Source organism: Gambusia affinis, linkage group LG15 (genome assembly GCF_019740435.1).
Source record: "Gambusia affinis linkage group LG15, SWU_Gaff_1.0, whole genome shotgun sequence".
Lineage (NCBI taxonomy): Eukaryota > Metazoa > Chordata > Actinopteri > Cyprinodontiformes > Poeciliidae > Gambusia > Gambusia affinis.
This window is the reverse complement of record NC_057882.1, coordinates 12,095,276-12,634,045: the sequence shown is the minus strand read 5'-3', so window position 1 is coordinate 12,634,045 and position 538,770 is coordinate 12,095,276. Positions and strand designations below refer to the sequence as shown.

General features: G+C 39.0%; 33 protein-coding genes and 2 long non-coding RNA genes across 97 annotated transcripts; 22 read left to right on the top strand and 13 right to left on the bottom strand.

The window, feature by feature from the left end:
- Nucleotides 1-6,465: 6,465 nt before the first annotated feature.
- On the top strand, nt 6,466-25,998 carry LOC122844627 (unconventional myosin-Ic-like). 2 transcript variants are annotated; one of them, XM_044140291.1, is made up of 33 exons: nt 6,466-6,674; nt 6,849-7,052; nt 11,453-11,608; nt 11,706-11,821; nt 13,008-13,206; nt 13,343-13,423; nt 13,540-13,719; nt 13,806-13,904; nt 14,600-14,713; nt 14,829-14,900; nt 14,977-15,096; nt 15,176-15,258; nt 15,879-15,984; nt 16,095-16,175; nt 16,247-16,338; nt 16,805-16,899; nt 16,972-17,018; nt 17,168-17,248; nt 17,401-17,506; nt 19,177-19,294; nt 19,383-19,496; nt 19,824-19,900; nt 20,522-20,590; nt 20,752-20,836; nt 20,936-21,095; nt 21,194-21,277; nt 22,770-22,863; nt 22,940-22,995; nt 23,069-23,204; nt 24,060-24,130; nt 24,205-24,302; nt 24,408-24,507; nt 24,633-25,998. In XM_044140291.1, the coding sequence occupies exons 2-33, from the start codon at nt 7,035-7,037 to the stop codon at nt 24,657-24,659; spliced, it is 3,135 nt and encodes a 1,044-aa protein (XP_043996226.1). In that variant the 5' UTR covers nt 6,466-6,674; nt 6,849-7,034; the 3' UTR covers nt 24,660-25,998. The 2 variants fall into 2 exon arrangements, with proteins under 2 accessions (XP_043996226.1, XP_043996227.1); XM_044140292.1 differs by lacking the exons at nt 6,466-6,674; nt 6,849-7,052 and adding an exon at nt 10,456-10,911.
- Nucleotides 25,999-26,524: 526 nt separating this feature from the next.
- LOC122844628 lies at nt 26,525-30,239 on the bottom strand. Its single transcript, XM_044140293.1, has 5 exons — nt 30,231-30,239; nt 29,161-29,316; nt 28,331-28,432; nt 27,885-28,064; nt 26,525-27,734 (listed from the first exon to the last, which is right to left on the bottom strand). Exons 2-5 carry the CDS (start codon nt 29,314-29,316, stop codon nt 27,549-27,551), a joined length of 624 nt encoding a protein of 207 aa, XP_043996228.1. The 5' UTR covers nt 30,231-30,239; the 3' UTR covers nt 26,525-27,548.
- Nucleotides 30,240-37,573: 7,334 nt separating this feature from the next.
- epd (ependymin) lies at nt 37,574-39,257 on the top strand. The gene is made up of 6 exons (XM_044140290.1): nt 37,574-37,847; nt 37,989-38,020; nt 38,109-38,246; nt 38,343-38,529; nt 38,615-38,696; nt 38,797-39,257. The coding sequence occupies exons 1-6, from the start codon at nt 37,589-37,591 to the stop codon at nt 38,921-38,923; spliced, it is 825 nt and encodes a 274-aa protein (XP_043996225.1). The 5' UTR covers nt 37,574-37,588; the 3' UTR covers nt 38,924-39,257.
- Nucleotides 39,258-41,887: 2,630 nt separating this feature from the next.
- Nucleotides 41,888-60,826, top strand: LOC122844624 (cohesin subunit SA-2-like). The gene is made up of 34 exons (XM_044140288.1): nt 41,888-42,071; nt 46,647-46,773; nt 46,879-46,957; nt 47,045-47,203; nt 47,922-48,018; nt 48,093-48,169; nt 48,301-48,505; nt 48,601-48,752; nt 50,569-50,642; nt 50,899-51,022; nt 51,636-51,734; nt 51,923-52,002; nt 52,258-52,365; nt 52,899-53,007; nt 53,209-53,326; nt 53,412-53,515; nt 53,605-53,697; nt 53,782-53,871; nt 53,958-54,161; nt 54,267-54,337; nt 54,464-54,551; nt 54,733-54,813; nt 54,919-55,011; nt 55,103-55,277; nt 55,389-55,528; nt 55,612-55,713; nt 56,238-56,386; nt 56,465-56,593; nt 56,693-56,898; nt 57,491-57,728; nt 57,854-57,964; nt 58,077-58,203; nt 58,337-58,414; nt 58,818-60,826. The coding sequence occupies exons 2-34, from the start codon at nt 46,730-46,732 to the stop codon at nt 58,839-58,841; spliced, it is 3,828 nt and encodes a 1,275-aa protein (XP_043996223.1). The 5' UTR covers nt 41,888-42,071; nt 46,647-46,729; the 3' UTR covers nt 58,842-60,826.
- Nucleotides 48,778-56,791, bottom strand: LOC122844625. The gene is made up of 3 exons (XR_006372906.1): nt 56,703-56,791; nt 54,045-54,152; nt 48,778-49,539 (listed from the first exon to the last, which is right to left on the bottom strand). It is a non-coding gene; the product is annotated as an uncharacterized LOC122844625 (long non-coding RNA).
- A 1,331-nt stretch (nt 60,827-62,157) lies between the features above and the next one.
- Nucleotides 62,158-87,954, top strand: thoc2 (THO complex 2). 17 transcript variants are annotated; one of them, XM_044140282.1, is made up of 39 exons: nt 62,158-62,304; nt 64,947-65,002; nt 65,275-65,366; nt 65,663-65,714; nt 65,815-65,885; nt 66,217-66,338; nt 66,429-66,562; nt 67,230-67,390; nt 68,024-68,116; nt 68,302-68,457; nt 68,664-68,836; nt 68,970-69,165; nt 69,245-69,283; nt 69,390-69,520; nt 70,023-70,124; nt 71,389-71,473; nt 71,923-72,016; nt 72,115-72,195; nt 72,293-72,389; nt 72,695-72,812; nt 72,923-73,102; nt 73,207-73,371; nt 73,481-73,756; nt 73,877-74,018; nt 74,161-74,318; nt 75,315-75,443; nt 75,566-75,697; nt 75,814-75,998; nt 76,894-77,069; nt 77,159-77,261; nt 78,626-78,999; nt 79,187-79,245; nt 80,756-80,791; nt 85,327-85,455; nt 85,619-85,685; nt 85,769-85,914; nt 86,093-86,163; nt 86,879-86,921; nt 87,011-87,954. In XM_044140282.1, the coding sequence occupies exons 1-38, from the start codon at nt 62,240-62,242 to the stop codon at nt 86,910-86,912; spliced, it is 4,680 nt and encodes a 1,559-aa protein (XP_043996217.1). In that variant the 5' UTR covers nt 62,158-62,239; the 3' UTR covers nt 86,913-86,921; nt 87,011-87,954. The 17 variants fall into 17 exon arrangements, 15 of the variants coding, with proteins under 15 accessions (XP_043996217.1, XP_043996216.1, XP_043996218.1 ...); XM_044140281.1 differs by having other exon boundaries at nt 85,324-85,455; XM_044140283.1 differs by having other exon boundaries at nt 85,324-85,455; nt 86,875-86,921.
- A 4,462-nt stretch (nt 87,955-92,416) lies between these two features.
- gria3a (glutamate receptor, ionotropic, AMPA 3a) lies at nt 92,417-182,684 on the bottom strand. 8 transcript variants are annotated; one of them, XM_044140258.1, is made up of 16 exons: nt 182,260-182,679; nt 180,576-180,734; nt 159,870-160,109; nt 138,000-138,184; nt 123,341-123,394; nt 122,993-123,154; nt 121,911-122,078; nt 121,512-121,616; nt 118,631-118,738; nt 116,868-117,074; nt 114,849-115,222; nt 112,971-113,169; nt 104,509-104,756; nt 103,625-103,739; nt 94,495-94,743; nt 92,417-93,283 (listed from the first exon to the last, which is right to left on the bottom strand). In XM_044140258.1, exons 1-15 carry the CDS (start codon nt 182,345-182,347, stop codon nt 94,498-94,500), a joined length of 2,658 nt encoding a protein of 885 aa, XP_043996193.1. In that variant the 5' UTR covers nt 182,348-182,679; the 3' UTR covers nt 92,417-93,283; nt 94,495-94,497. The 8 variants fall into 8 exon arrangements, 6 of the variants coding, with proteins under 6 accessions (XP_043996193.1, XP_043996192.1, XP_043996194.1 ...); XM_044140257.1 differs by lacking the exon at nt 103,625-103,739 and adding an exon at nt 97,549-97,663; XR_006372901.1 differs by lacking the exon at nt 92,417-93,283 and adding an exon at nt 97,549-97,663 and having other exon boundaries at nt 94,607-94,743; nt 182,260-182,683.
- A 5,805-nt stretch (nt 182,685-188,489) lies between these two features.
- Nucleotides 188,490-192,322, bottom strand: LOC122844622. The gene is made up of 3 exons (XR_006372903.1): nt 192,228-192,322; nt 190,111-190,201; nt 188,490-189,155 (listed from the first exon to the last, which is right to left on the bottom strand). It is a non-coding gene; the product is annotated as an uncharacterized LOC122844622 (long non-coding RNA).
- Nucleotides 192,323-195,703: 3,381 nt separating this feature from the next.
- On the bottom strand, nt 195,704-207,374 carry cchcr1 (coiled-coil alpha-helical rod protein 1). 2 transcript variants are annotated; one of them, XM_044140265.1, is made up of 19 exons: nt 207,275-207,374; nt 205,505-205,805; nt 205,253-205,414; nt 203,857-203,974; nt 203,433-203,615; nt 203,012-203,175; nt 202,793-202,907; nt 202,497-202,607; nt 200,708-200,851; nt 200,526-200,636; nt 200,194-200,300; nt 200,002-200,114; nt 199,833-199,905; nt 199,523-199,641; nt 199,228-199,416; nt 196,748-196,849; nt 196,422-196,567; nt 196,232-196,334; nt 195,704-196,149 (listed from the first exon to the last, which is right to left on the bottom strand). In XM_044140265.1, the coding sequence occupies exons 1-19, from the start codon at nt 207,333-207,335 to the stop codon at nt 196,097-196,099; spliced, it is 2,475 nt and encodes an 824-aa protein (XP_043996200.1). In that variant the 5' UTR covers nt 207,336-207,374; the 3' UTR covers nt 195,704-196,096. The 2 variants fall into 2 exon arrangements, with proteins under 2 accessions (XP_043996200.1, XP_043996199.1); XM_044140264.1 differs by having other exon boundaries at nt 195,705-196,108.
- Nucleotides 207,375-207,530: 156 nt separating this feature from the next.
- On the top strand, nt 207,531-238,128 carry LOC122844621 (neuroligin-3-like). 5 transcript variants are annotated; one of them, XM_044140267.1, is made up of 9 exons: nt 207,531-207,619; nt 209,551-209,698; nt 213,179-213,261; nt 220,806-221,476; nt 225,183-225,242; nt 226,034-226,183; nt 228,209-228,394; nt 231,751-232,540; nt 236,074-238,128. In XM_044140267.1, exons 4-9 carry the CDS (start codon nt 220,996-220,998, stop codon nt 236,864-236,866), a joined length of 2,460 nt encoding a protein of 819 aa, XP_043996202.1. In that variant the 5' UTR covers nt 207,531-207,619; nt 209,551-209,698; nt 213,179-213,261; nt 220,806-220,995; the 3' UTR covers nt 236,867-238,128. The 5 variants fall into 5 exon arrangements, with proteins under 5 accessions (XP_043996202.1, XP_043996206.1, XP_043996203.1 ...); XM_044140271.1 differs by lacking the exons at nt 213,179-213,261; nt 220,806-221,476 and adding an exon at nt 210,805-210,860; XM_044140268.1 differs by lacking the exons at nt 207,531-207,619; nt 209,551-209,698 and adding an exon at nt 210,805-210,860.
- Nucleotides 238,129-242,824: 4,696 nt separating this feature from the next.
- Nucleotides 242,825-249,326, top strand: plp1b (proteolipid protein 1b). 2 transcript variants are annotated; one of them, XM_044141465.1, is made up of 7 exons: nt 242,825-242,974; nt 244,781-244,967; nt 245,056-245,212; nt 245,417-245,594; nt 245,855-245,928; nt 246,048-246,113; nt 248,473-249,326. In XM_044141465.1, the coding sequence occupies exons 1-7, from the start codon at nt 242,971-242,973 to the stop codon at nt 248,542-248,544; spliced, it is 738 nt and encodes a 245-aa protein (XP_043997400.1). In that variant the 5' UTR covers nt 242,825-242,970; the 3' UTR covers nt 248,545-249,326. The 2 variants fall into 2 exon arrangements, with proteins under 2 accessions (XP_043997400.1, XP_043997398.1); XM_044141463.1 differs by lacking the exon at nt 242,825-242,974 and adding an exon at nt 244,137-244,388.
- On the bottom strand, nt 249,107-262,720 carry si:dkey-125i10.3 (zinc finger protein 185). 6 transcript variants are annotated; one of them, XM_044141457.1, is made up of 9 exons: nt 262,261-262,718; nt 261,751-261,887; nt 261,575-261,665; nt 261,366-261,443; nt 252,032-252,124; nt 250,894-251,925; nt 250,756-250,818; nt 250,504-250,606; nt 249,107-249,654 (listed from the first exon to the last, which is right to left on the bottom strand). In XM_044141457.1, exons 2-9 carry the CDS (start codon nt 261,758-261,760, stop codon nt 249,550-249,552), a joined length of 1,575 nt encoding a protein of 524 aa, XP_043997392.1. In that variant the 5' UTR covers nt 261,761-261,887; nt 262,261-262,718; the 3' UTR covers nt 249,107-249,549. The 6 variants fall into 6 exon arrangements, with proteins under 6 accessions (XP_043997392.1, XP_043997394.1, XP_043997391.1 ...); XM_044141459.1 differs by having other exon boundaries at nt 261,751-261,781; XM_044141456.1 differs by having other exon boundaries at nt 261,575-261,887; nt 262,261-262,720.
- Nucleotides 254,591-258,325, top strand: LOC122845261 (MFS-type transporter clz9-like). Of its 2 annotated transcripts, none has more exons than XM_044141462.1 (2): nt 254,591-254,714; nt 256,778-258,325. In XM_044141462.1, exon 2 carries the CDS (start codon nt 256,784-256,786, stop codon nt 258,083-258,085), a length of 1,302 nt encoding a protein of 433 aa, XP_043997397.1. In that variant the 5' UTR covers nt 254,591-254,714; nt 256,778-256,783; the 3' UTR covers nt 258,086-258,325. The 2 variants fall into 2 exon arrangements, with proteins under 2 accessions (XP_043997397.1, XP_043997396.1); XM_044141461.1 differs by having other exon boundaries at nt 254,591-254,893.
- A 1,437-nt stretch (nt 262,721-264,157) lies between the features above and the next one.
- On the top strand, nt 264,158-266,952 carry cwc15 (CWC15 spliceosome associated protein homolog). Of its 2 annotated transcripts, none has more exons than XM_044140939.1 (7): nt 264,158-264,259; nt 264,655-264,796; nt 265,288-265,400; nt 265,514-265,617; nt 266,137-266,247; nt 266,376-266,503; nt 266,584-266,952. In XM_044140939.1, the coding sequence occupies exons 2-7, from the start codon at nt 264,666-264,668 to the stop codon at nt 266,711-266,713; spliced, it is 717 nt and encodes a 238-aa protein (XP_043996874.1). In that variant the 5' UTR covers nt 264,158-264,259; nt 264,655-264,665; the 3' UTR covers nt 266,714-266,952. The 2 variants fall into 2 exon arrangements, with proteins under 2 accessions (XP_043996874.1, XP_043996875.1); XM_044140940.1 differs by lacking the exon at nt 264,158-264,259 and adding an exon at nt 264,350-264,436.
- A 421-nt stretch (nt 266,953-267,373) lies between these two features.
- On the top strand, nt 267,374-274,660 carry mtmr2 (myotubularin related protein 2). Of its 2 annotated transcripts, none has more exons than XM_044141215.1 (16): nt 267,374-267,618; nt 268,744-268,843; nt 268,944-268,967; nt 269,165-269,231; nt 269,365-269,459; nt 269,540-269,644; nt 269,779-269,883; nt 269,961-270,044; nt 270,140-270,289; nt 270,366-270,554; nt 270,991-271,176; nt 271,262-271,468; nt 271,578-271,670; nt 271,761-271,874; nt 272,921-273,097; nt 273,183-274,660. In XM_044141215.1, the coding sequence occupies exons 1-16, from the start codon at nt 267,542-267,544 to the stop codon at nt 273,345-273,347; spliced, it is 1,938 nt and encodes a 645-aa protein (XP_043997150.1). In that variant the 5' UTR covers nt 267,374-267,541; the 3' UTR covers nt 273,348-274,660. The 2 variants fall into 2 exon arrangements, with proteins under 2 accessions (XP_043997150.1, XP_043997148.1); XM_044141213.1 differs by having other exon boundaries at nt 268,741-268,843.
- A 669-nt stretch (nt 274,661-275,329) lies between these two features.
- On the top strand, nt 275,330-281,224 carry fam76b (family with sequence similarity 76 member B). Of its 2 annotated transcripts, none has more exons than XM_044140714.1 (10): nt 275,330-275,902; nt 276,813-276,877; nt 276,971-277,025; nt 277,209-277,364; nt 277,455-277,642; nt 278,406-278,456; nt 278,548-278,625; nt 278,743-278,875; nt 278,998-279,099; nt 280,106-281,224. In XM_044140714.1, exons 1-10 carry the CDS (start codon nt 275,816-275,818, stop codon nt 280,193-280,195), a joined length of 1,005 nt encoding a protein of 334 aa, XP_043996649.1. In that variant the 5' UTR covers nt 275,330-275,815; the 3' UTR covers nt 280,196-281,224. The 2 variants fall into 2 exon arrangements, with proteins under 2 accessions (XP_043996649.1, XP_043996648.1); XM_044140713.1 differs by having other exon boundaries at nt 278,740-278,875.
- Nucleotides 281,225-282,026: 802 nt separating this feature from the next.
- Nucleotides 282,027-298,719, top strand: taf1 (TAF1 RNA polymerase II, TATA box binding protein (TBP)-associated factor). 4 transcript variants are annotated; one of them, XM_044140913.1, is made up of 41 exons: nt 282,027-282,340; nt 282,512-282,626; nt 282,733-282,856; nt 282,947-283,063; nt 283,609-283,728; nt 283,846-284,087; nt 284,203-284,418; nt 285,873-286,115; nt 286,184-286,421; nt 286,559-286,666; nt 286,756-286,923; nt 287,015-287,142; nt 288,089-288,196; nt 288,297-288,470; nt 288,769-288,942; nt 289,042-289,146; nt 289,239-289,439; nt 289,516-289,657; nt 290,154-290,284; nt 290,381-290,461; nt 290,534-290,683; nt 290,796-290,915; nt 291,114-291,289; nt 291,398-291,630; nt 291,726-291,933; nt 292,036-292,201; nt 292,354-292,565; nt 292,679-292,787; nt 294,041-294,139; nt 294,220-294,397; nt 294,501-294,568; nt 294,645-294,767; nt 294,875-294,967; nt 295,078-295,162; nt 295,252-295,319; nt 295,848-295,964; nt 296,263-296,370; nt 296,554-296,649; nt 297,282-297,483; nt 297,894-298,059; nt 298,161-298,719. In XM_044140913.1, the coding sequence occupies exons 2-41, from the start codon at nt 282,513-282,515 to the stop codon at nt 298,381-298,383; spliced, it is 5,934 nt and encodes a 1,977-aa protein (XP_043996848.1). In that variant the 5' UTR covers nt 282,027-282,340; nt 282,512; the 3' UTR covers nt 298,384-298,719. The 4 variants fall into 4 exon arrangements, with proteins under 4 accessions (XP_043996848.1, XP_043996847.1, XP_043996850.1 ...); XM_044140912.1 differs by having other exon boundaries at nt 292,036-292,207; XM_044140915.1 differs by lacking the exon at nt 296,263-296,370 and having other exon boundaries at nt 282,028-282,340.
- Nucleotides 298,720-299,990: 1,271 nt separating this feature from the next.
- On the bottom strand, nt 299,991-305,172 carry LOC122844856 (SLAIN motif-containing protein-like). Of its 3 annotated transcripts, none has more exons than XM_044140676.1 (8): nt 305,106-305,159; nt 302,857-303,315; nt 302,436-302,569; nt 302,216-302,335; nt 301,371-301,469; nt 300,950-301,237; nt 300,621-300,746; nt 299,991-300,525 (listed from the first exon to the last, which is right to left on the bottom strand). In XM_044140676.1, exons 2-8 carry the CDS (start codon nt 303,267-303,269, stop codon nt 300,275-300,277), a joined length of 1,431 nt encoding a protein of 476 aa, XP_043996611.1. In that variant the 5' UTR covers nt 303,270-303,315; nt 305,106-305,159; the 3' UTR covers nt 299,991-300,274. The 3 variants fall into 3 exon arrangements, with proteins under 3 accessions (XP_043996611.1, XP_043996610.1, XP_043996612.1); XM_044140675.1 differs by lacking the exon at nt 305,106-305,159 and adding an exon at nt 303,933-303,980 and having other exon boundaries at nt 299,992-300,525; nt 302,857-303,832; XM_044140677.1 differs by having other exon boundaries at nt 299,996-300,525; nt 302,857-302,961; nt 305,106-305,172.
- A 136-nt stretch (nt 305,173-305,308) lies between these two features.
- Nucleotides 305,309-317,064, top strand: slc6a7 (solute carrier family 6 member 7). The gene is made up of 14 exons (XM_044140674.1): nt 305,309-305,560; nt 307,884-308,106; nt 308,568-308,699; nt 309,642-309,852; nt 310,601-310,739; nt 310,862-310,996; nt 311,951-312,054; nt 312,132-312,256; nt 312,347-312,459; nt 312,533-312,670; nt 313,556-313,655; nt 313,804-313,922; nt 314,858-315,031; nt 315,689-317,064. The coding sequence occupies exons 1-14, from the start codon at nt 305,489-305,491 to the stop codon at nt 315,857-315,859; spliced, it is 1,956 nt and encodes a 651-aa protein (XP_043996609.1). The 5' UTR covers nt 305,309-305,488; the 3' UTR covers nt 315,860-317,064.
- A 1,425-nt stretch (nt 317,065-318,489) lies between these two features.
- On the top strand, nt 318,490-342,952 carry rb1 (retinoblastoma 1). Its single transcript, XM_044140673.1, has 27 exons — nt 318,490-318,751; nt 319,144-319,264; nt 319,447-319,550; nt 320,371-320,505; nt 320,589-320,627; nt 321,022-321,071; nt 321,338-321,448; nt 321,597-321,742; nt 321,834-321,911; nt 322,909-323,018; nt 323,100-323,177; nt 324,406-324,493; nt 324,811-324,927; nt 325,003-325,059; nt 325,160-325,191; nt 327,250-327,326; nt 327,439-327,644; nt 338,669-338,784; nt 339,030-339,187; nt 339,527-339,672; nt 339,775-339,879; nt 339,980-340,093; nt 340,182-340,330; nt 340,424-340,454; nt 341,142-341,284; nt 341,534-341,580; nt 341,687-342,952. The coding sequence occupies exons 1-27, from the start codon at nt 318,639-318,641 to the stop codon at nt 341,755-341,757; spliced, it is 2,742 nt and encodes a 913-aa protein (XP_043996608.1). The 5' UTR covers nt 318,490-318,638; the 3' UTR covers nt 341,758-342,952.
- LOC122844857 (lysophosphatidic acid receptor 6-like) lies at nt 332,852-337,521 on the bottom strand. Its single transcript, XM_044140678.1, has one exon. The coding sequence runs from the start codon at nt 337,113-337,115 to the stop codon at nt 336,051-336,053; it is 1,065 nt and encodes a 354-aa protein (XP_043996613.1). The 5' UTR covers nt 337,116-337,521; the 3' UTR covers nt 332,852-336,050.
- A 1,599-nt stretch (nt 342,953-344,551) lies between the features above and the next one.
- Nucleotides 344,552-354,509, top strand: LOC122844779 (short transient receptor potential channel 2-like). The gene is made up of 13 exons (XM_044140539.1): nt 344,552-344,566; nt 344,825-345,517; nt 346,361-346,561; nt 346,648-346,812; nt 346,913-347,087; nt 347,172-347,372; nt 348,011-348,173; nt 348,255-348,347; nt 348,547-348,739; nt 348,825-348,952; nt 349,038-349,110; nt 349,192-349,306; nt 352,040-354,509. Exons 1-13 carry the CDS (start codon nt 344,552-344,554, stop codon nt 352,915-352,917), a joined length of 3,093 nt encoding a protein of 1,030 aa, XP_043996474.1. The 3' UTR covers nt 352,918-354,509.
- A 466-nt stretch (nt 354,510-354,975) lies between these two features.
- LOC122844845 (ribonucleoside-diphosphate reductase large subunit-like) lies at nt 354,976-366,100 on the bottom strand. Of its 3 annotated transcripts, none has more exons than XM_044140645.1 (19): nt 366,038-366,100; nt 361,510-361,598; nt 361,252-361,429; nt 360,845-360,945; nt 360,685-360,744; nt 360,572-360,611; nt 360,304-360,466; nt 359,670-359,811; nt 359,487-359,570; nt 359,218-359,379; nt 359,063-359,142; nt 358,768-358,969; nt 358,503-358,652; nt 357,545-357,766; nt 357,341-357,417; nt 357,106-357,241; nt 356,113-356,208; nt 355,831-356,019; nt 354,976-355,745 (listed from the first exon to the last, which is right to left on the bottom strand). In XM_044140645.1, exons 1-19 carry the CDS (start codon nt 366,075-366,077, stop codon nt 355,554-355,556), a joined length of 2,403 nt encoding a protein of 800 aa, XP_043996580.1. In that variant the 5' UTR covers nt 366,078-366,100; the 3' UTR covers nt 354,976-355,553. The 3 variants fall into 3 exon arrangements, with proteins under 3 accessions (XP_043996580.1, XP_043996583.1, XP_043996581.1); XM_044140648.1 differs by lacking the exon at nt 366,038-366,100 and adding an exon at nt 365,303-365,385 and having other exon boundaries at nt 354,989-355,745; XM_044140646.1 differs by lacking the exon at nt 366,038-366,100 and adding an exon at nt 362,289-362,446 and having other exon boundaries at nt 354,989-355,745.
- rnf121 (ring finger protein 121) lies at nt 363,384-379,102 on the top strand. Of its 2 annotated transcripts, none has more exons than XM_044140649.1 (9): nt 363,384-363,558; nt 372,624-372,661; nt 372,994-373,135; nt 373,515-373,669; nt 373,811-373,918; nt 376,143-376,263; nt 376,343-376,476; nt 378,406-378,507; nt 378,892-379,102. In XM_044140649.1, the coding sequence occupies exons 1-9, from the start codon at nt 363,481-363,483 to the stop codon at nt 379,010-379,012; spliced, it is 999 nt and encodes a 332-aa protein (XP_043996584.1). In that variant the 5' UTR covers nt 363,384-363,480; the 3' UTR covers nt 379,013-379,102. The 2 variants fall into 2 exon arrangements, with proteins under 2 accessions (XP_043996584.1, XP_043996585.1); XM_044140650.1 differs by lacking the exon at nt 363,384-363,558 and adding an exon at nt 370,890-370,999.
- A 1,455-nt stretch (nt 379,103-380,557) lies between these two features.
- Nucleotides 380,558-382,538, top strand: LOC122844881 (interleukin-18-binding protein-like). The gene is made up of 5 exons (XM_044140712.1): nt 380,558-381,052; nt 381,135-381,176; nt 381,244-381,306; nt 381,451-381,580; nt 381,685-382,538. Exons 1-5 carry the CDS (start codon nt 381,007-381,009, stop codon nt 381,845-381,847), a joined length of 444 nt encoding a protein of 147 aa, XP_043996647.1. The 5' UTR covers nt 380,558-381,006; the 3' UTR covers nt 381,848-382,538.
- A 133-nt stretch (nt 382,539-382,671) lies between these two features.
- On the bottom strand, nt 382,672-389,188 carry nlrc3l1 (NLR family, CARD domain containing 3-like 1). 4 transcript variants are annotated; one of them, XM_044140707.1, is made up of 7 exons: nt 389,107-389,188; nt 388,014-388,254; nt 386,788-386,889; nt 386,558-386,635; nt 386,354-386,459; nt 386,036-386,273; nt 382,672-385,670 (listed from the first exon to the last, which is right to left on the bottom strand). In XM_044140707.1, the coding sequence occupies exons 2-7, from the start codon at nt 388,172-388,174 to the stop codon at nt 384,085-384,087; spliced, it is 2,271 nt and encodes a 756-aa protein (XP_043996642.1). In that variant the 5' UTR covers nt 388,175-388,254; nt 389,107-389,188; the 3' UTR covers nt 382,672-384,084. The 4 variants fall into 4 exon arrangements, with proteins under 4 accessions (XP_043996642.1, XP_043996643.1, XP_043996644.1 ...); XM_044140708.1 differs by having other exon boundaries at nt 389,102-389,142; XM_044140709.1 differs by lacking the exon at nt 389,107-389,188 and adding an exon at nt 389,079-389,101.
- Nucleotides 389,189-391,837: 2,649 nt separating this feature from the next.
- Nucleotides 391,838-432,381, top strand: LOC122844927 (connector enhancer of kinase suppressor of ras 2-like). 6 transcript variants are annotated; one of them, XM_044140779.1, is made up of 22 exons: nt 391,838-392,371; nt 399,756-399,919; nt 402,874-403,076; nt 404,757-404,862; nt 407,352-407,393; nt 407,485-407,604; nt 410,421-410,480; nt 410,863-410,931; nt 414,905-415,051; nt 416,953-417,086; nt 418,488-418,690; nt 418,862-418,951; nt 421,369-421,553; nt 421,653-421,701; nt 421,821-421,999; nt 422,096-422,169; nt 423,456-423,527; nt 423,766-423,833; nt 426,815-426,915; nt 427,004-427,484; nt 430,951-431,150; nt 431,239-432,381. In XM_044140779.1, the coding sequence occupies exons 1-22, from the start codon at nt 392,308-392,310 to the stop codon at nt 431,284-431,286; spliced, it is 2,859 nt and encodes a 952-aa protein (XP_043996714.1). In that variant the 5' UTR covers nt 391,838-392,307; the 3' UTR covers nt 431,287-432,381. The 6 variants fall into 6 exon arrangements, with proteins under 6 accessions (XP_043996714.1, XP_043996717.1, XP_043996716.1 ...); XM_044140782.1 differs by having other exon boundaries at nt 391,867-392,371; nt 404,775-404,862; nt 416,968-417,086; XM_044140781.1 differs by having other exon boundaries at nt 391,867-392,371; nt 404,775-404,862.
- On the bottom strand, nt 431,815-436,208 carry LOC122844928 (olfactory receptor 52D1-like). The gene has a single exon (XM_044140786.1). It carries the CDS (start codon nt 434,314-434,316, stop codon nt 433,396-433,398), a length of 921 nt encoding a protein of 306 aa, XP_043996721.1. The 5' UTR covers nt 434,317-436,208; the 3' UTR covers nt 431,815-433,395.
- Nucleotides 436,209-441,730: 5,522 nt separating this feature from the next.
- Nucleotides 441,731-450,047, top strand: rnf167 (ring finger protein 167). Its single transcript, XM_044139601.1, has 10 exons — nt 441,731-442,139; nt 444,662-444,787; nt 444,869-444,949; nt 445,045-445,182; nt 445,263-445,350; nt 445,634-445,724; nt 445,885-445,990; nt 446,654-446,747; nt 447,072-447,152; nt 447,688-450,047. The coding sequence occupies exons 2-10, from the start codon at nt 444,683-444,685 to the stop codon at nt 448,104-448,106; spliced, it is 1,203 nt and encodes a 400-aa protein (XP_043995536.1). The 5' UTR covers nt 441,731-442,139; nt 444,662-444,682; the 3' UTR covers nt 448,107-450,047.
- A 4,619-nt stretch (nt 450,048-454,666) lies between these two features.
- On the top strand, nt 454,667-463,858 carry srrt (serrate RNA effector molecule homolog (Arabidopsis)). Of its 2 annotated transcripts, XM_044139599.1 has the most exons (20): nt 454,667-454,728; nt 455,323-455,441; nt 455,592-455,720; nt 455,799-455,945; nt 456,181-456,369; nt 458,109-458,278; nt 459,083-459,267; nt 459,342-459,452; nt 459,548-459,707; nt 459,789-459,937; nt 460,037-460,098; nt 460,724-460,802; nt 461,002-461,190; nt 461,301-461,471; nt 461,625-461,778; nt 462,600-462,793; nt 462,936-463,092; nt 463,230-463,322; nt 463,408-463,507; nt 463,603-463,858. In XM_044139599.1, the coding sequence occupies exons 2-20, from the start codon at nt 455,323-455,325 to the stop codon at nt 463,676-463,678; spliced, it is 2,634 nt and encodes an 877-aa protein (XP_043995534.1). In that variant the 5' UTR covers nt 454,667-454,728; the 3' UTR covers nt 463,679-463,858. The 2 variants fall into 2 exon arrangements, with proteins under 2 accessions (XP_043995534.1, XP_043995535.1); XM_044139600.1 differs by lacking the exon at nt 454,667-454,728 and having other exon boundaries at nt 455,116-455,441.
- Nucleotides 463,859-464,224: 366 nt separating this feature from the next.
- mogat3b (monoacylglycerol O-acyltransferase 3b) lies at nt 464,225-470,121 on the bottom strand. 3 transcript variants are annotated; one of them, XM_044139598.1, is made up of 8 exons: nt 470,098-470,121; nt 467,976-468,066; nt 467,728-467,835; nt 467,316-467,386; nt 466,211-466,415; nt 465,391-465,565; nt 465,120-465,304; nt 464,225-465,042 (listed from the first exon to the last, which is right to left on the bottom strand). In XM_044139598.1, the coding sequence occupies exons 2-8, from the start codon at nt 468,055-468,057 to the stop codon at nt 464,888-464,890; spliced, it is 981 nt and encodes a 326-aa protein (XP_043995533.1). In that variant the 5' UTR covers nt 468,058-468,066; nt 470,098-470,121; the 3' UTR covers nt 464,225-464,887. The 3 variants fall into 3 exon arrangements, with proteins under 3 accessions (XP_043995533.1, XP_043995532.1, XP_043995531.1); XM_044139597.1 differs by lacking the exon at nt 470,098-470,121 and adding an exon at nt 468,506-468,600; XM_044139596.1 differs by lacking the exon at nt 470,098-470,121 and adding an exon at nt 468,153-468,471.
- A 1,602-nt stretch (nt 470,122-471,723) lies between these two features.
- LOC122844302 (neuronal tyrosine-phosphorylated phosphoinositide-3-kinase adapter 1) lies at nt 471,724-504,605 on the top strand. 5 transcript variants are annotated; one of them, XM_044139594.1, is made up of 8 exons: nt 471,724-472,146; nt 472,277-472,328; nt 489,783-490,022; nt 497,324-497,691; nt 497,769-499,493; nt 500,609-500,851; nt 501,689-501,795; nt 502,365-504,605. In XM_044139594.1, exons 3-8 carry the CDS (start codon nt 489,835-489,837, stop codon nt 502,794-502,796), a joined length of 3,063 nt encoding a protein of 1,020 aa, XP_043995529.1. In that variant the 5' UTR covers nt 471,724-472,146; nt 472,277-472,328; nt 489,783-489,834; the 3' UTR covers nt 502,797-504,605. The 5 variants fall into 5 exon arrangements, with proteins under 5 accessions (XP_043995529.1, XP_043995528.1, XP_043995526.1 ...); XM_044139593.1 differs by having other exon boundaries at nt 471,724-472,328; XM_044139591.1 differs by lacking the exons at nt 471,724-472,146; nt 472,277-472,328 and adding an exon at nt 489,231-489,256.
- Nucleotides 504,606-506,946: 2,341 nt separating this feature from the next.
- Nucleotides 506,947-519,855, top strand: atp1b2b (ATPase Na+/K+ transporting subunit beta 2b). Its single transcript, XM_044140121.1, has 7 exons — nt 506,947-507,349; nt 512,635-512,763; nt 512,857-512,964; nt 513,179-513,384; nt 513,626-513,685; nt 515,434-515,529; nt 515,628-519,855. The coding sequence occupies exons 1-7, from the start codon at nt 507,259-507,261 to the stop codon at nt 515,793-515,795; spliced, it is 858 nt and encodes a 285-aa protein (XP_043996056.1). The 5' UTR covers nt 506,947-507,258; the 3' UTR covers nt 515,796-519,855.
- On the bottom strand, nt 515,825-526,173 carry gltpd2b (glycolipid transfer protein domain containing 2b). Its single transcript, XM_044140120.1, has 4 exons — nt 525,517-526,173; nt 522,654-522,712; nt 522,301-522,497; nt 515,825-521,964 (listed from the first exon to the last, which is right to left on the bottom strand). Exons 1-4 carry the CDS (start codon nt 525,584-525,586, stop codon nt 521,352-521,354), a joined length of 939 nt encoding a protein of 312 aa, XP_043996055.1. The 5' UTR covers nt 525,587-526,173; the 3' UTR covers nt 515,825-521,351.
- Nucleotides 526,174-529,401: 3,228 nt separating this feature from the next.
- On the top strand, nt 529,402-538,412 carry chrne (cholinergic receptor, nicotinic, epsilon). Its single transcript, XM_044140531.1, has 12 exons — nt 529,402-529,557; nt 533,750-533,883; nt 534,431-534,475; nt 534,597-534,706; nt 534,809-534,964; nt 535,060-535,157; nt 535,239-535,439; nt 535,913-536,027; nt 536,114-536,228; nt 536,322-536,529; nt 536,691-536,824; nt 537,417-538,412. The coding sequence occupies exons 1-12, from the start codon at nt 529,491-529,493 to the stop codon at nt 537,585-537,587; spliced, it is 1,554 nt and encodes a 517-aa protein (XP_043996466.1). The 5' UTR covers nt 529,402-529,490; the 3' UTR covers nt 537,588-538,412.
- The last annotated feature ends 358 nt before the right edge of the window (nt 538,413-538,770 follow it).

The window sequence follows — 538,770 nt, the reverse complement described above, 5'->3', positions numbered from 1 at the left end:
ATTTCGTTTTTGTAGAAAATTGACACAAAAGAAATATAACCGTTTAAAATAAAGACGTGCAAGCGTCCCTTCCTGGCTTCCATCAGTTAAATGTGCATTTAAAAAGTACTCATAATGCTTTAACTTCATTATATTTTGTCACATTACCACCAATCCCCATTTATTTTAATGTTATTTGATGCAGCAGTACCACCTATTACTTATATAAAAATCTGAAAAGTGTATTTTTATTTCTTTTAAGAAATATACAAGTTTTCCTTTGACACCAAAGGTAATTATTGAGTGATTCAAACCTTCCACAAAGCACAGGAGTTTCGATATTCAACTTGAACTTGGCAGCAACGGTGAACTTAGCAAATACGTGATATATAGTAAAAAAAGTTGTTTGTGTGTAATAACACATTGATGTGTGGCATTAAACATAATTATGTACTCTAAAATGTATAAATAAATTTTATCCTCATACTAAATTTTGAAAATGTAAACCAGAGGACTGAGTATTTCAGAATGCTTCATTTATCCTGAGCTTTTAAGAAGTGTCAAATTTAAATTAACCAATCGTGATGTAGTTCACATCATACAACTGATAGGTTTATTGGCATTTTTGAATGATTAATCTGTTTTAAGGAGGCACTTAAGGAGATTAGAATTAATAAAGTGCAAGAGCAGCATCAGACAGGCAATGATTTGTTAGGGGGCTGAAGCAAGGCCCTGATGAGTTTGACAGGTCATTAAAGGGCCAGCACACAAACAAACACAGACAAATTCTGTCCAGTAGCATCAAAGAATATGTCAAATGAAAAAGCCTGCACAGACCTATCTTTACTTTTAATTTGAGTTAGAGAAATATATTAATTAAGCTGCTTTTATTTGTCAGAAATCTTGTTCATAGCCCCATAGCAACACTTTGAAATGGTCTCAGTCTTGCTTTGTGAGGCACCATAACTTATTTGAATTAAAATTAAAACTTTTAAACTAACAAACCATAGAATAGTAACAACTTTAGGCATTAAATACTTTAAATGTAGGTTGATGCTCTACACACTACTTTTAATCATTTTGCAATTAGAAATTTGAGCTTGCAAATATGTGTCAAACTCAAGGCCAGGGGGCCAAATTTGGCTCGCCGTAGCTTTTTATCTGGCCCTCTAGACTCCTCATTACATCAATAAGTCGCACTAGTTTTTCACAAATCTGTGAAATTCACACAAAATCAACAAATCTCCACATTTGTTCTGATTTTACTGTAATTTTTTTCTCAAAATTGGCCAAAAACGTTGAGTCTAAGTGACTGCTGCCTCAGCTTTACTTGATGTCAAGTTATAGTACGTGGCCGATATGGCGAGTAATAAAAAGTCACAGTTAGCATCATATTATTAGTGCAAATATTGTACATATTCCTTACAAATATTTCTAAGTTAACACTGCAAAATCTGTGATTTTGATTGCATAAAACCCACAAAAATAATCAAGAATTTCTGGATGAACTGATCAGTGTGAAAAAATGATGAATACTATCTAACTTTAAGAATTGAATGCTCTTTATTGATATTTTCACAGTTTAATGGGTTTTATCTATACATTCTGGCACAATGTATGAATGTTAAGAACATTCAGATTTTAGGCCCCTTTAGGTCAGGGGCCCAGTTTGACGCCCCTGACCTAAAGGGTTCCTCAGGGCTCCATTCTTGGACTATTCTCAGTAGCCCATGCACACACTCCCACCAAATGACAGTTTAGAGAGACTAGTTGTCCTAACAGTCATGTTTTTGGTCTGTGGGAGGAAACCGGAGTACCTGGAGAAAACACACACATGCACAGGGAGAACATGCAAACCCCATGTAGAAAGACCTCAGACCAGAATTCAAACCCAGAACCTTTTTGCTGCAAGGCAACATTCCACCCAACTGCACTCTTGCTTTTTACATGACACTTAAAAGTATTTATTGTAATATATTTTCTGTTTTAAATGTTTATCTTTACTATTTTCCTGTAAAGGATTTTGAATTACCTCGTGTAACAATGGTGCTATTGTTGTTGCAAATTACTGCAAATGAATCTTTATTGTTTGTTGAGTGGGATATGTATTGCACAACCAAAGCAGTTTGGGTTAACTTATTTCTAAGGGAACAGAAAGACGACGGAGTCTCGATGACTTTCAAACAATCCGAGATAATAAAGGGAAGAGAAACTGAAAGAGAAAGAAAAATACTAATGAAAGCCACTTCTATAAAGAAGTGCACTGTTGAAAGGGCAATTCCCTGCAGTTCCCTTTAGCCTAATAAATATTCATTAGCTGTAGACCATACACCACTGCTCTTCCAACTTTGATGGGGTTGCTGCTGAACTGGATCAGCCAGACGGATGAATGCTTGGATCTTATTGGAGGAGAGGCTCTGAGCTGATCCAATCTAACATCAGCCATTAAATAGATCAGTCATCAACATCATATCTGATTACTGTTACCTTCACTGTTGCTGCCTCCTGGTGGATTTACACACCATAGCCCAGCAGACATCACCTTCTCATAGGGGATTTTACAAGATAAATTTTTTTTTTCTTTTAGATTTGATGCACTGCATGTTTCTTTTTGTGCACTTTTTTATGCTGTGTTTTGTTATTCTGTTTGTGTTCGGAGATTTCTGACAGGTAGTGCAGGTGGGATGAATTTTACATTCTCCAGGCTTCAGGCTTTACGGTAGAAGTCACCAAAGCTGTGGCAAGATCCGGACTGCTGCGGACAACATTTGGGAAATAAAAACAAAAAACAGGTAAGCACTGTTGCATGAGTTGCATAATTGTGTGTCGGATATGTTTTAGCCTTAAAGTGTGATTTGACACACTTGCTCCAAAAAACGTTTTACTGCATATAAATGAAAACCTTGGTTATTAACAATCTTCAATGTTTAGGATAGATTAGTTTTTTGTGGAAGGGGGTGGAAGCCAGAAGTAATGTGAAGTCATTCCTTCAGAAAAACCCAGATAGGAATCATTCCATGTAGTAGATATTACATCCACTAGGCAGAGCCATAAAGCTGAATACAATACAGAGCAACAGCAACACGTGAATGTTGGATATTAGGTATAAACATTTTCCTAGCATGTTTACATCATTTGATTTACCTCAGTATTTGTCTTTTCTTGCCTATCATACAGGAAAAATTGACTCACATCATCTGTATTTTTAAGATTGTGTTATATTTACCTCATAAAACAAGTTTCTGCGGCTTTAAGACTCTACTGGGGTTTGTTTTACACTTCAGTCGATGTATAAAGGAGCCTCTATGTAACAGGGATCTGGGGGATGAGAGGCAGTAAAGGTTAGAACGGGGTGAAAGGGACAACAGATGGGCGCTGAGGGAGCTCTGCACAGGGAGACAATAGGTGGGAAAAGCCTTTTATACCATGCGAATAATAAACATTTACTACTGGTAAGATACAATGTCTGAGCATCTTTCAAATACTCTTTTTTTTTCCTCCAAAGTACAGCTTCACGGTTGGCTCATAAATGTTAAACAATGTTCAGGACGGAGGGCGGAAGAAAAAAAACACAAACTGAAATATTTGTCTTGGTAAAGTCTGTCTGGATTGCAGCTGGAAACTGAGCTGTGCATGTGAGGCAGAGTTTAAACCGAGACACAAGGATGGGGAATCACTTCATTACCAGATCTTTTGCCAGCGGTGGCAGATGATTGGTTTGAATATGAAAATATAAATAGCCAATAAAAAATTTGATTTTGGAAAAAATATATTGAAAAGGATGAGGTCTATGCCAAAAACATTTTGCTGGAATCTTTGGATTTCTTCCCGAGTCAGATGTTCAGAATTAGTTGTGAAGTTTATAATGAGATTATCTTAAATTGAAATCAGATAGAGAGGCATACCAAGGGTTTGTTGCCAGTTTTAATGAACGCCGTCATAATAATATGATGTGTGTATCTGAAACTGATCTGGACAAAAAGTAGGTAAATATGACCTCCATGAACCTTTCCGCCTTTTAAATGCTTTTTTAACGACTGTTTTTACAAAATGTTGAGCGGCACAAAGTGCAGAGATGAGTATGAATGAGGAATTTCTCTTTAAGGAAGATCCTGAACATCAGGAAGCATGAAGGAAGGAAATACTTCTTACAGGAACAGCTAAACAAAGATCGGAACAGTGATCGAAAACAACCTGGCAAGACAATAACACGTCTAAGGTGAGAAGGACCGACCTTCCAGTGAGACCATTTTATTTGAATTAATTTTATTTTTACAGGTAAAATGTCAGGAAAATCAATAAGAAATGCTGCTGTGTTGACAGGCTGGGACAAAAAGGGACATATGTTTGACTTCCATGTAGAATGATGGCTCTGCCCAAAAAACTACTAAACAAACTCACTGACCTGAGAAAGCCCAACTTCGGGGAAAAAACATTATTGTCATAAACATTAAGAGTTACAAGAATTTTGATTGTTTGATGCTATATTGATGCTTTCCATAGAGGGTTCCAGAGGAGTAGATAGGGTGAAAAATAAGATAACCCAACAAACACCCAAGTGTTTTTCCAAAGTTTTTGGACAAATAAATAATTATTAATTTTAACAATATGAAGAAAATCAAGTAACTTAAAGAAAGGACTACTAAATCCTTTCAATATAATTAATTAATGTTTTGGTGAGAGATAACTTATGACGTAACGTATTTATTCCTGCCTAAAAGCGCTTTGATCACAAATGAACACATAATGTTTGCTGGGTGACATTCTGACTCCACATTCTGAAAAGGGTTTATGTTCGTTAAACCTCAGACATTTAGTCTGGTGGGCTCCTGACTCTTGGAGTGAGAGTGAGGATTACAGCAGGCTGTAAAATTCAAAGAGGCCTCAAAGCAATTTGAAACTATCCATTCCACCGGATTCCATATAAATAATAAAAACTAGCTTGAGGAACTGCTAACGTTTTTGTTCCTCTCAATGTTTCCTGTGATCATGCCACCCCAAAACCCTTTCCATCCTGCGCAGTGAGCCATGTCACCCAAATCAAACTCTGCTTTTTTGTTGTGTTTGGAGCTCATCTACTGGTTACTTTGGTTAAATAGCACTTGTTTGTTTAGCCTGAATCACTAAAGCTGCAAGTGTAGGACATAAAGCAGTACAGCTCGTCTAGAAACTTTTTAAAGCCTGGTTTCTTGGGTTTCAATCCCAATATATTCCCATTGAATGCCTCTTCATAGTAAAGAATAGCTCTGCATTCAACCACCGTTGCTCAGGTTCGTCAATCTGTCAAGCTGTGTGAGTTTGTGGCAGTGAGAAAGCCGCGGTTGAAGAAAACTCGTATCAGAGCTCATAAAAGACAACGGGCCAGGTGGAACAAACGTGGAAACATTTTGGTGACAACATCATGCAGTGGAAATGTTTCTTGTCAGCAAGTCCTGGAAAGCTTTGAAAGGTAAAAATTTTAAGTAAATGCAGCAAAATATCAGGAAACCCTGGAGGACAATTAGTTTCCATCTGCAAGAGAACTTTGGCTTCAGAGAACACTTATTTTCAAGTGAGTCAATGACCCAAACCATCGAACTTAAGCTGCAAAGAGCAGGTTTAAAGATGACAAGGTGGATGTTCTGAAGTGGCCCAGTCAAAGCCCAGACCTTAGCCACATAGAGAATTTGCTGTAGGCTTCGAAAGGGCTGTTCACAGCCAATCCCCACAATACCTGGCAATGCTTGGACAGTTTTGCAAGGAAGAATTGAGTGAATATTTACTCATTTACTTTGTTTTTGTTTGGTTTTTTTTGACAGATTGTTATTTTGTATAAAATGGTTTTACAACATCCAAGTCCTTGGATGTGAATTCTTTCTAAAGGCAGTGTATACAATTGCACACGTCTTTGCCTATTTCTTATTCAAACAACTACTTTCAGTTTTTTTCTGCTTGTTTAAAGATCCACACACATCCAAACGTGGCAGAGCTGAGAGACAAAGTGTCTCTGTCTCTCCAGGTAGCGTTACTCAGGCTCCTCCGCACTGGATATTTGATGATGCCAGCAAGGGGAAAGTGAGAGATGTGAGGAGAGAGTAAAGAGAGAAGAAAGCTGAGAAACCAGAAGAGGGAGCTGTTCTCCCACATGGGGCGTCTGGCCTTGATTGCACTCCCTAAAAGAAGTCCAAAGTGGAAAGGAGCATAATCACATAGGAATTTTATAACCCAAACACACAGCACAGATGCTAAATTCACATGTGCCAAAGATTTATGACCGTTGTCGTGACTAATATCACATCTGCTGATTAATATTTTTGTAATTGGTGCAAGCTGTTTTGTCAGTAGGGAAAAGCCACAAGGAGATGGGCTGTCTCGCTCACGAAACATTTCCATAACTCCCAGTGGATGTGAATCTGTCTCAGCTTGCGGGAGAAAATAGGGAGGGGATCAAACCGAACGGGGAGGGAAGGACTAAGAAGAAGGAATGTAATGAGATCTCATCATATGATTTCTGTTTTGTTTTTTTCTCCTTTTTTAAATTTTTTTTTTTTAAAGCTAAACTCTGATTACATCGTTGCAATTTGGGGATGTTAGTAACTTTTTCCAGAACCTCTCAGCTCTCTGTTTCTCAAGCTCTTTTTTTTTTTTTCAGCAACCAACAGCATATTTTCCCTTGCCTCTTTTTTTCCTGCCTTCTTCTCCTTTCAGCGTGACGTGTGAGTGGAGTTCCTGCCCTTGTCTCTGGCAGTAAAGCTTTGAGTGCAGGAGAGAAGGAACCCGTGCGGCGGCGGTCACTGACTCTGACCTGCCACGGGCGAGATGGATTGGAGGTGTAAACAAGAAGGAGCCGAGAGCTTTCTGGCCTGAGTGTGTGTTCTTTGTCCTCTCAGGAGGGGGGAGGAATCCGGACTAGGTGGAGGGAGGAAGCCAAGAAGACCAGGAGAAAGTGGACGAGTTGTTGGGCTGTGTCGCTTGTGGGCAAAGGTGAATGAGAAGGAGCAGCTGAGGAGTCTGTTTGAGAGAGGAAGAGGAGGAGGAGCGCTCCGCTGAGGGGAAACCAGCACTAACAAGACAGGATGAGGTATCAAGGCAGGGTAAGATCTACCTTAAGATGCTCTCTGTTGTGTTTGAAACACTCACTGCTGCATACAGGTTTGGATTCAGGTGTTTTTAGAGTGTGTGGCACTCACACACTAAAGATCTGAGCCACCATGGAGACAGCACAAAGGGAAAAGCAAAGCGGACCAATGACTCACTCTGGAACTCCTCTTTCCACCCTCATGATTTGTGTACATGTTGAGGTTTTTGTTCAGGCATTAACTCAAACCAAAGCTGGATAATTTCTCCACCAGTTTCAGCCTCCAGCACATTAGTGTTAGAGAGAACCAGCTGTGGTAGAAGACCAGCTCACTCCACGACGCAGTGGAGGGGCAAGCCTTATAAGGAATGCAATTTGTATGTAGTCGGCCTTGCAGAGCTCAGTTGTGGAGCCTGGAGCCAAGTTCTCTTCCTAACCCTCATCGCTGGCTGCAACTCCAGCTGCAACTACAAACTTACAAATTCCACCAAAGCCGTCTGCGAGTCAGAGTCAGACCCTGCACAGAGCAATCGAGCAATGCCTTTCAAAGTACGCCATCTCTGCATGCCTCAGCCAGTTCTCTGACAATAAAATCAGTAGGGATTAAAGCGTTTTCGGTTTGCATCTCCGCCTCTGGGGTTCAGGTCTCTAGGGTACCTTAGCCAGAGACATAAAGACAATCCTCACTTCTTTTCATAGTTCATTTCAGTGTCTTTTCTTTTGCGAGATGTTCCTGAGGATCAACCCTGAAAGTTTCATGAGTAAACAAGGCATGTAGTTCATGCAGTGTATTAGTTTGCTCTGGTAAAAAATAAAAATAAAAAAACATCTGCTGCTGAGCCCAATTCTGACTGATGGTGACCCATTCCTACTAGAAAGGGTTTTAGTGTTTTAGTTTGTCTGTTCACTTTTTGAGGATTGACAGCACATTTTGAGTATGATTAAGGTCTGGGCACATTACCTGGCCTCTGCAGGACTTGATGACATGCTTAGGAGGCAATGCACCTATTTTATTCAATTATTTCAAATCAGGAATGCGTCTTGAATTCGCACAATTGTGGTTCTTTATTGTAAAAACACAAAATCTTGCTGAGTATTTTTGGTCTAGTTTCTAGTGCAAATGAAATAAGACTAAACTACAACATGGGGAAGATATCTTTATTTAAGTGAAATGATCTGCCAATGTAACAAGTACTATTTCATCAATACTAATGAATTATTGACTTAAAATAAGCTCCTATATCTTACTGAAAAGTCACTTATAAGTTAGTTTTGCCTATTTTCAAGTGTACTAAGGTATTTGACTAGAAACTAGACCAAAAATGCTTGGTAAGATTTTGTGTTCTTGCAGAGTTGAAGACCAGAGCAGAATATTGCTGATCTAAGAAGTTAGAAATGTCAATGTTTTCATCCCTGAGCCGCTCAGTTCTAACTTTTTCCATGTTGCGCTTCGCTCCGTCATGTTGGGAAAGGTATTACTCATCGTGAAACCTTTCCTGCATCATTGGGTGAAGTTGCTCTTAGAGGATGTTTGGTTACTATTCTTTTTTCAAGGCAAAGTAAGTCCACCAACTTCCTTAGACAAGAGGCGACTGTTGAATGGTCTCAGGATGCTTCTCTGTTGGGATGGAACAAGACTCCAGGGAAGATTCCACCTTCCTTCGATGAACAACCCTTTTCCCAGATGTCCTAAACTTTTCTTCCCTGGAGAAAATGCCTCCACTTCAGTCTTCTGTAGTCCAGTTTCATAATGTTGATGTTTTGCTTGCCCAGAACTGGGTTCTGTGAAGGCCTCACTTGTATTTGCCTGATGATATTTTTAACAAGTTCTGCACTAAAAGTAATGAGAATAATGGAGTGTAGTCAACTTTCTCCTTAAGTTGACTTGAGAACGATTGTTGAAAAGACGCTAACAGGTCATTTTGCGGTAGGGCTAAAATTAGAATTTGTGATTAAGTTAATTCCCAATAAATTTAATTAACTTTGCAGTTAACTCCATTTCACCTGATCACACTGCACAACAACCTAAGTTACTACCATAAAAACCTTTTGTTTTGTTAAAAGTAAGATTTCCGTCAGTCTCTCAACGTTTGGCCACGACTGTAGCTTTGGATAAAGGCCTCTTATTGCTGGAAGTTGTTTGGGTCCAGTGATGCAATTCCTGGAACTGAGACAAAAAGCAAACTCATGACTTGAAATTAATAGGGCCTTCAAGGGAGTGTTTTGCTGTTTTGGAGTTGAATTAAAGCAATGGGGATTTAGCTCCTGTAGCCTGCAGCATTACGCAGAACTGACAGACGTTTTGTACCCTGTATACATGCTGTCTGCCAACTATGTACTACAGAGGACTGCAAATGTCATGAGTCATCCCTCATTCCTTTATAATGTATTTTGTAAAGAGCCTTTACAGGTATAAATATTTGGAGCAACATGACTTTAGACCAGGGGTGCCCAAAGTCGGTCCTGGAGGGCCGGCATCCTGCACGTTTTAGTTCTCTCCCTGGTTTAACACACCTGGATCCAATGATGGCTCGTTAGAAGGCCTAAGTAGAACATTGAGTTGCTGAAAATGTTGTTAGTACCACCAGGGAGAGAACTAAAACATGCAGGATGCACACACACACACACACCAACATTTGGATATATTCCCAGAAATTAAATTGATTGACTTTCTTTGAGTTGCCATTTCTGAAGCTTACTCTAAGCTCGTGTTTGCGGCCATAGTTCTGATCTAACATCAAACTACGTCCAAGTTTAAGCCATGTAGTGATTGATTAGAAGTGAAGTCGAAGAATTTGGACGTATTCTTCATTCATTTCTTAATCCACTTTTGCAATGCACCAGTTCCACCTGCAGTGACATGGAGCCTCAGAATGATGCTACCACCTCCATGCGAGACGCTTCAGTCTACCCAAACATGGATATTACATTTAATTTCCATTTGAGACCTACAAAGTATTTTTAAATTTTGAATTTAATTGGAGATTATACTTTTCTGGAGGATATATAGAGCTTTGTTAACCCTCAATATGTTCACAGATGTTCCTGCATCTTCCAGTTTCTTGAGTCTTTGTGTTCCCTGGGTTGTTCCTCAGCATTCTGACCTTTTACTTTACATCTAAGGGTGACCATTTGTATCAAAGGATTACAATTTTTGCCTCTCCAGGATAAAATATTCTAAACTCAAGGGGTAAACTTGTGGGGGGGTTTTTCTACAAACTGGACCCTGTAGCTTTTAATGTGTGTCACTCCCCTGCAGCCTATCAGTATAGGAATTTGAGATTATTTGCATCACCACGTGAACGTCACATTCCCACATGGCTATCACTGGAAACTCAACTGTGGTTTTTGTGGAACAAAAGCATGGTGTGTACCGAGTCTGTGATCTCAGAATTCCTTACATGCATCCTTTGGAAAAACTGTGACAGTGAACTGAATTTACTATCTGTAGGAAGGCCACCTACAAGTGGTGGAACAATCCTCCTGAGGTGAAAGCTAGAGGAGGGGCTATGGTGGAAGTGTTTGCTGACTTTCCTCTGCTCTTGGCTCTCTTCCACTGTTGTCCTTGTGTGTTTTTTTTTGCATGGACTTTCCTGCATCAAGGGTCCGGAGATAATGACCTCTTAGCAGCATTAACAGGCCAAATGAGACCCCTGAGAGACTCTTGCACACATTAAAAACAGAAGTCCTGTGGATGTCTACCCCCTTTGTTCCACTTTTTGCTTGTTTTTTTGTATTTTTCCTTTGTGAATGTGAAACAGAAGAACTTCTCTCATGACCAAGCCTTTTGGTACTAAACACAGTGTGCTCTTAGCTTGCTTGGGGTGTGGTGGAACAATTTCACCCTAAATTACGTCTCTGGATTACTATCACCGGTAAGTATCAACCGATATGAATGCCTCTTTGTATTTGTGTTTGCATGTAAGTGCTAGTGTGTTCTTGGTCTTACAAAAAGGCCAAACTGAGAATATTTCTGCGATGTTTGCCACCATGGTGCAGTTGATATGAACACATATTGTCATAGTTGTGCTGATTAAACCCTGACTGGGGACGCAGCAGTGTGTCTACTGTACATACATCGTAATCTCAACTTCACAACAGAAGATTTTAAACGGCTCCACCGTTTAACATTGGGAAGGAGAGGTGGAACTTTTACTAATCTGCAAGCAAAATGTTGTAAAAGTTCCACTAATCTAAGATTATATAGCTATTGTGCCCCTGTATGATGTGATTTATAAGTTTAAAAACGTCATTTGGTATGTATTCTTATTCTGAGCACCAGATGTTGGTGGGGTCACAGTTGAGAAAATGTGGAATGAGTCAGAAAAAACGGGTGCTTCTGTGCCCTCTGCTGGTAAAATACAAAACTACACTCTTGCCTTATTCAACCCATGAATAATGACCGTGTTTGTGCAGGAGGTGGATGAAGGACGAGTGCGCCTGATGATGGAGAGTGCCCTCACAGCCCGGGACAGGGTCGGAGTGCAGGACTTTGTCCTGCTGGAAAACTACAACAGCGAGGCCGCCTTCATAGAGAACCTGCGGAGACGCTTCAGGGAAAACCTCATCTATGTACCTACTACCACTTCTCTTCAAATGCTTTAAAATAAAATCACTTTGTGCTGTGTATTTGACTATAATTTCTCTTCCCTCAATATTTTCCCCTCAGACGTATATCGGCTCGGTGCTGGTGTCAGTGAACCCATACAAGGAGCTGGAGATTTACTCCAAGCAGCAGATGGAGCGTTACCGAGGAGTCAGCTTCTATGAAATATCTCCTCACATGTGAGTCACTGCGTACTCCTCATTCATTGTTGAATGTTTTTTCTTGAGAATATTAGAAACTGAAAACTGCTCTTATAGCTGATTAGTTCTGTCCCTCCGACTCTTGAAAAGTCAAACGTATTCATTTCTCTTTACACCTTATGGTATTTCTAAGTAATAATAATAATAACAACAATAATAATAATGTAGTTATAAAAGATTAGGGCTGAATGATATTCAGGAAAAACTTTTCCCACTTTTCTATCATTACTCTGTCCCTAAGATCAATACCTGTTGTTGGCATAAAAGATAGAGAAAGGCCGTGTTACTGATCAAATATAATACGAACATTCAGAGTTTGTATGCATTACACTTGCAAGTCATTATATATTATATTGTACTTTTACTACTAGGGATTTCACTGTAGATTGTTTCCCCTCATTACTGATCCAAGTTTTTAACAACAGGCAACTGTGTGATGCCAAAAGTACGTGTAATATCTCACTAAAATAGGCTAACTCTAGAAAAATAACACGTTGTACACATTGATATTTCATGGTATCATTGTTTTGAAACATCTTAACTCTTAGCAGGTAGAGTTTCAGCTGCTCTCTGCAAAATCTCCCCGAGCTTAGGTGGAGATTTCTGAGCCTCGTGGTTCAATCAAAGCCCACATGACACATACAGAAGGAAAACTGAAGGTGTCTCTCTTTAAAAATTATTGTCATTGTTTGAAAACTAAAATCACATTTGGTAGATCAAAAAGCACCGTAGGAAAAAAATCCTGTTGTTTAATACAAGTAACTGAGACACATTTAATCTAAATTCCTGTCATGTTTAATTAAATTCTTGTGGACATGCCTATGTCCTGTTGGATCTGATTCATATATGAGCTTACATTTTTTCATAAATAAATATTTGACTAATTTAAAATGAAATCTTTCAACACCCTTGAGGCCTCACAATCAGATCTGGCAAAAGTCAAATCGGACAGCCTATCTTTAAAAGATTTTTGACGAATGTTAACTTATTTGTCATGTGTTTTCAGCCTTGTGGTGAAATCCAATTCCCTATGATGTAAAAAAAATATTTTCAAGTCTCAAATTGACCATTGGAAAAAAACAAAAAAACCTCCTGTTTTTAGATTTAAATTTCTATCTCATTTTGTCACTAAAGCTTCTTTGGTGATATTTTGTATTTCCTAAAGCTACGCCATATCAGACAACACATACCGGGCCATGCGAACAGAGAGGAGGGATCAGTGTATCCTCATATCAGGTGAGAGTGGGGCAGGTAAGACAGAGGCCTCCAAGAAGATCCTCCTCTACTTCGCCGTCACCTGCCCCACTAATGATCACATGCTGACCCTCGGTGACCGTCTGCTGCAGTCCAACCCTGTCCTGGAGGTGCGCGTATAACATAAGTGTATAACATTTGGTGTTATATACACTTCTTTTAGATACTTCATGTCAATCAAGTTATTTTAAGTTGTGTTTAGTGCAAACGCTTCAAATCCATTGTGTGGTTTCTTTCTTTGTGCAGGCTTTCGGTAATGCCAAAACACTGAGAAATGACAACTCCAGCCGCTTTGGGAAATACATGGATATCCAGTTTGACTTCAAAGTAAATTTAGTTTTTGTTTTTCCAGAATGGCAGTTCATCCGGAATGGTTTTAAACCCTCAATTAAAATCTAACCATTTCTTTCCGGTCTCAATGCTTTGTGGGTTTTTTTTTCTAGGGTGCAACAATGGGTGGTCATATTCTGAATTACCTGCTGGAGAAATCCCGGGTGGTGCACCAGAACCACGGGGAAAGAAATTTCCACGTCTTCTATCAGCTCCTTGATGGAGGAGACGATAACCTGCTCAACACGCTGAACCTAGAGAGGAACCCTCACAGCTACCGCTACCTGGTTAAAGTACTTCAGCTCTCCGAACTACCTGTTGTCCAACAGAGGATCGTGCAGCTTCGTTGTCATTTGGGTTTTCAAATTGCTTTCTTTAGGGAAGCTGTCCAAGAGTGAGCTCCATAAGTGACAAGAACAACTGGAGAGTTGTGAGGAAGGCCCTGGACGTGATCGGCTTCACCGCAGAGGAAGTGCAGGTAACAAATACGGACCTGATTATTTGTTTACTTGCGTTGCCTGGACCAATATCAATGCAACAATTTAAACGTTTTAAATTCAGTTCAGTTTATTTACATGGTGGCAATTTAGGACAAACGTAATCTCAGTCCAGTTTGCAAGAGAAATAAATTTAGTTCAGTTCAAATTTAAATTACTGCAGAAGAGTCTAGTCGTATCAAGGGATACAGATCTGGGCACATACAGTTCAGTTCAATCCAATTTATGATACCGTACAAGTTCAGATGATTATTTATTAAAAAGTTTTCCATCTAAGGAAACCCAGCCAGTTGCATGGAGTCGTTGGCTTTGCAGAAATGTTGCAATCCCTCATTCTGAGCAAGCATGTAGCAACAGTGGAGAGGAACAACTTCCTTTTAACAGGAAGACATCTCCAGCATAACCAGATTGGGTATGAGCATCTGCTTTCTATGCAAAAGAAAAACAAGAAGAGGCATTTCTATGGGATAAATATAAAGGACACAATGGTAGCAAAATTTAGAAACAATGCATACTGTTATTTTATTAGTGTTGGATTCTAACTAAAGAGCCACAGGACAACTTGATTAAATTGAAAAAAAAAATGATTCAATATTTATAATTCTATAAGCCTTTCAAACCAAACTGGTTGTTTTCAGTGTCTTGCTCAGCTGTTTGTCCCATCTGTTTGCCTCAGAAACTGCTGAACATCATCGCCAGTGTTCTCCATCTGGGCAACACTCTGTTCGGGGAAGGAGAGGAAGGAGAAACTTATATCACCACAGAGACCCAGCTATCAAATGCTGCAAAGGTCAGAGTAGTCTCTGTGGTATTTCTACATGCCGAAATATGCCAAAAAAACACAAAACTAAACAAACAAAAAAACCGACACAGCTGAGAGCACATGTGCTGTTTTTGTCTTGCAGCTGCTGGGTGTCGATGGCTCCGCCCTGAAGGAGGCCCTCACTCACAAGAAACTCACAGCCAAAGGAGAGGAGGTTAGTGTCCTCTCAAGCTTGATCCACATCTGTTTACGTGTGTGCTGATTGTCTTGTCTTTGTGGATTAATTACAGATGATCAGCCCACTGAATTTTGAACAGGCAGTCTCGGCCCGTGACGCTTTGGCGAAGGCCGTGTACGGCCGGACCTTTAATTGGTTGGTGGAGAAGATCAACCAGTCACTCACTCTGAAGGTGCAGGAACAGTTGCAGAAACTCGGTCGTTGTGCTGCAGGGTTACTCGTGTGTTTTAACACTGATGTGTGTTTTGCAGGCGGAAACCTACCACAGCAGCAAAGACGCCTCGATCATTGGGCTTCTTGATATTTACGGTTTTGAGGTCCTGCAGCACAACAGGTGCAACTAACCCTTTTGTGCATGAATTATGATCCTTTATGTCAGAATTTTTTTCCAAAGTGTTTTTGATTTTCTTGACGCACAAAAACAATCTACTAAAAGAAAAAAGATTTCTAGGGTTTTTTTTCTAGGTGATCAATTGTAATTTTCTCCAAATACAAAGTTGTTTGGAAAATACATCAGTAGTATTGTTTGTCAGGTGTTACTTGATGTCACGATATTTTTTTTACCTGCATGAGTCGTCCACAGTAGAAGGAGGGACTGGGCTGGTCGGCATCTTTTTCACCTGTCCACCATATTGGATTTAACAAATAAAAGTTTCTTGCACTTGCAGTGGATGGCCCGTAGTTGATAGCATATAGTAAGATGTACTAGTGTCCATTTCAGTGGTCTGTGTGCATTTGTAACATAAAAGTCCACAAGAAACCGGCTTTTAGATAGCTGCCCACTGCAGTGACCGCTATCAAAGGGCTAATCTTCATTTCTCCACTTTGTGTTGGACGCTTTTTAAAAGTCTTTTGTAAACAAATGTCTGTTTCACATGTCATTTGTGAAACAGACGCAAATGTCTGTTTCAGTCTTCTAATGGACGAGTGAGTTAATTCTAAGTCTTCCATTAGTTTTGAGCAGTTCTGCATCAACTACTGCAATGAGAAGCTGCAGCAGCTCTTCATAGAGCTCACCCTCAGGTCCGAGCAGGAGGAGTATGAGACGGAAGGAATTGCCGTGAGTCTATTTTTCTTTTTCCCACTTGGTCGTCAAAACAAACCACTTTGTCACGTTTGTTCGTAGTTGTGTGCACGTAGCAACATAACATTGGCCTCCGTAAAACACAGTGGGAGACGGTGCAGTACTTTGACAACAAGATCATTTGTGACCTGATAGAGGAGAAGCACAAAGGCATCATCTCCATTCTGGTTTGTATGAGCTGCATATGGTCTCTTCTTTCCATCTGTCGCTGGCGGGCTCTAAGGGAACTCTCTTTCAGGATGAGGAGTGCCTGAGACCGGGAGAGACTGGTGATATTTCCTTTTTGGAGAAGCTGGAGGACACAGTTGGCGGCCATCCACATTTTATCACGTATGAACCATCAAAAACATAAGTACAGGCTCACATACACTCCCATAGTATTTGATTAAATGTCCCTTAGCAAATTACTGCCAGACCACACATAATGAACCAACCTATAGCATCATTTTTGGCTGGATAGTAGATAGTAGTATTTCATTGCATGGACCCTGCCTTTAAATACAGGACATCTTGAAAAAGATTGAGTATTAGACTTTGAAACCCTGTCCTGATGCTTGTTTAGTTTTCCGTTTGAGGTCATTGTTCAAAATCCAAACTCTGTCGAGGTTTCACTCAACATGACCCACATTGACCCCCTCAGACATAAATTATTTTACTTAACCAGACAAAATGACTCCCGTTTCAGTTCAAGATTGCCAAAATTGTTTCCACTTCCTAAATGCCAGAGTCGTTTCAATGAGTTAGATCTGAAAGAGTGGCAAGTTATTCTGTCTTGATATCGCTGAATGTCTTTCAGGCACAAGTTGGCGAATGGAAAAACTCGCAGGGTAATGAGCAGGGAGGAGTTCAGGCTGCTGCACTACGCAGGAGAGGTCAACTATAATGTCAACGGTAAAATAGATAAATTCTTTAAAGAAGAGTCGATTATTTAATAATAAACGGTGTTTCTTTTTTTTTTTTCAGGTTTCCTGGATAAGAACAACGACTTGCTGAACAGGAATCTAAAAGAGGTGATGGGAATGTAAAAACGAACACAAGAGGGCTTTGCAGCACCTTTCTGAAATGATAGAGTTTTATTCATTGTTTCTGTGAAGAGGAAGGGGAGGGCGTGTCATCCTGCGTTGTTGACTTGTGGTTTTGTGGTTTGGTTTTTGTCTAGGTCATGTGCCAGTCAGAAAACCAGATCCTAAGTCACTGCTTCCGCAGGGAGGAAGTGATCGACCAAAAACGTCCAGAGATGGTGCGAATGATTTTCTCACAGCCTTAAAACTCTTATTTTACCTTTTAGGCCATTTATTTCATACAGCACATAACTCTGTTCTCTGTGTTGCATGCAAAAACAAACCTTCAATGTTGTGCCACAGTTTGTTGGTTCTGTCTTTCTTCTTTTAGGCTGCTTCCCAGTTTAAAAACAGCCTGATGAAGCTAATGGAGATCCTCATGTCTAAAGAGCCGTCCTACGTTCGCTGTATCAAACCTAATGATGCCAAGCAGCCAGGTACATCCAGATTCCTCCTGAAAATCACTTGGAAATTACTAGTTTCAAATTAAATAATCTTTGAAGCACATCTTATCTTAAAAATAACAACAACAAAAAAACCCCGAGATATGGTGGAAATAGGTTATAGATAATGTTAGGGTGCCACATTTATTTTGACCCCTGGCCAAGAGGAGTAAAATATAACCTCACAAAAACGGAAAAATCCAACCTTTAATTTGTTAAGTAGTTTAGCTGTGCCACACCAAACAACCCTAGTTTTAATTCATGTTTTACTTTTTAAAATTGGTCGGAGAATCCAGGAACTTTTAATTCATAATCATTGACTTATGCAACACAGAAGCCATTTTCTTTAAGCCCTTAACCACAAGACTGGGCAAGAACCCATCTTGCTAGTAATAATCATGAGGATGATGCTGGAGGGGGTAAAAAAAATTTCCAAAGTTCACTGATCAGAAACTGCAGTAAACAGTGATCACCATAACAAGCATCAAATGGCATCTACATGACGACTGGTTGTGTGGGAGTGATGCCAGAATAAAACACATTTTCTTTCCAATATCACAAAAGTGAACTTTTGGACAATGCTGTGCTCTACTGTGAAACTGGAACCGTGTTTGTTTGGTAAGATTGAGCTTTTTTTGGCAACAAGCACTTCGTTTGGCTTTGGGATGAAAACAGGTTGTTGTGAAGTGAGAGCAGAATAATTATATGAAACACAAACGTTCTTCCCTGGCCATCTCATGCTCCAGACCTAAATCTTATAGAAACCCAAACTGCATAAATATACTTAGGCTAAATGTAGACTTTTCTGCATTTCCCAGTTTGAGATTTTACTGCAATAAACGATAAATGCGTTTCGAAACTTTTTACTCATCCTTTACCCGGGTTGTTGATGAATTTAGCATCACTATAAATGATCATCTCACTTCTGTCATCAGAACTATAGAGACACAAAACCCTGAACCAAGTCCAGTTAAAATCTTAGTTGAGAGACATATTGTTATTATAATATTATTATAGCTGGTTGTTTCCTGAGGCCTTAAAATAAATATGTTTTGTGAAAAAAAAACACAGAGATCCGACACAAGGACTCCCCTTTCAGCCAGAGCTTTTACTGGTACGAGGTGGAATGAGCTGGTTGACTCCCACCAGCCCTGCCTCAGTGAGCATCAGTAGTCCAGTTTAAAGTTACCATGGTAACTTCTCATACAAAAGTACATTTGGACACAAATCTGACAGAGTGTAGTGTAAGTTGCCATGTAAGCGTATGTTTTCTTGTATTTAAGTCATCTAAATAAGTTCTGATTGCTGAAAGGAAACTTCTCTTTTCTGAACACACGAATGAAGCTGGACCCTGGATGGAGTCTGAATCTTACGAGACATATCACATATAAGATATCCAAATAAATGTGCTCAGTCAGAAAAAGAGTGATCATGAGTTTTTACACTACACTATATCTCTCCTTTAATAAAGAAAGATTGCTTTCTTGAAAGTTTGTAGTAGCGGTGAGTCTGAAAACCAGATGCATCACCGAAAAGAAAAAAGATTAGGTCATGTTTAATTTGAAGAATTAGTGTAAATCATTATGTTCAGGTTCCTCATTAACTGTAATGATAATGTGCTTTAGATGACATAGATGTAATACGAAAATGCTGTCCTCCCACAGGACGTTTTGATGAAGTTCTGGTGAGACACCAGGTGAAATACTTGGGTCTGATGGAGAACCTGAGAGTCCGGCGCGCTGGCTTCGCCTATCGCCGTCGCTTTGAGGCGTTCTTGCAGAGGTGACCCGCACTAACCTCTCCATTTCTTTTAGAGTCTGCTCATTCTTTCCAACTGGTACATTTTAAATGGCATTTAATTGCAACTTAGGTACAAGCCCCTGTGTCCTGAGACGTGGCCCAACTGGAACGGAAAACTGGCTGATGGGGTTTCTGCTTTGGTGAACAACCTGGGCTACAAACCAGAAGAGTACAAACTGGGCAGGTAAACAGAGGACAAAGTGGCAAGAGTTTTTGAAAACAGATCTAAAAGGCAATGTTCATTACCACATTACCAATCTGCAGTTAATCAATCAATTCTGCTGCAATGCCAGAAATTGAATGGAATGGTGTTAAACCACAATGTGGTCCAGAAACATTTATCAACATCTAATTCATCATAAAGTCAATGAATCCTTTCAACAAGTGCAGGAAGTGTAGATTTTGCAATTTCAGATGTGACCCAGCTGTAAATGTGAGTCAAGGTTGAAAGTGTAGTTAATTTCCATGGAGCAGAGGATCACTCTTCTGTTTGGTGTCTCTTTTTCTGTAGGTCAAAGATCTTCATCCGTTTCCCAAAAACTCTCTTCGCCACAGAAGATGCCCTAGAGGCAAAAAAGCCAGAGATCGGTAAGAGATCACAAATATCTTATGTTAACATGACACACGTAAAACTTTGATTAGAGGACCAGAAAGGTCACAGTTGTAAAACCTTTGCCTCTCACTTTCACAGTAAATACATCCAACACTAGAGCTGCACTGATCTGAGTTTTGTGATTTACGTCTAATCATATTTTTTTTTATAAAGCTTTGACCTCCTGATGCTTATTTTAGGCATTTCCGATTTCTCTTTAAGATCTGCACTCTTTTTATTTGGCATGGGCTCAAATTCCAGCAATTTCTGCCCATAGATCTAAACATAAAACATTTCATTGACACTAAAAATGAATAACTTTGAATCCTCCCACCTAAGTAACAAAATCCACACCATATAATGTCCTCTGATTACACTGGCAGGTTCATGGTTTGAAAAAAGTGCAGATGTGTGAGTTCCCAGCCAGCCAATCACCAGTCAGGACATTGCAAACTGAGTCCTCTGTCCATATTTATTTCATTCACAATAAACTGGCCTCATTAAGCAACGTGATGAACATTAAGGTGAACTCCATGGTGAATCAGGAACTCGGGACCATCTTCATAAATTTCATATCCAAAATGTGTTTTTGATTTTTCTGTGCTGTTTTTCTCCAGCTGTGACGCTGCAGAAGTGTTGGCGAGGCTACAGGGAAAGAGCCAATTATCAGCGCATCAGACATGCAGGTCACTACAAACGTCCTCCCTGGGCTTAACGGCTTCTTAGTGTTGTGTCTTTCAGCTGGAAACTACATTTTACTTTACTCCTATGAGGATGTAAGCTGAGTTTTTGATTTAATACGTTACCTTCAGCAAAGACTAATGTGTGCATGTATCTGTTTGCATAGTTATCGTGATCCAGTCTGGGTGGCGAGGGATGAAAGCACGCAGGAGGGCTAAAAGGCGCCGCGAGGCAGCTCAGTTGATACGCAGGTGAAGGACTAATGCGTTGGTTTGGATCATTTTTACAGATTTCCTTTTTCTGTCCACACAAGTTTCTAAAAAAAAAAATAATAATTTTTTTCATTTTAGGTTCATAAAGGGCTTCATCAACCGTCATGAGGAGTACTGCGACGACAACGATTACTTCCTGGATCATGTACGCTGCTCCTTCCTGAAACATCTGAGGAAAAATCTCCCCAGGAGCGTTTTGGACAAGAGCTGGCCGACACCTCCTGCTTTGCTTGTTGAGGTAAGAGCAATGCGAACAATATGTCCTTCAGCTGGCTAAAGCCACTACATGGGTATATAACACACAACACTCTCCTCATACTGTTGTATTCCCGGCAGGCCTCTGAGCATCTCCAAGGGCTTCACATGCAGAACATGGTCATCAAGTACTGCAGGAGAGTCCAACCTGAATGGAAGAAGCAGGTACGTGTTGCAGCAAATCCAACAATTATTGTTACCTCTGGTAAAGATGATTATAAATAGATTCATTTTTTATTTTGGGGGCAGGAGGCGAGAATCCAACTTTTCATTTGAGTTCATTTGTTCACTGGGAGGTAAAATCTGATTTTTACTAAATTACCTGCCACCCACAATAATTCCTACAAAATGGCATTTTTGTAACTTATACTTTACTCTTTTAGATTGGCCAGAAAGTCTTGAAACGTGTAACAAGCAACTCGTTACAAGTTTCATATGAATATATGGTGCAAGAAAGAGATTAATCTCTGTTAGCCAGTGTTAAAAATGGGGAACACAAGCAAAAATGCAATTCAGTTTGGGTTGTCGTATGTTATAGGAACCCAACTACTTGCCTAGAGGTGTATACATATACTCATATACAGCTCTGGAAAAAAAGAGACCTCTTAAAATTACCAGTTTCTCTGATTTCACTCTTTACAGGTAAATGTTTGAGTAAAATCAACATTGTTCTTTTATTCTATAAACTACTGGCGGCATGTCTCTGAAATTCCAAGCAAAAATGTTGTTTTTATTTACAGAAAATGAGAAATGGTAAAAAAAAAAAAAGATGCAGTGCTTTCAGACATCAAATAATGCAAAGAAAACAATTCATATTCATTTAGAAACAGCAATGCTAATGTTTTAACTCAGAAATCAGGTTCAGAAATCAGTATTTGGTTGGTATTCTCAATCGTCATGAGGAGTACTCATGACGATTGACGATTGAAATGCTTATTTTAGGCAAGCAGAGTGGTGACGTAACTTTTTTCTGAGCTGTGCAACCCAACTAATTATTAAAAAGTTAAAAAATGACAGAACTGTGTCAAACAAGGCTGAAGGAGGACACAAGTTGATCTTGCTGCCACAAACATTAGGTAGATTGGTAATTGCGGTTAAAAAACATCTCCAAACTCACTGTTAGAAAACTGCAGCAAAGAGTGTCGTCTTGGGATAATCAAGACTCAACTATCATCAGCCAAATGTCATTCTGTTGTTTCAGAGGCATGCCAGCAAGAAAAAAAAACATTTTCTGTCATGCCTTATAAGTTATCACTAGGATGTTGACTGGAACAGTGTGCTTTGGTTAGCTGGGTCTAACAAACAGTCTGATACTTATAATGACACTGGAGGATTTGTGATGTGGGTCTGCTGCTCTCCCAAAGGACCAGAGAGCAGGAGACTTCAAATAAGTCTCCATAAAACTAAAACACTGGATATTTATTCAAAACATGGCAAATAAATACAGAAATGGGTCAGCTGACATAATAACAACCTCCTTCTGTGACCATCCTTCTTTTGCAAGATTCCTGTAGAGTGAGTTGAAGAGAGGAGAGTGTAAAAGAGGTTCTGGATGTTTTACACATCTTTACCTGGAACGTCAGTGACTGTCCTCGCTCTGTCAGTGTAAATTAACCTCAGAGTGTTTTACTTTGCTTGACTTCTCTGTTTCCTTCAGATGATGCAAAAGGTTGTAGCCAGTGAGATCTTCAAGGATCAGAAGGGCAGCTATCCTCAAAGTGTTGGGAGGCTGTTTTTGGATACCAGGCTTGGTAAATCTTCTCACATCCCATGTTTACCTCTGTGTCATGAACAGAGATGTCACAGACTCTTTCCATTGCTTCACAGAGCGAGAGCAAATCAGCTTAAAAGTCCTCCAGACTCTCGGGAGTGAAAAAGTGCAGGTGGGATTAAACATAGTGAAGAACGATAAACAAACGCTCCCTGGCAGTAACATGCATTCCTTGTTTTTCTCAGTATGGAGTCTCCGTCGTAAAGTACGACAGGAGGGGCTTCAAGCCTCGTCCCCGCCAGTTGCTCCTCACCAACTCCTTCGCAGTGTTGGTGGACCGGACCAAGATCAAGCAGAGGTTGGACTACGCCGCTCTGAGAGGTGAAAACCAACAGCAGAGGTTGAAGATGTGAAAAAACTTTTACATCTTGTTTTTTTTCTTAACCTCCAACAAATGTTTCTGAATTTCTGGAACTATCCCAGCATGGTTGATAAGGTGGTATGGAAAGAGACCTACTACTCTACCTTGTACAGGTTAGCGTAGGTCTACTGGTTGTGCAAAACATGTTCACTACATTTTTTTTTTTTACACAAAATCATTCGGAGGTAGTGAGATGTTAGGATAAGAATGAGCTTGCTTTAGGACCTCTTGTCACTCAACATTTACTCTTGCATGAGAAAATGGCTGCAAACTAACGTGTAATTATAAAACAGCACTGGCATTTCACAAACTGTAATGTTTAGTGCTTGCGTCACAATTGGTGACTGTATGATATAAAGCACTTTTAACTGCCTTGTTGCTGAAATGTGCTACACAATTAAACTGGAATTGATTTGAATTGAAGCGTACATCTTTGAAAAGCATTAGTAAAGCGTCCTGTGCAACCAAAACCAACATTTGGTTTCTGACTGCTAAGGAAACAATAACCAGCTTACCAAACATTCTGGAGTTCAGCTTCCATTGCTTTGTAACGGCGCAGTGACCGTTAATTATGACTTGACAACTGGGAGGTTTTTGCTTATTTTACAAACAAAAAAATATGAACTTATAGCCTCCAAATTTTTTTCTGCTTTTTTTTTTAAGCACTTAGCTTTTACAATCAGTTCATACACAAATGGAAGCATAAAAACGTGCAAAATATGAATTGTGCAACCTACGTCACCTTTAGAGTTAAAGGAATCAAAAATTTAGTTTTACAGTCATTTGAGTTTAATATGGGTTTTCTTTCTAATCAGGCATCTTTGTGAGCTCTCTCTGTGACGGGATGGTTGTTCTGCGCATGCCGTGCGAGGACAACAAACAGAAGGTACTGCAGGATGTGCTGCTTATCTGTGTGAATCAAAAATGCAGCTAGTTCAATCCCAGCTGTGCCTCCCTCAGGGCGACGCCGTGCTGCACTGCAGCCATGTGATCGAACTGGTGACCAAACTGGCCATGATGGCCAGCAAGACCAACTACGTCAACGTCAGCCCTGGCAGGTCAGAACTTTTTTACTGCTCTGGTCTTCCGGAGTGATGAATTTTGCGAACTGAACTCACAATCTCGTTCTGTCCTGGTCGTGCTACATGGCGTGTGGATCGCAGCATTCGGTTTACCGTGTCCAGAACCAAGGAGGGAATAATAGATTTCATCAGGGGTTCAGAGTTGAAGGTGGCCAAAGGCAAAAGAGGACATCTGCTGGTGGTGAGTCAGCGACTGTTCTCCGGTCACGCAGAGAGGCTGCGTGGGAGGGAGTCTCTGTTTTTGTATGAAAAAAAACAACCCCTTCCATCCAGCTGACTGTGTTGAAACTGTGTTTTCCTCTTCAGACCGCCCCTCAGAGCAGCGCCACATGAAGATCCATTAATCAGCAGGAAGATAGTCAGGATGGACGATGCTGAAGTCGGCATCAGATTTGAAGCTTCGTATTTGGCACTTAAGGGCTCTTTCACTGCTTTCAGATAATCTGCACTGTTTTAAAGCACCTCCAGCTCAACATCAAAGATACTTAAGCTGCTGCAGCACTGTTCACTTATCATGCCATGAACAGGTGGATATCAGTAAATTAGAATATGATAATAAAAAAAAAAAAAGTTGATTCAACCCTTAAATTCAACAAGTGAATCTAAGAAATTTTCAAGACTGACCACAAACAACGATGCATTCTCATTAGGTCAATTTGAATGATTTTTGCTTTTTTGAAAACCTAAGGTTTGGTTTCTCAGAAAATTGGATTATTAATGACAAAAGGGATTTTTAATACAGAAATGCTACAGCCCACACAGTCATGGGGATGACTGCTGACTTGGCAGAGGTCCAGCAAACCATGTTTCAAAACCCCCAGGTTGTGCCACAAAATGTCATTTCTAAAGAATCTTGATATTTGCAAAGGACCGTGTCCACTCATTGGAAGGTTAAGTGGAGGGGAAAAAGGCTTAATTGAGAAGATTGTGGGACAAAACTCAGGCAAGAGTTTTGATTTTTAAAACGTGTAAACAGAGATTTGAGTGATTCAAGAACCACTAAACGGAAATATCCAGGACATAAACTAAAAGTGTCCTATTACTGATGTTGATTCACTCCTTTCTCGGAGACATTAGAAGTGCCTTTCTTGGATGAAAAAGAATAAATATTGAACAGATTTCAACAGTTAATGATTTGTGAAACATTTTGTTCAGTTTTGATATTTAGACAACCATACTATTTATAAAAAATCTGAACACAAATTGTCTTAAAGAGTCTGAATCAGAGCAGAATCATTTAGTACAGACTAAACTTCTCTAAATGATGGTTTTCAAGAAGAACTCCATACAAGTTGCCAACACAACAAGGTCCCACAAATAATTGTAAACAAGTGTAGAACAATTTGACAAGTGTTTCAGAATTGAAAAGGTTTGAACACAAAGAATAAATGTTTCACAAATTGTGTTTCTGATGACCTGGAATTAGTCTAGAATAATCAGGTCTGAACTGAGACTCTAAATCTGAGATGCAGTTTCAAGCACAAACACGGTGGTGGTTGCAAAGGACCAAAACGCAGGAAAAACACAGAGGAAGAAGTAAAGCAAAAAGCAATGAAAACCGGTGAGTTCATATGCTGAGGGAACAGTGGAGAAAGACACGGGGTGAATGCATGGTAGTTAAAGAGTAAAGAACAGCTGTGGAAGAGAGCAAACAGGCAGACTGAGGGAAGAAGAAGAGACTAAATTGAGACCCAAAGAAAGTCCAAACCCAGGGGGAAAGCCCAGACCGAAATCCACGAGAAATAAACCCAAATGCACAAAGAACACAAGAATCTACAAAGAAATTAAACACAATATGGCAAACTGATAATAACTACATATGGCAAGACCTTTTCCTGACAATAATAAACCCAGAGGTAATTCGAGATGAACACAAAGAAAACTAAAATAAATCACTGGGTTTTACGAGATTTTCACGATGAGTAAAAATATCACGTTGTCACAATATTAAAAGTAAATGTGTGATATTGTATAATTGCTTTTATGTGAAAAACGGAAGCAACAATTATTTGTACTGTTGCTAAATTAACATAAAATGTTGCTTTTTCTTATTTTAATAATGTTATGTGCACCATTTATTTAATGTTATTTTTGATTTTAATACTAAAAACTATATGATAAACACTGTTGACTTGTAACAGAAATGCTTCTTATAGCAATCACACTAAAATAGTTTCTCTGATCTTAATAAAAGTGATGCATTGCATCCACACTGCTGGGTTTTTTTTATATTAGTTTTCACAATATATTGCATTTATCTTTGTTTTTAAAAACCAGAATGACTTTCATGCAGCCAAATTTGTCTTTCTTGTAATCAAGAAGGACGTGTGGGAAGGGAGGGTCAACGCTTCAAAATGCTCAATAAAACTTTGATAATTTTCTCTCATTATAACCATTAAAATGCAGGAGCATTTCTTTAAAAATCAATATCTTGGTACCGGTAACTTGCCAATGCTTTGTTGCATCCATAAATAATTTAAATGATCTTTTTTTCTGTTTACACAAATACAAGTGTCTCAATTCAGAACCTTATGTGTAATAATTGAACCGAGTTTTGACCATTTTAATTGTTTTTAGATCTTGAACTTGAGCTGAGCTACTTTCGTCTAGATTTTTTTTTTAAAGTAGTGAAATTACCCTTTACTCAAATGTCAGATCAGACGCTATAATCAAGACTGAAGGACTATGACTCCAAACCTTTCATAGCTGTTGGTTTGGAGTATGAAACATGTCTTCTTTTATACATTGATTTACAGCAACAACTATTAACTATTTAAGTATTAGAAACATGAAGTCTTCGCTGTTTTTCTCAGTTCATTTATTGAAACTCTTCGGTAACACTGTTCGGTATAAAATACTCTCTGTAAAACACTATTTCTCTACTCATGAAATGTTCAAATAAACCACTTTAAAAATAAATAGCACATTAATAAATATAGTAATAAATAGCAAATAATTCTTTGGAAAGTCCTGAAGATTGAGGCGGTGGTGGAAAAACAGGATGTTGGGACGTCTGCTGGAGACATGTGTCTAACATCCAATTAGAGGAAAGATAGAAACTTTGGGAAATACCCCCAAAAAGCCCTGGGATATTCAGAAGTACATCACTGGAAAAAAAAGTAATCCAATGTTCAGATTAACGTTATACAGCTGTTAATCCCATAGCTGTGGGCTGATGATTCAGTTTTTGTCCTAAGTCTTCTGTCTAAGCAGTCTTTTGTGTCACAAGTGTGACTTGGAGGCCAGCAGAAGAAAGTCCCTTGCTAGTTTGGTGAGGTAAAGGTCTAGGTCCCTAAGAATGATGTAGCCCTCCACTCTGCTTTCCCACACGGTTCTGGGGATCCTCTGTCGGTTCTGGAGCGTTGCAGTAGGTGTCGGTCTGACCCAGGAACTCCTTACGACTCTCATCTAGAGGAAGAAAGTAAAACAAAGTTTATCAGACCAGCTGCAGTGTCACTTCCTTTAAAACTCACGTGGACTTTAACAGAGAGCGAGACCAAACAAGAAAAAGAAAGAAACAAAAATGCATGGGCGTATATCAGTAGGAGTTGTGGGTACCTGACTGCTGACTTGGTTCATCAGGTCCCGTAAGTCTAGCTGAATGTGTTTGATGCTCTGAAGCAAACTGGCTGCCGTCCTTTGCGTGTTCTGCTCCTTCTCCAGCTGCTTCCTCTTCCTCTCCAGCATGCTCCAGTAGGACTGGATGTCCCTGAACGCCCCATCTAGACGGTCCCAGTCCTGATCAAGCAGCAGGAGACAAACATAGGTCCATTACATAACAAGAGCATTGCACAAACCCGCCTGTACATGCTTGCAGCTGTGAAAGGGGATTTCCTCTCAAATTTTCACAAACTTTATGGCCTGCAAGACGAGGCTTTTGGATGATGTCATTTGGATTCTTCTTTTTAGAATTTTAGGGGGGGGAAACTCAACAGAATTAGGAATTCTCCGAAATGTTTGCAATCTACAGTGTGACAGCCATGAATGTGTTCTGTGACACTTACCGACAGCTGGAGCCAGTTGTTGAAGTCGGTGGAAAGCAAAGGCAGATCTCTCAAGCGGTGGCTTCGGTCCTCAAAATGTATGTTTCCCATCTGCTGCTCCTTCTGTGAACATAAGAGTTTTTTTGTCAGGTATAAAGCAAAAAAAAAAACAAAAAAACAACAACAATAAAAGAAAAAAAGCGAGCTGAGATGGGCAGTTCTAGACTGTTGACTGGGTCAGAACTGGTTGCTATGGGGGCTGCACAGTGGCACAGTTGGTAGCACTGTTGTCTTTCAGTAAGAAGGTCCTGGGTTCGATTCTTTCTGCACGGAGTTTCCATGTTCTCCCTGTGCACTTGTGGGTTCTCTCCCGTACTCTGGCTTGATCACACAGTCCAAAAACATGACTGTCAGGTAAATTGGTCTCTCTAAATTCTCCCTAGGTGTGTTGTGACAGACTGGCGACCTGTCCAGGGTGACCCCGCCTCTCGCCCAGAACGTTAGCTGGAGATAGACACCACCACCTCCCGACCCCACTAGGGGACAAGGGTGTTAGAAAATGGATGGATGGATGCTATGACTCCTGAACTGACCAAATAATACTAAATTAATTTCTTATGATTACATGACACTAAAACTAATTGATCCCTTGGATCAATTTCGACTTTCACAATATAAACGATGAATGTAAAATTAAGGTGTTCAATTCGTATTGCAATCGGATCACAGTTTTCATCTGCTAGCACTCATATTATATTTAACAATGAAATATTGCCCAGCTTTTTTTTGTTTGTTTGTTCTGACCCCGCCCTGACCCCCTGGCAAATTAGCTCCAGGTTTAATTAACTTACATATTTCTTCAGAAGGTTCTGCACCCTGGTTCGCGTGGATCTTGTGAGACGAAATGAGTTCTTGTATTTATTTTTCTGGACAAATGGCGATGAAGGAGCAGATTCCACGCAGCTCATTATGCTCCAAAGAAGGAAAAAAGCGCACCAACTGGGCATCTGGAACAGACACAGAGGTTAATGTGCTGCAAACTAAAATCATGTTTGAGAGATTACATTTTCTTAAAAAGATTATCAAAGTTGGACAACACTGAACCAAATCATACAGCTGGATTTGAGCCACTACTGCCAAATATAGAAAATAAAACAGATGTTACTTTGCACATTTACGGGATTTTTCAAATATTTCTGAAAGAATTTCCACACCACAACTTTAGTCTTTCCCCAGACATCTGCTTACCAAGTATACACTTCATTTCTTATCCAATTCAATACCACTGTTTCCGGCGGAGTTGCACAAACACTTAAAACAGAAGTGTCCCAATTCCTCTAAACACTTTCAATGTGGAAGGAAGTATTTAGGCCTTCTTTTAGTGCTGCTTCTGCAAGGCACCCTGCAGGCAGCAGACCCCACTAAGGAAGGGTGTTGCAGGCAAAAAAGAAGAAGTCAGATTGCAAAACCTAACAATTCTATTTATGTCCTGGAGTTTTGCTGAACTTTGCTGTTGAGAAGGAAAAAGAGCCAATTTTCCCATTTTTGCTAGTCTTTATATGTAATTGCATCATGTGTTGAGACTAAATGACTCAGTGTATCTGTGACACAATGCATGATGAAAGCCTTCTGCTGCTCTGCTGTGTATCAGTAATTGATTAATAGTTTATAGTTGATAAGAGTATAGTTCATTGAAGATGAAGTAAACAAACAGCAATAAATGGCTTACAAAGGCAATAAATACACAGGCGTAATATCTGGGTTAAGATAAACAACCAAAACATTTCCATTAAATTGTTTATATATATATATATATATATATATATATATATATATATATATATATATATATATATATATATATATATATATATATATATATATATATATATATACATTATAATTGTTCAATTTGGCTTACCTTCAGGGTGATGTGACCAGCAATGTAATGATTTAGTAAACTCACCAAAGCTGTTTATATTCATTTAGCTACTTTCAGTTTCTGTCCTCTACCCCCGCCCTCTTTCTCTCTCTCTCTCTCATTTTGCTCTGTTTCTTTCTCGCTCTCTTTCTCAACATCTTTCTGTCTTGAAGAGTTTCACCTTCTTGTGGTCAGCGAAGCGTTTCTTAACGAAACACATGAACGAGAGCAAGAGCAGGAAAACACCTCATTGCCGTGACACAAAACTGGCAGATTTTTTAAAAAAATTAAAAATTGGACTAGAGAAACATTGACATTTACAGCATTGTGTACCCCAACAGTGAGATTAAACCAAGGAATTATTATTTTGTGTAAAACGTGAAATCATAAATTCTGAAACTTCTACTTTTTCTTTGGTCTTTTTTTTTTTTTTTTTTTTTGTCAAGAGGACCATGACTGTGCATCTTGGGGAAATCTTTCAGGAGTCTCATGATTCTTGTACTCAATTACTCAGTTTCAATAAATCTCACAATTTAAAAAAATGCTCTAGAAAAGACCTTGTCATTATGGTAATTTGGTCACTCTCATTACTGGAAACAGAAAATATTTTCCAACAGCTGGAAGAAAAAGGATTGATGAGAGAAAAAACATGGCTTTCTATTATTATTATTATTATTATTATTATTATTATTATTATTATTATTATTATTATTATTATTATTATTATTATTATTATTATTATTATTATTATTATTATTATTATTATCGTCTGAACCTAACTTCTCCTTTTTAGGTCAATTAGAATTACCAACCCTATTTCTATTTTCTAAATAATAATGAGAAAAAGAATAGGTCATTTTTACTAACTAATGTCTTCAAAGTAAGAAGTTTAAATTCAGAATGATTTCTATCTCCTTAAACAACGGGCAAAAGAGCTGATGATGTCATCAGCTCTTTTTAAACCTCTGTGAGGTTATCATGGCACATCCGTCACCTGTGGATGTATTTCAGGAACATACCTAGAACACACTGCTTTCATTTTTGGAAAGTCCAAGTCTTCCTCCTGGGTCCGACAAACAAAGACTTTTGTTTGTCAATTAAACTTTCTAATACCACTCTTTCTCTGTGTATGAGTCTTTCCAGGTTGAAATAGTTTGTCAACTTGACTTGTGTATGACTAAAAACAATTGTGAATATTGTCAAAGTTAAAACACAGCCATAGCTCTCCCAAAAATAGCTACAATCATGCAAATGTGAATAAAATAAAAAGAAGTTGAAAAAAATAATAATAATTCTCCAAATACCCTGTTGTCATTTGACTGACATCTATGTATTTTAATTTCTTCATTTACACTGACTTATTTGTAAACACCAGTTTTCCAGAGAAAGCTGAAATGAGATCTTTCCGTCCTCACTGAGTTTGAAAAGTCATCATAAAATCTCGTCATAAGAATTTCCTCCTAATGGATATTCTTACGTGTGTGTGGAAAAAATTGCAACTTTCCTCAAAAAATCTGCTTATTTAATTTTTTAAACATGAAAGAAAAGAAAATCTGAGACATTTCTCCATCACGATAAGCAGCATCACGAGAAGGTTTCAACATCATTTTCAGCATGACACGTCAGGAATTCACCTAAGCTAAGCACTCTTGTCTGAAGACTTTCTTGATGATGGCCAGTGTTCATTTTCAGGCTGTTCAAATTATGTCAAATCCCAAGTTTAGTTGTTGATAGAAGTTTATGTGTTTTTTTTTTTTTGTTTGTTTGTTTGTTTTTTATAGGAACCAAAATTTCCTTGACTCGTTATGAGATTTTTTTCTCAACACCTCATTCCATAAACTGCTTTAGTTATATTGGCTAATTGCCATCTTCCATAATCCAAGAGCACACATTTTCAGTCTGAAAGCAGGATTTTATGTCTTTTGTTCTCAAAACTTTTAATACTTTTGCTTAGATATTTATTTTGGAAGCAGGACTTCATGTCTTTCTTCTCAAAACTTGTAATCGTGGATGGGCTTATGTTACTCCTTTTTATACTTCCACTGTGTTGGAAGTTGAACTGTACAATGTAATTGTAACTTGCCTTACCAAATAAATGTTAAATAAAAAAAAAAGATGCAACTTAGGAAATATCTGGAAAATATTGTAAGGACAGCTGAACTTTTTTTCTCTGAAGACTACAGCAGGCAGGAACAGAAGAGAGCTCAATTATGTGACTCAACAGAGTGTTAATTTGACGGGATGCACATTTGTAAAATCAAGTTATTGTAACTCTTTATTTTTTACACTTTCCCCTCAATTAAATGTGTTTTTTCTCAAAAAAAGAAAAAGAAAATCTTGTAATGCTTGTACTCAAAACTTCTCTTCGTGCTCAGATAGTCTCTGTTCGGACTCTGCTCGCCTATGAAACATTTTCTGCTCGCTTCTGGAACAAAATGCACTGTCGCCTAGCAACCTCTCAGCCAGTAGAATGAAAGTATTGTACTGGGTGCATTTGTTTCCTTTCAGCAGGTGTGCCTGTGTGACTACTATGGATTGTAGCAACCTGAATCACCCACTGGATGCAGGGAGAAACAACAGCCTCAGCTTTCTGCTCCACGTTACAACATCCGCTAGCAGTGTGCTAATTATTGATATGAGTAGCATATAATAGGCAGGAGTTTGTTCACCCAACCAACCAAGAGTCCAAGCAGAAAAATTCCCCTACAGTGTTTTGGATGTGACAGTTAAGGGGTTAAACACCATAATTTAATGATGCCATCGTTTCTTTTTAAAACTAACTCACTTCTATCCCGGCAGCATTTGGATTAATAATCCAGCTGTTTCTGTGATCATTAAAACCAAGTCTTCTTTTTTTCAAAGAAAAAAAGTCCCGCTTTTTTTCTTTGAAAAAAAAGAAGAAAAAGGAGAGTATCACCCCTTATGTCTATTTAAAGGAAAGTCTTGCTCAGCTTTACAGTGACAGTTTGAGAGGGTGAGTCAGTAGACTTCCAGTGACTTGTTTACTGTCGAAACCACAGTAAAACTCACTTCCGTACAGAAAGAGCTGAACATTAAGCAAGCTAATAGTCAACATTGCTAAACTCTCATTCTTGTTCTATATGAATATTAGAAACAAAGCACAATGGTGATACTGATATATTGTGCATTCAGTAAAACACACAGTGCTAAATATCTTGTATCGAGACATGACCATGTCTTATCTTGCTGGTAAATTTTATTTAAAATTCTTTGTCACACTACTTTTTTTCAATGTATGGTTGTGTCAGCATACATTACTGTCTTATGAGCATGTAAATAAGGGGGATAATTTCCCTTTCGTGTCAACCATTATAACCACAACCACACCATCATGCAGTTTTTACTGCCAATTTCTACTTTTAAGTTGTTTCAAGTTAATCTGGTACTCAGCAACATGCATGTATGTTTCCCTGTTATTTGCAGAAAGTATTTCCACTCAAAGCGCAAGGGATTTAAAGTTTTCTAAATGCTACCTAATTTGTACCCATTTGTATTTTGTATGGCTTGTTGATTCATTCATTTGCCTGGTAAATTCATGTCTTTTATTTTGTAAAGGAGATATTGGTTCTGATTAAACTTGCTGAAAGTGTCAATTTTTCAGTGACAAAAATAAAACAATGTAACTATAAGGACATTAAGTTTCCTCCTTATAAACTCTTTGTGACGATCAACACATAATTTCTTACTGAATGAAAACTGCAAGAGAATTTGCTTCCCCGGGGTGATTCCTTTTTGGGGAGAAACTAATGTTGTGGCTAGTAAAGGGGGAAGAGCTACATGAATAAGGGCTTTCCTCATTTTCACTACCTCTTTTGAAACTTACCGATATGGTAATACTAGTTTTCCCATGTGACACTTGCAATTTACTATCAATCTATTACCAATCTTGTTCATTTGTGGTTTCAAAAACCGCTCTAGCTTTAGTTTTGCTTTTCCTTCCAAAATGTGCTTGCAAGCCTGAAAAGACACCCACTCATGCAATTCATTTTATTGTAAATTGCATACCGGCACATGTGTTAATCATGTGCTCAGCATTGCAAGGAGGCCTCAGTCATGTGGCTTTTTTCCCCCCTTTTAATCAATGTTGTTAAAGGGCTAATGAAGCAAGCAAGAAAATAGCACTCTGTTTAATTTCACGTGCACATTGTGGTCATTTCATTCTTCAGAACAAAGAGGTGAGAGTAAAGTGTAACTCGCAGAACATTAATGAATTTCTGATTAAGTAAATACAACAGGCAAAAGATGCAAGTTCAGTGGTCATTTCAATATAAAAGGAAGAGAAAAAGTTTTAAAATGCAGGGAAACCAGAATAGAACAAAATGTAATCTGAAATAAAGCCAGACAGGAGACACAGTTATGAATGTGAAGAAGTCAACTCCAGGGGAGGTGACTGTAGTTCACAAGACGAACCAGCAAGGAGTGATTGACAGTGAGAAACTGAAATACTGGGGAGGTTAAAAGGTGAACAAAAGAGCTGGGCTGATGAGCTAACTTATCACAGGTGTGAATGGAGGGAGCAGGAAGCAGACTGAGGAGACGGAGATAGAGAAAGTGGCACAGGGGGCGTGGGAGAGTACACAGGGGAATAGGATGCCCATCTAACCCTAAATAATAACTAGACTAACGAAACATAAAACTAAAGTATCAAGAATAACTATGAACAAGAAATAAACCTATCTGGAAACACTAAGAAGAACTGAACTGGAATGATCTAATCAAAGGAAAGACAAAGGAATACAAAATAATCAGACTTGAATAAATAAAACTCCAACACAACCCAGGATTCTAATACTAACAAATATAAGAACACAAACTGAAACTAGAATAATTAAGAAAAAAGTAAACAAAAACATGGTTAGTCTAAATAAAAAAGGAACTTAGAAACCAAACCAAGTCCAACAAGCTTTTTCCACATTAAAGTCTTTCATACACCAGGCTGTTTTTCATTGTTGTCTGCTGTCTGTGCAAATCAACAATTTTCTGTGCTACTCCAGAGTTACCATGGGTATCATGGCTAATTCCCTGACTAATGCTTTCTCTCTTTCTTTCTCTCTCTCTCTTTCTTTTTCTCACTCTCTCTTTAACTTTTTCTCTCTCCCTTTCTCTGTGTCTCTCTTTCTCTCTCTCCTCATGGTCGGTCACCGATGTTCTTTAACAAACCTCTGAAACCTTCACAAAACAAATGCATTCTGATATGACATTCGTTACAGATGCATTATTTACTCACCAGATGGATTCTGGAGGCAACTGGATGAATTGGATTCTATTTTCAGATTTAAATTTATAAGGAACTTTTAAAACCACCTATAATATTTCTTCATTCAAAAATTATGCTCCACTTGGTGTCGGTGTTTCATTCAAAATCCCTCAAAAAATATATGTGACTGTATTGCAAACACATGAAAAAAATGTTCAAACGGTTTACATTTTTGCCTGCTAAATAAAGGCACAGCATACAGAATATGCAGGAAAAAAATTAATATAGCCAAAACATTTTCTAGCATTGCATTAAAAATAATCCATCCATTCTGTCAAAAACGACTTTAAAAGGTGCCACCTGATTAAATGTTAACTTTAGTATATGTAGACACATATATTTTGATTGATCACACTTTTTAAACAATCCAGAGAATGGATTGTTCTTCTTACCATTAGTAAAGGGAAAGAAACAAACACATGCAACACCAGTCACACTCAAAGACTTGAGAACAAAACAAATGTGCTAAATGTCATTCTCTGTTTGGTCCTGTTTCTTACATTTCAACTACATAAGCATTAGACTTTTGATTTAGTTCAATTAAGCTTCTTTCCTTTGCCTGTCACTAAATTACAGCACATGTCATCTCAAGGTACTGCAAAATAAAAAATGTCCACATTTTTTAGAGCAAGTAAGCCAACGTATCATTACTTTGGTTTACTTGATCAGCACTCGACATTAAATAAATGTCAAAATCTGCAAGAGTTTATGACCTTTATCTTTAAAGTAAATTCTGCCAGTACAGTTTAACTTAAAATGTGAAGTTTAATGTTTTAGTTTCAAATCCTGATTGTAGTTCAGGGAAAAAATTACTTCCTATAAGATTGCCTTTTTGCAGAACTATTCTCCTCTTTAGTTGCCAGGCCCCTTCCCGCTCCCTCTCATATAATGACTCATAAAATAACGACTCCTTGGAAATATATTTCAAAGTAGTTTTTTTCTCAATTTTCTTTGGACGAGCTAGGAATTTTATCAAGCATGTACATAACATTTTTATATCTATTTTGATCTCCAGTGCAAAATACTATATATTCACAAACAGTTTCAAATGTTGTACAACAAAAATATTTTTTTTAATTCATCCATCCTACTTGATATGTACTGAATTTTTCATGAAGTTGACATCTTTCAGAAAAAAAGCAGTTCCACAAAAAGTATGGCCTCTGTATGGTACACTTTCCCAATTTGTAAAGTGTCACTGTTTTCCTTCCACTTCACAATCATTCACCAATTTGTATTTGTCTTTTAAACACAATCTTAATCACATATTAAAATTTCTGATTCTAAATTGAATCAGACCTACTAATATATTTTACTAAATAAAAGCTGATTTCTGTATCTTTGTGGAGATGTCATTATTGAAATAGATACTGATAAAAAGCTCTTTGCTTGTTAATGAACCAGAATATTTCAGCCTGCCATGCAAATAACCCTTATTTAGCTGCAGACTCTAATTTCCACCTGCAGTTTTTTTTTGGCAATTTGTAGTATAGAAAAGAATTAAAACATTAAATGATGTGATTGTTGAATTACAAAGTATTGGAAAAGTTATACAGGGGAAAATGAAAATATACTGCTAATATGCAACAATTACACACCCACATGTGCTTACAAGTTTGCCAAGAGACTAGTCACCATCTTACAGAAAATGGCCTGAATTATTGTTCTTCAGTTCTCCCGCTGTTCCAAGTATAAGAAAAAAGTTGAGGCCTCCATCAAGAGCTTTTATGGGAAAAGTTAGAACTTGTGTAAAATATTATTCATTCATGAGGGTCCTGATCATGTAACAAACCTCTAGAAGACCTTTGTTGCCCGTTTCCCTAAAGCTCTGTATGTCTAAGGAACATCACTGCCTTCTGAAAGACATCCAAACATATTCTGTGGTTCTGTACTTTACCTCACATGAACCTTCCTTCCCCTTAGAGGTCATGCTCACACTGAAGGGGTCTCGAGGAAGGCAGCAAGACGCTGAACAACAGGCAAGGACAGCTGGACAAACACAACAGAGAAGCTGGACTAAACATTTGATCATTTGGGTCACCACCTGGGGAGTCACAAGTTGACATGCTAAGGCGATGTGATGTTTGAAGTCCAGGAGGGGGCTATCGTCCTGGGTATTCTTTACACAAGCATCACACTCTGTGCCAGGCTCTGGTTCTATAAAAGCAGCTGCTGGTTCACAGACAGACAGATGTGCTCTTGGTTGCTTCCTTGTTTGCCATCTCTAACTTTATTTTGTCCCCGTTGTTGGATCAGGAAAATGTTTGCAACCATCGCGCTTCTGGTCTTCATGTGTCTGACCACCACCACCCATGGAGACCATCATCACGAGCCTTGTCGTAAGACACTTCTAATACTTCTGTTGATACCCTTTTGTCTATTTAAGGTCGAGAATTTTTTATGCTTTCTGCAAAGGTTGTATAATCTTATTTTTCAGTGAGGTTTGCCTGGTGGATAAATGCGTATTACTTTTGTTTCAGACACACACAACATGACTGGATTCATGAGTGTGGTGAGTTTTTGTCTTTATTGTGATTAAGATCTAATCCGTTCTGCAAAAAAAAAACATGTAAAATGTTCTTGTCTTTGGAATTAACCAGATGAACCTAAAAGGTGACATGAAAGCATTTGGGTCATTCACCTATGACTCAGTGGGCAGGAAACTGAGATTCAGCTCCAACGAGAGTCACCCAGCAGACACATCACTTGGTTTGGACCTGCTGATGCTTTTCGATGAGGTAACTCATAAATTTCACCCCATAACTCTTCCAAAGAAATGTCCCATTGAGGTTGTTTTGTGATCTGACAAGTGAATATGTTTTTGCTTTCGACAGGGGGTTTTCTATGAGATTGACGTCAAAAACCATAGCTGTGAGAAGAAAAAGCTTCAAATGTCCTTGCATCCTTTTGACATTCCTGATGATGCCAAGTTTCACAGTACAGTGACCACCGGGAGTTCCTCCATTAAAGGCGAGGGGCTGAAAGTCAATGTCTGGACTGGATCACTGACAAATATGAAAGGTGGGATAGTTTCTATGAGATATGACTTCAGTGTGGCTTTATAACTTCAGCAATTTTCAAGTTTGACTTCTGATTTCTCTGTCAGGTTCATATTCCATGTCTGTAACCATGGGATGTTTGCCAGTGTCCACTTTCTATTTCACTGAAACCACATCATTCCTCTTCAGGTTAGTTTTAGGTGGTTCTTTTGGCCATGTAGAAACAGGATGTAATGGGTAACGTTGCCAAATTTCCCTGTAAATTTCATGCTTTTTTTTTTCTTCACAGCAACATGGATGTTGAACTGGAAATCAAGGATCCTGACCTCCTTGTGGTGCCCTCTATTTGTCTCGGAAAGCCTGTGGAAGACACCCCTGAGGGAACAGTAAACAGCTTCCTCAACGAGTTCATGTAGATGAAACCTTCGAGTGAAAAATGAAACTCACATCAAATCACGACTTCCCAGAATTATTTTTGCTTTTCTTTAGTTTTTATGCTTAGCTCCAGTTTTTCTTTTGATGCTCCACTTCATCCCACCTTTTTTTTTTAATCACGTCTTTCTGCCCTGAGAAAAAAAAAAAAAAAAAAAAACCTGTGCTGAATTGATATTGTATTTTGATGCAAGGGGAAAATCTATGGTAAGGGTTGCAGAATTGGAAAAGAAAACTAACAAATGGTGGCTGTTCAAATTTGTACCACTGTCAAAACATGTAAAAAAATTATTCATAAAAATGTCAAAGCTGCCAAAAGTGTGATGTGTTTCATTTTTGCCAGTTTTTTTGTTTGAACAAAATGACTTACAGTAGAGGTGTGGTTTGGATAATGGAACATTACAAACTTAACCTAGTCCAGAAACTTTTCAAAACAATTTTTTTATTTTTTTATTTTTTTACAAAATGAATATTAAATTAATATTAAGCATGTTGCCACGAGTGTCCCAATCCAGTAAATAAACAAATTATTATATGCTTCCACATGGGATTATTGAAATAAAATCATAAACAAGCACACTAAATAATGTGTCAATATCAAAGCATTCTTCAGACATGTCACCAATACAATATAATAATAGAGTTTTAATTTTTCACTTGCATAATTGTTTGCAATTTATTGAAGATTTCATTGTACTCGTGCTGTGTGTGCACTACAGCACAGGAACAGCACAATGAATAAAAGTATCACATGTGATTGGTTACCATAAATAGCATGTTAACGTACAATCAGTCACTTTAACTGTTGCATTTCTAAAGCCACCCACTGACCAACTCCCCAGAACCTTCAGGAGGAAAGATTACCAAATTCAATAAATGTAATAAATTATGAATTCTTAAATTACTGCAAAACATGCTAAAAAAATTAAACCCTCTCTGCACCCAAAAATGATTCTATTAGAGAGTTCAGGTATTTGCAGGAACTTTTCCATTGTTTTATAGTCTTGACACCACTTGTCCTCCATTTCAGGGACTTTCTATATAATGCCTTATTACATTCTCATTTTTCTGTTTTTCAATTAAGCTTCATCATCCTGTTAGTGTTAGTACGTGATTTCCCTTTTGCGTTTTTACTTATCTTAGCAGTTTTGAAAGTGAAAACATGTTGTGCTGAGTTTACTTAAACTTTAAGCAAAGCAAAGTGGAGAATGAAAAAAATAGTGTCAGGCTTATAGAACTAAATAATAAGCACAAAAAAATTCCCCACAGACCTGAAACGGGACCTTAAGGAAGCATTATATTTCTGAAGATCATCAATTTGTGTTTGAGTAAAGATCTCAAATCACAAAGTTATTTGATTGATTGCTTATTTTCCTGCTGCTAATAAAAAATGACAAACTACCCTCTTGGTCAGCAATAGCTTAGAAAAAGCAAGTATTGTGTATAGAAAACACATAATACTACCTATTTAATGTTTCAGGATGTGGCCCTAGCTGTTTTGACATAACTTGTAGAAATAAAGCATATCATTGTTTTGATGTTTTGGGATTGTTGTGAAAGCTACATCTTCATATTTTCCAATGGAAAACCTCAACTTGATCAACTTTTTTATTTTTTACCAGCTTTGTTGAGCATAGAGTGCTTGGGTCCCTCTTGTACAGGCTACTCAAGTCAACAAATCATATGAAGCTGATATATTTGACTATTTTCTAATTTATTTATTTACTTCAGAAAAATAGAGGGACAGACTCATTCAAAAAAGTTTTTCTTGGGACAAAAAAACCCCAGTACGTAAAAGGAAAAGGGGGATTTTGAAGACATTCAGAAATAAAGTTATTAATTGCATGGGAAAGGTTAAATAATCATCTCGAAACAGTTGCAAAATGACTATAAAATGAGGAAACCGAGACCACTATTACCTTCCTTTGTGGTGGTTAACCTTAAAGTATCATTCTAAGAGCAGAGTTTATGACAAGGTCACAGAAGAAACCTTGGTAATTTTTAAGCAACTGGAAACATTTCTCACGTGTTGGGAGAAAGCCAGATGATTGATATTAAAGGAAGAATTATTTCTGAAATATCCTGTCTATTTGTGAAGTCCACTGGAGTTCTCCACAATAAGCTTCAATGTGAGCTTTCATGGTAGTCAGATACATTTCTCCAAAATGGTTTGCTGGACAAACGTAGTTCCCTTTTCTGCCACAAATGTCAAAGTCTTTTATTTGAGCTAAACATAATTTTGATATGGACAGAAAATGATTTTTTTTTTAAAGACGTCACAAATAAAAATTTGAGAAGTGTGATGCACATTGACAATCTTCTCCCTTTACTCTACTACCCCAAAATAAAATCTACTTCTTGTTCTAATATTGCTTAGCAGACTGGGACTATTTTATGTCATTTGGTAATTATGAATCGGAGCAAAAAAACTGAAAAAAAGAGAGAAAATCTCTCCTGAAGTTCCTCAAAGTCTTATCGACTTACCTGCTGTTTGGAGCAGAAAGCAGTCCAACAAAATGAGGGTGCTAAATAAAAATGTATGCCACAGTTTTGAAATGTGGACTTTTTTAAACATCAATTATCCTCTTTCTTCATTAAATATATTTTATAATACATTAAAGTGAAAACATATAAAACAAAAAAAAAGACAAAGAAGAAGAAAAAAGTACTGAGATATTCAAGAAGTCTACTAATGCAGCAGGGCAGCCTCTGTGTACATTTATTCTCAAGTCATTTTCTAATTAATTCGGCAATAAAGAAAAACAAACAAACAAAACAACTACAAGGGACACAAGCAAACAATCAAACTTTGATGAAAGTTAATATTTTTCATCTAAATGCCTAATTCACCGTACAGTTGTATGTTTCAGTGTGTCGTGTGTGAATTCCTGCCTGCAGTACACCGTGCCACCAAGAGGTGTCGTTGTGCGCTGCATGAACAACGACAAAATACACAGTGTACCTTGCTATGTTAGCCACCAAGGGGCTCCTTTACGCTAGCTGATAAATAACCCAAAAATTTAGAGAGGTAGAAAGTAACAGCTTGTTCTGGAAATTAATGAAAACAATCAATGTACAAAGCCCGCACCGTTTTACTTATTTGGTTTCTGTACGTCTTTGAATTAAAACGAGGTAAGTTGTAAAATGGCGGATAGCTAACGTTAACATCTTGGTAGTTTGCTGTTGATGCCACTGTTCTTGGTCACTGAGGAGACACTTGAGAATAATGTCACCTGTAGGTGTTAATGCATAAATCCACTCCTGTAAGAATATTTTAAAAATAGCAAGAAAAAATAACTGTATCTTATGGCTTCAGATAGTTTTTATATGCTAATAGTTTTGTTAGCCATTCGCTGCTAACGGTAAAGCTAGCTAAGCTTAAAAGTATTGGGATAATATTTATATATGCATGTCCAAATATTAAAGTGAACATCTGTCTTTTCAGATAGGTAGCAATGCTTATAAAGAAGTGAAGACTGTTGTCTAATGGAAAACATTGTCAATGTTGAGAGTTAATGTCTCGTATTAATAACATTGGCTCGGATTAGGCAGATCCGTCATATCCAAGTCGTACATCTGACAGAGCTGAGTGAACAGGAATCACCCTCCAGCATCCCAAACATCTGCGTCTGGGGTCTTTTTAAGTCGACAGCAACGCTTAACAGAAATGTACTGAAATCATCCGCTAGAGTGAAGACTCAAGGTGGCGTAAAACTAGACTTTTCCTGTAGTGTGATGTTTATTTCACAACAGTAACTGTTGAAGAGGCGCTAAAATCCAGTTAACATGTCCATTTATGGGGGTTAAAATCAGCTGCTCTCTGCCAGACAGCGTAATCTGTGTACTCTTTGTTTGGAAGCCTAATAATGTAAAACTCTGATTTTTCAAATATGTCCTTTTATTCAGAATACAGATTTCAGGGTTGCAGTATATCATAGTAATTCATAAATAAGATTTAGCTTCTTTTTTTTTAACCCATCTGCAGCCTAAGTAATATTTGTGGTAAATATAACAGGCATTATTACAAGGAGTGGAATGGCTGTGCTAATGTGGATTTATTTTCTACTGGCCCAAATAAAAACTTCTTATGTTTATAGTTTTGGTTTTTTTTGTTATTGATTCAGTGATTATTAAAATTCAAGACTGTTGAGGCCAGAGTGGCCCGTCAACAGAATTTATTTTTTAAATTTTTGTTAAGGTAATAAATAAATAGTTAAAATACTGAGAAATATAGCATCCAGGGTTTAAAAAAGTTCAATTTACTTGTATTCTTTAGGACATAACACAAGCACAAACACTATACAAATATTTCTTGGTACTTTACAGTAATGACTTCAACTTAGATATCCAAAAGACACTGAAATTACCTGAGAAATTACTGATGTTAAGGTCTGGGGTTCATTAGTCCACATAAATTTTATTGTGCTTTTTCAAAAAATTATACACACATTCTTCAGTAGGTAGGAAAGCCTAAATAATGAACACAAATCAAGACCAGGCTAGACATCCTGTCAAAACAGCTAAGGCTTTTATTAATTAATTAATTAACATTTTATCATGCCGTTTACTATTTCTTCTCATATTGTAACTTTCAGGACTTATTTGTATGTTTATGTTTGAGTCAGATAAAAAAATAATATAACAGCTATCTTCTAAGGTCTTAGCTATATATATATATATATATATATATATATATATATATATATATATATATATATATGTGTGTGTGTGTGCGTGTGTGCGTGTGTGTGTGTGTGTGTGTGTGTCTGTGTATAGTCTGTTTAATGCCAACAGAGATTATCAAATTTTTAGAATATGTTTATAGCACCAATAATAAAGTTAAACTAGTGACTGTTGTAAATAATTAACTGGGTTAAAGCTGAAAGATATAGTAAATTTGCAAGTTCTAAGTGTAATGGGATTTTATTATTTTTTGCTATTTGCTTATGGAAAAGTTTTCACACCTTTGCATGATCCAACACTTGCTTTTTTCATGGCAGGAGACAGACGTTGAAGTAACAGTATGTGCACTCTTTTTCTAGGACGTTTGTTCCTTCAGTGACCTGTGTTTTTTTATAAGATGTTGAGGTGGAGAAAATCTTTTCAGCAAAAGCTTGTCGGCACACAAGCATACTACAGGAAGTGATGTTACATCCCTAAATGTGAGAGATAAGAATGACTTACCGCTGGAGGAGGGAAGAAGATGTGCATATGTTTAGGCTGACTGTGTGCTTTCAGAGCAGATCAGGGCTGCAGAATTCTCCTTGCTCGTAAAAAAATAATCTGACCAATTCTGAAGACCTTCTCTCAGTCGTTTTGATTCAACTAGGCGCTGAAGTTCAGCTTTTCAAAACACAAGCAAATAGTTAAACAAAGAGGTAAAAGTAAAATGTTGTTGGTTTAATTTTTTTTAGGTTTCAGGTTGATGAATTTATAATGGTGAGAGATGAAATGAGTCAGTGTAGTACTTGAGGAAAGCACCCCATTTGAACTTGTGGGAGATTCATTGTTTCTGTTTTGCTTGCTGCTCGTTTTTCATAATGAGAAAAAAAATTTAAGCTGCATTACACACTGTAACAGCCAAGGAAGAGAAAACGACGAGCTCTTTTTCTCAGCTGGGAATGGGAAGGTGTGGAAACAATGGCTGCATTCCACTTGGACCAAGAACTTGCTAATATGAAGCAGAAATTTCTGCTGAAAGTGGGAACGCATTCCGCTTGTGCGCTTTTGTATGGAGGTTATTTGCTGAACATTTTCAAAATGCAGAACTGAATTTATAAGTTACATAGATTTAATTTTACACTTACTGTGATAATTGTAAAATGTTTGAGTTAGAATATATATATATACGGGCATGCATATTTGCATTTTATAAATGCATTTAGAAACTTGATTTGTTTTCATGAGCTCTAATTTATGGTAATCAAACTGGCATGCAGTTTGATTATCATAAATTAGAGCTCATGAAAACAAATCAAATTTCTCAGAAAATTAGGGAGGAAGACCAATAAAAATCCAAGTGCTAACTTGACACCATCTACATTTAAGGTAGAAACCACTGAAGGTCATTGCTAAAGATGCAAGGAGTTCCCAGAAAGCTTCATCAAAAAGTATTAATGGAAAGTTGAGTGGAAGGAAAACGCCTGGTAGAAAAAGAGATCTACACGTTTTCGGGATGTCACTGCAGCCCTGAGAGGACTGTGAGGCAAAACACAAAAAAACTGTTGGCGCTAACGCAGAAGTCATCAAGCACCGCCACACAGAGATGTCTCCAGGATATGGACTAGAACTGTTGCATGCCTTGCTTTAGGCTCAAAACAAGGCATGCAAAATAGCTGCATAATTAATATTGTATTGCTCCTATGAATTTTTACATTTTCTGAGAAACTGACGTCAAGGTTTTCTTTAGCTGAAAGTCTGAATCTCCCAAATAACAGAAATATATTGAAATATGTTGCTGTGTGCCATGATGGTATTTTTGTTTGAGTTACTAAACTACAAAACAAACTAAATGTTTAATTATATTCCAATTTATTCAGATGCACCAGTACTATTACAGGTCAGAATGTTTGCTGTAAAAAAAAAAAAAAAAAAAAGTCAACTGGCGATTAAAATTTTTTTTAAACAAAACTACAAAACTAAGCTGAATTCATCTGTTATGATGAAAAGAGAATGAAGCAGCACATTTCTCAGTTTATGACATGAAACTAGCAAGTGTGGAGCATTTATGGATTTATGGGACTTCAAAAAAGTACCTGCTAATATTAAAACTGTTGATGTTTTTTGTCTCATTTCCCCTTTGCAAAGTCACTCTTTTACATTCTGATATATCCGTAAGAAGACTTAATGGTTCAGTTCTGATGTAGATAAGCTAACAAAGCGAAATGTCAGGAAATACTATTAAAGTGTGTAAATTCTTTATCATATCGTTTTTTACAGTTTAAAGACTGTTTAATGATAGAGAAATGCCAGGAAAAGTGCTTGATGTGTGATTCCCGAAGTGGTGTTACCCCTCCCCCGCCTGTTGCTGTGCACTGCAGGTTTTCTGACTGAAAGAAGGCAACTTTTCCTTTTTTCTTTGTTCCTCAAGACTTTGAGTTGTGGAAGTGAAAGCAGCTCCACATAGTTAAATCAAATAAAATATTTTTGGTTAAAACGGTGGTGTAAATACAGTGATGTTGTAAAGACATTGTATATCTCCTCCTGTGAGAACTTCATACAGATCAAGCCTGATATTATTTATTTTTGCATTTCTAGTAAAGTAAATGTAATGTGTTTTTCCTCATTTCTGTTTAAAAGTTTGAGTATTTACAAGAATTTTGGTTTGGTTGATTTGTTTAGGTGAAAAACAAATATGCTTACGGTAAGTCATAAATTAGACTTAAAAATAATTACTATTGTTTAGGATAATTATGCTAATAATTATTCTCATAAGAATACAGTTGTCTCGTTTGTCTCATTTATTCTCAGAATTTTTAAAGTTTTTGAAGATAATCTTGCAAACTAACAGTAAAGGTATAATTTGAATGTTCAGTCCTGTCTTTTTTTGGGTATTTTAGTGATATTTTGCTGCCCGTTTAATTTGTGTTTTTTATTATTTTATCTCACGTGCCCCCCCCCCCGTACATTAGATCTTATATTTCCATGTTGTGTTTTTATTGACTGTGTGCTCTGTGATTACTCAGCGTGATTTGTTTCTGTTTGCAGGTGTGTCTGAACCGATCTCTTCTTGCCTGGGGGCCAGAGCAGACTGAGGATCTACTTCCACAGCTCCAGAAAATGTTGCAGAAATGATAGCGGCACAGGATTTGCACGCAGAGTTCCAGTTTCCCCAGTAAGCAGTAAATCACAGACGTGTTGGCGGGTGTTTATCTCATCTCTCTGATGGTAATGGATTATTTTAGCGGTGATTTAATATGTCATGTTTCTTAATACACAGAGAGTCAGAATCTCAGTTGTCTTCAGATGCAGACCTTGAGGATCCTGATGGACGAAATGCCACAGCGGGGAGAGGCATGGTAGGTTCATCAAGCTTATCGTTAAACATTTGGGAGAGCTCCTTATTTATTTATTCATCTATCTTTAAGCATTGTTCTCATTCACAGGGATCAAAGAGGGGGCGGAAGGTGCTGGGAGACAAGACCAAAGGTGGGGGAGCAGGGAGGATCTCTGGTGCCGGCTGGGAAAACGGCCATCATCAGGAGAACGGAACGGAGAACATGAGCCTCTTCGAAGTGGTTAAAATGGGGAGGAGCGCAACACAGGTGAGTACGTTACTCTCCTTTTTATACCTGGGTAGCAATAGCTGCGTTTCCATTACAAATATGCGCAAAACCATTTTGACACTCTGCTAATGTCAGATTTTGCCATTGTGATGTTTCCATTAAATATGAAGTAAGAAAAATGACACATGAATAAGCAATTACGTGGGAAATATTTATATTTTAGCTATGATTCTAGTGCTTATCATCATCATGAGCCATCAGAAAAGACGTTGACGGCAAGTTCCTTATATTTGGAAGTGGCTACGTGCGCAGTGTTTTGAGGAAATTGTAGTTAGCAATTTTACAGAAGAGCTATAGATTCAGCATTTTGAATGACAAACTCAAATTCTGATGAACTTGAGACGTTAATTTGTCACGATGCAAAATAAATGTTTCCATTGCAGTTTTGCAAAATACACAAATTTCAGTCCAGCTGGAAAACCACTTCATTCTTGCGCAAAAAATCTTTTTGTTGAAAAACATGAGCTTTTTTAATATTTTCATAAGTCCACTTTGTGGAGTTTTATGGTAAATGGAAACTCAGCTTCCGTCTGTGTAAAATATGGAAGGCTAATAGTTCCAACATTAATTGAATGGGTCATATTTATTAAAAGCTAAATCAACTTCCATTCTTGCAGGTTATTTCTACTTCAGTTTGTATTTGTGTGTATTATATTTATAACGTATGTTGTAAATTGCTGTTCTGATGTACATCTAGTCTGTTGTTGATGAATGGATTGAGGCCTACAAGCAAGACAGAGATGTGGCGCTTCTGGAGTTAATCAACTTCTTCATCCAGTGCTCGGGGTGTAAAGGTACCTGTCAGACACGATGTTGGCAGAAAGCATTTATTTTTGCAAAGTTTGGCTGAAACTGTTTCTTTGTGCAGGCGCTGTGAGTGAAGAAATGTTCAGACATATGCAGAACTCTGAAATCATCAGGAAAATGACGGAGGAATTTGATGAGGTGAAGTACACCGTGTCCGTGGTTTGCTTTGTCTGGAACGACCCTTATAGACATCTCAAATATCAGCCAGGTGGATGTTTTTGTGTGATGCTCCTGTCTTCGGTCTGATTGACTCTCTGGTCACCAAACAGGACAGCGGCGACTATCCTTTAACACTCTCAGGGCCACAGTGGAAAAGATTCCGGATAAATTTCTGCGACTTTATTGCAGTCCTCGTGCGTCAGTGCCAGTACAGCATCATATATGACGAGTATATGATGGACACGATCATCTCTCTGCTCACTGGCCTGTCTGACTCACAAGTCCGGGCATTTAGACACACAAGCACACTAGCAGGTCAGTTTCTATCTGTTGTCTGCTTATTAATGTCGTTTACGTCTTCATGGTGTTGTGTCTTCGGACTTGTGTTTGAGCTCCGCTGTGTTCCCCAGCCATGAAGTTGATGACTGCCCTGGTGAACGTCGCTTTGAACCTGAGCATCAACATGGACAACACTCAGAGACAGTACGAGGCAGAAAGGAACAAAGTCATTGCAAAAAGGGCCAATGATAGGTTGGAGCTGTTGTTACAAAAGCGAAAAGAGGTAAGAGAGAAATCTTGCAGAAGTACTTTTTTTCCCCCCCATTTATCATTTTAAAACCACTTTCTCCTGCATTTGTGGCTGAATGTCTGGCAGTCTTTTCTATCAGTGTTGCACTTATTCTGATTTTTATTTTGGTCTGGACTTTGATTCGCCCTCACTGATCACACACGTAATACAAGTGTTCACCAAACCTTTCAGGATTTTATTGGTAAATTTTACGACCCAGCTCAGCCAGGGGGAAGGAGAAGTAACATTAAGGAAGCCTAGATGTTAAAGGTTTAACAGTTTGGGGTTTATTGTTTGGGTTTAACAAAATAAAAAGGTAAAAAAAAACAAAAAACAACTACAATCAAAAGTCAGGGTTTTATAACCAAAAATACAAAATAAAACAAAATCCACAAAACAACCAGAGTTGTAAACCAAAGATCTTAACCAAATAAAACTGGACCAAAAACCTAAGGTTAAATAAAAGACAACAAAACTCTAGTAGGCTATTTTAAGCTTACGTACAACACCCCCACATGGACTGTTAAAGGTAACAAAGATTTGCAAAAGCTCCCAAAGAGACAACACTGTGTACAGCAGTCAACAAACACCCAGCAAAGTGGCAAGTTGTCTGAACAAAGAATCAGCGGTGCCTTGTCCCAGGAAGTCTTGGGTTTAAAAAGGGAGGCCTCATCAGGGATTGGTGGAGCTGATAATTGGTGAGCCAATTAGCTCCCCGGAAGGCCTCGTGTCTCGGGCACAGGAGGATCAGGGCTGCAGTGGAATCAGTTTGGTTGGAAAGCTGCAGATACACAGATACGGAAGAGAAAAAGAAAACATACATTTTGTTTACATAAAAGTAAAACATTTCGAAAGCCATGAATCACTGTCCCTTCACCGTCACATGCTTTATTCGTTTGGTCTGCCACAGAAAATCCCAGTAAATTAAAACTGAAATTTGTAGTTGTAATAAGATAAAAACATAAAAAAAACTTTAATACTTTCTACAGGGCACTTCAAACTTTTATATTTTGAATTGCTTTTAGATTTAGATTTAGATAATCCACGTGTTTTAATTACAGTCAAATTAGACAGCACAGTTTATAATGAGCAATCCTCTTATAGCAGAAGCCGTTTCACTAGAAGAGAGACTTAATTTTAGGGCTTGAAAATTAGAGTTGGTGAGATCATGTTTTTTCCAAATATCTGTCAGTCTTAGGATAATCACAATAAATCCATAATGATAGAGTCTCATATTATTCCACTTTTTTCTGCAGCTATTAAAACCAAACAAGTACCAATCTATTTACTTTTTTGAGTACATCTTAGTGAAACTGTAAATGCCATTGAGTTTATTTTTCAATTAATTTATTCAATGTTTTTCTACTACATGTTTAAAAAGAAGCCATGGCATACAGTTTGACATTTGTACTGTTTTCAAGTGGCATTTGCTCAACACCCATGGTATATTTTTGACCTTACTCAACACGGGGTTTCTTTCTTCAACGCAGCTTCAGCTTTAGACCCCTAACTTGTCCCCTTCTGGGAAAAGCTTTGGCACTCATATTACTGTAACTAAATTAAAATAATAGATTTTTTATGTCTTCTGTTTTGGTTAAAGGTGGACTTTTTCCTGTTCACTTTAGGGATAACTTTTTTTTTTTTTCTGATTCACCATCTTTATATTTTAGTTTCTGCATTCTTCTTTAATCCAGTTTCTTGCAATTATTTTTGCAAGATTCCTTATTTGACGTAGGGTGAATGAGGGTAAAGGTTTAGGTGTAAATAGTTTATTTTATCTTTTAAACATTCCTTCATGTTTATTTTTCAGCTCCAGGAAAATCAAGATGATATTGAAAACATGATGAATGCGATTTTCAAAGGAGTTTTTGTTCACAGATATCGGTACGTAAAATGGTTTAATGATTTGATTTGCAAGGCTGTAAGACTTGATGATGAATCTCAGTTGAGTCTTGGGTTCAGACCTTGCATTTCATATTTATGGCACTTTTGCTCCATCTAGTGGAAAACTGGTGCCCCCACAAAATGTCGTCTGAAATTTTTGTTCAGTGTCTTTTTGCCAAGGGAGTAATGATGACTTTTTGTATAAATATTTCAGGGTGATATTAGGCCTCACTCTTTATGCTTTCTTCTTTTCCAGTGATGCCATTGCTGAAATTCGAGCTATTTGTATTGAGGAGATTGGAGTGTGGATGAAGCTGTACAGTGATGCCTTCCTCAATGACAGCTACTTGAAGTATGTTGGCTGGACAATGCATGACAAGGTGAGTAGTTTTTTTGTTTGTTTGTTTGTTTTCAAATATTTTTTGAGAGCTTCTATTAATTTAGTGGTAATACTGTAGGAGAGGTTTAAAAGTTACATTTGTTTTTAATGATTCAATAGTAACTTCTGGAGAGCTTCAGTAATTTTTATTCTACAAGAACAAACAAATTTAACCTGTTCCAAAATGCTTCCTTTAGACATGATTAGGAGAAATTGTGAATGAAAGGTTTTACATTCAAAGAAAGTTCAATTTCGTAATTTAAATGTTTTAAAATATATATATTGAAAAAATAATGCATCTATAATTGTTTTAATTTCTCAACAATTTATTAAATGCAAAATTGATTTCAAATAATTCATTAAAAAAAATTTCTATATTATTAGATTTTTTTTACTATCTGTATTATGAGATCTTTTTTTTCAGATCACAGAAATATTCATATATTTTTTACTTATTGGTGGATGACTCTGTGACCCTTTACAGCACAGGCTCTCAAACGTTATGCAGTGCTGTTTATCACTTGTTATTCATAAAGGAAGCTGATGATATGCAAGTTTTGACTTGTCTTTCTGTCATACGTCACATTTTTGAAGTATCATGGGTGTAATTTCAGCAAGGTGAGGTGCGACTGAAGTGCCTGACCGCCCTGCAGGGGTTGTTCTACAGCAGAGAGCTCGGCTCCCGCCTCGAACTCTTCACCAGTCGCTTTAAGGTAGGCCAGCGGCAGGGTCAACTTCTTGCTCAGCATCACACATCTTTATTTCATACCATTTTCAAATTAGTAATTAACAATATTTGGATGCCTAATCGCAGCAAAGTGCCTTGCTTTAACTTTTTAAAACACAAATCTGTTGTGTATCAGAAATCAGGTACTAAACACTGATGGTTTCTTTCCGACAGGACCGCATCGTGTCTATGACTCTGGACAAAGAATACGACGTTGCAGTGCAAGCTATTAAGCTTCTCACGCTTATTTTACAGTAAGTACTGCTCTATTTTATCTTTATGACTGGGTAATTCCTGAACATATAAATGGAAGTCACTGTTTCTACAGATTCAAACATTAATATTTAGGCACAAGCTAAGGAAAATAACCTCTATAGTGTGTGACTTATAGACGCAGTAGCTTAAATCTATCTTTTTTTTTTTTTGCTACATTAGCAGGAATATGTCATAGAACATAAAATAAATCAGGCACAAACTGACAAAGCTGGTTATATTCCCACTGCCAACAGGAGCAGTGATGAGGTTCTGACAGCAGAGGACTGTGAGAGTGTGTATCACCTGGTTTACTCAGCGCATCGACCCATCGCTGTTTCTGCAGGAGAATTTCTGTTCAAAAAGTAAGTAATGTGCTGCAGTGATAAGACTGGAAGAAAAATGATATGATGGGTTGTATTCCATCAGCAGCCTTATTGATTGACTAAAGTCTGATTGAGACTAACGAATCAAAGATTCAACTATTCAGAAATAAGAAGGACTCACAGGAATATTACATTTCTTCTTTTTTTTTTGGCTTGATGGTCCCATTATGTTTCTTCTTTGTGGAAGAAGTACTGCGCTACTCTGTGAATAATTCTTATGCAATATGCAGACAGCTAACATATTGAAGTTTCTCACTGGTCACTCCAAAACATTAATGTTACGTCCAGTCAGAATAAATATGTTGGTCACATAAAAATATTATTCTACATCTAAACCTTCCAAAGGTTTGAGTAATCTGAGGCTAAACTGTGTATGTTTTTATGTTTTGTATTTGATGTTTGCCCCACCTCAGAACATAACATTACCAATCCCTCTGGTAATTGGGATTGGTAATAAAACTGCACTGTTTTATTACTTATTTATAGCAGCTTTTTTCTAACGCTGATAAAAGGCTCTTCAGCCATCGAGGTCCAGAGGATGAAGGTCTACCAAGGAGGGGCAGGCAGAGCCTCAACGGCGGCCTTATCAAGACCACTGTCTTCTTCTTCTTGGAGAGTGAGGTAACCAAGCCTTTGAGGCTTTGCTTTTTTGTATTTTCTTTCTTTTTTTATGCATTTTTAACTCTAATCTTAAGATTTCATCGTAAATGTATTTTCAGTTTTATGCATTTATTCACTTTGCTGTACACATTTTCAAAGACTGTGTTGTCCTTGTAGTGTTGCGTTGTGTTCAGGTTAACAGGAAATCTGATTTTTCATTAGCTCCATGAACATGGGGCTTATTTGGTGGACAGCCTGTGGGAGTGTGCGTCAGAGCTGCTGAAGGACTGGGAAACCATGATTAGCTTGTTGCTGGATGAACCCATGCCGGGAGAGGAGGGTAAGGACATAAACGTCGAAGCAGATATAAAAGTAAATGAAAAGAATGAATCATTTCACATCAGGTGTATTCTTTTTCTTGTTAGCCCTCACTGATCGGCAAGAGACGGCTCTGGTTGAGATCATGCTCTCTGCCATTCGGCAGGCTTGTGAATGTCATCCTCCAGTAGGCAGAGGCTCAGGAAAAAGGGTGAGAGGCGTATTGTTTGATAAATCACTGATAAAACATGATTTTGTAATTATTTCATGTTGGTAACTGGGTGACCGTTTGTGCATTAGGTCTTGACAGCAAAAGAAAAGAAAACTCAGCTGGACGATCGGACACGAACCACAGAGATGTTTGCAGTTGCACTACCTCTGTTATTAGCAAAGGTGACAGCATATTATAGCCTCTTCAGAGTTGATTTATTTTTAAAAGTTTAATATAAACCAACATCTTTGGTTTTCTTGTCTCAGTACTGTGTGGACATCGATAAGGTGACCAGTTTACTCCAAATACCAAAGTACTTCGATCTTGACATCTACACCACCGGCCGGTTAGAAAAGGTTTGTGAGGTTTCACTTGCGTGAAGATTTCTTTTTTTTAATACAACTTTTGTTCAATGCCAATTAAATCATCTTTCTCAATTCAGCATATGGATGCCTTGCTGCGCCAAATCTGGGAGGTTGTGGATAAACACACAGACACTGAAGTGCTGGAGGCCTGCTCTACAACCTACCACTATCTGTGCAACGAGGAATTCACCATCTTCAACCGCGTGGACATCGCCCGCTCACAGCTTCTAGATGAACTGGTAGACAAATTCAACAGACTTCTGGAGGACTTCCTGCAAGAGGTAGGTTTGAATTAGGTGGGTTTTTTGTTTTTGTTTTTTGCTTTTATTACTTTACAAATGTTCTTAGGCAAAAATCTGAAGGGATTTTATCTTTGGTTCATTCAGGGGGAAGAACTAGATGAGGATGACGCCTACCAAGTTCTATCAACACTTAAGAAAATCACTGCTTTTCACAAGTAAAAATAATCTCTCGTTGACATTTAAGTTAGAAGTTGGGGTTCTTGAATTTACAGAATGTTATTTTATGACAACCTACTATGTAAAAATTTCTATTCGCATTTGTTCTCTTTTTACTTAACCAGTGCACACGATCTTTCCAAGTGGGATCTGTTCACCAGCAACTACAGCCTCCTCAGCACAGGTTTGCAGAATGGAGACATGCCTGAACAGGTATTATAGCACTAACGGGTCATCTGAAATGTCACAAACGTTCCTAAAAGCCTAAACAAACAGATTTTATCAGTTTTTTGGATCGCTTTTGCAGTATGAAAATCTGATACACAGAATTGAACTTGTCAGCATTTGATTTTTCTGTTTACACACCGCTTCTTGTCAACTTTTGCCTCAACAGATTGTGATTCATGCAATGCAGTGCACACATTACATAGTCTTGTGGCACCTTGCTAAGGTTTCAGAAGGCAGTTCAATAAAGGTATTTATTATTAAAGTTGCTGGGTTATTTAGTGAAATGATTGATTTTAGGAATTAAATGATAAAACTGGTATAGTCTGACTGAACATCTATCTGCTTCTTTTAGGGTGATTTGGTGACTCTGAGAAAACAGATGAGGACTTTCTGCTTAATATGCCAGCGTTACCTAAGCAGCATCAACACAGCCGTTAAAGAGCAGGTGGGATGACGATGGAACCGCCTTTCTTTTCCTGCAACTGGAAATACAGTCGGTCCACATTTACAAACGATTGCTGCTGCGTCTCTTCTAGGCTTTCACAATACTGTGTGACGTGTTGCTGGTCTTCAGTCACCAAATCATGTCGTCAGGCCGGGAACATCTGGAGAATCTGGTCTACGTGCCGGATTCCTCTCTGCAAGCGGAACTGCTCAACTTCATCTTGGATCAAGTTTTTATCGATCAGGACGATGACAGCAACAGCACAGGTTGGAACTTGTGCCGGGTTTTTCTCGTTCTGCTTTCTCGTCTTGTTCTCGTTCAAACATCTTAAAATTGTTTTATGTGTTTTGTTTGTTTTTATTTTATTTTTTTCCCAGATGGACAACAAGACGATGAGGCCAGTAAAATCGAGGCTCTGCACAAACGGAGAAACCTTCTTGCAGCCTATTGCAAATTAATTATATACAACGTTGTTGAAATGAATACTGGAGCCGATATATTTAAACAGTACATGAGAGTAGGTGCAAATATGGTAAAAGATTTATTGTATGTGCAGTTTTCTGCGATTATTTTAATTATCTTTATTTTTTTATTCCTCAGTATTACAATGACTATGGTGATATCATCAAAGAAACGATGAGTAAAACGAGACAAATCGACAAAATCCAGTGTGCAAAGACGCTCATATTGAGCCTGCAAAAGGTAAAGTTTCTACCAAACCCTCCTTCCTGCTACAATTTCTAGTTCTAGATAGATTATAGCTCAAGATGATATAGACTCCTAAACAAAGTCACTGCTAAGGCTGCTTCTCCCGGATTTTGTTGTGTGTTGCTGTGATCTGACTGTCTGGTTTTCCATTTGTTAAACAACTCAGTAAACACAATAAAATTGATTTATGTAATACTTTTCTCAAGTAAAAAGGAAGTTTCAGCAATTGAACGAATTACAGAAGTAAGAGTTTGCTGTGTGAGACAGCTCACTGCGTTTCAGGAACTGGAGTTTCTGTCAGAAGCTCAACTTTCCTGGAAAATCAACCAATGTATCACTAAAAAAAAATAAAACTCCTACATATCTTCTAAGATTGGAAAACACCTAAAACACCCATGGAACCTAGTTAAGATGTACCGCACAGTCAAAATTATATCCTTTTTTTTGTAGCTAGTGCTTTAGTCTGTTGAATCTAATAAAGTATGTTCTGTTGTTGTCGTTTTGTGTTTTTATTCCAGTTATTCAATGAGATGATGTCTGAACTTGGCTTCAACTTTGACCGCTCATCGTCAGCTTTCTGTGGAGTCAAAGAACTGGCTCGACGCTTCTCACTAACCTTTGGTTTGGATCAGTTGAAGACTAGAGAGGCCATTGCAATGTTACACAAGTGAGTACCTGTGCCGAGAAACAGCTGAAATTCCAACAGTGGCATCTTTTAACAAGTGGAAAATACTATTTGTTTTAGGGACGGCATTGAGTTTGCATTTAAAGAACCCAGTCCTCAAGGAGAAGGGGGTCCGCCACTTAATCTGCCATTTTTGGATATTCTAAGTGAGTTCTCAAGCAAACTCATCCGACAAGACAAGAGGACAGTGTAAGTTTCTGGCCTGATGTATTATTTCTGATGAGTTCTGAAAAGACTCTAGTGTTGTTTTGTCATTGTTGTTTTGTTTTGTCATTCTGAACTCTGCAGTCACATGTACCTGGAGCGATTCATGACGTTTCAAATGGCCCTTCAGAGAGACGACTGCTGGCTGCCCCTCATCTCATACAGGAACTCGCTGCAGGCCGGGATGGACGACGACACCATGTCTGTCGTCAGTGGGATCAGCAGTCGGGGGTCCGTTCGAAGCAAGAAGTCCAAACAATCCGCTGTAAGCAAAAGAAAACTGCCCGAAGGTGAGTTTTATTCAAATTATTTATTACTGCACTTGCATTTGTAAATAAATAAATAAAAAATACCACATTTCATTCCATTTGGGTTTTATTAGGATTTTACGTTATGGTCCAACACTGAGTAGTGCAGAATTGTCAGGTTAAAAGTTCTGAAATGTTCGATTCAGGTTTGTATTTATCTGTGAATTCCAACCTTTCACTGCTGCTTTTTTTTATGTCTCCAGAAACTGAGATCTTTGCTCGTTCTTCTTTGCAAAATAACTCAGGCTGATTTAAATGTGCTTAGAAAGATTCTACTTTGGATATAGGTCTGGACTTTAACTAGGCTGTTCTAACAAGTTTTGATCTAAACTACCCAGCTTTAGATCTGGCTGTATGTTGGGGCTGATAGAAAAGGAACCTGTGCACCAGCATCAAGTTGTCCCTCTATTATTGTTTGCATCTTGAAATGTGTTTTCAGTACATTATCGGAATGAACTGTATTTAGCTCCATCTTTCTTCAAATCAACTCTAATCAGCTTCTTTTTTTCCCACAGCATAATGCTGCCACCAACGTATTTTCCACTAGGGATGTTAATATATCGTCTTCTTGCAGAAGAGAACAGCAGCAGCAGCTTGGACGGAGTGTGGATGAATCGTGAGCAGAGTGTGCCCACGCCGGTCATGATGCACTCACCCCACCTCACTTCCACTGTGCTGAGGGATCCAAAGAGGATGAGGCCGGAGGACGGCTACGCCGCCACGTTCTCCATGCCAGCAGAGCAGCACCTTCATCAAGCTCTTCCTCCTCAACCGCTGCCTCATCACCAACACCAGGCTGCCATAGATTACAAGTACAAAACTTCTCTTAAGTAACTTTTGATTAAGACCTGCAGCTGTTTTTTATTGCCGTGTGCTGTACTTCTTGAATCGTTTGAGCTTATGAATGAAAGGATATTTACCAAACCTTGTCTCCTAGCACCCAGGTTACCTGGATGTTGACACAGAGGCAACAGGCTGAAGCCCGTCAGCACCAGGAGCGGATTAGCATGCACTACGCTAAGATGAGGAACCACATGCAGCAAGCAATGTGAGCCAGCTCTTGCTTTTGGAGACCTTTTTTTCTTTTTGTCTTTCTCTGTGACATGTGACAAACAAAACAGGCTAAATCTCATTGCTGATTTCTTTTGTGTTTTCCACAGTCGCCGAGGATCCGGATTAATGGAGGACGATGAGGAACCGATAGTGGAGGACGTGATGATGTCATCAGAGGATCGCTTGGAAGATATCAATGAGGGCATGGATTTTAATACGATGGAGATCGATTTGGTAATTTATAAAATATTGATGCAACTTAGCTGATTTTTTTTTGGGCAGCGTAGTGTTTTAGTTAAAACAGCATTTTTGTCCCCAGTTTCTTGTATGTTGAGATTCGTTTTCTAACTGAGCTGTTGCTTCTCAGCCTGCATCTAAGAATCGAAGAGAAAGAAATGAACTAAAGCCAGATTACTTTGATCCGTCTTCCATTATGGATGATTCGGTAAGAAGAATTTTTGTATTATGCTTGTACAGTAGTACATTTATTATTAATGCTTCATTAAATATGCTTTTATCGACTCATTGAATCTGATTGATTGCTCTCTTGTTGCATTTTGAGATTAACTAATATTATTGGTGCACTGCTGTGAGATTTGAGTAGCAGTTGCGTAAAATATCAAGCAAAGCAATTTTATCACCGTTTCATATATTTGGTGTGTGTAAGATATGATACATGTGCTGCAGAAGGGTTTTTAGCTGGGAAATAAACAACAGTAAACTAATTAATTTTTGCTTACGATGTTCATGCACCCACCCACATAGACGTATTACTTAAATAGCAAAATGAAACTGTTATGTTTCTATGACTATTATTAAGTCTAACTCTTACCTTTGTCTGTTTTTAGGTTCTTAATGTTTCAATGTTCTAACACGAACTGGATCAAAGACAATGCATCATGAAAATCCTCTTCTTGGAAGAAGAAATGACCGTTCTCTGTGAAATCTTTGAAAGGAAAAGGTTGAAATGAACTATTACAGTGGTCTTCTGAGACTCCAGTATTTGCCTCTTTAACACTTAAAGACTTGGAGGGAGAGCCTCGTGTTAAATCATCCTGCTGTTTTCAAACACCGTCGTTGGTCAGGCTGCAGAGAGAAACAAGATCCTGTTTCAGTACCTGATCTCTAGAAGAAACTTTTAGAGGGGGGTACATGTGGTCGGTGTGTGCAGGCTTAATTTCAAACGTTTAATGTTTATCATTTTCCCTTTTCTTGCATTTGGTATATAAAGAGTTGTCTAATGTAAATACATAGTGGCCAACAATCGGGAGACGTGAACACAATTTCATTAACATTAGACAGATTTCTGGATGAAAACTACTACTCCCGTGACTTTGGCTTTCAGTGATTGTCTGAGAGACTTTAATAAGAGATTTTTTTTTTTTTAAAGACAGGGCGTCTCATCTTTCTTATAGCTGTTACTAACAGGATTGATTCCAGGTTAATCTAAAGACGAACTTGCCAAACATATGAACACAGAGTGGTTTCAGGATGACAGGACTTCTACACGGCCACTAAATGAAATAACGCAGTTAGTGCTATTGTGTTCACTTCTTGTGCTGATGAACTGTAGATGTTGGCATGGCATGTAGCCATATATTCAGATCTGTACGCAGTAAATTATAACGTGAACTAGCTTGTCATACTGTTCAAAGGCCTTGCCACAAGTGGAATACAGCGTTTCCAGATTTCTTTGTGATGGTATTTTTAAGGAAAGTGTACTGCTTTTATACCCTATAGATAACTTTGATTTATAGATATTTTGTATTGACAATCAAGTGAAAATTAATGGTTTATAATCATGCTATTTCACCTAGAAACATAAGTAATCCTTTTTAATTGGAATAGAATGGTGTTACTGCAGACATGGCCAGTTGGTTCTGTTTTTGTTTCTTCTCTCTATAATGAATGCGTGCAAAAGGTATCTATTACTTAAATGTAGTTCTAAATCAAATGGATGGTTGATTCTAGAAATGTTTTTTAGAATTGGAAACCTTTACAGTTCCATCATCTTGACCCACCGTAAACATTTAATCTTTCCTATAGCCTGTTTTTACATTGTACAGTAACTAATATCTAATATTACTCATGCCATATATTTACATTTTTGTAAAAAAAAAACAAGAATACAAAAAACGCATAAGAAAGTCGGGTGATGTTTGTTATTTTTTTAATTCTAGTATACAGTTGTGCAGAGGATTTTTATACATTTTGGTTTTCCACTGTTGATATTAAGAAATTATGCTCAATTGCTAAGGCTCAGAGTACTTTAGTAAGCTATGATAGTGTCTGGATTGTAAATTGTACAATTACAAAGGTGTAATATATTGTGAGTGTGTGCGTTTATATGTGCACTTTCCTCATGTGTGAAATTTGATGTAGCGGTTAAAGTAAAACAATGTTACTCTGACATTAACCTACTAATTTTTAAGTATGCATCCACAGTTGTTTTGTTTGTTTTTCAGTGGGTTGTTGCTATTTTTTATTTATTTTTTTTGTACTGACCCGGCTGGCAAATTCTTCCTTTATAGATGACGATATATGCGCATATTGTAGCTAGACGCAAATCCCTCATTTCTCTAAACTGAAGACGGATATCTTGGTCATATACAATAAGTATTCACTTTGGGGAAATAGGAATGGTACACCCTCTATTTAAAGCATTTAATTTTACAACGTTTAGGTTTTGCATTGAACTGCTGATCATCTGAATACATCTATATGTTTATACATATTTAAATATTTGCATATATTAAATTTGTGGGGTTTTTTTCTATTTACAAAGTGCCCATTGCATCTTTTAATATTTGTATTTATGTCTGGAGATGTAACACAACCAAATAAATCCTTTAAAACTGTGTGACGATGATTGTGACACAAGTCTGGAAACTGTCCTATTTTGAGGCATTTTTATTTAGTGGTCAAATGGTAAAAATTTATTTTCCACCAAAATTACAATCCATGCTATTTGTCTTGGATGTTGGAGCTGGGATGTGGGAGTTAATTCAAATCTAAGTGGGGCATCTTCTAGTTGTAAATTGGATAATCAGTGGAATTTCCATTGCAAGGTGTTTACAAATTTCTCTAAAGGAGCATGTTTACAAATTAAGATTGTACAGCACTAAATGTGGCACTGGTTGAGAACCAAACTGGTAGTGCCAAGTGCTAATATACAGCTTATTCTTGCAAATTTTTCAATAGCACTATTCAGAACCACCAAGATTTAACTTGTTAAGCCCGGTGGTTGGGCACCAGGGCAGTCATTCATCCAGCGGCCCGTCATGTTTTTGAGTTAAAAATGTTTAGAGTTGAAAGAAAATTTTAAAATATCACTTGATAATTGTGTGTTATTGAAAGATTGGAAAATTTATATCTAAACACCAACTATAAAATCTTAAAAAAAAAAAAAAAGCAAACATTTAAATAAACTTCAATAAATAAGCAATATTTAGCCTGATGAGGGCACAAGTCAAGTCTGGTGGCCCACCAGGCTTATTATACACTGGGGGAAACCCTGACCACTTTAAAACTCACAATCATAGTCAGAATTCTGAATACAGAAAGCCTTTATTTTGCATTTCTAACTGGGATCGAGGAAAATCCAAATTCATAGTACAAAGAAAAAGCACTATTATTGCAAGATATACAGGTGGGAAGGAAGTGTCCTGCTTTGCTTACAGGTGAAACTTAATCATCTACTTACAAACAGTTACACTGCATGATTGTAACCCCAGAGCAAATATAAACAGCAGAAATGTTTGAATTGGCACTTGTCTATTTATATACTTTCAATCAATGCTTTTTTATAGGACTGGTTGATCTGTAAATCTGAATTTGATACTACTTGGGCCCCTCATTGCAGCAGAGGCAGATGCAAAGTTTGCATATCACAGTTTACAATATGCAATATTCTGTCGTATAATTCAGACACATTGTACATTTTCTGACTAACAAGGTCTGTATTTTTATTTTATTTTAATTAACTATTGTAAAGGTCATAAATATTAACATTTATTTACCAGATGTCTATATTAATCTATATCTACGCCAAGATAGCAGCCCAAATTAACAGTAATTTTGGATTGGTAAACTTAAAAAGCTACTACTTTAAGTAAAAGACGCCACTATTTGACCATTATATTTTGTGCTGACACTTCTCTCCCAGTCCTACCATGCAACAGCAAGCTAGCATTGGCGGCTAACCGCTACATTTGACCCTGCAGTGTGTTCCATGATGCTCAACTAGACATCCGGACAGTGTGTGTGGAAGATGGCGACACTTATACTCCCCGGTGAATGGATCAAAAACTGGGAAAAATCAGGAAAACACGAATTGTGAGTACATTTGAGCGTCAATAAATCTCCTCACAATAGAGGGGGTTTATCGTTTCCGTAAAACAAAACAAAAAAATTTGAGAGCTAGCACTAAAACGCCCTGCGGGCCAGTGTTTGAAATATGCTAGCTGTAGCAATCGAGAAGTAATGTTAGCAAACAGTTTAAGTGGCCTAACTTGCATCGCCGTGAGGAAATGTTGAATGTACATATTATAAGTAACTTGAATGTAAAGTATAATAATCTGACTCAATTTTATAACATTTTGAATGTGACGTATTCTAACAAGCTAAACACATCTGCTCGCTAAGAGACTAGCTAAAATTGTAAACACGCACCAAGCTAGTTAAAATCCACCTAGCTAAGTCTAGTGCTAAATTTATCTGATCCCTAGTTTGTAAATAAAGTGAAAAATAGTGCCAACTTTGGGGGATTGTGGCCCCCTGACGTCCTACAGACGAGTGATAAACAGCTAGTAGGAAAAAAAAAACCCATAAAAGGCAATCTTTTATAATATAAAAACTAATAAATCATGTGGAGGGAAACAACGGAGCTTGATGCTACGGCTAGTTAGCAGTAATGTTAGCTTCGTTATTGGCGGTTTCAAGCGCTTTTATCTATTTTTCTTTGCTTTATTCAATTTTCTGAAATCGAAATGATGATTTATTATTAATATTGCCCACCTATTCTTTTCAATATAATGACTCGTTGAGGAGATACAGAGACGGTGTTAAGAAGGCGATAGCATTTTGTTTTGACACTCAATCGTTTTTTTTATTAGCATCTGATATTAGATGGATTTTAAGAAATAACAAATTAGCAATGGAAGCTAGTGTAAAATTCAAATTTTTGGTTTCCACGGACAGAATATCAACAACAAACATCAACTTTACAGTATTCAAACAGTTACCTTTGGATCGTCCATACCCCGTGAACAATTAGGCTTTTAAATTTGGAACAGATGAATGCTTTCACACAACTAGAGACGGCTTGGCATGAGTGAAGATTTACCAGATTTTTAATAGATCCATTTATCATATATGTCATATATGTGCTGTTACACACTGCGACAGCAGCAGTTAGTAACCGTAGGCCACGCATATCTGAGAAAGGCCTGCAGTTGTGCTAAAGCTAAAACTCCTATGCTACAAGCGTGTGTATGTGGCTGATAATGTATTCATACAAAATTGTTTTGCATCATTCAATCATACAAATCACAATTAAATAATTCTCTTCAGTTAAACCACCGTTGCATTAATGTATGTTTCATTAGTGAGACATTTGGTGAAGACATTCAGAATGTTGCTTTAGCAGCAGGTGGCAAATAAAGTAAGGGAGTTTCCATTTTCTGTGTTTAGTTTTTAATGTTTTTCTAAACCACAAGTTTAAGTCTGGAATGCTTTGCAGTAAACAAATAGAGGTTAAAAGTGATTGTGAACAACATATTTTTATTTAGAGATGAACTGTAGCCACAATTAGGTAAAATTATATATTAGATTTAAGCACTATTTATGTAGCCATTGTGCCCTTGTTTAAATTTAATAGTTTAAGAGACAAGTCCACATTACTAGCAATTCACCCCTTTGCCAATTCTTACCCTCATATACTTATAAGCAGATCATGGGGAAAGAAAGTTGCTTTAAATCTGCGTCTGTCAAAGCGTGTATGACATTCATCAGTTGAATGTGAACTGTCCCATTGCAGAATGCTCCTTTTGGTTACAGTTGAAATTACTCTTTGTTTAACTTTTTACTTTGATTTTTTTTCTGCAATAAATTATGCAAAATTTTCTGATTATAGTTAAGATCGTCCATGTCCAGTTTGTAGTTATTTTGCTTTTTATTGTCATAATTTTGAACAATTGTGAAGTTGTTCAAAACTGCTGTCTCACTTGATTTCATGGGGAAAACATGCAAATTTTTTTGGGCTCTCTTAATGATCCGTAGTTGCCATGAAAATATTAATAATTATTTTTTTTGTTTCAAAGCCAATACTGATTTGCATTTGTTTTTAGCTACCTCCTGTCTCTAAAAACACTTCAGAAGGCCTTTTCTTCTTTGGAAACCAGGTCTTGGCTGCACATTTGCACTTAACAGTTGTCACCGCACTGTTGCCAACTCAGCAATTCCGTTGCTAGATTTAGCGACTTTACAGACAAATAATCGGTATTTACCAAAATCGGCATATCTGGCTTTTTAACCATTAATGATCAGCCAGAAAACTGCAATCGGTGCAGAGTTATTCTCCATCCAACTGCCCAAATATATTATTAACATGCGGAGGAGGAATGAGTGATTTTTAAAAAAAAAAATCGTACCAAATATTTCACCCAAGCAGTCCTTTGCGATTTTCCCCACGCCGATTTTGCAAAAACTGTTGAGCTTAGATAAATTTTTGCAGCTCCGTGTAGAAAATCACCAAAAGTTTCCTTTCTTGTTTGTGGGTCGTTGTCTGGCTGTAGAGTTCATTTTCACTGTGCAACTTGTTTTCAACAACCATGAGACACATAGGGGCGTTTTCTATCACTGAGACGTTATCAAGTGCACTCTGTTTTGAAGCAGAATAAGGTGAAACTTGTATGGAAATATGTTCTTTAAAATTGATTTTGTTGAATTAATCTCAGTTTGTCTATTTTACATTCCAGTGTGCAACTCTGCAAAGAACTAACAGAGAAAACTGATCATGGGAATGAAACAAAAGGTAAGCTGGATAATAATTTCCTTGTCGATGTGAGTCTGGCTGCACACAGAAACTTTTATGACATTTGAACGTTTTCTGAATATCGCACAGTCCTTGTTAAAATCTTAAGCTGACGTTAGAAAACCTGATAGCAATGACTCTCAGATAAAATCTGTTATTCCAACCTAAGACCATTTCCACTCTTCTGTTTCTGATCATTTGAACTGTGTACTTTCTCATGTGTTCTCTGAAGTTGGTTTTAGCTTAGACCATGTTGTGTTTTGTCTCTTTAGACATACAGGCCGCTCTTTATGAGGTCTGCTCGCAGGTTGTCCAGGGTAACCTGAAAATTGATCTCGTTTCCGCTGTCCTCGGGGAAATGATGGTAGGAATATGTCCTCTTTTTCATGCAAACCCTCCGCCTCCATAAAGCAGAGCAGAAATAACAAAACAGTCTTTTGCTACTGTTCAGCTGCAGCATTTTTGTGAATTATAGGTTTTAAAAAAAAAAAAAATCAGGAACGGAATGATTTTATGTTCCTTTTGCCCTTCAATAAAATGTAATTTTAACCAAAGCTATAGTAAAGTTTTTAATACGTTTTTTAATAAAATACAGTTTGCTTTAATGAGTCATATTTCTTTATTGTATTCATCTTAACTTGCCTTTGTTTTGTTTTTCAGGAACTCAGAGATGATTTGCCATCAATTTTAGCAGATGTGTTCTGTATATTAGGTATACTATGCAGTTTGAAATAATACTTATTCAAGTTAATAAAACAGATGGATATCTTTATCATGCTCTCTTCCTTTGCCACCACTTTCTTTTACATCAGATTTAGAAACTGGTGCACTAGAAGAAAAGAACAAGCGGGACTATTACACTCATTTAGTGGGAGCCTGTTTGGTAAGAGCTTTTTACCAGCATTTGATTTTGGTTTGGCTCTTTTTAGTGACTGAAACTATATATTTGTGCACGTGTCTCAGAGCTTCTCTCATAGCTGGCTTTGAGATGAACTGGGTTGTTAATACAAGTCAATTTTCTCAGCGCAGCAGCTGAAACATTCCTGCTCTTCTGGTTTTTTGGGTTTTTTTTCTCCATTAAAAGATTTTTTTTTTTATATATACAAAAAATTGGTTATTTATGTGAGGCATTATTTACTGCTATTGTTGGTACTTCAGTATTTGTCATCTAGTATTTACCTTTCCGACTTTTATCCTGTGTTTTATTATGCCAGTCTTTTGTACCGGAGGCCATCCTGAAAGAACGACTCGACCCAGAGACCTTGGAATCTCTTGGATTGATAAAACAAGCTCATCAGTTTAATCAAAAGATTGTCAAAATCAAGACTAAGCTATTGTAAGTAAGAGCCGTCTGCCTCTTGTTTTGCATAATGCATGTCCAGTACTTTACTTGATTTTTTTCCCCCCAACTTTTCTTTCTTTTCAGTTACAAACAGCAGAAGTTTAACTTGCTAAGGGAGGAGAATGAGGGCTATGCCAAACTGATCACAGAACTCGGCCAAGACCTATCTGGAAACATCACCAGCACCCTCGTCCTGGAGAGCATAAAGTCCCTCATAGGTACTAATGTTGAACTACCTCTAACATTATTTCAATGTAAACTACTAATTGCCGGATTATCAATGATGATTGATCGCACCCCTATACTCGCCATCGATTACAACTCTATTAATCGACAAGTTTTCAAATGTTGGTAGTTTTCAAAATGTGTCGTTCAAAGCAATGTCAGCAATCTCACTATTCAAAATGTCTTCGTTATGACAACTTGACGTTAAACAAGAAATCATGATCTGACATGAATTTGTTCTAAAAGTGTTGCTGATTAAGCTTTAAAAAATTCTGTAACTTTATGTTATGAAAGCTAAAGCTTAATCAGAAATACTTTTATAACAATTTTGAGTAATGTCAACTTTGTATTAAAAATGTCATGATTTACCAAATGACACTTTATGACAACAGTGATAAATATTCATGAAGACTTACTCATGTTCATGACAGGTGTTATGACATGTTTATGACAGGTGTTATGACATGTTTATGACAGGTGTTATGACGTGTTTATGACAGGTGTTATGACGTGTTCATGACAGGTGTTATGACGTGTTCATGACAGGTGTCATGACGTGTTTATGACGGTGTCATGACAGTCTTATTCACAACGCGTCAAATAAAGTGTTGCCCCTATCTCTGATTGTCTCCTTCTTCCATCTCTTTGTTTTCACCGTAGGCTGCTTCAATTTGGACCCTAATCGGGTTTTGGACATCATCTTGGAGGTGTATGAGAGCCGGTCTGAACAAGATGAGTTCTTTCTGTCCCTCATCAAGTCCTACATGTGTGAGCCAATCACCCTCTGCCATATCCTGGGCTTTAAGTTCAAGTTCTACCAGGTGAGTGAGCGGGAAGTCCAGGGTTTTGGTGTTGTAACCCTGGAATTTATGTTTTAGTTAATTGAAAGCTGAATATCATTGAAAAATTTTTTTTATTTCACTGATTCCATTACAAAAATGTTCACCATTTGTATTGCGTCATTACACAGAAGTTATGCATTTCAAATGTTTCTATTCGTTTTGGTTATAGCTTACAACTAATCCTTTAGCTAGAGCTGGTTACAATACAGCCACTGAACTTTCCATCATCATGTTTGGATGCATCAGTCTGCGGAAGCCTCTTGCTCTCTAACGGTTTGTGGCGTTTACTCTACATGTGGAGGGCGTGCATTGCTTTTGGCAAGACAACTCTGCAGTCTTCTCCATGGCTATGTGAAAAGAATTTACATCTTTGGGCCTTTTGTAATAATTTTCTCAAAAACTGTAGCATAGATTCTGATTGTCATCAGTATAACAGAGGTGAACAAAATCTATTAAAATATATTGTGATTTTTTTTTTTCCTGTGTTTTAAAGCAGGAACCCTGAAAGATTCTATTCAGCTTGGATAAAATATAACAACTAGATTTAAAAACGGATTGTTTTGCATGTTTTCCATAAATAATGTTCTGACTTATTGTATAATTTTTGTCCAGGAACCTAATGAGGAAACTCCAAAATCACTTTACCACATTGCTGCTGCTCTCCTGAACCACAAGCTGATAGAGCTGGAGGATCTCTATGTTCACGTAAGGAGAAGAACTGCAACTCGCATTCTGAAATATTGACATTTCTTCACTGGGTTTTTGGTCCCTTACTGGACATTTCTGATGTGTTAAGCAAATACGACCTTCAATAGTTGAAGAGGCACGCTTTTGCTTTTAAGTTTTTAAATACACCTCTTTAAAATTATTTCTTTGTTCTCCAATTCCAGCTTATGCCAGTAGATGGCACCATTGTGGAAGAACACAAACGGGAGATTTCAGAGGCCAAGCAGATCGCTCGCAAGCTGGTGACAGTCGTGCTTCCCTCGGAGAAAAGTGAAGACAAGGAGAAGGAGAAAGAAAAGGAAGAAGAAAAGAACGAGAAGGTGAATAACTCATGTTGATTGGCTGCTTTAGGGAGACGCTCTCAGTCAGGTTCTACTCCATCCTGCTTCGTTCTCAAAATCTTCATAAGAAACGATCAACTGGAACAGTTGGCCCCTTCTGTGCTAAGCTTCGTCACTAATGTTCTCATTATTTAGCTATAATTTGTTTTAATTATTTGAATTACCGCTCTTTCTAATTCCTAAAGCCACCTGACAACCAGAAGCTCGGTCTTTTGGAGGCTCTACTCAGGATCGGAGACTGGCACCACGCCCAGAGTATCATGGACCAGATGCCGTCTTTTTACGCTACTTCTCACAAGACCATTGCGCTGGCGCTTTGCCAACTTGTACACCTGACCGTGGAGCCTCTTTACAGAAGGTACCTATTATCATGTCGTACAGATTGTCCAGTGTTTTCCCTCAACGGCCAGACAAAAAAACCCATGAATCTGAGAGCTTTGACGCCAGTAATCCCTGCACACAAACCTGACACGATGCTGTGTTCGTTAAAGAGCTGGCGTTCCGAAAGGAGCCAAGGGCTGCGCGTTGCAACCGCTGAAGAACAAGCGGGCTCCTCAGCCCACCGAGAGCTTCGAGGATCTACGGAAAGACACGTTCAGCATGCTCTGCTACCTGGGCCCTCACCTCTCCCACGACCCCATCCTCTTTGCTAAGATAGTACGATTGGGCAAGTCCTTCATGAAAGAGGTAAAGCCGCTTCCTTGTGTATTACCGCACCTATGTGATGGCGTCCTTTTGACCCATTTTCTCCGTTTTTGTCTCACAGTATCAAACTGACGGCAGACCTGAAGTGAAAGATAAGATGGTTAGTGACGGACTAAAAACCCTCCGACAGATAACTCCTCATGGAACTGTCCACCTAAGCTCAGTGTACATAAACCCTGTTAACACTGAATGTGTATTTATTTCAGGAGATATTGTTGAGCTGCTTCCTGAGCATCGCGGATCAGGTGTTGCTGCCGTCTCTCTCCCTAATGGAGTGCAACGCCTGCATGTCCGAGGAGCTATGGGGCCTGTTTAAGCTCTTTCCCTACCAGCACAGGTAAAGACCTTGAAACATCGAACAGAGCTCTGTGAAATGTTAAAGCTCAGCATCTTGTTTCATATCTGAATCCCCTCTCATAATCCGTTTTCTGAAATATAAAGGCAACTTTTTGTTGAATCTTAAAATTAGATTTTCTTTGTACGGGTTCCAGAGAAAAGGAATGAATTCAAGAGCGTATTGCTTTTTGTTAACGGCAATAAAATGAAAAACGGAGTTTTCCTCCATTTCATAATTGCCTACTGTGGGCGTATCAGATGAAATGCAGCCAAAATGCACAAACTTTTGATCAAATATCAAAAAGTCTCACAAGTCAACAAAGTAGGAATTCAACCTGATATTAATATTATTAATTACTTCTTTTAAATAATGTAAAAAAAAAGATATCCTTACAGATCTTGAAGTTGGTGGATTGTTCTGGCGATTCCTGTCTGTGCTCTATTATCATTGTTATATACCAACTTCCTGTAAATGTCGTTTCTCTTTGTGTTTGTACAATAAGGTACCGGCTTTATGGGCAGTGGAAGAATGAGACCTACTCCGGCCATCCGCTGCTGGTCAAAGTAAAAGCCCAGACCGTGGAAAGGGCCAGATACATTATGAAGTAAGAAGATTCTTTTCTGTCAGTTTTTTTTTTGTTGTTGTTTTTTTTTTCCTTCCCATCCAAAATATAAAGTTAGTAATTCTCTAATAACAACGTGGGAGTTGTTGTTGTCTAAAATGTAAACGTTTCTGGAACTCGATCGTAATATTTTAAATCTCTTAACTCTGGTGTTATTTCTTTTTCTTTTCTTCATTTTGGGTGGAGATGTACTTCATTGCTCATGTTGCGTATTTATATCGAAACTGAAGAACAGCAACGTTAAGCTAATTGTATCATTTTAGTTTTAGTTTCTATGCGTTGCCGTCAATAATATGAGATTCAAGTTTATTTGGTTTATAGGTAACTTTAACCGGAGTGACGTTTGAGGTTAACTAAGTATGTATTTTGTTAATGCTGCATAATGACTGGCGAAGATCAATTAATTAGAATATTATATCAAAGTTCATTTATTTCAATGACTCGATTGACTAAATGAAGCATATAAATACACAAACTGATGTTTTTAAGTCATTACTTTTCTTATTATTTTCTACCTGCAACAACAACAACAAAAAAATTACACTGATGTATAGGTGATGGGTATTTCCTCAACCTATATAAAAAGAACCACAGACAATGTTACTTAGTTTTCAACCAAATTCTTGCAACAATCGAGAAGGCACAGAGGATCAGCTCCTACAAACCGATCTCCTTGCGTTCTGCCGTCCTGCTGCAGAACTTTTCTTTTTATTAGCAGGGAAAGGGAGCGAATGGGAAGTGGGAGAGTGATCTTAACAAAAAGGGGGGGCTACCCTGACGACAAGGGAGGGAAACAGAAACTAAATTCTACACACAGACAATTAGAGGCAGCTAAGGAGTATCTCAGGAAGTTCCCCTAAAGAAGCACCTGTGAAAACATGCTTGAGGTCAAGGAAAGGTTAGTTATGTCTTACACACAGCTTAACAAGTCCCTCCTCTCTGGGGTGAGAACACTAAACCTTTAAATATTAAACGGCTAGCAATATAAAACTACTAATGTAAGAAAGATAACAAAGCATAATAATTCTAACAATAGGCTTAATGAAACGTATGTTAAATGTTTGCTCAAATGTTCTTTAAATCTGAACACATCTGAACATACATCCTAATTGGCTGAGATTTGTCTGTTTTCTCAGTGTGTTTTGCCTGTCATAAGTGTCACACATTTTTACTGTATATTATTGCTGAAATCACCTTATTTCTTGGTTTTTTTGTTGCTGTTGTTTTTTTTTCCCCTCTTCCCCAGGCGCTTGACCAAAGAGAACATAAAACAGTCTGGACGACAGATTGGCAAACTGAGCCACAGCAACCCCACCATCCTCTTCGACTACGTTAGTATAGTCGGCTGTAATTATTTAGCTCTGAATTGTTTGGATAAACTCTGAAAAGACACACAAATAAAGTTGTTTTTATCATTTAACACAGCATGCTTGCTTCATGTGGGTTGTTATCGTTGTTCTTGTTGTTGTTGTTTATGTTGTGGCAGTTCTCCAGATCTGCCAATTTGTGCCTGTCTGCAAATCTTGCTTTCATTAGTCAAAATATAAACAAAATTTTTGTTTTTAACACCTCTGGAATTGAAATTGTATGAAATTATGGGATGTTATAAATTGCATGCCGTTAGGAGTAGCTTGAGGGTTTGATTTTTAGTTTAGATCCTCGAACCGTGAACATTTACTTTTAAAAAATAGCATTTTTTTGTTTAGCTCTGCTTTAAAAAATAGCAGCTGCTATCAGTTCATGCCCACTAAATCTCCTCCACCGTCTTCTTGTCTGTCAGATGTTGTCTCAGATCCAGTGGTACGACAACCTCATTGTTCCGGTGGTGGACTCATTGAAATACCTCACGTCTCTCAACTACGACGTCCTGGCCTGTATCCTGCGCTTTCTGCTCGTAAATGTTTCTGTTGACGCCTTAAAAAAAGAAAAAAGAGCAGTGTTTCTGTGTTGTTCCTCTGAACTCTGACCTCAGATTGCATCATCGAAGCGCTGGCCAATCCCGAGAAGGAGAAGATGAAACATGACGACACTACCCTCTCCTTGTGGCTCCAGAGTTGGTGTTTCCTCTCTAAGAATTTGCATGAAAGTGCAGAGATCCGTTTTTGACATCGAGCATAAGATTCACATCTCTGTGGTTTTTGTTACTCAAGGTTTGGCAAGTCTGTGTGGAGCCGTGTTCAGAAAATACCCGATTGAATTGGCCGGCCTTCTGCAGTATGTTACCAACCAGCTGAAGGCAGGAAAAAGGTCAGAAAAACCTAATGTGTCTATATAGCAATGTGCTGCCTTTTTCAGCATTTTACCATGATGCAGTCATTGATGTATTGAAGTGTGTGATGGCAGCTTTACAGCGTATGAGAAGCTTTCTAACGTTTGTGATGTATGCTAATGCTAGGCATTGCTAAGGGTCACTTGTTTATTAATTCGACTTGCATTATTTATTTTGTTAAACAACAAGAAATGCGCATTCTTGTAATGACATTAAATTGTCAGTTTAGAAGACTTTCTAGCTGCTGTCCATGTTTCTCTTAAGTGGCTTTTTGTTGTTGCAGTTTCGACTTGCTGATTCTGAAGGAGGTGGTGCAGAAAATGGCTGGCATTGAGATCACAGACGAAATGACTTCAGAACAGTTGGAGGCCATGACAGGAGGAGAGCAGCTGAAAGCTGAGGTACAAAAGCCTACAATGTCATCTGTGTGTATGGGGTGTGTGTGTGTGTGTGTGTGTGTGTGTGTGTACCGCAGTGACGTCTGCATTCATAAATATGACCGTGTTCACAGGGCGGCTACTTCGGCCAGATCAGGAACACAAAGAAATCTTCTCAGCGCCTGAAGGATGCTCTGCTTGACCACGAACTAGCGCTGCCGCTGTGTTTACTGATGGCCCAGCAACGAAATGGAGTCGTTTTCCTGGAGGGCGGAGAGAAGCATCTTAAACTCGTGGGGCACCTTTATGACCAGGTTTGCAGCTTCTCAGTAGTCTATTTTTAAATACCTTTGAGTTTCCAAACTTTAAAACTATTCACCCTGAAGAAACTTTTCTGTTTGTTTTTTTTTTTTCTCAGTGTCACGACACACTGGTGCAGTTTGGTGGCTTTTTAGCCTCCAATCTCAGCACCGAGGATTACATAAAGCGAGTTCCCTCCATCGACGTCCTTTGTAACCAGTTCCACACCCCGCATGATGCTGCTTTCTTCTTGTCGCGCCCCATGTATGCGCATCAGATCTTGGTTAGTGGATTCCCATTTGCTCCTCAGACCATTAAACTTGCTCTATCACCTATTGCGAGACCTAATCTTGGGTAATCGATTCAAATGATTTTATTTTCTAAAACCGCAGTCAAAATACGAGGAGCTGAAGAAGGCTGAAAAAGGCAACCGGCAGCAGCAGAAGGTCACCAAGTACGTGGCGGCGTGCGAGCAGGTGATGACGCCGGTGCACGAGGCTGTGATGTCGCTCCATCCGGCCAGAGTCTGGGACGACCTGCGGCCTCAGTTCTACGCCACCTTCTGGTCGCTCACCATGTATGACTTGGCCGTGCCGCATGCTGCGTATGAGCGGGAGGTAAACAAGCTGAAGGTCCAGATCAAGGCCATCGAGGAGAACTCTGAGATAGTAAGTATTCGTTTAACTGGAATGTGTGCCGGTTTAATCGACAAACAGAAATCAGAGTAGTAGAAGATAAAGAGCTATTCTGACAGTTTTTTTTTTTTTTTTGTTTACATTTATCTTAAGCCTTTGAATAAGAAGAAGAAGGAGAAGGAACGTTGCACAGCCCTGCAAGAAAAGTTACAGGAGGAAGAAAAGAAACAAATGGAGCATGTCCAAAGAGTTCTGCACCGTCTCAAGCTGGAAAAAGACAGCTGGTTGTTAACCAGTAAGTATCATCAAGCACACGTCATTCAGTCTTCAGTCTCTGCAGACAAATGATCATTTAGCCATAAATCCTGGACGTTTTCGCGAAGTCTCGTGTTCATCTTGCTCTGCCATCTCATGCGACTCTAAACATTTCATGGCAGAATCCACAAAGAACGAGACCATAACGAAGTTCCTGCAGCTGTGTCTGTTCCCTCGCTGCATCTTCTCCTCCATCGACGCCGTGTACTGCGCCCGCTTCGTCGAGCTCGTCCACCAGCAGAAAACCCCGAACTTCTGCACTCTCCTCTGCTACGACAGGGTAAGAGATTCAGGAAACCTGCGAGAATATTTCAGTACTAACCTTGCAGGGTTTCTTCAAGCAGAGCTTCACTGATTTTGAGAGTCTTGTTTTTGATTGGTTATAATTGGCGTTATGGTTACTAAGGACACCTAGATTCTAGGAGTGGGTGATGTGACTTAAAAATAAAATTTTACTTTAGATATTTTCTCATACAAGATGCAATTTCTGAATTTAAGTGATTTTTAAAAAAAAATCTTTTTACTTGATTTTGTTTCAGAATTATTATTATTTTTTCCGCAAAAGCTGTCTTTTATTTCAATCATCCCTTCTGGAAGTTGTATCAGTGTCAAAGCATCGGGCTACGAGAATGTTTGTCATGAGAACATAGTCATAAAATTAGCAGAAAATGGTCACAATTTCACCAGAAACATCACAAAATTGAGTAAAGTTATCCACAGTTAGATCAACATTACTAAATATGTTGTAACTTTCCTATTAACTAAAACAAAGTGCTGTTTGAGATGCATAAAAACTCAAAAATATTCTACCTTTCGTTCTATTTTTCACCGGTGGAGGTCGCCATTTTTGATGACACGGTCTGTTCCGTTCCGTGCCGGAACCTACAGGGTGAACACAGGAAGTTCTAATTTTACCCGAGTTGTTTGTCGTGTTGCGTTTGCTGTAAATTCAGACAGCGCCACATTGCGTCGCATTTGATTGTAAGAAAAAAAAAAACAACAACTAGCGAGACAAGTCTGCATCGCTTCCCACGTGAAAAAGAGGGAAAGAACTAGAGCAATCGGATGTAGCATATCTCATTTACCCAGAATGCATTGCAGTGTAAACAACATGACGACATCCGTGTGACAATATTTTATTTAAATTTCTAAAAGCGGCCTGCGTTATTTCCATACCTGCCTTGTTTTTACATCTTAAGTAAGCGTTTCTCAAACAGAGCATGTTGCTACAGCTGAAGCTGGATCCCTTTAAACGCTGTGCTGGATTGTTCCGCAGGTCTTCTCTGCCATCATTTACACGGTGGCCAGCTGCACAGAGAACGAGTCTCACCGCTACGGCCGCTTCCTCTGCTGCATGTTGGAAACGGTGACCCGGTGGCATAGCAACCGCGCCGTCTACGAGAAGGTTCGCAGTTCGGCCAAATTTTCTGCACTTATTTGCGACGTTTTATTTGCAATATCTGACATTTTGTTCGATATTGTCAGCGGGTATTTGATAAGTTTCTTCTTATTGCGCAATTTTTTTAGGAGTGTGTGAATTACCCAGGCTTCCTGACAATCTTCCGAGCCGCAGGGTTCGATGGAGGAAACAAAGCGGATCAGCTGGATTATGAGAACTTTCGGCATGTGGTCCACAAATGGCACTACATGCTGACTAAAGTGAGCTGGCCTTTTTATGATTCTCTGTTTTTGTTTTTTGAGCAATTTTTGATGGTAACGATCAGAGAAGATGCTGCATTTTCTTGAATATTTCTAATTGATTCCCTTTTGTCTAGGCTTCAGTCCACTGCCTGGAAACAGGAGATTACACCCACATCCGGAACATTCTGATCGTTCTCACCAAGATCCTCCCCTGCTACCCAAAGGTCCTGAACCTGGGCCAAGCGCTGGAGTGCCGGGTCCACAAGATCTGCCTTGAAGAGAAGGATAAGAGGCCAGACCTCTATGCCTTAGCAATGGGGTAACACAGCATTGTGTGCTCCATGTGGAGCCTTTAGCCAGCATCTTTTTCTTCAAGCTTTGAGATAAAACAGAAACATACACAAAGTCTCTTTAGAAGCTTTTGCAACTAAACTGGCAGGATTACAGCTTGTTGATTCACTTCAGAATTATTTCTAAAAATAAGATTTTAAACCGGATCTGTTTGGGAAAATTTAATTGAGTTCAACTTTTGGTCTCTTCTAGCTTGCATGCAATACTTTTTTTACACTTCAGCATCGAGTCAGTCTGAAGGAAGGTTTTAATATTAGGCAGCAAGAAATTCAACTAAAAACGGATCCAGTGTGAGGCGGAGAGGAGGGCAGTTCTGACCAGTGTGAGCTTGACCAAAGCACTTCGAGCTTAATTTCCCTGTGGATCCACATTCCCACTGCTTAGTTACTGACAGACATTGTAGCTTTGAATCCTTCAGAAAATGAAAAAGGGACTGATTTCATCCACCTTTCGGGATCAATCACAAGTTTCTAACCTCTAATTCAGAACAAAGAACAATAATTGATGAATTTACAGAAGGAAAAAGTGAGATTTTCAGCTTTGTGCCCACTTCCTACCCAAAAATGAATTTTTCAATATTTGACCTTCTAGCGAGACGTTTGGCTAATTCAGAACTTTTTTTTTTGACTGAATTTGAATCCAATTAGTGTTCTTGTAATGCAATAGTAACATTTTATTTAATCGCAAAGCAATCGGAGGAGCTTATTTTGGCTCTGCAGATAGTAGAGCTCTGACAATCCATCTGTGTTGGTAAATAGGAATGTTTGTGCCCAGAAGAAGAAGTGACTTGCTCTTGTGTGAGATTCAGAAGCTGTTTTTGGGGTTTCTCGTTCCTTTGTGCAAACTGCGTGTGCGTCTTGCAGTTATTCAGGTCGGTTGAAAAGCCAGAAGGTGCACATGGTCCCTGAGAATGAGTTCCACCACAAGGACCAACCAGCTCGCAGCGCCACGCCGGCGAGTCAGCAGAACGGCCCTGGAAGCACCGGCAAGCCCGCCGCCAACACCAGCAAGACCGAGGAGGGGGGGTTTGAAGACGGGGGTGAGTAATTTATAGCTGTTTATCACTCTGTCTATTGTAAATCCGCCTGCTTGTTGAATTTCTAATTCATGCGACCCTGTGTCGTTCAGACCGGGTCAAGGATAAATCTCAGGGGACCACAAAACCAGTCAACAAAGCCAACAGCACAACAGCCAAAGTGACCACCAGCAATGGAAACGGTGCTCTCAACAGGTAACCTGCCTCACATATGACATGTAAACATATTCCTGACAAAATATATTTAACAGGGGTCATTTTCAGTCTTCTAAAGCATAGAGAATATGTTCCAGGTTTGCATAAGTGTGGAAAGATGACAAAATGCTTTGGATTTGTTTTTTACAAGTTTTTACTCCCTGTTCAGCAATAAGATCTTTCCATTTCTCACACTCTTTTCCTTCGCCGTCAGTTTATCTGTGATACATCTGTTGGCCTTCATCATTCTCCCATCTGTTTGTTTTCATGCATCAATTTTTCCAGCCAAGTCTCTGATCCAGCCACCATTCATCCTTAATCCACCCATCCATCTATCTTCAATTATCCATTTGTTTGACAACCAAACACCCATCCATCCATTTCTGTATTTTTGATAGATTTCATCTTTTATACATCTGACTTAGGGCTGCATGATAAATCAATTAATCAAATTGTTTTAATGAAGATTTAATGAAAAATCTGGATTTTTATTTTTTAATTTTTTATTATTATTCCATCAATGCTCTTCTTGGGGTTTTATTTGTCAGCCCACCAAAGGCCTAAAATGTTGTTTTACAGTTTGTAATTCTTCAGACTTTGACTTCAGGTGAGCTGCCAGAATGAGTGATTGAAACTAAAGAAAGTTTTTGAAATTATTTTCCATCATTTTTAATTTAGAGATGGAACTGAACATAAAAGCAGCTCTTTAAACCATTTAGCTAACCAACACAACAGCGACACAATCAAAACTGTCAGATGACTTATTACGCTGCGATAATAACTCAGAAATATAGTTTGGATGTACAGTATTTATATTTCTTTCCTACTTACGGAAGGTTTCTGTTTATATCATAGGTTTGTGGTGCATTTGTATCCTAAAGAAAGATATAAAACTTCAAATATTTCACAACGAGATATTAACATTCATGGAAAAACCTTACATAACCTTATATTAAATCAGAAAGTACGGCGGCCACCATAAGAAAGTCTTACAGTATTCAGTTATGCCGCACAACTGATCAGTACAGTTTTGCGAGGGAACGCAAAAGAAAAAAAATTCCCCATGTCTCCTAGGGGGCTCCGTAGATTTGGTATGAAAAAAATCTGAGATTTTATTTTTAACGCTCTCAATAAAACCACCTATGGTTAAATTGATTGTATTGTTTGTACTATTAAAACTCCTAAAGAATCCCAAGAAATCCCACTCTGAAAAATCATGACATTTTAGCATAAAAAAATTATGCAGGAACTCTGAGTCAACTTTATCAAGTTTTGTCTTTATTTAGCAATTTTTGTTTTAGTGTTAGAAAAACTGCTTACGAGGGATTTTAAGTTAAAAAAAACAAACTGTGATCTGCTTGCAGTACCAAAGCTGTGAAAGACGACAAAGAGAAGAGCGGGAAAGAAAAAAAAGAAAAGAAAGAAAAGACGCCAGGTAGCACTCCAGAGACAAAGGCGGAGAACCGCAGGGAGAAGCAGAGAGACGAAAGAGCGGGAAAGGAGGAGCGGTTGCTGCGCGAGGGTAAGGAGAAGACCCCGAAAGCAGACCGGGAGAAAGTCAAGCTGGACGAAAAGAGCGGCAAAGACGACAAGGCCAAAGCCGGAAACGGGGAGCCAGTGGAACCAGCCAGAGACGCCGTCAAGGAATCCAAGAACAAGGAGAAAGGAGACAGGAATGCTGCGACCGCAACCCTCAAGTCACCAAACCCGAGATCCGATTCGGCCGAGTCTGAGAGGGGTAAGAAGCTGTTACACGTTTGTCCTCCAAAGAAATCAAAATTTCATTCATAATCCTCTCAAGTCTTAAATTTGAGTTGGTGAAACCTGCAGAAACCCGGTTAAAGAAAGAGATAAAGCGCTGGGGTGTTTTCATCTTGGATGCTGGCCGTCGAGATCCACAACTTCCGCTTTTCCCGTCTCTGCAGATCACAAAAGACGAAAGCTGGACAGTCACTCGTCCCCATCCCACTCCTCATCTGTTAAGGTTAGTATGGCCTGAGGAAGGCTGTGCCCGTTTCTTCTCTGTCTGCTGGAGCATTCCCTGCCTTGCACATTCCAGCAGCTCCGAAGATCATCCCGGGAGCGTTGTCGCACCGCAGGCACGGCACCTGGAAGTCTCCGCCCTGACCCATGGGAGTTGGAAACCATTCCATGGACTTGAGCTGAAAATTTTCCACTATTGGGAGAAATCCTGAAGGACTTAGTCAAGAGAATATGATGTATATTATATATTTTCATATTGAAAAAAAAATGCCTATTTTCATAGAAGTGAAAGCAGTCGGTGTGCCTTCGGAAGAATTTTTTGATCACATTTCTATATTCCTGTGGAGTTTTTTTTTTTTTTTGGTGCTTTTTAAAAAAAAAAAAAAAAAAAGTATTCCCGCCCCGTCAAGAAGTCTCCAAAGGCGAAGTGTTTTTTTTCCTCCTACCAGGAGCCGTATTCAACCAGTCGAAATAGTCCCCAAGAGCTTTTTCCCTCCATTTTTCTGAGCTCTTCCTTCTTTAACGCGATGTAAAGTACCTTGGTGTCCCCCCGGGAGCCCGCTCAAAGACGGATGGTGTCCAGCAAACCTCTCTGGCGGCGCCTCCAGAGAGCCTCCACGTCGGAGCCGCCGGCCCCTCTTCCTTCTTCGCTTCTCGAGACGGCCCATGCCGCCACCGGCTTCGCATCGCACCGAGCACGCCCAGTCGGTCCCGCCGCCAGCGCCGCTACGCTCGACTCTACAGCTTCCGGCCGTCTTCGCATCCATCGCTCCTGGCAAGCCATACGCGGAAGAGAGAGAGAGAGAGCCGCCAGCGCCCCGAGGAAGACGAGAGAATGAATGTTGCGAATCCACCAGAAATGCTGTGGAAAATAAAGCCTGCCCCCTACAAAGAGAGTGTGAGGGAGAGAGTGGGTGAGACCTGAGTCGTCTGGAGCCTCGGCCCAGCCACTGGCAGCTTGTGATAGGCATTTATTTAATCCTTCCACGAGAGAAATAGGCTCCATGTGTCTTATCCATTCCTGACCTGTAAGTGACAGCAGCAGTTATCTCTATAGGGATGCACTCCAAACACACACACACACACACACACAGGCATATAACTGCACTTACACACACACACACACACACGCCCACAGTCACAGATATGACCACTATTTACAGCACTCGCACTTTAGAAGTATTGTTATACCAGCTACGCTGATATAGCAGACATGTTTTAGCGTTAAGACTTGCTCCATATTTTACACATGCTCAGGGTTTTTCTATTAGATCTTATCTATTTTCTAAGTGTTGACATTCCAGATGTTGAGTCTGTGAACTCTCCTCTATGTAATAACTTTGTCAAAGCCTCAGTTCCTGAAGGTCAGAGATCAAGGGAGGAGTTTGCTGTTGGATCGGCCTCTCCCCCCCTCCTCTTCCTCTTCTACCGACTTTCTACTGCTGTCTGACAACCTCCTCCCACCTCCCACCCCCTCCCAGCTCATCTGTCATCTCCATTCATCCCTACAGGACAGTAGCAACGAACTCAAGGATCCTGCAACCAAGGTTTGAACCGGCTCTGCTACTCTTGCGTGCAGTCGTCCCGTTTTAGCGATCAGATTCTGTGTGCGCGTTGGCGAACTCGCCCTTTTGCACTGTAAAGTGGTTTTAATGGGATTCTCCAAGCAGTTCTCCAGTTGCTGTCGCCTCAAGATGGGACAGTATTCGTGCCTCAGGAAATTCCGTGCACGTTTTGCGAAAGTGGTGGAAAAGAAACGGATGCATGGTTTCTCAAAATGTTTTACAAATAAAACATTATGGTAACACTTTATTTGAAGGAGTGCGTGTAAGATGACACGGTCATAAACTTGACTTAAGAGCTGTCATGAGCATGAATGTTTATGACTGTTGTCACGAAGTGTCTTTTGGTAAATAATGGTACTTTTAACGCAAATATGCATTAAAACATACATTAAAAGTGCATGAAAAGTGTCAACTTAGCATTATTTGGTAAATAACTAAATTTTTATGCAAAGTTGCATTAAAACGTACATTAAAAGTCAACTAAAAGTGTCATTATTTATCGAATGACACTTCAGGGCAGCGTTCATGAGGACTCCTTCATGTTCATGGCAGGTGTTGAGTCATGTTTATCACAGTGTCGTGTCAGTCTTACGCACACCCCTTCGAATAAAACGTCACCAAAGTGTTTTTTTTTTTGGTTTTTTTTTTTTACTTTTTCGCTGCTTTTACTTTGATTCTCACAAAATAAATTTTAGTGCAGCCGGTTGCCTCCAGGAGCCGATCCTTGACAACATTTAAGTGACTGGAGTTCAGCAAAAACCTGTTAATCAGACGTCAATTGAAGTCAGGTGTGCCCAAATCCAACACCTGGATCAGATCAATGGCTCGTTAGAGGTTGCGAGAAACTAACTCTTGTGGATTGGAGTAAAATATGTAGAGCAGTGTGCCGGGCTTGGAAAGCACTGAAGGATGAGGATTTCCTTTCCACTTCAGAATTATGTGTGTGTTAGTTTGAGATATTTGCTTTTTTTTTTTTTTTTTTTTTTGACTTCTTGTTGGGGGGATTTTTTCTTTTTTTTTCTTCTTTTTGATGATCAGGACAATTGTAGCAAGCTGGAGATTTAAACATCCAAGAGACGGTCATTTTATTCATATTTTAGTAATACCGTGTCACTAATGAGCAGAAATCTAATTATTAGTCAAATCTGGTACCTGACCAGCCAATTTTTTTTTTTTGTTTTTTTTTTTTTTTTGGTTTTGTTTTGTTTTGGTGCAGCAAAAAGCCTTTCCTTATCGCAGGTCCCATCCAGTTAAATGATTCTACCATCTGTAGTTGTAGATTTGTTCGCTCCAACAGTTGTGGCGACGGCTGTTCTAATTAGACTGTTTTGGCTTCTTGGTGATATTTTCGGTTTTGTAGTAGGAGTAGTAAATTGTTTCCCTTGGAGATAAATCTTCTTGTACCCCTGGGCTGCTGTAGAGATGAAAAGGGAGGGGGGGGAAAAAAAAACTGTTGCCACGGAGGAGTAGATTTCTGCTGATTAAAAACTCATGAACATGAATTTCATTTTAAAAACAAAAAACTCTGTTTTCTTTAAAATGAAATGGTGTTTTATTTAAAAAAAAAAAAAAAAAAACTTTGCAAGAATGAAGGGTAATAATTTCCAACAATGAAGTGCATATGTTTACGTTTGCGGTATTAAAACACAACATTCTCTGAAATTGTAAAGTCAGAAATTTGCAATAAATAAAACCCTCAAGTTTACAGAGGTTATAAAGTCAGACCGCTGCGGCAAATAAAATCCCACAAGTCCTCTCAGTCGAAGTGGTAAATTTAGGAGAGGTGCACCTGGATATTTTTCCAAAGTGGAACATTAGAACGTTTTCTCCATGAATGCCTTGGAAAAGGATCTGCAGAAAAACTCCTGGCTCTGCGAGGAAGGAGCTGCAACACGGCTGCTTTGGATCTGAACCCGGAAGATGTTCCGACGCAGGAAAATGGACTCTGACTTACACCTTACATTTTGGGAAATGTTTATTTTTTTTCCCTACAAATTTCTGACTTTACACTGTCACAGAATGTCTTAGTAAATGTATTCATTTATCTTGGAAAAGGTTCTCTTTTTATTTCTTGCAAATGTGCATTTTTTCAGCATCGATATCCATTTCTTTTATTTTGTAATGATGTGAAAACAACAAATTTCTAAGGAGTTTTTCTGGTTTGTTGTTTGTTTTGGGTGGAGATGAGCTCCTCCTTGGCAACATGGATGCAGATGGAGTGTGCTTTTTGGTTTAAGGAGTCCTCTCTCACACACACACACTGGGGGAATGTTTGCTCGCTCCCATCAAGATGGTGGCTGCTGAGTTTGGGACGAACTGGAGGCTCTGCAGGCTCATGAGGAGTGAAGTGTGTTACAGTTCTCTGGGCTGCGGGGTGAAAGGTCGCTGGCCGACCTTTCACCCTTTGAGAGGGAGAGAATGAGGCCAAGTTTGGAAATGCGTCAGAGGGGACAGAAGTAGTTGATATGACATTAAAAAATGAGTCGGGGTTCCAAATGTGTGGGTTCTTACTTATAAAGTTTGATCTTTTTTTTTTAGTAATTTAAAAAAAAAAAAAAAAAGAAAAAATTCCTGATATTTGGGCTTGACATTTTCTTACCATTGAACAGCTTTTTTTTTTTTTTTCCTTTCCCAGTTGCTTTGCAATGCAAACACAGATCTTAAGGTGTTCCTCTGAATTCAGAAGTGCATCATTTGGATGGTCCAGTTCTGTAGAGGACGGGTGTAATAGCTGCTTTTTTTGTTTTGTCTTTACTTATTGACTTGCATCTTTCTAATTTAAATTTTGGTGCAAAATGGATCAAATGCATGTTCTACGTCAGAAAAAAAAAAAGGCCTAAGTCTAAGTAATGTGTTTTAAGTTTAAGAACTGGGATTCTCTGTAAACGGTGCCTAAAGGGATATTCCTTGTTTTCATGAACAGAGGGGCTTCAGCACAATAATCGTCTCGCTTTAGACGCACAGACTTTATTCTGTTTGTTTATGAAATGCAGAATGTAGCCAAAGATGCTTTCGAATGGTAAATGCAAGTGGGCCGATCAGATCTGCCCCCTCCATCAGGTTTGATCTTAGAACCAATCAGCTGGGATGTTTCCCAGCTTCAGGCTCCATGTCAGTCGGAGCAGGAAGTAGGGCTGGTCGATACGGACTTAAAGTTTTTATCAAGCTATTTTGTGGCATAATTGTGATCATGATAAAAGTGATGAGTTATTTATTACCTCTTTTAAGGCATTCATGGTCCCACAAGCCCATTTGTAATTCTCTTCTTTAGGACACCAGTCACACAAAGAAGTCAGATTTGCATTATTAGACTGCATTTAATCATATTTCAAAATGTGATATTTGATACTCCCGCTGAGCAAAAAAAGTGGAGAAAAGTAGTAAAACTTTGATGTCTACCTATTTCCTGTCCCATCTTTGAGATCCAGCATGAAAAACACATTCAGTTTTAATGATATCATGATTCCCACTGGATGATCAGTTGATCGGGTTTTGGATGCATCTCAAAAGACTTTCCTTCCTCGTTTACGTCTGTGGAATTGGCGTCATTTGTGGCCATTTTGTATTGTTCTCTTGACGGCAGAGTAAATATTGCATCGGGTTGAGTACAGGTGACTTGAAGAGCAAGGCGTATTGGAATGAGAAAAGCAGATGTTTAGGGAGAGAATGGTGTCTTTGCTTCATCCTAAAGTACCAAATCTACATCAACTTAGATTTTGTTACGCCAATTAAAAATAAGTAAATAAATCGACTCGGTCTGAATTAAGGTTGATGAGCGAATCAATGTTTGCTGCTCGTGTGGCTTTAGTGGCACAAAGCACTTTTGTCTTGCTATTGTTTGCCTTTTTTTTTTTTTTTTCCTCCAGTACTTACAAAACTCGGCTTAACTCAATTTTTTTTTTTTTTTTTTTGAGTGAACGTCAAAGTTGTTATTTTTCCCGTTCCTCTCTAGAGTAGGACAGAAGAGCCATCGCATTAAACCGCAAAAACTCTCCAAGACCACGGCAACGGGTCGTTAAAGCTACAGGGATTACTAAGAGTGTATATTAGAGGAGGGTGAAGAGAAAGAGAGAGGAAAAAAAAACCAAACACGTTTTATTGACGATTCCTTATGTGATTGGGTTCATCCTCCAGAACCGTCCTAAAAACCAGAGCATCTACCAAGAGATGAGAGATTTAGGCATGAGGCCATTTGGGCTTTTGCAGGTGAGCAGTAATGTTTAAAAATCAACACAAACACGGAGAGGAAGACGAGCGCAGCGATGAGTCACCGGCAAAACTGAGTTTATATTAATCATTTGTAAGGATTTCTTACAGCCTGATTATGTTTAATAGCTTAGCTATATTAAAATTAATATAATTTATTTTTAAGGGGGAGGGGGGGGTGCCTGGACACAAAACGGACACCAACGTCGTTCACGTCATCTTAGAGTGATGCAAATCATTATTGAGGCTTCGGCAGCAGAGTCAGGCTTCAACTTGTTTGTGTTCTGTTCATGTGGGATTGTTTCCAGCAGCACATCAACTTTAATTCAGTTGCCCGGTCCAAGAGCAGAGAGAGGGAAGTGGAGAAGAAAGACACAGAGAGCGTACAAGGCCGATCCAAAGAGAAGAAGGAGGAAAAGGAACGGAAAGAGAGAAAACGAGTGAGCGCTTTACGCTTAAAAATACTGAGCAGTTAGAGAGCAGACGGGGAAGACGGTTGTTCAGCTCACAGACGCATTGAACTACCACCAGCGGCAGAGCATTTGAGCATTTTTAAGCGCGGCGCTCAGCGACAAACGGCTAATGACGTCGCTTCTCTTTTAGGATCACGGCGTCAACGACCGCGAGGCCAGCCAAGAATCCAAGCGGAGGAAGGACGAGAACGGCACCAGTAAGCGCTTTCTGTCCCGACAGTCGTCGGCCGTCTCGAGTCGACCGCGGTGAAACGTGACGGCGGGACCGTTTTCTCCCCAGATTCCTCCAAAAACAGCCAGAGCGCCAGTCCGTCCTGCGACTCTCCTCTGACGCCGGAGAAGGAGAAGACCAAGAGATCCAAATCCTCGAGCAAGGAGAAGGCCGAGTCCGTGAAAGCCGAACGAACGTCTTCCGGAGGCAAGAAGGTCAGCTCTGCGTTTCGTTACTGTGGCAACGCTCATTATTTACCTGCACGCGACTAGCCTGTTGAGATAAAAACCCATACATTTTATTTTGTGTGCATAACAATAATTATCGTATGCACAGATTTTCATTGGTTTCATATTTGTTATTTACAAAGTGAACCTTTGATTTGTTCTGCAGGAGTCCAGACATGAAAAGTCTGAGAAGAAGGAGAAGAGGGACAGCGCTGGAGGGAAGGAGGAGAAAAAGCAATATCCTTGAGTGAAACAGTGACTTGAAAATCTTACCGGTAAATTTTTTATTTTTTTTCTTCTTCTTTCTTTTTTGACAAGTTGTATATTTTTGACACACAGTCTGAGTCGAACGCTTGTCTTTACTTCGCCTCCCTAATCTAAGCAGCCATAGTTTCCTCGGTTGTTCTGTGTACCGTGTGTTTACGAATCTGTCTCGAAATGATTTGTTTTTTTATTAATTTTTTTTTGCTTCCAACCTGGTATCATTTATTGTATTTTTATTGGGCCGTGTTGCTCAGGTCCAACGGGTGTTGCTGTGTACACAGTCGTACAACAGAACTGTTTTACAGATTCATCTTTTAGCTGCTCAGAGTGTCTAACTGAGGGAAAGTTTCCAACCTGTGTGGTTATGTTGGGGTTCTCTGTGACTTAAACCTGATCTCTGATGGGTGAGAAGTTTTGCTCTGTATGTTGACAATTTGCCCACACTCTTTAAACAAATCAGTGTTTTTGACTGCTTTTAAATAAACTTTAGGAGATATTAATAAAAAAAACAAAAAAAACTTTCAACAATATCAAGGGAAGCGGTTCTGGTTCCCGCCTGAGCTTTTTTTCCCCTCTGGGTATTGACAGAGCACATTTTAGACAGTCAATAGTCTTGCGTCTTTTTTTAATAATAATTATTATTATTATTATTTTAAGTGATTCAGTTTCCCTTAACGATCACACTCACAAGTCGTCTGACAAGCACAGATAATGTGCACTAATCAGTGAAGGTAAGAACCATTCAGCTTCTTTCTCGTCAACTCAATCAGCCGTCTTGGAGTCGCCTGATGCATTTTGTTTCCTCCCCTCTGTGCTGCAGCAGAAACGGATAAGCTGTACTTTTACCTGCAAGACATCCACAACTCCACCTGTACCACTTATTGACTTGCATTCTTATTTCCGTTTGTATTTTCCGTTACTTTTTTTTTCTTCTTCTTCTTCTTCCCCCATGCCTGTTGTTAGCTGTGGTTAATTCACACGTCACCCAATTATTCTTCCTGTTTCAGACGATAAACCAGCTGAATAAAATTTGTCTTCTTCTTTTTTTTTTTTTTTCCCCCCCATATATATATAGATATACATAAAATAGTTTGGGCACAAGGTGCTGCTGTAATCACAGTGTTACTTCTACCAGAAATGTGGTTACTGTATGAAATGATCTTTTGGTAGCAAATGGTCATGGATTCAATAATCTCATGTTTGAAAACTGTTTTGTTTTTTTGTGCAATGTCGGGCTTTGTTTTTTTTTTTTGTGCTTGTTTTATTGGATGTAACTTGCGTTTCCATACTCACTTACCTCTTATCCTTTTGAGCTACTTAGGTCCTTTTATTTATTTATCTTCACCTTTTAATCTAAGTAGGACAGCAAGAATAAGTGAGGAAATAATACCTAGGACCAGTTTGTATATTGTGTACAATAAAAAGCATAACATGAAATTCGCATCATGTTATTTCATTCTTTTGATTTTTGATTTTTCTTTTTTTTTTTCTGTGTCCCATGCAAGTTCTTCTGTGAATTTGTGTTAATCAGGTTTTTACATAATTTATAAAAAAAACAAAACAAAAAACAGAAAAATGTCGGTTCAACTTTGATTCAGATGTAGAATTGTAAAGAAAAATTCTGACGCTCTGTACTCCAAATGCAACTGTTTTAAAAATGGCCTTTGGAGATTTTATCTGCTGTACTCAATGAGTGTATGTTTTGTTTTTTAAGAAAAAAAAAAAAAAACTCAATAAATAATAGTTTTCTTAGTGTCACTTTAACTCTGTGTCTGTCCTTTTTATTTTTTCTCTGCAAGAATGGAAGCTGTAGATTAGAGACGTTTGATAATCAGCATGAATGTTCCAGACAGGCTCTGTTTACCTTTGAGTAATTAATTGTAGAAGCCCAACAGTAATTGGGTCTGGGTGAAATTAAACCTTTCTTTTCTAAAAGTGTATGATTGAACTGTACAAATAAGAGAAAATAGTTCTTAATGTTTCAGTTTAGTTGACGTTTTCATTTTACCATAGTTTTAACTTTTCATGGGGTTTCTGTGAGTTACTCGTCTTGCCTTAAAGCATTTCTAATCTTGAAATAAATCCAAAACGATTTCCATCCACTGCACATTCAACACCACTAATATGTGTTCAACAGTGACTTGCGTCAGTGCCACGCACCTTTTGCAGTTTTCAACAACCATCAGGCAAAAGTCTTGTAGGTTTGTCTCCTGCTGCTGAACTGGCTTTTAAACATAAATTGTTACGTTTTTTCTTTTGTCTTGTTTGTTACTACGCAATAGCCAGCCCCGCCCTCTCCTCACAACTCCTCGGGCTGACTACTGAACCAGTTCTCTGTCTAACAGGTCCGGAGAATCTCTAAGACCTGGGTCTTACCCTGAACAAGATCTATAAGAGATAATCTATTTAAACTGGTGGCGAAAGGGATTCGTCTAGCTCTGACTACCTTCTGTCCAGAAGTTATGACCCTTCCCAGTTAAGGAACAATCAACCGAGTAGCCCTCACAGCCGCATAGTTCCAATAACCACTTCTGTTAACGGTAGTTCCCTTTCTAAAATTGCAACGTGCACTTGGAACCGGCTAGATAAAATTTAGTGACTAAGATTTAAGTCCCAGGGTCATTATTTTACTCTCACCAAAGGAAAGTCTGAAGCCACCACATTACTAGAATCATGTATACTGAATTTACTATAAATAGAAGAACTTTAATTTCAAATGACTCAATTAATTTCAATGTCCACAACCTAATCAGAATTTTTAAGATATATGTATTTATTAAGCAAGCTTTAGCAGGGAAAATGACAGGCATACAGAATTTACTTGAGACTACCATACAAAGAAAATCAATAAAATTTAGATCAATTCAACCTTTACCTAACAACCTCCCTACACTGTCATCTATCGGTTAAATGAGGCTTTGGGATGCGGCACAACTCATACCCATCGGTGGAACTAGATCTCGGCAACAGAAGTCCTTGTAGTCCTTGGTCAGAGTCTTTCCCTTGAAACATAAACTCTCCTTGGACCCGAAACAAAATGAACTGTCTGCTTCGTCCAGCCGAACAGCTCTTGGTCGATCCTGTGACTTTTGTTCAGTTCCCCAAGTCCGTTGCGATGTAATTTGAGATCGTTGGGTCGAGAGCAGAGTGTGGAAATCCAATGAGGAACCAAGAGATTGGGTCGGTGGATCTCGCCCTTTGGTCCGGCGTGAGGAGCTCCGTTGTCCTCCTTGTGAGGCGCTTTTCTTGGTTCCAGGGCGTAGTCCTCTGCTGGTCTTCTTGCCGCTCTTGTGTCAAGTCTCAGCGCCGGGGACGAAGAACATCGTATCACCTCGGTCTCACATTTTTATACGTTTCTGCACTTGTGGGCATGTACCCCAGATAGAGAGAGAGAGAGCAGGGGTGCTGCTTGCGTTTGCCCGCCTCTACACTCAGGCCCCAACCGTTGTGGGAGATTGCACACCACTCTGGTGACATTTGTGACTTGGGTCATATTGACCCTGTTGCGAGATAACGTGCTTTTGACACCTGCGACTATTGGAAACTTTCTCAAGTGGCAGGCATACTTGTGACCTGGCAGTTGCACAACTAAACCCACTCTCATGTTCTGACATTTGCAGTTTGCACCCACCTCAGCCTTCCTTCTCTTTCTTTGATTCTATACTCTTATCCATATAATTAACTTTAATCAATAAAGTTTGTTTTATATAAAACATCAATTCATTACATTAGATTATTTGATTTTGGTTCATCGTTACAGAAAACATACTAAAATACAGAGATTACACATTAAGCAATCACTATTAATCAACACACAAAGCTGTAGCAGTCTCCTAGGCATTTTTATAGAAAAAGAACATCTGTAAGCACATCCTCATGACTGCGCAACCAGGCCCCAACTCTTAGCTCAGGCCTTCGCCCTGGTTACTGTTGAAGGTTGCGAAATAATGCACCTGTGACACTTGTGACCTGGGTCACTTTGACCCAGGCACGTAGGACACGACTCCTTTTCCGAGAAAAGGAGCAACTGCATCCTCCAAACTCACATCTTCGCACCGAGAGTTGCTAAAGTCGCACCCACACCCCACTTTTGCTCAACAACCTGTTTCCAAATAAGGTGTTGACCATCTCTGCTCTCCTGTTAGTTCCTCTTTCTCCCTTAACCTTTCACCTACAATCTACCTCCAACACATCAGTGATCTTTAATTGCAGTTACACCTTTGACACCATTTCAAGTTCAGAGTAAAAATCACATTTATAACATTTCAAGTTCAGAGTAAAAATCACATTTATAACTTCTTTTACTTCTCTGATTTATCATTCATTTATAATGTTATGATAACCATAATTTATCAGTTACTCTAATTATAATCTTAATGTGGGTTATTACAAATGTTTTCTGTAAAGAAACCAAGAATAATCCATGATTCTTATTATTTGATATCAGTTACAGTTACTTGTTTTACTTGTAAGAGTTCCCACTAATGTAAGTGTAAGTGTAAGTATTATTACAAGTAAACCAATATTAATATAAGTATTTTACTTTGAATCTTATCCAATTACTCACAATCTTTAGATTTCTTTCTTTAAAACTTTCATGCTAAGTAATAGTCTGAACTATTTTTATAAATCTGCAGGCTGGAAACTTACTTCCTCTTTTTCCAGGAAACTGCTTTTCCTGTTTCATGACTCTCTCTGTCTTGACTATGATTTCTTATGATTAAATAGAAAAAAGTAGAATTAAAGCAAAGTTTGCAGGAGACAGAAACAACACACACAACCAAATTGATTTTATTGACATTTAAGTCTAATGTTGGGTCTAGATTTTACTTGAGTAATTAATTTTAAAGATAACTTTATTTATTGTTACTGTTAAACTAAAATCTCCAGCATGGGGAAGTGGGATGATCTCGGATTTTCTTGACAGTCTTTTCTGTCGGCGAGCTGCGAGTTGGAGACGCTCTGAAAGCTTAATAAAACCCTGTTTGCTGCAGATTTGTTTGAATCCTTATGCAACAACAAGGGTATCAAAGATTTAACAAGCTGGAAACAGTTCATTGTTGCGTCCCACTGTTGGACCCTCATTGTGATGCTACTCATGTCTGACAGTGATCCCGTCTCAAAGCTTCACTCTGATTTGTCCAATATAATTTCTTGTCGTCGTGACCAGATTGTGGCTCAATCAGGGCACTTCTGTCTTGGTCCACGTTGATCTACAGCTGGATTCGCTTAGTAGTCACACTGGTGTTCCTTCTGAGGTTTTATTTTCACACCCAGGTTCCTTCACCTGAGGGCAACAATTTGGGACGGATAAAGTTTGAATATAATTGGATGTTTGAACACTTTAAATGAGCCAAAAATGATGCAGGAACCTTGTTGGTGTCTGTAAGAAATGTATAATCCACAAGCACAGCACCAAAATATTCAAATGAACCATCAAAAGACCAAATTTAATAAGTAGCCCCAGCAGATGAGTTTGTGTTGCAGGATGATGTGCTCTCATTCTGCTCCCTAAAAGTTTCTTTTGTTTAGAATAATTTCTCGACCTCAATAATATGCACCTTTTAAAACACGTCAAGATTTGTAGTTTTAGAGAAGCAGTAGAAGAAAGATCCCAAAGCTGAATATAAATCTTCTTTTATTAAGGAAATGTAATAAAATCCTTTGTACAGGACCTCTACACAGAGGTTTGTTGTGTCCATACATGCAACTCTAATGGTTGAGGTATCAATAAATTAACCCAAAAAAAAACCCTCCATAAAATCAAACTGGAATAAAAGTCATTTTAGAGCCGACTAAACCGGGGTCCGTTTGGAGTTGCTATTTGGTTAAACTACCACCAAATTCACATGCACTTCATGAAAAGGACGAGAAAGAGCTATCAAACTAGTGCAGGCGCAAATGGTTTACAATGTCAGCCTCTCCCTACGGTCTGCAGAGAGTTTAGCCGAACAAACGTTTGATTCGTCGCACAGAACGCTCGTCACAACCAAAAGAAGCTACGGCACACTGCCGTTTACCAAAACTGATCGATGAAACCGCGCTTACTGTGAGAGCAGTGCTGAAATGTGCACAACGTGTAAAACCATGAGCTCTTTTAAAAATCGTCTTTAATGCTCTGTTACATAAAACGGGGTCTTTATTTTCTTCTCATCTAAAGAGTTGGGAATTGTTTCAATCTCAGTAATGGGGGGCTAAGTGAAAACAAGCCGACCTCTTCAGTAGAAATGTCTCCCCCTTTTTTTTTTTCTTTCCAAAACTGGCAGTTTTAAACAAATGACGTACTTGATTTAAAACAAGCATCCAAGTAAATACAGAGTAGGTTGAATGTCCGGTAGGCTATGAAACAAACACCATCCCAGCTGTTTCAGATGTACACAAGCATGACGTGTTGAAATTGGAGTATCAAAAAAAAAAAAAAAAAAAAAAAAAACTGGTAGAAAATGCTGCCAGTTCAACTGATCCTTAACCTTATTTATGTTACTGATGCTTGTCCTAAATGTTCTGACACTGGAAATATCCTTATAATAACACAAGAAAAGGACTTTACCTCACTAAACATAACATTTATCCAACTTAAGGTTTCACCACAAAAATATCTCTTTAAAGGATTTAAATTACTTAAGTACCTCAGGGATTTCATTGCAAACCATGGCTTTTTTTGTGTGTGTGTCGTCTTCAAAATATAAAACAGTAATTACATCAGTCCATCTACATGAAGCCGTTTCTTATCCGATCGCTGCCGTTTCCATGGATTTCTTTTTTTTTGTTTTTTGTTCTGTGTTTATCAAGTTAATTTAATTTTATCTGCATTGCCATGACGCCAAAAATGCTCCTTAAGGCACTACAAGAGGCAATTCCCATGTTCCCGCAATCAGAAGTCCAGATGTGTGTGATTGCCCTCTGTTAGTGTGACAGCTCATAACCCCAAATGAGCACGTGTTGACTTATTGGCTTGAGTCCAAGCTGATGACGAGGAAAGCGTCACTTCCAGGATGCCCACCTTCGAGGGGTGGAGGGTTGTCGGGGTCACGTGTCATGTGTCGGAGTGGCTCTTTCTATCCTTAATGCACCAGTGGGGTTTAAGAATCACCTGCGAAACAGAAAAACCACATAGATCATTTCAGCGTCTGAAGTTCCCAGCTGCTCAAATTTGATGGGATGATCTTTTCAATTTAGTTGAGAGGAGACAAATGAAGGAAAATAATCTAAACTGTTGGAATCTTCTAATTAAAAATTACCAATTTGGTATTTCTATTACTAGCAGACAAAACAGGTCAGTTCTGACCTACATATTGTTTTAAATCAGGATTTTAAACTGGAGCTGTTTAGAGGCCAGAGAAGAAGAACAAATGCCCACATTTCATTAAATGACATTAGAACTTCTCACAATGTGTATGACGGAGTAACGTCACTGCAGAGCTGATGCAGAGATACTCAGTTAGAGTCAACACTATTAACAAACACAACAAGCTGTTTACACTCCTGCTTTTCGTTGCACCAGTTTCCGTATTTCCACAAATAGTCTATTTTTGGACAAATATTCAAAATGTACAATTTGTACAGTTTTTGTACTTCGTTCTACTTCTGTCATCATCTGCACAACTGTATAGTTTTTCTTCTGTTTTGTATTTCAGTTTATTGTACAGTCTACTCTGTTTTTATTGTTATTAATGTGCTTCCATTTGCTTGTCAAGCTGCTTCATCACCAGCAGCAAACAGATGTTTCTTCCTTTCCTCACCGTGGAACAAATAAATAATTATGACGATTCGTTTTATTTCTAGGCGCCTTTAGACACTCAAGGACATCGTTCAGAGACAAGAAGGACAAACAAAGATAATTCTGGTATAATCTATTTTTACTAATAAAAGAGCTAATCTGTGTTTAATGTTCAGATTTTTCTAGCAAATAGGGGCTAATCTAAGTTTGTGGCAATGCATGCTAGATAAATGTTTTCTTCTTAAATATTAGGAAAACTGTGTAAAAGTGTGGAATTTTAAAAATGATACATTTAATGCAAACCCTGAAACTCTTAACATTACCAGCCCCCATAGCGAAATACAGCAGAGGAACACAACATCATGCTGTGAGCGCGCTTTTCATCCGGTCGTAATTAATGGGAAGATCAATGAACCTTGATACAAGACTCTCTTTGGAAGAAAAACCAAATCTGTTAGAGCCTGTAAAAAGTTTGAAAGTGAGTCTGGGAAAAAAATTCCCCAGAGCTGCAGGATTCAGACCCCTGATCTATCGCAAAGAAACCCACCAGTGTTAGTGAGTGTGAGAAACGACGGAAGACCTACCCTTTAGATTTTCACACTCTCCGTGCCGTAGACGTTGTAGCCTTCACGGTATGTGGCAAAATTCTGGGCGTTTGCTGGAGGGGCTGGCTTAAAGTTTTGGGCGTTCTTCGCCAGCTTGAGCTTTTTTGTTTCCTGCCGTGACTTATAGCAGAACTCTATCAAAGCAACGGTCATAGCCAAGCCGAGCCCCCCGACCAGAATATAGAAGACGCCTGCCACGTTGCTCAGGCTCAATGCACTTGTCTTGTCCTGGGAGAGGTACAGACCACCATTAAGGGGTTTTAAACGGACACTGAGAGGCACAAAACCTACATGAACACTGCTACTCTATCTCTAGCAATTACTCTGAGGAGGTCGCTAAATGTGTGTATAGACATCCTGAAGTATAACTGCCTAATCTGACTAAAAACAGTTCATATACAGACCTCCTCCTCTTAATCAATCTACAAAGAAATCCCTGAGAAGGTGAATGTAGAGAGACTTGTCGACTATCCTGCTTTGTGGTCTCTTTACGAGGCCACACAGAGGAAGGCGGTCGTGGTCGTACAGGTCTACAGATTAGCTTCAATTTACTACCATAGCTGCTGAACTCAACCTTGACAATACTGCATCTGTACAGTCAGAGTAGCAAGCTGTAAAAAAGGGGAACTGAACCATTTTGCTGCTATTAAAAGCCAAACAGTAAGATTGAAATTCATTTCTGCAAGTGTTACCATTTGCATTAAAACCCAATGGAACGGTTCCAAAACCAGTTAAATCTGCTTTTATATGGTAAAAGTCGGATTGCTTGTATGCAAGCTAGATATTTTATGATAATTGAAAATGCATAAAAAATGTTTGTTACTCTGACAATCCATCATATGTCAGTGTGACTATTAAATACCTCCTGGCCACTTACTTGCTATCAAGTGTCTCTTTGGTTTTGTCAGGGCAACAATGGCCTTTTCTGTGTTCAAAAAAAGTTGGGCAGCTGCAAAAAAATGCAGAAAAGGAAAGAATTTAACTTTTTTTGTTTTCTTTTTCAGTAACATAATAATTGTTGAAAATAGCTTACAGACATTTTTAGCAACACATCAAAAAGAGGCACAGGATGCTAAAAACTTGTCCCTCATTTCACAAACAGGGTATTTATCAGGGTAGCAAAGTTGCCGCCATTGTTCCTGATTTATTCATAAATACCAGAGGCAGCTCAGTGAAGCATTAGTGTGCAAATACACATGAGGTTGCATTGCAGAACTATTTTTGGTGACAATCGTGTCATGGGCTAGAGTAGAGGGACAAACGGCCGATCCAAATCACTGAAATCAGGTCTTTCAGTCCGTCCCATGGCAACAGTAGGTTGATAAAATCCAGCATCTAGATATGCAGACTAATTCTACAATCATTTGGGAACAGATGGGTTGTTCTCTGAAGTTCAGTAAAACCCACCAGGGTAGTCTAATTGGATGTGCAATTAGTGAAATTTCCTCACGTCTTGATAATCAAAAGTCAACTGCTAGTGGGAAGGTAGCAGGGCTGAAGCGATTAGAACGGAGGTCCACTACTTTCTGCAAGGCTACAGCATTCACACTCCATGTGGCCTTTAGATTAGTTTGAGAAGACTGTGTAAAGAACCTCATGGACGAACAGCTGCATCCAAAACTTTGTCCACGACCAAGTGCAAAGCAAAGAGTCGTGTCATTGGGTGGATGACAACTGTGGCTTTTTGGATGCTGTGTCAATGTTGTCAATTTACTGGGCTTTAGAGCAGCGGGGAAAGTTTCCAACGAAAAGGGACTCCTAATGCTTTACCACACCAAGATACTTTGGAGAATTTTAGGCTAACTTAGGGGGAATAGTTTGGAGATGGTCTCCTCCTCTTCCAAAATAACTATGTTTCAGGCAAGGTCCATAAAGACTGAGGATTTTTATGAAAGAACTTGATTTGAGTCCTGACACTAACCCAACAGAACACCATTATAAGTGGAGACCTTGAGCCAGGCCCTTTTGTCCAACATGAGTGTTTGACCTCACAATTGCACTTTTGAAAGAATGGTTAAAGCTACATTCTCTCACCTAACGTTTGACCTGCCTGAGCTGGAGTGATATGAACTCACATTTGTGTTTCGTAGAGTGTTTTAGTTGTGATCTTATCACACATAAAATAAAATACCCCAGTAATAAAAATCGATGAGCTATAGCTAAAGTCACTGCTTAGAGGAAGCATTTCTTTTTCTTTTTGCTAGATCCACATCTGTAGGAATAAGTATGTCCAAAAATACAATAATCCGAAAGAAAATGGTCCAATTTTTTTTTTTTTTTATCTGAACATCTTTGTGGGTAATGAACTGTACTATATAGAAATGAAACTATTCAGGTGAACAAACAAAAATGACAAAACCTGGAAGCCAAGGGGGTTTGTTTACAGTATCCTACCAAAAACTACAACTAGGGAGGTCCCAGACAAATCTGTGCCCCATCTTTGATGCCACCCTGGGCCACCTGGGCCACCTCCTCCTTATTGAAACTACCACTAAACATTACTTGTCCCTCTTTTTATAAAACATGTTGCTATGTTAATTACTTGTAATTATAATGGATTTCTGGTTTTCATTCAGTTTTGGAACATTCTGCACAGCAGCCCAAGTTTTTTTTTGTTTCTTTGTTTTGTTTTTCCTTTTTTGTCAAAGGGTTTAACAACAACTCCACATACAAATGAATAAGACCAACAACAAACTAAATTTCAATAGACGTTTGGATGAAAAATAGCAGTATAATGGTTTCAGTTCTTGTCGTTAAAACTTTTTAAGAGTTTAATGGGATGAATACAAACTGTGTGTAATCATGCTGCAGTTTTATGTGTCTGCACAGAGAGATAATGGCGTGGAGTTAAAGTAAAGCCTCAGTGCCCTGGTGTGTAAATAACCTAAACTGCGGTGTGTGAAGGTAATCTAGTCTCCATGACTGTGTTTCATGCCAACATGTCTGAGGATGTATGCTCTACATGTCTGCATATGAACAGTGAAGGTAAAATGCATTTTTTCCATCAGTATAAAAAGACCTGCAGCGACTGACCTTACTTCCAGAGTCCTTGGTTCCACATTCACCCTTATCGTACCACCATTTGTTTTTCAGCTTGTCTAAGATGCCTTGTTCACTGAGTTTCAATACTGCAAGGTTTACAGGAGTTCTTCACGTGGGAAATAACATAAATAACATTGTAATATGTTATTTTATGTTATTCAACTTTTTTAAACTACTTTATACTGTACAAAGCGATAGAGTAGGGTCCTGGCCAACATGTCACAGATAGCAAGCAGCACTACATTGTATAGCAATAAAAGACTTTCACCATCCATGGCTAACCTAGCATGCCAGACCCCACCTGTATCGCTTTGAGTAATCGGCACACACTGATCACAAGGACAGAAGAGATTAAACTGTGCAGAATAAAGCAGCTGCTGCGTAGCTTTCAAAGAATGAAGGAGAAACAGAGGCAATGATTGCTGAGAGCACTTCTTCTGGCTGTTTGGTAGCCTTTTGTTGCCGTTTGGCAAAGTGGATCTAACAGGAACCCTTTCCTGACTAACAGACAATAACAACAGTCCGATAAATACATAAACACTGATTGAGATTAATGTCTCGCAGATTGACCCGTTTAAAAGGGAGAGCAAGTCCAAAGGTGTTCTACAAATTTGGGTTTGGTTTGCTCTTCTGATCGAATCGTCTGCTGCTCCACAACGGACAGAAACGACGACGAAACGAAGCCCTACGACGCTGAAGGCAGATGTCAGACGTTAACTTGTTCTGCGAGACATTATGCTCAAGTTTCAACTGCTCCATTTCCAAGCTTATTTCCTCTCAGAAAAGGCTCCGGCGTCTATAATCTCAAATCAAATATATTGTATTCACCACTGTGTTTCTAGAGTCAAACAGATAGAGCCTGTTTTGTAATGGAAATTGAAGGGGAGAGGAAGGGTGGCGTTTCGTCCTGGTTTCCAGTCAGAAGAAAGAAAAGTTAATCTATGACAATTTTAGTGGGGCATATTTTCTCAGCAGCAGACAGAATTTAAAGTACAAATATGAAATATGAATCTCATAGCTTTTTACATGTTATTCAAAGTAACTCATGAGAGGAGTTTTTAGGTTGTCTTTAATTTAATGAGTTATCTGAATCAAGAAATTTGGATGCAAGACTGCAAGTACGGCAGTTTGTAGTTGAAGACATTTTTGGATTACATTCATTAAAATGTACTTAAACAAGGATTCCTGCTAGGCTTTGAAAAAAGTCTGCCAAATATGTAGTTTGAATATACATGTTTAAGTCTAAATAAATATGAATGGAGGAAACTGTGAATGAAAAAATTTTCGAGTTTTCAGACTTTGAGTTTGTTCCCAGAATGTTTTCAGATGGGGAACAAGAAAGATGCAAGAAAATTCTGGGAGTTATGTTATGCAAGCATAGATATTAATTTATGAACTACAAATAAAAATGATATTAGCAAGCATGAACAAATTGAATTCATAACAAAACATTTTAAATTTGAGATTATCTGGTCAGAATGGCCTGTTAAATGCCTTCGCCCAGCCATCCACTGACCTCTTATAAAGCAACATTACAAAAAAAAAAACAACATGAATCCTGTTATAGTCGGTGTTTTGGTTATGATACTGATTGTACCAGAAAATAAAACAAAAAATCTGCAGCCGCCCGTTTACAGCTCTATTCTTTCCAGTTTCCCCATTCATCAATTTGCATCCAGCTCTCTCCATACAAAAAACATTTTCTACCCGTGTGCATAATCACTGGATATCAGTTTATTTCTTTAAATATTTTGAATTTAGATTAAATGTGGACATAAATAATGCCACAAGCATAATTTAATTGAACATTATGTTCTAAAAATTTCCTATTACACCATCCAGGCTTCCAATGATTATTAGCCAGTTGACGTTTACTAAAAATGACAAACTGGAAACTCTGATCAAACCAAAACACGTCTGAGCGACTTTTTGCTGGGAGGCATCATCTGACGGACTCACATAACTACATTTCCTGTGAATAGACTGCTGGCAGATTATAAAACACTGCTACAAATCATCAGGTTTCAAAGTTGGTACTAAGAACCCCCCAAAATATTAATTATAAGAACTGATTCAAGATCGGCACAGTGGACAGCTTCCTTTTGGACCTGAAAGAGTTTGGTACGAAATGACCCAATTTACAGTACGGCAATATAAAATGGCAAAGGGAAGAAATGAGAAGAATCTTCAGGTTTTCTACGACTTAAAAACGACTTAAAAAAATGGATTCAAACAAATTAAGCTTTGACTGATAAAACTTTTTAAGACGTCAGTGTGCAATGCGATATGGCACTGTGTACCTTACACAAAATATATATTTTAATTCTAATTAAATTCATAATTAGAATTGATTAACCTAATCTTGGGTATAAAAGTGTTGAAAAGTGTCATTTTGCACACCCCTCACCATTTTGAATTCATTCAAAACTCTATCATATTGTTTATTTTGGGAAACTTTTATAAATAAAAAATACATTTAAAAAAATCCTTCTATTAATTGCAAAGATCAAAGTTTTAACTTTACTGATGTGTCTGCAAACAGATTCCAGGTTCAACTAATAAAAAAACCAAAACATTCTGATTCTGCCAAAAGAGAAAATTTGACAAACACCTGTGCAAAAAAAAAAAAAAGAATCGACATATTTGTATGTTGCCGTTTTTATGTGAAGACTGTATTTCCTTTGTCTTTTTTTTATTTATTGTGAGGATGGCTGGATTACATCATATAAAATCTAAGTGCCAAAAAGAGCACATTTGTTGCTGCGTGTTTTGCACAGGAGTTTGATTTGACACGAGAATGTCAAGTCATGACTTTACCTTCCAGTCTGTCTGCAAAACAGGAGCGCGGGAAGGGGAGAATGGAAAACACTGACGATCATTCGCACAAACACAAAACAGCTCATGCAGACAAAACAACGACTCAAAATCATAAACCGTGAGAACGAATGAGCACACAGGAGAGTACGGCACATGTCTCAAAATTATTATCATCATCTGTCTAGATTCAACGTTTTCTCACGTAGTTTTTGGGTTTGTTTTGGCATCAGTGGTCGTTACATACAATATATTTTCCTTTCCTTCCTAAATAACACACATGCTTTTCTGAAGGCGAAATAAGGAAACGGAAACGTGGCAGTCACATGTGGTACTGGTTGACTGATCATCTCGGCTCCTTCCAACCATGCCCTAAAAAGCGCTGAGCCAAGCAAGAGGAGGAAGGCGTCTTCGTGTTATTCTCTGGAAGCTTCCATGCCCTGCTCACTCAGAAATGGATATCAACAGAAAATGGCAGCGAAGTCGCCGTGCTCTCCTCTTTGGTGGTACTGCTGTCATGATGCAAGCTGGAGAGCAGATATGAACTCAGAGGTACCACAGGATGGTGTCTAAAACAGGAGGGCAGGGGTTTAAATATCGTCAAAATGACTCTGATGAAGGAAAAGATCTGAGGCGCTCTGCAGGGCCGAGCTCCTGTACGGCATCATGCTACTAAATCTAAGAAATGCTCGCAGCGTGACAAACGAAAAAAAGAAAAATCACAAAAATAGAAGTTCATCTTTAACATTAAATGGCAAAAGAAAATATAACATTTAAATTACAGGGGTTATTTACTCATTTCAACATTTATTGGTACATCTTAATGAATTAAGAGTATCATGAAAAAGTTATTTAATTGATAATGTGAAAAAAAATTATTTGCTGTCATGTAAGATAATACGTAAAAGCAAATATTGTGTATTGTCTTACATAATAGACAATACATTAGCAAATATTTTTTACTAAATATTTATATTTACTAAAAATATATTACTACAGCAATGTCAGCCTACTAAAAAGTATGTCCTACAGAAGAGGTGTCCAAAGTGTGGCTCGGGGGCTAATTGTGGCCCTAGAAATTATTTTGTTTGGCCCCTGATCACACATAAAGAATGGTAAAAATTTGACAAATAAAATAGGAAATAATTAATGACCAAAAAAGGGCTGTGTTTTAAAAAAAAATATATAATTTCAATAAGGCAACATTCTGAAGTCCTATTTATGTTTTGGATATTTAATGATATACAGATTTTATTTTTTTTTAAATTACATTTTAGCAAGTAAAATTAAGAAAAAGCACAGACTATTTTTAAAAAAATATTTAATCTATTGTTTTGGCCCACCAGTAGATTCAATTTGTCAGTTTTGTCCACAGGGGTAAAAGGTCTGGACACCCCCGTCCTACAGTATCAGCACCAGATTCTTGATCTGGGCTCCTTTAGCATTAATTGCTGCATTAGAGTGATGCTGCTGTTGCTCATCTGCATTGTTGGGTTTGGTTCTTAGTTTCCCTATGGGGTTCAGGTCAGGAGACATGGTAGGTCAGTCATGCTCAGTGATATCATGGCCATCAAAGAAGGTTTCCGTTTGTTTGGCAGAGTGGGGAGCTGCTCTAAAACTTCCTGTGCTGAATTTGGCCTTGATAAAACCCAGTGGACAACCACCAGCAGATGGCGTGGTTTCTCCACATCATCACTGACTGTGGAAACTTCACACTGGACTTCGAGCAACATAGATTCTGCTCCTCTCTTAGACCTTGATTTTCAAATCAAATACATTTATTTTCATCTGAAAAGAGAACCTCTGGAAGAGAATCAGGTCCTTTTTTTCCCCCTTAGTTTGTTTAAGAGGCTGCTAACATTGTCTTTGGTTCAAAAGTGGCATTTTATTACATTTTTTTGTGGCACTATTGGTATTTAGTCAAAGACTAATTGACTAATAAACAATAACAGACAATAAACAGGTACAGTTTATCACCTTTTGAGTTGAAAAATAGACAATAAACAGGCACAGAGAGAAAGTGGCAAGATGGAGCAATTACATCAAGAATAAAAACCTCAAAAGAGTGAAGATCTGACACATCTCCAAAATATCTCCCAAACTCATGAAGGGATTTTGTTTCACAACCTGCTAAAGGCTTGTGCAACATTTGATGCCACACTTTTTTCTTCCACACAACTTCAGTAACCATGCTTGGACACTGTGATTGTCTTTTTTTTAGTTTGTTTTTAAAGGTCCATTTTCCATCAGTTCTATGTAATATTCAGATTGTATATTGAGCCGTGAGGACATAATCATCAAAATTAACTGGAATAAATATTTGAAGCATACACGGTAATTCTGTATTTAACAAGCGTTGTGGTTTCACTTTTTGATTTGAATTACTGAATTAAGTTATCAATGATTCTCTGATTCATTAAGATGTACCAGTGTCACAACAAAACTCAACTTAAACGAGTCATGTGTCATTTTGTGCTTTTTGCCAGATGGGATAAATTAGCAAAGGTTGCATAGTCTCACAGTTTTCTGTTGCTTACCATATTTGGAGACAACATCTTACTGACAAGAGGAAAATCAAATCAAATCCCTTCATACCCCTCTGGCAGTTCTCTTTACTACAGCGGATTTTTACCAGGTGAGGGTGTCTATGGAAAGACTTTTACTGGTCTTAGATCCAGACCAAGCAAAAGGTGGGAAGATGTCAGAGGAAATAAAAAATAAAGACAAAAATAAAGTTTGTCCTGTTAGTTGTCACTCTGTCATTAGAATTCTCACGTTTGCCTGAGATGCTTAGTCCCCTCAAGACAACGCTGTTTCCCGTGCCTGCCCTAAACTCTGAGGCGGCAGATCGGAGAGTGGATTCCTACCGGCGTTCATCGCATAGAGACATATAGAGACTCCCCAATTGGCCTGTGGGTATAAAAAACTGAGGAAAACGTAGTTTCTGCCTTTCATACCCACAGGTCAAGCTGCTACTCAGTCACAAACACTGCTTATTGTACTTTTACATCACAGAACTTCACGTTTTCTCACGTACTTTTTTTCCTCCTCCATTAGCCAAGTAAAGGGTTCCCATGTGATCACAGCTGTAGATTAAATAAAGTGATGACTAAAACAACCTTTTTAGGCTGTTTTTTGTTTTTTATCAGTTACACGTCAGCGGGCGCTTGGCCCCTGATTCTGCAGTCAGTGACGACAGCCTTGCCGATTACTCTGTTCTAGGATACCCGATTTTGGTGACATCGAGGCTGACCTTAGAGTCACCTCCCCCGCTGCCGCACTCTCCCTTGTCGTACCACCATTTGTTTTTCAATTTGTCCAAGAGGCCTTGCTCATTCAGTTTTAACACTGCCAGGTTAACAGCATTTCTTGAAACGATAAAACATAGCTTGTAAGAAAATGAACAGGTCCGTGAGAAATCTAATATGAAATAATTAGTAGGAAATAGTGATCAAGATCAATGGTTCAGAAGGGTAGCACGGGAGGGACAAATTGGTAAAAGAGTTCCACAGGAGTGGAGGGATAAAAAGCACTTTTACAGCAAAACGAAATGTTAAATATTAGAGAGGTGGCATGGAGGGTTACATTGCTTGTAACTGAAGTGTGCGGGATGGGGACATTCTGTCATTGTTGAAGTAAGTATAAAAAAAACATCCAGCATGCAGCTTAACATTCACCACAACCGACAGACCAGCATGTAAAACTAGCAAAAGAGATTCCGGAATAAATCAGAGTTAAAGTAAGGGTAAAGCAAAAAAAGAAAAAAAGAAAAAAGAAAAAAAAGGAGCACCACAAACAACAAGGAGGAGGAGAGCTTGTAGGAGAAACTCAAAGAACAATCAAGAGGAGGTGGTGTTGCACACTGACATCCAAGTGGAGACACAGAAAGTGAGTCATATACCATAACGTTTCAGAACAAAACAATAAAAATGACACAGTCAAACCAGAAACATAGGACAAGACAATAAATGTGTTGATTCAATTCAGATAACCCATAATACTGTTTCACCTAGAGATGCACTTGGAAACAAAATAGAAGAATTAAGGAGTGAGGAAGAAGAGTATGACAAAAGGAAACATCAGGGTAGGTGGAATACTATAACAACAAAGAGGATATTGTTATATTATCCCACCCACCTTAATGCTGAGCTTTTAGGTGTGGCCACACCGTAGCCCTTAGAGTCGAGGTTGCCGCCCACTTTCATGGTGTCGCAGGGCTTCCGCTGCTCTATGTACTCGTTCATTGTGGATTCGAGCAGAAAGGCAAACTTGCCCTTCGACTTCCGGACCCGGGAGACCCCGTCCGGTGTCGTCTTGACAAACACGGTGGGTTCGGCCGATTTCATGTACGACCACATTTTCTCATAAACGGCTATTTTGGAGCGCTGCATTCAAAGGAAAAAAGAGAGAAGAGATGGGAGGTTTAGTTGACGAAAGCATGCATGGAAACTGCTGTAAAACAAATCTGCTGGAGACCGGAGCTGTCATTCAAAGTTATCACAAAAATATAACAACTATTTTAGAAAGAATAACTTAATCTAAGTAGAGCATTTAAAAAAATTAAGTCTGTTTAAATAATGGATTAAGGCATTTTTTGCCGTGCTGCTAACGGTGCTAACGCTGTTAGCACGGTAGCACCAGCGTAGCTGCTAATGGTTGGTAGCACTGTTGATTAGCGGCAGGAGGGTCTTCGGTACAAGAGTACTACCAACCGTCGCTGCCAACGGCTGGAAGTACCGTTGCTTAGCAGCAAGAGGGTCCTGGTTTCAAATGACAGCCTTGGACATTTATTTTCATGTTCTCCCCATGCAAGTGTGGGTTCTCTGGGGATACACTGGCTTTCTTTCCACTGTCCGAAAACATGCTTTTTGGATTAATTGTTCGGTCTAAAATGCCCTTAGCGGTGAATGTGTGGTTGTTTGTCCCGTGTCTTACTGTTGGATTGGCGATCGGTCACTGTAGCACAGAGGAGGTTGTGGATTTGATTATTGCGTCTAGTCATGATCCTTGTAAAACTGCTTATAGAACCTCAATAACCAGCTTTAATATCTGATAAATACTGGTAAAAATCTGTTACTACTGATAGTCTGGTTTATGGTTCCCAACCCTATTACATATTTTTACGAGAATATGGTACAGCTTGACTTCTGGCAATCTGCTGTGGAAGTTTATAGAGTTACTAGTGTGGTAAAATTCAATCTTTAGCTCAGGAAGCACATGGGTAATTTATATTTTATTTGAACTTTTCACTAGAGTGTCCATAGCTGCTTCACATAGCTTAGAGTCTCATGAAGTAAACCTTGAACTAATCGCAATCATGTCTATCGGAGGAATGTTAGTATCAGCAGTTAGACATGCATGATTTTGGACTGTGGAAGGTCGAACCGGGAGAAATCCAGCAAAGACTGTCACAAAACACATAAACATTAATGCTTACCAATATATGAACATGAAATTAATTGTGTTTTTTTATTATTTTGGTTCTGCAAGTGTTTTTTATTTTTTAATTTCAAAAGGCAGAAATTTGGGAAAGAAATTGTAAAAAAAAAAAAAATAAAATAAAAAAATAAATTCCATGGAGAAAAAAAATCTAACCTGATCCTATGAATCTGATGGGTTTGATCCATGCACAGCCCTTAATGTCACCTTTCTGAGGTTCTGACTATATATGTTAGCTCCCCACTTAGCAAACAGGCTCATGAATCATCAGTTTTCTATTTACCTCTCACAGCATAATTCTGAAAGTCCATACTAGTAATTACATGCAGCTCTAAACCAAAGTGAAAATAAGTGCTGCTGCTCCTCATGACCCCACTGAGGGCACCGGTATCACAGCAGGTTCTCTAAATCATTAACACCATGCCATGATATCACGGATCGGGTCAGAGCCAGACGAGCAATGCGCTTAAACATTTCTGCATACATCAGCCTGACAGTTATCGCTCTCTCTCTTTTACATCAGAGAGGATTCACCGTTTGAATGCAAAGCACACGGCAGAGATATAGTGGGCTTTTAGCCAGCAGCCTGAAGTCGGACAATCTGGCAGCTCAGCAGCAGTAAACTCCAGACCCTGTTTAGTATCAATATTAATGGGCAGATGAGCCCACCCCCGTCTCAGTTTATGCTCCGCCAGCAGGTGACAGCTGGTGACACAATCATTCCATTTTCATATTTTTTTTTAAAGCCAATTATTCATAACGTCCTTGTCTGAGGAGAGTTTTTCATGAGCCTGCACCGTGCGTGAGAAGTTTTTATATTTTAATACAGTGCATTTATCTTGTATCTGACTCTGACAAATCTGACATTCTTTACCAAGTAATGAACGGTCAGATTTACTAAACTTATTTCAGTAACTCGTTTCACTTAGCAACATTAATTACATAGATTAACTAAACACAGATTGATGTTTTCAAGTGTTTTTTTTCCCTATTGATTGTGACTGCACCATGCAAGCCAACGTTCAAGTAGCTTATTTGTGCAACATCATTGTGAGTTTCAACCACTCAGATCTGAGTTTCCTCCTAACTGGTAAAAGACAAGAGCATCTATGGTGGAAGATCAGCCTGGGTCAGATATTATTTTTGCTGGATGGAACAACCTTGTATCGTTTACCAATTATAAAGTAAGGTGTGAATTTTAGGTTTCAATAGAAAATGAAGATAGAAAGTTCTGTGGAAAAGTTTAAAGAACTGGTTGGGAATGTGATAATCTTAGTAATATTTAGGTATTTTCCAAGTACACGGTGCCGTTTTATACCACAAATATGTTACCTTCAGTTTTTATAAAATATTATTGCTTAAAAGCTCAGTTTATAGAAATTTGGCTTCTGATTCCTTGAAATTGGACCTCTTCTCTCTTTAAGAACCTACTATCCTTTCTGACACTCCCCCTTCAACATGTCATTACTACATTGCTTCTCCCTGCCATTAATAAATGCTGTTAGGAGCGTTGTAGTCGATAGGATGAGTTCAGCAGTTTCAGCTCAGCTGCTGCCACTAGTCTGAAGGAGCTTTGGGAAAATAGGCGGGAGATTTAAGGATTTCTCAAAACATGCATGAATGAGTCAAAGCAACGCTCCAGCTATGTGTTTTATGATGGAATAAAACACATAGCTGTGTAAAACATTATCAAAATTATCAAACATTTATCAAGCTTCTGCAAGTTGATTTTCCATAGTACTCTTTAAACTCCTGACAATTACCCAACTCAGACCTATTTTGATACCAGAACATATTATTGAATCCATGCCAAATGTTAAGTCAAGTTTAAACCCCCAACGTTTCTGTAGTTTCCAGCATTGTTTCCTAAGGGCAGTCGTCTTTTAACACGTTTGACCCCTCCACTCTGAGACTGACAGCTTCACCTCTGTGGCCTAGTCAGCTGCCAGCTGGAGCTGCTACAGACGTGCATAGCGCAACCCCGATGACACTCAGTACGCTGCTAAAAATGGCCAGCGAGAGGCTGATCGCCGGTCACTGGGGAGCATGAGTACACAGCTGTCTACAATAGAGGAGAAAATAAAGAGGCTGCTTTAAACTGGGCTAACGTGACCTTCTGTTCTTGAATCTACGCACCAAGAGGGAGGAGATGCGCTACAGAGTTAACGTAAGCTTGAGTCCTCTCATATTTTAACATGTGACAGCATTTTTTCTTTATTTTTGTTGCTAATCGGAGGGTCTCATATATTTGCTAGCTCACTCGAAGCGTTTGATGGAGAGGAACCACGTCCTGTTTTCATCCAGGTTGCGGCATGAGTCAGCCCGACGTCACGTCTCGTAGGTTAAAGCAAATGAAAACATTCGGGTGAGCTGACAACCCATGGCAGCTCGGTGTTGTGCACGGCAAAAATAAATAATTCATCAGCCATGTAATGGATTTGTGGGCTCGGGCTAGTAAGTGAATCATTCTTGACATATGCACAATTTCAGTTCAGTGAAGTGTGCATGTAAACACACCTCACATGACAATAATGGCTGATGACAGGGCCTGGCCACAGTGTGAAAACAGCAGTTCTCGTTCTGCGGTGCATAAAGATGAACTGCTTGTCAGGAGCAGGATGGTCATCTGTGTGGAAAACCGCGAGACTCCTGGAGCTGTCAGACTCGGAACCACTGCTGAGAAATTTCCTCGCAGCCGCTGTTTTTTCGCGGAGACAAAGCGACTGACAAATATTTCCAATTAATACCTGACTGAACCTCAACGTGGGATCTGACAAACTGCTGACGGCCTCTGGCGAAAGCAAAATTTACGTCTACGTCTAGTTCAGGAAATGAACTGCCTTCTTCTCCTGCAGCTCCTAGTTGGTCTGTCAGCAGATGACAGAGATGAGAGTGATTCATGGCGCTGTGTATGTTTGTCACGCTACCCAAACAAAAACAGAGACGACAGCCCAAACAAAGCCGCCACGCTTTTACTGACGTTAAATATTTATCTGATAGCAACTGCTGGCTACATGCATGTTAATTATGAATTAGAACTCATTTACTGCATTGCACACGGTCAGAGAAAACAAAAAAACTGCAGTAGGTAAATTATAGTTTATGTAAAGCATGTCGTGTTGATTTTGTCATCGTTATGTAAGATCAGGTTCTGCCATTTATGATTCCAAACAGGCGTTAAACTAATCGCCTTCGCTGTTTTGAAAAACTGATGTCACGGTTTGTGATTCCTGTCTTCTCTTTCTGTGCATTTGGAAAACTTCACTGTGGAATTTTTAACAGTGTCAGAGAGGATGAAAGGTCACACATTATATGTAGTTTAAAGATACGACATGTAAAAAAGTTTAAACCCCGCAGAGGCTAAATTTCAACTTCAAAGTTTCATAAAACCCTGTGGTTTAAAAAAAATAAAAAAATCCCTTTAAAGACCGTGGCAAAAAGAAAAAGTCACAGTGAAATTACCATGTTAGTTATTTCCATTATTTCCATTTATTATGCACCCGGAGCCCCATGATTTATCTGCATTAACTCAAGCATCTTCCTTGATAATTACCAAGAAATGTTATAGCTGCTATCAATCATGAGACTTTTGATCTCCTGAATTCAAAAACTTTCTTAAAACGTCGATTCTCCCAATCTGGCGGAAAAACTGACCGACTCTTCTCGTTCCAGGCAAAGTCACAACATGTCTGTCAATTATCTGCTCATGAGGACCTTTAATAACCCACGTCTTGCCAAACAGACACTTGATTAGAGCATTCCTGACTTCAGCTGCTGCCTGTTGAGCTGATTTAGTGGGATGAGTCACTAAGAAGCCTCTGCAATATTTCATTTCCAACTGGGAGGAAAGTACCAACAAAAACAAACAAAAGCGATTTGCAGACTGAAACGCGTGTCGGTAATGTGTAGTATGCAATTTTTCTACCCAATTTGTTTCAGGAAATACTACCTTTTTCTATTTCTGACATTTTTGGTTTTTCATCTTCAGGTTTCTTGTGATTATTCTTTAGCTCAAAAAAAATATTCACATTTAAAGATTCCAGTAAAAAAAATAATCCTTGGCATAGATTCTATACTAAATTCTACACTTTGAGCTAAAACCTTCAATTGTCGCTCTTACTGTTTGTTTGGAGTAGCTGTTGAGCTGAAAGGTGAACTTCTATCCCAGTCTCAAGGCAAACCTTCCCACATCATGATACTGCCACCACTTTGTTTCACTTTTGAGGGGGTAGTGGTTCCTCGATTAATGCTCTCTCCTCACAGGAAATGGACGTGTTTGGTGTGGGTTTTTTTATGCTCTTTGATTGTCACATTTAAAAAAAATGCTATGTTAAAAATGTTTGGTTATTGACATAAAATGAACATAAAATTGATCTAAATAGATCTATTTTATTTATTATTCATTTGTGTTTACAACCTGACATGCAAGGCATTAAAAATGCTTTCATCTTTTATTTTTAGAATGGAATATAATCATCCTAAATCCCCCAAACAAACTTTAAACGGATATTGCTTTAAATTGAATCAATTTGTTAGTGCTTTTAAATCGCAGCATAAGCGAGGTTCTAAGTTACATTTTCTTTTGCACAGTTGTAAAAAAAATAAAATAAAAATGCTTCAAGTCATTCCTTCAGAACTTGGCTAACTTTGGCACTTAAATTCATCCTGCTTGAATGCCTTCATTAAAGGCGTTGAGTCACAGTGATGTTACAAGTAGTCACATCCCTACCAACTAATTTCCTCTCTAAGTGGAGCTCCTTTAACAAAAATAATAATAACAAATGATTTCTCTCTAGGAGTGTTTTTGAAAGCATTTGTTCATTTTATTACTCTAAGACTGGCTGGGTACTAAAATAAAAAGTCGTCTCTACCCAGCAGCAGACAATGAAACCCAACAGACAGAAACCTGCTGCATTCCTGCTGTTTGGATCTCAGGAGAGGAGATTGGAAGATGTGATTTAAAAAACAAAAATTTTATAGCTCCCAGTGGACTGATGTAAGCAATGCAAAATGCCCTCCAGATTGCTCCCAGTGTCTGAAGGAGAGCTTGGATTTTATATTTATCAAATGTCGCAGTCTCACTCCGAGCAATCGCACCACGAGAACGACAAGGGCTAAAAATAGAAACGGCTCTAAGCTGGACTCCGGATGTGAATGTCATTTCTATTTCCTAGGAACATGGCGTCATCTGTGAGAAAGCACTTTTGTGCAAAGAAGCCTGCAGATTAGAGTCTTACTTTTGAGTTGTTCAAACTTTGTTTTCATCAGTAGGAGCGACTCTGATCAGACTGAAACATCTCAGTTTGCACACTTCTCTGTGTATTTATTTTATGTTTTTTTTTTCAAAATGACAACTTTCTAAAGTATGAACTGCAGTTTGTGAATACACTGCAAATCGTACTGAGTAATTTTTGTCTAATTTCTAGTACAAACATCTCAGTTCACAAAACTTTCAAAGACCCTTTCAGCAAGATATAGGAGCTTGTTTTAAGACAATAAAGTAATAGTCCCACTGGCATATTTTTTCACTTAAAGCAAGACACATTTCCCAAGCTATATGTGAAATAAAAGTACATCTTTAAAATCAAGTCAATTGATTTAAAATAAGCTCTTTTCTTACTGAAAACTTAGTTTCAAGCTAGTTTTTGTCTTTTTCCTTAAGGTATTTCCACTAGAAACTAGACAATAGCAATACTTAGTAAGATTTTGTATTTTTGCATATTCTATTTGCATCTGTGCTCTTTCTTGAAAAAGATATTCAAGACCCTTACTTAATTTTGTGCGATTTAACCTCAGTTTAAATGAATCTGTTCTGTGAAGTCATTAGAGGTTTGTTGGAGGACATTAGTGATGACAAGATGGATGGTGAAAAATACAAAGCAATCCAAAAAGAAACTCTGTCAGAGGCTGCAAATGACTTGACCTCAACATACAGTCAGAGCTGCAATGGAAGGGTTTGAATCAAAGCAAATTGAAATTCAAAAATACTTTCTGGATCCCGAAGGAAAAGTAAATGCTGTTGTAACTCATATTAATTCAAATTCTTCAAAGAGTTATTCTAGATAGTGATGGCTCTTGGCAGGAGAGATCTCCAGTAGCGGCCTGTATTACAGTGAATTTGAAGAAACCTCTGACTGAAGACACACTTTGCTTTCACAAGACAGTCTTATGAAGAGGATGGCAGAGTTGTCCAGAAATTTCTTGATTTCATTAGGAATCCTTTATTGAATCATCATCTCCAAGTCCAGATGTGAACCTAAAAAGAATCTGTGGCAAACTGACATCCACAGAGGTTCTCTCTACAAACTGATTGAGCCTGAGCTATTTTGTAAAGAAAATGGCCCTAAATTTCAGTATCTAAATGAGCAAAGCATGTCCTGAAAGACCTGCAGCTGTAACTCCTCAAAAGGGTAGTTGACAAGTGACAAAACACGAAAACGTTGTATGACTACCTTTACAAGTTGCTGTGTGTCTGAGGTGGGTTTAATAACTATATTTGCATTTCAGCAGCACTCCAGAGAAATGTAAAATAGAAATGAGTGTGCATATTAATGGGAAAGCTAATCAAACTTTGGTTTATGACTCCACAGACAGGCTCATGAGGGAGCGTAATTGTCCCAGATTCATGGCAGAAATAATCCTATTGTACGGGCGGAAAAAAGTGAATTTGAAGAAACCAAAGTTAATCTTGTGAATAAAATGCAATGTGGACACGCCGCCGTTTGCAGGCCTTCTCTCCTAAACTTTGCATCATCATTTAGTTGTGTGGTAACGACAGCAGGACCGAGGCTCAGCTCTGTGAAAATCATCTGAGCTTTTCATCCCAAAGTAAATCACTGATCAAGACAAATGCTTGTAATTTTCTCCTTTAGTAAAGTGTAATTTTACTTCATAAAACCACTTTTATGATGAACTGAACCAATCAGTTGAAACTGTAGTAAAACTTTCTTTGGCTTCTGGACTTTGAAAGTGCTGTACGAAGTAAAAAGAAAAACACAGTTCAAGGCTTTTTTTTATTGATTATTCTTCAATCTGTTACGTGGCAGGTAATAAATCAAAACCCAAAGGAAAGCTCAAGAGACTCCGAGCTTCTGGCACGCACCTGGTTAGAGCCGGGCCTATCTATACGCAGCGTGGGGATTGCCAGCTGAGACACTCACCCTAAAGAACTCCTTAGTTGAGCCGGAGTCTAGCGTGCCGTAGGCGATTTCCGTCTGCTTGGCCAGATCCTCTGCACTCTCGATGGGAGAGACCATCCTCTCCACGGTGAGAAAGGCAGCCAGGTTGGCCGTGTAGGAAGAGATGATGATGAGGGTGAAGAACCACCACACTCCCCCGACAATACGGCCCGACAGAGACCTGGGATGAGGAGGAGGAAGAGAAGCAGACACGAGAGCAGAGTGCTCAGATCTACATGAGGAGGAGGAAGGGATCACTTCCCATCGTGTCCGTCAGATCAGAACCGACTCAATCAATATAATAAACAACTGAACAATAAAACCACATTTTCTCTGGTATCAATAAGAGATATTAATAACATGCTGCCACCTGGACAGATGATTCTTTTGTTGAGAGCAATATCAAATCTCATTAACTCGATGTGACTGTATCTCAATGTAGTTTTCAAAAGTGTGAAATGCCCTGAGACGGCGCAGATGACCGGACTTCAGCCGAGGGAAGTTCTTTCAGTAGCTGTGACATTTGAAAACAGAATAAAATGAATAAGATCTCAACCTGGTAAAACACTATAAAATGCTCCGTATGAAACCTACTGAGGGCCAGTCCACACATCATAAAATCACTGGCTTGGTTTATTATTTATGAACGACGAAAGAACAAAACTGGTCAAATATTAAATACAAATATTAAAACCTTGCTTTACGATGACCACATTCACAACGTAACACAATGATGACTACTGCTTATATACATTTTTAATGATTGCCCACGGTAGGGAAAGGAAAAAAAAAAAAATGAAGATCATCCTCATTTCTTCTAATATTACTTCTCTAACAGAGAAATTGCACATTCTAATCTGAGCATTTCTGATTAGCATTTTTGTTCAAATGTCCAAGTTTGTTTCACTCAATTGCTTTTAAAAAAAGTGCAAAATATTTTTAAAAACGGCAAAGATTTTTTTGTTCCAAAGAAGCTGATTTTCTGAACTTATTGGACCTTTTAGCTTAAAATGGCTCACCATCAAGGAAACATACTATCTAAAAGCCACTGTGCATAGAGAGAACTTCAAGACAGAGTTTGTCACATATTTGTAAGAACAAAAACAAACATGCAACAATTAGATTAATTGATAATTACAGAATCAACATCCGTCTTTACAGAACATATGACCTCCACCATCTTTCCCAAGAATATAAACATAATTCATAAGGTAATATGAAAATATCTGATAAACCTGGTTATTTACTGTTTAAAATGATTGAGAAAGAAACAAAATATGTTAAATCTTTCTTCCAGAATCTTCTAGAATTAGTCAACACAAGCAAGGTTATAACAAGTGAAGAGATAGATGGGTGGAAATGTGAAGGACTGGATGAAAATGCAGCACATGATGTCTTTTTAATACAACAATGAGGTTATTTTTTTCCACACAAAATACTTCATATGCGCCAAGATGATGACCGTAAAATGAGACATGCAGCAAAAACACGGTAACCCTCCAAGAATCGTGAGGAATTCAAGCTGGTGTCTTGGATGAATCGCAATGACCTCAGTGCATTTTACAGCCCTCAGTATGGTGGATATAAGTTATTTTGTGGATGGAGGTCATCACTGCCAGCATGCAGATCCAAAGCAAATGAGTGAACAGAGGAGGAAGGCTTCATGCTCTGAGAAATGGGAGGAAAGGGCAATGGAGTGAAGCATGAGGTTAAGTGGACAGGAGAAACAGCAACGCTCAAAATAACCCATATGCACCGCTGCAGGATGAAAATGCATGTACGGGACTATAAAATGCAATGAGATGATATGATATGAAAGGGGCATCTGAGAAGTGGTGGAGAATAAACACAACAACCAACCTTGGTGAGATATCGCATCCTTGCTGCATGAAGGCGCCCAGGGAGAACCACAGGCTATTAAAAATCCCAAAGTCGTTTGGAGGGTCAGGGGGGCTCTGAGGGTCTTTGGCCTCATCGTTCTCATCCAAGTGCCACTCATAGGGGCTGAAACGGCTCACCAGGAAGAGTACCACGCTCACGCCAATATAGGCAAACACTATGCACATCCAAATCTCATAGGCCAGCGGGTCCAGGAAGGAAAACACTCCTGGCTTGGACTTTTGAGGCTTCTTAATCATAATAGAGATTCCCAAGCTCATGAAGGGTTTAGAGAAGTCTATCACCTCCTCCCGTACCAACGTAATGGTGAGAGGAGCCACGGCTATGTCAGCTCTCTGTAAACATGGAAGCAGGAACATCAGGAGGGAGTTAGGCTTGCAGGAGAAACCATGAAAAAAAAAATCAAGCATGGCTTTAAATATTAATCACTTCAAGGAAATGTCGATTAAACACAAAACCAAACCAATGCAGCTTTACAATGCATTCACAGAGTAAAAGGCGTGGACCTGCAGAAATGCAGCAATTAAGTATATATTGAATAACAGACATGTTAAAAAGCCGGTTGGAGCAAATCTGCCATTTGGAAATGAGTCACTCAGCATTTGTGTTGGTTAATGTCTTTGTCTCAATCCAAATCTCTGTCGTGAATCAAAGCGAGAGTCGGAAAACAGAGGAGGGGGAGCTGATGCAAGCAGTTCATAAATCCAGAACCTGCCTAGAAAGATCCTCTGCAAAACCTCACAGACATGCAATTAGTATTAGAGACCGCACTGACAAATGCTGAACATGAAGTCAGTCAAAAGCTGCTTTCCATTGGTTATTCATCAGCTGTGGAGCTGATAAACAGCAACAAAACGTACCGATGATACAGAGGTCTTCTCATAGTCATTTCAATTACAACAGAGGGGCATCTCTGTCGATCTAAATTACTAAAACGGACACTGACACAACTGCAGATGCTAGAGAACCAGATCAGGAATTTTGCAGTGACAGTTTGCATGCACATCTTTTTTACATTCTGCTTTTCTGAGTTGAATTTCCAACATTAGTCATTCAGCGGCTGAGGTCTCATAAAAGATGCATATAAATTTTTTAGTGGCAGTTCAATTGTAAGTTATTCCTGAGCTGCACGATAAGAACCGTGCAGTAGATTTCAGGGTTCAGAAAAAAAGGTTTTACATAGAAGTCACTCACTTGTAGACAACATGAATATACTTCTACAGACCTTCTCATGGGATGAGTTAACATTATTTAGTTTATTAGTATAACGCCACATCTTCGGTCACCTTGAAGCTGACCATCAGATATAATAGTGGAGGAAGTGGATAAAGTATAATGTTTTGTCATGAACATAATTAATATTACGATGCCAAGTGCACTCTGTTATGTGATAGATTATGGAAAAGTTCCAATCTTCATTTTCAAGTCATGAAAGCTTGATTAAAAGTCAGTGTTACACTCCTGAGGATAGAACTGGACCACTTGAACTATTCAGCATTTTTCTATAAAAAGGAATCCTCATGCAACACAAAAATATTGACATTCCAACACACACTTCAGTGCTTTTGTGTCACACACCGATATTAAATAAGTATTGCATAAATCTGTACTGGATGATTTCCATAGCTTTTTACTTAAACTTTTTTTACAAATAAAAATCTGCGGACTATTAACTTAGAAGGCGACTTCTGAAGACGTCTGATTACACTTGAGTTTAATTAGGAGTATTAGGGTAATTCATGTTATTATTATATTAAAAGTAAACCATGCATCACATATTTTACCACATACTTCTGGATTACTTAATGTTCTGTCAAATAAAATTCTAGTTAAATAAATTGTCCAATGGGTATGAATATCTTTGCAAAGTACTATGACAAAATCACATGTTGTTTTTCAGCATTGTAAAAGTTTGGTTTGGCATTTGCTGACTTGAATTTCTCTGTTAAAAACCAATAAATAAGGCAGGCAGACACTCACCCCATAAACCAGTTCACCCACCATCCCGTTCCATGTCTTGGTGTCCGGGTCTCTGGCTCCGTATTTTCCATCTGGCACTATCGACAGCTTATATTTTATCCCCACATGCTTTGCAATTTCAGAAGCTAAATCGACACAGTAGCCTTCATATCTGTCATTGCCGTCCATCTGCATATAGTTTTTCTTGTACATCACATACGGCGCTTCCTGTTAATTAGACATAGTTTTGAGTTCACATCCACAGTGGCCAGAGTTCATGGGTCACACAAGGCCTAAATTGGTAAATAAGCATGCATGCATGCAAGGTGAGGCAAGGCGAAAAACAAAAAAAAACAATTGTGGGACACATAAAAAAAGTTCAGACACTTCTCAGGCATGTTACAGAGGGACAGGACATGATGAACGAGCAGGATGAGGGATTAGGTTGTTGACCTTGGTCATGCTGTCTAAATGTGTGGAAATGCTTATTGGACAAAGGGTTGCATGTAGATTGTAGGACGAGCTGAATGGAGCACGTTTCCAGTTCATAAAGTAACCGTCAGTGACATCCGAGACATTAAAGTCATTTAAACTTAAAGAAAATGCATTTGCTCGCGTAACCGCTGGTAGCCGCATCCGAGTATCTCCACCACAGTATTCTAAGAGAGGTAATTGTCTGTCTGATTGTTGTCTAAACTACATAGTTTAGTTTAAAAGATACACATCACCACTGCTTGTAAGATTCAAAGAAAACATCTTTTTACCCCAAATTGTAAAACATGTTAGCCATTAAAGATGAATCAATGTCACCTTGAGGTATTAATCAACAGGGATTTACTGTATCACATGGCATGTACATGTTTTTCAGAGGTTATTTGACCCGGCTATCGCATTCAGCTGATGTGGAACAGTTTTGCACGACACGTGCTTATAAAGCAACATGAAAGAGTTATCTTTCATCGAATATGTGTCATTCTTTAATGTTATGGAGAGTTGAAAAAGCAACATGAAGTCAATGAGATGACTGTGATGTGTCTAAAATAACAGCTGTCTTTATTTAAATCAAAAGCATGCCTGACAGACAATAACGCAATGGCACTACACTACTACTTCTCCTCTCTCACTCTGAATAGCACTTCCACTCTAGCTGAGATGACAATGAGTTTTCAGAGGCTGAAATGGGAATGTGTGACTATTACATTCTGAATTTGCCTAAGATGCAGACATAATAGACAAAGTCAGAAGGAACGAGAAAGCCATGGTTTTAAATGTACGATAAGGAGTACCTTATCGTACATTTAAAAATGGCTAATGATTTCTAACCTAAAGCTAACGTCGCTAGCGCTGTGTCTTGTCCTCATCCTGGTCTATTTAAAAAGAAAACCTAACCCTCCCTTACCTGCTGATCCTTTTAACTCTACGTAAACCACCATCACTGACAAATTACTTAATGAGGCGGAAAGATTTTTACTTACGTACGCACTGAATGTGAATAAGATGATGTCTATCTTTATAGTTAGTCTTTACCAAAGCCGTTATTGTGATGTCACTACTACAACAGCCCACTGTAATATAAAAAAACCAAAATGCTTTGGCACCCACACGGATACAGTTGAAACACTCTTTGTGAGTCGACTGTTTCAACATGTAGTGAGTGGATGGAAAGCAACTGAAAAGTAAAATAATTCTACCCTCCCAGGACAGATTGCAACAATGGACACCTTGACCTTGAGTGGCAGAAATCTTATGGTGAAACACTTAGAACCTGTTTTGAGAGTGAGTACCATAATAGTAGTGACCACAATTGTTCGGTTTTCCACAGAAGAGGATTCGTTGGTGACCTGCTGATCCATAATATATACAAATTTTTCGTACTCATTCCAGTAGCCGATCTGAAAAAGTGACACAGAGGGTTCACAGTTATCACAGGAAGTGGAAAGCACATTTTGCAGTGGGCTGGTTCCCACTGTCAGGATGATCCAAGGTTTCAGAAAGTTATTTTTAAAAATTATAAATGTTTTTTGTCATAGCATTTTAATGATTTCAAGTCTTTCTATTGATAAGAGACGTTTTCGTTTGTTGTATGGAGCATAAAGTGATGCACCTTTGCCCCTCCCCCACATATTACTGCACATTCCCAGTTAACTGGCTTAAAGAAGGCTTTTAGACTTTTTCCTCGCTGACTCGTTAATAAGCGATAATAATAACTTGTGTTACTTTATAATAGCAGATTGACAAAGAAAAGCGATATTTTGATAAATTGTATAAAACATATTGCTGTTTATATTTCTGCTCATGTCAATTATAAATATTTATATCATAATTATTGTTACATTACTTTAATTGGACTTGGAATAAGCTAACTGTTGTGTTTAGATTTTAACTTAAATGAATTGTTTTCATATATTTTTTAAATTCAAGGTCAAATATGTTAAAAAAGCATATTTTCAAACAATTGTTTATTATCCCGATGTGCTGTACAAGGTAAAAAACAGCGAATTTCAGTAAAAGGGACAGAAATCGGTGTAATATCAGCATCAACTTAAAAAAAGCCAGGTGAAATTAATATACAAATACTTGTAGGTAAATAATTATAATTAAAGTCACTAATGACTCTGTGTGTCTCTGTGGAAACTGGTATTATTAGAGATTCTCCCTGCTGGGACGGTAGCGCCACCAAGCATGTAAAGTGTTGTTCCGCTCCGAGTGTACAGCTGGAGACAGTTTGGTTTTCCTTGATTTATGATTTAATAAAAAGCTTGTAGCTGCACTCCTCACTTCACCTGGGCTACACTTCAGCAGAGTAGGAGTAATCTATTCCTGGCTCAGCAAATGTTCTCTTACATAACAAGAAACCTGCACCACTATAGCAACCAAACATGAATAAAATTAATACCAGTGAGGAAAAACCCAAGCTATATATATTTATATATATATAAAATGCCTTGTATAGCAAGTGTATTCTGTTTTACTTTAACGATACCATGCGACAGAAAGCGTCATTGGACATAAAAATGGCCTTGTTCCGTCTTACCCTGAGCTGATTCCGGTAGCTGCATTGTTTATTTCAGTCACACAGATTTCGTTTTTCTCCCGTGGAAATAATACACTGCAGACACTCTGTTGTCACTGCACATCGTCTCACACTGAGACGGGACATGAGGGGGCTGCTGATGTACGCCGTCTTGTGAGCTGAGCTGCACAGACATTATGGGGCCGCTCCCTTTTGCTGTCAGCTTCTGTGGGGCCTTCGGGGTCATAGAGCTACTGTAGCTACGCGCTAGAGTTAGCATCTTCTAGACAGCGCTGTTCATGCCTTTGGCCTGCCTAATGTTTAACATCCCAAACACAACCAATGCACTCAAAACCAATAGCTAAAATGTAATCAATGTGTGTAAAGGTTCAACCTAAATATGTCTTTGAATTCACATATGGGTTTATAGGACGGTCTTAATGCTAACTGTTGATTGTGGCTTACAGGCAAACCGTTGGCAAGCTAACTTTATTTTACAGCAGCCCTGTCAGCGCTATAAAGAAGCTGTCCAGCATGTAAACTAACAAGCATTGACGTCTGTTACAGATGTCAAGTTAACAAACTAAATGGCTTTTCCAAATGAGTGCAGCTCCTAGTAGCAGGCGTTTGTTTGCTAGCAATCCCAGACTTAAGGTCCAAGCTTGTGGGCAAAATGGAAAAGCTTCAGCTGAATATTAATGCGAGCTGAAGTTCTTAACTCATGCCTACATTTGTGGGTAACAACGGCAGCATACTTTTTTTCTCCATTGAGCTTTAGGTAGAGAGAAAATATACTCTTATATTTGGACAGTACATTTGATTTAACAAGCAAGATTTGCTTTGACTTTCAGTTCCCCAAAATAGGAACAGCGGTAAATTCTTTACATGCACTCTATCAAAAGACACATTGCACAACCTTTGGACTTTCTGACCTAAAAAAAAGAAACTTTTGACACTAAGCATATAAAGTTGGCAAGTTAGTTACAAATTGGCTAAAGGTAATTACAATGGTGCTTTAGCTATATAATAATTTATCCCAGCAGCGATTTTTTTTTATTTGTGCACAAATTAAAGGCTCTTTATTAAGTGTGAAGTTATACTACTGCAATAAAAGCAAATTAATTTTAAGATTTTTGTACATTCTTTCAGGAACAAACAATACTGATTATTAAACACTACCTGAAAATGAGTTTTATGTAGAACTTGCTGTTAAAACTGCATTTGTAAGCTTATTTAAACAAAATCACATGCAAATGTGTTCACTAATCAAAGCTAAATGTGGTGGCAGAAACATATTATGGTGTGAAAGCTATTCTTTGGGCTGGGTAGCATACTATCTATTAATAACTTCTATTTTTGTTCTACTCCAGGCTATTGTTTTTAGCTGAAATGATCATTTCCAAATCAAAATCTTTGAGGAAATTGCATCTCAGGTGACACAAGAAGGATTTGCAAGACTGAACTTCAGCCAGCAGCTGTGAAGCTAGTAAGGAAAGAGAAAACAAACCACACAGTGGTGTCCTACACTTCCCTCTACTCATGACTCAATGCACACAGTGCTGATAGTGACATCATGTGCTGGTCCTTCAAGAAACAAACTCATTTAGAATTAATTAAATTATGATTGTTTTTGATGCTACGTGCTCACTTACCCTCCTGGGACCTTTGGGCTTCATCTCGTACACATCAATTGTGTAATTAGACCGTCGCCCAAATGTGTCAAACTGGATGTTTCCTGTCATACCTGGTACTTGAACCTGCCGTTGTACCAAGAAAACAATTATAACACCTGTTCTGAGCACACAGCAAGAAGGCAAACACTCAGCCTGGCAGAAAATGTTATACGAGACTCAGCATGTTTTGTTATGGCACATAAAAATAATAATAATAATAACAATGTTTCCATTTGCAGCAGAGGTCTATCAAGAGTTATTTGTAAGTCTTCCCTTGTGATAAAAGTAATGGCACCAGATATAATCAAACACAACAAGTTAAGAAATAGACATTCAGAATGTATCAGAAGTGAAGACAAAGTTTCTCCTCAGTCCTACCATTTTGAGTGCCCTCTCTATGTCGATGCCCTGGCTCCAAGGCACAGCGGGGTTGGCGAGGCAGTCACCTGCACTTCCTCTGCGTGACACGTCTACTCGCTGGCGCCGAAGATACCGGAAGGCCTCCGCGATCACCAGGATGGCATCGTGGGTCAGCGCTGATGTGTACTGAGACAAAGACCAAACGAGAACCTTAAAGCAAGACGTTACGTCACAGTGACCCGACGCGACGCAACGCTGCACCATCACAGCGAGTGGCTACACTGCACTGAAACAGTATTCATACAGCAAGAACATTTTCACACTTTGTCTCATGACAACCACAGAATTGGAAAAAAACAACAAGTTTTCTTTTTATTTTTTGTTGTGTATCATGTGTCTGTTTTTATGTCTTGTCAATCAAGCAACACATAATTGTGAGGGGCTAGGGAAAGGACACAGGGTTTACAAAATTGATTACAGGTGAAAGTCTGAAGTGTTGTGTTTAAGGACCCCTTTACTTTGATACTCCTAACTGGAGGAGTATCATAAATCCAGTCTGACCTACTTCTTACAGAAGTCTTCAGCAGAGCAACAGCCCTAAACGTACAATCAGAGTTACAATGCAGTGGTTTATATTAATGCACGATTATGTGCATTAATATAAACCAGTAAATTTGAGAATTGAAAATTGAAGTCCACATGTGCTTTCTAACTGATTTGGGCTGATTTGGGCATCGTTCAGCAACGCTTTGGTGTCCAGATGTCTAAAGTTGGAACAGACACCTAAAGGTCTTGCAGCCCTTTTGCAGAACAAGTGGCTAAATACAAATGTTCAGATTCTTCTAAAATATTTGTAAAAAAAGAAAAAAAAAGAAAGCTAAAATCACAAAGGATCTTCACAATTATGTGTTACTCAAACAGACAATCCATTGAATTTCAGGGCACAGGTCATCAAAGCATTTTTCAGCAAATCAATAAGGAGAAAATACTTTTTGAGTTACTTTAAAACTTCTGAACTTTGGAAAATGAGCAGTAGGGGAAACACTGCCTTTGAACATAAATAAAAGCATCTGCAGTATCGGGAGCTATGCCTCGCTGACCTTCAGTGGAGTGTTTTTGGCTTCTGGAAATTCTCTTTCATCCAAGCGCTCCCAGCGCTGGAGGAACTGCTGCACGATGGGGCTGTCTGGGTTGATGATTTGGAAGCTTGTGATGTTGGCCCCACCAGAAAAGACCTTGTCCAGACTCGTGTTGGAGATCCCCTGAGAGCAAAAAGCACGACTAGCTGATAATAAAGCAAGAAACTTTAGAAAGTGATTTAGCTTTTTCTATCGTGGTTGTAGTTGTGTGACTTTTTGCCGTGGAGTTAAATGTGAGGGTTACATTCTTTTTTACTTAATTGCATCACACCGAGCATTAGTGTGTGTTGAGTCTGTGCTAGCTCTTACCAGGTTGGCTACGATATAGTGGTATCCCCTGGTGTTCTTCCCTAAGGCCACCACCTTCGGTTTTGGAAGAATACACACAGTGAGTTGGAGAACATTTACAAAGAAATGAATCAGAAATGACAGAGACCCTTAATTTAAAAAATACACGTCGAAAAGAAAGTAAAAACAAAAACATTTCAAGCAACATCCACAGAGGCAAGTAGGGCCATGATAGCAAATTTGTTTGTTTGTTTGTGTATGTGTGTGCTGTGTGGACCCATGCAGGGTGGGGAGAAACCGCAATGACAGTGCTTGTTCCTTCCCATTAACTTCAACATGTAAAATAAGGTCATGGCTCTGGCAGGCCTCCCTCTCTCGTTCTGCAGCTGCCTGAGTTCCTGCAGTCTGCTTCTTCTCAGTCGGGCATTAGACTTCATTGAACCCAAACATTGTGAAATCACCTGTAGGAGGAACTAGAGTCTGAGAAAGCTCAGTGATATCTTTAAACTTCAGCCCCTGAAAAAGTCTATTTCTCTGTATTACAGAGAATGAAAGCTTTAAAAAAAAAAAAAAACACCATGGGGACAGGAAATTTATTTTATTTAATTTAATTTTTTACTTTCTGCACTCCTCTACAGCTTGATACATTCAAACTGCTTGAATAGCCTAAATGTGACGTTTTGAGGTATTGCAATAGAAAGATCACCCTTTGTTTAATGTAAATCAGGAGCTAAAGTATTCACATGTCATGTTGAAACTTCCGTAATTCCTCTGGTTATTGATACATCTGTGTGTAACGTTTGTTTTTTGTTTAATATTGAGTGTCAATTTTTTTTTCTATAGTTAGTGCTTGATGTGCAGCTGAACTCCTGTAGTTCTAATGTTAAGCAGTGGATGGTGCAGCCTGTTTCAAAGACTGTAAGCAGAAGAAGAGTCCAAAGTGGAAGTGCATTCCTAATACATCTCTAATTACAAAGATTGGCCTCATAAATTTAGCTTTTTACTGTTTTGCAAGTCTTTTATTCACATGCTGGTAAAACAAACATGCTTTCAACGTCTCCCTGGCTGCTCTTCTTGTTTGATAAGTGCTACTTGTGGACTGTTATAAAATGGGAACGAGTGATCGAAGGACCGCGAGACGCCCCCCCACCTCCCCCAAAAAAAAAATATTTTACTCTAATCGCTAATCTTTCAATGGTGGGTGAAGTGACCCGTCAATCACCTTCAATGACACCTGAGCTTTCCTACCAGTTTCCAGGACAACACTGGTCACCACCTCTAGCTCTGACCCAGGATCTGCAACGTATTGACACATTTTTAAGATTTTTATCTGCAAAGCATTTTGTAAAACAAGTGCTCTTATAGGTAAATATCTGCGCGATAATCAACAGAAAACAACATAAAATCCCAATAAATACGCTGTCATAATATGACAAAATAAGGATAAATATTTTTTTGCAAGGCACTGCATTGCGTTCAGTGTCTTCGTTCCCCATCCAGTTTGTTTTCTCCTTACACCTCTGCACCCTAAAGCCCTTTATTTATTCCCGTCTCACAGCTGTCTCTAGAGGGGGACCGTCCTTGATACTCCGAGGCTGAACCCACGACAGCTTTATGGCTTTGAGCAATTTCAACAATAAATCCAGTTACCTCTCTCGAGCTGATTTCATTGTGTTTCAGCATTCTGCGCTCAGACTTCACTTTTGAAGTCGCACATCATAAATTTTCAACACAAGCGCAGATTCCCAGCACCTTCTCTGACTTATTGTTTCCCAAATTGTCCTGAAGAAGCTCTTGATTTGCTTTCCAGTCATGTGAAGAGGCGAGTCGCAGTGACCAAAGTGACATTTAATGAAGCTGAGGTATCTGGAGGCTAGCTGCAAATCTTAGTGATGCAGCAGAGAGACACTTCCAAAAGAGCCAGTAAACCGTTTGGATTGCAGAGAAACATGCACAATGTTCTCGTTATAGAATAAAGGATTATTAAGATGATTTTTTACAATAAGACGAAAACATTTGGTGTTTATTGTAAGAGCCGCAAGCAAAAACAAGGAACTAAAGAGGAAATTGTGCAAACAAAGCACTTCAGTTTAATGCCTCATATCAGCTGTTGCAAGCTTGAAAAGCTCAGATTCACTAATAAAATGGAAAGCAAATAAATTTTATGCATCTGGGTTTTGTCAGTAAAAGCTGACACTATATCCTCAATCAATAAATGCTGACTCTGTACTGCTTCACGCACATTTGATTGCTTCATTTATCACTTTTTCTTTCACTTACGCAACTAATTTCAGAGCAATCAATGCTGTGACTTGAGCGAAAACAAAAATTCCCCAAACAGCTTAATTAGCTTGCGCTCAGTTGGCAGCGCATCCATACAAGTAAATAAGTCTATTTCAATTCTCTTAGTATCTTAATCTTAGTATCTTAATCTAGGTAAACGATGGTTCAAAGTGAATAAATTTCCTTTGAACTCAGAAAATATGACAAACAATTAAAATTAGGGATTGAAAAGTTTCTAAAAAGTTGCGTTAAGGCTAATTAGACAAGCTACCTCAAACCGACTTTCACAGACGCGGGGCCTCAAAAAGTCACATTTTTAAAGGATTTCTCTTGACAAAAAACAAGTCAAAGTTAAATATGCAAAACGTTTTATCTGAATGAAGATGCTTAATTTTCACTATTTTCATGTTTTCTCAATTACATTTAGCATGTATTATGTTCTGTAAGTCTTCTTTTTTTTGTTCGTGGTCAGTATAATGTAATGTTTTAAGAGGGGACAAAGATTTTTATATGATTTAATGAGTTAATTATTTGGTAACAATGTATTTGAAGGGGTGTGCATAAGACTGACATGACACAGTCATAAACATAACATCTGTCACGAACATGAAGGAGTCTTCATGATTGTTTATGACTGTTGTCATTCAGTAAGTAATGACACCTTTAATGCAAAGTTGCTTTAAAAGTTTCATTAAATAATGACACTTTAAAGCAGAGATGTTCATAACAGGTTTTATGTCGTATTTATGACACTGTCATGTCAGTCTTATTTACACCCCTTCAAATAAAGTGTTACCAATTATTTTTACTTTTAATTTATTAATTTTTTACTATTGATTTAGCTGTTTCTTGAATTTTTATTCAATTTTTATAAAAGAAATCCGAAGGGGTAAGAGGTATCCGATATGGCTGCTGCACAGGCGAACCTTGAATTAATAAACTATTCACCCCCTCTAATAATCTCCCAATTTCCTGGCTGTAAAATGTAGTTCTATATAATCCCTCTTTGTGAACACATTCCTTTAGTAATGCAAACAAATATGTTATTCTTAAACTGCTAACAGCAGCCAAACCCCCTCCCCCCCCAAAAAAAAAATTACAAAATTAAGTTTTAATTTCAAAGGCAAATCAGATCTGATATGCTAATAAATCAAATGTGTTTCCTTTTCATTTCCCCCCTTGCTAAATCCAAGCTCTCAGATTTTGTTTTGTAAACACTTTTCATCAGTCTCTGTTTTTATATCAATATGTTGTTAAGCTTGTTTTTGAAATTCTTATGACAAATTATTGGATTTACTACACTCGTAAACTCCCCCTCTGATGGCAGGAAAGTTCTGGAAAAAAAAATAAAAAAAGCATCTGTGTATGAAAAACAGTCTGATGCTCCAGTTTCAGCAATCCCTGGATTCAAAACTGTTTTTCTGCCTGTGTAAAAATCGCTCACCACCATAACAGACTTACTTATTTATTACTACATGAGCAGAAGAGCCTTGGTTAAAAGAGAGCTATTTGAAAAGCTATTGTTAACAGGGAGTAGAAAGGAAGACTCCAGAACTTAAAACAATATGAGGTCCTGAAGTAGGCATCAACTAAACTCACTTGCTTTTAATTTTTAATGTTCATTAAATGGAAGAGAAAGCAGAAGCCCCATGCCACACAGCTATCTGTGCAGTCCATGTTGGCAAGAATTCAAACAGGATGCCTGAATCACAAAACAGAGAGTCGATTACTTCAACTCAAACTCTTCTCTTCAGATCATCCCAGACATCCTCGGAGGGCCAATGGTCTAGTCAAATCAGATTTATAACAGCAGTGATCCTGAGGTCTTTGAAATGGTGAATTTGTGCTTAAGATCAAACCATCTCAGCGTTGAGATGCTGTTTGATTTTATATCTCTGACTTATTTTTAGCTATTTTTGGTGTCAAATTTTAAACCTTTGGTGTTTTTGAGCCATTCTCTGATGTTTACTGTAACATGTCTCTGTGGCCCCATCCGACCCCATGATCTGACCCCAGGAGGAGGGGAAATGGGATAAATCCCCATGGTGAGAGCCAGGAAGAGTGTCTTAGCGTTGTCAATCATGAATTTGTATGTGCTCCTTTCCTACAGCAGAGCCTGCCATGAACACTCAGGCTAGTTAGCATAGCCACCAGTGATGGCAGACAAACAGTTTTCCTATAAGGGTAAGTTGTTTCTCCATAATCACTAGCTTCTGCAAAACATTAATCTTAAGCAGCGCATACATAAGTGTGATTGACAGTTTTAAGACCTCTCCTGGCTCTGATTGGTTGTTTTTGACAAGAAGCAGATTATCCCTGCAGATGGCACAGAGAGAAATCAAAGGAGCTCAATTTTCTTCACAGAAAATCTGTTTCATGTTTTACCGAAACAGATATACTGAAAGTTTTAACAGATATGTAAAAACATATCTGTTAAAACATATCTGTTTTTTTTAGAGGTTTCCCGCAACTTTAATAAAGTGTCAGAGTTTATCTGGCCATGTAAAACAACAGAGTAACCTGTTGCCACATAATGCCGGTTACCTGACTAAAGGAAAGTTACACTTTTAGCTTGCTTGTTAGAAATTCAGCTAAAAACTATTTTCTTTCACAAAAAACAGATATTTTGCACTTCTAACAATAATTACTTGAAAACCAGCATTAAATTTAATCTTTGGTCTACTTCTTTTCTTTTTCCCAGCCAAGTCTCCTAATGTTTTGCTTTATAGGATGAGATGTTCAGGCTGGAAGAACAAGAACTAATTCACTGCATAAAGATGCATAAAACGCACAATGTGAAGTTCAGACCACATTTGTTTGAGGTTTTCTGGATTTGTCCGTCTTTAGGGCTCTTCCTGCCCACTGTGTTGTCTGAAGCATGGCTGAGCTGCAGGACAATCGACCTAAATAGTCCTGGGGGAAATGACTCTAATTAAGCAGGCTGGAGCCACAGTCCTGCATAGAGTTGGATGTCGGCCCGAGTGTCTCAAAGAGGATTTTGCCTCTCTTCTCACAGATAGTGGCTTTTCTCCGTTACACTTGATTTGACTTATTCAGAACTAGAGAGCACATCCTGAAGTCAATGACTGTCCTGTTACACTGACGATCTAATTACAGTTATGATGCTCAAAAACTGGGCAAGATGAGAAAAGGAATTTAATTGTTAACAGACCTGGTTACAGAGGAAGAAGGACATGGCAACATATCAGACAAGCGTCGCTTCAAATACCTCGGTGGAAACCCTCCGCAAAGCTGAATCTTTAATCAAAACCTGGCAGCAACACATAACGCAATCTCTGCCTACATCAGCACGTTTGCAGAAGTGCAGAAAAAAAATATTACTCTTACCATCTATCAACTTATTTCAGCACAACACAAGCCGTTCAGCAAGAAATGCTTTCCCTCTGTGCATTTTGAAGCTGCTGAATATTCTGTTTGTAGTAGCCCACCAGCTGCATAATTTTAAACATCACAGTTTTCTTACTGAGCAGCAGTTTCAACAAAACTGAAAAAAAAAAAAAAAAAAAAATCAAATAAATAGAAAATCCAAACCTGTAATGTTCTTAAAGTCTTTGTTGTAGCTGTACACCTGCCTGCCAACTCTCCTGCTATAAATGCGTTTGATGTCGTTTCTTTTTCCTGGATTTGCTTTTAACGCAGACTTCTCCAGGGTCTTCTTTAGATGCCTGACAACAAACAAACTAGTGCTAAACCCTCCTCTATTACGCTCAAAGTTGAACTGTTTCAGAAGCCTGAAGCCTGTCCTCTTGAAGTGAAGGTGAAGCCAAAGAAAATTAGGGTTTATGTACATACAGTGGTCTTGTAACTGGGATATATTTGACAGGCAGTATACTAGAGGCTGGCGCACCACACATACACTTTTCATGATAATAATTTTATATTTAATTTGTTGCTCAGGCAGAGGATTGCTGTCACTGAAGCCCCTGTCATATAAATAAACAATTAAAAAAAATTTTCCCCAACTTCTTAAATAATATTAGGAAGTGGAAATTTACTTTTTTTTGTTAGTATAAAAATATAACAGGCTATATTGTAAAAGTAATTGGTTTAAAAATGATCTCTTAACTACTTATTTTGGCGTTTAGCAAACACAAAAAGAGCAGAAAGTCTTAAGGTCTTTCAAAGCTTTTCTTTAGATTTCCGCCGCATTTAGTCTATATTCAGACAAGTTAAATTTTTCGATTGTCATCTCAAAATCAACTCCAACACTGGCAAAAAAAATTTTTTATTTATACACACGTCAAAAATAAATCTCCAGCAGAAAAAGCAGTACCTGAAAATCCATCCAGACAAAGGACCTTAGAGATGTGCCATCCTTTAGCATGGCCAGGATTCAGCTAATAACTCCTGGGAGAAACAAATTAGCGCTAATGTACTAGTTTATGTCTTGCCAACTGTTTTATATGAAGTTATTTGAAAATGAGACTAACTTAAAAGGGAATTTTCCGGTTGCCTCTGTCGAGCTTAGAAAGACAGAGCCATAACATTTGCTTAATTTTTAGTAGGTGCACTAAACTAAACTACGTAGACTAAATTTGGTTTTAGGTTAGTTGGAGTTACCAAAATCTTTCATTTATTCACTATTTGCTGAAAGCCAGAATATTGAGAGAAATATTTTGTACAGAATATTTTTATAACTTTTTTATAAAATCACAAATTTACATACACCAAGATTACAGTCATTCATGTTCAAAATCTTACAAAATATTCACTAATAAGGTTTGTTTATCAGGCTAAAATGAACAATGTTATTATTGCTATTACACATACTTTTTGTATAAATAATCTTTTTTCCTTTGGCCCTTTGAGATGATCTAATCTGTAATGTTGCATTGTCTTCAACTGTATGCAGAAAATTATCTTAATTAACAGAAATAAAGGCGTCAAAACAACAGTCTGTGTGTAATTAATCTATATAAATTTCACTTAGGGAATAAATTTTTTTTATGGGTCAAAATACCTACAAACTATTTTGAGAACACCCAAAATGTTTGACTCAAATTGTTCAGTTTAAAATACGTTACCAAATTCTGACATATATGCAAACTTCTCACTTTGGAGAATGCAAAACAAAAAAATTTCCTGTAATTCTGCCGTTTAGCACATATAATTATCTTCAGTAATCCTAACACACTCTAAAACAAAGTTTAGTCTTGTTTAATGTCAGACAGTGCGAAATAAAACATGCCTGTGTCTTTTCATGCTGCATTTGCAGATTTGCACATTCTTGCTATGCAAGGCATTTGGCAAAATCACTCTACAGCTGACACGTCCCAATTTGCAACATCTCTCATCCACTGAAAGTACAGAGAAAATAAAATAGCAGCAAATATTTACCAAAAGCATCACCGCCAGTTCAGAGTTTAAAAACAATCCAACCAGATTCCAAAAAGACATTGACTAAACCCAATGATTTCAGGACTCCGTGCATGTGATCCTCCATGTTCTTTAGTTGGACTGTAATTCCAGGGCGCTTCTGGGGGCTCAGCTCTGCTCATGTTTCCATCTTGGCATCAGACTGACTCAACAAGATCAATTCCAACCGGCTCTCTGGCTTTCCACTGCACTGGAGGAAACGCAGCTCTACATCACAATGTCACCAGGAGACTCTGAACCCATCCAAGCACTGAACAAATGCTTGGAACAAATCAATGCATGCGTGTGCCGTAACTTTCTCCGGCTGGACAGAAACAAAACTGGAGTTATTGTCTTTGTACCTAAAGAGGAATGATCTAGAATCAGCGAGCAGCTTCAGCTATTACGTCTAGAAATAAGTGATCAGTCCAAAAATGCTCGAATGCTCGAATTCTCACTAGAACTAGGAAAGTAGAGCACATCACCCCAGTTCTAAAGTTCTTACAGTGGCTTCCTGTAGCTCAGAGAACAGACTTTAAAACAATGTCGTTAGTTTATAAATCACCAAATGACTTAGAACCTGTATACATCAAAAATATGTTATCTATTATGCAAGGTTTCCCACAGAAAACCTGCTAAGCTCAGTGGTTGTTCACTAGGGTAGTCATTCATCCAGCGGGCCGTCGTGTTTTTGAGTTAAAATCAACTCAAAAAGTTGACAGAAAATTGTAATATATCACTTGATACTTACGTGTTATTAAAAAAGATTGGACGATTAATGGCTGAACACCAAAATCTTAAAAAAATCCAAATATATTAAAGAGACTTTAAAAAATAAGCAATGCTTAGCCTGGTGGGGGCACAAGTAAAGCCTGGTGGCCCGCCAGACTTATAATGCACTGGGGGAAACCCTGGTTATGTAATGCAGGTGTTCTGCTTCAAGTCTCCAGAACCAAACCAAAGCATGGAGAAGTAGCATTCATTTTTTATGACCCTTGAATTGGGAACGAACGTCCAGAAAACTGCAAAGATCCCTTTTATTAATCATAACTGGAACATTGATTTGATGTACATTTGAAATGATACAATGTTTATTGCTTGTTTCATAATTGGTTACTTTATATTACTCTGAACTTTGTCTGCATATTCGGAACATGCATCAATGGTCGGAGAGGGCATCTTGACTGCATTGCATTCATCAAAAAGAAATGAAAGATAAACGTCTCACTGATTGAAAAACACATCAAGTCCAGAGCAGCTGATGCCTGACTGATCTAAGTCGCGTTTGCTCACTCCTGCCTTCATGAGAGCTCTTCCCTCAGGCTAGGAGAGTAGGCTATTTATAGTAGGCTCATTGTTGTTGCTGCAACGGGACAGTGTGTCCTACTTACACAAGAGCTGATATTACATTTAAGAAAGTGTTGATGTCACACTCGCTTGTATAAGGAATCATCCTCAGAAGATGAGGGCGTGGCCAGCAGAGGGACGGACGCCGAATCTGACTCGACTTCAACACGCCGCAGGCAAGGCGCCCTCTCAGAATCTGCTTCATGTGCTGCAGAGAGAGACCTACGATGTCTAATTGGATGACTTACATTTAATGGGAAGGTAATCCAAAATGGTTTGAAGAAACACTTTGTGTGACCGTGAAGGGCAGATAGAGAAACTCATATTTCTCTTGGTTAATCACACATTTCCCGGAGCTGCATAAAACATATCCCCCCTGCGTCCAAGGTAATGGAAACAGATGCAGATGAAGGTCAAAGTAAAGTCTGTCTTTCCATCAATAATGAAGATCATTATGTGAAGGGTATGCAGGGTAGAAGCCGTCATATTCAGAAATATCAACAAACAGAAGGTTAAGACATTAAAGCTTCTATATAAGGATAAAACTGTGTTAAGACGCTGCATAGATTTTAAAAATGATTTGAAATTACATATTTTTGAGCTTTTATCTTCTATGTTCTCTTTATTTTGTCTGTAAAGCACTACTTTTTTTTAATATTAATGATACCTGACTGCACGTCATTCGATTTGAATCCAAGTCTAAAGATTTTTTGGTCAAAGATAAGCAACTTACATGCAGATATCTGTATCTTCATGATGTGTAGAAGTCTGGATATTTATCAGAATAAGGATTTATTTCAACATAAAAAAAAACTACACATAATCAAATATTATAATTATTACTCAAATTAAGATGTACCTGTATAGCACTTTATGTAGTTCGTAGGACTACAAAACGCTTAAAGCTAGTTGTTGACGCACTGAACTGGTCCACACCTGCACGTTGCACCTTGTGCGTTGTCATGGCGCCTGCTCTGAATTTTCACTCTGGTATTTATAGGAATCCTCTATGAGGGCTGATTTTCAGAGAATACTGCACCAAGGTACGCATCAAAATTAAAAGCCACAAAATCGTTCCGACTTGCTCCACGACTATAACTTAAAGCACGACTATAACTCAGCCTTTACGCTACATTCAGTCTCCATGTGCTGACTACTTAGTGTCCACAGCTGGCCTGGTGCAGAGTGACAGAAGCAAAGTGGCACCGGGATCTGGGACCACCTGCAGCAGCGAGGCAGATGAAGTGTCTTGCCCAAGAGCACAACAACAGATTCGTTTGAACCAGCCACACAAGGTCAATTTACTAAAAAGCACAAAGCTTTCAGTTGCCTTATTCTTAAGCACTGAGGACCCTGAGCACATTGATTTTCCCAAGCACCAGAATACGACCTTAGCATAAAAAAGCAGAGAAGAGACGGCCTACCTGAGGGTCTGAAAGCAGGCTGTCGGCTCAAAACAACAAATTTATGTGGATTAATGAGGCTGTTCCTTCCAAATTATTAAATGATAAATATTCACATAACAGATTAGACACCAGAGGTTTTTCTGTTCAGCAAAAAAAAAATTCTGGGCTATAACATTCAGCCTGTCAAAGACTTGGGAAAGGTCCTTCGGTGTGGGATGAAAGGTCAAGATTATTTTCAAGGTAGTTGGGGAAAGCAGTTAAATGTGTGTGAAAGGTCAAATTTGACGTGTTGGAGGTCACTACACATCTTTTCTGCTACACATAAGCAAAGATGCAACAAAGCATTTAGGTCATTTTAGTGAAATTATTCACATTAAGTCCAAACTACTCAAACAGCAAACCTGGTTATTTTCCTTCCCATCAGACACTTTGTTAAAGGTGCTAATTAGGCATAACCTGTTTTCTGAAACAATGACATAGCACATTTTAAAATGTTACAACTCAAGAACTAATGTTTTTTTGCTGTTCCTGGATTCAAGTCTTTTCATTGAGATGTCAGAGAAAGTGACGGTGTCAGCAGTTGGTCGCGGGAGCCGAAGAGCAAGGCATCGTCAACCATCCCCCAACTGTTACTGAGCACTGCTCACCAGCTGGCTGACAGAGGGCGACTACAATTATCCAATGTTTACAATAAACATAAATTTGGGGGAATATTTAAAGTCTTGAAAAAAACCCCCCAAAAAACAGAACAAGTGACAAACGTGCCAATGAGTTAATATCAGCTTGTTATAATTATGCTGCTCTAAAACGAATAGCATGACTAAGCATAACGTATGCTGCTAATTGTACATTTAGCAAGTGATAGAGCTAAGTGACAACAAATGTCACTGACTTTGACTTTACAACTGTTTTCTCTTATATGTGACTGCTGGAGATAAGCAAACCTGCGACCTTGCAAAGACAAGCGTTTAGATAATGCATGGATATAAATTAGATGTTTCTTGTTTTTAACAGAAAAAAAATTGAAGAATGGACTCGTATAAGACATTTTTTTGTTGTAATTTTTTGCTCAAAATACAGTGAAACTCAAGCAATTTTAGTTTACTGTAGTCATCCCATACCCGTCTACCTCTACAACAAGAGGGATAGTGAGGAAAAACACACCCATGTTTCCACAGACTGTGCTCAACGTCAAAGAAAAAACAAGCTATCCGACTTAGAAAATACATAACAGAATTACAAAACATGACTTTTATTTTAAGCAAGAGATTTAGAGAAGTAATACAACAGAAAGCTCTATGAGTCACCAAGGGAATAGGTTTGGGAACTACATCAGTGTTTTTGGATCTGGCTGCCCAGATCCCCTGACAAACACTGAAGAGGAGTGATGAAGGTAAAGCGACTTGGTCAGACACAAAGCCATAAGGCTGAGTAGATAATACAGGCGGACAACGATCAGTGCACTGCTCTGTGAATCTGGCAGTGTGGTCAGACAAGAGTCAAGCTTTAGCAAAAAAAGCCACATAACAGTTAGCCGGGGATACCCTGAACAAAAGAGGAAAAATCCTGCCTTAATGAAGCAAATATGGAATTATTTGGCAATAATTCCCAACTATGTGTGAGTGTGTAAGAATTCAAGCTGCTCATTTTGATTACCATCTCTTCCTTCCAGATGCTGGCAGATGCATCGTGTTGCGGGGATGTTTTTCTTTTCTGATACAAGCTCAGGATGTAGTCAGGGATGAAGTGGGAAAATGACACGATTCTTTTAAAGAAAACATAAAAACTCATCACAATGTAATACTTCATTGAAGATTTCAGCTTCAGAAAATTTCCAATAACATTTCCAAGGTGGAAGAATCCCAAGAGGGGCAGCCAGAGCTGACTTCCATTGAGTAAAGTCAACTTCACGGGTGAGGATGATATAATGGCGCGAGTAGCGAGTTGTTGGATTTAAAAGTGTTAATAAGCAGCTATGCCCTGCGACAGACTGGCGACCTGTCCAGGGTGAACCCCGCCTCTCGCCCGGGACGCAGCTGGAGATTGGCACCAGCAACCCTCCCGACCCCATTTAGGGAAGAAAGGTGAACAGATAATGGATGGATGGATGAATAAGCAGCTATACAAAGAGTAAATATCGTCATCTCAACATGTGAATTATAAATAACCAGATGGCGGTCAGCAGCAACTCATCGTTGCAGGTTTAAGACAGAAATATTAGGTGAAAATAATAGAGGAAAAAGTCTCTAACCTTGTTTACATTTATGGTGATTTTGGAGCAGCTGTGGAAATCCACAGCTCAGGTGAGAGAGTGAATATGTTAAACAGGCAGCTATTGGTGATGCACTCCACAAGGAGAAAGTTACTGCTGAAAGAAAGTCAAGAAGTCCTGTTTGCGGTTTCCAGTGAACCAAGTAGAAAACAAAGGTGCAACAAGGTCCTCTGGCCAGAGGAGACCCACATTTCTGCATATAGGTCAACCTTTTGGCCTACATAGAAAATTCTTTGTGTAGCAAAATGACTTGCACTAAAACATCACCCTACACACTGCAGGTGCTGCTAAATACAGGAGAATTGTATTTGTAACGTATTTTCTTCTGCACTGAAGTCAAAGCTACAGAAACACAAAATACTGCCCTGCAGAATCATCTTAATTTAATATGTACTGGTGCTTCAAAAGAAGAGAAAACAGTCTAAAAAAAAAAACAACAATTTGGATAGCACAGCCACTTTTTCTTGGTGTTTTCAAACATCATTAGGGATTTATAGTTGTTCAATCAAATAATCAAAATTAGACACAATCACAATAAGATACAGCATATAAATGAAAGCAGGTTTTAGAAGTTTTTACAACTTTAATTACACTGAATTGTATAATAATTTTTGGGGATCTTTTTTTTGTCATTAACTTGAAAACTGTTTTTGTTTTTTTTTTTATTAAATATCAGTTCCATTGAAGAAAATGTATCCATCTTCTTTTTGTAAAACCTTAGGAAAAGTGGTGGTTCTTTAAATTTGACAATAAATTTTCTACAATAGATATTTATCGTTTTTGCTTGTCCTCATATAATATTTGGGACTCTAAACAAGGTCTCCTAACTGATCCAAGTGTAAAAATAACTCTTTGGGTTGTAAATGTTGCAGCTTCCTGTTTTAGATCAACTAATAGTTTTGTGTTAGAAAGGCTCAGTCAACGGACAGACCTAATTAAAATCTGTGGTGCTGCTTGAAACATTAACATTCAATCTGACTGAACTTGACCAAATTTAAGAAATCAAACGGGCAAAAGTTTCAGCCTTAATGTTGACAAATATTTTGGCATAGAATTTTTGCTACCTACTAAAATATGAAAAATGATACCAAGCTTCTGGTATAAGCTACGGGTTTTGGACTCGTAGCTCGGAACCGAGGTGACCGGACCGACTCTGAAAAACCAGAGTTCAACCGGGATCGGCTGGAGAAACGGCAGCAGGACGTTTCTGTTTGGACCCGATTTGTAAACCAGATGCCAGAACTGTTTTCTGTAAATTTTATGATAGTCCGTTTTTTACTGGAAATATTTAAGATTCTTCTAAGTTTTCAAATTATTTCAAGTGTAGATTACAGGTTTTTGAATGAATCTTAAAAGGTAAAACATTATAAGCTCAAATTCTCGGTTCCCCACACTGAACTAACCCAAGAAAGTCAGAAAACTCCGAACTTGGTTCTTATTTAATAGGCTACATTAAATAAACATTAAAAATTCTCAAGTGAAGCAACAACAAGCACACAAGTCATGGAAAAAAGGGACTGATGATCACCAACAAAACACGGATGAGCAGGCTATCTAGTTCCTCTATGTGAATTAAACCCAGGTGACCTCTTACTACACACACACACGCACACACACACACATACCCACACCCAGTCTGCCTGTTTTAACATCGCTTCCAAAATGAGAATTTTGAGATGTGAGGCAATCATGATGCACTCGAGGAGCTTAGGGTAATAACGAAAAACGAGGGAAAAGTGTGGAGCCAAATGCCAGGAAAATCGTCCTATTTTACAGAGTTTGTGTAAGGCCATGGAGTCTGAAGAACGAGAGGAATAAACATGTTTTCTCTTTTTCAAAAGAGAAAACACGCAGAAACATTGGGACAGAGAGGAAGAAAAAAAGCATCATGATCTTAAAGATTTATTTTCTGATGTTCAAGGACAGGTTTGCTTCCAGTGTGCTACTTTTCTTTAGCAGAACTAGGCCGAAGCAGCAGTGTGTGTTGGCTCAGTACCTCCTGGAGTATTAAGTCGATCCTATCCACCTCACAGTCGATGAGAAAACGTTTCTCCTGCCGGTTGTCCATCTCCCTGATGATTTGTGTGTACGTTGAGACGTTCACGTTCCCAACAGAGCGAGCCGTCACCTGCCAGTTATTGGCTACCGCCGACTCCATTATGGCCTGGAGGATTGCAAAGCCTTTGGAGGGGGCAGATAAAGAGGAGAGAACTCCATTACTGAACTGTGTGTGGGGTTTTTTTTGGATGACAGAGAAACACGCAAACATTATAAGTGAACAGGGTTGATGAAGAAAGAAGAAAGGCAGAGATTCAGCTTGCAAAAGTTTAACATTTCCACAACAAATGCAGTTAAGTTTTTAAAGAAACTCTCAGATATATGTCACATTACTACTAGAAACTTTTAAATATTTGTTGCAATTTTAGGTGATAGACCAACACAAAGTTGCTTAACTGTGAAGAACAAGAGTTGTTGTTTTTTTTTTTTTACATAAAACAAATCATACATATGTATTTGTATTCAGCACCCCTGAGTCAAAACAAAATAACTTTTTGCCATAGTTACAGTCTTCTTGGGGGGCACATCTTCACCAGATTCGCACATATAACCCAGAAAACTTGCTAAGCCCGGTGGCCTGTCATCTTTTTGAGTTAAAAAATGTTTAAAGTTGACAGAAAGTTTGAAAATATCACTTGATAATTATGTACTATTGGAAGATTACTGCTTGAATACTGACTCTAAAGTCTTAAAAAACTGCTAACCTTAAAAAAAAACCTAAAGTAAATAAACAATGCTTAGCCTGATGGTAAAGCCTGGTGGCCCGCCAGGCTTATAATACACCGGGGGAAATCCTGTAACCTGAATTGCTTTCCCATTGTTCTTTGCGAAACACCTTACGTTCGATAAGAACGGACAGAGAGCATCTGAAAACACCTATTGTTGAGTCTTGCCAAATCTTCTCAATTAGATTTAGGCCTGAGCTTAAACTGGGGTGTTGAAAGACATGAGGTTCCTCTGATCTACACCACTCCACTGTAGTTCTGGCTGTATGTTGTGGCTCAATGCCATGCTAGAAGCTGAACCACTCCCTCGATCTTTGCATCTCTTTGTTGGAAAAGGTAAATGGCCTGGACACATTCAGTCATTCTCCAATTCACGCACACGTTCACACACTGGTGGTATGTTACACCAGCAGGCAAGCCGGGTGGAACTGAGTCAGACATAGCGGGGATTCGAACCACCACGGTCAGCCCGACTCGCTCTTCCACCAACATCTAAACTCCCACCAGCTGAATAAAAGCCTTCCCACAAATAGCATTTTCTATTTAGGCCAAAAACTACATTTGTGTTTGTCTGTGATCAGAGCACCTGGCATCTGCTGTGTGTCCTACAGGGCAAACTTTAAACTGCATGTATTTTTGCCTCGCCTTTAATATTTTCTCTACTTCTGCCACTCTTCCTTAAAGGCCAGGTTTGTAGAGTGCACAACTAACAGTTGCCTTGGCAACAGATTTCCATCCCTGAGCTTTGGATCCAGAGTTACATCAGACCTGTTGGCTACGTGCATGATAGATGCTCTCTTTGCCAAGGCTGTCAATTTAGGTGGACGGCCAGGTCTTGGCTGTTTCTAGGTTGTGTCAAATCTTTTCTAATTCCAGAGGAGGGATTGAACATTTTTCTTTTTGATGTCCAAAGCTTTGGATAACTTTTTATAACCTAACCTTGCATTTAAACCTCTCTGTTCTGTCTTTTTCTTGGTCTTCATGATGTTCGTTCACTATGTTCTCTAACAAACCTTCACAGAAGAGCTCATACTGAGATGAAATTAGCCACAGTAAAGACAAATGTTAAAAATAACTAAAACAACTAAGAGAATATAGACTGTAGAGTTTCACAGACTGGTGCCTCAAAAAGATTAAATAAAAGCTGCGGGTGCTACACCCTAAATAGCAGGATTAGAGTGGATAATTAAACCATTGACTGGGCAATAACGACGTGTCCTCTGGTCTGAATGTTGGGAACTAGATATCTCATCTCACACTTAGCTGTTTCACGCCTGGTGGAGGAGTTCAAACTAACAAATCCAAAGCCAAGAATCAACCTGAACTGCAACAATAAGACTAGAGAAACGAACTGACACCTATGCAGTAAAACGGACTGCAGCTCAGACGACACAATTGATGTAATTTAACGGCGTGTTGACTCTGCAGAGCTCACCGCAGCGGGTGATGAAAGTATGTGAGGTATAAGAAAGGGAGAAGCTGAGCTGACAGTAACAGGGCTGAGCTGTGATGCTAAAAAGTCTAAACGGTCGTAATTTATTAAAAGTCTCAGGATTTATGGTCAGCAGTTGTTTATAAATCTGCTGAAAACACAACTAGTTCTTTTCTTTTACTTCTGAATATTTTAAGATCAATTAAATTATACAAATCAGTGCTAGGATTCAAAATTTGCTTGGAACACTTGACAAAAGTTTCTGGGAAATATATTATTTATAAGCAACTTTACCATTTTTGTGGCCACTCGTTTAAGAATGTGAAAAACTTCATCTTTTAGTGCAGGAGGCTAATTCCCCCCCCCAAAAAAATCCAACTTTTAATTCAAGGATATTTATTGAGTGGAGCTGAATCCCAAGTTCAGAAATAATTGCTTGAATTATAATTATAGCAATATTCTTGGTGTTTTTAAAAAATACATTGCCACCCTTATTCTTACTGCAGCCCTATTAGTCCTTTGAAACATTTATGAAATTATTTTCAATGTATACTTTAATATTTGTTTTTTATTAGTATTCTAGTATTTATTAGTACAAGGAGCTTCACTTCAGAAAATTGATTTTACTTTCTGAAGTTTAACTATATATGACACAGAAACCATTGTGTCATGTATTGGGAACAGCTTCCCAATTTGAAGCTGTTCTTCAAATTGGGAAAAGTGGGAATGTGACCAACAAGGCTGGTCAAAGTCTCAGGAATTATGGAATAAATGTAGCAATGACAAAAGCAGATAGGAGAACCAAATACCTTCAAGAAGAACTAATGTGTGTAAACTCCACGATAAATCTTGAAAGGAAATTAAACTGACATTATGTCACACAGCAATCGATTTCAGCGCCGCCTTATAGTCAGAAGTCACCTTTTCTAAAATAAAAATAAAAAAATACCCCCAGCAGAATCCCAATATCAACGTTTTGGTTCACTGAGCTGTGTGAGTTGACGTGGAGAATGGATGCCTGCAGAAAGTTGTGTGTTGCAGCAAAAAGTGGCATCTTGAAGTCACCAACTGTCCACAACAAGCATATGACATGATCTATCTGCCAACGAGCAACTTAGGAGGCATGCTGGGAAAAAAAAAGAAAGATGTTTTCAGATTCTTTCATTCTTTCAAATCCTGCTAATAAAGGCACTTCAAGGATACTCTGAAACACTTTTCTGTACATTTTCGGTCATCTGTGTGCTTGTCAAAGTTTGACAAATGGAGATGTACCTGGATCATCATCGACTCTCATGGATAAACACATCCATTGAAGCAACTGATAGTTAACATATGCAAGTTAGTCTCTTGTTACGCTGTATTTTATCTGTTTGTTTTTATTTCCAAGTACAGAAACTTGCACTGATTTTGATGCTGATGCTGAGCGATCGTTGTCTAACGGTACTTTCACTTACAATCCATTTCCTTTATTGAAATGAATAGAAATGTACGACTTTTTGCTAAATAAACGGAAACTTTGCCTCAAACTCTGCATGTGGTGCTGGCAGGAAGCAGAAGGTGAACATGTTGGGAGGGGAAAAAAGAGGTCATGTTAGGCATGGTGGGGGAGCCGTTATGATATGGGCCTGATTCTCTTCCAAAGACCCTGGAAATCTTGTTGGAGTGATGACGTCATGGGCTATTTGAAATACCAGATTTTAAATAAAATGTGGTCAACTTCTGCTTCTCAGCGAAAATGCTTATTTCTTTCCTCTCCAAAAGACACCGGCTGAAAACACATTTGCAAATTAATATTAATTGTTCACCAAATGAAACAAATTGCAGTTTCGGTCCTTAATCTTACAAAATGAGATCAGAACACAAGATTTAACCAGAAAAAGGAGAGAAACAGCCAAAGATGTCTCCGTATGCACAAGACTTAGAAACTGTTTTAGAAAACGAAGCAGTAAAAAGGCGGTTCCAATAATTATGGAACAGATGATTGTGTAAAAAAAAAAAAAAAAAAAAGAAACAATAAGGCTTCTGCAAACAAAATATCTATACTGGAGGTACAAAAAACCACCGGAGGCTCCTGGGTATTAATTGGTGGCAGGTAAAATAATTGAAAACTTCTAGTTTTGTATATGAATGAACATGAAACAACAATTCTAATATTAAAAGCGTAATTTTTATTTTATAAGCTGCTGCGCAACAAAAAACATTATTAGTTTTTACAACGAGTGCAGTAAATAACCAAATTCCTAAAGGTTATTTACATATATTTAAATTACATTTACTTTTCTACTTCCTGGGTAAGATCTTTGTAAACCCAGCATTTGGATATGAGAGAAAAATGGGACAGAGCCACAGGCATGAGGCTTTTTAATATTATGTGTCCCTTGTCAAATGTCTGTATGCCTCAAACTGCACAGCTAAAATCGGCTTTATTTAGATGTCAAATGGAACAAATACATTTAACCGCTCGTGTTATTCATCATATTACACATATTTATATTAAAAGACCTCACATCATAAGCACTCTAAGAGAATCATGCATGACTCGCAACATTGGAAATAGATCAGAAATGTGGATACAGAAAACATGTCAGGCGGTGAAATAAAAAGTGACAGAATCTTATTGAGTTAAATATATGTCCTAGTTAAAGAGAAAAAATATGCTCCAGAATAGATACTGATTATACTAAATGAGAGGCATCATAAGATGTTAGAGGAAGAATTAAGCTGCAAGAAGTTGTGGATATTTTAGTTGCTGAAAAAGGCAATTTCCGAAAAAATTAGTAAATCAATGTTCACAGGTAATCTCTGTAAGAAAATTAATTTCACGGCAGATTAACGCTAACTGGTTATCATAACTGTTTTCATTCACCCTACTTGGAGGGTTTTTAAACTCAAATAAGCCGTTCAAGATTATGCCACAATCAAATTTACCTCCAAGGCACTTGAAAACATTTATTTTATATTTCAAGCCATTCTGAGGCAGAGTTGCGAGTTTGGTGCTGCCTAAAGGCACAACTTGATGATCAAATGTTGTTTTGCAGCGTTTCCTGTATCCGTGATCCCATTAATTGCAGCAAGCTGACCAGATTCTGAAACAAAAAGCTCTGTTTGATTTCCTAAAATGTTGTTTTATGTCAAAAGTTCCACTTCAATACATGGAAGTTTGTAGTTTTAACATGACAATATGTGAAAAACATCAAAGGGTATGAATACTTTAGCCGCCCACTGTAGCTTTCCTTATCTTTCATTTGCTTCCTGTCTTCGAGAAATCTCTTTTTGATCATGTAACTTCTTGATCTGGGCATTAGTTAGAAAGCTCAATCACCTGCTCCCCGGTCTAACAATCCTGCTGCTACCATGGTTACTCATCATAAAAGATTTGTAAAAAGTGGCAGAAGTACCAACGGAAATGACTCAGACAACACAGCCTCTATATCAGAGCAGAAAAATCTCTCAAAACTTGCATTTTTAACCAGATAAAGAGCCCAACAGAAATCCTCAAAGCTGACCGGAGCTGCTGCTGCTACTGAAGCATCATCTTTCCAGGGGGAATTTCTAGATGCAGCAAAACAATGTGTTAAAAATGTCTAAGATAACTTAAAACATGTATATCTCTGAGCATTCAAAGGATCCAGAATAAATATGCGGCACATTTTGGCCGTTTCTCTTCGTCGCTCCTGGAACAGAAACAACCTGCTGCCCATAACCAGTTCGGCCATTTTCTGGTAATCGTTTCAGACCTGCCAGTTGACGTGTTCGGCACGGAGCTACTAAGTATTCAGAGCACAGCAAACTTAGCTGACACATCCGCCCTCCCTTCCCCCTGCCGGTGACCTTCACAGTGAAGTGCTCAGCAGACAGCGCTCAGATCAGATTTGGCCTTTAAAGACAAGTGGCTCTCGCTGTGTGCCGCCACGCCAGCCCCTCGGGTGCGGGGGGTTACGGAGGCGAAAGAGACCCGCGTTTCCGTGTTAGATACGCGCAGAGGTTAAGCAATCAAACAAGGGCGGCGGCGCGCTGTCAGGAAGCTCTGTGAGAAGGTCTAATGATTAATAAGAAGCTGACCTCAGTCTGGACGTTATCGGCTTACATTTGCAGAAACGTGTGGTCGTGTTTATACTTGGGGGGGGGGAAGAAGCGGAGCGTCAACTCTCCTCCCAGTTCTGCGACGTGCGGCTCTGCACATCGTAAGCTGGGATACGTATGACATTTTAAAATGCATTAGCAGCTGCTTTAGAAAGAATTTTGGGGGGGATTTTCACGTTTCCCTTGAGTGTTATTTTTCGTCCTTTTTCTCGCACTAGGATGAGCCTGTGATTTTGGACTGAGGCGCTTATGCGTGCAAGCTGTTGTTGAGCTGTTATTTGTAAGAAATGAACTCAAACGTCCTGACCTTCTATGAATTCACAAGTAGGCTATGCAAACCTCTAAATAAAGATATGTTAGTGTCTTGGAAAGTATAAACTCTGCACTGCCTTATTGGTTGCTGTCCAAAGTGACTCATAGTTGTGGTTGACTTTGCAAACAGATGGTGCATTTTACAACAGGCAGCAGGCAGGACGACCGTTAAAGGGCGTTTTTACTGACTCGATTATTCAGCACCGACCCAAACAATTACACGAATTCAAAATTGGGAGCGTACTGTAACAATGCTAATTATAGCACATCACACATCTCTCCCGCCGCAGCACTCAACGAAACTACCTGGACGCTAATGGAAATTAATTCCAGCGAGCCCCACAAGTCTTTAGATGTGCTCCAGTCTGGAGGGCATTTAGCTGTTATTAGCTCTGGGGGGCGTTTGTTGTTGTTTTAAGGTTTTACAACCTGCATTTGTGCTGTTTATTTCAACCTTCCCGAGTAGGTAGTAGTTGGCAGTAAACAAAAAAGAAAGTAGGTCAAACATTTTAAGGCTCCACTTACTTCCCTCTTGCTGTTCGGTGGAGACCAAAGGCAGCAGGCTTGTTGAACTGTTTGTTCAAAGTGTTAATATTAAATGCGGCAATGTGAGGAAGCTCTTGAGAAAACTAAGATGACATTGCATTGATATGTTTAATTATAAGTATGACTGATAGATTATGTTTACATGTGAAGCTTTTTATTGACTGATTTTATCCTGTGCAAAATTCTGTCCCCCCGGTGTCGGGAGCGCGCTTTGCAGCCATAGAGGCGGATCTGACCATTTTCACGACGCTTCTGATTGATTTTTCGGTAAAAAAAAACAAAAAAAAAAAAAGCATCTCGTATAATCATGTCAAGGTTGTAACATTCAGTTTAATCGGTAGCTTTTGTTTAAAAAAGAAGCAATAACAACATTGTAAAATAACTGAACAAGGTCTTGTGTGAAGGTCTTCTTATGCTGTTTTGTGTTGTTATTTTAAACGCCAAGAGAATTGGTATTTCTCCAACTTTTGTCAAGCCTGACAGAAATAAAAGTCAGTCACCAAACACAAGTTTCTAACACGTAGTGTGTATTTATAATTTTTCATTGCTGATATAAGAGGATGGTAGCTGGCTGAAAGCAAGGCACAAAAATGAAGACTTCCTGAAAAGATGAGTGTAGACTTTCTGGTAAATCCTGTTCTAATGTAAAATATGACAGATTGCTGGATTAAGGAAATTTCTAGTATACTACATGTTATCACACATAACAATTTTTGAGAATTTAGAAACAGTTGCTCTTTATTTCCCAAAGTTATGGGGGGAAGAGAGGAGAGAATGGATATTTCAGCTGCCTGAAAAAATTTTTTCCCACTCCATAAAATGGAAACAACTTAATTTACCTGCAAGTTTGAAAACATTTGCTCTTTATTTGACAAAGTAATGAGGAGGGAACCGTATATTTTAGCTGCCTGAAATAACTTGCTTCCCATACATAACATGGGAGTTAATTATTTTCTCACTATTTTTCTCGTTTTGCATTTCACCGGGGACATTTCCAGCATTTCACTGTCATTTCTGTGTTTTCTAGGAGGTTTTCACCGTTGCAAGAGTCATTTCTGTTAGATATCCTTGACGTCGTTCTGCAACTTGCAAATAAATATTTATAGTCCTCAAACGCTTCTTTTTTTTTTTTTTGTAGGTTTGGGCACACTATGACCATAACGTTTATTGCACATTTGGGAATTTTATGCGATAGAGCAACACTGAGAGGGTCATACAGTGAAATCTGAAGCAAAAATTTGTGGCGTTCCCTTTGGAATCCCAGCTGCAGGTATTTTGGGATTTGCCTCCAGCAATTCTGCACATTTATACACAGAGCAGAGTTTCCCCCAGTGCATTATAAGCCTGGCGGGCCACCAGGATTTACTTGTGCCCCCACCAGGCTAAGCATTGCATATTTATTTAAGTCTTTCTAAAATGTTTGCATTTTTAAGGCTTTATAGTTGATGTTCAGGAATTAATCTTCCAATCTTTCAATAACACATAATTACCAAGGGAAATTTTCAAATTTCCTGTCAACTTTAAACATTTTTAACTCAAAAACTCTACGGGCCGCTGGACGAATGACTGCTCTAGCACCCAACCACTGGGCTTAGCGAGTTTTCTGGGGGAAACTGTGTGGAGGTTTTTGTCTAATAGGACTGAAAGCATCTGTGAAAAAAAAAATTCAAGTATTTTTTCAAATTTTTTTAATTTAGGTGTGGACTTTGACTAGGCCGCTGCATGTGAGAAATATGGTTCTTTTACACTATTCCACTGCTGCTCTGGCTGTACGTTCCAGGTCATTGTCCCGGTGTAAGACGAACCTCCATGTTGAATAACAGTCTGGAAAAAGGCCCTCCCTGGAACAGGAATGGAGGGAAAAGTCTCCACCGACGTGACATATGCTTCCTCTGAAGCTCATTCTGCACCAGCACTCGAACCGACAGTTTGCTCTATTATCAGCTTTCGGCTGAAATCAGTTTTTATAAACAGCCACTCAAAGAGACTGGGAAAAGGACCGCGTTTTCTCTTGAAGAGATTAACGGCGACACGAAGCAGGCCTACGACGACGCAGCGACATCGGTTAAAAAAAAACCCCCTCACGTTTTAGATGTCGTTCAGACGAGCATCATAAGAACCAATTAGACGGAGGAGAAACGCGGGCTGCTGTGTCACATCAATTGCTCAAACGGTTCACAAATGTGTTCCCTGTGGATTCTGATTCTTTAGGAAAATAGCTGCAACTTATTCCATGCATAAAATTGACTTTATTTCGGAGTTTGTCCACCACAAAAACCCAAAGACAGCACCAACTGCTTGGGTGTGCAGCACAATGCAGAGTTGGCTGCTATGTGGGAATCTCTGGAATATATGAGCTTTGCAGCCCACACAGCTCTGCCAAGGCGATCAGTATGTACTCTGCTGATATAGTACTATTTAAAGCTGGGACTGCTGGCTTTACACAGCAGACCATTTTAAGATCCAACTGTAAGCAAAATAAAATTGGAGAGGGCTCACAATCATTTATATTACTTTGGAGACGGGATTATTGTTTTTTTTTTACTGTTATTGGCAAATTGCTGGACATCATTAATTAATGCTTCTCACATTGCTTGAGTTAGACTACGATGCCAGGCCTAAGTTGTTTTCAGTAGTGCAATAAAAAAACGAATATATATTTTTATTTAAAATGAAATGCATCCTGTTGGACTGAAGGCTAATTTTCAGCCTGAATGGATGGATGGAGATGGAAGCATATATTTCCATACCATAACCAAAGTTTGTTAAAATTTATTTTTTTTTTTACATATCGTTTAACATAGAGTCATAAATTTGCAAACACCTACATTACTGTGCCTTTAAATGATTGTGGACCACCAAAAGCCACGCTCATTGTTGGGTACAACAATATAAAAAAATAATAATAATCATACGCAAATCTAAAAATCGTGGAAATGTCCAGCCAGTCAACAGTGTCACTAAAATGAGTACTGAACACAGGCTAAAAGGTCACTCAGTTAAGAAGAAGTCACTACTTCAAAAGCAACATAAAAGTGAGGCGGTGGCAGCATCATGTTGTGGGGGTTTGCAGAATGTACTGGTGCACTTCACAAACGAGACAATAAAAGAACAAAACATTCTGCAGAAACATGAAGGGAACACTTCAAGACATCGGGCAAAAATTTGTTTTTGAAAAAGAAAATAACTAACTCTTTTGTTGTAATTTATGTAAACGCCTCCCGATGGGATTTCTATGTGCTGCATCAGTTCTGTTTTGTTGTAATACCTTTTTCCTTTTTCTGCATCAATGATCAAAATATGTAATAAATATAATATCTGGAAATAAAAAATGGGATAGGGAATTCCATCTGGAAGTACAGGTTTTCTTACGCTCCCCTTTTCTTTCCTCCAGAATTTTAACCACAGGATTTGCATCCTCTGTGTGTTACTGAAGCTGCTCTGGCACCAGGCTGTGTCCTCCTTCCCTTCAGTCTTGGGCAGCGGATCACATGACGAGTCACGGAGGAGCGTAGTGTGCAGCCTCAACTGTGACTCAGTCGATCCTCCCCCCCCCTGCACCGGAGAAGGTGACCTCCTTAAAATCGTCTCGGAGGCATCCTAACAGCACCGTCTTTGCGGGACGCTCCGAGCCAAGCCTGGCATCAAAGCGACCTTAGATAAGAACAACTGAATCCACTTCTGGAAAATCTCGAAAAACAATCTCAGCCCAATCACGTGGTTCAACAAAGAAGGCGGATTGCAGTGGGCCATTCAGACGGAGGCGACAAATTAAAATGGATTCAAGTTGGCAGATGACAGCGAAAGGACACTTTTGAGTACAATTAGTCTGACAACACCCACTCCAAGTGAAGTCCAGTGTAGATAGCAGCTCCTTGCTTCCAATTAGATGAACTGCGATGAGCTCAGTCACCTCCACGCCACCCACTCCTACCAAATCTCTGACCTGAAATAATCCAATAGATTATTTTCCACCTAACAAACACTGAAAACCTCCAGAAAAAACATTTGGAGGAATCCACTTTGTGTATTCTTCTGGTTTCATTCACAAGTCACAAAATATCACCTTCATATTATAAAAAAGGACAAATCCAAATAGTTTAAAGTCAGATAAGCTGCTTAGAGAATCACAACTCTGGTCAAAGTTCTGCTAGAGTTACAGGCCGGTGTGATGTTTTGTTCTTTGTTTTGATTTTTCTTTTCAATAAAATTCATGCGTGGATGCTGGTGTACATCTTTTAAATGCATCACCTAATCCCAAAAGATGTTTAAAAAAATAAAGTGACTGAATTTTGCCTATATAAATATATTGTGTTGCATATTTACCAATCAGCTAATCAGAATTGCTTTCATAATATTTGGGTGAGCAATTAATTTCTATAAGACAGAATTACATTTATTTGAGTCCAGAAAAACTGAAATATTTCATACTGAAAATTTTAGAAAAATGGAAACATTAGCTTAAGTGTATATATACATATTTTTTAAAAAATATTATTGTTTTTAGCAAAATCACAAGTGCTGCACTTGCTGGTGCCCCCGGTGTCACTACTTTGCACACCATTATCTCGCATTAATTTGAACAAATGTCCTTCAATAAGGTCAACAGAAGCTGATCTGCATAAAATGAAGCTTAAAGCCCAATAAAAGAAAATAGAAAAAGAGCGACGGCTTTCAGAGCCGGTCTCCTGTCTGTTGGTCAGCCGAGTTCCTGTTAACCCTCGCAAAGTTCAGAGATGACAGGATGTTTGAAATTTGAAACGTTAAATAGCATCTGATGGATCTGACAGCACAACTGATTGGTGCTCAGCATTTATTTATTTTTCTTATAAAAGAGGCACAAAGGATTTGCTGACTCTTCTGTTCCCTGTGTCTCTTTATCTTTCCATGAGATGTGGTCCTTGTATTGTCTGTGAGGCACCGAGGCAAAGCTAAGGGGAGAATAAAAAATAAAAAAAAGCATTTGTCTCACTTGAAATAAGACTTGGGCTGCCACCCCCATTAAAACTCTGAGCAAAACAGGGAGAGGATGGATTTCTGTTCTTGTTATAAGATGCAGTGTTATGAATCACTCATCGTTGGTTTGATTGCATCTTTGTGTCCAAATCCATTTCTGCATAATACTAGTCAAAGCTACAACTGCTGCTCAACTCCCATACAACCCTTACATGCCATCTTTGGTCTCTCTGACCCAACTGAAGTTTACTTCCTTTATGTATTTCTTGTAAACTTCCTTTGTTTTAGCAGAACTTCTCTTTCTCCTCAGTAGGGCTGTAACAATTCCTCAAATGATTCGAGTTCCTCTATTATTAAAATTCCTTGAGGAAAAAGTATCTGCCTCGAAGCTTCATTAAAATTATGTTTTATTATTTAGCATGCCGTGTTCCGCCCGGGTCATTATTTGTGGTGGGCAGCGCTCTCACTTCCGCCTGTGAGTTGTTGCTACGTCTTAGCAGCATGACGCTGAATTTTCCAGCTTTTTGCCAGCTGTTGAGGGACAAATAAGTATTGTTAAATTGCATGGCGCGATGTTGGGAGTACGATAGCTTTTCTGCTGTCAGAACGGAGTCGTTATGTTTCAGAGAGAACGGTAGGAAGAGCGCTGGAGAGACAGAGAGGGAGAGATCCGAATACTCCATTAATAGTAAAAATAATCGGTAGAGTACTCGATTACTAAAATATTATTTTGCAACAGCCCTACTCCTCAGTTGTATTAAGTGTGTTATAACATCGCAAGGTAGTGCATAGCTGTGAAGCAAACAGGAAATTATTTTCTAAACGGTTTACAAAGACGTGATCAGAAAACTGTGATATACATTTGTTTTATTGCACCAGAAAGTCTTTTTGTGTATTTCCAAGTTAAATTCCTAATTGGATTGAGATCTGGCCTTTGATTGGTCCACTCCAGTTTGGGTGTCATTTGCTCAGAAGATCCTGCGCCACATATTTCCTCAACATGGCTTCTGCTTTTGGCAGACTGCAAATGGAAAACCTAAACCTCAGTCCAGGTGCATTACCATGTCTTGGGAGCTCTGCAATATTCATCTCACTCAGTTGATAGATTTAACGGCTCTCTGCAAGTAATTCAAAGTATGGATAAATTTCTCCATAGTTTCTGCCTGAGCTGCTGTTTATTGTTTGTCCACTAATGTTCTATAATCCATATAGAACAGCTGGATTTACACCAGGAATACATTACACAAGGAGAGGACTCTTTGCTATTTACTATTTAGGTGGCCTCTGAATGTAGCTGACTGGTTTTTCCTTAGGGGTGTCAAAGTAGAGGGTGTGAATGCATATGCACGGCCCACTTTTCAGAATTTTATTCATAGACTAACTTTGAAAACCACAAATCCTGTTCCTCCCGCTTCACAATTATTGCTACTTAGGTGTTTGCTGATCACATAAAACAAAACTAAAATTCTGCATGACAAAGATGTCAAAGGGCGTGAATACTTTCGCAAGACAGCAGAGGGATACCAGAGTGCAGACAATGCCTGAATGGTGATGCAAATAATGAATAGTGAAGGTTTACATGAACTGTCCACTAAGGATTATTTTGGTCTTGCTAGGGTTGCGAATTACCATTTTTGCTCAAGTCTGCAAGACTGACTAAGCCGTGGCTTTTTTCCTCAAAACAAATTTGGGAACACGCGGTGACGCATAGAGTGGAAAATCTTTGGATGAGACCGAGAGCAAAGGGTGCAGCTCACCTTTTTTTAAAAAAATAAATAAAAAATTGAGAAGACAGCTTAGGATTTCTGCGCCGTCAAGGCTATCCACCAATCATTTCAGAAAAAAAGGGTTCATAAAAATACTTGAGGATTTTTTTTTTTTCTCTAAACAGACACAACAGACAGAAAATTGGGTGGAAATGCACCTCCTGATCTGCAGAAAAGCTTCTCAATTAATAATTTAACAATTCGGTTGCTTTTATAGGCTCGGTGCGGCACGGCGGAGATCTACATGTTGTTTGTTAGCTTATTTTAAAGCTGCACAGCCTCTCCATGTTCGAATGTGCACGGATCAATCGTTGCCATTTTGAGTGTCTGGCAGAACGGATCAAGCGCAGTGTAAAGAGAGGAGGCTCGGTTCATGCAGAAACACTTGGAGACAGCCAACGCCTCAGCTGTACCTTCTCAGTGGATGCACAGAGCTCTTTGAGGTTTTCACCAATGAGGTCAACCACACACACACACACGCACACACACACTCAAAGATAAACATGCAGCTCTCAAACGGCGTCTCCAAACACACTCTGTTTGCAGTAAATCTTAAGGCGAGCTTAGTCCCGCAGAGAAGCTCAAATTCATTCAGCAGGAGTAAAAAAAAAAAACCTTCTCAGATGTGACTTAAAAAAAACACTGCCCAATTGTAAAGGTCTAACAAATCTGATTGTTCTATTTAGCCTTGAAGCTCATTTTTTTGTTATATTCGTCTGTCTTCTCTTTGGACTTTCACTATGAAGCCTAAAGGAGTCCTAAACGGAACCAGATAACAGCTCTCTCTTCAAGCAGAGCCTGGCTGATAAATTGGTGTCTAAATCCCAATATTAGGGTCTCAGAGGCTTTTTTTTTTTAAAGAGGTTAAACAGAAGGGCGGCGACTTCACAAAAGGGGAGCGCAGGATGTCGAGGCCTAGCGTTCTGTCTGGGAGTGAGGTCACGGCGCAGCGTTCTCGGGGAGGTACATCTGCTATCTCTCTTCCTCCCTTTTTCTTTGTTAATCAGCCCGTATGCTTAACTGCTGAGTGCAGCGCTTTAGCCATATGCAATTAATCAGATGTTTCCTCGCGGAGACGAAACCAAAGAGACATTCAGCAGCGGGGCAGTGTGATTACACATCAAATGCAAGCCCTCCACCAATCCCACTGTCCCCATTTGTCTGCAGGAGATAGCAGGGAGCGCTGCCATTAATGCTGCTAAATGGCGCTGCTTCATTTTGATGGCAGCCAAAGATCTATTTTTCATTATGCAGAGTTCATTAAGCAGCAGGAACAGAGAGGGAGACGGGGAGCATTACAACGGGATCTTTAACAAGCACATTTGCTAATGCACTGTGCTTTAATTCAGTTTAGATGAGCATGTGCTTTGACGAGGCTCGCCAAATTGCTCTTCTTGACTAAACAGTAATATTTATTACTTATAGGCTGCTGCATTTATTTAAGTAGTTGAATTTATTTTACACTCTCCCAACAGCTGAAAAGCTAATAGGTATACATCACTCATTAAAAACTAGATTATTACACATATAACTTTATGTAAAGTATGATGTATCTTTATCGACCCAAATGTGCACTGTGGTCATTAGATTTGATCTGCACTAGTATTCAGATGTCTTCTGCTTGTCCAGGTACTATTTTTAATTAAGCTACACCCCTGAATTGTACCATATTTTATTGGGATTTCATGTGTAAATCTCATGCATGCCCACATAGAGTACCAACCCTGGTAAAGATTTGTGAAAAGCTGCAAAATAACAGCATCTTGTATTGCATAATTGTGAAATGGAAGGAAAAGAGGACATCATTTTTATTAATCATTAAAAAAAAATCGGAAAAGTATGTGGTAAAGTTGCGTGGAGCTCCCTCAACCCTGACATCACTGAGGAAAGCCCAGTGCCACCGGAGGTTATTTATATCATAGACGGTCCACTTGTGTGTAATTTAATTTTAGCATGTTGTCAGAGGTTTGGTAAAGAATAAACAGCATCGTGAAGAGAGCAAGACTGAACGAAAGTTTAAGTCACCGTTTGTGTCTGTTAACATGGCCAAGAACAATGACTCTCATTTTGATTCTGATACTCTCAAATGAGAGCAAAATCTATCTTTATGGCCCGCAAGCAAAACAGCATGTGTGAAGGAAATAACAGCAACACACACATCCTTATCTGCAGCCTAACATGGCATTGACAGCATCATATGTGATGATGACGAGCTATTCTTCAGCAGGGACTGTGAAGCTGCTCAGAGAGGAAGGGAAGCTGGATAGAGGTAATTACAGAGTAATCCTGGTAAATCTACAATAGAAATGTGTATTCAATCCCTTTTCATCATGAAAATGTTCCTAAACATACAGATAGAGCTAAGATGAGCTGGGTAGATCAAAGCATAACCATGCATTAAAATGCCCCGGAAAAATTCTTCTATGAACCTGACAAAATTTGAAAATCAAAGTTCACAGATGCTCTCCATCTAATCTCTATAAATTCAAAACTATTTTGAAAAATTAGAACAGACAACAATGTCAAATATCCAGACGTAAAAGCTGGTTCTGGTTCATACCGACTCATTTGTATTCAACAAATGAACACTCTTGAAAACTCTCAATCCGTTTCTTTCTTTTGCAATTACGGACGAAGTTAAAACTGCAAAGTATTTTGAAGTACAAAAATGTTTGAGTTGTGAATACTTTTTTGTAAGGCACATTCACACATCAGGAAGATCTAAACAGTCTAAAACTGTATTAGGAATGACTGCAAATGGCTCCTGTTAACAGTTAAGGAGACGCCAGCGAGCAGAACATATCCAACAGTAATGATTGCATGTTTGAAAAGGAAAAACTATTGGAGCCGACGGAGACAGAAGTCATTTGGAGCCATACAACTCTCCGTGGGAATTGTGAACGCCTTGTTATAGGAAAAAAACAACAACTTTAAATCCTTTTTTTAAGAAATACAAATAATTATTTATGACAAGATCAAATGCTGCATGGGAGCAATTTGCAATAAATTAGCAAAAAATAAATGAAAAGAAAAGAGTTGGCAGGATCCTTCTATGAGTGGCCAGCTGGTGCTGACCAGATGTTCTTCGGTTCAAGAGGTCTTTTCTGCCTGCAGCCATTATTCTATTTAATGAGGCCATTTCAAAGCCAGCACATCAGGATAAATAGGTAGTGTTGCAGTGCAGCACAAGAGCCTATATATTTAATGACCATAAACTTTTTTCTTTTCTTGCCTCTTTGGCTTTTTCTTCTGCTTAACTTCTGTTAATCTGGTTCCTTGAAAACGAGCTGCATGAATCTTCACAGAGCGGTCTTCGGACCGATCAACTTCTTGCGGTTTGATAATTAATGCAAAGATGTCAGTGGGAACTGTTTTAGCTGTCGGAGCAGGCCAGTCTCCAGCATCAAAGCGAGGCTGAACATATTTGATGTCGACACCATTTGGAACTTAAAATCTGATGTGAAACCGATGCTGGGCCAGGTCTTGACAAAAGATCCTCTATTGTCGTCCAAATCCATTAATATGGATAAAGGTTTGGTGAATAAAAGAATTTCATGGAAAGCGTATTTTCTAAGATCTAAAAGGGATAGAGAGACACATTTTCATGGTTTTTCTGACTCCAGGACGAGTTTAAGAAGGTTTTGTTCTGCATATTTTAAGGTAACAGACCTTTGACATACCAATTTTAAATCCTTCACATTAATCATTGTCCCAAGCCAACTATCATCACTCACATCAGCATCTCTTAGAGACTCCTCACTGTCCCATAAATAAGGTCCTCTTCCTATAATGAAGATTAAAGTGACATTTGAATGAGGAATGGCTGCACCGACTCTGGAGCACGGATGGCAATAAACGGGACGACTAAGCTGTCTCCCAACAAACACAAGCTGTGCAGCATGAACTAATACATCCTCAGCTTGGGCTTCCTCTGTGAAAGCGGCTAAAGTGTTACAGATGGTGGCCTGTCGGCCTCCACGCAGCAGCAGGTGAAACAGGCCAACAAAGTGAAGCAAGACAGCATCCAAGGGCCACATCAGGAGCCACTTCAGACGAGGTTGATAATACCAATGAGAGGCAATAAACTGGGTAAATATTTTTGTCTCACCACGCCACACAACCAATTATCAGACGTCGCAATCTGATCAATAAGACCAAGGTTCCCGCTCGTGTGGGAGCGATAACAAGCTTCTTAATGAGGCCAAACGCAGCTGAGCATGCAGCACCAGCCACTCTTATTGGCAACCCCGGTAAAGATTTGTAAGAAAGACTTACACTAACACCATCTTGTATTGCAGAAATATAATTTCACATCGGCATTGAAAGATAAAAGTTAGAATATATTCAGTGGAGAGAGGAGTCTTTGACCATCCTCTTTGCGCACATATATATATATATTTTATCTCCATACTCTTTTCTTCAGCTTTACGATGAGATTTAGGTCTGAGATGGACATATGAGCAGGTTGCTGCTGTGTCTGGTGAAACGCCTCTGTGTTGATTTGGTCTTACGCTTAGAATGGTTACTTTGTTAAAAGATCTGATGACAGCCTATTTTAGTTCACTAGTAGAGTCCACTGGATTTAAAAGAAATGTTCTAGTATTTCAGAGAGTTAATGATACCATTAACTCCGTGCCTTGTTGCGAGCTCTACATATTTCAGGTGTATGATGGTGCTCTATCACGGTTCCCATTTCCAACCATTTGCCAAGTTAAACATGTAACCTGGTGTTGAAGTGAGAAGATGAAATTGTCTATGCTCTGTGTCACATCATGCTTAATTATTTATTTTACATTATAGTTAGCATTCCAAATTGCACTTTCTGAACCATTTGGAAGAAGGTTTGTTGCAGTTTATTTCTGCATTTTTAACCAAGGTAATCACCTATTGTTTTTGTCAGTTTCAGTTTCTTTATTATTTATTTTAGATTGGCTCTTATGCTCCTAAATGGACTGACTGAACAAATTAAAGTTGTTTTTCATGCTTCACCAAGCTTGTGAAGCTATTGGTGTGTTTAAGTGTGATGCACTGGTGCAAAGTTATCACATAATTCTGTAATTCAGTAGATAAAAAAAAAAAAGAAGACATTTTTAAGTCAATACAACACCATTTTTTCTGTATCGGCTCTGAATCGGATCATTTTAAACCTCAGATGTCTGTATTGGGAGCGTAAAAAGTGCATCGTTAATCTTTACCAGGTGTAGCAAAATAGATAGCATAAGGATGTAAAATGCTCTTTTTTTTGTATTAATACATATTTGAACATGCATTTGCCTGCTCTGTGGTCAAGTGGGACAATCTGATTCATTGCTGCAGCAGATGTGACATCTGTGCTGAAGATGCATGAAAGAAAGCAGAGGAAGTTATAAAGGACCTTAGTTGTCCTAGAAATGCTCGATGAAGGTTTAAAAATAGCTGGAATCCACAGTTGTGAAAAGTTTGTCAGATTTCAAAGTCGGGCTGAAGCCAGCAACGTTCTCCAAATCTTTTTTTTTCCTCTGAAAGCGGTGACATTAAAATATGTTGCGCATAACATCACACACTGTACAATTTCAGTAACCTCCACCTGCAGCAGGTGTGAATGTCACTGAGGATCTCAGGTACGTGTTTGAACTGTCAAAAGCCTGCAAGAGTTTTACTTATCTTAAGCTCTCTAGATCAGCATGTGTTTGGCTTTCATTATCAAAGAGCTCTCGCTGGACTGATCAACACACACCTACAATGGTAAAGACAAAACAGCTGAGAATCTCCCTCTTTAAAATCGGTCCAGAGCTGGAGCCGCTTTGCAAAGTATGGAGCACAACCAAAACTGCTACTGAACTCTTTCTGAACAGGCAGCAGAAGAAAGACTGGAGTCAATCAATACCTTTAAGGACATGCCTAAAGAAAAATCCTTCTCTGCTTATAAGACAAAAAAGGAAATGTTTAAAAAAAAATTATCTGAGAAAGTTTTTACAAAGAGTTTTCAGTATGTTCTGTCCTAATTTCTTCAGAAAACACATGGACATTGTTTAAAGGTTCTTAAAACTGCAACAGAATCAAAAAAGGTTCATCAAAGTCGGTGGAGATAGCCAAAAAAAAAAAGAGAGAGATGTGAAACATAGAACCAATTCCTGAAGTTTGCTGATTGCTGTCCGAAGTCATAAAAAAGTTGGTAGCGGTACCTTCAAGTTGTGATTGGCCCTGTAATGATTTTAGAAGACTCGTTGTAAAAGAAGCGTGTATTAAATTAAGAGACGTTTGATTTCTAATTTATTGGCCAACAATGGGTTTTTGTTAGCCAATAACAAATACATTTTTTTATGAGGCTTGCCTTCTTTGACTATCCCAAATTCAAACTAGGGCTGCATGAGATGAATCTATAATGTGAAAATGTGATTATTGAATATTGTGTTGCAGTTATTGACTGAATTTCCCCGTTTCTCTATTATTTGCTCTCTTGCAGACCATCTTAATCACTAAGATCTATATTGGATGTGGGCATAAAGAAAAATGAAACTCCATCCAACTGGCTAAATGTATTTTTGGCAAGCAGAGTTTGAATGCAGGGCATCTAAACCTTCTCAGCAAACCAAACACTGCATGCAATCACTCTTTTTCAGCTCCAGTGTCATCTTTGATGTGCCATGCAGCTCTAATGCAAAATTATTTGTATAAAATTTGTTTTGAACCAAAACTTAAGGCGTATTCCACTAAAAGAGAGAATTTCGCTCAAGCTGGAACAAATGTCTTTCTCCAACAGTAGTGACCATTTCTACATTTCTTCATTTGTCTGAACAACCCCTACTGCGAGAACTGCAAAACACAATGACACCATTTTTTTTTTCTTTTTTTCAGAAACCCTGGAAGAACGAACAAGTTTTTGTCTGGAGGGTACAAAGCATCAAACCATGTGATCCAAACGTTGATCTGAGTTTAAGATTATGAGAGAGCATACTGTTACTTGTTGCATTTCTTCATCAAAAAAAAAAAAAAATAGGGGTTTCCAGCTTATTTATTTGATTGCGTGGAGCGAATACTGATATTATTTCACAAAAATACGTCTGCAAAATATTAAGGCATTGTTGTTAAAACTGTACCAGGGAATGTTATCCCAGAACATCCAGTGCATCTTTGGTTGTATGAAAGATGTCACACCAGCATTATTTTTTAAATAATTTGAACTACTGATTACTAGCCTGAGCAAATAAAGAAGAAAATGCTGCTTTCTCCTTAATTGGCACATCATTTAATGTTCTATATCTGCAATAAATAAATAAAGCCAAGTAAATTAATAATGAAAAAGGTACTGATACTGATATCCTGGGGCGTTCATAAACCACAGATCAGAGCTGTTTGTGTTCATCTACAGCTGGTAAGTAACTTGCTCGCAGTCTATTTTCTAACAGACTGCTCTGCTGTTTCTTAACGCCTACAAATGATGACCCTTACGGCCCTCACCGCTGCATAGATGGGGCCCACACGAAGAAAGTCAGAGGCCCTAAACCACGTAGAAAAGTTGAGAGGTTTTTGCACACTTCCTTTACCTAATCCAATTAGAGTGAAGTTATAATCTGCCGGTTTTTTTCTTTTTTTTTTTTTTTCTTTTTGGGAATTATAGATTCAGACAGCTGTAGTCAAACTACAGCAGCACCTGTGAATGACTCATTTACCAGAAGCAAGGAAGTATCGAGTGCCTCTCTGAGCCGGATTCACCCACATACAGACGCAATTTAGGATCATTACTGTCGGAGAATAAAATGCATCTGACTGCTTCGAATGAGGACCGAAATGAGGGATTTACATATTAAAGCCCTATCATATACAGTGTGTAATAAAACATCTGCTTGAGCTGGCTATTGGTCTGAAATAGATTTTTCTCCTTTCTCCCCCGTCTGGATGTTTCTCTGCCGCGGCACATCTGCGCTCCTGATCTGTAGCTCGCTCGCGTTGCGGAGCGGCGTGCATCGGTGTTGTTGTTGTTGTTTTCCCAGAAGGGGCCCGCTCACCTCTGTCGGTGTCGTAAAGATAGACGAACCTCTCCCACTTGTAATGGTCCAGCAGGCTGAGAATGGCTCCCCTCAAACTGGGCCTCATCTGGATGACAAACTGCACGTCGGCGTCGATGGGGAAGCTGGGCGTGATGAAGGAAGTGTGCAGGGCGCCGCAGAAGGAGGTCAGCGTGTTCATGGACTTGCGGTCGTAGAAGCCGAAGATGGCATAGACTCCCCGGGAGAACTGGGAGCAGACTGTTGACACAGAGACAACAAAAAAAAAAAACAACAGGGGCATATTCAAAGCTCTTTAAGTAAAAGTTTTCATGTAAAAGTTGCAGTAGTTTGCATAGGAGTTGAAAATATTTAACGTGAAGTTGTGATGAGTGTTAATCAGGTGGATAAAGTAGCGAGTATCTGAATAAATGTTTGCCATGTGGGATGTCTGCTCCCTGTGGCCGTGCTCTGCTGCCCACTGCCCTTCACTTCTCCTTCCTGCAAATGCTGCTGCTTGGGTAATCAGCTAGAAATAATAGGGAAGTCAGTGCCCTGGTCACATCTTTTAATGGACAAATTCCCTGAAACATGAGCATGCAAGTATTCCAGCGCTGAGCATCTCTCCGCTATGAAAGATTTATAACAAGGGCTATCTGTGGCCATCTGCGGGTCTCTGGAAACAAATTTCAGCCATAAAAACATCAGACACTGATTGCCTTACGAGACATTAGCTATTTTGTTTTATTTGCACATGATCAATGGGAACAAAGACAGTAAAAATAGACCCCTGGGAAATGTAGTGAATGATAGAACCTGCTGTTGTGTCCATAAATCTTAACACATCTCTGAAGCCTCCCTGTAACATTAAATTGCTAAATGAAGTTATATGCTGTAATGTGCTCATTAAGAGGTGTATTGTCTACATTCATTGTCCAATCAGTGCTAATAAAAGTTTGCGGAGGTGAGTTCACTATGCCTGCATGTGCTTTAAAGCTTGCCTGTGCTTATTAAAGACATTTATCATGTGTACTGTGACAATAACTGTGCTTTCATAGGTCTTTTGATGTGCACTTAACAGTTTCCTGGTCGGAAAACAGAGATGGGAATGTTCAGATAATCTTCTTTAAAAGGATTTTGAGCTGATAAGTGTATTTGTATCAACCCTCCCTGACGAAATACTTTGCCGAACCACCGTTTGCGGCAGTTGTAGCTTATACTCTTTTGGAGTATGGCTCCATCAACTTTGGACATGTAGAGGATGAAATTTCAGCCCATTCTGTAAAAACACTCCAAGCTCGGTCAGACTGTGTTGACCGCACATGGAATCATCCATAAAACCTCACGCCAACCAGATTTAAAACTGATCCCTACCTGGGTGGTTTCAACACATGATCATGCTTTGATCGAAACCATCGTATAGTAACTGGCTGAAAGCTTTGGTTAAGTGTCCTGCTGGAGGATGAAGCTCCACTCTGATTTTCTTCCAGGATTTCCCTGCACTGAGCACCAATCATCATCCTTTTAAGTCTGATCAACTTGTCTTGTTTCTGCTGAGGAAGAACAACCACGCTTCATAAGATCATATCTCATCATGCGGGATGGTGTGCCACCACACATGGTAAGTACATTTTTGGGTTAATCTGCTTAGCGTATCTTTGTCCACATATTTGTTGTGGGCCCTGCAAATAGGACTTGTGATCGACTCAATTAAAGTAGAGCTTTCTTCTTGTCGTTGTTCTGTATAGCTGAGATTTGTGGATTGCATGAAAGGTTTGCAGTTGTGCCTCACTCTTTCACATGACGGATTGGACAGAGCTTTGGCAGCTGTTCAAAGACTGGGAAGTTATCTGATAACCTAAACCGTGAAGTTCCTCTCAACTTTATCCCTGACCTGTCTCTCGTGTTCCTTCATGATCTAAAAAGATCTCCTGAAAATCTCTGAGACCTTCAGGGAAGAGTTGTATTTGATGTTAAATCACACAGAGGAGAACTTTAGGCAACTCCTGAATGAAGTCACACATTTATTTTAGTATTAAGAGTATTTTTTTGTTTTTTTGTAAAATGTGTTGAATATTTTCCTTGAACTTCACAACTATGTGCTACCATGTTTAAAAATTGGAGAGAAATTAACAGTTTGGCCACCTATTATTACTTGATGTGATTTTTGCATTTTCGAAAGAATTTTCTTCGCACCCTTTCTTGCTTTAATTGACACCATTGTGTTCATATCACATCTGTTACTGTTTGTCTGAAAAAGCCAACATTTCTCTTTTATAATTAGAAAACAACAGTAACGTGATCAACAAACCTTTTAGAGCGGTCAAAATCGTCATGACTCCACTTTCATAATCAGGAAAAATTTCTATGCAAATATATCAGCTTTAGTTCGAGAGCTTCTTCTTTGTTGCTTTTGTTTATCTGGAATTGGATAATCATGGCGGTGGAGAGTAAGCCTGTCACAATAATCAACAAAACCAATTAATTGCATGAAAAATTAAAACAAAATCAATCATTTCGATTGGAATGGTTTATCTTTTTCTCTTTCAACCAAAAACTGGCAGATAAAAGGCTTCTGTCTGGAGCTTGGTTCTCATCTAGTCATTATTTTGTTTGCAGACTCTTCATAATTCAATTTATTTGCTGTTTTGTTCATTTAGTTTGGATGTTTAAAATCTCTTCCAGTTCCAGTGCTAAATGTTGATTAGAATTTAAAGTTTATTGATTTTTGAGAATATGTTTTGAATTATTATGAAATTACCATTATAGTACTTAAAAATGGTCCCAAAACAACAACATTGTCATTTATTGCAATAACTTCTAGAACAATTCATCATACAGCAAAATTTCTTACCGTGACAGACCTAGTGGAGAGGTTAGAGGTCATGTCATGCAACACAAGAAGGTCCCCGGTTTGAATCCTGGCCTGACGTCTTTCTGCATAAAGGTTCCAAGTTCTCCCAGGGGTTTCTCTCTTTTTTTTCTACAGTCCCCAGATAAGACTGTTTGGCTAATTTCTCACTCTAAATTGCCGTTAGCTTGTTTGCCCTGCATGTGTCTGTGCTCTCCTGAGATGGATCCACAGGTCTCTCTTTACTTCAGCTTCAACCACAACACGAACAGATCATCTAGCATCAATCAATCCCGTGAGCATTTTTGTTTCTCGTGAAGCTAGGAAGCCCAGTCTCCTGAAGGACTAATAAAATAACGCATTTCAGATCATAAACATCAGCCGCCATGAGTAAATTCTTCTGATCCCGGCCTTAAATGAAGACACGCATCATTTACTTTATTGCAGAGGGGATGCTGTGGTATTTTTCTGCTCTCTGCGTTTCAGTTCAGATTATTAACATTGGATGTTTCTATGCGTGACTAATATCCAGATGGAAAATGCTACCTCTTCTCACTTCTTTTTTTTTTCTTCAACTCCCATCTTATTCATCGCTGTACAAACACCCACATCTGCCTGTCATTGTTGGGTGTCTTTTTTTTTTCTTTTCCTCCAGCTCTCTCCTTTTCTCCCTCACCTTCTGTTTAGCTTCAGCTCTCGCCACCTTGTCAGGCGTAACTGGCAGGTACAGCACCCTTAGCAGCACCCCCCGTTTTAAACACAACTTTGAACTCTGCTGCGTGGATGTCTGAGCTTTTCACCACATCAGCTAATGGAGGGATGCAGCAACTGAACTCCGGAAGCTGCGTTTCTGAGCAGAAGCAGCGTTGGAGCTGCTCTGCTGGCCTGCGAGCTCCATGCGAGAACGAGGTTTGCGAAAAGAGAGCGGCATTAGGGAGCTGGGTAAAAGGAAAGACCCAAGAAAAGACGAGGAGGTGAAATTTTCTAGGACAGAATCGCCAGTAGGTGCCACAAGATTTAATAGATAAAACGCTGCCTTGAACACCGCAGCATTTATTTGTGATAACAGCTCTTTGTGTGTATTGATGCTTGGTGGGAAGGTATTGTTACACCTTGTAAGGAAGGATAGGAAACATCCTGGTCTTTGGGCTGTCATGTATGAAATACAGAACTGTGAAAAAGTATCTTTCCCTTAACAGAATTTTTCTTATTCTGTGCGAAAAAATAAATGCCTCCTCCCCAAATCAACTTACTAGTTAGGGTTAATCTGTCCTGCTTTAGAAAAAGCAAAACAATTCCAGACTATAACACCAACATTACAGTGTTTAATGAGAATTAAATGCTGTCGTTGTTTTCCATTATCTTGAATAAAAATCTTCCAAATAATTCAAATTTTGTCTCAACATTCTGTCAAATATTTCACAAAATCTTGGCAATCATCAAAACGTTTTAATGGAAAATGAGAAAGGCCTTTGTGTTTGTTTGGTTAGTTTTTTTTTCTATTATTTTTTGGTCTGTGGTGATTTTGGGCTTTGGACCTCTTTGCCTTTACAATAGATAACAGTGTCAGCTTAGCTCAGCAATATCTTTAAAACAATTTTTATTTCCATTTGATATAACTAGTTGATTATTTGCATTAAAGATGGGGTCTTTAATGCAAATAATATGAATATTAAAATCACTTCAAATTAGGACAGTTAATCAAGGGGTTTGCACAGCATTATGTCTGCAAAACGAAATACTGGCAATTAAATTGTCTTTGGCAAACATTTTAGGGCTGAAATGCAGCTCTAACTACAAATCTGATTTGTAGGTTGGTGTGCTCATGGTTAATGAATAGGAAGAGTTTATTTCTATTTCTAACCTGTCGACCACCGATCCCAACCAGCTAATATTGACTATAGGTTGGTTCGTCTTCAGTCAGAACCACTGCACGTGAAAAGGCTGAATCCACCCCATAAGAAGAACTTACTTCTAGATGTTTACAGTGTTACTCACCTTTTTATCTGCAGTTGAGGTATTTTAGTTAGTGTATTATATTTACACAAAATAAGACCTCAGTGAGGGTTTGCAGAAGACACTCAACAACAAACAATGATGACGACAAGTCGTTCACCCTTTTTCAGTGAATAAACTGCCTCTCAAAGTATCTCACACCGTCCAAAACCATTTCAATTCATTATAATGACCCGCTGGTTCAGTTAAGAGTGTTAAATCAGTCTAGTCAAAATGTGACACAGTGAATCTAAAGGCAAAGGGCACATGGCTAAAATCTTATATTTTTATAATGACATTTAAGCGGGTTTTATATGCTTAAACACATCACGCTCTGCAATGTTGCACAATTTGTCTCAGATGACCAACCACATTGAAAGAATAGGGCGCATATAAAGTGAAGGCTGAGTAGGTGTTCCTCCTCAGGCGGTGCTGTTGCATGCTGGCTGGAGTTCCCTCTTGTGAAACTACATGTTTTCCCTCAGTGTGTGACTCCATGTGTATATATGCACTTAAAGAGAGCGGCGAGAGTTGCTGTATAAACTCTAATGTGAAGAATACCACTAGATGAAGTCCACATGCTAAAGCAACATGACGGGGGGGAGTGGGGGGGGGAGGGGGAATCTACAGCAGTTGATGCATAATGTCGTAGACGTGCCCTGTGGTCACCGGGGCGTTAGGAAGACAAATAGACTCGAACGTTTCACTGCAAACCTTCCACCTACACATTCTTTACATAAACTGCAAGGAAATCATCCGAGGAGTGATTCAAGAGCAGACAGAGAGGGGGAAATAAAACACTTAAGATGACAAAAAAAAAAACACTGAAAGTTTGTGAAGGATGAATAATTTTGCTTTAACGCATGAGATAGCGTTATGTGATGCACTGAAATCCTGTTTTTAATTAAAATGCTATGGATTGTTAATGTTTCTTCTAAGGAAGGAGTTTTAATCAACAGAGTCGTCTGCAGCCTTGCAACTCTTTATTAAAAAGGTTTTAATATCAACCTCTTGAAATTTACTACTTCCCGTTGCGCAATTTATCAGCATTTCCACCAATACTTCAACCACTTTCACGACAACGCCCCAGCAGGAAATGAATTATCTGAATCAAACGCGGATAATCAGTCTGACAGAGGGGACAAAAAAAATCCAAAAAATAAAATAAAATAAAATAAAAAATCAGCCTGATCTTCAAAACTAACTTCTACAAATTCACAAAAGCAGCTCTTTAAGGAGCTCCCTAAATTATTCACTGCACAGATATCATCTTTGCAACCCTCTCTTTGACACTACTCCGCGTGGCTCACGGCTTGTTGTCCTTGAATAATCCGAGGCAGCGCTGAATGAAAAACAGAGATTTCAGCGGTCGAGGACATTGTGTAAGCCTGCAAACGAACTGCTGCAACATCACTGTAGCTTGTCAGTAGTGATCACCATCGCTCTGTTACGGCGCTGACATGTAAGCACATTTAGATGCACGGGATGAAAGACTAACTGCATATCTCCAGAGGTTTGCCCCCGAAGCTATTCAAGACTATTCTGCCATTTCGCAGCCTTATCTTCGCTCAGAGTTTAGTGACTGGGTTGGAGGAAAACTAGAAATGAGATTCGGAGTTGAGATAAACAGGCTGTGAGCTTGTTTGGATAGAAAAGTTGGGATTTAACTGATAGCCGCAGCCTCACTCGGTTGTTATTTAAATGCTGCTGCTGAAGTTAAGGACATTTACTTCCCTTTTCAGAGAAAGAAATGTATTTATGAGCACGATGGTGCATGAATCATGTCTCACCCTGCAGCGGTGGACGTTAAAAGTTCTTATTAAACGAAGGGTCAAACACTCTATTCATGTCGGTGAATACACTGCTAGCAAAAGGATGTTGCGTGCGTGTATTTTCTATTTCAAAACGCCACAACAAATCTAAGAACGACTACTTTTCAATTCCTCGCAGTTCACCAAGCTGACAACCCACTGGCTGTAGCAGCTAAAACTTGAACATTTCTAGGTTATTATCAGAAGAAGACATTTGTGGAAAAGTGTATATCCCCAAATAAAAGACGTATGCAAATTAGAGATGCACTGAGAAATGTTAAGCTTGCTTAACAAATTCAGCACTCAAAGAGGAGTGTTGAATTAACTGTTTTTAGTATCTATAAACTGAAATCAAAGGAAACACAGGAGGTATTGAAAAGGAAACCATTTTCCGCAGTATGTTGAGGTGAGTCAGAGAGAGAGCAAGACTTTCAGTAGATAACAGGAAGGATCAATGCAGTTGCTCAGTTTTATCCATTAGCGTTCTTATGTCACGCTATGCCAGGGCATACTACATGAATATATGATAGCTAAGATTAAAAAAAATAATAATTATAGCTTGAATTGAAAAGCTATTATTCCCATCATGTATGCCAATGAGGGATACAATCATAACTGTAGACACTTTTGTCAAACTATTCTGAAATGCAAAATAATGTGAAACTCACCATTCAAAGCCTCATATCATTGAAAGAAGTGAGACATCACAAGCTCACAAGGGTCCAAATAATGTATAATTCCACAACACTCTTACATCCAGAATGCAACATAATCTACTGCTGGAAACATTACATCTGTTTCTCACAAATTTTCATCCTAATTTCTGTGAGAGAAATGTCTCGTTTTTAAGTGTTTTGAGTAAAAAAAATTTATAGCCTTCAACGTTTGTCTATTACGAAGCAATGTTTGAAAAGGAAAACGTTGGAACACACCTGTCAAGTTTCCCGTTTTGGCCAGAGAAACTACCGCTTTTTTACCCTCCTTTCCCGCCGTGCTCCCGTATTAGTATTCTACTGTAAATTCTACTGTCGCATAAATATATTTGGACGTGTAAACCACCATGGTAAAAAATAATAATAATTAAAGCTGCGGAGCAGCGTCGTGCGGCCCTCGCAGCAAGCGCCGCTCCGGCTCACTGGCCACCGCGGAGTTCCAGCACGCTGAGCTCGCACGCGCCCTTCGCAGCAGGAGCTGTCACGAACCTTCCCGCCCGCCAGGCGACACACATGAAAGCGTTGGCAGCGCTCCCGACAACTCACAAAAAATCTGGCAGAATCGGTCCATTTACGGCGGAGATATAGCTGATGGATTAACCTAGGGGGCGCAGTGGAGTCAAATTACATTTCAAAACTTTTGAGCTCTTTAAAGGTTACCACAGGTCTTACATTTCAAGTTTGGTTCCAATCGGCTCATCCATGTGTGATTTAAAGACAATCGTATGAATATGGCGAGGGTCTGATATTCGCCATTTGGCCACGCCAACACTGTTCAACCAGCATTGACAGATGTCATCACCTTATCATTTTAAGTGAGTTTGCACTGGATTAAATCCATATGCTCGGGTCTGATATTGTATTTTATCAGAGGTCACTTCGGCATGCCCCCACGCCCACTTGCTCCATCAAAGCCGGTCGGGGCTGGAATCCAAAATACACCAGAAAGTCTTCTGTGTCTGGAAAAACTTTCAAGTTGATTAGGTCAAAGGTGTAAGATAGCGACCGTTCCCAGTAAAACATGACACTTCCTGTTCTCAGGGGGCGTGGCCTGAGTGATGTCATCATTTGACCACAGGGTCTTTTGGGTCAACCCATGATGATCAATCACTGAAAGTTTGGTTCCTCTGAGAGTTTTACTGTAGGAGTTATAAGAGTTTTATGTTTCATGGCGAATAGTCAAAGTTTGACACATAGCCACGCCCACATACTTTGAAGTACGACAATTCCTTTGATAACTTTTCACCTTTCATGCCTCAAGTGTGTGCTGAGCGATTTTGAAGTCTGTATCAGAAAAACTGTAGGAGGAGTTCGATCAAATACAAAGGCTGTAAACATCAAAAATGGGGTCAATTTTGGAACTTTATTCCAAAATGGCCGACTTCCTGTTGGGTTGAGACCATGGATCCAAGAGACTTTTTTGTACATCAGGACAATATACAGATGTGTAAGAAGTTTTGTAATTATAGGTTAAAGCATGGCTTCGGGCCGGTCATTTAAAATTTTCTAGGGGGCGCTATAGAGAAATTAGGCCACGCCCACCAAATTTTATCATGGATTCCTGTCTTGGGGTGGATAAAGATCCATCCTAGTGAGTTTGGAGAAGTTTGGCCCAAAATTGTGGAATTCAGAGCCAAGCATTGACAGCGGCGTTAAAGGTCACGCCACGCCGCCACGCCCACCTGCTCCATCAAAGCCGGTCCGGGCTGGAATCTTCAATACAGCAACATGTTTCCTGTCTGTTAACACAGTTTCATGTTGATTAGGTCAAAGGTGTAATATAGGGACCGTTCCCAGTAAAATATGACACTTCCTGTTCTCAGGGGGCGTGGCCTTAGTGATGTCATCATTTGACCCCAGGGTATTTTAGGTCAACCCATGATGCTCAATCACTGAAAGTTTGGTTCCTCTGAGAGTTTTAGTGTAGGAGTTATAACTGTTTAGAGTTTCGTGGCGAGTTGGTGAACTTTGACCCCTGCTAGCCCCCCTTCAGCATACTCAAAAAGTCACCGTTTTGATAACTTTTAATCGGCCATGCCTTATGATCAGACTGACCGAGATTGAAGCCGATCAATCGAAATCCCTAGGAGGAGTTCGATCAAATACAAAGGCTGTAAACGGCAAAAATCGGGTCAAAATGTGACCTTCGATCCAAAATGGCCGACTTCCTGTGATACTTGCACTATGACAATAATTGTAAATTCTGAGCGTCTTGGGGAGCTCTACAACTGTACCAAATTTCAAGTCTCTACGACAAAGTAAGTGAATAGAAAAGGGTCTTTTGAAAATTTCTAGGTGGCGCTGTTGAGCCATTTTTTTGGCGATTTTTGCAACGACCTTAAAATACGAAATTTTTAAATAGGCTTTACGCGTCCGCCAAGTTTGGTGAGTTTTTGAATATGATAAAGCCTCCAAAAAGGCCTCCAAAGAGGGTGGAAGAAAAAGAATAATAAACAATACAGATACAATAGGCCTTCGCAGCGCTTTGCTGCTCGGGCCTAAAAATCGGAATTGGATCACTTCTGGCTGCAGTGTGAACGTAGCCTATGAGGCTGCTTCCTTCGTCATGCTAGCAGTGCTAATCACTGTTGTAACAATCTTGACAGGTAAGCTGGAAACAGCTACATGATTTATGACTCTTCAAGTCAAAATATGATCACCACCAAATACGACCATTGCATCCCAAATACAAATGTTTTCTTTCCTACTGACCTCAGTACTATGCAGAAAAGCAAAGTGAGTAAATATTTTCTGTGCCTGCGCTATTATCACTGCGGTCTAGCTGGGGATTAGGATGGAAGCTATCACAAGGACTGCTCTCCTTCATGCCAAACAGTTTGACAACCTCGTCTCTGATGTTCATGCATCATTCATGACTGTCGGTTCACATGAGTTCCCAGGGTTATGATGAATTCAGGGTTGTTTTATGTTGTTTGGTTACGCTCGAGCGTGCTTGTTTTGCTTCACTTACTGCCACAGAAAATTATGTAAAGCATTGTCAATCGATGTTTGCCCATGAGATATTACAATATCCTCACAAGCTCCAAAACTCTAATCTAAAATAGAAAACAAGATCAGATGATTCATTTATCTTTTCATATCCAGTAGTGTCACAGCTTTGTAAATAAAAAAAATAAATAAAAAAAACTGTCAAAGATTTTAGTAAAATTATTAGGATTCTTGACTCTCATAGGAGCATTGCAAAGTTGCTCCTACACTGTTAGACTTTTTATTGTAATTTTACAGTAACTTACTGGCAACACTGTTGCCAGTAAGTTACTGTAGAATGGTAATTACAGTAACTTACTGGCAACAGTGTTGCCAGTAAGTTGCCAGCAAGGTACTGTAATTACCATTCTACAGTACCTTACTGGCAACACTGTTGCCAGTAAGGTACTGTAATCACCATTCTACAGTAACTTACTGGCGACTTACTGGCAACAGTGTTGCCAGTAAGTTACTGTAATCACCATTCTACAGTAACTTACTGGCAACAGTGTTGCCTGTAAGTTACTGTAATTGACATTCTACAGTACCTTACTGGCAACAGTGTTGCCAGTAGGTTACTGTAATTACCATTCCACAGTACCTTTACTGTCATGATATTTCACAGTTAATTTTTACTGTGAGTGTGCTTTGCAGTTATAACTGCTTTACTGTAAATGTAGTTTATAGCATAAAACTGTAAATGTATTTTATAGTAAAACTGGTCTACTGTAAACTTGTTTCACAACATAATGTCAGTTTTACTGTAAATTAAAGTTTACATTTTTTAATACAAGAATATTTTACCATAAACCGAAAAGTTTCACAAAAGAAATTTTAGTCCAAGTACTGTGAATAAAAACAGGTATTTATTTTCAGCAGATTTGTTGAAATAAAATCCATTTATATATTCGCAATGTCATAAAGAACAATGTCACAATACAATATAATGTGCTATAAAACAACAAAACCATAGAACACACTACAGGTCATGTCAATATTTTTATGGCACATGTATGTAGCAACATGAACATGTGTGCATCAAGTACCAGCCATAAACTATTAAAGACTGACTTTTAAAAAATATATAGAATATACTTCATTTAAAAAACCAGCAGAGGCTGCATTGTCAGAAAACAGTAGCTTAAATGTGCTCTGTTACACAATACATCACAGTAACAGTGCAAGTGTGATAATGTACTATATGGTAGGCATTCATATCAATAAATATTGTTATATCAGATGCATTTCCTACATCAGAAGAACTTTTATTCCATTTGTCAAACAAAATCAGTGAGATCCATCTTGTGGAAGCTGAACTGTAAAGAATAAGACAGACGATGTGGGAGGTCATGAGATGGTCAGGAAGTTATCTACATTTTCAAATCGACAGGAAGGCTGACAAATTAAGCTGACTGACAATGTCCAAATGCATAAAATCATTGGCATAAAGCAGCATTAAGTTGATAATTTCTTTAAAAAAAAAAATCAATTACACTGAAGTGATAATAGAAGCTGCATAAAGAATGAGCAGGACTGGCTTCACTTCAGGTTTTTGGATTGTTTATGGCAAAAGCAGTCAGTCAGTCTTCACTAATTCAAACGATTGCGTACTGTATAGAGACCCTGCAAATGTCCCCAAGGAGACGATGAAATACAACATGTCATAACAATCTTTTCAGTCATTTTGTTGGTGCTGATGGATTACTGCAAAGGTGTGCCTAATAAACTGAAAACTGCATAATATAAAAAAAAACACCTCAATTAAACGACTACACACTTATACATTTCTGTGATTTAGTAAGAGATGCAGCGACATCCACTTTTTACCACGTACACAGAAAAGATGCAGGCTACCCTAAAGGGCTGTAGGAATCACATGCCATTTATAAATAATCATTAAAATCATATTAAAAAGCCTAAAGTAAAGTCAGAACATGCAAGATAGGAGGAAAAGACAATAAAATAATAAACATTTGGTAAAATGCTTACCTAGTTGGAAGTCCTCCATTCAAATTCAGCGAGTCATTTGAGGAAGGTGTTGATCCGGGAGTTGACACTGACTACTTTCCTCTTGACAAGACTTCCCGTCTTGCAGCTTGTACTGACTTTGGCTGTGCATTTGGTACCAACATCTGGATTGATCCTCACAAAAATCTTTTAACAGAAATAAAATATATTAATTGTATTTTTTAAATGAAGACATACAATACAGCAATCAGCTATGGTTCTTCATCATCAGTCAAACTGTCATTAAATTTAATTCATAAATGGCTTGGTGTAAGTACTTAGTTGTATCATCTCCAGCGTGGTGGATGCTGACTCCTGATACTCCAGATTGAAGTCATAATATGACCCAAAAAGACAGCAAGGACACTGGCAAAGTCATGTAGTTGCTCAGGTTCGAAAAATACCTTCTCCTCCATACTGACCATCCACCGGGTTGCAGACATCAAGCTATTTCCTAAAATAGACAAACCCTTGTCAGGCTAACGCTAGTGAGTAAAAGTACAGACTACCATAACTATTACATACATTGCTACAAAAAATTATAGTGATAGAAAATATTCCTCTTACCAAGCATGATTACCCTTGGTGTAGTAGGTAAGGTCATTTCCATCTCAACAGACATCTTGGTGGAAGATACCTTTGAAACATAAAAGGAAAACTCTTAAATATGAATTACTGGTAGTAATTTATATTTAAAGGGCCAGTTCACCCAGATTACAACAGGTTTTTGAGAACCTCACCCCGGAGACTAGACTAGACTTTACCCCTACGTCCTGCTACCACTCTGAAACAACGGATGTGAATGACAGTTTGTGAGGCTAAACGGATTTTTTAAAGCATTACATTCCACAAATACAGTATCTGAATGGCTAAGTACAATATGGGTTAACAAAATGTTTGTAATTTGGGTGAATTGATCCCTTTAACAAATTAATTGAACAATTCTGATTTAAGATGTGTGTTTTAAGTTAAGAGTCGATATAAAATTACATCAACCAAGATGAAGATTGAGTCCTCTTTTTCTTCTAAATGTTTTCTTTTTCTCTGACGGAAGTAGGACATTGCTCTATTCCACAACGAAACCGATAATTAGCTGTGTGTTGATGTTTCTTCACATGAGTACAAAATTCTCTAAATTCTGAAGTACAAATGCTGCAGAATTTACACCTGTACATAGTTGCACCTGTTAGTACTGACTTAACTTTAAATTTGCAAGAGCATGGTTTAAACAGGTGAACAGTCCTTATATGGAACCAGGCTTGGAAATTAACTTTTTTGTCCACCTGCCACTGTGGCTGAACCAACTCAAAAAATAACAGAAACCACTTGAATGTTTTCCACCTTTGTCCTCATTTACAGACTCTTATACACTATGTTGGAGATGTAATGGTACTTTAGCAGGCTAACTAGCTGTAGCAAGCTCAAAGTTATAGATTAGGTTAGCTGCTCCTCTACATTTCCAGATTATTTTGTGGCTTCAAATATGTTTGAAGAGCTGTCTTTTTACCTGTTGTCTTGTCTTTTCAAGAGTTGAAGCTATGTTAGCACTCAGCAGGACAAAACTGCACAGCCACTTGGAGGGAAAAAGCTTGGGAGTTAAAAAAAAGTCATCTGACAAAAAGAAAAAAAAGAACAACGTTAGAATTCATCCTTGTTGACCTAGCTAATCTGCACTCTTAACATTTGCAAGGTCATGGTTTAAACAAATGAACAGTTATTCGATGTTTTTTTTAAAAAATGGGGGCGGGGGGATCAATTATCAGTTAACGTTATATTGTTCGACAAATGATGTAACAACAATGCTAACAGACACTCAGCACTGAGCTTATCTCAACCCAAAGCTAGTCGCTCGAGGAAGATTTAGCGGCAAAAGCTGCTAAAACCTTCGGTAAAATTAGCACCTTAGCTAACGTTAATTCCGAACCAGCTCAAAAAATAACACCATCATATTTTTCTATCTTTCACCTCATGCTAAGTGATAGCATTATAGCATGATGCTATAAGTTACGTTAGCTCCATCTAAAATATACATTGGCTTCAAACAGTTTTCTAAGTGTTTTTTTTTACCTGTCTTGCGAGCTGAAGCAGTGTGAGCCCACAGCGACAGAGCTGCACTTGCACTTGGACGGAAAAAGCTTCGAGTTTAAAACAAACGCCATCAGAAAACGCTGAAGCGGTTACCCTTGATGACGAAGCTAGATAAACTGCATATTAATGTTAGCTAGGATGTGAAAAAAAACAAAAGTACATGCTCTCTTTCTGCCTTAAAAATATGTTAACCACTAAAGGAGTAAAAATACAGAATCAGGGAACCACGATGAAACATCTATGATGACCGTTGGAAATCAAATAGAATTCTTACATGGCCAGCGCAAAGACATTATAAGTACAGTACCACTACTGCAATGTGTAAACAGTAAATTACAACTTCAAAACATACAGTAAGTTACTGTAATGCTATGTACTATACCCATAATGCAATGCAAATTACAGTAACTAATTGTAAAGATGTTTTATGTTAGTTTACTGGGCATTTTGCGGTATTTAGCTGTAAAAAATACAGTAAAGGCTAACAGTGCAAGATATTATAAATACAGTACCACTACTGCAATGTGTAAACAGTAAATTACTGCAACTTCAAAACATACAGTAAGTTACTGTAATACTATGTCCTTTACCCATAATGCAATGCAAATTACAGTAACTAATTGTAAAGATGTTTTATGTTAGTTTTACTGGGCATTTTGCGGTATTTAGCTGTAGAAAATACAGCAAAGGCTAACAGTGTATGTTCATCTAATTTTGGTAAAAACAAGCAAGCCTGGCTCAACATAAATAGTCATTATCTAAAAGTCTGATGAATCTGGAAATTAGGAAAATGTATGAAGTATCTTTCTGCCAGATCTTCACATTAAAACTGAGCTAACATATGTTTCTACAATTTGTAGCAGCAATGTTTCTCTTACTAATATTCAAAAATAACAATTGCTGATGTAATAATTTTTTTAGACATATAAATGTAGGTACTGTTCTCTGAGTTACTAAATTATTAGGCCTAGAATCTACTATGGGGATTATTTAAAAATAATATCTGCTGTGATTATCCTACCAATTGCTTCTAACTTCTATAATGCAAGTAACACAAAATATGAGGGGAGAGTTTTAATCAAGTAAATACCCCATTAGCTTACGCCATCAAAGTTGTGTGCACATCTTTCACATGCTAATGTGAATGCGAGTTCTGCAGAGAATAAAAATCTCCTCATCAGCGGACGGCTGCTAACGAGTCAAAGTATTGAGCACAGTATTAACAATGTAGAAGAATAAGAGCAGAAGGAGGATGAAGAGGAGGAAATCTGGCTGCATGAACTGGTCTGTGCTGCATTAGTGGGACTGTCCGTTGCCTACACGCTGAAGTGCTCTAACATTAGCCTCTGTCTGAACGGCAGCACACTGGTTGAGTCACAGCAGGGGGAGGATTGATAGCTTAGAACAAACACTCTTGCAAGAAACACTGAATATTTTGGCTTTCCTTCGTAAAAAAAAATAAAAATAAAAATAGCTTTGAAATGTAGTTTTGAAATCTACAAATGTCTTTTATTGTACTCTACAATGACATAGCTTATACACAGCAATAAAAATGAGAAATTCATGCTGTTTTAGTAAGCATGGGGTCATCTTTTGTGAACTTACAGGACTCTAATGCAGACAGGAAGTAGGCAGAATCGTAAAGGAAGTGATGAGGAACAGAGAAAGGAAAGGAGTCCAAAGATAAAATAAAAAAGCGAAGAACTCTGGAGCTCAGAAATCTGATAGGCAACAACAGAGAGCTTGAGCACTTGATGCTTACCTGACTCAGGAACAAGTGGGTGTAAGAAACAGCTGTGTGGAGAGCACAACTGGAGGGGCAGAGGGAGGATGACTAATTGACACAGAAAGACTAACTAAACATGGGGAGCCCGTGTTATTCTCAAAAAATAAAATCAATAAAATACCAAAAAACTAAGAATGAACAGGTACAAGAATAACACAAAATTGAAAAGTAAATAAGAAAACTCAAACACATTAGGATCCTCAAATACTGTTTACTGTTTTCAATTTATACCAATATTTTTAAAGAAATTAGCCATCTGTACAGAATTACTGGCCGTGCGCTGCCGGTAAGCTGGCTGAAAAAAGGTTAATTATGAGACGTTTATTTGGAAAATGTTCTGTTCAAGAACAAACATGGACAGAGGAAACTAAAGGAGTGTCACGCATCACTCTTTTGAAGGTCACACTGATAAATACAAGAGTTGGTTAAGCGACAAGCAGCATGTCTGTCTAGTAGCTGATTCTACAATCTACCTGAGCGGATAGGCTACCTAATTAACCAGCTAATTAAAGTTTGTTTGACCAGACGAAATCTTTACTGCAGAAAATATTTTCATGACACTGTAAATATGATAAATAACTTCATTGTATTGGAAAAAGTAAAGTCTTGTCTTATTTTATTAAATTCAGCGAATAAAACAAATCAGATCATATTATGTTTTCTTTCATCACTACATTAAAACCAAGTTATCTTTATCCATGGTTATCATATGAATGCCATGCCACCCAGTACCTAATGTCCAGCTCTCTCTTCTCTTGTATTTTCCACTTCTAACCTTAGTCTTAATGGATATGACCTTCCCATTGCCACTTTTATGCATGCAATCAGTCCCAGCCTGCAGCCACGTGTCACATCAATATGTTCTGCAGCCTCTCTCCCGTCACAAATAGGTGGTCGAGAGACAATACAGCACAGCAAAGTTCTCTTTGTCAGAATTCATTCAATCACAACTGGGAACTGTTTGCTGCAGTGCACTATTGACCTCATAGTTTTATGGTCACTTTTACATGTGCAGTCGAAGCATCACAGCTCAAAATGCAAGTGTTTCTGCTCGGGGGAGAAGTTGAGGTGGGGTTAAGAAAAAGAAAAAAAGTCTGCCGTGGATTGATTTTTCCGTACTAGGGAACAAGCCAGAGTCGAGCACAAACACGAACACGCCACCGCCGGCCGGACGACGGACGTCCACCTTATTGATCCTCTCTGCCAGCAACAACAGAGCCATTTGCCATCAGGGATTTGTAACAGCCATTACGTACCGACCGAGCTGGGGGGAGAGAGGGTGAGGGTTGTCCTGTTTTTTCACTCCAACTCAAATCCATAAAACAATCACAAAAGACGAGCTTTGACCTACCACTAATTACTCTGACCCTTTCATTATTGCCTCTCTTTGTCACGTCTCCAAGAAGAAGACAAAACTACCGAACGTCCTTTTATAACATCTCAGTCATCATAACACATGCTAATATTTTTTCCTCAATCGATGATGCGAGTTGTGGGAAAAAGCACAGCTCGGACTTTCCTTCAGCTCTTGCCAAAATAGATATGTGTCACATCCGCATCACAACATCCATCGGAAACATCAACACCTGCCAAGAAAAGCAGGCCATTATGCAATCCCGCCTGCTATACATGCAACCGTGTAGCTTGGTGCTTTTTGGAGTCACCGGCTGACCTGGCTGGTCTGCAAAATGAGCCACTCAATGTTCTTTGTCAACTAGTGAGTATTATCCTCAGCTTGCGTCAGCTTATCACACTAAAATTAATCCTTCTGATTATCACGGTCTTTCTTCTGATCCCTTAAAAAGGAAATCCATAAGCTCCTTCCAAACACAATGGAGTTTAGATCTGTGTTAATTCGGGAGGGGGGGGATAAACGTCATGTTCCCCACCAGATCCGGACAATCCCAGCAGGTAACGTGCGTGTCTTCCTCAGCGCCGCCTGCTGAAGTGCCCTTGAGCTGAGCACTGACCCAACAGCTGCTTCGGTGTAATTACTCAGCTGCCGACGGAGCAAGGTTGCAGTGGAACACGGGCGGCTTCGTGGCGTGAGACTGTGAAAGTGTGTCAGCCTGCCTGTGGCAGCGGTTGCTCCCCTCCGGCTGCTGCTGCTGTTGCACGCCAGACTCCGCTAAATGTAGTTTGCGAGCACCGCCACCGCTTACCGACAATACGACAGCAGTCCACCTACATGACAGCCGGTGGGGTGGGGTGCCTGAATGTGGGAGGCGCCACTGCGTTCAAATTTGCCTTTCTTTTAGCAGGCTTGTTCTCGCTTCATTAGCCTTCGCAGTCATCTCTGAGACAGCTGACAGAGTTCAGAGAGCTGCGGCTGATCTTCGAGCGTAAAGTGTTAAGTGCTGTTGGTGGGAAGAGAGATAACAGATTAATTCTCCAGACAGGACTCAACACCCTGCACGGCGGAGCAGGGGGTCACGTCGTGCAGCTATCAGGCAGCGTCACGCTCCTCGCTCCTTCCTATCAAATCCATCATGTTTGCTGAGACTGCCACGCAGATTTCACCACGACAAGGATGGCACAATGAGCTATTTATATTCAGAGATGCAGCTATAGACACCTGCGGGCTCAACCTCTGAGGGAACCTTATGTGTTCCTCAAGGTTGCCGTACAAAAATATATTTTAGGGATTTAATGGGACAGATAACAGGAATCGAAATCAAGCGAGCTAGAAGGAAAATGACACGTGGTTTTCAAATCCCTTTGTTACTCATGCATGCATATGTATTCAAAACCCCTCTTTACATTTAAACCCAAAATAAAATCCACTTTAACTCTGAAGGATCTGTAGAGCTCCAAAGCTAGGACTGGAAGAACATGCCACATTATTTGTAGAATGAGTAATTGTGACACGGAGACCAAATTATACGTAGAAATATTTAAAACGTGGGAAGTATTTAGACTCTGCATTCCAGACTGAGATGCACAATGTATAGAGTGGATGAGTCAGTTCAGGGTAGGATTTAATGAGCACTGGCTTCTTCCTACTCCTTTTCAAAATGAATAAGAAAGTTTCAGTTTTATGTTTTGGTGTTATTCCTACGTTTATTTTCCTATTATTTTTCTTCTCTGCTAACATTAGGCTTTTTTACACGTTCGAAATAAAGATTTCATCATCATCAAATCCGGCATTCATAGAAGAGAGGCAAGAAGAAATTTGTTGTTGGAAGAAAGCTGTGGAAAGTCCTGTCAGCGGTTTGTCACAAGGTGGAAGAAGGTGCTCTGATTAGACAAGGCAGAATTTGAACCTCATAATCTAACACCATTACTTTAGCCCTGAATACACCATACCCGTAAATAAACATGGCAGTGGCTGCATCATGCTGTGGGGACGCTTTTCTTTAGCAGGGACAGGGAAGCTGGACTCATGGATAAAGCAAAACAGACTTGCTTCCAGCATGAAAACTCTGGACGCACAGTCAGGCCTAGTCAAAGTCCAAGCCTGACTATCTGAGGTCGGAGTTCAATTCTGAAATTCAAGTGAATCTGATCTATTTTGCAAAAACAAAAGGGCGTAATTTACAGTCTCTAGGTGAACAAATCTGGACGGCAGATACCTTTAAAAAACTGCAGTTCTATGTTGGTTTGTTGTATGAAATTTCAATAAAATACTGTAGATTTTGTGGTTCTAATGTAAAGTCAGTGAATATGAAAAGGTTCAAAAGCTATGAATTCTTTTGCAAGGCTCTGTATGACTTCAGACGTTGATGCCAACAAGGACAGCCACCCATAAAACGTGAAAGCAACGAGGAACAAAGTGGAGATCTAAACCTTTAAGTGGTACAACTAACTTAAACCAAAGCATAATTTCCAACTTAAACTATCAAAGTTAGCAGGATAAATGAAAACAACAAAAAAATGGATGTTTATTCTATGATTTTTTTTAACTTAAGACATCAAAAGCAATTTTTGAAACATTTATAACCAGCCTCATTTATTTGAATATGTTGAGAACATTGCACAAATATTCAGTTTGTTTATGACGTGGACCTTCGTTACCCACTAGGATAATTAATCTCCCCTGTTCAAAATAAACTAAAATGCTCTTTATTACTCCTTTTTAGTTCGTAGTACAACAATCTAAGAGCTGCTTATTGTCTTAATTATTCATTCGCTTTGTTTCCAAAAAGAAGGCCTGCTTGGCCGGTTAGAGACCACCAGGTTTCATGGTCCAGCTGGAGGATTCTGGATGCCACAAGCGAGAAGCGAAGGAATCACACCAGACGCTTTGGCAGTAGTTTTAGTCCTTTCTTTTTTCTTTCTTTTTTTTTTTAGAACCACGAGTGTCTTTACAAACCTCTGTGCAATTGTTTTGAATACAACACAGACAGGCTTAGCATAACCTTTGTGCTGTTTTGTGTTGTACTTCAATGATTGCAGCAATTTTTGCATCCATCGAGGGCGGGATGTAAACAACATAACTGAGAGAAGAAAATAAAACAAAAACAACAAACCAACAAGACAATTACTTACAGGCATGTGTGACAGAGAAACTGTTCGACGACTCCAAGTTGTCAACATTATAATTGAGGTGAAAAGGTTTTTCTGTCACATTCTGGTTGGTGTTGTAGAGCTGGACAGCAAACCTAAAGGCGCTGTGCTCCTGCACCGTGGAGCGCATGAACAGTCCACCTGCAGGAAATGTCACACACAAGAAGTGCCTGTCAGATTTTAGACAGAGCTAACAACCGCTTCTTTTTTTTTTTTTCTTTATTAGCTAAATGTTTTGAAAATATTTCAGACCAAAGCTTCTCAATAAATATGCAATAAATATGTGAACCCCTTCTATCAAGTTGAATCCCTTGATGTCACAAAATGATGGGCCTGTGTACTTTCAGAGCACGTGGCTGAGATTGTGGAGCTAAAGGGGCGTGGCTTAAAAATCACAGCATTCACCTGGACCATGTTAAGATCCTCATGAAGGCTCCTCGAGTCCATCAGGTGGCTTTTATCAAATTTGTCGCTCACCATCCTCAACCTTTAAGGGTTAGAAGGTTTAAAAGCATTGAAATTGGTTTGTGCCTATTTACCAGTTGTTAGCATGTGTAAAAGCTGTTATGGTTACACTACTGGCTCCATTGTCCCCTTAAAAATGCCTTTTACTTGAGATTTGTATCCACCAGAACCATTATTAATTTACCTGGAGACCAGTAGAGTTTTTAGGCAAATGTATTTGTTGAATAATGTTTTCAAAAATATGCTAATAATCAACCAATTTAATTTGCTAGCGCGCGTTTAGCTGGTCACACAAGGTTAGGATTCCTCAAACAATAGGAAGTAGCTTATATTTAATGTCAGGATGTAACTCAAAGGTGAAATATTTTCTGCTACTGATTCTACGGCTGGAAATATGATATCCTACAGCAACACACACACTTCTAGCTGAAGAAATAACTTATAAAATTCATCTAATGAACACTTATTTGGAGCACAGAAAAGGCAGAACATTCATAATTTAATGTAAATGTCTGAAAAATTATGCATATGTATCTACATGTACTTAGTTTAAAGAGTTCATACCCAGCAGAATGAGTGGGCGGGGCCTAACTCTGGCATAGAGTAGCTGATTGGTCTGCAGTTAACTTCTGGTGCAGATTAGCCAATCAAACATCGGGGTTTATTTGAAGAGCCATAGTGACTGTTAATATTGTTTAATGATGGACTGCAGTACAGGTAACAGGAAATTATTCAATATTAAAATACGAATGATCAATTCTTTCCACACTAATTTTACTTCATTCTTTGTAAAACTATTTTTAGTGGTGCAAAAGTGACAAAAATGTAACCGTTTTAATTTATTCCATTAACTAACATTTTATTTTAAACATCACATCTAAAAATAGTTGTACAATGAAATAACTATTTATTGCCTTCTGACAATTTTAGGCCCTCTTTAGATTTCAAGCTAGTTATTATTCACATTTTTTTTATAACGATCTGCTGTTTGCTGAACTGGCGATGTATAGTATCTGGATTTGCCCTATTTTTTTTTTATTATTTTTTATTATTATTATTATTTTTTTTTTTTATCTGAGCTCGCTTGGGTTAAAAGAAGTGGACTAAGTTCGCAGTCGTGTAAGTGGGTGAATACCAGATGCCAAAAACTCGCCCTCGATGGACAAATGTGAGCCTTTAAAAACACCCGAGTTGAACTTACCGATGTTGATTTGGTTTGGAAACCCTGCCAGCGAGTCCCCGATGAGACGAAGTAAAACCAGGACCGCCGCAACTCTGCGACTCCACATTTTTCCCCGAGAAGAGAAATCAACTCCTGGCGTGTTTGTGGGCGAGGAGAAGCAGGGAGAATCATGAACACGGGCTGGAGCGCAAAGAAATCCACAAGATGCGGCGGCGGATCTCTCTCTCTCTCTCTGGCTGTCTCTCTCTCTCACCGTGTGTGCGCCCACGTTGAATGTGTGCCAGCGCAACTGCAGCGCCAGCCCACTACTACTGCCGCCGCTGCTGCTCTAAGAACCTAAAGCCAGTGTTTTATCTCAAAGATGGTGGTGGTGGTGGAGTGGAGCGCAGGAGACGGGCCACCGGATCTCCTCACTGTGGATGGAGACCACTGAAATGGGCCAGAGCGAGAAAGAGGAGGATGAAGAAGGGAAGGGGGGGAGGAGGAGGCGTTTATCAAACTTGTTCTGACGTTGAATTATAATAAGTGCAGCCTTCCTCCCCGCGTCACTGCAGAATTGGTGTGTGTGTGGGTGTGTGTGGTGCAGAGGCTGAGCGGCACGCACAGGCATTAAAGTCAAAAGGGAGCAACGATATACCACAGACTGACGCACACACACACACACACACACACACACACACATATATATATATATATATATATATATATATATATATATATATATATATATATATATATATATATATATATATATATATATATATATATATATATATATATATATATATATATATATATATATATATATAGGCCAAGTAATATGTTCTTCTCTCCATCTTCCCATCTATCTATCCATCCGTGCATCCATCCATCCCAGCATCCTTCCCTGTTGTGCGTGTGGGTGCAGTGTAGTTCTGCACAGCATAATCCTGCGCGGTCCCCTGCAGGTGTTTCAAAGCAGAAACTGTAACTGCGGGGCCAAATGGGCTGATTTATTCCCGTTTAATCACAGCCTGTCTAACCATCTAACAGATGTTATATATTAAGATACGAATAGAAGCATAGAGTGATTAAAAAAATAATTAAATGAATGGAGGGAGGGAGAGAGGAGGAGCTTCAGGTTATGTTATTTGCATAGGCAATTCTAGAATGTTTATTGGAGGTTGTTGTAGTATAGTGGCGCAATTACGTTGGGACAGTCAAGCAGGATAAGAACGAAGGACGTGTAAAAGTGTTTAATTTGCGTAATTAGTTATTTTTGTAATAATGATATTCAGTGGCGCTCAGCTGTTCTGAGAGGCAGAAGCTTGGAAACTGCAGCTTCGAGGAGGAGTTTTGTCCTTTAAGGCGGCGCTTGGTCAGCTAACTGGGATATTAAAGGATTTCTCACACATGCGTGAAACAATCACAGCGATACTCCAGGTATGTTTCTGATGAGGGATACAATTATAGCATGAGGTGAAGCTAAAAAAAAAAAAGAAGAAAAAAAGAAAAAGCATAACACTGCTCCTTTAAATATTAAATCAGATGTTATGATCAACTAATCAATACTTGAGTAGCCATTTCACCCAATACCTTTGTTCTCTTACTTGAGTATTTTCATTGGATGGCAACGTTTTGCTTTCACTTGAGTGACAACTGAAGTAGTGCTACTCCTACTTGAGTACAATTCTGGCTCTGCACAAGAGGACATAATAACAGGATATCTGAAACATTATTAAAGAGGATTAAAAACAAAAAAATACATATTTTCCTTTGAGCTCAGAATAAAGTCATGGTGTAAAAATCAGAATATTATTGTCTTTCATTCAGTTTAGCTACTTCGTATCGCTGTGTGGTTGTAGTTGTTTACTTACTGCAGCTCTCCTTATGTGGCTACAAATTCAAACAAACCATGATGGTGCATTTAAGTACCACTCATGATCTACATAACTAATATCATATTGAGTGTAACAGATTTAGCTCTCATAATCCATAATTGCCTTGCAAGCTCAGAATCATTTTTTTTTTTTTTTTTACCATTCTCTCGTAATCACGAAGCTCCTTTTCTTGTGATTGCTGTATTGTTTTCTTGTTGTGTCGGGAAAAAAAAATTTAATGCACAGAGGGTTATGGTTTGCTTCTGATAGTTTTCTTCTACTCCATTAAAATTATATTCATATTCATAAAGCATAGGCTCATAACACTGCCAGGGTGCCAGTGGCGAGGCCAGCATATTTGTTTATTTTGGTGGCCATTGCAACAGCTAAGATAAGAAGGGGTTTGGCATATGATTTCCATTTTAGTAAGCGTGTCTTTGTAAATTAGCAGGAAATTAAAAATGTGTTAATAGACAAGATATTTTTTAATGTCCAGAATGTTTTTGGACGAATCACTGTTGAGGTTCTCTACTAATACAACCAATTCTACAGTATAAAAAGAGGAAAGAGGCTAAAGTCGGTTTCTGTACAGTGCAAATAAAAAGGGTAATTTTTAATAAAAATAATAATAAATCCACACATTAAAGATTTTTCAATCCAGGGAAGTTCTTCTGAATTCAGGTGAGCCGTCTCAAATCGCACTCTGCACCTACATACCAGGATCCTCCATAATGTAAGAGTCTGGGAATTAAACGGACCTGCCTGCAATGCAGACCCGTACGTGGTGCATTGTGGGACGGGAACACATCAAAGCGCAGGCGGCAGTGCTGCAGCTAAACCTCTTTATCAAAAAAAATGTTATGTTGGGCTCCGAAAACTGTACCAGAACTGTCTTAAATGGAACAATATGGCCCACCTTGTAGTAATTAACACATGTATTTAATTTGAAATAAAAGAAATGCAAATAACAATGAAATTATTTTATAACTGAATAGTTTTTAGTGATCAACAACAACAAAAAAAGGTATTTAACTCAGACATTACATATGATAATAACTGACAACAACATTTCATATGAACCTGGGATGAGACAGACAGACGGACCGACAGATGGATGGAGTTCAGTTCAGTTTAGTTTTTGAAACTACACATGTAACAGAGATATTACACCACTAGCATAACCCTAAAATCAAACAGTTATTACATTTTTGGGCTGCTTTACCTCCCGTACCCACATGATCCACTAGGTGAGACTATTAGAAACCATCTAAAAAGCTTCCCTTTTGCATCAAATGTGAATTTTCATTGTTTGCTGTTGCAGCTGTTTCTTTTTCATGTCTTATAGGACTTTATGACTTAAAACACATAATGATGCTGCAGTGTGATGAGAAACGACTTTACGCTGAAACACCCTTATTAGATTCCTCCAGCTGAACTTCCACTGGGGTGAACATTTATCTCCCCGATGATATGGAAAGTTAAATTGTTTTATTGCTTACTCACTGCAGGAGGCTGGGAGTAATTTGATAAATGAGCTGCAGAAATGTAAACTGATTGTGTAAATGAGGCTCACGCAAAGCATGCACTCCCTAGAATCATCTGCGCATCAAATAAACCTCAAAAGTAGAGCTTTACTACTCACTAAGCTGCAGTTTCCCTGCTACAGATCTGCGCTCGTAAATAAATACTCCGACTCGTTCCTGTTTCTGGACGTTGAGCGTGTCCGCCGTGTGACGCTGAACAAAACCACAGTCAGTACAGAACTAACATGTTCGATGACTCGCCAGCACCCATACATCTGTTTCTGAAAGTGGTAACCTTATTTTATAAATAGCAACTGCTTGTTATAACCCTCAGAATTATGCACACAAGTTGTGAGCCTAAGGGAGCGAAGTGGCCTAAATACAAGGCACATCCAGTGTGAGAATTCGTTTTCAGAGATCGCCCGTCTGCAATCAAACACATCAGATGCAATTTGACTAAGTCATCAAAAAAAAAAAGAAGAAAAAAAAGAGTCCAATCACTGACTTTTAATTAGTTTAGAATCAATTGTGAAAATGCAGACAGTGTTACTGTGTGAGACCTTCATAGTACAGATGTAAGGGTTTGTAAGGACATTTTGTACAGAGTTCGGCTGCAGAGCTTCAGAGAATCAGGATGAGTAAGCACAAGTGTTTGATGCAGGTTTGGAGTTAGTCACAATTCACAGAAATATGGTGTCACTGAAGCTGCATCTCTTTTTCACCTTGATGACTGTCCCGTCTGTCTGAAATTTCAGCGGCTGTCTCTAAATCAATAACCCTGCAGAGGCTAAAGCACATTAGTCTGTGCTTTGGTGTATCCTGCGATGAACTGCTGAAACAGTCTGTGTCTTAGATATCAACCTTCACATCTTTAGATCCCAACGGTTGGGCATATTTTCTTTCACTGCACATGGTTATTGTGCTAACGCCTGCATATTAATTAATTTTATGAACCAGAACAGAGGAGGTGGCCTCTCTTCACCTACCAGACATAAAAATAAGCAATAGAAAGCTTATTTTAACCTTCATCCTGCTTCGTTATGAAATAGAGGCCTGGGTGGGAAGCCATGTCATCTATTTTAAAACCTCACCTCTACATCTATCCAACTGAAATGATTAGCTTTGCCTGACATCGCTGAGATTTCTTTCTGGCTCGGAAAAATGTCATTTTAAAAAACAAATCCTGAATCTTCATCCTAAGCTTGTGTTTGCATGGTAGCGTATCTTTTGTGACATTCTTTTGTGATCTAACAGGAAGTATTCATGTCCAAAAATGACAAATGGTACTTTTAGCTCAAATCCAGCAGACAAAACGTTTTGTTTTGGACTTAGCCAATGATAAATAAAAACCTGTTGAGTTTTCTTAACTTTTCTTTGTTTGATTGCCAGTCGATGAAAGAAAAAGGAGGTATCATCTTTCCCCATAAGGTTAAAAAAAAATGCACACGACAGCCTTGCTGAAGCAATCTCCCTTTTACCACTTCAAAAAAAACAAAAAAAAACAAAACAAAACAGGAGCACGTTAGATTTGAATTCCCTTGAGAGCCGCACAGATCACCTCAAAGTTGCGTCTCACATTTCCGTGCATTCACAAACACAAACGCTAATCTTGTCTCCTGAAATGCTGATTGCAAGCGCTCTTATCATTTTTAACACTACAACAACAACAACGACTGTTCTGGAGAACATAAAGCAAACCATTTCTGTCACTAAGTCCTTGACCTGCTGCCGTAACATGTTCCTATTTCATCTCATGCATCCTTTTGCTGTATTACAACAACAAACAGCAGCATATGCAAAGGGGAGCCTGCGGCCATGTTTTTCCTGTGGAAGACCGGATCCCAGTCGTCTGTTACAGCAGAACTCATTTCTTCAACTCTAATGCTGACAGATATTGTGTGCAGACGGTTCCACATCACCTCAGTTCACTGTGCGGTAAACTATGTCGTTTATAATTAAAAAAAAAAAACCAAGTAATAATGCACCACTGACAATGACAATAACATTCCAAGCTGTAAGAGACTTCAGAAGATACTTTGAAAAAAAGAGAGAAAAGATCAGCAGTAATTTTAAGAGAAATAAATCTGTCAGAAGCTCCAGCTGCACCTTAAAGCCTTATTTGAGACATAGAGAGAACTAAATGCCGAAAAAGAGAAACAGATGGAGGATATTATACAACAAATTGACAGAACCACAAGATAAATTGCTTAGGTACCAAAATATAAAATGACAATTTGTATTATCAGTGTACTAATCTCTCTTCCTCTTTATGATATTCAAGGTTCTTAAAGCCCGGCAGGCTTTGATTGTTAAGATTCAATTGTACAGCATTCCCATTTTAACGCATAAGTACACTTTGATCCAAATTCATAGTACCTCTGGATCCATGTCACAGTAATAATTTTTAAATCCACCTCAGTCCCATAAGAACAGGAATTTAAAGAAGTTGATGTGTAAATAAATGTTATTTTTGTCCCAACTCACCAGATTTATCCAGTATTCTCCTCCTGACTCTGGTCCTTTTCCTCGTCTCTGCAGAATAAAAACCTTTCTCCACACAACTCTGCTGCTGCTTCACCTGGGAGACACAGCAAGGGTGATGTTTAATGGTATTTCCCACTACACATTTTGTATTTTGGATTTCTTTCATAGCTTCAAACGCAAAGGGAGCTATGAAAATATCAAGTATATCGGACCGCGCATTTCCAAAACAAAAAGAAAAGAAGATGACTTTAGATTGGAGTTAAATGAAGCATCAGCAAAAAGCAGATTAGCACATTACATTTGAATGAAATGTGTTTTAGGTACCAAGTTTAAAAAGAAGCATTATTTGACACTCACCTCAAACCTTTATTTTTGTGCAGGTTTGGGTTGGATGTAAAAGTTTGCATCCCGTTGTTAAACACAGATTGGTATTATAACCCAATATTAAATCGTCAATTGTTCAGTTTTGTACAGAACACGCCAGACGTCAATTATGACTATTTTCACGCTGATCTGATCAGAGTAAACATGTCTGTGTTTTTAAGCCCAGATAGGTAGGTGACATAATGAGATAAAAATAAATGGCCTGTTATTGTGTTATAAACAAATGAAGCTTAGTCATAGTCTTTCAGTTCAGCCTCGTTACAGGGTTGAAGCTCAGACATCTGCAGACTTGCCAGCAGCAAACCAACACAAATAACCAGCTAAATAATTAAAATTCAAACAACCCCAGGAAGGAACCGGTATAAACCTTTGTAGTGACTTGAGATTGGACAGTTCTCTTTACTGTAAATGCCTGAAACAATGCCCCACATTGCCTGGCTGCGTCTATAAATAGGACTCCTTGGCGGCCTTTTCTCACACAGCCACTGAGGCTGCTGTTCTGCCCTGCAGCACAGCCTTCCACGGCAGCACACAAGCATCCACAAGGATCTTATGCAGCACGCAGCTCTGGTGGTCTGCAGCCCTGACTCGCTGGATTACATCAGCTCATTTCGGCACGACCCTCAAGAAGATATTCTGGATCACCCACGACACTTCGGCAGAGCTAAAAAATAAAAAATGAAAAATGAAATCAGAAATCTGCACCGATTTGATCATTTTGTGGCTCAGCTTGCAAATCGCAGATGGATAATAAGCAGTACATAAGATCAGATACTTTTAAAATAAACACAGTGATGTGAAAAAGTGTTTTCCCCCTCACTAACTTTCAATTAGATTTTTTGCATGTTTGTCCAGTAGAGACAGTGGATTCTGGTGTGATCTGAGGGGCCAGTACTTTTTCCACACAGGGCCTTGTGGGTTTGGATTTTCCTCCTTTCATAATAAACACCTTCATTTTAAAACTGCATTTTGTGTTTACTTGTGTTGTCTTTGACTGATATTTAAATTGAGTTTATAGGCTTTCTCGCTCACACATGCCTTCCCTCCCCTGTCTAAACATTTTCTTTGCGGCTGACTCTTTTTAATGGACACTCCAAACATTAACTTTATCCTTAAGACACTTTGTAACTGATTCAACTATGTAAATTTGGGTCATTGTCCATTTGAAGGGCAGTTTTGTATTCCAGTTTTTTAACTTCTTGGCTAATGACTTAAAGTATCTCCTCAATGTTCACACCCCCCCCCCCCCCCCTCCTAACAAAAAAAATCCTCTTTCCTCCATCTATTTAAAAAAAATAAAAAATGCACAAGTTTCTCCCGAACCACAACACACAAAATTAGATTTGCCTTCCAGCTATTTCACAGTCGTGACGTTGTTTCTAGGCTTTTCTCCAAATGTACCGGTAATAATTATCATTTTTAATTATTCGTTTTAGTTTCATTAGACCACAGGACATGTCTCCGTAAATGAAAAGTCCTCGATGGCATTTGTAACCTTTTTTCAGGCTGTAATGTTGCTTTCGGAGCAGTGGCTTCTTCCTATTTGGGTGGCTGTTCAGTCCTAATCTGTACAGAGCCTCATTCGTTGTGAATAATGACACTTTCTTAGCAAAACACACCCAACTCTGGGACATCTCTCCTTCCTGATGGCTCCACATTCCCATGGTGTTTCACTTCCAGTATTTAGACAGATGTGGCACCTGTAGGCATCTGGAAATTGCACAAAAGGATGAAGCAGACTTGCGTAGATGCACATCTTTCTACCTCATGTATTAGCTTATGCTGTAAACATTTTCCAAAGAGGCAGCGTGGATGTTAAAAAAAACAACAACAAAAAAACATTTACAAGTGTTCCTACATTTCACATTTCCCAAATTTCTAAAGGCAGATTGATGTTTGTAAACTTATACACATGTAGAAAGTTTTTTTTTTTTTTTTTTTTTACATCCCATTATTTTGGCATGTAGCAAATAAGTTGTTTTCATGTTCCCAACCAGCCTAACACAGTAAAGATTTAATCTCATTCAACGTTAAACAGGGGGAATAAAAGTGCTGTGTGTCTCTTATACACTGCAATGCAAATAATTCTGTTTCAACTGTAGAAGAAGTATAAAATAAAATCTAGAAAGCACAATAAGATTTTAATTTCAACACCTACAAGAGCTTGCAGTGATAAAAAGAAAAAAAAACAACAACTCATTTAAAGGCTTGCCAGACTTAAATGAGGACTGCCCCCGAGAGAAGTCTGCTTTGGGGATTTTTGACAAAGTGTGACAAAATGGATCGCAGGTGGTGTCATTTCTTGCTTTCTCTAAAATTAAAGCTCCAAGCTTGACTTTGGGTAAAGCAGCTAGTGTTACAGGAAACACAGATTTCTGATGAGAAGCCCTAAAAGGTAAAAGTGAAAATCACAAGGAAAAAAAAGTCCAAAGACTGACACTCGTGTATGCTATTCACAGAAAATGAAATCAATACTGTCTATGGGACATCTGGCCTAAATATTTTCAGTATGATCTCCATAGATCATAAGGTAGCTAGGAATCACTAACGTTTCAAATAGCAAGATAATTATTTGTGCAGCAGAAATACTTTTTTTTTTTTTTACAGGAAATATGATGTGATTGACAGTAAAATCTCCTCCTGGGTGATGATAACACATGTCCTGATTTTACACTGGTGCGCTTGCAGAAAGCAAACACCATTACAGACAGCGCAGCGCTTTCCAACCGTTTGACACCAACATTAGTCAGTGAAGCAGGAATTACACAGCTGGTTTGTTTGACACCAGACAGAATATGTCTGCAAGTCCTCCATCACTTTGTTGGATTTTTCTATTTTTGCGCTGCTTGGAGTATTTTTTCACACCTAAATTGTTAACAGAATTTGCCTTTGCTTTATTACCTTTGCAATCTAATTTTCCTCAGTGGACTGAAATGCTAATAAAGTATTTACGAGTTTCCCCAAGCATGATGCACTGCCCCCTTCTCCCCTGCTCTCTCTAAAGGCTTATTAATGTGTTTCTCCAGGCTGTTTGATGCAACGTTTGCTTTTGTCCCACTCAAATGCAGAGTTTGAACAAAAAAGAAAACAAATTAATAAGTGAACTTGAACAGTTGATGGTCCAAAATGTCCTGGCTGAGAATTATTTTTCAATATCCGTATGTGTAAATTAGGACGCATGTCCTGCAGGAAGGATATGCTGACACAGGGCTTTACTAAATTCATACCTGTCGAGCAATTTCTCCTTTTCCCCCCAAGTTTAGACTGCAAAAACTTTTCTGCATTTTAAGGGGATTTTATGTGCTTGTTATTTTATGTGATTAACCATGACTAAACAGTCCATGATTGTAACATGACTCCATAATAAAAAATAAATAATAAGAATAAACATGATTTTCCTATTTGTTTATAAACAAAATCTTTGGCAGACATTTGTATTCTTCCTCGTTTAATCCGATTTCTTAAATCTACTACCGCCAATTATCTTCAGATGTTATCTAATTACTAAATAATTTCAACTATACCTAATTTAATCTCAGTATAAACCCAGTTGTTCTGTGACGGCTTCAGAGGTTGATTGTAAAATATTAAACAGGATCAGGAAGTCCAAGGATCAGAAAGGACAGGGAGAAAGTTGCAGAGAAGTTTAAAGCTAGGTCATAAATAACTGAACCTCTGACCATCTTAAAACCCCATCATCTAAAAATGTAAGGATTATGCTACATCTGAAATTTACCGAAATACGGCCGTCCGCTGAAACCCACAGCCTGGAAAAGGATCATTAATCAGAAAAGAGCCTCATTGCGCCTCTGGAGGAGGTTCAGAAACCTGTTGCCAAGACAACTAGCAGTGACGCCGCTCATCGCTCTAAAGTTGAAACTGATACAAATACAGATGCTTAATCCTGCTTTCATGTCTGCCACCATACAAAAGCACAAAAATTCAATATATTTTGTCTTCTACGCCACTATTATTTGCCACTTTAAGCTAGTTTGTTCCACAAAATCTCAAACTTTAAAGTTTGTGGTTGCAATGTAACAAATGTGAAATAATTAGAGGTTTAATTACTTTTACGCGGCACCGTAACAGAAACGCCTTTCGTTAGTATCTTGTAATTTGAATATGACTTTGGAAAAATGGTCGCTTATACACTATAATGCTATTATATAGCTAAAAAAAAGAAAAAGAAAAACGTTTTAACAGAAAACCAGAAGCAGGGACTAAATTAAGTTGACACGTCAAAGAAACAAAAGGCCTCAATAATGAATTTGTGGATATAAAAGCCTTGAAGTTATAAAGCGTTAGTTGAGCTGCAGGTAAAAAAAACCCAAAGAATAGCAACCAGTAAAACATACTGGCCCCACTGGAATTCAGATTGTATATCAATAATAACCAAAGTCCACTCTTCCAACAAGTTTAGATCGCTGGGCTGTTTTTGATGCTGACAGTTTAGACAAGACTGCCCTCTGCTGGATTTAAGATGCATAAGAAGACAGACAGCACGGTTGAAGCAGCTCTGCTGGAACAGCTGCTAATATGACACGGAATTATTCATCTTACTGCGATATTTATGAGGCTGCCTGACATGTATGGTACACCACTGCTCGCAAGATGAGAGTTTAAACACAAGCCACAATATTAACCTGATGATCAAAGGTTAAATATTAATTATGGTGACAATGAATTATATATAATCTGGCACAGGTTTAGACTAAAATTGTTTCACTGTTTTCTCTTTTATCTCTCTGATCTTGTAAGTCAAATGTAAGCAGGACAAAGTTTCTCAAACAGCATTATTCTTCCAAACTATTGCATGCGATGCGTTTGTCCTTTGCTTTGAAATGATGAATCACCACCCGAAGTAATAAGTGTCCCAGCAAATTATCTCAGAGAAGAAGAGTCAGGAGTTTATTAGTGGGCTTTACCTGAGGCCTGAATCTTTGAACTACTGCGAAATTTACTAGAACCCATGACAAGATGACAAATAGCACAATTATCTGGTTTATCATGGAGTTTATCATCATCATTCCACATGACTGCTCTGTATTAAAGAATACACACACACACACACACACACACACGCACACACACACACACACATTACACCTTTCCACAATATGTTTCCCTAGGAAATGTTCACAAATCTTCCAAATCTGCTATGAATGGTCAGGACAAAGACTGCACATAAAAGCACCAAATCTGTACAACCACTCAAAAACGCAGATTAGGGAACACATCTGCAGTACACCGACTTTCAAAGTTCAGTTAAAGTTGGACATAACTGTTTGTCTGTGTAGGAGTTGGCGGGACTGTCTGTAACGTCAAAACTCAATGACGGGGAGCAGAAGGGGCATTTCTTCATTTTCCGTACCCCTCTGTTGTGGTAGAGGGGGCAAAGCGTTAACATGCAGTCTTGAACCAGACTGGAGATTTTTTTTTTCAAAGGTCAGTGGTCACGCTGTCCCTGTTGCTGTTCCAGGTAGTTTTTTTTGTTTGTTTTTTTGTTTTTTCCCAAGGGAAACTATGTTCACAGCTCAATGATGAACTGGAAATGTCAAGCACACAGATATAAACTTATGAAAGTCTAAAAATGTGTGTGTGACCAAGCAGTCCAGCTCTTCCAACCACTGGTTAAAAAGGGAGTTGAGGAGATCATATTTAGAATCAAGTTTGTTTTAGCTTCATATCATGTTATAATGCTATTTCCTCATCTAAAATATACCAGGAGTGCTGCTTTGATTTTCTTTTCCGCACCGTCAGCTCCTCCAGACTAGAGGCATCAGCAATTAGCAAACACCTGAAGGAACTGAAAGCCTGCTGAGCTTATCATAGGAGTTACTTCTCTTAAGAACAGGTTGTTAATGGCTTAATGGACAAACATTGTGATGATAACGTGCTGAAGGCAGAATGTTGGAAAGAGCAGGAACTTCTTAAAGAGACAGAGGCGCGATTTGAAGGCGTTAAATCATGAAGTCAAATCTCTTCAAGTTTGATAAGTACAGCACTTTTAAAACTGGAGGTAACAGTTGATTAATTGTGCTATAAAATCACAGTGTGTGCCTTGAAAATACATAATAGCAGCCTTTTTAGAGGATGTGAAATACAAAGGCTCATCAGTTTCCCATTGTCTTTTTCTTTTTGTTTTTAATTCATAATCACATTTATAATTGTCGGTATGCCATGTTGGATCTAAGGTGAGCTGCAGCACCCCCTAGAGCCGCTACTGATGAAGACCAAGGGGCAACGCAAACAGGTCAGGGAGAAAGAAAAAGGTATTTTCTTAATGTGAGATTAGGTTTTAAAATGTCCCAGGCTTTAACCTACACTGACAGATCAGAAAAAGTGAACAACAATCAGAGAAACACCTAAAAGAACCATGATTACTGTAGAGCAGCTGCAGAGTCCCACAAACCAGGAAGGCGAATCCTTTGACAAGACACTTAGACACGCAGACCTGTAAATAAGAAAGCCATCAGACGTCCAAAGTGCAGTTTGCCTCCAACCACAATGTAGGAGACACGGTAGACATGTGGCAGAAGGTGCCATTTAATTTATATGCAGTCTAGACTCTAGGTTTGATGGAAAACAGAAAATACAGGGCAATAACGAAACCAGCCAGATGTTGCAAGAGACTTGCATAGTATGCTAATAAAATTTCACACACCGCTGTTAAAATAAAATTTTTTTTCTGATGTGTAAAAATGAGATGAAGACAAATCATCCCTTCCTGATTCAATTTAATAATGGCCTTCTTTGGCATCCCATGTAATGGAATGACCGTGTTGCCGACGCTACTTAGAAAAAGTTCTTCACAGTTCCCCAAAAGCTTTTGGGGAGCTTCAGTCAGCGGTGGATGTTTTCTCAGGAAGAAAAGGATTTTCTATTTCAACCCAACTTCTTAGACCAGACATGGAGAAATTACGCAGCTGAGAATTACAACCAGCATTAACCTGAAATCCCTGCTTCTCCTTCAGCATAGCTGTCAGGCTTCCTTGTTTTATTTGGAAAACTTCTCTTTATAATAAACTATGGGAAAACATTCAGTGTTGCTTACTTTTTCCAATTATTGATGTCTGTTTTATTGTACCACGGTGTGATGAGGCTTTTCACCTTTTGGTACCCTTGCTCTGACAGTTACCTTCGACAGTAAGATCACTTAGATTATTTGGAAACTCTCAAAGAAACAAACAACTCTATCGCAAAATATACTTTGCATAGTTTTATTGAAAAAGGAACTACAAGAATTTCAATACATATATTCGGTAGATAAAAACCCAGTATGTTTTGACAGATTTATAATTTAGCAAAACACATCTATACAGTCCCAGCACACCTTGGCTGTTACATCCCTGAGCACAGGTTTTCTGAAGTCTGGCTCGTCCACCTGCTCCAGTCGGCTTTGAGAGGCATCAACACCACTTCCCACCTTTTTGTACAAATGTAATGCGCCTTCTCCTTGGCTTCAGTGACTCATCTCCAGGTATTACTTGCGCAGACTGTCTGCTGACGGTTTCACACCGCCGTCGCTCTGTCCGTCCTCCTCTGCAGAGTCCTCTGAGCTGTTTACCACGGCAGCGCTGAGCGTATGGAGCTCCTCCAAAACGCTCAGCAGTCGCTCTGTGAAGATACAGACAGGCTGCTGGTCAGACCGGAAGCACCTGTGTAAATGTCAGAACTTCAAAAATAAAAATAAAAAAGGTACACGTCAGACACATGCAGGGTTAGGACGTTTATTAATACCTGTAGGTAGATGGGCTCCTGGGAGGTTTTCTTGATTGCGGTGAGGAAGAGAGTTTTGACCGTGCCTATAGACTCCTGTCGGCCATCTTTCAATAACCCTGAACTGGAATAAAGTTATTTTATATGGTGAAGCGAAAATAAAAACATTTCACAGGGTTTTTTTAATTTTTTTGTTTTGTTTGTTTCTTACAGAAGCTGAGTCGTTGCTCTGCTCCGTCCCCTTCGGTTGTTCATTAAATGCTTCGAGCTTCGTCTTGTCAACATCCAAATGTCGGGTTTCTCTCGTCTCATCACGTCTCCTTGCTGCCTCTCTCTGAAACTCCCGCAAAGTCATAACTGCAACAGACAACACGGACATCTCATAAACCACGGGGACAAGCTGGTATATTGCGTCGCTACACACTATGCAAACAAATCCAGGCGTGTTATATCACAGCCTGCATTAAAAATCTAACTTCCTTCTCCTACGCTGAGGATGTGTGTGGCCTGAGGCGGCACTGGGGCCGAGTGCAATACCTGCTTTGGTGTGTTCTCTCCTGGCCACACTGACTTGGACCTCCATCTCTCTCAGTTTCTCTCCACATCGGTTTTCGACCTCGGACACTCTTTCCAGCAAGGCTGAACGAGAAGAAATAATAACGATAATAAAAAAATAAAAATAAAAAAAGCACAACCCAAACCACCACAACAAAGAGGTCAAAGAAACACTGTTTCATGTATGAATCCAACTGCGGGTTGCAAGCACGTCTCCAGTTGACTCCCTGTGATTCCAGCCTTCCTCTTCCCCTTAAAATCTGTTATTCATGTCAGCTTCCGTGTTACGAGTGTAGCTTGGAATCTCGGGTCTCTGCTCCAATCGTTTTTTTATCGTTAGCGCACAAACATCCATGCATTTAAAAGAAATCTAAGGGGACAGAGCCTCACAAAGCAGTGCTCAACTGTGAAAAGAAAAATCGCAAAAAATCTGACAAGTGTGGGGCGCATTTGCATTCCACCCTCCTAATGCTGATACCCCAAATAAAATACAGTGGAACCAATTGCCAAATCTTACACCATTTTGTCAAGTTGTCAAGCTTTATATCTGCACTTAAAGTGAATAATTAGGGTTTTAAAATTAGATTTAGCATGTAGAGCTAAAAGATTGTGAAAACATTTTATTGAATGAAACATTCTATTCATAGAGAAAAGGATTTAGTTTGTGGCCTAATGACAAAAGAAATTACTTAAAATAAAAGCTTTCATTATTAGTGTCGTTCTGCTGAGACATTCACTGCAGAATCTGCATAAAAATATAAAAATACACAGAAAACTTACTCAAACTGTCACTTTTGTTCAAAGTTACTAAGAGCTTCTTAGGAAGCTGTTAGTACAGCCACGTTTCAGGCCTTTGACTTAAACTGACAAATTTGGCAGTGAGAGCACAAATCAGAGCAGCGACCCCATGATAACTGGTTTTACAACAGCCTGCCTATAAACGTGCAAAGAATGGATTAGTCAAAGTATTTTAATGCATATTCTGTTTGAAAGGGTGAGCTGAGACTGCCACCAATAAATGATTCAAACTCATTATAGCTCTGGCCCCACAATAATAAGTACTGGAAAGAGAAGCGCAGGAAAGATTATTTAAAGAACCCCTGTGGAAACTGAAGAGGGCCTCAGAGAACCAGGAATGTAAGTGATTACTAAAGCAAAACGCACCTAAAGCAGCGCCAACTTTAGCCTCTGGGCCACTTGCTTGCAATAAAAAAAGTGCAACACAGTGAGAGGATATTCATCCTACATTTGGATTCGCTTGTTTTGGGACACAGGGAGAGTCAAAAGGGTGAGTCAGTGTGTCGTATGTAGAGATGTTTGTGGCGACGTTCAGCCGGAGCTCAAGGAGAATTCATGCTGTAGCAGCTAACAAGCAGCCCACAGCTATGTGAATGGAGAATGACCGACTCTTTAGAAGCTGGTACGACTCAGGAACCCAATTTCACTGCACCAGAATTTCAGAAAATAATCTGGTGCTACCCAATTAACAATCAAACATAATTATTGTTTCATTTAGACTGATTGTAGCTGGAAAAAAACTGGGTTCCTACAAATATTTCATTTCAATATTCCAGGTTGACTGACCCGAATTTCACTCGGTTTTCCGTCATTCTGAACTCTCAAGCAGACGGGTTTTTATTGTGTTTATGTTAAAAAGAATCAGCCATAATGATGTTCTTAAGTATAGTGTTTTGTTGGGTAGGTTTGGCATCTACTGCATTAGATTGCTGTTTAAGGCAGTGTGGGTCATCACATGTTTGCCTGCCAAATGGTCATCCAGCCATGCCTGCACATCTGCGTCTCATCCACAAGAGTCCTACTTATTCAGAAACAAGCTTCTGATGCAACCTTCTGAAGTACAAAATAAACCAGGAAGAAACCAAACATTTAAATGGTGGTAAGTACATGTAGCTTCAGACAGACAGACAGACAGACAGATAGATAGATTGATTGATTGAAGCAGAATATATATTCTGCTGGAAGCATACTACAGTCCCTACAAAGTCCTTTTAATGCAAGTTTTGGCCAATTTAAACAAAAAACACGACAAACAAAACAAATTTACTCTTTTTATGCATCTATAAACAAAACAAATTTACATGCATTTTATCAAGTTTATGTTTACTGGTGGATATTTTTATTTTTGCTTATGGGGCTGGTTCTTATTTTTCAAATCATTGCAGCTGTTTTACAAGAAGCTGCTACTCTAAGCTGCCTCTTAACAAAGAAAAAAATAGTTAATCTTCTTTGATTCTGAAATCAAAGAAGATTAACTATTCCTGACTTCCTGAATCCAATGTGCTACTAAGATTGTAACAAACCCTCAAATTGTTTCACTACAGCTCCTGGTTACCTGGGTCTACATGTGTGACCCCAAGTGTGAAGTACGACCAGAGGAGGAAAAATAAGGGAGAGATGAAAAAAAAGGGCAGTGAAGGATCCTAAAATAGCCGCTGCCTCACCATGCTCGCTCTGCTCTTGCTGGCGAAGCAGTTCACAGCGGAGTCTCTCCAGACTGGCGTTGCTTTCCTCCAGCTGGGCTTGGATCTCCTGCAAGCTTTGCTCAGCCTGCTCCTTAGCAGCCACAGCCAGCCTGACCTCCGTGCAGCTGTGTTCCCGGTCCTGCTGCTGCTGCCTCACTTTACTCTCATCTGTGAGGGACATGAAAAAAAAAAATATCTTACAAAAATCACATTCATCAGCTTAAACATGGACTCATAGTAAATTATAAATGACATTTTATCAAAAGGGTCTCACATTGTTCTTTTAGGTCGGCCAGGGCTTTCTCGATGAGCTGTGGGGTTCTTCGGAGCTCTTGAGCGAGTTTGTCTCTCTCTTCGCACACCGATCTGTGCTCGATCTTCAAGTTTCTGATGCTGCCAGGCAACAAGAACCAAGACGGACGAGAAAAGGGGTAGAGACTTTAGGCTAAAAGAACCATTAAGAGAAAGTTACTTTCTGTTTGCATTGCTTTGTAAAAAAACAAAAAACAAACAATCAATGTTTCACAATTCTTTACAACCATGACATTCAAGAAAAAAAAAACAACTAAAATTTCAAATTCTACCTGTCGTTATCCTGTTCCAAGTGTTTGGAAGCTTGCTCTACTTTCTTCAGAGCTGTCCTCCTCATGACCAAACCTGCAAAGCAAAACGTGTGATGAACTTTCTCTTCTACATAAACGCCAGCCACATAAAGCTAATAACAATCAACAACCGCCTCCAGCGCATCACTACCTTGGATTATCTCCACTCTCCTATTAGCAAAACAAAGTCTCAGTCCACAGCTGCTCAGCCTTGCTTTAGCTGCTTCCACTTCTGCCAGCTTGATTTCAAATTGCTGTTTGAACCTGTAATTCAGGAATTAGCTACATTAAAAAAATTAAGTTTGATAAAAACACTTGAGAAATCCTGATGATGTCATTGTACCTCTGAAGAGCCTCTGTCAGTGTTTTATTGTCCGTCTCTACCGTCAGGTTCTGTGACTTCAGTTTCGTGTTTTCTTTGTGAGCCTTAGCCAGATTCTGTTTTAATGTCTAGAATGAAAAAAATAACACATCTGTAACAGTATATGCAGGAAAAAATCTGTTAAGGTCACTTTTTTCAGATCTCTTCCATTCTTACAAAGTTTTTGCGCGGTCAGCATCACGTATCACGATGCTGACCGCGCTTGTGATGAACACACCTTTTCCCGTTCCCTAACTAGACCCAAATGTGTGGTGCGTCATCAGGTTTCACACATCGGCTGCTCTGGTTCTCACCTCATTTTCCACTCTCTCCAAGTCCAGCTCAGCTATTCTATCATGCAGACTGTGCTGAAGCACGCTCGCTCGGCGCTGCTCCTGCTGGAGCTGCAGCTCCGTGGATCTCACCTGAAACGAGCGACAACTCCCGTTATCCCCCATTCAAACGTTCTGGACTAGACAGATAAAGTTTTACATACTTCTGAGAGAAGTTTGTCCTTCTCTCTTTGCATCTCGATGTCTTTTGAGCGAAGCTGGACGCACAGCTTGAATACTTTCTCCCTCCACAGGTGAAGCACCTGAAGGCCCCCACATCCACTCTTCATCAGAGGATCTCCTGAGGTCTGCAAGAAACTCAAACATCAATAGCTATAGCCAAAGCTCAACATAATTACAATAATTTCAGAGTGTTATATTTATTTCCAAAGGTGGACATTTATGAAGTTTACAGTAGAAGGCAGAAGTTTGTTTTAACGACTGACTTCTCCACAGATTTAGGTACCATCTGTAAAGATATTTATATTGTTGTATAAGTAACCTTAACATTTGATTTAACTGTTTTCCTATGACTACAGAGCTGTAGGTCCTTGAACTTCCACCAGTTCAAAGCAAAACTTTGGTCATTTAAGGCTGTAAATTGGTTAAACTGTCACTATGTCCCGACAGTTTAATATGAGACAGATAATCTGTGAAGAAAAACAAAAAAACAATCAAGCTCCTCTGCCTCCTCTCTGTGGTTCAGACGCCATCTTCAGAAATACACTGTTTGTTCAGAAACAACCAATAAGAGCCCGGAGGAGGGTCTTAGAACTGTTAATCATCCTCATGTATGCATGACTCAAACCCTCCCCCCCCTGGCTCTCTGCCACAACATGGCCTCCCATGAAAGCTAAGTAGCAGAGCATGGCCACTGATAATGGCGGATAAATGGTTTTCCTGGAACCCTGAAGTCTGAATCCATCTACTGACACGTGTTTCCAGGAATTTAACTTTATGGTCAGTGCTTTATTATGCAAGAGCGCATCCCTGAAGGGCAACTTCCTCTTTAAAAGATGACAATTTCTTTACACTTAAGATTTTAAGGCATTAAGAAATTTTCAAAGCAACGTTTAGCTTAACTACCTATATATATATATATATATGATGGAATTCAAAACTTAAAATGTTGAAGACAACTTATATATATATATATATATACATATATATATATATATATATATATAAATATATATATATATATGTCTAATTTTTGCAGCACAATTCAAGCCAGCTGAGGGAATTGTGCCTTTGTGTTTTTGTTTGACATTGTTCCTCTCCCCACTTAAACCCTCTGTGACCTCCAATGAAAAAATTAGCAAGTTAATGATTTATTTAGCCTCCCTCCACATTTAGTGGCCCCCCTGAGAAATTTGTGTGAAAAGCTCTGGAAAAAAAATACATCTTTTATATCACCGGTTTAACCTCACCAAGAAATTTTAGAAAAGTCCAACTTTTAATTTGAGCATTTTTTTTTTCAGCAGGAAAAAAATCCCCCCAAAAAAAACAAAACAAATAAAATAAACAAATAAAAAGAAAAGATTTACTACAATTGTTTGTTGTTGGTTTTGTTTTGTTTGTTTTATTACAAAAACATTGGTAACATAATACAACAAGGTGGAAGAATACAGAGAAAGAACTTTTAAGTAGTTCCTCTTTGCACATTCTCTCTAGATTATCCAGAGTCCTGAATCTTTTTTTGAAGCTTGAAGGGGAGCTTTAGAAGAACAACTGTTTGTGGCACTTCACACAAAATATATACATTTATCTTTAACCTTTTTACCAGAGGTGCTAAAACATTTTCCTTCACACCTGGATGTTCCAGTAAGATTTTCTTTGAAAACATTACAGATGGCTACGGAGATGCAGCAAATGCTGCTCATAGTGTTCAGTTAAAAGGCTTCTGACCTGCATTGCTGTGCAGAGGAGGGGGAAAAAAAACAAAACACTCACAGTTTTCACTATCTCCTCTTCTTGGAGGGCAAGAATCTCATTCACAGAGTTAAGCCTGACTGTCAGAAGCTCTGTGGTCGTCTCAAGAGCCACTTTCTCTTTGCTCAGCCTCTGCAAAATAGACAAGATTAGAACAGAAAAGCTGTGGATTATTGTGATACAAGTGTCGCTGCATAAATGAGGTTTTCACTTGCTTAGTTACGGCTTCTTTTAATAATGTGAGAAGATAAAATAAAAGTGTCACGCGGCAACATCGCGGAGGTTCATTTGATCAGTGTAGTTTAGATTCTCTTCACCTCAACGGCTTCATTTAATCGCTCTCTCTCTCCTTCCTCGGGGGCGAGCTGGCCGATGTAATTTCTGAGGCTGTGCAGTGTTGCAGATTGTGTCTCAAAGGCTTGTCCCATTTGGCTGAAATATAAGCAACATTATCAGACAAAGAGGAAAACAAGGGAATCTCGCTACAAAGTGCTTCAGATGCTTTGCTCCATTTAGCTCTAAATTAATTGTGGGACCTTAAATGTTCTCTCAGCCCGTCTCTCTCTGTAGATATCTCCACCAGAGCATTTTTCAGCTGCAGCACTTCAGTGGTCAGTGCCTGAAGTCTGTCCTGCAGGTCATTGTTTGCTTTTCTGGCTGCACCCAGGTCCTCACAATGGGATACATTCAACTGCTGAAGCTGAGCGAAAGAGAGGAGAGAGGCAAACAAGGACAATTTTAGGGCACCAACAAATAATGATGCAATAGCTTAAGGTGAAGGTTTCACTCCACTTGCTTCACCGTTTCAGCTCAGCTGAGTTGATACCACCTAATGAGCATTTGCTAGTCATATAGCTTTTGCCTAAAAGGAACATCATTACAATTTGGATATAAAAAGTTTAGGATTATGACTGTTTATATTTCCTAAACAAAAAAAAAAAAAGATTAATGTCATACCTCCAGTTCATGTTTCTTCTTCAATTCTTCATTTTGCTCCATCAGTCTGAGACTGTGCTGTTTGGCCTCCTCTTCAGCTAGCAACCGGCTCATTTCGGCCTTAAGAGCGAGCTCCCTGGATAACTCCTCGTTCCTCTCTGCATCTCTCCTTAGCTCACTGGACTCTATTTGCAGTTTTTCAACCTGCAAAAGAGATGTCAGCTCAAACAACAGAGCAAAACAACAAAAACACCCTTAATTTCTGAGTCTTATCATGTTAAAACCTGCTAAATGAAAGGTCACCGTAGGCTATTAGTAAGACTGAAAGCTGTATTAAAAGCGCAGTGTCTTGCAAAGATGAGTGTTACAAGATGAGCGTAACTCCCAGGTGGCTGTTGTCTGCTGGAGTGTCGAAATGAAATGTTTTGTCAGTCAACATCATTACCTGTAAGCTCATTTCCTCCTTCTGCTTACTGCTGAGACGGAGCTCCTCTCTGAGTCGGTCGAGTTCAATCTTAGCCTTTGACAGTTCTCCATGCATCATTTCCATCTCCTGCCTCTGTCTGCTCCCACATTAGGTTGATTGAAAAGAAAATATTTATTTACGGCTCACAGTTGATAAATGTGCAAGTTCAAAAGTGTCACAATCCAAAGAAAAAGATTAATTATGATCATTTTTACAATTAATAATTAAAATAACATTTTGAATAAATAAACATGTCAATATTTAATTAAATATGTAATTAAAGTGAGGAATAAATAAAATTTTGAATGTAACTGTAACTCTATGTAAAAGTATAGACACTGGCTGGTCAAAAGTATACACAGTGACTGACCATTTTATTAAAGTGGCCGTATAATGTATTGTTCTGACACATAATGCCATTTTATAGCACAGTCAAGTAACTGTTAAATTCAGTCTTTTTAAAAAGCTGATACGACTTTTAAAAAGTTTGACTTTGAAATTTGAGGCATTGAAATTGGGGTTGTCACTTTAAGAAACTCCTACTTTTTCTGAAACTTCGCCTTAAGGAAGTCATCACAACAGCTCTCCTCTGTTATTAATCCTTTAAAAAAGATTTTGCCAGAATTTCACTGAGAAGTATGTTGTCTAATTAGCTCAGCAGATGTGCAGTTACAGCAGATGTTTGCTAATTGCTGCTGGCCAGTCTGAAGGAGCTGAATGGAGGGAGTCGCAGAGGAGGACCGCATTGTGAGGCGGAACCTCGGAAGCTTGGAAATTGTGACTCTGAGGAGGAGCTGCATCTCTAAGGCGGCACAAGAGCCACCATGGCGTTTTGCACAGCACCATGGTGCTTTGTGAATGGCTGAACAGCTGGAGTAGAACAGGTCTATGTAAAAAGGTGGCTGGTTATTTTATAATTTTTTCAATTTGTACGACATAGTTTTTTTACTGGGATGTAGCACACAACAAACCTATTTTAACTACTACAGAGGAGCTAATTGGCTAAACAGCATAGCAACCTCACTTTTGACCAATCATCTTGATTGGAACAGTTTTAGCCCCGCCCCCTGACTTTAAATTCGGAAGACTGGCAGATTAAATGAGCTCGTTCATGTGCTGCATGAAATATTTAATTTACTAGGGATACTACTAGTATTTTAGTTGCTATTTGCAACTAAAATAAACATTTAAATTAATATAAACTTCACACACTATTTTGCAATTACCTTTTATTTACAAACACTTTATGACACATATGAATCTATTGCTTTATTTATTAATTGAATTGTGGCACTTTTGACTCTCCCTAAAGTCGAACAAATATAAAAGTAAACTACGACAAAATTTAAATGCACAACATGAACTGTTCCGATACCTGCTCAAAGTGACGTCCTTGTCTCTCAGTTCTTCCCTGTACCTCTCTGATGTCTCCTTTAGGGCCTCTACTTGACCCTTTGACCTCTCAGCTTCGGTCTTGAGCTTCTCTGCCTCCTGTAGCCACTCCGAATCCCATCGAGACCACTGTTCACGCCACTCTCTAGAAATGCATTAGCAGAGAGTATAACATCCAACCCACCTGTGCTTATTTTATGGCTGACAATATTTCAAAGAAACACAACGGAAATACCTAGTTCCAACATCTGACAGGGGATCTACAGACATCCTTCCTCTTCTGCTGTTTCCTTGTAGCATCATGATTCTCTGATTTTCCTTCTTCATCTCAAACATTTCCTGCTGGGTCTGTGTGATGGCGAGCCATGGTTTGACAATGCTGGGAGCCCCTGGTGGTGTTCTTGTTATTGCTTGGTTCACCCAGCGCGTGTGTGGAGGATGTGGTTGGGATGTTGATCCTGAGGCTGTCTGTGCTTCAGTAGATGGGACAGTCGATGCAAAATGTGACGGAGGCACAAGATCCTCCTGAATATTCCCTAAATTAAGTTACACAAAGTATAAATAGACATGTTTTAACGAGCAGTACAAACCATCACTAAGTGTTCCTTGTTTTACAAAGCAAAACCTGATCAAATCCACAGCTGTTCAAGATGCTGTCTCATATTCTCACATTAACCAGAATAAACTAACAGGGTTTTCAAAGAGTACACAGGACAAAAAGCTGCTAACTTTGCTTTGTGTGGATTTCAGTAGATGGCATCCTAAGGGGAATCAACACAGTCGATTGAAGCTGTACAAAACATTGAACTTCTAAAACAATCATATTAGAATAATTTAACCAAACAAAGTGTTTTTAGAGCTGCTTGACTTGAAAGGATAACTGAAAATTTCTAGACAATAAAATCTGCCAATTCCAGTCTGAACTTGTTTTCTTCACAAACTGCTCTACTGTAAAAGGTTTCTGCAAAAAGTTTAATTTAAAACCACTGAGACGGACCTATGTAAATTGTGAAAATTTACTGAATAAGTTAATCATTTATATTTAGCTTACTTGAAAAACGAAACATGATAACTCTAACTTTGCCACCTCAAATGTGTGCTTTTATGTGTGACTTCAATTATTTTAGACCCAGGACACATAACTTTAACACTAACAATATATGGCAGGTTCAAAAAAACTGTAGATTCAGTATGGAAATTTCCGTTTTCCATTCAAACCTTGTTACATACTTGAATGGAAACTTTCTTACGACTAAGTGATAGGGAATAACATAGGAACATTTCGATTTTAACTCCCAGACGTTACAGTAAGCCCGTTTCAGAAGCAGATTAATTGACAGTGTTATTGTGATGCTTCATGGGGCTTGTAGTTTTGTCACAGAGTAAAACAAGGCACATTTCTATGCCAAAGCTTAAATGATTAAACAGCCAAGAAAATAATAGATCGACAGCTAGATCAACAGATTTACAGAAGCAATGATTGAGCAAATGTGCAAAATTAAGACAAATACTACTCAAGGCATTGTATTGAAAAAGCAGGCCATCATAGTAATAAATTGAGATTTTCACATTTAAAACCTTCAAAGCTGTTATATTTTCTAAAATTCCAAACACCGTTCATGCACTTGGTTCAAACAGCAGCAGTCGTTCAGAGTACAAATAAACATCTTTGAAGGACGAATGTGAGTGAAAGCATGCAAATATATAATTTTATATTAAAAATATATATATTCTTTTTAAATAATTGAGCAATTGACTTATTTACGTGATGTCACTAGAAGCATGTTTGCAGTGAAGCACTTTAAAGGCTGGGGTGGGTTTTATCGAGACTAAATAATTGATGAACAAAACAATACAAAATCTGACTGTGACATGATGTTTTTAAGAGATACCTATTAAAAACAGGCATGTAGGGTAGATGGGACCCTTCCCTTGGGAGTTAGTAGGGAAAGCTAAACCGAGATTAATCTAATATGAAGTTGAAATAAAGTTATACGGAACATACTTGGTGTAGTGAAGTCAGTTGGCACTATAAGCCTCTCCTTTCCGAAAACGTGCTTTTCCATGTGCAACAGGAGACTGAAAATCCTACAGAAAAAGGGGCACTGTTGGAGTTGTTCGGGCGAATCTTGCTGTTTTACTCTCCGTCGTGTGACATCAGTCCTCGTTGCCGTAGTAACGAGTTATAGCATACTGGAGGTGACCGTTAGCATTACATTTTAACTTTAGCTTTACGCTCAAAACACACTTGACATGAGGACGTTTGTTTAGAAGCATGTCTTAATATTTTAGCAAACAACGTTCAAATGCTTCTTCAGCAACAAGCGCAGTGCATCACGGGAAAGTGGAAGTAAGTAACTTCCTTCCCTAAGTACAGTCTCGCAGGTTTTAGCTTCTCAGTACATGAAGCGCTTGACTGACATACAGTTCTCACAGGTACTGGTAGCACAGTTTGGACCTTGCGTATTTATTTTGCGCTTGGTAAGCATAAAAGTTTATATAGAGCTTAACAACATCAGGACCAGGAAAGATTAGCTATTCAAACCCATTGGTGCGTTATCACATACTTTTAAAGGAAATGCGGAGAAAACGTCAAGAATGCAATAAAAGTCCTTTTTATTATTATTTGTAACTTTTAAATTTGTATTAATTCATAATGCAATTCAAATCAATTAAAACATTTGATATAATACAATTGAAATGTTGGACAATTTTTAAGTAATTCCAATTAAAAAATAACAAAAACCATAAAAAAGAATTCCAATGCATTTTCTTCAAAAGCACAGTGTGAATGCTGTAAGATGAATGTATTTGGTCAGAATTGCTGAATAATTTGAAGTAAATTGCAGAAATGTAAGAATTGGACAAAATGCATATAGAAAAACTGTTCTGCTGTACAGACACATAGCAGAAAGGAATAGCAAAGAGCTACTGTATCTTTGTTGAAGGGTTGTAGAGTCGTAGGGTTTAAAATTTGAATGCAAAAACTTATAAAGCTGTTTTCTGCTTTTAATATGTTTTATGATTCAATTTTGAGTGCTGTTAGGGTGCTATTGATCTCTGAATTTATTTTCATATTTGTTATCTATACTCATTGACTGTTTTTATGCCTTAAATTGTAAATACATCTCCCTCTGACCAAAAGATCAAAATCCAAACTTCATATGAACAGGAAATACATGTATCTTGTGCTTTATATTTTCCTCAGGCAACAACAGCAACCATTTCTATCTGCACTTACTAACAGTATATCCTGTTCCCCACCGCTGCCATGACCCACTTTCCCCCTGGGGGTTCATTAAAGTTTAATCAAATCTAATCTATTTATGCTTTATTCAAGGGACAAAGAGACATTTTAGTTCAACTCATTTACATAGCTGATCACATATAGATTCAAAAGAGAGGGAAAGAACAGTTGCAACTAATGAATAATTACCTTTAATAAAAACAAACGTATTGGGCACCATAAAGAGAGATTAGGGGTGGCATAAAGGTTGTGTATCTTATATGATTTAGTAATGAAGTACTGCACAAGAGGTGCTTACTGAACACAGTAGGAGAGCTGGAAATGTTAATATGCACCTTTGAACTAAAGCTGTATCCCTCTGGCACAGGGCTCTCTGCAGAAGGTCCTGAAGTACAAAGCAGAGGAATAAAAGAATTAGAATGAGCCATCAGGAACAGAATGAATAAGATCTCTCACTCATCAAAATCAGGCCTTCGGCTGAGGAGAAACCATAGCTGATTGGAGCATACTGATAAAGTCAAGCATCAGATAGTGAACTGTCAACAAAAATATTCACTTCTATAGATCTGAAGTCAGAATATCTCATCATTGTGATTTACTTCATGTCACCATGAGTCTCTTTCATTTTTATGACAGGTTTTGAGAAAGCAGTGTTTACAGTTCTTTTTTTTAATTCTATTTTACCTATCATCTCTATTTATTAGTCTAACAACTATTGTACAATGCCAAAATAAGCACTATATAAATATGTTCTTACATAAAATGTTCCATAAGTTATGCCTTATGTGACTGCATATGAAAAATCACAAATAAAAACTATTAATAAAGAAATCAATGCTCCAAAATGTGGCGTACATAGGCTCTAAAGGAAATGTTTTGTGATCGGAAAGTCACATCTTCCTTTAACTGTACCAAATCAGTGACAAAACTATAAATTAGTATTGGAATACAGCTTTAATAGATACATGTCTTTATTCATATAACAAAAATCCTACGTCCTCAATTCAGCTTACATATTTTCTATGTTTCAAAAGAAAAAGGCTGCCAGGAAAACTTGTTATTCCAATGGAGTCCCACCTTTACTGTGTTCTCTGTGTGGAACCTGGAGACACCCCCTAAGCAGATCTCCTAACACCAGGAGGTTGTTTCCAGTTTGATGGAAGAAGTCCTCAAGTTCCAAATGTGAGTAAAGAAACATCACATTTGCAGAAATGCAAATGTTTTCATGGCAAAGTAATACAGCACAGTCGTCCCCCTTTTTGTGACAAAAACTGGAACTACTTTACTTTGCACTGTTACGAGTGCAACAGAAAAACATTTGAAATAGTGGAAAGAGAAATGGTTTATGAAATTAAAAATAGAAATCTAAATAGTGCACATGTGTAATCTGACAGACACATTTGCAATACTTGTAGAACCACCTGTTTTGAAGTATGCATATAAGCTCACAGCTCAAGCTCCATCTCTGAACACCCATTTTCAAGTCTTTCTTCAGATTATTAATTGTATTTAGGACTATAACCATTATTTAATTTTTTACATGAAAACATTTTAATTTAAACGATTCCATCGTAGCTCTAGACGCTTTTGACCTCAACAACATTGTCTTAAGTCTTGTGCAACCACCAAAAGATTTTTCTTCAAAGTTTGTCCTGCCTTTAACTCCGTCCATCTTCCTATTACCTTTATCCTGGCTAAACGTCCTTAGTCCCTGACACCCAACTCGTCACTTCACCCCTTCACCACAGCATGCTCCCAACGCTCGTTTTGATTTATCATGATTGTACGATTAACTCTATTTGATGACGTTTAATCAGCCTGTTATTGCTGAGAGAAGCAGTAATAATGCTTCTCTCAGCTCCGAGATGAAAGCCTTTCCCCAACTAGAACAACATAAAAGTCTATTTTGTGTTGTTCAGCAATAAAATGTAACTAATTAATGCAACTGGAGGTAGCCAAAATCCCTGTAAGTTATTCTTTTTTTAAGATCCATATATTTGTGTTTGTTGGGCTTTCATTTCAGTGCTCTACAATCCCAGCTATAAAATATCTTACCAAAAAATAAGTTAACTGCATTGGATTTTCAAAAACGTTCTATCAAAATAAATTAAAAATATATATCGCGATAAACTTTAACTTTATTTTTTTCCATCCTTACCATGCCTCAAATGCATTTCTGCTGGCAAGAATAAAGATGAGGCGTCTTATGGATCTCTCTTAACAATGTCTTTCTTTTTGAAAGCCGTATTTTTTTTTAATTGCGTGACTAATAGTTTTCGTCTCCACAGACCTGAGCTGTGGATCTGTGCAGGTCCTCCTGAGTTACAATGGGAAACCCGGCAAGGTCAGTCAGTTTAAGTGAACAGCTGTATCTGTAGATTTACAGTTTATTACCCTTTAACCTTTTATTGGAACTGAGTCTCTGACCCATCTGTTGTGTTCCATGGTTTTTATCAGCTGGATTTATACTGAAACGATGTCACACATATGGGCTTTACTTGTCTCAAGCAATGCAACAAAACTACATATTTCCAGTTGTGACGTGACAAAACTTTAACAAGTTCACAAAGTCTTAATAGTTTCACAGAGACGTCTAAAATGCTTGTGAAAACATCGCAACAGTCGTCATGGTTTGATCGGGCTCTGTCATTTTGACACTTTAGAAGAGTGTTTAAATTATTAACTGCTACTGTGGGGCTTACTGCGTTTCATTAGGAAAGAAAACTTCAAAACAAAGAACACTGGCTGTGTTAGCCAACCCTTTGGTCACGGAAGCTGCTTTCCTTTATCCCCAATCAAGCTGATTCAGCCTACACTTAGGGTTTGTGTGGAGAAAGTGTCAATGACTGCAAATATGTGGACCGGAAAGTGTGTCTTTAATTAAAATGTCTCAGTATGCAAATGAATTTGGACCCTTTATATGTGACAGGGGTGCTAATAAGCACCGTGCATGCACACATAAAAAAGAGGAACAATATGATACCACAGGGAACATGCGCCTAACTTGCTTACAATCAGCCTCATGCATTAAATAATATACTTTAGCCATAGCAGAAATGCTATAGAAACTCATCTTTCAAACAGTGCATCAGCTTTTGAGCGTGTATGAAAAAACAAAACAAAACAAAAACCCCAGTTTAGTTTGTGTTAAAAGCTTTTGTACGGTAACTGAGTTTGAAAAAAATGCTGGCCAGCATTTCTCCCAAGAAGTGTGAAAATCTCTCTTCACTTATGCATCACATGGCCACAGGGCATTATTAAAAAAAGAAAAGTATCTGGGGGAATGTCTGCTCTGTCAGCAACTGTGTCTGGCCCACACAAACTACTTACTGTAGGTTAGTGAGTAGTTGCCGTGGATCTTTGATACCATTTTCTATGTTTATACTGGGAGAAGAGTGGAGGTTTGAACTAAGTAGAGCGTTCTATTCTGGGCACAGTGCAAGAAGCAAAAATCACTTTACTTTCCTCACTTTTACACCTTCTTTTAAAACCCTTACACTGTCATGACAAGGCTAAATTAACACCTGAATATCCTACTGTGTAGATAAAAATAACCCATAATATAACGTGCCTAATACAGCAAGGGAGTTCAGGTACAGGTACAACTTATTATTTCTTTAATACATACAGAATCTTGTAAAAGTATTCTCACCCCTTGGACTCCTTTCCATTTTTTCTTAATATCACCACAGACCACAGTGGATTTGAAGATTGCAGTGAGATATTAAAAGCTTGGGATATTATTATTATGCTATAAATTTCTCCTTTACCCTAGGTCTTAGTGTTGCCATTTAGGAAATTACACAGTTGAACAATATTTACAAATTTGGTTATTTCTGAAGGCAAATGATTGCACTGGATTTTGTTATGGGTATCTCAGAAGGGGAGCAAGCAAACGCTTCCTGTATTTTTTATTTTTTATTTTTTTTTTAATCAAATCCATTTTCATGTTAACGTCTATTTATATATAAAAGTTCAAAAGCTATGAATACTGTCACAAAGTAGCGAACACTTCATATGAATGTTTCCATCCCTATTTTTCTAGGGTGCATTCATTTTTCTTCATGGTCACAGTAAGCTGAAACGCTGTCGCCAATGCAAACCGTGTATTCCAAATGCACGGCATCATCTCTCCTTGCAGACCTGCTCACCTCTTGAATAGCCTCACTCTTTTTTTCCTTTCTCTCTCTCTCTCTCTCTCTCTCTCGCTCATTCGGTCAAAAGCAGATGGGTTGCACCCGTCAACAAAGCGCTGGGCTCGCATGAGTTCTGTCCGAGGTCGAAGGTGTTTAGTTGATGGTTTGTAAATTGGAAATGAGTCAGGTTCCCCCCCTCTCCCCCTCTCCCTCCTATACTGTTTTATTTATTTTATTATTATTAGTTTTTGGGGATGGGGGGGATTTAATGCGCTGGCGTATCCCGGTGGTTGCCTGGTAACGCGCTGGCAGTGGGCGCCGTAGAGAGATCTGTGTGGTGGGCGCTCCATTAAAACCGTTGGCGCTCCTGACCTTGGCGTCGTGAATGCGCAAAGCACACAGGCTGTGCGAAGCAGCAGATAAGAGCGCAGATCCGTGTGTTTGACATCCTAAAGCCGGAGGAATATTCTATACAGATCCTCCCCACCATCACCACCACCATCACCTCCTTCTCCCCTTTCTCCAGCTCCGTGTCTTGCATCCTGACTGACGGGAATGGTATGGAGGAAAATGTTGGGATGGAGCGCGTTTCAGCTGGTGTAGAAGCAGGTGAGTTAACCTAATGATGCTGTTTTTTTTTTCTCTCTCTCTCTCTTCCGATAGACGAATCTCTGTCCTGATTGATAGCTGACAGCTGAGGTTGATTGTTCCACAAACCCTTTGCTCTGTTATGCATTGGTTTCCTTTACACTCTCGATATTTTCCTTCCACGTTGTCCGATATTTTTCCCCCACCGTCCTAGACCTAGATTAAACAAGCTTCCCAGTCACACCGTGAGACACCGCGCACACACACACTACAGCAGTTTTGACGATGCTACGTGGGCTGTGGCTTGGTTTTCTCTGTGGGTTTGGATCCTTGCGTTAATTTATGAAGCTGTGATTATTATGCTGAGTGCTCCCTACATGCCCTTATCCATGCATGCATCCATCCCCACTCCTGTCTAGTCCACTGGCAAATTCGGGTGGGGGGTGGGGTGTGGGGGATTTGGGGACACCGTTTGTTCCAAGCCAGTCGGATTACAAGGACATTGTGCAGCCTGGTCCCGTTGTTTGAAATCATCTCAGCTGCTTTCATTTCTAGCCTCCCCCCCCCCCCACACCCTCAAAGGTATCAAAACCCTTACAGTCGATGAGATGTCCCACAAATTTTTATTTGCACTGAATAGGTGTTGAACTGTGTGCTTGTTGTCGATGCTGTAGGTGTAGAAATAGCATTGGAAGAGTGAAACATGATTATAGCAATCCCTCTAATGGGTTTGTAACCCTGGATCGAGTCAGCTAAATTGGAGTTTAAGGGTTTAAGGATTTTCCTATATGAAACAGGGGCGCCTCCAGAAAGTTTATTCATTTACCGACCCCCAAACCCCCAGGAAAAACTAAATAAAATAAATAATCCACCAGACTTTCAGAAGCTTTATTATGTTGTTATTAAATGATGGATGTGAGGGGCTGGTAAGTGATTAGCCGACGTTCAAATGAGCTGCTAAGTAAGTAATGAATAAATAATACATTAATGAAAGTATTCATACGTTAATAAATAAACAGTTGTTGAAGACAATTGCTCCAGCCATCGCTCTCCTTATCCCGCTCTCTGTGGGCGCCACTGTGGGAAGTAATTCCTCGAACTAACATGGCACAATTATAAACATCTGGCTGTGGTGTAGCTGTAAAGCATTAAGATTTAGTTTTTTGGGGGGGCTATGCTGTTTATTAAATTCTGGGCTTACTGTTTGTTTAAGCTGCCCAGTCAACTTAACCCATAAAATGTTCACCGTGAAGCTTTTTATCCTTCTTTCCCATTATAGATTAGAAAAGTGCATGTGAATAATGTCAGAATGCTTTATAATAGATGTACTGATAAAGCAAACCATTTGAACTTAACTAATGCAATAGGCAAATTGGTACGCCTTAAAAAATATGTCCATCCATGTTCTATAACGGATGGACTGATGCCGATCTCCAGTGGTCAAAGAGGTGGGGTACACCCTGGACAGATCTCGTTCAATGACAATCATTTAAAAATGAACAAAGAAAATAAAATAAAAAAATGTCCAAGAGCCACATGGTAACTGGAGAAGCTGCAGAAATTGGCTGCATTGTGCTGTTGGAATGTGCTTCATCAGCATGGACAGGGAAACTGGTCAGTGTGACACCTGAGGAACACAACAACCCCAAACACACACCCACCCAGAGCTTTAATAGAATGACTTAGACCTATTTTGGAATGACCTAGTCAAAGTCCAGGCCCAAATCTAATTGAGAATCTGGGGCAAGACTTAAAGATCACTTTCCATCTAATCAGACTGAGCTTGAGAAAGTTTGCAGAGATGAATATGGAAGCAAGTCTACCTCTAAATATGCAGTGTTGCTAGTTACATACCTAAAACTAATTGCTGCTGTAACTGCAGCACAAAGAGTTTGTGAAAGATTATGGAGTCTATCTATGTAATCTAATGTCTTTGCATGTTCTGATTTTCGGATGTGAATTTGTAAAACATTTAATTATATTTCTTCCACTTCTGTCACTTAGTGTTGGTAGATCATACAAAAATCCCTCATCCGGTTATAACCAGTTTTCAAAATGTCAACAAAATTCTAACTAACATTAAATTCTTTTATACAAATGTATTAATTTCAGTTTCATTCAAGAATCATGAACATGCGATATCTGTCCATTTATATTTTATGAAATAAATGCAGATACAAATATTTGCCAATCATCAGTGAATAAAAAAGCAAAGTGACAGCATGTTTATAATGTTTTCCATCCCGAATAACCTTACAAAATATAGCACACATCTAAACCCTACATGATCAGATTGATCTGTACCAAATAATACCAAAGATACAGTTTCACAACTGCAGTCATGAATTTTTAATTTTGTTTTACTTTTTTTTTTAAATAGCATGAATCAAATAGAGAAATAAATTCTCATTTTCACATGAAAATAAAATCTTAAAAGTTGCATACAAAACTCGTGGATAATAAAGTAAAGCTTCAAAATGTGTAAGACAATAAAGAATTGCAAAGATCAACATAAACCTCTGTTTGGTCCTACTTGGTCAAAAAACTGTAACCAACAAGCATGTTTTCTGTTTCTGCTGCATTCTCTATGTTAAAAAATACAAAAATCCCCATTTTTGGTCATGAAACTTTAAACTTTATTGAAACAGACCTATTTTATCGCTTACGTTCAGATCTATTCTAACACAATGTCTTAGCCTGCTAGCATAATAGCTGGATTAGCACACTTGCTAATGTAGCTCAAACTGGACACAAGTTTAAATTCTTACTCCAAAAAACAAACTTTTGGAACATTTGGTGAGAGTAGTTAACTTGTACTATGTTTTTTTCCCAATTAAACCAATTTTACCGTCTATATTAGTAAGTCTTAGCATTTTCTATTCAAAACTGGATTTAACAAACAGGAATATTACAGGCAGACAAACCAAATTTGTGTTGTAAGTTTTAATCAGACATGTGGTTTGTTAACAAAACAAAGCAGTTAAATTTGTTAGAATTTAACCTCAATTAAATATTCTATTCACAATCTAATAAGCTTTATTAAAATTTAAATAATTTCACTCTAAAAATACCTGTTTTATAGTGTATGCCTCTAAAATAATCCACAATAGTTTTGCACTGCCAGTTTGATGTTTGGTTTGAAATCACATTGAAGAAAGGCGAATGCTGACTGATACTTGCGCCATGTCTGTGTAATTTAAAGAGAAATTGTTTTAGGAATCCGTTTAAATTTTCTGGACCTCCAGTTGTTTTTAATCTCTTCTGTCGCCACTTCCTCATAAACTTCAGGCAACTTACCATTACGGCATCATTTCCTAATAAAGCAATTTTCCACAACGACTAAAAATGAAGCCTTTTGGGGTGCATTACCCATGTTACCTACCGAAGACGTGTCCCTGTCTACACAGAAGGAAGCCAGGTTCTCTGCTACTTCCTTGTTAATGTCGTAGGAGCTTCACATCATTGTCATGGCAGATAGATGACAAAGGAAAGCCTTGTCCTTTTCTCTTTTTTTTATTGCCCGTAGGGAACATTCATGACTGTTAATTAATACAGACAAAGCTGGACCCGGAGCAGACGAGTCCAACTCCTCTCACATGAACCTCTGTGATAGCGAGAGAGGGAAAGTGATCTGATTTGTCTCATCGCTCACAAATTGGCAGGCAGTAATGATGTTGTTGTTAGCTGATACACAGCACCTGTGAAAGATAGACAGAGCCACCTTTTTAAAAAAAAATAAAAAATTTAGTCTGTGTGTGTGTTTACACTCCCCATAGTGCATACAAAATGGTGCAGAGGCAGAGGAAAGCTGGGTGCATCAGAAATATGGTTAATTACTTTAGCGAGTTAGTCGGGGGAAATTGTCCCCTCTGTTGATAGGTTCATCAGATTAAAAATTGAGCTTGTAGTAGCAGTCTTTTTGACAAAACTCATCAATAAATCTGATTAGGTTAACAAGCTTGTTTTGCTTTGTTCATTGACAGGCTGGCATAAGACAGGACGCAGGTTTCTTTAATCACAAGCCAGCTAAATGGAAGACAAGCAACACAGCTGTTCCTTTCAAGCTTGTTCTAATGTCCAGCTTGTTAACAGTTTGGGTCTAGGGATGTGGTGGTGACCGGGGTTCATTGTCACAATTAAAAGCAAAAATAAAAAAAGTCAGTTGTTAAGGGCCAGCAGATATAGATGATGGATAGATGCTTTTAAAGCAAACTGTCTGTTCAGGTAGATCCTCGTGTTTCCTGCTTACCAGATTTTCTGTGTTTGCTTGCAAACTGTGGTTTTAAAACATCATTATTTGAAAAATATCGTTATAAGATTGACAAATGGTACTTGTTCATTTTACACGCTAAGGTTTTTCATGTTTCTCATGACTGGAATCATCTCCAAGTTGCCAAATTTGTTTTTTATGTAAGCAAAGAAAAAGTATGATAGCTTGTTTTTAAGCTAGCTGACCAGCAGTGTGCAGGATCAGGTGTTGAAGGACAGAGCTGGCTCACTCATACAGCTGCAGAAACTGACAATCTGTGGAAGTGGTTTTGAAAATAACTTTTTAAAACCGTGGTATAACCAGATCATAATCTTTTTTAAAGTCTTCAATAAGTTAATGTTTTATTGCAACATTATAATATTATGTGGATTTTTTAAAACTCCCTAACTCTTCTCTTCCCAGTCTTGTTTGTCACAATCTCACTTGTTTCCACTTAAGTATTACTCAGACTTTAGATATGGGCAAGTTTAAGTAGTTTTGATTTCTTTTAGCTATTTTCTGACTTTCATAAAGCAATACATGGAACATAAATAGCATGTTCTCGTGTCTTTCCCATTTTGAAGAGCAGCTAAGAGTCATAGTGTCCTGTAAAGTTGATGTGAAGACCAAATAAAAAGGTTATGCTGTATTTAATTTTGTAGGAACTGTAGGAAGGTGCTCTTGCATTTGTGTCTAAATATTGGAATTTTTTTTTTCACCCACTGAAAAAATGCTGTTAGATTAAAAGTTGGATTTTACAAAAAATAAAAAATAAAAAAACAAATGCGCAATCAGTGACATCTATTCCTTCAAAGAATGTTATAAGGTGTCATGTTTGAAACCAGAATATGATTAGATTCATAGATAAATTAAATCTTTCTCTCTAGCAGTCAGTTTGTTGTTGCTGAAACGGGGCCAAATCGGAGCAACAGTAAAACAAAACCACATATTTTTTTTTTAAATCCACCACAAAGAAAACTTCAGCACAGATTGTTTCAGCTTTCTGGAAGATTTCATCGAATCTTTCAGCAAGCCTAAATTTACTCTGCTGTATGTGGAGGGTTCGGTGCCTGTGTGGTCCCACCAGACATGTTTATTCTGGGAATGTGCAACACTTCCATTATGCATCTCCATGTCAGTCTCTAACAGAGCTGCTTAGATCTACAGAAAGATACACGAAAGATACAAATAAACTATTCGTTGTGCAGAGATTTTGAAAATTAAACAGTGAAGCATCAGCAGGTCAGAAGCTTTTTTTTATTCCTGGAGAGTGTGCCTTTTATACATGAAAGGATTTTATTAATTTGCCGTTTGTCTTGTTCCTTTTGCCATAAAATCAAAAGGAGCTTTTAGCGCCTTTTATCTTGAGAAGTGCTTTTCAGATTTCAGTTCGACTGATAAGATAGATCAGCGGAGGTCGGTATTCCGCAGTATACATAGACGTGGGCTTTTTTTCCCCCTTTAAGGGTAAAAGCGTGTGTACATAGCTTTTGATGCTGGGAAACATTAGATTCTCTAACTCAAACAATTCTCAATTATCTCCCTTTTTTCCTCGTATTAAACAAAGACAGAATTCTGTACATAATGTGATTAAATTAAAATGCATTGATTTGCAACTCAGCCAAATGATGCGTTTAAATTTAGAAAGCACAAGCCGAAAGCTGGAGCTGAAAAAAGTAAACTTTTAAAAAAGATGTGCTCATCCCAAATTGGATTCCCAGAGCCAAGCTTTGAACCACTTCTGACCAGGATTCATCTTTCACCGCGTGGCATCACCTCTTCCTGTAAAAACACTCGGTAAGCTTTTGAGAAAAGCCGATGTTAATTGCTGTAAGTTGGAAAGTACATCACACTGCTTGATACGCAGATCCTGCTGTTGATAATACATAGTACTGTGGATTTTTTAATTTTTTTTTACAAATCTTAGGCACACAAAGTTTTAATTAATTGTGGAGTTTTTAAATAATTCACAAAAATAATTGAGCATTGAGGCTTGAATATAAAGGTCCAGTTTTTCCAATGCATCCTTGAATTAGATGTTGAGCGTAGTACCCCAAAACCTTACAGTTGGTACCACCTTCTTAGGTTTGAAAGTCGTACCTCGATTTCTCCAAACATCCTTCTTATCATTGTTTCTAAAAAACCCAATATCTGCCCCATCTGGCCTTAAGATGTCTCTCTATTAGGCATGAAAGGTATTTAGAGCAGAGACGTCTTTCTTCCGAGTCATAGCTATAAATTATATTAACACACACGCTGCTTTAATAAAGCCAGCCAGCAACAACACCGCAACCAGCAACTTTCACTTGAACGTAGTATCAGAGTACGATTTTACATCACTTAATTTGCAGTTTAAATTTGTGATGACTCAGCACTGGCTGCGGTTCAGCCTCTCCAAAGACAGCCGCTCTGCATCGGCGATGCGCCTCCTCCGGTTCACACAAACACGCTTCCCTCCTCGCCCCCTTGACACAAGTCTCCACCTTCGCTGTGTCATAAGCCATCCAGGTCAGCTGCACTGATATGTTCTGAACACCCTCAATTATCCCCTCGAAATCCTTGCTTGGTTCAAACGTCTCAGTGCTGCACCGCAAAGGCACCGTGGCACGAGACAAATCCTCCATTGTCAGGGGTTCAAAGCTCAGAAGCAAAGTTCTTGCCCTGCAAAAAGTACAACTTAAATGCAGAATCAAAAGCTGAAAATCAAAATGATCTCAATCGAACCACTGAGAGTCTGTAAACCTGCCACCAGCACTGCATGTTCATGCTGTGAACTGTCCTTCTGACATAACGAAAAGCCTTCCCAAATAAAATCGTCACACTTTGGTAGCCAAACCAATGTTTCATAATGATTATCACTTGTAAAGTATGTAGCTTACTCGTCCAATCTACACCTTATTGTAGCCAGAGGTTGTTGTTTCTTGTGCCGTGCATTGATGACATCCTGTTCTCCTCTTTAGCTAAGAGGGAAACAGACCATGATTTAAAAACAGAATCCCAGAGTTCAATTTGTCACAGAAAATTTTTTCTACCTCAGTCAAAGAGCATCTCAGACATCGGTCTTCCTTTTTGTAAAGCTCACATTGTCGACACTGCAATAAAATACATATAATATGAATTGTAAATTGTAGAGTCTCTTCTTATTTTAGATTTATTTCCACATTAGCGTATACATTTTTGCTGGAAATTCAAACTAAGTGCTTAGTTTTCTAAATAAAAGCTTTCACTTCAATTTCTTCACTGCACAGTAAAGATTTCAAACGATTATTAAATGTTGCGTGATCTAATTCTCTTACTGATCTCTTCTAATTTTCAGATCTGTACGCACTGCCATGAAAACACGCAGCAGGGCAGATCCATTTCTGACCGAGGTGCATCTGGATTCGATAACTATTGGATTTCAAGACGAATCGAGCGATGCCTGTTTGACGGGGTCAGTGCAGAGGGTCTAATCAGACACTAGAGTGTGCGTTTGTGTTGTGTAACAGCACTGTCCTGCCCAGACCATGTGGCTGGCTACACTCAAAGGCCATCTGTTGCCTGGACACCTGCTCCATCAGCAAGGGACTGCAACCGTCGCTCACTGTGCTCTTCTTTGGTGGATGTTATGTTCCTCCTGGTCTTTGACCAAGGCGACAAGCCAGAAATTCTACCCAACTGTGACCACCCAGTTTGGGAAACTGCGGGGCCTCCGGGTGCCCGTGCCCAGCGAGGTCCTCAGACCCGTTGATCAGTACCTCGGGGTCCCCTACGCCGCTCCGCCTGTTGGTGAGAAGCGCTTCATGCCCCCCGAGCAGCCCTCGCCGTGGTCCGGGGTCAAGAATGCGACCCACTTCATGCCCGTGTGCCCGCAGAACATCCACAACACGGCGCCAGAGATTATGATGCCCATTTGGTTTACCTATAACCTGGACACAGTAGCCACGTACATTCAAGATCAGAGCGAGGACTGTTTGTACCTGAACATCTACGCGCCGACAGAGGATGGTGAGTGGGTGGGGTAAAACCCGATAGCCATGACGGTCCATGTCTGCCACTCGCCGCTGTTGCTGCTTGTTGTCCTGTGATCACCATGAACTCTGCGACCACTGCCCATACCACTGCTACAACCGAAAGGCTGACTTATCATTCAAAGCAATGCTACCATTTTTCTACATGATGACATCATCTCACAAGCAGATGATGTCATCTAAAACCGACACCTAACGTGTTGTGAAACTACAAAGCTACTTCATAGATTTGAAAATAATAATACTAAAATCACAGCCTCGGCATCAAAAGTGTTCAGAAGGAACGAGAGCCGACCGGTTGGCGGCAGGTTATAAAAAGTTATATTTTCGAAACTTCCCGCAGTTTAGAAACCTTTTAATGAGATGTCAGAGAAAGTGCCCGAGTGACAGCAGGTTTTTTTTTTTTCTCCCTGTGCAGAACAGAGTAATGTAGCTTTCAAACCAAAAGCATCATAAGCTGAACTTGCTGTGGGAGTCAGTGGTGGACCCTGTTTTCCACGCAGCAGTTTTATGTAGTAGAGCACAAAAGAGACAGGGTGCTCAATATGAAACGAACAGATAATGGATGTGGTTTTTTTTGTGCAAAACTGCAGTTTTATCAGCTATGATGGTGCATTTGTTTCGTGTTAAAATGAACAACAGAAGGACCAGTTTTAGTGAGGCAAAGCCTCATCATGATGATCAAACTGGAAACATTTTTCCACAGAGACTTATTTTCCTAAAACTTCCATTTATCCTGGTTGTTTTTCTTTTGTGAGAGGTTCCCACTGTGGAGGCAGAAACAGGAGCATTATCTCCAGAGAGTGGTGACTCCTTACAATTCAGCAGTTTTTCATTTATCCATGTCAGCCACTGAGCATAGGTGAGCTGTTCCAGGCCTTATACTGCAACTAATGATTGTGTCATAACTTTAAAACTTTAATACAGTCACTACAAAATCCAACCTAGCACCTCCCTTCCCTTACATTTTGCCTGTCAGCCAACAGAATGAAGGCTACTACACTTTCCTTTGGTTAGGAAAAATAAAAAATTGGCTGTTTGGAAAAGCAATTGTGAAAAACATAGACAGTCATTGTGCAAAAAAAAAGCAACATGCATCAGTTTTATTAAAGGCCAGCGATCTGCGAATGCCTGGTCTGCTTAGTAGTGCATTGCTGACTTGCTACCAGAGCAGATAGCCTGACTAATCAACCAGCTTGTAGTTGTGCTTCTCAGAAATAAGCCTTTAAAGGCACACAATCCTTTTTCTCTTTTACATATTTGTTAAAACTTGTCATTATGTCATGATGACAGTACAATATGAAACAAACAATCTGTGAAAAAGCTCCTATGTCTTCTCCCTATGGTCCTACAGAAATATGCAAAACTTTGCTGCTTAGTCAAAAACAAACTATCAGAGCCTGGAGGAAGGTCTTAGTGCTGTCAATGATGCTCGTGTATTCGTTTCCTGTGATATGTAGTAGGTGTTAATTTTATATTTTGTTTTATCTAAGACTAAATAACAAAATAACAACAAAAAAAATAAATAAATACATGTTGTCAGTCAAATAATCATTTTCCACAGTTTACAACCAACAATAGCAACTTATTCCAAACATATTATATAAATATTACAGAACAATGACAAGGCTGGTATTTCATAAGAATCTCATTTCAGCCCTTGCCTTGTAAGGGCTGCTTAGAAATAACTTTCCTTTATTCAAATCCTTTTTTTGTGTGCCAAAATCGTCTTCTTATTAATGAGTCACTGCTTTGTTCAGACAGTGTGTCTGCTGGGGGCCAATTAAAGAAGCGCAGGAGTCAACTGACTATTGCATGCTGAATCCTTTCCTATTTCTGAGCTGTGAAATGAACCGGCGAGGGAACACTTTGTGTGTCTGCTGTGAATCTGTAGATTAACAGAACATTGTAATACGGCAGCAACGCTGTGTGATTTGGAAATCCAGCGCTGACTAACAGTTTTCTCCTAATTCCCGTTACTTCAAGGTGCTAATTAAGCACAATTTCTGAGAGGCTTTCACCTCCCCTCACAGGCGCTCAGTGCGAAACATTCAACATTCAGAGCTGAACTGGGTTCTGTTTGTGTATTTGCCACACCGCTCTTTGAGACTGTTTTTTTTTTTGTTTTGTTTAGTTTTTTTGCCTGTGGTAGCATAGCAACAGCCGATAAACAGCCTGCTTGAAAGGTAGCTGTCCAAAATGGTGCAGGCTATGCATTTCATAAATCCCCTCGCCTGAGATCCCTATGGGCCTGGCCACCTGGCACAAAAGCAGGTCAATTAAATTTCTCCTTTTCAAACGCTTTAGAAAAGCAACTTGACCCTTTTGGTCCTCTGGTTTTTTGTTCATTTGAAATGCACCTGGTGCATTTTGTGATTCAGTTTTTATTCACTTTTGCTCAGGTGTTTTCTCTAAGACTAATCTCCAGCGCTTCCAAACAAGGTATTTTCGTGATTTCTGAGCTTTTTAAAATGAACCTTCTGACTTGTTAGTTATTCATTATACTGAGCAATACACTTTGAGGTTTTTTTTATACTGTATTCTGCAGTGATTTACCTAAGCAACCGACATGGTAGTTGCAGGAATAATGAAGGATTCACCTTCAGTCACTCCCATCTGAGGAATCATTTCTGTGTGGAATCCTGTAGCGCTGCGAAGATGGCTCCCATTCCTGACAGATTTTTAACATTTTTGCTTATTTTTGTCACACTTAGATGTTTCAAATCATCAGCAAATTTCCATATTAGACAAAGGTTACATTAAAGATCAGTTTTTAGGTCTTTATTTAATTGATTAATTAAAAAAGGCTGTCCAAACCAACCTGTCTAAATGAGTTATACATTTCTTCTTTTATAGAAATCTGAATTTAGTTTCACCAGACTCAATTACTGCCAGACCTGCAGAGTCAGGGAATCACTTAAACAGAACGACCTTGAATTAGGCTGAACCATCTCAAAACGCCTTATCCTGCCTTCATCTACAGAAATTTAAAAACATATGACTGTGGCTCCAAGGCTAGAGCAAAGCTTGTCTGTCTGTTGCCTGATTAATAGACATTTATGGAATTAATAATATAATTACTCATTTGGGGAATTAAAAAAATGATCTCATTAGTGTGCAAATTATGCTCTGGATGGAAAATCATCTTGGAATTTACATTTAACACGCAGAAGAATTACCAAATCACATCAACTTGACATATATAGCCTGTAGGGGATATATTTACAAATGCAGCTGCGCTTGACAGTGTTAGGAAAATTGTTTCCGTACATTTAGAGTGAAATTATGATGACAAGTCCTTAAATAGGAAATCAAAGTTTGTAAAAGCTTGGAGAAAATAATGCAAAAACGACCAAAGTAACATCTTGGAATTGATGTTGAGTTTTAAATTGTTTGAATCTATGACTATCAAATGTGATGGAGATCTATTGGTTACAGAAATGTAAGCACTGTACTTAAAAAACAAACTTTCCCTTGTTTAAAGCTCCAGTTTGTCAATTTTTTTAACTGCCATACTTAAAACTATCTGATGTTTTTCTTTTGCCAGAACGAGATTCTGGCTCTTTCCTCTTCAGGCTGCCTCTTTGATTGGAGCGGTATATTAAATAAGAGGCGCAGTCAAATCTACCTTGCTTTTTTTGAATTTTGTACTTCTTTTTTTTTCCCTCCTTTCTGAATCCCAGGAAGCCAACACAAGAAAAGGGGGGCGGCTTTCTCACACGCTGAGATTCATATATCTGAAGGTATTTTTTCTACCAGCTCAAACGTTTTGATGCATGGATTCTTCCTGTTCAAATCTCTTTTTTTTTTCTTTTCCAAACAACTGTGTTCTTTTATTCTTTCTCTCTCTTTGAGTGAAATAAAAATAAGGCCATCTGATTTATGACTGCATAGGTTTTCTATTAGTGCATCTCCTGTCCTGAATTGAGAATTGTTGCAGTATTTTCAGTAAGTGCACCGTCTCTATTGTTCCAGGCATTGATCCGCAGACTGAAATATCTTCTTATCTCCCTTGTAGGTCCGTCTAAAGAAACTCATTTGTCAGTATAGTGAACTGGATTTTTTTCTTTTCTGGTTCATACAACCAGAGAGCAAACATTTAATGTAACCTTGTCTTTATGAGTTCAAACATGGATAAAAAAAATATCATGTATATTGCTTTGATCAAAGCCTTCTTCTCTCTTTATATCCAGTAGAGAGAACTTTAGATTTAGTGCATAAGGCAGGTCTGCTTGGGCCGACACCTCCATACCGCATAAAAAAATGTTGATTAGTTTCATAACTCTTGTCAAAGTGTATTTACCATGCATTTTTGATTGTCATTGCAGCTTTTACGCCACAGGCCTACCACTCTGGCTTGCTTCCAAGCACATTTTCCTAGCAGACCTCTCTCATACCTCATACTGGGCAGTTGTGATATAAAGTTTCAGCAACAGTTCTCGATTAATTCTCCACTTCAGTGCTGTTGTCCCTGCACTTGTTTGCTGAGCATGTGTGTGGGTTGTGTGTGTGTGCGTGTGTGTCAACTTTGCAGATATAAGGGACTCTGAAGCCCGACCCGTTATGGTTTACATCCACGGAGGGTCCTATATGGAGGGCACTGGGAACATGATGGATGGCAGCATTCTGGCCAGTTATGGGAACGTCGTGGTCGTGACTCTCAACTACAGGATTGGAATATTAGGTAACTATACCGTGTGGGCGTGCGTGTGTGTGGGTGTATGTGTGTGTGGTAACTTGAAAAATGCAGTTTAACCCTGTTTAGTCTTATTAACGCCTTAGTTTCCAGGCAGTGCCGATCCGAAGCACAGTTTAATCCTGTCCTAAATGGAGCGCCGTCGATCCAGCCAAATTTGTAGCACCGTAATTCTCCCACACTTTGCGCTATATGAAAAATTCCAACGGTTTCTGAAAGTGGAGACGTTGCGCTTTCCAGCAAATATTGGTCTATTACGGTAATTTCACTCCCGCCGTACAAGGGAGTGAATTTAATCTCTTTTAATAGACGGTAAATTGCGAAAATAACTTGCTAGATATTGAAAGTTCTAGTTGTTATGGATAAATGAGCAATATATATTTACTCACAGGACATTTGAAGAACTGTGTGCAATTAAAAGAAGCAAAAATATCCAAGCAGAAATTTTTAATTTAGGATATAAATGATTAAAAGGGAGCCCATTTCCAAATAAGCATTTTTTGTGTAAATATTTCTATTCTTTTATTTAATGAATAGTAATTTAGATAAAGTGTTTTAGAGAGTTAAAGCTGTTAAATCATTGAGTTTGGGTTATTTCACTCGCTTGGCTAACCCATTTCCTCAGTTATAGCTGCTCTTCCCCATTTTAACACGAACTCAGAAGAGTCAGGAAAGATTGGCTGTGTAATTATTTGTGCTTGCACATGTGTATGTAAACGCATTAGTTAGTAAAGAAAATAAAGGAAAGAATCTTACAAGGTAGCAAATTTTCTAGCAATTTCTGTCAGTGTGAAGAGTTTAAAGTCTCTTTCACCAGATGCCAAAGAATTAGCTGGAATGAGTAGATTTCCCTGCAGGTGTATTTAGCATAGGGAAAACACTGGCACGCCCTCACCTGATGCTAAATACCAACAATCAGCTGGTTGAAAAAAAGCTATTTCACTTTCTTCTCCACCTGAAAGAAAAGCTAATTTTGTCTGTCTAGCCATATTTCCTGCTGTGAAAACCCTTAAACATCATGGTATGAAATCTGAAAGGAAGCAGCATCCATCAGTCGTATTAATGCTGTTTTCAAAATTCAGTTTTCAAGATTAGAGCAGCATTCTCTCCGGCAGTGAGCCATTCAGTCTACCTGAACCTGACCTACTAACAAGCTAATATTACTCCGCCTGTGTTTCTCCATAAGCAGCAGATTGGCAAAAACAAAAGCTATAATGTCCAAATGTCAAAATCAAAAAGCCTAATATGATATATCTGGAATAATGAATGTTATGGTATTTTATCAGCAATACAGCTTTACCTCTCCACACGAACCACAGAATTACCTGCCAAAGTGGTATTTATTTTCCACTATTCATTATAAAATAACACGCAAATGTATGGGAAAATCTGACTAAGCTAGAAAAGCTTTCTCTCATTTTATTTGTGGAATAACAACGCAAATCCTCATAAATGCTTTTTGCACAAAGTCCTTGTTACGGCCAATTATTTCGGTTCACATATATTTATCTAATCTGGACAAAATTATCAATGTTGGTTCTATGTTTTTGTTCTTGGGAGTGAAAATGCTTTAAATAATAAATGCTGCAGCATTCACAAGGTCAGTGCTGCTGTTGCTGTTGCTTGGTCTGCTTTCTATCTGGGAGTTTTAGATGCAACTAGACAGGGAGAACAAGCAGAAGAATCAAGAGCACCTCTGAGTTTTATGTTATTTTATCAATTTAATTCATGCACATTACATGGGATAAAGTGACTATTCTGAGAGGAGATTTTAGGTTTGGTGAGTAGCACATTCACAAAGAGGCGTGCGATGCTGAGGGACTACCATAAGGAGCTGACTACAGCAGAGAAACACAGAGGGAGAGAGTAAAAGCATATTTACACCTGAGGGGAACCTGTCTCTGTTCATTGAGATTCCCTGCAGGGCAACAGACTTGGATCAAAGATGTGACTACACGTTAGTACATAGCCTTAATCTTAGCTTTGCCTTTGTTGCCTCCCCGTATACATCAGGATTCCTCAGTACTGGTGACCAGGCGGCGAAGGGAAACTACGGCCTCCTGGATCAGATTCAGGCTCTGCGCTGGATCAGTAAAAACATTGGTTACTTCGGAGGAGATCCGGGCCGCATAACCGTCTTTGGGTCTGGGATCGGAGCTTCGTGCGTCAGTTTGCTGACGCTGTCCCACCACTCAGAGGGTAAGAATGTGCAATTTAGCACATGAGCTTCATCAGTCAATATCTAGGTCATTCATTTCAATAAGCTTCAACTATGCTTTCCCATGTTTTTTTTTTAAACAATAATAATAATCATATTCAACCCAGGTGCTTTTATTTTAGAACTTCCTTCATGTTTTATGCATAGCTCTACATGCTCTGGCAGGGAGATGAAGTGTTATGATGACAGGGTGGGGTAAATGGGGTATTTGTTAAGTAAGTGATTGCTTTTGTCCCTCTCCACACAAACTAATCATTCTAAAAGCCCTCTCTCCCCCCTAAAATGTGAATCTCTTAAAGAAGCCTGTTGTTTTTAGAAAGTTCTCAGCATGCCATTGGGTCCACCTGAGAGTTGTTTTTTTACCAATATAGCTGATTTGCTTTTCAGATACCCTGCAATGGAGTTGTTTACGATTTTGTGCATGTCAGCAAAGTCGAACAGTTACCAAAAACAGCAGTGATTTTTCACAAATCGGTTTAACTTTATTTCAAAACTTTAAAATAAACACTATGTCTTCACCTTACAGACAACGTTGAAATAATCATAAAAAAAAGTTTTGAATGACGTGCAAATACGTTTATATAACATTTTGTCACTTTGTAGCCACAAAGTGTAACTTGCTGGGGATTTTATGTAATAAACCAACACAAAGAAGTATATTACATGGAATTGGATGGGGAATTACAATTATGAATGGTTTTAAAAATGCAGCAATAAAAATCTGAAAAGTGTGGGGTGGATTTTTTTTTTCTGTCCCCATAAAATGTAGAAAAAACATTTGTTTAAATTAGAGCAGCAAATCTTCTGGGCTGCATCCAGCTTTGCACATTTGGAGACAATTACTTTTTACCTCTCTGATCACAAATTAGCTCAAGACTAGTTAGATTGGATGACTCTGGGCATCATTTTTTTAAATCTGGGCACAGATTCGCAATTGGATTTAGTTTTTTACTTTGACTGGGCCATTATAATAACTGAACATGCTTTAATCTAACCCAGTCATTAGTAGCTCAGGCTGCATGTTTAGGACTTTAGTCCCAGTCTCAGGTCTTGACCAGCCTCCAAAATGTTTCCTTCCATAACTGAAATGTATTTAAACTGTAAATTACTATTTTAGGTATATATTGTTCCACTTTTATACCATGCATTGAACTGTGCCCTGTCATGTACTATAGTTTTATAATCTAACCCCTATGTTGACCTCTCACATAAATTCCCAACAAAATATATTAAACAGCTTGCTGGACACTGTATTCCCTGCAAAACTGGCATGTTGTCTCAAAAACGGCCCGTTTTGGTAATTTATTGATATTACCCAACGAGAGAGCAGCTGCAACCCACCACACTCGGTGATTGAAACTCCTCGAAAAGCAGGTAGCAAAGGGCTGTTGCATTTGATAGACGTCCTCTCAAAGCCTCCCTGTGAGTCTCAGATGTCTGTATTTCAGCATCTGAGAATTGAACCCTCTTATTGTTGCTTTACTAATATTCCAGCTCACTCAATGATGCTGCACAAAATCAGGAGAAGGGCAGCGATTGTGTTTTCATCAGTGCCAGAGAGGTTGCAGCAGCTGTCCTTTGTAGGAATCTGTATTGGATGTGCTCTCTCTCGCTTCAACCAATGCACAAAGACCTCCAGCTGTCTTTGAAGTAGACCCACTCACTGCTGCCCTGAAATTGAGAAAAATGTATTGAAAAAAAGAACCTGCAAGAACACTACTGCTGCACGATTTTTCTATTGAATGTACACATTCAAGCACCGAGGTAGAGTCGTGTCACTTTACATGCAAATTCCCCAGAGACAGAGGTGATGCACCACATGTAAACAATTCAAAAGACCAGCTTGTTTCCTGTATCAACATTGAAGGCTCAGGGTTACTGCATATTCAGCTCTCTGCATACACCCGCCCCCTGTACAGTTGGCGTCAGCAGTCTGTGTAAGCCCCGCAGCTTGTTAGAGACACCATATTAACGATTCTACAATTACAGTATGTTTGCAAAGAACTGGTGGAGTAAAAACTCGACGCCTACTCGCTGACACAGTGTTGCAAATTGACCATTAGTTTGACATGCCCAGACGTGATCTGCATAGAGAGGCACACAGATGAAAGACATGAAAGGGACAGCAGACTAAATGTTGGACATTTTATCATTACATTAGAAAAGAGAGAAGTTCTACACACTTCTATACTTACTAACTTTCCATTTGCTCTGGTTTCATCACTCTTTGCTCCTCTCTGCCCTTCTGACCAGTTATCAAAGCACATCACAAATTTCCTTGTTTGCTTTCATCTGTCAATCCCTCAATCCCCTTGCTGCATATAAAGTTTGGGGGTTTTTTGGCCAGATTTTTTTTCCTGGATGAATTTAATAATTTTTTCTTCAATTCCATTTGTACAATATGCCTGTTCTATTAAATACCATATTCTGTTTCCCTTTCTGTTCTTTTCTGTGTGATGGACTCCCATTCAAAACACATTTTTGAATGCACCGCAATTGCATTTTGATTTCCCTTTTTTTTTTTAAAGATTTTCACTGTTGAAATCCCTTTAAAATTTCTTGTTCTTAACAAGGTCAAAATATTTTTTTTCACATGTCACCAATGTACTAATTTTCATACACTGACTAGATGGAAGAAAAAGACTTGCAATAATAAAAAAAAAACAAGCAAACAAACAAGGACTTTAATTATTAAAATGAGGATTTTTCACTTTTAAAAAATCAGAGGATTCACAAATATTTTATTTTGCACGGTAAGGACATTAGTTCAAGGTTTCCCCCAGTAAACCTAGTTCTTGGGCACTAGGGCAGTGGCCGTCGTGTTTTTGAGTTAAAAATGTTTAAAGCTGACAGAAAATTTTGAAATATCACTTGATAATTATGCGTTATTGAAAGACTGGGAGATTAATATCTGAACACCAACTATGAAATCTTTAAAAAATGCAAACATTTGAAAAAGATTTAAATAGGTAAGCCTTGCTTAGCCTGGTGGGGGCACAAGTAAAGCCTGGTGGCCCGCCAGGCTTATAATGCACTGGGAGAAACCCTGTTGTTAATGTTCACGAAAACAGACGGAGCAGCTTACAAGTGTACACATAAATTAAATTGAACAGAATCAATCAGCATAATGTTTTCTGTCAGTTACCATATGTGTAAACTGCATTTCTGGAACGAAAAACAAAAACAATCATAACTGTGAATCTACATCAGTGTGACATGAATCAGGATTCTGCTCAGGGCTTTTCTGAATGAATCAGAAAACATTTATTAGGTTAAACACAAGCTGTTATCCAGTGTTTTTTGTTGTTCTTTGTAATTTTGAATTTTCTCTTTCAAGGTCTGTTCCATAGAGCCATCATCCAAAGCGGTTCAGCACTCTCCAGCTGGTCTGTCAACTACCACCCAGTCAAGTACACTCGCATGCTTGCAGAGAGGGTTGGCTGCAACGTGTTGGACACCGTGGACATGGTGTCCTGCCTGCAGAAGAAGAGCGCCAAGGAGCTGGTGGAGCAGGACATCCAGGCCGACCGTTACCGCGTGGCTTTCGGCCCTGTCATCGACGGCGACGTGATCCCGGATGACCCAGAGATCCTTATGGAGCAGGGGGAGTTCCTTAACTACGACATCATGCTGGGCGTGAATCAGGGCGAAGGGCTGCGCTTCGTGGAGAACGTGATGGACCTGGAGGACGGGGTCTCCGGCAGTGACTTTGACTTTGCCGTCTCCGATTTTGTGGACAGCTTGTACGGCTACCCAGAGGGTAAGGACACCCTGAGGGAGACTATTAAATTTATGTACACAGACTGGGCTGACAAGGACAATCCGGAAACCCGGAGGAAAACGCTGGTCGCCCTCTTCACTGACCACCAGTGGGTGGAGCCGTCAGTGGTGACAGCTGACCTGCACGCCCGCTACGGCTCGCCCACGTACTTCTACGCCTTCTACCACCACTGCCAGAGCCTTATGAAGCCGGTGTGGTCAGACTCGGCGCATGGAGACGAGGTGCCGTATGTGTTTGGCATCCCGATGGTGGGCCCCACGGATCTGTTCCCCTGCAACTTCTCCAGGAATGACATCATGCTCAGCGCCGTGGTCATGACGTACTGGACCAACTTTGCCAAGAGCGGGTGAGTTACATCAGCAGCTTCCAACAAGATCCCTCACTGTGATTTGTTTATTTGTTGTAGTTGACCTTCTGATACCTATTCAATGTCTAATTTAACCTTCCCGGTGTGACTGAGTGAGAAGTAGCCTCAGCGCTGGTTTCTCTCTGAAGTAGTGTCCACTAATTAAGTTTAGCCTGGATTCCCACTTACGCCTCTCTTACACTTATCTCATTTTTTTCTTTGTTATTAGGCTGAAATTCACTCATGGGGGAAAAAAAAAAATGCTTAACTTTTTATTAAATTCCTTAAAGTCTAAAAACTGAAGTGAGGGTCTGCTTGCTGTGCTGTGACTAATTTTAATTACACATGTCAACAAGCTCTTTAATTTTATTCAGTTTTCTTTTTTTTCGTGTCACTATTCATGTTGTACACAATCAAAAGTACAATATATTTTTGTATTTAGATGTCAAGCACATGCAGGATTTTACTTATCTAATTTATCTTGCCAATTTGATGCAGTTCTGAGGTCATAGAGCAGTAGATGGATGGATGGATGGATGGATGGATGGATGGATGGACGGATGGACGGATGGATGGACGGACGGACGGACGGACCTTCCTGGTTCCATTTATGCACTAGTTTGTGTTAAATGGAAAACAAACTTAAACTTTATTAAGTATTTAATAAAAATTTAAAGATTTAACCACAAAATGTGTTAACTTCTGAAATGTATTAACTTTACAGAAGATTTTCTCTTTCATATTGTTTTCATGAGGCTGATGTAGAATCATAATTCCCTGATATCAATTTGTTACTCATGGGCAGAAGCAAAGGATGTCATAATCTTTCCCTTTAGGATCTTTAATTTGTTATGAAAATGTATTATTTCTTTTGATATGACTAAAAAGCAACAAACATGTATCTGTCTGTTCCCATTTCACCTCGGGGAGATTTGAACTCACATCAAAACTTAAATTTCAAAAAGTTGTCCATGGAGTGCAAAATGATGCTTATTATTTGAGACAAGCTCAATTTGATGCTGACTGTTTAAAAGGAAAACCCGTTTCTCTACAGTGCAGAGCTCTGCAGGCCTTTTTCTAAGCAAAGCCTTGCTGGGTCTTTTTTTCTTTCTTTCTTTTTTTTCCACTGAGCCAAGAGACACTTAAGTGAGTTTCACTTTAGTGGAGGACTCCTCTGCTGCTTTGCTGGAAGCACTCTACAGCTGTAATAAATCTTTGTGTAGGTTGACCCCGGCAGAAGGCAAAAGCACGGCACGGGTCACCGTGGGCTGCTAATGCTGCTGTGTAGAAAAAAGTAAAAGCTGTTTCTTTGAGGAGAGATGGGAATATTACAATGTGTGCACCTATTTAGCTCTTTCATTTGTGGAAATCTGTCTTCCCTTTTGGTAGAATTTCAGAAAGGCCTTCCTTAAACGAACGTGGCACCACAGCAGTGCCTTACTAATGTATCAACACTCCACGAATGGAGTATTTCCTTCAGAGTATTTCCTTCAGAGGTCATATAACCCCTATTTGTTGGAGTATTTGTTGGAGAGTTTTAGTAAACATTGAGCAGATTGTATTGCACTCTTCAATTCGTCATTTTGAAACAAACTATGGCACTAAACAAAATCAACAAAACATGGCCTCTAGAAATGGTGGAAAGCATAGTGGTGGCAGCATCATGCTGTGGAGATCCTTTACTCCTGTCCAGTAGAACAGCAACTATAAACACGCTGCCAAAACTGCAATTTACTTTTAGTCTACTTTTTCTTATTCTTCACAGTTATGCTCTGCTTTGTGATCTATTAAACACATTTTCGATCAAAACATCGTCTTGCAGCATGACAATATGTAGAAACATTCAAATTGTATGAATACATTTTGCAAAGCAGTGTAAAAATTTCTTATGTTTTTCTAATGCAGCTAAAATCATTATCAAGGATCATATTTCAGGGATAGTTCATAATGTGGTAATTGAAATCATTATGTTTTCATATGCTAAAAAAGGATAACATCAGATTTTCTTCTATATTTAATTGCTTTATTCTGACTTCATTTCCCCTATATGCTGTGTACAATGTGGTTGCTGTTCTTTGCAGAACTGCTAAGATGCTGGACTGTATTTTGCTACAGTTTTTATAGATGTGTAATGACAATAATCTTTTAAAAATGTAATCTAATCTTTCTCAGTGTCAGCTGTGTTTATGTACCACATTTAAAAACAACAGTTAAAGCGATTCAAAATTGCATCTACAATCTACAATCATAAAAGAGCAAACAGAATAAGTTGTAATAAAAGTTTATGAAACAGAATTATGAATTCAAATAACTATTTAGAATCTCATACATACATAATATAATCTAATTAGTGGTGACAATTACATTTTTATTGAGTTAATTGCAGGATCTGTAATTAATTAACACAGCAGTGTTATGTAAATTCATCTTTTTTAGCTTTACATCATGTTATAATGTTATTCCTTCATCAACAACACAGCTAGAGTGTTGCTTTGCTTCTTTTATCCATGTTTGAGAAATCCTTTAATCTCCATGGCAACCATTCAGCTGTGCAAAACACCTAGGTGGACCGAGCACCACCTCTGAGGTGCAGCTCCTCTTCGAAGCTTCCAAACTTTCTCCTCACAGAAATCCCATGAATAAATTGAGTATATATGAGATTTCTGGGGTTTTTATAACAACTGATGGTAACATAGCTACTGAATTGTGCTATAAAATAACCCCATTTGCCTGAAAAAGAGGTAATACCGCCATAAAAGCAAAAATAATAGCATTTTCAGCAAAAAAAAACACGTATCTGCAAAATAAATATTTTCAATTCAAAAACTGATTAATTATTGATTATACATATGAGTTCAACAACAAAGAGATTTAATTCTTTTTATCTGCACTTGAAACCATCATATTGTTATTAAAAAAGTGTTATTAGGTTCTGGTGTTTCCAGAACCTCTAATCAGACATATAGTTTCTTGGAGAAAAAAAAATACATCTCTAGAAATGTGGACATGAACTCTGACATTAGCATTGGGGGACGTTTTGTTGGGGATGACATGTTTTGTTTTGAGATAGTATTTTAGGGTTTAATAACTTCAGTAATTCCTTTTTTGCACAAATTGTACAGAACAATAGTCTTTTTTGAAGCAAAACGAAACCTCCATTGGACCAAGAAAAGCAGCTACCACTGTTGTTTGTGGATGTATATACAAAAGTTTTGGTTTAGGACTTGTTTAGGACTTGTTTAGGACGTGCTGTGGTGGCGTAGGGGTTGGCGTGACCCACATTTGGAGGCCTTGAGTCCTCAACGCGGCCGTCACAGGTTCGATTCCCAGACCCGGCGACATTTGCCACATATCTTCCTCCCTCCCCCTTTCCTGTCAGCCTACTGTCATATAAGGCACACTAGAGCCCACAAAAAAAAAAGTCCACTGTAAGTTTTTAACACATTAAAATCTATGTAAATCTAATGATCATGATCATGATCTAATCATACTGTTTATAGTGAGCGCTAATGTTCTCTGTGTTGTATTTACAGGGACCCTAACAAGCCAGTGCCGCAGGACACCAAGTTCATCCACACCAAGGCCAATCGCTTTGAGGAGGTCGCCTGGTCCAAGTATGACCCCTACGACCAACTGTATCTGCACATTGGCCTGAAGCCTCGGATCCGCGACCACTACAGAGCCACAAAAGTAGCTTTCTGGAAACACCTGGTCCCCCATCTCTACAACCTCCACGATGTTTTCCACTACTCCTCAACGACCACCAAAGTCACCCCTCTGGACCCCACCCAGTCCAACGGCAAGAGGTCCGGTAGCACCGGCCGGCCTCCCATGTCCACGTCTCATGGTGACGGTGAGGCCGGTAGAGAGATGGGTCCCCTGATCATGCCCAATCCCAGAGATTACTCCACAGAACTCAGCGTCACCATCGCCGTGGGAGCGTCGTTGCTTTTCCTCAACGTCTTGGCCTTTGCCGCCCTGTACTACCGCAAGGACAAGCGCAGTCGCCAGGAGACGTCCCAGCAGCCCAGCCCCCAACGCGAGAGTAAAGGCAACAATGCCAGCCACACCAACACGGTAGATGAAACCCTGTCATCCCAGCAGAGGAGCCCATGTGAAGCCCTCCACAATCCTCTTCACGCCTCACCCAGCTACTCTCTAAGCCAGCGCCGCTCCCCAGATGACATCCCTCTGATGACCCCCAACAACATCACCATGATTCCCAACTCTCTGATGGGCCTCTCCAACATGAGTCCATACAGCACCTTTCCCGCTGGCTACAGCTCCACAGGCTTGCCCAGCACCCACTCGACCACTCGGGTATAGCCTGGCACGAGGGCGGATGTGACAAAATGCGAAATACGAACATTTAAAGCTGTCTTTAGAATGTGTACGTAAATTAGGAATCGAATATGTTTGTTTCGTCTTTTCCAAAGGTGTGCAGCCAACAACATCCTGCCTTTGCTCTCTCATAGTAGGAAGTCTTACTTGCAGAGTCATTTTATAATATCCATTGTCGAAGGCAGTTTAAAAGAGAAAAAAGTGCATTTCATTTTCCACTTTCTGGAACTTTACCTAGCAGGAACTTAGTATAATGTTTATACAGTTGGATTTGTATGGGAAGCTTTTTCTTACTCTGTGATATCTATTTTGCTCTCGTGGAACAAAGTGACATTACGATTCACGGTGGGTGGAGGGGAGTTCTTGGAAAAGCAGAGAAGCATTACTACTGTTGCTATTATCAAGCTATTTTATACGCATTTCTCATGTCATATTGCTTATTATGAAAAAGTATTTTTACTGTAATTACTTTCGAAATGCCTTGTACATCGCTTAAACACTGACTTACTGTGGAATCTTGACTGCAGTGAATGAATGACGGCCATACTTGATGGAAATGTCCAACTTAGCCAAAATGTTCCGATCCGGTGGTGCAAATATGGCATCCGCATGTGTGTGTGAGTGGGCTGACGTGGGTGTGTGAGCGTGTGGATGAGCTGAAATCTGTGCTACAGAAATGTAAATTAGGCATTGGTTAAAATTAACCTCTCAGTTTTGCATATGTAGTGTTGTGTATTTTATTGTAGTCCACTTGAGTATCCTTGCTACATTTTGGCTCTATGTGATTTTCATTTCTTTTCAGCGAAGTACACTGTAGGGATATAACTTCTGCTTCACTATAAACAAAAATATTGCTTTAGATGTGTTTTCCTACTCTAACTAACTCATGGTTTTGGCTTTGGCTTGGCTTGTTTGTACAGAATAAACTTAGACTGATATTTGATTTGTTGTTTGTTTATGAATAGTGTAAACCCTTCAGAGAGATGGCTGTAATTACTTTGTAGCTGTATGTATACCACTTCAGTTATCCATCATTTGAGAAGAAAAGAAAAAGGAGCTCTATGACTCTTTATGGTATAACATTGCTCCTTCTGCAAGTGGTTTGGACCCACGCTCTTGTTAAATGCGGGAGTTTTGCAACACTGAATGGACATGATGGACATGAAGAATTGAGCTTTGATTTCTTTGAACCTATCATAACATTGTTTAACCTAAATGAGACAGCTATTAAAAGATTTTTGAACCTACATACATGTCTTGTCAAACATTGAGATTTGACTGTGCATGGCCTTTACTCTGACCTTTTATCAGCATTTTGTTATAGATCTACATTGGGGTCTTAACGTCAAACACCTGTGAAAGGATGAATTATGAAGGAGGTTGAATTAAAGTTTATGAAACAGGAGCATATAAAGGTTTTAAGGTTTTGAGGTTTAAGAACGTGTTGGTGGGATTTTTTCAATGTTCTTCCAGAAACACATTTATGAGGTCAGGCACTGGTGTTGGATGAGAATGGCTAGATTCACAGTTGCTAAATCGTCCCAAAGATGTCCAGTGGGATGTATTGTTTTTTTTGTGAACATTCATGTTGAAACACAAAGGGGACATCACCAAAGCCGTTTGTACAAAATTGGGATCATGAAATTGTTCAAAATGTCTTGGTACGCTGAAGCATTAAGAATTTCTTTCACTTAAATTAAGGGTTTGAGCCCACTCTTCTGATGAAGAGCACCACAATTATCTCAACTCCTCTACCTCTGTCAGACAGGTGCTGTTCTCACGGACATTTCCAAATCCAGATTCATCCATTGTGTTGCTCAGTCATGAACCTATTCAATGAAGCTCTTTGTGCATTACCCTCGAAATAATCTGACAACCACATAAAGTTTGGAGGTCTGTAGTAATCGACTGTGCAGAACTTTGAAGACGTTTGCACACTTATGCACCTCAGCTTTCATTGACCTCACTTCTTTATTTAACTGACCTAACAGTTTGTTTCTAAGTTGCTGTAGTTCCCAATTGCTTTCACTTCATTATAAGGATTTCTCACACATGCATGAAAGACTCAAAGTAACACTCTCGGTATGTTTTTGATGTGGGAATATCATTGCAGCATGATATAAAACTGAAAAAATATAATAACTTTACATAATACCCCTTCTTTGACCCAAAACAAAATGGTATGTGAGACGGACGACTAACACTCTCCCTGAACATATCATCACCATGAAACACGGTGTGAAAATTTAAGTGGATAGGCAAATCGTGTAAGAAAACTTTTTACAAGCTGGAATGACATGATTAAGGGTCAGATTATTCTTCCAGCACAACAATGTTCCCAAACATAGAGCCGTAGAATCTGTGGCAAAGCTTGATTTCCAGAGATGCTCTCAACCCTGCAGTCTTTACATGTGCAAAGCTGCTGGAGATATACTTCAACTTCACGCCACATTTTTCATTTGCTTTTTGGGCAAAACATTTTTGAAAACCATGTATCATTTTTTTACACTACACAATTTATTCCGTGATATGTCAGTACAATACATGGAAGTCTTTGGTCGTAACGTGACAAAATGCAAAAAAAATTTTAATAAATAAATAAAAAGCATAACGGATATGAATTATTTTGCAAGCACTGCTCTGAAGTGTCAACCAGTCATTTCTTTGACAGACTCCAGAAATTGCATGGTCTCACTGTCAGACTATCAGACTACATGTCTGAGAGTGCAAGCAAACGTGAAGATTTTTTCAAACTGTGTGACTACTTGCATACCCTGCAGGCTTCAAACACACAGCCACACACAGAGCCTGTAATAATCACAAAACACAATCAAACACGCAGGCATATAGACACCCAGCAGGAAAACGGCTCCGCCTGAACTTTCCTTCATCACTCAGCAAACCAAATAATTTCAACTCTCAACATGGGAGGTCATCACAGCTGAATTATCAAGGGTTTGTTTGTTTGTCTGATGGGTGTTTGTCTGGTTTGCCACAAAAAGATAACATAAGAAGCGTAGACAGTGATCACAGGGTAAAAAAGAGGGTGCAAACATAGTGAGAGCCCATGCATATTGCTGCGTTTAGTGTGCAAATATTAGCAAGTGCATCTGCCTCACTGCAAACAGCTACAAAGACAACTCACAGAGATCCCACGACCTCTACACACAATCCCATAAATGCTATTGAAATGTGAATCGCTTTTACATAGCTGTTTATGCAATGAAACCTAAATTTGCAGTGTAGCTTATATAAACGTTCTCTCTTTTTTTTTTTTTGTCAAACAAGTAAGCAGTTCTTTTGATAATCAAAACTAATGCTAATTTTTCACATCGACAGCCAATCAACTTCCTCTCGGAACGAACAGAGGTTAATAGATGCTCCAGGTCTCTCCTCTGTTTTATTGCTCCATGCTTTTCTCTGGTATTTCAAAGGCATCATTCCCACTGCAGCATGTTTCATTAATGCCCTCTTCTTGATCTCTAACCACTCTGTTTTTTTAGGACATAAAAGGATTGAGAATGGGAAAATAGAAACCACTGAGATCTTTTTTCTTTTCTTTATTTTTTTAATACCATCACAAAATAAGTCTGTTAATGTTGGTGAGCATGTCCGTCCCCAAAAGAGTTAATCAAACGGCTTTGCGTCAGCGGCAGTCTAAGATAACTGTGGTGTCTCGCAAAGTGTTAGATTGTTTAAAGAGTGATGACATGCAATTAAGTTTAAATGTAAGTGAATTCAATTTTAATTGCATGGAGCCTTCTTTTGCAAAGCATTGTGCATTTATAGTTCCTTGCTAAAGTCCAAATAACCCTTGAACCTTTTATGTTACTGGGATTTTATGTGATACAAAACTACACACAGTAACACAAAATTTCTTAAGTGGGAGGAAAATTATGCATGTCTTTTCAAAATGGTTTGCATGCACTAATCTGCATGGATTTGTATTCCCCTGCCTGAGTCAACCCTTTGTTGAACCACCGTTCATGCAACTACTACTGAAAGTCTTGTGGGAGTATGTCTCCACCTGCTTTGCACATCTACTGTGAAGGTTTTGACAAGTTTTTAGTGATTACACAAATCCTCAATTGGATTAATGTGTAGACTTGGATTGGGCCATTCATTCACATTTCAATCCAAAGCATTTCATTTCTTTTTTTCCCCTGTTTGTTCGTTTAAGGTGGTCATCATGCTGGAAGGATCCACCTCAGTCTCAAGTCTTTCAGAGCCTCTAACAGGTTTTCCCCCAGGATTGCGCTGCATTTAGCTCCATTCATCTTCCCATCGACTCAGGCGGCGCTCCTGTCACTGGCAATTAAAAACACCCTTACAGCATGACGCTGCTTCTGTGTGTGACTGTGGGAATGGTGTGTTCAGAGATATGAGCAACATTCGATTACCACCACACATACGGTTTTACGTATAGGCCAGAAAGTTATGTTTTGGGCTCATTTGGACAGATGGTAATTTCCACATGTCTGCTGTGGCCCTAACATGTGACCACCTGGAAAATCCAACTCCGCATGGCCTTCTTTCAACACCGGCTTTCTTCTTGCCTCTCTTTCATAGAGAAAATTTATGTCATTCTGTTTTATTACTCTACTTCCAGGTCCCTCTTGAAAATGAGATGTGGATCTCTGAATGGGGTTTTACCTGGTTAAATAAAAGAAATAAATAAAAATAAAAAATTTCTCTGCCACTTCACCCTGAGTTCTGTCTTTACAGCTGTGTTCTTTGGTCTTCATGATGCTGTTTGATCACTAATCTTCTCTACCAAACCTCTGAGGCCCTCACAGAACAGGGATCAAATTGCACACGGGTTCACTGTATTGACTTTATTCAAAGTGACTTCTGAGGGCAATTAACCAAACTGGAGTTATTATGGGTTACCAGGGTAATTAACAAGTGCTCACCATTTTTTAATGCTTTTTTTTTTACATTTTGAAAACTATTAATCCTTACTCTTCCCCTTGACAATTCGGTGCTACTTTTTGTTGAGCTGTGGTATAAAATCTTCCAAAAATACAGCATTTGATCCTAATATGACAAAATCTAGAATGCTATAAAGGTATCTAATTACCTCTGATACAGCTGAATATGTTTTGCTTCAAGAGAAAATAAAAACAGGATGAAGACTTTCTCTCTAATAAAGGACAGTGCAATGTTTTCTCCTGTCCCACACTGGCTCCTTTGTATTGAACTCAGCTTTGACATCAACTGGGTCAAACTGGAGGGGGGGAAGGAGCACAGCAGCTGGACCAAACCATCAATGTCAGCCTTGTTAGCCAACTTCATCAAGGTCAGCCACCGTTGCGATTTATTTCACTATTTTCACTCTGAATACCTCTTATCGCTTTGTCTATGAATACGCTGGTTAGAGGAGCATTAAATTGTTCGACTGTGTATTGCTGACATCTAGCATGTGGAGCTCGCACACAGACGGCACTGGCACGCTGACAACAAACACATTTAGAAGTGAAAGTTAATTGGATGCATCCTGCAGACTACTGTGCACAAAGTTAAACAAGTCTGTGATATAAGAAAGTTAAACGAGCAGGGACGACAATGTATTTTGTACTTAGAATGTTAAATAAAACAGAAGAGGAGAAAGGGAAAAGGAGAGGACTCATCAAATAGAGTCAAATATTCTTTATTTCCAACAGGTGAGTAGGTTTAAATAGTCTGAAACTTTATGGCAAATATTTAAAATTGTAGCTTCAAAAACTATCTCTGCTTCAAATTTGTGATGCCGTGTAAAACCAACTTTTATAAAATGTTGCAGAGGAAAAACAATCATAGTCAGAAGAGTTCCTACATAAAGCAAAACAAGCAAAGTTTTGATTAGGATTTTGGCCTCTCTTGTCGTCCCCCTTCCTGAACCTAGCGGCTACACAAATAATGACTGGCAGCCGAAATGGGACTTTGTGACTTTAAGATGTGACTCGGGGAGATGTGCTCTATCTATTGTTGATGAGACAAAAGCTCGAGTCAGATTCATATAAGGGTGGCGGGGAATAACTTCTCATATCCTCATATCAGTCACAAAGCCGTCCAGCTAAACCTCAATATCCCCGCTCTTCTTTCTGGACATGGGTGAGTGCACAGAATTTTTAATAACTCTTATCATCTCTTATTAATGGGATTTGAAAACTGTGAATTTCAATAACTTGCTAATGTTGCCTTTTAATATGTCTTTGGACACCGTGTTGACCTTTTTGCACTGTGGGCAAAGCATGCCTGCAAATTATTCCTGCAATTTTCATCTGTGTAAACGCATTTTTTGATTCAAATATGCATTTACAGCTGGATCACCTTTCAAGCTCAGTAAGCAAAGATGATTTCAAACTTAATGGAAAACACCACAAGTGCTCAGTGGGGACTATTTTTCAGAGCAGAAAGTGGTCCTCATCTCCTTCAGTGATTATATGAAGCATAATTCAAAGTCAAATCAGAGAGTCTGAGATTGAGGGGGAGTAAATCTGATCTTGCTTAGTCCATGCCGGGTCACCCATGGGAAGGAGATCTCTATCATTTACGTCTAAAAACGTCCTGTGCTTATTTTAGCATGCTTTTTTCAGCAACCTTTGCATATTTATTGCAACTAATGTGAGATCCAGTTGAACGAATTCTAGTGGCATTTTTTATTTTATTTTATTTTTTGCAGTAGTTTGTGTAAGACTACATTATTTTAGGGAAACTATTACATTCCTTCTGTTACAATTTACAATTTGGGAAGACATTAGCTCAACACGTGGTTTCTTTTTCTGCATTAAGAACACAGATGCTTTGAGGACCTTTTAGAGACTTTTATGAAACCACACATAAAGATTTAAGAATCTGCAGGATTTCCTGTGTAATTGTTGTAAAGCTGAATGTTGTTGTTGTTGTTGTTGTTGTTGGGAAACTGTTTGAATTGCCCCCCTTTCTGCTCGTTTTCCTGCCACCCACTCTTTGAGCCTTTGAGCCCAGCCCCCTGCCCACACTGACACTCAGTGCCAGCCTCAGCCAGCTGTGGATAGCCGGAGTAGTCACACACAGCCGGCGGTACTGAAATGGTCCCGGTGACCCCTTCTGCCATCACGCACGACACCGTTACTGGTGTCATGATGGCCTTTTGTTTGTTTGACATCACTGCCCTTTGTTCATCTCCAAACACAATGGATATTGTGCCCGGGAACCACAAAGAGAAGCTCTTTCTTCGGGGCCCCCGGTGAAGCCAGCGTTTCACCACCATCCCTGAATGGCCCGGTGACGCCTGTGACCATCGCAGAGAGAGGGGCCGGGCCAGATTTAGTTGGGACTAAGCTGTGAGGAGTTGGCACAAGCAGAAGAGCCATCAGATACGTATGAAATCAGCGCAGAAGCGTCGCAATATTGTACAGTAGCGTAACCTCGCAGGCAGCGTTGTGCATCACTGCTTGGTACTGGATCTTTTCTTGTTGCAGAGCACAGCATCACAGGCAGCAAATGTTTCCGGTCAGACAACACTGGCTTTGCAAAGCCTTAGGTGCTTTTCTCTATCCAATTTCTGGCAATACATTTATTATTAACCCCCTGGATATTTGCTAAATGCTTCAACACGACTGCTTAAACCGGAAGACGTGCACAAGTCTGCTTGTGAGGGCGGCGGCGACTGCTTTAGTTTGGACGCTTTGCTGGAAGACGCTGTTTGAACTCTTGTTTGTTATTGCTGTCTAATTGTGTTATTTTTCCCTTTGTTTTCTGTTGCTTTTTTTGTGGGGGTTTTGACACGTGCTCATGGATGTGCCGCCAGAGCGAGACCTTCCTCATAGCTCCCCAACGGGGTGAAAGAGCCCCCCTCTGCAGTGACGTTGATGTGTTGTGTGGTTGTATGTGCGGTATGTGCCGCCTGTGTGCTGATATATTATGCCCCCTCAGGTTGTTATGATTGCTGTATCCGGTGCATTGGGGCAGTGCCCTACCCATCCCTGGTGGCCACCTTGTTGTGCTACGCCGGCGTGGCCCTGTTTTGTGGCTGCGGGCATGAGGCGCTGGCCCAGACGGAGGAACTCGTCGAGACTTACTTTGCCCGCGACCCTAAGGACTTTGAGGTCATGGCATCTTTGTGAGTTATACTTGAATAAGTTCATAAGAGCTCTCAAATATTGCTTTAATTTTCCATTCGACTGACTTTCTCCGTGTAACTTTTCCAGTATCAAATACTTCCAGTTCGTGATCTATGGGCTGGCATCATTTTTCTTCCTCTATGGTATCCTGCTTCTGGCTGAGGGTTTCTACGCCACAAGTGCGGTCAAGCAAACCTTTGGGGAGTTCAGGAGCACCCAGTGTGGCCGCTGCCTCAGCCTGACGGTGAGTCGGGGAGGAGCATGACGTCATGTTCTTGTTGAGATGCTGAATGCTGGTTTGTGTTAATGAAACCCTCTTTGTTTCTGTATCTCACCCCCCTCGGAATGATTAATTATGGTGGATGACCAATTTGAACGAAAACACATTATTCAGGTTGACACCTGAGCGCCTGAAGGCAACTAATCTATAACCTTCTTGTTTCAACAGTTCATTATAGTCACATACATCTTGGCCTTCATCTGGCTGGCGGTGTTTGCCTTCTCTGCTATCCCCGTCTTCTTTCTGTTCAACATGGAGCACACCTGCCACAACATCAACATCCTGGCTGAAACCACCCCCAGCATTAATCAGCATAGCTGGATCTGCATGGATGCTAGGCAGTATGGTGGGTTTCTCCTACAATGACTGACTGCATCCCCCCTCCCACCAATGAGAGTGTTAATGTGTCCTTGGGAGCAAGAGGCATTAATCGATGGGGAGTGGCCATGAGACTGATGGTTGAATTTGCTATGAAACGATGGAGATAATTCTTCATTGCTGTGTCTCTGATGTGCTGCGTGTAAAACGGAGCGTTCATGGATCACAGCCCTGTCATGATTCAGCGTTAGCTGGAGAGCCCTCGCTCACGTCATGTTTTCATTTCAGGTCTGCTTTCTTGGGATGCAATGCCGGGCAAGTCCTGTGGAATGACCTTGGCGGCTATTTGCAAAACCACCGAAGTGAGTTATTGTCAAGGGATCACTCATATTTGTTTGATGCTACATGCCTGGAATGCATTTGTAAGAAAGTCTTTATTTAAATATAAGTCAAGCCAATTGTTTTTTGTTGCTTCTTACAGTTCCATACCACCTATGACTTGTACATAGCCACATTTGCAGGGGCCGGAGTCACCCTTCTGGCGCTGGTAAGGCCTCAATATATTACTGATTTTGCTTAAAGTTTAAAGAGGATTATTTCTTTTTTTAAGAGTGGAGTATTGTACAGACATGAAGAGTAATTTGGATCTTACTAGGATAGATGATTCTCTTAGCATTTTCATTTTGATGAATCAAAGATATATTTTCAAGCCAACGCTATTAAGAGTGGGGCAGAGACAATATGAACAAAGTAGAAGCATGGCTAAACCTGCAAATTTTGTTTCATAAACCTGCACACCATTTACATTACTGGTCATACATGGTCGTTGGCAAAGTAACCTGCTATTATTGACAACAAAGTACATTGTTGTCTTCAGTGTGTACCACACCACATGACATAAAGAAAAATTAAGGTGGGGTAAAAGGCAGTAGACAATAATAATCTCTTGATTTGCTGCAACTGTTTGGTTGTTACACATATGTAGTCTTGAGAGATGGTTAACCTGTTTGCTCCATGTATCCTGTTTTGAAGTGTTTCATCTGGGATGGTCATTGTTATGAGTTGTGGACCACTTCTGTCTTTATGGAAGCTTCTGTGTAAATGACAGGCTTGTAACATCCAGCTATTCTGGAACAAACTCCCAGAAAGCTGCAAAACAGCTGAAACACTGATTTTCTTGTTTAAGTCAAGACTAAACCTCACCTGTCTAGAGTTCCTGGAGTTGCTTTTGAACAATAATAAGTAGAACATTGACCACCATATTTAATGTGTATTGAAGATTTTGAGTATTTGATTATTTTTGTAAATGTAAATGTTTGTCACTGGTTTCTGTTGTTTTTATGATTTTTTGTGTTTTTTTGATGTAAAGCACTTTGATCAGCCTTGTTGCTGAATTGTGCTCTACACATCAACTTGATTGATTGACTGATGAAAATGAGCAAAATTCGGGGGGAAACTAATAATTCCAATTTCTTTAATCACTCCATAAAATTATTGCACATTTATAGCTGGTTTATTTGTTTTGTTTTTTATAATCACCAAATGCCATACAGTCATACTGATAAAACAGAAGCATCCTCAGAGATTTAAAAAAAAAATGTTTTTACAAATGTAACACAGGTTTCATCGTAATCTCACTCTTAATCTTATCCATTTCATGTTTGATCAGTATTTTAGATTTAAATAGAATTGGGTGCCTAAAGGTCTGAAGCAGATGCTGACTTTGGCTTCATTACCAGCTGTTAGTCCATCATGGGGTTATCACAGTGCTTACAAATCAGTCATATCTGGTCAAATCTCTTACTGCTTAGATTTTATTAGATTATTATTATTATTGTTGTTGTTGTTGTTGTTGTTTTATTTTTTATTTGGAAAGAATACTAGAAACAGGAAGACGATTATTATGCTACAAATCAATGAATGGAAAAAGAGTATCGTTATATAAGTTAAACTTCATCATACTCCTTTTCAGACTTAAAGTCACTGAATAAGAGGTCCACTTGCATGTATTTGAGAATGTAAATTTGATAGTAAGGTATTGTATTTGCACTTAGAAATATGAAAATCTTTATTGTCATTATGTTTTGTTGGTGACATGTCTGTCTGAAATAAATTATCATCAAATCAAATCAAAATCAAATGTTCCGTGAGTACCCAAACTGTTGTAAGATAAATGGAATGCCTGGATTCTTTATTGTTTTATAGCAAAGTCTGGTCAGGCAGAGTTTGCCAGACAGTCTTTGTTAGTTGATTCTATCAACAGAACCTGACAACTCAAGAACTGTTTCCATTCTTAGTTTAAAGATATGACTTCAAATATTACTAAGAGTGTCAAGTTTGAAGCACTCACTTTTATGCCCAGGAACTATAAATGTATCTTGGACCTACTTCAGTAAACAAGGTCACATACCCTGCAGCAAGAAGGTCTGTGCGTTTGAATCCAGGCCAGGTCCTTTCTGCATGGAGTCTGAATGTCTTCTCCATTCATGCGTGGGTTTTTTCTAGGTACTCACGCTTCCTCTCACAGACATAAAACATGCATTTCAGGCTAGTTGAGCTCTCTAAATTGCATTGTTGTCTCTCCTGCGTGTCTTTGCTTTTTGTTGGAAGCCTGTTCTCTAATTTATCCGGTTCCTATTTTAGATTTTTCCAAGTAGACTATATAAAATAACAAGGAAGCTGTTAAACCTGATTATTGCCGCAGGCATCAGGAACAATACTCCAATCAATTTTTGAAGTCTTGAGTAGAAAACATCCACATTTCTTTTTCTAACAATCTGGGACCAAAGATTGCAGTGTATTTGTTTCACTCTGCGTCTGTTTACTGAATGTTATACAATCTCAGTATATATGTAGAATATTAATGCTGTTTTATGTCTGTCCTTGCCTTGCATTTCTTCTTTCAGATTCTCTATCTGGTTCCCACCACCTACAACTACGCAGTCTTGCGGTTCCTGGGCAGAAAAGGAATCCGCTAAGTGCTTCACATCTGGCTATGAGATACTCGTCCAACTCCAGGTTTTAGTCCTGCCTTCTTGAAACAGAAACTTTTCAAACCTGGATCATCTCCAGTCCTTTTTCTTTTCGGATAACAGATCAATGTTTCTCTTTACTGTTACATATGAACAACAGACAAAGAGAGGAAGATAATTCACCCACTGTAATGAGCCCCAACCTGTTTCACAAGTCATCCTTTCAGATGATTCTCTTAGCTTTGTTGTTCATTTTCTCTCTCTTTCTCTTTTCCTCTCTCTCTCTTTCTCTCTCTCTCTTAATTCGCTCTGTGAGGCTTTTCTGGAGCTGATTGTGATGTATGATGTTTCATGAATAATTAAGAGCAACGACAGCTTTGCTTTGCAAGTCATAACTGTGTGCATCCTGTACAGTGTTTACTGGTGCAGATATTGGTTTGTGAATATAATTTTTGCTGCTGCCTTATTATCTCCAACTCGCCCCTGAGCATCATGAGTCTAAAGCAGGTGAAGCTGAATGTACCAAAGTTTCTCTTGGAGCTTCTGTCTTCAGAAGAAATCTGCTGTGCATTTTATTAGTTTTTTTCTTTTTGTTTCTCATAAACGTGAGGAATTGTCTTCATGATTACCTAAAATTAGCAACAGAGAGGTCGATATTTAAATAACGGCTCTGAAGCTGACCAGTGTTGTGTGTGCTTATTTGTAATTGAGGCTAATTAAATGATTGATTTGATTGTAATTTCATTTTAATCACATCCTGTACATGGCATTAAAATAATTTATGCTGATTATGGAGCATTTCATTCAAACATCTGTGGTAATTAGCACTGTAAATATATATATATTTAGTACACAATTTTTAAACATCCCATCACACCATGTCCTCCTTTTCAGTGAAAGAAAACATTCAGCAAAACAGTGTACAGATCAAGGGCAAAACCGTGGAGATTCTCAGAGAGCACATTATTCACTGTAAGCTTGGTGACAGAAAGTATTTTTCGCCAGCAGAATTCAAAAGTTAAGTGCTTTTGCAAAGCAGTCTCCACAGTGGATCACATTGCCAAGCAAGAACATGGCGATCGGCATTTCTCCCAGGGCCTTAGCACAAACGCCGCACTGCAGAACACACAAACATCAGTTAACATTAAGCAATGATAAGCGTCACTATTTTAACCATACACTGGCTTGAAAACCGTCTTTTAGGCATTTTGTCCTATTTAAACCACAAATCGCAACATATTTTATGGTGATTTTATGCTGCAGATCAACACAAAGTAGTGTTTAATTGTGCGTGGAGGGAAGAAAAAGAATGGTTAAAAAATGTTTTGCAACTAAAAATCGGATATGTGTGACATGCAACGCAACCAGTTCACCTAATTAATTACAAAGAAAACCATTGAGTCAGTAAGTGTGTGTCAGATGGCCTCCTGGTTTGATTACAACAAAATTTTAACTTTTTGGAATGAGAGGAAATCTTTAAAAGTACTAACAGTAAAACAGCACCCTAAAGCATGCATGGTGAAGCATGGTGATTGCAGTATCATGCTGTAGCAATGCTTTTCTTCAGCAAGCACAAGTAAGCACGATGGAATGTCTCTGACTGAAACATGCAGAAATCAGGACCCAAATTGGATTGAGAATCTGCAGCAAGACTCAAAAAAATTATATTTAGACGCCCTTTACCCAATATAGCTCACTAATTTGAAGATAGAAATGGGCCCAAACTAGTTTTTAGATGTTTAAAGCAAGTAAAGAAATACCCAAAATACTTGTGGTTGTAATTACGTCAAAAGCTGGGTGGAGAATGTTTTAGCTTACTCTGAGTAGTTTGCGTAGCCTATGAGATAAAATCACGATAAAATACATTAATGTTTGTGGTTATAACCTTATGAAATATTTTTTTAAATTCTTTGGGTATGAAAACTTTGTATTTTAAGAAAATCAAAAATGCAAAGAAATGCTAACCTTGAGGCATTCTTCATGGCAGACCATGGGCGGTTTGCTCAAAGTGATCTTCACGTTCCCATCAATTATTTTGTTGCAGTAAGAGCAAAAAGGAGTTCCATCACTAAAATAAATGTGAAAACATTGAATTACCTCACAATGTAAAGCTTCCAGTGTTAATTTTAACTCACATTAACAACTCACATTTTTCTATAAGAAATTCCAAACCATGCTAATGCTTAAGAAATGCGACATGATCTAGTGAAAACCTACCTGGATATTTTAGGATCCTGGGTTGAATTTAGTTCTTCTGCAGGCTTCTGAAGACCTTTAGAACTATTTAGAAAAAATAATCAATAAATATGAAGTGTTTTATTGTCATGTTTCTACTGCTTGTGAAAGCATGCTTACACTCTAGCATCGTCAGGCTGGGGATTAGGTTCCTCTTGATGAGGCTGCTCTTGAGCTTCAGTTTTAGGAACACATTCTTTTTGGGGTGCCTCCGCATACAGGGCATCTGTCAGATTAATGGGTCTGTAATCTGAACTATCCTGAACAGCTTCAGGATCTGCAGACGGTATGGGTTTAAGAGTATCTTCAATGTTCAAATCCATGGAATGTACTTCATCTAAAAATGATGGCTCAACACTTTGTTCAACAACAATATTGTCAGCTGCCTGGATTTCGTCGTGTGACCCAGGCAGAGTACAGGCGACTGGTTGCACACTGTTAAGCGGAGGAGCCTCCTCACGGGGTGTTGCATTATCAACATTGGGGGTTTCCACCTCCGGCTCAACCTCAGCTTCAACAGTTTCATTGTCAGCTTGCTCTGGGGGATGTTTTTCACAACTGGCCTCTGAAGGTGTTTCATTTCCAGGCTGAGCAGGTGACTTGCTTACAGATTTAAACAGCACGTTAGGTTCCACACTGGCTTGAGGAGGAATGTCTTCATCCGGCGTAGCAGTCTTCACCTTCACAATAAACGGAGAGGCAGCGGGTACAATTTCTTCTGCAGGTAGCAGGGATTTCTCTCGACTTCCCTCTGTAGTTTGCATGGATACGGTCTCCCCTCCATCCTCCAAACTACTTGTGTCTGTCTTGGTCAAAGCTTCTGGAGGTGTAGCAGGAATCTCTGCAGTGTCTGTTGTACCCGATTTCACCCCAAGATCACGGGAAACCTGATAATCAGTGTCAGGATTTTGTTCTTTGACTTCTGCAGTTTTATGGGCAGGTGGTGGTTCTGCTGCATCAGTGTTACCATTTCCTGAAGAAACTGGTTGGATTTGTTCTTCATTATTTACATCTGCAGAGACCTTAACATCACCCCCGTTCTGCTCCACATTGGACTTGCCAGCTGGTGCATTTAAATCAACCTCCTTCTTTTCATTGTTTGTGTTTATGACTGGCTGTTGCTCTTGTGCCTGTTTGGATGGTGATAGGCGTCTGTAACATAGCATGATATTTATTTATAATAAAGAAAACACTTGAAATACAGTAGATCTACAGCATTTTTGCAAACACAGTTAAAAAGAGGATGTTCTCTACTAACTTTGTATTTCTCGTGGTATTTTTTCTTGTTTCCTCAGTCGAATCATCAGGTTTGATAGAATCATCTTCATTTTTTGTCTGATTAGCTGAAGGCCTGCAACAAAAAGGTGAAAGACAACTTTCAGAAAAATTCATCTGATAGCATCAATGAGAATTTACAGTAAAAGTAAATGCTGAGAAACCAGGAACCGTATTTTAAACTTCAATACACTGGGAGTTTTTTATTACAGCTGATTGGAAAGAAGCAAAGAAGAAAACAGAATTTCATCATCTTAACTCAAATCTGAAAAAAACATCGTGGAGGTTCATGGAAAAGCAATTTGGCAAACCTAAATCATCTTCACATCTACATTAGGTGAGTCACTTTAAAGAAATAAATAACTATGTAAACAGGAATTTATAATAGGAGGCGAATTATTTCATTTTCCTTTGTGATATCTACCTATGTATATCTATATAAACAAAGGTTTATATGATCACTCACAAAATGCAGCCTTTACAAGAGTGATCTGCTCTACATTGATGGTTTAAGGGTTCATCTTTTCTTTCAACATAAATCCAGATTACATGAATCTAGAGGTTAAAGCTAATAGCCAGCCCACAAGGAGCCAAGACCAAAGCAGACTTCAGTCATTTTAAAACAACTCTTCATATCTGCTTATGCTGTTGTATGAACTTGAGTTGTTTTCATGTTTCATTTATCTTTGCCTAGATGCCAAATATGTTTACACAGGAAATGGAGCTTGGTGGCGGTGCACCACCAGTCATTTTCCTGTGTGAAACTCAACTGAAAACAGAATTATAAGTAAAACAGCAATGAAAGCAAAAATATTTGTTTGGTATTTTTATTTATTTTTGCATTTTTCTTAATTTTATACAAGAGAGTTACTCTATTTGGGAATGCTTGACCACATTTTGTTTTCAGTATGTGATTTTACACAAGAAGATCTTGGAGGGCCCAATTCCTTCTATCTCCCATGAACATATTAATTGTCTTCTTAATAGATATCCACCCAATGCAAATAGTTTAAAGACAGTTTAAAGGCCAATGAAATAATGTTTGTGTAAGCTTCTACAACAAAATTATAGCTGTTTTCAATCTTTCGAAATCTGTTTTGCTTCATCACTGCTTTTGAACAAGTCAACTAGGACGAACAAATCTGGATTATACAAAAAGATCTCTACTGCAGGTTATACATTACTTTACAACATCTGTACCAGAACTTCAAAGAATTCTGATCATCCCTTAAAACATGATTTTGCAGATGCACAAAAGGAACCGACTCACATTGCACAGCTTGTTCGGAATTAAAATTCAGTACATATGGTACACTGTCTGATGTTAAAAGGTCAGAGTAAAAAACACAACTGAAGGTGAACTTTGTCACTTAAAACCTCATATTACAAATCTCTGGAACGTTTCCATGAGGTTCAAACCAACTCAAAACTGCAGTCACATTTAAAGGCTCTACTGTCAGATACAGTGGACTTTTTCATGTTTTTGTTGGGGTTTCAGAACATAATGTAGTCTCTTTCACAATATAAGCCAAGTAGTGATATATATTTGCAAAAGAAGTATGCACTAAGAATCTGCTCTGGAAGATAAACATAGTGAGTATATGAGCTCCATAACTAATAAATTCTGCTTTAAATATCAACTCTGTGTTTGTTCATAGCTTAATTCTCACAGGACACGTTGGGAAACAGGAGAGGAGACTGGTAAATGAGTAGCGGCTGCCCACTATAGATATAAGCTTGAATGAAATGCGGACAAAGCATCATAAAGTCACAGGAACAAATGGCTTACTCTTTATGCAACAATATATCGGTGTCTCATTTGATGATGCTTTTTAACAGTCAACTCAGACATGCAAACATGGTTAATCAATAAATCAATATGCTGGACACTCTATAGAGCATATATAATAAGACAGTCTCCAACACAATGCAAAGCTGTACAGAAAATTATTCCTGCCAAAAAATACACAAAACTAAATTATTTATTTACAGCAAAAAAGAAATTGAGTTAAACCTGGACTTCACCCAAGAATTTCAGCAATTTTCTATTATTGGATTCAAAAACATTGTAAAAGGTGTACATATAGAAACTATTTTATCACCTGCTCAAGTTTAACTAGCTTGTGTGCTTTAATGTTAACTATAAAATAATTTGAACTAGAATTGTTTAAGTTGTATTTCAAAAATATAAGCAATAAACAAACAAACAAAAACAGACATTCTTTTTATTCATGTGACAAAATACATGTGAGAAAAGCGTAATTAATAAAATAACGGTTTAAAAACATCAGAAATAAAAACGCAATTAAACAATTTTTGAAAAGAAGTCGAACGCAAACATGTATTAAATCTAAAGTATTATGTTAAATCTTCTAAATAACTACATAAAATATAATCAATATCCAACCTAATTATATAGGTTAAATAAAATGTAACAAAATAAACTGAATTTGAAAATATTTTCCTATTGATTTTACTTTTTAATTTTTGGGCACTTATTTTGGTAATGGTCGCTTTAATACTTTTGTTTTGAAATTAACCCCAACTTTATTTCCGGTTGCGCTCCTTGCTGTAGCAGTCTTAAGCTAGGGGAAGACGAAATGTCTCTACTCCTGCTATATAATATATAATTTATTGTGTTTCCGGAGCCGGGAGGTGAAATAGCGGTTAGTATTAAATGAACAAACTATAACTATTATGTTGTCAACTTCAAAACTACCTCAGAAGCCTTCAGACTGCACAGCATCGTACTTCACGAACAGCAGCGTTCACGTTTCATCACGGAGAAACCAACACAGGAGAAATTATCATCAGATAAGAATATTACGAGGATCTTCCCTGGCCCGTAAGTACGCTTTGACAATTTTAGAGTCGCAAGAAGACGTATTTGTAGCAGAATATATATATATATACAATGCAGTAGAATTTCAAATGTTGAACATCTACATAATGAATCTCATTGGAGTCTCTGCATGGTCTATTTTGATGCTTTCGGGCTCTTAAAAGTTAAGGAGAATCGATTTTGTCGCTACTGCTTTATGCAATGTATATTGTCAAAAGAACATTCACATAAAGCACATTAAAATATTTTTTAGACCTAATTTAGAACGTAGAAAGTTAAATTTCGGTCTTGAAAACATAAGATAAGAAAAAAGAAGCGTTTGAAATTTCCGTCTCCCAACGTCCGTGAAGTAGTCAGCAACCCTTTTAATTCAGAGCCAGTTTTGCTTCCGCTGCTACAAAATAAAATGTGTAGTGCTACAAAAATAGAGATATTTCATTAACCCGAACTAAATTAAATGTTTTAGTTTAAAAACTAAAGAAATTACACTAAAGGGTATTTCTGTTTGATTTTTAAAAAAACTAAATTAATCTTATAAATTTTACAAAAGGAACTATTTTGTAGAATGAGGTCCAGCTGAGTGAGCCCTTTCGATAAATAAGGAACATGTACGATTGGTCCTGTTGTAAATATTATATTTAGACACAGCACTGAAAAAACCAGCCTTTCTTATAGCTTTTATACTTAAAAACATTTGGTGTTAAAAAATACTAAAGATAGTGAACATGAGAGGTTTGCAAGGGAAACTGTTGCTGTCTTTAATAAACAAAGTCCTGCCTGAAATTTAGACACAGACCAGGGTTTCTGTAAAAAAAAAAAAAAAAAAATTAAAATTCTCTGGATGAGTCTAAACCTGAATTATTTGGGCACCAGAACCGAGGACAGGTTTGACATAAACCAGTTAAAGCTTAGAAGTATGGGGATACTTCTACCCAAAACGGATAAGCAACTGCTCCGAGGTTTAGTTCAGAGTCAGGAAATGAAAAGTACTGGGCAAAATCGAACTCGGATATGAATCTCAGAGAGAAGCTGATGGGTGATTGTAACAAGCCAGGACTTCCCAAACTAATCACTGAAAGTGAGGGATGGAGCAAACTTTCTACAGACTGATGTCAGAGACTGATGGGTGGCTACAAGAAGCGTCTCATTGAAGTTATTTCAAACTGAAGGAGGGGAAAATATCAACTGTTAGGTGGGTGGGTGTCCTAACATTTATACTGTTACAGAAATTTTTTTTTTTTCTTTTGTCCAATCAGTGCTACAAGGTTAATTGTAATGTTCGCCTATTTAAATCGCTCTCTTTTGCAGAAATAAATAATAATAATAAAAAAACAGATAAGACATTGGTAGGTAAATATTTCTGTTGAATTGAATATTTGATGGATTGCCTTACTTTATTGTGGAGGTAACCGAGCTGCTGAAGTATATTAAAAGTGACAGGAACATTATTGTAGGAAGAGAAGGAGGGTAACTGCAATGGATATTCTCTTTGCACTTTTCAACAATATTACCATAATGTTTTCCTAATTTTGCAGCCCTAGTTTGTTTGGTGAGTCACTTAGCTCTCACCTATGAATTATTCAGACATAAAAAGGCTCCTGAACTCAAGAGATGAAGTGTACTGTCAACACACAATAAAATAATTAGTCAAGAAGAACAGGTTTGAAATTGGACCTTAAGCCACTTTGCTACCCTCAGACAGTCAAAACCTGTTCCCGTTTCTTAAAAAGGTTTTTTAAACTGCTAAATATTTTTATTTTAGTACTGATTTGTATTTAGATGTCAAATTGTAAAAGTTCTTAGTATATTAAGTGATGTTTATATTGGTTAGTTCCCAGATAGGAAGTGAATCTTTAAAGCCTAAATTTCCTCTGCCTGTCTGTTTAGAAGAAAATGCCGTCCAGAAACCATCTTGACAAAGTTGGGCGCAAGAAAAAGAAGAAATGGACGGATGAGGCCATGGAGCGTGCGCTGATAGAGGTGAAGTCTGGGAGGTGCACAGTGAGGCAGGCGGCTAAGGAGTTTGGCGTCCCCAAGTCCTCGCTTGGAGACAGAGTGAGTGGACGGGTGACACCTGGAAGCCGCAGCGGGCCGGCTCGGCTCATCACCTCCGCAGACGAGAAGCTGCTGGTGGAGTTCTCCTTATACATGTCCAAGCATGGATTCCCACTTACCAAGCAGCAGGTAGTGTCCTTTGCATCGTCCATTTATAAGCGGCAGCACCGGAGGGTGGCATTTTCCAAACTGGGCCAGACGTGGTGGCTCAATTTTAGAAAAAGGCAAGAAAAGAACATTACTATTCAGCCGGCAGACAATGTTGTGCGTGGGAGGACAGTGTGTGTCAGGAAGGAAGCGGTGGATCAGTTCTTTCGTCTGTTGCGCACGCTCGCAGACACACACGGGCTCAGCGACTCGCCGAGCCAGATCTACAACTGTAGCGAGACGGGCTACCAACTGGGCAGGAGGAAGGCCGTCCTCTCCAAGCCCACGAGTCTGGGCTACAAGCCAGCGCCAAGCTCCAGGGACCACGTCTCTGTCCTGGCTTGCTTCAACGCAGCTGGACAAGACATTCCTCCGTTTGTTATCTACTCCAAGGCCTATCCAGGAGGAGTGTGCTACAAGACTCAAGGCCCACCTGATGCCCTTTACGGGTGGTCGGAATCTGGTTACATCAACTCAGAGCTCTTTAAGAAGTGGTTCCTCAAACATTTTCTCCTTCATGCAGCAAAGGAGCGTCCTCTGCTGCTGATCTTCGACGGCCACAAGTCGCCGGTGAGCCTGGAGGTGGTGGAGTCGGCTCAGAAAGAGGGCGTCATCCTCCTTTGCCTGCCTCCCCACTGCTCGCACATCCTGCAGCCGCTCGACACCAGCCTCTTCGTGGTCCTGAAGCAGCGTTTCGCTTCTCTCACCGGGGACGGCGACGGCGGCGCCGACGGCCACTTTGCCGTCAGCAAGAAGGAGTTCTCGGGGGTGTTAAACAGAACGTATCAGATAGCAAAGGAAGAGGAAGGTGTCCGGATTGTGAAGGAAGGTTTTAGGAAATGTGGCATTTTTCCGCTTAACCACTACGCACTTAATGAGGTTCATTTAACGCCTTCACACAGCATCGACCCCGCTGCTGGCGACTCCTTGTTAAAATCGGCAGAAGGCATGCGCTCTGTAGCGGAGCTCGCAGCACCTGGACCCTCCTCCTAGCTCATTACCAATTCATCAAACTGTCTGTACCTTTGAGGTGAGCGGGTTCGGTTCTCCTGAGGAAACCGTGACTGGTCGCATTATTCAGCCAAACCCAATCAACTCAGACTAGTCCCGCTCATTAAGATGCCGAGGGAGTCTGTAGTCCTGTGGGGACGTCACGCCGCACCACCCCCCTGGTTCCGTGCAGAACACTCTGTTTATCCACCCGCCAGAATAAAGGGATGTGTTGATATTTAATTAGTTTCCTGCATTGTGTTCAATGCCAATCTTACAATGCTTCACTACTTTACCTCCGAGCCGGTTAAGGTAAATTGGGACAATACAGTGTGGGCCACATTTATTGGTGCCTCTTGGAGAACTATAAAAACAAAAACCTTAAATAGATTCATTTTTACTGCAGTGGCATAACTTAGAAAAAAATCACCATTTTAATTGGAATACATTCCCTTACGTCATCAAGAGTTGGCCATTTTCAACAAAATGACTGGTGTGACAATTCTTTGAGCCTCTTAACAAATAAGTTTTTTTTTATGTATTTTCATTCAGGTTTTGCTGCTTGTATGTGACACAAAGCAATAGATGGGATAGCATCCTTCATAAGCCAAGAAGCACTGCAGCTGTCGTACATTACTGTAAGAGAACTGCGGCAAAGAGTGACATTTTAAGGTCACTGAGTCTCCATGACAACAATTACATACTATCTGCAAGCTAATTGCTTGCATGCTCGCCAGAAAAAGGCTTTTCTGTCCTTCTATCAAAAACATAAACTCTGCTGGGAGCTGTGGTTTTTCCAGATGAGACTAAGACTGAGCCTACACAGCAGAGGTTCAGTCATGCTGTGGGTCATTTTCACTGTCAAAGGGCTTGAAAACCTTGTCAGAGTGCGTGGCATCAAAGACTTAAAACGGGTCATTATTGGGTGTTTTACATTATGTTGTAAAATACCCAATAATGTTGGGTAAAACAACAAAAGTACCAGACCTAGTCTAGTTTTTATTGCAAATATCTTAGTACAATTGAAATAAGACAAATCTATCTTACAATTAACTTTTCAGCAAGAATTAGGAGCTTTTTCTTTAAAGTAAATAATTCCTTAAAGTTGGTCAAAAGTACTAGCTATAAGTGAAATAATCTGCCAGTGGAATAAGACATTTTTTTCCATAGCATAAGTCAAAATGTCTTGCTCCACCAGCAGATTATTTCACTTCTAACTAGTACTATTAAATCAAAGGAATTGTTGTCTTAAAACAAGCTCCTATTTTGTGCTGAAAAGTTAGTGTACGTTAATTTTGTCTTATTTTGAGAATACTAAGATATTTGTGTTAGAAACCAGATTTTTAAAAAATTATTGTTTTTGCAGTGTAAAACCAAACCAACACAAAAATGTAATGTGATTAGATGTAATCACATTAAATATTTGGGGTTTTTCTTATAAAATTGCGTGAATCTATTTTAAGGATTTGCTATTCATCTGCACCAGAGGTGCCAGTAAATGTGCCCTGCACTGTACATCTACAGCACAGGTGTCAAACTCCAGTCCTCAAGGCCCTGCAGTGTCCTGCAGTTTTTAGATGTGCCACAGGTACAAAACATTGGAATGAAATGGTTTAATTACCTCCGCCTTGTGTAGATCAGTTCTCCAGAGCCTTAATGACCTAATTATTCTATTCAAGTGTGTTGCAGCAGAGGAACATCTAAAAGTTGCAGGAAATCAGCTCTTGAGGACTGGAGTTTGACATCCCTGGTCTAAAGAGCAGAGAAAGTCTAATTTTTCTACTGTTTTTCTCCCTCTTGTCCCCGATTCTTCTGGGTTTTTAAAAATTTTACTATTATTTAATTTTAAAAACCAGAGCCTCCAACACATTTCAAAAGCTCCTAAACAAAGCAACACAAGGTCAAACGTCCACTGCGGGAACTGTAACTGTTGGCTGTTTAATATCGCAACCGGTGCAAACTTAACGTGTCACAGCCAGTTATTTAGCAACTAAAGCTCTGCAGTGGCTGCAGCCGCGCTGACAGATGTGCCATCCCACGTCTGCAGACATAATTACAGATGCAGCCTCTTCAGCTGTCAGTGGGCGGGCTGGTCAAGCAGATCTTCCAAGTCTCCTCTCTCTGAATGCGAGCGTTCAGGCTGGTGCTGCCACTGCTCAGGCTGCACGGATGTGGTGGGAACAACACAACACAGCACATGATGCGGTATAATAATCCAGCTCGTCCTTGTCACCAGAGGAAGAGCAGACCTGACTGAAGGGTCATTTGAAAGTTAGCAAATGTGTGTTTGCAACTTTTCAGAGTTATTTTGTTCTCCAAGTGAAATCTACTGCAGCATTTCGTTCTTAATTTAAGCGTTTTAAGTGAATGTATCCGAACACTGCATGCTCTATTTGCTATTACCACAGAAGAATGGAGCCAATAGCATGTTCTCAGGGAGACGATTTAAATAATTTTTTTTAAATATACTTACCTGTGTGTGTACGTGAACCCACTTGCCAAAATTTTGCAAATAAACCTTGTAGGGGCTCTGTGGATCACATCTTGACACAAGGATTGGCGCTAAAATAACTTATCTTATTCACACCACGTCAAACAGCAGAGTTGCTGTGAGAAAAGTCACATGTACATATAAGAAACTCGTCATTTCTACTGTGAATTTCTGCATTATAAACACACAATTCACTTACTCTGAACTGAGGCTTTTTAGGTTTAGTATTTAAAATGCAGTGCTCACTCAATATTCAAGGTTGGTAAAGGATTGACAATTACAATCAGTGATTTATCTTTTAGGCTTTAAGAAGAATTATTTTTGTTGTTTATTCTGTGCAAATGGGTTTTCCCTAAGGGTAGAAAATGCTATTATGTTTAGCCCAATGTGAAGTAATTAAAGTCCAGGTCACTTTCACACTGTAGGTCTGTTGGGAAGCAGCTGATGGACAAAGTTAATGTTTGTGTAAGTTAAAGTCTGAGATGGTGAGTTGGGCCTGAAGCCTGGAATTACTTTAGGGTGATGCAACCCTTGGAAGAACAACGTCAACTTGAGCAAAACAAGAAGAAGCAGTTTTTTTTTTGTTTTTTTGCAAATTGCAGTACCTAGAAATGTTAATGAAACATTAAGTGGAAGAAAACGTGTTTACTAATTTACTGTACATACAGCCTAGTACTTTGAGTAACTTCAGTTAAAGAAGTTGGTTAGATGTTGTACATGTGGTAATATTTTTAAAATGAGCAGATAGGATCAAATCTTTAGCTACAACTGAGCGGCTTCTGTGTAACTCACTGGAATCTTTTGATCCTCGACTGGACCAACGAATTCGTTGTCGCTGGAGCAGGTTCCTGTTTCACTTCAGGAACTATTCTAAGGGAGAGGAGAAGTTGTTGTTATTGCTTCCAACATATCATTTCTGCAACTTCTTTTACAAAGTTGGACAAATTCACCGTCAGTTATCCTGCAGCCTAGCAGCAAATTACTGGCTTAACTTTACTCACTTGTCATTGTTAGAACTATGGATCCACCAGCAGTCTTTCTTGGTTGGTTTTCGCACCTTGATGTTTTGCAACACCTGATTTCTGTCAATGTCTAAAAGATGCAAAGCGTAATACTTAGTAATAGCAAATATTTGTAATTTGCCTAAAAGCACTTTCCTAAACATTGAGCAACTTGCCTTTTGACATGATGTTTCTCCGACGTTCGACCTGAGGAGATTTTCTTATGAGTAAGCTTAAATGAACTCAACCTTACGTTCTCTCTTCCTGTCCGTTTGTCCTGAGCTGATTGAGCCGTAACTTGTAAAACGTCAGCCTGCATTGAAAGAAACGACCAATTGCTATTTAACAAGTTTCACCCTAACCACAACGCAACATTAACAAGTGTATAATCTAGTTTACTATCTACTCTCAACCTTGGCCTTTATTTACATTGTCAGCTCTTGTCACATCTTCTCTGTCTTCCCTCTGAGGCGCTGTTAGCATTTTGACCTGTGCTTCGTTTTTAAATCTCTTATAATGAATCTAAATAAGGATCTGCCAGCACCAATTAACCAGGTCAAATTTGCTATGCATTGAAAATGAAGCCAATTTAGACTTCCTAATGAGGTCTGGCCGTGCGAACAAGTCAGAGAGACGAGATCAGATCCACTGCGAAAAAGGCCAATTTTTTTGGGTTAGGCTCTCACCTGTTTGAGTCAGCCGAGTTGTCGAGGCTCCTCTGTGTCCTTGTGGCAGATTGGTAGTGATACTTTAACTCCCACCTCCCCACCCACAACCTGTCATTTCAGATTCCACCCCCTGAGAGCGTTTAAGTTTCTAGGGTTGGATGTTGGAGAGGTGTATCTTTTTTTCTCTTTTTTTTTTTTTTTTTTTTTTTACTCCTTTGAAAGCCACATTCCAAAGGTGTTATTCATTAAGACTTTTGCAGCAGTTCTTTCTTGATAAGAAAAGGTGAGCACGATTCATCATCTCAGCTGTGGGAGAATCTGAAAATGTTTTAAATCACGGCAGAAATGTAGTTCTGGTTGACACCTTTACTCACTGACTTTATTGTGGAAAAATAAATCGCAGGCTGTAAATCCGTCATCGCCATATTACGTTCAATAAAGAAGCTGTTTGCTTTTCTTTCTTTTTTTTTTCTGGTTTTACAGCAAAACATTTGTGGCGAAACATACCGTTCCACTTAACAAGATTTCAGGAATCAGAAAAAACCTGATTTGAAACTACTGAAACTATGATCAGTTTCCTTATTGGACACTTGCATTATCATTTTCACTCAATGGCATTCAAGTTCAAATGACTCGCAGTGATCTTTGTTGCCAAGCATCCTACTAAACTTGAATGAACCTGTTTATGCCAATTTATATCCAAAAAGAGCTGACAGCTTGGTTTAATCAACTATTTCACTGTTTTCCAGGTGTGGATAAGTACAGGAGAATATTTGTAGCTTCACATCTTATTCCCTGTTACATTTTCTAAATGTTGTCATTCCCTTCTTACCTTCCATTTCATGTCTTGCTCCCTTTTTCCTTGTCCTTCTTTCCACCTTTCCCTCTGTCTTTCATTTTTGATACTGTATTTTGCCAATAATTCCTTTTTTAATTTTAATTCACCCTTTCATTAAGCAGTATAAAGAAAAATTCACAGTTTTCTTGGATCCACATTTTCTAAACCATCTTGTCACAATCATGGAAATGTTAATGATAAACTGCACAGTCAAAAACAAAAACGTGTTCAGCTCAACAAATGTAAAAGATTAGTTAGAAACCTTTGTACTGGGGAAAAAGTAAACCCTAATAAGTAAAGAACGTTGTTTTTTTTTGTTTGTTTTTTTTTAAAAAGAGCTACTGCAAAGGCAGTGGAAAAAAAAGAGAAAAAAACAATTGAAGAGTTATATTGCATTTCAGATTCTTACATAGCAATTTAATTCTAAATTGAAAGGTTCTACAGCATTTCCTTTTTGAAGAATAATTTTTGGGTTAATAGAGATATAAATCTTACTGTGTGCCTAAAAACTACATTGCTAGTTTACAGGGTAATGGTTACAATATCCATAATATTTGTATGAGTCACAGGTTTTACTTAAAGGCTTCGAAATTTCAGTTCTTTCATCAAAGAAAAAAAATCATTTCTTCTCAAAATGAGTGACAGCTTTTGGGCTGCACTTTTTATGACAGAATAATTTGTACATCTAAGAATTTAAATGTAATAGTTTTCCAATTTTGATCTAGAAAGACTTGCTTTCTGGCGTAATGATTGTGTCCTAGTATTCAAGTAGGTTTTGGTTCTTTAGGCAGGATGTTTCAAAAAAATAGTTTTTGTGCCAGACGAACATTTGCAATTTGGCAGTAAATGACAACACAAGTTTAAGGATTTATACATTTTCTGCTAATACCTGCCCTCTACCGTCTCTTCCATAACACTACAAGTCTTCCTAAAGCCAACACATTAGAGTAGACAAGTAAGCCGTTTTTATCTGTTGACACCCGTTTATATTTTACAAATAAAATTGTTTGGAAATACAAATATATTCCACAAAGTTATGATGACACTATTTTGTACCAAGATCATAATATATATTTTGTCCCAGTTCTATAAACGCATCTTTTCCTTTTTTGATGTTTATTCCGGAAATGACGAAACACGGATTCGAGAAGCTGTCTTTTGTCGTGTGCTAGCATCCTGGTAAGTATTGAGCCTTTGGGGAAAAAACTACTTATAACCATGTATCTGATATAGAGAGTAAAAATTTACACAACTCACTATTTAAAAGAATATTATACTTTCACTCACTTTGAGCGGAACATTTGTGATACACAGTTGATGAGACAAGCGCATTGAACCAAGTTAGCCTGTAGGCAGGTATTTAGCATTTGTAGCTAACATGCTAACTTTGTCTTTAAAGTCTGTTGATCATTTAGTAGGATTGTCTAATTTACAGTTAGATTAAGCCTACCAAACAATGCAGATTTTCTCTGTTGCATTGAATACTCTAACGAGGATGTGAAATACTTTAAGACAAAACTAACTTGTTTTCCCACCAGATGTATTATTTTATGTGTTACGTTTTAATTAAACAGAGCCGTCCAAGATGACTACAGCTGCAAGACCCACATTTGAGCCTGCGAGAGGAGGCAGGGGGAAAGGAGAGGGAGATCTGAGTGCTCTTTCCAAGCAGTATTCCAGCCGAGATCTTCCAGGTCATACAAAGATCAAGTACAGGTCTGTAGATCGAATATAAGGGCTAATTCAAATTTTCATGAGAGTAGATTTTATGGTTTTTCAAAGGAGATTGAGAAAATAAGTGGTTTTACGTGGAAGAGAATTAATAAACATTTCAAATGATGCAAAGACCATAAGTGCATGTTAAAAGAGGGGTAAAAAAATAGTAATTGTTGAAAATAAAAGCTTAAACAAGCATTATTTGTTGAATGTTGGGATTTGTTGATGGCTTAATTGACTTGCTCGAATTTAATTGAAGCAAGTCTGGATTCATCACTCAATCTACCTCCCAACCTACGCCCTCAATCATGACAGCTAGAGCAAAATCATCAGGGATAATGAGTTAATATTTGCTTTCTCTATTTGGTGTTCCTTTGGACGAGATTACGGTAGAGCGACTGTTTTGTGTCATCATAAGTTATTTTTAGTTGTTTTTGTTTTTTTTTGGGGGGGGGGGGGTTGTCCTACAATAAATACTGTCTGCTGCTCAGGCAACCCACCCAGGATGCCCCCGAGGAGGTGCGTGCCCGTGACTTCCGCAGGGAGCTGGAGGAGAGGGAACGTGTCACTTCCCGTGACAAGACCAGAGAGAGGGGACCCAGAGGTTTTTGTTTTAAAGATATAATAATATTCTTAGGCTACATTTCTGACACAGTTCCTAATTATTCAATTGTTTTTTTTACACACAGAATCAATTATTACTTTTTTTTTTTCCAGAACACACCACATCCTCATCATCATCCTCTTCATCATCTTCAAAGAGGCCCAGACTGGATCAAATCCCAGCAGCAAACCTTGATGCTGATGACCCTCTGACTGACGTAAGTTCGGACTCACGATGGTCAATATAGACATAAAAGTTTAATTCGATGTTTTGTTTTATTTATCCAGTAAAATTGATTATAAATCATATTTAGAAATCTACTATATTGCTTTTTGATAATATATTGAGTGCACGTCAGTCTAGTTAAAGCTGCTCTCTTAAAACAAAAGTTCACTAAAGATAACTTACTGATTATTAAATAGTCAACGTCAGGACATCGCTCATGCAATTGTGTCAATAAACAGCACAACATAGCTGCATTAAGTCATCGTTTTGAATGTATTGTTACTTTTTGTATTACTTGTGTAATCACCCCTTGAAAATATAGCAAAAACAAAAAAAAAACCTATTCTTGTTGTTTTTTGGTTTGCAGTTTATTGGTTTCACAACAAATCAAAATTCTTCAGACAATAAGCAATTAATGGTGTTATATTTGTGAACCGTACTACTAACTTTATTCGTCCTCTTTAAAACTCTCATTGGACTCCCCATCTCATTCTCTCCTCATCCTTCTAAGGATGATGAAGATGAAGACTCTGAGGAGGACAGTGACGATGATGACACTGCTGCCCTCTTGGCTGAACTGGACAAGATCAAGAAAGAGCGAGCTGAGGAGCAAGAACGCAAAGTAACGACTGAACACTCGTGTTTCTGCTTATTGTCGAAATGGATGTACCGTTATTAATTGTTAGAAAGGAGCTGAATGATGTCTCTTTGGGCTTACTTCCTTTGTTTATTTTTTGTTTTCCACCTCAGGAGCGAGAGCAGAAGGCAGAAGAAGAGAGGATTCGAATGGAAAATATCTTGAGTGGCAATCCCCTGATTAATTTGGCCGGCCAGCAGCAACAGAACCAAGTTCAAAATACATTTAGAGTCAAAAGGAGGTAAATTTCTCAGACAAAAAACATTTGTGTGTGTGTGTTGTTTATCACCACCAGTAACCTTCTCATGTTATCGTCTCTAGGTGGGACGATGATGTTGTGTTTAAAAATTGTGCCAAAGGAGTGGATGAGGCTCGGAAAGAGAAACGCTTCGTCAACGATACGCTGCGCTCAGAGTTCCACAAGAAGTTTATGGAAAAATATGTAAAGTAAAGGACTTACTCTGTGCTTTATTGGATCATTTTTATCATTTTTGGTCTACAACCCTCAAATGGTAGACGGCATCTGCTGCCATTGAAATTCATTAGACTTTGCAGAGCAAACAGGTAAATGGCTGTATATAAATGAGTTGCATCCTTTGTTTAAATTTTGTGAAAACATTTTGAAATGTGATTTAACATTTATTATTGTGGTTTATTTTTTATTTCAATAAACAATGACTTGGCTCAGTATTTTTCCCGTGAAATGTCTTCAAATAGTTCTCAGTGAATGTCAAACAGAAGTGAAATTTAAAATCTTTCCCACAGAAAGTAATTTTTACATGTCTTTTTATGGTAAAATATTTGCTAGTAATGCATTGTGTCCCTTAGTAAAAATGTATGCACTAGGGGTATCTGAGTAAAGTGGGACTTGTAAAAAAGTTTTTTCATGACCTATCACCATTAAACTACCTTAAAAAAAGTTGGAATGTGGCAACCTCACCATATTATTTGTAAAAGTCTGATACAATCTCTCAGTAAAATCCTTAACCTTTTATTTCTTTCTAGTTGCATATAATAAAAATAAGTTTTGTAATAATCTTAACTATCCCAGGGACTGCTAATATCTCAAATAACCGGCAGAGGGCGCCATCCTTCACAATGTCCTGTTTGAGACATGGATTGGGAGGCTTCTGGGAAAAAATGGCAGCTTCCTTTTGTTTGTGAGGATTTTCTATACTGGGAGTGAGCATTTAAAGGCGGTGTTCAGCGGAAACCCCGGTCTGCATCACGTTTTCGGAGCTCGCCCTACATTTTCTTTAAACTTTTGAAGCAGGAGAAGATGGAGAAGAGCGGTAGCGTCGATAGTTTGGGCTCGAAACCCTCTTCCCGACAGCCAAGTGTTGATTCATTGTCCAGGTAGCTAAACCCTTCACATCTTATTGCTTTTAAATGTGGGTGAAAGCCTGAAAATTGACGCACTAATGAATATAAGGGCTTCTTAAACGTGTTTAATGTTTTCGTCCTCCAGTGTCATAGATGTAATTTTAGTAGTGAGTGTTTAAACTCCAATAATTAAGTCCGCCTCCTAAATTGTCACAAGACGATGACAGATGTCATTAAAATAGGACAAGAGCTTGGCTTGCATGTATCAGTTTTTCTTATTGTTTCTGAGTTCAGTTGGCTATCTGACATAAAAGCTCATGGAAGCAATAAAACCTATATAAAACATTCCATTTAAAATCCAAGCTGTGTGTGAGACATGGGCGTTGTTCATTCTGTTGTACATCAATCTCAGACTCACCTGCTGTTCTATTCAGTTTAGTTTCGTGTTAATTGCATTCATATACATAGAGTTCAAAATTATCCTAATTATAATTATTCTAATTGTAATTCAATACTTTCCAGAGTTGCACTCTCGATAATTCAAATCGAGACTCTAAAAGTTTCACCCAGTTGCTGACTTAGCAGCGATTCCTCATCCTGAACAAGCATGTGGTGACAGTGGAAAGGAACCACTTGTTTTTATCAAGAAGAAAACTCCAGCAAAACCAGGCTTAGTTTGAGAATTTATGAGAACCACAGAACCTGTAAGATACAAGAAAAGTTGATTTGCTAGATAGAAATGGACATTTATTGTGTTATCTCAAAACACTTCTTCCTGTCATGAGAAGAATATTGATTTATAGTGACATTGAACAGCATTGCACAGCCATACAGTTAAATATTTTAATAACATTTATCATAATCACAATGGAGAACACTAAATATCATGATCAGGAAAGCAATCCAAAAACATTAATTGAAGTTTATGGTTATATGACAATATGTGAAAGACTTGTATGGGTATAGAAGCTTTTAACTTTTTTTTTTACTATAGATATATAGTAACTAGATGAATCTGATGCAAAAGGGGTATTAGCTGCAGAAGGCTGGTTGCATTGATATAGCTATCAATTTATCGTCAAACATAAATCTAAGTTAAAGGAAGAAAGATTAAATCATTTTCTTATCTTCTCTCTTTGTTTTATCTGTTGTCAGCAGTTCCACCTCTCGCTCCGACCGCTCTGCCCAGGCCAAACCTCCATCTGTTATGTCCTCCGACTCTGTGTCGACGTCTGCAGAGTTTTCTCCTGAGCTCCGGGTTAGTTGCCTGCGTTCAGCTCATTGATATTCTGCAGCTTGATCAAAATGAGTTTTCATAACTAAAGAGTAACTCTCCTCATTTATGCGTCCCCCCCCAGGTGAAGCCTAAAGCCACTACCAAGGTATGCTATTGTATAAGATTCTGAGCCCAAATCAGCAACCTTTCAAAATTCTGAGTGAAATTTGTAAAGCTGACGTTGTAACGTTGCATTAGTTCTCCATGATTTATGAGGGTATTTTAAAATTTTTCTATAAATCTGTGAATATTAAAGTCATATTTGAGATGGAATGACTGCTTTGCATGTTGGATGTTTTGTAGAAGGCACATAGAGACTCGGATAAAGAAGAACCACAGTTGCTTCCGAATGAAACTGTGCAAGATATGGGTAATTTATTTCCTTTTTTTGCTTGGGACTTAAAGGGCTAGCACTGAAAGCTAACTATTATTTTCAAATTACTGAAAAGAAAATTATTGAAGAATTGGGCTTGATTTTGTTTTTGTTTGTTTTATTTAAATAGCACATGACATTACCTACTTCTGTCCTTTCACTGGAGCGCTGAGGGGAACAGTGATGGTCACCAACTACAGGCTTTTCTTCAAGTCCATGGACAAGGTGCGTGTGGACCATGTTAAAGATGAAAACGCTGATGGTAGTTTGAAGAATTGTTTTGTTCATTTGTTGCTCATATCTAGGATCCGGCGTTTATGCTGGATTTACCTCTCGGGGTTGTAAGTCGAGTGGAAAAAATTGGAAATACTCCGAGCCGTGTTGACTCGTCATACGGCGTAGTTTGCAAGGTGAGTACCTGGCGTTGTTTCATACGTAGATAAAACCGGATGATTCATCACACGTCACTTATTAAAAACCTACATTTCTACTGTTGCTAATGTTTTTTTTTTGCCATGGTGACAGACTATTTGCTGTTTTGCAGGACATGCGCATTCTGCGATTTTCACACAAACAGGTGGATGACGCTCTCAAGAAGTCGATTTTTGAAGTTCTGATGAAATTTGCATTTCCTGTTTCCAACGGACTGGTGAGTCGCTCTCCAAGTCACTGCTGCTGTCGCATTAACGTTCCACAACCGCTTCATTTCTCCTCCTCACTACACAGCAAATCTTTGCCTTTGAATACGGGCAAGTTTTTCCTGAAAACGGATGGAAGGTGTACGATCCCATATCGGAGTATAAAAGACAGGTAATTCCAGGAGCACGAAGCTTTCATGTTTTGCTTAATCTTATTCTGAGCATTCTTACAGATGTTTTTTTTTAAATTATTATTATTATTCTCAGGGTATACCCAATGAAAGCTGGAGGATAACGAAGGTAAATGACCACTTTGAGCTCTGCGACACATATCCGTCCACTCTGGTGGTTCCGGTCAACATACCAGACGAAGAGCTGAAGAGAGTGGCAGCTTTTAGAGCAAAAGGCAGGATACCTGTGAGTGATCCATCCCAAACATGCATGACTTCGTCTCGTCGACGGTGCTTATGTTCTCCTGACCTTCATGTGGCAGGTGCTGTCATGGATCCACCCAGAGAGCCAGGCCACGGTGACGCGCTGCAGCCAGCCGATGGTCGGCGTGAATGGCAAGCGCAGCAAAGAGGATGAGAAATACCTGCAGGCGATCATGGATGCTAATGCTCAGTCCCATAAGCTTTTCATTTTTGATGCCAGACCGACCGTCAACGCCGCTGCCAACAAGGTCGATATTATAAATCTTTGAAAAGTAGTTTTTAACTTGAATTTTATAGATGGATCGAATTAGAGCTGCTAGAATTTGTTGACACCATTATGCAAAACTTATTACAAAAATGCCAGCATGAATTTAGAGGTACGACTATTTTTATAACGGTAATTTTCCAGCTCCTAAGCAGTTCAAAAGTGATTTCTTACACTCTTTCATTAGCAGAAAAGATTATGCAGACATACATTAAACTCCTGTGTGAAAAGTCTTAAAATAATCGTCTTTTATTGTGGTTTCATTTCTACAATGAAAACTGAAAAGCTCACTTTTTAACGTGAGAAAATCTACTCTTTTGCTATTTTTAATCTCTAGTATGCACAAGGATTCTGTTGTTAATGATGTTTGTATTGAATATTAAGCTAGGAAAAAATTATTTCTCTCTTCTTTTCTGCAGATGAAAGGCGGTGGATATGAAAGTGAGGACGCATATCAGAACGCTGAGCTCGTGTTCTTGGACATCCAAAACATCCACGTCATGCGGGAGTCGCTACGCAAAATCAAAGATTTAGTTTACCCCAATATCGAGGACTCCCATTGGCTGTCCAACCTGGAGTCCACTCACTGGCTCGAACACATCAAGGTGGGCAGGATTCATTATGAAAACAAGCCACCCACCAACATTTCTTAGCTACTTTGTGTTTATTTTTCTGCTGGTGTGTTTTCAGCTGATTCTGGCCGGAGCGCTGAGGATCGCAGACAAGGTGGAGTCTGGGAAAACGTCCGTGGTGGTGCACTGCAGCGACGGCTGGGACAGGACCGCCCAGCTCACCTCTCTGTCCCTGCTCATGCTGGACGGTTACTACAGAACCATCCGCGGCTTCGAAGTGCTGCTCGAGAAAGAGTGGCTGAGTTTTGGACATCGCTTCCAGCTGGTAAAATTTAAAGTTTTTAACCCTTTAAAAAATATATATATGTATATATATATTTGTATGTTGTAGTTTAAAAATACATAACCGACTTTCCTCATCGTGGGTCTTTCAGCGTATCGGTCATGGCGATAAAAACCACAACGATGCAGACCGTTCCCCTGTCTTTATCCAGTTCATTGACTGTGTGTGGCAGTTGACTCGACAGGTAAGTAAAGGACCACCGCGTGATACATTTCTGTGTGGAGAAAGTGACGCTTGAAAGATAATATGTTTTTTTTTTTTTTTATTACCGAAGTTTCCTGCAGCTTTTGAGTTTAATGAGTACTTCCTGGTAACAATCCTGGATCATCTCTACAGCTGCCTGTTTGGGACATTCCTGTGTAACAGTGAACAGCAAAGGTTGAAGGAAGTAAGGGCTCTTTTGATTCTGCATTTAGTCATTTTTACTACTATAAGTTGCCGTCACACTCCTTGCCACATATATTGTGATATCTAAACACATGTTTCACATTTTGTGAAACATCAAATCCTGTTGCATTTGTGTGTGTTACTCAATATTTGTATGGTGAATGTTTTTGGGGGTGAATAGTGTAAAAATGTACAGATGGTATTGCATTAGGACAGAGTAAGGCAATTTTTTTCAGCATCTCTGCTGTACCTGCAAACTGGAACTGTTCAATATGTTGAATTGCTGCCATCATCTCTACCTGCTGTATGCACATTTCTTTGTGGTGGAGATGCTGACGTTGACAAAAAAATGGTGGCAAATAATACAAAAGAAAGAAGTGACTCAAGTGGCTGCAAAACCAGGTTAAAAGAAAGAGGAGCGGGGAAACCTAGGAACAATCCGCTGGTTTAAATAAAAGCTTTTCGTCGTCATCATATATTTATTCCATACACATAAAAAGGTACATAGTAAAAAGATAACACGAATAAGATTTCACTTCTTATATGTTCATATTTGAGATGCTGCCACTGAGAACAAAGCGGACTTGTAGTCAGATTTCTTGTTTTTTTTTACACAAACTTGGAGAACAAAACAGATTCTGATTGTTTTTATTTGACTTTATAGTGATTTATGTCCAACCTGTCCAAAACCTTCACACTTAAACACAGAGCAGGTACTAAGCTCTTGTTTTTGAGGGGTGAAATAGCTACGTTTTTCTGTATAAAGCAGCTGAAGTTTGTCTAGTTGAACTCAACTTTAGTCTTTCGTTCTCTCCTGCATGAAGTGCAGTTTGATTCAAAGTGATCAGTGCTTAGTTCAAATTTGTCATGTAAATAAAACAGATTTATTAAGTTGGAAGCTTTCAGCAATTTCACGTAGAGTTTTATTGAATCATAATGCGGATTCACAATAGTGTGACGGGGACAGGATAATTTAAACAAATGACAAAAACAGTCAAGATGATGCAAAAAACATTAATGCAGTTGTTTTTTCTCCTTAATTTAAAGGAGATTCCCAAGAGGACGGTCTCGGTGTGGTCCTACATTAACAGCCAGCTAGAGGAGTTCACCAATCCAATGTATGTAAACTACTCAAACCAGGTGCTGTTCCCCGTTGTCAGCTTGCGCCACCTGGAGCTTTGGTCTGGCTACTACATCCGCTGGAACCCTCGCATGAAACCGCAGGTATATCATAAATTCTTCTCTGCTAGTTGGTTTTTAAGTGCTCCAAAGCTGAAATGTAGGCTTCTTTTTTTCCGTCTTTGACAAGGAACCTGTTCACCAGCGCCATAAGGAGCTGCTGGCGAAGCGAGCCGAGCTTCAGAAGAGAGTGAACGATCTACAGAGGGAGGTGACGAACCGCTCTGCTTCATCGTCTTCGGAGAGGGCGGGCTCACCCACACGCTCCATCACTCCCGTGCAAACCTTTGTTTGACACTCAATGTCTTTATGAAAGCAGTGCTTTTATGCCTGGGAGAACATTGGAAAACTAGGACTCGGTGTCACAACTGGATCCAAGAAGAGCCTGTGTGTCGATCCGCCTCTTTAGGGGACGAATACACTGCCACCTTAAGTTTGAACACGCAAAGATGTGTGACTATTCAGGTAGAGTGTGTTTACGTTGGAGATGTCTGAGATCACTGGACAGCAGCCATATATGAAATACTGGTCCTGTGAGGTAGGGAGGGCATGTAAAAAACTAAATAAAGAAGGACTTTAATGCCTGTTGACCCACCCACAATCAGTGTTAGTTTTTACACTAGTTATCATTTGGGTTACGTTTTTTTAATTTTTAATGCCTCATAGGAACACTCACTCCACTACTTCATGTTCATTTGAAAGCACAGCAGCACAATTTGTGAACACATAGTGCTGCAAAAAAACAGAAGAAAACATAACAGTGTTCTTTGAGTTTGTACATATTTGTTTCAACCGATAACTAAAAAGAAATGATGCTAACATTTTTAACACTTGCTTTGTCTTCATAGATCAATACTGTTAGACTGTTGCGATCAAATATCTGTTTTAATTTGAGAAGGGATACTACGTATAACATTCCTTTTACTGAGCAATTCAACTTTTGTAAGTTTAATTTCTCTAAGAAGCTAACATTATTTATTATCCTGTAGTACGGACTGGTTATGAACGGTAAGCATTCTCTTTCTCTTGGTCTCATAATCCTTGGGTGATATCAGTAAGTTGCAAAGGATATGCAATAATTTGGGTTTGTTTTGGTTATTAAATGAAATGTAATAATTAGAATCTGTGCCTTTCACATAAATAATCAAGAGTAAAAACTGAAATGTGCACAATGATGATAAAAACACTCGCATGAAACACTAATCAGCCTCATGATTTTTTCCTCATGCAAGCTGTTGAAATGTTTGGTAACTTCCCTAATAGCACTAGCAGTAATGATCTCTAGTTTATAAAAAGTGCCTTTCATGGTAAAAGAAATAAGAAAGGTTGACTACTGGTGGGAACTCTTACATTGTTACGTTTCTGCATTGTAACTTTTAAATATCTAATACCCACTAACAAACTAATTGTTCTTAGATTGTTACATATTTCTCTGTGTACATCTCTGTCACTGATAATGCATTACTATTCCTTTAAAATGTAGAACTATTAGTCATAAACTTCCACAACATTCCTTGTACTGTGCTCTCTACCATTATTCATCTATTTCCTGCATTGTCAAGTAAACTGTCAGATGTCAAACCATATTAAACTATTTAATAAAAGTGACACTGTGGAGTCATTTTTAATGTTTAGTGATTATGAGTGGATAATGTCTAATTCTGTCACTTTAGATTGACACATAATTAAATTGGTAGTTGTGCCATACTGTTTATGCATGTGTTTTGATTATCTGAAGATTAATTAAACGGTGACCACTGAGCTAGGCAAAGGTTGGGATATTGTTGTAAACTTTACACCAAATTTCTCCCTGATCTGTTTGCAGTGTTACTTGGTTTTCATGACTCTGTTTAATCACTAATGTTCTCTCACAAAACTCTTGAGGCCTTTACAGAAGAGCATTGGGTTTTATTTAGGGGTGCTAAATTTGTCTGAACACCACAGATTTTTGTTGGTCTGTCACATAAAATCGCAAAGAAATGCATTGAAGTCTATTGTAGCTTGCCAGGATTCCCTTGATTGGATAACTTCAGATTGAGGTTAACTTGAGATTTGTTCATGATATCCACCGGAACTTCCGTGTTATCACTTTTTTGCTTGCAAAAGGGCTTCCAATCATATAAACACCCTAAAGCATTTAAAAATATTCAAACCGACTTGCTATTTATCCTTTTAATAACGTAAGTGTATGGGGATATTGAAAACTGAAAATTTGTGCGGGCCCCTGATTGGCTGAGCTAATTTCAAACTGTAAATCCCGCGGACGGATGTTGTGTCGCGATAGGTTTCCTTCCTTCTTCGGGAGCTGTCGGCCTCTTCCGGTTACATGACACAAAAAGAGACACGGAAAACACAAGGAAAATACATTTCTCGGAGAGAGCAGCGGAAACTTGAACCCCGCGGAGTTCATTGTTGATAAGGATTAATTCCGAGGCGACGCTATTAAAAGCCAAGGAGAAGCCATTGCCGCGGGACGACGCAGCAAGAGAGCCCGGAGATCCGGACTTTATTGTTCTTCGCCGCTCGCTCGCTCTCTCCAGCTGAGCTATTTCTGTATTTGCCCGACTTTAGCCCTGCGCTACGTAGCCGAGCGGGCTAACGTCGGCCAGCGCTGGATGCCAACGCGGTGTGTTTTTCCCAGCTCTCAGTTGAGCAACAGCGAGCGGCTCTGACGGTAAAAACAGCGCAGCTAATCCGTTCGGTTCGCAGCTGGACCTCGGTGTTCCTCGGCTAGGTCGGACGACTGCTCAGGTTGGGGCGAGAATGGCAACGTCTGCTCTGTACGCCTGCACGAAGTGTAACCAGCGGTACCCCTTCGAGGAGCTGTCGCAGGGCCAGCAGCTTTGCAAGGTTGGAGAGCATGAGAGGGAGGACGACCCAAACAATCACGACCTTAGGAGTGCAGTTGTGTGCCGGTGTTTGGTTATGGCCACCTTGGAGAGATTTAGCAAGGGCTCAGATTATGTAACAACTTGGAAAATGTCCACATGAACGTAATGTTCATTTTATTGTAGCCTTATGGTGGTGTTACCACACCCTGACCTGATAAACACTTGTTTTATACGGGTCACTTGGTGTGCATATTTTTCAGACGTGTTGCTCCTGTGGTGCTGCTTGTATGGTGGTACAGCTGAGATTTAAAGGCCTTTTAAATCACATTTAAGCCTTGTATAATTTCCACATGCCCTTAATTAGCGTCTACAAATTAATGTGTTTCAGATATTTTTTTAATGTTCCCCCAATCACCTCTGGATTAACAGCTCTCAAAGTTTTTAACAGAATTAAATCCTTAATTGCCTGCTATATTGTCTTTATAAAGTTGAAGGATAACAACTTAAAACAAGTAAACAATTTCTCCTGTGATAATGAGCCAGAAAAGAAAAAGGGGGGTGGAGGGATGGACTGTGTATACAGATAAAATACTGGCATGAAGATGTAAAATAAAACTTTAAAATAAATTGATGTTTTATTGTGCATTAGCAGATTCTCCCTTTTAAAAAAAAAGTTAAATTAAGAACTCCTTACAATTTTCTAAAATGGGAAAAACAAGAGAGCATGTCATTCAACCAAGGTTGATTTGTCGATCTGGATTAATAAGAAAATGGATGTAATAAAGACTCTATGAGGCATTCTCCATCAGATTGGAAATAGAAATGCATCTCAACATAAAAAATCTGAATTTTAAGGCTCTTTACACATTTTTATACCGTGTGCCAGTAACTGGAGCCTCCTGTACATAATTTTTCTTTTTCTTTTGCAGGAGTGTCGTATTGCACACCCAATAGTGAAGTGTACATACTGCAGATCTGAGTTTCAGCAGGAGAGGTGAGAAGGGCTCCACTATTTTCTATTGACTCTTATTCATGATTAAATTTTTTTGTGTGTGTGTGGATTCAAACCCCGTTTGTTCCTCTACAGTAAAACAAATACAATTTGCAAGAAATGTGCCCAGAACGTCAAACAGTTCGGAACGGTGAGTAGTAGAATCTTCCAAATTTAGTTTTAAAGCAAAGTTGACCTGAACTTGCGCCATATTCTCGCACTTGTGCTCCAAACCGTCAGTCTTTTAAAATGGACCTCGCATATTGAAATTGCTTGTGACTGTTTCATGTCCATATCCTGTTTTTCAAAAGTTTTTCTTCACCTGTTTTTGCAGCCCAAACCCTGCCAGTACTGTAACATCATTGCAGCCTTCATCGGGACAAAATGCCAGCGGTGTACTAACTCAGAGAAGAAATATGGACCCCCACAGACCTGCGAACAGTGCAAGCAGCAGTGCGCTTTCGACCGCAAGGAGGAAGGCAGAAGAAAGGTGAAAACTAGAGCGATATCCAGTCTGAGTTTGCGGCAAGTTCGTTACAGGCAGAGTCTCACCACCTACTCTCTCTTGCTTGTGCTACAGGTGGACGGCAAGCTGCTGTGCTGGCTCTGCACTCTGTCCTACCGCCGCGTCCTGCAGAAGACTAAAGAACAGAGGAAGGGCTTCGGCTCCTCCAACTCCTCTTCCCTGAATGAGAAAGACCACCACTCCAGATCGCATCACCATCATCATCACCACCACCAGCACAGACACAGCAGCTCCCACCACAAGTATGTCTGCCAACAAGTTGTCACTTCTAGACAGTAGAGATTCACCAATCTGAACTTTGTCTCCAGTTCTCATAAATGTCTTTACCCGGCAAGATTTCGATTGTGCGCGATTCTGGTTTCTCCCCAAGAATGGAAACGTAGGAAAAAAATAAGAGTAGCATTAAAAAAAAAAAGAAGTATTATTTTCTGGTCTTTCTTCAGTAATTATCAAGACCAGAGTCGATGTTGCGCCACTTGTTTGAGAGAGTGTGGACTTGAAAACAGATTTACCAGTATTTTAAAATTAACACGGTGAATATACAAATGACAAAACACGATGAGACAAAAACAAAACTATAAGGCAGTAATTCATGTTATGTTAGCGATTAGCGTGGCTAGCCTTCCAATCTCTGTGTGTATTTGCTAGAGAATGTAGATCTTTACCTTAACTATGATGCATTTCCAAAATCGGCATGTTTCATGGCAGATGTTGAAAACTTTGAAGGAAAAAGTAGAGCAACTTTGCTGTAGAGACATCCTGTTGTCTGCTTTAGAGTTTTAGTTTTTACTTGTTCACTTTCAACTTGAATTAATGGCACAAAGTTTTCTTTTAAATAGTTTTTTACATATCTGTGCTTCACTTTAAGACATATCGCCAGTACTGAAAATGGCTAACTTTCAGCCATCGTCAGTATTTTTGTCTGAAAATCATTCTTCCACTACAGTTGGAGTAAAACGTTTATACCATGAAGTGCAGTTTGCTAAGTTTACCCATCTTTCACAGACTGAGTGGGAGCTTGAGTCCTGAGCAGGAGCCGGGTCTTTGGAAGCAGAGGTACAGCAACTTCAAGTCCGCTAAGTTGCACAACAGCCATTAAAATGATGTTTAAATATTCACAATTCGGTTTTCCTCTTTGCTTTTGCAGCCATAAATCGTCTTCAATCCAGAAGGAGACTCCAAAGAAGAAACCAAAACTGGAGCTGAAGCCATCCAATGGGGACAGGTAGCTCCAGTGTTGTCATTTAAGCTCAACTTTATAGCTGCATAATATTTGTCCCTCACATTCAGGAGCTTTTTTTTTTTTTTCTTTTATTTGTTTGCTTGTTCATCCCAACAGTAGTTCAATCACCCAGTCCATGGACTCTGGTGGAACAGACAATTTCATTCTCATCAGCCAGCTGAAAGAGGAAGTTATGTCACTAAAGAGGCTTCTTCAGCAGAGGGATCAGACCATTCTGGAGAAGGATCGAAAGGTGAGTCGTCTTCCATAGATGAACTCCAGCACTAATTATTCAGTCATTGCTCTGAGTTTCTGCTCTTTTTTTTTTTTTTTTAATCTGCTAATTAAATGTTGCATTTTTTTCCCCCCCTGTAGCTCACAGAGCTTAAAGCAGACTTTCAGTACCAGGAGTCAAATATGAGAGTTAAGATGAACCAAATGGAGAAATCGCACAAAGAGGCCATGGAGCAACAGCAGGTGGGGAAGTTGGTGTACGACCGTGCTCTGAAGTGGTTCGATCTCAAGCTGTTGTTTTGGTTATTTTTAGCGTATCCTAGCTAGGTTTTGGAAAGCTTCAAGGCTAAGCATGTTCCAAGTCTTCTTGGAACATGTTTTTTAGGAACTGAACTCAGATCTCAGTACAGTTATCAACTTGCTGTTCTACATGATTTTTAAGCTTTGCATCTCAAATCCGCATGTGCAACAAAGGGGTTCACATTTTCAACATTGTGTTGCCCTTTATGCTCACACTTTGACAAATGTCTAAGGTTTTTCTTTTGTCATTTTATCATAGATTATAGGCATTAACAGTTCAAAAATTCAACTATACTTTATTAGTTTGTATAAAGAAACTTTTTTTTTTTTTCTTGTGAGGGAGTGATGTTTACACCAGATCAGACTTGGAGGGGAGGAAGAGGTGAAGAAATGTAGTTTGAAATCCTTCTCATTTTGATATCAAAAGGATCATTTAAATCATATTACTGTCACCAACTATCACATGGCATTATTTAATACAACCTGAGAATTCGAATGTTGTTAGGTTTGGACACCGTTATCGGGTTTTAATTTTCCATTAAAATTTTACCAGACAAAATGCAAAAAAAAAAAAAGTTTAGCTTCTTGGAGGTAGAATTAAATTCAGCAAAACACTAAGGAAATGGAAAATTATCCGGATTCCCAAACTTTGACAGATTTATGGAAAGGAAATGGAATGGAAAAATAGTCTATAGTTGTTACTACTTTATCTGTGTCTTTATCAGCAACCGACTTGTATCTGTGTCGCGATACATCGTTAAATTATTGTTGACAGTATACGGTTACATCTTTTATGAATACAATGAGGAAACCAATTATCAGTTTGTTCTTATAATCGAATTTGCACATCATATCTTAGAAATGGCCATTATGTTTGGTTATTTGAGTCGCATCCAGAATTGGAGAGAAATATATCCACTCTGATTTCACTGTTTGTGTCTTTCCACAGTCCAAGAACAGGGAGCTGATGAAACAAGTGGCGGCCCTCTCGAAGGGCAAAAAGTTTGACCGGACTGGAAGCTCACTGCTGTTGCCCTAACAATAGGCCGGTCAGCGGCTAACGACGAAGAGCGGCTTCATTCTCGTAACACTGTGAGAGTCTCCCTCCTGTGTTTCCTCATTGCCATCTACTTTGATTGCCTCGTACGACGCTGAAGCCAGAAGCCATGCTGCAAAAGGAAACCAGCTGTTACATTCAAGAAACCATCCTCTAAAAAGCAGCGTATTTTAGGTGTGTCGTGGCAAAATTGCCTCGAGGGCTTCAACTTTAGATGGCGTGGCGGATGAAGCCCTTGTTTCTACCACTGCCGGGCCAAAACAAAACAAGCTTGGTGTGCTAATGTGGAGAGCATTCTGGTGACTCTTGATTTGAATGGATGTCATGCATTTATTTATTCAGCTGTATTTCTTAGCAGGTTTTTATTATTATTATTATTATTATTATTATTATTTCTTCTCAGCATACTGGGACAATAGCCCACATTCTGGGGGTTTCTTCAATAGCAATCATCAGTTATATTTTTCTAAGTGGATGCAAGATGAGCGCTCATTAACAGAAATTATGTGAAACTTTACCATGTATGCAAATGCCGACTGGGTTACCGTCAAACAGCAGAGAAATCCCTGGACCGACTAAGAAAAACAACCAGTGAGCACTCTGAATGGCTGTCTGAGGCCTTTTGGCCTCCCATTTTCTCACTGTGTGACAGCTGTAGTGCTGTACTGGAACGGTTATAACACTGCATGATTTTACTGCCAGAGACCAGAATAATGTTGTGGTGAAACTTCTTTCTCCTTCTTCTTTTAATTACTTTTTTAAGGATAACTTTCAAATGTATTTCTGGGCTCAGCCATTGTATTTAAACTATTGCTTCTATCTGTTTTAGTGAGTACATTATGTGTATAGTATGGCCAGTTGAAATACACTTGTCTGTAGAAAATGCTTTTTAAAGGAACACACCTATCACCCTACATTACTGGGTTGGTTTCATACTGTGGCGTTCAGGATCACTTTTGTACTTTTTTTCAAAACTCAAGTGTTTAAAACTATTAAACTGGCTAAACTGTTGCTGTGTGCTTGTTTTATTGACCATTAGCTAGCTAACTTCATGTTAGCTGTCTAACTTCATAGCTAATATGAAGCTGTCCAATGACAGTCGGCTTTACACACAGTCGTTTTCTATGATTTGTACAACTATTCCTGGCATTTCAAACGATTTAGAGGTGTACAGATATTTGCACCACTAAAATGTATGTAAAACAAATTAAGTTGAGGGTTTTTTGGTGACATTATCTACTCAAAACTTCTAGAAACTCTTTGTTAACCATGCTTAATATGACATGACAAATATGTGATATCATTTGGGAAGGAGACGAGTTCTGTGATCCAGAGATTAACATGTTTAAGTTTGAAAAGCATACTGACCCCAGAACAAAAGCAAAAGACTTGTAAAGATGCTGGTAAGCGTGTCACAGAGCTAGTCCTCCACCGACGCGGGCTGTAAGGCCACTCAGGGAGGCAGAAGCCATTTCTCGAAAATTGCTAAGACTGATTGCAGAGGATTAAAATTTGGGCACAAATGGACAATGCCTTCAGAAATACCATCAACTTAGTTGCAAAGTGGCATGAGAACGAAAAAGAAGCTGCTTTGGGGTGGACATCAGTTACCAAAATGGCCCACAAACCAGACTCAAATACACAATTTCTGACAGGCGAAATAGGTCGACTCCATCAAACATTTTTATTTATTTATTTTTTACTTTATTGATCATATTCTTTACTTCACTATTTCACTCCTTGTGTTTAAACAGAAATTTCAACAGAAAAATCAACAAATCTTCCGAGTAGCCCGTAAACGCGTCACGCTGTTCTTCCGGGTTGCTGTAAGGTTTCCGCTCGTTTGTGGACAGCTTCACTGTGTTGCACAAATAAAAACAAAACTTCGTATCTAATCGGGTTGTGTCGCGGTTTTGTTAAATACATTAACATTATTTATCATAACCTGGCCAATTTAACCAAGGCACGGAGGGAAACATGCATAGTAGCATAGCTTTTAGCTTACGTATTACAGCTTTTTGAGTTTAACCATCGTTAGCTAAACCTTTTATCGCTTAGCTGCCTGTGTTAGCATGCAGTGAAAATACCAAAACAAAACATATACAATCTCAAGAAGAACCAGAGAAGGTAAGTACAACATAATTCCCTTCGCTAAATACAGTACCGGTCTTGTAACGTGAACACTAACGTGTAAAACATAGTCATTGTTGCATAGCTTACGTACCTTCGGTTTAGCTGTGTACCTGACAGAGTTTGAGGATGAAAAGCGTGTTTATAATGTCATTATTCTTATTGCAGGATGTCTGATTCAGACAGCGATGAAGACCAGGACCGACCCTTTTCCCTCACTGGCTTCCTGTTTGGAAACATCAATGAAGATGGACAGTTAGAGGGAGACAGTGTCTTAGACAATGTGAGGCTTTTCAAGACTTATTGTTACAATATTATACTCTGTATGTGAGTATTTTCCCAGTTTTTAGGGAATATTTGTCTCTGATTTGCTTATTGTCATGCTCCAGGAGTCCAAGAAGCATCTTGCTGGTTTGGGGACGTTGGGTCTGGGCTCTCTTATCACCGAGATCACGGCCAATGAGAGCGAGAATAAGGAGGAAAACAGAGAATCTGTAAGCGTGGATTCAGAGGGTGAGTATGAATGATGGTAGCGCTTGGCAAGACTATGACCAGCAACCAGGTGTGGTATATTTACCATATATTTTGTATCTCCTATTGCAGGTTGGGTGAAAAGCACAGACGATGCAGTGGACTATTCTGACATCAGTGAGGTTGCTGAGGATGAGACTAAAAAGTACCATCAGGCGATGGGGTCTTTGCAGCCCAACAGGAAAACAGGTGATCATCTTAAGGCTCCATCATATCAGTTTCAGCTCCATTTTTGTACCCCCAGATTTCTCTTTTATTTCCCTTCTATCTCTATTTTCTGCCCATAAACAAACAGTGTCACAACGCTATGCTCAATAGTTGTTATTATTTTTGTCATCACAGACTGTTGTGGAATTATGGAGATAAATAATCACAACTGAGCTTAGATCCCATATAATTTAATGTAATTGCATATCATCTCATGAAAACTCTAAGTTACACGATTTTCTGCAGTATTTAACTTGTAAACTATGTTATAAATTAATCCTAAATCTTGATTTAATCCTAAATCTTGATTTAGGATTGTGTTTCAACAGCCATTCTGCTCTGACATGTAATTTATTGGCATCAAAAACCAAATTTCTTTATAACAGACCAAAGTTAAAATATGAGAAACAATTTTACTTTGTTAGTTGTTGCGGCGGTACGATACCTTTATTGTTTGTTTTCTTAATCTTATTGTTTACTCTCTATTTTTTGGTGTGTAACCGCGTCTTTAAACTCCTTCCTCCAAGATGACGAGGATGATTATGATGCCGACTGTGAGGATATTGACTCGAAGCTTATGCCTCCTCCACCACCGCCTAGTCTTCCTACTCCAGCTAAGAAAGAAGAATCGCCCGCCGGTACAAATGGTAAAAAGAAATTAGAAAATAGATTTTTAAGGGCTGTCTGCAAAAAAAAAACTTGTGCTTCTATTAAAGTTGGATTATTACTTTACTCCAACTTTAATTTTCCTCTGTATTTGGCAGTTGGGGAAGAGGGCGATGGCATCATCTTGCCCTCCATTATTGCACCGTCCTCCACTGCCGATAAGGTAGATTTCAGCAGCTCTTCAGACTCTGAGTCAGAGACGGAGCGGCCCTGCCAGGGTTCAGGAGTTCTAGGGCCTCCGGACAGACTCACCCTTCCTCTTGCGGGCATCATGCAGAAGGATGCTGCCAAGGCGTTACCAAGTGTCACACAGCTCTTTCCAGAGTTTAAGCCCGGCAAGGTAAATCAGTTTTTCAAGCGTAAAATAAATCTGTTGCTGTTTGAGAGTCTTTTTTTAACTAAATTGAAATGAAACATGTAGTCTAAGAGGGTTTTCTTTTTAAATTTTCTGTCAGGTTCTTAGGTTTTTACGGCTGTTCGGTCCTGGTAAGAACATGCCTTCAGTTTGGAGGAGCGCCCGCAGGAAGAAGAAGCGGAAACACAGAGACCCTCAGCCGGGGACTCCTCCGCCAGAGGAAGACGCCTCAGAACCAAGTCAGGAGAAAAAGTCTGGATGGATTTATGAGTACGCACTCCCCCCACCCGCAGAACAGTGTCTCTCTGACGATGAGGTAAAGCGTTCGGGTTACAAGGTCTTGTAGTTTATTCTTAGTTTTTGAATGTTTTTATGAGTTTTGAAGTTATTTTAAGGATTAAAAAAATGTTTTCTTAATTTTTCCAGAGTTATTTTAAAGTTATCTTAAAGCAGTGGTCCCCAACCTTTTTATCACCGCGTAACGGTCAAGACTTGGCTATTTTACTGCAGCCTGGTGGGGAGGGGAGTGAATCGTTAGATAAGGCTTCTGTATGTTGGCAAGCTAAAGTTAAAAATGTTAACTACAAAAAAATAACTCTCCTCCAAATCGTAGTGCAGCAAATAGAGCGGCTGCTCCCTCCTCTTTTATCAAACGCCTTTTCTTTTTGTTACGTCTTTTATCGCTTAAAATGAGTCCACAAACTATCACTACTGCTTCTACATCGTCATCCGTGTTTGATTATTCTAAATTCACGTATGGTATGTTGGGGATTTTACTGGATTTTCTTCTGGAATCGGTTCATGTGTGGTGTGTTGCTCCTGCCGTGTGGCTGGACACACGAACCGATCGAACCTGTTGGACTTTTATCGGCTCTGTGGTCACAGAAGTTTGGAAAATCGGCCCATAATCCTTAAATCGTGCCGTGTGAACCAGACCTAAAACTCAAAAGCTCTACTCCTCTCATCTCGTCTCGACCGCTGCCCTAACGCTCTCTGACTCTGGTCGCTATGGTAACGTTTACATATCCCTTCAAAATTAGATACAAATGCGCCACAAAAACGAACATTTTACTTTTGTAAAAATTTTTAACTCAGGATAAAAACTGATGGGAGCCCTGAACTTGTTTCTCTTTAACAAGACGGTCCCATCTGGGAGTGATGAGAGACAATGACACCTGAAGTGTTGCTTATGCACAGAGTGCTTGGTCTTTAAGTGGAGAAGCAGTTTGAAGGCTTCATTGCCTCATTAGTGAGCCGGTCACCATATCATGCAGAGCTTGGAATATGGGAATCACCTGCTGGGATAAATCCATTCTCCTGTCTCTTCTCTGGACCTTTTCCCCTTCACAAAGAAACTTTCCAAAGACATCAGATCTGTTTCTTACTCATTTTGCTGCTTGAGGGCTCAATGTTGGCGCGCAAGACGTAACCGAGAGAATCCGGTTAAAGAATTTTCAATAATCCAGGCTCAAATAATTCATAAAACAGAAATATTTAATCATTTCTTGTGGGCCCGGTACCAATTGGTCCACGGACCGGGGGCTGGGGACCACTGTCTTGAAGGATAAAACTGAACTAAACTGTCTAAGAATTATTCTTAACTTGTTTTAAATTCCAATTGCATCAGTTGTTTTTCATTTGCCACATTAAATCAGATCCAGCAGATAGACGCACACTCATTGAAAAATAAAGAAAGATTAATTTCACAGTGGTTTGTCACTTCTTTCTAGTTTAAAACACGTTTTTCACATATTTTCTACGCGTTGTTAGATAACCATGATGGCTCCAGTGGAATCAAAGTTCTCGCAGACATCCGGGGACGCGGACAAAGAGACAGAGTCTCGACCTAAAGTAGCAGAATGGCGATACGGTCCGGCCCAGCTCTGGTACGACATGCTGGGGGTACCTGAGGACGGGAGCAACTTCAACTATGGGTTCCAACTCAAAGAAGATCAGCCCAGTGAGGCTGAAGAGCAAGATCTGCCCAAAGACGTAACAGAACCTCCTGAAGAGGTTTGTTTCCACAGACGAGGTTTACATTTATTCGACTAGCGGTGACTCTCCATTTTATATTTCTTCAGGTTCAGAAGGAAGACGACAACATGGACGTAGATGACGACGGTGGCGATGGAGATAAAGTGAGGCGAGTTCTGGAGAACGAACTGTTTCTAATGGTCACTCAGCTCCAGTGGGAAGACGATATCATCTGGAACGGAGAAGATGTAAAACACAAGGGAACCAAGACTCAGAGAGCCAGCCTGGCAGGATGGCTCCCCTCCAGCATGACCCGCAATGCTAACGCTTATAATGCCCAGCAGGGTGAGAGTAGACGCCTGGATAATATGCACAAATAAACCTCGGAATGTTACAAAAAAGCAGCTTTTTTTTTGGTGCAAATCTCTCAACACCAGGTTCCATGAAAAGGGAATAAAAGCATAAACTTTACGATCCTTCAGGTCTGACCCGAAGCAATTCCCAGCTGGTCCCACCGATACCTCCGCCTATTCCAAAAGCTTCCTCGATCTCTGGCTCGAAGCGGGAAAAAAGTGGCCACGACAATCAAGGTGTTCTTTTAGTTTCCTCCGCACAGTTACCGTATTTTGTCAAATAGTTTCCACTTTAATGTTTATTGCTTGGTTTTGTTTCTTTGCAGGCTCTCTAGAAGAAGACTGTTCGTGGTTTTCCATTTTTCCCATCGACAATGAGGAGTTGGTGTACGGCCGCTGGGAAGACAACATCATCTGGGACGACCAGGAGATGGATCACTTCCTCATGCCGCCGGTCCTTACACTGGATCCCAACGATGAGAATATAATCCTAGGTGAATTAGAAACCGTAACCTCACCGATCTCAGCTTCTGTGAAACATGTTTAACTTCAGTTGGATATTTACTGAGCTCCTGTGTCTTCTAGAAATTCCCGATGAAAAGGAGGAGGCGACGTCTCATTCGCCGTCAAAGGAGAATAAGAAGGAGACGGCAATCAAGAAGAGTCGGATTCTGTTGGGGAAGACCGGCGTGATTAAAGACGAGCCGCAACAGGTATGCAAGTCCACCAAAGCAGACAGAAATTCTTCAACCTTCAGGGACTTTATTTGCCACACAACATATTTTCAGAACAGATGGGACTATACATATTCATGGTTATCAGTGTTGGATTTAGGGCTAAACTGCAGTTACCCCTATAAGTGAGCATTAGCTGACTTTTTTCTATGCTGTGTTAACTAAGACCTGCTGGTGGAAGATGACGTATTTATGCTGAATAAGTTTTTTCACACTTAAATGTGACGTCACATCAAACGTCCTTATAGATTTTGGGGAATTTTATGAACCCAAGTACATGGTTTTCAATACCTTTTAGAAACATCTGAAAAGTGTTGAGATTATTTCCATTTATCTCCTTTTCACGCTAACATCGCTGAGTAAATTCCAGTGTGATTAATTAGCCCCCAGAAGTTGCCTAACCGGTGAATAGACAAGCTGTGCGTAATTTAATTTGAGTTGAAAGAAAATTACAAAACTCTGAAGGAGCTACAGAGATCCCTGGCTCAGTCAGCACTCCATAAATCTGATCTCTGTGGAGGAATAGCAAGAGGAAGTCATGCTTGTTGTTTTTGCATGTCATGTAGGAGAAGGTGTTCTAATGATAAAAATTAAAATAATAATAAATTTTAAAAAACGCTCTTTGGCTTATATGCTAAATGCAATTTTTTATATCTTATTATCATTAAGATATAAACACACAACTGAGCCTCCTTTATGGATCACTGAAGATCATCAGTGGATGCAGGACCAACAGGACATGGCATTCACCTGAGCTATATATGCATGTTGTGTTTTTTTTGTTGTTTTTTTTTTTTTTTTTTGGGGGGAGCGGGGGTGTTTTTTTTTCTGTTCAGACTTTTGTTAAAGTTTTTGTTAAGAAAAAAAAAAGAGAAAGTTTGTAGTTGTAACATGACATTTTTTAAGATTCTTTTTTTAACCACAGAACATGTCCCAACCTGAAGTTAAAGATCCCTGGAACCTCTCCAACGATGAGTTCTACTACCCCAAACAGCAAGGCCTGAGAGGAACGTTTGGCGGCAACATCATTCAGGTAGCTAACAGAGACCAGACGGATCAAATGGGCTTAAACCCTATGTTGCCAAATTTTGTTTCTTTTTTTTTTTTATGAGTTCTTTCTCTGTCCTGCACAGCACTCTATTCCAGCACTTGAGCTGAGGCAGCCCTTCTTCCCCACTCACATGGGTCCAATGAAGCTCCGGCAGTTCCATCGACCGACCCTGAAGAAATATTCTTTTGGAGCTTTGGCGCAGCCGGGTCCGCACGCCGTTCAGCCGCTGCTCAAACACATCAAGAAGAAAGCCAAGGTAAAGAAAGCCCTGCTTCAAACAAACGTGAATTTATCTTTTTTTTTCTCTCTTATATGAAGCCAATTTATTACAGATCTGTGGGTCGGCAGGTCTCTGGGATCATTCAGCAGATTAGTGAACACAGATGGAACAGGAATGAATAAAAATGCAAACCAGAGAGAAGTACAATTCAGCAGCTCCCCCTCAGTGTCTTCTGCAGGGACTTATACAACGAGTCTGTGTTGTTTTTTTTGTTTTTTGTTTATTTGTTTCTCTCGTTAATAAAACGATGCATATACTGTGCGTTGGGGACTAGATGCGAGAGCAGGAGCGGCAGGCGGCAGGCGGCGGAGACATGTTCTTCATGCGAACGCCGCAGGACTTGACCGGTAAAGACGGGGATCTGATCCTGGCGGAGTACAGCGAGGAATACCCGCCTCTCATCATGCAGGTCGGCATGGCGAGCAAGATCAAAAACTACTACAAAAGGGTAAGTAGTTTCTTTGTTTTCAGCTGTGACTTTACGTCCGTTCGTACTTGGTCATTGTATAAAATGTGTTTGTAAATGCAACATTCCTGTGTCCTGCAGAAACCCGGAAAGGATCCAGGAGCGCCTGACTGTAAATATGGAGAGACGGTTTATTGCCATACCTCCCCTTTCCTTGGTTCTCTTCATCCTGGTCAGCTTCTTCAGGTCTGCATCTCCGTGTTTTTGATTGTATGTAAACAATCAGATCAAATCTCTCTGACCTGCTGACACACAGCAATTTTCTCGTTTTCCTAAAGGCGTTTGAAAACAACCTCTTCCGTGCTCCGATCTACCTGCACAAGATGCCAGAGACGGATTTCCTAGTCATACGAACTCGACATGGCTACTACATCAGGGAGCTCGTGGACATTTTCGTCGTCGGTCAGGAGTGCCCGTTGTTTGAGGTTCCTGGTCCAAATTCCAAACGTGCCAATACTCACATCAGAGACTTCCTGCAGGTTGGCGCATTCATCTCGTCGCGCCGCGTTGACCTCACCTCTTTATGTCGCTGAAGGTCGTCTGCGTTCCCTGCAGGTGTTCATTTACCGCTTGTTCTGGAAGAGCAAAGACCGTCCTCGGAGAATCCGCATGGAGGATATAAAGAAAGCTTTTCCCTCGCACTCAGAGAGCAGCATCAGGAAGCGGCTCAAGCTCTGCGCTGACTTTAAGCGTACAGGTAACACACACACACACACACACACACAGACACACTGAATTTGGGAGGAAAAGTGTTAGACATTCACACATGGTTTGTAGTGTTGATCAGAAATGGGAGCGAGAGACAGGGACTTTTTTACTTACGTGTTCATTTGGCTGTCTTTCCATCTCTTTCTAGTTTTTGTTGTATTTTTATTTTATTTTATTTTTTTCCAAAATCTTGATATCTGGAAATATCTGTCGTATATTCATAGCGTACCTTCATTTATACTTAAAAAAAGAATTGACAGAGGCAATGGACTGAAGGTCCATTGCCTCTGTCTAGAAGGTCTAGAAGGTCTAGAAGTGGAGTGCCTCATTGTCTAGAAGGTCTAGAAGTGGAGAAAAGTCTGGAGTTTAGTTGGAAAGCTAGTAAAAAGATTGTGATGTTTGTCTTTGCCTTTAACACTCTGTCCTGAGATCACGGGAACGTTACCAGTACAGGAAAACTCCCAAGTGTCTTGTCTTCGTGTCAGGGATGGACTCAAACTGGTGGGTGCTGAAGCCTGACTTCAGGTTGCCCACAGAAGAAGAAATCAGAGCCATGGTTTCTCCAGAGCAGTGCTGCGCTTACTACAGCATGCTGGTAGCAGAGCAGAGGCTTAAGGTAATAATGGCTACCCCACCTTGGGGGGGGGGGGGGAACACAGAACAAATGTAAATGTTATATTGTGTTTAACTTTGTGTTTTGCATCCATTGCAGGATGCCGGGTATGGTGAGAAATCTTTCTTTGCTCCAGAAGAGGAGAACGAAGAGGATTTTCAAATGAAGATCGACGACGAGGTGCTTGATGACGTTTGAAACGAGAGGAAGCAAAGCGCCATTTTCGCACTAACTCTGTGTCATGGACCGCAGGTGCGGACGGCTCCCTGGAACACAACCAGAGCCTTCATCTCCGCCATGAAGGGGAAGTGTCTGTTGGAGGTCACGGGAGTGGCAGATCCCACCGGCTGCGGAGAAGGTTTCTCATATGTGAAAGTGCCAAACAAGCCCACTCAACAAAAAGTCAGTTTTCTGAAGTAGATTCCTGTCATCCTGGTATCATTTTTTCCAAATGATACCATTTTTTCTGCCTTTTTTTTTTTTTTCCATATATTTGTCTTTTGTTTTCCATCAGGATGACAAAGAGCCACAGCCGGTTAAAAAGACGGTGACGGGGACGGACGCTGACCTGAGGAGGCTCTCTCTGAAGAACGCCAAGCAGCTCCTTCGCAAATTTGGTGTGCCGGAGGAAGAGGTAAAAACCAAATTATGTCTGGTTTGTTGGCAGGTGCTTACTCAAAACATACAGTTACTCATACAGAACTGGAACTGCCGAGTGCCATGTTCAGCTTGGCACAACCACTCATCATGACGCTGCCGCCACGCTGTTTTCTCTGGGAGTGGTATTTTTTGCTCCATCTTTCAGCAATCCTTTTTGTTGCTCTTGTGTCAGATCAAGAAGCTTTCCCGTTGGGAGGTTATTGACGTGGTGAGGACCATGTCCACGGAGCAGGCACGTTCAGGCGAAGGCCCGATGAGCAAGTTCGCCCGAGGCTCCCGCTTCTCTGTCGCCGAACACCAGGAGCGCTACAAGGAGGAGTGCCAGAGGATCTTTGACTTGCAGAACAAGTGGGGCTTATTTCGTAGCATCATATTTATTACCTCCTATTATCTCCCTGTGCAAGTTTTAAGTTTTTTTTTATTATTATTATTATTATTTTCACCTCTCGATGGCAGAGTGTTGGAGTCCACAGAGGTGTTGTCCACAGACACAGACAGCAGTTCAGCTGAAGATAGCGACTTTGAGGAGATGGGTAAGAACATTGAGAACATGCTGCAGAATAAAAAGACCAGCTCACAGCTTTCCCGCGAGAGGGAGGAGCAGGAGAGGAAGGAACTGCAGAGGATGCTGATGGGCGAGGAGAGCGATCGTGACAACAAGGGACGCAAGGAGCGCCGCAGAGGCTTGTGTGAGCAAACGAGCGTTTCAGCTGAACAAGAACCCGTTCCACCTGCCGAAACGTGCGTCTCTAAACTTCTCGTGTGATCATCCCTCCCTTTGTAGCCAGTGCCTTGTCCACCAGCTCCCACAAAGACGACGACACGTCCTCCGTCACCAGCCTGAACTCGTCGGCTACGGGGCGACGACTCAAGATCTATCGCACCTTCAGGGACGAGGACGGCAAGGAATACGTGCGCTGCGAGACGGTCCGTAAAGCTGCCGTCATCGACGCCTACACCCGGATCAGAACCACCAAGGACGACGAGTTCATGTGAGTTTTGGCTTTTCGATCCCAGAGTCTCAGGTCCGTTTAGGAGGAGATGGATCCCTCACACATTCATTCTGTCTCTGTTTCGCGGGTGTGTCGTTTCAGACGAAAGTTTGCCCTCTTCGATGAGCAGCACAGAGAGGAGATGAGGAAGGAGCGCCGGCGAATTCAAGAGCAGCTCAGGAGGCTGAAGAGAAACCAAGAGAAAGACAAGATCAAAGGACCTCCGGAGAAGAAGTCCAAGAAGGTCAAGGAGAGACCAGACCTCAAGGTAAAAGTAAGCCTGCTGATTCAGTTTTATAGACATTTTCTTTCCCTTTTTACAAGCTCACTTTGAGTTTATATAGTTTAAATTTGTAGCATATGCCGATCACATAGATTATCGTCGTGTTCCTTAATGTTTGCTTCTGGTCTCTTTTCTAGCTGAAGTGCGGCGCGTGTGGCGCCATTGGACACATGAGGACCAACAAATTTTGCCCACTGTACTACCAAACCAACGCCCCACCCTCCAACCCGGTCGCCATGACGGAAGAGCAGGAGGAGGAGCTGGAAAAGACTGTGATCCACAACGACAATGAGGAACTCATCAAGGTGGAGGGCACTAAGATTGTACTGGGCAAGCAGCTCATTGAAAGGTAGCAGATCGTTGTTTATGTCATTTCTAATCCATTCTCATAATATATTCATGCCTTATATGTTATGTTTTATCCTCTTTGATACATGTGAGCTGCTGCTTCTTCTTTAACAGTGCCGATGAGGTGCGCAGAAAGTCCTTGGTGCTCAAGTTTCCCAAGCAGCAACTACCACCAAAGAAGAAGAGACGCGTTGGCAGCGCGGTCCATTGTGATTACCTCAATGTGAGCACGGTTATCAAACATTCAGTCCACTCCCAGGACTGACCAAAACTAACCCATTGTTATAAAGGAATCAAAACAATAAATTAAAACTGAATAATTTAAAGGCTATCATCCAGAGAAGAAAGTGATACACAAATAGGTTAAAGGATTAAAAGACCACAAAATATTAAACTAATTTTTATTAACTTTGCTACTAATTGCAATTTATCTAGAGCAACAGAGGCTCTACAAAAACTGAAATTGTAAAGTTTATAAAAAACTGTCACACTGTAAACTTTTGACCATGAGTCTGTATATGAGTTAAAGGAAAGGTTTTGGTCCAAGATGGCCCCAGAGCAGTGGAGTCAAAACGTTTTGCACACCGTTGAAGTTGTCAAGTTTAAAGTTCCCTTTAGCTACAGTTCCTTTTATTGTTTTTTGTTTTAACTTTAAAAGTCCAAAAAATTTTTATTCCAAAGTTTTGTACCTGCTCAAGACTAATGTAAATACAATATTTTGATTAAACAATCAAAAGAAGTAATATTTTTGCAAAAAAAAAGAAAAATAAAAAGCCATTTTTAAACAGGAATGTCCTGTTAAAACATATTGTTCCGGGCGTGCTGTGGTGGCGTAGGGGACAGCGTGGCCCACGTTTGGAGGCCTTCAGTCCTCGACGCGGCCATCGCGGGTTCAATTTCCGGACTCAACGACATTTGCCACGTCTTCCCCCCTCTCCCTCCCCGTTTCCGGTCAGCCTACTGTCATATAAGGGACGCTAGAGCCCACAAAAAGACCCCCTGGTGGGGAAAAAAAAAACATATTATTCCCTGTATTTTTGGAGTTTATAAATTTCTCAATGAAAAATGTTCTTTCTACTCATTCGACAAAACATGATATGATATCTGGTTCATACGTTGTTCATTCCGCGAAGATTGATATACCGGCGTCTGAAGTTTTTGAAGTAATCGCGAACATGTACAGTATACTATGGGGTTAAAATAAAAGCAAAAAAACGTTTGCTTTTTGGTTAAAGAAAAAGGCACTGTGTTTAGTACGTATCATTTTCCTTTGAAACTAATTTTTTGTTAGCTGCCTTCAATTTGCCTGTCCTGGCTGGCTAAGTTTGCACGAGTTTTGATTTCTTGTTTTTAGCCAGACGAAACCATTTGGCCGCTACGTGGATATTGTTGAAAGTCAAGTTTCCTGGTAATAAGAAGCTCTGGCGTATTTTTCTGACTCTGTTTTTCTTTCTTTTTTTTTTTTTCTTTTAACAGAAACCACACAAGGCAATCCACCGCAGACGCACTGACCCCATGGTTACCCTCTCATCGGTGCTGGAGGGAATCATCAACGACATGCGGGATCACCCCAACGTAAGAGCTCAGAAACATGCTCTAGTTTGTGTTTCCACCCGCCCAGGCTCATCAAAACCATTCCCCTCCTCTAAATCCAGACGTACCCTTTCCACACGCCGGTCAACGCCAAGGTCGTCAAGGATTACTACAAGATAATCAATCGGCCCATGGACCTGCAGACGCTGAGGGAGAACGTGCGGAAGCGGATGTACCCGTCGAGGGAGGAGTTCCGGGAGGCCGTGGAGCTCATCGTCAAAAACAGCGCCACCTACAACGGTGACTTGGGATTCAAAACTCTCTTCACGTGCCTTCGAATTTTCCCCGTCAGTGTTCTGAGATTGATCTGTGTGTTTGTTTTGTTTTTTTTCCCCCCCACCAGGAGCGAAACATCCCATTACACAAGTGGCACAGTCCATGCTTGACCTGTGTGATGCTAAGCTGAAAGAGGTGAGTTAGAACCAGTACGTCTTTACAATACCGTTAGTTTCAGCCATAACCACCACATTTCTGCCTGTGACGGCAGAAAGAGGATCGGCTGGTGAGGCTGGAGAAAGCGATCAACCCCCTTCTGGATGACGACGACCAGGTGGCGTTTTCCTTCATCCTGGACAACATTGTGACCCAGAAAATGATGGTGGTTCCTGATGTGAGTCTGCTCTGCTCTTTCTTACTAGAAGCAATATACAGAGTGCTGGATCCGTGATAGGATTGATTCTCACTTCTTCCCTCCTCTCTCACTGTTTCCTTCCACAGTCGTGGCCGTTTCACCATCCCGTCAATAAAAAGTTTGTGCCGGATTATTATAAGGTTATTGTAAATCCTATGGATCTGGAGACTATCCGGAAGGTGAGACACTAACATAAAGACTGTAATTTTAAAAAGTGTCAACATTATAAGGAAATCAAACTACTAAAATCCTGCTGTCGTTCCTTTTTTCTTTTTTTTTTGCTCTGCAGAACATCTCCAAGCATAAATACCAGAATCGGGAAATATTCCTCTCAGATGTCAGTCTCATCCACGCCAACAGCATCAAATACAACGGTGCTTGTTTTTTTGTTTTGTTTTTTTTCTTGTCTTGTTTTTTTGACTTTGTGTAGAACAACATGTAACAGAATGAGCCTTTTGAACAGGTCCAGACAGTCCGTACACCAAGACCGCCCTGGAGATTGTAAATGTGTGCAAAGGAACCTTAGCAGAGGTACGTTTTGTTTGTTATACATATTATCTCCGTGTAGAAACCAGTGATGAAATCTTCTAGGGATCTTTTTAAGATCAAACACAAGAGTTTCAGGTTTTGTGTTGAATTGTGAATGAAGTGAGGATTAGCTTTAGGATTCCCATACAGTCTGGGAACGTCTGAATTTTGATGAAAAAGTATCGGATCCCCAAACTTTATTCCCTTTGCCAGGGAGGGTGTTTAAGTCTTTTCTGTGCATTTATTTATCCATTGAAACATGTCTTACATCAATCCCTCCTTTTTTATTCTCTCCTGTATTTTCTGTTTTTTGTTAAGTAAAAGGAATCATTTTTGTCACGTACAATGTGATTGAATCCTGTTTTTTTTTTGTTTGTTTGTTTTGTTTTTCTTGTCACACAAGCATCACTTTAGGGGAAGTTGAAATTTGATTTTAACTCTTTAACATTTTACTTTTTTTTTTTCTTTCCTCGAAACGGTTGACACCGGAGGGTGGACGTTTCACTGAAATAGCGTTTTGTGTCTTTTCAGTACGATGAGCACCTGACCCAGCTGGAGAAGGACATCTCTACGGCCAAGGAGGCAGCTCTGGACGCCGCAGACTTGGAGAGCCTGGACCCAATGACACCCGGGCCGTACACGCCGCAGGTGAGCGCGTCCGCAGCCCGGTTAGGTCGCCGGCATAGAGGACAGAATCGTACACAGTCGTACATGCAGTAGATTCCTTGCTACATCGTTCACTGTTATTCCTGCCCTTTTTTTCTGACTTCTTTGCTCTACTAGCGCTCCCCTCCAGATTGTGACGTTGTATTTGGTTTCTTCACCAGTGTCTCCTTTTTTTTCCCTTCCCCGTGCCCCCACTTTCCAACGTGTTTCCTGTGCTTCACTCCTGCCTTCATTTCCTTTCTCTTTGTTTGTGTATGCCACTGTGTGTGGTGTTGGCCAGCCTGCTGATCTGTTTGACAGCGTGGCTTCAGGGAGTCTACCCAGAGAGCCCAGCAGCCTTTTCTCTGAGGGACCTCTGTTGGTTGCTCCAGAGAAGAGAGGGGGGCAGGTACGGAGGGAGACACATGCCACCTCTCCTCAGACTTTCCTCAGAGCATCGGGCAATTTGTTTTACCTGCTTACCAAAAACGTTGTCCAGTACAAAGCTTTTTTTTTTTTATTAATATAATATGCTTTCAATTCAGCATATCTGGTCTGTTGGTGATTGTTTTCGTTTCATTCTGGCTCTCAGGGACGGCACATGAGGAGACCAGGAGAGGAGGACTCGGATGTGGACATCGAGGGCTTCGAGGAAGAAGACGACGGGAAGCCCAAGACTCCTGCTCCTGTAAGAAACATCAGTTACTTATATGTGAAAATGAAACCATGGGGATTAATCTTGTTGGAACAAAACTTACTTAGTAGCTGGTTAATTTTCAGTGGAGTGTACCGACTATTAAAAAAATCCGTCTGTGAATATGTTCTACCAAAAACTTCTCAAGTGGCGCAGATTTAGCGTCAGTCGTTTCAAATTCTGCAAAAAAAAAATAAAGAAATAAATCTTTTCAAGCACCTTTTGCTATCTAATTAATAATCCAAAAAATAATCACAGATCAGCCCCTACACTGTATTGATGTTAAGTCGAGCAGAAAGGGCTGAAATGTTTTTTTAGCTCCAGACGCACCCTCTCCAACAAATCATCAATCATCTTATGTTGTTGCATTTTGGAAAATAAGATGTTTTTCTTATAAAAAAAAACAAAAAAAACAAATTCCTTGTCTATTTGCATCTTTTAATGTGTTTCTAATATTGTATATAAAAAAAATCTTTAATTTAAAAAAAACGTCAGCCTGCGCCAATTTTTTTGTCCAACTGTCAGGATGATCAATGGCGAAATCAGTCGCCAATCGTTAGGTGTGTTGTTACTCGTGAAATCTCAATTTTACATTTTACACTTTCATTTCTTTGTATGCTTTCCAGGCAGAGGACGCCGACGGAGATCTGGAGGACGAAGACGATGAAGAGATGTTGCTGCCGCCTCGCAGGCGGCTGCATGACGACGACGAGCGAGGACACGGGCGGTCGAACCACCCGGCTCAGTCCAGCGTGCTGTACCAGGACCTGCTCATGTCTGACGGAGAGGATGACGCCAGCGACGAAGAAGGGGACAACCCGTTCTCTGGTGGGTTCATCAGAAACTCTGTCAAAAGTACTTGAACTGGACTGGATTCTATCACGGACTATGCAATGCACTCCACACATTTGAGATATAAATATATTTTTGTAATTGTCCCTCTTCTTGGCATTTGAATACTTTTGCAAGGCGCTGTATTTTAACAGCTTATATTCATTGCCTTTCAACAGTTGCATCTTAAATTTAGGATTTTGCTTGTGACCTTAAAGTTTCCCTGTTTGTGTGTCGACGTGTTGCGTTTCCCTGCCTGTGTGTTGATGTATTTTGCGTTTCCCTGCCTGTGTGTCGATGTGTTGCGTTTCCCTGCCTCTGTGTCGACGTGTTGCGTTTCCCTGCCTGTGTGTCGATGTATTTTGCGTTTCCCTGCCTGTGTGTTGATGTGTTGTGTTTCCATGCAGGCATTCAGCTTTCGGAAAGCGGCAGCGACTCTGAGAGGGAGGTGGATATCCGACCCGCGCCTCCGCGGAGAGCTCAGGATACGGCCCGCATGGGCATGGAGCAGGATGAGAGCATGATGTCGTACGAAGGGGTTGGTAATGAACACATGGAAGACAGCAACATCAGGTAAAACAATAAATGGATGTCTTTTCTCACTTTCGAAAGCTTAATACCCAAGAAAGTCGTTTTAAATGTTTGCGTTTTGCTCTCCCTTTCGTCTCTCTCAGCTACGGCAGCTACGAGGAGACGGAGAGTCGCAGTCAATTGCCGCCGTCAAGCATGGGAAACGGCGAAGAGTACGGCATCAGCGAGGAGGAGGAGGAAGACGAGGAAGATGAAGCGCGGAGAAGAGGCCCGGCTGTCCTGTCCCAAGCCCAGCTGAGCGAAGACGAAGACAGCGAGGAGTTCCGATCCATCGGAGGAGACAGTGACATGGACTCTGATAATTAGTCGAATTTCATTTTCCTGACTGGACTTTATCAACTTCAACATTGTTGGAATTCCAACTTCAAAACAGAGAAATCTGATTTCTCAAGTAAATACTGTATGTACAAACATTTTGTAAATGGTGATCGCCGCTATTGTGGAAACATTAGAGAGCGGAGCCTTGTAAATTATAACTTGTTCCTTTTTATGTAAACTGAATAATATCCATCATGGTGGATTCCAACATGGAGGTGTGAGCTCGCTTGTTTTTTTACCGTTTTGACTCAGTCCAGTATGCAACAATTGTTGGCTGTTTGTAGGCTACCATCAAAATAAAATAATACTGAAGAACTATAAAAATGTCTAAAAATGGTGTCAAAAATAGAACTTCAATTCCCCATTAATTGCAAGTTTGTATGAAATATCTGATGAAAGGTTCTCACCTACAGCCAGTTTCTCAGAGAAGTCCCAGGTATTCAATTATTTTAAAACAAGGAAAAAGGTTGGAACTGTATGAAAACCAACTAAAGCTGCAAATTATTTTTTTTATTTGTTTGTTTTTCTGGGGACTCCAAAGAATTCTTTTCAGTTCTTTTTAAATTTACTTCAAGGATGTTTTGTCCAGCTGCAGTAAGCGTGTCGTTTGTAGAAAACAATAGATTGTCCAATTCGGGCCTTGAACAGCAGATGGCGCTTCAAGAACAAGCCAAATGCGATCCTTACTATTTGTCTCCACTGAAACAGAAGTTAAAGGAACCGACTGGTAGAAATGTTATTTATGAATAAAAGTGAGTCAAAAAGAAAAAAAAAAGAGCCCTCTCCCTCTGACCTGCAGCATCCAGACTAAATCTGAAGAACATCCTCTTTAAATGCTAAACTGCTCTTGGCCTCTGTTTCCGGCTGCTGACACTTCCTTTCACACATTATTTACTTGTATGACTTCGTTGGCATGATGACGGTAAATTGCACACTTCCTGTTGCCATCATTCGTCTCACAGCAGACTGTTCCGTCGTCAGCCGCCCTGAAGAGAAGTGTCACTGCGCTTCCACTTTCAAACCAACCTTTCAATCTACACAAATAGATTTCTGTGCAGTGTATTTTAGTCACTCTCGTTGCAGATTGTAGCTTTTCAGGTCTACGTGTCTTATCAGGTTCAGCATATGGGGAAAGTTTATGATAAAAGCGTTTTATGTTCTTTAATGTTACATCCAGAGTTTAACCAATCAGAAACTTCATCTAAAGAAACCACACAATGATTTCACCTCGAGCAACATGTCACTGTGGCAAGCAAATGTTACCTTCAGCAATAAGTTTCCTATCCTAAATTGAAGAGCTTACACCCTTTGGTTGTCCTGTTAACAGATTATTTGAACATTTTTATGCAATTTGTTTGAAAAGGAGCAGGTAGACGATAAAAGATCTTGTGATTTCCTGCCATATTTTCCAATTTTTTACGTTGGTTTATATTTGTACTTTGCTCGAGTTCATAATTTAACTTATTCCATAGATCTACGCCGCACACTGATATACAAGAACTGATTGGTTACCATGAGCATCCTGGCTGTTTCTCTGACTAATACTCTCTGTTCAGCTTAGGATGTTGGCCATGTCTTGGAGAATCAACAAACCTCTGTGAGAGGGTGAAAGTTTAGGATATTGGATCAATAGCTGTCCTGTAAACAGTTGGGATAAAAAAGCACGCCACACTTTACAGATTTTTATTTTAAAAACAATCCCTTGCTTTCTACTTCCCAGCTACGCGCTACTTTGTGTTAGTCACATCAAACACATTGAGATTTGAAGTTGCAGTGTGATAAAATGTGATAAAGTTTAAACAGTACAAATACATTTTTAAGCCACTTTTAGCGTCCTTCCTCATTCGTTTGTCTAATGGGGATTTCCCAGTGACATTTTTCACCGTTGAATGGATGAGGCATGCCTGCCCCAGGCCGCAGTGGACACCCTGTCTGGCGAGGCAAAAATTCGCCCACGAACAGACAAGCATCCCTTGGAAGGGTGAGCAATCCTGCTGGGACTGAGGGACTGGGATCTCTGCAGCCTTTTCACCGCCGTTATTCTGTCTGTGGACTCTCTCATCAAGCCCGCGACGTCGCTGGAGTTCAGATATGCGGCACGGCTTGACGCTGTTGTGGAAGGTGGAACAACTGCGACGCAGGGTAAAGTGGTTAGGTGTAATAAGAGACATGAAGAAGATCTAACTTATTTCTGCAGTCTGCTGACAGTGTAGAATGATAGAAACCTGGGGGATGGTGGTTGCTTTGGCCGGCAGGTTGGCTGACATCGGCCTCTAAACTCCTGCTGTTCCTGACAGCCTGGAGAGAGCGCAGGCTTGTCTGCAGAGGTGACCTCATCCTGCCTGGGGATGCTGCAGACAGGAAAGGATCAGATTTACTACCACATTTCACCCCCTAAAACAAGCAGCAGAAAATCCTAACCATAACTAAAATAGAAAGTTCTGCAGATCAATATGAAAACATGGTTTAAAATCTGTAATAAACATCTCCATAGCCTACTGCATGAGTTGTGCATTGTGGTACAATTTAGTTGTGATTGTGCCGGTGTGTGCACCTTTATTCTGGGCAAGCCTCAGCAGCTTGAACTGCGTTACTTGCTGGTGAAGTTTGGTCAGTTTTGGGCTTTGGCCGCCCTGCTTAGCTGCTGGCGTTGGTAACTTGCAGCTGGAAGAGCCTGTAGCTGTCAGACCGGGCTTGCAGGCGGAGTCTGGAGCAGTGTTTTTATTTCTGGAACTGAAGTCACCAGCATAGTCAGCCTCGGCATTTAAAAATGAGGAAAACACATCTGGGTTTCTCCTCAAGAGAGCTGCAGCAGGCATGGAGATGTAATCCTGTCTTAAACCTGGAAAGTGAGAGCAACAAGTCTTATAATCTGACATTGTTTAGGCGCAAAGGGTAAAATAATCTAGAAAAATCACGGATTACCAGCTGGGAGGTAATTGAAATACTTGCCACCTTGTGTTCTTTATACTCACTGTCTTCCTGTATTCTGGCCATTATGTGGACATCTGTTATGTCCTGTAGTCTGTAGCTTGTGGTTATGAAGTCATCAGGGTGGGTCACCTTAGCATGATCTATTCAAAGTAAGAAATGGAAACCTTTTTGTGATAACTGTGCTACAGTGTCAGATCTAGGCCGTGGGAAACGTATTCATTTCAAAAAAGTTATTTAGAGTTCCTACTGTTAAATAGGCATGTATTTTGTAACTTTTTACATGACATCTTCGTAAAAAGCTTCAAAACTCTGACCTTTTGAAATGCACGGTATCTCTGCCCTGTTATGGTTCACATCCCGCTAACAGAACGTGTTGGGGAGCTTTTATTAAAGTCCACTGTGCCATTTCCGCAACATCATAGTAAATGTTTGACATATTGGAAGTTTGCGTAGGTCGACTTCCTTGTTTTCTGTCTACTTCCTTTTTGCCTTTTTTGTTTGCTTTATCACTCTGCAGGGTTTTATGCATATTTATTTAGAGTGTAATAGGAACTCTTAAAGAATTCTGATGTGTTCTCCTAACTAGTGTTTATCTTGAAAATAATATACTCAACTATGTGCTTCTGTAGATCAGTGACCTGTCATAGCAATGTGATTGATGTTCTCGCTCTTATTATTATCATCATAGTTCAACTCTTTTGCAAAACTAGACCACCTTTGGACTATTTTCTGTAGAACCATCACAGCTGTGGAGGTAACATGTTGCAGTCCCACCCACATTGTATCCTGAACTTGACCTTTTGACATATTGCTTACTGCCTCTCTGAGTAACAAAGTTTTGCGTTTCTGCAGATTGTCTAAAGAGAATATTCACTGCAGATTTTACCTAAGCTGTCAGAGTCATTGAGTGATGTGTGGACTGACGTTTCGTCCTGAGCGAAACCCAAGGAGACACTCGGGGAATGAGTGGAAACTGCTGCATGTCTGCAGAAGTAATATCTTGATCCTGGCGATGGTAGAAATCAAGCAAACCAATGACCATACCACATTTCTTTTAGACAGATCAACATTTGTAAGATCCTAAGTATGTGAGGCTGATTTCTAACTTGGATCCAGCTTGTTCATCAGCCCACGACGGGCAGCCTCCATCTCGGGGCTGGGGTTGTCCAGAACGTGTCGACACCACCTGAGAGCAGACTCCCTCTCTCCGAACGACGGCCTATTCGGAGGCTCATATAACCTGTGAGAAAGACAGCGTGATCGATTTATATGCCTCGGACATTTTCTGCTCAGGGTGATGCAGAGTGTTTGTTTTCTCCCACATCTAGTCGAGCACAAAATCCAAATGAGTCTAAAACAAATAAATTAATGTTTGTGGTTGCAACTTGACAAAATGCAAGAAACACTGAAGAGTTAAACCAAACATTTTAACATGCCTTCTAAAGTTTATAACTTAGACAAAATTGGAGTAAATACATAAATAACCACAAGGCCAGCTCAAGGAAACTCAATCCTAGCTGAACCTACCAGCTCTCTTCATCTCCTGTGCTTTCCTCCATATCAAGGATCTCCACCATGTCCAAAGCAGACTGCTCTTCTTCTACGTCTCCGCCATTCCAGAGGTCTTTTTCACTGTCATAGTAGTATAAAGAGTTGTCCGAGTCACCCCAGGGTTGCGGTGAGTTACACCCAGACTTCAGACTATCAAGTCTTAATCTCGCATCCATTGCAAATGATCTGCTGGTCCAGTTCTTGACTCTTGCTGGTTCAGAATCGTTCCAGAAGTTGCGGTATAGATGCGCCTCTTCGTCCAGCTGTGCATTGCTGCTTTCTACCTCGCCACCGATCGCGGGCCAGTTCGCTGTCGCACCAAACTCTCCCCGGCTTTGACTGCACAAATATTCTCTCCAGCTGCTTTTCATGCGGTCTTGATGCTCCATTTTCCGTGCAAAATCCTCAAACCTCCTTGTGGCTCCAAGCTCCCATCTGGGAACGTTGATAAAATCTTCAATTGATCCCGTTAAAACAGCTATTCAAAGATGGAAAATTCTGCTGGTTTCGTTCATCTCACACAGCAGCAGTAACGTCTATTGACCCAGATTTATTGAGTGAGGTTGTTAAATGAGGGACTCAACAGATTGGGTGGATTTAGAGAAGCATCATGAGCTTAAGTGGATTACCACAGGTAGCTACTAAGAAAGAGCGACCCAGTCGGCATCACACTGTCATGGCTCATATTGACACTAAATTTAGGCAGCAGAAATAGCCAGTCACACACATCACCATGTTCCATGTCTCCATCTTTATGTTGCCTTCTCTCTGTTAGGTATTAGATGTTGTTGGGGACTTGTTTAGGTTCTTGTGTCAAATCCTGTTGCACTCTGATCCCTGATGACCTCGATTGTCCAAAGACCATCGATAAGATTATGAAGTGTGACCAGCAGAGACTCCCCACGTTGTAGTAAGACAGACAACAGAACCCTACAGTGGACAGTGACGGGAGCTGGGAAGGTCAAAACATTAATTTGACTTGGTTTGATGTGACAAAGGCCAGACTGAGAGGTGTGGTTTTCATCCACAGGCGGATTAGCAGACTTACTTACAGCTTTCCTTACTACCAAGTTAAACTCAAGATTCTTCTTCACTCACAAAGTTCAGATAAATGTAACAACATGAAAATGATACATTTGTACACGTACATAACAGATGAAAGCAGCAAAAAAAACATGTGCGACATAAGGTCTTTAATTTGGTACATATTCATTTCACCACATAAATCCTCAGATGGTAGAAGGAACAAAATGTTGATGGCAGCGTGAAAAGGTGAATTCCTCAGGCGTGGTTCAGTGCGTAAACAAATGTGTATGTCGTAAGGCGCAGAAGACAATGGTCTGCTTTTACATAGCTCTGAAGATTAACACCTACACCTCTTGATGTGTTAACCATGTCCCTCTTTTATGTGTGGACATCATGAGATAGAAAAACACTTGTAAAAAAAATAATTCTCAAAAACCTGAAAAATATATTTTCCTCTGTGAGGACTGTTAAATCCATGGTGACAAATATTTCCTCTCTATAGAAAGAAAAGATGAAGTTGCCGTTTGACTTTACTTTTATTTGATGTCTGTGTCATGTTTTACAAATAAAATTGTTAAATGCGTGGTGTACTGAAAATAAAATGCTTCAGAGCAAAGCATTTTCATCAGTCAGAAGATCTGAGTCTTAGATCTCAGCAGCTGTGTACCTTGTCTTTAAATGTACCTGCAAGGCTTTATAATAATTTATTTTTATATTTTTATTGAGCCTTTGCTAGAAATTTTACCCATAAAGTTGATAAATTGAACAGAGTTAGCATAACGGTGCTAAAAATAGGGTTGTAGTTAGGCTATGCTAAGCAAAGCTTGTAACTAGAAAAATTAGTGCGTGCCCTGCCACTGTAACAAACAAATCTACTGCATAGTTTTTGCATGCTAAACATGTCCATACGTTTTGTTTGGGTTAATAAACAATTTTGTTATTCAAGTTTCAGCCCACTGTTCAATGTAATCTTAGACTGCAGTGCATTTAGATGAAATTGCAGACACGCCTCTGGCAATAAAAAGACACACACTTTATAACCTCTTCCCTCCATTTACCTACACACACACACACACACACACACACACACACACACACACACACACACACAACAAGCCGAGAAAGAAGCATGAATACACAAAGTTGTATCAGGGTGTTATATGTGTTGAATTATGTTCTGTACAGCACAGAGAACTTACCACAAACTGGTTGCCGCTGATCGGTTCTTTAAAAAACTTCAAAGCATCATTCTGTATTTGTTTGTACGTCAAATTGTCCTAGTTACTGTGTACACATCCTATAAACAGTCGCCGCCTCATTTTAAAGTGGTAGGTGGAGGTTTTCTCTTGCATGATGCAGCACCTGCGTCTCTTCTCCCCGCCCCTCACCTCACCCTCCGCCGGCCTCGGTTCCTCGTCGTCACCGCTGAGGTCCACCTGCCTAGTCTGACTCTCCGACTGGTCCACTCCACCGAGAGCCGCCGAAATTCTTAAACAGCTCGGTGTTCCTACAGTCTGTTGTATAAAATGAGGTGCAGTGAAGTTGAATTTAGACAGTGAAGCGCCACCTCTGCCGGGTGGAAATGCACGACGAAAGCGGCAAAGGAGCAGACTATGGAAGCTCCGCCGGAGGAGCCACAGCAGCCATAGCAAAGGTAAGAACTGAGCTTTGTTTTGTTTTTTTATTGTTATTATTTTGTAATTTCTTAATTTTTTGTTTTGTTTTGTTTGTTTTGAGCTCACAAGACGTCACTCTATCGGTGTGTAAAATGTACAAGTCCTTTTTTTCCGCTTTAAATTTCACCGTCATCAGATGAAGCAGTCTAACCTGTCGGTCGACAATACTTCGGGTATAGATGTACTGGACGCGCCTGAGATAAAACTGAGATAAAACTATGGACCTACTCACTCAACACATGTGTACATACAAACTATTCTCAAGATATTACAACACTGATACAGGTGATCCGGCCAGGAAACCGTCTTTTGTTCCGTCTTTATTATAACCTAAACTAGTTTCTTCCCAGGTGCAGCTTGGTGTGAACTCATTTGACTTATAAACTTCTTCTTGAATTCAGTTACAATCATTTAAAATCTCTAATTAGCTAAAGATAATAATAATATAAAAGCATTTTCTGCTCTGTCAGATGAAGATAATAATAGTAAATCTTAATAATCTCTGCATAGTTTTGGTGATCACTTCCTAAATGTTTTTGTAACAATTATTTATGTAATTTATTTGTGTCTGCAATACAATTTCAAGTCTTCATATTTCCTATACTTTACCAGGTTTTTTAAAGTATGTAAAACTTTTGAAGTAGGTAATTGATGATACCTTTCAGACTCAAATGTAAAATGTTATAACAATAAAACTGAACTCATGTTAATAATTCATCTATAAACTCTGAACAAATGGTGTGACAGCACGTAAAGCAGAAGCTCTGCTCTTATCTCCATTAAAGTTCCTCCTTATGACCTGGCATAACTTCCTCTGTAGTTTAGATGTTGATTCCTTTTGTAGGAAGAACTAAATAGTACATTATAATTCTATGGTTTTGAATAAGTGTTGAGTTTCATCTAATATGCAAAGTGTTCTTTGTTCTAAGCTTCAAAGTGCCTTACAAAAGTATCGATACCATTTGAAATGCCTGACATAATGCTTATTGCAATAAGCAACCGTTTTTGTTATGTACTCTTAATATAGAAATATCATTCACACTGTGAAGCATGGTAGTGGCAGAATAATGCCATTGCCATGTTTCTACTCAGCAGGGAGAGAGAAGTTAGTGTTGATGGAAAGACACCAAGAGCAAAATTCAGGGGCATCTTCTTAAAAGAAAACATGTTAGAAACGACCTGTTTGTTTGTTTTGTCTTTGCTTGGTTATTTGATTTCTATCGCTGTTATTCACTCTATTATCTGGTTAATTATTTTGTAGATCAATGCCTCTTTTGTGCTTTTTCTCACTCTGCAATGTTTGTTGTAATTGTATCTGCTGGTGAAGAACAAATATGTTAAAGGAAACTTGCTAAGCCCAGTGGTTGGGCGATGGGGCAGTCGTTCATCCAGCGGCCTGTCGTGTTTTTGAGTTAAAAAATGTTTAAAGTTAACAGGAAATTTGAAATATCACTTGATAATCATGTGTTGTTGAAGTATTGGAAGGTCAATACCTGAACACCAAAGTGTTAAAAAATGCAAGCATTTTAAAAAGTCTTAAATAAATAAGCAATGCTTAGCCTGGTGGTCCGCCAGGCTTATAATACACTTACGTAAACCCTGTAAAGACCTGAGACTGGGGGAGAGATTCACCTTCGAGAAGGACAGAGCACTACAGCCGAAGATGCAATGAAATGGTTTAAAGAAACACATATTCGTGTGTTAAAATGGTCAGCTCAAAGCCTAAACATACATCTAGTTGAACATGTGAAAATTTCTATGAGTGGATGTGCAACGCTCTGTTTGACCTTGTCTCTTTTCTGGAGAAACGTTTTAAAGGAACTGCTGTTGCAACTAATGCGCTCTGCTTTTCCTCCTATAGCACCACATCACTGTTGCCATTAACTGTGTAGTTTTCTTTCTGTTAAAAGGGAGCTCCTTTCTATTGTTGCAAAATGTTTGCTCGGTGTGACGAGCAAACTGTCTAAGCAGTTTTCTTCTGCTTAGACAGAAGAAAACTTTCACCAATTGGCATTATTTACACAATTTAATCAGCAGTCACATGTATTTAATTACTAGATTTAAATTGGTCTATGACTGAACTGGATACTTATTTGTATTAAATCAAAACCACAAACAAAATATGAGTTAAGAGGATTTAATAATGCAAAGTAATTCTTGTAGTATTACATCGACTAAATTTCCTTATAGTTATGAACAGCTTTACATTGATTAGCTATCAGTAGCAATCAAAGATTTCTCGCATCGCAATGTATTTCTACTAATGTCATCATGTGTGCAATTTAATTTTGTGTCTTTTAGAATGGGCATGCTGTTTCTCCAAATGGCTACAACCCAGCAATTACACCGACCCCACCGCAGCAGTCTGACACCCGAGTCTCCAGTCCCGTTCCCGCTCCGGCTGCGATTATCCCAAGGGACCAGTGGGGCGGGAAGTACGAGTTCCTCCTGTCCTGCATCGGCTACTGCGTGGGTCTGGGCAACGTGTGGAGGTTCCCGTACCTGTGCTACCGCAATGGAGGAGGTGAGCTACCGTAAAGCATGATGCATATCCTGATTTTAAAACCGAGGCATGTGTGCTTAATGGCTCCCGGCACTAATTTGGATTAGAGGTTGTCTTTGCATAACTCCATTGGTATTGGCTTTGTTCCTCAGCATGCTGGCTTATTTGCCAGATTCTCTGCAAAATCGAGTGTCTCACAGCATTCACAAACCGTCTAAGCAAAAATAGTGTTTTCCCTTGATTACACACCAGACTTGAAGTCTGTCTTCTATCCACTCATCTGAGATTAAACATGTTGAAGCTTGACTGACTGCAGAACAGATTAGCGTCTTTCTATGAAGCTGTCTCCTAAAATTGATGGTCTGATAATTAAGCCTGCCTTCGCAAGCAGTATATAATCCCAGAATATTACAGTGATTTAAAAAAAAAATTCATTACCAGCTTTGGTTTTCCTCATCCTGGCCTGTTTCTCTTCTTCACAGGCGTGTTTCTCATCCCGTATTTCATTATGCTGTTTGTGACGGGAGTTCCTCTCTTCCTCATGGAGCTGAGTTTAGGCCAGTATGGCTCCGCTGGCCCAATCATGGTGTGGAAATGCTGCCCTCTGCTTAAAGGTAATGACCTCCCTCATCCAGTTTATCTTACCAGCAATAATTTATGAAGACTTAATGTCCCCAAATTCACCATGAACTGCAGCATTAATTCTTCAGAAATCTCCATGTTGTCTGTTTTGCTTTATGTCACGTTGCTCCAACCCAACAGCACAATCCGGTAAAATTACAGGTTGCTGACTCATGACTCACCTCATTGTTTATACGTCTTGCAGTTCAAGCTGAACATTCCTGACTCCTTTAGTTGCCAAAAGTGAAACATTTGATTTTAAACAAATATTGGATCTGGATGAAAGTAGCTAACACAGTTCAACATTTTTTATTATTATTATTTTTTTTTAATTTATGGTTCCGGTTGTGTTAAAGTTCACCATACAAGTTGCTGAGTCACTAAGCTGACCACATCACTGATTACACAGTGACCCTTACAAGGGTAAACACCGCTGTTAAAACACCTGTTGGTTTTTTTTTTTTTTGGGTGGGGGTGTGGGGGGTTTTGTGACACACAATTCAACTGAAAAACATTCGTCACATTTAACATAAAACGTACACTGCAAAATACAAAATCTTACCAAGTATTTTTTGGTCTAGATTCTAGTGCAAATATCTTAGTTTTGTCTTATTTCAAATACACTAACTTATGGGTAAATTTTCAGCAAGATACAGTAGCTTGTTTTACGTAAAGAATTTCTTAATATTGATAAATGATAGTTTCATTGGCAAATTATTTGACTTATAACAAGACACTGTGGTAGCCCTGAGGTGCAAACCACTACAACATTAACATTTTTTGACAGTACAACCCAACGTTATCTGACTATTGCAATTAGGGGAGAATATGATTTCAATTTAACATAAACCTTTTTTTTTTTTTTTTCAAACATTTTTACATAATAGTGTCTGTTTTTTTTTTTCTTACATTCATACTTGTGTCTTCTTACGTAGGCATTGGGATTGGGATGCTGTGTGTGTCCACGTTGGTGTGTCTCTACTACAACGTGATCATAGCGTGGACGTTTTACTACCTGGGCAGCTCTTTCCAGAGCCCCTTGCCCTGGTCATGTGACGCCGTGGCCAATGTCGCTATCTGTGCTAATCGCACCGTTGGTAATAGCTCCTCGGGAAGACCCCGATCCCCTACAGAGATTTTCTGGAAGTAAGTGCATTGTTTCCACCACAGTTCGTACTTGAAATGCAAATTGTGTTTCTCTCTAATGTGACTAAACTAAAATTTTAATCAACGATATCCCCCATACTTATTAGCCCCATTGCACAGAAAAGCATTAAAATAAATAGATTTTCTAACAATGTAGTGTATGGAGAAAATCCCATGTTAAGAATTTTCTTTAGAAAAATAGTCAAAGATCTGTTTTCCTATATTTGTAAAATGTTATATCATACTGAGTGTGGTCATTTTGGCAAAAGGCGGTTGAAAAAGGTGTAAAATTTCAAATTTATTTTATCTGAGGTAATGGAACTTCATTTGGCTAATATTCTAAGCTCTTTAAAATGAAGGTTTCGGTAAATTTAAAGGCTGCTTTAAAGGTAGATAAGTTTTTAAAAAATATTAAATAGATTTATATCCTCTTGTTACCTATTGCTAAAATCTCTTTTTCAACTAATATGTGGACATTACATGCATTCCAATCAGTATTTATTATCAAGGCTTATTTCCACACTTGCAATTCATTTTAAATTTGGTAAGCCGGGAGTGCATTTTAGTAAATATTTAAACTTTTCAGAACATACTAATACCATTACTAAAATATTGCACTTGGAGAAAAACACTTTTAGGGACGTAAAATTATAAAAAACAAATACATCCAAAGATCAAATATAAATGGCATTAGCTAAGCAGATATGATTTAAAATGCTTCAATAATTAATGTTTGCTCATCTTTCAGCGAGAAAGTACTGGGCGTAGTGAACAGCGAGGGTCTTCACGACCCGGGCCCTGTGCGGTGGCCCCTGGCTCTGTGTCTGTTGGCTGCCTGGATCATCATCTTCCTCTGTATGCTTAAAGGCATCCGCAGCTCTGGCAAGGTGAACTACCGCAATGTTTCCACCCAAAAAAAAAAAAATTAATTTTGAAATTCCCAACTCGATCTGTTCCCCATAATTCTCTATTTTTTGAGTTTAACATTTGTGACGTCTGTGTTCTTTAGGTGGTTTATGTAACAGCCACCTTCCCATACTTTGTCCTGATTGTTTTGGTCATCAGAGGTGCGACACTGGAGGGTTCTCTCCAGGGCGTCGCTTTCTACCTCACGCCAGACTGGAGCCGTTTAGCTAACGCACAGGTACGTCAGAGCTCGATGCATGTTGCTTTGTAATACTATCCACTACTTCAACTTCTTCATATTTTGTGATTTCCAACCATCATGTTTTCTCTGTCTTCTTTGATGAACCACTGCACAGTGCACAATTGTGAAAGGGAAAGAGTTTTATATGATTTTAAAAATGTATTCACATGTAATTCTAGGCATCCAGCAATAGTTCTAGAACATTTCTTTGCAATTATAGCTACAGCTGTTTCTGGCAGCTTTGCACGTTTGGTGACTTAATTTTGTGTGCATTGTTCTTTGCAGAATGCTGAAATTTAAACTCGTTCAGATTGAAAATTCAGCATTTGCGAACGTTCATGCCCAAGTCTCATCACAGGTTCTCGATCAGATTTATGATGTGTTGAGCAGTGCTACATGAGATGTTCAAATGTTGGTTGCACTGAATTTTCTGTAGAGGTTTCAAAGTTTAAGGAACCAAATACAAATGCATGCCACGCATGTTTTTTTGTTTTAATGATGCACAAATACACAGTACTTTATGTTGGTCTTTCACATAAAATCCCACGAAATACTTTGAAGTTTGGATACAGTGTTACAAACTGTGGAATTGAAATAGCTGACAAAGCCCTGCATGTAACAAGTAAAGTCACAGTTCTCAAATATTTCACAAACCTAAACATAAAAAAAAAACATCCAGCATAGACAAATCAGTAAAATATTTTTTAGATATGAGTTAAAATTCATAACCTAATTAAATAACCATGCTAAATGTGCTTAATGCAAACCTTCCAGACATTGACCAAGGCAGACATACAAACTCTTAAAAAAATAATTTAATTAAAGCAGCTGTGTTAAACTACACTACAAACTCTCTCCATGACCCAATTGGGCTGAGAGGCTTTTAAAAAAAGTTTTTTTTTTTTTTTTTTTTTTCATGATCCACACTGAATTTTCCCTGAAACATTTCAGGTCTGGAATGACGCAGCCTCTCAGATCTTCTACTCTTTGGGCATTGGGGTTGGTGGGCTGCTTTCAATGGCATCTTACAATAAATTCGACAACAACGTCATCAGGTAGGTGGGCTGTATTATGCACTCTGTCAATCCCTGATCACTTTATTTCTGTTGATAACATTTGCTGCTGACTTCAGGGACACTATCGTTATCACAATCGGGAACTGCGGCACCAGCTTCTTTGCGGGATTTGCTATATTCTCCATCCTGGGTCACATGGCATGGAGGAAGGGAGTGCCTGTTGGAGAGGTGGCAGACAGAGGTAGCTGCCATGCTTCTTTCTTTGTCCACATGTTTTGTGTTGCAGCCACTGACGGCAGAAATCCTAAACATAATCCGTTTGCGTCCTCAGGTCCTGGTTTGGCTTTTGTTGCTTATCCAGAAGCGCTTGCTCTGCTGCCTGGCTCAGTGTTTTGGTCCATTATGTTCTTCCTCATGCTGTTCATGCTTGGGGTCGATACTCTGGTAAGATTGACTGATCAGGATGAATGGGAATCTGTTTGTCAGTGGTTAACATGACGCCTTTTTCTCCTGGCAGTTCGGTAACATGGAGGGCATCACCACAGCTGTACTGGATGAGTTCCCAAACCTCAGAAGGAACACCTTCCACAAGTCCTTGTTCCTGGGAGCTCTGTGTTTCACCTTCTACCTAATGGGCCTCCTGTTAGTGACAGATGTGAGTCATTTGTGAATAATGTGGATTTTTTTTTTCTTTTACGGCGATGGATTGCTGCGACAGAAAAAGTGAAAAAAGCTGTTAGAGGCTGCAAAAGACATAAAGTTGAGGCAGAGTTTCACATTCCAGCACCACACAAACAAAGGTCTTCACAAACAAAGATAAAATAGAAGGGTCTGAATAAATGCATATATCTGTGTTAGAATGGCCTAGTCAAAGTCTAAACCACAAATCCAATTGAGAATCTGAGGCAAAATTTGAAAACTAAGGTTGACAGATTTACAGACCTGTTCAATAAATTAAAATATTATTGAAAGTTTGTTCATTTCAGTTGCTCAATTTGTTGCGAGAAACACTCTATGTAAATTAATTACACACAGATTGATGTTTTTTATGTCTTTATTTTTATTACTTCTGTCTGTGATGTTTTTTGATTTGAAGGTAAAGAAAACACAAGCCAAGTCAAAATAAAATGTTCAGAAATGTGAACTTAATGAAAAGTATGTCTTAATATCTATTCAGATTATTTTCAAAAGGTACTTATAAGCTGATACATGAGCCTAATTGGATTGTGTATTCTGATTTATTGAATATGACTATATATTATATATTTTGCAAAGATTCAGTAAAAATCAAACTAGATGTGCTAAGCTGGCAGATGTATCCACAAACAACTTGAAACTGTAATTGCAAAACAAAAAAAAACAAAAACTGTGGTTCTACAAAGCATTGACTGAGGAAGAGTTTGAGTGCTTACCACAATATTTATTCTTATTTATAAAAATTAGATAAATTATGATAAAGTTTGACAGTCATAAATACTTTTGCAATGCACCGTTAAGTTTTGACATTCATATTCCCTCCCCATTGTTCGTGTCTCAATAGGGAGGGATTTACTGGTTCACTCTCATCGACTCCTTCAGCACCAGCTTCGGCCTCATCATCATCACCCTATTCATGTGCATTGGCATCTCCTTCTTCTATGGTATCCCATCTCACATTCCTTACCGTCACTTGTCATCCCTAACTAATCCCATCATTCCACTGTACGAGTTTCAGGGGAGCCAGTCTCTGTTGTCCTGGTGATAATTCAGTTTCTAACGTGCATCTCTTTGCTGGCTTATTTTTGACAGGAGTCAATCAGTTTTGTCAGGACATTATTGACATGATCTGCCACTGCCCTCCGTGGTGCAGCAAGGTGCTGATCTACTTCAAAGCCTGCTGGGTTTTCTGCACACCGTTTCTCCTCCTGGTGAGCTCAAAGAAATGTGTATGAAATCAGTTATTTCCCACTCTTTACAGGAATACAACAAATTTACTATAAATATTTCAATTTAAACTATTTTAGGTTTAGATAACTTGTTAACTAACTCCCAAAATCCTTGTTTTTGCGAGTTGTGCTCAAAATAACAAACATCCTCTTGTGTTAATCCTACACTGAGTTACACTTAGCCCTTTATGAGCTAAATTTCAAATCTCCGCCCGGATATTTTTGCTTATTTTAATTGTACTCAGTTGTTTAAATGTCCTGTGAGTAAATATATATTTGCCCATTTATCCATAACAACTGGAACTTTCAATATCTAGTAAGTTATTTTCGCAATTTACCGTCTATTAAAAGAGCGCCCCTCAGATTAATTTCACTCCCTGGTAAAGGGGTGAAATTACCGTAATAACCCGATATTTCCTGGAAAGCGCAACATCTGCCCTTTCAGAAACCGTTGGAATTTTTCATATAGCGCAACGTGTGGTGGAATTACGGTACTACAAATTTGGCTGGATCGTCTGCGCTCCTTTCGGCCTGGAAGGGTTAATTCACTCTCAGCAGTGTTCTTTGAAATTGCTAACCTGTATTACATCACTCACACTATTATTACAGCTCCTTATTGTGTGTTACCTGAAGCAGTTTTACACTTGAAATGAAAAGGTAACATGATCAGAGCTCGCACACACTGAATGAAGTAAAGAGCTGAAAGAAAGGAAATGGTTACAGAATCCCAAGCTAACGAACAGATTCCAGGACAAATATTGCTATTTGTCCTGGAATCTGTACCCAGGTTGAATATTTAGGGCAGAGACTCAATCTGATCTCTTCCCCGTCTGCAGTATTTGTGTTGTCTGTTTCTCCGCTGCCATTGATTCTCTCACCAGAATCATTTCTCTTCCTCTGTGCCTCTCCAACCACAGTTCATCCTGATCTACATTTTTTTGGAGATGTACAACACACCCCTCCATTACGGCTCTTATGTGTATCCGCGGTGGGGTAAAGGTTTGGGCGTGTGCATGGGTGCGACCTGCTGTTTGCAGATCCTCATTTGGGCCATTGTGGCCATCAGCAAGGAAACTGGCTCTCTACAAGAAGTGAGTATGCTGCTGGATTGGCACTGTGAGGTCCGGTTACAAGACTTTGCAAAAGTAGTCATGTTCTTAAAAGTTTTTTTTATGTTTGACCACATCATAACCACAAAATGGTGTATTTTATTGGGATTTAATGTTATAGACCAACTCAAAGTAATTGGCGACTGAAGAGTAGAAGGAAAATCAATGAGGCATTGTAGGAGTTGATGAACAGAGCTAATCCCTTTTAGAATGTGAGACAGAAAAATTAAGTCCACAGTTGTTTTATATCCAATACAACTGAGCCTAAACTATTTTGCAACAAGAAAAATAAAACATACTGGTCTCTAGATCTGTGAAGCTGCTAGAACCCTCACAGTCACAAAAGAGTTGGAGCTTTGAAAGAGTTGGAGCTTTGTTGTGAAAGGTGATTCTACAAGGAATGACCCTGAGGGGGCTGAATCCTAAAAAGTAATGCATGCATGAGTTAAAAAAAAACAAAAAACAACATTTTTTAGTATTCTCCCTCTTCATAATTATACAACATTTTATGGTGTAAGATCCCAAGGTTTGTGGCTGTAAAATATCAAAACATATACCCTCTTCACTTCCGTCACGGTCATATAATCAGTTCAAATCTCACTGTATTAATCTGTTACGACTCTGACTTCTCCTTCGCAGCGCTTCAGGAAAGCAATCCGACCTCTGAACTCCTGGAGGGTAAATAACTTGAACAGTGCAGCTGGAAGCCAGGAGCACGTGGAGCCGGAGCGAGTGGAGGCTCCTTACACCGTCACGCTCACAGACCAGGACTTCACAGCAATTACATGGGAAATGGGAAGCAGTGCATAAGCAGGCAGCAGGGGGGGAATCTACAACAATGAGCAAACTATGTTTTTAAGAGACCATTTTTTTTATTATTATTATTTTTTTGCTACCTGCTCCAGCAAGGCTCTGGTGGCAGATCAGACTGTGTCCTGCTGGCCAGTGTGGAATGAAAGATTTATTTATAATACTGTGTGTGTATGTATGTATTAATGGTATTTTTAAGCAATTTATCTTGGATTGATTATGTTATACAAAGGTAAAGTTGAAAATTAATTTGATTCATTTGTTATTATGTCATTTTACAAACCACATGTTAATTGAAAAACCAAGAAGGAAATCTATTTATGCTAATTTACCTGAAGAAGTGACTGCTTTTCATTATCCTGCCAGACTAAACTACTTAGTCATAAATATATTTTAACCATGTGTCTTATTTAAACTGAATGAAATGTATATATTGGGAAGAAATACTTCATTTAGAAAGTTATTTTAAAAGTATTAAAGAAGTGTCTGTACTTTCTCATATGCAACAAATTATTTTTTTTATTTTTATTTTTTAAACTTTGCCTTATATGGATATGCATGGAGGGAAAATTCTACTGGAAAAGATCCTTCCCACTATGAAACATGGTGGTGGCAGCATCAACCTTTGGGGATGTTTTTGTTCTTGAGCAGAGTAGCTACAGGAAGGACAATCCTGAAAACCTGCAGACTGGAAGCAAAGCAATGTATTTATTTTTATTAGCATCATTGTCCTTTAGGCAAATATAACAATATCGTAGTAAAACTGCAGTGGTATTGTTGCCATGTCCTTAAGTATCAGAAATGGATATTTTTGTTTGTGGTCGTCTGTAGTGACAGAATGAACATAAACCTGCATATTTGTTTCCACTCTGGTTGCACTTTTGACCCTGTATCCCTGGAGATTTAAGTTTGATTTAAGAGAGCATCTTAACTGCTCTGTTGCCGCTTGTGTTCAACAATCTGAGACCATCACACTGTTGCTTTTCAAACGGTTTCAGTTTTACTTAGATTTTATTGTTCCATGTTAACTTCAGACTCAGATCTCCAATTTCTGTTGAACATTTATCTGGCTTGTAATGTACTGAAAGTCTCTCCTTCTCACCTGGTGACAGTTTGCTTAGACGCCAGCTCCCACATGACCTTGAATAAAGTCAAAAGATCTGGAAAATTACAAATGAAATAAAAAATGCTTATTCTGTTTTTATTATGATGCTATAAACTATATCGTGCAATTTAATTATTCAAAACATAATCATGGTTTCAACAAACCTGCTGCTGGGAAAGCAAGGATCACTGACAATAGTGTGCTTTGATTTCTCCTGTGCATTTAAGAAAATTAAACCTAATTTAGAACATTAGGAGACAGATGATGGCCACAACAACCACCTGGAAACAAGCCAGTTTGTGAGACACAGGAGCTCCACAGGGATCTATACTGTCACCATTTTCAGTATAAGTCAGAGTCATGTTATCTGTAGATGTACTCAGATGACAGCAGTTGGACATATAAGAGATGGACAAGAGGATAACTAACGAATCAAGATGCCATAGTGGAGCCATGTAGATAAAAGGGAAGAGAGCTGAGGAAGCTTTGGGCCTATCTTCTTCACAACCGTTACTGAATTAATAAAGGCTTCTTCAGATCTGCTGCAACAGAGGATCCTGGCTGATCACATCTATAAACATCTATGATGGCTTAGTGAAGACAGTAACGTTTCTATGATATATCTAAGTTACTTTTTAAGAAGTATTAATAAAGTATTAAAACATTGCAAAATGATTGCCGCATTTATAGCTGCATGAATGTAAAAATACAGCCTACACGACGGTTAAGTTATATTTACATAGTACTTTGAAGAGAATCACATAGTGGTTGTAATAACACTGACTTCAAAAATCGTCTGTCAGTACATTAGATGTCAGTAAGTAGACTTAGAAAATCAAGATGTAAGTTGTAAAATGATTCTGCCACAAGAGGGCAGCACTAATACAAATAGACAAATAGTGGGAAATGTCATTTTGAGTGTCAATTGTGTGTTTCACATTAAAAGGGGATTCAAGGTGATAATCTGCACTAACACTTGAGTACAAGCGTCCAGAGATAAGACGGAAGCAGGCTACATCGTACATGTATAACATTAAAACAATAAACAAAAGTCATGCGTGGGGTGTTGTTACTATTTACACCATTGCTGCACAGCGTGCTCTACTGAAAACAGAAACTGAAAACAAATCAGGTGCGAAGGCGTGACAAGTGCAAATAAAAATATAAACGTTCACGTTCTCGCTCTCTGTGGCGGGACAAATGCAAATAAGCGGATGTTGCGTAAATAGTTTTCCCGCGTTTTTGTCTCGTGAGTTTGGGTGCACTTGATTTTCTGCTTCTCTCACAATTCTAATGAGGTCACAATATGTCGTCTGAAGAGCTGTAGATAAATTAAAAGGTTTTACTAAGATATATATACATATATAAGTATAAATTGTCTTCATTTGGTTGAAAAAGAGGTAAAAGAAGTAAAGAAAAACGGCATTTGTCAGGCTTTTTCTTGGAACTGGAACCATAACTTGGCATCCCCGCCCTTCCGCCGTGTGCAGTGGTTCGGAAAACGAACACACGTTCTAACTGTGTTTCAGGAAATAGGGCAGAGTTTGGTGTATTGTTGTGACGGAACTTGCTCGCTGGGTTTTAAATTTACCCGACATTAACTGCGGTCTACAAAACCACCTGTCTGTGTTTTGTTTATTTAATTTGCTCTTTAGTGAAGCAGAGGCTGTAAGAATGCCGCCTAAAAAACGCCACTCTGGGATGACACAAAACAAGGAGCCGAAGCCCAGCGCTGACAGCGCTTCTTCTCCAGACAAGCAGGATAGCCCAGAGTTATCTGAGAAAAAGTAAGACAAGTAATTCGGAAAATAAAGAAAAGGCAGCATTTCAGCACCAAGCTGTTCGGTTTCTTTATAAACATGCAGCCCTGTGTTTAATTTATTAGCCAACATATCAAATTATTCAACCCATTCTTGTTAGCTTGACTAACGATTTGTTAGGCCAGCTGTTTAGCTAATTTCAACAGTAAGGCCTGCTATTAGGATAACACAAGTGAGTTTATAGACTTCATTATACAATAAACACTTCCTCAGGATATTAGCTTGGAAGTAGCATGAATTATAACGCTGTCATAAAGCAGAAAGATGACTTGTTTTTGTACTGTGTAGTACTGCTTCACTGGGATTCTGCTGCTGTCAAATGACTTGAATGTTTTGCTCTTCTTATTCTTCACCTTTAGACACAGAGAAAAGCACGCTGAGTTTGTGAGTCTGTGTAAGAGCCTTCATGTTTCAGACCTGGTGTGTGACCGAGCCTGGACCCTGTGGGAATCCGTTCGGGAATCCATGGATAAAGTCCATGTATGTATTTATTACACACACAGCTGTTTCTGCACATGTATAGCTTAAGAAGTACCACAAAATTCATCATTAGCATTTTTAATGCTAATGATATAAAACTAATTTTACTTTAACCTTTATAATATGCCTGGAAAGTTTCTATTTTCTTTCACTGTTCTGAATATGTTTTTTTTCTCATTTAGGGCAGTCAGCAAAGACTTTGGGGTGCTTGTCTGTTTGTGATCATTACAGACATGGATATTGGTAGCTTTACTGTCACTCAAGTTTTGAAAGCTGTCAGTCTGAAGTAAGTGCTCTTCGTTTATTATTAGAAGATTTAATTCATAGTATTCCTGTCTGCATCCATAAACACTCATTTCTATTCATCGAAATACACTGCCACGTGTTATCCATAACTAATATCTACCATAAAGTTGGTGATGGAAATAAACTAAACTTAATGTAGAGTGAAAAAAGCAGGTAAAGAAGACGGTACAGCTAACGTGACATAAATACAGAAGACGGGTTGTAGTGAAATCATCTAAAAATCACTTTTCAATGAAGGAAAACGTTGGAGCCGCCAGCTTTCCTTCTTTAAAGAGTCGTATTATGTATTTTCCTGACACATAGTGCAATTCTATAGCTCTATTAAATACCTGTGTTACCTTCATATGTTGTAGACATGCTACAGATATCAAACATAACTGAAAAGAAATTTGATGTTATAATTTGAGGCCTTGAAATTGGCCTCTGTCTCTTTAAGAAGCTCCTGCTTTTTCTGACACTGCCTTTATCACAACAATGCCTTTCTCCATTATGCTGTTTCCAACCATTCTTATTAGCGTTAAACTGAGAAGTAGCAAGTCAAAAAAGTGATTTTACATAATACCCCTTTTAATGTATTGGCAATAAATGTTAGTGTGCTTCACTACAAACTGTGATTTTTTTTTGGTTACTTCCAGTTAACTTAGATCCTCATTTGCTAGTAAAGTTTTTTAAAACATGTAATTCAAGAAGACAGTTGATCGTACTGCACAACTGTTTGTATACGCTGGATTCACCATAAAAAGCTTTGTAGTCTTTAGTAGGAAATGCATTCCCAATCTTATGTTTCTGCTCTGTTTTAGTTTGAAGCAGTTTTTGGCCCTGGTGAGACAACTGGATGTTAACCTGGATACAATAAGCATGAAGGTCAACTCAGCACTGATGCGACTGGAGAAGAAGTATGACGTAATGCTGGCTCTTTACCAAAGATTTGAGAAGTGAGTGAGCACAACGACGGAGAACAGATTTCTGGGAAATGCGGCACAAATGTAGCTGAATCTGAAATCTGTTTTTGTTTCAGAACGTGCAAGAATATCTTTGTTCTGACATCTGATGGCAAGTAAGTTGAGTTTAACAGTTGTCAACCATAATTGGTGGCTCAGCTCTTTGAAAAGGTATTCAGTCCTCTAAGTGTTTTTCACTCTGTTGTAGTACAAGGACAAGCTTCTGTCAAATTTTCTAATAAAATCTGAAAAGTGTGGCGTGCATCTCTATTTAGGGGCATCTGTGTAAATTGGAATACCACAAAATTAAAGGTGTAATTATAAAGGAATCCATCAAATAAAATTTCAAAAAAAGTTTGAAAATATGTGGTCATAAATAGAGAATGCACCGGGGTACGAATACTTTTACATACCGCTGTAATTCTTTTAACTTTTTGCAGTCTTGTTTAAGAATTGAGAAAGAAAAAACAAAACAAAACTCTGTTAATGCTTTCTTGTCTCTCTTTCAAGGGAGAGAGAGACCATGCGGACCTGCTGGACAATGTTTCTTTTGGCAAAAGGTAGTTTTATTTCTTTTAGGAAGTTAAAAAAAATTAAAACAAGATCAGTAGAATCATTTTCATGTTAAGCCGTCCAATGTTTTTTTTTTTGTTTTGTTTTTTTTTCTTTTTTGCCTGTTTTGTTATGACTTCCCGCTCTGTGCTCTAATGTAGCTCTCAGTTTAATTCAAACATCAAGATTGTCACGGCAAATGCCGCCTTGTTTTTATCAGTTTGGGTGTTTTGGTGTCGGAGCTTCTCATGTGTTTCTCCTCGGCTGTTTGCAGGAAGAGCTTTGCAGATGGAGGATGACCTGGTCATATCCTTCCAGTTGCTGCTTTGCACGCTGGAGCTGTTTATCAAGCGCTGCTCTTCGGACCAGTTACAGCCTTTATATCGTAAGCCTCAGCAACATTACATTCAAACTTCTTTGTTTTAGATATTTGAGTCACCTTTTCATTAGGAAAAAGGAGATCCAAGCAGATCTCTTCAGTAATTTAAGATCTTTAAGTATCGGATATTTAATTTTTTTCTTTTGTTTGGTAGAATCGGCCATTAGCAAGGTCCTGAGCCCACCGACACGAACATCTCGCCGCAGCCAGAGCAAAGCTAAGTCCCGACCTTCAGAACCAGAAGTTGATGCGCAGCTTCTTGAAACCTTGTGCAAAGACAACGAATGCAATTTTGAAGAGGTTTCACAATTCTCTTCCTTGTTTGAACATAGTGTCATATGAGAACATTTGACTTTTGCTCAGCTGTCCCCTTTGTTGTCCACATTTGCAGGTGAAGAACGTATACCAGACCAGCTTCTTGGCTTTTCTTGGCTCGATGGATCTTTCGAGCTCCACCGACTTTCCTCAGGTGAGTGCCTGAACACCTGCTCTGCTGTTTAGTTTTATTCTATCCCCACAGCACTCACAGTTTCCATCACCTCTGTTGCAGCCGATGACATCTGTTCATTCTCATCCTTAAGTATTTGTCAGGAAAAGGACGTCCGGGTCTTTTATTGCAGAGGCAGAAATGAAAGCGTTGAGGCAGGAGGCTTCTGTTTACTGACATTGACACACTTCTGTGACGAATGATAAGGGAGATATTGATTTTTCTGTAATATTGCCCCAGTAAAGGCCAGATGGTCAACACTATTGAGTTTAGTAGTATATGTGTGAACGTTTGTCCAACCTTATTTATGCTACCGTTGATTGGCCTGAATAAACAGCTTAAAAACATGAGGCTCTTGGTCAGAGTCGAGGGTACATAAACACATATTTTGCTTTCTTTCGGGGGCAGCAAAAGAGAGTTTGCAGCTTTTTCTGCAGAATTATTTTCTGTATTATTAGTTTTGCATCTGAAATCTGAACAGAGAGAAACAAAATGCAATGGCTTGTCAAAGTATTCATTATTTATTGAAAGGTATCAAAGAGGGCTGAATACAAATGTACATCATCCTTTCATTATTATGTATTCATGATTTTCCACCGTAATCACAAATATCTTACTGACGATACATTTTTCTGTGATACACAAAGCAACAACTTTAGGCTGGGTTTTCCATTGTGAGTCCAACTTTGTTAATTTATTTTTTTACCACATGGACCAAAATAGTCCAGCTGAAAGAACTGTCCAAACAGGTTCACTAACCTATACAGAAATCAATCATGATAAAAATTCAAGAATTATTATTTTTCTTGTTCACTCTGAGCAACAAGAACAGGTTAAGGATCAAGCTCTCAAATTATTTACAGTATTTTGCTAGGTTTAATAAATGGCAATGCCCAAGTCTGTTTTTGCGTTTTGTCTTTCTTCATAAAAGCTCCTTTCACAAACATTTCGTCGGCTTGTGGTGTAATCTTCTCCTCAGGTGAATGACGTCAACCAACAGTATGAAGAGCTCTACCTCAAGAGCAGAGATATCGACGGACGTCTGTTTTTTGACGGGGATGAGACCGTTCTTCCTCCTAAATTTGAGATGTAAATTTTAAGATTCTCCCCTTGAGTGGCTGCTGTAGCAAAGAGAGAGAAGGGAAAACAAATGCAATATTCTTTGTTCAGATCACAGGTGGAGAGAACTCCAAAGAAGAACCAGCCAGAGGAAGACGGGCCGACGATCCCGCCTCAGACTCCAATCAGGTGAGTGTCACTTTGACCGGCGGAGGCTCTGCGCTCAGGAAGGAGGCAAGGCAACAACATGCAGTCGAGGTGGATTTATTTGGAGCTGCAGGTCACAGTTACACCGACACCCATTTTCACAGTGAGAGCGAGAAGCTGGCATTTCTACCTGAGGGAAGTTCACCACTTACACCAAGTAAAGGGGTGATCAGAAAAAGAACAAACAACAAACTCTACTTACACAAACCTGACACCAAAACAATAAATGGCACCATCTCATATTTACATGCATGCAAATCATTAGAACCAACTAAGATCAATCAAAGAATAAATGTAACTTAATGTAGCTCCTCAGACTATTACCCCTCCTAGCTGAAAGTGGTATGCTCCAGGAGCTCTTTAACAGCACCTGGAGCATTTGTCTCCCTTTGCTGCTCCGCCCTGCTGACGAGACACACCTGATGAGACACACCCAGAAAGGTAAGCACTCAATCAATTAGCAAGCTCAAATTGAACCAATCTAAATCAGAAACAAACTGACATTTCCCCCCCACACACACATTCTCCCTGAACAGGAAGGATGGTCAGTCTCCCTACTCAAAACGAATATTCAGCTAAATGTCACAATGTAACTGAAATAAAGAACTGAAACAAAACACGTCTGGTCTGTAAATAAATGCAATATAATATCAATCATCCTTTATTAGGGATGGAACCCCTGTTCTCCATCACAGTGAGTAGTTGGATGTCTTTCGCCTGGTTGGTGCTGTGGAGAATTTATCCGTTCTCCAAGCCAAGTTCTTGATGTACGGGTTTGAAAAAGAGTCAACGAGTTGAATTCACGAATTCCATTTATTAATACCAAAATGCAGCTGGTCCTTTTCTCATGCTACGCTTAGGAGTTAGCGGGACAAAATGGCATCTAACAAAAATGTTCCATTCCTTTTGTTAGCCTCTATCTAAGCTACGCCCTAAAGAGGGCGTCCCCTGGTGTGTCTTATCCGAGCTCTCATTTGCATTTCATAACATGTCATTTCCTTTAGCTTTAGCTTAGCCCACTAGCTAAAAGAGATAGAAGAAAAACAGAATTATTTATTCTCAACAGTGCCTTAGGGAGTTAACAAAGTTTCACCATAATAAGGGGAAACAATCTTGTATATAAAAAAAAAAACCTTGTCATGACAGTCATTATTAAATTTTTCCTTCTGGGTTAATCCAGTCCCCACATTACATTCTGTTTTCTCCTCAGAGCTGCCATGACCTCTATTCGGATGCTCAGAGGAGATCTTCCCTCCAACGGGGATCAACCTTCTACTACACTGGCCACATATTTCAAAGTGAGTCTCTTACACTATAATGAACCTGTTATTAAACTCGACTTCTTCTAGTTCACAGGTGTCAAACTCCAGTCCTCAAGGCCCTGCAGTGTCCTGCAGTTTTTTAGATGTGCCACTGGTACAAAACACTGGAATGAAATGGCTTAATCACCTCCTCCTTGTGTAGATCAGTTCTCCAGAGCCTCAATTATTCTATTCAGGTGGTGCAGCAGAGGAACATCTAAAAGTTGCACCGGCCCTTGAGGACTGGAGTTTGACATCCCTGTTCTAGTTGAATTAATTTAAGATGTTTTTGTGTCCTTGGTTGCTATGATCAGAATTGCACTGTGGACCCGACGCAGGATGTGCAGAAACGTTTAGAGACACTGGGTCAGGCTTTTAGCCAGAAGTTTGGGGAGGCAGTGGGGCCTCGCTGTGTTGTGTATGGCAGGCAGGTATGAACCTTAAAATCACCACATCCTGTCCTGGACTGATCTGATCTCTTGCTAAAAGTTCTCTTTGCCTTTCAGAGATTTGCCCTTGGTGTCAGATTATACTACAAAGTAATGGAGGCTATGCTGAAATCGGTATAGTAACTTGTTTCTTTGTCCTTGGAAATTTTCAGTGTTAAAATGTATCAAAACGGCCAAACTCATTGCAATCATTTGTTATTTTTTTATGTTCTAGGAAGAGAAGCGTCTCTCTGTGCAAAATTTCAGGTATTTATAAGGTTCTTTTTGCAGTGCAATATTAAAAAATTATTCTTGCTGCCTTTAACTCTGATTTCTTAGTAATGGATGCATAACTTGTGCAGTCGGAAAAAGAAAGTATAACCTTGTTCAAATCTAGAACTTATTAAAATAGTTTGGGGTCCCATTTATAAAACATTGCACAGAATCTGTGCTAAAAGTGTACTTATGCCAAAAAGAAAAAAAAAATCATATTTAAAAAAAATATTCACATGAACATCAGAAAGAAATTTTCCCCTCTATAAATCATAACTGCACTTCAAAGTTTGTTTACCGCTTTCTGACCGCCTCATGTTCTGTCCTCCACACACCCTCATTCAAACGTCAATGGTCAACGCTAAGTACTTCATGAAGGCTGTGGTGTTTTTAAATGAGCCTGCTTGATTGATGTTATTTTGTGGTCACCGACGGCAACCACAGAGAAAAGAATAGAAAGGCAATTTCACAGAAGCAAAAATCTATATACACTCCACATAGTGTGAATTTGTATAGCTAAGGCTCACCAGCAGAAGCATAAATGACATTATTTTGTTGAATGCTGACAACAAAGCCGATTAAAGTTTGATATTGAGTGAAATGAAATGTCTGAGATGAATCGTGATGCAGTGTGGCTTCAGTTCCTCACCTCATCATCTGTGTCGCCGGTTTCCTCAGTTTCCACCACGAGCGTGCGTGCCGGTCAGAGTTGGTGTGGGAGAGCGCACATTCTCCCGTCAAGTTTATTTATTTTTTTTATAGTTCACGACCTTTATGTAGAAAGCAACACAGGCCAGTTTCAGGCCCTGTTTTGTGCCTCCTCCAGGTTTATAAATGAGACTCCTGGTCTTGATTAGATTAGAAAATAATCTAAAACAATAAAGTCAAAATGGAAAAGCAAAACTAAGTGAAGTGGTTGATTCGACGGCTTGTGGTAGGAACTGAATCAAACTAGTTATTTTTGTGATACTTTGTGTTCTTCTACATCAGTGTGCTGTAATTTTATCTCTCTCATCTATACAAACGGGTTCCGGCATTTTGAACATTGTGAGCGTTCTAGGTCTCATTAATTAATCTTGAGCTCAGGTCTTTGACTAGGTCACTGCTCAATTATTTATTATAAAAAATTTGAGTCCAACCATTATGTCTATCTATCAACCAATCCATCCGTTAGAGTTGCTGCTGTGTTTTGAACCTTTGCCCTGTTGACGATCTTATCTTTTGGTTCACACATAGTAATTTTTCTGAAAACAACCGCAAATCTCTCCTCGGCGCCACCATGTTTATAATCAGACATCTCTAGTTTGGTCTTATCTGCTCAAAAGACATAGTCTTGCACTTTGCAAATCTACAATTTCTCCTGGCAACCACAGAAAACGAGCCATAACTTCTCGCTGTTTGATTCTTAACATACAACTTTAAGCATTTAAAGTTTGGCAGCTTTTTCTCTTTTTATTTTGTTTTTTTCATTTTCTCTGAGCACTGTCCTGCCTGACAGTGTAGTGAATTTGTCAGAAAGTCCTTATCTGGTACCTTAAATACTTTCCTCTCGTGAAGAATTTTTTGATCAGCTCATTTAAAAATGGACTTTTAACCCTTGATGTCTGGCAATAATTGCTACTCTGACCTCATTGAGATTGCCTTATCTTCCTGACATTGGGTTAATATTCATCTGTATTCTCCATACTAGCAAATTCACATAGCTTCTTGGTTTATAGAAGTGGTCACATCTGCTAATGAAAACAAGGTTTCTACAGAATCTAGAGAAGTATGGATTTTAGTTTGTGTCTTAAGACTTTGTTCCCATCTTCTAAATTATTCTGATGAATCTGAAGTGCACCTTTTTCTGTTTTTCCTTTCTGGCTTGGACTCTTATTATGAGAAAGTTGATCCTGTGGAAAATGTTGTTGATTTCTGAAACCTGGAGGCCAGAAGTAAATAAATCCAAACCAAATGATATTAAGTCCCGATTTGTGCTTTCTGTTTCTAGTATGTTTTTGTATTTCATTGCCTGCCTTTTAATTGAACCAAGTCCTGTCATCTGCTTTCTAGTAAACTCCTCAATGACTCCACCTTTCACACGTCACTCCTGGCCTGTTCTTCGGAGGTTGTCATGGCAACATATGAAGGTGCTCCTAATTGATTCAGTTCCCTACTGCCTTTTCGTTCAGTGTTATATTTTAAGCCACACCCTTCATAAACGATTGCTTGTCTTCAACTTCTGCTCATTTCTGTGACCAGAGAGTAGTTTCAAGAACGGAGGAAGTGACCAAACTGGAACGAACTTGTGCTTCCCCTGGATTCTGAACGTCCTCAACCTCTCCGCCTTTGACTTCTACAAAGTGATCGAGAGCTTCATCAAGGCTGAACCGACGCTGAGCAAAGACATCATCAAACATCTGGAGACCTGCGAGAACCTCATCATGGAGAGGATCGCATGGAGGACGGTCAGTCTCACCACAGCAGAACACACGAGCTGGGAATATGATTAGATGGTGTTTATTCGTCAGTGAGCAGGAGAAAAACAGCGGCCTTAGCAGAGTATCAAGTTACGAAATGCAAATTCAACATTTTACAATATAGTATTTGAGTTAATGTATTATTTCAGGAAAATACTGTAGCCATTAAAAGCAGTTGAGACATCATGAGTCCAGACAGCTGCAGATGTTTTGAAAGTAGCATCCTGTCGAGGCCTGGTCCTCTGCTGGAGACCTGAGAAATGTAGTGCAGTTTGTTTATGCAGGGCTTCCCACCAGTGCTTTATGAGCCTGGTGGGCTGCAGAAACTCTGTAGCCATTGCCTGTCTCTACTGGTCTTCATGCTAACAGCTTCAGCAAATAACTAATCAGAGAGCAGTTATTTTATTTAGTTTTAAGAATTATCTTATTATCTCTTCACTGGTATTTCTTACTGGCTAGTTATTGTTGTTTAGCATTTATTAACCCACCTGTGTTTTTTTTTGTTGTTGTTGTTTTTTAAAGCTGCCTATATTTACAAATGAGAGTTTAACAGCTGAAAACAATGCAACAGAGCTTTACTGCTAAAATATATGTTGTAAGTCTTGCTCTCGCTCTCCGTTTCGCAGCCTGAAGGAACCATAGACTTTAACATTATAGAAAAAATAATGTTTAGTTCCTCAGATCATCCTGAATTAACAGTTGACACAAAATATTTTAAGCAGTTTCCTAAAGCCTTTATGTTTCCTCTGACACCTCACTAATGCAGAAACGGGGCAACTTTGAGTTCACTTTACTCACCAAACGCCATTAAAAAGTTTCAAATAGGCTGTAATCCTTGGAGTTATCCTCCTTGGCATTGAATGCTACTGCCTCCACCTCCCGAAGTCTCCCTGTGCACCAGACTGCTGGAGAAATAATAGATGAGCGGATTGAGGCAGCAGTTAAAGCTGGCCAGTGAGAGCACCATTGGGTGCACAGTCTTGGTCAGCTTGGCCAGGCCACAGTGTGGCAGCAGCTTCATGTGTGTCAGGGTATAGCCCAGCAGATTGACATGATAGGGCAGGAAGCACAGCAGGTAGACCCCCAAAACCCAGTAAATAATTTTAAGGGTCTGCCGACGATTGCGGCGCTGGCTGCGACAGCGATGCCTTGACTTGCGGAGCACGCTCAGCACTCTGGAGTAGCTGTAGAGGAGTATCAGAGTGGGCAGCAGAAATGACCCCAAAACTAAACTCAGAGAGATCAGAATGAAGGTTCTGTGGCGCAGGGAGGACGGGTCGAGCAGACAGGGCCGGTTTTGGTGAGAAGCTGCCAAACGCAACAGCGGCAGACTCACGCTGAGTCCCAGCACCACACACCATATCCCCCCGCTCACAATCTGCGCAACACGCCGCTTGCGGAGGTTCGGCGACAGAGGGTGCACGACAGCAAAGTATCGGTCCACTGCGATGCACACGAGGAAGAAGATCCCGCCGTACAAGCTGATGTATTTGAGGATGAAGGTGGTCTGGCAGAAAGCTGCTCCAGGAGTCCAGCTGGTCAGGTCCTCGGTCTTCGACCAAGCTCGAGCCTTTTGGTGGTAGTAGTAGATTCTCATAGGTAGAGAGATCACAAAGAACATGTCGGTGAAGGACAGGCTGGCCATGTAGACGGCCGTGCTGTTCATAGGGCAAGCGGACGTGCAGAGTCTGCGCAGAGCCAGGCTGTTGGTGACCAGTCCCAGCAGGAAGATGATGCTGTAGGACACCTGATGGAAGGTGAAACGGTAGCTTGTATCCACAGTACAGTTAGACAAAGGCGAGCTTCGTTTTCCCTCCGGATCTGTTATGTTCCACAGCTCCATGTCTCAAACGTTTTCTAAATCGCTTGCATGTCCAGAGCGGAGCGTTCTGTTGCTTCTGCTGCAGATATTAAACCTGTCACAAGATGGGACAAATTAAAACAGGGTTTTTATGAAGGTCATTTAGCTTAAGTGACTCCTTTAAATACTCCTATGACTGACATGGTCAGATGCATCCAGCCAATGAAGTTTTAATGCCAGCTTTTCCTAATAAAACATGTAAACATTTGATTTCATTACATTGGGAAAGCAGCACTTCTCAGTGTTTCACTATTTACACATTAAATAAGTCGTAAAGTTTATGCTTGATTGAGACGGTCAGACGTTTTAATTTTGGATGTTGGCAAACATGTCGTTAAGCATTTTTCAGCGTTATGATAGGCTTTGACTGTAAGCACTTTTTATTAGTGTTTACTTTGTGTTGTGAGACGTTTTTGGTATTTACACGGTTGATCAGCTTCTCTATTCTCTGTCAAAACCACTTAAACCACAGCTAGTGACGGCTTTCTGTAAGGATGCACAATATAGTGCAAGTTTATCATTATTGTGATATTGCTATATACAATTTGGTTAAGAAATGCTTGGCCAGTAAGTGAATATTTATTTTTATTTATTCAGATACTCCAAGGCTGTATTTTATTTAGTGACAGTTTTATTCAGTATGTAAAGTTTAGAAGGTGAAGAGGTGGTAAGGTTATTATTAAGAAACTACAACTGAATTATTTTATTGCCAAAACAACAGACAGAAACACCTTTTCAATAAAACATTGTTGTTCAGATGGATATAATGGATTTATTTTTTCTTTCAATAGCTACATAAACTACTTATCTGGTGTTTTTGTTTTCTATAAACCCAAAGCAGGAAGAGGTTAACACAGTTGAGAAGTCATATTTCTACTGCAATATTCACCTCCATAATCACATATCTCTTGTTCCTGCATAGCCCCAGTCTGACTTAAATTTTCTCTAACTTCATAGGTTCAAAGGTATTTTAGCAGCATTCATTTATTTTAAATAATTCATCATTATTATATATAGTAAGGTATTTGATTGCTGAGCTTTTCATTGTTTTAACAAAACATCTTGACTGTTAAAGCACTTCAAGTTTTTAAAGGTACTGTGTAAATGCATGCAACAATCTTTATTTGGTGCTTTAATGCAATTATATTGATTGATTAATTATAAAACAACACTCTTATTTTAAAAAAATTCAGCATTTAATTCCACTGTGAAGCGTTAACTTGTAGTATTGATGCTTGAATGAGGAAAACTTAGATGTTTGAGTGCAAGTGGATGCGGAGCAGAATGATCTCGGAGTTTCCCTCGTATGTTTTACCAGTGGTGGGGAGAAGTATTCAGTGATTTAATGACGGGATTATTTAAATAAAGAGCGCTGGACAGCAAAGTATTAAAATGTATGACATACCAAACTTGTGGTTTATTTTCCCTCAGGACATTTTGCCTGAAATCAAAACCACAGGTTTCTAGTTTCCTCTAGATCACAGTAGAACCTGTTTTACATAACCACAACCCAAAGTCTCAGTGTAATTTGCTTATCCTGTCAAATGCTGCTGTTTCATAAAAATGCAAATAATTAATCACAAAGCCTCTTATTGATTACAAGCATTTTTCTACTACATCTTACCAATAATCTTTTAAAAATTGTATTATTCTTATAACGTGCCTATGAATTATTAGTAAAATGGTCTTACAGTGAAGCTGAAATTAAATAATATTTGCAAAATGTGTCAATTTTCATATATTTGTATTAAGATGCAGAAATTTCATATCCAATTTTTGCCACCATCTGATTTAAATAATTTGGAAAACATATAAAATATATATTGTAGACATTGTTTTATATTTTTTGCAAAAGCAGTGCTGCCTAAGCTTCACTAAAATAGGTAAATCAGTAGAACTCACCGATATCAAGGCAGGCGGTGTCATAAATAGCGAGCTGGAAATAGGCACCTATTACTCCATTCTGCTTCACCTGCATGCTACTGATCTGCACTCCAGACAAGGATCTCTACCTTTCTCTCTCCTCTTGGTTCTGCTTTGCTCCCACCCTCCATCCCTGCACACTTCAGCATTTTCACTGCACAGTTTCAATATTTGAAAGCTTTACATATCCTGATCAACAGGTTATTTGTCTGATAAAGTTGTTAGCCTTTTGTTAAAGCTAATTTGCTTTATTAACTCATGGATGCAGTTATATTTACAGCTCTTTAAAAAAAAAAAAGCCTTTAGAATTGATTGTGGATTCTTATTAACCATTGTCGAATGCGAGAAATTAACAAAGTCCAAACTTTGTTAAAAAGAAAGAACAAAACACAGATTTTTTAAATCTGAACAGATGGAGAACTCAGAAGAGAGATCTAACTAGACAAAGGAGTCATCTCTCTCTTTATATACTGTATGCTGCCCTTCACACACAGACAAGGTGTCATCGCCGATATTCTAAAAAAACTTATTAGATTAATACACGTGAGAAAAATTCAACCTTTAGTTAACAACCAGTTTCAGGCAGAATATTCTGTGCCTAATAATAATCACTCAGCCGTTGGGTCTGGTCTGTCACTCCGGAGGTATGACAGTTATTTACTTATCGCACTGGAGCAAACTTGTGAAGGCCAGAAGAGAAACAATGACTCTGTGAGCCTGAGTAAGATATAATAAACTGATTAAACATTGTAAGATTAATATTAAATAAACTTCTAATAAATGTAAACTTACTGTGAATAATTATTTTATTCCACACCATATTTCTGCCTATTTGATAGATGAATAACAGGAAGTTGCTGCAATCATACATCCTTATAAGCCAATGATGGGGTAGATGGTCTCAGTCAACTTTTTTTTTTTATACCATTTGATCCAGATCTTGTAGCTGTCTATCGAAACTTTTGTTTTTCTGTTTATCTAAAGGATTTCACACTAATATTTATGATAAAAGTTTGCTTGGCAAAGTATTTCCTTTATTTCAAATGCAGTACTCTTAAAATTTTTGATTTGTTTGAGGATCTAACATGTTGTATTTACTGTGTAAAGAAGCAAATTCAAAATGCATTTTATCAAATGATTTTTTTTAGCATTTTGTAAGTGGAAAAGCCCATACAGAAAAAGTAATTCCCTACATAGTTAAGTAATTAATTAAATTTGGTTAACCACATTTAATAAACAAATTGCATTTAGTTTCACATGCCCCACCCAGGCAAGGGTTAATAATATGCCTGTAGAAATATTAGGTGATTGAAGTAGAACCTCTCTGGCAACATGATGGACAAAAAAATTCTCAAAAACAGAATATCATGCCTGGATTCTCCCCAAAAAAATCAAAAAAAGAGAAGAAACAAAAAACGAAACCCTTTCAAATCATTGTTCCACAATAAATGTACAAACAGAAACCGTTTGTTTTAGATTAACTTTGTACTTTCAGATTATGCAAACGTATCTGCTGAGATCAGGGGATGCGTGTGTTAAAGCATGAGATTACAGGACCCAGGCTTCCATCATTTATTGAACAATGTCCAAGGCACAAAGCTACACTCTTTCACTGTCCTCTTGCAGGATGTTCAAATGCTCTTAGTTCACTTCAAACACAAGCAAGGTTGTTGTGCACCATTCTCAATATGTTATCGTCTTGACCTTTTGTTAATCAGCATTTATCAAATGAGACAGACAGGAAAATCATGCGGTGCATCTCCTCTGTGTACACAGCAGCCCCCTGCAGCAGCTGCAGATTGTATCACATCAGCACAGTACTTATGTCATACAACCCAGTCTTACCACTTATAGTTTGTAGCTTGTGACTGTTGTTGTCTCAGTTAATGTCACAAACAAAAAACAACATTGCACACCAAAAGGAACACAAAGACCTTTTGGGAAAATAATCTCTGGACTGACGAGACAAAACGGGATGTTTTGCCATTTCATTGGGTGCAAAACTAACACAGCATTTAAGACATCATACTAACCGTCAAACGCAGTGCTGGTAGTCATCTAATGGTCTGGGGTCACTCTACTGGTTCAGGACCTGAATAATGTGTTGTAATTGACAAACCCATGTATGGCGTTCTCTAGATTAGAAAAAAGTCTTCCAGAAGATTGTCTGGCCATCAGCAGGCCTGCCACGTCCCACAAGTTATGACGATAAACGATAAAATTGTTGTTTTGAGACCAATTTTCAAGTACTACAATGCAAGAACACATTCTCAAAAATCAAGAAACTTTAAATTCTAATGAAAATTTAACACTATTACTGGAAGATATTTGAAATATCCAAAATAAACAAACAAAACAGCAAACCAAATGAATTATGAAGGTTCCGTAAACAAAACTGTCCTAGTTGAAACCAATGCAGACTGGAGACCTTTGTTTTACAGGCTTTGATAGAAGTAAAAGGAGAAAAGAGAAAAATTATAACCTATACTAATGAAATATTGAGCTATTTTTAATGTATTATGCAATTAATTGATTTATTGTTCATTGCAACAGGCCTAACCATCAGTTTATGATCTTAAGTTACCTGGTGAAGTGGTAGGAGTTCCTCCCCTAACCAGTGGGTTGCCATATTGAACCCTTGCTCTGTCAGTCTGTTGTTGTGTCCTTTGGCAAGGCACTTCTAGTGTTTGCCCAGTGCAGCCAATTGCATGGATTCTGTCAGTCTGTTAAACATGCAAACTCTTTGCAGAAAAGACCCCTGCCTGAGATTTTAACCTGATTGCTGCTGGGCCGCAGGGCTGCCAACTACGTCACCATGCTGTCCACACTCTGGTTATACCACATGATAATGATGCAAAGTACATAAGCAAATTATAATGAATGTTTTAGAGAGTCCTAGTCAAAGTCTGAACTTTAATCTGATTGAGACACTGGCAAAACCTTAAACATTCTGTTCATATTCAAAACCATAATTTGCAGCTAAATTCAAGAAACTATGCAAAAAAAGACTGAGTCAGCAATGACTGTGATCAAAAACGTTTGTTGGCAGTTGTGGCACGACTGTAATTAGGTTTAATTTTTTTGTATTTACTCAAGTTTCTTTTGTCCAATTTTAAAAGTTGTTTGTTTTTTTAAAAGAAATAGCTGTTAAGAAGCCAACATAAATCTGTAAACAAATAATTGTATGTGAACAGGTTCATTCTACCAGCAGACTGTAATCCAACCCGGGTTGCTTTCTTTTTTTCACCCACGGATTTCATAGAAACCTATATTTCATGCTAAATACTTGTGTCACAGCTGCTTCCTTCCTGACGGTGTTTTGTGAACGTTTTCACCTCATGAGGTGTGCTTTGGCTTGCATGCTTTAGTTTCTCTGTCACTGGAGACGATGAGTCTATTCTTGTTTGCATCGACCCTCAGGCCAAGCGGTTCAACAAAAAAATGCAGTAATGCTCCGTCTTGCTGTGCACAGCTTTCACAAGGTGGAGCAAATATTTCACAAGCTCCACAGTATTCTGTTTGCAAAGAGCCACGGTTTCATTGGCAGGCGGCCCCAAATCACTTCACACTACATTCAGTCGTTTACACATTCATGCACACATTCACACGCTGAATTAAATGCAAGCCAAGAGCATTTTCATGTGATAAATTTAAGATTTAGTTTCTGGATGGTCCTGTCTATACGGCCAGGTCCGATTTAATCACGTTCACATTGTTTGTAAAGGCTTTAGCCAAAAGCCACGCCTGAAATGTTTCTTCAGAATCATTGGCACTGTTGTGACTAAGCTCTAACTGCACATCGAGAATGTGAATTTAAATCTCAGCAATTTCCGGGTATAGAAAATAAAATATGAAAAGACTAGATGTGTTTTGGATTTTATGTTTTTGTACCATTGTCTGAATGTATTAATGCATCTTCTTACCCTGTAGTTTTGCAAGTTCTGTTATAAAGCCTGGCTGTGACAGAAATTGCTGCCATAAATTAATCATACTCTTCAGTCATTGCAATTGGTGTGCAAAAGTATGGGATTTTCACTGGAACTGTTATGTTTGGACCCTCGATACACAATGTGGTATTAACCAGTAAGACAAATATGCTCACTTTACACCACCTTATTCAGTTAAAAAAATCTACTTCAACTCGAATCTTAAATAAAATAGAAATTGTTTTATTTACTCAATTTGTAATTCATTACGAAGCAGGCTACGCTGTAAGGTGCACATTGGGCTTAATGTGACTACAGAATACACAAATGACTACAAATGTCATACTACATCATCTTAAAAGACCAATAATTCTGGTTCAGCTCTTATAAATAAAATTACAGACAAAACATCACATGTCCAACAATTATTTAGAGCATGTAAATTGGTCATTTACACACCCATTTTCCAGGTATAAGCTGTTATATAAAAAGTTGCAACACACTGTTCTTCTGTTTTATTGCTTCCTAGGGATCATCATCCTTAATCTGAGTCTAAAGTCTGGTGTATCCTGTTTAGAGTAACTCCTTATTACTATATTAGTTTGGACTTCAAAGTCCCTTCAAGTTTTACCAATACCAACTCTACTTGTTGGGTTACTGCCCATACTAACAGTATATCTGTCATCAAACAGTCGACTCATTGTCATTTATTTTGGATCTGATGCCCTTCGGTGGTGCCATCTGGAGTGTCGTATTTGAACTGGTTTGTGAGCTGTCTGTTTGCAGTTTGTGAAATAGTCTGGTCCCGTGATACAAAGCTGTCGACTTTCGCTTGAAGGAGCTTTGAATTGTCTCTGAAGTGAAGTAGTAAACAACTGGATCAAAGCAGCAGTTGGTCACTGCTAAGCAGAGAGCTATAGGGTAGATAGTTCTGACCACATCCTCTGCATTGCAGCCCTTTAAGACTTTGCTGCGCACCATTGCGTAGAAAATGAGGTTAACGTTGTACGGAATGAAACAGAAGCAGAATATGAGCAGATTCACGATGACCATCCTCAAGACCTTCGCCTTGTTGAGGCTCCCCCCGCGGCTGATTGTGTGAGGATTCCTCAGTGTCCGTAACACCATCACCGAGCAAAATATGTTGAGCATCAGTGGTAGGATGAAACCCACGGTCTCAATAAAAACCACCACCTTCGACAGCTCAGTCTTCCACTGGTTTTTCGAGTAGTTCTCGAAGCAGAAGTTTGTGTCGTTAGAATTGGTGTTGTTTTCTGAGGTGGTGTCCAGGTATAGCCCAGTGGGTATACTACCAGAGAGAACCACTACCCATACCCCTAAGCAGGCCAGCTTGGCGTTCCTCTTTGTGCGGATCCTCTGGGATCGGAATGGGTACACAATGGCTAGAAAGCGGTCCATGCTGATGCAGGTGAGGAAGAGGATGCTGCCGTACATGTTGGTATAGAACAGGGAAACGGAAATCTTGCAGAGGACGCCGCCAAACATCCAGTTTCGTTTGATGAAGTACACAATCCGAAAAGGCAGGCTTAGGACGAAGAGGATGTCCGAGACCACAAGGTTCATCATGTATGTGGTGGTCTCATTCCGTACTTTCAGTGTACAAAGAAAGATGTACGCCGCTATTACGTTGAATAAAAGTCCCACTGCAAACACCAGGCTGAAGACCACGCTGTATAGAGGGTACTTGAAGTCATCATTTTTCTCACAGCTGCTGCTGCTGTTGTTCATGTTCAGATCCTGCTTCTCAGTTTAAAATCTTCAAAAAATAATACTCTCTTTGCCCTTAATTTTTTCTCTTAATCATTTGCTCAACAGGCAGGAAAAAGCATCAGCTATGCAAATTACCTTCTTTTGTCTTCCAGAGTCTTTTATTTTCTCTTTGTGAAATATGTCTATTGTCCACTCGAGGGGAAAAAAAATAAGTTTGGTGTCCTCTTCACCGTCTCTCTCAGTAGAGTGGTTTAATCCCTTTAGAAAGAAGAATCATGTGTTTCTTGTCGGCTCTGTGAGCAGTCGAGTGGCTCTTCCCCTCTCGTGTTCTTCCGTCTGTTCCTGCAGAGGGCACATGGCCATTGTTAACTCTAGTCTTGGTTTACTGTAAATCATAAAATCACACAGCTGTCTGCACAAATGTAGCTCGCAGGAGGAACTGGTTGGACGGTTAGGGTAGGGAGGAGCTTTCACCTGAAGCCAAAGTCCTCCCTCTGATACAGGCTTATGCATGACACTAATAAGCGCTGACACATTTGGAAACATAACATTTGCATCTATCACAATCAGTTGTGTCTGTGCTATAACAAAGATAAGGTCATGATTTAGTTTTTTTGTCAGAAGACATGGTATAAATATGTTGTCTGAAGACATTTGGACCAAATTACTTACTAAACCTGCTGAAAGTTTGACTGTAATGATATATTGTAATGTATGTTATTGAAGCCATGAAACGGTTTGTGCTTTTGAAATACCAGTGATGTCAGCAGGGCGTGACATAATGTTCTAGTGGCACGTCTGTGCTGGTTTGAGCTATTTCTATTACCACGTGCTAATCCTCCATTCCCTTTTCAGGATGCTCTAGTTTTGTACTGTATTGCTGCATAATAATAATACCATAATTCAATAACTAAACTTTTGTTCTTAATGAAATTACCAAGTGTTGAAGCTCGGCTGTGGGTAGACATGGACTTGCCTGTGTCAATGTACCTACAGTTGGGAGCGTCTTGTGTCAACATGGTACGAGAAACAGATGTTTTCTATTCATAGACATCTTTGAGGTTTTTTTCTTTTCTTTTTTTTTTTGTTTATAAAAATTTTGCAAGGGAAATTTGTTTTTGTCCAACTTATCACAATGACTGATATTGAACAAAGCTGTAAATAAAAATACATGCTCCATCACTTTGAAATCTCAAGAGTTGAGTGTAGTTTGTTGTTCACGATAAAAAATAAACACTTGTATTTGTGAATTAATTCAATCAAAGTACGTGAATATGGTAGCATCGTGTTTGTGGGGTGTTTTACTGAAGTTGGTGAAACGGCAAAGAAAGACTACCTCCAAAGTCTTAAAAATCATTTCAGATCGTCACTTTCCAAATGACTCCAGATATGCATTAAAACTAGTTTGCTAGTGGCTGTAGCAAACTGACATTCAGATTTCTTACCTTTATTATAAAATATTTGTGAACTATGTGGCAAATAACCCAACTAATTCAAACAAACTACCATTTCTTCCCCATGGACAAGATGCACATTCACAAAGTTGAAGGTAAATGTCTGTGTCTTTGCAGGGCTCTCCACTGTTTGAGCTTCTGGAACAGGAGCATGCGAGTGCAGCAGCGGAGCCGGTGGAGACTCCAGCCAGTTTCAGCCAGCCGCTGCAGCACAGCCACACCGCCGCTGACCTGTACGTTGTCACACTACCTATCTAATTTTGACTTCTTGTGAAACAGAGCCCAACAACGTTTCAGCTATTACAAAACCCGCTATGAATCATAAACGTCGTTTTAGGGGTTGGTCAATTCCATGAGTCATAATGAGTTTCCTCTCCACATAGAGGTGAAGCTTTATCAGTGTTTAGATTATCGTTAAAGTGGAAACTTTGATACTTTGACAAACTCCTCCCTCTGCTTTCTGTATTGCATGTTGCAGATATCTCACGCCAACACGCCCAGGCTCGCGGGTCTTGCCTCCTGATTCCCCGGCCACGCCTCCCCAGCAGCCCACTGCTTCTCAGTCCACCTCCCAGGCGGCCTGCCAAGCTCCGAGGCAGCCAAAGTCTAACTCCCTCAGTCTGTTCTATAAAAAACGTAAGATGCGTTTTAGTCGTTTTGATCATTCTTTTATAAGGACGGATGTGGTGGTACTGCCTCCTTGGCAAATGTTAACATATCACTTGAGTTCACGTATGAAAGGGGTTATTACAGAATCCAGCCAGTGAAACTGCTTAATAGATCTGAAATCACACTCATCTTAAATCTTATTATAAAGAAAATTTTAAAAGGTGATACCCCATTCAACGTTTTGTGGTTGTATTATGACTTGATGTAAAAAGCTGAATACAAATTGTATCTTTGCTAAACACTGTAGCTGCCAGTTTAACACACTGATTCCCTCCTATCACTTATTTATTTTATTTTTATTTGTAGTGTACCGCCTGGCCTATACAAGGCTAAAGACTCTCTGCTCATATCTGCTGTCCTCTCACCCTGAACTGGAGCCCATAATATGGACCCTGTTTCAATACACCCTGCAGCATGAGTATGAGCTGATGAGAGACCGCCACCTGGACCAGGTACTAAAGCGGAGTGAAGTTCCCATTAATTCACTTTCTGAGTTGCTTTCATCTTTCTCCAACTTGTGTTTTTTTTTTTTTTTTCCTTTCTTTCTTTGTCAGCTGATGATGTCGGCCATGTACGCCATATGCAAAGTGAAGAGTGTCGATCTGCGCTTCAAGTCCATCGTCTCGGCCTACAAGAACATGACAAACACCAACCAGGAGGTAATGCAGCCTGACAAACATTCCACGCTGCTGACGCAAAACGGTTTAAAGTTAAAGTTGCGACACACTAAACCCGCAACTGTTTCTCCGACTTCTGCAGACCTTTAAGAACGTGCTGATCACCGAGGGCCACTACGACTCCATCATTGTCTTCTACAACCAAGTGTTCATGCAGAAGTTAAAAACGAATATCCTGCAACATGCATCCACCAGGGTGAGACATCACAAGTCACAAGGTTTTTATAAAAATAATTTCAGAAATGTCAGTAATTATTAAATGCTACTTCTTTTACGTTTTGCAGCCGCCTCCCCTTTCTCCAATTCCTCAAATTCCTCGCAGCCCATACAAGTTACCCAACTCTCCTCTGCGTGTGCCTGGGAGCAACAACGTCTACATCTCCCCTTTGAGAAGCTCCCGCATGTCCCCGGGTATCATGACTCCTCGCTCCAGGTCAGTGCTGCCCTTTGTTGGTTAATTTAATATTACACAGTCTAAATACAGAAAACGCTTTTAATGCATTTCTGGATTTTTTTGCCATTGCAGAATGTTGGTGTCCATTGGTGAATCATTTGGGGTGAGTAGTAGTCAGAATTGAGGTTGCACATTGCTTTGCAGAATTGTTCAGAATTAGAGGCTGCAGAAAAACAAATACTCAGGTGAAAATTTGGCTTCAAGTTGATGAAATCTGACTGAACTTTAGGTATAGTGGGAAAAAGAATGGGCAGACATTACAGTCTGCAGATGTACTGTAAGAGCTGTGGAAGTCATTTCTGCAAAGAATTGCCTCTTAAGGCTTAACCTAAAGAAAGATACCCTTTGAAGATTTTTTATTAATAAAAAAGTTTGAAAAACTTTGTCCTTTTCCTTTACAATGATGTACTACTTTGTGTTGGCCTATAAGATGAAATGTCAACATAAAAGTTTGTGGCTGTAATGTGACAAGATGTGGAAAGTTTCAAAGTATCTTTCATAAGGCTCTGCAATATTCACTGTAAACCAGTAAAAGAAAAGTTACACCACCAGTTACTTTCTATTAGTCCCATTAAGACAATATTAAGGTATGCAAGAGGTATCGTTTATGTTTGTGAGGTTTGAGTGTGTTCAGTAATTGATTAATTTCTACAAACACTGTTTGAATTTGTCACAATGAACACCCGGACATATTGTGATGAGATTTCAAGTCCATATCGCTCTAATCTTGACGACGGCTGTGCAGTCAGTTGAATTTCCCTCTCTGGTTTTGCCTCTTCCGTTCCTGCAGCTGGGCAATCGCTTCCAGAAGATCAACCAGATGGTCAACAGCAGCGAACGCTCCAACAAGAGAACGATGGACCAAAGCGCCGCCATCAAGCCTCTGAAGAAGCTGCGCTTTGACGTGGACGGGCAGGACGAAGCAGACGGCAGGTTGGTATCAAATACCTTAGCCAGGGCTGTGCTAATTAGACGCCGTCATGTTTTATAGTTCCTATCCAAAACATATTGTTACACATTTTTCCGCATGTGAATAAAATAAGAAAGGATTTTCTTTTTTCCAGTTTAAATGTTTTTCTTAGAGCATGAAATGACAATTCCTGTGCTTTGGAATCAATTAAACATCAAGTTTGTCAAAGGATTCAAAGTGCATTTCATCTGAGTTTGTTTATTTTTATGCAGCAAACCTGGAGGGGATTCGACCCTGATACAGAAACTTACAGAGATGAGTAAGAGAACGTGGCTATTTCTGCTTTTATTGGCTAAATCCTGGGTGTTTCTGTGGCACTTTGCTTTGTTTTGTTTGTTCATGAAGTGTGGTTTCCATTTCCTCAGGCTCCACTTGGAGTCGCATGCATGAGCAGAAGATGAAGGAGGAGCCTGAAACGAGGGAGGAGCCACAGTGAAGCCTGCCAGGCCCACCTGCACTGTTTGTCACCAACACTTCTGTTAGTTCACGCACTAAGTGGAACATGCAGCTTCTCTGTACATTTAATAATGTGTTTTAGTTTTTATTTAACTTTGAGGATGCGGAAGACTTTCTTCCCTTTCTGTGTTTAGGCTTTAAGTAATTTTTACTACAGGATTTTTATTGTTGTTCTTTGAACTTTGATATTTCCAAAGAACATTTTTTTGGGTTTTAGGAGTGTTATTAGTTATTTCTCGTTGAGGAAGTCATCGTTTCTCCTCATGGATCTTCAGTATGTCAACAAAACATGATGCTTTTTTTAAAAAATAGCAAAAGCCTTAATTATGATTCAACATTTCTAGTGTTAAATCATGGCTATTGTCTACACAGTAGAAGTAAATGTTTTGGTTTTGCTTCTTTTTTTTTTTCTTTGCCAATCAAATCCTAACATGGGAAAACTGGACACAGCAGGGGGTTTTCAGATGGCCAATATGGATCACTGGCCAGGGTGGTATTCTGTTAAGGGGGAGCACAAACACACAGAAATAATAAAAAAAAAAAAGATAATTTCAATCTAAAGTTTTGCACCAAACAAGTTTCTACACTCAGTTTTTCTAAAACACTGATTTTTGATTTGTGAAATCCATAGGATGCAGAAGGTGTAGCTTACCCAGGGTGTGGCATTCATATTATACACAACAGGAAGTCAGCCATGATGAACAAAGGACACCAATATATTTCTTTGTGGCCTGAAAAGTAACATTTTCTAATGATTGTTGTTTTTTTTTTGTTTATTCTTAAAACAATACAGATCAAATGCAAAAATCTCCAATATGATTTAAACTCTTGTATTCGTCTTTACACTTGTAATTTTTGGGAATAGAAGTAAAAGATCCAGAAAAGGTGAGAAGTTGATCACTGATCATGTGTAGAAAGAACATAGAGCAGTATGTTGTGTAAAGATAAATGTTTTTATAGTCTAATCTATTTAGTAGATTCCACCAAACCAAATGTAAGAAAACATCCTTCTAGTTCTGACTCTGTGTGTTTTTCATCTGTGGAAAGCAGTTTTTTTTTTTCATCTGCTGTTGCAAGATGGTTAAACTGATTATTGGAAAACGAAATGTTGCTCAACTGATTTGATTTCTGTTTTGTGTTTTTTCTTGAAATACAAAATCTTTCAAACTTTTAAAGGCTTTTTCTTTGCTTTTGTCTATATTCCTTATTTTTAAGTTTTTAAGAGTCTTCAAACTGAAACATTTTACCTTTTTTTGATAAAGCTTCTTCCTGGAAGACCCCAGACACAGTTTTGACCTTTAAGAGTATTCATTTAAAATAATTTTATTTACACTGTAGCTTCTATACGCTTTTCTCTCTTTGTTTAACTCTGCATCTTATTTTACATTTAAACTCCCAATTTATGGATTGGGTTAGGAGCTCATGTAATCTGTAATTTCTGCTACATGAAGTCATATTTGCATGTGGCAGAACTCCATCTGGCTTCCCTTTTAGATAAAACTGTAGAGTCATCAGTTCAACGATAAGCCACTTCCTCCTTCAGTAACCGTATTTAGATTGAAATTATCGCTTTAAATTTAGAGTGGAGAGAAAACTGACTCTTAGCTGATTATTATTTAAACCCCAATTAATGCATCAGTAATCGCTCATTATTACTTTAGCATTACAGACACAAGTTTCAGGTTATTTTGTTTAATAGACTGATGCAATTTATTTCATAACTAAACTACCAGAGTCAGTTCCAGGTAGAATCCACTGCTGCTGTAATTAAAGATGTAGGTGTCGTCTTGTCTTGTTCACTTATAGGCCGAAATTGTTGCCTAGCCATCTATTCTTTCCTGTGCTAACTTGTCCCTTCTGGCTGCTTCTCTGAGCTTGCCAGTTTAGGTGGTCCTGACTTGTGCGTTTCCGTCTTCTTTCCATTTTGGAATGGTAAAGTGAATGAGGGCTCCATCAGTTGTGCACAGCTTGGGCTTGGCAAACTGAGGAACCTCAAATTTGCTTCATCTGTCTCCACGATGTTACCCTTGATTTGTCTCCAGGGTTTCTTGGTTTTGATTAGGCTCTTTTCCGAAACATTTGACTTTACAGTAGAGCTATGTTTTTACTGATGGAAGAGTCGACAAAGGCTGACTATGACCTCTGAAGGGAATTGGTTGCACCAGTTTTTTTTTTTCTTTTTAGGGACATCAGATTAAATGGGAACAAATTCACAATAAAATATGATGCATAGTAAGAAAAAAGTTTGCTTTTTCTCATCCCGTTTGACCTTTTATAAAGTGAACTGACTGTTGAGAAAACAGGCAGATTAATTATTGAATCTTTAACTGTGAGGTGCTTGTTTATCCAGGGTGCTTTGCGCTTCCTGATCCTCATCTGGGGAGCAACAATGACAGCCTCTTTAATTGTCCTGTGGTGCTGTTACTAATGGGGAGACCAGGGATAATTCCTGTTTGAAACAGTTTGCTTTCAGCCCAGCCAAGCATGAAACACTTTAACCAGGTTACATTTTAATTGGCCCTGGCCCCGGGGACATTCAGTTTTGTTATTGAGTTTATGGAAGATGATGAATCCATCTAGTCAGGCGGTAGCACATGATCGCCACAGTGTTCAGTTCGTTGATTGAAAGTGAACATACCAGTCTACTGGTATCTTTCACCTCCATCTCTGAAGCACATAACAGTTGTTGGATTTCTACTTCATGTCTCCAAAGACGGATCAGGCTTTCGCGTTAGGATCATAACGTTAAAGAGTGGATTGGTTTGTCTTCAAGAATGGAAAACCTCACGGTGAGTTCCTTCATATTTATGTGCTTTACAGAATGGGCAATCGCAAGGAGAAAAGGGTAGATTTCTGCTTTTTTTTTTTTGGTGCTGCAAATATGCTTTAATTTCGGTCTTGTTTTCCTTTTTAAGAAGCAGCATGTCAATCGATTCTATCTTTATCAAGACTAATCAGAAAACTTTGCTTCACTGGCATGAAATATTAGCTGTTGAAGTCACTGTTCATTTGTGACTAGATGGTAACTTGCTCGTATTGTTCCACAGCCAGAGCAATGGCGAGAGATCATGAACAAGAAGATGCGCTTCCCTCCGGAGCTCCTCAATGCCATTCAGGAGGGAAGAATCGAGCTGTTGTGTGGACTGCTGAAGACTGGGGATGGCATCATTCGCCAGCTGGATGAGTCGGAGGACCGCCAGTGGAGGGAGGCTCTCAACCTCTCCATCCGCCTGGGCAATGAGGATGCTATGGATGCCCTTCTGCAGGGAGTAAAGTTTGACTTCCGGCAGATTCACGAGGCTCTGCTGGTGGCTGTGGACACAAACCAGCCCAAGGTGGTGAAACGCCTGTTGGACCGCCTGGACCAGGAGAAAGGGAACAAGATGGACGTACGATCCTTCTCTCAAGCCATCTTCGACCGGTCCATTGACAACTCACAGTTTGCCCCTGGTGTCACACCTCTGACACTTGCCTGTCAGAAAGATCTTTATGAAATAGTCACCATGCTCACTCAGAAAGGGCATGGCATCCCATGGCCTCATAAGATATCCTGCGCCTGTCTGGAGTGTCGCAACGGCCGGCAGTACGACCTGCTGAAGTTCTCCTTGTCTCGCATCAACACCTACCGTGGCATCGCCAGCCGTGCCTATCTGTCCATCACCTCCAACGACGCCATGCTCAGCGCCTTCAGTCTCAGCAGAGAGCTCCGCAAGTTGTCCCAAAAAGAGCCCGAATTTAAGGTGCCCTCTTAAAGTTTTCCTCCTTTCTTTTTTTTTGGGGGGAGGGGGGTTGTCACACGTAAATGCATCACATCAGACAAATATAATCCTAGTAAATAAATAAACATTTTTGCAAATGAGTATTTTGTATACTGGGAGAAAAAATACTATCCAAATCACGATGGCTCTTTATGGAAACAGTAAGTACAGCGACAACAGCAGGAACTCGCAATCAGTCTGTAAGATCACTGTGGCAAAATTTTGTCCTAGTTGATTTTGGCATGTTAAACTCATGCTGAGGAATCTTCACTGGATTTAAGTCTGGACTTTGAATAAACCACCCTAAAACCTTCATTTTGGAGCATTCAGGATTGGACTTGAGATTGTGCTTTGGCCCTGCTGCATGTCCCAAGTAGGCTTGAGCTTATGGTCAGAAACTGATGGTTGCCCTTTGGTTCCAACGTTTTATAAATGGTTTCCCAACCCTTTCCAGACAGTTTGGTGCCTACATTTCTTCAGATCTGAACATCATGTTGTGCCTTTTAGTTTTGCCTACAGGTTGTAATTAAGTGGTTTCTTTGTTCAACATGTCTTTCAGTAATTAGGCCTGGGTGTGGCTTGTGGAATAAATGCAGCATGGTTAATTAATAATTTATCAAGGTTGACGACTCCTATTTCACATAGATCCCTCTCATCGTTTGAAAACTTACAAGATTAATATTTTTGTCTCTCATTCTCTCTTCATTTGAGCTAAAAAAAAATTGTGTCAAAGAAGCAAAACAAAAATACTACAAGCGGCAAATACTTCTTGCATATCACTGTTCGTCTCTGTTTAGTTGGAAAAACTAATTGTTTCTCCTGCAGCCTCAGTACCTGGGCCTGGAGGAACTCTGTCAGGAGTTTGCCGTGGAGTTACTGGGTATGTGCCGTAACCAGAGTGAAGTCACCACAATCCTGAACAGCTGTGGAGACGGCAACCAGGAGGCTTTGGAAGAGGAGGCCTTTGAGGAGGGAATCCCCAACCTGTCACGGCTGAGGCTTGCAGTCAACTACAACCAGAAGCAGGTGGGCAGATTGGGACATGGCTAGCTCCACGTGAAAAAAACCTCTTATTTACCTTAATAACTTTATTCTCTCTGTGTGTTTGCTAGTTTGTGGCCCATCCGATCTGTCAGCAGGTTCTTTCTTCCATCTGGTGCGGAAACCTGGCAGGGTGGAGAGGCAGCAGGACAGCCTGGAAGCTCCTTGTCTCTGTTGGGATCTTTCTAACCATGCCTTTTCTTTGCCTCGTCTACTGGATAGCCCCAAAGTCGAAGGTTGGATAAAAATCGCTACATGTCTTGCAAGAGTTTTAAGACTAGACGTGACAGATGTTATATGTGGTTTATGCTCAACCGTCCTCTTGTTTTTCTGCAGGCGGGAAAAATGGTTAGAATCCCTGTGATCAAGTTTCTGCTTCATTCTGCGTCGTACTTGTGGTTTCTCATCACGTTACTCGGAGAATCCATAACTATGGAGATGTATCGTGACAAGTTTGCATCCCGTCAGCAGAATATTCTGCACAGCTCATTCCACATGGTGTGGGTGGTTGGTAGGTCCAGTCTGTCAGGTTTAACAAAAACCAACACCTCCAGTCTACCTGGAACGTAAAAGGAATTCATCTTCTGTCACGCAGGATTCTTCTGGTATGAGTGTAAGGAAGTCTGGATTGAGGGCTTGCGAAGCTACTTCCTGGACTGGTGGAACTGCTTGGACATGATTGTGTTGAGCATGTACTTGGCATCCTTTGCCTTACGTGTGGTCGTCATGGTCAAAGGTCACATCCTGTGCCATGATCAGAGCAACAGTGATGAGTGCATCTACTTTACGCAGACTGGTGAGAAATTGGTGCCGAGTTACTCAGCTAAAGTGCTGTGGGAAAAAATATTTGAACTTGTAAAACTTTTTCACATTTTGGAACGTCACAACAAACCTCAATGCATTTAAAAATAAATAACATAATTGTACACAATTATGTTAAAAAGTATGAGCATGAGTCAGTAAGGTGTAGAACCACCTTTAAGTGTAATTATAGCTGGAAGTCTTTTGGCTTGTTTATCAGTTTTGCAAAGGTAGATAGTGAATGTTTTGCTAATTTTATCTCTTCAAAATAGCCCAGGCTCCATCAGATTAGTCGGGTAATAACTGGCTTTACCTTTGATGAAATTTTGCTTAAATTGTCTCTTATTTAATAATTAGGTGACTTCTAAAGGTAACTTCATGCATGCACTGGGTTTTAATAAGAAGTTTTAGAATAAAGAGAACCAAATACAAATAAAGGACATGCATTTCATTTGTTTTTGAAAAATGTTTAAAACGGCATAATCATCCTCTCATAATCATCTATGCCAGACGGATTACATAAAATCACAATAAGAACCACTGAAATACAATTGTAACGTCACGTTTTAAGGGTATAAATGCTTTTACCAGGCACCGTGAAACGATTCTAAAACGCTTTCGTTACACTATAAGGTCGTGACAACTGGCGCCAGGAGGACCCTCAGCTCATCTCCGAGGTGTTGTTTGCAGTAACCAGCATGTTGAGCTTCACCCGGTTAGCCTACATCCTGCCAGCCCACGAGTCCCTGGGAACGCTGCAGATCTCCATAGGGAAGATGATTGACGACATGATGAGGTGACGGCATTGCGACATCTGGATATTCACACAGCTTAGAGGGGAACTCCAATCACATGAACGGATGTTGCTCTTTCACAGATTCATGTTTATACTGATGATCATCGGGACGGCCTTCCTCTGCGGCATCAACAACGTCTACGTTCCTTACGTCATCTCTCCGCATCTTGGCAGGTGAGAACATTTACAGTTCAGGTTGATAAATACTGCAGGGCTATAGAAGCAGTGATGATATGAACACAGTAGCACGAGCCTGATTTGGAATGCATGCATTGTATCTGCTGCAGTTTTCTTGGAAACGTTTTCAAAGCCCTTTTTTTCCTCTCTCGTAAAATCAATCTCATTTTGATGATGCTTCGCAACTTCTCCGCAGGTTTAATGAGACCTTCAACTTCTTATTCTGGACCATGTTTGGTGTGGCCAACCAGGACTACGTGGACATGCCGCAGTTTGTTTTAGCGGAGTTTGTAGGAAGGATCCTGTACGGCATCTTCACCCTCGTTATCGTCATTGTCCTGCTCAACATGCTGATTGCCATGATTACAAACTCCTTTCAGAAGATTGAGGTACGGAGCAGCAGGTCTTTTGTGGCTGGGTTTCGTAGAAGATGAAGCTCAAAGATGGAATCTGAGATCCTTAGTGTGATTTCAGGACGATGCAGATGTGGAGTGGAAATTTGCCCGGTCTAAACTGTACCTCAGCTACTTCAGAGAGGGCCTCACCATGCCTGTGCCTTTCAATATCATCCCTTCTCCCAAAGCCGTGTTTTACATCCTGAGGTAAGCTCAAATCTTCCACAGCACTTTGCACGTTTTGTTTTGCTTTTAATGCTGTATTCTGTAATTTTCTGAAATTGTGTTCAAGGGGGGTTTTTAAACGTCTCTGCTGTTGCTGCAACTTTAACTCGGAGCAAAAATACCCTCCTATAGCCTCTATGGTAAGAGTGTGTTCAGTGCTCTTTGCTAATCACTTTCTGCGTTGCTTTAATGCATTAGACTAAATGTTTTCTCTGAAAAAGTCTAACGACAAAGGAACGGAGGACAACCTGCCTTACCGACAGCAGGTGATCAGAGCTCTGGTGCAGCGCTACATCGAGTCAGCTCGCAGGGAGTTTGAGGAGACCAAGAGGAAAGGTAACAAACTCATTATATAAACACAGTTAAGTTGCTATAATATGGTCTGTGAGACATTGAATAATACCAGTGTTTTACAGTATGAAAAGTAAAGTATCACACTGTCTGCAAGTTGCATATGTAACGACGATAAGTTGCACCTGCTGATTGGTTTAAGTAGAGAGGACTGTGCCAATTTGCTAATGTAATGTCTTAGAGACGCAAACGATAGGCGGAAGTCGCATAGTGCAATGTTTTTCATACATAAATCTCTGGTATGGTCGCTAGTTAATGAAAAAGCAAGCACTGTGATATAAAATAATCAAAGAAACTTGAAAAATAAACGGAAAGAAAATGAAACTGATGACGACAAAACGCATATCAGCGAGTAGAAATAATTAATCAATCAAACTTTATTTGTATAGCACATTTCAGCAGCAAGGCATTTCAAAGTGCTTTACATCAAATCAAACACAAAAATACAATGCAACATAGAATCAACAATAAAAACACAACATCAAGTCAGATTCCGTCAATAAATTTGCAATTGATTACGTTTCAAATACAACTCTAAACAAGTGGGTTTTTAGTTGAGATTTAAAGGAAGTCAGTGTTTCAGCTGTTTTACAGTTTTCTGGAAGTTTGTTCCAGATTTTTGGTGCATAGATGCTAAATGCCGCTTCTCCTCGTTTGGTTCTGGTTCTGGGGATGCAGAGCAGACCAGAACCAGAAGACCTGAGAAGTCTGGAAGGTTGATACAATAACAGCAGATCTTTAATGTATTGTGGTGCTAAACCATTCAGTGATTTATAAACTAACAACAGTATTTTAAACTCTATTCTTTGAGCTACAGGGAGCCAGTGGAGAGACTTTAAAACTGGTGTTATGTGCTCTATCTTCCTGGTTTTAGTGAGAACACGAGCAGCAGCATTCTGGATCAGCTGTAGCTGTTTGAGTGATTTGTATATATATATATATATATATATATATGTATATATATATATATATTTTAATATATATTTTCTTTTGCGTTTGGCATCATAGTTTATGATAGTTATTTACATTTTTGTGCTCAAAATCAAGAAATTGGGAAAAAAGTGTTAATTTAAAAAAAGAAAAAAAACACAAGGCTAATGCGATTCTGTCTGGGAGATCCAATCTCTGACCTAATCCTGACCAGCATTGTTTCCAACACCAGCATATTTATCTCAACAAAATATATCTCAATATGTCAGCAGAATACTTTATAATGGTGCCGTAGTTTCAACATGTTGTTCAGAATGAAGACTTTGTACTAAGCTAATGCTTCACATGTGGTAGGAGAAGTGAAAACACTGATGACCAATCAGACGGTAGCCGCAGTCAAACACAATACTGTGTATTTGGCATAGACTGAAAGGATAATTAGATGCCGTGTGCTATTTTTTATTTTCTTTTTTAAATTGGGAAGTAAAAGTGCTCACTTCATTTTCTGTTTTCCAATAAGCGATGACACATCAGTGAGGAAATTTAACTGCCATACTATTCAACCTATTTCGGTATGACCTTTTCGGTTAAGAAATATTTTCAGGTCAGATTGAGCTGAGAAGTCTTTGCTGTAGATTTTAATGAACTGATAATTAATTTAAGATATCAGCTAAGTTTCCCCTTCAACGCTCCATCCAGGAGACTATAAAGTATTGTTCCATAAATATAGTTTGTAATAAGGCAGACTGTTCCCATCCTCCTCAGCCTGGAGGAAGCAGTGTCCATGATTCCTCCAACTCCACAATTTTAATTCATCAAACCATCAAATAGTTTTGCACGTTAGCTCAGTTCACTGCATCCCATTTTTTAGGCCGGAGAACTATGAGCTTATTTAAGACGAATGTTAAAGCTTTAACACGCATTTGTGGATGCTCTGACAACCGTGTCCATTAACAAGGAAGTTATTCTGAGTCTGTGCGGGGATTTTAACTCAAGAAAATGTTCTGTTCTAATATGGTGACTCATGAGAGCCCAAAGATCACATCAGTTTTCTGCTTTATTTTGTGTGTAGAAATTAATTTGGATTCCCAGAATCCAGCAAGATGTTTAGTTCCAAGAAATCAACCAGTTCTGTGCCGTTTTGTAACTGGATTTTTCTGTTGTTGTTTTTAATTGTCTACACAATATCTCATAAAACGTTGAAACTTCCCGCCTGGAGCGTCTTTCGACTGTAAACAACTTCTCTAATAATGTTTATAACATTGCTGTGACCATCTTTAAAATAATTTATATCCTCCCAAAAACATGTTCTAAGTGTTTTTAGAGATTGCATTTGTACATCGTCAATCTGACAAAGATCTGACAACTTTGATTTGCCACATCACAATTTGATTTAAATTGCTTACTCATTATTTTAGGTTTTGAATAAAACTAAATTAAATGTTTCGTGGTTGGTGGATCCTGTAGATGAGGCTCGATTGCCATTTAAGCTGCTAAATGTTACTTTCATCACTTTCAGAATTTTCTTTTTTCTGAAACCTCCCAAAACAAATCTAGAGGTTTGAGACTGGAAAAGTATCAAACTTGTAAATTAAAGATGTGTTGGAACCTTGAAATCAAATCATGCTGATCAACAGAAACCATAATTTGTGATGATTACAGTGTGAAGCCTGCATAATCAAATATCCATAGTGTTAGCCTTTCCGATTAAAGGAGAGTTTCCAACTAAATGTAATTGCCGTTAGCAAACCTAATTACTGTGATGTGATTTGTGTTTTCGCCCCTTAGATATCGGTAACCGAATCACAGAGCTGAACAAGGCGGTCTCCAGGATGCATCTTGAAATGAAAGGGATCCAGCAGCTTCTGATGACTGATGGACACGCTCCAAACGACGCACTGACCAAGGACGGTTCTTCTGTGCTGGGGAAATACATCATCGGTGCCAAGAACAACTTCAGAGGTTTTAACAGCAGGCAAGATGACACAAGCACATCGCTTAAAGTGACAGTTCACCAGAAGGAGGAAGGGGCCGATGAAAGGAAGGCCGATTCAGAGGCGCGGCAGGACACAGATGCACAATTGGATCAGGTGGATGAAAGTGAGGAAGAAGAATTGGATAAGGCGGCAGACTGCGAGGTGGTGAAAATGGAAGAGGGACGAGTGAAAACAGAGCCTGGGGATTGGAAAGAAACTGGAAATACAGAGCTGGTAGAAGTAAGCAAAGGTGATGATGGAGTAAAAGAGGACTTCTCAGAAGGGACGGGTTTTGTTAAAGTGGAAGAAAAGGTGAAAGTTGAGAGCATACAGGGCAAGGAAGATAAAAGGGAAGGCGAGATCGACGCCAAGGTGACAGAAAATCTTGCAGAGATCAGACCTGAACACATAGAGAGCAGCGAACCTAGTTTTGAAACAACAGATGCGAAGAAAATGATAAACAAGTTCAATAACATGGAGCTGAAAGAAAAACCAGACGAGGCAGGATGGATGAAGGGAAAAAAGTATGGGGGTAATGCTGTGGAAAGATCTCCCGTAACCAAGGGGGACGAGAAAACCGGAAATAAGAAAGTGATTCAGTCTCCAACAGGGAGCAGCAGCTCCAACGACACCGGCTTTGGTTCACAGGAAGGGGAAGGATCGATTGACGGCACACCAGTAAAACCATGATGGGTCTCTGATAACTGGAAAATTTGAGAAGTTTAAAAAGAAAAATAGGCTCAGTAGATAAATATCACTGTACAAACAGATATTTTCAGCTGTAAGACTGCATATAGCCTACGTCTGTATAGACTAATGCATCAAAAAGTAACTTGAAGTGCAGCTATGCAAGGATTTAACACAGATAGACGTTTCAGGTTCACACAGAAAGCAAACAAATATCCTATTTAACATGAACACTTTATATTCTGGGCAGAAATGTTTTTATTTACAATACTATTGCTGAAAACTGCAATTGACTGAACATTATTTTTGAAATGTCTCTTCTTTTGTTAGCATTTCATAATTTCCCCACTACTTTCAAAGAGCCTCAGCATCTCAGCCGCTGAGGAAAGAAACCTGCTCTGGGCATTAAAGGAAGTCAAATCTGTTCAACATTCAACATATTTGTGGCGTCAGTGCATGATTTGATAAATCTCTAATTCCTGTACATTTGAGGTTAGATTTATATTGCTGGTAAATACCAAAACATTAACACTTTGAAACCCTAAAACTAATATAAGGAGTAGCTTCTTTTTATTATGACTACTTCTTACAAGCATTTAATTAAGATGCTGAGACTAGTCTGCTGATGACATCTGAACAGTAAGTTGTTTCTCCGCTATTAGGACATTTATCAGCGCGTACACAGGCTTGATTGATGGCAATAAGACCTTCCTCTTGGCTCTGATTGGCTGTTTGTCACATTGAGCATTTTTTCAGACGGCAATAGCAGCTCAGGGAAGAAGTGGAGGAGTTTGATCTTTTCTCAGATTATCTGTCTCATTATATAGTTTCCTGACATGGTGAGACTTAACAAATATGGACAAAAACACATTTTCGTAAACAATACAAACTGTGGCTTTAATAGCGACACATGTTACACTGTACGATTGAAGAAGCCAGGCTGTTTGAATTGTTGTTGTGGCAGAGAAATCAGTCCAACAGTGTATGGACAGCAAGACGGAGATTAACGCTGTTATTATCGGAACTGGACACTGGAAATGGAGAGAGGGGAAAGGAGACAGCAATGTTTTTTGCGCAAGTGTCTGGAGCCGCCTCTATAGTGTTTGCACACGCAGGCTGCAGTCACACATTGCCTACTTGAACTGATATTAGTAATCAGTCTCAGTTGGACTTCTGACGGATATTAAACTGAGCAAATTTCTCAAAAATGTTGAAGTCAGGATTCAATTCTCACCCACAAAACTGAAGAAAAATCCAACTAAATTTTGTTCTAATATTTGTTTGTTAGAACAAATTGTTGAAATGATTTTCAACTAGGCGCACTGAGTAAGTTTACTACTTTTTTTTTTTGTTATAACCAACAACCTTGTTGAATCTTACTACATGTAGCTTTTCTATTGTGAAGTCTGTTTACCTGCTGGATTAACAGTAACAGCAGATTAATGTTGCTTAAAGGTTGAAATGTAGCAGTCAGGCCAATAAAAGTCGTCACCATTTCAACTGTAAGATGGCATGATGTTTTATTTTTTTTTTGGCAAGACCATTCCATTAAAGATTCTCTGCTGGTCAAATATTTGAACATAATTGGTTTTAGGTTTTATTTTAAAACAAATGGAATTTGTTTATTCTCCCTTCACTGGGCTGTAACTTATTGGACGACTGTTTCTTTTTATTGAGTGGTTTTTTTCTGTAGTTTATGCAACAGTGTGAAAGATGCAGGTCCCTGCTTGTTTAGCACCGTTTTCCCCTCTGGGGCACGAACCAGCACACCAAGTCATTAATCTTTCACCTGCTGCGTCATTTGTCCCAGGACACATTTCGTTCTCCTTCACTGGAAAAACACTTGCGATATCACCTTATATTTTTGTTGGATAAGAAACATATTCTGCTTCCATTCGATTTGCTTCATGTCAGCCTCGGTTTAGTCAGTTCAAACCAACTCAAAATGGGCTTTGTGGTTTTATAATTATTGGATCAGGAGGCATCCTGGTGCTGCTAAAAAATCTGAACAAAGATGGAAGAAATATGCTTAAAGTACAAAACATACACATTACCCACTCCTTTTTTCCACCATTTTTTTTTATTGTTGTACAAATAGAAAAAAATAATCCTATTTTAATAAATAAAAGCAAAGCAACAGACTAGCAAAAAGCAAAGCAACTCAAGTAAAAAAAAGACCCAAACTTACAAGTTGCCGATTTTTCTAAATATAAAACCTTACTTATTTATTGCCACCCCCGTTGTAAATGTATAAAAAAAACCTTTAAAATACCTTTAAAAAATGTTTTATTGCAGTAGTAAAATGTGACGGTAAAAAAACGTGCAGCAGGTCAGTGAGGTTTGGATTTTTTTTTTTTTTTTATATCTTCATTAGCATCCTTAACATTTAATGCCAGATGGATGATTTCATTTAAAATAAAGATCAACCTGAAATTTATAAAAAAATAAAACTGCACTGATGACTCAAAGTAAAATATTAATTCATAAAATCCTATGAATTCTACACAAAATGGAAATACAATATAAATTTTTTTATGACTTAAAAAAATATTGTAAACATTAAATAACTCCAAGTATTTTCCAAAAATATAAACTGGCAATGATTACGGCGATGGAGCTGGAGAAACTCGTTCCTTGTCTTAGGAGCCGCACATCAGGCATTCATCTTTGTTAGCCAAGGAGCAGACCATGGCTGCTGCGTTGCGCTCTCTGGATTCCTCCTCCAGGCTCTTTGCTGACTGGCTCTCCTTCAGTTTCTCCTTGTTCAGGGTGAACTGAATCGGGTTGGCAGCGGGCTTCGTTCTGAGGTAGTACATGCCGGTTTTCAGGCCCTGCAGACAAAGAAAGGACAGGGATTATTAGCAGTTCCTGCTGATACTCTGAGGTTAGATATTTGTCCTTTGGGTCCAGACGTACCAACTTCCATCCATAAAAGTGCATGCTGGTGAGTTTGCCGTAGTTTGGCTCAGCAATGTGAATATTCAGAGACTGACTCTGATCGATGTAGGTGCCACGATCTGCTGCCATCTTGAGGACAGTTTTCTGGGAGATTTCCCAAACTGTTTTATAGAGCTGCTTCAGATCATCTGGGATCTCGTTGATGTCCTTAAGCAAGAAGTGAGAGCATGTTATAAAATCTGTTTCTTGAAGAATAAAACTAATTTTCTTGCACATTTTTTTTATTTTATTTTGTTTTACCTGGATGGAGCCGTTGTGAGCAATCAGCTGGTTCTTCATATCGTCATTCCACAGTCCTCGTTCAGTGAGGTCCTTCAGCAGGTGGGGATTCACAATCTACACGACAAGTTTAAAAGATTTAAGGCAATCTTCTCTTCCTTTATGGACGTCTTAAATATCAGTCACATTGCCAATCCCAGCAAATGTTTCCCAGGACTAAATTCAACTCCAGATGTTGGCTTAATCTGTGATTTTATCCATTACACTGCAGCGAGTCGTGCGTCTACAATTTTTACAACCAATAAAAACTTGCAAACACACATTGTTTTGTCAAATCACAGTAAAAGACAGATGGCACTGCCTCTATGAAACCCAGACAACTTTTCATGTAGTTGCACAGAAAGCAGTTGAAACATTGAAAATTAAATTTGATGACATTTAAAGCAAATATCTGTTTATAAAGCTGCAGAATAACTTTTCTTTATGTAGGTTTTGTCTCTACTTGTTCAGGTGTAACCACAAGGCAGACTATCAAGAGCAGCTAATACACATGCTAGCATTAGCCTAGCAGTAGCGCCAGTCAACAGGAGTAACATTGAAGTTTCTTTATGACTGTAGCTGGATTTGTCGTGTCAGATGCAGATCTTTGGCTCTTAAGAAACTTCTGTTAGGACAAAATATTTGTCACTGTCCAGAAAACCGGATTCTACAGAATCGAGAGCATCACTCAATGCAAATAAATTAAATAGGATACAGCCCATTTAATTTTAACTGTATTTATGTGAATCATTTAATGCAGTTCAAACTATTTGTCTAAATGGAACAGATTTCAATACACTGACTCTTGAAGAACAAGTCCAACACACTGATTACTAGTACACTGGACTAGTGCATAGTCTGCAAATCACTAATATATGAACAAGATTTGGATCATGACAAAACTAAATCCTGATGTTTGTTTCTTTGTTATTGTTTTTTTTTAGATTTAAAGCAGTAAATGCATTCTGCGCTGACCTGAAACTCTCCTGAGAGCACCCTGCGAGTGTAGATGTTGCTTGTGTATGCCTCAATGGACTCGTTGTTACCCAAGATCTGGGCAGTGGAAGCTGTGGGCATCGGGGCCAAAAGCAGACTGTTCCTCACACCGTGCCTAAGGACAAACAATTTAACTTGTAGGGTTAATAAAGGATCTGCTGCAGGAAAACAGATCTTTGAAACAAGAGGAAGTGGAGATTTCACATAGACTTACTTGGCGATTTTCTCCTTCAGTGCCTTCCAGTCCCACAGGTCTGTTGGGGTTTTTTCCCACATGTCATACTGAAGGATCTAAAAAAAGAAAGAAAAACAACAACAAAAAAAAGAAAGTCAGAACACCATGATGAGCACATAATTTAAGCTCTAATCTACAGTTTAGCGAGATGTTTCTCCAGACTGATGTGTGAAGACTACTCACTCCCTTGCTGACAGGAGAGCCGGCGTAGGTTTCATACGGGCCAAATTCTGCTGCCAGCTCACAACTGGCCTCCAGGGCGGCATAGTAGATGGTTTCAAAGATGTGAATGTTGAGTAACTGGGCCTCTGGGCATTCAAATGGGTAGCGCATGAGGATAAAGGCGTCAGCCAGACCCTGCACCCCGATTCCAATAGGCCTGTGACGCTTGTTGGACTTTTCAGCCTGTAATGCAGGAAGCAGGAGGTGATGTTTAAAAGAAGAATTCACTGCTTCAAGCAATGGTTTATGCACATTTAATGCTGATGATTCGATTATTGAAATAATTGTTTCAGCTCATTTACTGGATGATTCATTGCTAGAGTATACACACTCAAAAAAAGCCAATTGCAGAAAGAACAACATATTCAGAGCAGTAATTGGTCAAATAAATACATGGATTTTGAATTTAAAATAATAATAAAAAAAAACTTTTTCTGTAAATATGGTCAATCCAGAACTCCTCAAGTAGTTTTAGTTTCACCTAGTTCAAATTCAGTTAAAAAAAAAAAAAAATCCAATTAAGCACTTTCTGCAATCCAATTATTAATCAATTAACAAACAAAATCTACATATTATCCCTAAACTTTATAGATTTTAAGTCGAGCATTAAGTATTTTTTATCTGCAGACGAGCCCTTTTCTACAAATAATTATGCGTACACTAAAGTAATGCTATATTTTGGACAGTAAAATGTTTTTTTTTTTATTTATTCAAAAAGGAATTTACTTATTTATTTTTATGCATTTAAAAATTTTTGTAAAATAAGCTTCAGGGGTTAAATTAAATATCTGCAGAATATGCAAATATCTGATCTGATTAATCTTTTAATCATCATAACATTCGATTACATAAACATCTGAGTGGAACTGCAGCTGCAGGGAGGTCAGCTTCCCCAGAGCCATTAGTCCTGGAGTCATACCTCAGGCACTGGGTAGTAGTTGATATCGATGATCTTGTTTAGGTTCCTGACAATCACTTTGGTTACAGATGCAAGTTTGTTAAAGTCAAAGCTCCTTTCTGGGGTGACATACATGTTGAGGGCGATGGAAGCCAGGTTACACACTGCAACCTGAGTTAGAGACAAAGCAGATCTGATTGAAAATACCCATCATCAACGCACTGCAGAAGGCTAGTCATGGTGCCATGTAGGAACAATCTCAGCCTGTAGGGGTCAGCATATTCACCTCGTCTTTACTTGTGTATTCAACAATCTCTGTGCAGAGATTGCTGGACTTGATGGTGCCCAGATTTTGCTGGTTGGTCTTCCTGTTGCAGGCGTCCTTGTAGAGCATGTACGGCGTACCCGTCTCTGTCTGCGACTCGATGATGGCGTACCAGAGCTGCTGAGCCTTCACCACACGCTTTACCCTGCCTTCCTTCTCGTAACTGGAAATGGATGTGATCAACAAGGAGGCGTTAGTCCTGACAAACACGCTGCTTGGTGGAAAAAAAAAAGTTTGTTTGCCGTGTCGTGTTCACCGAGTGTAGAGCTCCTCAAACTCCTCTCCCCAGCACTCATCCAACCCAGGACATTGGCTTGGACACATCAGAGACCAGTCCTACGGAGACAGAGGAATGGTTAGTGATAAATCCACCCCAGATCTACTTGACAGGAAGTTTCCCTCGGGATTCACCTGATTGGTTTCCACTCGCTTCATAAAGAGGTCTGGAATCCACAAGGCAAAGAACAGGTCTCTGGCTCTCTGCTCTTCTTTACCCGTGTTCTTCTTCAGCTCCAAAAACTCAAACACATCAGCATGCCACGGCTCCAGGTACACAGAAAAGGCCCCTGGTCTCTATAAACACAATGGGCCGTGCGGCTAAGGGTTTAGGAAGCCCTTCAATTACTTTTTTTATGCGTCACTGTTAAGACTCCTTCAACGTCTTTGGCACGAATTCTCACCTTGTTGCCGCCCTGGTCCACATAACGTGCTGTGTTGTTGTACACTCGCAGCATGGGAACCAGCCCGTTAGAAGTGCCGTTAGTCTGAAAAACATGACATATACATTACATCTGGTTGTTCAAAAGAACAGATAAACAAGAGTTTATTTGATTTTAGTCTTTGGCTGCATTTATGTGGCTTACACCAGCAATGTAGCTCCCCGTTGCTCTGATACAGCTGACCGCCAGGCCGATGCCTCCTGCTGATTTGGAAATGAGCGCGCACTGCTTCAGTGTGTCGTAAATACCGTTGATGCTGTCGTCACTCATAGCTAGCAGGAAACAACTGCAAAAGTCATCCAAGAGGTTGAATTATGAAAAAGATGAACTTCAAAGTTCAGGTTATGCTTTCTCGGAGTACGATACACTTATCGGGAACAGTCCTGAAAGTCATATTAGACTTTTAATGTTGCATTTGAGTTTTTCCTTTTCATAAAGAACTGACGAGACAAAAAATATCTTCAATGAATTTTAAAAATGGGAGCTAAGCAAAGAAGTTTGAAATCATTCACATCTAGAATTACACCGACATACAGACCATCAATGTTTGCGGAACATCCCTTAGTAAACTATTGACTCTTTAAAGCCATCAAATAAACTTATGGATGAATATCGACCCCCTCAATGGATTAAAACTTCTCCACCCAATTCATTAAAGTCAGTTCTTGTTCAACTGTCCAGAAAATGGTTCATAGGCACCATTAACTTGAGTCATTCATTCCCATGATGAGAGAATTTGAATTTCTCACAGGAAGTGTGCAGTGTTCCCCTTATTTACCTGGACAGCTGAGGCCTGGTGGTGCCAGCGTTGAACAGGGTAGGAGAGGCATGAGTGAACCACTTCTCTGAAAGCAGGTTGTATGTTTCAACAGCTGCATCAATGTCTTCTTTGTGAATCCCGACTGCCACTCTCATCAGCATATGCTGGGGTCTCTCAGCAACTATGGAAAGTGGTGAACAATAATTTAGGGTCTTAAAATGCTAAATAATTTGATGGGGACATTTGCACTCGCGAAAGTAAATTCTTAATAAATAAGGAAACATACCTTTGCCGTTGATTTTCAGCAAATATGATCGCTCAAGAGTCTATAAAAACAAAATTAAACCATTCAATGTGCTTGCTAATTGCTAAAATCTCATACCAAAAACAAAGTCTTACCTTAAAACCAAAGAAGTTGTAAGAAAAGTCTCTGTCGTAAATGATGGTCGAGTTGAGGAGCTGCAAGAGTCGAGATCGCCATGTTGATACCGGCGAAACATAATTAGTTCAATTTGAAAACCGAAAGCACAAGCATGTTATTTCCCTCATGTTTACTTACATCTTTGTTTTCGAGGACAATGTCCAGTGTCTCCTTGGAGATCATAGGGGAGTGACGTTTGTTTAAGGGGTTGACATAGTTGTACAGGTCTTCCATCACGTCTGTGTGAGAAGCAGACAGGTTGTTGATTTTAACATTGAGTCGTGGCAGAGGTAAGATATTCATTTGGATGCAAAAAATATCAAGTGGGCTCTGATTACTAATTATCTCACTTATTAAAGAAATAAGTTGCTCTTCTTTCCTCTTTACCGTTATGCTCTATTTTGTATTGATCTGCCATATTAAATCTTAGCAGAATACTTGGAAATTTGTGGGTGTAATTTGACAAAATGTGCAAATCTTTAGGGGGTGTTAATACTTGTCAGAGCCACTTGCACTTATTATGAAACAATCAACAGCAAACATACCACTGAAAACTTTCTTGGTCTCTCGGTGCAGGTTGGACACAGCGATCCGAGCAGCCAGGATTGCATAGTCGGGATGTTTGGTGGTGAGAGTGGCAGCAGTCTCTGCAGCCAGAGTGTCCAGCTCCACAGTGGTGACCCCACTGTACAGACCCTGTATCACCTTCATTGTAATCTGGGTCTGCGTAAATAGAGAGGCAAGCTTATGGCAGAATAAAGTGTTCATTCCCGTTTGATTTTTTTGTTGTTGTTTGAACTTACAGGGTCCACAAAGTCGCTGTTGAGCCCATAGCAGAGTTTCTGAATGCGGGATGTGATTTTATCAAAACTAACTGCCTCCTGGTGCCCATCTATAAGAAAAACACAACAGAGAGGGATTTTAAAAAAAATATTTATTATTAAACCAGGTTCTAAAATAAATCACTACAGAAGTTTGATGATATTAAAAGTCAATGAATGTTTTATTTGTTGTTTGATGCCACTCAAACCACATCAAACAACAAATAGCTTCCTGATCCAGATGATCAGGAAGCTCACAGTGAACATTATGTTTTGCAGCGCGAAGATAGGAGCGCGCCAACGCAACAGTAGCTCATTTTGACATTTATACAGTCTTAGTTTGTGAATCGATTTTGTATAAAAATCAAAGTGAATAGACAAAATAAACAACTAAACAAGGTACATTTGTTCATTGAGTTTCGGTTCAGATGCGTTTGAGCAGAAAACATATTTTGAATGCAGAATATACATACATACATATTCTTTTTTTAAAGGGGAAATCTTAGAACATATATAGAAATGGTCAACTCTGTCGCTTTATAACTGGATTCTTTGTTCTGTTTCGGCGGAAACTGAAACTGCACACAAAGAAACTAAAAGACGCCACAACGTCTATGATATGATATTACACTGTAAAATAAAACACGCCATCCTTCACTGTGCAAAGACGCATACTGCCTTTGAGAGGTTTGACAAAGTTTGCAGAACAATAACTTCATGTTTTCTGACAAGGAGAAAAAGACAAAACCTGATTACAATACCTCGTTTAATCACGTGCATGTTGACGGAAGATCAGCTGTTTATTCCTAAAATGAAAGTTTTAGTACTTTCTTCTCGGTCGGAGGCAGAAAGAGAATAAAACTATTAAATGATTGTTGCAGCTTATTATCCTCTGCAACATTGAAACTCAAACTAAGAGCGCCAACAAGTTAAACGCTGCTGAAAGGCTGTTGATCTGGTCAGTGCCGGTGTTTTCAGCCAATCAGCGCTAACTTTGTGAGATTAAACCAATCACAAGCAGAGAACAGCCCATTCACATCCTGCTCTGAATAGTCTGGCGGGATGTCATATTTATAATGTTATTATAGCAGACGGTTGTTATAAACTCAATATATGGCTGTGGTTGTCTCTTTGCAGTTTGGTGATAGTAACCCCAATAACGATCTATTCGGGTTTATGAAAAGTCCTTCCCTTTTTGTACTAATGCTTGATCAGTTTTTAGTTTTTAATTAACACCTAATAAAGTTATATAATTATGTTGCGTTTTCTTTGACAGTCAAATCTAACATTGACTGATACCACTGATATTGTGCTAATTTTGAACAGTTTCATTTTCATATTAGAAATTCAGGCTATTTTTAAATCTCGTTCTATAATTTTAGCGTTTAAAACATGTTCCCGGAGTTTCTTTTCACTTTTACAGTTCAATTTAAGGGAAAAGTGCATAAAGCTAACAATAATTAATGTTTACTCCGACTGTGCAAAAATGTGAAGCCTAAGTTGTTATTAATAAGAAAAATAAATTCACAATGGATATTTCTGTTTGAAAATAGACCCATAAGGAATAGAAAGTTTTATGCCTGGGTGCAACAAGTCCACAGTTTGCTGTGTGTACTGTTGATAGAGTCGTGAACATTTTTGTTTCTGCATGAAATATAACAGCTTTGAAAGAGAGAATAGTATTATGCTTCAAGAGATAAGCAAGCAGGATATTTTACAATTTTATAAGCTAAGCACCTCTGATTTACTGTATTCTTCCCCATTTAAAACATTCTAAATATGACCTATTATGTTTTTTTCTTGGGGGAAAAAAAGATGGCAACGTTGGACTTTACAAATTGACCTACATTTAATTTGGGACTTTATTTTGAAGGTGTTTGAAACAGGAAGTGACTCTCCTAAGCTGCTCCGCTAATGCTAATGGCCCCGGAACGTTAAAGAAGCTTTCTGAAGATGGCTGGCGTGTTTGAGGTGGAGGTTGACGGTGTGGAGCACGACCACGGTTTGGAGCAGCATAATGAACCGAACCAGGTTAGACTAATGAGAATAAACAGGAATCCTAAAATTAATCTGGCAAGGAGCTAGCTTCTGATTTAGCTCCTGCTCACAGATTTAGCTAACTACTAACTACCACGATTAACTTAACAACCATGACCAGGCAGAGTGTCTGGGAGGAAGGAGGTTGTCAAGTGAACTAATAGCTAAACTTGTGGAACCAGGACGGCAAATGCAAACAAAAATAAAAAAAAATACAGCATTGCTAAGACCCTAAGCATCACCTGCTATTACTCAATCAAAGTTACTTGTGTTTTTCCCTTTCTCTCTCAATTATAAATTGTTTCCCTCCTTTGTAATTTTGCTGAGCTGTGAGTGACACTTTAAAGCCATCTTTAGTACTAGATGATGTGGCTGGTGGGGCTCAAAGGTCAGGTAATTTCAGTGGAAGTAACTTTAGCACTTCCTGTGATATTTCAGTGTTTGAATTAAACTCAGCTTTTTAAAAGGTACAATGATGAGACTGTGTGTCAGTGTGTTAGGTTGTGTTATTGTTTCAACTTTGTGTTTATGAATAGAAATAATTTTTGAAATACTCCTAAAATTCAGATGTTGATCAGTTTGTAACATTTGGCCTGGTTATCCTTCATCACAATGAGGACAGTGAAATAACAGTATAATAACAAATAGGATCCAAGATTGTGCTAAACTGATCACATTCAATCAAGAATGATTGCCTTATTTGGGGCTGCCCATAGCAATGCATGGACTCAGTGACTGACTGAGTCCATGCATTTGGGGCTGCCCATAGCAATGCATGGCTTTGCAAGTCAGTCACTGAGTCCATGCATTGCATGGCAGGCACTTATTGTTCTACACCCAATAGAACGCCTCTTTAAGTATTATACTTATTTATTTTTCTTCCGTGACTGTTAATGGGGCTCGTACCGCTGCGAGCCCACCAACAAAAGTGGTATCGAAACGTGCGGCTCGAACCCGGCATTGGAACTATTACTTGTGGTGGGATTTGGAGTTACCATGGCGACGTAAAAAGCAAAAAACGACCCCAAAATCACTAACGAGCTCACCAGGTGCCTTTCTCGTCGTCAAGGGGACGAGGCAACCACTAAATCCTAAAAATACCCTATTTTTGAGGATTTTCTGTGTTGTCATGAATTCACGTAGAAATGCTGTTTACATTTCATTTTGTAGATACGTCCGTGATCTCTTTTAAAGTGAAGAGAGCACGTCAATTTGAATTATGGTTTGTCCACAACTTCTTTCTAAGGAACCCAAAGTTTTTGATTTTTTTAGAAAATTAGAGTGTAAATGCCGCTCCGCCAGAGTGAGAGTCAGAGTGACATTTTGACCCCAAACCATTTTTTAACTCGCCCTCACTCTCACAAATATTGCATGATTGGTATCAAACTCGGTCATCACATTGATACGCATGCCTGCTCCGGTAAAAAGTTTTAAAAATATATCTAAGACTTACGGTTTTCTGTCAAGTTGCTTCAGAGCAACAGTTACATAAATGCTAAACAAGTTTTACTTTCTCATAAGAAAGACAAAAACACAGAGTTAGATAAAACGACACAGAAATTAAGAGCACCTTTGGTTTTAACTGTGATCTCACGCATTTTTTCCTTGTTTGAAATGCAACTGGTCACTTAAAGTCCTCATAGAAAAAAAATACTTTTAGCATTTCCATTTTCTCATAAGCAGAAATAACCTGCCAATAATTTTATGCTTACAAATGATAGAGAGACTTGTAACAAACCTTGGCCTCCATGCCTCCAATCCCAACTATGGACTTTGTCCCGTAGGTGATGGACTGCTGGTCTCCAGGGTAGAAAATGTCTATGAGTTTAGCATCGTTTGTTCCAGGTGGGCTATTGTAAAGCCCTGAAAAACAAACCATCTAATTCAAAAAGTACTCTTCCAAACTAATAAATCTGAAACAGTCTGAGCTCAGAAACCTGACATTTCAACCCAGGGGGTTAAATAAAGTTTCAGTAGAGACATTTTACCAGAAAATATGGATTTTATTGTGGGGCATCAGAGTAAAAAGGAAAAATATGAATGCATATCACACTAGTAAGCCATGTTCACTTAACAACTCTGCAAGTTTTATAAATACTTGTATGTGCATTTGGACACCATAGCAAAGTGAACTTTAGAACTCACTATTAGAATTGCAAGACATTTAAATTAATTACAAAAAAACTAATTTACTTAGCTTTGTCCACAGCAACATGTAAAAATATTTCTAAGGCATTTCTGAGGCTTTAAAGATGATCCATGTGTTTGTGTGTGACAACCAATCAGAACAAAAGAGAATTAAAATCCCAACTTTCAGTTAAACTTGTAATTCTAATGAATCTTCTATCATCAGGGTGAACAGAAAATAGAAAATTCAGATTTGTATTTGTAGTTTCCAAGTGACACAGAGTTGCAAAGTCAGACTGCGTTATTATTTAACTACAACCCAAAATTGTGGCGGTGACATACATACCTTCAACATCAGACAGCATTATGAGCAGGTCAGCCTTCATCTCCACAGCCAGCCGCGCTGCCAGACTGTCGTTCTCCTTAATGCTGATCACCGGAAGAACCAGAAAACTGCTGATGTTCACAAACTTTCAGTTCATCTAGATATTTTTTGAGAGAAGCACAGCACACACTAATAAAGACAAGTAAATAAGACTTAAGTAGTCTTTTTATTGAAGTAGCAGAATTTTGTAATGAAAACAATCCAACATTAAATTAAGTTTGACTCTAGAAGCAAACTTTAAGTTAGTCACTGGGTCTTTAAGCAAGATAAAGATCAGGGACATTTAGCCCAAAGTAAGACAGAAACGGTTGGCCAGACACTAAATCTTCCATCATAAATATGTATATATCTACATATATATTATAATATACCCCAGTATATTATAAGCCTGGTGGGCTGCCAGACTTATAATACACTTATAATACAGATCGCTGTTGGAAAAAAAGAAACGGGATTAAGGATTTTCATGTCAGCTGAAGCTGAATTTGCGATCCAAGTCTGGATGTGAGATGAGTAAAGCGAACCGTAAAGAAATTAGGTCAACAAACATGATGATGAATTAAAGAAAATGCCGCTTATAATACTGGCTCATTGTAGCCGGTGGTCTAATTTTTGCATGCTCCCTGATCAGTGCATCAACTATACAAACTATAAACCCATCTTTCTTTCAGGAATAATTCTGTCCTGCCAGTAAAATGCTAACCGCAGACAAGACGCTTCCAGTCCTGCTTATTAAAAAAAACAGTAGAGACCAAAAGTTTGGACAAAACTGTGTATCCAAACTTTTGGTCTTAGTACAGACCAAAAGAAAAACTCCAAACAACTTTGGAAAACAATTTCAGTTGCTCAGTTCAATACTCCCGTTCCTCAATTCCGACGTCCATCAAGGAGCCTCGAATGACTAAGTGTCACGGTCAATAGCTTGGGTCATGCAGAACTGATCTGACCGTTTCCATAGCAACGAGCAGAAGCAAGACATTCCTCCAGAATTTCAGTGAGCTCATTGTAGCTATGACCTCATCTATGACATGCGGTTCCAGATCAAAGAACTTCTGAGGTTATGAATGCTTGTATTTCCAGTCATCGGTTCATATTCAACTACTCTTCGAAGTTCTACACTGTGTTTTGCAAGTATTTTCAGTATGGCAGAGATTTTGGTCGGCGTGTTTTTTCCCCTTGGTTTTGGTATTGGGTATTTGGCTACAACAGGAATGAGGAAGGTTTTTGACAACCTACTGCCTGGTAGCAATTTAGATAGAACTAGCGTTCAGGAGGAGAGGACTTCATCTGAGTATGATCTTTTCGAACCTTCCCAGACTGGGAAGCAAACCTCCCCGGCTGGGGAGGTTTGCGACCCAGTTGACGAAGTTTGCCTCTCTGATTACGATATTTTTGATTCATATCTCTTTGATCCATCCCCAGCTCAGAACCATACATCCCTGGCTGGGGAAATTGGCTGTGAAAAGAAGTCTGAGTCTGAAAGCTCAACTTCTGCCTTTAAGACAACATTAGAAGATACCATCCATGAAGAGAGCATGGTCCAGACTACTGTCGCAGGGAATGATCTGGCCAATCTTCCCAAAGAGCAAACTTCTGCGGCTGCAGAAGCTTGCTGTGAAGAGACAGCTGAGTCTGAAAGCTCAACTTCTGCCTTGAAGACAACATTAGAAGATACCATCCATGAAGAGAGCATGGTCCAGACTACTGTCGCAGGGAATGATCTGGCCAATCTTCCCAAAGAGCAAACTTCTGCGGCTGCAGAAGCTTGCTGTGAAGAGACAGCTGAGTCTGAGTCTGAAAGCTCAACTTCTGCCTTGAAGACAACATTAGAAGATACCATCCACGAAGAGAGCATGGTCCAGACTACTGTCGCAGGGAATGATCTGGCCAATCTTCCCAAAGAGCAAACTTCTGTGGCTGCAGAAGCTTGCTGTGAAGAGACAGCTGAGTCTGAGTCTGACAGCTCAACTTCTGCCTTGAAGATGACATTAGAAGATACCATCCATGAAGAGAGCATGGTCCAGACCACTGTCGCAGGGAATGATCTGGCCAATCTTCCCAAAGAGCAAACGTCTGCAGCTGCAGAAGTTTGCTGTGAAGAGACAGCTGAGTCTGAAAACCTAAGTGTGGCTTTGATGAAGATGGCAATTGAGGACACCACCCGTGAAGACAGCATGGTCAAGACCACAGTCGAAGGGAATGATCTGGCCAATCTTCCCAAAGAGCAAACTTTGGGAAGATTGGCGGTTGCAGATGTTTGCTGTGAAAAGGAGACAGCGGAGTCTGAAATTTTTTTTGCTTTGATCCAAACGGCATTAGAGCAAGAGAGTAGTAGCCAGGAGCAAACTTCCCCGGCTGAGGAACATGTGATATCTGACCAAAACAACGACAATATATGGGAGTCATTTTTGTTAATGTTTTTAAGTTTCTGTTTATTTTGCTTTCCCTGGGTTATTCTGTACTATGGTGGTTTGTTCATGTTTTTATTTGTTGTATATTCTTCCTGTGGACTTGCTTATTTATTGGGAAGATAAAGCCAGTCATTGAGAGCTTAACTTTAAATTCAATTACACTGTTACATTTTCTGTTTCAGTTTAAATTCAAAATTACTTTATTGATCCCAAAGAAAATGAAATGTTATAGCTCATCAAGATTCTTCAAAGAGCCATTGAAGATGGCGGTGGCTGTTGACAGGAAAGATCTCCTGAAGCAGTCTGTACCACACTGAACCTGAAGAAGCCTTTGACTGAGGTGAGGATGCTCTTCCCTTCCAAAACAGCTTTGTGAAGAGGATGGTCAGGATTGTCGAGAATTTTCTTGATCCTATGAAGAATCCTATGAATTATCATCTCCAGAGGTTCCACAGATGTCCTCAGAATAGAACAAGAACAGAACCAGCCTTCTTTATCAGGCTGGTTACGATATTTTTGATTCATATCTTTTTGATTCATCCCCGGCCTTGAACCAAACATCCCTGGCTGGGGAAATTTGCAGTGAAAAGGAGACAGATAGTCTGAGTCTGAAAGCTCAACTTCTGCCTTGAAGAAGACAACGTTAGAAAACACTACCCACGAAGAGAGCGTGGTCCAGACCACTGTCGCAGAGAACGATCTGGCCAATCTTCCCACAGAGCCCCAACAGAGGGCGCTCTCAACAACAGACTTATAGAACAGTGGTCCCCAACCCCCGGACCGTGGGGGGGGGTCGCGATAGTCGGGCCAAGACGATCAACATGTTGAAAATGCACAATTTTAGATCGGAGTGTCCCGGCATTCTACACACCACACAGCAGGATGATCGGTTACGATTATCGCAAGCCACACTCAGAACGTTCTAAGACTGTCGTAAGACAAAAATTAGGGCAAAATGTTTTTAATTCTGCCATGTGAACTAAGCGTTAGCTGGCACATGCAGAAGCCTGTGTGACGGTTCACCCTCCTCCTACCGGGCCGCAGTAAAATTGCCAAGCCTTGACTGGTCCGCGGTGATAAAACGGTTGGGGATCACCGTTATAGAAGATTTGCAGGATCGTGCAGCAAACCTAGAAGGATCTTAGCTCCCTCCAGAAGCTCTGTCCCTTCTCATAAATGCTTCTCTGTTGCGTCAACTATCCAGTCAATTGTCCAGTTGAACACTGAAGTGTTTATATTCCTCAACCACCTCTACTTCTTCTCCCATGATGGAAACAGGATTTGATCTAATCCTGTTCCTCCCTTTTATCAACAATCATCTCCTTTGTGGGAAGACAATTTTAACTTGTTCATAATAATAATAATAACAATAAAAATTTGAAGTAGTAATAATAGTAATATCGAATAACATTAGTATTAATATGCTGATATTAATACTAATACTAATGTTTTAGTATTAGTATATTAATACTAATATTTAAAATTATTGCTATTACTACTACAAATTTGACATATGTAATGTACATATTTACATATGTGCATATGTAGATATTTACATATGCATATTTACATATGTGCATATGTAAATATTTACATATGTGCATATGTAAATATTTACATATGCATATTTACATGTGCATATGTAGATATTTACATATGCATATTTACATGTGCATATGTAGATATTTACATATGCATATTTACATGTGCATATGTAGATATTTACATATGCATATTTACATGTGCATATGTAGATATTTACAAATGTAAATATCTACATATGCACATATGTAAATATTTACAAATGTAAATATGTACATGTTTACATATGTTCATATGTAGATATTTAGAAATGTAAATATCTACATATGCACATATGTAAATATTTACAAATGTAAATATGTACATGTTTACATATGTGCATATGTACATATTTACAAATTTACATATGTACATTACATATTTACATATGCACGTTTGTAAATATTTACATATGAACATTTGTAAATATTTACATATGCACAAATGTATATATTTACATTACATATTTAATGTAAGTATTTACATATGTACATTACATATGTACTTTACATATGTACATTACATGCATTGCATGGCAGGCACCTATTGTTCTACACCCAATAGAACACCTCTTTAAGTATTATAATTATTTATCGTTCTTCCGTGACCGTTAATGCCGCTCCTACCGCTGCGTGCCCACCCACAAAAGTGTTATCGAAACGTGCGGCTCGAACCCGGCATTGGAACTATTTCTTGTGGTGGGATTTGGAGTTACCATGGCGACATAAAAACGAAAAACGACCCCAAAATCACTAATGGTGATTCTCTCGTCGTCAAGGGGACGAGGCAACCACTAAATCCTAAAAATACCCTATTTTTGACGATTTTCTGTGTCGTCATGAATTCACGTAGAAATGCTGTTCACGTTTCATTTTGTAGATACGTCCGTGATCTCTTTTAAAGTGAAGAGCGCACGTCGATATGAATTATGGTTTGTCCACAACTTCTTTCTAAGCAACCCAAAGTTTTAAATTTTTTGGAAAATTATGGTGTAAATGCGGTGCAATAATATGATTCTGCATTATCTGTTTCTCTCACGTTAGGGAACTGCATTGCGCAGCAAGGCAGTTCATTAGCATTAGCCTTTTAGCTTAAATTAGCTATTAGCTATTTTTCTTACTTATTAGCCATGTTTAGTATACTGAATGGAGTAATTACAGAGAAATGATACCCCACATGCTACTGAGAGCATTCATGCTAACATTAGCATTTTTGGTCATTTTAGCTTATACACTTACTTTATCATACTGAATGGTGCATGTCCAGTTTACTTAACATTCTTGTGATTCTCCACATGCTATTGATTACATTGCAGCTAATTTTTAGCATCAGAACGCTGGGTCCAAACCGACGGGCAAACTTTGGCAGGCCCCGGTTAAATTTCTTCAGGAATTTTCTAGTTCAGTATTACTACACAGAAATTAATACAAATTATTGCATACTAGTAGTATGCAGCCTGTGCACATGCTGTGCTACAGGGTGATCGCCTCTATATGCTGCATTGATGCATAGAAACATACATACTTTTCACAAGGTTGGCATTTATGTTTAAGACATCAGTTTTTGATTGGTCTAATATGATATTCTAATTTTCTAAGACACTGAAATTTGAGGGGTTTTTTTTTTTTACCCTTTAGACCATAATCATTAAAATTGTTTATAAAAAATAAAAATAAAGTTTGAAATATTTTACACCATGTGTAAGGAATTTCCATAAAATTACATTTCACTTTCTGATATGACTGGCAAGAAATATTTAACTTTTACACTATATTCTTAATTTTTTGAGATGAACCTTCACTTGGACTCCTGCTTAGGGTGACAATTAATATTTCTCTGTTGTTCCAGGTAATTATAAGGAGACAGGTGTATGTCAGTGATTCCTACCAGTCTCTATATTAATTTCAGGTTGCTAAACAAGCTCAACAACCTGGGAGGGACAGCAGCTGTTATGTGCAGTAAACAATGTTATTCCAGAATGCTTTATTTGCTTTACCTGTCAGAGGTGAACCAATTTGGCTTTTACTTGACCAATGCTTTTTATTTACTTTGTTTTGGTACTTTTAGTCCATAAAAAGTTCTACATGTATCTCGATGGAAATTAGCATTTTGAATTTCTCTTTGAGCATCAAAGAGTCTTTAAATTACAAAAAAAATGTAATCATTAATTTACCCACCAGAATTAATCATTAAAATAAAATTGATTGTTGCATGGTGATAACCGCAACTAGAAAAGGTTTTTCTTAAAAAAAAAAAGTACAGGTTTAGTTTTAACTGAGAGCTAGTTGTCAGTTGTCTCACCTCTTTAAATAAAATACAACTAATATTAAGTGATACAGAGATTAGGCTTTTTAAAAATGAGAATTATGACTGATTCCAATTTTTGGTTTTAGCAATACAACACAAATGACCAAAAAAAAAACAACAAACTGTGTTCCAGTTTTGGGATCGTACACAGAAGGAAGTAATTACACAATTGACAGTTATTTACAAACCACCGCTTTGTAATTTTATTCTCTTTTTAACTTTCTACCGTTTCCTTTGCCTTCTTACAGTTTGATGTGTCCAAGCTTTCACCAGAAGAGAAATGGAGGTCAGTGTATGCATCACACTCCGACATATCTGTATCGTTAATTGTTGCACGTCAGTAGGTTTTCAGCTGATAATGCACAAGGTTTTTGCATAATACATCTGTAATAAATCACTATCCGTTTCTGTCTCTTCAATGCGTTTATCCGAAACATAATCTAATCCTACCAAGGTCAAAATACACAACATTTTACTCTTGTTTTTAAAGATGACACCATTTACAGTATTTCTATCAGCACATGTGCCTGCATGAGCACATATCCTGTTTTGGTGTAAATCTTCTGATCACGCGGTTTCTTGTTAACCTACATTGCGCATTTACATCTCTATCAACAGAGTGGAGCACGCAAAAATGCATGCCAAACACAAAGGTCATGAGGCCATGCACGCAGAAATGGTGCTGATCCTCATCGTCACCCTGGTCGTCGCCCAGCTGGTACTCGTGCAGTGGAAACAGAGACACCCGAAGTCGTACAACGTAAGGCACAAAAGACACAAGCTCTGAGTGTGAATTTGGAAATATCGTCTTGTAACGGTTTGCATACTGAGTCTCAAAATCTGTTCGAGTGGGACAAGAGGTATGTGTGTCTGCATCGGCGTGAAAAGTACTTTTGTGAAGTTTCCAGTGTTGAGGAAGATGCATCTTTACATTTAGATTGTATCTGTGGCAGCGCATTGCTGCAGTGTCGTTTGCTAAATACAGAGAAATAAAAACTGATATTTCCATTCTTGTTTTTAATTCGATTCAAATGGATTTTCAGTTTCCCTCATCTCTGATAGCATTGACCGCTTAGTTTTGTTTGTTTTTTTCTTTTGCTCAAATTCACTATTGATTCTGCACATTTCCTGTCTCGTAGATGGTGACACTGTTTCAGATGTGGGTAGTTCCGCTCTACTTCACTACAAAACTCCACTGGTGGAGGTTTCTGTCCACGTGGTTCATCTTCTCCGTCATCACAGCATACATCTCCTTTCGTGCCACTCGCAAGCCACTGGCCTGCACCACACCGAGGTGAATCTCATTTTTAGATGTGCATAAAACCTTTAGATGTAGACAAATATCCGCATAAAAAAAAGAGTTGGCAAATTAGTGCTGCAATAATTATAAAACAGTCTCAGGTCAAACACATTTACTGTCTGATTGTATTTGTAGGTTGGTGTACAAGTGGTTCCTCCTCCTGTACAAGATCAGCTATGCCATTGGAATATTTGGCTACAGCGTGGTCATGTTTACACTTTTTGGTATAAACCTTATATTCAGGTATGTATAGTTGCACAAATTATTTTCAAATTTTTTAAAAATACTGTAAATTTTTTCAGTGGGGGATATGTAGTGTGTTTATGAAAGCTGTACAACTCAACCAATTTTTTTTAGCTTTTAGCGCTCCGTGATGTGTTTCACTTTCTCACCGCTAGATGGTGCTGTTTTCAAAATCTGTGTGACAACTACTTTAAGAATCCACCTACCGTTTCACCTAAAAAAAAACTAGAAGGCTGTCATAAAGTTTTTTATTTTAGCAGTTTAATTAACAAAACTTAAACTTGTAATATATAGAAAATTTTAGGCATGACAAAAATTAATGCAGAAATGCCAATCTTTTGAATTTTCTTCATGTACTGTACAGAATTCACATTAAGTAAGAAGTCTTGGCTGCTCAGCAAGAATTTCTGAGTTAATGTAATGTGACATGAATGTCATCAATCTGTGATTTTAAGGAAGCCCAGCTTTCTTTAAAAGTGTTGATGGGTTTGGTGTCTCCTCTTGCTCTATTCTCTATGGGGTTTTGGTCAGACATGTTTCCTTGCCAATCAAGCACAGCCACTAAGAGCAAGTTCCAAGTGCAGAGGGAACCCATGAAGTGGTACATGGCTCCAAAATTGAACTTGTTATCACACAGTGAACTAATCTACCATCTCCTCGTTCACCTTTTCTATCATTTCTTATTCAACAGTTTTACCAAAGAAAGCATTAATATAATTTCTGTAGGGGTGTCCCAATGTGTTTTTGGTCTAGACTGAGTAGAAGTGCTTCAATTTAGGTACTCACAAGTACTGATACCACACAATAACTTCTGAAAATAAATGTATTTAGTTTAGTCTTTGAGCTGCACAGCACAGGAGGAAAATCCAGCAGAACTGTGGAATCTGTTTGGAGTATTTGGCTACGAGTATTTGATGCTGGTATCGGCTATTAATATTCAGTTTCTTTATTGCTCATATGTAATATTCCAATATTCTGTGTGACTTTATTTGAGTTAGCTGTATACATAGCAACCAAAAAGTCTCTGTGATTTAGGTTTAGTGGTAGCATGAGAAGCTAACCCTCTCACTTGTAGGAATTTCTTTAGCAAATGGCAAATATATCTGTAGCTTCTTTTTATGTGAACAAGCTCTCTGACACAGAACTATTTCATTTCCCCATTGTTGCGGTTAACCCGACTTATGTGTCAGAACACGTTAAAGGGCACAGGCTAATAATCCTGTTTATGTAATTATTGTTCCATTTGGTAATTCGTCTGGTTTTGTAATGTCAACGCTCAATAATATTTCCCAAGTATTTAGACTCTTATCTTTTACTAATGTGGATTTTAACTGAACTTGACTGGATTGCTTTAGAACTAGGATTGAGTTGGAGTAAACTGTGCATCTAGTCCTTTGTTTTGTTTTTTTCTACATTTCTCAGCTGAACTAAAAAAAAAAATTCACATTGTCACATTTGGGTATTTGGAGGAATTTTGAGGGAAAATATACATTTTAAAACAATTATGGATAAGGCTGTAGAAAAGCAATGTGAACACTTTCTGGATGTGCTGTATGCAACTGAATTTGAATCCGTTTTTAATTTCTGTATTCAAATTAGATTTTTGTCTTGGAAAGTGCCCTGTCATCGTTATATATGCATAAACTGAATAGAAATGAACCACAACCAACCTGACTGGAAATAATTTTACTAGATTTGCTAGGATAAAAAGTGAAAATGACTCGGTCCAGAAAAATGTCGCCTAGAATGTAGCCTTCCTAATCAAAGGTTAATGTTTAGGAACATTAACCTTTGCAAGGTTCCTAAAATTGCAAAGGTTAATGTTAATGTTATGCAGAGAGATTAAGCTTTCATGACAAGTGAGACGTGTGATCTGCACGTAAAAAAATGACTGTCTTCCTCTTTTTTTTCCTTCCCATGGAGATGGTTGCCAAGGAGAAGATTGCTTTTGTTTTCAGTTTCATTGTTTACAAGATTAAGCGGTTGTTTTGTTTAGATATATTCAAAACATGGTTACAGCTATTTTAAGATTCAATGATTCTAAAATAAATCTTGAGATAAAGGTTTTCTATTTGAAATGATTAAGGATCCTAAATAATTCAAAGTAAAGTTTGTAAAATAGTGAAAATGGATCATTTCGGTGCAGTGTTAAGTCTTTTTATTAGTTCACTTTTCTTTATTGGTCTAATGTAGCTCTTGTTTTTCACTCTGATTATCCTTGCAGGATAAAGCCAGAGGATGCGATGGATTTTGGCGTTTCGCTGCTGTTCTATGGGCTGTACTATGGAGTCCTTGGTAGAGACTTTGCTGAGATGTGTGCAGACTTCATGGCCTCAACCGTTGGCGTGAGTAGCTACATTGCATATCTTAGAGGGGGTGACTGACTCTAAATGTTACTTGGAGCATTTGTGCTTTTCATTTCAGTATTACAGTGCATCAGGGATGCCAACCAAGCACCTCTCGGACAATATCTGTGCCGTGTGTGGTCAGCCCATCCTCGTAGATGTCAGTGAGGAAGGGATAATCGAGAACACCTACAGATTATCCTGCAATCACGTGTATCCTGCCTGTCACTCACGCAGCAGACGTGCTCTTTAATTTGGTCTTATCAGTGAAAAGAGAAGTTTTGGTGCATCATGGGTTGCTTTCAGGATTTGTTTGAGAAAACAGAACATGCAATCTCTCACAATGCAAAGAGGAATTAGCAGGGTTTTTGCTTGACCTTTATCCCAGAATGTTATGTCTGTTGGTTTAAAATTACCCCATGCTACTTCCTCAGAGCTGATTGGAATTTGCCGAACGTTGTAAACCGCACGATTCTCTGTCTGAGCCTTTTTCAAACTCTGTGTTTCCGTTTTAAAACCTGGCACTGACATGTTTTTGCAGCAGTGGTCTGCAACCTTAACATCTAGAGTATAATTTTTCCAGCTAAAATTTAATTTAGGTTACTCGGGCTCTTAAACACAACTTAAATATCTACTGAGAAAATCTGTTGTTTTTAAATAACTGCCATTTTATTTCTATTTTAGCTTTTAATGTAGGGGGGAAAACCTTTGCAAAAAGTGGATGGATGTAATTGTTTATGTGAGATTTGTGTATAAATGCTAAAAAAAAAAAAAAAAAAAAAAAGCACATTGTTTCCAACAAAATGACGAGACTAATGGATCTAAAAAACATTGTCATTTTCTTTAGAGACACATTATTGTGGAAATTCGATGTAATTATTTCATGAAAAACTTGACAATATTCTGAAACCGTCATTTATTTCTTTATTTTAAAATATTTGCTGTTCCTTCTTATAAATTAGAGCAACACAAAGTAGGGTCTAATAAGATATGTGGTTTTTGTTATCTACTATTAATTTATCTTATTGGAATTACAGCTGCAATGTCTTAAGTTTTGCACACTCAGAGAAATTCTTGTCCATTGTTTGCTAATTCTGCCAACAAACCTTATCAAAACTCAAGATTCCAAGTTGCATATTGTTGACTTTGACTAAGCCATTATTATGGCTGAATTTTTAGGGCCATTGTCCTGTCTAAAGAGGAATTTCCCTGTATTTTGCTCCATTTATCTTCCCATCAACTCTAACCCAGTCCCAGCTTCCCAGCAGGGACTGGGAAGCTGGGACTGGGTTAGGGCTTCCCAGCAGGAAGCTGTAACCAGAGCAGAACGGGAGTATCAGAGGAGAATGGGCTCAACAGAAATTTGAAAGATTTATAAACAAACTTGATTTGCAGCTACGTGATGTTATGAGCAGAAATGCACAACGACAATGAAAATAATTCAAGCCATAAACCAGCTCACTAAATTATTATTGCAGTTAGATTATGATGAGGGAAAACAGCAGAGAGATTATTGGACGTTCAAGACAAAAATATTGGTGAATAATCAAGAGAAAACAATGTACATATGGACATTAATGTAATGGGATGTAAATGAAAGAGTTTACTTCTCTGAGTAAAATATTTTGCACATGGAATATCCTTTACAAATCTTTAATGTTTTGCTGCAATCCACTCCAAACATGGCATTGGTGTTTTAGATAGAAATAACATTTTTGTATAATTCCAAAACCAAACTAACAACCAAACTCCTGCCATGTGTGAAAGAAGGGATACAGTCAACTGTATACAAATCATATTCACTTGCCTGTTACATTTGATATATTTAAAATTGCATGTTTTTAAGGATTTTTTTTAACAGAAATATTCCCTGGTTGAATTCTGAGAATATCCCCCATCACTGCCACCTAGTGGTATGTTTGTTCCTTTGACCTGTCAGCCTCAAAAAATGGGCTCATTTATGTTTTCATGTCCATTTTTTCCCTATGAACATCTGGAATTATCTAATCTGGTGGGATATGAATCGCCTGTTTTTGCAATCAGCGTTTTGACTGCCACTGTTCTGTTGTTGACGCTGTGAAAGGTTCCTATCCACACTTTCTCATGTTCAAGCTGGTGATGAAGCCTTAACTCCGTGTTCAGTTTCCATGAGTTCTGCATAAGAGGCTGGTGCATCGTGGGGAAGAAGCAGATGTGTCCGTACTGCAAGGAGAAGGTGGATCTGAAGAGGATGTTCAGCAATCCGTATCCTTCTAGTTGTTCCAGCCGTAAAAGATTTTAAAGCAGAACTTTATAAAATACTTTTTGTGCTGAATGTTAAGTCAAGCTAGAAATTTACAGCTTGCATATCAAGTTCTTGTTCCTTTTCATGGATCAGTTAAAGACACATTAGACGCGTGTGACAGCAGTTTCCCAAAACAGAAATGGGACTCTACTGAACTAGACGATCATTAAAAAGTTTACCTTTAGCGCTTCAGTTCAGGGAAAGAAAACCCGATTTATTATATGTCTTAAGTCTTGCATTAGGTTGAGTTTCATTGATATTCTAATGGAGTTCCTGATTCTCTGTTGTTGAGGTTACATCTCTTCTGATTATTTCAAGTTGTTCTCCTTCACCGTTTTCTTCAGCTGGGAGAGGCCACATGTCATGTATGGACAACTTTTAGACTGGCTTCGATACCTGGTAGCCTGGCAACCCGTCATCATCGGGTTTGTCCAAGGTATCAACTACGTCCTGGGTCTGGAGTGATCCCGGACTAAAGACCTCAGTGGACTGAGAAGATATGCACTGGCTCCAAAAAGACTGTGGGCCAAACATTAAACTAAAACACCAACAAAAGTGTCTCTACTTTTTTTGTAAATATTTATAGGCGCATATCTGTATTTACGGTTTATTTGAATTTTGTTAGTGTTCTCTCTCTGGAGGTCTGTTAATTTCCTGGGATTTGTTTCACGCCCATGTGATTTATTTGGTTGAACTAGTAAATTGGTTTGAAAAAGGTGCTTCTTACTGATTCGTCTTAAATATTTGAAGGTATCGTGCTTGAATCGTGTTTATGTCTGAAAGTTATGAGTCATACATTTTTTTGCGCACAACGTCAACAATTTGTTACTTCCTCAAATTGACACATTTTCTTCTTTCAATTCAGTCACTCATCTCGCTGCTTCACATTTGTCGACGTATTTTTAGCTCAAATGATGTCATACGTCTTCTGACTAGAAGCATCCAGTCAATGGGGAAAACCTTTGAATCGTACAAAACCTAGGATTTTATGAAACTTTCTGATTTCCCTGACATAAAGGTTACATTCAGGGAATTTTTTTTAGCAATATCCTAATTTTAACATTTTGCAGCTCTGAAGTAATAGAGGTTATTTAGTTGGTCTCAGTATTATAAGACCAAGGGGAAACTGTTTTTTTCTCCAAAACTATAGTACTCAAAGGCATCATACTGGTTAATTAAAAAACAAAACATAATAATCCTGGTCAAACTTGCTCAATCAGGGTCTCCTCTTTAATGTACAATATTAAGTATGTATATAAAAAAAGAATGTTGTGAACAGTGGGGTCAGGAGGGTTGCGGGTTTCTATCCCCAGCTAATGTTCCGGGCGAGAGGCGGGGTTCACCCTGGACAGGTCGCCAGTCTGTCGCAGGGCAACACAGAGACATACAGGATACACAACCATTCACACACACACTCACACCTAGGGAGAATTTAGAGAGACCAATTAACCTGACAGTCATGTTTGTGGGAGGAAGCCGGAGAACCCGGAGAGAAAGACCCCTGGCTGGGAATCGAACCCAGGACCTTCTTGCTGCAAGGGAACAGCTCTACCAACTGCGCCACTGTGCAGCCCAAACAAATGCAGACTTTAGCAATTTGTTATGGATTGTTGAAGTACCACAACAGAATGAAACTAAAGTTCAAGTGTCTATTTTTTTTTTAAACATCTGTTTTCCTTGTTAGGTTGGAAGTGGTGTGTTTTTTTTCTTTGTTTGTTTTCATAATTACATCCAAGGTTTCCCCTCAGAAAACCTGCCAAACCCGGCGATTGGTCGCCCAGCAGTCATTCATCCCGTGGACGTCCGGGTTGTTGAGCTAAAAAGTGTTTAAAGTGGACTGAAAATTTGAAAACATCACTTGATAATTATGTGTTATTGGAAGATTAATACCTGAACACCCAACTATAAAAAGACAAATGTATAAGCAATATTTAGTCTGGTTGGGCACAAGTAAAGCTTATAATGCACTGGGGGAAACCCTGTACATCTCAGTGAAAATTGATCCATCCTCTCTTTGCAAAAGGTTTATGTATTTTAAAGCTTTTTTAAAAAATATACATTTCTTTAAAAATGAAACATATTCTATAGTAGATATTAACCAAGAGATTCTAAGTTGTTTTTCTTCAAAAAAAATCATAAAATTTGCAGCTTTCAAGTTTTATTGTGGTATAACTTTTACTAAAACCCCACAATGTCTAAATCAATCGGTAACCTTTAATAATTGTCACATGACCATGACTGTGTGATTGTGTATGAACCGCATGTTTGCAGGGTTTCCACTGAATCACCGAACGTAACAACGTAGAGTCAACCGTAAGTCACACAATAGAAAACTGTTGACCTCAAGCAACATGAATGTACAAAACTGTGAGGAAATCCCCGGACCCTGACTGGGTGAAGGGGAAGTATGTGTACAGCTATATAACGGGATCCCTAGTTACAGATACTGCAGACGGTAGATGCTAACTGGACAGATCAATATGAAGCTGCAATCTGCTATCAAAGGTAATTGTGCATATTGATGAAAATACATTGTGTTTTTATTTTTGGTTCCATTTTTGTGATCATTTTGTGTTCTGTGCAACAGCTTTTGGATGTCTGTGCCTGGTGTTTGCTCATGGATTTCCAGGTGAGGAGCAATTAAATACGACAAGTTTATATGTATGTTATTATACTGGCTCATTTCAGCTGTTCAGTTTCAGAGTTTGACTCTCCAAAGATTATCGGGCCTCTGCACAGCCACATAAAGGTGGATCCAGGTAACTCATGCGTTATCTTTTTATTTGTATCCCGATAATCACATCTAACTGGATCTGTTGTTTGGTGTTTAAAATTCTTAAGCTGCTTTCAAGCTTCTACTGAAAGCAACGTTTCAGCCCTGGATTGTGGATCTTTCCTTCCAGGTGAGCATCTGATTCTCCGCTGTGACGCATTACCGAACTGCGACGAGGACGAGGCTCTCATCTACTGGCTCGTCAACGGCACTTTCCCCGAAGAATCACCCAGCCATGGCAGAATAATCGAATCAAACGAGTAAGGTTCATTTCAACATTTTAATAGAAGTTACACCGCAACATCTCGATCATTTGCATTTTTGCTGTCGACCTGGTTCTGATTGCAAACAAATCTTGTTTTAGGTCATCTTTAATGGAGGGATTGGTCCTACAGAAGAATTTGCTCTTGAAAAACGTCGCATTGGAGGACTTCAGTTCCAACTTTAGCTGCGTTGTAACAAATGCAGTAGGAATGGCGCAGAAGTTTATAAAGTTAGCATACACTGATTGTAGTGGGAAACAATAGAGGCACTCAAGGCACCTGCTGAACAAAGTTCATTTTACAATATGCACTTATAACATGAATTGTATGTTGTTCTGGTTCAAGAGTATCTTTAACTACAGAAGTAGTGTAGAGAAGAAAAAAAAAGATACAATGCAAAACACTGGCTTCGAAAGGTAAACAAACAAGCGCTCTAAATGCAGCACTGAGGCACTTTACATTGACTTCTGTGTAAAAACAAAATATTACAAAAATAAATCACTAAGCTTTTCACTCTTCTGTTTTGTTTGCTGATATTATGCTGTTTTGAATTTAAATAAAACCTTAAATAAATATGTGCGAGATGGAGGCTTGGGTAATGTAAAACATGGTTTCGTCTCCCACAAGTTATTTCTTTAATACATTTAAGCGGGCATTTTTGCAATGCTTGCGCATAATTAGGCCAGAGTAGTCAGGCGCTCTGGGAAACAAAAGGATCAAATTTGCACCGTCAGAACAAGCCAGATTTTTTTTCCACATGTACCAAAAAGAGTAAGAAATGGTTGTAAATACATGCGTTTACGCTTCATTTTATCCCCTCTACAGTGTATATATTTATACTTTTATGTTTGTATGCTGTGAGCGCTTTAAACCAAAGTCAAATTATTTCTGCACACAATCTTCACTAATAAATTCTGATTCTGGGTATTTTGTCCTGTCTGTAATTTTAGAACAAATACACACTATATGTGTTTGTGTCACTAAATGTGCCACAGATTATATGAAATTTAGATATTTATCATAAACTTAAAATAGAAAGTTTTATAGTCTTATTTTATCAAGTACACAATGGGACAAAGAATAAAGACTTGAGATAAAATTTCTTTTCAGTATCATTGCTTTCATGCAAACACAAATATATATATAAATAAAACACGAACTTTCAGACAGCAAAGGATACACACAATTTAAGACAGTAGGTGTACATACATGGAATAATGGAGCATTTTATTACTTAATGCAAAGAGGAAGAGGGGAGGCAAAAAGACAAAATTACCCCAAAACACCAGATTCCACTTTAGTCTTTAAAACCTTTTCAAATAATTACATTTCATGAGCTCCTCCTTCAAGGTCAATCTTTAATCTAACAGGTAATTATATTAAAAAAAAGGAAAAAAAAAGAAAAAAGAAGAAGAATCAAAACTTAAGAGACTGTCCAGATCAAGGTTTCAGAAAATGTAAATACTTTTTTGCCTGAAGAACTAAACTCTTACATATTCTGATCTTTAATTTAACAACAGGCTTTCTGATGTATTCCAAGACTCGTGTCCAAAATCCATTCCTGTGTGACTCGAGTTGTTTACCATTTTTAGAATTACTCCCTATGTGATCTTGCAGAGCTAGCAAAACACTAATGCATCTGAAGACCTAGAAATGGCAGCAAGACACATTGGATGCACAACTCTGCCACAGCCTTTAGATGAGAAAACTCACAGTGATAGACTTAATTTGGACTGGAAATTTCTGCTCTGCAATACTGGGGGTTTCTGCAGATTAATCCAATATAGCACCTTGCAAAACATGTTATTTCACCTTCAACTTGATCACATTTTGTCACATTGCAACCTGAAACCTGGATGCATTTTATTGGGATTTTGTGTGACAGACACTAAGGACAGCATAACTGAGAAGCTAAAGTATTAAAAAAAATAAAATTTAAATATGGAAAGTGCGTATTTGCATTCAGCCCACCTCCAGAAATTCCCCGGTTAGAAAGTGACTTTATTTTTATTTTTTTTTCATAAAAACGGGGCTATGATGGGATGAGTTGGTTTAAATCTTATTAATGAATGATAATGGCTCAAAGTCCAACACTAAATGAAACTGGGAGTTTTAAATTATTTCTAAAAAAAAAACCAGGTCAACAATGATTAATCAATTTCCTTTCCTCTCGCAGTTACTCCTGTTTTGTTGTTGTATAACACAAAATCCCAACAAAAAGCACTGGGGTTTGGGGTTATAACATGTTAACATGTTGGAAAAATCATAAAGCTTCTGAAACCACTGAAGATGGGAGAAAACATGATGATATGATCACTTGGACAATATCCTGATAGTGTCTCACATAAATTAGCAGTTTTTCCTCATATGCTCCCAAACTATATGAATAGGCTTCCCACTCAAACATAAATTGCCAGTCTAAGATGTCCTTACCCATGCATGCAACTTTTCTCTGATACTAAAGTGCACTACTTTGTTTTCTTGCGTAGTGATCGGCCATTTTATTCACTTTGACTTGGAGCCAGGTCAAAGGTTGACATCTCCAACTCCTCCAGGCAACAGTTCAAGTTCTTATTCCGATCTGGATGCTGAGATCCTTGTTTCTTTTTGATGAGAGCGGCACACTCTTTAGCCAAGTCTAGGATCTTCGCAGAGGGCTTGTGAAATGGCAGGAGAAGTTCTTGGTTGGTTTTGCATCCCATCCCAAAGAGGAAACGCAAGAACATGTCCAATTTGCCATCTGGGCATTGCAGATTTTTTTCCACGGCGGCCTTGTACAGCTCCATTATTCTGTGTCCCTTGGTGCTCAGTCTGAATTTGGATTTCACCGGTTGATCAAAAATGTTCTTGTCGTGGTTCCTAAAGGAGAGGTATGCGTAGAGAGCAGCCATGTACTCCTGCATGGTGGGGTGGAGAAAGCACACCACGTCATCATGGCTCAGGACGAATGGAGATATCGTGTACTGCGTGCAAATGCCACTTCTGTTCACTGCCTCAACGTAAGAGATCTCAGGACTTTTCGTCCTCTTCATATGAAACTGACCCTTTTCCAGCAAGGTAAAGGCAAATTTCCCAAAATCCATGAGCAACTTCAGCTCTTCCTCTGGACTGAAAGCCGGAGCTCTCATTCTACGGATGTGAAGAAGCTTCAGCAGGAGCTTCGTGTACATGTACGTAATGTTCGTGGGGAGTTTTTCTTCCGTTCTCAACTCTCTGAAGACGCGTTGGCACTCGTCTGCCACCAACGTGCAGAACAAGGGCAGGCAGCACATGATATGGAGAGTTTTCACCGACTTGACGTGCTCGATGACACGGGTCGCCTGATTTGGGTCCTTAAATCTCTTCCTGAAATACTCGTCTTTGTTCTCGTCGGAGAAACTGCCCATTTCGATCTCGTCATAATGCCCATCCCACGGGGCGCAGCGATCAGCATGAGGCCGGGACGTTATCATGAACCGGGAGCGGCTGAGAAACCGGCCTCTGAGGAGGTTCACCAGGAGAACCCTCATGGTCATGGCACAAGAGGCATCAGAGTGAATCTCTGTTCGCATAAAGTTAAACTCCTCAGGGTACTCGTCAAGACCGTCAAAGATAAATAAGGCTTCATTGTTTTCATACCTAAAGCCCTCTGATTTTATCCTGGCTGCCATTGGGTACAGTTTGTTCACTATATCCATCAGAGAGATCTTAGTTTCTAAATACTCATTTATCTCTCTGATTGTTATGACATAAACAAAGGAGAAATTCTGGTGTGATCGCCCCCGAGCCCAGTCAAGGGCAAGCTTTTTGACAAACATGGACTTCCCCGATCCTGCCAGTCCATAGAGATACACCTGCCTTGCATAAGACTTGGTGACCCATTCCTGAGAGACTGTTTCTGCTAACGACTGCCGTTTGCCTGGGTTCTTCTTGGTGTACGGCTTGGCTATTTGAAGGACCTCATGTTCAATATTTGGGCCATTGTCAAAACATGACAAAATAGAGACGTCTACATAGATGTCATCCAGTGGCATCGTTTCTCCTTCAGCGATCGTCACTTCGCTATACTTCTGTATCATCAATTCACATAATTCATGACGTATTTGATCTGGAAGAGGAAAAAACAAAATCAGGTTAAGATCAAAACATGATCTGTAGAGCTGCGAAAAAAAGGATTTGCGTCCTTCAAGACCATATGTTCTTTCTTGGATATGTTTACATTTTTGCAAGGTGCGTTGCTTTTTGCGTAATTCATGCTGTCAGATTCGTTTTGTTAAAATTATTCAACAAACCTGTTTATGGTTAATGAAACTGAACCAAAATAATGTGGTCGTCATTTGAAAACTGCTCATTGCGTTTGTTCAGGTTATTTGACATTAACATTTGTTCCATCTAAGAAAAGAAGAAATCTGAAAAGCGACGAATCATTCGTGTTACTTCTAAATTGGAAATGAACGCGGCGAACGCTCTCACTTTTGATGTACAACATCCGCAGATGCTCAGCGACGTTTTTTTTACTGATGTCGACGAGAACGGTTCTGGTGATCTGCACAGACATTTCGCAGGTGAAGCTCTCCAGCAGTCGGTCCACAAGGTCCACGATGTCCATGCTTTGAGAGGCGCTGAAAGGCTGCGGGTAGTGAGTCCACAGCTTCCACTTGAACATCCTCAAATCGTCTTCGTGCAGCTTCTGCAGGGTCTCACACAAAGCCTAAGAGGAAACAGAGCAAATAAATGAATCACTTCCAGCTTGAGCTGCTTTTGAAGGCCTGGTGAAGGTGAATGCCACACCTTAAAAGTGAACTGTAGGGTCAAAGATGGATGCTTGATTTCCTCTGGCTCTTGGATTAATTCCAGCTTGTTCGAGGGCTCTGTGACGTCCTCTTTGCTTTTTTTCCTGGTGAAAGCCCAACACACAGGTTTCATTGCATCTTAGGTGCCACGTATCAAACAGCTGCATGCGTTCAAATCTAACACTGTGGTCACATTTCTTACTTAGGAATCGTCTTTTCACAGTCATTGCTGTCAACGGAGTAGCAGCTGGAAAATGAATCCACTCTTTCCAGCCGGACGCTGAAACCAGGAAGACAATGACGCTTTAACATTATAGCGAGGTAATGAAGACTGAAATATTGTTCTATCAGCACAACTCTTCGATATGAATGTGAGCACCTAAAGCGATCATCATGCTTAAGCTTTTTGTGAGTCTTTAATGCTGCTTCTACCTTGTAGAGGGCTCCTCCTCGCCCGCCACGCCTTCTGGTTCTTCTTCACTAGTCAATTTTTCATAGCTCTGAGCCGGAGTCAAGGCCTGATCCACAAAATGCCTGAAGGGAGCAGAGTTAGAGTTTTTAGATGAAGTGACGCACAAATCAGTCATCCAATAGTTGAAAAAAGAAACTGGTCGTTGGTTAGTCATTGGTTGGTGATCAGCAGGTAAAACAGAATAGAAATCTGGAGCCGGAGATCAAGGAGTTTCTAACATCAGCTGCCCAGAGTGTTGACCAGCCAGCTAAGAGATGTGGGTAGATGACCCAAAAGTAAGATTCGTACTACTTCAGCATCAAAACCTCACAGGACAATCTGAAGCTTTTACAGCAGTGTGACATTGCCTCTAATGACAGCAGGAATATATATTTTAGAAACTATAATTCATAGTTCTTCAAACTGGAATCGATAGAATGGTCCTTCATAAAAAGCAGAGATTAGAAAATATACTTTAAATTAGTTTTTATTCCTGTGAAAGGAAATCTTAATTAGAAGGTCAGAGAAAACTAGAAATCTGTGTTTATCAGTAAAAGCTCATCTGTGCATCTTGAGTTAGTTGTTTGGTTTTCACAGAGCAATACGCACAAGATCAGCTGTTCAGTTTGACCTCAATGAACTCCTACACCTAGCATCAAGTCAGGCATTTTAACTGAAATGCATAGAAGTTCACAGACGAGTACAAATTTGAGCTCCATGTGAGGATTTTTCTTTTTGGGGGGAACTTGCACTAATTCTACTTTCCTCCAGGGGGCATATTTTCATTACATTTAAACATCTGTAATTACATTTATATAGCCTAATAATAAATGTAATTACAAAAGAAATGTTTTTCTTACAGATTTTTTTGTGCATTCTGCTAAAGTTATGCACAGTACTTTTGTAATTAAACTGCATCCAAGTGTAAGTTATAAGTTACAAGGTTATGAAACTTTGTCTTAAAGCAAATAACAATAAACCTAAAAGCTCTAGTGCTTTATTTTGTCCACAAGTAGAGGCTGCTTTCATTACATTTTAAGTTAGACTTATTCTGTGAGGAGAAACCTTAGAATGTACAGTTATGACCTTTGCCCTTTTCCACCAACGGCGCACACATTCTTTCCATCTCTGTATTATTCAAAGTGATTGCATTGTATGAAACTTTAGCTTGTTTGGAAAGGCTAAAAAGTCATAGATCTCAACGTACCATTGACTGGTGTCCATAGGAGACGGTCCAAGGTCAAGAGACGGTCTCCTCTCAGGAATGTAGTACAGACCCTCATCCTCAATGGATTCAACACCTTCTCTACTAGACACAGCATCCCCGATGGAAGAGTTGTCTGACAACATGGTGCTCGATTCAGCCATTGTATCATGCAGACGTATACTCAGCGACTACCAGTGAACGTTTTTCCGCCCAGCGTGAACACAGGGTAACCTGCCTCAACCTGTACAACAGCAATAAGAAAAAGGAGAAGAAGAAATACCTGTGAGGACCAGATAGTCAGGTTTTTTTTCAGAGCCATTCTGCTCCAGGGCACATCGTGTTGCTTACTTAACAATAAAGCTTGAGCATTCAAAAGAAATTAAGTAATTAGAGATAAAGTGCAACAATTGTAGAAAAGACCTTAAAGGGCAAAAATATATTAATACCTGGTTTTAACTTTAAATACTTAGGTGTGACTTGCATTTCTGGATGGATAAATTGTGATCAGATGAGTATAGAGTACACTTCTGATCATCTCCTTAGTTACGGGGTGGTGTAATAAAAATAATTTTTCCGATAATCTATTTTGCATTTTAATAATCATCCAGATCTGAAACAAATGACGCAATTCCAAACTTTTCCACACTGTCAGCCGTGGGACATAACAGCACATAAGGTGTAAATTCACACGCCACGTCATGAATCTAACTTATTATCCGAGATGTTTATATCTAGTTTTAAAAAAACGCTTCCCCCCCCATAAATTGAGAGCTTCTGTCTATCTAGAGCAAAATCATGGCTTATCGTATTATATCGTTTTGTGATCTACAATTAAAAGCCATGTGTTTGAAGCTTGACTTCACTATTCTACATACCAGAGATAAAGAACGTGTTCTCCTTTCATTGAAGCTAAATTAGGTGTGAGAGTTTAGCTAACTTTCTTGGTGACCCAAAGACGACTTTAAGAAACCCAGTGTTGTCTAAACTTTTACCAATACGTTCATAAACGATGTAACCATGTAAAGGAGTTGGCTAGGATATAAAATATTGTTAAGAAATAATTACCGCTCTTTTGACAGAATAGTTACCTTACCTCAGGAGATCTTTGCTACAAGGAAGTTTCTTTTCTTGTTCGCTGTCAAACTGTAATGGAGGATTGATAAACTCGACTGCCCCCTAGAGGATAAAGCCATTAAAAGCACACTCCCATCAACTAAAGATTACGTACTGAACGTTGGTTGTTAGGTATTTTAATCTCAAACCTGCTTATTTCTGTCATTATTTGGGAGAACAGCTAATATATCTTAATGTTCTTTTACTGTTAAAAACAGTTAGCACTTGAAAAAAACACCACTGTGTTTTAAATAATAAATACATTCAGGCACATGTAAAGGTTTTCAAAATGCTTTCTTTCTGATAAAAAAGCTATTCTTGTAAACTAAAATTTACAAGAATAATGTAATTTTAATGTTACATTATAAATGTTCCCAATTGCATTTAAGGTATATGTTTGTCTGTATGCATAAAGATAAGTTGTTTCAACATATTTTACTCCACTGCCATGAAAAAAGCCTTTCATGGTTAACACACATTTTAATGGTTTAGTAAGACTTAATTCACAGCGCATTTTGAGCTTCCCTATGAAAAGATAAATCATTCAGTTTTAGTCTATATCATGATGCTGCTGTTATGTAAGACTGGAACTGAATGTCTATCCCCTGCATCAGTTTTCCTTGGACTGAAAAGTATGATTCACAGAGATAAAAAAAAAAAAAGAATCATGATTTATAGATGCTGTATCAAGTCACATTCTCACATTTCCCACTGTTCCTTTCTTTGTGTTTATGATTATTGATCTTTTTGACGGTCACTGCTAACAGACTTGGGTTTCAAGCAACTGCACCAGCTTTTATGTAGATGATTGTGAATAAACATTTAAAAATCCATCCCTCTTTTTCCCATTATTTCATTTTATTAAACACTATTGTTCCAGCATACTGTGGAACTCGGCTGAAAAATTATGTTATGTTACGGTGAAAAAAAGGATGATAAAATTTATTATAGTCTTATTTCTTATTATTAGTAAAGCAAGTATTATTGACCCTTTATTACTAGATGCTATAAGTTTTCTTGACATGTTTCTGACCATTTCTGCCATTTCAGCTCTGTTTCTGTTTTATCCATGCACATTACATTATCTTCCTTCCTCTACATATAAGCTCACCAGTAACTTTTTAAAAAGATTATCATGTATCAAACCATGTTTTTTTTAAAAGCTCAGTTTCACATTGATGTGCTCTGTTCATGCAACTTATAGCCTTTATAATTTGCATTAGGAACAAATTTATTATACGACTGTTTCTAAATGCAAATTCATCACATGAAATCAAAAACGGACCAATTTCCTGCTTGACTAACGAGCAAAACAGGAATGCAGCATCCCACACCTGGCCACAAAGCAGCTTTTACGTTAATACTCAATTACATCGTTTGAAAAAGTGCTTCAATGTGTATGTAAGTAATATAGCCCTGATTCCAAAACTCTTTTGACAATTTTGGAAAGTCCTAGACAAAGCTGAATGTCTGCAATTAAAGCCCAACTCATCATTATTTGTAAAATCATTACTTTCTTAATGCCTTTTAGAAAAGGCTTCTTCACTACAACTTAAAAATAAAATAAATTTAAATTTAATTATAAGGTAATTTAAAAACCCCTCAAATGTAGTATTTATTGACCTAATTACAGTATATTTTAAATATGGCTTAATACTGAGCCATGAATGAGTAAGAAAATGTTTAAACCCTGGAGCTGTTTAGTGGTATATATAAAGATCATGACTTGTCAGCATCCTCTTTTCCTTGGTGACCACTGTTCCACTACTGTGCGCTTTGTGTGATGGAGGCGAGCAGCGACAAAGACAGCAGGAGAAAACAGTGGCTTGTATGGAGGGCAATCAGTGCCCGCAGGCTTGGAGAAGATAAAGGAATTAGCACATCAAAATACACCACGCTGTTTCTATTTATTGGAAACATGTTCAAAGTCTAATTTTATAAAGTTTCATTTAACCACATGTCAGTGATCTTTGTTTTGGCAGCATGTGTGTGTCATCATTTGTGCCGTCCAGGCATATAAACCAAGTTGACCTAGACACAAAAGGGCCTGAAGTAAACAAACACTCATTCATGATTGTATTGTCTCCTACATGCTATTCATTTGTTGTTGTTTTTTCACTGGCAATGAATAAGTTCATTTTAAATCAAATAATGATCATGTTTTTTCAGTCACTGAGCACAGATGTAATTCGTCGTTGTTAGATTACACACTTTGGATTATTATACAGTTGGCAGATTTAAATTTAACCCTAACTTTGTTCAACCTGGGTCGTTTTTCATAATGAAGTAACAAAGTAGGTGTCTCTCAATTTTTTATGTTTTAATCAAGTTAACTTGACAGTGGCTAGGCAAGCCTCTGTATAAATTTATCACTGTTAAACATGGCATGAAATAAAGCTCAGAGACTAAAAAAGGGTACATGCTAAGAGATCCAGTTAAAGATATGAATGCCGTGTAAAGTTTAATTGAATTCCACGTCAAATATCCCGAACCCAACTTTTAAAAAAATAATTTCTCAAGAAATATTAAGCTTGAAAGCACTGTCTTAGATTCCTTCCTGGGGGGAAAAGAACCCATTCACAGACAAATGATCCACAAACATAAAAAAACTACATGCTGAGTCTTCGCGGTTGTCGCTCCTGTGGCATTAATCACCCGTCATACAGAAAGACCTCGCCTGCTGAAGGCAGCGAGGGCTGTGACTCCATGTCTGGGGAAGGGGAGGGAGGATGCTTATAGAGCGAATGCTACCTCTCCAGACGGCAGGATGAAGTGGACAGTCTGCGTGTTGTTCGCTGCTCTGGACGGTACGAGGATGTATTTAGGCAGAAGAGACGGGCAGCAGAGAGCCAGCAGCATCACCGCCTCTGAGCCTGACATGAATGATAATTGAAAGACCTCATTCAAAGGACTGAGCAGCGCTGGAATCTGCAGAAGCCTGCCGGGCTTTACTCAGTCTCGGCTCCACAAAAACAAAAAAAATAAATAAATTAGACATCTTGGACCAATACCTACCTCCATTAATGTTTAAAGGCAGTTAAAGCCATTGGGCGTCTTTTCTTTGAAGAGGAATTTTGAATAGATTTTTGTGTGCTTATTTATTTTTTTCCTAATTTTGAGAAGGGAGTTGGTTGAGTTGGGTGTGTTTTTCTTTTGTGAACCTTGAGGACAAACTTCTGCCATGGCACTGATTATGGAGCCTGTGAGCAAGTGGAGCCCGAGTCAAGTGGAAGACTGGATGAAAGGTGGGTTTTATTGCCCGATAAATTTAACATTTTCACAAAACTGCTCAAGTGAGTCAAGTGTTGCGCAGCGATTCAACACATTCCGACACAAACTGATCCGAGATGTCGGAAAGAAGGCAAAACACCTGCTGATCCTTTCCACGTCGTCGTTTGGGTTTATGCAAACCCGATTTATTATCATTGATGTTTTTTTTTGTTTTCTTTTGTTGTTTTTTTTTAACAATAACGACGTGAATGTGGATGTTCTCCAGAAGAAAGCGCATCCAAACATCTCCAAGCGCTTTGAAACCCATTGTGTCCATTGTTAAATCAGAGCTTCCTCCTTGGGGAGGCTGGGGAAACAGCAGAGATTTAGTAATTATACCCAGATGACACGGGCTCATGGAGTCAGAATCTGAGTTCAAATGAAAACGGGGTAAAGTTATCTGGGAAGTGTGTGCGCATTGCAATCATTGCAGCATCATCTGCTAAATGTTCATCCACAGATGTTTGTGAGGACTATCCAAGTAAGCAGAGAGGGACACCAAGACCGATTGCAGTTAAACCTTAAAGCTATTCCTTATTACTTTTCAGTAAAATCAACGCACTTTATATGTAGTTTGTATATATATATATATATATATATATATATATATATATATATATATATATATATATATATGACAACATATTTCGGTCAGTTTTTCTATTTGTTTCGGTATTTTTTTTGCTATGATGGAAGCAGAAAAATAATAAAAAAAACAATAAGGAGCTTTCAGATCATACTTCCTGGTGACATCACAAAAGGCACAGCTGATCAGTGCTCTTGCAAAATCCATTCCTGCTTCCCTTTTTATTCACATGTTTTACTTTCCTTCGAATAAATTTACTTGGATTCTATGAGCACACAGCAAGCAGTTCAGGAAATGTGGACATAAGACACAAAGAAGTGGTTTGTGAAGATGAGTAGATGAGTCAAAGTAAGTTATGAAAAATTGCTCTAGTTTCTGTGTGAATTTTCTCCATCACCTGTGACATTCACCAAAACAAACAAAAAATAATTGTTCTATTCCTTCCTCTTGTGTCGTGCTAACAGAAATCCACATGCAGCAAAATTATTAGTGTTTACTTCAGTCTGCTTTGGTGAAATCTTCTTCTTCTTTACCCTGCTGTGTTTTTACTGTTAGTGTTTCACTAACATTTGTTGGTGGAAAGGTACACCAGTGGATAATATTTTTAAAACTATTACATGACAGACAGAGTTTATATGTGGTTCCAAAGTTTATTCCTAAAGCTTTTGTTATCATGACGGGGGGAATCCTCTGCTTAGCAGAAGGTAACACACAAGAGATCCATTTCAGACGAGTAGTAAAGCCCTCCTGAGGCCATTTTCCATCTAAGAAATGTTTATGCTTAAACTAATCTGACGTGCCATTACTAACTGCGTGGAAATTCAGAAATGTTGAAGTTGTTGTGATTAATTTGTCTCTCTCTACCCAGCTTTGGTAGCTGTGTCAGATTAGTGTTTGCTTTGATCTAGAGATCTGTAAATTTCCCCAAACAGCTGTTTTTTTTTTTACATCCTTGGCCCACTCCCACTCTCTTCACAGTTTCCTCATAAGCTATGCTTATTTTTGTCTGTTTGCATTACAAAGATATTCCAGAATTCAAATGTGATAGGAATTTAAGTGGAAATGTTTGTTCCACTTGGAGGGAATTCTCTGCCTGTTCAGATTTGTCTTATTTTTTTTTTCCAGTTCTTTAAATAGTGATTGTCTCAGTAATGTGTTGCTTTGTGCTCACGTGTCAGACCAGGGGCCTTCACATCCACACCCATACATCTGTACCGCTTCAGTACACATACGCGTGTAAATATAGCATCGTAATTCTCAGCTCGTTGGTCGCTGCTGCTACATGAAGCTGCGTGAGATGCTCATCGTATTATAAACGTTGCTGTTCGGTGTCTATTAAAAACAAAATTGTGAAACATTGTACAATTACGTCGACATTTGGAGTTCAAAAACTATATTTTAGTTATCACAGTTGAATTATTTGCCCCCTCAAAGATGAATTCTGGTTTGGGCTTTGTGTCACATTGAAATGTTTCACGTCATCAAATATTAACACCAGACAAATACATAAATACAAGAAGCCGTTTTCAAAACTGTTTTTCATTCATTAAGGGGGGGGGGGGGGACTATCCAAGCCAACTGGCACTATGTAGAAAAAGTAATTGCTCCCTAAACCTAGTAATTGCTTGTGGCAGCCTTGGCAGCAGAGACGGACATCAGGGTTTTGTGATAACTGGCAATCGGTCTGTTAAATCCCCATGGAGGAATTTTGTTCCCTTCTTGTTGCAGAAGTGTTTTAATTCTGCCACATTTTTAAGGTTTGGGACAGGAATGGCCTGTTTAAGGTCAAACATCGGCTTTCAGTTGCAGGTGGCTCTTCATCTGATGTTGATGAGTTGACATATTTACTTGCACAAAAAATTTAAAAGATGAAGAAATCCCCAGGGGGGTCATTTCTTACCAACATTTAAGTTCTATTTTTGTGGGATATTTTGATTTGATACACAAAAATTTGGAATAAAAATCATCTAGTAAACAATATATTGAAGTAAACATTTTATTTACTACTGTGTAAGTAAATAAAATGTAGGAGGTTAGCTTTCCTTCAGCCAGCTGACTGGCAGTGTGGAGCATACAATTGAAGGACGGGGAGCGTTATTTTAATCTATGATTGATATGATCATAAAGAACCTCTTTGGTATTGTATGTTAGCAAACCTTCATTCAACTTGTGGCACTTGGTGATGTAGCTTAGGTTTTTATCCAGGCAGCAACATATGGAGAAGAGGGAGTTCTGGGTTTATTGTAATGTCCATACAGCTGGACGAATCTCTGTTCAGTTCGTCGCTTTCTTTGTTATTGTGGATGCTGGCGTTTTTATGCAAGGTGACTGGCAGCACCACAGCAACCTGCGGGGGAGGGGGAATGCTCCGTTACTTCATTGTTCTTTTGCTGGCGTCTCATTAAAATGAGTTTAAAGCAAGTGAACTTTATGATGGAAAACTGCAGCCACTGGAAACATTTTAAAGCCTTGGGTTGCCTTGGTATCGGTCAGCAGCTTGTGGTGACGACAAGGACCCCTCGGAAAATGAGTTGAAACATCTCAATGGGTTATCCTTGGAACAAACACATAAACAAATGATCAGATCTCTACTAGTACGAGTGGTATAACTAGCTGCACTTCAGCCTATTGAATATGTGTTTGCAGGTTTGTTAAAGCGTCACACTGGAGAAACAGGAGCTTTAAATGTAAGCAAAACAAAAGATGCACAATCAGGCAGAAAGGCGGCGATGCCAGCTGTTCAACTTTAAGTCTGTGAAAAGACTTCAAGAACAAATGAGAAAAGTAGGAAGAACGACTGTATTGGACTCCTCTGTGTCCCATATCTGACAAGAGGAGCAAAGAGCATTTCTGTAGCCAGCGCTCCATAGTGGTAATGTGAAGTGAGGGAGAAAAGTGACTGTGAGAGACACTGAGGAAGAAGAAACGGCTGCAGGGGGTGGGGAGTCCTATTAAATATCCATCCTCGAGCCCTGGCGACTGGCACTGTTTTGTTTTCAGGATTCCCAGGTTCCTTTATTTCTTTGTGCCCCGTGATGTCACAGGAGGCCAGAGAAGGGGGGACCCCGTGACCTTCCCACAGCCCCACTCCCGTCTCCCGTCAGCTTTGTTTGAGCGAGGCGCTTTGTTCCCAGCTGTGATGGAGCTGTTTAAACACTCAACTTTAGAGTTAAACGATACACACCTTACCCTCCAAGTTTGTTCTCAACGTGTGCAGCATCTTCTGCAGCCTTTTTTTTTATGCTGGAGACCAAATTCAAGCTCACAGTCTGAACATTGTCAAATCTTTCCTATTTACAAAGTGAACCATTTTTCCTCCTCTTGTGTTTCCCGCTCACCCAATTGTCTGACTCAGCCACTCAAATTGTCATATCTGTTTCAAATTGCTTTTCCCCCCGGACATTAAAAGTGGATTATCCATAACGGAGATCAGCGCATGTCGGCACTGTGCTTTTAATTTCTCCTCTAAATGCTTAATAATCTGACCCATACATGTAATGGGCAGGAAAACCGATGTGGCGGAAACTATCATGTGCACTCAATGAATGGTGTCCTATTTAAATGTGGACTAAATGCCAAACAGAATAGGAAGAATATCTGTGTTTAATATGTAGCGACTAATCAGGATTTCAGTGTCTGTGACTAAATCTAAAAATCAAATCAGTTGGATCACTTTCAACTGAAGATGACCTTTTCAGAGAGTTTCAACAAAACTTCAAAGGAAGAAGAAGAGGTTGCTTAATTTTATAGAGATTTCTTTTCAAATGAATGCAGGAACTATAACAGTTTAGAAGATTAAAGGGAGAAATATGACACCTAAAACCAATTAAAAAAGTAAGTTATCTATATTTCAAACTATTTTTCATGTGGGCCATAATGTCAAGTCAAAAGGATTCGCAGGTCCTTGTGTAAAAACATACATTTTGTTTGTTTTTATTTGTATGTTCAAAAATTAAGCATGCAACACATAATAATGGATGTGTAAGTTATTCCAAAACTTAAAAAGAGTTTACAGTTTATTATTATTACCACAAAAAAAAAAAAAAAATTAGAAGCATCCATTTTTCCAATTTTTAAGGTGAATGAAAACAGTTGCTATTTAATGAGTTCACAAAAAAGAAGTCTACTTATGAGTAAAGGTCACTGGCTAGATGAAACCAAAAACAGGGCTTTCTGAACAATTTGTGTTGTATCCAATATTTTCCATTGTCAGGAGAGTTCCATTTGTTTGTAATAATTGTAAAGTTTCCATGTACTAGGGAGGGAATGCATCATTCTTGAATTGCAATGGAGGGACACACAAAACTAAACCAGGATCCACACATTGGAAATCCCTCATCTATTCCAAAACCAACTACTCTGTTAATCTGGGATCATAATGAGAAAACCAAATTTCAATCATCAGATCCTCACTCTGACCGTCATATGAAAGAACGAGAAGAAATCATTAAAATGAAACAGTATAAAATTGTTACCCTTCATAATTTATCATTTTGTCTCGAAGCATGCAGGAGCTCAGCGTATAAACAAAATGATACAAGAACAGTTTGAAACGGCCAGAAGCCTTCGTTATTTTGAGAGATTAGCTTCACATTTGGAGAGACGATTTGTTTGGCTGGCATGGTTGCCCACACACACAAATCTAGCAGGTCATTTGAAGTGGGCAGGAAAGCCAAAAGTCAAAGTTCAAAGGTTGGTTCATGCTACATTTGGTTGTCATTATTAGCCTCCTACACCCACCAACATAGTTCTGCGTAAAGCTATCAAATATTTAGCATAATTTATTTAATAGGAGAATACAGAGAGATCGGTTGCATACTATTATGTATAGAGATTGACTGGTAAAGCCTTAAAGTGTTGAGCTCTCTATAGCCTTTCCCTCACACACCACACACACAATTAGCTGCTAGCTGAACCCATCTTGAACGCTTGATCAACTCTGCTCCAAGTCCCATGTGAATGATTCGTCCACCACAGCAGAGAGATGAGATGAGGGGGGAGTTGCATGTGTATGGGGGGAGGGAAAATAAGAGAAAGTCGCTACATAAGCTATACAAACGCTGACATTTCTGTCTGGACTGCTAAAATGGAAAGCCAAAGAGGTAGAAAGCGGACACTCTCTAGTAACACACAGTATTGGTTAAACCTGTGTGAAAAGCAATAAAATAAAGTAGCATTTCATTCCTGTACAACAATCTTACAATCAATGTCTTTTTAAACAGTTTTAGTGTTAATCTAACTGTAGATGTGGGAAATTTACTTCAATCCAGACATGTGATCAACATTGTCCTTACTTAAATGTTCATGTTCTCCTGTCTCTCCCGTTTTGAAGAATGACTCCTGTGTCACATTATAGTTACACCCAAACGAAACAGGGTCACTAGATATTCCCAGACAATTTAATCCATAGATATAGAACAATAGACACTCCATTGGCGTCGTTGCAGAGTAGAAATGAGACGTTAGCATGCCACCATATTGTGAGTGGCACTTTGAAAAATAAAACACGTATCCTAGTAAGCTGAGGTTTTTATGCTCATCACTATAAGCTAATTTTTGTGCTTTAAATAGAAAAAACACACACAATATACAGCTATGATAAAACAGAAGGTATTAAAATGCTTGGATCATTATTTATCCCCATACCAAAGAATTATATCAAGTTTTATTTATTTGCATTATTTGATCTGCAGTATTTTAGCTACATTTTAAACTTGTGGAACTCTTTATTAATCTACTATTCTTACTATAAATATAAAGAAGTAGGGATTAAAAAAAAAAACAAGAATCAGATTATCAACTGTCCTACAAATAAATAAATAAAAAATCTTATGATGAAGAAATTTACTCAACTTCTCAGAAGAGTAACCAAGGAAGAAAAACAAAATCTATTTCAAAAGGTAATTTATTTTGTGAGCTCTATAAACAGTTATGCATCCAAATACTTACATAGAAATGCAGGTTATGACTTTATGCCTTATATAAGATATAAACTAAATAAAAGTGTTTCGATCTGTTCTGCTTAAAATAAAAAAGCTGCCTCAGTCGAAAATCCAATTCACAGGGAAAAAAAGGGAATACAGTCAAAATCAAAATAATTTATAGGACAAATAACTAATTCTTTTCAAGAAAGTCCGGTGAATTTCGTTGCTTTAGATTTTCCATTTTTATAACAGCGTGAGTCATAAAACTGCGGTCAGTGTCCCATCAGAATGCAATTGTGTTGACTTCTGTGCCAGAGAGATTCTTAATCTTGCTTGAGAAACAATTTTGAAGGTTTTCTGTGATGCGATAGCAATAGACCGAGTTCCTTATGAACCTGTTTATTGCGTGAACGAAAAAGAAGGATGAATTCTTTGTAATTTCAGACGTAAAGCACAAACTAAAACAAACTTAGTTTGTTTTAGTTTGCTGCCTTTCATCAAGTATTTCTTCCACAAGGATTTCACACCTGCTGCGGTGCTAAAACATGTAAAACAAGTCGCGCGCAGACTCCTAACCCTGTAAAATTAAACGCTTCTTTTCAGGCTCGGAGCTGAAAGTGTAGCTGGAATAATGTTTTGGAGGGGGAAATGTGTCACGTTTCTTGTGTCACACAGACTGTTATCGTGCTTGAATGCGGCTGAACGCGACCTGTGATCACACGAATAACAGATTCACAGCGCATATTCTGGTATGGAAAGGCAACGTCGAGCCCACTTAGCATGTAGAAAGTGACAGCAGATTTTGCGAGAATTTGCAAAATCGGACTCAGTTGTGTTTTGTCGTCTCAGGCCTGGACGACTGCCTGCAGCAGTACATCAAGACTTTTGAGAAGGAGAAAGTAGGGGGAGACCAGCTGCTACGCATCACCCACCAGGAGCTGGAGGATCTGGGCGTGTCCAGGATCGGCCACCAGGAGCTCATACTGGAAGCTGTGGACTTACTGTGTGCTCTGGTGAGTCCAAGGCTTCGCTTACATCTAATCACTGCTGCTACCACTGAGTCACAGATTGAGCTTTCAAACAAATAATGTGTGTCTCTGTGAATCACGAAATAGGAAAACCAGCTTATTTGTTGTAAGATCAACAGAAACAAAAGAAAAGATTGTGTCCTGCAAAAGCTTTTCTACGCTTTGAACTTTTCCACATTGTTTAGTAACTCTGATGAAGGTCGCTGGGAACTCCACATGCTCTGGCCTTTATGGAACAGAGGCAAGAAGAAGCCATTGTTGATCCAATATGTCCTACTTTATGCTCGCTATTTATGTATAGAGGACACGGCAAACTTGGGAAGCAGCTGCTCTGGTCAAGTGAGATCAGGTTGACTTCTTGACCTACCTGCAAAATGCTTTATTGGGTGGAAAACACTGAATATCCCCCCTAAGCATAACATGCCTGGCTTGAAACACAGTGGTGGAAGCATCAACTGAAAGGACTAATGAAAGGGAAAACTTTACTTTTGGTTCAAAACGTCCCTTAACTCTGTTAATCATTCTGAGAAGAAGTTACATCTTATTTCACATTGGTCCGAAACGTGCGGCCATTACAGTCTGGCTTTGTCATCTCCAGATTCTTAAAGGGGCTTAATTTACTTTTGTGTCCTACAGGATTGCTCAGGTGGAGGTCCTTATATTTACTGGATGCAGCTCCAGTAAATACACTTCCTTGTATCAATTTGTGCGCCGAGGGTAAAGCTAGTGCTGCAGGTATTAGAATTTGATTTTACCAACTGAGCAGCTAAATTGCCACTTAAATCCTAAGATGTTAGAAATGTGAAACCGCTTTGGGTTCCAGTTGAAAGATTATCAATCTAAACAGAGTCTTTTCTTAAAGTGGGCAGATATTTATGTCGTAATCAGTGCTGTCATCCTTTACTGGCTCATTTTGAAGTAGTTTATTCACTTACTTACTGTCAGAGATACAGACTTTTGCTGTGTGTCAGCATGAAACGCCGTCGCTCTGCTGATTTGACTAATGAGCTGCTATAGTGTGAGAATGTATCTGACTCATAACCCTAACCCCTTCCTTGAGTTTTCTTTGTTACTCTTTAAATGATACTGGTGAGATTACATCAGTAATAATGAGAAATAAAATCATAAAACATAGTTTTCTGCTCAGAAGAGGAGCAACAAATTAAATGAGGACCATAAATGTAACATTTTGTGCAGTAAAATCAGTTTGTAGACACGCACTGTTTGGTTCAGGCTGGAATGATTATGCAACAGGCAACTTCAGTGAATTTTAAATACTAGAACTAGCTGAGATTGTTTGAATTTATGGAGGATTTTCTCAAAAACTGTGTAAATTATGTGCACACACCCCTAGTGACAGTTGGATTAATGTCACATAACCAAGTTGTGGAGAAGCCACACATGTTGTGCAGCCATCAACAAGTTTAGACTGAATATATGACCTCATTAAAGCTGATTGGTTTCTAGGCATGGTTTTAACCTTTTAGTGAAGTCTGTTCGTTTTCTGAAGATGAAAGTTGGGCTTTCGGGAGGCCATTGAACGAACCGTCTAGAACCACTTCTATGTTTTTTGTGCCTTTGTCCTGTTGGAACATCCATTTGTGTTTCAACCATCTAGCTGTTGATTTGAGTTTGAAGTGAAACAATTAGAGGTCGCCCTCACTCTTGTTCTGAAACATCCCGACCAGCTTCCTGTTCGCCAGTTTGGGTCAGATGCTTCAAACTCCCAAACGCACATCAGAACAGATTTTAATGGATAAAACAGACTAACATTAAGCTTCTGTAGTGGCCCTTATCCCAACCCTAAAGAAGATTTTAGCAGTATGTTTAAAGGCAAGATCTACGCCAGGAAGTTACTTTTAAGGAGCTTATCGATGAAAACATTGTGGCAGAGCGGAAAAGGTTTGTGTCTGCGAAGCAGCCATCAGTCACGACTTGGTTACAGCAGACAGAAGGAATGGGCCAAACTTTCTGCAAACCTCTATGAGAAGCTTGGAGAGAGATGTCCAAAAAACTGTACATAAATAAACTTTATCATGTAATTTTATCAGTTAGGAAATGGATGTTAACTTCCCAATTTGAAGAATGTTTTAAAAATATTTATGTTTTGTCACTATTCTGGTATTTAGCAAATAGACATCATGTTGGAAACCCCAACTGACATGAACAGGAAATGTCTAATGTAATATCAAACAGCGAGGAAAAGTCATATGTATATATCTGCTTTCAAATGTATATGTTTGTAATTTTGCATTTTAAAGTACTAAGAAATATGGAAACTGTAACTACTCCAAGCACTACATTTCCATTTTCTTTCTTTTGCAAATTCTGCTGGATAAAACACAAATTTATTGATGAGATGACATATGAATTATGAATTTGGCTGTTGGGTAGAGTGAAAGAAATGCACATCGGTGTGAGACAAACCCAGAGATCAGTGGAGAAACTGGATGCAGATTTAGTGGGCTGAGGTCGTAGATGCTATCCGAATGTGAACTCCTCTCATCCTTCATCCCTGCTGGGAGGGGGGCATGGATCGACTCCAAAGCCCCTTACGTAATTGGGATTTAGTTTTAAGTCTGTCAGGCTCTCCTGTATTAAATATGATTAGCAGCCCTCCTGCTGTCCCCTCTCATCCTAAGAAACCCTGACAGGAGAGACTCCACACTTCCTGCACATGCAGTTTGCACCAAAAATGAGCGTTGGGTTATCTGGACACAATCAAAGCGACAGCTGGGTTAAATTGTTTTTTGTTTCTTTTCTGCAGCGTTATTCTTGGGGACACGCTCCCCCTGTGGCTTTTATAGAGTTGTGTCAGAGCGACAATAAGTTTGAGTCTGATGTGTGAAAAAAAAAATAGCCGGAATGCGTCATCGTTGGTGAAACAAACTCTGACAAACTGGTCAAATGCAGAGATTTTACCCTCCCCTCTCCTGTAGAATTATGGTTTGGAGACTGAGAACCTGAAGACGCTCTCTCACAAGCTCAGCGCGTCTGCGAAAAACCTGCAGAACTTCATCACGGGCCGGCGGCGCAGCGGCCATTATGATGGCAGAGCCACTCACAAGCTGCCCAACGACTTCCTCACCTCTGTGGTGGACCTGATCGCAGCTGCCAAGAGCCTGCTGGCATGGCTGGACAGGTGAGATTTGCAAAATGATGCTGCTGGATCCATCCATCCATCCATCCATCCATCCATCCATCCATCCATCCATCCATCCATCCATCCATCCATCCATCCATCCATCCATCCATCCATCCATCCATCCATCCATCCATCCATCCATCATGAAACACAGGTTCTATACTGATATTTTAAAAAGTTATGCTTTTGCTAAACGTTAAAGACAAGATTTAGAAAGCTAAACTACAGTCAGGTGTTTCTGCACATTCAGATTCTTCTAAAATTATTCAACCCCAATTGCAAATTACATTTACTGGCACAATAAACAAGCTATAGCAGCTGCTGCTTTAAATAAATGTGTCAACAGTAATTGTAATTAGCACAATTAAGATTGCAAGTATTTTCTATTAATTTAACACAAACCAGCCTTTATATTGACAACTGAAGTCTGTACATTATTCACCCAGACCCTGACAAGCATTCTTAGCATTTCTGCTAAGCAAACACCCCTTTGCTTTTATGACCTGCTGCATATGTGATTTATTGCCCAACTTTTGGCATCATTCTTCAGGAATCTTGGCCAATCCCTCATGGGGAAATACCTTCAGTTCCTCAATTAATATTCCTGGGTTTGTTTGCTGCAAACCTTTACTCCAGCCAAAGTCCAAACCTCAGGGACTTTTCGTGTCTGGCAACTTTTAGATCTGGTTCTGCTGCAACACACCTGAATCAAATAATCAGGTCATTAGCAGGAGAATTTGTCTAGAGATAATTCAGCCACTTGATTCAGGTGTGTTGGATCAGCAGCTCTTCTAAGAATAGCATCCCCAGAGCATCATCGAGCTACCACCATGCTTTACTGCAGGCATGTTGTTCTGTTCAGCAGCTGCTTCATTCTCAGGGTCTTATCTAGAATAATATATTTTTTAATGTTCACATCAAAAATGTGAACAGTTTCTACATATTTGCTTGTATTGGCCAATATAGACAGCTCTTGTTATTCAGAAATTGCTTGTTATTTATAACAAGCAATGAAACATCACCATCAACAGTACAAGTATTTAAGCTGACTGATCCAATACGTGGATCTTCAGGCCACCTGATTTGGAAATGTGTGCTCTTATGGAGAACTCTGTTTCGAGGTGGGAATAAATTTGAGACTGCAGAAGTCATTGAAAGTAGGATTTAAAAAAAAAAAAAATTATATTAGTTTTATTTTACTAATTAAATTGTTCTTGAGTCATTTGGCTGTTTTAACTCTAACACCTGGGAAATTTTTGAATCTTTTTGTAAAAGGGATTGAATTGTTTTTTTTGTAAATGTTTTTCTATCATATCCATGATGTATCAGCTGACAGGAAGATCTTACATTAGTCAATTCAGCCAGCAGGTTGAATTGACTAATTCTGTTTTTATGTGGCTTGATGCCTTGTTTCTCCATGTGCACATGCATAATTGTGGACAAAATTAGACAGAATAAATGGAGAAAACTGATTTAGCTTTCAAATCCTATGCAAATGCTTTGGTCTAAAAGCATAGAAACTGGAGAATTTCTATATTTTTTCTCATTTTGTGCATATTTGTTGATAGCAAGGCCGTTTCTTCCACCGTTGTGCGCTTCGTTGAGTCTCTGAAATGTCTCCACCATATTAGCAGTGATGCAATCTGTGATGAAGAACGGTCTAATGGTTCATTTCAGGTGCTCTTTCTTTTTCAGGTCACCGTTTGCTGCAGTGGCGGATTACTCTGTGACCAGAAACAATGTGATCCAGCTATGTCTCGAACTCACCACGATCGTGCAGCAGGTGAATAAACTGAGCAACGTCACATCATGATGTACGTCTCATGCCCTCGGCGCAACTTGACCCACATATTCCACTTCAAGCGACATGAAGCCGTAGGATCTATTCCTGCCATTTTTAGTGTATTTAACTATTTATTATATCCAATATACAAAGTTGAAAACAATTATCCTGTCTTTTTGAAAAAGCAGTGTAGTTAAGCACGGGTAAAAGCTCAATATAAACAATTTAGTGCTTTTAGACTTTTAATCAAAATTATAAAAAGAAGAGCCAAAGATTTAAGATCTTTATTTATTGTCAGAGACTTACTAGTACTACTGTATACTATCAACTTTATTCAGGTACTGATAATATAGGAAAATACATTGTCCAGGCAAGTATAAAAGCCTGATTACTGTTAAGTTTTTCTCAAATGTCAATAATTGTGTTACAATGACTTTTTGTTCAAGCTTCCTGTTTGCTGTTGGGACAAAGCAAGTATGTAGAAGAAGCAGCTTTGACCATATAAGACAGAAAGTGCCAGAGCCAGTTAGGCATGAGGATACTGTGTTAGTTTGTTTTTTAAAGGGGTTTATTTCCCCAAAATAACAAACTCAAACAATTAATACAGAGCACCTAAATATGTCAAAAAAAAAAAAAAAAGAAATTAAGCTCAAGTCATAATTGGGACTTAAAATAAATCAAGTTTACTGTTAAAACAAAAATAGACTGACTTCGCACACGTCAAAAAAAGGGACTTAAATACTTGCTGATCACAGCAGACACTTGGGAGGGGAGAAGCGGAGCATCTACTTCAAAATGTAACTAACAAAAAGGTACTAACCACATAATTTGTTGAAGGATGTCCTTAAATAACTATTAGCTCAATATAAAGTTAACCAAATTAGCGAAACACAAAAGAACTTATACAAAAACTTTAATAACTGACTCAATGGTTCTCCCTCATGGTGGAGCTCTGTATGACATCACCCAGTCAGCACCAGACTCCATCTTTTCGTCCTCCATGGTTTCAGCCCTCAGTTTAAGGAACTCCCCTCCACAACAGAACAAGAAAACAAACAGGGTTTCTCCCAGTGTATTATAAGCCTGGCGGGCCACCAGGCTAATCATTGCTTATTTATTTAAGTCTATGTAAAATGTTTGCATTTTTTTAAGACTATATAGTTGGTGTTCAATCATTTTCCGATCTTCCAATAACACATAATTATCAAGTGGTATTTTCAAATTTCCTGTCAACTTTAAACCTTTTTTATTCGACAGGCGGCTGGACGAATGGCTGCTCTAGTACCCAACCACCGGGCTTAGCAAGTTTTGGGAGAAACTTTGCACCCACACACACACACATAAAAGTTAGCTAAATATGTTCACCACATTTAGAACTAATGTATTTCAATGTTTCCAAACAAATGAAAATATCCACACAAAAAAAATCTATAGCATTGTGTTAGAGTGAATGATGTATATAAAGAAAGCTCCAATGTTTTTGGGTTACTGACTGTGTGTGGCAGCTCATCACCTTGAACACACCATCAGTGAAACATGGTGGTGGCTGCATTATTCTGTGCCATCACTAAGGACAGGAAAAGTGGTTACAGGTGATAGATGTATATGAGGCGATACTTGAAGAAAAAGTTTATAATCTGCATAAAACTTGAGACTGAAGTGGAGGTTCATCTTCCAGTTGGGCAAGAAAATGGTTTAGATCATCCAAAAATATGTAAATGTAGAATAACCAAAAGTTTAAACCAAATAATGTGTGATAAAGCTTTAGATAGGAGTTTATAGATGCTCCCTACCTGATCTGCCTGACTTAGAGCTGTTTTGACTGTAAAGGTCCAAGTTGGTTCTACAATGTCTTGACTTGGTGCTGAATAAAAAAACGCACATCACTCTTTTCACATTTTCAGGAATGTTGAAGGCATTTTTCCTCCACTTTATGTATTTCTTTGTGTTGATGTATCACAAAAAAAAAAAAACACATCTAGGTTTGTAGTTCCAATGTCACATTATTGCAAAAATTTCACAGAGAGGAAATAAATTCAGTTATTTCCGTCACTGCTTCTGCTCACGGATGGTGAAAGATGCCAGTCACTCATCTCTGTCTTGGTACCTAATGAGAGAAGTGACAGTTAATGGCTTTTAACTTTGTCTCTGTGGAGGATAATGTTTATCTGGAGAAAAATTAAAGCGATAGAACAAATTGAAAGGAGGGGTGGGGGGAGTTAAAGAGGCCAAATTAGATGGAGCCAAAGACTGATAGAGAGGAAGGCTAGCAGAGCGCAAGAGAGAGACCTGCCTCCGCATTGGTGACTCATTTGTTTGGTGTTTGTGCTTGCCTGTGTGGGAGGGTTGGTTGGGGAGGGGGGTTATGGTGTAGGTGCCAAGCTGCTCAATTTCTTCTTATATCCACCTACAGCAGAAAGGCCAATAACTCCATTTTAGTCTAATTCTCTTGAGGTAACAGATTTTCTTTTCCTCTGAATATTCCCCAGGACTGCTCTGTGTACGAAACTGAAAACAAGATCCTGCATGTGGTGAGTTTCTAACTTTGTCCCGCTGCATTGAACGTGAAGTCACCTTATGTGGGTTTAAAGAACTCGTTCGTCCATCATTTGTCGCCCTCAGTGTAAAACCCTGTCCGAAGTGTGTGACCAGATTATCTCCCTGTCCTCGGACCCCATGGTCTCTCAGTCCGCACACCTGGAGGTGGTGCAGCTGGCCAACATAAAGTCCACCGAAGGCTTGGTAAGACTCATCTGGAAAACACATGATACTGCATGTAATGTTATATTTACATACCAACTTTAACCTTTCATGCTTTGAATACATCAAGGGTTTTTTTTAAAAACAAAAAACAAAACTAGGCTGAGGTTGTAACAAGCAGTGCAAGAGCATTTTTGCCAATGTTTGCGAAATACCCTCGGTTTTCTGAAGAACCCTTCTAGAGGCTAGTAATCATCTTCTGTGCTGTCATGTTAAATATAGAAATGAACCAATGTGACCAAAAGGATCCAGATGTCAGTCATGTCCACTCTACCCTGACTACTGATTCGTCTGGCTTCAGGGTTTTTATTCGAATAAACAGCGAGCGCCACAGAAGGACTAACAATTAGCCGGTCAGCAGACTAATGCTGCTGTCAAGCTGCGTTCAAATGGATGCATTTGTTTTTAATGATTAGTGGAGGGGTACTGAATCCCCTCCCCCACTGAAATGAATTGTGGGGGGGTTCACTAGCAAACATAAGTGATGCAGTGAGGCAGAGGGGGTTGATTGCAGCTTCGGTACTCTTACAGCAAGTTAATGCGCAAGATTTTTGTTTGATTGATTTTATTTATTTATTTTTGTATTTTGCAACTTACCTCTTTGCAGAAGTGCAGCCTGCAGACTGCATCAACTGTCTCCACAGTCTGTAAATACGAAGGTTACGCAAAATAAACTGCATAGCTCTGAAACTGGTCAAAATCAAGGTTAGCGCCTTGAGCTCTGAGTCTGTGAATTTCTTCATGTGGTCACAACCAAGGAGACACACATCCCAAATCATGAAACAATCTGTAAATATATATGCCAAGTTTTTCCACCATGTACCTGCTCAAGCATTATTCCATCAGCTTGCATGGAAATGAACATGGATTGAGCTTTAAAGGATAATTTAACATTTCTGTTCTGGTGTGTTAGAAGGTTTTTTAGATGTTCATATTTGACCTGCAGTAGATAACTCCTTCTTTTAGTATCCAGATTATTTCATCAGAGTGACGGGGTGGGCCTTGTGGGGTTGAGGGTTCAATACCACAGCAGACTGCTGTCATCCTAAAACAGCTCCGGACTCAAAACCGCCATAGCAGTTTATGTTAAAGTTGTTTTATAGCTTACATTAGACAGTTATTTAAAAATAAATATATGGCTTTGAATAGAAAATTATAGATAGGGGTCAGTTCATCAAAGAAAAAAAACATGCCTACCTAAATAACCACCTAGAGCAAATGTGACAGCAGTTTAAACATAAGGAAAGTTTGCAGAAACCGCAATGATTGTGTTGCGATTTAAATTGTTTTAAGAGAGTAGGAAACTGCTGTGGTCCTAGTTTTTCTTTGAGATTCTTCACATTATGAGACCAACTAGTCTGGATTTACACCAAGAGTGTTATCTACTGTGGGTAAGATAATAACTACTATACTACTATACTATAAATGTTTTGACATAAAACATTTCTGAATAATCCCTTTAATATGTAAAGTTGTGTTGAATTGTTTTCTAGGTTGGTGTAACAGACTCAGGAAATGACTTCAAAACAATGTAAAGTACAACAAACAGACAACAATCAATGCTGGATGATCATATTTACTAATTATAAATATAGTAACAGCATGACTCTCAGCAATATCTTTTTGCTTTGATTCAAATTCAGCATGATTGTCTTTCAGCGTTGTCTCTCACTCAGTGAAGGTATTCCCTTTCTGAACAACAGTACTAACTCTATCTTATTTCTTTATTACCCATGAATGTAAAAAAATAATAACAACATAGACAATGCTGAATACAAAAAAAAAAAACAAGCTAGTTATTCTTAATTAGCTATTCTCAAGCAAAGAAATGTCTCAGTCTGTTGGTTATTTCCTCCAAAAAGGGAAGAGACATTTTTTAATTTGCAAAATAAATTTGATTTTGAAATGTAAACATATCTTCTAGGTGGTTTGAATCATGGAAACCGTTTTTTGAACTTGCAGAAACGTAGCTTTGCTGGTTTGCTTGTTCCTCTGCAGCCTGGGGTTTCAGACAGGAGAAAAGTGCAGGTTGAAATATTGAGGTCAGTTAGAAACGCTTTACTGTCCAGTGTCCGATGCTGCTCACTGTAGTGGCTCCAAAACTGGGTTTTGCTCAGCTGATGGGCATGTGAGTAATCTGTTAATATGAAACAAAAAATAAAAAACCCAGCATGTTGGGCGCTTTGAACTTACACAGCTACAGTGTGTGTACTGCAGCTGCAGCACTTGGCAAACATGTGTGTCTTTATTGCGAGTAATTATTTAGCAAAACAGAAAAAAAAAGAATCCGTTATTCCACTGCGTAGCCAAGAGCAGTTTGTTGGACTTCATCTTTGCATTGACCTACACTCAGACACAAGCTCCCTGCTCGGGGCCACAATAAAAGCCCTGCCCCCCACACAAATGCCGGGACCGGGCATGAAAGTTCTCTCATCCATTCAGTGAACCCTGAACACAACAGCGGGCCAAGTGGCCTAAAAAACAAATCTCTTCCACTCATCTTGAAGCCTGGCATGCGGCTTCTGTGCATCTAAGTTTGTTTCTTAATCTGTTCTTGCCCCTTTCCTTCGTAAAAACCTGGAGTTTCAGCACTTTTGCAAACAGTATTTTTGCAGATTGATAATCTCTCGTGTTTGTCTTTGCACGTCAGGCACATTATTTCAAATTCACAAGTACATATTGCTCCACTGTTTTGCAGATATCCGTGAGGCTACACATTATTTTGAGTTCCTATGGTTTTCATATGTCCATTAATCCATATTGGTCCATTAATTTATACTGGTGCTATATTCTTTCAGGGTATGTACATCAAATCAACATATGACGGCTTACACGTGATCACCGGGACGACAGAAGGAGTGAGTACTCGCCTCTTTGTTTTTACCTTCGTCCATTTCATCGTTGGTCCACATGTAGTGGATGTGCAGATTTTTTAACTCCTTCTTCTCCGGATAAGAATTGCTCTTTTGATATCAAGTCAGATTGGAGGTGGAGTCTAATTCGACCAAAATGGTTGTAGTTTTTTTGTGATTTGTCTTTGCAGTAGTTTTGGTTGTTATGAAGATGTTATTACTTCCCTGATCGGCATTTCTGACAAAGAATATGCTCCATAATTGGTCGAGTAAAGTAAACATTTTGTGCTGTTATGAACGAATAGTGAGGGAGTTTATTTTGTTGTTATTTTAAAAATGTAGTGTGTGGTTCTGCATACAGCAACAATGACCTCTGTCTCCTCATCAGTCTCTGGCTGATCGTTGTAAGAAGATCCATGCTGGAGACGAAGTCATTCAGGTCAATCATCAGACAGTCGTAAGTCCTGGCTGGTTTATTTTATTTTCAAGTCCTCTGTCTGAATTTGCATAATTTTTTTTTTCAATCTGCAAAAAAATGGCATATAATCAATATGGAGGACTGATTATATAAATTAAAAAAAATTTTTTTTCAATCTGCACACCATTTAAGAGTTGAAACATAAAGCAATCATCTCTGCTGACTGTCTTTACTGTCCTTCTGTTAACGTCTAAAGGTCTGTGTATCCATAGTGATGAAGCGCTGCCATCAAGTCATTTGATGATTATTGGGTCTTTTGTAATTAGGCTTTGAGGGCATTCACAAGTGAACTGGGTGGATTTGTTTTGCTTGCTACATTGCCCATTACAGATTATCCAATATACAACACTTTACAAAAGCATTCATAGCCCTTGAACTTTTCCACATTTTAACATATTTTATTAGGAATTGATGTGCTATAGCACTTAACTGCCTATGCTGGTGGGTAACTTTAAAATTAGAAATCAAGCTCTTTTGGGTTTTATGGAAAGATTGAACTGCAAACAGGTCGATTGTGGAATAATACGCATAAAATGCTAAGTGACCTTCACAACCTCTCACATACAGAAACCCAGGTGTCATTTTTCCACTTTTCTTTGGTATGTCCCATAAAATTGCAGTAAAACAGAATAAAAAATCCAGTGTTCAAGCCAACGTGCTTAGTGGTGTTTCTTCTTAAGCAACTCTCAGTCCTCCCACGCAGCTAATTTACATAACAGTGAAATGTCTCGGCTTACTTGTGATACACCTTAGAGTGATGACATAAACTGTGCCCCTCCCCCCATTGCTGCACATAACCGTGCAAAGTAAAAGAAAAACACAGGAAGGAGAACAACAAGCTTTAGAAATATTCTTCCCTGGATTCAACCTAGGAGAAACACGGAGTTCTCTGACTTCTGAGTATTTTCCTGAGGAAAACATAGAATACATAACTTTGGTCAGAAGAGGATATGTAGAAGTTGAATTTACTATATTAAAAATGACAGAGTTAATCAAGGTTTTATGAATTACTCAGGTAATTAAAGAAACTGAGCCATTACAAATAAAAACACCTTGTTCGTCCTCTTGCTGTCACATTGCCTAATCATTTCTGAATTTGTCCTTTGACATGACTGGAAAAAAGTGCCTTGTGATGAAGTGTACGCGGTTTATTTGTGAATGAAAAAGGCCCCCTGCAGTGCAGAGTTTAAATATAGCCCCTTTTGTGAAAAAAAATAATTGCTGCCTGTGTGTGCAACAGCAAGATATGTAATAATTCCACAGCTGCTCATCCACTGAATAGAGTCTCTATTATTATTAAGAATGTGGAGAGAACCGGCGCCGATTTGGGTGTCAGGACTCTTTCATGTCAGTGAGGCATACAGACGTTCAAAGCATCTAAAAGTTCAGAAGAGAGAGGTGTTAGATCCTCATTATCATCAAGAATCAACAGAAGTATCCAAACATTATTTTGTTTTTTAACCTGTCGGTGTTTTTAGCTGTTAGCTTCATGCTAACTGATAATCTATTAAAACGGAAAAAAACATCTAAGGTTGTCATGAATAGCGGTTGTAGAGTGGTGAGGCAAGACGCAGTGGGCCCAGGAGGTGATATGAAATTATGAATTTAATGATGAATCAGTACAGTAATCCAGGCAGCACAAATGAGCAGAAAGCTATTAGCTCAAAAGACCCAACAAGGAACACAGGTGGGATTAAATACACAGTGGGTAATCAGGGAAACGAGGAACAATCAAGAGGTAGACAGGACAACAAGGAGACTCAATAGACACAGAAACCTAAATAAACATAAAAGAACTCAAATCCTCACAGGTTGTATAGATTACAACCTAGGTTTCCAGGTTGTAACAATGTGTCTTACAAACATTTCTAAATTGGCATCACAAAATCTGTAAATTTGATTGCAAAAAAAAAATAAAAAATCACTAAAAGTTCACAAAATCCTAGAGGAGAAGCTATTTATTGATATTTTAATAATTTAATTGGTTTGATCAATATATTCTGGCACAACCGGCTGATATAAATGAATATTAAAATAAACTTTATAACAACAGAATAGTGAGGAATGTCTGAGAAATCTGTTCAGAGGGAAGCTGATATTTTATCAAATTAAAACCACAGAAACAAGCCTGGAAACATGAAAAAAGCAAATATGGCATTTAAAGAAGATATTCACAGTGGATGATAAAAACCCAGTCAAGGACTCAAACCACACAAAACCTCCAAAACTATAGTTTAATTTTCTTGGAGGTATATTTTCCTTAGAGGTATAACAAAACCAACAGTAGAAGTAAAAGTCTGCTTTACTTACGCTTTATACTGCACTCTTTGGAACAAATGTCGAGATGAAAAATGACTTTCAGAGAAGCACAGTGATCTCCAGGTCAGAGCCTGAAAAATGTTTGGTATCTCAGGCTAGTTTGAAATATAGATTGAGCTCAGGCATCCAGCAGGCGAAGATTTCTCTCCCCAAACTGGACCTGGCATATTTAGATCAGCAGCAGGGAGTGTTTGTCTGGGCAGGGTCTTTCGGTTGTACTAAATATTATTAGGAACCGCTTAAAGACGACTTACAACTAGGCATGTAGCTGCTAGCACCACACAGCAGGAGACAAAATCACTGTAGAGGACGAGGCGGACTGGTTTGGTCTTTAATTTCTGTCTTAACATCAAAATCTACATGGAGCTTAAAGATTGCTACATTCTTCTGCATGTCTTAACCATAAGAACCCGAAAAGTACTATAAAAAATACAGAAGTATGTAAAAAAAACGAACAACAAAAGGCTTCCTTCCATGTTAATGAATTAGACTTTCGGGCATAAAAAAGTTTTCATACCTGTTAGCTTTACCACATTTTACTACATATTTCTGCTATTTTGGTGGGATTTACCGTGTTTTCCGGACTATAGAGCGCACCATGCTATAAGCCTACAATTTAAAAAAAACACAAAAAAAAAAAAAAAAAACTGGAAACGTACATATATAAGCCGCACCCGGCTATAAGCCGCTGGCATCTCCTCCGCTCTCGGTTTTCTGCAGCAGAGGGCAGCCTTCTAATAAATCAGCTAGATTTATTAAGGCACAGCCCTCCGTCTGCAACGCCGAACCATGGTTTTGTTCACGCTGAGCTTACGTACAGCAGCTCTATTTCCTTCCTGTACTGCCAGATCAATAGCCCTCAACTTAAAAGCTGCGTCATACGAGTTTGAAGAAATTTCTCCGTCGTGCCTGCTGCTAGCATGTGCTTGTTCTAAAGGAAAATGAGCACTTTCTTCTTTGAATTCCAATTTGGACTTCCAATGATTCACTTCCTGCTAAAGAGCCCCCTGGCGGTTGAAGAAAAATCCACAGAAAAGCTGCACCAGGCTATAAGCCGCAAGGTTCAAAGCATAGGAAAAAAGTAGCGGCTTATAGGCCGAACAAAACGGTAATTTCATACTTTCGAAGTGGAAGGAAAATGAAACATTGATCTTTCTCTGTTTGGTAAAAATCATCATTTGTTTTCAGTAATCGCCTAATTACTAAATTGCTAAATTGACTAATGGTAAGTTAGCATGGATCTGTTTATGATCCTTTCATTGAATCAAGTTGTGATTCTTCGGAGTCTCGCTTTCTTCCTCATGTTGAGATGATGGAAGAAGTAAAAGTACAGTGCAATACTTGAGGAAAAGAACAGTTAGAGGCCGCAAAAGACTTGAGAGAACGACAGTGAAATTGTGTGGATCGAAATATAGTCTTCTGCTGGTATGGCCTAGTCAAAGTCTTGACCATAGTTCATTGCAACCATGATTGCAATGAAGAAACGTCAAGCGTTATGAGTACTTCTTCAATGCATTTTAGCATCTTTAAACGGAATTAAATCCTTTCCACTAAATGGCTGACTAGACTCAAATATGGATAAATCTGACACACACAGATGCTGGTGCGTTTCAAGGCTATTCTTGTTTGCTAGGTGGGCTGGCAGCTGAAGAACCTGGTGAACCTGCTGCGTGGGGACCCTGCAGGTGTCACCCTAACACTGAAGAAACGCCCACAGAGCACGCTCACATCCACTCCTGCTCTGCTCAAAAACATGAGATGGAAACCATTAGCTCTGCAGGTACATCGGCAGCTTTGGCTCAGTCCTGTGTGATTATCTCTGTCGTTTATGTGTGCTTATTTCTGTGCATCCATCTTATTTGTCCTTAAATTAAGAGTTACCTCTAAAATGGACAAATTAGAAAACAAGGAGAGGACTGTGGGAACAGGAGAGACAAAAGTCGTGCAGGAAGAGTTTTGTTGGAAAACCCCCTAGTGTTTGCCTTGGGGATCATTTTAGATATTAGAATTGCACTCTGTCATTCAGGTATGTGCTATATTTAACACTCACAAAGCATGAACAAAACAGATTGTTGTTGCTAAATTTATACTTGTGACTAATTAGTTGAGTGCTGCGGCATCATTCATTTAGATGTCATCATTTCATCCCTAAGTGGCATCTGTTGTCCTACTTCAGCCAATCTAGTTACATTATTAGGACAGTGTGCCAGCATCAGAATGGGTGGAAAAGAGAGGAAAGAGCATTAAAGTGGTCCAGGCTTTCTTTGAGTCGCTTTCCAGAGAAAATGTTTTCTCTCCCCTGAGGCCACAAAGTACAGCCGTTCTCTGCCTCCTCCTTCTTAATGTCCTCTCTCCTCTTTTCCTCCAAAATTTATTTATTTTTTCTCCTCCTGCTGGCAACATTAAAGACAGAAGTGAGAAAAAATAAAGTCTGTCAGAGATTAAACAGGACTAAAGTGTAGAAGTTAATCGGCTGGGTTTCTTTCCATTGCAGAAACAGATTTTATTTTATTTTTATCTCAGCTTTGTAACAGAACAGATCATTAATGATAGATATAGATGCATACCATGATATGCATAAAATAGATAAATAAAAAGGCTTAGTTGTATAGAAGTGACAAAGATGTGTTTTGTAGCTTTAGTAAAAAGATGTATCATATTCAAAATCAAATATATTCATATATACATCTGAATTCATGTGAAAACGAAACATTTTTAGTCCTTATTTTTGAGGAGTTGAACCAGAAAGTTGGACTGGAGGTACCACTATTAATACTGAAGTTGCACACCAACACCAAAACCCACAGCAAAATTACAGTAGTTTTACTGAAAAATGTTTTTTTTTTTTTTTTTTTTTTTTATGGGCAAACTTATAATTAGGATTGTTAGAAAAACAAAAGAAAAAACTTTATTCTCATTAAAATTCTTTTAAACACTGTAACAGTCTGCACATTTTAATACTAATCTACCAAAATCTCATCTGTTCAGAACTAGATGGTTTTTTTTCCTTGCAAAACTGAAATTGAAATACTCAAATCTTCCTAATTTTTTAGCTGAATTCTTCTTGATAATGGGAGCAGGAGCGATACACTGCTAAAAAGGGGCTCAATAAAGAACACTGCTGTTTATTTTGTTAACTTAAATTACAATATTTTGCTCACTTCCAATTTTTCTAGATGTTGGCTGTATTTTTGGAAGTCTATTTTAGGAACTGTGCAGAATTTATGCTCTTTAAGTTAACCAGAATCTGCAGATTGTTTGATCGCACTGATCAAAAATAAGTAACAAAAACAAACTAAAAAAAACAGATATGGTCTATTAATTTAAAGTTCAGGTACAGTACTAACCAGACTGTTTAACCTGTAGCCATGAGAGCGATGACTAGGCTGCTCTCCAATCTGCCTCTTTAGGTGAACCAGTTTAAAGTGGAGCTCTGCAAACGTCCTCTGCTCATTTCACAGCTGAGGTCCGCCGCCTCACTGTCTGACTAAAGTGAACAGTCACAGACTTACTCAGCTGTTGTGAGGTCCACATTTTCATCGCGTCATTTTCTGTAACTGTCTCCATCTCCTTTTCCTCTCTGTCCGCCTGTCTCTCTGTCTTTTGTACATATTTAAACACGTCCTCTCTCTCTCACACACTCACACACACGCCCACACACACACATTCTCTCACACACAGCCTATCTTCCCTCAGAGTCCCAGCAGCAGCGTCGCTACGCCCACCAGCACATTAAGCACTCCCTCCAGGCGAAGTAGCTGCGCCCTGCAGGATCTGTACATCCCGCCTCCTCCAGCGGAGCCTTACACCCCCAGGTGAGCCTGCGAAAGAATCGATCGATTACTGTACCGGCCGCACAAAATTCAAGGTTCAGTGTTTCAGAGTCAAACATTGTGGTGTTGGTTTTAATTTGCAGTGACACAAACACAGCTTTCCCCCCCCCTGGCCCCCGCTGACATTTTCTTTATTATTTTTTTTGTTAAAGTAAGAAACAAATCACAACAGGAGGAAAAAATTGGAAGAAAAGCAACAAAGAACTTTACTACAGTGCAAACAATAACAAACAAAACAGGAAAACATGAAGAGAAATACAGATTTCTGTTGCGATCCTTTACAGCGAGGCATGAGAAAATTCATATCCACAGACAGATTTTAATTAAAATTTTCTCTTATTTTGCCAAAATGTTTCTTCTGACTGGAAGTAATCTGAATATTTTTAAACGGTCCAGTCAGAATCTGGTCAGTATTTGGTTGCTGTATAGCCAAAAAAATAGTTTGCTGGTATTAATGAGAAAGGTAAAAGCTGTTTTTGACATGCATTTCTTTTTTCTTCAACTATAAATTAAAAATATCTTTGAGGAAACATCCGATTAATTTCTTATCAGAATAAACTTCTTGGTCGAATAAAAAAAATAAAATAAAATCTGTATGAATATCTTTAATAAGAACTCTATAAAGTATGTGATGTCTCTAATTTGGAACCAAAGCCAATAAAAGAACTAAGCTGATTAAATAATTGTTATTTTTGTTTTGTTGCTGGTTAATAAAGCCAAAAGCCTGTGGGAATGGCAAGAAAAAAAGAAACAGAGTGCAAAAGGAACCTGAAAAACCCATCATCTTGTTACATCTCTACAGAAAAGACAGAAAAAGTTTTGTGATGCTTCATCTTAAAGGAGTCGGTTTAATCTTTGCACACAAGAATCATTAAGAATGTAAAAATTTCACTTTCTTTGAGATGCTTTGACCGTTTTCACCTTTTGCCACTTTGAAAATTTGCATTTCAATTGTTTTCTGAACCAAAAGAAATCCGTCCACCGCCGGACGTTTTGCATAAATTACTGCCCACGTTGGGGACATTTTGTTCCCACTGTGACAACTGATCGTTTAAAATTTGCCGCAGTGAAATGCAGTTATGAAATACTTGCCGCCGGTATGAGGGAGGGTGCTTCTGATGAGAACGTCCAATTACTAAAGCACAAACAGAAATAATGGGCAGTCAAAGCCCGGTGGCTCCCCTGGGCAAATACTCATGAAAATAAAATATAAATACATCTGTGAGTCACAGCTGCAGACTTGTTCCTTTGTTCCCCCTGCTGAATATCAAGGCGTCCCTGTTTCTAATTAAAAACCCCACAGCAAACATCGACTTAGATCCACCTGTTTGCTCTGCCTGGAAGCTTATTTGACTTTCTCTGAAGTTTTGCTTTCTTTAAAAGAGACGAAAAGGAAAATCTGACCAACGAGGATCCTCAGTCGGATGCCCAAGCCGCAGAGCGATCCGAGTCGCCCAACTCCTACCTGGACCAGGAGTGTCAGCGGCGATTCCCTCTGGTGGAGGAAGACTCCATACTCTACTGCTACGAGTACGACCAGAACCAGGAGGCCTCGTCGGTCCGCAGGGGGAGCACTCCCACCTACGGTAGGAAATCGTGACCAATAGCAGCTTCATGTCATGGAAATAAGCGGCGTGTGGGTTTCTGGGTGGGTTTTTTTTTTTTTTTTTTTTTTGAGACATCTGCAGCTGTTTGATGTCTATGTGTGTGGACGGCTGTGTAATATTGACATCCCCCCCTGCGCCTACTTGCTGCAGGCAGGCTCAGGCCCATCTCAATGCCCGTGGAATACAACTGGGTGGGAGATGACGAAGACCTGGCGAAGCTGAGGAGAGAGAGCAGGAGAGGTGAGTGGGAGGCAGTGGGAGAGAGAGAGAAGGACAGAGGGAAGCTGGGGCGAGGGGGTGGAAATCTTATAATACCCGCACCCTCTCAGATCTCTGAGCCAAGAAGTTGAAGCATGAGCTGGCCTGTCAACACCGATAACATGCCGGATATCTGCTCCTTCCTCTTTCTCCTCCATATGTTCAGAATCTATAGCTGCTCCCTTGGTTTTTTTCTCCTTCATCCCCGTCTCTCTCGGCCCTGCTGTTCTCTGTTTGGATATAAAAAGTACACTGTTGCTCCGGCAACGGTATAAATGTATTTTCTTGAGGTGCTCACATTTCATTGGTGGCTGCTAAGTTAGGTGGTAAATGTGCCGGGAGGGGGCCGCGTTTCCTTTAAAATTTGACCCAAGAAAGGCTTGAGTGATGTGTTTGTGTCCTCTGGGAGGGAGGCTTGCTTCTCTAGGCTTTTCAAAAAAAGAAAGAAAGAAAGAAAATGATGTGTCTATATATATCTGCTTGAAACCTTTCATGGATATTTGGAGGCTTTTCTTTTTCTTGACAATTGCTTCCTGTGTAGATTGTATAATGATTTTTCAGACATTGCAGTAGATTTCTTGTTGCACAGACAGCGTGCTGCTGTGGATTTGATAACGTCGTCGTGCCTCACTAATCTACTTGTTACAGGTTGTTTGAAGTAAACTCTGTTTTATTCTTTTGTAATCGGGCATCACTCATCCAATCATGGTTAATGGCTGAGGAATAACAAGGATTTTCACATTTTGTGTCATTACATCCACAAACATCAACATATTTTCATTGTATTTTATTCCATAAAACTACATGAAATAATTGGAAAGTGGAAGGACTCTGATATATGTTTTTTTTAAAAAAAAGAAAACCTAGGACGTTTTGTGTGCATATTTACCTTTCAGAGTGACTTTTTCTTTTGGCTCATTAATTTGAACATCTGGATGCTGACTTTGACCAGACCATACTGAAATTCGGTTTTATTTTTAACGACGTTGTGGAAGATGAACCTCCGCTCTGGTTTGAATTTTTTTAGCAGTCTAATATTTGCCCTGTTTGTAGAAAGCAGACAGACACCGGAAAAAACTGGATTGTCATACATGCAGAAGACTTTTAACAGGTGAATCAGTAACATATCTGCTGACCTGTAGCTGCATCTATAGCGTTAACTGTCCTTGTGTCCTGGATCTGTGCTGTAAATCACAAGGCCTGCTTTATATTGCGTTTGCCCTTGTCCTCTACTGGGTATTCTCGTATAAAAATAAACTTAAGTATGTAAAAAAAAAAAATTAAATACCCTGGTTTTAGCTCCAGCATCCACCTTCTCATCAGATCTGCTTCCTTGTCCCTGCTGAAGACAAGCATTCCCACAGCATTATGCTGCCTTTGATATGCTTCATCATAGAGATGCATTGTTCAGGGTGTTGGCTCTTTGTGTTAATCATTAAGTTCAAGATCGATCCTATCACCTTCTTTCATGTGTTTGTTGTATACCCTACATGATTTCAAGTCAATTTAATTTAATTTAATTTTATTTTATTTAATTTGATCCAAAAATACTTTACTGATGCCAAATCAAAAGTTTTGTGGCAAACCAAAGAACTGAGGTCTCAACAATTACTTTCTTCCTGCCAGTAAGTGAGAATGGCCGACATTTCCAGTCCCTAGATGTGCACAGCTTGTAGAGGAACACTCTGCAGGACGTGTAGCTCTAATTGCAGAAACATGTGGTTCTACAAGGTTCTGACTCAGAGGAGCTGGAAACAAATGTATGCGACACCTGTAAGGAAAATGATGGTGGATTGTTCTCCTGCTTCTCAGTCGTGTTGCTTTGTGCTGCTCTGTCCTTTAAAATGAAGATGATATGCACAAAACATGTAAAAAAAAAAAAAAAGGTAAAGTCGTCAATACTTTGGCAGCTATTTTTTCAGGATAAATAATAATTGGGAAGTGGAGTGGATGCAGCTTCTGTTTATCACCCTAATAAGCAAGCCTCAGCTTCATGTCCCACTGAGACCAGCTGAGACGGAGTCTGTGAAATGGATCTGTCACTGCAGCTGCAGCAACATCTAAAACCTGTCTGCAGCTGACTGTGGACTGCTTAAAATCTGTGTACCTTCATTCGCAACAGGACTGCTCAGAGTCTGCCTGGTAGATTGTGTCATTTTATCCCCACACAAATAAATGATACCCCAAAATGGAGCCTACTGGGTATTTCCAAAGGTAAATTGGAAAACTGTGACTTCATTTAACCATATTCCTTGCAGGCAGACATCCATCACTTTCTTTCAGAGAGACGTGTAGCTGAAATGGACCCCGAACTTTTAATTATTCATTCCTGAAAAGCGTATAGTACCGTAAATTCAGGTGTGTGGAGTCTTGAGTTGGCTTCTTTCTTGTCCCTGCAGAAAACTCCCTCCTGCGTTTCCCCAGTGAGGACAAACCCTCTGGGGAGAACTTCTTACTGGGCCGCAGTCTGAGTCAGAACAGAAGGAAGATGGAGCGAGGAAGCAGCCCCACCCACTACACGCTTGTTCCCGCCCTGGAAGTCGCCATGTCCACGTCCAGCTCAGACTCTGCATCGCTTTACCACGTCAGTCCCTCTAAGAAGCAAGATGTAGCAATAGGAACATATATTACAACTAAAATCTGTTGCCTTTATCTTTCATTTCTTCTTCTTTTTCATTTTCAGGTGTTTGAGCGCTCCTCAATGCTGTCTAGATCTAAGAAGAAAAAGCAAGGTAGAAGCACCTGCTTTGCCTCATTTTTATGCAGACATGAAAAGTGTTTATGTCTGCATGAGCAAGTGTTTGTTTGTTTGTTTTTCATGAGGTGTTTTCTTCTTTTCTGCCACCTGCAGCTGCAAGCCCCATGGCCTCCATCAGTAAACGAAGGATTTCCTGCCGGGACCTGGGTCAGGGCGACTGCCAGGGCTGGCTGTGGAAGAAGAAAGATGCTAAAACCTATTTTTCGCAGAAGTGGAAGAAATACTGGTTTATCCTGAAAGACACGTGTCTTTACTGGTACATGAATGAAGAGGTGAATAGGATTTAGATTTAAAAAAACCAAAACACAGACAGTACTTATAACACAAATAAGATTCTTTGTATGTAACTTTACTTTTGCTTGTGTCAGGATGAGAAAGCAGAGGGCTTTGTGAGTCTCCCAGAATTCAGGATTGATCGTGCCACTGAATGCAGAAGAAAATAGTGAGTATAAATTTATATTGCTGCTCTGAGATTTGAGGATTTTTAAAAAATTTTATTATAAATATTGCACTTCGTAAAGCCGAATTACTCAGAGATATATCAGGTGTCCTAAAATATTTAAACAAAGGTCAGACATTACCAATATACAGTAAAAGTATCTCAAAAAAGTATATATGCTTACATGTACGTATAAATATATAATTTTTAAAATTACCTTTGAAGATGATTGAAAGCGGTAGCACAAATATGTCAAATTTGCGATAAAAAACAAACTGTGCACGTAACGCACATTGTCCGACAACGTTGTGACCAAAGTCTCCAGCAGTTGTGTTGGTACGTGAGCAGAGATTTTAGATGACAGATTGGAGCTGAATAATTTAGGACTCAAGTCTTTCTTCAGAGTAAAGCTTTCTTCAACAAAGAACCACATATTGGCTGCGCGACTTCACGTCACGGCACGCTTTGGCTCAAACTGAGCGGATTGTGGCGCAGAGGTGGAAGTGAAGCTGAACAAAGAGTTTGAATTACCGTATTTTCTGGATTATAAATCGCTCCGGAGTGCAAGTCGCACCAGCCATAAAATGCATAATAAAGAAGGAAAAGACATATATAAGCTGCCCTGGAGTATTAGTCGCTTTTTTGGGGGAAATTTATTTGATAAATTCCAACGCCAAGAACAGACATGTTATCATGAAAGGCAATTTAAAATAAAAATAAATTAGAGGCAACAACAGGCTAAATAATTGTCTGGTATGCTAACATTACATCATGACACATAAACACCAAACTGAGAACGTGCCTGGTATGTTAACATAACACATTAAGAGTTATTCAGATAACTATAGCATAAATAACATGCTAACAAGTTTACCAAACCATCCGTGTCGCTCCAAATCACTAAATCCAATGAAATCTTCATCCTGGGTGTCACTTTTAAACAACTCCGCTAACTCCGGAGGTAGTTAGCGGAGTATATATCCGCTAACTACCTCCTATATATATATACATATAATTATTAGCCAGTACATATACAACAAATAATATGAACAATAAAAACAAAAATGTGAGAAAGTCAGTTTAAACTTCTTTAAATGTAGCCATAAATAATAACAAAATAAAATAAATAAATAAAATAAAATATTCAGCTCCGCCACATATATGTCTTAAAAAAAGAAAAGAAAAAAGAAATGTAGCCATGATTTAATCTTGTATTCATATGTTAATCTCCGCTATACTGCTTGGCCTTGTTTGTACTCTCACATACAATTAAACTTCTTCTCTTTCAGTGCTTTCAAGGCTTGCCATCCCAAGATAAAGACCTTCTACTTTGCTGCGGAAAATGTAGATGACATGTCCCGGTGAGTATCCGAGGTTTTGATAGTCGTGCTGCAAACTCCTCCAGTGCTGCATTTCAAACCGTCTATTGTCCAAGAGCTGAACTGCCTTATTAAACCTCCCACTCTCTTCAAAACTGGGTAGTTTTGCAAGGTAATTGGTCAAAGAGAGAAATATAATCTTTCAAAAAAACAAAAAAAGAAGAAAAAGCATTACAAAATCATTAAAGTTATGCGTCATCAGTGTTATTCTCCCCCACAGGTGGCTGAGTCGGCTCAGTATGGCTGTTGCAGGCTACTCTGAGCAGGAGAAAATGCGCCAGGAACAAGGTGAGATTAGTCACAGAGCCCTTTCACGAAGCTGTAAAAAAAAGAAGTCAGCTAAGGGTCAAGAGCTGCTAAATGGCACAGTGGGACATCAGGTTGTGATGATGTGAACCTCCTTCGAGAATCATAGATGAAGTCTGTGTTCTTTAAAGTTTATTCACATCGTTCAGTACTGAGTGATGTTATCTTCGCACGCAAAGACGTCAAAGACTTTAAATTAACTCGCTGGTGCAAAATGTTCTCTGCTATGTGGATATAGCGGATAAACATTTAGTATGATGGCTATTGTTTAAAAAAACTATCAGCCTTACTGTGGTTTTGTAAGAGTGGGTCAGATAGGTTTGCTACAAAGTATTATTGCATGTGGAGGGTATTGTTTCTGCACCAAAAATGTTGTTGTCAAGACAGAGGAAGGGTTAGCATGCTATCGTAATTATTTTTAATAATATCATGTTTATTAATTGTTTATTTTACATGATTTCACATAGATGCTTTTGTCGGAACACTGACTGTGTTTCTGTTTTTATATTTTGGCTTAAGTATGAGGCCCTGCGTATACAAACAAAGCTTAAATTTAAAACATAAATCAGTAATATAGATAATATTCCAATGATAAATAATGCAATACTATAAAAGGATAAACATATAGAGTTGTAGAATGTTTATGCCATTGTTTTAAGATAGTGTATGATTCAAATGAAATTAAGCAGACCTAACACAAGAGAGATTAGTTCAGAAGACAGCATATTTACTGCAACAAATTAATGTGCAATTGAGTGATTAATGACGGCCAGAGTGTACAACATTAAGATTTTCTGTAGTGTTTTTACAAGCTGTGATTAATTAAATTAACAGTCACAAACCAATTAGGTCTGCGACCTGTGTTGTGTTTTCACGAGTGGAGATGATGCTCCAAGCAATTTTAATTAGGTTACCCCAGAGCCGGAGGGAACAAAGGGCCCTGGGGTATCACTAAGCCCCTGCCATGCTTCATTGTAGGCAGCGGGATCTTTTCAGTGTTTATGTCATTCTTCCTCCTCCGTACATACTCCCGATCCAACTAATTAGCATTCGCTGCTAAGTAGCTAGTGACAGCCAGAGGCCGAGTAAAACTCGCATACTTCACTTCTGCATGGAGTGAGGGCTCCAACATGTTCGAAAAGCCTTCTGCGCACAGTTATGAAGTCCAAAATGCGGCTATATTTAACTCCTGAGGTTCTCTGTCGGTTGAAATATCCCAGCTTTACTTTCAGTGCCTCTGCTTGTATCTGGGGAAAGCTGACAAACTGTATTTGATGGAGAATCTGGAGTTCTATAAAGTGTGCTAATCAAATATTTAAATGGCTTTTTCAGTTTTGGAACAACACCAACCCAGGCAAATTTTATCATAGCAACTAAAAACATTGGTAAAAAAAAATGAGCAAACTTTTCCCTTAATTCTGAAGATTAAAACACATTGAGTAGACTGCTGTCATGTCTTTCTTATTCTGAAGAAGAAATTAAATTAGCTTCTGTGTCAGAAAAAAACAAGGTAAAAATTTTTTCCACTCAATAAAAATAATTAAATATAATGTTGAACCCCTCTGTTTGGTTTTCTAATTGTACAACCAATTTGGGAGAACACTCTTTAGCTTTTGTACCTAAAGTAAAATATTTATATCATTACACTTGCAGGAGAGCTGCCTTAGTTTTGTGGTACAGTATAGTATAGTATAGTATAGTATAGTATAGTATAGTATAGTATAGTATAGTATAGTATAGTATAGTATAGTATAGTATAGTATAGTATAGTATAGTATAGTATAGTATAGTATAGTATAGTAACTTTTATGTTTTATACATTTGGAAAAAGTCCAGAGTTCTTTACAGGTAAATGAGAGCTAGAAATAAGATGCACAATATATTGGCATCGAGAACAATATCAGTAGATGTTTTTTTTTTGTTTTTTTTTTGCATATAGTTATCAATCCCATAAATAAAATTTGCTCAAGATTAACGACCAAAGTTTTTTCCATCTTGTTGCCATTTGTGTGGCTTTGGAGAGGGAGGGCAGTGGGTTGGCTATGCAGTATTTGCTGTGGCATGTAATATAATTGAAGAGCAAGATTATGAAGTGTTAAACTGAAACAAAGACACTTTCCCTACACTTTCAATTTGTTGAAAGTGTAGGGAAAGTGTCTTTGCTTAATATATAAATATTTACTGAAATACATCAGTAAACATTGGCCATAACAGCAAGATTTAAATCCTACGTTGATCCCTAATTTATCAAATTCATTCCTTGCAACAAGGTCCTTAGGCTTGAAATCAGATATTTTAAGCCTATCTGAAATATCTAGTAGGCTTGATATGGCCCATCATAAATTCTTCAGTACTAACTATGACACCAGTTAAATAAATGTGTGCATATTTTAAAAATAAACTGATTCGGAATATAAAGATGAACTTATCTGATTTAATTAACATCAAGGTTATCTGCTTTTCTGAGTTAATTTGGGAATATAAGATCACGTTAATACATTTCAGTTAAGACATTTTTGACTTCATGGCCAGCAGAAATACTTTCCTTCCAGCAGAGTATTTCTGCTCCTAACTGAGGCAGGCTGGATATTTTTGTTATTCATATAGCTTAATGTTCTTTGGCTTCTAACAAACTGACAGGAAGTAATGCAACTAACCCTTCTGCTATTTGGAGGTGCCTACGTACAAACCCTGCCAAGGTGGGTGTGTGAGAACAATTTTATCTTTGGAGAGGGGCCTTTTTTTTTCATTGTAGCCAAGTTTTTGTTTTTTTTTTTATTAGCTCCATAACACCTCCAGAAGATTTCACAGGAAGTTCTAACACCTTATATCTGTCCATCTTCATTTTCAACTTCAACCCGATACAGTTAGAGCACTTTATCACGACTGCGGCTTTCTGGTGTATGAATATCTTGCGTAGCTTTCCGTGAATTTTATTGATATAAATGTGTGATTTATTGCAGATTACTGGAGCGAGAGTGATCACGAGGACATGGAGATGCCCCCAGGACCCAAACGGGACAGTCCACCGCCCCCTTATGACACCTATCCCAGAGCAGCCTCAGTGAGTTTTCACACAGTTAGTCTAAAAGATGCAGCAGGTATCACTTTGCGGCTCTGTTTTCTAGCTATAGCCGTCTGTTTTTATGTAGGTAAGTCCCTACCTGGAGCCAAAGCGTAGCCACCTCTCCTCCTCGGACACATTCCAGTCCCGTTCCTCACACGAGGAGTTCCACTCGGAGCCTCAGGAAAGCAGCAGCAACAACAGCGTCTCCCCGGGGCAGAAGGCGAGCAGCCACCGAAACTCGTGGCAGGACCAGATGGAAGGCAAATCCAGGATGCAGTACCTGCAGACGTATCCCGTGGAAGAATCCATACAGTCTGAGGACAGGGATCAGCTGGCCATGGAGTACCGCAGGCAGTCCACTCTGCCCGCACAGCGCAGCCTGCTGCAGGAGCAGTACAGGGCGCTGCCGCTGCCCCTCAGGGCCAGCATAGATTCTGACGCAGGAGGAAAACCTCGCAGCTTTACTCTTCCAAGAGACAGCGGGCTCCATGCCATCCTGGCGGCCACCGCTGCATCGGACCAGAGAGAGACCCAGAACTACCAGCTGGACCGGGCCAGAGACACAGGTCAGACTCAGAGAGCCTAAACAGTACATTTTACATACATATGTATTGCTGAGGAAGCTGCTTCTTTGTTACATTTTCTACACTTTGATAAATGTTCTTATCTTCCTCTTATTTTCCATGAGATTTCTTAATTAAACCGTTTCACAAAATCTTGACAAAACGAAAAGAGAAAAGTTAGTTCTTCTCCTACTTGGGACTGATTGCTTGAAGAGAAAATGCAATTTGAAGATGATTGAACAGTTAATATAGCCTTTTGTTTTACTCACATTAGTCTCAGAAAAGATTTTCAGAGTAGGAAGATGTGTCTTTGGAAACTGCATAAAAGAGTGCAAAACATACAGCTCTGTAATGCGCGCATAATTTATTTTTAGTGTGCTTTACCTTTGACGTGGAAACATCTGGGGTTTATTATTTTTGCTCAGTAAACAACAAAAGTCACAAATGATGACACTGGGGCAGAAATTCAGTTCCTGTCACAGGGGTGTGAAATGCAGTTTCATTTTGGGCCACATCAAAAATAATGAATGTCCCCAAAAGGCTGGTTGTGGCAGGATGTAATAATAAAAAAACTACCCATTAGCAAACTGGTGAAATATTAATAAATAGCTGTATCTGCATTTAATGAGAACTTCTTGACATTAAATATTATTTAACATCTTTTCACATTGGTGTAATTTGACAGTATACAGAAGAAAAACAGCATAGCCTTGAATGCTATAATAATATTTAAGTACACAATTATTAATTTGAAGGTTCTTTTTATGTGACCCTCTGCAGTCTACAGGGTCGCATAAAAAGTTATGGCCGCCCTGATTTGGCCCCCGAGCCTCAAGTTTGAAACATGTGCTCTAGCAGGACAGCAAGCCTAAAGATACATACAGACAGAGCTACAGGGGTGGCAGCCACCGCAAAGTTTGATCTTTATAAGTCCCTGCTCCAGAACAATTAAACAATTGTTTAACAGATCAATTAAAATGGCTAAATTAACTCTGTAGTCTGTTATCAAGTTCTGCAGGAACCCCCTAATGGCCCATACATTTGGTGTGAGTGTATTTCACCACAAAAACATCTAAAACATGCAGGACAGTGACTCTTGAGCACAGATGGTGACTTTGGACACCATTTGGTTCAATCAAAGCATATCCATATGATAGAATGGCCAATTCAAAGTCCAGGCCCAAATTTACCTAAGCTAAGGCATGACAAAACCACCTACATGATTTAATAAGACGAACTACCGTCCTTTCATTCTGTGTACACAAAAGCACAAACGTGTTGCAGTTTTCGTCAAACGCCAGCACCATCTTGTGACGTAATCGGAGTAAATCAATCTGTAAACATCGAGGCTGAGTACACAGAAGCAGAGGAAGTCGTGTGCGATTTCAGCGAAGAAATGTTGGAGCCATTGTTGGTTCCTGAACAATATGGCTTAAAAAAATGGGTTTGTAGTCCTTCAGTAGAACCAGCTTCATCTTCTTCATCACTCCATCTACAAAACTGGAGATAAACTCCTCAAGTCTTCGATGAAATCGCTCACAACTTCCTCCGCTTCTGTATGCTCACCCTAGATGCTTCTGGTTTGATTTACCCTGATTACGTCACAAGATGCCGGTAGCATTTGACCCAGTCACTACAGACAAAAACATCAACACTGCATTTATGGTATTCTCTGAGAAATATTTATCATTAAAAGGTTTCGCAGAATGAGCACATTCTGTGAAAGCACAGTAGTTCATCTTTTTACATCACATAAGTGGTTTTATTGTGTCAGTGCCACTTAAAATAACACAGAACTGAAAGACAATCCAAAGCTTTATATTTATAGCATATTTGATCCCCGTGGCATCATTACATTGGTTCTAGGGAGCAAAAAGCATCGACGTCGACCTTTATAGTAGATCAGGGGACTGCACAATAGATGTTGATGAAAATGTCTCCTCATTTTAACGGCGATGAAGTCTTTCATCTGGATTGGAGCGCACAGTTGCCCCTATTTGTCATCAGGGATGTTTTTAAATTCCAAATATTCAGTCAGAGCCAGCAAATGTCAAAGGTTTAATGCTTACTGTTGTTTATTTGCAGGGTTGTATTGGTAGTCGGCCCATTTGCCATTCCCCCCTAAACCTTGAGGTCGTTTGTGTGTGGAAGATCAAATTCTGTTTCCTGTTTGATACTGATTGATTTCGGCTCTTCTTTTTCTGACTCTTTATCCCCTCTTTTATTTTGCTTTCTCTCGCGCTCAGTCCAGATGCCACTGTAGCCTCTCGGCTCTGTTTGGACAGAAGAGCACAGAGTAATCCTTTCAGTCAATGTTAATATTTGATTTTGAACAAAATAAAGAAACACACACCTATCTTCATTTATCTTTTGCATTTCCCATGAAGATAAAAGGAATGCTAAACAAGCGTCAAAGTGATATGCATTTCAAAGCCCAGGCAGCCCCAAAGCTTCAGGATGCTACTTTCCAAATACAAAACAGGCATTTCACAGGATAGACCATAATGTAGTGTGCCTCTCCTGCCAGAAGGGGGTGCTGTATGTTAATAGAAGGTAAATAAACATCCTCAGTTTATTTCTACCCCTAACCATGGCCTATTACATTAAGTGTTCCCTTTTCACACATAAAACCAAATAAAACTTAACATGTGTTTAATTTGTCTTTCAGCAAATAAATACTAACTTATTACTTAGTAAAAGCGTTATTTCTACATGTTTTTAGTTAATTAAATATAAAAAAGTTGCCATTTCAGAAATTACTTAAGCCAAATATGGTAGAAAATGGAACAAAGGTTGTCCACAAACAGGTAAAAGTAGCAACACTTTATAATATTACTGAAGTAAAAGTAAAATGTATGGTGGTGTAAAAATTCTTCTACAAGTTTTTCTTCCACAAGTCACTCAAATAACAGAGTAAATGTAACTAGATACTACCCAGCTCTGCAAATGAATATTACTAAAACATGGTTGCTCTGGTTTATAGCAAAATGAATATTGGATTTTTGTTCCATCATTTACGCTGCATCTGCTCGGCCATCTGATTTAAAATGTGAGCTCACACAGAGCATCCACATAATGGTGCATAATTGTTAAGTTGAAGGTAAGTCTTAATAGATTACAAACCCCTTCGCAGAACAGCAGGATTTATGCTGAGTTTAAATTACACACAGCTGGACTCAGATTACTATTAAAGTGACTTCTGAAGGCATTGGGTTCCACTGAATTTTATTTATGGGATCAGAGTAATGCCACACTTTCATTTTTATATCTAACAATTATTTTAAAAAACGTGCTTAATTTTCTTTTTACTTTATAATTACGCACTAGTTTGTTCTAGTCTATGAAATAAAATTTCTAGTAAAACACACATATGAAGATTCATACGGGTGTGTGAACTCATTGCTCTGCAGATTTCAGATTTTATTGAGATGTAAACATTCTGCTTTTATTTGCTGATCTGTTTACTGAGGTCGTGGACGTGACTGTCGAATGCAGACGGACTCACTGGTGGATTTGTACCGGGCCCTGGAGCAGACCAATCTGTCCACCTCTGCTGACCCCAGATCAGCCGGTCGCCTCGAGTACAAACGTTCCTTTGTCCGCAGAGTTAACGACCCCCTCCTAAACGACAAGCTCCACCGCCTGCGGATTCTTCACAGCTCACTGAAGGTATAGAAACAACTTCCAAGAACCAATTTGTTTCCATCTGTGCCTCGTTTTGCTGATTAGTAATCAGTACTTTTTTTTTCCCCGGCAGAATGTTCCTCTTCAAGACACAAACCGGTCGCTGGGGTTTTTAGATTAGTCCCGCTGAGCGCCACACCCCCACAGCTTGGCTTCTGCTTGTGCCTCACATTTGGAGTCAAAGGCACCAAAACACATCTTATACCTCCTCAGCCATCCATCCATCTATCCATCCTTTTATTTCTTTCTGCTTCTTCTCTCAAAAGCAGAAACAAGAACTACTGATGTCACTTTTTGCCTCATCTCATTCTCAAGCAGGGCAGGGATCCAAACAAAGATTGGATTAATAAAGTAACTGAAAGCACTTTGTGTCCATTTCAAAGATTCATCTGAAAGCTTTTAAAAATCATCACTTTCATGCATGGCAACCTCCCCTGCCCTTCTGTCTAGTTGTTTTTATACCTTTACGCTGGAGTCGTGTACAGCTGCTCTTTAAAAAGCATCTTTTTGTTTGTACGTCACTTTTCATTGTGCATGTACATTCGATCCATGGGTATGTTTGTTTTGTGACTGTACAGGGTGTTACACATATTAACATATGTTGTATATTTAATATTACATTCCTACAACAGTGACCACACCACGTTTCTTTTTTTTTTTTGGCTACCTATTTAATCCGTACATCAAGTGCTGTGCCTCAGTGATAGTGAATGTACATTGTACCTTTTTAAAAAGAGAGAAAAGACAGAAGATTTAGAGAGAAAGCTATTTCCTCAGAGCAGAGGCATTAAAATGTGACGCCTGGCAATAATGAACTTATGTATATTACAATGGCGCGATAAGAATAGTTGTCTATTTTTGTATGCATGCTGTCTATCTGATTGTTTGTATGGCAGTTTTGTAATTCTAAGTGCATTTGGTTCAGAGGATACTGGTGTTATTGCTCCCACCCTTCCACCCACATCTCATGCACACAACCAGCACAGTGTGTTTTCTGTACTTATTATAGGCACTGGCCCAGAAATGTGATTTTTCTTTTTTTCTCTATTAATGTTAACCATTAAAAAAAATTGTATTTAGTAAGTGTTTAATGGAGAAGCATGCTCTGTGAGACTAAAGTACATTATCATGCCATTTGAAGCTGACTCATATTGCACACCTGTGCCATATTGTAGCTACATATTTTTTTTTCTATTGATTAAAATATGGTACAGGCATAAACAAGGCTTGTTGTTTTATCTCATTCAGGTCAAAGAGAAACTGACAAAAATCTTGTTGCTTAACAGATGTAGAATAAAATATTAATTAATAACCTAAAATTAGAAAAATACACAGTGTTATAAAAACACAATTTATTCTTAGAATCCCAATATTGACCCTAAAATTTCAAATAAATGATTATATTGGAATTACTTATCGCAGTCAGGCCTGCACAATATTGAAAAATCTTACAATTGCAGCAATATTGGTAAATATTGTGATTATAGTATAAGCCTGTTTTCTTCTTTCCACTTTTTCTAATCTGAGCTTTCTACTCTGTGACCTTTATCATTATCGATAACGTCAGGACTCGTTTTCTAACTTGGAGGACAGAAAATCAAAACTTAAGACTCAATAAACTTGAAACAGACTTTTAGTTTTGATAGAGATAGTTAGATTTCTCTGGAAAATAAAGTACTCTTTAGTTTTTAATAATGTCAGACTTTGCTAATTATTAGAGAAAATTTTTAATAGGTTTTAAATGATTCTGTGATAACAATAATAATATCTATAAAAAGTCAAAAGGAGTAGGGCAGAAACTGTGAAATATTATTTCAAGCATGGAAAAAATTCGACTTTATTGTTAAATAATCCCAGAAAATACTTTGCAAACTTAAACATAAGCATTGTGTTATTTATACAAGCTTCTTGAGATAAAATCATAAAATCTTTGCTCTGTGTAGAGTTCAAAGCAGCAGAAACTATGAACAGGATGAAAAAGGTGTGCTAAATATCAGAGGGGACAGTGTGTTTTTAAAAGCATTTGTGCATCTACTGAAATAAAGCTAAATTGTGGATAAACATTTAAAAACTGGCAAGATTAACAGCACTCAAAAATAAACAACATTATTTAACATGACTTCAGACTGCTGTAAATATAAGTCCTAAAATAAAGCCACATTTGGAGGATTTCTGAACACCATGCTGGATGCATATTTAATGAACCCAAATCTAAAATATCTCGACTACGTCACTTGCACTTGGTGAAAAGCTTGATGAGTCGGACTCTTATTATTTGTGTGCCCAAGCCGTATATTAGGGCATTTAGGAGCGGTGGGAATATCAAACAGTACAGGGACAGAAAGAGCTTAGTGTGATAAGACATGTGCCTGTTGTCGAGACGACCTTGTGCCAGCTCAAAAAAGCACCCAGTGGCGTAGTTGATTACAGCCAGTAGATGGGGAATGCAAGTACGGAGGGCCTTGAATTTGGATTTGCTGAACGACATTTTGCAAATCTTCAGGATGTGTCCGTATGAGTAAAAGATCATGATCAGCTGAGGAGCCGTGTAGAGAGCTGCAGACCGCAGACCGATGATGTTAACTATAAATGTACTTGTGCATGCAAGCTGCACAAGCAAGTAGTTGAGGCAGTAAAGCTTGTCTATGGTCCGGCCACAATATGGCAGCTGGAGAGTAAAAACAAAAACCACGCTCAGTGCCAGGATGGGGTAAAGCCACATAAAAACAATCAGCTTCACTATCCTCTGAGACATGATCACATGGTAGGACAGTGGATGACAAACGGCTACGTATCTGTCATAGCTCATCACCGCGAGAATAGTGAATTCGGTGATGACATACGTGTGTATAACAAAGACCTGCGTCTGGCAAAAAGAAACAGAAACCTCGTGTGTATGAGAGAGAATGTTGATCAGCATCGCCGGCAGCAAGGCGGTGCTTCCTATCAGCTCATTCACGGCCAAATTACACAAAAGCACATACATTGGCTGATGCAGGGATTTTTCACTATAAACCACCCTGATCAGCAAGACATTCTCAGTGATGATGGTGAGGTACACGATGAAGAAAATGCAGAAATACATGGACTTGAGCTCCTCCATTCCATAGTAAGCAGACAGATAAATCGATGTAACAAGAGAGAAATTCATGTTGAAACAACTTGATCTGAGCTGGTGACTTAAATCTGTTTACATGTTTGGGTCTGAATGGCATTCAATTGCACTGAGCAGTAAAACTGCAGCTTTATATTTGTTCTTCTGTGAGAGAAAGTCACATCCTCTTCACCTGTGCACCAATAACTTCACAGCACGTAAGCAGTAGTTTTGTTCCTCCGAGATCAAAACATAAAACATTGCATCATCTATGTACAAGCAATTTATTCTTTTATCGAACTGGTTACCCTAAACTGAGACTCAATAACTATCTACATGTTATAAATTAGCTCAAATTAATGCATCAAAATGACAAATTTCTTATTTTTGTGACGCATACTGGTATTGTTTTTACAGCAAGAGTTGTATAAAAATCAAAGCAGTGATGATTAAAGAAAGAAGAAGAATCTATTTTTTATTTTACTATTTAAATATAATAAAATTACAAATTTCTTGTGTGAAATCACAGCACTACAATGATAGACAAATATATTTATAGACGTTTTACACACCTTTGTCTGGAGTGCCACACAATTTGACTGATTTCGATTTTGGGTTTTGCTTTAATTTGGTTTAATTCTGGCTCCTTCTGAGGTTTTCTTGGGGGTTATTATTTTGTAACCCTTGGTGGACGTTATTATTATTATTTTTCTTTTTTCTTAAGTAAAATTGTTTATTTTCACCTGCCAGCCTCCTTGTTGCATTTGAGTTCTTCCCTATTATGTGACATTTATAAAAAAAAAAAAAATGCAGCTTTTTGGGAGTCAACATGCTGCGGTGTTGTATGCAACGTTTCCCCTAGTGGATTATAAGCCTGGTGGGCCACCAGGCTTTACTTCCCCCCACCTCCCACTCACCCATATGGGGCTAAGCATAGTTTGCTTATTTTATATTGGGCTTTTTATGCACCACTACCAATAAAGACGGATTAAGCTAGGTTCATACGCAATGAACTGGCATAAGTTCCCAAAATATGATGCCTGCTCATGCATGTTAGAATTATTGTAACTTTTAACACAAAAACACAGTGGGCCGCTAATGGACTGCCCTGGGGCCCCCTACCTCTGAGCTTAGCAAGTTTTCTGGGGGAAACCTTGTATGTATTTTCTTTATTTTTGCTAAATTGTTCCAGGCTGGGAAATGGAATAGAATAGACTTTATCATCCCAGTGTGAAATTTGTCTTGGTCAAAATGCTGCACAGTTGCCAATGAAAACTGTAAACAACACACAACGATAAAACTCTGGTTCAAAGCAATCAACAAATTGAGGGTATAATATGTGGAGTGAAAGTTTTTACTGGAGCTCCGTCTGATTGAGGGTGAAACAAATGACAGTCAGTCTGTTGGTCCTACACTGTGGCCTCCATCCTATTGACACCTACTGCTCATATTCAGAGAGCAGCAGGTGTCTACAGTCAGGGGAGATGATTTCTGCTGTTCTTATCGTTGCTTGTTCACATGTAGCCTGTACGGGCTCGTAATCACCTAAGCGGATTATTTTCAGAGCTGCTGCATAAATGTGGGCCAGCTTGTTCCTGAGTTGGATAGTTAGGCTTTGATTCTGTATTGTTTAATGCTTTCCAGGGCTTTTAATTAGTACATAATATTAAAGAAAACATACTTAACATATTCAGTTAAGTTGCCTTTATTTTGGTCATTTATAATTATCCAATCCGTAAAAGAGAGACATTTCCAAAATTCAAGATTATACAGAATCCACTAATCTAACTGAGCGTGTGATCAAAATCAATTTCTATGTTGTTTGTTGTTTCATTTAAAGATCCAGGTTTTGGTCAAAATATTACGACCACATCAGATTGAAAGTTGAATAAAAACTGGTTCAGCCTTTTGTGCTCCTTGACTTTTTATTGCAGAAAAATTTGATCAATATAACCCTATTGCTAATGACTTGTATTGCAGCAACTGGAGTAAAAAATAAAAATAAAAAATCTTTGAAACTTTCCAATTGTTAGCTGTTTGTCAGGATGAATTTGTACTTTTCCACCAAAAACCCTCCAGTGGATACTTAAGAGCAAACGTAACCATGTTAAATCACAAATGAGTTTGTGACCAATTAGTCACTGTATGTCTTTGTTCCTCTTGAAAGTAATTAAGACAACTGATTTACAACAAGGGACGCTTGTTTGGACAGCACCTGGAGAATAGAGATACAAGTCAGGAGACAACCATTAATGACTTCCCTTTGGAAAAATACTGATGCAACACTGATGAAACTGTCCAAGACGCTTGACCCTTCGGCAATGCCGGTCACCGCAGTATTTTTTTTATTTTTGTTATTCTTATCACCTGGATTTTACAAATTAGACATTTGGCAACACCTTTGTAATGATATCCAGTCTCTCAAAGTATCAAAAATCAATCTGACGCAACTCTTTATATGAAAATAAGCACCACCAGAAATACCACAAAATGTAAAAGTAGCATATTTGGTCTAATATGGATTGTTTAACTTTTGTGGATCCTGTCTGAGATAGATGGAATAAACTGACCCTAAACACTTTGGTCACATTAAGACTGTCCTCTTCAGACTTTGGATGCCCAAAGGAGTGCTTTTAGATCATTACAGAATCAAATAAACAATATTTAAGGGAAACAATCCTCTTCATCTGTTTACTGGGTTAAGCTGATGGAGTCTTTATGGTTTGTACAGAGGAAAAACATAAGGTCCTTCAGAAATTGTAAGCAAAAATCCCTAACATATGATACAAGCAAAAATGAATGTAATTTTGGATTTTTAAGTTCTTCTTAAATTCAGCTTCTTGGAGACATTCACCTCCATGATTAGTGTTGACGTGTGGAACTAGTCAGCCAATCAGAAGCAAACATAAGGTGACATAAATAGACTAAACTCATATGACACTTTTGTAGTCCCACTTACAACTTCACTTACTTATGTGGAAGCTTTAATTGAACCCACAAATTTGGAACCCCCATACAGTACGTCAGACTATCACATTTGACAGATTTAAAGAAAAAATTATATCAAGAATCTATTAGTATAGCCATTGCAAGTTATTGTCATCTTTTGTTAACAGTCTGACATGCTGGTAAAGAAAAAGAAATCAGTAGAATTTGGATATTAGGACAATTTTAGAAACAATTGCAGATGTGCTCTCCTTCTTTGGAACGCAAGCTCCAGAGACAGTTTTGGAGGCTGCGCTCATTTATCACAAAGAAGGCAACCTCGTATCGTCCAGGGAGCGAGAGCCAGGAAGAATGTGCAAAATGTGATTTAAAACCGGCTATTCTTCTTTTGGAAGATTTCAGTGTCTTGTCCCATGACAACACTTGGATCACGGGTTAAAAACGCTGAATCTGTTTTCACGATGTAATTAGGAAAAGCATGTTCTCTTGAGGCTTCTGGTGCCGAGTCAATATTAACATCTGGTGACCAGCCTGCTGCTTCTTATTAACCTCACTCCTCCTTGCTGACCAAAACTACGCAGATCCACACCAAACCATCACTTTGGAGCGTCACTGTCAGGCTCAACCATGTTTTCATATCGTACAGCAGCTTTCCTCATCTCAATGCTCTTACTTCTCCATGGTGAGTTTCGCTTTTGACGTTCTACATGGTTTCCTGCAAATGGTAGTACTTTTGTTACTTTTCCACACATTGCTGTTGTTTTTCAGTTGTTGAAAATGAAGCCGTATCGTTTCCGTGGTCCTGCCCCACCCTCAGTGGAGTCTGCAGGAAGGTTTGCCTTCCAACAGAAATGTTCTTTGGACCTCTCGGCTGCGGCAAAGGCTTCCAGTGAGTAGAATTATGAAAATGCTTTATCTGAACACATTGAGCATCTATGGTAGCAAAGGAAATTCAATTGCTTTTTCACTCTTAGGTGCTGCGTTTCTCATTTTCTATGAGGTGGACATATCTGATCAGAAATCCAGTCGTGCTACGAGACGCTCCATTCATCAACGATAAAGAGAAGCAGACATCGCGTAACAGGATGTACTTTGTGACATTTTAACTGCTCACCTGTTTATTCTTGTTTGATCATTTTAAAATGGCATAAATGTTTTGAATAAAAGATGCAAGTTATATTTTCTTTTCTTACTTTTTTAATTGTTTTTTTAAAATATATATTTTTTAATTTCATTTCAGATTTTGTTTTTGTTGTTTTTTTGTTTGTTTTTTTCTTTGCTCAATGGCAAAGAAAAACAAGTAAACAGCCACTGTTTATTTGGTTTTTATCTGGTAATAAATATCCAAAAGTCAATTTTCCAAATCCTTTAATTAGGGATTTGATCTGATGTTCCGTGTCCAGCAATCGTTGAGCATAGGCTGCACTCTAAAGGTCGCCGGTCCGTTACAAAGGAACACAGAGACGCACAACTACACATTTCTGTTCTGGTGGGACGGCCCAGATAAAAATTAAGACTCACACAGAAAGACCCCAGTCAGGATTTAACCATTCAGACTTTCTTACTGTGAGGTAATAGTGTGTAACAACTGCCCCACGGTGCAGCCCAGTGCTAAATATGAGTAGAAATTGCTCCAAAAGACAGTTTGTGTTTTATAAAGATCATATCTGACAAAAAAAAAAAAGCATGCCTTCAAAATTTAATATTTGTTTATTACGAGTTGCAAAAAAAGCAATGAAATATACAAAGTTTTATTTCTTATTTAAGGATTATGGTACTTCCATAAAATGCAGCTGGGAAATGATAAAAAAAAACATAGTAGCTAACAATAGAAACTTATTGATTTAAGGATCCTCCTTCAATTTCTCAGGAAATAATTTCTCAAGTCAAACTTCAGAAGTGAAGGAACAAATAGATTGAGATTGAGGATATAGGGCATATTAAATGAATAGCTTAAATAAAAGAAAAGATATGAGATTACAAGACCTGATACATTGCCAGCTTTGTTCCTAGGCGTGGACACAGGTATACATTGTCATAGTCAGTATGTAGGAAACAGACAAACTGGTGCCAGAGACTCTGACAGAGAACTTATCTGAAATCAGGAAGAAGTGAGTGGTTTTGTCGGCATAAATCTCACAGAAGCTTGTTTCTGTCATCACAGTGCCCACTCATTATTAATTTATGAATGTCAAAATACTCCATTCATATAAGGCACCTTTATTTTCACAGTGACAGGGGAAAAAAAGAAAATGCTACATTTACATCTTAAACAATTAGACTTTGTGACTGATACTCTAACAACTATTTTTCTTGGTTTGCATTGGACCTACAGCTCTTGGTCTAACAATGAAGCTGAACTTCAGCTTGAACAGGCTGTCAGATCTACATCTAATTGTTGCATTAAGTTACCTCTAAAGTGTTATAAATGTAAATTTCACAAATGTGCAGCCGATTTCTGAAGGCAGTGAAGAATGAACTGGTTTGGTTTTTCTTTATCATAATAACCTTCAGCCTCGACTGGTGACTCAGCTTTTACAAAGACAGTAAACGTGGCATCTTCAGGAGGAAGTCATGCAGGAATAACTACTTCTGTTCACACATGCTTTAGTGGACATAGATCATATATGTAACTTTCTTCCTTCCTATTATTTTTTCATTAGCTACTTTTATAGATTTGGATGTCATGTATAACACTGAGAAAACGTGCAGCATTTTCTATTAAACATTTTTTTCCATCCCCAATTCTAAGAAGGTTTCTCTCACACTGTTCCATCTAAACATCCATTCTTTGATTTCTAAATAAAGAAGAAATTTTGTCATAAAGTTGTGGAAACAAAGACTCCAGGTGGCTTGGTGATAAATATGAGAATAACACCTCCAACAAGTCGGTGATCTAAAATGTTTTATATGATTAAGCCTCCAATTGGGTCATGCCTCCAATTATCTCAAGTCTACAAGACGTTTTTAGTCGTGACATTATTATCTGGGCTTGCCCTCATTGTTTAAAGAGATAGTAGTCTATATGTAAACTTCTGATTTTGTAGACATTTGTAAATAAATATCTGACATATCTTTTCACTCATTATATTGGCATTTAGTAAATCAAAATATCTTTGGTCATTCCAACTGAAGTAAAGCAAACATGTTAAACTATTAACTCAAACCTGTCAAAAATATTATGTTTTTCATGCATTTATTTCTGATTCTTTTCCAATACTGTCTCCCAAAGTACACTTCTTTCAGTTTATTTGACCCCTTTCTCAAAACAATTAGTACAAACTAATCTGGAAGCCTTTTTTCAGTGCACAAAAGTCATATCATAACAGCAGTCCCTGAAAATGCTCAAGACAACTCTATGCTTTATCAGCACAGCCATTTGAAATCTACAGTTACAGTAAGTTCTGTTTTACTGTTTTTAGTGAGGTAGATGAGTGCCAGACACATACATATACAACAAGTTTTTACTGCATAAAATCTTTACAATTTTAAGTTGTTCATAGTGTAATGCAAAGGTAAACTTATTTAAAACAAACATAAGCAACACCCTTTGGGTAAAGCTGAGCACAACTGTAAATAATATCATCAATGAAAACTGAGAGAAAGTGTTGTGAAATTAAGATTTTTCAGGTAAGAATAGTAAAGAAGTGCATAAGACTGACAGATCTTAAGAACTAGTTCAACATTTTTGTATTGCCTCAAGCAATGAAATGAAGGCCATTTGTTTTATAGGAAATGACTATTCATCCTTCATAAGTATACACTGACATGACATAAGCAAACAATGTTATAAAACAGCAGAGAATTGCATGGAAGCAATTGATGCACGTCCAAAGGCATGCAATTTGTTCGAAGGAATTAGAAATTGCTACTACAAGGCACTAATGTCGTCGATGATGGACTAATATAAACAAGAGAAATACACTTATACAAATGAGAAAAAGCTGTATTTTATGTAGGTCTAACTCCAGAGGGCACTGTTGTTGATACCTTTGGGTATTTGACAAAAAGAGCTTTATTATTTAAAGGGATTTTCCCCTGAAAAAAGGGCGAGTTTTTTCACATGCCATGCCTGTATAAGTCGAAAAAGATAAATGTCTGAAACGCTTCATCACCACTGAATGCAGCGAAACTAGTCTTTCTGCCCCTTGCTTGTTGAAACCTTCATTCCCTCCGCATTTGCTCTGACATTTACTGTTTTTCTTAATTACAACACGGAATTACTGTTAATCTATTTATGCCTACTCATTTTAGAATAAATCTGAATTTCATGCTGGTACCTGTAATTGAAAGTGCCAGCATGTTTTTTTTTTCCTCATATCTTTTTGTAGGTGTGATAGAAATAGACAGATAATCAGTGGTCCGCTCCCAGGCTTTTCTTCGGAAGTGAGTACTTTTCGTAAGCAAGGCAATGACCGAGGATTTATTTATTAACTAGAACTCGGGGGGAAATAAAAACTCTAAACAATGCATTCTCAATTCCTACCAATTAGTGGCGGTAGTGAGCATTTTTAAGTTGGCAGACACCTAAACAAAGACCACGAAGAAAAAGACAGAAACAGTAGCAAACAACCTTAGCAGTGAGCGGCTAATTTACCTTGTGGAAACTTTAGGTTTTAGTTTCCTCGGTTTTACGTTGGATAGATTAATTGTTTTTGTTCATTTGACTCGGTATAAACTATGTTCACGGGCTCCTGAAGGGAGACGAAAATGGAGCCTGTTATCTAACATTTGCTAACTCTAGCCAAACATCGGTAAACCTCAAGTTAATCCTTTCCGTTTGTGGTGTTTTCTGCTGGAAATATATACTGGTGGCGATAAAGCAGTTTAAATTGTCCAGGAAGAACGGCCTGGCTCATTTAAGGATTTTTTTTGTTAGACGGTTTGAGTTTCGATTATATCCCTCGGTGTGGAGGCATAAACAAGGAAATACGGTGAGTGCCTTATTGAAATATGACTTGAACTGTATTGCTTTTGAAGTCTTAGTTATGTACTTCTGTCTCATTCGGCGATTCTCTAATTTCTTTTTGCGGGGGAAGCAGCTCAGGTTGATTTAAAAATATTTATTTCCCTAGGTAGCATTATTACCTAAAATACTTGGTCTATTAAAACATATCTGTTAATTTGTAAGTAACTTTAGTTCGGCATTAGTCGTACCTTTGTGCTTGTCAACATATCCATACTCACCTGTAGCTATGCCATTTTTGGTAACAAAAATGCTTGTAAAGTGGAATGGAAATGCTATACTTTGAGAACCACAATTTGAGCAGCTACTGATACGTACCAGTATGTCTCTAACAGCCTTGTTCGTCTATATAAATCAAGGTTTGCTTTTTTAAAATTATTATTAAACCCACATGGGGTTATAATTTTATGTAACTCAGTGCGTTACAGATCTGGCTGCTGTATGTTTGGTGTTGTTGTCCTGCTGGAAGGCGAACTTCCGGTTTTCTTTCAGTATTGCTGTGTATGCATGCAGCAGTTTCCATGTTCTGTTCAGACCAACTTTCCTGTTTCTGCAACCTCACACATCCCCATACCATGATGCTGCTACCACCATATAAGTGTGTGTTCAGGGAGATGTGCAGTAGAAGTTCACATTTTGGTTACAATGAGCACCTTGATCCATGTTTTGCTGTTCCTCTTGCATAGTTTTTGGTCAAGTTAATTTGACTGCTTATGGTTTCCTTTAACAATGGCTTTCCCCCCCACCACCACCACTCTTCCATAAAGGTTTAGGTTTATCATCACTCTGAGACTAGTTGTGGATTTAATTTGGTGTTGTCAGTGTAAAGAAGGTTAAATGTGCACACCACTCAGATATTGTATTTGTAAAGCACTCTAAATGCCCTACCACTTATATGGACTATTTTCTATAAAATAGTTTTAGGTGGGCATGTTGAAAAGTGTAATGTAGTAAGTTGTCTCCAAGAGTCGTCTTTAAGATATAAGTACCTGATCTCACTGCAACAATCGTCACAGAAGTGGGGGGTTTTTGTGCAAAACAGTCATTTGTCATTTAATTTGAAACAAGACGTCTAGAGAATATATTTACATACTGGGAAGCAGAATGTCAATACTGTCTAAATGACAATAAGGCCTGCTGTCCACCCACTTCACAGTTCATTTTTTGCATATCTGTATTTATTTCCATTACTAAAAGACCCGAATTGTCTGTTAGCCTTCAAATGTTAATGTTGACTGCAAGCACTTCAGTCTCCTTCCTTCCAGCAGAAGAATTCTTAACGGTTTTTATCCTGTGTTGGATTTTGTTTTAGATTTGATAGAATAATTTTAATCTATGTCAGAGCTTGTACAAGTGAAAAACAAATGTGCAAAAAGAAGATAATCTCTTGGCAGTAAATATCTTGACAGTGTGAATCTCATGTTGCCTTAAATTCTGTAAACAAAATCCACTCTTGGGTTTTGTAGACAAGCACCTTTGACCTAAGCAGACAAGCTGCTTTCTACAAATGTATACGTTGTACTTTGTGCTTGTTGATTCTTTGTGCTTATTTATTCACGTTACGAGCAAAAGATGCAAATCGGAATAAACATGAGCATTGTAAATGCCTTGACGGAACTAATATTACAAATGATTTATCCAAACAAAAGGCCAACTTTAATGATTACTGTAGTCTTAAAACTTTTCAGCCCCCGTGAAACCAGTTTTTGACAGCGTTCCTGTGGGATCTTTGCCTAATTTATCCCATCTTGGATAAACACCTTCTGTTCATTAATATTCTTTGCTCTGCATGCTGCTACTGCATTTTTCAACTTTCATCAGAGATTTTTAAAACTCTGTGACTATAAAGATCTCCAGTGTCTTCCAGCATGTATTCTGGAGCCAAGACTTTTGAAACTTTGAGATGTGCTTTTGTTTATTGTTCAATGTAAAGATGCAACAGCTTCTTGTTTAGCCACTGTTTACTTTGAACTTGCAAAACTTTATAAATTATGCCTCCAAACGTATGGGTAGGAACACATGGGGACTTTGCTAAGTTTTTGTATCATTTTGCCTGTTGTGGAAAGAAATTCTCTCATAGTTGAAAATGTCGGATAATTCTCTGGACTTAGTATTTTTAACACTTACTGAAATGTCAGCCAGCCGAACATGCATTTGAGGTGTTCCATCTCAAACGGCTAACAAAAAAGCTCGGATTGGTTGCATCAGACTACACCTAATTTGCAATTAACATTAAAACTGAAGCTGCAGTAGTTATAGAAGGTCGGATTTCTTGTTGAATTTGCCTAAAATTATGTAACTGCTGTGCAATTTGTTATCATGAAGTGACGTTTCAGGACCTTGTAGCAACTATCTTTCCTGTTCTTGCTACTCACTTAAAATGGAGGCTCAAGTTATTTGATGCCAGATATTTGATTTCATGCTTTTTTGCTTAATAAATGTACGAATATTTCTTCATGATCCCGTTGTTTATTGTTTTTTTTCTTGCAGTGCCGCTGAAAACAACCGAGGATGGCCCACCTTGCTGTGTGGTGGAAGCGCACTCAGCTGAGTGTCTTTCTACTCGCTTTCAGCTGCATGTGTTTCCCCTCACCAACACATGCATATATATTTGTTGTAAGTAAAATTAAAGCTTTACATTTCTCTTCCTGCAATGATGTATTTCTAGTCCACTCATGTTGTGTGTTCGTTTGGCAGCATTATAAAAACCAGACCGACCTAATATTTGAGGACCTACCTGCTTTCTTTGGACCGTCTCTTCCGAAGGAGGGATTGATGGTGAGGAGAGAGATTTTATTTATTACTGCTCCCAGATTAATGTTGTTGATGCTTCTTTTTTTTTCCTGACTTCCTGTTCCTTTCGTTCTAAAAAGGGAGTTTTGGTAGTGTCCCATCCACTCAATGGTTGTACAACAATGGATCCTCCTCCTCCACTGACAACAAACTATGATGCCAACACCACTAAATTTATTGCTCTCATCAGGCGCTTTGATTGCAATTTTGACATAAAGGTGATCCACATTCGACAAAGAATGATTAGTGATGTTTCTGATGGAATCTGAAATCCTACGTATTTGTGATATTGTTCCAGGTTTTAAATGCACAGCAGGCGGGGTACAGCGCAGCAATCGTTCACAACTTGAACTCTGACCTTCTTCTCAACATGAACTTTAGCAATGGTAAGTGTTTATCTCGCTGTGTTCCCCCTTACTCTGGAAGCTGACACTTGGATAGGATAAGAATTGATTTCTATGAATTGTTTGCATTTAGATGCTAAAGGAACATGCTAACAAATGGATCTCTCACTTTACTTTGTGTGGCTGATTTAATGATAAGCAAGGAAACAGATGATTAATTTCAAGTCAAGTTGATTCTCTGACTACATTTAAAAACATGAGCAATCACAATTTTACCACACTTGCATTATTCTAAGTGATTAAATGTTATTTTTTTCCTTTTCAGAGACTATTGCGGATCAGATTGAAATTCCCTCTGTGTTCACCAGCTCCTATGCTGCAAGAAGGCTTAAGGAGGAAGTAATTCCAGAACACGGGTGAGGGGAAAAAACAAAAACTTTAAAATGTTCTCTAGATAATCAGAAAAATGCCGAAGCAGACGTATAAAAGCCAGCATTAGATTTAGACATGATGACAATTACGGACTGTGGTCATGTTGTTGTATTTAACAGATTGTTTTTCTCTGTTTCTCAACAGGGCCTATGTGATACTCAAGCCGGATTTAGTTTTTCCACTTTCGTACTACCTTATTCCATTCACTGGGGTACTAGGGATGATTATTATTGTGATGTGTGTAATCCTAGTAAGTACGCATGGTTCTTTCTTTGAAATAGGTTATCTCACAGATCTTAAAGCATGTTTCCCTTATTCTATCCTGAACCTTTATATCCCAAACTGATCTACAGGGGAGCCTCATTCATCCTAGTCGTGGCTGTTTGTGTTTTATGTGAAATGCATCTCATATCCGTTTCTCCACCCACCTCTTACTGACAAATAATGTTCAGTGTCTGAGGCATTATAGAAACACTTCCCTCGTAAAAGCAAAAGGAGTTTTCAGCAATAACACTGTGACTCATTAATCTTTCACAACATTTTCTCTCTGAAAGTCATGTTCAGTCGCTTCAAGCGTTGCGATTTATTGACAAAGGTTTCATGTTTCAGGGCTGGGCAATAAATCAATAACATTATAACACGATAGACATTTGATCAATATCAGTGGAAAATGCATCGGATAGACTGTTCAATAATTTTCCTTGAATTACTGTGTTAATAGATGTTTGGTAAATGAAGCCAGATGCTGAAGACTTGCATCTTGTTGCTTTAAGCTCAAATAACTACATTATTTATTTATTTTTTTGCTCTCTTAACAAGCTTTTGTGAACGAGGTACGAGTTCAGGGTAAGTCGGGTAACCGTTAGGTTGTTAAATTTGAGTGTGTGTGATGTCTCCTGTCTGTGTTGCTCAGGTTATACGGTGTGTGCAGTACAGAAAACGTGTGAGGAAAAATCGTTTGACCAAGGAGCAGCTGAAGCGCATTCCAACTCACAAGTTCAGGAAAGGTAACACTGCTGTAGTCCTTATGCCACCACTGAGATGCATTGATTTGTTTTGTATTATGTACATTTTGTGCAACTTTGCTATAAGGAATTTTATCATTTGGGCCTTTCTAACGACGTCATATTTTAATTTTTTTTTTAAGTCTGGCAAATCAATTTAATTAGACTTTGTCAGTGCTGTTTAATAAAAGTTACAGTTCTATCTCAAATAGCTACTTTTTATTTAATATTTCTTTGAGAAAAATTCTTAAAATTAGTGACGTTATTAATTTCTTCTTTTCAAGGCATAAGTCCATTTACCAGCTCCTTGCTTTCCTTTAATTTCAGGAGATGACTATGATTTGTGTGCCATCTGTCTTGATGAGTATGAAGAAGGAGACAAGCTGAGAGTTTTACCTTGCTCACATGGTAAATAATTTGTGGGATGTTATGTTTACCACCATGTTGTTTAAGAGATCATCAAGAAATCCTCTTAAAGTTATTTTTTTTTGTTAATAGCTTAAAAAAAATTATTGAGTCACCATATTGTTTTCTTTCTTGAATCTTCCATCCATCCATCCATGCCTTCATCCCTAACGGGGTCGGGAGGGTTGCTGGTTCCTCTCCAGCTGCGTCCCGGGCGAGAGGCGGGGTTCACCCTGGACAGGTCGCCAGTCTGTCGCAGGGCAACACAAAGACATACAGGACAAACAACACACTCACACACACACACACACTCACACCTAGGAAGAATTTTAGAGAAACCAATTAACCTGACAGTCATGTTTTTGGACTGTGGGAGGAAGCCGGAGAACCCACGCATGCACAGGGAGAACATGCAAACTCCATGCAGAAAGACCCCGGGCCGGGAATCGAACCCAGGACCTTCTTGCTGCAAGGCAACAGCTCTACCAACTGCGCCACTGTGCAGCCCTCTTGAATCTTCCTTTTTTTTTTTTTTTAGCATATCATTGCAAGTGCGTCGACCCGTGGCTCACCCTGACCAAGAAGACCTGTCCCGTGTGCAAACAACGCGTGACCCGAAACAACCCGGAGCATTCCGAGTCCGACTCTGAGGAGGAAGCCGGAGGCCGGGGAGAGGAGGAAGCACCACAGGGCGAAGGAGACTCTGAGCGCACCCCTCTGCTGCGCCCGTCCAACCCCGGGTCTCCGTCTAGGAACCCGTCGGCCTACTCAGCCACCACCACTACTGCCCAGTGCCTCGTCTCTCCAACACAACGCAACTCCCCCGTCCTGGGCTATGATGGTTACTGCTCCCCACAGGAGGACACTGACTCAGAAAGTGGTGACGGAGGAGAGGATGAGCACCACAGCGAGGACGACACAGCTCAGCTCATTGGTAGGAACGGAGTGGTGGTCTGAACTTACCCGCCACATTATTAGCCCAATTTTAAACCCAAAAAGCGAATGGGAAGGAAAGCTTTGCCTAAGCATTTTGCTTAGTTAGCTGGAAGATTTATAGTCGGCTTAAACTTTAGTATTATTTCCACATTTGTCAATTTCAACAAATCTTTCATCCAGATGTTGACAGGAAACCTTTTAAGTGTCAAAGCACAAATCTGTTTCACCAAAGTCAAATGTTAGGAGTCACTCCCCTTCGATGCACACAATGACTCTCGCTGGACTACTGCTTGTCTCATGTTGTATTCTGTGACTTTATCACACAACACCTAAACTCTGGTGTAGCCACAGAGTAACAGAAATCTGTGTGGTGAAAGTTACTTTGGTTGAAGTGGCTTCTGAAGGAAAGTTCCCTCTTTTAAATCATCTCCTTTAGATGGTTGTACTACTTGGAGGTGGGTGTAGAGGATTGTTTATCTCTTTAATTTGAAATTTTTATTTTTTTTCCAGAGGACTGGATTTTTCTGTTTTGATGATGGATTATACTATAATATAACATTGGAAACACTTTAATATCTCTGTGCTGCTTTTACATTGTTGTTCACATAGCGATGTGGGCAGTTAAAATTTTTAGCTTTATTCCATTTATCCAGTTGAGTGAACTCAGGTTTTTGTTTTTTGTTTTTTCTTCTTCACAATTAAAGGTCAGTTGGATTTGTAAGTGAAAAGGCAAGTGCAAAAAAATTACAATGGGTTTGGTCATGTAAATGTTAGGTTTTTGCTTCACTTTTAAGCTTTGAAAAATAAAACCCTGACCCTATTAACTTTTTTTTTTTTTTTTTAAACTTATTCTTAAATAATTACAGATTAAGACCTGTGATGTTGAAAAGCGTTTTAGGGGAAAAGTGCATTGCCTTACATCGGCCTTGATGTTCATGTGTGTGTTTAATGTTTTTAACCCGAGTGGTCGAGATAGACACTCCTTTCTCAGTTTTTATTTTATTCTTGTGTCTTGTTCTGTAATATAATATGTTGTTCCCTGCCTTTGTGTCTCTTGGTGTATCTTTAGCATGGTTATGCTTTTACTTGTAGCCTAACATCAGGACAGGTCTAATCAAATTAAAGTTGGTGAAAGACAGCCTTTTTGGGGTTTTTACTGCTCATTTATGTAAAACGTGTCACAAGTGGAAGTCTTAGGTGATTTTGGCCATAGTGTTTTTATTCCTAAAATTAAAAATCATGAAGGTTAGCTCTGAAGTTAAAACTATTCAGTACTTCTATACGTTGTTCTGTATCACTCTAAAAACATGTAAACAGGGTTTTTGTGATCGTTTTTGCTTTATTTCTAACATAGTTGCACAAATGTGCTTTACAAGTTTTGATTTTCTATAAAGAATTAGTGCAATTATTGTACCATTTGATACTGCAAGTCCATCAATCTTAAGGCAGAGGATACGCTACATATGACGGAAATAAATTGTGGGGATTAGCTTTCAGTGGGCAGAGCATGAAGGCGCAACAACAGAACTGGATTATTGACATTCCTTCACATTGTACTGCCCAGTGATCCCACACTGTTAAGGATTGACTTGGATCTGTTTTAAGAAACACAATATGCTTCAAATTTTTTTTTGTACTGTACATTTTTTTCTATGTCTGTTAATGGAAACAAATGGAAATGGCTGATCTTCAAATGTTAATTATTACACTAATACACTTTTTTTTTTATTTGAGAATGTGCCTAGGTTATCAGACTGTACATGCGCAGTGTACAAAATAAGAGTGAGAATCTATAAATTGTCTAAAGGTTTGTGAGAAGCAACATTAAATGTTTATGACAGAGTAAAAAGAATAAAGATGGGTTTGCTGCCATAATTTGTTTTAATAAGGAAGGTTGAGTAATTTCTCTTTACAAATGTTCATTGACACAATTCTTGATAATAAAGCCACTTTGAAAAATAATTCTTTGGAGAGTGTTGTTATTCAGGGAGTGGAGCTCAATAGCCTAAAAGCTAGCTCGCCGCCTAGTAGTCTTGAATTTTTTCACTTCTTGTTTCCTGCCTCAAAATCACTTTGCCGTCTTCTACATTTGCTATCTTTTAGTTGCTGCTGATTGGCAACAAGTAAAAGTCACTACTGTGCCTAACCAAGAAATTTTCAGCAGCAAAACAGGAGTCACAGATCGACAAACCAGCCTGACACCATGCGAAACGGCAGCATGCCTTAACTTGATACCGTGCTGCAAATTTAAACATTTTCATTATCCTCACCCCCTTGTGCGGGTCTGAGTCAGCTGAACCTGAATGAATCACAGGTGGTTTCAAGAAAAGTAATAAAAAGCTAAAGTTTGAAAACCACAGCTCACCTAAGAGAATTTTCCAATTAATTCATGGCCTTTGAGAGGAACTAATTAGAGCTTGGCACCTAGCTGAATGAAGCATGCTCCATGTTATGAAATTCTCACCTGTGAACACTGAACGAGCAGAAACAATATCAGACCATGGGAGCTAAAAATATGGTGTGTGTGTGAGTGAAAAACATTGTATTGACACTTTTTGCATTAACATATAAATATTGACATATATTCTATTGATGTATAAACCTGTTCTTGAATTTGTCATATTGTGATTACAAGTAATTTACATATTTATTGGGATTTTAAAGTACTATGCAACAATTGACTGAACATCAGCTTTAATGCTGTGGTTTTTGCAAATAGTTCAGTGTATTTTACTGAGATCTAACAAGAGCAACACTTAGTTGTACTTTTTTTCTAAAGAAAGGACTCCCCCTCCCCACCACGCTAGCCTTAGGCAAAGAGCTTTAGTCAGAAAAGCATCGGCGGACAAACATGCGCCAACGGGGTGGGGTAACGCTACGTAATGTGTTTTGAGGCAGTTCACCAAAATCCCGGACGATTTTGAAATTCCCCCCGGACATTTTTTTAGGTCTGAAAAGTAGGACATGTCCGGGAAAAAGAGGACGTCTGGTCACCCTAGCTAAACAGAACTGGATAGCCCTCTTAGCAAAAGAAGAGAAAGGAAGAGGTCATGGGGTCCTCAGAAGTTCTGATGCCCCCCAATAATGCCTGATTTTTTTGCATTCTTTTTATGTCTGATGGTGTTGACAAAAATTTGGGACAAAATTCAATTGAGTTAGAAAATATATAAAAATGATTTTTAATTAAATGTATTGATACTTTTATAATTATTTATTTGAATGCTTATACTTAATTGTCATAATATATTATCTTACTATTCCTCTATTTGTTTTAAACTATTATAAAGTATTGAGTTCTGCTCCAGGACAAGCGATTTTACAGACACAATCCACCTACTACAAAGTTTAAAATAAAAAATATTCAGTAATCACCAGGAAACATACATACATTGTTGTGCTCACATGACCCAGGCTAGTTTAGTCAGATATTTAAAAAAAAATAGATTTTGTGTATATTTTATTAAAATTTTGTGCTTTATCCCTAGGACCTGTTTTGTCCCTCTTCTCAAGAATCACTGATTCATGGCTCACATAGGAGTATCTATCTAAAGGATAACTATTTATTTTACTAATTTGTAATGTGACCTTTAAGAAAGAGTGGCCAAATTAAGGTTTAGACCCTATGGCAAAGTGTGAAAATTGCTGTTGTAACAGAAGACCAATCAAATCTGAATTAGCTTGAACTATTCTGCAAGGAAAAACAAGGTGGATTTCAGTCACTTTTTAGATTTCCACTAGTAAAGATTACTAATTGAATCTTTACTAATGGAAAGCTTTGTGTTTGCCTTTAAATTTCAGTAAAATACATTGAAGTTCATGGTTGTAGCGTGACAAAATGTGAAAAGGTTCAATGCTTTTGCAAAAGAAAATATTTTGTGAATGTTATCTCAGCTATATTTTGGTATTAAAGCTGACTGTTATTAAAATATTTTGCTGTAAAGAGCTATACAAAGTTTCATGTTTTATAGAAATTGTAATTCATCAAGACTTTCTGCACTGAAGAACCGACTCATTTTAATCCTTTTTCATTTTAACATTTCCTGCACCTTTAATGACCTCCTGTTGTGTTGAAGAAAAGATCATTCATATTAAATCTGAATAAATGTGTTAATACTTCTAATATTTCACATATCAAGCAGCTAAGTATAGCATTCTAGCTTCATGACCCCCAGGTTGGTTTTTTCTGAGTTTTGTTCCATGTGAACTTAGAAACAAAAGCACAGCAGCACAGTGGACTGTGTCGTCATGCTATTAAACCATAAAAGCCTATAAAGTAACAATTTGAGAGGACATCTCACAATTGTGTTTTTGAATTTTCTCCTGCTAACACCAGATGCAATGTCTTCATATTCAACCTCCTCGATGAGATTTTTCTGTCTGCTCTTTACTGTAATGTCATTTCTGCCGCAGGATTCAAGAGCAATTTCTCTACAACATAACAAGGTAAATAATGGGATTTTTTTAATTATTATTATTATTGATTTGGTTTTAGTGTTTGTGTTCTTTTCAGCCTTGCTTTAATTATAATTTGTAATATAAAGTGAACATCTCAATTTGGCATTGATTTTGCATAAATTACAGCTTTGCCTGTTTATTGTTTTGACATTTCTTCAAATGTACAACCATGCAACTCAGTTAAAAACACAATTTCCATCACCAAAAGATAAATGACAAGATAAGAACTACTGCTACACTTCACCATTGATGTGTTGCATTTTTACAGGGTTATTTGGATAGTGCTGACCTGAAGCAAATGAGCTCCACTCCCTGGGACGTCCATCTGGCAGTCGGAGGCGACTTTACATTTGACTCGAAAAATGGGCAGAAATTCCCAGACATGAAACCTGAATTCTTCCTGGGCAATGACGCACAGGCTACCCGAGTTTGGCCACGCACTTTGCTGGACCACATGAGGCAGCAGCTGAGGTTCCGAGGAAGGACAAAGAAACAGGATATTTAGCAATTTAATGTATAATGAATGTGATGTGGTTAGAAATGATTACCCATTAAACTGTTGCTTGACAAAATGTATATATCTACTGCCTTCTTTGATCCTTATTTGAAAACAAATTGATGGTTGACTACAAAGGGTCAGTAAAGATATGATGTGTTACAATGTCAACCGGTGTCAGTATTTGGGTGGTTTGCTCCATTTTAATAGTTTATTTCACAGCAAATTTGTGTTTGTTGCCAAAAGTCTGAAGTTTAGCCTCAATATGATCAGATTACAGTATATGGTCCCAGTTAACATCACTATAAATTTTAGCTAATTTTGTAAGTTTATACTTTTTGTGGTTTAATAGAAACTATTTTTTCCTAACCCTAAAACGCCCCACTTCTTGCTAGCTTTTCCTTGCCATTTCATTTTCATTTTATTTAACCAGGTAAACCCCGTTGAGATCTAGATCTCATTTTCAAGAGGGACCTGGGCAAAAAAAATTGCAATACATAACAACCTGGTTACAAGAAAAAACAAGTAATACATATACACAAGTATAAAACCATAAAACCATACTGGTCACTCACCTGAGCATTAAACATGGGTCTTTGTCCAGTGATGAATGGCTGTGTAATGTCATATTTATACCCCAGGGCAAGAGAAAATCCTTGATTGCCACATAAATGTTACCAGAAACTCTGAGAAATAATAATAATAATAATAATAATAATAATAATAATAATAATAATAATAATAATAATAATAATAATAATAATAATAATAATAATAATAATAATAATAATAATAATAATAATAGTAGTAGTAGTAGTAGTAGTAGCTGGGGTGCATAATTGTGGATTTTATTAAGTACTCAGATAAGACAACAGGAAGCTAAAATTTTCAAGAACTGTTGATTAAAGTCCACCATTCTTCGTGAAGCAAAACATTTGATTTAAACAAATCTCATACCATAAAAGATATTTTAAAAAGGCATATTTATCAACAATGTTAAGATGCAAGACTGAAAAGCATCATCATCATTTTATTGTAATATGTTTTTATATATATATATATAATTGCAGTTTTATCACACATAGAGTGGAATATTTCAAGCTTTTATGTTTTGTAATTTTGATGATGATGTCTTATGGATACTGAAAACTCAAATTATTAATAACAACAAAAATTAAAAGAAATAAAGACTTGAAATATTCCACTTTGTCCTATGAATCTTTAATATACAAATTTCACTTTCTGAAATATGTGACAGAAAATACTGAACTTTTTCATGATATTAAAACTTTTGGAGATGTGTCTGTACAGGCTTTAAAGTTGTACTATGAATTACATTAACTTGCGCTTATTGAAGCTTGTGAATTATGCAAACAAAATTAACTTTAGACATTTCAACTTCAGTTTTTACCTATTTGATTACTAAAAACTAAAATGTGTCAGCTAAGCTTTATCATTTTGTCTACAATAAATAGACACATATTTTTTGACATATATAAAAAATCTGTACAGATTGATTTGGGCGGTATGAGAAAATAGTTAACGGACTGAATGAAAGTATGAAATGTAGAAAAAACCAAGAAAGAAAAAAAAACAGTAGCACTCCAAAACACTAGATGGCGATATTTCTATTGGTATTGTCGAAAGTGATTTCCTGTTGCACAAGACTGCGAGACCGAGCAGGAAAAAGAGGTGAATATCATTCAAACAAATGCATTGCAATATATTATTCTGTTTTGGTGTGTATGATTATGTTCACGAATTTTGTAATGGTGGTTAGACAGCAAGCTATCCGTCTGTTCAATTGAAAAAAGAGCTAAGGTATTTTTATAGCTAAGTTTGAGCATGTTAGCATTTTAAGCTAAAGTAGCCTGGATAGCGTTAGCCTCAAGAAATTACTATTTATCTAGTTTTTTATTTTTAGGACGTTGGCTACATTTTCTGTTTTTCTACGTCATATTATTATCCAGAATTATCTGTGAGATTTTCAACTTATACGCTTGTATATATTCAAAGAGAACTTTACGCCAGTTTGGCTTTAGCTGACGGCTTTGTGTAATCAGCTTCCTTTGCACCAGTTAGACTCGAGATCAAAGAGAAAAGCACGAGTTTATTTAGTGTTTGCTTCGCAAATCTCTTTTGTAATTTGAGGCATGGTTAATACATGATTGAGCTGGATAAGCTTGTGTGCGCTCCTAACGTTAGAGCCTATTGTCAGAAATGTTATTCATTCCCACCGCTGTGTACGTTGAGAGGAGAGGTTAATTTGTACTACTTTCCTATAAGATGGGAGACAGCGACGACGAATACGATCGCAGGAGAAGAGACAAATTCAGACGGGAGAGAAGTGATTATGATCGCTCCAGAGAAAGAGAGGATCGACGCAGAGATGACTGGAACGACAGGTATGAAAGTGATCGTGCTCAATAGTGCGTTGAGACCACTTTTTCTACCAAAGCAGCTTTGACCTGCATCATACTATGAGAAGCACTTTGTTTTTGAGCGCCTTTACAAACCAGTGCTACCTTCTCATCTTTCCCTTCTCTATATGTTAGGGAGTGGGACAGGGGCAGGGAGCGTCGGAGCCGCGGTGAATACAGAGATTATGACCGTGGTCGCAGGGAGAGATTTAGCCCGCCCAGGCACGACATGAGCCCCCAGCAGAAACGCATGAGAAGAGACTGGTAAGACTGAACATTGACGTGTTGATGGTATAATATCTTTGTTACCATTTATTTAGGATGCTTACTGTGAGCTTGCAGGGATGATCATGGAGGTGATCCTTACCGTGGGGGATATGATTTGGGCTACGGCGGTGGAGGAGGGCCAAGCTATGGGCCACCGCAGCACTGGGTCCATCCTGATCTGCACCTGATGCAGCCTCATCAGGGCATCCCCATCCAGGCCAGGTAAGAGAAAATCAGGAAATGCCTCAAGGGCTTCATTTTGTTTATTGCTGTGCATTTGAACTATTTGGGTTTATGTCAGAGGAAAGTCAAATTGTAGCTTTGACTTTCCAAAATTAGCTTTATGCAAGGTGCCATTTTGAGGTTTATACTAAAAACAAGCAAACGGCTTTAACAGTAGTTTCTTCATTGACTGGTGGCGTAACTAACATTTAACCAAACTGCTTTCTTCCAATAGACTCGGGAACATCCATGACATGGATTTGGGTCCGCCTCCTCCGATAATGAAAAGCTTTAAAGAGTTCCTACTGTCCCTGGACGACTCAGTGGACGAGACTGAAGCCGTCAAACGCTACAATGAGTACAAGATCGACTTCCGTCGGCAGCAGATGCAGGACTTCTTTTTGGCTCATAAAGATGAGGAGTGGTACGACCTGAGTTTACCTAACGATTGATGTCCGCTTTAATCATTTAGCTTCACATTCAATCTATAATCAGTAGAATTTGATGGCACCTCTTGTAAAGATGTGGAGAACATTTTCTATCTTTTATTTCACTAGCATAATCTCAAACTTGGATAAAAACCAATCACATTTAACCCTGAAAAACAAAATCTGATATTAAGAAATAATTGAATGTCTCTAGATAATCCAGTCCTACATTAAACAGTCACTCAATAGCTTTTCATAAAATTTTGATCTGCAGCCTGAGATGACTATGGAAAATTGTTGATGTTTGTGTCTTATAAACCATTCCTGTGTGCTCTAATTTGCCCATGCGCCACTTACTGTCAGCACCAAATGTGCTGGTAGGACAGTAGAAAACTCCCAAACAGTCGGTTGAATGTTGATGGTGGCTGACGTTTGATATGGAGTCTTGGTGAGGCCAAAATGACAAAAGTCTGTAACAGTTAGCTTGGAGACTTTTTTTTGTTACGCTTATAATCCTGTTCATTGTTGATGGTGGGCAGGTAAATCCAGTACGGATCCTCGTCCAAACTGAAAGAAATAGGCTACTGTGTGTCATCATATTTATACACCAAAAAAACAGAAAATCAAGAATTTGAAGTTCCAAAGTATGCTTCATTTTAAGTAGGTGGTTTTGGATTATTCCTCCACTACATTTTTTTAATGTGAGTTTGTGCTACTGACATAAAAAAAGCATTTAAGATTTTACACATCTTCACCCAGGTTGCCATCAAACGTGTATTTTAATCTATATGAAGCATGTATTAAGGATTGTGGCTGTCTTTGTCCTGTGATTTTCATATTTAATGTCATATTTGTTAATGCTTACTCCACAGGTATGATGCAAAAATTGTTCTGTTTTTGACCTAACTCATTCTTCTTCCCTTCACTTCTACTGCCAAGTTGACGACGATTTTTTTTTTTTCTCTCCCCCTGCAAGAAAACTGCGGGATTCCTCCGCCAGAGTCGGTCTTAGATAGCGAGGGCAAGCACTGCGCACAATGCAGATGCTCTTAGACACACAGTACCAGGGATTTTAGATAGATAGCCAATCAGTCCTCCACACAAGGAGGATTTTTTTTTTTTTCCTGTTTTTGGCACCATTTTCTTTTTTATATTTGGATCAAATCGAATCCCAAAACCGAATTTGTGTGTGTACAGACACACCACTGGGGTGAAGTGGAGCACATTTTGACAGAAGAGACCCCCTTCTCCCCCTCTGTAAATATTTGTTTTTATACTGGCAGAGCAAAAGGTAACTGTGGATCACTCAATGATAAACTTTTTATGTGACATTCTGATTCTGTGATTGATTTTTCATAATCTGTTGTTTTCTTCCTAACATTTTTGGTGAGTTAATTTCATGTTTTGTTTATTTTTTTTCCTGCTTTTACAATTCTAAAAATCATGTCCAGTCAACATCTGGGCTTAAATTAGCAGAATATGTGTAAGTGTATGTGCAATTTAGATTTTGTGTTGCTAAATTTGGCTTTTTACCTCTTCCACCAAAAAAAGCCTCACAGTCTGAAATTAAACTGTTCTTAAGAAAGTTCCTTTTAAACTCATCTGTGCTTTTTGAAACATTTCTGACCCTTCAGCGAGGGCTTAGACTTATATCTGTTTCTTTCCTGTTCATCCCATCCCCCATCATTCCCCCCCCTCTTCTCTTTGGTGGACCCCCCCCCCACTCTGAACGCAGGTTCAGATCCAAATATCACCCGGACGAGGCCAGCCGGCTGAAGGCAGAGGCTCAGAGAGCTCTCTGCAATCGTCTGAACGTCTTTATGTTCCTGATGGAGAACGGCTGGTTCGAAAACGTTTCCCTGGACATTGAGCAGACTCCTGCTATCATCAAGGTGCTGGACGCAGGTGAGGCTTCAGAGGAAAACCTGCTGAATTTTTATCCAGAAACTTTCTGATTTTATGGGTGGAACCATTACAACGAATTCACAATTCAGATTGCTTGTATGTTTTTAATTTTGTTTACCTTTTTACCTCTTTTTTTTTTTTTTTTTTTTGTAAAATGTTAAAAGAAACCTGAATCAGCATTTGATGATCTCCAGTTATAGATTTTATTATATTAGTAGTTCCCAAGAAAATCTCATGATCATGGAAAATATTGAAGGAATGTTTGGCTTTAGTTATATTTCCTTCCTTCCTTCCTTCCTTCCTTCCTTCCTTCCTTCCTTCCTTCCTTCCTTCCTTCCTTCCTTCCTTCCTTCCTTCCTTCCTTCCTTCCTTCCTTCCTTCCTTCCTTCCTTCCTTCCTTCCTTCCTTCCTTCCTTCCTTCCTTCCTTCCTTCTTTCCTTCCTTCCTTCCTTCCTTCCTTCCTTCTTTCCTTCCTTATTCTTACTAACTTACTTCTGTCCTTCCGTCTTTCCACCCTTCCTTCTTTCTTTCCTTCCTTCCTTCCTTCCTTCCTTCCTTACTAACTTACTTTCTATTCTTCCGTCCTTTCTTTCCAAATAAATATTCATCAAATCATGGTGAACTGTAGTATTTTAAATGACTGAAACACAGTCGATTATGGAATTTAACCATACTTTTCTTGCATCCTGCAGAGACCAGCAGTACAAAACTGTGATGTGCATTAAGTCAACATTACGGCCATTCATGAGCTCTCCCATCCCTACTCAGACGAAATGCTCAAATGTTGTTTTTTTCCCCCTTCAGCTGTGATAAAGATGGAAGGAGGGACTGACCACGACCTCCGCATTTTGGACATGCCGCCAGAAGAAGAAGAAGAAAGGGAAAAGTCCACGTCCGTCTTAGCTGTAGGAGAGGCTCAGAGGAGGGAAGAGCTGAAAACAGCCGACCGAGAGCGCAAGCCCTCGGGGGAGAAAAGCAAAACTGAGAAGGTGTGTGAAGTTTTCTGTTAGCAAGCAGTAGCGAACGCTTAGACCCGCGGTAATGACAGAGAATGGTGCTGCAGGAGGACGGCGACTTTGCCAGCGGAGACCGAGACGGCGCCGCAGACGGACAGGACAGGAAGCAGGAGGCAGAGAAAGAATCTGTCAGGGAAGAAATGCCTGAACCTAAGAAGGTTGTTCTGACTTCAGTTGCTTAAAATATTTATTTTAAACACAACTAAATCAGCCGAACATCTCTGACTTTCTTTTTCTGTTTTTTAATTGTCAGGCAAGAAGAAAGAGAAAGCGTAGCGGGGACAGCGACGACGAAGCGAGCGCCTCTGAGAGCGAGTCTGACTCCGACTCCGACTCCAATTCCGACTGCTCTGACAAACCAGAGAAGAAGGAGGAAATGCAAGACAAGGATGACGAAGAAGAGGAGGGAGAAGGTGATGATTCGAAATCGCAGCATGCGGCTTTGAGTTTCAGAATGCCCGAAATCATCCAATGTTTGCCTCCCATGTCTGCAGAAGACAAACCCAAGGAAACCTCTGAGGGGGAGAAGAAGGAAGAGAAAAAGCCCAAAGACGACTCGCCCAGACCACGACCGCTGCACAAGACTTTCTCCCTGTTCATGAGGAGCATCGCTCCCTCCATCTCCAAGGCTGAGATTATTGCTGTAAGTCAGAACAGCACAGACATTGTTTGTTGTCTGAGCCTTAAATATTGATTGCTGTGTGACCTCAGGATCTACATTGTTTTTATTTTTACCCCACAGCTTTGCCGCCGATATCCTGGGTTTCTGCGCGTTTGCCTTTCTGACCCTCATCCAGAGCGCAGGTTGGTTTAAAGAACTATTCCTTCCTAATGTTTTAATCCCTACTTAGTTTTGCACACATATTTATACGCATTATTTTTTTATGAATAAATCAAAATTGTATTTTATTTTTGGATACCAACAAAGTCCACTACTTTTACAGTGGATGGAAAATGACATGTTTTTTATTAAACTAAAACTCCTCTTGTAACAGAAGTCAAATACTGTACTGTGTAAAATCAGAGAGAGAACTGGAGGTTCATTCCTGTGTCACCAGGACAACGACTGTAAGCAGCCAGCTGGATACAATGGAATAGTTTACATCACAGGAAATTCATGAGTTAGAATGGTCCAGTCAAAGCAAATATCACAGAAAGGATCAAATCTGTGGTGAGACTTGATAATAGACATTCATAGATGCTCCTCGTCGAGTCAGATCTGGGGCTGTTTTGCAGAGAAATATACATTGAAATTCCTCTGTAGATGTTTCACTTTTTTACTTTGTAACTATTCAGGCCTTTCTGTTGATTTGTCATATAAAGTCTCGGTATAAAACACCTGGAAAAACGTCCTGTTGCACGGCACTTTATGAAGAAAGAAAATGGACACAATTATGCTTGATGTTTAAATCATATCTGTGTTTTTCAGGTTTTTCAGGCGTTGCTGGGTGACCTTTGATCGCAGCGTCAACATCAAGGAAATCTGCTGGAACCTCCAGAATATACGCGTGGGTGTTGCTTTAAGTTATTCAGATCATTTTGCGTTACAAAATGACTGCATAAAATGACAGATTAGTTATTTTTATATCCTTCTCAAGTGATATATATATATATACGTCAGGGCCGGCTGTTTTGGTTGTTTTACTCCTTTACCCAAAAGCCTTCACTGCTTCTCTAAGGTTTGGCTCCACTCTTCTTTCTTAAAAGCTCAGAGACTGCGAACTGGCACCGGGCGTGAACAGGGATCTGGCTCGGAGGGTCCGCAACGTGAACGGCATCACTCAGCACAAACAGGTGCTCCGCAACGACATCAAGCTGGCTGCCAAGCTCATCCACGCTTTGGACGAAAAGGGCGATCTGTGGAGCAGCAAAGCTCAGGGCGCTCAAAGCACCGAGGTTCCTGCCGCAAAGATTCAGATTTCTTTTCATATGCGAGCGGAGGTCGAGACGTAATCTTCCCTCTGATGAGCTGTTTGTGTCTTTGGATCTTTTTCTTTTACTTGAAGTTGCAGGCTCAGAACCCCATCTTGAAGAATATCACTGATTACCTGATTGAGGAGGTGAGCGCTGAGGAAGAGGAGCTCCTGGGGTCCGGCAGTGGAATGGATCCAGACGAGGGCGCTAAGGAGGGAAATCCTGCTGAGATAACTGTGGAGAAGGATGATAAATTAGCCAAGGTTTGCTTTTTTTCTTTCTGCCTTGCACATTTTATGGTAAAAAAAAAAACCAATAATCTAAACTGATGTTTATTGAGCATACCTAGCTCAAACGGTCAAAGTTAAAGCTTTACATGGATTACATTTTTTTGTTTTTGTTTTTTTTATTTCCAGGTTTTGGACCGGTTGCTCTTATATCTGCGGATTGTGCACTCAGTTGATTACTACAACACCTGTGAATACCCCAGTGAGGACGAAATGCCTAATCGCTGTGGGATGATCCATGTTCGCGGCCCAGTTCCTCCTAACCGCATAACGCACGGAGAAGGTCAGTGTGTCTGCTTAACATGGAGCCACTTTCTTTGTGACTCTGAGATCGCCTGGAAATGTGCTGAACATAAAACAGCACACTGACAGTATTTTAGTCTTCCTTCGCTGTTTTGAAAAATACTGAATTTACTCCCTCCCAATGACCAATAAATGTTAGTTTTTAAAAAGAAGAGAAATGTTTTCCGTGGAACTGGAAAATATTAGAAATATCCAAACTAAAACAAAACCAACAAACTAAATGGAAATAACCTTTTTTTCCCCCCGTCGATGTGGTCACGTCTCAGCTGTTTCCTAATCTTGAGTTGAACTTTTTAGGCAAAATGATCCTGAAGTTTACAATGGATGGAGCTGAAAATGTTGAGGTGTTGGAGTAAAACAAGGAGCAAATTTGTATTTCATTTAGACCATGATTCCAGGAATGCAGTATTCATTTGTCTAACTTCCATAACTCCACTCTCTGGCTTTTAAAGGCACTTGCATTTTTACATTTTTTTAGCCTGCTAACTGTAAAACATTAGGTGTTTTGAGAATTTTTATATTTATACATGCAAATGGCCTGAAAATTAACAAAGATATCTGAGCATTTTGACTCTGGAACGGTGTGAAATTTTTAAAACTAGGATCAATTGGAATGCATGTGTGGTTGAACTGAAATGATTCTTGAACTGTTACAACTGATGTGGTGTTTAACCACTAGATGTCGCCACATTCCTCACTGACGTGCTTTAAAAGCCACAATGAATGTTTTCAGTGTGAAACAGTTCAAATCGCTCTAACTAAACTCATATTTCTGCTTTGTCTGGTTATTTCCTTAAACAGTGCAACAGTGGGAGAAAGTGACGGAGGAAAAGTTGATGCCTATATTTAGTTTAAAGGAAATCCTCTCTGAGGAAGAGGCAGCGAAGATGGGTCGTAAGGATCCCGACGAAGAGGTGGAGAAATTTATTTCTGCAAACACTCAGGAGCTGGGAAAGGACAAATGGCTCTGCCCTCTTAGCGGCAAGAAATTCAAGGTGAATGCTTGGAAGATTTAGTAAATGGCTTAAATGTTGCAATTTGATGTGTTGTTTTTTTTCCGTTTTTTTTTTTTCCACAACACTAATTGTTGTAACCACATCAGCTTATGACGTTTGTTTATTGCAAACTGTGTCTCAGGGTCCGGAGTTTGTGCGGAAGCACATCCTGAACAAACACGGGGAGAAAATTGAAGAAGTTAAAAAGGAGGTCGTGTTTTTCAACAATTTCCTCATGGATGCTAAAAGACCGTCACTGCCAGAGATGAAACTTCCACCTCTTCCTGTCCCTGGCCAAGGTTGGCACACATCTTGTTGACCCTTCATTCTGGACAACTTCCCCAACACAACTACAGTTAGAAAATTGGTCCATTTCGGTTTAAATAAATGGAAAAATGAGTTCAGGTTCTAATGTTGTTCTGGTTTTGGTGAACAGGCTTGCTTTCTCCCACGCTGCCGTTTCCTCCTCAAGGCCCTCAGGGTCCAATGGGCTTTGGTCAGCCTCGTCCACCTCTGATGGGCTACGGTGGTAAGTCGTTAACGTCTTCTGGCACTAGAAACGACCCGTCAGGGTAAAATTATGATTCATCTTTTAAGCTTTTTGTTGTGGACAGGTGCTCCACCTTACCCGCCTAATCAGTTTGGAGGAGGTAGAGGAAACTATGACAACTTCCGTGGACAAGGTGGCTACCTGGGTAAGCCGCGAAACATCAGGTAAAACCACGACACAGCCAATGTGTATTTTGTTTTCAGAAAACTGAGGAATTTCCAAACTTTTGATTGAAGATTATGTAATATTTTTTTCACAGAATGTCCCGGGGAGACCCTCGAAATATAATTGAGTATCGTGACCTAGACGCACCAGATGACATGGACTTCTTTTAGAAGGTTAAACTGTTTCTTTTTCCAGCTTTTTACTTGTGTTCTGTTCTGCCCATTTTTTCCTCTTTTTTTTGTAGGAATTACAGTATTTACTTTCTTAAATATTTCATTTTGTGATCATTGTGCAACTCCATGAAACTCCTGTAAACCGATCATCAATAAAAATTGTGTTCAAAAAAAGCATTTCTACGTGTGATAAGTAAATTATTACGTCTAATGAGCCTGGGAAGGACGCAGATTCTGTCCCTGAAATCAGAATTACGACGACAACCATCCAGGAGGGCAGTTATATTTTGTAAATGAGTAAATCAGAAATGTACAAACTTCAGTTCAGTTATAAAAAATAAAAAATTTCAATATAACAAAATAGTGAAAAACTGTCTTCACTATTTTGTTATAGTGAAAACCAAGTAGTTTTCACTATATAGTGAAACGGGAATAATGGAAATTATTTTGTATTTGAAATTAAATAAACAATATTTCCATTACTGAGCTTAAATTTGCTTTTATCTGCAAATACAAATGAAAAATGAGACACAAACCACAAAATTTGACAGAAAATTTAAACCTTTATGGTTCTTTTTTAATTCCAGCTATTTAGGTCAGGAGAAAATAAAAGAAGCACAAATGTCAAATCCTGTTGTAAATATCCTGCCCTATGCAACATTTTGCTAGATCTCTGTGGTTCACAACCTTTTTAAAAAGTAGCACAACTACATATTATCCTCACACTTTATTAATTTAAAACATTCTGCTTTATTCAGATCAAATACAAAAGATGATTTTTCATGATTTCTGAGTACGAGGACCTTCCTCTTTGCCTTTGAGGTAGGTTTATGCATAATGTAAGGCAAATGTTTACATCGCACGAATGATCAAAAGCTGAATTATTTTCCACATTTAAACCAAAATGAGTTTTAATGTTGTATGTTTGATTATTGGAACAGCAGGTTTAATAAGAACAAAATATTGTAATCATGAGCATAATGCTAAATAAATTATACCCAGTTCTCTTTCCAAGTGTGCATCTTCTAGTTGTCCTTCAACACTGAAAAAAAAAGGCTGATTCCCCGCATTTTATTCTTAAAAGCGCCCTTTCTCTCATTTTCTTGTAATTATTTTCCGAAGTACTGGTGGTCTCGGCCCAGGTCTGATCTCCACGCTCCTTTCTAAGTAAAGCAGTGCAATCGAAGATGTTTTAGTGAGGAAAGTCTAAATGATTTCCAGCTTGTGGCTCTCAGAAAGTCCACAGCTGACTTTGTGTTCATGAAATAACTTGGCCAAGGCCTCCATGTAGAGCATGTGATAATGATCAACCTGCTCCTCAGTCGGTGTGAGACACTTGGGCACCGAGATTGGACTTCCAACTAAACAGAAACAGAACAGAAAGGGTTCAGATTGATTTGCCATCAGTGCTTATTTTGGAGACGGGTGAAGCACTCACCGACAGTAGTGACCGGTTTCCTGAAGGGCAGCAGGGCGAAGCGCTCGCCGACAAATAGACACGGAGCAAAACCCATGATGCTTTTAAACAAGTCCTGCAGCCGGCGGCCCAGGCTGCCGTCTGAGAAAATCACCTGCTGGAAGAGTTCATTCTCCCCGAACGAGTAAACAGGAACCAGATCTGCTCTGTGGAGAGTCATCAGATATTGCAGATGGTTTTCCACTAGAGAAGTTGTGTTTGGTCCCCCCTCCCCCCACCTGTATTTTCTCACCCATTCTCAAGAGCCGTCCTCACAAATCCTTTCCTCTGCTTCATGACCACTCTGTTGATTCCAGGAGAAGATGCTAAGGACTCTGCAGCTCCTCCAACCACAATCACCACTGCATTTCCTTTACCACTTTTGGAGAGGAGGTGGACAAGGCTTGGCTTGCTGACTGGACACAGGCCTTCATGCACAAACAAAGCGAGGCCATCAGCAGGGCATCTGATAGCAGCAAACGATTCCAGGTAAAGTTGAACAGCACATTTTTCCTCCACAGTGATTCAAAAGTCTACCAGGTTCTTGAAGGGCTCTTAGCGTCTTGGACATTTTGTACCATAACAGCAAAAAATGAGGATTTTATTGATATTTTGTGTGACAGAAAAACAAGTTAGTCCATATTTGTGCAGGGCAGGAAAGCGGAAAATCTGAAAAGTGTCTCATTTGTAATGAGACGATATGTTTCTTGCGATTGCTGCAATTCTCTTTAGCTGTGTAAATCTGGAGATTGTTTCTTTGTGCCAAAGAGGGTCAATCTTTGTGTTTCTTTGATGTTCAAGCAACAATTTGAACATCAACTGGAAAGTGTTGCCACAGATTTGCAATTTACTTTGGCTTGGCCATTTTATGCATGAATATGTTTGCATCCCTCCTTTGTAACTCTGGCCGCATGTGTAGGGTTGACGGAAAAGGAAGTGGAAAGGTGAATAATGTTCCCTGATCAAGTAAGACTTAACTATCAAACTCCATCCTGGGAAAGAAAAAAATCCCACAGCATGATGCTGCCATCTCCATGGCATGCTGCCGGTTGCTGTGTAACGGATGTGGATACCTGCACTCATCAGGTACTCTCTGAAGAGTGGTATCTTGAACAGGCCTGCCAGTATTGCCAGTGTGCTCTTCACGCCAGGAAACGTCTCGGCGAAGCCGCAGCTCTCCGTGCTGAAGCAGGCAAAGGCTCCAGCGCACATGATGCCATGCGGATGGCTGCCGAGGATGTAGTTTTTATTCGGACTCAGGTCTGCTGTCTTTACCAGCTGAAAACCCAAAAAAAAAAAAACAACCCCAAAAATGTTTGTTCGTTTTTCTGTAAGACCAAACTCACTTGAGTTGTATGCCTGACTGCATGGAGATTAGGGGGAAATGTTTCAAGCCAACTGGAGAGATTTCACAGTGAGAGTTAATGAAAGTATTATGATTCATGGCCACTGGGATGAAGGCTCATTATAGGGGCTTTTATCTGATAAATGTATCGTCGGATCTGCTGCGATAGAGAAGCAGATAATAGCAAGACTGGAGCTTTGTTATCATAATTAATATGTGCAGATTTCTCATCTCATAAAAGGGGATTTTTGAGGGAACCTCTCTGAAAGAACTAGCAGCTTGTTAAACATGTGCAAACCAACATCATGAAAATCTGGGGGTGCATTTTTTCCACGTAAAAACAAATGTGATTCTTTCAATTTTGGCTCATATGATCTGAAGATATTTCCTTCTAAATACTTTACTTTGTGGGGATTTTTATCAAGTAGTACCAAAAGAGAGAAATTTTTAAACAAACTCTGTATCATTTAATTTATTTTTTAATTTTTTTTATATATAATTCTTTGTTTCCTGTCATGTTGAAATTCATTCAAAAACGGAAGATTTTGTGCTTATAAAGTAATTTACTCACTCAGATGTCGTACTAGAAATTTTTTATAAAAATTTGATGGGAATAATCAAGTGTAAGATGTGAAGGCAAAGGAAAAAAAAACCAAATGAATTTACAACCTTTTTGAACGTGAGGTGCTGAAAGAAGACGTGGAAACAAGGTAAAAGCTTTGGAGTCTCCACTCTGTTTGAAATATTTTGCAGATCTCGAATGCAGACAAGCGAAAAACTATCTAGATCATATGCTGAACGTATTAAACACGGCAGCGCTGAATTAAACTTACCTTAATTGGAAAATACTCTCTGAACTGGAACCAAACCTTCCACTTCCTCACAAATGTTGTTCTTCTGCTCCCTAGTGGACATATGAAATGTTGTTAGAGACAGGACCAACGTTTTTGAGACGTTAGAAGTCTAGGAGTTTCTCATTATGGCAATAGACATGTCAGAGTAATTTAAGTAATTTAAAGTGAGCATACAGGTGCAAAGGTACAAAATAAATAAATCTGGTCTGTCAGTTTAGGTGGGCAGCCATTTTTTCAAATGTTTGTTGTTGTGTCTTACTCTCTTTTCATACCCCTGGTGGCTTTTATTAACAAAAATCAGGCAAAAAGTTATTTTTGACCACAGGAGAAGAAGCAGAAGACTTTTATGAAAAAAGTTCTAAATACCACAAACCTATGTCTTTGGTTTTACCTCTTTCTGGAGTTTGCCAGTCATTCACCATCCATATGAAGTAAAGAGTGGGCAGCGGCCACAGAGACGTAAACATAAGATACACCATCAAGATAATGCAAGCCAGTCCTGCAGACGCACAATAATCCAGTTAGCTCCAGTTGTTGGGCGTTCTTCATGAATGTCTTCATAAAAAGTCAGTAGCACACGGTGCTGCTGCTAGATGCAACAAAGTAAAAAAAAAAAAAGATTGTTTAAGAGGGCCTTACCTAAGAAGAGAAAGCTTAGCACCCACTGCAGGACGCTTATAGCCTCTAAGAACTCCTTCAGCTGAGTTTTTTCTTTCGTCATTGTTGCGGCCTAAAGGGTCAGAGCAATAATTTTCACCAATCAATAACATTTTAAACTTGGCATAAATTCAATAAGGTTTATGGGTCTTGCCACACCATATTTATGCTTGTAGGAATTAATTCGAGATAATAGAATCTATAACAGATCGAAAACTGATTTTTTAAAATGTATTTCTTTTGGTAATCAGCAGCTCAGCCTGTGTACCCAGCCCTCCTTGAGGGCCGAAATAAACTCCAGAGTGGGTATGGCATTCAGCAGCCTGGTCAAATGACTAGCTCATGAATGAGCTAACAGGCAAACTCGCGCACGATTATTCATTTGCTCACAAATAAAGCTTTTACGAGTCGGGCTGGTAGGACCACAGAGGAGCCTTGGCTAGGTGCCAGCGTGGCAACGTAAAATACCTTTTATGAGCATTCTGCTTATAGCATAAAAGCCAGTACCTTACCTTACTGGAGTTTATTCTTAGGGTAATTTAAATGGATGAGTGTGCGCTGCTTCCAACCACGGTTCACCACAGTGCACTTTGACCAGATCACCTACTGTGAGGCTGCTGATAACAAATCCACTCCCCCCGATACTTTGACATGCACGCGGTTTCTGAGATAGAGACGTTGCAGAGATTTATAGTTGGGTACTTTGCATTTTGGATCCTTAGAGCATCATCAGAGGCATGCACTGATTTTATGATTAGATTAGTGGTACTGTACTCTGTTTGGGCTCTCTGGCGATCAAAAAGATTACATGGTAACCTATTCAATCTAAAAGAATCCCCGTCACTGTGGACATGCTGCTTTTCTCTAATCTCTGGCTCTTATTTTAGTATTAGTCTTTACTAACATATTACAAGTAAGGCTTGTTCAGTGTTTCTTTCTTGCGTTTCTGGTTGCTTCGACCTGATTTTTCTAGCATAGGTATAATGAAACTCAGACCATTCAGCTGGTGTGTTCACAAATCAGGAATTACAGGAAGTGAAAGTTTTCCACCCACTGAAAGAGGTTTCAAATTGAATGGAAGACAACAGCACGAAAACAAAATAGAAAGAAAACTACGCCAGCATTATAAACAGACTAATAATGTTCCAATAAGATTTATTCTTCAGACACGTGAATGTAGAAAATTGCAAGTGTACGCAAATGTGCTAATATTTGTTCTTCATGTTAAGTTTCATGAATAAGTTCTCCCTGCTATCATTACTAATTAGTATGATCTAAGGAAATCCAAAAATGCCCTTATTCCCCAGCTTTTATAAAATATATTTTCATTGAGTTGTGTTCTGTGGGTGACTTTGTTTTTCATCGCACTCTAAGTAAAGTCGAAATGTTCTTCTGTTCTGGTGCTGAGTATCTTATTATCACTTTGTTCTCTAAAGAAGGTTGCGATTATTTGACGGATTACTTTGCAGAAAATTCCTTTAGTTCTTCCACTGGGCTTTTCTTTAATGTTCTACCTCATTTTACCTTTCAATGTGTGCATAAATTTTTTATTTAACTTTTGTGTTCAACTGAAGAAGGCTGTGATCACGAGTTTGTCCTGTGAACTATTCCCGATATTTGACCGTTTCACAATAACGCCAACGCTGTAAACTCTACCTTAAGACGACTTCTAAGAGTAGAAAGTTGCTGTAAATTTATATAAATGCTTTACAATCCATAATTAATCATATTCTTATGTATCATGCTGGACAATATTAAACATGCTGCTGTAAAGGGGCAAACAGATGTCCTTTTATTTATGAGTGACTGCTCCCACCAGGTGGGACATGGGGTCCAAACACAGATTTTATGCATAATCTCCTTCTGGCAGCTTACTTCCTCAAAAGTTTTTATTTACCTCCATCCATACGTTGTGTTCTGGCTAAATATCCCGTCATTATTCATACAGGAAATAGCAGAAATTATTTCCAGCTGTTAACTATATTCCAGACATTTTCAATGAAATTGAAATTGGGCTTTGGTGAGGCCAGTTAGGAAGTCGTCAGTCTTTGCAATGATTTTAACATCCTGTTGTGTTCAAGTTTCAACAATCAACATCTCATACCTGGAAACAGCCAGGAGTATGCCTGAGGCTTGTTGATGGCTGGTGCAGTTCAGGTTGCTAAGGGTCAATTAGTTGGGGTGTATGTATAATTTTGACCCCATATTTTGTTTGGTTTTAAAAATTGTTCCGTCCTGAACTGACGACAGCCTGGAAGCTTCTGACTGACCCTGGAAGGTTGATTTAGCTCATTGATTGCTGGTTTGTCTTTCAGGAAAAGCTTATCGACACACAGTTTGACATTTTATCATGTTACAACCACAAAGTTCAACACATTCCAATCTTATTTCATAAATCAATATGCATGAGTCATGTGCAGTTTTATTGTTAAAGCCAAAACCTTTAACTGGAGTCTCGTCTGATCACAGCACTGTTTTTTGCACTGCCTCCCATAGCTTGTGGTGAACTGCAAGCAGGACTTTCTTTGGCTTTCTTTTAACAGTGGGTTTGCAGCGACTAATAGTTATGAGTTACCATAAACTTCTGGCTACTTCTCACATCGTGGTTCTCCTTGCCCAGAACACAGACTGTCAGGTCTTGGTGGGTTTGTACGTGTGCCATACCTTTTCCATTACCAGGTTATAGATCGAGAAGAACTCGTATTCAATGATTAGGATGTTGTTTTGCTGTCTTCATCCATGATTTGCACTGAATTTTGTTTAAAAATGTCAGCGTAAAGGGGCTTAAATTCCACTCAAATCGACTTACCTGACGATATTCTCTGAATATACATTTTCATTCAGATTCTTCATTTCTGGTTTTCATTGAAATAAGGGTTTAGTCCACCTTGTAGCACCCTTCTTGATTTTATGGCAAGATTTCAGCTCTGAAAAAATGAAGAGTCCACTGCACTGAACCCCATTGAAAACCTATTCCACCAAATATTGATTTCTGATCTCTTTGTGAGTTAAAACATTAGTTTTGTTGTTTCCAAATGAATATGAACTTGTTTTCTTTGCACTATTTGACGTCTGGAAGCACTGCATCTTTTTTGTTGTTGTTGTTGTTATTTAGACCATTTCTCGTTTAAATGTTAAATATTTGCTTGGAACTTTGGAAACGTGTTGTCAGTAGTTCATAGAGTAAAAGAACAATATTCCTTTTACTCAAACACAAACCTATAAAGAGTAAAATCAGAGCAACGGATCATTTTAAGTGGTCTCTACTTTTTCTCCAGAGCTATATATTTTACCATTATTTTCATACCACGTGACATCACAGTGATGGTATCACAGAATTATAATTAGTTTTATTATTATTATTATTATTATTATTATTATTATTATTATTATTATTATTATTATTATTATTATTATTATTATTATTATTATTATTATTATTATTATTATTATTATTATTATTATTATTATTATTATTATTATTATTATAATTAATTAATTAATTAATTAATTAGTTAATTTATTTATTTTACACGAAGCAACCCACAGAGTTTTATATAAGTGCAGGTACACGTCGGATGAATCCGCTGCTATTATTAGTAGAAACACAGCAGCATCTCCCCACAGCTGGACCCAGCGCCCCCTCTGACGCTTTACCCCCCCTCCTTCCGAAAACACAAGCAGTCGTCTGCTCTGAGGAAGTAGCCCCGCTGTATGAATATTAATATAAATGCAAATGCACGGTGAGGATGCCCAGCGCCTCAGCCAACGCAGCGCGCTGATGTCTGCGCATTTTTGTTTTGACGTTTTTATTCACCCCGCTCATCTTCCTCCTCCTCCTCCTCCTCCTCCTCTTTCCCCTCTTCCTCTCTGAACCGTCTGAACTGAACTGGAAGCATGGCTCCTTTTTCCACGGAGTTGTCGGCACCTCGCCGAGGATCTGTTTGTGTACCTTCGCACTGAAGCAGCATCATGGGCTGCGCGCAGACCGCACACCGGCCAGCCTCCGCCGCGCCTCTGCTTTAGTAGAAGACACACAGCGCGCTGTTTGTTATGAAAATGGAAGAGGTTTCACGTCAGGAAAAGGCGTCAGTCCGGTGATCTGCGTCTGAATTTCGGATTTTTCATCCCCGCGTCAATTGACACATCCGAGGTTGGATTTTCTCCCTTCTCCTCCTGTCGCTTCTGTCTGCCAAGACAGCTGTGTCATCAACAACCGGCGTGGTTTTGTTGTTGTCTGATTTTTTTTTCTTTTTTTTTTTTTTACTCCCCACTCTTACGAGTCTGGGCAACTGGATAGAGCCTCTGCGCCAACCAGACCCTGTCCTCTCCCAGGTATGTATCACACCTTTATTACACTACCAAGGCCCGTGTTTTGCTCCGTAAATCACCGCATGAGTCGCTTGCATCACCTAACCCACATAGCCAGCTGTCAGCGTCCAAATGCGCCGTCCGTGTGTGTATGTTAAGCGGAGGAGAATTTGTGGCTGGATGGCGCAGAGACGTCGGGCCTAATTGGGGTTTTTTACGCGTAAATTTGAGAGTCCGGGGCTGACAGCGAGCCCGATGTGTGCCCACAAGCCGGATTTTTCAACCTTCAGGACTCGCAGCCTCCGTCGGTAAAGATACGGGGCCTTTATTTCTTGACAACAGAAGGGAAGATGTGCCAGCATGATCCCCGCGCAGCGCTTTTTCTGGGGAGGTGAGAGAGAGGGGGGTGAAGTGGAGGTGGGGGGGGGTTCAGTCGTGACAAGCCCTTATTAATATTTCACCATAAAACAAGCCACCAGCCATCATCAGCTGACTGGATATGTATGAACACGCTCTGCTTTGTTTTTTTTTTTTTGTTTTTTTTTTCATTTTTTATTTTAAAGTCGAACCAAAATAGTGACAGTGATCTGTATTTGGAAACCATTTCCATGGCGCGATGGAGGAAGGGGAGAAAAAAAAAGCATTTGCATGTTTGCGCTTATAGCAAGAGGAGTGGGGCTGTAAATACAGCAAGGTTGAATATGTGTGCGGGGGGAATGGGCGGTATTTCTGCGATTGTGAAAATACGAGTGACGTTGTGATGTGTATGCGCGTAAGTGTGTGTGCGCGCAGCCAGGTGAGGACGTGATGGCGCGTCTTGGGAGGTGCAGGTGTCTGGACATCTTTTGGTGATTTTTCTTTCCCTTCAGCAAAAAAGAAAAAACAAATAATACTAAGCCATTCGGTGATTATTGCTCCGTTAAATGCCGCAGTAAACCACTGTGGACCTTTAACATTGAAGCACGTTGATCAGTTGAGAAATACACACAGAATTAGACGACTCAGCACCGTTTCAACCCGCTCATTTTTCCACGGGCGTGACTGTCACTCAGAATGAAAAAGCACACCTACAGAGAGGTTTCTCTCTGCGTTCACACCCTGCACTGATCAAGCGGATTGTAAGAATTTAGTCCCTTTTTGCACGCAATTGCCTGGTTTCAAAAGCCTTTGATTTTATTGACCCTTACGTCGTTGCTCTGTTAAATCTGTCTCTGTTAGAAGCTACTGTTGAACCAACCCTGGAAAAACCCCACCTCAGCTATAAAAGAGCAAAGGTATTTGCTTCTTTACTGATTTGTTGTTGACATCAAACAAATCAAACAATATCTAAAATGCGGTTTTAATTTGATAATGTCATTTATATTTGAAAAAAAAAACTTATTCAAAGAAACTTGATCCAAATAATTGTCACCTTTGTTGACTCACAAGTCAACCACATTTTTCCTTTTTGAAAAAGTTGAATTCAGTATTACTAGCCACACCCTGACTACTTCCAGCATTAAATATCACTTAAAAGCAATGGTGTGTGGGTATGGGTTAAAGAATACCAAACCAGAGCCAGAGCAAGAGCCACTATTATCCACAAACAGAGGAAACATAGAACAGTAGTGAACCTGGATGACCTACCAAAAATACTCAAAGACTGCATCAATTTCACCAAAAACAAGAAAAGCTCTAAGGAACTGAAGGCCTCATTTGCCTCAGGAAAGGCTGGGTTTCATAATTCATCTGCAGGAATAGAGAAAGGGCAAAATATTTGTATCCATGGGAGAGTTTTAAGGGGAAAAGCACTGCTGATTTAGGAGGACACAGAGAACTGTCGGGAGGTTTTGGACTGGCTTAAATCGGATTGCGATGCTGTGGTGTGACCTTAAGCAGGCCGTTTATTCTCCAAAATCCTCTAAAATGGTAGAATCAAAGCAATTCTGCCATTCTTTGTATCTCCTCTTTTGTTTTATCAAATCGATCATTTGGAAAGACCGGCTAAGCTCAGCTTGCTACAAGTTAGTTTTCATTTTTCAACTTGTCAAAGCACAAAATGTTACTTAAATAGCAATAAAATTCAAATCTATTTTGACGAGGTGATGTCAAAACAGGTAATATGTAACCTGTTACTAGCAAAGGCAGCCTCAAGGTTCCTATGCTAAACTTGCTAGCATGCTAGCAAGGAACTGCAAGTAGAGTTTAGAAGTCTGGCTTGGTGGCAAGTTTGAGTTTTTCATTAGCAATTTTACTAAACTTGTTGAAGCATAAAATTTTATTGTAATAATAATATTAAAACATCCAATCCAAGAGCCATATAATCATCTTTTTCTGACAATGCTGTATAATTGTCAATGAGTTCCTTAAAGGTTAATAAACTTATTCAAATAGAAAGTATTAACTAAACCTTTTAGCTAAAGCAAAGTGTAAAATGATTCTTAAATAAAAATGTTTTTAATTTCCCCCACCAAAGCTCCCAAATTCTCTTTACAGTGTAAAACAAAGAGATTAAAAATATAGGTATATTCATTAGCTAGACTTCTTTCAAAGTGGTTACATTTGCGCATCATGTATTTATTTTTTCATTCGAAACATTCAAAAGGCTCGTGGTTTTCAAGGAAAATCCTAAATTCAGCCAACAAATCCAAAGCTAAGCAGTCATGTGACTTATTATCTGTTACCAAACAGAGAATTAAAAGCACATTTCATCCTGTTTGAATGAAAGACATGAAGATATATTTTTACCAGTTTTGCATGTTCAGAGCTTGAATTTAGGTGAACTTCCAGCAGGCCTGCTTTGACCTTGGATATGCAGATTTTAGAGAGAGAAAAAAAATCCTCCTATCCACGCCTTTTTATTATTCTTAAGCTAACACATGTTCAGGAGCAGGATGTGTCTCTGCGTGCAGTTTGGTTAAACCAGCGGAGCAGGGGTGGGTGAGAGCAGCTGTGAATCTGGGGTCATTGAGTGCGTGTGTTGAGATATACACGCTAAGCAGTGTGTCTTCAGCGCAGAGGGAGGAGGGGACAGGGACTGAAGCCTGCACCACCTGTCATTGTCTGTTGTGCTCACCTGGTGATCCTGAAATTCACTCCGGAGATTTGATTAAATCTGAGAACAGCAGCTCTGAGTTTGTATTTCGGTCGTTTTTGTGTTTTTGTTTAAACCCCTTCGGTCCGCTAAAAAGAGCAGATACGCAGACTGGGAGAGAGTGAGCGGGCAGGCTTGAGCAGATCTGCAAATTCTCTTTATTATTCAATTCTTGTAATTGCACTGGATACATTTTTATTTTGAAGAAAAGAAAAAAAAAGCATGATGATTACTGTTTGGAAAAACGAGAGCGCTCTGATTGGACGGGAAGACGGGGATGATGCAGACATTTTAAGCCCAGGATAGCCATGCTTGGTGAGCATTAGAGGATTTCTTCTCTTTTTTTTCTCCTGTGGATTTCCTAAAACACCCAAACAGACTGTGGCCTTGGAATCTGAGCAGCAGCAGGGCATTAGGTTAGTAATACTAAGGCACATGTCTCCTGTTGACCATTGCCGCACTTTAAAAAGAAGACAGCTGCAGTCAGGATCCACTGGCTATTGTCTATATTGTATATACAGTACATACATATCTTTTAGGAGACTTCATTCTTCTTTTGTTGTGATTCTAAAACCACCTATAGTTAAACGTTTTCACATCCGATGTGATTTATTTGAAATGATTTGTGAATATCTATATGCCCAGAAATTGTTTTAGTAAATCTCACCATCACCTTTGGCTTCCCCTTGACCAACATACTGTACAGATTGAGAATCGAGAGAAGACTTGATGCACTGATATTATGTTTAAGTTGACCTGTTTTTTTTTTTTTTTTTAATGGGACCTTTCTCTTTAAATCATTGTTTAGTGGAAACTTGCGAAACTGAACTTTTTATCCCAACCTTGTCAGTGCAAGTAAATGAAGGTCAAACAATTATTTGATGATAAAACATGAGAACCTGCTCAGTTAGTTTTATAATTTCTCTTTATGTGTCATTTTAAGCTATTTTTGAAGCCTGCTCACTATATAGTCTCATTTCCAAATGGATTTGGGGTTTTTACATTTAACCCGCCTGTTTATATCTATATACATGAATTGTTTTGTTAATCTAACTAAACCTTGCATTTTTAAACATATGAAAGGTAGAAAAGTAGATTTTCTCCTTTTCTGTTAGAGAGCTTTATAAACAATTATTGATCTGTTCTCAATATTTTGGGCTCTGGTCATTTCGCAGATTTGATTGGACGATTAGTTTTAACACTGATCTGGAATAATTTTATGTCATTTTCAACCCACATTTGCAACCGATTATTTAAAAGAAATGTCCTAAAATCTATTAATAGTTTACTTTAAAATGTAAAATGTGATCATGTGACTCAAAGACATTATGGAAACCAGCTGGAGTTACACATGTAGTGACATCTAGGCTGAAGTAGAAAGTCTTCAGAAATCAAATACATGAAATATGTGGCCTCTTATGATTATTTGACATTAATTTGTCATAAAACACAATTGAAAGAAGAAATAAATTGATGTTTGTAAATAAATTGATATGAAATGTTTTGTTGATGGAAAGAAAAGATTGGAAGTAGGAATAAAATGACAACATAAAGGTACAAAATTGGGGTACAAAAGAGCAAAATGGAGGATTACCACAGAGCCTAATAATAGTGGATGAATCTGAACTGACAGCTACAAGTTCCTCAACCAGGAATATTCAGTGTTGTGTTTAAAGTAACAAGCAATTTATTTCTATTTCGTACTCATCAAAGAGTAAATAATGAACGGAAAATGCATTATTGATGATATCCAGTTGCTAATGGTAAAACCAATGGAAGAGTGTGGATGTGTTTAATATGCATACCTTTATGTTTTTAATGACGATGTTTCCTAGTGCTGAGCCAAAAAATAATTAATATTTAATATTCATTTGAATGCAGATACTGTTTTTTAAATTTTTACCTCAGTGATATTCACTAGTATAACAGCCCCAGTTTTAATCAAGTTCTCTGTAAGACTACAATTTGTAGATTACTACTACTACCTTTTCATTATCTCACATCGGTCACACCGCTCATTATAAATAGGTGTAAAGGTAAAGGTTCTTCCTGATGGCGCCTTGATTAAAGGGCACGCCATTTAAGTAGCCATGTCCTGGTTACAGATGCTGCCTCAGACATCTGCAGATACTTTCCTCATTTGTCTGCTGTCTTCACTGGCTCTTCTCTTCGTACCTGAGCTCCCTAACAAAACTCTGACTTACACACGTAATAAAAACATGGAGACATGTAGACTGTTTCAAAACCACTCTACAGTTTTTTTTCTTTCTACAAGAACAAAGAAATAGTTTCGGTAACACTTTATTTGACGGGGTGTGCATAAGACTGATTTGACATGATCATAAACATGGCATAACACATGTTGTGAACATGAAGGAGTCTTTATGAATGTTTATGACTGTTGTCATGATGTGTCAATCGGTAAATAATGACACTTTTAATGCAAAGTTGCTTTAAAACTTGTATTAAGGCCATCAAAATGGTCAACTTTGCATCAAAAGTGTCTTTAAATACCAAATGACACTTCATGACAACAGTCATAAACATTCATGTCAGTCTTATTCACACCCCAAATAATGGCAACGCTCAAATAAAGTGTTGTCGTAGCTTCTAGTATTACTTTAATATACATATGACATATGCAACATAATTTTTGTTGTGTTGTTTCTGATGCACTGGATGCATGATCTGATGGGGGGGAAAAAAGCATGGTAGATCTCTCCTGCACAAAATGAGGATGAGGATGAAGGGGCTTCGTTTAGCTTTACAAATAGCCACTTACTTCTCTTTCTTCTTCTGGGAGCTCCCTCTGCAGTCACATTATTGAATGTTTTTTTTTTTTTTTTTTTTTTTTTTCTCCCAGACTGCTCTGGCTTTTAAAAGCTCATACATGCCTGCGCTACGTTTGAGCTGAAGATGGCTGGGATGCATGCAGACAAATTAACCAATGGGATTTCAAATTAAATGCTCCTTTTAAAGGCCCTTCTTTCTGGGTAGTAAGCGTCTTATGGTATCCAGTTTTCACTGCAGAGTGTAGTCAAGGGTAATGATGTGTGGTAATGATTTCCTTGAGGCAACTCATCTTTGTTCATTTCCCCCTGTTTTCCTCTCATTAAACCTTTCAAAGTCATTTGCATGGTACTATGCAAAATAAATAAAGTTGGGCACCAGCAGCTCTTCCCCTCTTGTTGGCACTGAGAGCCCAGTCTGAAGCCATTTTAACTACTTTGTGTTTGCTGTTTTTACAGGATTATTCAATAAGATAAGGTACTTTTTTTTTTGTATATCTAAACTAAGCTTTTAGCCCTAAAGTACTTGTATATTTTTAATGTACATGCTTAGAAAGGCAAACTGCTTGGCCCAGCTTAGTGTGTTAATGTGCTTGCTCTCATTAATGTTCTACATTTATCCTAAGACCTTCAGAAGACCTTGAATGTTTTTCAGAAAACTCAGAAGAGGTGGAAACTTCTCCCTGGTGGCTGCCAGATGCTACAAACAGTGAAGAATATGTTGCCCGATCCTTCCTCCACTAAGCTGTCACTATATTAAAACGTATCTGAGACTGAAAGAGATTTCAGAAGGCGCTCAGAAATTTCTTATAGAGATAATTTATTGTCTGCTGGTTTGCTAAAGGTCAGAGTGAAGCAGCGAAAGAACTCAACACAACAGGAGCAGACTGTGAAGGAGGCGCCGGCACGCAGCGACTTAAAGAAATGCAAATCTGAACTGTAGTATATCTTCAGTATGCTTTGTAAATGTCAAAGCAATTGCGCCTCACACTGAAATGTATCCCACATGCTTGGCTACCTGTCAGCGAAACAAACTCTCCACTTATTGATTCTGAAAACAAGCATGTTTTGGATTTCAAATTTCACAGACCCTAAAGGAGTTGCTGAGCCTTCAAAAAGTATTTAAAGCTCTTTCACTTTCTGACCACAAGCTTCAGTGGATTTTGGGGTATTTTTTTAGCGCCAGACCAGCACGAGGTGGTGCATGTTTTTATTTAATCTTGTAGCTGAAATATTAAAGCGCATGATTTTGGACAACTGCAAGCTGGACTTCTTATGGTCTTTTTGCTCATTCATCAGAGACAGATTCAAGAAGTCTCTTAATGTTTTTTCTCTTTTGTTTTACCAGGATGGGATTGCAAATAATACAGAGACTTTTCACTCTCGTACAACAGCCTGTTTACAAGATAAATGTGTTTTTAGAAGAAGACATTGCACAGAAGTTGTCACCCCGTTGAAGATCACATAGATACATGCGTCTGATGAAAATTCAGTCACATTTTATTATCTGCCAGGTGTCCAACCCCTCAATTATAGTAAAATGTAGCTAAACACTGACACCGTTGGGTACTTTAATGTCTGTAATCTGTGATCACCTGACATTTGCTCCTTTTTTTTTTTTCATTTCTATCAGTTGCCTGAACAACCCAATGACAATAAAACAAGCTGCCCGATTGAGGCCCTGGGCTGAGAACCTGTCAGTCACTCATGTAGGGCCAATAAAGCAGATGATTGACATGGCCCTCTGATACTTTAAAAACTTTTACAAGGCAGTCAAAACAGCAGAAGACACGCAACGCAATGCAAAGTATTTACACCAGTTTAAACTTGCCATATTTTCCAGACTGCAGTTCAGACCTCAGTCTGTTTTATTGGCATTTATTGCAAAATCACATATATTCAGCATATACACATGAAGTGGAAGGATCAAAAGCTTAAAAATACCATCCCCACTCTGAAACATGGTGTTGGCAGTATCATGCTGTTGGGGGAGAGTCTGTTAGGGTGTGCTCAAACAACAATCACTTTTCAGTGAGAAAACAACCCTTAGGATGCAGCCAGAGCTGCAATATAAATCTTTATTTCAAACTATATTGACGTATTGGAATGGCCCAAAATAAACCTAAGTGAGAATCTGTGGCAAGAGCTGAAAATTGATGTTTACATGCCGTCTATCCAGGTGTGGTTGAGCTTGTCTTGGTTCTCGAAAAGAAAGGGGAAAAAATGTCCATCTGCCTGGTTGTGTCATCTCCCCAGCGAAGCGTAACTCTGGTCGCACTGAAAGGTGATCCTACAAACGCAATCACATTTTTCAGACGTTTTGTTGTAAAAATGCTGAAAATCATTTCCTGCTTTATGCGTTACCTTGTGTTGGACTATCGCATCCTGGGTTTTCTGTAGCATGACAAAATTTGAAAAGGTTCAAGTGGTGTGAAAGGCATCTTAGCTGACGCTGTAGTGAGTCTGGTGACTTTGTCCCATAGTCACGCTTTCATTTCACTTTCTGCACAATCCCGTCTTTGGATTTAAAGTGAGCCACTAATAATCTGCTACTAAAATGCTGGTGAACAGTGTTGGGCGGAAATAACCGGGCCAGGAGAAAGAAAAGAATGAGGTGGGAGAGCGGTGTGTGGGTATGCGTGTGCTTATCCTAGACAGCCTACGCTGTGACCCGCTTAGCGGGGGATTTTTGAGCTGAAGGAGGAGGTTGATTCAAACGTTGAACGACCACTCGTGACCTACCTGGCTTTTTCTAATCACACCAACGCTGCTGTGACATCACCAGCCAGTTAAAAGAAAAGCCATTCGACAAATGGGGCAGGAATGAAATGAGTTCATGCCATGTGATTGGCTGATTCACTCTGGTTTTACAAGCGATTGAATGGATGTACTTAATAAATTGGTGGGCAGTGTGTGCTTGTTGTGCTGAATTAATGAAAAAATGATGATCAAACTCAAACGGCTTGATAAATATGATTAACTCTAGATAATCGATCAGCTTTGAACTTGACTAACCCAGTTACAGTGAGAACCAACAACTGCACGTTTGATTATTTCAACCAAACCCATAGACTGAAACCCAGATAAGTGTGGGTATATTGGTTGATTGTATATTTAAAAAAAAACCTAATTTATTTATTTACTTATTAATTTATTACATGTCAGGGTTATCCACTAAGAACAATCGTTCAACAGACTTAAAATCATTCGATTTTTGTTACGTCGAATTTCCTTTAGATCAACAACATTGCGCCTCGCTGGTTTTTGCTGCGTATTTTATCCTTTTCAAACACTGACAGCTGATTATCCCCCCTCAAATAAAGCTTTCTAAAGCATGTTATGTTTTGTTTTGTTTTGCTTGTGCCATCATCTCTGGGAAGATGTGAGTCAAGCCCACAAAGAACAGCTGTGAGGCAAATCGTGTGTTAAGTGCACTGTGATGTTCATCTGATTCCTGTTTCGCTTTGGGCTATTGGACTTTGCCTAATTGTTGCTGAATAGTTTATGAGGTTTGTCATGTTGTGGCAGGGACAGCCTGGTGCTACACGATACAGAGCTTTGGGCTTCTTATATATGTATAAAAAAATCTTTACATCATGTTGGATCATAAGCAGTTGTTTCGGCATGGGTTGCTTTAATTAAAGATTTATAATGTCATAGAAAAAAACTCACGGATTTGTTCAGGTTTTGCTTTTTCGTCACACTTTTAATATTACAGATCATCAAACAACTTTAAAATTAGAGGACAGTCAAACAAATGAGCACAAAATTTAGTTCTTAAATAATAAAATTCAATTATAAGAGGAAGAAGCACTCCAAACCAGTCTGAGCCTGTGTGAAAATATAATTGCCACTTGTAAATTTATGATCAAATTTTCAAATTAGAAAGGTGAATTCACTTCCACAAGTCACACCCTGATTAAATTACTGCCTGACCTGCAGAATCAAGAACTAACTTAAGAGAACAAAGAGCAGCATATAGATTAGTGCAGACATCACTTTTCTTGGTTAAGATCAGTGTTCATAATTTGACGATAAAAAAGAGTGACTGACAAAAATTGTATCAATGTGAGAGTTACTGACAAAGAACTCAATCATCTGCAAGACATTTGGCAAAAAATACTGTGGACTTGCATAAAACTAACAGACTTTTTATATGTATATGTGTGTGTATATATATGTGTGTGTGTCGGTGTGGGTGTGCGTGTGTGTGTGTGTGTATGTATGTATGCAGAAACACAGAGGTGGTAGAATGATGATGTGGGACTCTCTGTTGCTGAAAATAGTGGAAGTCCAAATCCTGCTGTCTGCTAGAATATCCTCAAAGAGAATATCAAGCCATCAATTTTCGACTTAACGCTGAAATCCACTTCGGTTATTCAACAGGACGATTATCCAAAGCACAAGGTCTAGTCAAAGTCCTGACATAACTCATAATATGACCTTAAATGGGCTATTATTGCTGTAAAAGTCTCCAAAGTGGCTGAATTACAAAGTTCTGTAAAGACCAGGTCAAAGATTTTCCACAGTGATTTACAACAACAACTACGTTTGATTGTTGTTGTACAATCAGTTATTTGGTTTAGGAGGCAATTACTTTTTCACATCAGGCCAATTTGTTTAGCTTTTTTCCCTGTTAATAAATGAAATCCTTATTTGAAAGCTGCATTTTAAATCTATTCAGGTCATCTTTGCCTCATTACAATTTGTTCAGTGAGCAAAAGCAGAAGGAGACCTTTTTCATGGCATTGTAAAGGTAAATGTAAATCTTTAAAGTAAAACTTGAAACTGGGCAAAGAGAAACAGGAAGCACTGAAGGGTTGTTCGCTTCCCAAAAAAAAAAAAATCAGATCTTGGTCAGGAGAAGGATGCTGGCTCAGTGAAGCGTGTGCAGCTGCAGAGAGGAGCTTTTCCTCTCATGCACAAACGTGAGCATTAAGGAGTTTTTCAGCCTCGCTCTTTTCCCTGCAGCGCCATATACAATGCTGTGTCTGGGTTTCAGCTAGCAGACGGAAAACAAACCAACAAACACAAAGATGGACCATGGCTTTATGTATCACGTGACATCTCTGTTATGTTTTTTTGCTCTTTCTTCTGGAAATGTTGGTCTTTGTCGTTGTACAGAGAGATAGAGCAGGCGCTGCTCACACGCTGAACATTGCTTCTTTTTCCAGCTTTATTGTTCTGGGTTTTTTCCTTTTACCGTTTTCTGCTCGCATGCCATTCGCAAGCCTGCCTCTTTTCCCTTATATGATGAACAGCAGAATAAGAAGAAGAGGTTCAACATCTTTAAGCTGCTCTGTGCTCATATATGCTAAGTGCAGTAGGTCACCTTGGCTGCTGCAGATCCCAGCAGAAGGGGACAGAGGTGAGAGCAAGCCAAGGTGGGAAATGGAGATTGGGAGGTCACTGACATGCCTGTCTCTTTTTACCAAAAACAGAGATTATACATTCATCTCTTTCATCTCAAGAACTCATTAGATTTTTTAAAAAAATTTTATAGCAGCTTCCTTCATGTTATACACTATTCATGATCCACACTCTGTACAGGTGTCGACTTATGCACACACACGGTGGAAGTAATATGTGCATGCGTGCGACAAATACTGAGCAATTCAGAGAGTTTTTAAGTCTTTGTCCTGGTCGCACGGGGCCAAGCACGATTAGGGAAAGCTTTTTGGAGGATATTTCTGGTCGCGGTTCATGAAAAATTTAAAGAGCACTCAATTTGTACAACGTTGAGGGAGGAAAATCTAAATGCATGTATATTTGAGTGAATGTCTTTGGGGCTTCCTTTTGTTTCATGTTGTTAAACAAAACACACGTCATTTCAGGGTTTTTTTTTAAATGTATGTTTTTTAAACAAAAATAGCTTCTCATCTCATTCATCACATATAAACTGAAACTGATGATGATACTGCCCTTATATCATATCTAAGGAATATTTTTTTCAAGCATAGGTGGTGCTGGATAGAATTAGTGGACAAAACTGTTTTGGTAAATTTGATGCAGCATAAATTATCCCACTGACCAAATGTTAAGAACAACAATTTCCCATTGCAAGTTTAGCTGCTGTAAACAGAAAGTGTGAGAAATCTGCCCATTAACATTTTTCAAGCTTTTATGTACTTGCAAAATGCAAAATAAACTTGTGTCACCATGTAACTAGTGGTTTGTTTGGTTAGTTGTTGTTTTTTTGGTGAGTAAAGTCTCCTCAGCAACTAGAAGGACGCATCCACAAGTGGAGGTGAGATTTTGTGTTTCTCTCAAATTCCCCGTTGGCCAAAACTAAACTGCATAGTTTGATTGGCATTGAATTGGTTTCCTTTGATGGGAATCTTTTTTTCTTTCTTCCCTGCTTCTGGATATGAGCCAAATCTCCGGAACATAAAGTCAAAACAGCAAGATATACAGCCAGACAGAGTGTGGGAAATCCTCGCACTTTTTGGAACAAGGCTGTCAGGGCTGGCTAGAAACCACAACAAACTGAAAGGAGGCGGAACACCAAGTCATAGCAAAAGTAATTAAACTCTTATTTTCATGAATGCTGGCATGAATAGGCCCAGGTGATCCCAGTTTCCCCTAAGTCAGTGGATCCTGTGACATCCAAACCAGCACTCAAGGAGGGTGTGGTCGCTACAAGGCGTAAAGGCATAAAAAAGCTGCTATTCCCTGTCTAGCAAGCAATTATTTATTTATTTATTTTTTTGCTAAGAAGAGCAAAATATGTATTCCCTTTCCAGTTGAGAGCACCATCTGAACTGGTTGATAGTAACTCCTGTATGAATTTTTCCTAATAAAAGACATCAACGTTGGTACTGCTACACAATAATGAACTTTAAAGTCAGCATAGAATGACTCACTGCAGGTTTAAGAGGCCTGTGTGCCGTCTGGCCAGCAGAAACCTGCTCACTGCTGAAAGAGTACCTTTTGACTAAAATGATTCCTACAAGTTGGTTTCTGGTAATATCAAGAAAAAATAGCATGTAAGGTAGTGTCCATCCATCCATCCATCCATCCATCCATCCATCCATCCATCCATCCATCCATCCATCCATCCATCCATCCATCCATCCAAAAATGTGGAGTACGAATGTTTTCAGTCATATTTTTACAATGTTATTAATCACTTATAAATGTTTCAAACTAAATATTCACTTCTTTAAACTATTTAACCTGCCAACTAAATATTTAGTTTACAAATATTGAGTTAGCCAGCTAAATATTACCTTGTTAATGAAGAATTTAGTTTGAAATTGCCACCTATAAATAAACAAATATCTTGGTGAAAACTTGTCTTTGAAAAAAATACCCCCACCCCCATTTTTTCTCTAATGTCAGGCTAAGTAACCCAAATTATTGCTGTTAATTAATCTGACTGGAAAGAGGGAGGCATCATAGACAAAGAGGATTTTCATAGATGCGGCAGGACCTATGTTTTCATTTCTTCCAGTTTAAATCCACAATCAATATGCACTTCACATCAGGACTCTTATTCCAGTGACTAGTAGTCACTGAATAGTTGGTATCCTTCATATCTTTATAAACATAGCTACAGCTGAGGTGAGGTCAGGGAATTAAGTTGACTTTCCAGTAATACAGAATGCAGATGGATTCAAAACCTTTTAATAACTGTCCATTGCTGAGATATTTCTACATGTTTAAAACCGATACGCCGTGTGAAGGTCGGAGCGTCATCACTGTTTGCATCCCTGTGGCTGATGAACGCAGATACTTTCATCACTTCAGAGTTGCGCGCGCCATTGATGATGGAGAACGCGGTACGACAGAAGCTCCTGCAAAGTTTCACCCAGGTATCAAGCCGTACGGCGAGCCTGACATCCTGCATCGTACATTCAGCGGCGGAGGAAGAAATGCGAGTGTTGCTAGGAGACCACACACAGCACACACAGTGTGAGCGGCTTGATTTCACCTCCCTACCCCCATTCTTAGTCCGACTGCCTTTCAGTATTCCTTTATGCTCTCTTCCTCATGGCTCCCTCTGTGTTATTAGTCTCCGACTCAGGTACCCCTCGGAGTCAGTCTGGATGTGATACGGTTTTCACCAGAGTATATTAATCTTATTCTTGCTCTCCGTTTGTCGGCTTCCCCCATTTTTTTTCCCAGACGCCCCTCCCGTCGCTGTGGCGCTGCCTCAGTTGCCCCTGCTCTCTTGCTGTGCGTGCGCTTCAAGCTGCTCTTTCTTCTCCTCAATGTTTAGCGCTATTTTCTCCTTGTTTTTTTTTTCACTTTATGACAAACTACAGCACTTTTGACTGACAGGTTGAATTGCTGGAAATTGCTTTACATGAATTGTTGGGATGTTTGAGCACAGCTAAATAAACTCTGCCAGATATGTTTGATTATTGTTATTATTTTTTTTTTACGCTTACTGCAGCTTTTATCACTTAATAATTTCCAAGTTTAAATTGCAATAATTAATAATGTAAGCAATGACAAAATGCGAACCCAGCTGACTCTTTGAGAAGCATGTCTCTCCTGGTACAATATGTTCTGTGCTGTTAGCCCTTTAAAGCTAGCTGCTGTGTGAATAGGAAAAGACTCATTTTAATTGTGCCATTTAAAGTTCAATTTTCACAAGTACACAATGCAGCCCAGTGGAATTAAGTGCTTATTTTGAATATGGTGTGACCTATCCAAGGTCAGGATGGGGCTATGGTGTGTCCGTCTGCACAGCGGTGTTACTGTGCCACTCACAGCTTGGTGCTGCAGCACTACTTGGACCGACAGCTGTGATGACTGCTGGAGGGCAGAGGTCCACACCATAAAACCTTACCAAAGTGTTAAGTTCATTATTAATGAAAGATGAAGGCTAATATCATAACTGCATGAACATATTCTCTACCTCCTGAAGCTTTTCTCACCAGTAGAAAATGAACCTCCATTACTTTTTATGACACATCCTGTCCAGTTATAAACGCAAATGTCACAAAGCCATGCATAATTGTGAAATGGAAGCAATGCATGTTTTTTTTTTTACACAAACTGGAATGTGATTCATATGAATTCCCCTATAATCTGATGCCCTTAAATTAAATGTATTTTGCCCATTTTCCCTCTGAAGTCTGATTATTGAGAAATCTGATTGTAATTAAAACTGTGCTGAAAACGAAGCAAACACAAAGCATCTTGAACAGCAAGGAGCACAACAGATATGTCAGTGATAAAGTTGTGCCACACTTTTCAGATTATAGTGATGTGACAAGTTAAATAAGTACTTTTACAAGGCACTGAAGATATTTTGTTCTCTGTTAACATGAACTAACATTTGAATCAGATGCTGTGGATCTGCTGTTGTTGCTTTACACCACGCGTTCATGTGTGTGTTTGGCATGTGAGGGGGCAGTGGGGCGTAGAAGGCGTGTGCATGCATTTGCTTATGTTCATAAATGAGTAGTATGCAGCGTTGCATGCAGATTGAATTGCGTGAATCATGACTCCATCTGCCTTCTGGTCCTAACAAGGAATTCATGCGACTCCTGACCCTGCAGATGCCCCTGAAACCATTTGCTAAAATGCTCCGAGTTCAGTTGTCTTATGAAGGGACTGAGCACAGCTTGTATTTTGGAGGTTTGTCTTAATACGGACATGTCTAATGAGGAATATGCTGTTTTGCATGTTCCATCTGACTGGTTAATTGTAAACCAACGCGCCCCCCCCCAGTGCATAATGCAACAATTGTGGGCCTGCCAGCTCAGCTGCCAGATCCCAGAAACCAAAATCAAAGCCACACTTAGCGAAAGCCCCACCTCCAGTCGCTGCTCTCTAACCTAATTAACATTGAGTCAGCAAGCGTGGAAGCAGCAGTGGTCGAGGTTGTGGTCAGGGCTGTGGGATACAGGAATAGCAGAAGCAACGCTGACACACTGGATGACACACGGTGGCCATGACAAAAGAATCACACACAGATCAGCACTCTGCCTGGCCCCGTCGACGATGCCTGCTGCTTCCACTGCTTAGCTTCTGTCTTTATGGAAAGACATGGTTGACAATTTATGTGAGTTTTTAAGATGGCATAGTAATGGTTAATATAAGTTAAATGGTTCTGATGATCTATAGAATCAAGAGGGTTGTCATTTAAGTTTTACGGTCTCTCAATGTTGTTTAAATATATCCTCAAAGGAGCATGATGTTAAAATTCAGCTTCTGGTTTAGCACAGAGTGCCTTGAAAAAGCATTCACACAGAGATGTTAGAACTTTATAATAGACAAGTTTAAAATAAAGCCATAACAGGAAGAATCTTTAAATTATTTTTACAAAAATAATAATAAAAAAAATAAATAAATAAATATTGGTTAAAAAAACTGTGTTCACCCCCTTTACTCTGATATGATAAATAACATTTAGCGCAGCCAACTGTCTTCAAAAGGAAACTTGGCTACTAAATCGTTTTTGGCTGTGTGTAATTTAAATTGGTATAATTACAGATGGTCCACGAAGCCCTCAACAATAATGAATAATGGAGAGTAAAGACCTAAATTTATTAGATAATCTGTGACAAGACAGCATCAAGGGTTGACTCAGGACAGCATAAAAGTATGCCACACTTTTCAGATTTTTATTAAAAAATGCTGAAAACCATGTACAATTTTTCTTCAACTTCACAATTTTACATCACAGAGTGCTCTTGCCGCATATAATCCCTAAAGTATACTTTGTAGTTGCTATGATATGAAAGGATTTGAAAAAGGTCTCTCTCTTTTTCTTTTTCTTTTTTGTAACTCTGCAGCTTACAAGCATCGGCTTTTATTTTCACTTTCTCAAATTGAGAGTTTCAAATGTTCAGTAAAAGTTTTATCTGCGTGAGAAAAAATACTTTTTTGCATCGCTAAATCTTCTAATCACACAAGCTTCCACATCCGGTAACATATTCAGATTGACTTGTCAAAAGATTCTGCACAGCTCGAGTGGAACCAGCGAAAACACCTCGGCGTTCTCCATTAGGACACATCTGAACTCTGTTTCTATTTCTGATGGAAAAACACTGGCATCATGCTGCATCAGCTGACAGCTGTTCCTTTCTTCACCAACTGCGCTGCAAACTCACATCCTCTGACATGAATACACGGTCGGACTCTCAAATATCTGCCCCACAACAAGCCTGTTTTCTCATAGGGTTAACGTGAATGGGAAGCTGTGCGTGCGCTACATATGACAAACCACATTACTGTCTGCTTAGCAGGCGAGCTTAGATAGGGCATCACAGGGCCTGCAGCCAAAGCTACTCTGCAGCTGAGTTACCCTGCTTACTCAAATATTCATAACTGGATAATGAAAGTATAAATACACTTGCAGTCAGGGTAAACAAAGCAGCAACTTTCATCATGCATGCATCGCTGTCTCCCCGCTGTGACGGCTGTCAGTTGCAGTAATGGACAGGATGGTTTAATATAACCCAATAAGCATTGTAATGAACTGCCTCTCTTCACGTGCTGCTAATTATTTGGTTTCACTTGGGTTTCATTTGTTGTTTCCACACACTGTGTGTAACAGCCGTCAGTCTTGTCGGCTTCAATCAGCCTGAGAAGCTACCAGACAAAGTTCTTTCGGTGATTCATGCTCATACACATTGCTCTTGTTTCCTTCTCTTTTAGAGGGGAGCTGCCTTTGGCATACATCCGCTCCTCCAGAGTCTTCTCCTGTACCATGAGCTCTGGCTCTGCCCAGGATGTGGCAGTCGAGCATTTCTTGCGTGACATAGAGAGGCGAAGCAAGCGGCTACACTGCGCTGTGATAGGCTGCGAGGAGGAGCGATCCTGCAGCGACATGAACCTGCTGTATCGTAAGAGTCGCTTGGACTGGAGGCAGAGAGAGCAAGAGGGAAGTAAGAAAAGGTGAGTGGCTGAGCGCCCAGGAGCGCCGCATGTTCGGGATTACAGCGAGGCTCCGCTTGGAGGAAACTTAAACCGCTTAGTGAGCGTAAAAGAGGTTAATTTTAAAATCCTTATTCCAAGTGCAGTTCATAAAGTCAAAGAGGTTTCATGTGAATTTACTCCTTAGTTCACGCAGAAGTTCTAAGTGTACCGCCAGGTGAGAAATATTGTGTATAGTTCGAGCTGAGATAGGACGGAGTCCAAACCAATGAAAAGCTCTATTATATAAGTTGATGTGAAATTGCTTTTTTTTTTCTTTTTTTTTTTTTAAACAAAAACATTAATATCCCTTTAAACTTTTACAAGTTCTGTCATACAGCCACACACTTCAAAGTATTCTGCTGAGCTTATTTAGCAGAAGCAGAGTAAAAGAGGGAGGTGGTTATAAAAGTAAGACCATGTATTATTTTCCTTCTGCTTTACAGTTATATGTTTTTTTTGTGTGTTGGTCTGTTTCAGAAAATCACTATAAAAGAACATTGAAAGATTTTGTAGCTATATGCTTAGGGCACGTGTGTCGAACTCAAGCCCTGCAGCCAAATCTGGCCTGCAAGAAGTTTTTACATGATCCTCTAGACCACCTGTGTCAAACTCAAGGCCCGGGGGCCAAATCTGGCCCAACGTAGCTTCTTATGTGGCCCCTTAGACTCCAAATGACATCAGTAAGTCCTTCCAGTTTTTCACAAATTTACAAAATTCACACAAAATCAACAAATCTCTGCATATTTTTTTGACTTATAATCCAAATTTTTTTCAAAATTGGTCCAAAACATTGAGTTTAAGTGACTGCTGCTTCAGCCTTACTTGATGTCAAATTATAATCCGCAAGTAATAAAAGGTCACATTTAATATCACACATTAGTGTAAATATCACACAAATTTCTTAGAAACATTTCTAAATTGGCATCACAAAATCTACAATTTTGATTGCAAAAAAACCCAAAAAAACAACAACAAAAAACAAACAAACACTAAAACAATAACAGGGAAGAGTTTAATTGGTTTTATTAGTATATTCTGGCACAACTGGCCCTTTAAGAGCATTCAGATTTTTGATATGACCCAAAATGAAAGTGAGTTGGACACCCATGCTCTAGACTCTACAGACATAACCTCCAGGAATACAGTTGTGTTTTTAAAGACAATTTTTTCCATCACAGCAGAAGTTTTTTTCTCTGTATTACACCAGGTTACGTGAAGGTGAAAATATATGTAGTGTTATTTTGTTTCAAGATGAACTCATCAAATACGGAGACAACTATTTATTAATATTTTAACAGTTTGTTACTGGGTAGTTTTATCAATTTGTTCTGACACAACAGAATGTCTTTAAAACTTAAAGATCTTGCCGTGGCTCAGGGTATCTTTAGGCCCCTTTTGTCCATCAAGGCAAGAAATGACTTGTCGCTTTATCAAAGGCAAGTTTTTGTTAAATATCAGAATTAAGAGGGCTTAAAGTGTCACTCTTTTACCTTTTGTTTCATTGAGTCGGACGTTAGCTGATAACACGCCGACAAGTGCCCTGTTGCAAAAACAAACAAGTGAAGCTTAGCGTCCTGCAGAGGGTGTTGATAACACTCTGTCATCACACTCACATGACAGTATTGTGTTGAACAGCGAAAGCATGGCAGCGAATGAGTGCATCTTGTTCATCTGCGCGTCAGAGGAGAGACGTGACGTTCAAATGTGAGTCACCTACAGCTCAGCAGAGCGCACTCTGTGTTCATGGCCTGTTTTGTGGAGGGGAATGAAGAAGTCCCATCGAGTGCTTTGTGACCCCGAACGGTGAGGTCGAGGTCCACATGTCAGCAGCAGAGAGCAGCGTTGTGGTCGGATCGGAATCAGCTGGGGAGCAGGGCCGCGAGTGGGACGATCGGGACGCGGTGAATGATTGTGGGATGCGAAGCCACAGGGACAGAAAGCGAGAATAACAGAGGCAGGAGGCGTGGATGGAGAAAGGCAACATCCTGAAGAAGAGACGAGGACAGTGCAAAGTCTGACATCCTCAGGGCCTCTGGAGAGAAATCACATTATACGGCAGAGAGCTGCAGGATGGTAAAAAGGTGAGTTTTACCATGGGTTTTAAAAATAGAGTAGATCTCTTATGCTGCTAATACAGGCAGACAGACTATTCCCAGTTGTGACGACTGGTGGGAGAAAACCTTGCTATCAGCCAAAGCTTTATTAATCCCAGCACAGAAATATGACCAAGAGTAGCAAATGTCTCGTCACTTTAAAGGATTCTTAGCAGACAACATACATATAAAATGTCCTTAAAAAGACTTAGCCATATGACCAGAAAATCAGTAAATAAAATAGCATTCGTGAAGCAAGTTTGATGTTTAAAGTGATAGAATTGTATCCTCTTTGCTAATTTCAATAAAGGACTCTCTTTGTGGTTACTCATTCATGAATGAGAAAGTTTATTTTTTGCTTTTTGTTGCTTCCGGATGTGTCTTCAGCTGAGGGTCACATGCTAGTAAACAAAACTCCAGCAGTGTAAGAGGAAACAGAAGGTGAAAGTTTTACTGTAAATAAAACAGCCACAGCAGCAACAAAGAACGGCGATGGAAATAGAGTAAAACCCATAAAGGCAAATGAGCATGGTGCACTGTGTCAGTAAGGCCTAACAGAATGAGGACAGCTGCAGACTTGATGTCACTGTTCACCCTCAGCTTTACACAAGAGTCAATGAAACTGTAGCAATTTGACCCGAAATCATTTCTTTTTTTTTCTTTTAAGATTTAACTGCTTAAACACACTTAAACTTTGACCCAGAAAAGTAAATTAGAAATAGGTTCCTTAGCAGCTACAGGCAGAATTGTTTAAACTGGAATTAATATAATCAAAAAACTCTGTAAAGTCTGTATTTTTCACTCGATAGAAGAGGTGGCATTCAGTATACTACATCTCCCACTTTCAGTGAAAGTGTTTTAAACTGTAATTGTTTCATGTTGTTAGGACAGTAGAGGTCATATATGCTTTGACTAGGACAGGAGTGTTCAACTTGTGGCTCTGGAGCTGTTTGTGGCTAGTTTGACTTTCCACATTTCCTCCATGCAATGTAACTCTACAGAACTGAACTCTAGTAGCCTTAGTGTTTTTATCTGCACAAAGTTTTAAAAAACAGAATGGCAGAAAAAAACAACAACATTTTTTTTGGCATTAGGGCGAATATTAGATTATTTCTCTGACTGAATTTCTACAATAACTGTAAAATGTTTTGTTTTTAAAGTTGATGTTTCTCTTTGTTCCAACAATTATGAGTTTAAAAGTAAATGTATTTGTACTAAAAATATCCAGTTTGTACCAAACAAGCACAGCAATGTTTACTACAAGAACACATGAATTATGGTATATGATTAACTGAGCATGCAATTCAGCATTGTGTAGCACAACTTTAAAAAGCAACACCAAAAAACACTAAACTGTTTTGTTAGTAAAAATCTTGTTTTTGGCTGTGAAAAACTATAATTATTTTTTTTAATTATAGAAAAAATAATTATTTTATTTTATTTTATTTTGTATAGAGGAATGTATGTATTCCTCTATACCTTAAAATAACAGAGGAAGTCACAAGTCATAAGCGGCAAGATGCTACCACTGTGTTTATAAATGCACACAACTTGTCTTCTATATAGAAGTTTATTAACAAAACAATTCAGCCTTACAGCTAGATAGTTTATTCAACAAACTCGCTAAGCTAGTGACACGCAACCAATACCACTAAAAGTAAAAACAGTAAAAAGATCAACAAAGATAAAAATGGAACCATCAAAATGATGCAACTGTACTTGTATAGCAAACAGAAATTTAGAAGCTCAACAAAAATTTTATTTAGTAGATGTGAGGCTGGAAATTTCTGATGCCAACAGATAAAATCAAGTGCAGCCAGTTGCATAAAAACACACTGAAGTTTGCAGTCAAGATGAAACAGCGTGGAGAAGTTTGGGGGAGTTGCGTTTGTGTCCAAATCCAAAGGTTCTTGAGTTTCCTGTTAGATATTTGGACTTTATTAAAACGTCTCTGTCATTGGTCTTTATTTATCTGTTCTAGTCTTGTTTTCAAACTGGTTTCCACATAACAGTCAAACCACAGTAACCAAAGATCACCACTATGCTCCTCCAAACAATCCAACTCATTGTCAAGAAGACATTTCTGGTTGGAGTATGATTAAGATAAAGAACCATGTGAAAAGCCCTCCAATCCCAATCTCTGTTTTCAGTGTGTACATCAGTTTATTCTTCTTGCCTTATGGCTTTTTTATTTTATTTTTTTATTGAAAAACACCTATGAGGAGGCTATTGCTCTTCTGATTTATCTCTACCTTAGCCACAGCAAATTGCTGATTTATGCCGCAATAAAGGGAGGGCAAATAAAAAGGCATTAGCCCTGAAACTCTTTGAAGAGCCGCCTTTGGTCTTGTTTTGAAGCTCCTGCCTTTGGAAGAAACAAGGGGAGGAGGAAAAAAAAAGAGAGAACTCTTCAAGCAGCGAGACGGAAGATGCTCAGCCTCTGTCCTGAGCTAAATTTGGCCTTCGAGTATCTATGTCGATTGCAAGGAGTCACTAGAACATCTCCACAGGCATTCAAGGGCACAAACATTCTTGAAGAGATGCAAATGAACTCTGGTGCTTCAGCACACATATTAGAACGCATGCATATGCGCAAACCGTCTCCCACAGGAGGGGAAGATAAGAGCTGGTATATTCCCTTAGAGATGAGCAGCCTCAGCGCTCCTTCTGTTGAAGCTCATGAAGTTTCATGCAAACAGTAAGCTCCCATAGTCCGGCACTCTGGCCCAGTGTGGGCATTGTACGTCTTCTCTTTCTTAAAATGTGTCATTTTATATAAAGTAGTTAGAAATGTGAAAATTATACATGTTTTATTTTTTGGTTGTAGAACCAAGTATTTTGGGTTACGTCTGTACCTGCATTAGCACATCGAGAGATTGAAGGTGTTCCACCTTCTTTTTTGCAAATCAGCTCTAGCTCAGTCTGTAACTCTGAAATTCAGTTTTCAAGTCTTCCAAAAGATTCTTTCTTGAAATTAGTTGTGCACTTTGGACCATTCCAACACACGAATTTGATTTGATTGAAACAATTAGCTCTAAAGCTTAATCTTTGCCCCACGTTTGCAGGATATTACGTTTCTTCTTTATTCCTTGCTCTGTATTTAGCACCGTCCACATTTCTGTTAATTTGGACCAGATTTCCTGTCTCTACTGCAGAAAAGCTTCCCCACAGCATGACGATGGCACCACTGTGGCTCACTGTGTGGGTGTTGTTTGCAAGGTGATTCTCAGTGTTAGTTTTTCACCTCACAAACCCTGGTCTCGTTTTAGCAGAGCACCTTTTTTTTCCAGGCGTTTGCCCTTTTCCCGACAAACTGCAAAGTAGACTTCTACCGCGTTTTTCTCCCAACAAATAAAATGCATAAAAAACATTAGAGCCATATTTCTGGAGTGAGCCGCTAATGGTTATTATTCTATTAACAAAGTCTTCCATTGGCCACAGCAGGAGGAGGGTTCTTCCTGTTAACAGGGAGAATTTTCTCTCTACTGTCGCTGTATGCATTCTCAGTAAGAGGGATTGCTGCAAGTCAGTGACTTGATAGAAAACCTTATAAACCAGTTTGAATAACGAACTGAACTTGACTGCTCTGTTCGATAGCTGTAGTCAACTGGAATGTGTGATTGGACTGTAATGACATTTTTTTATAAGGTAATTTGTTATGAACTGGCATTATATAAGTAAGCTGAATTGAATTGAGCTGTGGATTTTTGCAGCTCCTCCAGAGTAAATTATGGGACACTTGGTGTTTCTGTTGATACTTTAGGCGAATGATCGTGCCTTAGTAGTTTTTAAGTGGCCCCGTTTTAACATGAGATGATCAGAATCTGGAATATTGCTTCATGAGCAATATTTGCTTTAAACTTCTCCTCAACTGCTGTGTTATTTGATCTTCATGATACTGTTTGTTTTCCAGTGTTCTCGAAGAAACCTCTTCATAGGACCGCTGGATTAAACTCCATGCAGGTGGAGTCTAATTAATAAGTAGGTTTCTTCCAAGACATTGATCTCACAGGATTTTCTTTAGAGGTGTCAGGGTATTGGAGGCTAACATTTTTTTAGATTTCTTCTCTGTGAAAAAATAAAATTGGTTTCCACTTCCTACTTGTGTATCTTTTTGTGTTTTTCCAACACTTAAAATGCCTAGAAAACACATTAAAGTTTGAGGTTGCAGCGAGACAAAATGTGAAAAACCTTTACGGTTGTTAACCCTTCTGCAAAGCATTGTGTGTGAGCAACTCCAAAAACAGAAAGGCTCTCGCTCTCTCTCGAGCCCTGAATATTCACAGTAACCCTGTCGATAATGACCACAGGGACTTGTCTCATGCTGATGAGGGGTGAAGCAGTGTAACACCCCCTCTGAAGAGCACACTACTCAACAGTAGTGGCTGTTTATGAAGCAAAGAAGCAAGCAGAGGCTTGTCAGAACACATTTATAAACCTTTGGTTAGCTCAGCGGGGCACCAATCTTCACAGTTTTGCTTTCACAGTTTGAACCACTGACCTGACAAGCTAATCTGAAATCCCTCCTCTCTATCCATAATCATTTTGTGTTTTATTTTAGTCTGTTTTGCTTTTTCCAAACCAAAATCCAAACTGAAAACCTTATCGTAAGCTAGTGTTAAGATGTATGTCAGCTTATTAAAGGTCTGATCATTGTTTTACTATAGCAGTCAAATAAATACATCTACGGTCTGCTTTATTTATGGCTGTCTGACATTGATTGTTTCAAAGACTGAAGTATCAAATACGAGAAACGCGGCTGTTACCAGGGTAACAGATGAAATGATTCGGGGGAGCCTCTGCTCAGGCGACAGGTCTGTGTTCTGGACGTAAACATGTAAAGAAAACAGGTGGATTCTAAGAGTAGCGTACATTTCTAAATGACTTTAGACAAGGGAACCGGATTTGTAACTCGGTGTGTTTTGAGTTCAATCAAAAGGAAAAGCATTTGAGAGGCACAGCTTTCCTTTTGCAGAGAAACCCCTGCGGGCATTTTTTCAGTGTAAAGAGAATTTTTGAAGAGCAATGAGAGCGAGAGAGAGAGAGAGAGAGAGAGAGAGAGAGAGAGAGAGAGAGCAACATGAGAGACAAGTCAGTACAAATGAAAGAAACATGTTTTTTTACTTAACTTTGATTTTCCCTTGATTCAATATTTTTGTGTGTTATCCCCAATACCCTATTCTGCAGCTCCACTCAGAATGATCCGTCGGCTACCGTGGGAAAAGTTCGAGACTTGGCTTCCTTCCGACGGCACTTCCGGATGGGCTTCATGACCATGCCGGCCTCCCAGGACCTGTCCCCTCACACCTGTGCCTCGGCCATGGCGCCCCGCTCGCAGTCCTGCCACGCTGTCGGTGCCGGGGACACGAGCCTCGAGAACGGAGATTACTCCGACACCCAGTCGCAGCACGGCGGTCGCTGCCCCCCGGCCAAACCCAAACGCCATCCGAGTACCCGCCTGAGCTCCTCGTCCGCTGACAGCAGAGGACCTCCTGAGACCCCGCCGCCCTCTTCAAGCTCCCACTCGCAGGGAAAACACTCAGAGAAGAAAAATTGTAAACATAAGTGTGTTTTGGACACATTCGCTGTTGAAAATTGCTCATATTTTAACAAGACTTCTTATGTCTTGCAGCAATGAAGAAGTCCGACTCTGGGGAGATTGGAGCAAAGAAGGTGCCTCCTTTGAAACCCAAAAGGAGTCCCAGTACCCAACTCACCTTTGACCCCCTTCCTCCACGTGTGCCTCCTTCTGCCACTCCCTTGCCCTTCCAGGCAGCAGACTCTCAGATTCAGACAGGAGATGGAGAGGATGAGCCAGTCTATATAGAAATGGTTGGCCAAGTGTTCACTAGAGAGAGCCAGACGGCCACGCCCCACCCTGTCACTCCTGTGGCCACCACGCCCGATTCTGACTCAGACCAGAGTGAGGCAATCTACGAGGAGATGAAATACCCGCATCAGGAGGACAGAGAGTCCCAGAGGCACCTCCTGCCGAAGCATGAGAAGCTTAAAGCCTCAAAGCACTATCACGTCACCACCTCGTCCTCCAGTAGTTCTTCTTCTCTCCCTCGCCCTTCGTCTTCTTCTCCCTCCTACTCCAAACCCAAAGCTACAGTGTCCATCTCCCATTCTTCTCCGCTGCCATCCTCTGCATCGTCCACTCCTGTACCACAGATCTTGTCCACCAGTCCCCACACCCCACGAGCTCCGACTCCTTATCTGTTGCAAGGAGGTAAATCCGAATCTGAGTCCAACACGAAGATCCCGGCACCGTTCCCCAATCTCCTGCAGCACCGGCCCCCACTGCTTGCCTTTCCTCAGCCTGCAGCTGCCTCCAGCGGGGTTGGGGTTCAAAACAAGACGTCCGCCTCTGCTAAAACTCAAACATCCACTGCGACAGCTCAAGTCAGCACCTCCTCCTCGGCTTCTTCTAATGTTTCCACCTCCCTGTCAGGGTCCAAGGAATCATCAGGTGGCTCGTCACAGCAGGACAAATACAGCCGAGACTCCCAGTTAGGCCCGGCTCCCGGACTGAGAGCCAGGAGTCACTCCACACCGCTACCTCCCTCCTCCAAATCCACTTCCCCTTTCTCCCATCATCACCACCATCCTCACCATCGCCCCTCGCACTATCATCACTACCGCAAGCCAGACAGAGGAGATTCCCCTGCTCCGACCAAGAGCAGCTCTCAGTCATCCAACCAGGCAACGGTCCAGACGCAAACATCAAGTACAGGCAAGGAGGGCAAGAGTGTGAGCTTCCTCCTAAAGTCTGACAAAGGAGAGCGGGATAAAGACCGGGACAGAGGTAGAGACAGGGACAAGGAGCGAGATAGAGACAAGGACAGGGATAGAGACAGGGATAAGGACAGAGAACGAGACCGAGAAAGAGATAGAGATAGGGAAGGAGGGCCACACTCATTACCGATAGAGAGCATCACCACCACTAGCAGCCAAACACCTCAAAGCAGCACCAGCTCCACTCCTACGCCACTATCCTCTTCCCAGCGTCCTCATTCTCGCCCACACCTCCGCTCTCACACACCCCACGGTCTGCCAGCATACAAGCCGCCCTCCTCAGACAGCCCGCTGCTGTGGACCTACCCGTCCAGTGGCTTCCGGAGACCGCCGGCCTATGAGAGCTTGAGAGCCAGCTCTCAGACACCATCTCTACAACAGCCTTCGAGTCTTACTGGTGTGGGCGAGGGGGTGTCCAAGAGCAACAGCGGGTCCTCATCGCAGTCAAAAGTTGGCTTCATGCCTTGGGACAGCAGCGCCAGCTTAGCTGCGGATGAGGGGTCTTACTGGCCCATGCAGAGGAAGCTGTCCTTTAGCCATGGGAGCAGAGAGGCAGAGAGTAAGTCATCAATTTGAATCAATAAGGCTTGAATTTCTGAAGTGAGGTTTTGTGAAAAGTTCTCATGCAGGTGATTTGTAATTGATGACTCTCTTAGCTAATCCAGATTATCTTAGTTTTGTAGACTGAGACAGACCAAGACCAAAGACTTCTACCATCTTTTAACAACTCCATCTTCAAAAATGGCGATTCTAAGAAATGTTTTCATATAAAGCAACGTCCTGTAAAAACAATCAAAAGAAACAAAATAAAGTTTCACAGCTATTTAATTTGATGCCCTGCTAAATTGTTGCACTGCTTTCTACACGTTATATGTTGCATTCTCAGCACATCCCTTACAAAAAAATCCCGTGAAAATCACATGTGATCACATGTGGAAATGTGTGATTCACATGTGATTTTACCACGAAACGTTCCAAAATCACACGTATTCATGTGCTTTCACATGTGATTCACATCATAAAAATAAAAATTTGTGTGAACCACATGTGATCACATGTGAAAGTCACATGTGATTTTCATGGGATTTTTTTGTAAGGGATGTTTCAAGCAGGAGGATTATTGCTGATACAGCCACTCCCACTGTCATTTCCTGTACAAATAATTGACTCAAATAAAAAAAACAAAAACATAATACAATACATATATTATAATGTCTACAGCAGGGGTCTCAAACTCCAGTCCTCGAGGGCCGCAGTCCTGCAACTTTTAGATGTGCCTCTGCTGCAGCACAGCTGAATAGAATAATTAAGGCTCTGGAGAACTGATCTACACAAGGTGGAGGTAATTAAGTCATTTCATTCCAGTGTTTTGTACCTGTGGCACATCTAAAAACTGCAGGACTGCGGCCCTCGAGGACTGGAGTTTGACACCCCTGGTCTACAGGCTTCCAAAATATTATTGCACAAACTGTTACAGGGACAGTTTGTGTTAATCTAGTTTTAGTCTAAATTAAGACAAAACAACAATTACCTTCTACAGCATATTATCTGCTTATAACCTTTATCAGTACCTTTTGTACAACCACTCTAAGTTACTGGAAAAGAAAGAAGAGGAATACGGTGATTCTACATGTCTTTCATTTTCATTTACTTATGCTCCTTTCCCTGATTCAGAGGATGAAGGGCGGGCCTGGAATGGCAGTGCTGATGCACTGTTGAGGATGGACAAGGAGGATCTCGGTTTAGGCTCTCGAGGCGGCCAGTCCGGCATCCCAGTTCACTTTGGTGGCGCCACCAGCAGGGCTCTGGGTCACTGCGAGTCTTTAGCTGGTGGGGACAGCAGCTCGGGATTCAGAGCGCTGCCCAGAGGGGGACTTCCTCTTCCCTGCCAGACCTTCCCTGCCTGTCGTAACGGAGGTAAGCACATCTAATATTGTCTATCTTCTAGTTATAGTATTTTGTTCAGAAGGAATCCCCTGTAATAGATGAGCAGTGACTTGCAATCGTATTAGCATCCCCTTGAAAATGACTAGATCAAATTAGAGGATCTAATATCTGCATATTTTTTGGGGCAGTCTTAAAAAAACCTCATTGCTTTCTTTCAACAACTGCCTTTCGTCCTGCCACACTTAAACAAAGGATTGCAATTGTGCTGCATTCTTTCCTTTTTCAAACAACATCTTAAGAGTGTCAGAGTGAAGATAATTTAATTCTAATCTGTGGCACACTCTTCAAATATTTACTGATAAAAAGTTATGAAAAGCATCTATTGTTTTTCATCTGGTTGACAAATCCTAGTTGATATCATGAAATCATAAATGAATGCATTCAAATGTTGTAACAATGCCAGGGGTATGAATACTTTTGAACGACGCTGTACAGTAGTTATTCTCTCCTGTTTCAGGTGTTGCGTAAAACATGCTTAGAAAGATCATCCCAGTTATTTAAAATCTACTGTTGGACTTTGTGTGGGACATTAATCACCTAACATTGTGGGAAATGTATTTATTAATCACACAAGTGTATTTTCATTTCTTATCATTTCATAATTAATTGATTTATTTTGAACGCTTCAAATGTAAAAGTGTTTATGTTCTATTTTTGGTTAAACATTCATGGTTAAATCTTTTGGTTGGGTTAAAAAATAAATAATGTACAAGTAGCAAAAGAAATATAACACATAAGGAGGGCTCTGTGGTTTCCTTCTAATATCCTGATAAGTTGGGGTGCACTGCAACGTCTGTTTTCTTGCAGAAGTGGGGCGGCTGGGCCGCTCCTCCTCTGCTGCTGGAGTCAGACAGGTGGGTGGAGGAGATGTCCACAGACAGAGCAGTCTACCAGTACGAGAAGCCCTAAATCAGGTGAATATCTATCACATCTGGCCCTACAGCTGCAGACACTAGTAAATTTCAAACACAGTTTATTTTGAAGTCAACATTAATATTGCTCTCATTACGACTTCCCCCTTCTGCTGGAGACACTGCTCCTCCAGATCTATTTATAGCTCGTAGTTATGCCCACTGAGCAGAATAAGGGTCTGGTTTGTCTGTGAAGGGAAAAAAAAGGGTAGATGTGACAACAGAAAAAAAAGTGGAAGCAGTCAGGAAGGAATACAATGCGGATGTGAAAACACACTCAGCTGTATGAGGAGTGTGAACTGCAGTCTCCTAGCATCACATTTTTGCCCAGTTTCTGGCTCTATTGCAAGTGCTGACGCAGTTTGACTGTGCTGCAGAGACTATCTGCATGCGTTTGAGCGTCAAACTGTTAAACATGCAGCCACAGCACATCCTGGTGGCTGTCTGTGGGAAGTGAACCTTTTTTTAAACACGTGCAAAGATTCTGTCTATTTATTAATGCACTGTGATGACATTAAAACTATAGAAAGTCATGTGCTGATGAACATCAATGCCTTCTGCTTCACATGCAGCTGCATGGTGTGGCCCCGGCTCAGGCTCCTTGCAGCCCCAGCGGCCCCAGCGTGTCCCGGCAGCAGCAGCAGCTTCAGCTCCACCAGCAGCAGCTGCAGCTCCAGCAGCAGCTCCAGCAGCTTCAGCAACAGCACCACCTACAGTTGCAGTTCCAGCAGCTTGCCCAGCTGGCACAGGGACAGCCTCCCGCTGGCGGGGGCACCATGTCGTCTACGTCGCAGACGCAGAGGGACGGCAAGCTGCTTGAAGTCATCGAGCGTAAGCGCTGCCTGTGCAAGGAGATTAAGGCACACAGACGACCCGACAAAAGCCTGTGCAAGCAGGACAGCATGCCCATCCTCCCTAGCTGGAGACGGACACCTGAGCCTCGTAAGACTGGCACACCACCCTGTCAGAGGCCGCAGGCCGTCGTGTGGGACACGGCTATCTGACCCCAGGAGAAGCGGATTACATAATATCATCTTTCAAACGGTCTGGGGAGAGAAACTACTTAAGGAAGACAAAATGCATATTAAATGCAAACTTTGCTATTATTGTAATAGGGACTGGTTAGTTGAACTTTGACTACAAAAAGAGGTGAAGAAATGTAGTTATTACAATCAGACTAAGTTCATTTCTTACCCGGCTGATTTGTATTTTCTCTGTACTACGTACTGCACTGATGTGTTCTGATTGCCAACAAGTTATTTTTTGCCACTAAACACTACTTATTATTGCTAATACAGAGTGGGGTTGTTTTCCTAGATTGGTGTTGCCAAATATCCTCCTGACTACTTGAGACACAAGGGAATCATGTACTTTCTTCAACAAAGCATCGAAACTACTCTGCAGAGGAGAGCAGACGAGACTCGTAGATAAGATATCGAAGTGTTTCTTGAAAATCGTGAATGTATATGAGATGTCTTGGTATCAATAGATTGTCATTGTGGATGCAAATAATCATCACAGAGAAGTAAAAGCTACCTACAGTGTCCGTTTGCATATTTGTAATGTAAATCTATTTACTTTCTCAACCTTTCTGCAATTTTACAGCAATACGCTCTGAAAAAAAAACAAAACTCTTGAGCAACATATTTAAAAAAAATAAATAAATCTTGTGTCAGCTAGCCTAACATACATATCTGAGACTTGAAGAAGTCATATTTACTGTGTCATACTCTGCATGTCACCAATAGACATGCAGTGCTGTAACCGTAAGACAAAAAAAAAAAAAAAGACAGAGAGAAAACAAGGATCCTGTCCGACAGATCTTATATATGGTCCTGTGTGGTCACAGGAAAAAGATGAATCTACTGCGTAGGATGAGTCTGGGGCTGGGTTGGTCCAGCCGAGTATAGTCAGATACAGATCAGCGGTACACAAAACTCCAGTCATCGCTCATGCTTTTTACGCAGTTGCACATTAGCGTCCGTTCCACATTAGCGTCCGTTCCACCGAGCACTGACACCCATCAGCTCAAAGACTGCGCAACACGGTGCAGCTGATGAGACTGTGAGCATCGATCACCTCAACCCGAATGCTGGAACAATCTGCACAAAGCATTGCTTAGAGGAGAAATTCAGAACCCTGATGTACTGTAAATAGACATGTACAAGTGTATTGAAAATGTAGCAATTATCTCCATTTTCATACTTGTAATCAATACATATTATGTAGCATAGACTGTATAAACATAACTTTGTTCACTTGTTTGTTTGTTTTTTTGTTTCTGTTTTTGTTTTTTCTTTTTACTAAGAGAATTAAGTACCTGATGCAGACAGCCCATGCATTACTTATTGTTCGATTTACAAACAATGAGCCCTCTGGAGAAAAAAACAAAAACAAACAGTTCTTTATATGATTTTATGCAAGGTTCCCTTTAAGCTCTGTTATTTATTCGATCCCCTTTTTCTACATTCACTTTTATTTATGTACAGATTTTAACAGCTTTTTGGTCTTAACATTTTTAATACTTTGCTGCTATTTCAATACCCGTGTTGTTCAATGGACTACATAGTGTTGCCATGATAAACATTATTAATATGATGCTTATTGTTACATCTTATTGTTTCCAGAAAGCCACGTGGAATGAAGTTTGTACCTTGAAGAGTCAGCTCTCCTGTAATAGTATTAAGGCGCTTGAATGTCTCTTGGTTGATGTTTTTTATTTTATTTTATTTTTTAAATAATAGTTATAGTACCAAACTGTACAGTGCAGTACATCCAGTGAAAAAAGACCTATTTAAAATGTTTAAGACTCACTCTTTGGCCTTTTCCTTTTGTCTATGTCCATCTGCTCATGTTGGACGTTTTCTTTTTCTTGTTTATTTCTTTCTTTTTCTAAGCCTTTTGAGTCCATTTTCATAAAAAATAAAAATAAAAAATACAGGCCACGTTGGAGGAAATGGGCAAGTGCAATGCATGCAGAGATTCCTTACACTGAAATGCTCCAAATGATACTTCCTATTGTGCCCAGTTTGATTTTAAATACCAAGTAATCACCTTATTGTCACGGACTGATGCGATACCCGAGGTACAGGCTACCATTTTTCCAGAATAGTTTACAGAGGCTGTTGGTTTTGTGTGTCTTCTGAAACTGTGGCCATTATACGAGTGCCATATACTCTATTGATATGGTAAGATACGGTGTACCTTGGAAATCACTGTAGTGCTATATTTGCATTGATATTGTCATTGGAAATAAATTTTATATAATGAACTTTACACTACAAACAAAAGTGGTCCCTGTTCCTGTATGCACCCAGTGACCCTGCATGGATAAGCGTGGATGGATGAATGAATACCTGGGAAATTCGATGGATCCTACACACGTTCTTGAAAAGTCAAGAACAGTTTGGAATTTGATGTGATGTTTTCAACACTGGATGGGAAAAGTGAGAAATGCGTAAGAAGGAGAGAATGCCCTCGTCTTTGATTTGTGACGTCACGGCAGATCCTAGTCCATTCATCCCACAGATAAACGCAAATTCCTATAAAAATGAAATAAGGGCCACTGAGCATTTTCTTTCGCCCAGTATGTCCGGTCATTTCAGAGTTTTAAACTGGATCCATGTTTCTTGAATTGTAGGGTCTTTCTTAGACTTCACTGGTGATAGAGTTTGATCTGGGGATGCTTGAAGCAATAATAATAAATATTAATCTACTCCATATTTTGCATGTCAGTTTAATGGGAAATAAAGTTTGTTTTGTTTAGTGTAAACTCTACATACAAACTGTCGCTCTACTTTGCAGCTCGGGAATCGGAACTTTTTATTGCAGCTTCAGATTTAGCTTAATTTAAAGGTCTGTCTCTTTATTTTCAAAGGAATCTTGACACATTTTGTGCTCTATATTTGTCACAAATCAGGTTTCAGATCATGAAAAAAAAATTCTTGCTATGCTTGATATTGAAAATGATACAAGTGAATCAGTGCACTCAGATTGCAGACTTTAATGTCTATATGAAATATTTTTGTTTTTGCTAAAGAACCGACTCCACCAAGATTTGTTTGTATCAATTTTTATAGAAACAAGAAACAGAAACAGGTGTATTCTGTTGGGTTTCTAATTTCTAATTCTTATGCCAGAGCAGAATTTCTTTAAGGACAAACAAGAAAAAAGTGTTTTTTATTTACTTTTCTTGTATGCCCATAAATCATGTAGAGTAAATCTGATTCAAGCAGTACGTGTTTTTTGGTTATTGAGTTACTGGTGTTGGTTACTTTCCTGCTGTGTCATGATAATAACCTACAAGTTTGATAATTATTACAAAACTGAATTTTGGTTGAGCTGTGAGGCCTGATTGTAGTTGGGAACCCCCCGAATCAACTTGAGGTCCCGTGAAAACTTTGGACCGGCTCTTGGAAAGTGTTTTTATGCAGCATGCATTACACTGCAGCAGCTGCAGCAAAGGGGAGGAGCGGGACACCGTGTTCCTTCCGCACTCCTGCAGTACGTACTATTTCCAAATGAGGGCGCTATCTTCACTCCTCATCTCACCCTTTGCGGGTCTGCGCCAAGCACCACATTCAATGGTCCAATCGGGTGATAGAAGTTTTAACTTGACATAGTTTTTGTTCTTTCTGTTTTGTTTGACATAATGTCTTAAGTTCCATCACGCAACAGGGCTTGAAAAGTTGTACATAAGTCACTGTCATGTACTGTAAAAACACAACTTCACTTATTTAATCTCATTTAATACTCTATATTTAATTTGTAACCATGTGTTAATGATTATCTAATTTAACTAAACTAGTAGACTCTGATTGAGTATTTTAAAGTAGATCCTTTATGGGTCCCTGTGGGACGTTATTTGTTGATTGTCGTGCGGATACGTGATGCTTCTCGCTTCGGATCCAATAATAAAAAAAAAACCCCGGCTGGCCACGCAATTTGCTTTTAGGCTTGTCTCTCATGACTCAGGACAGCGAGGAAAGAGGATGGAGAACAGATGATTGGCTAAGCCTGCAGAAGGAGGGCGGGAGGAAAAGACTCGGTATTTGTGTGTGCGCGCGCGGGTGTGCGTGCGTGCGGATGTGTGTGTGTGAAGCGTAGAGAGAGGCGGAGGGAGTGCTTTACCGCAGTATCACTACATTTCTGCACCACTCATCAAAACTCTGCGGCATGCAGACTAGAGCTTGGGGGGAGGGCACTTATTATTAGGTCTGTCCTGCTGCTCTCTCATCAGACAGGCCACTGTACAGTTTTTCACTTTCATTTCTAACCATCTGTTTTGCACTGGGCGTTCGGGTCCATCACTTCTTTGTTTTTGTTTTTTCTTATATATTCTTACATATATATATATATATCTTTATTTTTCTTACCGGTGTCGGAGCAGTAGTTGCAACCTTTCCTGTAGAACAATTTTATCGCAACTTCTACAGGCGAGAAAAACACCAATAAATTTAGGACAAGATGGCAAAAGATGGAGAAAAAAGCGAATGGAAAGAGTTTCTGTGGAACCCGAGGACCAGGGAGTTTCTGGGCAGAACGGCGAGCAGCTGGGGTGAGTAAGTCCGTCCAGCTTACAGCAATGCAGCAAACAAGCTCCCCCGGCTCTGTAACAGGTCGTCCTTATGGAGTGTACCCCTCAGGCGACACGGAGTGCTTTTAAATTTCACAAAAATATGCGTGACAGCGTTAGGATTGCATCTTTGCAGAAGTTTATTCGTGCGTGTGTTCAGGCAAAGAGAGGACAGTCGCTGTCCAAATGCCGTGGTGCTGAAATCTGACTGCGGCACAGCTCTCGCAGAAGCCGGCAGATTATTCCCCTCATGGCGGGCTATTAGGGATGTAGGACAGAGCTTTTCCTGGCTCGTACGGGTGAAGTCATGCTTTGTCCTCCCTTTTTGCATGTGATTTGTCCAGATTAAAGCAACTCCACTTTGTCATTGCCTTACTTTGAGCCCTGCTGCAGATAAGCCCTTTTTCTAGGAATTGAAACTCCTTTTCTTACATGTATCTTCGTCAGGTGTGGGTACAACATGATGAAACGTGATTTGTGTTTTTTCTGACTTCTTCCTCAACTTAATTTAATGCCATAAAGACATGGGCGCTGCCAACGTCGGGGCAATGGCCCCTCCTATGAACTTGCTGCCCCCTGTCAGGAAGTCTTATATGTCTAGTTTTATTTATGAACATGAGGTTCAAAACTGCTCGTTTTGATTTCTAACTTGACTTTTTTCCAAAATGGAGCCTTCTGTTGTGGGTCATTTGTTAGTTTGTACATATTCACAGATGTTTCATTGCTGCTTTTGGTAATCTATAAATGATTTTAAAAATAGAAATATATATTTTAATTGCAGTTTCCTCTAAGCAAACATCTACAAACTCAGGAAGTCACTTGGAGTTATTTGCTTTGATTTGTGTCATATTTCATTAGAGGAAGTTGGTCCAAATGGGGCTTCACAACTGAAATCAATGAAATATGGTGTAATATCAAACTTATTTTCAGTTCAACTAACTTATACAATATATTTATGCATCTTTATAAAGACTTGTCTCTGTAATTGCTAAAAAAAATAAAATAAAATAATTCAACATCCGGAAAAATACACATATATGCATGATTTTTTTTCTTTGGTATAAAATGAAAGCAGTAAGTGAAATATTTTCTATTTTGTTTGTTCATAATTTGCTGCAGAAGATTTTGGGGGGATTTAACTCCAACAAATTCCAGGAGGAGTTATTTTTGGTTTGATAAAATTTCATAATCTCTCATGTCTAACAAGAATCAATTTGACCAAACAGGTTCAGTCCCACAGCAAATGAAAACATGGCGTCTTCCATTGACTGACATGTTTCATCTGCAGATTATATTAATAATTACAAAAGCAATAACAAAAATTCTCTATAACCTATTAAAAATATTTAACCATCAAGTCAAATAAACTGATATGCAATGATGTGCAAATGGTAACAAGCATGTAGGAAACTGTGACTGAGCTATAGAGACATTTATTCATACATGCATATGTCAGTTTTTGCTCTTGTATTGTAAGCCAGTGTTGCATGCACCGCCCCCTCTGCCCAGAGCCTACAAACAACAAGATAAAAATCCCTGAAATTCTCTGGCTTTCGCTTTTTAGTCGGCTAACATGAGATTATGAATGTTGCCCCAACACCCCTCCCCCAGTCCCCTTTATCGCCCCTAAAACCTTCCAAAAGCATCCCAGCATACAGAGACCTTGCAACTATTTTAAAGATTCATGAAACGGCAGGACACATATGGCTGTGTTCTAATGACACCGGGGGCATTTTAATCTGGGCAAAGCTGAGGACCAAATGCTATTTGTATCACCCTCAACCCGGCCCCTCCCGAACTGCGTAGTTCAGCAGAGAGATTTAATCCTAATCTAATGACTTCATTGGTTGATGAAGAAGGTATCAATTCAGGATGTTCTGGCAAAGCAAAGGACTTTAAAGAACAATTTTAATTTTTGATCTTTTGACTCCAAAATCTCTTTATTTCCCAGGCGTTTATATATCCTATTACTTACACACAGGTTATGGAAGGTATATTTATATATCTCATGTCCAAAACCAAACGTGCCACCGCCCAATAAATAAATAATATGTCAACTACATGTTTATATGCATGATAATTCAAATAGATGTGGAAAATATGTATTTCTAGCGTGTTTGTTAGATATAAATATAGATAAATTGTTTGAACATATGAGTTCAAGTTTCATCTGCTCCTTTCCACATTTGATTATATAGTCATGGGTTTGATATATTATATGGAAAAATAGCACGTACATTTGTTTTTTCAAGCATATTTTTCCAATTTCATCAAAATTGCCAACTAAATGAATATTTTTTCAACAGCATGTTCATGGCACTTTTGACTTGATACGACCAGAGCAGAGTAGGGAGTCGGTCACCACTGCCTTCTTTTGTTGGGAATCATAATTTATTCATTGATTAATTTGCTCTTATGTATCAGGAAGGACTGCAGCACAGACACATGCAGGCAAACTGACGAAACTCGCAAGACTAACTCATGATTTTGATAACTTTTTCTTCCATATTGTGACAGCTAGTATATTTTGAGTCTGAAATACACATTTAATAGAATTTCAGATGCAAATTTTTAAAATTATTTTTATTCATTTATAAAACTACGAAGCAAAAAAGTAGGCTCCTTCAGTGATTGGTCCCAGGCTGCCCCTGGTGGTCTGGATGCTGCCAGGAGCTGCTAAGTTTGCATGTGCCTTGGGCCGGCTCTGTCTCCCACAGAGCAAACTTAATCCAGCTCAGTTTGTTCCCGTTGCTCCAAGGTCTGATGGCCTTTTTAATCTGTGCTCTCTAAGACTTGGTAATTAGTCTATTTCCGTTGTGAGTTATTATAGGCTGGCTTCACTTGACATTTCACAGAACTACACTGGGAATAAAGTCACACCATTATGATTGCAAAATTGTATATATTCTATTGTAGTCTTAGTTGCGTGATCGTAAACAGTTGGTAGAAAGCATACTCTTTATTTTTGCTTAGTTCAAAATAAGTTCATTGAACGTGTTGTTGTTGAATTGGTTCCTCATCTTGTGTCGGCTCATGAAGCTGGGTAACGCTGCTTCAGAACATTGGATCAAAGCCTCCTTTCAGGATGAAACATGAAACAGGCTTCTGCATGTTTCGCTTTGTGTGCAGGGCTGAGGAGAAATGAAAACAGTCTTTACGAAGGTCCACCAGCTGATGATGAAACAGGCTTGAGCCTGGGCTTAAAACAAGAACAATTTGGTTTTCACCCCATTTCTGAAATAATTTTTAAAAAATGATAGAACTCTTACTGCAACGTCAGAAAGGTGAATTTTTTTACGCTCTGATTGTGAGATTCGACAACATGAAAACCAATAATCCCTGATTGAATTTTCTAATGTCTTTCCTTTGGCCTTTTGAATCAGAAGACAGTTTTATATCAAGTTACAGTGCAATTACCCAGCATGAGTTGGGCACAGACTGCATTCATTTGCTGTTTGCAAATGGCTGAAAGAGAGATGTTTGACTGTCTGTCATCAGTGCGTACTCAGAGGACGCGTTGCGAACCTAACACCCTCTTTACGTTAGTGAGGGACGCCTGTGTGTTTGTTTGTGTGTGCCATTGTGCACGTCCAGTCTCCCCTGGGTGGTGTCACGTAGTCAGCACAACCTGCCCCTGGGGAGACAAAGGAAAATGTTTCAGCACTTTGCTCTGTCACCTATTGGTCCAAATGTCTCTTATTCTGCTCACTGACTCGTCGGCTAATATCGTCTTCTTCGACAAACAAGTCGTCTGCGATTTTGCTTTGATCAAACGTAGCAATGAGCTGAATATTTCTGGAAACAACTGGACGAAAAGCACGCCCACATGGGCTTTGAATCATTAAGGAACTCTTCGGTAATTGCCCTCCCTTGGATCAGCTTCCCCTTGACATTTTGCTATGGATTACTGGCAGTGTTGCTTTGTGCAGGGAGGCAGACGCCACGCCGCTGCTGACGGAGGGCTTCGCTGGGGGCTTCCAGCTGAAGCACAGGGTCAGGGCGCTCAGCTGCTTCCCAGTGTTGGCCTCAGGTGTTAATGCGTCACAGAAAATGCTATTTCTGCTGCCTGGGTCACTGCAAGGACAGGAAAAGACTTAGAAAGAGATTTTTAAAACTATCAAATTGAACGACACAAATCAGGGAAACTCTTTTTTTGTTTTTATTTTTTTGAGTTAGACTTTTGCTCTAAAGACTGAAAGTAAATTAAACTGTGGATCTAAGTATGCAGTCATATTTTCCTCAGTATGTAAACCATGTGATGTTAGGGGCTTATATAAATAGCTTTTCTTTGTCTTCTGCTCAGAACATACAAACTAAAGTATTTTAAACTTAACCTTCAACATTCTCCCACTGTTGATCTATGACATTACCAGGACACTTCCTGCTTTGCAAAATAAAAGCACTTCCTATTCCATTAATTCAAAAGTTCAACATTCTCTCTCTGATATCTACTTTTCCTAATTGACAATAAATGTTTTAAACGTACATTTCCTAGTATGGCTAAAATTTTCCTGACCCAATGAGAGGAGAGCAAAATCCTTCAAATCCTATTATGCAGAATATAATGAAGTGGATACTACAAACAAAAAGCAGGTGATAATCCTATCATAACAAAGATAAAATAAAATGTGTTTCAGTGTTGATTTTTTTTTCTTTTCTTTTCTGTAACTGCAGTGTTGTATTTTCTTTGCTTTAGTGTTAAGCTTTTCATTATAGTAATAATTGAAAGCGTCTCACAATGGTTTTAGCAAGTTAAAAAAATAATTATAAATGCTTGTGTTTGGGTTACACCATAACCTAAACAATCTGAAATCCTAGCTTTGGTCATTTAACCATGTTGAGACCCAGACTGACTACATGGCATTAAAATTATGGATATGGTCATCAGGTCACATAAAATGCCAAACTAGATGGAAGGAAAGCAAAACATAAGAGGAGCAGAAAGACCCAAATGTTCTGCTTAAAATGAATAAAGTATAAAAAACTTAAAAACTGTATAGTAATGATTTATGCATAAGCAGTTTTTAGTACAAGAAGTGAGGGAACTTGTCTGTATCATTTTTATGGGTAAAAATTAAGAGTTAATGCACAGGCTTCACGTCGAAGCTACAAAATCTTTTAAAGTATATCATATAAATCATATATTTATTGCTTTAGGGTTTAGATTTAACAGAGAAACTCTTGCTGAGAGCAAGGGTTTTTTTCTCACTCATTGATGGAAAATAGCTTGTATATAATGAAACAATATTTTCTTTCTGTTTTTTCAGGTCTCATCATTCTGTTCTACATACTTTTCTACCTCTTCCTGGGGGGCCTGTTTGCTCTCACCATGTACATCATGCTGCAGACCCTGGATGACCACAAACCCACTTGGCAGGACCGCCTTTCCACACCAGGTGCCAGATAGTGCAAGTTCAAACAGCATGGATGCAGAACCCACTCTTGTGTGAGTCGTCATGACCGTCCTGCTGCCGCTTTGTCTCTCACAGGTTTAGTGATTAGACCCCGTCAGGACGAAACCTTCGAGATAGTTTACACCATCCAGAACACCGAGAGCTGGGATATGTACGCTCAGGCCCTGGACAAGTTCCTGTCACGTAAGTCCGACTCCCGTCCTCTGCTGGTCCGACTCAGTTGACTTACAGCTGTGGATTATCCAATTGCGCTTTTCTAATACTGGATCATTCCTTTACCATCAGTGAGTGGGAGGCTGCCTTGTGGCAGAGTTTCAGTTGAGTCATGAGGCTTCACAAACCGAGTAACCCTCATCCTTATGCTCTTCTCCCCCTCCCCTCCTTTTACCTCCTGCAGCTTACAACGACACCATCCAGGCCCAGAAGAACCACGAGTGCACTCCGGACCAGTACTTCCTGCAGGAGGACAGCGGCGATGTGAAGAACAACCCCAAGCGCTCCTGTCAGTTCAACCGAACCATTCTGGAAGATTGCTCTGGACTCCACGACCGTTACTATGGATACCAGCATGGCAAGCCGTGCATCATCATCAAGCTGAATCGGGTATGAAAGACAGGAAAAAGAAGGGAAGGGAAATGGATGCTGTTGCTAGGAGACATTGAGGAAACATAAAAAAAGCAGACTGGGAGAAAGAAAATACCCTGCAAAGGAGAAAAGTCTGGGTTAAGAGTACAGTGGCACTCATCCATTGTGCTTCATAACACAATGTGAAAGATCGTTTTTGTTTTCCCTGTGGTTTGACAATAAAATATGAATTGCATTACTTTCTTTTCTGCCATGCCAGGTGATTGGATTGATGCCAGGAAAGGACGGACAGGCTCCGTCTGTCACCTGTGGCGCAAAGGTAATCCCTTTTTGTCCTTCACAATGAAAGGATTACCATGACAAATTGGAGTCGAGCCCATTCATAGCTCCTCTCATTTGCAGTATGCCTGTCTTCTGCTATCTCCTATGTTTTCCTCCTCATTTTTGCAATGTTTCAGCAATATTTGTGTTAATTTGTAAATTTCCTGGTGTCATTTTATGCTCCTATTATACTCCATAAAACTATTCCCTCTCAGAAATACAGAGTTGGCAAAGATGAATGGGTAAGAGCAACAGACAAGTTGCAAATTGTGAAATGTTGATGCGTAGAAGTGGGTTAGAAAGTAGAGATTAACTACAGTACTTTTAAAAAAATATACATACCTCGCCAGCTTTTTCTACATTTTGTCCTATTGCATAGCTGTGATGTGGAAGGAGAATAATACATAGTTTTGAAAATCTTTACAAATAAAAAATCTGAACAGTGTGACATGCATGTGTAATCACCCCCTTTACTCTGAAACACTTAAACAAAATCCAGTCCGGTTGCCATTAGTGGTGCCCAAATGCAGTTCTGTGAATGCCGCAGAGGTTTCTTAGAGAACATTAGAGAACAAAAAGCATCACCAGGGAACACAGCAGACAGGCTGGTGAAAACGTTTGAAGCAAAGTGATGTCAATTTTCCAAGCTTTCAACATCTCACATATCACTCTTCAATCTATCTACTAAAACTGTAAAAATGTGGCACAAGCAAAATCTACAAAAATAGGAGACTAACTGGAAAAGCAGCTAAGAGGCCAATGGTAACAGCTCATCTGGGAGAATCTAACAGCCATTCATTAAACAAATCTAGTTTCATGGAAAATTGGCAAGAAAAGTTGTCACAAGGAAAAAGAGGCTCTCGTCAGGTAGAGACTAAACTTTTGGCCCGCATGGAAAAAGTTCACTGCACCAACAGATGGTGTCATCCAGGACATGTTACTGTGACGTGTCGCCTCTGAAGCACAGATATCAAACTCTTCATTTCGCCACTGTTATTTTTGGGGACCACTTACATTATACACTAAGCTGTTTCCAACGATTCATGTGATGTCATCAGTTCAATTGTTGCAGACCTACAGACACAACATCCATACCCTCTTTTTTTTTTTAGAAGAAATAAAATATTCTACTGGAAATCCTTCCTGCCCACAGCAACTTGTTGAAGAACCTTGGATAATATGAGTTAAAACAACATTTAATTGGGGCATCCTGCGGTGGCGTAGGGGATAGCGCAACCCACGCCCGCAGGCCCTCAGTCCTCGACGAGGCCGTCGCAGGCTCGATTCCCGGACTCGACGACATTTGCCGCATGACCTCCCCCTTTCCTGTCAGCCTGCTGTCATATAAGGGACACTAGAGCCCACAAAAAGACCCCTGGAGGGAAAAAAACCCAACATTTAATTTCACATTGGGATTAAGAGACTATTTTTTAAATTTGAATTTGAAACAAAAAATTCAAATATTTCAATCTGTTGGAAAGTGAAGCTGGCAAAAAAAACAAAAAAACAAACCTTAACCTTAATTGCCACAAAAGGTACAACATCTTGATTCGGCAGAGTTAAATGCAAATGCATGGCACATTTTTTGAAAGGCTATTTGTAAAGAATTTAGAAAACTGTAGTTTACAATTTCATAATAAATAGACCTGAAGTAGGTAGTTGGTATGTGCTTTAAACACAGTTCAGAATAAAGAAGATGATAACTTAAGTATTTTTATAACTGATAGAGCTGTTTCTCCCTCTTAGAGAGATGACTCTGACAAAATCGGAGAGATGATTTACTTCCCTTCAAATGGCACTTTTGATCTAATGTACTACCCTTACTATGGCAAGAAAGCTCAGGTAGGAGAATACTTTTAATCTATGGACAGTCTAAATTCTGAAATGTTTTGAGATTTGTCTGCATTTTTAGAAGGTTTGCCTTTGGCCTGGTATTGCAGGTGAACTACTCTCAGCCTTTGGTCGCTGTCAAGTTCCTTAACATCACCGTCAATCAAGACGTCAACATCGAGTGCAAGATCCACGCCAGCAACATTCCCACTGGAACTGAAAGAGACAAGTTTGCTGGTAGAGTGTCTTTCAAGCTGAGGATCAACTCCCAAAACTAGCCTGACCCCAACTGAAAACTTTTCTCCCCTTTCCTCCCTCCCCCCATCTTCTGCACCACTGCACATACACAGAAAAATAAACCCGCAGTATTCACATCCTTCATGTGATTCGATTGCACCCTGCTCCAGTTTTCTTTCTATTTTTTATTTTTTTTTCTTAGGGGGAAAGGGGATTGTGCGACAGGGTAAACTGAGCACGAGAGGGTGGTAATGCTGTCCTTGTTTCTGCCGGTGAGCGTTCAGACAAGCGATTTTCTGTAAATTAGTTTGAGGTGACCTCTATTTATACTGCATGATAAACTAGGAGATATAAAACAGGATGTGTTTTCGAAATCTGCAAGCAACCTTACCACGTTTACAGTGTTGCTGTTCACCTCCTGCTGCCTCCTTCGAGAATATTCCTACTATATATCCGAATATACACAGGCTACAATACAAAGGTGTATATCTACAGTATTTATACGGCATCATAACCTTATATCGGTCTGTCTGTTCTGTTGCACTTAAAAGAGTACTCCAACAAACCCGCATTTTTCTGAATAGACGGAGGCAGAGATGAAGCCATTTGCATGTGTGTGCTGTCTTAAGTGTGCTTTGAAGGCACATTGTTTCCCACCGCTCCATTCTAGTCAACTAAGGACAGGTTAAGTAACTGACCACCAGGAGGGACCACAATACAAGCTTTAACCCTCATGCACTCTGAGTGTGTGTGTTTTTGGAAGCATATCTCCAAAAAATAAAAAAATAAAAAATGCTTGATTGGATGTTTTGTTGTGTATGAGTGTGTGCATTTCATTTACAGATCCCATTTCTAATTGTAGGTCGGGAAGTTGCATGCAATGTGCAATATTCATTAAGCATACATCCATTCATCAGATGGCTCCTGTTATAGATATTTCACACTGGATATTTAAACTTTGAACTCAGAGCAGCTGCTAACAAAACAAACAGGAACAACATCTGGTGTGGTTTTAACACTGTTAATTATGAAACAACAAATCTCTGGAAAACACTTTTTTAAGGTTATAGACTTGTCCAATAGATAATCAGAATTAGCTTATTAAAGTTTTTTTTCTAGCCAACTCACTGAGATGGATTTTATTTGTTTCCAGCATTTATTCAGTTTTTAGCATTTCTTCATTTCCTCTCACTGTACAGTTTCGTTTTAAAGATGAATCCAAAGCTATATGTCTGGTGTAATTTATTTATTCAAACCTAAATATTTAGCTTTCTGTCTCTCTTTTGTTGTTGTTGAGTGTTTTGCATCTATTTCCTTAATACCATGAATAGATGTCTTTGTCAATTTTTTTATTGTTTTGCACTGGAAGTGTGCTTTTTATTTCTTCTTTTGTGAAGCTGAGTTGATTTAATAAAAGCACTTGCAGTTTTTGGAGGAGGAGGAGGAGGGTGTAGACAGCTTGTTTTGTTTTTTTTTGTTCCATGCTACTTTTTCCACACTCATCATCACTATTCAGGATATTGATCTTGAACATTCACATGACTTGCTTACATCCTCACGAGCTTCTGTGAGAAAATACTCAATAAGTTTTTAGATGTAGAGTGACCACATGTTGATTTATTAGTTTGTGTTGTTGTGCTTGTTTTATTCTCTGCTGTACGAGAGAAAAATCGTCATGATGAATATCTAACCAGTATCACCTCCATTAAAAGTCATTTATCATGCCTGAGTTTTGGTGCACATCCACTGTGCTGTTCCGTCCCACAAACCTACCTAAAAGACGAATTATTATTCTGACAAATCTGTAAAAACTCAACTGTATTGTTGTCCAGCCATCTACAGCACCCTAAACAATTGTCGACCCTTAGAAAAGGAGATGTTGCTACGGAGACTTGGTGACCATATGATTCTGACTCCGCTTGTCTATAATTTTGATCTCTGTGCTGCTGAATCTCACAGAGGTCCAAACAGAACCTTTTATCTGATCTTAGAGGCCTACATGGGACCATTAATCATCTAATTTTTATCTAAGATCCTAATTCAAAAAGATGTGCTTTAACATGCTCTTCTCTTTTAGCTTTTTGGGACTTCACTGACGGATTCAGATGTACTCTTCTTCTGGCCTGCTTTCAGCTCTTACTTAATTTCATTGTAATCTCTTAATCTGGTCAACTAATCCAAAGCAGGCACGCTGAACTTCTTTACCCTATTTTACCGTTCATGCACCGAGCATCAAATGCCCAGTTCACGGCTTTAAAACTACGCTCTTATTCTAGCTTTTCCATACTTTCAAACCCACATCCAGTCAATACTCCAATCCATCTACTCAAATGTTTGATTTCATCTGTCGATTTCACTCTTTTTTCTTATCATTCATACTTGAACATTACTCCTTCTGCCAAAGATATTAATGACAATTTACACACCATCTATTTTTGCAGTTCGGATAGATGCTCATTTGCTGGTCTGAGCAAAAATCTCACCCACAGAATCATAAAGGCCTCTTGTCATACAATGATAGACTCGCGCACAAGTGGAAAACGTTTCCCTGCAGCAAAACAGTGCCTCCTGGTGGACAGACATCTTGGTCCTCCAGTTACACAGAATGTTCTTTCCTGCTATCTCAATTTATCCCTTTATTTTTTCCTGTGCTAATTTGGAGATGTTATCAAAGAGCAATATATATTTATCTCCTGTGCAAATGTGTGATTGTTTAGAGGAAAGGCAACATTCGGTACATTCAAGAGCAGGAGGGAAAGAAGGACCACGTTTGTGCGCATATGCAGCCAATATATATAAAAAGTGAATAATAAAATGCTTCGTGAATGAACAAGTATTTTTGCTGTAACGAGACGAGAATGTAAGGTTTGAACTGTATTGTGTAAAGAAAGCTACGTGAAGAGGTTTTGTAATATAGTTCAACAAAAAGGCAAGATGCCAGAAATTTGTTTAGACTTGCATTATGGTTTAATGTTTTTACCATCGTTTGAGTCTGTCTTCTTCTGTTTAATTAATATTGTCAAGAAATAGCTTTTAAAGCTTGCAAAGTTCTAACAGGACTTTAACCCCCAAAGCACTTTCAGAAACTGCAACGCTGCACAGTGTGAAGAGAAATTCATGATTCAAATAGTGAATAAATACGAGAAATATCATTACCCACACCTACCTTCTTAAAGTTGCACTGTTGATATGACTGTGGTTCAAAGAATTGTCCTAAAATATACATTTATGAAAAAAAAAATTATACTGGATCATATTTTTGGCTTTTACCTTATGTCTATTTTTGCTCATGTTTAAGTCAAGACAAAAAAATTAATAAATGTCATTTAAGGGAACTCAGACTTGGTTTTGCTTCTTGCATCATAGCTTCATGTTTACTGAAGTGTTTGGATTATTTTGTGGCATTATCTGATGATTGTGATATTGTAACAATATATTATACTTTCAAGAGAAAAAGAAGGAGTCAGGAAGTGTCAAATGTGTCTTTTTGTAAATATATTCTGTAATCTCACTCAAAATAATACCAGTGGACCACAGCAAATCCACACACATGTGACAAGTATAAAGTTTCAAAAGGTGTTTGCATAAACTGCTGTCATTTTTTAGATTGAGTTGTTTTAAAGAAGTAGTTCATAATTTTTCATGTGACAGTCAAATTGCTAACTAGTCCAACTATTCATTTAGTTTAATTTCAGATTAGTTTACACTGGACACTGAGTGTAACACCAAGTCTCAGAGTGATCAGAACCAAAAACATCACAGAAGTTGTACCTTAATTCAGACCTCATGTTTACATTAGGCATTATTTACACAGAAATTGATGTTTGCTTTGAAAGGAAATAAAGGTAGGAAGCAGAAGTTTACCTAAACCTAAAATATTCAGCTTTACTTTTAAATCAGCCAATAACTATCCACAATGCCCCACATGTATCTTTCTTAATATATGTTTGTTTCCTACAGGAAGATTATTAGTGATGCACCGACTCTTACCTCCTTTTCTACTGTAAAGAAATATCAAGTTTTCTGTAAATAACTATCCAATTCAAACATAGCAACAGTTTAAATGTTTATAAAGCGGCCTTAAACAAAACAAAACAATAAAACTGGGACATTTCTAAGATTACAGTTGTTTTAAGAAGTTACGAGTTTGCTTTGGCCTTGGCTGCTATTGGACTAGCTAGCCGTTAGCTTCCGCTTGTTGCTCCAACCAATCCGGATCTATGCTAAGCTAAAGACAGCAAGCGGACAGTATACTGCAGATAAGATATGGACTGCCTATAATTTAACAGAACCCCCCTTTAAAGTATTCAAAACCATCCCCTGAAATTTGGAGATAATCTTAAATAGTAGGAGTTTTGTTTTCGCCTTTTGATGCTATGAAATAGAATGAGTGGTTGTAGGGGGGGTTACACTTTTTAAACTAAGCTATTATAGTGAAAGTCAAAATTCACTCTTTGTATTTTTTTAACAGAAAACTGAGTAAACTTAGACATAATCTGATATAGGATCATAATAAAAACAGCTAACACATTTTTTATGTAAAAGCTGTTATAAAGAATGGCTTCAGCTCTCTTACACGGTTTCAAGCTATATCTTTATCCCTCCTTTCTTTTCTCTCCTCCTTAGAAAGAAAGTAATGCAAGGAAAGGCAGGTGGCCAGGATTATGAAGCATTATAGGGTTTTGAAATAGTAGGATGTAATAGAATAGAAAGTGTTGGAATAGAAAGATTTGTCCAGAGTAGCGTGCAGGAGCCTCTGCTGGATGAATGATCACATTACAACGGTGATCAGCATGTCGAGGTAAAAATTTCAAACTTTTCCAGACTCTGATGACAATGTTCCTACATTTAACACATTGTAACCCCTTCTAACCTGAAAGGGAAAAAAAAAAAAAAAAAAAACATACAAGAAAGAAGAAAGGAATGAATGAAGGAATAATTTTTTTTCCACACTCATCCAGACCTGGATTAATATATACAGTTGCATATTTTGTCTTCTTGCAGCATATTTTTAAGAAAACTGCCAAGTGCTTTTTTTCTTGTCTAAATAAATCTTAATTTTTCTAAATATGACAGAAAATGTTCTTATTGTCTGTCATGTTGGCACACTTACTTTAAAATGCAGCATGTCCTCCCCTGTTCAGCACATATTGTTTCACAAGAGACCTGTCATCATGGGAGACTGGTGCTGTGGTAATTTGTTGGCATCTGCGTACAAAATCAATGAGCATGAAATTCTTCACACTTAATCAGGCAGTTATTATCTAATCCATAGAAAAGTGCCACAACAGGCAGAGGAAAATACAAAAACAAGAGCCATTAATCTGATTCAATCACAAAACACTGCTTCCTTTGGGAAATGTGTTACGCAGATGCTTTTATAATGACGTTTTCACCCGATTAAATGAGTCGGTGCCTCCGTATGTCATCTGTTTCATCGAATTATCTCTAAGGGAATTCGACGATAAGCTCAGACTGTTCATTTTTTTTTACTTCAGTAATAGTCTGCTCAGCTGGTTTTGAAAGGTTTACTTCTTTCTTGATTGAAATTGAAAGTTTAATGGCGATTCCGAAGACAAAAAGAATGATGCACATCGTCAAGGTAAGTCCAGCATGCCATTTTCGTCCAGTACTTTCTGTGTCCTGTCATAGATTTCTCCAATGGCATTGACTACTCTGGTTAACACCACGCTCAGCTCCTCCTGGTTCTGCACACACACCAGCCTGAAGAAAAATCCTCGCTCCGGCAGGGCGATGAAGGCCAACTCAGCCGCCCGCCGGACAAACCAAGTGTGGTGGTGAGAGAGGGTGTTCTGGTACGCCTCCCGACACAGATCGGAGGGACTCCTGAGCCGTCCGGCCGTCGGTGTCTCTGCCAGCTTCTGCAGGAAGAGTTTCAACCAGAGCAGAGCTCGATGGAGTCGCAGAAGGGTCCGGCATCCCGAGTCTGTCTGGTGGTGGAAATCAACTATGCCTCGATTCAGCTCGGTCCAAACCATTGAGCGCACGGAGTGGTAGGCCCCCTGCGAATCCCCAGCAAACTTTTTCACCACAGTTTGTGAGTTTGCAGCATCTCCTGAGTGCATGTCTGGGACGAACTCTGCTTCTGGGCTCTTCTCAGAAAGCAGGGCCAGTTGGCGGATTATAGCAGTCTTGGTCTCTATCTCCTGTGATATTAAACTAACCATAGGGCCAAGAGACTCCATGAACCTGGGACAGAGACAAAGAACAGAAATAATCCTCTTCCAGTGCCTTGTTGATGTTATCTAGTTATTGCTTTATGTCCCTGAAAAACAGACATTTCTAAGCATTTTTTATTAGTATTTTAGTTAAAAGACAGACAAAACAGTTGCACAGTTATGTCTGGTCTAAAATTGTTAAAAATTAAATTAAAAGGTGGAATGATGTAAGTTATCAGAAAATCCCATTAAAATAGACTGAAGTTTGAGGTTGTAACATGGCAAACTGTGAAAATTTCAAGGGATACGAGTACTTTTCAAGCTAATTTATCTGTGTCTGTGATAACGCTTTAATTGATGCTCTTACTTTACAAGCTCGTCCCAGCTGGACAGATATGGCTGCAGCAGCACATCCGAGGTGTAAGCCTGAGCAGCCAGCAGGTGGGAGACCAACGCTGACACCTGGAACTTCTGGCCGGGGCACGGAGCGAGAACAGGCGGGCCCTGCGTCTCGTCTGCCTCGCTGCTGTTGGACAGCTGGTGAGGGTGATTCTGCAGTGGGGGCTGGGGGCGTGTGGTGAGGTCAGGGGTTAATCAACAGGGGACAAAGAAAGAAAAAGCTCATGTGATTCATTGATTCACTGCTAGTGTGCTTCCCAACACAAACCCAGTTTTGGTTAGCAGTTGAGTCATTTCTGCACAGCCTTTGTGTAATTTTACCTTGTTAACCTGATTGTAACCTTTTAAACAGGAATCCCAGTGATAGTCCAAACCTCCCTCTGTAGAAAAACATGAACATGTCATACAATATCGGCAGTGATTTCTTCAAAATTGACAATTGTGATGGTGTAGCTTTTTGTCAATGTTTGAAGAAGCCTTGAAATCTTTCTCTAAATTCAGCAGCTCACAATAGCTGCTTTTGTTTTGATAATTTTATTATTATTATTTTAAGGATTAGTTCATCAAAAAAAAAAGGTGCATGCTACAGGCAAGATCAACAAAAAGAGAGTCTAGAGTGGGCTTAGGGGGTGAAGAGCTGATCAATGATCAGTGCTTTAATTTATTAAATCCTGCTGCTGTAGTAATATCTCTAATTGCCTTCAATTACTTGAGGTTAGCCTACTTTTGTTCTCATGTGCTACAGTTTTGCCGATCGGTAATCCTATTACCAGGAAACAGATTAAGGAAGAAACATTAAGCTTTCAAACATTTCTGATGATTTAAAGTTAGACAAGGATTTACCAAACAGTGTGCAAAAATGAGCTTTCTAATCACATACACATTGCCAATGCATCAAAGACTCGTAAACATTTTAATTATTTTGTCCCAGAGCTTGGGATTTTATATGATAGACCAAAGTGTAGCATGGTTGTGATGTCAGAGGACATTGTGGCGTGTCCATCTGTCCATCCATTTTCTAACACCTCTAACACCCTTGTCCCCTAGTGGGGTCAGGAGGGCTGCTGGTGTCAATCTCCAGCTAACGTTCTGGGCGAGAGGCGGGGTCACCCTGGGCAGGTCGCCAGTCTGTCACAGAGACAGACAGGACACACAACCATGCACACACACACTCACACCTAGGGAGAATTTAGAGAGACCAATTAACCTGACAGTCATGTTTTTGGACTGTAGGAGGAAGCCGGAGAACCCGGAAAGAACCCACCATGCACAGGGAGAACATGCAAACTCCATGCAGAAAGATCCCAGACCAGGAATCGAACCCAGGACCTTCTTGCTGCAGGGCAACAGCTCTACCAACTGCGCCACTGTGCACTGTGTCAAAACAGCTGAGGTAGAAAAATCTGTCAGTTGTACAAATATTAGTTGTTACTCGCCAATCCACACTTTGAGGAAGATTGGCAAGAGCAAAGCCAAAATAAGTCCTACTTTCAATTTGTCACAATCAGTGTAGGGGACAGAGCAAAGACGTGAAGATTCTCTGGTCAAGTCAGACAAGCATTTACATCTTTGGATAATGTGCAAAACTGTGTAAATGGGGGTAAGGAAACGCTTCCAGTGACCCTGAACACATCGCCATGAAGCATCATGTTGACAGGATGCTTTTCTTCACCAGGAAAGTTGGTTAGAGTCGAATTGTAGCTGCGTTGGTGGATAGAAGTAAATCAAAGCATTCCTGGCTTTGGAGGCTGCACACGACTTGAGACTGTGGTAGCAGTTAAATATAAAGCCAGATATTTATGTGTTTGAATTCTATTGAGAATCTGTGGAAAGACTTAAAAAATTATGCCTGTCGACTCTCCATCCAATGACCAAAGCAGAATAGAGAAAAACTTTTTGTCAATACTTATACAAAAGTAATAAAGACATAGTTCAAAAGACATGCATCTGCAGTTGCATCAAATAGTTTTTCTAAAAGGTTTTGACTTAAACACTTGATAATTGAATAAATTAAAATGAAAAAAAAGGAGTTTCCAGTTATGACAAACAGAAATCTGTGATTTTCACTCAAACAGAACTTTTTAAATTCTTGCAAGAATCAAATTCTGTTCAGCTTGACCTGTTTCAATCAGACAGAGAGTCACTGCCGTCTCTACCTGGGTTATCACAGAGTTTCTCACAGGGAGTATGGGAACCAGCGTTTCTGGCTCAGTATTTGGATGTTAACAAAGACATCTGAAACCCTGAAAAGGGAGGAGCGCTTCACTCTTATCGAAACCCTCCACAAGTTCCAGTAGGGTGGAAAGACAATAGGCCTCACATAAATGTTACTGTTGCTGCAAAAGAAGGTTAAAAGTTTTCCCCAGATTATACAAAGTATTCAAAGAAGCTGTTCTCTAAAATGTCACAAGCAAAATGCTACAAGTTGTAGATGTTATTTGCAATAGATATTCAAATGTGAACTAAGAAATGGTTTAAAGGTTCTGAATATTTTTATATCGTACTCTAGATTTAACCCAGTGAGCTCAGCTGATGTGACTTGAATATTGAAATTAAGATATTATATAATAGTACATATATTACTTATATATGTGCAGTTGGTCTGCTATAAAAATTTTGAGTCTTATCTCTCCAAGCACAGTTATCAGTATGATTCAGTTGAAGTGAAACAAGTGCTCTCATAAGACATGATAACCTTTCTAAGTAAATAAAAAAAGAAACATTTTTAGGTCATTTTTGGACCGAAGAACTTTCTTATTTGGGTTAAGATGAAAGTGCAGAGGTGGCTGCTTTCCGCTCCATCTAAAAACCAGGATCAGCTCTCAAGCCGAACTGGAGCAGATATCACATGGTCTCAGTTTTGACCTTCCTGGAATTATTACATCACACATTTGTTATCTGGTTGTTATTTTATTTTATACTAGAAACCTCTTAAGAAGGTTTCTAATATAAAAGAAACCTTTCATAGTGGTAAAAGGAAAATTTCTTCTGTAAGTTAGAAATCTGACAGTTTGTGAAAGTCAAACACCTCTGAATTAAGTTTAAAGGTACATGATATCTTACTGATCCATATTCATGAAATGTGACCAGAGCACCGTGTCTGAGCCAAATGCATTCCAAACAGAGCGGAGGAAATGAAACTAATCGTAGCTGACTAGCGCTGCACACTCAGAGAAATACTCACGCAGCCACAGGGATCCAAGACACAGCAGCAGGACCAAGATAGCAGCAGCCGCCTTGCGCTTCACACCCATCCTGACGTTCAATCTGCAGCCCGCCAGTTCGCCTCTGTTGCTTTTTCTCTGCCCTTTACCTTTTAATTCCTCCGTGTTTCACATGAGGACTTGGGCCCTTTCACTGGCTGTCACCGGACCCCATCCTCTGACCCCCCCCTTGTCCTCTCAAACCTATCATGCTCTTCCTCAAAACTTCAAAAGAAAACATTTCTCAGTCACTGCATTTCCAAAACCTGTATGCATGTTCCCGTTAGTTATTCCTGCTTTTTTTAAGCTGCTGTTTTCCCTTGTGTTGTTTTCCCTTTTTTTTATCATTATTCAGCTGCCAGTCTCCTGGTGAGTTGCTCAATCTGAGAGTCCAGAGATCAGCCGGGAGCAGCCTGTAGCTGATAAAGTACAGCCAACTCAGCTTATCCGACAGTGACCTCTCTCTTCCGGATACATCTTCTCCGTATGCTCTATATTCCTGGTGAGCAGAGAAATGCTTGCTCCTTCACTTCTCCTCCCACCACTTCGCTCTCTTCCCCTTCCTCCCTCTCCTACGCTCCTTTTTCTCCCTGGTCACATCAAAACTAATTTACACACGCCACAGGGAGGGCCACAATGACCCTAACACACACAAGCAAAGCTCCAAAGCCTCTTAGTTTATGTAAATACAAGATGAATAGTTAAACTATGTATTAAGGTCATGTCAGCGTAGGTTAAAAAAGGGCATAAAACTGTTCAAAGGTGAAAAATAAAACTCCACAAAACACACTTATCTTAAATTTGTTTTAAATTAAAGTTTGACCTTTGTACCACAATGTAATTTTCTTTAGCTAAAGTCTAAGATTTATAAGTCATGTTTGTAAACTGACTAATGTGGCTCATAAATTGCCTGATTATTGCCTCCGATGGTTCAGTCAGTGCCGTCCAAAGGGAGCTAAACAGACATTGAACTCCACACTCAAGCTGCAGCACGTGTCCTCTCATGAAGAAGGGCTTAACAATGGCATTTTTCTGGAAAGGAGCAGGAAAAAAAAAAAAAAGTGAAAGGAGGGCCATTCATCATGAGACTGTTGGAGTGGGGGCCGCTGGACACAGGCCTTTCATTCAGTTGAGCCAGTGGATGATCTGATCTGAAATAGGCACTATCTGATAAAAGGGGGATGAAGGGACTCATTCACCAGCTGCAGGTATTTGGCTTCACATCATTACTTTGCAACCATTGTGATGCCTCTGCAAGTGTAAACTTAAACCAAAGAGGCTCTTTTGAAGAGGTTGGTGAGCAGAACTTTGACTGGTGTGTTCACTGAAACATTATATTAAAAAAAAAAGATCCAAATATTTACAACTGAGGTCTGCCTATCTGTTCTTCTCTTTGCAATAAAGCCCTTATCTAACACGTGAAGCTACAAATTACCCTCAGTAGCCACATAAATACTTTAGTTACTCTATGCATGCATACAGCTGGAAACTCTTTTACATGTAAGTTACTCTATGCATGCATACAGCTGGAAACTCTTTTACATGTTGTCTTGAAACAATTATTATTCTCACACAAAAAAAAAGTGTTCACGTTTGACTTATTTCAAAACTTTAATGTATTTTATTTGGATTTATTGGTGAGGAAATAAATGCTGGGCAGTTAACACTGTAACCTTTGCAGCACTATATAGTTCCTTGTCTGACTCTCGCCTATGGCGGGCGTTCTGCATGTTTTCTCCGTACATTTGTGGGTTCTCCGGGGTATCGTAGCTTCCTCCAACAGTCAAATAAAAGAAAATATGAATGTTAGGTTAACTGGCTTCTCTGAATTGCAGTTAGGAGGGAGTATGTGTGTGGGCATGGTTGTTTCTGGTGCTATCCGTCTGTGTTGCCCTGTTAGACACCTCGGAATTGCAGGGTTAGGGTTCTGGTTGCATGCAATATGACTGACCTTTAGCTGTCTTACAAAGAGGAATGGGCAAAATATGGGGGCTGTAGATGTTCAAAGCTTGTAGAGCACTGGTGTCAAACTCCAGTCCTGGAGGGCCTGCATTGTCCTGCAGTTTTTAGATGTGCCACAGATACAAAACACTGGAATGATCAGTTCTCCAGAGGCTTAGTGACCTAATTATTCCATTCAGGTGTGGTGCAGCAGAGGCAAATCTAAAAGCTGCTGGACACCGGCCCTCGAGGACTGGAGTTTCACACCCTTGTTGTAGAGACGTACCCCAAGAGAGGTGGTTCTGCAAATCTTGACTCAGTGCAGCCTTTTATAATTCAGAGCATATTCCCTGACGTGTCGGGTTTCATGTTCAACAACCTTAAATAAACGACAGCACCGTTTCACAGACTGCAAATTGTTGTTTATCTATAACAAAAGCTGGGTTGGAATTGAGGAAGCAAAGTGAGAAAAAGTAGTCTGACTAGTGTGCTGTTTTCACTGGAATTAGAAAGGAAAGTAGCCACCAAATTGTGACTTATTTTCAAGTGAGCGGCTTGGAAAATTGTTTAATTGGCACAACATTTCAATGGCCCTTCAAATCTGGGTTTTCCCCTACAATCTTCGACGCACTGATAGGGAAAAAGAGGCTGCTGCCACGTGCACTGTGTACTTGACTTTATTTGCTAGCTCTTGTGGGAGAAATGTGCAGAGATCAGCTGCAACATTACTACTTTATTCAAAGTAACAAAATATGAAGACAAAAATGTTGTTTGGTTTTTGATTCTGTATCTGAATCAGTATCTCATTATTCTTTTGTAGATTTATTTTTCTAAAGTGTTTATACTAAAGTGTTGAGTATTTTCTTTGTCATTTCCTTTTTGTCCTAAAGATATGCAACCCTTTTTTTGTTGCATGTTTTCTTTTTCCTGTCTGTGTGTCATATCTCCGTGGTTTTATTTGCTTCTTGGTTTATGAAAGGCCGTTCAGTAAGAGATACACACAGCTTCAGTCGAAGACCCTCGTTGAAAACTTATTTTTGTACTTTTTTGATGTTTTCCTGGATGTAAACATAAGTGTTTTCTAAACTGGAAGTTGGACTGCTCTAGACCTGCGTCTGAGTTGTAAGTGTGAGACACACACACCCTCTCTAAACTCTAGTTACTGTAAAGAAGCCCATCTCTGTTTTCCTTGCTGTATATTTAGAAGTACGTCACATTCTGAGCAACTCACATGGCACATTCCAGATTTCCCTCTGTCACCCTTCGCCCTGAATAAAGACATTATCTTTGTTACTCACAGCTAAAATTATAACAGTAAAGTATGTCAGGTATATTTTGACTGCCATCTTGAAGTGAGCGGCAGAAAACATAAAAGTTAGCTGACTTATCTTGATGCAGATCAGAGACTCTGTGTTTTATTAATTTTTCTAAGCAGTGTCTCCTATTAATACTGGTAATCCACAGTCTCCGTCTTGCTGCAGGACTCCTGCAGTGGAAGTGGTATGAGTCTGCAGTATGTATTAATACCCAGCATTCATAGCAGAGGGGGGTTGATGGGAAGGGGGCGGGCCCACACATCCAGTCACCTGTTCTCCTTGCGACCCCAATGGGGGTCTGTGAGTCCGTGCCTTTTCGTTAGTTTCACGCAAAAAGCAGCTAAAAACAAATCCACGCCGCCAATAAAACTGGACATATGCATATCGGCAGGAAGCAGTTTCAGAAACTAAAGCACACAGGATGGACGGGTTGCATTGCTGTAGTTGTTAAATGATCTTGATGATGATTATTGTGGATGGCTGGAGTGTGACTTGAAGTCCTGGTTTAGTGCCTCCAGTTGCTGTGTAACCCGAGCCTCGGATAGACCGACAGCGGGGCTGGACAACAGTCAGGGTGTTTGATAGGGGGGATTTAAGGCTCTTCCCCTTCGGTCTTTACTCTCACACTCTTTCTCCTCCTCACACTTTATATTTAAACATAGTCAAGTGGAATGCATTAGGGGGCTCCAGGGGACATAATGGCTCTGTACTGTTTAGGGATATTTTTCGTATTTCTGACTGCTCTGGGGACTCTAACGAGCCTGGGTAAGTGGTGTGTTTGCAAACTTTTGGTTGCTCTTCAGTGACTGGCACGCTGTGCAGTTATGATGCTATATGTGGACAGACGATCAGTGTTCAAGGATGAGCAACTCTAAAGGTCTTTCTTTTAGCGATTCATTATACGTAGAAAATGTTCTGTGGTCAAGAAGTAAGTCATGTTAACCATTTACAACCCATAAGACGAAACAAAGTGAGATGGAATTTAGTAAGAATGCAAAGTTTTTGTTACGCTTACTAGGACTTTTACTGGTTTCTGTTTTTGAAACTGAATTTAATCTCCAAATGGTCATTTTAAGCATATTTTTTAATTTGTTTATACAGTTTAATTGAACAACATGATAGCAGGATTAATGTGAGAGTAGGAAAAGGGGAAAGCAGTACCTGTAACAGATGTGTGGGAGCATTACCAAAATGAAGGATTGTTATTATTCTTTATTTTTGAACGATCCTGATATTGAATTCAGATATGTAAAGTGTGTGGGGCCAGCGGTGGGGTGGTTGTGCAGGATCTTTGATCCTACTGACAGCAACACACAACTCATCGCGTTGAAAACAGTCAAGGCCCCAACATACAGGATCCCAACGCAGATTATGATTCAAAGGGACGTTTTTCAGTGAATTCTGCTTTGTGGTTGTTGTTTTTTTACCCTGTACAAATAGGAATGTTAGGATTGTTGATCTGTTGGCTTTTGTCATTTTTATAAATTATGGTCAGACAATGATGACTAGGGCAAATACAAAAGCAGTTTTAAAATTCCACTTTCAGTTAAAGGGTTAATAATTACTGGCCCTTTGTGAGAAAGTGTTTGACTATTCTTGTTAAATAGTAAATTTACTGCGGTAAACCACATTATCTTTTTTAAAGCTTGGCTCATTTTCACAAGTAAGTATTGTCTGATGTAAAGTTTCTTGTCAAAAAATTGTAATAATTTCTTTGGCAACATGAAATAGGCTAAAAGAAAACAACACACAATGTCAAAATCTAAAGTCTGCCAGTCTGGAAGAGTTATTAAACCAGGTTCAAATCTACAATGAGAGCCACAAATGGAAATTATGGACAAGAATCTTCCTAGAAGTGTCCAGCCTATCAGAATTACATACTACAACTCATCCAGGAGGTTATAAAAGAACCCAGAACCACATCTGAAGCATCTCCGACCTCACTTGTGTCAGTTAAGGTCAGAGTTCATCAAGAAGAAATATGGACAAAAACTGCATCCATGGGAAAACTTAAAAGAAAACAAATGCTGACACAAAAAGACAAACACTTCACTTGTATTTGCTAAACAGTTTGTGTTATTTTCAAGACTTTTTGGAAAAGAGTGTTTGGATTGACAGGATAAAAGGGAAACTTTTTCAAAATTTCATTTTACAGCCGATGCAAAACTAATAGCACTTCAGGAAAAGGACATTATAGTGACAGATCGACATGGTGGTGTTATTGTGACGATGGTTTGTTATAATTGATGGAAACATGAATCCTGCTCTTTAGAAGAAAATCCTCCAGTTTAACACTGATATCTGGTAAAGATATAATAACTGTAACAGGGGAAACTATTTCTGGTTGGTTTGGATTTTTTCTCTTAATCAAAGAAATCATCATTGAGCCGGCTTTTTCTGTTTACTCTAGTTATCTATTTAAAATGTCTGAGTGTGACAGAAAAACAGAAACGCCATACATCAAACTATCTGAATATACAGTTTCATAATCCACTAGATTTTTTTTCTGATGCTCTTTATCAGTCATTTAAGGACAACAAGAACTGTCTGAATAATTTTCGGATCGGGATTTACTTATCACTAAAATGAGTTCACTTCAGCTGAGGAATATATGAAAACTAACATACATTAATTATTAATGTAATCAATTACAAGTTTTATTTTAAATCACAGTAAGGCCTATTTAAAAGGATCTGAAACACAAGATAAAACGAGAATAATAATACAGATTTTGTAAACTGTAAGTAATGTTTTATTTAAAAAAAATGTAAATCACTTTCGCAAAATAATTAGATAATTAAAAGTTTAACTTTATCAAACATTTACTGACCACAGATATTTGTTTTAAATCTTAAATTGCCACTGTTTTAAAATTAGTATTGTCACAACTACTGCCCTTTGTTGTCAAATTTTTGGCATTTCTATATTTCTAATGCCTATTTCTGTTATTTCTGCTTACTTGTCTTGTCTTACCTGATGTGTGCTGCTTCCTTCTTGCCCAGGTCAACCTTGTGAAAGAGTTCTTTCTCTCAGGGGATTTTATTTGGCTAAATACAGATTACTAAAATAAAAACAACTGGTCTTTCAGGAGTCTACAGGAAGGATTTCACATGCTTTATTTCTATTCCATATGTGACACTCATAAATATAAAAAAGCAAAACTAAGCATAAATACAGCCCAGTGATGTTCTATCAAAACCAGCTGCATCTGGATGCCGGTCAGAGCTACTGGACTCAGCAGCCAGCATCCCTTTCGAACCTGTTTAATTCTTGATACTGTTCTTGATAATACTTCATGAGGCTGGAGTCCAGAAATCTGTCCTGTCTCTGTATCCCTTCACTTCAGCATGACCCAGTCAATATGTATTAAAGACGTCATTTGATGAGCATTAACTGAAGAAATGCATTATTGCACTCCGGATGGATTTCCTGCATAAGACATGATGTTCTGTAGGGGGAAGTTTAGAAAGAAAGAAATCTGTATCAGTGAACAGCCTTTTGAGCCACCGGCTCTTTTGTTAGACTTTGGGGAGAAAGTAGTTTTCATGTGAAAGGCCACATCTGGTGTGTTCATGCACACTAGAGTTTTCAGAATGGATTTTCTGAAATATGTCCCAAATATTGTAGAAAACATTGGCTGAGATTTTGGAACTGCTCTAAAACGTTGCACATCAGAGGTGAAGCCAGCAATGTCACACATCTAAATATATCTTTACTGAAATAATAAATAACTCCTTCGATCTTTTAAAGATATACTCCTAAATGAGGATGACAAATCAAAGCAGAGAGGGTAGAGACAAGAATGAGTAATTAATTTTTTTTTGTTTGTTTGTATTTCTGAATTTTGGGCTGCACTTTTTAACCTGGTGAGAATTGCATCATGCATTGTAAATACATTTTTATACATTGTCATTGACCTGAATGTATTTTTTTTGTGCCATTTGCCAGTGATCGGCTCGGCACAACAAGTCAGTTATTTACAAAGCTGCAACAGCGATGTTGTAATATTTACCTGTATGGTCATGTTGCTCTGACACAAGATGCTGTCAAGATGATCTATTATGCCTTCATGTCACAAGGCATAATCATGTTGCAGGTTTTGTTTGTCAAAGTCTTGATCCACCCTTCTGCCATCCTCTGTACGATTTCTTTTCTCTACGCTTGTCTTCACGATGATTTACGTATCAGCTGCAGGAAGTGAAGAGAGGTCAAAGAGCTGACATTAAATACTGACTAAACCTTTTATGCACTTGAGTTGACTGAGTGAGCTGTATTTAGAAGATAAGTACATACTGTTCAGTTCAAATTGCCCTGCACTGAAGTCAACAGCATTGTTTCAAACGGATATGCAGTGCAATGTTATTTTTATTACTGCAGGTCAAACCAAATTCACAGATTTCTGTTCTTTAACGTTTTTTAAAAATAATTTTTATTTAGAGACGCTCAAATACTGTTGCAGTTAGATATTCAGATTTTCACACTTTGATTTTGTTTGTCTCTGAATGCATCTTATATGAAGCTCAACTGTATTTAATGATTAAAAAAAAATGAAACAGCTGTCACCGCTGTCATTACAGAGCGGCAGCTATGCAAACTGTCCCATGGGTAGATTAAATATTTGCGCCTGGCAGGACCAGCCAGGCTGCCGGCTCATAAGGGAGAACATGATTCCATGTTTTGTAGTGTGTAACTTTGACCTTTCATTACAAAACGTGAAAACCAATTCTAGGGTTTATGAGCCAAGCCTGATTTAAAGTGCAGATTTAGGGTTGCTCAGTATAGTAGAAATTATATGTTTCTGCATATGGCATCAAACACTTGGAAGACAGATGTACAATAAGGCTAAAGTTATAGATTAAACTTAGCAGATTGATTTCATGTTTTACTGAATATGTCGTGATCGCTGGGAGAAAATTCCCCGGGTGTCTCTCTTACATCCTGTGTTTCATTCCTGCAGTGGTGTGTAACGAGGAGTCCGAGCTGATCTACGACTTGTTCAAAAACTACAACAAGAACATTCGTCCAGCAGTTGAACCTAAGGAGAAAGTGCAGGTTATGATCAAGCTGACGCTGACGAACCTTATCTCACTGGTAAGACCTGCAAGCTGTCATTTGTTGAAAAAAAGAAAAAGAAAACACAAATAAAAGATAAGAGCAAACTTCATTGCAAAAAGACTTCCACTTCCCAACCACAGACCTCAATGTATTTGAATGAGGTTTTATGTAAAAGATCAACAAAAGCTTATATTTTTGTAAAAGAAATCTAAAAAGTGTGCTTTCATATTTGCATAAAATCAAGTCAACTGCTTCACCAGGACAACAAATACTCCTGTTCTTGTGAAGTTTCTTGGAAAACATTAGTGAACAAACAGCTTCATGAACATTTTGGTAGAATGTTTGGTCATGTTCTCACCCAATCAAAGTTCAGACCTAAATTCTGTTGAAACCTTCAGTGTGTCTTTCCTGTATTCACTACTTTGTGTTGGTCCAAAATCAAGCTAAGACATAACAAACTGTGAAAACAAATTGTTTTACAAGATGTACCACTTTGATCAGCTTCTCAGCACACTATTGGTTCTATTTAAAGACAGTAAATGTTCAGTGCTTTTCTTTTTCTGCTTCTCCACCGAATTTTCAGAATGAAAAGGAAGAGACTCTAACAACCAATGTATGGATTGAAATTGTAAGTTTACTCTCTTTTCATTTAATGGAAGCAATATGTCTCTCTTTTTTTCTTGTTTGACTCCAGCCATGTCTGTATTTTAACGTCATTGGTGACCTTTCCTCTCAAATGTCATCAACAGCAATGGTCTGATTATCGCCTTGCCTGGAACGAGAGCAATTATCACGGCATTCAAGTTATCCGGGTCCCATACAACACGGTTTGGCTTCCTGACATAGTCCTTGAGAACAAGTGAGAGCTTTGCAAAAATGTGTCAAATACTGCATATTTTTTCCTGCTGCAGACAAGAATGCAGCCTCAGCATTGTTTCCAATTTCTCTTCTTCTTGTGCAGCATTGATGGCCAGTTTGATGTGGCTTACTATGCAAATGTCCTGATCAGCAGTGATGGGTGGATGTACTGGCTGCCTCCTGCTATCTATCGTAGCACCTGTGCAATTGAAATTACTTACTTCCCATTTGACTATCAAAACTGCACACTGGTATTCAGGTAAAAAATAAAATAAAATAAAACACAGTATGCAGGTCTCACGCTGCATCATAACTGTCTTTCTTCTCTTTTCTCTTGTCAAAAACCCAAAAAAGATCCCAAACTTACAGTTACAATGAACTGGACTTGATCTTGGCCACTGAAAACAATGAAATATTCGAGTGGGTGCATATTGACCCAGCTGCTTTTACAGGTACACAAAATCCATTTTGTCACTATCCTAATATTGAAACTCTGCATGTTTACCCCGACTGTTTATGTGGCCCTGTTACAGAGAACGGTGAGTGGGCCATTGTCCACCGACCAGCCAGGAAGATGATCAACTCCAGGTATTCCCCCGACGACCTGGAATATCAGGAGATTGTGTTCAACCTGGTCATTCAGAGGAAGCCCCTGTTCTATATCATCAACATCATCCTTCCCTGCTCTCTCATCTCCTCGCTGGTTGTACTGGCCTACTTCCTTCCTGCTCAAGGCCAGTGCAAATTGCTATTAATGACAGCACTTAAAAACAAAAAAAGAACAGAAAATTGGTGGGTTGTATGGGCAGTTGTCCAGGGCAGCATTGGAAAGGGGGCGCATGAGAATCATATCAAAAATAGAACTCATTCATCTAATTTAATTTCCTCCTAAATTAGTTTTTTTGTTGTTTTAATAGATGTGGACACAAAGGGGAGTTGGGCTTAAAGTTGTAAATATGGAGGTTGTGTTATGCTACATGCTAATCTCATTATGTCTAAATGAAGTGACATGAAAGTTATTCTATATTACCTTCTTTTTTTAGCTGGAGTGGCTGATTATATAGTATTAGATTGTATTAATTAATAGTTTGTGAGTTTTAATGTCCTCAATATTAATTTGACAGCAAAATAATAAAAATTGCTGCTATTATTGTCCAGTGATTATATTTTTAGATTTTATTTTTTTTTTTTTGCCATTTCCTTCCAGCTGGGGGACAAAAATTGACTGTCTCCATTTCTGTGCTGCTGGCTCAGACTGTCTTCCTGTTTCTGATTGCTCAAAAGGTCCCTGAGACATCGCTCTCTGTCCCTCTGATTGGAAAGTGAGTCATCTGTAGTCTCTCGTGACCCCTGCTGGTTATGTTTTACACTCTAATCCAAAACAGATCATCTCTAATGTCCTTCTCAGGTACCTCATTTTTGTCATGAGTGTCACAACTCTCATTGCAACCAATCAGATTGTGGTGCTGAACTACTCTCTCCGCAGCCCCAGCACTCACATCATGTCCCACACTGTCAAGCACGTAAGCCCACGGCGGGAAATGGCACATTTTGAAAGACAGACATACCGGTAGTTTTCCTGAGCTAACAAAGACTGTCCAAATTGTCTCCTGTAGTTGTTCTTGGAAATGGTGCCTCGTTTCTTGGGCATGTCCCCGTTGGTGGACGACAGTGAGGCGACAGCAGAGATGAACGGGTTGAAGGAGAGGCGACGCAGCTCTTTCGGCCTCATGCAGAGAGCAGAGGAATATGTGTTGAAACAACCTCGGAGTGAAATGATGTTCGACAAACAAAGAGAGAGACACGGCCTCACTCGATCAATTGGTGAGTGATTTTCATTTGATAAAGTTTCTTAAAGTTTTGCTATGTACTCCAGTTAGAAGAAAACCCCTCCTCCTGTGCTGATGCTGTTGACTCCAAAGTATTATTTGCTTCTATTAGTGGAGTTACTCTGATTCTAACTGTTATTCTCTCAATCTTTGTAGTGAATAATATAGATGTCAGCAGCACTGCAAACTTGTACAAGAGTTTAGCGCAGGCGGCACCTGAGATTAAGCAGTGTGTGGACGCCTGCAACTTCATTGCTGAGAGCAAAAGACAGCAGAATGACATTGGATCTGTGAGTATTGCATTTTAAGTTTGCAGATTAATTTTGTTCTGTTTTAAACAAATATGATGTGCCTTCCAAAAGTTTGTTTACTTCTTAAGGTATCTTTGTCATCTTATAACCTTCAATGTATTTTACTGGAATTTTCTGGCTTCAACATACAGATGAAACCAACTGTGCGTTGGTTTAAACTCATTTTATCTTGGGGATAGCCCATGCTATCTGGAATCTGTAGTAGCAGAAATGTTTCCTCCAACCTTTCTGCTGAGTTTCTTGGTCTTCATTATGCTTTTTCTTTCTCTGGTTTTCTCTAACAAACTCTCACACACGAGAACTTTACTTACTAATCGTGGATTTGATTTTATTCATGGGTATCAAAGTAATGGAGGCTGAATATAAATAGTTATGTTTTCTATAAACGTTTTAAAACAAAGTTCCTTTTTCCTACTGCTTTACAACGTCACGGTTTTGTCCTACTGTGTGTTAGTGCATTAAAAAAAACAATTCCAATAAAACCCATTAAGGTTGTTGCTGTTACACTTGAATTTCCCTTCTGGGACAATAAATACTGTTTCTATTCTATTCTATTCTACTCTATTCACAGGAAATTGAAAGCTGGGTTCTGATAGGAAAGATGATCGACAAGGTGTGTTTCTGGGCTGCCATGTTCCTCTTCACTGTAGGCACTGTGGGGATCTTCCTTACTGGGCACTTCAACCAAGCTCCAGACTTCCCATTTCCTGGAGAGAACAAGAAATATGCTCCAGTTTCTTAAAAAAACAAAAAACAAAACAAAAAACAACTATTGCTGTTCTTGGAGCATTTATTTACAAGGTTCACTTTTCCTCTGTGCTGTAAGTCAGCAGCACAGCTTGTGAAGTCCGAGCCTTTAGGGTCAGGTTGGATAGATCTGTGTCAAAATCACACTGATCATCTGCAAAGCAGCTGAGGGTTTAATTTGCTTTTAAATTTTGGCATTTTCTTTTGGTGATTCAATAAAGCTATGTTCTAAATCATAATAACGCTCAGGAAAATCCTTCAAAATATGGTTTGTGTTTTATTTATTACTTTTGAGTCTATGAGAAAGATTTCGAAACTGAGGAAGTTTAGGCTTTAGGCATTTCAGGAGAAAAGTCTGAAGGTTTTGACTAAGCAAATTTTATTTTACTGGAGGAAAGACGTATGTAAAAGGAGACTCCCTCTGAGGTTTAGCTGCTTTGTTTATATGTGAGGAGCAAAAGTTGCCTAATAGTTCACTGTCTTAAGAAAACCCAGAGCAAGCAGAATAAAACACTTATTTGCCTTCTTGTTTTAATGACCTTGTGTACGGCAGATGGATTAAATGATGATATTATGTGTTTATTGGTAAATTCTTTTGTCAATATTTTTATGTGTAACACTGAACTAAATAAAGTAACTTTTGTTATTGCTATTCATGTCAAAGAAAGCACATCGAGGCTTGTTTGATTTATATCTGTTGCAGCATTTGGGTGGTTGAACCAGAGATTCTGTAGCAATTCCCAGACTTGGGTTTTGTATTATTATTTGTAATTGTGTATTTAATAAATTATTCCAAAATAAAGTGTTTTGACTCTAAGTACTAACCTATTTTTTGCACTTTTTACTTAGAATAAGCCTTTTCAGTCCGAGCCACATTGCTAAAACTTTAATGGGATAAAACGTCATCTTGTGGCGAGAAATTGTACTACATTAAGATAAATTGATACAGGATAAATGACACAATACTGAGAGGAAGAAAAGGTAAAAAATGTATTCATTATTCAGTGGAATTGTCTTTTAAACTCCTTGACCTTAAAGCATCTGAAAGTTGTTACCAAGGATGAACCAGACTTGAGCAGCTCCACAAGTCTCTGCCTTATGTCTTGGGTGATTTATTTTGGCATTCCCATTGTGTCAATAGTTGACCTACTATATGAAGTTTTTTCTTTAACTATTGA

What these genes read in the sequence shown, in the direction of transcription:
- LOC122844627 (XM_044140291.1), top strand. An exon ending in AAGGCATCATCTCCATTCTG is followed by an intron (nt 16,176 to 16,246) that starts GTTTGTATGAGC and finishes ACTCTCTTTCAG; the next exon opens with GATGAGGAGTGCCTGAGACC. An exon ending in GAAGAGTACAAACTGGGCAG is followed by an intron (nt 19,497 to 19,823) that starts GTAAACAGAGGA and finishes CTTTTTCTGTAG; the next exon opens with GTCAAAGATCTTCATCCGTT.
- LOC122844628 (XM_044140293.1), bottom strand. Translation starts at nt 29,316, where the DNA reads ATGCCCAGTTGGTGCGCTTTTTTCCTTCTTTGGAGCATAATGAGCTGC. An exon ending in AGAACCTTCTGAAGAAATAT is followed by an intron (nt 28,433 to 29,160) that starts GTAAGTTAATTA and finishes TTATGTTCACAG; the next exon opens with AAGGAGCAGCAGATGGGAAA. An exon ending in TGAACCAAGTCAGCAGTCAG is followed by an intron (nt 27,735 to 27,884) that starts GTACCCACAACT and finishes TTCTTCCTCTAG; the next exon opens with ATGAGAGTCGTAAGGAGTTC.
- epd (XM_044140290.1), top strand. Translation starts at nt 37,589, where the DNA reads ATGTTTGAAGTCCAGGAGGGGGCTATCGTCCTGGGTATTCTTTACACA. An exon ending in CCATCATCACGAGCCTTGTC is followed by an intron (nt 37,848 to 37,988) that starts GTAAGACACTTC and finishes CTTTTGTTTCAG; the next exon opens with ACACACACAACATGACTGGA. An exon ending in TGACTGGATTCATGAGTGTG is followed by an intron (nt 38,021 to 38,108) that starts GTGAGTTTTTGT and finishes GGAATTAACCAG; the next exon opens with ATGAACCTAAAAGGTGACAT.
- LOC122844624 (XM_044140288.1), top strand. Translation starts at nt 46,730, where the DNA reads ATGATAGCGGCACAGGATTTGCACGCAGAGTTCCAGTTTCCCCA. An exon ending in GCAGAGTTCCAGTTTCCCCA is followed by an intron (nt 46,774 to 46,878) that starts GTAAGCAGTAAA and finishes CTTAATACACAG; the next exon opens with AGAGTCAGAATCTCAGTTGT. An exon ending in ATACGATGGAGATCGATTTG is followed by an intron (nt 58,204 to 58,336) that starts GTAATTTATAAA and finishes GTTGCTTCTCAG; the next exon opens with CCTGCATCTAAGAATCGAAG.
- thoc2 (XM_044140273.1), top strand. Translation starts at nt 62,240, where the DNA reads ATGGCGACACTTATACTCCCCGGTGAATGGATCAAAAACTGGGAAAAA. An exon ending in TGGGGCACCTTTATGACCAG is followed by an intron (nt 73,103 to 73,206) that starts GTTTGCAGCTTC and finishes TTTTTTTCTCAG; the next exon opens with TGTCACGACACACTGGTGCA. An exon ending in TCAAGGATCCTGCAACCAAG is followed by an intron (nt 80,792 to 85,323) that starts GTTTGAACCGGC and finishes GATTGTTTCCAG; the next exon opens with CAGCACATCAACTTTAATTC.
- gria3a (XM_044140258.1), bottom strand. Translation starts at nt 182,347, where the DNA reads ATGTGGAGTCGCAGAGTTGCGGCGGTCCTGGTTTTACTTCGTCTCATC. An exon ending in TCCAAACCAAATCAACATCG is followed by an intron (nt 180,735 to 182,259) that starts GTAAGTTCAACT and finishes CATTTCCTGCAG; the next exon opens with GTGGACTGTTCATGCGCTCC. An exon ending in GGATGCGATATCTCACCAAG is followed by an intron (nt 113,170 to 114,848) that starts GTTGGTTGTTGT and finishes TCCTCATCCCAG; the next exon opens with GTCTCTGTCGGGCCGTATTG.
- cchcr1 (XM_044140264.1), bottom strand. Translation starts at nt 207,335, where the DNA reads ATGGAAAAGCACGTTTTCGGAAAGGAGAGGCTTATAGTGCCAACTGAC. An exon ending in CTGTCAGATGTTGGAACTAG is followed by an intron (nt 205,415 to 205,504) that starts GTATTTCCGTTG and finishes ATGCATTTCTAG; the next exon opens with AGAGTGGCGTGAACAGTGGT. An exon ending in AGAAGAAACATGAACTGGAG is followed by an intron (nt 203,176 to 203,432) that starts GTATGACATTAA and finishes TCTTTCGCTCAG; the next exon opens with CTTCAGCAGTTGAATGTATC.
- LOC122844621 (XM_044140267.1), top strand. Translation starts at nt 220,996, where the DNA reads ATGTGGCTGGCTACACTCAAAGGCCATCTGTTGCCTGGACACCTGCTC. An exon ending in CTACGCGCCGACAGAGGATG is followed by an intron (nt 221,477 to 225,182) that starts GTGAGTGGGTGG and finishes TCTGAATCCCAG; the next exon opens with GAAGCCAACACAAGAAAAGG. An exon ending in GCTGTCCCACCACTCAGAGG is followed by an intron (nt 228,395 to 231,750) that starts GTAAGAATGTGC and finishes TTCTCTTTCAAG; the next exon opens with GTCTGTTCCATAGAGCCATC.
- plp1b (XM_044141463.1), top strand. Translation starts at nt 244,349, where the DNA reads ATGTTTCCGGTCAGACAACACTGGCTTTGCAAAGCCTTAG. An exon ending in TTTGAGGTCATGGCATCTTT is followed by an intron (nt 244,968 to 245,055) that starts GTGAGTTATACT and finishes TAACTTTTCCAG; the next exon opens with TATCAAATACTTCCAGTTCG. An exon ending in CATGGATGCTAGGCAGTATG is followed by an intron (nt 245,595 to 245,854) that starts GTGGGTTTCTCC and finishes TTTTCATTTCAG; the next exon opens with GTCTGCTTTCTTGGGATGCA.
- LOC122845261 (XM_044141462.1), top strand. Translation starts at nt 256,784, where the DNA reads ATGCCGTCCAGAAACCATCTTGACAAAGTTGGGCGCAAGAAAAAGAAG.
- si:dkey-125i10.3 (XM_044141455.1), bottom strand. Translation starts at nt 261,738, where the DNA reads ATGTTTAGGAAAGTGCTTTTAGGCAAATTACAAATATTTGCTATTACT. An exon ending in TCGAGGATCAAAAGATTCCA is followed by an intron (nt 252,125 to 261,365) that starts GTGAGTTACACA and finishes TTTTTGTTGCAG; the next exon opens with GCCTTCAGCTAATCAGACAA. An exon ending in AATACCACGAGAAATACAAA is followed by an intron (nt 251,926 to 252,031) that starts GTTAGTAGAGAA and finishes GCTATGTTACAG; the next exon opens with ACGCCTATCACCATCCAAAC.
- cwc15 (XM_044140939.1), top strand. Translation starts at nt 264,666, where the DNA reads ATGACTACAGCTGCAAGACCCACATTTGAGCCTGCGAGAGGAGGCAGG. An exon ending in CATACAAAGATCAAGTACAG is followed by an intron (nt 264,797 to 265,287) that starts GTCTGTAGATCG and finishes TCTGCTGCTCAG; the next exon opens with GCAACCCACCCAGGATGCCC. An exon ending in CTGAGGAGCAAGAACGCAAA is followed by an intron (nt 266,248 to 266,375) that starts GTAACGACTGAA and finishes TTTCCACCTCAG; the next exon opens with GAGCGAGAGCAGAAGGCAGA.
- mtmr2 (XM_044141213.1), top strand. Translation starts at nt 267,542, where the DNA reads ATGGAGAAGAGCGGTAGCGTCGATAGTTTGGGCTCGAAACCCTCTTCC. An exon ending in AGCCTAAAGCCACTACCAAG is followed by an intron (nt 268,968 to 269,164) that starts GTATGCTATTGT and finishes GATGTTTTGTAG; the next exon opens with AAGGCACATAGAGACTCGGA. An exon ending in TCTTCAAGTCCATGGACAAG is followed by an intron (nt 269,460 to 269,539) that starts GTGCGTGTGGAC and finishes GCTCATATCTAG; the next exon opens with GATCCGGCGTTTATGCTGGA.
- fam76b (XM_044140713.1), top strand. Translation starts at nt 275,816, where the DNA reads ATGGCAACGTCTGCTCTGTACGCCTGCACGAAGTGTAACCAGCGGTAC. An exon ending in TCTGAGTTTCAGCAGGAGAG is followed by an intron (nt 276,878 to 276,970) that starts GTGAGAAGGGCT and finishes GTTCCTCTACAG; the next exon opens with TAAAACAAATACAATTTGCA. An exon ending in CCGGGTCTTTGGAAGCAGAG is followed by an intron (nt 278,457 to 278,547) that starts GTACAGCAACTT and finishes TTGCTTTTGCAG; the next exon opens with CCATAAATCGTCTTCAATCC.
- taf1 (XM_044140912.1), top strand. Translation starts at nt 282,513, where the DNA reads ATGTCTGATTCAGACAGCGATGAAGACCAGGACCGACCCTTTTCCCTC. An exon ending in ACATGCGGGATCACCCCAAC is followed by an intron (nt 294,140 to 294,219) that starts GTAAGAGCTCAG and finishes CTCTAAATCCAG; the next exon opens with ACGTACCCTTTCCACACGCC. An exon ending in CAGAGAAGAGAGGGGGGCAG is followed by an intron (nt 296,371 to 296,553) that starts GTACGGAGGGAG and finishes TCTGGCTCTCAG; the next exon opens with GGACGGCACATGAGGAGACC.
- LOC122844856 (XM_044140676.1), bottom strand. Translation starts at nt 303,269, where the DNA reads ATGGAGCATCAAGACCGCATGAAAAGCAGCTGGAGAGAATATTTGTGC. An exon ending in ACAGGAGATGAAGAGAGCTG is followed by an intron (nt 302,570 to 302,856) that starts GTAGGTTCAGCT and finishes TCTTTCTCACAG; the next exon opens with GTTATATGAGCCTCCGAATA. An exon ending in GGCCAGAATACAGGAAGACA is followed by an intron (nt 301,238 to 301,370) that starts GTGAGTATAAAG and finishes CTCACTTTCCAG; the next exon opens with GTTTAAGACAGGATTACATC.
- slc6a7 (XM_044140674.1), top strand. Translation starts at nt 305,489, where the DNA reads ATGCACGACGAAAGCGGCAAAGGAGCAGACTATGGAAGCTCCGCCGGA. An exon ending in ATGCTGCCCTCTGCTTAAAG is followed by an intron (nt 308,700 to 309,641) that starts GTAATGACCTCC and finishes CTTCTTACGTAG; the next exon opens with GCATTGGGATTGGGATGCTG. An exon ending in CCTACAGAGATTTTCTGGAA is followed by an intron (nt 309,853 to 310,600) that starts GTAAGTGCATTG and finishes CTCATCTTTCAG; the next exon opens with CGAGAAAGTACTGGGCGTAG.
- rb1 (XM_044140673.1), top strand. Translation starts at nt 318,639, where the DNA reads ATGCCGCCTAAAAAACGCCACTCTGGGATGACACAAAACAAGGAGCCG. An exon ending in AGAGGATCGCATGGAGGACG is followed by an intron (nt 327,645 to 338,668) that starts GTCAGTCTCACC and finishes GTGTCTTTGCAG; the next exon opens with GGCTCTCCACTGTTTGAGCT. An exon ending in TGCAACATGCATCCACCAGG is followed by an intron (nt 340,094 to 340,181) that starts GTGAGACATCAC and finishes TACGTTTTGCAG; the next exon opens with CCGCCTCCCCTTTCTCCAAT.
- LOC122844857 (XM_044140678.1), bottom strand. Translation starts at nt 337,115, where the DNA reads ATGAACAACAGCAGCAGCAGCTGTGAGAAAAATGATGACTTCAAGTAC.
- LOC122844779 (XM_044140539.1), top strand. An exon ending in ACTCCTTTCAGAAGATTGAG is followed by an intron (nt 348,740 to 348,824) that starts GTACGGAGCAGC and finishes GTGTGATTTCAG; the next exon opens with GACGATGCAGATGTGGAGTG. An exon ending in ACCCTCCTATAGCCTCTATG is followed by an intron (nt 349,111 to 349,191) that starts GTAAGAGTGTGT and finishes TCTCTGAAAAAG; the next exon opens with TCTAACGACAAAGGAACGGA.
- rnf121 (XM_044140649.1), top strand. Translation starts at nt 363,481, where the DNA reads ATGGCTGGCGTGTTTGAGGTGGAGGTTGACGGTGTGGAGCACGACCAC. An exon ending in AGCATAATGAACCGAACCAG is followed by an intron (nt 363,559 to 372,623) that starts GTTAGACTAATG and finishes GCCTTCTTACAG; the next exon opens with TTTGATGTGTCCAAGCTTTC. An exon ending in GACACCCGAAGTCGTACAAC is followed by an intron (nt 373,136 to 373,514) that starts GTAAGGCACAAA and finishes CCTGTCTCGTAG; the next exon opens with ATGGTGACACTGTTTCAGAT.
- LOC122844845 (XM_044140645.1), bottom strand. Translation starts at nt 366,077, where the DNA reads ATGAAGGCTGACCTGCTCATAATGCTGTCTGATGTTGAAG. An exon ending in ACAACTTCTTTGGTTTTAAG is followed by an intron (nt 360,612 to 360,684) that starts GTAAGACTTTGT and finishes TTGTTTTTATAG; the next exon opens with ACTCTTGAGCGATCATATTT. An exon ending in CGGGGAGCTACATTGCTGGT is followed by an intron (nt 359,571 to 359,669) that starts GTAAGCCACATA and finishes CATGTTTTTCAG; the next exon opens with ACTAACGGCACTTCTAACGG.
- LOC122844881 (XM_044140712.1), top strand. Translation starts at nt 381,007, where the DNA reads ATGCTAACTGGACAGATCAATATGAAGCTGCAATCTGCTATCAAAG. An exon ending in GCTGCAATCTGCTATCAAAG is followed by an intron (nt 381,053 to 381,134) that starts GTAATTGTGCAT and finishes TCTGTGCAACAG; the next exon opens with CTTTTGGATGTCTGTGCCTG. An exon ending in AGAATAATCGAATCAAACGA is followed by an intron (nt 381,581 to 381,684) that starts GTAAGGTTCATT and finishes ATCTTGTTTTAG; the next exon opens with GTCATCTTTAATGGAGGGAT.
- nlrc3l1 (XM_044140707.1), bottom strand. Translation starts at nt 388,174, where the DNA reads ATGGCTGAATCGAGCACCATGTTGTCAGACAACTCTTCCATCGGGGAT. An exon ending in GAGGAGGAGCCCTCTACAAG is followed by an intron (nt 386,636 to 386,787) that starts GTAGAAGCAGCA and finishes TCCTGGTTTCAG; the next exon opens with CGTCCGGCTGGAAAGAGTGG. An exon ending in CCCTACAGTTCACTTTTAAG is followed by an intron (nt 386,274 to 386,353) that starts GTGTGGCATTCA and finishes GTTTCCTCTTAG; the next exon opens with GCTTTGTGTGAGACCCTGCA.
- LOC122844927 (XM_044140779.1), top strand. Translation starts at nt 392,308, where the DNA reads ATGGCACTGATTATGGAGCCTGTGAGCAAGTGGAGCCCGAGTCAAGTG. An exon ending in AAAACAAGATCCTGCATGTG is followed by an intron (nt 407,394 to 407,484) that starts GTGAGTTTCTAA and finishes TGTCGCCCTCAG; the next exon opens with TGTAAAACCCTGTCCGAAGT. An exon ending in GCGGAGCCTTACACCCCCAG is followed by an intron (nt 417,087 to 418,487) that starts GTGAGCCTGCGA and finishes TTTCTTTAAAAG; the next exon opens with AGACGAAAAGGAAAATCTGA.
- LOC122844928 (XM_044140786.1), bottom strand. Translation starts at nt 434,316, where the DNA reads ATGAATTTCTCTCTTGTTACATCGATTTATCTGTCTGCTTACTATGGA.
- rnf167 (XM_044139601.1), top strand. Translation starts at nt 444,683, where the DNA reads ATGGCCCACCTTGCTGTGTGGTGGAAGCGCACTCAGCTGAGTGTCTTT. An exon ending in TTCCGAAGGAGGGATTGATG is followed by an intron (nt 444,950 to 445,044) that starts GTGAGGAGAGAG and finishes CGTTCTAAAAAG; the next exon opens with GGAGTTTTGGTAGTGTCCCA. An exon ending in ATTGCAATTTTGACATAAAG is followed by an intron (nt 445,183 to 445,262) that starts GTGATCCACATT and finishes ATATTGTTCCAG; the next exon opens with GTTTTAAATGCACAGCAGGC.
- srrt (XM_044139599.1), top strand. Translation starts at nt 455,323, where the DNA reads ATGGGAGACAGCGACGACGAATACGATCGCAGGAGAAGAGACAAATTC. An exon ending in TCTTCCTGTCCCTGGCCAAG is followed by an intron (nt 463,093 to 463,229) that starts GTTGGCACACAT and finishes TTTGGTGAACAG; the next exon opens with GCTTGCTTTCTCCCACGCTG. An exon ending in ACCTCTGATGGGCTACGGTG is followed by an intron (nt 463,323 to 463,407) that starts GTAAGTCGTTAA and finishes TGTTGTGGACAG; the next exon opens with GTGCTCCACCTTACCCGCCT.
- mogat3b (XM_044139596.1), bottom strand. An exon ending in GCTAAGCTTTCTCTTCTTAG is followed by an intron (nt 467,836 to 467,975) that starts GTAAGGCCCTCT and finishes GTGCGTCTGCAG; the next exon opens with GACTGGCTTGCATTATCTTG. An exon ending in CTGGCAAACTCCAGAAAGAG is followed by an intron (nt 467,387 to 467,727) that starts GTAAAACCAAAG and finishes TATGTCCACTAG; the next exon opens with GGAGCAGAAGAACAACATTT.
- LOC122844302 (XM_044139592.1), top strand. Translation starts at nt 489,745, where the DNA reads ATGCTCATACACATTGCTCTTGTTTCCTTCTCTTTTAGAGGGGAGCTG. An exon ending in TGGGAGCAGAGAGGCAGAGA is followed by an intron (nt 499,494 to 500,608) that starts GTAAGTCATCAA and finishes TCCCTGATTCAG; the next exon opens with AGGATGAAGGGCGGGCCTGG. An exon ending in CCCTGCCTGTCGTAACGGAG is followed by an intron (nt 500,852 to 501,688) that starts GTAAGCACATCT and finishes GTTTTCTTGCAG; the next exon opens with AAGTGGGGCGGCTGGGCCGC.
- atp1b2b (XM_044140121.1), top strand. Translation starts at nt 507,259, where the DNA reads ATGGCAAAAGATGGAGAAAAAAGCGAATGGAAAGAGTTTCTGTGGAAC. An exon ending in CAGAACGGCGAGCAGCTGGG is followed by an intron (nt 507,350 to 512,634) that starts GTGAGTAAGTCC and finishes CTGTTTTTTCAG; the next exon opens with GTCTCATCATTCTGTTCTAC. An exon ending in GGACCGCCTTTCCACACCAG is followed by an intron (nt 512,764 to 512,856) that starts GTGCCAGATAGT and finishes TGTCTCTCACAG; the next exon opens with GTTTAGTGATTAGACCCCGT.
- gltpd2b (XM_044140120.1), bottom strand. Translation starts at nt 525,586, where the DNA reads ATGGGTGTGAAGCGCAAGGCGGCTGCTGCTATCTTGGTCCTGCTGCTG. An exon ending in TCTTGGATCCCTGTGGCTGC is followed by an intron (nt 522,713 to 525,516) that starts GTGAGTATTTCT and finishes GTTTTTCTACAG; the next exon opens with AGGGAGGTTTGGACTATCAC. An exon ending in GTTACAATCAGGTTAACAAG is followed by an intron (nt 522,498 to 522,653) that starts GTAAAATTACAC and finishes ACACGCCCCCAG; the next exon opens with CCCCCACTGCAGAATCACCC.
- chrne (XM_044140531.1), top strand. Translation starts at nt 529,491, where the DNA reads ATGGCTCTGTACTGTTTAGGGATATTTTTCGTATTTCTGACTGCTCTG. An exon ending in TGACGAACCTTATCTCACTG is followed by an intron (nt 533,884 to 534,430) that starts GTAAGACCTGCA and finishes CCGAATTTTCAG; the next exon opens with AATGAAAAGGAAGAGACTCT. An exon ending in TGTCCCACACTGTCAAGCAC is followed by an intron (nt 536,229 to 536,321) that starts GTAAGCCCACGG and finishes TGTCTCCTGTAG; the next exon opens with TTGTTCTTGGAAATGGTGCC.